Source organism: Schistocerca nitens, chromosome 10 (assembly GCF_023898315.1).
Source record: "Schistocerca nitens isolate TAMUIC-IGC-003100 chromosome 10, iqSchNite1.1, whole genome shotgun sequence".
NCBI classification, from domain to species: Eukaryota; Metazoa; Arthropoda; class Insecta; order Orthoptera; family Acrididae; genus Schistocerca; species Schistocerca nitens.
Window position 1 is genome coordinate 140057285 of NC_064623.1, and position 576716 is coordinate 140634000.

Sequence of the window (576716 nt, forward strand, 5' to 3'; positions counted from 1 at the left end):
TCTTGTTCCTCCTCCTGTTTACTCTTGCTTGTATTTCTAGACTCTTTACAGCCCTGTCTGCAGCCTGAAGGCGTTTCTTGTCTAAAGCAAGCATCGCTCATACCATGTTAGAACCTATCTTCATTCCCATATTTCTAAATACCTTGCACCTTACAATGTTGCCATCATTGAAAGTCGCAACAGCATCATACACACCAAAGTGAAGTGTTTCTATTCCAACAAATACAGTCTTGGGGATTCTCGACCATATAACACTATTTACACTTTCATTGGGGTTTTGAGTTTTTCCGTGAATACACTTTTTCAACAGTTCAGGTGCTGCTAAGTCTCTGAAAATAGGTTTTATCACCTCCATTATTGCATGAGGCAGACTATGCTTATGAGTGTACACTTCACCAGTTAGCAATCCTTTGTTATATTTACACCAACTGTCTTCTTCTTTGGGACACAAGCTATGTTGCGGATTTTCATCGTCTTTATTGTTTACAGTAATAACACATACCTTTGGCTTTCCAACATTTCTCCTTTTCTTAAAAGCCTTCAGAGGATTTCTAATAACTTTACTTTTACTCATTATTATACTTCAACAAAACAGAGACTCAAGAAACATTATTAATTACGAATATTTTCGAGATAACGACAGAGTAAATAAACATGAAACAATCGACAATCACACCAGCGATATGTATTGAACCATCACAGGTTAGCCACAACACATACTTTATCTCACATCACTAAAATGTACCTGATGAACACGGACGTTAATAATAACACCATTTGACAGCAGTTTAACAGCGCCACAGTGGGTCACGCCCATGTAGAACACATTTCAAAAAAAATTTAAAAATAGTTGTAGTCTTCGGAATTGATTAAATTATATATCTATTAAAAGGTAATAGTCTGCAGATTCAGAAAACGCAAAAAAGTAAAAATTGAACTTTTCATGATTTTGAGCCTTTCCGGAGCCCCTTAACAAAAGTTAATAAAATTTGCGGAGGAGTAAAGTACATAATTCTTTAGTTAACATAAGTTTTGAAATCCTCCACGTAGTTTTGGTAAATGGACAGTTAAAGTTTCATCAAAATACAGCTGCTAACAGAAGATTTAAAGTATTTAGTTCAAAGATTTTTCTTATAGAAATAATAGTGTTTACAGTTTCATCTATTATGTTGTTAACGGTGTTCCCCATATTGTGCTATGTCTAAAGTGTTCAGCCTCGATCTGAGTCTACCGATAGATTAGTTTCTGGGTCCGCATGCTAATAGTTGAGCCAGATTTGAAATGTCATGTTACAATAACACCAATCAAGAATAAGCAACTGGCTACAAATGTTCAAACTATATTACATCCAAGAATCATGTCCTCCACTTGAGTTAAATAATTTAAGCAAGTAAATGTTCCTTGAGAATTCAAATAATAACCAATACAAAAGATACAACTACTTCGTAATTGTACTTTCATAATAGTACTTTTCTGTGATTAAATTGACAAAAGAACCTCTTGTCCAAGTCAGCAGTAAGCATTTAACTACATTTATCATTATCTTCCTGTTTTAATGCACAGATAGTGTTACTGAGAGCCAGTTGTTGCCTAAACGTATTAATACCCCAGGTACGTAGTTCAAGTCGAATCACTAGTACATTACTTGCTAAACTGCGCCACAGCCTTGTATCTTATCAGCAACACAGAAGTTCAGTATCCAGTAAAGTCGACCACAATAGTTAACTTTCTTTATGAACCACGCAAGCACTGGGTACAACTATGCCTAGTTAGGATGGCGACCGTTTCCTTTTACGTAATTACAGTTCTCTTGTTAACTAATAGAGCCTAGGTACAACTCCTGTTTACCTTGCTCTGCTTTCGTTAAATAGAAAATTTTTACGGAAACGAATTAGTCTGACACCTTACCATTATACACCGTCAATTTCGCAAAATAAAAATGCTTTCAGACAAATAACGTTATCGGCATATCACTATTTTAATAGCAGCCAGTAGGATTAAACACTCACTCCTACCTCTATAAAAATATTTGCCATTGCACGGATTATTTCCCTCATTCGACCTTTTCTGATCTTCATTGACTGGCCTTATTACGCCACCCACTTAACCCAGCACTTAAAAAGTATAGAACTGACCTTTGTGCATATTTTATCTAACAATTTTGTGAATTTTAACAGTATAAATTAAATAGTTACATCTTTGTATTCGTCAGGCCAGCCGACTACGAAACTACTGTGTTTGTAAGGGTTAAGTTTGTATCGAATTGTCTACATAATTAGTTTTAGCATAACTTTTGCAAAACTCGTTTTTCGTTCATTGCCCATACGAGGACGTTTAAATTAATAACGTTAACGAAGTAACCGACTGTGCTGATGTCGTAATAGCCCAATCAATAGAGACCAAAAACGGCCGAATATCGGCAATAGTTCGTATAGTCGGAAATTTTTGGACAGCGGTACTAGAAATCTTGATCGGTGGGGGTTGAGTGTAGGGTGAAAGTGCATTCGAAGGTCACTCTTGTACGGCTTTCTTTAGTAATCCATAAACCGTGCCCACCAGCGAAAACGTATCCCAGTACAAAATTTAACTACATCAAACTCCCTACAAAGAGGTCCTACTCATTTTTTCTGTAGGTCTGTGAGCGAGAAAATATGACACTCCCGCGCGAGTTTATGAAGGGCAGTTGCAACATTGCGGGTCGCATAAATTTGCAGTAGTAGCTGCAGCTGAATGACCTTCACTCATTATACTCCCGCAGGGTGGAGGCGGTCAGGCGCGTTCGTGGTAGGTCGGTAGAAGTCATTTATCTTGTTTTAAGTGAAACACGTTGTCCTTAAACCATTCTTCTGTACCACAGAATTGTCGCTACTGCGTCGCCACGACCCACCTGGACCTTGTAGACCACACATTAGGACGGAACGGTGGCTAGCGAGCAGACATGGAGAAACAAGCCTCTTCAAAACACACGCAACGCTTGTTCATCATATGAGAGGGTTAAAGTCATGCACCGGGGAGCTGAAAACTTATTTTCCGAGCACGTGGGTGGCGATTTACGTCGGTGAAGAACCAAGAAGCGCTCGGACCGCGTTCGACCCTTTCTTTAGACAGTTCGGGACCTCAACGGCACGCGAGGTACTTAAACCTAGTGGCGGCGTCTCGCGTAAGGCACGTTGAGGAAAACAAGGCTCGCTGCCCGCCGTTTCCGCAGACGGGCCCGTGGCCTGACAGTAATGGACAGGACAATTAGCCTCCGGGACAAAGCGCGCTGCGGGCTCTCTCTGGCTGCTGAGGTTACGGGAAGTGGGCCGTCTGTTGTCGCGTCATCGGCGCCTGCAGCCTCCAGCATGGAGTCTGCCCGCCGCCGCCGCCACCCTTTCTCTCGCCCTCAATACGCGACGTTTTTTTCCGTCCCTCCCTTTCTCTTTGCATTCTCCTCCTCATCCCCCCTCCCCCCATACCTTCCTTTTTAGCCGGCTGTCCCAGTCCCCTACGGATGTTTTGTGTACGTTTTTGCATGGCGCCGCGGCCTTATTATAATTTTTTTTCTGTCCCTTACCCTTTCCTACAGGGTGCCTCGCCAGTTGGACCCCAAACCGCTGTCGGTTTGCATATGGGCTGGCCTAAACAGTGCCGACCGATCGGCTGCTACTTTTTATTTGATCTTCAGCGTGAGGCACTTTGTTTAGCCATCGACAATTACACTGTTCACCCATCAACGATTACATCTTTTAACCACCAACAATTACAAAATGATTTTTAAAACATGATAAATAAACATATTGTTTTAATTTGATCTCTTTTTATGCTACCCACCACGAATTTCTCTCCTGAGCCAACCTCTTCTTCTCAGAGTAGCACCTGCATCCTATGTGCCCGATTACTGGCCGTATGTATTCCAATGTCTGCCTTGCTCTACAGTTCCCTCTGGTACCATTGGAGTCATTTCCTGATTTCCTAACACATATCCTATCATCCTGTCCCTTCTTCTTGACAGTGTTTCGTACATTAATTTCTTCGCCGATTCTGTGCAGAACGTTCTCATTCCTTACTTTATCAGTCCACCTAATTTTCAACATTCGTCTGTAGCACCACATCTCAAATGCTTAGATTCTCTTCTGTTCCTATTTTACCTCTGTCCATGATTCACTATCATTCAATGCTGTGGTCCAAACATACATTCTCAGAAATGTGTTCCTCAAATTAAGCCCTATGTTTGATACTAGCAGACTTCTTGTCAGTACTGCCCTCGTCTCCTATGCTAGTCTGCTTATGTCCCCCTTGCATCGTCTACAACTGCTAATTTTGCTTCCAAGGTAACAGAATTGTATAAATTCACGTTCTCCCTGATCGTCAATACTGATAAGAAGATTGTCGTTCTCATTTATGTTACATCTCATTACCAGTTTCCTTTTCCAATTTACTCTCAATCCATATTCTGTACTCATTTGACTGTTCATTCCATTCAACCAAACCTGTAACTTGGTTCAAATGGCTCTGAGCACTATGAGACATAACTTCTGAGGTCATCAGTTCCCTAGAACTTGGAACTACTTAAACCTAACTAATCTAAGGACGTTACACACACCCATGCCCGAGGCAGGATTCGAACCTGCGACCGTAGCGGTAGCGCTGTTTCAGGCTGTAGCGCCTAGAACCGCTCGGCCATCACGGCCGGCAAAACCTGTAACTTTTCTTCACTTTTATGGCGATAGCAATGTTATCAGCGAATGTCATCATTGTTATCCTCTAACCCTGAACTTTAATCCCACTGTCAGAGGTTTCATTTATTACCATTATGGCTTCTTCGATGTATAGATTGAACAGTAGGGGCGAAAGACTGCATCATGATTCCATCGTTTTCCATAAGAGCATTTCCTTCTTGCTCCTGCAGTATCACTATTCTCTCTCGTTTCTTGTGCATATTGTGTATTACCTGTGTTTCCCTGTAACTGAATCCTATTTTTCTCAGAATTCCGTACATCATGTCCCAGTTCACATTCCGGGTCGACAAATTCTATGAGCGTGTCTTGATTTTTCTTTATTCTTGCTTCCATTGTCAGCCTCTCTGGTGTCTTTACCTTTCCTAATACCAAACTGATCGACATCTAACTGATCCTCAGTTTTCTTTTCCATTCTTCTGTATATTATTCCTGTCAGCAGCGTGGATGCATTAACCGTTAATCTGACTGGCAATAATTTTCTCAATACCTGCCCTTGTTGTCTTCTGAATTGCGCGGATCGTATTTTTCCGAAAGTCTGTTGTCACGTCAACCCTCTGATAGAATCTACACACAAACTTTGACAGTAATTTGGTTGCCACTTCGACCGATGATTTTAGAAATTCCGATGGAATGTTATGTACCTGACCTGTCTTATTTGATCTCAAGTCTTCCAAGAGCCGTTTCAAATTCTGACTCTAAGTCTGGGTCATCCACACCGATTCCAATTTCTTTTCCTAACACATCATCAGACCAGTCCCCCTACTCTGTCTTCTGCGTTTAACAGTGAAATTCCCACTGCACTCTTAATGATACCAAGTGTACTTTTATTTCAGCAAAGGTTGTTTTGAACTTGGTTTACACTGAGTCTTAACTTACAAGGAAAACCTTGTTAATTTCACGACACAAAAGTACAGTGATAGTTAAATTCGTCGCTCTCCATAGACCTGTGGTCACATTTTAAAACTGCTAACTATTTCTTTTTGTTTGTCCTGCTTAGGATGATGCGACTCGATTTTATGCTTTGCACGGGTCTTGGATCTTCTCCTTCTTGTCAGCCTAGAAAGCTTTCAATTTCTGCCTGGTAGCATGCTTCCTCTCCTCTGTAAAGTTCGGTCTGCTAGACCCTCGGCTCTGTTTGCTGGTTAGGAACACTTACAGGGTAAATGAAATGAAATGTAGTGTGGCTAGGGAATTCCGTCGGGTAGACCGGTCGCCTGGTGCGAGTCTGTCTAGTTGACGCCATTTCGGTGACTTCCATGTCGGTGAGGATGATATATGATGAAGACAACACAACACCTTGTCCCGGAGTGGAGAAAATTTCCTACGCAGCCAGTAGTCGAACGCGGGCCCCTCACAAGGCATTTTGCCGCGCTGGCCACTCAGCTATGGAGGCGGACACTTACAGAGCGATCCGAGGGAATCTGGACCGATCCCATATGGTTTCTAATGAAATTTCAAGTTGATCCAAATCTGATATCACTGTGGGGATCCATTCGTTCCTTCTCCTCTACCTGCTGTGTTAATGATACTGTTTGATACTATTCGTGAGTCTGCGGTGGTTCATGTAGGCCAGATGTCCATAGAAGACCACTCATTTTTTTCTCCCTAGACGTGTTTGTTTTCTTAGAGATGGTACAACTCACTGTTGTATCTGATGCTGTAGGTACCATGCTCTTCTCTTATTGGCCCTAGTACTCTCCTAGGAATCTTCCTGTTCATCAAGAGGCATTCAGACGCGTACAGTACGGAGAGTCTTACTACTGAGTTGTGATGTTTGATCTTAAGGTTCTTGGAGAGGTACTAGGAGATGTAAATGCTATTCCAGGAGTGATAGACCAATTCAAGTTGGCATATCTGATGTCCATTGCCAACCTCTCGATCTCATTTGCTGAAATCCATTCTCTTAAGCATATGACTGCAGGGACTTTGCGAATGGTGGGGCCTTCTAGTGGAATTACAAACGGGGTTCCCCTTATGTTAGGAAAGAAGTCAGTCTTTTGTATACCGACGTTCGAACAGAACTTAGGTGCTATGCTTACAAGGCAAAGTCATCTGCGAAGGCTGGGCAGGGTATATCGAGGTTATAAGTGTTGTATATCATGTTCATTCTAGTTCCCGATTGAAGTGTGCAGGTCCAGTCCTTGACAATCTTCGCTTCTCCACTACACAGTTGAAGAGCACGCATCACCTTGTCTAAATAAAATAAATCTTATCACACGTTTAAGAACAGTTTATCATCGTTTAATAACGGACCAGTAATGCCCGTTTGTCACAGAGAGAGATAAGAACAGTTGAGGTTCCTAAGAACAGTTGAAGTCTGCCGTAAGTAAGGCCGCATTATCAAGGAAGAAATCAGAGAACTCAATACTAACGGGGTAAACAACAAAATAGAGAAATACAGAAATAAATGAGAAGACCATGTGAGCAGTACGGTCGGCCCCTGAGGCCGAGCGATTCTAGGCACTTCAGCCCGGAACCGCGCTACTGCTACGGTCGCAGGTTCGAATCCTGCCTCGGACATGGATGTTTGTGATGTCCTTAGGTTAGTTAGGTTTAAGAAGTTCTCAGTCTAGGGGACTGGAAACCTCAGATGTTAAATCCCATAGTGCTTAGAGCCACTTGAACCATTTTTTTTTAGCAGAATGCCGGAATAAACAACTTTTGAGATGCAGTTTGAGACGAAGAAGAAACCCTGGTCCGCCCAGAGTCAGATGGGACGAACAATAGTCCTTGAAGAAGGAGCAATCAAATGGCTCAAATGGGTCTGAGCACTATGGGACCTAACTTCCGAGGTCATCAGTCCCCTATAACTTAGAACTACTTAAACCTAACTAACCTAAGGACATCACACACATCCATGCCCAAGGCAGGATTCGAACCTGCGACCGTAGTGGTCGCGCCGTTCCAGACTGTAGCGTCTAGAACCGCTCGGCCACCCCGCCCGACAAGGAAAAATCAGCCTAATCCCTGGAAGACAAGAGGAAGGTGACAAGAAACGTCTCTAGGGAATGGTAACATTTGTTTTCTAGAGTCTGAAGGGAATTTATTTCTCCATGATGCTGGAACCCGAAACAAGTGAAGATTAAATGATAAATGTCTCCAACGTCGGAATTGCAGCAATCGTAAGTGTTCGAATTTCTTATTTGTAAGCGATACAAATGAGAAGGGAAGCTGCCCTGAATTAAGATCATCCGAGTAATTGTAGAGATATGTACTGATATATTACGAAACGAAGGTAAGAGAGTTATGTGGGGTTGAACCGAACCATAACATTTTCCCTTGATCTTCGTTTGATGTTTTCCATTCCTCTTCCCACAGGGACCTGACATCCGATTTTTGAAGATGTGAGAAGTCGGTGAAGGGGAACCGGAGATTAAGGTAAGTTCTGCAACTTCCTTGGCTAAACCGTCTACCCTCTCGTTATGCAGAATGTCTGCGGGTGCTTGTATCTACAGCAAATAAAAATGAGACAGGAAATCGGTAGATATGATGTACATGAACAAACAAATGATAATGGTTTCAGAAAGCAATTGGATTATACAGGGTGATTCAAAAAGAATACCACAACTTTAAAAATGTGTATTTAATAAAAGAAACATAATATAACTTTCTGTTATACATCATTACAAAGAGTATTTAAGAAGGTTTTTTTCACTCAAAAACAAGTTCAGAGATGTTCAATATGGCCCCCTCCAGACACACGAGCAATATCAACCCGATACTCCAACTCGTTCCACACTCTCTGTAGCATATCAGGCGTAACAGTTTGGATAGCTGCTGTTATTTCTCGTTTCAAATCATCAATGGTGGCTGGGAGAGGTGGCCGAAACACCATATCCTTAACATACCCCCATAAGAAAAAATCGCAGGGGGTAAGATCAGGGCTTCTTGGAGGCCAGTGATGAAGTGCTCCGTCACGGGCTGCCTGGCGGCCGATCCATCGCCTCGGGTAGTTGACGTTCAGGTTTCATAACTAACCTTTTTCGTAGGACTCTCCAAACAGTTGATTGTGGAATTTGCAGCTCTCTGCTAGCTCTGCGAGTCGATTTTCCTGGGCTGCGAACAAATGCTTGCTGGATGCGTGCTACATTTTCATCACTCGTTCTCGGCCGTCCAGAACTTTTCCCTTTGCACAAACACCCATTCTCTGTAAACTGTTTATACCAACGTTTAATACACCACCTATCAGGAGGTTTAACACCATACTTCGTTTGAAATGCACGCTGAACAACTGTCGTCGATTCACTTCTGCCGTACTCAATAACACAAAAAGCTTTCTGTTGAGCGGTCGCCATCTTAGCATCAATTGACGCTGACGCCTAGTCAACAGCGCCTCAAGCGAACAAATGTACAACTAAATGAAACTTTATAGCTCCCTTAATTCGCCGACAGATAGTGCTTAGCTCTGCCTTTTGTCGTTGCAGAGTTTTAAATTCCTAAAGTTGTGGTATTCTTTTTGAATCACCCTGTATATTCAAGAGAAAGAACTTCACAAGTCGAGGAAGTCAGTTACGCGTTGGTCCACTTGTGGCCCTAAAGCAAGCAGTTATTCGCCTTCACGTTGACTGAAAGGTGCCTGATGTCCCCCTGAGGGATATCGAGCTAAGTTCTGTCCTACTGGCGAGTTACACCGTCGAAATCCCGAGATGGTTGGAGGGCCCTGCCCATGGCGGACGCACGAGCATGTTGTTGTTGTTGTGGTCTTCAGTCCTGAGACTGGTTTCATGCAGCTCTCCATGCTACTCTATCCTGTGCAAGCTTCTTCATCTCCCAGTACCTACTGCAACCTACATCCTTCTGAATCTGCTTAGTGTATTCATCTCTTGGTCTCCCTCTACGATTTTTACCCTCCACGCTGCCCTCCACAGCTAAATTTGTGATCCCTTGATGCCTCAAAACATGTCCTACCAACCGATCCCTTCTTCTAGTCAAGTTGTGCCACAAACTTCTCTTGTCCCCAATCCTATTCAATACCTCCTCATTAGTTACGTGATCTATCCACCTTATCTTCAGCATTCTTCTGTAGCACCACATTTCGAAAGCTTCTATTCTCTTCTTGTCCAAACTAGTTATCGTCCATGTTTCACTTCCATACATGGCTACACTCCATACAAATACTGTCAGAAACGACTTCCTGACACTTAAATCTATACTCGATGTTAACAAATTTCTCTTCTTCAGAAACGCTTTCCTTGCCATTGCCAGTCTACCTTTTATATCCTCTCTACTTCGACCATCATAAGTTAATTTACTCCCTAAATAGCAAAACTCCTTTACTACTTTAAGTGTCTCATTTCCTAATCTAATTCCCTTAGCATCACCCGATTTAATTTGACTACATTCCATTGTCCACGTTTTGCTTGTGTTGACGTTCATCTTACATCCTCCTTTCAAGACACTGTCCATTCCGTTCAACTGCTCTTCCAAGTCCTTTGCTGTCTCTGACAGAATTACAATGTCATCGGCGAACATCAAAGTTTTTACTTCTTCTCCATGAATTTTAATACCTACTCCGAATTTTTCTTTTTTTTTCCTTTACTGCTTGCTCAATATACAGATTGAATAACATCGGGGAGAGGCTACAACCCTGTCTCACTCCCTTCCCAACCACTGCTGCCCTTGCATCCCCCTCGACTCTTATAACTGCCATCTGCTTTCTGCACAAATTGTAAATGGGCTTTCGCTCCCTGTATTTTACCCCTGCCACCTTCAGAATGTGAAAGAGAGTATTCCAGTTAACATTGTCAAAAGCTTTCTCTAAGTCTACAAATGCTAGAAACGTAGGTTTGCCTTTTCTTAATGTTTCTTCTAAGATAAGTCGTGTTCCAACATTTCTACGGAATCCAAACTGATCTTCCCAGAGGTCCGCTTCTACCAGTTTTTCCATTCGCCTGTAAAGAATTCGGCACGAGCACACATAAGCTCAAATCACGATTTAGTAATGATGATGAGCAAACTGAAGTGAGGGAGAATCGTTCGGAAAAAAGTGTGGTAAGAGCTGGCATACCGGAATACTGAGGAATGATGAGACGCATTTAAACTCTGCTAAGGATTTGTATTCTGCCTAGGGAATGTTGCTGTAGCAGTTCAGTTGAAGAGAAGTGGACATCTCTAGAAAGGGCACTAACATATGTTGGACAGTCATACACATGTATAAGGAAAGAGGCCTTGGCTAACCAAAGAAATACTTCAACTGATCGACAAAAGACAGAAATAAATTACAAAAATGTTTAGAGAAAAACAGGAAGACAGCAATATAAATCACTTAGAAATGAAATAAATTGGGAATGCAGGGCATCCAAGGTGAAATGGCTGCAGGAAAAATTTGAAGGCATCTGAAAAGAAATGACGGTCGAACTGACTTACTCGGCATATACGAGGGTTGGAACTTAAAAAGTGGCAACTATTTATTCACAACCTATACAAAAGGGTTACATGTTTGCACCTGTTGCTGTCCTTCAAAGTAGCCACCAGCGTTGTGTAGAACCCGTTGCCAGCGATGTTTAAGGAGTAGTATACCGTTAGCAGAGCCTATTCTGTTATTGGTGCGAATGAAGCGGTCTACTGCCTGTCGAATCTCTGGAACAGTTCTAAAGCGAATCCCACGAAGTGGTTCCTTCGAATCAAATCGAAGTCGCAAGGACTTGAGTCCGGAGAGTATGGTGGATGGTACAGTACTTCCCAGTCCCATCGAGCGAACAGAGCAGCCTCAGCTTGCGCTGTATGCGCCCGCGCATTGCCGTGCAAAATGATGGTTGGGTTGCGCAGAAAGTGTCGCCGCTTCTTCCGCAAAGCTGGTCGTTTTGCTGATGCTCCATAAACGAACAGTAATACTGTGCAATGACGGTGGCATTCGCATCAGAACTGTTCCAGAGATTCGACAGGCAGTAGACCGCTCTATTCGCACCATCAATAGAACAGGCTCTGCTAACGGTATACTACGCCTTCCACATCGCTCACAACGGGCTCTACACAGCGCTGGTGACTACTTTGAAGGATAGTAACAGGTGCAAATATGTAACTCTTTTGTATAGGTTGTGAATAAATAGTTGCCACTATTTACGTTCCGAGCCTCGTAGAAAAATCACAGAAAAGTCAAGACTACCTTCCATCAAACTGAATGTATGGGTGGTGACATCAAGAGTGCAATGAGAATTCCATTGTTAAACCCTGAGGAAAGAGCGGATACTTTCAAAGAGTTCATTGGAGGCCTCTACGAGGGGAGGGGGACCCGCCTGATAACGCGTTAGGAAAAACTGGCGTCGATATGGATGACACAGGTCACCCAGTAATATTGTCAGAATTTAAGAGCTGTAGGAGGCTTGAGATCCAATAAAGCAGAAGGGATGGATGGCACTCCATCGGAATTCATGAAATGATGATGGTATCCAAGGAAATATTCCAGCTGGTGCGTAGAATCTGTGAGATTGGTACCTACAGATTCCCCAAGATAACAAGACAGATAGGCGCGAAAACTATCGCACAATCTGCTTAACATCTCATGCATCCAAGCTGCTGACATTATATACAGAAGGATGGGAAAGATGACGATTAGTTTGATACCAGAGAGGAAGTTATGACGTGTCGATGTTAGCAACACTTAAGTAAAATCAAACCACGTTCATAGTCCACAGCTCGTGGTCCTGCGGTCGCGTTCTCGCTTCCCGAGCACGGGGTCCCGGGTTCGATTCCCGGCGGGGTCAGAGATTTTCACCTGTCTCGAGATGACTGGGTGTTTGTGTTGTCCTCATCATTTCATCATCATTCATGAAAGTGGCGAGTTTGGACTGAGCAAAGGTTGGGAATTTGTACGGTTGCTGATAACCGCGCGGTTGAGCGCCCCACAAACCAATCATCATCATCATCATCATGTCTGCCCCCGGTAGCTGAGTGGTCAGCGCGACAGAATGTCAATTCTAAGGGCCAGGGTTCGATTCCCGGCTGGGTCGGAGATTTTCTCCGCTCAGGGACTGGGTGTTTTGTTGTCCTAATCATTATCATTTCATCACCATCGACGCGCAAGTCGCCGAAGTGGCGTCAAATCGAAAGACTTGCACCAGGCGAGCGGTCTACCCGACGGGAGGCCCTAGTCACACGACATTTTATCATCATCAAGACACGTTCATAGGATAGCTCGACCTCGAAAGTCGTTCGAGTATATAAAATGATACAAGACAGAGGAAAGGCTGCGAAAAATTGGAGTGAGCTATAGGGAAAGACAATACGTACAAGAACAAAGAGGGAACAGAAAGACTGAAAGACCAACAGCGCAGTACTCCGATTAAAAAGAGTATTACACAAGGACGCGGTCTTTCTCCCATACTGTCCAACTTATACATCGAAGAAGCAATGGTGTAAATGAAAGAGAGGTTTAAGAGTCGGATTAAATTAAAGGGTGAGAGAATATCATTCATAATACGCGCTGATGACATTACTATCCTCAGTGAAAGTAGTTAAGGGTTACAAAGTCTGCTGAATGGAAGGAACAATCTAAGAAGAACAGAATATCGATTGAGAGTAAATTAAAGAAAGATGAGAGTAATGAGTACTAGCAATAGTGAGGATAGCGAGAGACTAAACATCAAACTTGGTGCCCACGAAATAAGGGAAGATAAGGAATTCTGCTACCTTGGAAGTAAAATAATCCATGATGGACGGAGCAAGGAGAACATAGAAAACAGGCTAGCACAGGCAAAAATACCATTCCTGGCGAAGAGAAGTCTGCGTAATTTGAGGAAGAATTTTCTGAGAAAGTACGTCTGAAACACACCGTTGTATGGTAATGAATCATGAACAGCGGAAAAACCGGAACGGAAGAGAATGGAAGCATTTGAGATTTGGTACTAAAAAAAGAGTGCTGAAAAAGAGGTGGACTCATAAGATAAGGAATTGTAGGCGAGGGAAGGAACATGGAAAACGCTGATGCCAGAAGAAGGGACAGGATTCTAGGACATGTGTTAAGGCATCAGCGTATAACCTCCATCCAGAGGGTAAAAACTGTAGAGGAATGATGATATCGGAATATAACCAGCAAATAATTGAGGACGTGGGGTGCAAGAGCCGTTCTGACGCGGGAGGGCTGGCACAGAAGAGGAGTTCGTGGCGAGTTCCATCAAACCAGTCAGTCGACGGATGACTAAAAGAAATGCTTGAATCGATCCAGAATAAAACATGGTTAGAGTTGCCTATATGGAATTCTTAGGAACACTCTACGCTACGCTCTCGTGCGAAAGTGCTCTGCGTTCCAAAAATCTATTCTTACGTAAGTACCTATTCACGATATGCACTGAGCTCTTGTCAACGTAACAATCTCCAGACGAAGGCTCAAAGACGTACCGATGTAAGAGCGAGGATTACATGTGCTTCGTGACTAAAAAATATCACGAAAATATCTGTATCCTACGATTTATTTACTCGTACTTATTTTCCGTTTAGTTGGTTTCATTGTTTTCCGGAACCGGCCGCGGTGGTCTTGCGGTTCTAGGCGCGCAGTCCGGAACCGTGGGACTGATACGGTCGCAGGTTCGAATCCTGCCTCGGGCATGGATGTGTGTGATGTCCTTAGGTTAGTTAGGTTTAAGTAGTTCTAAGTTCTAGGGGACTGATAACCACAGCAGTTGAGTCCCATAGTACTCAGAGCCATTTGAACCATTTTTTTTGTTTTTCGGAAACAAATAAATTATAAGCTTCTAGTGATGTGTGTGTTCACCTCTCACTTACAATCACAAAAACTAATTGTCACTGACACTACGATAAAAAATATTGCATAAATCATTAGTGTCAACATAAAGTGTGTGGCCCACCCAAACACGTACATCCACATATCGATCCCTACGTGAATGGAACGGAGGGAGACCCTTATACATAGTTCTATGGCAATATGCTCTGCCTCGCGCTTCGCAGTAGTTTGCAGAGTATGGATGTAGGTGTAGGCGAGCACCTTCTCCAAAGATATTGAGGTTGTTTTTCGGTCATGTTACCAGTGAATAAACTATATGAAAGACTTTGCTAAATATGTTTTTTGTGCTTCAGATATCCAAACATTAACAGAGTATAACGTCGGCCAAGTATGAAAATTAAATGTGGCTGACATCGGTGTTGTCAATAGCAAACCTGTTCCTCCAACACCCTGAGAGCAAGACGTGTGGCTTACATACACTGTAAGCTCTCTGCATCTACCACACACAGACATCTGGGATAGCTTGTTTTAATCAGTGATTTATGACGTTTGAATGACAACATAACTTATAACTCAATACTTTTATATATATTTTCGTACTGCAGAATGTTTCCATGCCTAGATGAAATAACGGTAATGAGAATATTATACCACAGAGATGCGTTCAGATAGTACCGAATATAGCATTGCCAGGTTGTAACAGAAAAACAGGTAACGTAAGAACTTAATTTAAGAAAAAAAAGCCTCTCGTTTATTCTTCAGTCTCCGTTACACCTTTTTTTACATGGCGTGTTTCGATCTCTGGATCATCTTCAGATCTAAATAGCTGCGACCGCAGCCCCTCCTGTCTGTGTCAGAAATTCACGCCAGAGTATCGTAACTTGCGATTGAAGTCAATGTTTTTGACTGCAGTTGCAAAACACAGTACTTTGAAGCGAGGTTCTGACACAGAAAAGACGGGTTGCTAACGCAACTACTTGATTCTGAAGATGTAAAAAAATCTGCAAATGAAACCCAAGAATAAATGAGATTTGTTTTAAATATCAATATAGTAGCCGAATTACTCAGGACCAGTATATGAGCTACAGATAAATTATTGTTATTATTATTACTACTAGGGCCGTTCAGAAAGTAACCTCCGGTTGATTTAAAAAAATACACCAAGTTAAATAAAAATATTTTGATATATACATCTTACAACTATATCTTTGCACTATTTTTCTACATAGTCTCCATAGCGATTGAGGCACTTATCGTATCTCTTCACAAGCTTTGAAATTCCTTCTGCATAAAAATCACCCGCTTGTGCCTGGAGCCAGCCTGTGACCGCATCTTTGAGCTCTTCGTCGTCATCAAACCGCTGTGACCCGAGCCATTTCTTCAAATGCATGAAGAGGTGATAATCACTTGGCGCCAGGTCTGGGCTGTAAGGTGGATGGTTGATAACGTCCCACTTGAAGGACTCAAGAAGGGCCGTTGTTCTGCGAGCAGAGTGAGGACGGGCGTTATCGTGCAAAAAAACGATACCGGAAGTCAGCATACCACGGCGTTTGTTCTGTATAGCCCGTCGTAACTTTTTTATTGTTTCACAGTACACGTCTCGATTAATGGTCGTACCACGTTCCATGAATTCAACCAACAACACCCCTTTGGCATCCCAAAACACCGTTGCCATCAGTTTTCTGGCAGAAAAATCTTGCGAGGCTTTTCTTGGTTTGGTAGGCGAATTTGAATGTGCCCACATCTTTGATTGTTCTTTTGTCTCAGGGTTCACGTACTTAATCCAGGTTTCGTCACCGGTCACGATTCTGTTTAACAATGGTTCTCCTTCGTCCTCATAACGTGACAGAAAGTCTAATACACAGGCCATTCTTTGAGTTTTGTGGTGGTCGGTAAGAATTTTGGGCACCCATCGTGCACAGAACTTACGGTAACCCAATCTTGCTGTCACTATCTCGTACAAGAGAGTCTTAGAAATCTGTGGAAAACCAGTAGACAACTCCGACATTGAGAAACGTCGATTTTCACGAACTTTTGCATCAACTGTCTGAACGAGTTCGTCAGTCACCAATGATGGTCTACCACTCCTCTCTTCATCATGAACGTTTTCTCGTCCACTTTTAAATAAACGTACCCATTCACGGACAACTCCTTCACTCATAACTCTTGGTCCGTACACGGCACAAAGCTCACGATGAATAGCTGCTGCAGGGTATCCTTTGGCTGTAAAAAACCTTATGACAGCACGCACTTCACATTTGGCGGGGTTTTCTATTGCAGCACACATTTCAAACTGCCACAAAAACTAAACTAGCGCAGGTACGACGTTCACTCGACCACGGCTTGATGCCGACTGACCTGTTGAGTGCGTGAACGCACAGATGGCGTCGCTACTCCCCCCACAACCCGCACTGTGACCAATCGGAGGTTACTTTCTGAACCGCCCTCGTATGATTATTATTATTGTTATTAACAGGCAAAAGTGTGGAAGTTGCTATCTACGAGCGTCGTTCAATAAGTAATGTCCTACATTTTTTTCTCAGAACATATTTATTGTTAAGAGTCAGAATTTGGTGACATTATACATCAATATGCCTTGTCCATGTCCTGTTTTCTACGTAGTCTCCATCACGTTCTGTGACCATACGCCAACGTTGTGGAAGAGTATCTATTCCCTGCCAGTAAAAGCTCTTGTCCTGTAGGCGTAGCGCACAGAACATATATCAAATGTGAGGCACCAGCAAGGTCGTTTGTCTATGTATACTAATGGGTTTTTTAAAAAAAATGTGAGGCATTACTTATTGAACGACCCTCGTAAATGGGATGAAAGTAACACGTAGGAAACAATAGGAAAGGTCATCCTTTCTTGAAATGACAATCAGGGACGCGGGTGAGAAAAATCGGCTTCCGAGAAGTACGTAAGGTGACAGACTTTAACAGTTACGAGAAACCAGAAGTGGGCATGAAGTCTGTATTAAGAAGCAACATATTTTTACTGTATTTTTTCAAGAACATTCAGTGATTGAAAGATACGGTATCGTACGACGGTTTCAATAAGATAAAAATGAAGGAGGGTAATAACTTTTACTATAATGAAATTATCACTGGGCAGCGGAGTGTGCGCTTTCATGAAAATTCCTGGCAGATCAAAACTGTGTGCCGGACCGAGACTCGAACTCGTGACTTTCGAAAATGTCTCGAGTTCGAGTCTCGGTCCAGCACACAGTTTTGATCTGCCAGGAAGTTTCAACTTTTACTATGATTTATGAGAAGACGTGAAGCAGGAGGTTGAAGCAAGGAAAAAGTTGACAGATTCTTTGGCAGTCAAAGTCAGTTGATGGAAAATTCAAGTTTACAGCAATTTAGGATTCAGTTAAAACTTTTTGTAACAAAATTACTTTCTTAGACATTACAGTTTCGTGACCGATAAAACCCTCCCAAAACTTAAACGACCAGAATTGAAAGGGCTGGTAAAAATTTAAGAAAATCAACGAACATGAAATCTTATGTCATCGAGTTTTCTGGTTGTATTAGATACTGTACCATATTATTGTTTATTATGAAGAATGTTCCAGTGAAACATTCAGGAAATATACCGGGTGAGCAAAAAGTCAGTATAAATTGCAAAACTAAATAAATGTCGGAATAATGTAGACAGAGAGGTACAAATTGACACACATGCTTGGAATAACATGGAGTTTTATTAGAACCAAAAAAATACAGAAGTTCAAAAAATGTCCGACAGATGGCGCTTCATCTGATCAGAATAGCAATAATTAGCATAACAAAGTAAGACAAAGCAAAGATGATGTTCTTTACAGGAAATGCTCAATATGTCCACCATCATTCCTCAACAATAGCTTTAGTCGAGGAATAATATTGTGAACTGCACTGTAAAGCATGCCCGGAGTTATGGTGAGGCATTGGCGTCGGATGTTGTCTTTCAGCATCCCTAGAGATGTCGATCCATCACGATACACTTGCGACTGCAGGTAACCCCAAAGCCAATAATGGTTCAAATGGCTCTGAGCACTATGGGACTCAACTGCTGAGGTTATTAGTCCCCTAGAACTTAGAACTAGTTAAACCTAACTAACCTAAGGACACCACAAACATCCATGCCCAAGGCAGGATTCGAACCTGCGACCGTAGCGGTCTTGCGGTTCCAGACTGCAGCGCCTTTAACCGCACGGCCACTTCGGCCGGCAAAAAGCCAATAATCACACGGACTGAGGTGTGGGGACCTGGGAGGCCAAGCATGACGAAAGTGGCGGCTGAGCACACGATCATCACCAAACGACGCGCACAAGAGAGCTTTCACGCGTCTAGCAACATGGGGTGGAGCGCCACCCTGCATAAACATCGTACGTTCCAGCAGGTGTTTATCAGCCAGGCTGGGGATGATGCGATTCTGTAACATATCGGCGTACCTCTCACCCCTCACGGTAGCAGTTACAAAACCAGAATCACGCATTTCCTCGAAGAAAAAAGTCCCGATAACGGTAGACGTAGTAAATCCAACCCATACCGTGACTTTCTCGTCGTGCAATAGAGTTTCCACGACAGTTCTAGGATTTTCGGTAGCCCAAATTCTGCATTTGTGGGCGTTGACAAACCCTCAGAGCGTGAAATGAGCTTCGTCATTCCACAATACGTTACTCAACCAATCGTCATCCTCCGCCATCTTTTGAAACGCCCACACCGCAAATGCCCTCCGCTTCACTAAGTCGCCAGGTAACAGCTCATGATGCCGATGGATTTTGTACGGATAGCATCGGAGGGTACGCCTCAGTGCCAACCAAACAGTAGCGTATGGAATGCCGGTGCGACTTGCGACTGCACGAGAGCTGACTTCCCCGTGCATAGACGAACCCGCTACAGTCTCCATTTCTTCCTGAACTGTCTCAGCAGCATTACGCCTTGTGCTTGGTCGGCCACTACGGGGTCTATCGTCTAAACAACCCGTGGCTTCGAACTTCTAAACCATTCTCGCCACAGCTGCATTTGCCAACGGACCTTTACTCGTTCTAATCCCTTCCTATGGCGGTAGGATCGTAACGCTGAACTAGCACATTCCCCATTCTGATAATACAGCTTCACTAAAAGCGATTTTCAGGTAACGTCAACGTGCTGCGACTGCTGGCGCATCTGATTCGCTCTCTCTCTTTTTTTTCTTTATTGTTATTTTCAAACCTGCTTACAGGCAGGCCAGCAGCAGCATACTACGCCGCTCTGTGGCCTCAGAGAAACACAAAATATGGTGGACATAGAAACGGAGACAAACACTTTTTAAAATACATGGAGCCGTTCACGGGCGTAGAGCCCAAGATAAAATTTGTTCAGACACTTGGACACAGACAGAGACGAAAAATTGTCACACGTGAACGTAGGTGCACAAAACGAATAACACTGAACCACTTAAGCACAAAACGACGGCACACACAGAACACGAGGCGTTGATCTCCGGCGCGCGAATGTTCACTAACTGTGTACGAGTCCGGGGACCTGCCAAGGGAGGAGGAGGGGGGATGGGAGAGAGGGAGGGGAGAGCAGATGCTATTGGCAGGGGAGATAGGGGGAAGGGAGGAAGGGGGAGGGTAGCGCGAGGGAAGAGGGATGGAGGGAGGGGACAGGGGCAAAGGAAAGAGAAGGGAGGGAGGGTGCCTAAAGGAAGGGACACAGGAAGTGGGGGGGAGGATCAATGTTGATAGGAGGGGTAGATGGAGGGGAGGAGGACATCATCAGGGAGGGGGAGCTGGCGGAAGCCACCTTGGAAGAGGGTAAGGAGGGTGGAGAGAGGGAGACCGGGTGGGACGTGGGAATACAGGCGCGGCGGCGGGCGGGGGTGGGAGAGGATAGGTGAGACAAGCGGATGAGGAGGATCGAGTTTGCGGGAGGTGTACAGGATCCGTATCCTTTCAAGGAAAAGGAGGAGGTGTGGAAGGGGATGAGATCATACAGGATACGCGTGGGGGAGGGGAGACGGATGCGATAGGCGAGGCGGAGAGCATGGCGTTCAAGGATTTGTAGGGATTTATAAAAGGTAGGGGGGCGGAGATCCAGGCCGGATGGGCGTAACAAAGGATAGGGCGGATCAGGGATTTATAGGTGTGGAGGATGGTGGAGGGGTCCAGACCCCACGTACGGCCGGAAAGGAGCTTGAGGAGACGGAGTCGGGAGCGTGCCTTGGCTTGGATTGTCCGGAGATGGGGAGTCCAGGAGAGGCGACGGTCGAGGGTCACGCCAAGGTACTTAAGGGTGGGAGTGAGGGCGATAGGACGGCCATAGATGGTGAGATAGAAATCAAGGAGGCGGAAGGAAGGGGTGGTTTTGCCTACAATGATCGCCTGGGTTTTGGAGGGATTGACCTTGAGCAACCATTGGTTGCACCAAGCGGTGAACCGGTCAAGATGGGATTGGAGAAGGTATTGGGAGCGCTGCAGGGTGGGGGCAAGGGCAAGGAAGGCGGTGCCATCGGCAAACTGGAGAAGGTGGACAGGGGGTGACGGCGGCGGCATGTCCGCCGTACACAAAAGGTACAGAAGGGGGGAGAGGACGGAGTCTTGGGGCACACCGGCGGAGGGGAAAAATGTGTAGGTGTCGGTGTTATGGATGGTGACGTAGGAAGGACGGTGAGAGAGAAAGGAGCCGATCAGACGGACGTAGTTAATGGGAAGGGCGAAGGTTTGGAGCTTGAAGAGGAGAGCGGAATGCCATACGCGGTCATAAGCTCGTTCGAGGTCCAGGGAGAGGAAGATTGCTGAGCGACGGGAATTAAGCTGGTCGGAAAGGAGATGAGTGAGGTGAAGGAGAAGATCGTCGGAAGAGGACGGCCGAAAGCCACACTGGGTAACGGGAAGAAGGCGGTGCTGGCGGAGATGCTGGTGGATGTGGCGGGTGAGGATAGATTCCAGGACCTTGCTGAAGACCGAGGTAAGGCTGATGGGATGGTAGGAGGAGACGGCGGATGGCCTGATTCTCTCTCTCATTACAGCTGCTTTTATACACGATTGTCATGCGCAGTCACTGACGTTTTTCTGTCCAGCGCCATCTGTCGGACATTTTGTGAACTTTTTTTTGTTCTAATAAAACACCATGTCATTCCAAGCACGTGTGTCAATTTTTACCTCTGTATCTACGTTATTCCGTGGTTTACTAAGTTTTCAAATTTATACTGACTTTTTGATCAGCCGGTATTTTCGAAAAAGCTTACACGTGTGGTACTACACGACCTTCGTCTCTTAAGGTAAGAGCAGTGGTTTATGTACGACAACCGTAAAAAACCAGTGTGGTAGTATTTGGCATCACAGAATAATGATGGTCAAAGAAACAAGGAAGGGAACTTGATAACGGTATAAAGCTGAAATAGTGCACCAATAAACTAAAATTCAACTGTCGAAGCCAGCATGGAATCATTTAATAAAGTCACGAACAAGTGATTCTTCGATGTGTTTCGCCAGTGGACAGATCGCCACTGCATAACTTGGTAGGAACGGACAAAATTTCTCCGGTGGATGGCGGTGAGCGTGCACAAGAGAGGAGAGTCACGAAGACGTAAGCCCGGCCTTTGTCTCGATTTAATGAGAGATGTTTTCCTGGCGGCGGGCCCTTTGCCGGTCCTCTCGTTACTCGGCCACGGGGCCCAGGCTGCTGGCTGCGCGGTCCTGCTTTATATTCGCTGTCCTGTCCTGCTGCAGACTTGTTCTCTCCGGCCGCAGATAAGCGGGAGGGAGCGAAAGCCGGAGGAGGGCGTGGCGGACGTCTGAGGGGGAGCAGCGAGGGGGAGGAAGCGACGGAAGAATAACAAGGTGGCGGCAGAGGGCAAACACCGCGCGCAGGGGCGGTTGCCTCCAGGTGAGGCCGGCTGTGGCAGTGCGGCCAAACACACGGCTGGGTGCTCGACTGCTGCAAGAGACGTCGATCCACCACTTCGTGGCATCGGCAATATGACAATGAAATCACTGGCCACGCAGTAGGAAAGACAAGGAGGACCGTCATCGACTGGAAAGGTACACCATCACACCAACCACCACCACCACCACCACCACCACTAGCAACAGCATCATCTTCATCGCCTTCTTCATCTTCACCTTCTTAATAACCATTTTAACCACCACGACAGTCATCACTATTTTCACCACTGTCATCCCCATTCGCACCACCACCCATCACCACTGACGTATTGACGTATTTTCTTCAGCATTTACACTTTTATGATCATTTTTGTGGTGTGCGTACTGTAAGACCTTCAGTACACACTCCATCAGATTATTTGACTTGTCGCTCTAACGAAGTAGGCGAGTGCCAGCAATATGTCTCGTGGTCTTATCGTGGAGTGTTTATCTTCTGCCATTAGGTCAGACGGTAGAAATGCACAATATACAAGCCAGATGTAATTCATACATACTGGCAAGTGACTATACACAACTGAAGAAATAAAGGTATATTCTGGAATATCTGTTATGATGTCTTATGTTCTGACTTATTACCAACGAAGCTGGGTGAATGCCTACCAAGCCAGAGACCCGTTTCTTGGCTCCTGTGTTCCACGAAACAGCGCTCTACCCTTCCCGGCATAAATAACACGGCAATACAAGCCCTTTCGGTGCAACTGAAAAGACAAAGTAGTTTCCATCCACAGGAAAGCATCGCCACCACCATCGTTATCTTCGTTACCATCACCATGATCACCATAATCATCACTACTTTATCATACCAATTCACCATCATCGTTGATTCTGAAATCAGAGATCTTCTGAAACTCAGTTTTCATTCTGTGCATGTAAGTCACATGTACCACTGTACACTTGCAGGGTGGACTCAGCGGCGGAGAGACGTGGCAGTTTGCTTGAACGCTGTATGAGACGTAGGCCCATCTGTTCACCACATAAAAGATACTGCAGTCTAAAAACACTCGCCATGCGACGCGAAAGGATACGCTGATTTTATTCATTGGAAGTGGTCATTGTCAGCATCATCATCATTAGCATTGTCATCATCATTATTATCATCCACCTTCACCATTATCATCAGACACTTGATGCTGCGTGAAGGCGTCCTCTAGACTCTTTTATGCATAACAGTATTCAGTTGCAAACATCAATTATGCCGCAACATCAACTGGATATATACTATGATGAGTAAAGATTCCATACTTCCTTCTTCTGCATGAAATTATGACGGGAACTTTGAGAATTCCAAAACGAAATCAGTGTCACATGTTGTGCATGGATTTTTCAAACTGGAAACATACGTAGTCTATATGATAAAATCACAACTTTCGTATCCAGTAGTATCTCTCTCTCTCTCTCTCTCTTTTTTTGTGGGCCATTCGGAATCTCACCCCAAAGATGTGTGTGAGATGGCAAAATAAATTTAATGCTGTCACCAATTTTACCATACATTTCATTGTCAAGTCATACAAAGTAACAGTTTGAATTGCACTTACCGACATTTTTACGTTTGATGTTTGATGTTTTAAGGCACAGTCGTTACACAACAATTTCGAAATGAAAAAAATATAAACAAAAAAATGCACGTGGAAATCTAACGCAGGTTGTCTGCTCATGTCTTGGTCACTACGGCAGCGGCTCGTCGTTGGACAGCCTTTATCTCTTGAGTACATAGTGGCAATCGAAGAAGTTTCTTTCCTCGATTTCTAGTAAAATACAAGTCTACCCAGATCCTCAGTTTTCAATTATTTATCGACTTCCTAAATTTTGCGCCGACTGCACAACATGAACTTTAGGAGCGGTTTTCTCAAAAGCGGTTAGAGGGGGGGGGGGGGGGGGGGGGGTGTTGAGCCGAATTATCTAAAAGTCTTTAAATTTGTGTTGTACACAACCGACTTGCGAAATTTATGAGAGACTAATCGATTGTCATTGTCTACGGCCTTCGGCTTGTTAGACCCAGTATTGCCTCGCGTGTTCCTACATTGGTTCTTATCTACGCGATAAACATAAGTGAAGATATCCATAATATAGGAAGACAGAACAATTTCGCAATTTCGCAAAAACCGTTTCGCGAAAAATAACGCGAAATTAGCGGTTTTCAGCGAAATAAAGCGGACATTTCTAATTTTGCCATGTAAAAATACTATAAATCTGAGAATATTCGAGACTGGTAGTTATTCAACGTTAAAACTAAATTTTGACGACTAATCTCCTCAAGGCAGAGGTTCATGTTTAATCTTAAACTGACACCTCATTTCCGTATAATGAACACTGATGTGACGGCGGAAATAGCACTGAAATTAGCAAAAATATCAGAGAATATGTCAGAAAACCCACCGAATTTGGCGAAAAACAGTATCGAACTAGAAAAAAAACTCCAGACTTTTCAAAAAGTAGAACTGAATTTGGCAAAACAGTAACACCGAATTTTGCAGAACAGTAACACCGAATTTTGCAAAATAGAAACACAGAATTTGGTAAAAAAAAAAAGCATCCGACATGACAAAAACTGATACCAAATACGGCAAAAAGTAACATCTCATACAACTAAAATGATACCGAATTTACCGAGGTGGCGCAGTGGTAGCACACTGGACTCGCATTCGGGAGGACGACGGTTCAATCCCGCGTCCGGCCATCCTGAATTAGGTTTTCCATTAATTCCTTAAATCGCTCCAGGCAAATGCTGGGATGGTTCCTTTGAAAGGGCACGGCCGACTTCCTTCCCTAATCCGATGAGACCGATGACCTCACTGTTTGGTCTCTTCCTCCAAACAATCCAAATGATACAGAATTTGACGAAAAGCAAGGCTAAATCTTAAAAAAAAAAAAAAATTAGTAAATTTGGGAGCAAAGTAATACCAAATTAGGAACAATAACATCCAACTTGGCAAAAAATAAGAGTCAATTTCGTCAAAAAACACCGAATTTGGCAAAAAATAATATCAAATTTGACAACTACCTCGAGTACGGCAAAAAACAGAATGTGGCAATAATGTCACCGTATTTTGCAAAAAGATTACACTGTATTTGGCCAAAGCCAATATCTACTTTGGCAGAGAATGATATCTAACATGGGAAGAATGACACAGAATTTGACAAACAAGTAATATAGAATTTGGCAAAAGTACTGACTAAATTACAACAATAATAACCAATCCTGCAAAAAATTCTTGCAAGACATTACACCGAATGTGGCAAAAAATAACACCGAATTAGGCCATAAAATGAAGCTGATTTTTCTTTTCCTTAGCTGTCTCGTGGTTTGAGGTTGTGTAGTGGAGAACCGACGGATGACAGTGGTCTGGTGGAAGCCACCACCGGCCCCCGGTGGCTCTTCCGCCTCCGCAGCACGGCCCCGCATCCGGGGGGACTTTGAGGAGCGACACACGGAGGGAGACAAGTTGGTTCCCGGAAGCGAGGAGGCGATGCGAGCGGGCCGTAACCAGATTGCGCGCCTCTCGGTGCTGTCAGGTAGGGCCTAACTCATTTCCGGGGGCGGGCGCAGTGACCAAACGCGATTTCCTGCCGCGGAAGTGGGCCAACTCCGCTCCCCCACGCTGGCGACGCGCCGGGACGAACACACGCGCGACCGCTGCTCTGCCTCTGCGAGAAGGCTGCACAGCCAGAGAAGGTCAGGCCGCTGTAGCAGAGACATTGTCTAATGAAGAGGTAATTGAGTGAGGACTACTAAAAGTTCCATGTAGATTAAAAACCGCAGCAGCTGTTTGTTGTAAATCCATTAGTAAAGACACAACCGGTTTCGTAATTTTAAAAGACATCATCAGGTGCAAAAATATAAGATGCATTGAACTTATTTGCTCCTGATAATGTTCGATATATACGAGAAGAAATAAAAACTTTGAGGTTCGCCAATGACATTGTAGAATATAGTAATTCCAATCCCAAAGAAAGCAGGTGTGGACAGATGTGAAAATTACCGAACTATCAGTTTAATAAGTCACAGCTGCAAAATACTAACGCGAATTCCTTACAGACGAATGGAAAAACTGGTAGAAGCTGACCTCGGGGAAGATCAGTTTGGGTTCAGTAGAAATGTTGGAACACGTGAGGCAATACTGACCCTACGACTTATCTTAGAAAATAGTTTAAGTAAAGGCAAACCTACATTTCTAGCATTTCTAGACTTAGGAAAAGCTTTTGACAATGTTGACTGGAATACTCTCTTTCAAATTCTGAAGGTGGCAGGGGTAAAATACAGGGAGCGAAAGGCTATTTACAATTTATACAGAAACCAGATGGCAGTTATAAGAGTCGAGGGGCATGAAAGGGAAGCAGTGGTTGGGAAGGGAGTGAGACAGGGTTGTAGCCTCTCCCCGATGTTATTCAATCTGTATATTGAGCAAGCAGAAAAGGAAACAAAAGAAAAATTGGGAGTAGGTATTACAATCCATGGAGAAGAAATAAAAACTTAAGGTTCGCCGATGACATTGTAATTCTGTCAGAGACAGCAAAGGACTTGGAAGAGCAGTTGAACGGAATGGACAGTGTCTTGAAAGGAGGATATAAGATGAAAAGCAAAACGAGAATAATGGAATGTAGTCGAATTAAGTCGGGTGATGCTGAGGGAATTAGATTAGGAAATGAAACATTTAAAGTGGTAATAGGAGTTTTGCTATTTGGGGAGCTAAATAACTGATGATATGGTTATAAAATGTGGACTGGCAATGGCAAGGAAAGCGTTTCTGAAGAAGAGAAATTTGTTAACATCGAGTATTTATTTAAGTGTCAGGAAGTCGTTTCTGAAAGTATTTGTATAGAGTATAGCCATGTATGGAAGTGAAACATGGACGATAAATACTTTAGACAAGAAGAGAAGAGAAGCTTTCGAAATGTGGTGCTACAGAAGAATGCTGAAGATTAGATGGGTAGAACACATAACTAATGAGGAGGTATTGAATAGAATCGGGGAGAAGAGGAGTTTGTGACAACTTGACTAGAAGAAGGGATCGGTTGGTAGGACATGTTCTGAGGCATTAAGGGATTACCAATTTAGTACTGGAGGGCAGCTTGGAGGGTAATAATCGTAGAGGGAGACCAAGAGATGAATACACTAAGCAGATTCAGAAGGATGAAGGCTGCAGTACGAACTGGGAGATGAAGAATCTTGCACAGGATAGAGTAGCATGGAGAGCTGCATCAAACCAGTCTCAGGACTGAAGACCACAACAACAATGTACGAGGGCTATTTGGAAAATAAGGAACGATCGGTCGCGAAATGGAAATGACAGTGAAACTCCGATGAAGCTTTGCACAGATGTCTCTGCTATGCCCGTAGATAGTGTCGTGTCTCGATTATCAGTTCTGAGTGCGCCGTGGGGGCGTAAATATGCCTACAAAAATAGTGCCTCCCAGCAATTGTGGGTACCTGTCTGTCGATTTCGGCTGATTTTAGGCAACCCCAGGTAACGTACCTGATGCATTTCCTTCTTCATGACAAATTTTAGGCCGCACACTGCAGTGGCAAAGAGGACACCCCTGCAACGTTTTCGATGGGAAGTGTTTGCTCACCCACCACAGGGCCCGCACTTGACTTTAATATCTTGCGAACCATGGATAAAGGGTATCAGACGGATGCCATATTCCTTGACTTCCGGAAAGGGTTTGACTCGGTGCCCCACTGCAGAGCTCGCCGGAGTGCCAAGGCGGGTCTAGGCGCTACAGTCTGGAATCGCGTGACCGCTACTGTTGCAGGTTCGTATCCTGCTGACGTACTTTGTCCTCGATGGTGAGTGTTCATCGGAGGTGACGGTATCATCTGGAGCGCCCCAGAGAAGTGTGGTAGTTCCGCCGTTGTTTTCTATCTACACAAATGATCTTTTGGATAGGGTGGATAGCAATGTGCGGCTGTTTGCTGATGATGCTGTGGTGTACGGGAAGCTATCGTCGTTGAGTGACTGTAGGAGGATACAAGATGACTTGGACAGGATTTGTGATTGGTGCAAAGAATTGCAGCTAACTCTAAATATTGATAAATTTAAATTAATGCAGAAGAATGGGAAAAAGAAGTGTAGCGCTTGACACAGTCACGTCGATTAAATATTTGGGCTTAACATTGCAGAACGATATGAAGTGGGACAAGCATGTAATGGCAGTTGTGGGGAAGGTGGATAGTCGTCTTCTGTTCATTGGTAGAATTTTGGGAAAATGTGGTTCATCTGTAAAGGAGGCCGCTTATAAAACACTAATACGACCTATTCTTGAGTACTGCTCGAGCGTTTGTGATCCCTATAAGGTCGCATTAAGGGAGGACATAGAAGCAATTCAGAGGCGGGCTGCTAGATTTGTTACTGGTAGGTTTGATCATCACGCGAGTGTTACGGAAATGCTTCAGGAACTCGGCTGGGAGTCTCTGGAGGAAAGGAGGCGTTCTTTTCTTGAATCACTACTGATCAAATTTAGAGAACCAGCATTTGAGGCTGACTGCAGTACAATTTTACTGCAGCCAACTTATATTTCGCGGAAAGACCACAAAGATAAGAGAGATTAGGGCTCGTACAGAGGCATATAGGCAGTCATTTTTCCCTCTTTCTGTTTGGGAGTGGAACAGGGGGAGAAGATTCTAGTTGTGGTACGAGGTACCCTCCGCCACGCACGGTATGGTAGGTTGCGGAGTATGTATGTAGATGTAGATGTAGAATCTCTGTTTAGATGAACCGCTGGCTGTGAAGACAACGCTTTGGCACAGACAGCGAACTGCAGACCAGCTTAGAGAATTGTGCGAAAGCACAGGAATCTGCCTCCTATGACGGTGGTACAGGAAAGTTGGTACAACGTTATGACAGATGTCTAAGTCGGAGAGGTGACTTTGAAGAGAAGTCGCTGGAAGCCGTAGGTTGCAAATAAAACGGCTTCGATTTTCACTGCGCTTTCCATCTCGTCCGGCCGGAGTTGCCGAGCGGTTCTAGGCGCTACAGTCTGGAACCGCGCGACCGCTACGGTCGCAGGTTCGAATCCTGCCTCGGGCATGGATGGGTGTGATGTCCTTAGGTCCTTAGGTTAGTTAGGTTTAAGTAGTTCTAAGTTCTAGGGGACTGATGACCACAGATGTTAAGTCCCATAATGCTCAGAGCCATTTTCCATCTCGCGACCAATCGTTCTTTACCTTCCTAGAAACACTCGTAATTTAAAATTACTGAACCGGTCTTGGCTTTGGTAGGGGAATTACAACAGCTGTAAGGGTTTTTAATGAACATAGCAAGAACGAGCCTCATCAAGTTATTAGCCGGTTTTTCAAATGCACCATTCACTGGAAACAAGGAAATGTATATGTAGTCAAGGTTACAGGGTGCACCAGGAGGAATGGTCAGTATGCAGGTACATGACACGATCGACTATTCGAAGCATAAAAAAATGTAGTGAACATTCGTCTAAAATGCCTGTCTTAAGAACTATGAGCACTTGTTCGTTTTTGCTACTGTGAAACATGTGTTCTACTAAACAAGCACTCATAGCTCTTAATGTATGCATTATAAAGTTCATGTTTACTAGCCAATTTTGTTCTTGTTTTGGTCAATACTATCACCCGACAAAATACAGAAAGCAAAGAATTTCTCATAGACTTTTAAGGTACGCAATTTCGTGTTATTGTTTACTAGAGTTTTTTTGCTTCGAATGATTTTTCCTGTGATATACCTGAAAATTGACCATTCCTCCTGGAACAGACTGCATAAGATATACAGAGAAAGAAAATATTTTCTCCCTACATTCTACTCATTCCTTAACGATTTCTAAAGTTCGTACCTTCAGAGCTATGACCGTTTGTTCATCTTCGCTATTGTCTGGTTCACCCTTTTTGTTGTTTCAAAGCACCGACGATGAAAATCTCTCGATAAAGCGTCGTCTTTGCCACTATTTGCCTGTCGGTGTGGCCGAGCGGTTCTAGGCACTACAGTCTGTAGCCACGCGACCGCTACGGTCGCGGGTTCGAATCCTGCCTCGGGCATGGATGTTTGTGATGTCCTTCGGTTAGTTAGGTTTAAGTAGTTCTAAGTTCTAGGGAACGGATGACCTTAGCAGTTAAGTCCCATAGTGCTCAGAGCCATTTGAACAATTTTTTTGCCACGATCTGTTGTGGTAAAAGTTCGGAAACAACATATTGGTGGTTAAACGCTTTTCGTATTTGGCGCTTCTCGTATTACAATTTATGTGCTATCAGTGCCTGCTATTTCAAAGTACGGGGGCATAGAACAATTATCAAAAATACGTCGAATTTTGAATGAGTTCTTATAAATAATGGTCACTTAGCGATGTATCAGTAACACCATCATCCCCGAGATTTAAAGAATCAAACTCCTCTATATAAAGCAGTTTCACTTAATCTTTGACATCTCCTATGGGGGGAGATATGCGATCTGTTGATTTAAAACATGTGTTGGTAAAAATTCTACGTCAAGATCGCGAATTTTCTTCGCCGAGTACCGGTTTCGGCTCAATACCGAGCCATCTTCAGATCAATCTAAAATGTTGTTCAATGTATGACACTCACTAGAAATCGTCGTATTTCTTAACGCTAAGGACCTTAAAGTGAAAATTTTAGTTGTTTATGTAAACTGACAATTTTAATCACTAATCGAATGTTGTTACAGTGTCCATTTTGCCACACATATATACAAACGAGCGACAGCAATGATAGTTGGATCGCCCATGAGCTGTCACACAGACATTCCCTGGTTCCTGATACCAATGTTAATAATGATATCTTCTTCACATCCACTCATTTTTTTCCGTAAGAAAAGGTCCTATTCTAGCGCCTAAATGGAAAAATAAACGTTGTGAATATTGCCTATCTACAAAACATCGCACAACCACAAAAGAGGTTTCTGTACGTTCTAAAGGAGGTTTTACAAGAACAGCAAACCCAAACATTTAACATGAACAAGACAGATCTACGGGGTATTCGGAAATTTCCGTTACAAACTCCTATGACTTGTGGAGGGAATAGGAACCATTGTCCGGAAACGTACCGTTTCCTTGCTACAGCCTTTCTGAAAAAAAGAAAAAAAAAGTTCGAATGTGTGTGAAATCCTATGGGGCTTACCTGCTAAGGTCATCAGTCCCTAAGCTTACACACTACTTAACCTAAATTATCCTAAGGACAAACACACACACCCGTGCCCGAGGGAGGAGTCGAACCTCCGCCGGGACCAGCCACACAGTCCATGACTGCAGCGCCTTAGACCGCACAGACGTTTTAACGCATGTTTTCTTGATAGATATGTGACAGGGTAGTCGTGGCAGGGGGTGGTTACGTCGGATTGGCTGATTTCATTTGACGTCTCTCCTACTTCTCTGACGTGTTTCGAACCTCATTCACGTGCAACATGGCTGAGTACGTGCCTGCAGAATACACCGACATGATCGTTCTGTATGGTCAAGTTCATGTTAACGGAAAAGATGCTCGTCATCTTTATCAGAATCGTTCTCCGTTCTCTACAACGTCCTGCCCCATCGCGTACCCTTTTCGCCCCAATTACATAACGGCTTCGAGAAAGGGTAAGTTTACCGTCAGCATGCGCCGCACACCAAAATTGGAAGAGGCCGTACTGCATCACTTTAAAAAGAACCCATCAACGAGTAAACGTGCAATTTGTTTGGCTGTTAATGAGTGAAAGTGTGAAACACGTGATGTACTGGGTCACGCCTAATAAATTACTTGTAAAAGTGGTCGCGTTACCAATATGATTTCAAAAATGGTTCAAATAGCTCTGAGCAAAATTCAAATGTTCAAATGGCTCTGAGCACTATGGGACTTAACAGCTATGGTCATCAGTCCCCTAGAACTTAGAACTACTTAAACCTAACTAACCTAAGGACATCACACAACACCCAGCCATCACGAGGCAGAGAAAATCCCTGACCCCGCCGGGAATCGAACCCGGGAACCCGGGCGTGGGAAGCGAGAACGCTACCGCACGACCACGAGATGCGGGCAGCTCTGAGCACTATGGGACTTAACACCTGAGGTCATCAGTCCCCTAGAACTTAGAACTACTTAAACCTAACTAACCTAAGGACATCACACACATCCATGCCCGATGCAGGATTCGAACCTGCGCCCGTAGCGCTCGCGCGGCTCCAGACTGAAGTGCCTAGAACCGCTCGGCCACAACGGCTGTTTTCAAAACGTTGTAGAGCGGAAATGGTATGTTTATGGACAAGGTTCCAATCAAAATGCTATCTGCTCGCTCCCTTCTACAAGTCCTAGAAATCGGTAACGGGAATTTCAGAACACCCTGAAGACAGCGTCAGTCGGCTGTACAGCTACTAACCTTCGCAAGCAAAACAGTGAAGTGATGGGAAAAAAAATTCCAAATGCCTGCTGTGAATGGTTTCATTCTGTACAAGGATGTGACGAAGCAAAAGATACCTCCAGCGTAATTTACATAAAAAAAATTGATATGAACTTGGCAGTTACAGGTAATTCGAATCAACACCAACCACTAGCCTATACAGAACTTTTGGACCCCGTTAATGAGAAAAGATGCCATCCACTACGGCATAGTAAACGCCAGGTGCAAGTGTAAAGGTTGTTCTGAAAAATGAAAGAATGAGACTGGCAAGCGAATAAGGAAAGAAAGAAGATCGTGGTACAAATACTGGGTTGTTAGAGCAATATGGCTGAGTAAATGTTCGCAGAATACACCGACGTGATCGTATGGTCAAGCACAGTGTTTTCAAGACCACCATTTGGAAGTAAATGATGCATAAATTACAGGTAATTATCTTTTGTCATAAAATGTGAAATAAATACGCAATTGCGAAGTTTTTTTCTGCTTCAAATCTTTGTCAGTAAATAGAAAACTTTTTCCGGGGGAAGGGAGTTTTTCGTGTTTTTCACAAAGCTAATACACCAGTGTTAATGCGAACATGTATGTAAGGAAGCATATTTCCTAATTATGGCACAAAGGAAACACAGGTATTGGCATTGACTGAAATCAGTGGGAAATGTTAAAAAAATTGAAACTTCCTGGCAGATTAAAACTGTGTGCCGGACCGAGACTCGAACTTGGTGGAGCACTTGCCCGCGAAAGGCAATGGTCCCGAGTTCGAGTCTCGGTCCGGCAAACAGTTTTAATCTGCCAGGAAGTTTCATATGAGTGCACACTCCGCTGCAGAGTGAAAATCTCATTCTGGAAACATTCCCTAGGCTGTGGCTAAGCCATGTCTCCGCAATATCCTTTCTTTCAGGAGTGCTAGTTCTGCAAGGTTCGCAGGAGAACTTCTGTTAAGATTGGAAGGTAGGAGACGAGGTACTGGCAGAAGTAAAGCTGTGAGGACGGGGCGTGAGTCGTGCTTGGGTAGCTCAGTTGGTAGAGCACTTGCCTGCGAAAGGCAAAGGTCCCGAGTTCGAGTCTCGGTCCGGCACACAGTTTTAATCTGCCAGGAAGTTTCATATCAGCGCACACTCCGCTGCAGAGTGAAAATCTCATTCTGGTTAAAAAAATTGTTCCAGTCCTGGATTCGAACCCGCGTTTTCTATTTACTAGACAAATGCTCTGAACACTCCGCCATCCGGACACACTGGTCGCCGGCCGGTGTGGCCGTGCCGTTGTAGGCGCTTCAGTTTGGAACCGCGTGACCGCTACGGTCGCAGGTTCGAATCCTGCCTCGGGCATGGATGTGTTTGATGTCCTTAGGTTAGTTAAGTTTAAGTAGCTCTAAGTTCTAGGGGACTGATGACCACAGATGTTAAGTCCCATAGTGCTCAGAGCCATTTGAACCATTTTTGAACACACTGGTCATTAAAACTGCACGGACTTCCCTAGCACATCCCCCGGCAGACCCAAATTCTCAACTTGTCCGCACACTACTAATGTAGTGCCCCTCGCCCTCTATCGTCATTGCTCGCAGCATTTCGCTGATTCTCGTAAGGTTTCGATCCTGGAGTGCAACAGTACTGAAGATATCATTGGCCGTCTCGCTTTAATTGTGTGTGTGTGTGTGTTACGCGCGGTTTCCTTCGAAATACTCTCCTCCACCATTGATACGCCGCTCCCAACACGGTTTCCACTTCCGGAAGGAGTCCTGATACGCCTCTTATTGGATGGCGCGAAGTGCCGTCTGCGAATTTTATTTCGTTTATCGTAGCAAATCTTCGGACTTTCGACGGGGTTTTCAACTTTGGAAATGAAAAAAAAAAATGTCCGCAAGGGCCAGGTCTGGAGAGTACAGAGGATAAGCAGCACAGTGATCTCGTTAGTTGTGCAATAGTCACGCCTCCAATAAGGATCAGTGTGCAGGTACGTTATCATGATTCAAGAGCCATGAACTGCCTCACCCCATTTCAGGCCGTGTCCTTCTGAGATATTCTCAGGCGTCGCAGCACATCACAATAGTACCAGTCTGTCCCTGATTTCATTACGAACTAATCCCTCAAAGTCAAAGAAAACTATCAGCATGGCTTTTACATTTGACCTGACCGGACGAGCTTTTTTGGTTTTTCAGAACCTTTCCCGACCCACAATGAAAATTGAACCTTGGTCCCAACATCATAATTGTAGACCGGTCGAAGGGCGTCCTGAACGAAAGTCATCTTTAACTTCCGCCCGGCCATTTTTAAACCGTGTGAACCACTCGTAAAACCGAGTACGGCTTAAGCATTCAACACCGTTGCCTTCCTGCTTCATTTGGTGTGTCTCTGTAAAGGTTTTCTGGAGTTTCGCAAAATTTAATGCAGACGCATTGCTCCTCCAACTCTGCCATCTCGAAATTCGCAAACTGTGTCACACAACGTTCTACTCAGTGCAGCACTAAGAATAACTAACAGACATACAACAGTGAATCTTCCGGCAGTTACAAATTAAACACAGGCGTGTGCAGGGATGATAACAGCATTTTGCTCCAACACACCAGTGGCGGGAAATTACGAATGTCCGGTCATCCTGATTTAGGTTTCCCGTGATTTCCCTAAATCGCTTCAGGCCAATGCCAGGATGGTTCCTTCAAAAGGGCACGGCCGAATTCCTTCCCCAACCTTCCCTAATCCGATAAGACCGATGACCTCGCAGTTTGGTCTCTTTCCCCAAATAACCCACCCCCAAATTACGAATGTTGCGGAATTTTTTGAACAGACTTCATATGGGGTTTAAAATGACGCTAGATGTTTGTCCGTAAGATGCTTGATTCTTTCTAGAAATCTAAATGGAGAGACAGCAATCCTGAATACGTTAAGGAATTTTTGTATTCATTTCAAAGCTGCCCGCCAGTGACCTGCGATACCCGACACCGGCATTTGTACGTCTGGAGGTGTCGCTTACTAACAGCGTGTGGTTATAATAAAACTTTCCCTATTTGACACGTTATAACACGGAAACTAATTACCGTGCGAATATCAAGCTTGGTAACATTAATGTGGGGAAGAGAAATAATGCAGAGTCAATTAAATTGAAATACTTTTAATGCGCTGCTACGGTATATCGTACCATTACTGCTACAAAAGGGGCTTAATATGCCGCCCATCAGTGTCCAGAGGAGTCCGAGAGAGCAGGACTGCACTCTGCACGACAGGACGAAGCATGCCCGTAGGTATGCTGGCTACTTGTTGAAAGGTCTCTGTTGGATTCCTTTCATGTCAATTTCTTAAATCTGTTGTCATTTACGGCATAAATTCCTCTTCTGAATTTACTGTGGTGTTTCTCACTATCTGGGAGGAGACTGAGCAGTGAAACGTGTTACTTTTACACATAAACAAGAACGATCTGTCACACTACTACACTTTAAAACACAGTTTATATGTAATTCATGTCACACAGTCTCATACGGAACCTACATCCGCTTTCTTTTATATACTGTATATGATAAGATACTGTCATCCCCCTTCCCTTCTGTGTGAGAGGATGAATGAGCAAATATATTTCTAGTTGCATGCTTGAGGGTAGCAGACAAGCCTGTCTGCTAGAGAACAGTAGGACCAACGTCGGAACAGGTAGCTACGCTTTCTAAAAGCAAAGAGGTTTCTATCCTTAGCATGGTCCTGTCCGTCCCTTGTCATGTTGGTATAGAAAGCTGCCTCTCTGGTCACTTCCGTTTGTATTTGTGAAGCACGCTCGGTAGGGGCCCAGCAGGTCATTCTGTCCGCGGCGAGCGTCTGAAGTGGTAAGATCTCCGGCCAAGCGCGTGTCTGTTAAGTCCGTAGGACAATAGATTTCTTAAGTTCAGCCTAACTGAAAATTTAATCACCTTTATTTCAGGTTTAGCTCTAAAATATATAATGTTATCTTAAATTGCAACGCAGTGTAATTCGCGTGTGAAGTTCAGAACATCTTCCGGTAGTTGCTTTGTCACTACTTTGTGAGTAAAGTGGAACCACGTAACTAAGATCATCAATCTTAAATGCGAATGTGCGTGAGATTATAACGTCTCGTCTTGACAATATTTTTCAATATACCAACTTTTCTTTACGTTCAACCCACGTGGGGTGTACTTTGTGAGACCAGTACCACGTGCTTATACAATTGTTTGACCCATCAGGTTAATAGTAAGACGTTAGTAACCAGTTCGAGGTTTTTATTTTGTAAAGTGCTTTTCGATCTAATTTATTTTAATTATCAAAATTATTGTGGAGTTACACTCTTTGTGTAAACCAAGTTGACCACGTGAAGCATGTGGTGTAAGCATCAAAGTAGCCCGCAGCTATTCTTTTCGGGAAGATTTCACAGAGAGTTAGTATGAATTTAGTATACCACTGTGTGGTAATTACATGACGGACAGGATTGCGCTACGAACATAACTTCTTAGGGTGAAAATTGAATCGGTTGGTAGTGGTTAATTTCCTCTTGCATATGTTTCAACGTTCTTCGTGTGTTATTGTATGAATGCAGTGTTGTATGCAGTCTCCCAATCTTGGCTCCATATTTGATATGTTCTGTAAGATTACAAACTCACATTTTCACAATCCTAAATAAGGCACCAGTTTAGTTATGAATCAAGTTTAATATGCTGAAATTTCAATGATCAATGTTAAAATAAATTTCCAAATATAAACTGATTTATTTCTTTTTATTTAAACTCTCTTATATATATATATATATATATATATATATATATATATATATATATATATATATATATATATATATATATCACCGGTTGTCGTATGACTATTAAAAGATTATAATTAATGAGTCTGGTTGGGAATTTGGTAAGCCAGACTGGATACCTGGTGAAACAGTTGCTCAGTAATGCAAGGTTAACTTCCCCAGACAGCTCACAGCTCTTAACCCGCTTTTATTGTCTATCAGCACCGCTTTCAGATCAAATTAAAGCAACAACATTACATTGTCATATGTGTGAATGTTCCCCTGGTAAACCCTGTCCTTCAAGTAGCCCACAACCCTAAATCACAGGGAGTGAGATCAGATAATCGTGTCGGCCAAGCACTTCGAAACGATCGGCCGATAATTCGATCGATTCCTAATGTGTTTCGGAGAAGCAGGTGAACCTGTAGAGCGATGTTCTGTGGGGCCCCATCTTGCATGAAAACTGTTTTGTTCAATGCATCTTTCTCCTGTAGGGCATATCGCAGTAGCGCTGGTCCGTGACACTGGTTGGTCCTTGAACGCCAACCTCTTGGAAGAAGGGTGGGCCAATGATGAACGTAGCCGTGAAGCGACACCATACGGAGACACGTTCACCATGCAGAGGAACTGCTGCACGATATGGATCTTGTATGGATGTCATTTGAGAATGGATCGAAACACCTTCCGTACAGTGGACCAGGGGATGTTCGACTGTGGTGACACAGCACGCGCACTGCCTGACGATCTGGAATTGCGCGCAGCGTTGCCTGCCATAGCAACAGCGATTTCATCAACCACCTGTGGTGCAACCGGTCGTCGGCCTCTTCCCGGAGCAACGCCCAGTTCTCCAGTTGATTCGAACTTACTCATCATGTTACGCACAGCAGGTGGAGAAAAAGGACCTTTCCGTAATGCTTTCAGCCGGCGATGTTCTCGAAGTGCAGATGCAGCATTAATGTTGTTTTGGTAACTGAGTTTCACCGATAATGCCCTGCTCCTTTTGTCCAAGCTCATGTTGACACGTCAACAAGTACACTGCGACTGGTCAGGAGTGAGACTGCGAGTCACGATGGCAGTTTTCTGAAATTCCTTCACCAGGGAAGACGAATGGAATATTCCAGAATTTGAAACACGAACAGCTGCTAGCATGAGTTTCTTAGAAGTAGGTACCTTAGGGGTTGCGAAGCAACTCAAATCGCTTGATACTGGCAAGTCTTCAGGTCCAGATAGTATACCGATTAGGTTCCTTTCAGATTACGCTGATACAATAGCTCCCTACTTAGCAATCATACACAACCGCTCGCTCACCGATAGATCTGTACCTACAGATTGGAAAATTGCGCAGGTCGCACCAGTGTTTAAGAAGGGTAGTAGGAGTAATCCATCGAACTACAGACCTATATCATTGACGTCGGTTTGCAGTAGGATTTTGCAGCATATATTGTATTCAAACATTATGAATCACCTCGAAGGGAACGATCTATTCATACGCAACCAGCATGGTTTCAGAAAACATCGTTCTTGTGCAACGCAGCTAGCTCTTTATTCGCACGAAGTAATGGCCGCTATCGACAGGGGATCTCAAGTTGATTACGTATTTCTAGATTTCCGGAAAGCTTTTGACACCGTTCCTCACAAGCGACTTGTAATCAAGCTGCGGGCCTATGGGGTATCGTCTCAACTGTGCGACGCCGGCCGCGGTGGTCTCGCGGTTCTAGGCGCGCAGTCCGGAACCGTGCGACTGCTACGGTCGCAGGTTCAAATCCTGCCTCGGGCATGGATGTTTGTGATGTCCTTAGGTTAGTTAGGTTTAAGTAGTTCTAAGTTCTAGGGGACTTATGACCACAGCAGTTGAGTCCCATAGTGCTCAGAGCCATTTGAACCATTTTTGAACTGTGCGACTGGATTCTTGATTTCCTGACAGGAATGTCGCAGTTCGTAGTAATAGACGGCAAATCGTCGAGTAAAACTGAAGTGATATCAGGTGTTCCCCAGGGAAGCGTCCTGTGACCTCTGCTGTTCCTGATCTATATAAATGACCTGGATGACAATCTGAGCAGTTCTCTTAGGTTGTTCGCAGAAGATGCTGTAATTTACCGTCTAGTAAGGTCGTCCGAAGACTAGTATCAGTTGCAAAGCGATTTAGAAAAGATTGCTGTATGGTGTGGCAGGTAGCAGTTGAGGCTAAATAACGAAAAGTGTGAGGTGATCCACATGAGTTGCAAAAGAAGTCCGTTGGAATTCGATTACTCGATAAATAGTACAATTCTCAAGGCTGTCAATTTAACTAAGTACATGGGTGTTAAAATTACGAACAACTTCAGTTGGAAAGACAACATAGATAATATTGTGGGAGAGGCAAGCCAAAGGTTGCGTTTCATTGACAGGACACTTAGAAGATGCTACAAGTCCACTAAAGAGGCAGCTTACACTACACTCGTTCGTCCTCTGTTAGAATATTGCTGCGCGGTGTGGGATCCTTACCAGGTGGGATTGACGGAGGACATCTAAAGGGTGCAAAAAAGGGCAGCTCGTTTTGTATTATCACGTAATAGGGGAGAGAGTGTGGCAGATATGATACGCGAGTTGGGATGGAAGTCATTAAAGCAAAGACGTTTCTCGTCGCGGCGAGATCTATTTACAAAATTTCAGTCACCAACTTTCACTTCAGAATGCGAAAATATTTTGTTGAGCCCAACCTACATAGGTACGAATGGTCATCAAAATAAAATAAGAGAAATCAGAGCTCGAACAGAAAGATTTAGGTGTTCGTTTTTCCCGCGCGCTGTTCGGGAGTGGAATGGTAGAGAGATAGTATGATTGTGGTTCGATGAACCCTCTGAAAAGCACTTAAATGTGAATTGCAGAGTAGTCATGTAGATGTAGATGTAGATGTAGATGTGGATCACGGCATCTGGTGATCATGGAAGTGACGCACGGAAATCACGCACCCCGTACCCTGGACATTAATGCTACCAAATTTGGTACTCGTGCGGTAATTAGTTTCCATGTTATGTAGGGAAAGTTTGATTATAGCCACCCGGCACATGTGCGAGATATTTCCGGCAGTTGTGAGTAGCGACAGCCGTTCTGTAAGCGGCAGCGCGGCGTGGCCAGCACGGGAGACGCCCTCCACTCTGACGCGGTGGAGGCGCGGCTACTCGCCGAGATTTCTGGCGTTCGCCGGAAGGGGGCCCCGGGCCGCCAGCAGAGAGCCGCGCCGTCAGGGGATGATGTATGGTCGCGAGATCCATCCATCCCAGGGGGCGGCCGAGGAGGCGGCAGAAAGAAATAAAGGACGCCGCGCCACGGCGAGACCCGCCCCCGCGTCGCTTATCCGCCGGCGGAGCAGATTTCTCCAGCTCGATCACTCCAGTGCGGACCGCGCGCCGCCAGCTACGTGGGTTTCGCACTTCACCTGCAGAACACACTGTCCTTTTTTGCGGGAAGCACACAAACATAAGACACACACTATATGTCAACCGCCAGAACACACACAACGAATTACATGCCATATTGCGTGACCCACAGCAATGGACAGAACTAAATACACTGACTGACGAAACCTCCAAAACCACATACACAGAATACCTACGCAACAGACCATACAGAAGGCAAGTCGGTTTACAAAGACAGCAGAGTGCCCATGGGTTGGATGACACCATTGATATCTCTAGTCAAGCAGAAGACACAGACTCGGACCTAAACAATGACGTCGATGATCCATAGTGGCAACTTGTGCGACATTAAACAGGCCAGGAAAGCCGATGCGAGGTGCTTACGACTGAACAAACCCATGTTGTTGTTGTTGTTGTGGTCTTCAGTCCTAAGACTGGTTTGATGCAGCTCTCCATGCTACCCTATCCTGTGCAAGCTTCATCATCTCCCAGTACTTACTGCAACCTACATCCTTCTGAAACTGCTTAGTGTATTTATCACTTGGTCTCCCTCTACGACTTTTACCCTCCACACTGCCCTCCAATGCTAAATTTGTGATCGCTTGATGCCTCAGAACATGTCCTACCAACCGGTCCCTTCTTTTTGTAAAGTTATGCCACAAACTCCTCTTCTCCCCAATTCTATTCAATACTTCATTAGCTGTATGATCTACCCATCTAATCTTCAGCATTCTTCTGTAGCACCACATTTCGAAAGCTTCTATTCTCTTCTTGTCTAAACTACACTGCTGGCCACCGTAAATGCAACACCCTGAAGGAAGCATCCGAATCAAGTGAAATTTACACCATGAGTTTGCAGCGATGAGATATGCAACTGATTACAATTTCAGCGCAGACGCACATCACGCGCGCCTGTGGCGCCACCTCATAGCGCCATTTAAGGCTTGGCGATTTCGACGAGTGTACGTTCGGCACGTGTGTTTACCTTGTGGTTGTTTCACAAGACGATCAGTTATGCCTCGTAGACAACAGCGAACATCTTTTGATCAAGTATCCGAGTTCGACAGAGGAAGGATAGTGGCTTACCGAGATTGTGGATTATCATACAGAGAAATCTCTATTCGTATTGGACGAAACCAAACAACAGTAATGCGGATATGTGACCGTTGGATGCAGGAGGGTACGACGGACCGACGTGGTCGATCGCATTCACCTCAGTGCACCACTGCACGTGCTGATAGGCAAATTGTGCGCATGGCAGTGACGGATCGCTCAGTGACATCCCGAACCATAGCACAGCACATTGCGTCTGTAACGCATCATCCAGTGTCTGCGCGTACCATTCGACGCCGTTTACAGCAGAGTGGTCTGTCCGCAAGACGTCCATTGCTTCGTCTACCATTGACGCAGAACCACAGACGTCTCCGTCGCCAATGGTGTGATGACAGACGGATGTGGACGGCAGAATGGAATGACGTTGTCTTTACTCACGAGGCACGCTTCTGTCTGCAGCACCACGATGGTCGGATTCGAGTGTGGAGACACCGTGGAGAGAGGATGCTGGACAGCTGCATTATGCACCGCCACACTGGTTTTGCACCGGGTATTATGGTATGGGGCGGTATTGGATATTACTCTCGCACGCCTCTAGTACGCATTGCCGGTATTTTAAATAGCCGGCGCTACATATCCGAGGTGCTGGAGCCAGTTGTCCTTCCTTACCTTCAGGGCTCGGCCACAGCCATATTTCAACAGGATAATGCGCGACCACACGTGGCACGCATTGTCCAAAGGTTCTTCGTCAATACCCAGATTGAATTGCTTCCCTGGCCGGCTCGCTCTCCGGATCTTTCGCCGATAGAAAACATGTGGTCCATGGTTGCTCCACGAGTGACCCAGATTACATCCCCAGCTGCCACACCAGATGATCTTTGGCAACGTGTGGAAGCTGCTTGGGCTGCTGTACCCCAGGAACACATCCAACTTCTCTTTGACTCAATGCCGAGACGTGTGGCAGCGGTGATCTCCAACAATGGCGGCTACTCTGGCTACTGATTCTGGCTGGAACCACATGTCACAGACGTCTGTAAACGTAATCATTTGATACTTGGTCAACATGTTATCTACAAAATAAATTTTGTTGTGCTACCTCTTGTCTTTCTTGGTGTTGCATTTACGGTGGCCAGCAGTGTATTTATCGTCCATGTTTCACTTCCATACATGGCTATACTCCATACAAATACTTTCAGAAATGATTTCCTGACACTTAAATCTATACTCGATGTTAACAAATTTCTCTTCTTCAGAAACGCTTTCCTTGCCATTGCCAGTCTACATTTTATATCCTCTCTACTTCGACCATCACCGGTTATTTTGCTCCCCAAATAGCAAAACTCCTTTACTACTTTAAGTGTCTCATTTCCTAATCTAATTCCCTCAGCATCACCCGACTTAATTCGGCTACATTTCATTATCCTCGTTTTGCTTTTGTTGATGTTCATCTTATATCCTCCTTTCAAGACACTGTCCATTCCGTTCAACTGCTCTTCCAAGTCCTTTGTTGTCTCTGACAGAATTACAATATCATCGGTGAACCTCAAAGTTTTTACTTCTTCTCCATGGATTTTAATACGTACTCCGAATTTTTCTTTTTTTTCTTTACTGCTTGCTCAATATACAGATTGAATAACATCGGGAAGAGGCTACAACCCTGTCTCACTCCCTTCCCAAACATTGCTTCCCTTGCATCCCCCTCGACTCTTATAACTGCCATCTGCTTTCTGTACAAATTGTAAATGGGCTTTCGCTCCCTGTATTTTACCCCTGCCACCTTTAGAATTTGAAAGAGAGTATTCCAGTCAACATTGTCAAAAGCTTTCTCTCAGTCTACAAATGCTAGAAACGTAGGTTTGCCTTTCCTTAATCTTTCGTCTAAGATAAGTCGTAAGATCAGTATTGCCTCACGTGTTGCAATATTTCTACGGAACCCAAACTGATCTTCCCAGAGGTCGACTTCTACCAGTTTTTCCATTCGTCTGTAAAGAATTAATGTTAGTAGTTTGGAGCTGTGACATATTAAACTGATAGTTCGGTAATTTTCCCATCTGTCAACACCTACTTCCTTTGGCATTGGAGTTATTTTATTCTTCTTGAAGTCTGAGGGTATTTCGCCTGTCTCATACATCTTGCTCACCAGATGGTAGAGTTATGGCAGGACTGGTTCTCCCAAGGCAGTCAGTAGTTCTAATGGAATGTTGTCTACTCCGGGGGCCTTGTTTCGACTCCGGTCTTTCAGTGCTCTGTCAAACTCTTCACGCAGTATCATATTTCATCTTCATCTACATCCTCTTCCATTTCCATAATATTGCCCTCAAGTACCTCGCCCTTGTATAGACCCTCTATATACTCCTACCACCTTTCTGCTTTCCCTTCTTTGCTTAGAACTGGGTCTCCATCTGAGCTCTTGATATTCATACAAGTGGCTCTCTTTATAAAATTTTCTAATCTACCTGCCCGATTAATGGATCTGAGATTCCACGCTCAGATGCGTAGAACACCAGTTTTCTTTCTCCTGATAACGACGTCCTCTTGAGTAGTCCCCGCCCGGAGATGCGAATGGGGGACTATTTTACCTCCGGAATATTTTACCCAAGAGGACGCCATCATCATTTAATCATACAGTAAAGCTGCATGCCCTCGCGAAAAATTACGGCTGTAGTTTCCCCTTGCTTTCAGCCGTTCGCAGTACCAGCACAGCAAGGCCGTTTTGGTTAGTGTTACAAGGCCAGGTCAGTCAATCATCCAGACTGTTGCCTCTGCAACTACTGAAAAGGCTGCTGCCCCTTTTCAGGAACCACACGTTTGTCTGGCCTCTCAACAGATACCCCTCCGTTGTGGTTGCACCTGCGGTACGGTTATCTGTATCGTTGAGGCACGCAAGCCTCCCCACCAACGGCAAGGTCCATGGTTCATGTTTATAAAATTATGTCCATTTTTAGTAAATACCTTTACATTTGGTGAGCATAAATTTTCTGGATCAGTTTTGTGTTAATTATTACAGGTAGCTTGTTATTTCCAACCAAACGATGTTGATGAGAAAAATTTTTTGCTGGGAGTTAACCTATCTTCTAGAATGTAATTTAGTTTTTCGCGATGTTTTCGTATTTACTTACGTAAGTAAGTAAGTAAGTAAGTACTTATGTGAGTAAATACGAAAAAAGTAATTAAGTAAGTAAGTACTTACGTAAGTAAATACTCTCCCTTTTTGTGCAGTGGATGAATTAGTGTTCATTTCCAATCCTTTGGAATTTTTTCTTTCTGACACATTTCTTGGATGGTTAGAGTCATCGAAGGCCGGAATTTGGACCAAGGTTCTTCAGTAGTTCAGCTACAATTCCATCTTCTCCCGATGACATATACCGGGTGATCAAAAAGTCAGTATAAATTTGAAAACTGAATGAATCACGGAATAATGTGGATAGAGAGGTAAAAATTGACACACATGCTTGGAATGACATGGGGTTTTATCAGAACCAAAAAAAAAAAAAAAAAAAACCACCGCATACTGCTAGATGCGTCAAAGGTCTCTTGCGCGCGTCGTTTGGTGATGATAGTGTGCTCAGCCGCCACTTTCGTCATGCTTGGCCTCCCAGGTCCCCAGAACTCAGTCCGTGCGATTATTGGCTTTGGGGTTACCTGAAGTCGCAAGTGTATCGTGATGGATCGACATCTCTAGGGATGCTGAAAGACAACATCCGACGCCAATGCCTCACCATAACTCCGGACATGATTTACAGTGCAGTTCACAACATTATTCCTCGACTAAAGCTATTGTTGAGGAATGATGGTGGACATATTGAGCATTTCCTGTAAAGAACATCATCTTTGCTCTGTCTTACTTTGTTATGCTAGTTATTGCTATTCTGATCAGATGAAGCGCTATCTGTCGGACATTTTTTGAACTTTTGTATTTTTTTTCTTTGTTCTAATAAAACCCCATGTCATTCCAAGCATGTGTGTCAATTTGTACCTCTCTATCTACATTATTCCGTGATTTATTCAGTTTTCAAATTTATATTGACTTTTTGATCAGCCGGTATATCAAAACTTTATTTTATATTGTCATCCTCTTTCCATTAGATTGCTTGTAAAGTTATCAGATGCTGCACAGTAGACCATTTGCAGAAACAAAACAAATAGAGCCCGCCTCCTCGTGGCGGGACACGTGCAACGGTGTGAGTGGCTTCGGGAGTCGGGGTGGTGTCTCAGCAGCCGCTCTGATCCCCGAATACAGTCACAGCGGCGAAGTGGCTTTCAACGACCCACCATAAGAAATCAGAGGGTGGGTCAAATATAAGAGCAGCAACTGAAGAAAAACCTCCACCCGCATATCGCACGAGGGAACACTAGAGACATTCGCTTCGGCACTGTAGCGTGTCCTAGAAAGCCTAGAATTACTTCTGTAGGAGTCGACTGGATACTACAACAAACACAGAATGTTAATCATTTTATTAAAACTGGAACAAGATGGAATCTAAGTTGGGAACAATCCATGTCCTCTGGAATGTCTATGTACTTCTTACTGTCGCTGACCACTGCACATTAAAAAAATGCAGAATGCCTGTCTTCTCTCAATGTCCAACCTCTACATACACTGGTGTCCGAAATTAAAGCAACAAAACAATCCTGTGTCTGATTCGCGATATAATCATACGAACTGTCAAAAATATGCCCGCGCATCGTGTTCTGCGCGGAAGATATCATTCCGTTCAACGGACAACCGCGCCAACGATGACGTCAGGGCGCCTATGAAACGAGGTGGTGTTTGCCGGGTAGTCCCACATCCACAATCGCTGTGTACATAGACGCAGACAGTGCACTGTGGCACACAGAAGATGTCAACCAGACTCTCTGCGGTGGAGGGCCAGAGAAAAAATGAAAGCGAGACAGTCGCAAACTGATGAGTACCGATGGCTTAGTGTGAATCGTTCTGTTGCTTGTCGGATGTGGTGACAGTGTATACAGACCGAAACTGTATCCCGAAGACCACGTGAGACTTCAGAAGAGAGGACCGTTTGTGGCTGTAAGGGCACTACAGTACCGCCTGAGTACTGCATGGCCACTGAAATGTGAGCTCGCAGCATCCACTGGGCGTGTTTTATCGAGGCAAAGAGTGTGCAGAAGGCTTCACTGTCGGAGAACTGCCGTATGTCTGCCTCTGACGTGTCTTCACAGAAAGAAACGTCTAGAAAGGAGTCATCGACATGCCACCTGGACGGTCGAACAGTGGGCATATGTTTCCAGAGATGAGTCCCGATTTAGCTTGGAGAATGATTCTCGATGAATTTGCATGTGGAGGGAACGTGTAACACGATTTCGGGACCCACAAATTGTGGAAAGATACCGATACCGAGGAGGATCCCTAATGGTGTGGACTGGGATTATGTTTACCATTCGAACCCCTCTTCATGAAATTGTACAGGTGATTTGGCAAGGTTTAACTGCTGTCAGATATCGTGAGGAGATCTTGGGACCTTATCTGCGGTTGTTGCGACGTTGGACTTCGTATTGATGGACGATAATGCTCGACCTCATAGAGCAAGGGTCGATGTTTTCTTGGTAACGGAAGATACTGCACGCATGGCTTGGGCTGCTCGCTCTCCCTATTTTAATCCCATACAGGAAGTCTAAGATGCACTCATGAGCGGGGTGGATCACGTCAGAATCCACCAACCACTCTCAAAAGTGTTCAAATGTGTGTGAAATCTTATGGGACTTAACTGCTAATGTCATCAGTCCCTAAGCTTACACGCTACTAAATTAACCTAAGGACAAACACACACACCCATGCGAACCTCCGCCGGAACCAGCCACATAGTCCATGAGTGCAGCACCCTAGAGCGCTCGGCTAATCCCGCGCGGCCCAACCACTCTCCAAGACTTGCGAGCACCCCTTCAGGACGAATGGGGGTTATTGCCATAACATAAGACTAATTACATGATTCACAGCATGCCCCGTCGCTGTCAGGGCTGTATTGCTACCACAGGTGGTCACACACCATACTGAGCACATAAACCAGTTGTCGGAATGTGTGTCCAATCTGTTAGGTTGGAACAAACTAAGAACATTTTTGTCTACCGTTATGCATGTTCCTGTTGCTTACGTTCTGATACTTCATACTGTGTAACACCCCACCCATCACTTATCTGGTTTTGGTGTGTGTTCACCCCAGGTAATTGACTAACAGATCAACAGAGAGTGCAAAACTGCTGCAATGTCGGATAACGCAAAGAAAGTAATAAGGCCCTGTGACTCCTTATTGAACTGCGGTGGCAGTGTTGACATTAATTGATTCAGAATTGATCCCTTTTAATTAAAAAGGGGTGCACATTGATGTTATATTCAGCTACTGAACACCAGATACAAAAGTTGAACATAAAATTAATTAAGAAAGTGACTTGGGATTTCAACTACTTGATTGAAAACAGATGCAGTCGATTAGCACAGATTTATTTAAACTCACGACCTTCAATCATCACATTATATGACTCTCCTAACAGGCAGTGGTAATAAATTGCGTTTGCGTGGAGTAAAGCGCGATAAATCAAAAGTAATTCCTATCGACTGACCCAGGCATAATGCGAAGTGCGAGAAGAATTCTACAATACACGTCCCATGAAACCCTCGTGGAAACTTTGCCGACGTGATCCAACAAATTAATCAGTGGCCGGAGCGGGCGCAATATCACCGAATTCAGCGTGGCGGAGCGGTGTCGTTGTGCGGACGTCGGCCGACCTCGTGGTGCTGCAAGGCTGCGCTCGTCTATTCACTCCTAGCTATCTTGCTCAGTACATAGCTGAACCAAAACTTCCTATCTCCAAGCTCAATCGTTCCATTTGCTATGTCCTAAACTGCAGAGATGCTCACTCTCTCTCAGTCAAGCTGAGTAAAGAACGCCACGTCCGCACTCTAGGCAAGTCGGGAACGGAAGACCCCTATGGTGACTTCTCTCAGTCCGCTCTTTGCCTCGGTTTCCCCTCAAGCAAAATCACTTACGCCAATTGCAGAGCAATTCGCGTTAATTATGCGTCGCTTCCCAGCGCCGACCAATGCCTGCTCTGGGAAGTGAACAAATTCCCACAAAATTTCCCTTGCTCTCAGCTTCTGCTATTTAGCTCCTCCCAGGCCACACATCAAGGTTAGCGGAATTCTGACTCCCAGGAGAGTAATTCAAAATTCCTTGGTCCTACGTTCCCATCGGAGGCCGGCGTATTTCATTCTGTCGCTCTTCACCTGATTTACTTCAGACTCTGCGGACTGTGAATTCAGCGTGAAGTTGCTATAGTCACAAACACGCATATTTTGACCTCTGTTGACCGCTCCACCATAGCTTTGCGCGGCTTTGTTGCATGTTTCACTGAAAACGGGATGACGGACATTTATCAACAGGCGTACAAGTTCTCCGTCTGCTTCCCGGTACACCAGCATGGGGTCAACCACCCACTCACTGTCAGTCATCTTAAGGCAGCTGGAGGCCGCGCCCCGTTACCACTTTCTCAGAGCTTGAGCCACCCTAAGCTGCCTATTGTCGCTTCCCTTCGGCACTCCCCGGCCGGCCAAGGTAAACTCTCTATACTTCTCTGGGATAAACTAGCCTCCAGTAAATCGATACGTTTCCACAAAGTTTTTCATGTCGTGTGAATTACATTAAAACCATCACCTGACATTAATTATTCCAATACGTCCATACTATACCCTCTACAAGATGCATTGTGCCTTGTCAGTCATTTTTGTTCAGCACTACTGTTCGCTCAACGTGAGTTAGGTGATCTTTAATGACTTCATGTAAGGGGCATAGTTCTTGCCATCTTACAACTGTTTCTACTTTACTATCACTTGTTTATACTGTTTTGTGGCAAAATAAACGCATCCTTGCAAAATTTCCGTTTGTGGGTTTAGTTTTGGACTCCACTGTATAGAAGGCAATGTCCCGAGTGACTCAGTGACTCATTGACTCATCCTCGCCCAGCCCAAACCGCTAAGGGCAGAAACTTGAAATTTGGACAGGGTGTGGATATTATACTGTAGGCATCGTTTATGAAGGGATTGTCGAAATTCCTCTCCTAATGGTGCGAAATAGGGGATGAAACGAGTTTTCAAAATATGTCGCCAATAAAGCAATTTAGAAGCTATAACTATAAACATTAGTATTTGGTTTCTCGGTGACAAATAAAAAAAGAAAAATACGTGCTTCAGTATTTTTGGAAGTTCTGCCATTAAGGAGGTAAAGTAGTGGGTGAAAAGTGTTTTTGAAAATATATCAGTAGTAAAGATTTGCTGAAGCATTTGCAAAATTACATGTATAAAAACTGGTATTTGACTTCTCAACTACAAATTAAATTACACTCGTTTCAGTGCATTTGGGAATTCAAACCATAAGGGGGTGAAATAGGGGAAAAAATTTTTAAGAAAATATGTCGTTATATTTTAAAGGCTAAATATATGAAAATTGGTATTTAACTTCTCGGTTGGATATAAACAAATATGTGTTAGGGGATAAAAGTTGCCATGGAAATGTCACCACAAGAACGCAAAAGACTTGATTAACGAAACCGTGGAGAATCACTTTACGGTCAGAAGTACGTTCGGAAAAATCCATGCTTCCGTGGCCTCAGTTAGCACGAAAAGGTTTGAAGGTGTTTCAGTTTGTGAACAGCATAAAAAATCGACGAAAGAAAAAACATATATCTGTGGAGACCATAAGTCCACTCGAACGAAGCAACGGATACAAACCTAGCGGTACACACCAACAGACAGTTTTGGTTTCTGATGCGACTCGCGCTGCTGGATCTGAAGTGAGAGTTTGCTGTCGTCGTAAGCGGTGCTTGCAGAGCGGGGCCGAGTGGCACTGTTCCCTTTCGTAACGGCTCTTCCGGAATCGGCGACGTGTGGGACCTCTTCAGGGTGAGTCTACACCAACGCATCCTATTCGTCGCTGTGTCAGGCAGTGACTCTCCTTGCTTGCAGTTCTGCTCTAGATATGAAGATGAGTCCCATACTCCTTTACAGAGCATAGGGGAACGACGCGGGAGCCCCGCGCCGCCTTACTAGTTAAGGTCCTAGCGCAGGTGGTTTGCCATTGCAAGACGACACAACAACACCCAGTCATCTCGAGGCAGGGAAAATTCCTGACCCCGCCGGGAATCGAACCCGGGACCACGTGCTCGGGAAGCGAGAACGCTACCGCGAGACCACGAGCTTCTGGTTCTAGGTGTACCAACTTTTAAATGGACCTCGTTCTGCGGACGACACCACAGCACAACCTTATGTCAACAGACTGCCGTAAGCATTCGAGGTACAATGAGTAAATATACAAATGGTAGGATTTTCAGTGGGTCCTCAACATAAACAAATGTTACGTATTCCATGCACATAGAGAGAGCGGTATTGTATGATTACATGATTGCAGAACAATCGCTAGAAGAACTTACTTCTATAAAATATACACCGGGTGATCAAAAAGCCAGTAAATATTTGAAAACGGAATAAATCACGGAATAATGTAGATAGAGAGGTACAAATTCACACACATCTTTGGAATGACATGGGGTTTCATTAGAACCAAAAAAATTCAAACGTTCAAAAAATTTCGGACAGATGGCGCTTCATATGATCAGAATAGCAATAATTAGCATAACAAAGTAAGACAAAGCAAAGATGATGTTCTTTACAGGAAATGCTCAATATGTCCACCATCATTCCTCAACAATAGCTGTAGTCGAGGAATAATGTTGTGAACAGCACTGTAAAGCATCTCCGGAGTTATGGTGAGGCATTGGCGTCGGATGTTGTCGTTCAGCATCCCTAGATATGTCGGTCGATCACGATACACTTGCGACTTCACGTAACCCCAAAGCCAATAATCGCATGGACTGTGGTCTGGGGACCTGGGAGGCCAAGCATGACGAGATTGGCGGCTGAGCACACGACCATCACCAAACGACGCGCGCAAGAGATCTTTCACGAGTCTAGGAATATGGGATGTTTTTTTTTTTGGTTCTAATAAAACCCCATGTCATTCCAAGCATGTGTGTCGATTTTTACCTCTCTATCTACATTATTCCATGGTTTCTTAAGTTTTCAAATTTATACTGACTTTTTGATCACCCGGTAGTAGTATCCGTACCACATAGGATTGATAGAGAAAATAGAAATGATCAAAAGAAGAACAGCGCGTTTCTTCACAGGTTCGCTTAGAAAGCGGTAAACAGACACGAGGACGTTGCAAGAAGAGCGTTCTGCGTTTACTATTAAAATTCAGAGAGCTTACATTTCTTGAAGTCTTACAAATGTATTGCTTCCTCCTACGAGTATCTCGAGAAATGACTGTTATGAGCAGGAGAATCTGCAAGCTCCCGGCGTAACTGTGAATTCTTTGATTGCTGCCGGTCGGAGCGGCCGTGCGGTTCTAGGCGCTACAGTCTGGAACCGAGCGACCGCTACGGTCGCAGGTTCGAATCCTGCCTCGGGCATGGATGTGTGTGATGACCTTAGGTTAGTTAGGTTTAATTAGTTCTAAGTTGTAGGCGACTGATGACCTCAGAAGTTAAGTCCCATAGTGCTCAGAGCCATTTGAACCATTTGAACCATTTGATTGCTCTGGGAAACGTCTCATCGGAACTGTAACATCTGGAGTATGCGGAAAACGGCGCAGTCGTTGTCGTAATGTGGAAACGGGCGATTTATCTGACGTCCAAAAGGGCATGAACATTGGCTTACGTGTCAAGGATGGAAATATTTCCAAAACGGGCAAGGGGGTGGGTACGGAGATGTTTACGAGAGAACAGACTAGCAAATGTTGAGCAACTGACCGCCCACATGAACCAAGATAGTACCAACAGCGTCTATACCACGACCGTTCAGCGAAAGTAGATCGTAAGGGCCGTAGCAGAGGCGCCTGGTTCATCCACTCAAGGAATTAGTCGGCGACGAAGGCTGGAATTTGCACGCCAGTACCACAAGTGGACTTCCACTGAATGGCGGAAGGTGGTTTCCCAGATTAATTAAATTTTATACTCCATGAGACGGTTGACCATTGGCGTACACTCACCAAAATATCTGAAAGCAAAGAGTCGAGGCAGGAGAAGGGAGTATTACACTCTGGGGAATGTTTTAGTGGCATTCTCTGGGTGATCTCGTCATTCTAGAAGCCACAATTGATCAACGCAAGTATGCATCTGCCATTGGGAATCATGTCCACCTCTACTTGCAGTTTGTTTTTCCTCGGCAGGATGGCATCTATCATCTCAAATTTTCGAAAACATTTAGGGAAAAACAGCGGTCATTATTGTACTTATCAAAAGGCGGACCATCTTCAGACTGTACTCGAAATTTGATATGTGGAGACAGATCCACGATGCAGAAACTACAAAAGTTTCCAGGTTCTGTTGACAGCTGCGGTTGGCAGCATGTGGAGGCTTCTGCAGTTCCTGCACCGTGGATCCGTTTCCACACATGAACTTTGGAGTACGGTCCGAAGATGATCCTCCTTTGGTCTGAAACTGGTCACCAAGAAATGTGATGTGTGCAATCTAGATTGTTTTGCTAAGTACAACAACGCAGTGCGTCACACCGCTCGCAGTGTGCGTGCATGACTGGGAGAGAACCAGGATGAGCTTGCCCAACTCAGCCGGCCACCATATTCCCGGAATTTAAACCCAGTCTAGAATCCGTGAGACCACCTCCATCGAGCTGTTCGCGCCAAAGAAACGTAACGCAGCAATCCGTGGCATTGGAGTCGGCGTGGCTCTACCCTCACTGACTCCCTTCCTACACGTCTTGAAGTGGTCCGCACTGCAAAAGGTAGTTATTCAGGCTCTTGACAGATGATCAGGTTAATGTGGGTCAACAGTGTAGTTAGCAGTGTGGCACTGTGTCACACGCTTTCTGGAAATCCACGGAATATGCAATTCGCTTATTGCCCTTCATCCAAGATTCACAGAATATCGTCCACGAATAGGTAGAGTTTCACACGGGCAATGCCTCGTAAATCCACGTTTATCTGTGGATAGAAGCTTTCTCTTTCTAGGACATTTATTGTATTCGAACGTCTCTAATTCTGCTTTTACACTTATTAAGTACGGGAATCACCTGCGCTTTTTTCCCCCATTTGCTGGAGAACTGCGTGCGAAAGATTCATGATAAATGCAAGCAAAGTAAGAGGTCAATCCCGACGGGTACTGTCTGTAAAACCGAACTGGGATGCCGTCTGGACCTGTGCGACTTATTTGTTTCCAACTCTTTCAGCTGCTTTTCAATGTCAGGAATGCCTATCTGTACATTCTCCATACAGAAGTTCGTGGGGCAGTTAAATCGCATGACTGTACGATAATCTAGCGTAAATGATTTTTATAAAACCAGGACTTTAAAACTTCAAGTTTCCTATTGCTGTCTTCCGTTACCACACCATGTTGGTGTACTGTTGTAAGTATGACGCAATGCCGTAAAATTCAGTATGAGTCATCACCAGTATCAATAGAGTATGGGTGAAAGTCAATTTTCGAAAGTCTTGGTTGTGCGTACTAATCAGTATTTATATCGGAAATCGCATGCCATGGGTTTAATCTAACGTTTTAAGTGAGTAACATTTATTCAATTTGCAACTGCTGGTTTTGATTATGAAATCATCAGAAGGTTTGGCATACACATTTCGTCATGGTAACCGTACTCAATGATAATATGTTGTTGACGTCATGCATATCAAACATTCTGGTCAAACCACTGTATTCTAGTCACCTCGTTTCTATTGTAAAATTACATTTCTCGTTAGCGACAACCTCTTTCAATCTTGTTTTCTTTACATTCCAGTCACTCCGTTTCGTTTAAGTGAAGTTTTTGGAATCCGTATTACCCCGTCGTTTCGCGGCGATATTTAAACATTGTCACTCCTATTGTATTTTATCTTTGTGCTCCATCCAAGTTACGATGTTTCGAGCGCTGCAGTGCAGGCTGCAAACATCGGAGGGTGCTGAAACAGAGCAGGCAAGTTTATTAATGGGTGCCATCGTGGAGGGTGCTGAAGAAATAGTAGTTCCACTTTCCGCCAACAGGTGAAAATACGGCACTGCAAGCAGTCGTCATGTGGTGTGGGTGCAGGGAAAGAGAAAGAACGATCAAACACATAAATGGAAATGGCGTGTGGCTAGGACCTCTCGTGCGGTAGCGTTCTCGCTTCCCACGCCCGGGTTCCCGGGTTCGATTCCCGGCGGGGTCAGGGATTTTCTCTGCCTCGTGATGGCTGGGTGTTGTGTGCTGTCTTTAGGTTAGTTAGGTTTAAGTAGTTCTAAGTTCTAGGGGACTGATGACCATAGATGTTAAGTTCCATATTGCTCAGAGCCATTTGCACCATTTGCTAGGACCTCCCGTCGGGTAGACCGTTCGCCATGTGCAAGTCTTTCGAGTTGGCGCCACTTCGGCGACTTGCGCGTCGATGGGGATGAAATGAGGATGATAAGAACACCCAGTCCCTGAGCAGAGAAAATCTCCGACCCAGCCGGGAATCGAACCCTGGCCGTTAGGTATGACATTCCGTAGCGCTGACCACCTAGCTACCAGGGGCGGACATCAAATACATGCTAACGGTGATACTGACACTTTCATGAAGTTATGCCAAGGATTGTAAAATGTATGGTATCCCGACACAGGAACATGCTGCATCCGTAACAAGGTGCAGTCGACAGTTGCTTGCAGTACCCAGGGCAGCATATGGTCGAATGCTATCCTTCAGATGGGGATGACTAATAGAAGCAATCTTTCAGATGTCCCTCCAACCACAAGCCACGGAAGCTACGTGGGTTGCGGGATCTGGTGGGCCAAACATTTCGAAATTGCCTATAGATGATACGGTCGTCACCGAAATTGTCTCGAACAAATCTTTCACCTGACAAGGACATGTGGTGTCGCCCCATCTTGCGTGGAAGTAGTGATGCAGACGCAGTTGAGTTCTTGCAAAGTGGAATCACGTGTTGCACGAGCAGATTCTTATAACGTACAGATCTCACTGTACACCTAACATGCCCGCGAGCAGTCACCTCTTCGAAGAAAAAAGGACCAAGAATGAAGGAACCTTGTACCTTTCGCATTGTCGTCTTGTAAAATCCTAGTGTGGAGAACAAATACACTGTCCAGTCACATGAATGTGATTGCCGGTCAAAAGCCTGAATAACCACCTTTGGCAGCGCAGACGAGCAGGGAGAGAATCAGTGAGATTCTGAAAGGTACTGACAGGGTTGTGGAGCCACGTCGCCTCCATTGTCGTGCTAGGTTTCTCAGCTGAGCATCCATGATGTGAACAGGTCGATCGGAGTGGTCCCACAAATTCTGGATTAATTTTATATCCTGGAAGTTTGGTTGCGAGAGGAGAACGGTAAACTCATGCCGATGCTCTTCGAACCACGCACGTACACTGCGAGCTGTGTGACACGCTGCATTGTATTGCTGGAAGAGGCCATTGTGCCGAGCATGAAACGAACAGCATATAGGGGTGGGCACGGTCCCTCGTCGATGTAAGCATACTTGTGTTGATCTATGGTGCCTCCCAGTATCGCGATACCACCCAGGGAATATCACGAAAACAGCCCTCCTTCGGGCTGAACCATTCCGATGATTGTTGCAGGGCCATACGCACCAACGGTTATCTCTCAGCTGGGTTCATCTGGAAAGGTCACCTGTCGCCACTCAGTGGGCATCCAGTTGCGCTGTCGGCGTGCGAATTCCAGCCTCCGTCGCAGATGAACGGCATTCAGCGTGGGTACGTGATAGAGATGGGCAAACTCGTTCATCCTTGGGAACTAGTTCACTGCTGATCGTTCTTTTTTGGGAACCGTTCATTTTTACTCGTTCACCGTTCATTTGTGCTTGATATATGGTTCTTATGAAAAACTGAAAACTAGTAGCGTACGTGACTGAAGGATGGAGGGTACCAAGAGGGGGCACTTGCATTCCCCCTGGAGTATAGAGTTTTTATTCATTACTGAATTCTTACACACTTTTAGAAATAATTTCTGTTATTCTGCAGATCCTCTCGTTTAGCCAGCTGTAGCCTTGTGTGGCTGATCGCAGGGAAATAATATAGGATGGCGCACGGAAAACAGGCCCCGAGTACAGACTGCTCGCCAATTACGGACGATGTGTTGCCCGTTACGAGCACATACAACAAACAGACAAACATGTAATAACTAGGCAGTGAAGAAGTAACAAGCTAATGCAACCAACAATTGCGAAACAATCGATGACGATGTGTAGAGAGCTGGAGAAGAGAACACGAAAATCTCACGCGACGCGCATGGCATATAGCTCATGCAGTCATGTAAACCTGTCGGTGGCTGTTTCCCAACTTAATAGACCACAAGTGTCTTGTATAAAATTCTTCGTTTCGACTTCCACTACATAGCTGTGCTACGTTGAAACAATAATCGTTTACACCCTATATATACTTCACGTTATCTCTGAGATCGTAGGCGAAGTAGAGACTTTATGGAAGCATAATATAAAATGTCGTTTTCTCATCCTTGCGTCACACGCTTAGTAAAAATTAGGTTTTTATGTTGCATTATTAAAGTTAATGCAGCAATAATAATAATAATTAAGTTCGCAGTAGTAAAGTTTTTGGTTTGAAAGCACCTTCTGAACAAATGGTTTTGAGATAATAAGTAAATACGATTTTATGGCAATCTATGTCTTTTCAAATGGAGAGGCACCGCTTTTCCAACTGAGCCAAAATGACCCACAACCCACTTTTTTTTTCTTTTTTTTTTTTCAAAGAAGCCAAACTACCAGGTAATGCAAATTGGAAACAACCAAACTTAAAAATAATTAGTGCCTTCCTAAATGTACTGTTTTGTATATGAAAGATACACGAAAATCGTTTTATATGAATTTTCTTACGCTAAAAATTAAGCAAATTATTGAAAGTTAGCAGCTAAATCAAGTCGATGAAACCAAAAAATATATGAATAACAAAAAAAAAAAAAAACTTGTCTTGTTATGTCTTCTGCTGTTCATCGATATAATGAAGTGAGCTGATATGCCCTTTTGTTGCCTGAAAAGACATACCTATTACATACAACGTAATTTTTATGTAATTTACGTAACTATAAAATACTTTTTGATTACCGGTCGTGGACGCTGAATAGCCAGAACCAAGCGCAAGAACAGTTTCGAACACATATAAAATAGGCGAGCGCAGTGAACGAAACGAACAACTGGATACTGAACTAACTAGGAGCAGTCCGCAGTGGAACTGAGACAGGTGGTCATGCGAAGAACGACGAGTGCGGCCGAGGGAGACCGAGACTGAGACGAGCACGCGACTGAGGCTGGAACGAGAACTGCCGAAGTGACCGCCGCGACCGAAGTGAACTAGTGAACTACGAACCGATCGTTCCTCGTTCCCAGGAACTATAAGCAGACAACCGCGACCGAAGTGAACTATAAGCCGATCGTTCCTCGTTCCCGGGAACTATAAGTAGACCGCCGCGACCGAAGTGAACTATGAACCGATCGTTCCTTGGAATTCGGTACTCGGTCCCTTCGTTCATCTTGGTGAACCGTTCCTTTGCACCCTTTCGTTCGCGAACTACCCATCTCTAGTACGTGAACCTGAAGCCTGCAGCGGAGGGCCATGCGCAACAAAAGGGTCGTTGACGATACACTGCTCGCACCCCCTTGGTTCATGTGGGCTGTCAGTCGCTCAACGGTTGCATATCTGTTCGCCCGTACACATCTCGGCAGTTGTCATTCACCCCCGTTACCTCGCCCGTGAACCAATGATCATATCGTTTTGAATGTCATATAGATCGCTTAGTTTCCCCAGTATGACAACGTTGAATGTCTTACGCAACCCCCGGTGCCATTGCATACACTCCGCTGCTAGTGCTGCCACCTAAGGTCTGTGAGTGGTTATTGCACGTTGGCGTAAAACGTAAGCTACGGTCACATTAATGTGACTGGACCGTCCAGATGAATATATTTTGTGTACATGCTTCTCTCGTATAAACGAATTGGCGCAAGAGGGAAAGTAGAAGCGTGATTCACAAACGTATTAAAATTCTAATCACGAACAAGTGTTCCTCTATCAGCAAGAAAATGATCATTAAAGGTGTAGTCATGGATCATGTCTTTAGGGACCATGTATAGAATTTCAAAACGTAATAGCCGGAAATCGGCCACGGCACACAGAAACCTGGCATTTACCCACTTGATGTGAATTGTGGGAAATCGGGAAATCCAAATAGAGACCAAGGTACAGGGATCATAAATAACCTAATGCTGCATTCACCACAGCTGAACATACGCTTCCCTGGTTTTGTCTATGCTGCAGAAAATTGACAAGAATTTCTATTATTCACTAAACACGTCTGGCACCTTGTACATGTATCTCTGTTGTCGTACCACACTGCGCAACAGAATTGAAGCCTCATTTATTTGAAACTCCGTTATTCCCACACATTGGGACCTACAACAAAAGCGGAGTGCCCGGCTTCCAACAGCGAAGTGCCGACACGTGCGAGAAAAAGGCCACAGCTCTCAAGTTCATGTGATGTCATGCTAGCACCAAATTTCACCACAGTTCTGCTCAGTGCTTTCATGGATGTGTCACAAGAACTGAAGGTCGCCGCTCACGCTCTTACCTCTGCGATGGAGGTCAAAACCGCGACGATCAGCGTGGAAATCAAGTGGTTTTCGGATGAGTGGCCGAGAAAAATTTTCAGACACACCGTCGCGCTCAACTGGCAGGAAAATCTCCTCAGGGGGTGGGATAAAGGTCGTCAATGAAACCATCCGTTTCCCGGGGGTGCTGAATCCCACACATGTCGCGGTCGAAAGCGACAGTTTGCAATGGGATGAGCAACCTTTGGCACTGCTGACATCCCCGGCCGACTCAGGCATTCTCTGAGGATGTTGTGGAACTTCATCCCCTTCGAAAGTGATCGCATTTTTTGTAGCTCAGCGTGACAGCAATCTTTGCTCTCCTGTATACACTGGAACCACTAGGGACCGTTCAGACACATTGGACGAAATTTGATTGTGATGCGAAGCGGCTAAGTGTGCTTATGCTTTTACAGCGTTCTTATTTTTTGTCCTGCGGCGTGACCATAGGGGGATGCGAAATTGACACAAGCGTGAATTAAGTATCAAAGGAACCCTCAAAAGCCCCAGTTCGGCGCAGGCTTTTAAAATTCTTAATGAAGGTGCACGGATGGAAATTAGGGTTTCGCCTAACTGGTGTTCTGAGAGGGTCATTCTGCTGTTTAACTCACGCATGTGTCAATACCACATGGCACCATGGTTACCTCACAGGAGAACACAAAACAGGACCGCTGTAAAAGTTTCAGCAGTCTTAGCTGTGTCGTAGCACAGTCAGATTTCGTCGACTGGTTTTGAACGGTGCCTGGTGGTTCTAATGCAGGAAAGCAAAAATTACGGTCGCATTGTTCTCCAAACGCGTGCGATCAAAAATAGGAGCACTGTAAAAGCATAAGTACACTGAGCTGCTTTGCGTCACATACAGATTTCGTCGAATGGCTTTGAACAGTCCCTAGTGGTTCCAACCTAAACAAGAGAACAAAGATTGCTGTCACGCTGCACTCCAAAAGGGTGCGACCACTTTCGATCGGGATGCAGCCCCACAATGTCCTTAGAGAATGGTTGAAACGCCCGAGGGCTGAATCAGTGTCAAAACTAGTGAAGGACGTTTTTCTGCTGCTCATCGCACTGCGATCTGTCGTATCCGACGGCGTGGTTGGAGTGCGTATATCGAACCCCGAGTCAACGTATGCCCTTATATAACTTCGCTGCGAGCGCCAGTTACGTCACAGCCGTCAGCTAATGTATAATACCACTTGACAACGGCCAAGGAGTACTTCGCCGAAAGCTCGTGTAATTTTAATCACTTGATGCGTCTAAAAACCCGAGAACACCTTATTCAATGGTACCGTCGCGAAATTCTGCATTCTTACATACCACCTACAAATTTAATCATGTATTTATCGTATCTTCCTGTATCCGCCCAATAAATAAAATTCACTTACTTTCTACGCTCCCTGATGTTTCAGTTTTAATGAGTGGCTAGCACGCTTAGACGACAGAAGTATCCATGTACGAATTCTCACAATCTATAACCGTGGTGGGGCAAGCGTGATATATATGAGCATGCAGGCTTTCTCGGTGAATTTCGATGATGAGTCTTTTCGAGTTATCAACCGAGTCAAGGCGTCGTTCTACAGGTACGTTTCGACAAGTTTCCTACTCGGCGTCTTCAGGCGAAGTGTTGGGTTCATGCCCAGTTCGTACGTTTACACACTCTGGACAGCAAGCTGCTCTGTCTCATCTGCAATGGCTGGACCAATGACGCGCCTAGGCATGGGCCAGCTTGTATGAAGATACGAACTGGACATCAACCCGACATTTCGCCTGAAGTTATCAAACGAGTCAAGGCGTCGTTCTACAGGTACGTTTCGACAAGTTTCCTACTCGGCGTCTTCAGGCGAAGTGTTGGGTTCATGTCCAGTTCGTACGTTTACACACTCTGGACAGCAAGCTGCTCTGTCTCATCTGCAATGGCTGGACCAATGACGCGCCTAGGCATGGGCCAGCTTGTATGAAGATACGAACTGGACATCAACCCGACATTTCGCCTGAAGTTATCAAACGAGTCAAGGTGTCGTTCTACAGGTACGTTTCGACAAGTTTCCTACTCGGCGTCTTCAGGCGAACTGTTGGGTTCATGTCCAGTTCGTACGTTTACAGGCGCTGGACAGCAAGCTGCTCTGCCTCGCCTGCAATAGCTGGACCAATGGCGCACCTACGCATGGGCCAGCGTGCATGAAGATACGAACTGGACATCAACTCGACATTTCGCCTGAAGATGACGAGAAGGAAACTTGTCGAAACGTTGCCGCAGAATGACGCCTTTATTTGCCTAATAAGACTTCAAAACTGTGAAATATTTTCAGTAGGAAAAACAGTCTAGGTTAAGATTACGCATCAATAAAGTTTCTGCTGTCATCGTAATGGCTGTGAGCACTATGGGACTTAACTGCTGAGGACATCAGTCCCCTAGAACTTAGAACTACTTAAACCTAACTAACCTAAGCACATCACACACATCCATGCCCGAGGCAGGATTCGAACCTGCGACCGTAGCGGTCACGCGGTTCCAGACTGTAGCGCCCAGAACCTCTCGGCCACTCCGGCCGGCTGTCGTCGTAATCTAGACTGTTTCTTTCCTACTGAGAAGTTAGACATCCAGTTTAGATCAAGGTGCCGTATCGATTATTTGGGGGGGGAGGGGGGGAGGGGGGGGGGGTAAGCGAGTGACTCGGCTGCGCTCCCTTCTACTTGTGCAGGAGGGGCTAGCGATTGACCGGAGCCAAATCCCAGACCAGCGGCCTCTCTACTCGACCGGCCATAAATTTAAAAAAAAGAGAACAGGGGTGCCGCTCACTCCCCGTAATGGGGATGTCGAGAAGAGAATTAGAGTGCCGGGGAGGCGAGACGAGGCGAGAGCAGAGGAGAGATGAAATTCGCGGGATTGCCGGGATAAATCTGCATTAGCGGGCCGAGTGCGTCGGCCAGCAGGCGAGGTCAGCTGAGAGGTATTAGGGGCCCTGGAAGCGACAGCAGCTCGCAATACGAAGGCGAAGGTGGCCGGCGAGAGTTCTAATCTGGCAGTGCGTATCACTGACGTCTTACTTGTAAAACTACCTTAGTCTACTGTAGAAAGTGTGGACTACGATAGTTTTCCTATCTTTGGTCAGCTAAAGTCGTACCCGCATTATCTGTACATTAGGCGTGTTGCATACCTATCGGGCGTCAGTTCGTAACGATCGCTTTCACTGCATCTACATTTATACACCGCTATCCACCCAACGGTGTGTGGCGGAGGGCACTTTACGTGCCACTGTCATTATCTCCCTTTCCTGTTCCAGTCGCGTATGGTTCGCGGGAAGAACGACGCGGTCGAATCTCTCTAATTTTACATTCGTGATCTCCTCGGGAAGAATAAGTAAGGGGAAGCAATATATTCGATTCCTCATCCAGAAACGCACCCACTCGAAACCTGGACAGCAAGCTACACCGCGATGCAGAGCGCCTCTCTTGCAGAGTCTGCCACTTGAGTTTGCTAAACATCTCCGTAACGCTATCACGCTTACCAAATAACCCTGTGACGAAACGCGCCGCTCTTCTTTGGATCTTCTCTATCTCTTCTGTCAACCCGACCTGGTACGGATCCCACACTGACGAGCAATACTCAACTATAGGCCGAACGAGTGTTTTGTAAGCCACCTCCTTTGTTGATGGACTACATTTTCTAAGGACTCTCCCAATGAATCTCAAGCTGGCACCCATCTTACCAACAATTAATTTTATATGATCATTCCACTTAAAATCGTTCCCCATCCATACTCCCAGATATATTACAGAAGTAATTGCAACCAGTGTTTGTTCCGCTATCATATAATCATACAATAAAGGATCCTTCTTTCTATGTATTCGCAATACATTACGTTTATCTACGTTAAGGGTCAGTTGCCACTCCCTGCACCAAGTACCTAACCGCTGCAGATCTTCCTGCATTTCGCTACAACTTCTCTGTACACTACAGCATCATCCGCGAAAAGCCGCATGGAACTTCCGACACTATCTACTAGGTCATTTATATATATTGTGAAAAGCAATGGTCCTATGACACTCCCCTGTGGCACACCAGAGGTTACTTTAACGTCTGTAGACGCCTCTCCACTGAGAACAACATGCTGTGTTCTGTTTGCTAAAAACTCTTCAATCCAGCCACACAGCTGGTCTGATATTCCGTAGGCTCTTACTTTGTTTATCAGGCGACAGTGCGGAACTGTATCGAACGCCTTCCGGAAGTCAAGGAAAATGGCATCTACCTGGGAGCCTGTATCTAATATTTTCGGGGTCTCATGAACAAATAAAGCGAGTTGGGTCTCACACGATCGCTGTTTCCGGAATCCATGTTGATTCCTACAGAGTAGATTCTGGGTTTCCAGAAATGACATGATACGCGAGCAGAAAACATGTCTAAAATTCTACAACAGATCGATGTCAGAGATATAGATCTATAGTTTTGCGCATCTGCTCGATGACCCTTCTTGAAAACTGGGACTACCTGTGCTCGTTTCCAATCATTTGGGACATTCCGTTCCTCTAGAGACTTGCGGTACACAGCTGTTAGAAGGGGGGCAAGTTCTTTCGCGTACACTGTGTAGAATGGAATTGGTATCCCTTCAGGTCCAGTGGACTTACCTCTGTTGAGTGATTTCAGTTGCTTTTCTATTCCTTGGACACTTATTTCTCTCGTTTGTGCGAGGATTTAGAGAAGGAACTGCAGTGTTGTCTTCCTCTGTGAAACAGCTTTGGAAAAAGGTGTTTAGTATTTCAGCTTTACGCGTGTCATCCTCTGTTTCAATGCCATCATCATCCCAGAGTGTCTGGATATGCTGTTTCGAGCCACTTACTGATTTAACATAAGACCAGAACTTCCTAGGATTTTCTGTCAAGTCGGTACATAGAATTTTACTTTCAAATTCACTGAACGCTTCACGCATTGCCCTCCTTACGCTAACTTTGACATCGTTTAGCTTCTGTTTGTCTGATATCTCTGGCTTGAGCCAGCTTTCCGTACCTACAACGATTTCAGCTTCGGTGGTTTCTATCAGCGCTTATGTATTGCTAGATCCCCCAAAAACCGAAAGTGGTGAAGTGTCTAGAAACTGATTGAGCATATATTAAGGGCCAGATAACCTTTGGGACATTTTTGTTCTATATAGTTATCCTCTTGCCTGTTACTTAGATGTAGAAAGTATTTATAGCAAATTGAAAGAAAGTTTAATTCAGGATTTTGTGGTAAAAATAAAGAAAACAATACAGATTTATCATATAGCTCTGGAAAACCCAATTTCCTGAATAAAAAGGTAAAATAAAAAACAAAGAAACCAAACATTGCTGCAATACTTCGTCGAACTTATATAAAACATGTTTCTGTTATTCATGAACAACTTTCACATTTATTAATAATAATAGTAAACTCTTGCCTTTGATCATAGTTATTAGCAATCTATTGAGTGTAGTACAAGAACAAAAATTGTATATATATATATATATATATATATATATATATATATATATACATATATATATATATATATATATACTATGTTCATGCATGTTAACTGTGCTTGTATCGAAAATATTGCTTTGGTTCTATAGAAGCGCAGAAATTACGCGATAATTTAATGTTTATTATCTATAAAATCTAATTTATATTCTGTAAGAATATAAAATACGCCGTCAACTAACATTGAATGATGTGTAGTTCTAAATGTGTGCAAAACAAGAAACCAAACAAACATAAAATCAAAGAGAAGTCTTCGGCTTCCAGTTCCTCCCCTACACCAGTACTACCGGTAGTCCTACGATTTACTACGTCATTTATGTAGTGTTCCAGAACTACCGTACTGGGATACGATTTCGCTTGAAGCCACCGCAGTCGAGATATTTAAGAAAAACGTTCAAAAGAACAAAAAAGGATTTCCGGTATATGGTCGTGGGAGTCTCTCCTACCACTGGACAAAAATTTCCGACTACTTGAACCATTCCCGACATTCGACCTTTTTGATCTCGGTTGATTGGACTATTACGCCACCAGCATGGTCGGCTGTTTCTTTAACATTACTAATTTAAATGTGCCTGTGAGGATAATGAAAGAAAAACGACTTTTGTAAACGCAACGCTACGATAAGCTACAGTAAAAAATTGTAAAATTGATCAATGTGTGAATATTAACCAACAGTTTTGTGTCTTTTAACAGCATAAAATAAACAATGTTACCGCTATATTCTTCAGGCTTTCTGACTACGAAACTACTGCGCTTGTAAGGTTTATGTGTGGATCGAATTGTCAGCGTACGTACTTTTAGCATGACGTTCACGATAGACTCTGCTTCATTACCCTCACAGGGAAGTTCAAATCAGTTATGTTACCGAAATAGCTGACTATGCAGCTGGCGTAGCAGCCCAATCAGTCGAGACAAAAAAGATCGAATATTAGGAACACTTCGTGTAACCGGAAATCTTTGTACCGTGCACAGCGAGTGCCACAAAGAACATACTAGAAATCCTGACCGGTGGGGTAGAAGTGCGTTTTTAGGTCACTGTGTTACGTTTTTATTGAATAATTCGAAAGTCGTGACCTCCAGCGTAAACGTATCACAGTCCAAAATTTAAGTACATTAAATTTCCTGCAGAGAGGTCCGGCACTTTTTTTTTTTTTTTCCAGAACTAACAGTTTGCGCGTAGCGAGTGAGAGAAAATGAAAATCTCGCGCTTGGTTTATGAAGGCCAAATATAAGATTGTGGGGTGCATAAAACTACGTCGTTAGGAGCGTCTGAATGACCGTATACATAAGGTGTTTGTCTATGACTGGTACAAAGGAAACGAATGACTAAAGGAAAAACGTGCAAATGGTTCAAATGGCTCTGAGCACTATGGGACTCAACTTCTGAGGTCATCAGTCCCCTAGAACGTAGAGCTACTTAAACCTACCTAACCTAAGGACATCACACACATCCACGCCCCAGGCAGGATTAGAACCTGCGACCGTAGCGGTCGCGCGGTTCCCGACTGTAGCGCCTAGAACCGCTCGGCCACCACGGCCGGCAACGTGCAAACAATCCTAATATATGTAACTCCTGGAACGAATGGTCTCCCCAATATAAGGTATGCACAAGTGCCGTGATGCCTATGTTACAACACTGTTAATATCGAAGGATGTTGTTCCTTCTGGAGAGAGGATGCGTGTGTGGTACATACATGCTGCCGCACCGACGCACTTTCGTGTGGCTGTTTCGGAGTACATAGCACGGATCTGTGACAAGTGTATCGGTCGTGGCTCGCCAATAACATGCCGTCCCAGGTCCCCCCGATTTGAATGTGTTGGATTCTTTCTTTTTTTTCGTGTTGATTGCGTCGATGAATTCGAGGAACGCATTTTCGATGGTTCCCATTGCATTCGGAACACGCCTGAGATTTTGGGATGTGTGCGGGCGTCGATGAGGAGGCGTGCTTGAACCTGCCTTCACATAAATGGTGGTGGTATGGAACACTTGTGTATTTCATCGGTATGGAGCCTCGGTGACCCTGTTACGAAGTGTTCAGGTATATGTCGCATCGGCGAAACCATTGCTGTCAGGAGATATGTTTGCTGGGGTTATTTGCTTGTTTCATTGTCCTCTACGTGGTCCTTTCGTTTGTACCTATAATAGAGAGATCGTATTTCAGACCGAACTGTCTAAAGCTGAATAATTCAATAATAATTTCACGGCTTGTGGAGGCTTCAGTCCGTTACTTCTGGAGAGCACAGATCCACTGAATACGGCTGGTCTCGTTGTAACTTTGAGTTGAACTTCGTTCATATTCGTAAACTCTCGTGGGTGATCGGTTTCACAATATGAATGACTGATATATTACAGTGGCGTCTTTTCAAGGTTCCGTACCTCATTCGCTAAAAAGGGAATCCTTACACAGGATCAGTTTGTACTTCGCCTGCCTGCCCGACTGTTAAGAACCCTTTTTCTCAGGAATGAGTAGACGTATCAAGTTAAAATTTATGTCCCGTACTAAAGTCTACAGTCCCTTGCAATGTAATAGTTTTAACCTTCTAAGTCAGTGCTATCAGAAAATAGGTAATTTATTCTACGTATTTTGCTATCGCAAACTCATTCATCAAAACGTTTGGCGTTATTCTCGTTCACCTACACTCATGAAATTTGCCAGCACGAAGGGGTTTCACAGTGAAAGTAAAGGAAAAAGTACGAATAGTGTTAACTTGTAATTATATCGCAGGAAATATATATTTTTGTCGTTCTAGAAAGTCTTGGAATTACAAGGGGCCGATGTATTGCCAGTATCGATATCGATAACAGATAACAGGTAAAAATCGTCAAGATTCTCGATTCTCTGGACGGATGAACTGTGAATATACATAATTAAGTTTGTACGGGACCTTCGGTGCCCGAGTTCTATTCGCACTCTACAGATTTCTTATGGTTATTGATACTTTCCTGTGCTATGGATTTCCATATTGTAGACGGTTCCTAAACATAATTACATTTATGTCGTTCAGTGTTCAGAGGCTGAGACTACTACATACTTTACGATCACGCCTGGTCTTGCTGCGTACGTCACCACAGGGCTCGTTTGTTACCCCAGCCACTGCTAACTAGACGCTATTACACAACTTTTGAAACTAGAACTACGAATGTCGGTATTCGGTTTACCACTCAGGAATAAAAAAATATGTATTTCAACATTTTTTTCTAATTCAACATCTGTGGTGGAGCAATGGTGAATGAAAGCTTTTTTTGAAAACAAATCGTTGTGAAAGAGCTAATAAAGCATTTTAAAGCTATATCTATAAAAACTGCTGACTGACTTCTCGATTAGAAATTGAGAAATACATATCTCAGTGTTCTTGGTAATTCAGCTCCAAAGGGAGAAAAATAGGGAATAAGCAGTTTTATGAAGATATTTCATTATGAGAGGAGAGCCGCTTTTTGGTCATAAGAACATTCAGCAAAGATCGTGCCTCGATGGCCTCAGGTAGCGTGAAAAGTTTAGGTGTTGCGATTTGTGAACTAGGCCGAAGGACGCTATTTAACAGTCACCACGACAAATCGGCCTTGTCAGAGTTGCATTGAAAAAGAAACTGGTCTTAAATTCATTAATTTTTCAGGAGGATTTATATTTGTTAGAAAATTATTTTTCCTGTAATTTCTACGCAAACTAATCATTACTCAAGACAAATGAGATATCACGTTTAAATGCGATACAATATACACGAATATCCGTTTGAGATAAGTCAGTATCGGAAGTAAGACTGCCGCTAATAACTATAGAGCTACTTACCCGATCTGTCTGTTCCCCTTTCTTCTCTTTTTAAATCGCTATATTTTGTTAAACTGAATTCATTGGAACACGCATTATGCAAAGACTCGCATTCATATAAAGGGTCGAACTCCTTTGTAGCGTGTACAAATGAGCCATGGGTGCAATAGCATGCAAATTCGTTGAAAGAAAAACAAAAATAAAAAAACCTGTTTCGACCATAGAATGTACACGAGCGAAGCAGCAGCCGCTAAGCAAGTTAAATGAATAAATCGAAATGCGTATGGTAGAGCCAATAAACATTTTAATAACAGCAAAGACTGATTTGAAATATCTTACGTAATTATCCTCTATGCTTCCAAGGGGCCCCATTTAATATCCTCGAGCATTTCTGTTACACTTCTGTGAGGACTATACCGACCTGTTACGATCGCGGTAGCGCGCCTCTGAATTCGCTCGACATCTGATGTTGGAACTACATGATAAGGATTCTAAACACTGGAACACTACTTTAGAAATGGTCGCACTATCGTCTTGCCCTTTACAGATGTACCGTATTTTCCCAGTACTCTTCCGGCATATCGAAGTCCTTCTTAATACTATACATTCACGTGATCATCCTATTTCAAATCAGTCCTTAGCATTACCCTAAATACTTATACGAGGGCTATCCAGAAAGCAAGTTACGATTGATCGCGAAATGAAAATCACAGCGAAAATCAGAAGCGTTTCATTTGTAACAGTGTGCTACACCTTTCAGCTACTTCTGTACGTAGTCGCCGTTCTGACTCAGACATTCGTCGTAGCGTTGTACCAACTTTCCAATATCCTCATCATAGGAGGCAGCCGCCAGTGCTTTCCGCCAATTCTCTACGCTGGCCTAAAGCTCCTTGTCTGTGCCAAAATGTTGTCTTCATAACCAGTGGTTCGTTTGAGCAGAGATGAAACTCAGTGGGAGACAATTACGGGCTGTATTGTGGGTAGCCAAACATTTCCAATTGAAACGATGCAGGAACATCTTCATTGCCCCTGCAGAATGAGGCTGAGAATTTCCTTGAAGAAGAAACCGCACGACAGTTGTGTAATGTTGGTTGCATAGCTTCAGGGGAAAATTCTCACCAGGCCCTCGTACTTGGTGGGAGACACTATTTTCTATAACATCTTTACGCGCTCACTAAGAGCTCAGGAATGAAAAGAGCGACATAATTCTACCTAGAGTCATACTAGAGACACTGCCCAACCCATTTTTGCAAAGCTTTATCGGATTTTCATAGTCGTTTCCATTTCGCGACCGATCGTAACTTACTTTCTGGACAGCCCTCGTACAATTTGATGTGCTGAGAAGTTCACTGCTAACTCTATAATCGTTTTCTTCTCTTTATTAGATATTTATCTACAATTAAAAGGGCTACCCACCATTACAACAAAAATTGCCCAGCAGCATTTCCTTACGATCGACCAAGAGAGATGTTACTCTCCGACAACTGCATCATCAACGACAAATATGGTGATCTTGTTGACTACACTTGAAAAAGCGTCTACATAAATTGAAAACCGTAGTGTTCCACACAAGTGATATTTCACAAATCTATCCGTACCTACACTCTGGAGTGACCTTGCGATACGTGGCGGAAGGTGTTTTGTGTACCACCCTCGCTCCTTTCTTTCCTTTTCCTATCGCGAGACGTGATGGGGAAGACCGATTGTTGATAAGCCTAAGTGTGAACTTGGATCTATGTAATTTTACCTTCGTGACCTTTTAGCGAGAGGTACATTGTGTTGTTGTTGTGGTCATCAGTACTGAGACTGGTCTGATGCAGCTCTCCATGCTACTCTATCCTGTGCAAGCTTCTTCATCTCCCAGTACCTACTGCAACCTACATCCTTCTGAATCTGCTTAGTGTATTCATCTCTTGGTCTCCCTCTACGATTTATACCCTCCACGCTGCCTTCCAATACTAAGTTGGTGATCCCTTGATGCCACAGAATATGTCCTACCAACCAATCCCTTCTTCTAGTCAAGGTATGTCACATATTTCTCTGCTCTCCGATTCTATTCAATACCTCCTCATTAGTTATGTGATCTACCCATCTAATCTTCAGCATTCTTCTGTAGCACCACATTTCGAAAGCTTCTATTCTCTTCTTGTCTAAACTATTTATCGTCCACGTTTCACTTTCATACGTGGCCACACTCCATACAAATACTTTCAGAAACGACTTCCTGATATTTAAATCTATACTCGATGTTAACAAATTTCTCTTCTTCAGAAACGCTTTCCTTGCCATTGCCAGTCTACATTTTATATCCTCTCTACTTCGACCATCATCAGTTATTTTGCTCCCCAAATAGCAAAACTCCTTTACTACTTTAAGTGTCTCATTTCCTAATCTAATTCCCTCAGCATCACCCGACTTAATTCGACTACATTCCAGTATCCTCATTTTGCTTTTGTTGATGTTCATGTTATACGCTCCTTTCAAGACACTGTCCATTCCGTTCAACTGCTCTTCCAAGTCCTTTGCTGTCTCTGACAGAATTACAATGTCATCGGCGAACCTCAAAGTTCTTATTTCTTAGGGGGGGGGGGGGGGGGGGAGCAATGTATGGGGTGACGCTTCTAGGAAAGTACTCTCCCGTAACTCTTAACACTACACCACGCTGCGATGCACAACGCCTCTCTTGTGGTGTCTGTCACTGGAGCTGGCTGGGCCGCTTTCGCGCTTACTAAACGAACCTGTAACGAAAAGCGCCGCTCTTCTTTGGATCTTTTCTGTTTCCTCTATTCTATTCCTATCTGGTACGATCCCAAGATACCAGCAATATTTAAGCACCGATCGAACGTGGGTTTTAGTGAGCGACCTCCTTCAGGGCTGGATTCCACTTCCTGAGGATTCCTCCAGCGGCTCAGTCTGGCACTACTTATTGTCTGCATCTTTTAATTTGCCTTTGTAAGATGGCAAGAACTATGCCCCTTGCATGAAGTCATTAAAGATCACCGAACTCACGTTGAGCGAACAGTAGAGCTGAACAAAAATGACTGACAAGCCACAATGCATCTTGTAGATTGTATAGTATGAACGTATTGGAATAATTAATGTCGGGTGATGTTTTTAAACTAATTCACACGACATGAAAACTTTGTGGAAACGCATCGATTTACTAGAGGCTAGTTCATCCCAGGGAAGTATCCAGAGTTGACCACGGCGCGTGGCTGGGGAGCGGCGAAGGGAAGCGACAACAGGCAGCTTATGGCGGCTCAAACTCTTGAGAAAGCGGTAAAGGGGCGCGGCATCCAGCCGCCTTAAGATGAGTGACAGTGAGTGAGTGGTTGACCCCGACTCCATGCTGGTGTACCGGGAAACAGACAGAGAACTTGTACGCCTGTTGCTAAATGTCCGTCGTCCCGTTTTCTGTGAAACATGCGACAAATCCACGCAAAGCTACGGTGGAGCGGTCAACAGAGGTCGAAATACGCGTGTTCGTGACTATAGCAACTTCACGCTGAATTCACGGTCCGCAAAGTCTGAAGTAAATCAGGTGAAGAGCTACAGCATGAAATACGCCGGCCTCTGATGGGAACGTAGGACCAAAGAATTTGAAGTAGTCTCCTGGGAGTCATAATTCTGGAAAAATTGATGTTTTGTGCAAACGCTAACCTTGATGGGTGGCCTGGGCGGAGCTAAGTAGCAGAAGTTGAGAGGAAGGGAAATTTTGTGGAAATATGTTCACTTCCCAGGGCAGGCATTGGTCGGCGCTGGGAAGCGACGCATCATTAACGCGACTTGCGCTGCAATTGGCGTAACTGATTTTGCTGGAGGGGAAACCGAGGCGAAGAGCGGACTGTGAGAAGTCTCCGTAGGGGTCTTCCGTTCCCAGCTTGCCTAGAGTGTGGACGTGGCGTTCTTTACTCAGCTTGCCAGAGAAAGAGTGAGCATCTCTGCAGTTTAGGACCTAGCAAATGGAACGATTGAGCTTGGAGATAGAAAGTTTTGGTTCAGCTATGTACTGAGCAAGATAGCTAGGAGTGAATAGACGAGCGCAGTCTTGCAGCACCACGAGGTCGGCCGACGTCCGCACAATGATGCCGCTTCGCCACGCTGAATTCGGTGATATTGCGCCTGCTCCAGCCTCTGACTAATTTGTTGGATCAAGTCGGCAAGGTTTCCGCGAGGGTTTCATGGGCCGTGTATTGTAGAATTCTTCTCGTACTTCGCATTACGCCTGGGTCAGTCAATAGGAATTACTTTTGATTTATCGCGCTTTACTCCACGCAAACGCAATTTATTACCACTGCCTGTTAGGAGAGTCATTTAATGTGATGATTGAAGGTCGTGAGTTAAAATAAATCTGTGCTAATCGTCTGCATCTGTTTTCAATCAAGTAGTTGAAATCCCAAGTCACTTTCTTAATTAATTTTATGTTCAACATTTGCATCTGATGTTCAATAGCTGAATATAACATCAATGTGCACCCCTTTTTTAACTAAAAGTGATGAATTCTGAATCAATTAATGTCAACACTGCCACCGCAGTTCAGTCAGGAGTCACAGGGCCTCATTACTTTCTTTGCGTTATCCGACATTGCGGCAGTTTTCCACTCTCTGTTGATCTGTTAGTCAGTTACCTGGGGTAAACACACACCAAAACCTGATAAGTGACGGGTGGGATGTTACACCATTTATGACTCTGAATAGAGATCCACGGGCACTGGTGATCTTACTCTGGCTCAAACTGGTAGCATGAGAAAGAGTTTGAAATCTATGGCGGAAGGCGCACAGCGGTTTACTTTAAACTGACCAGCCGACGTCCCAGCCACCATCTTCTACAAAGACAAAATCGCTGCGTAGACACATGCACACAAACACACACACACACACACTCACATACATAAAATCACTCAAAAGAGGAAAGGCCGCTGGACCTGATTGGATACCAGTTCGATTTTACACAGAGTACGCGAAGGAAATTGCCCCCTTTCTTGCAGCAGTGTACCGTAGGTCTCTAGAAGAGCGTAGCTTTCCAAAGGATTGGAAAAGGGCACATTTTCAAGAAGGGACGTCGAACAGATGTGCAGACCTGTAGACATATATCTCTAACGTCGATCAGTTGTAGAATTTTGGAACACGTATTCTGTTCGAGTATAATGACTTTTCTGGAAACTAGAAATCTACTCTGTAGGAATCAGAATGGGTTTCGAAAAAGACGATCGTGTGAAACCCAGCTCGCGCTATTCGTCCACGAGACTCAGAGGGCCATAGAAACGGGTTCACAGGTAGATGCCGTGTTTCTTGACTTCCGAAACGCGTTCGATACAGTTCCCCACAGTCGTTTAATGAACAAAGTAAGAGCATATGGACTATCAGACCAATTGCGTGATTGGATTGAAGAGTTCCTAGATAACAGAACGCAGCATGTCATTCTCAATGGAGAGAAGTCTTCCGAAGTAAGAGTGATTTCAGGTGTGCCGCAGGGGAGTGTCGTAGGACCGTTGCTATTCACAATATACATAAATGACCTTGTGGATGACATCGGAAGTTCACTGAGGCTTTTTGCGTATGATGCTGTGCTATATCGAGAGGTTGTAACAATGGAAAATTGTACTGAAATGCAGGAGGATCTGCAGCGAATTGACGTATGGTGCAGGGAATGGTTATTGAATCTCAATGTAGACAAGTGTAATGTGCTGCGAATACATAGAAAGAAAGATCCCATATCATTTAGCTACAATATAGCAGGTCAGCAACTGGAAGCAGTTAATTCCATAAATTATCTGGGAGTACGCATTAGGAGTGATTTAAAATGGAGTGATCATATAAAGTTGATCGTCTGTAAAGGAGATGCCAGACTGAGATTCATTGGAAGAATCCTAAGGAAATGCAATCCGAAAACAAAGTAAGTAGGTTACAGTACGCTTGTTCGCCCACTGCTTGAATACTGCTCAGCAGTGTGGGATCCGCACCAGATAGGGTTGATAGAAGAGATACACAAGATCCAACGGAGAGCAGCGCTCTTCGTTACGGGATCATTTAGTAATCGGGAAAGCTTTACGGAGATGATAGATAAACTCCAGTGGAAGACTCTGCAGGAGAGATGCTCAGTAGCTCGGTACGGGCTTTTGTTGAAGTTCAAAAATGGCTCTGAGCACTATGGGACTAAACTGCTGTGGTCATCAGTCCCCTAGGACTTAGAACTACATAAACCTAACTAACCTAAGGACATCACACACATCCACGCCCGAGGCAGGATTCGAACCTGCGACCGTAGCAGTCGCACGGTTCCTGACTGCGCGCCTAGAACCGCGAGACCACCGCGGCCGGCTTTTGTTGAAGTTTTGAGAACATAGCTTCACCGAGGAGTCAAGCAGTATATTGCTCCCTCCTACGTATATCTCGCGAAGAGACCATGAGGATAAAATCAGAGAGATTAGAGCCCACGCAGAGGCATACCGACAATCCTTCTTTCCACGAACAATACTAGACTGGAATAGAAGGGAGAACCGATAGAGGTACTCAAGGTACCCTCCGCCACACTCCGTCAGCTGGCTTGCGGAGTATGGATGTATATGTAGATGTAGATACATACACACACACACACACACACACACACACACACACACACACACACACACACACGCACACACAGATATTTAATTGATGTAACTGCTTCCAGCGTTTTTTCGACAGCCACATAATCATAAGGTAAAGGGCCGGTACATGAGTTTAACGCCCCATTTGTTTAGGCGGAGCGTTTGCTGTCAGTCAGTCCATCAGCCGTCGACCCCCAGTAGGTATTCTTATATTTGCTACATTTATCTAACGTCGGTACTTGAATGTATACAACAGCATCATCCGCGAAAAGCCTCCTCCGTCTCCTGGCGTTACCTCTACATCTACATCATACTCCGCAAACCACCTAATAGTGTGCGGCAGAAGGTACTTATGGTACCCGTAACTGAGCCCTCCAACCTTGTTCCGTTCGCGAATAACGCGTCGGAAGAATGATTGTCGGTAACTCTTTGTATTGCCTCTAATTTCACGAATTTTCTTCTCTACCAAGTCATTCGCATATTATTTTAAGGCGGCGACGATACACAGCATTAAACTATTTCTTTAAATGATGATCTCGCAAAACAGCTGTATGTCACATAATTAAAACGAGCAGTTTCGGTTAAATACCACAGTCATCAAGCATCTATATACAATGAAAGAAGACGATAACCGTGAATAATAATGTCGTGCGACTAGGGCCTCCCGTCGGATAGACCGTTCGCCTTGTGCAAGTCTTTCGATCTGACACCACTTCGGCGACTTGCGCGTCGATTGGGGTGAAATGATGATGATTAGGACAACACAACACCCAGTCCCTGAGCGGAGATAATCTCCGACCCAGTCGTGAATCGAACCCGGGCCCTTAGGCCTGACATTCTGTCGCGCCGACTACACCGTGAACAATAGTCACAAACCAAGAACAACATTAAATGCAGTAGTAACACCAAAAAATATAAAACGGGTCGATAGAGATTATCTTTGTTAAAAATTTTTTAACAATTCAGTCTGGCGTTTTCGTTTCATCCTTCTAACTTTTTTCTCTTATGTAGAAATTGGTTGCTCTCCTGAATTCCTTAATATTGATGCTGTCAATATATAGGGCTGATCTACACTGGTGTCCCAAAGAACATTGTATACGATTGCGTATTCAAATACAGAGATATGTAAACAGACAGAATACGGCGCTGCGGTCGGCAACGCTAATATAAGACAGCAAGTGTCTGGCGCAGTTGTTAGATCGGTTACTGCTGCTACAATGGCAGATTATCAAGATTTAAGCGAGTTTGAACGTTGTGTTATTGTTGGCGCGCGAGCGATGGGACACAACATCTCCGAGGTAGCGATGAAGTGGGGATTTTCAAGTACGACCATTTCACGAGTGTACCGTGAATATTAGTAATCCGGTAAAACATCAAATCTCCGACATCGCTGCGGTCGGAAAAAGATCCTACATTAAATGGAGCCAACGACGACTAAAGAGAACCGTTCAACGTAACAGAAGTGCAAATTGCCGCAGATTTCAATTTTGGGTCATCAACATGTGCCAGCGAGCGAACAATTCAACGAAACATCATCTATATGCACTTTCGGAGCCGAAAGCCCACTCGTGTACGCTTGATGACTGCAGGACACAAAGCTTTGCACCTCGCCTGGACCCGCCAGCACCGAAATTGATGACTATAAACGTGTTGCCCGGTCGGACTAGTCGCGTTTTTAAATTGTATCGAGCGGTTGAACGTGTACGGGTATGGAGACAACCTCATGAATCCATGGACACTGCATGTCAGCTGGAGACTGTTAAAGTTGGTGGAGGCTCTGTAATGGCGAGAGGCGTGTTCAGTTGGAGTGATATGGGACCCCTGATACGTCTAGATACGACTCTGACAGGTGACACGTACGTAAGCTTCTTGTCTGATCGGCTGCATCCATTCATGTCCAGTGTGCATTCCGACGGACGTGCGCAATTCTAGCAGAACAGTGCGACACCCCACACGTCACGAGTCCAGTATTGCCACAGAGTGGCTCCAGGAACACTCTTCTGAATACAAACACTTCCACTGCCCACCAAACTCCTCAGACAATAACATTATTGAGCATATCTGGGAGGCCTTGCAACGTGCTGTTCAAAAGAGATCTTCACTCCCTCGTGCTATTCCGGATTTATGGGCAGCCCTGCAGGATTCATGGTGTCAGTTCCCTCCAGTACTACTTCAGACATTAGTCGAGTCCATGCCATGTCGTGTTGCGGCACTTCTGACTGTTTGCGGGGGCCCTACACGATTTTAGGCATGTGTACCAGTTTCTTTGGCTCTTCAGTATAGTTACAAACGAATATGGGTAGGCGAATCAACTGTTTGTTAACAGATGTTGCTATTTTTGTACGCATAGGTTACGTGACGGTTGATTTGTGGCTATATGACGATTGTTTTCCGGTTTTAAATCCTTGTGCTTATGTTTTTTTTACTGCATTTTCACTATGTGATGAGAAGTTTCAGGCCTGTTATGTGATGCGGAATTAACCAGTAGAAATCGCTAGAGCGAAACCAACAGTATAAGAAGAGGCAGAAGTACCGTGTTGTCAACGGAGAGACAGTAACAGCGGAATTTATGGGTCTGGAGAACTCGGTGACATTGAACGTGGACCAGTCACTGGATGTCACCCGAGCAACAAATCCATCAGGGACATTTCAGTCATTCTAAAGCTGCCCATCTTTGACTGCTGGTGGCTGTGGTCGGGCATCTCCTTGTGAACCACAGTGCTAATTCACGCTTGAACTGGTGTAAAGAGCGGCGCCAGGAATCACAGTATACCCTGTGGTAATCCAGTGGAAGGGACCTGATTTGGCGAACGCCCGGAGACTCTACCTGCCATCATGTTTAATGCCAACAGCGATGAGCGATGTGCGGAAGACGTGATGTTACGGTATAGGGATGATTTTAGTGGCTACATTCTAGTCCTGTTAGTGCGCATAAGAGAACACTAAGCGTGGAAGGATATTAAGACATTTACAACATTATGCACTACGTATAGTAGAGGAACAGTTCAGAGACAATGCTTGTAGGAGCATAGCAATGCACCCTGTCGTAAAGCAGTATGTGTGAGGTAATGGTTTGTGGACAACAACATTCCTGTAATGGACTGGGCTGCCCAGAGTTCCGGCCTGAAACCAGCGGAACGCCTTTGGGATGGGCCAGAATGTCGGCTACGCTCAAGATCCACGGGTCCAACGTCTCTGCCTGACCTGGTTTCGGCTCTTGAGGAAGAACAGATATTCAGACACCTGTTACTGAAATTGTCACCAGCAGGCATCACGGCGTCATGAAGGCGAAGTACGGACACAGCCCACAGTGAAGCGCCCTAGCAAGTCTTTGGAATATTTTGATCGGGTAGTGTATATGACTGAGGATGTTGTTTGTTGTCTGACAGAAAATGATACATCTACATCTACATCTACATCCATACTCCGCAGGCACCTGACAGTGTGTGGCGGAGGGTATCTTGAGTACCTCTATCGGTTCTCCCTTCTATTCCAGTCTCGTATTGTTCGTGGAAAGAAGGATTGTCGGTATGCTTCTGTGTGGGCTCTAATCTCTCTGATTTTTACCTCATGGTCTCTTCGCGAGATATACGTAGGAGGGAGCAATATACTGCTTGACTTTTCGGTGAAGGTATGTTCTCGAAACTTCAACAAAAGACCGTATCGAGCTACTGAGCATCTCTCCTGCAGAGTTTTCCACTGGAGTTTATCTATCATCTCCGTAACGCTTTCGCGATTACTAAATGATCCTGTAACGAAGCGCGCTGCTCTCCTTTGGATCTTCTCTATCTCTTCTATCAACCCTATCTGGTACGGATCCCACACTGCTGAGCAGTATTCAAGCAGAGGGCGAACAAGCGTACTGTAACCTACTTCCGTTGTTTTCGGATTGCATTTCCTTAGGAATCTTCCAATGAATCTCAGTCTGGCATCTGCTTTACCATGATAGCTGTAATAGACTTACAAACAATGTTCCAGATCACGATTTGTCGATGTTGTGATCAATGATGGTACTGCAACACTGGGTTGGGGCGCATTCGAAACTTACTTTTATTTCAGAAGATTTCTTTCCTTTAACAAAGATCTGCGCTTGTATTTGCTTATATACTCCTCAATCCATTCACAAAGCTGTTGTGTACGCTAATATTTCGTTCGTCAATGAGGAACTCTGTGGAATGCCTTCCGGGCTTCAACGTTGTAATCCATTCTGATGCTTTGACAGAATTTCTTTTCTTCTGCCAACGTTGGAACGTACGAGTTTAAAATGTGCTCTAGGATACTACAGCACAATAAGTGATATTACTGAACAGCACACTACAGATGACAAGAGCAGCAGAAGCACCAGCAACAGGACGAGCTAGCTTCATCTCCCCCTGCGCCTCTCCACCCCACCCGCTATGGCCGTTGTCGGTCCAGCGGCCTTGATATGCAGCATTCAGCAGGGCGGATCTGCTAGCGGCGCGCCCGGAATTCACATCACATCAGGTCCGAGACGCAGGGTTCGACCACCTCGCCCCCTCTCTTCTCTTCACCACAATAAATAACATAGGCGCCGGCGCTGACCACACCAGCCAAAGCTCACAGCCTCGCACCGCCCCACGCATTCCATCGCGTGTCGAACAGGAATCCGGCGCTGCTCCTCTCCCCTCCCTAAGCGGCAGGTCAGCGCCACAGCTCGGGCAGCTGCGGCTGAGGGGATGTACAATGTCTGGCGAGGAAGGGACAGCGTTCTCTCTTGTTTGTCTACGTAACATATTTCAGTGATTCGCACTGTAAGATCACAGGTTAATGTAAGCGCGAGATAAGCTACTGCAGATGTGAAATTTCTTGTACTTTAATAACCGGTGTAGTTGCCAGAATGTTAAATGCAGGCATGCATACGTTCATACCTTGTGTTGGACAGGTGCCGGGTATCTGTTTGTGGGATGCAGTTCGATACCTATTGCAGTTGGTCGGTCAATACAGGCTCGGTTAATGCTGTTTATGGATGACGCTGGAGTTGTCGTCCGATGACTCCCCATATGTCCTCGACTGCAGACAGATCTGGTGGTCGCCGCACGGGATTAGCCGAGCGGTCTTGGGCGCTGCAGTCATGGACTGTGCGGCTGGTCCCGGCGGAGATTCGAGTCCTCCTTCGGGCATGGGTGTGTGTGTTTGTCCTTAGGACAATTTAGGTTAAGTAGTGTGTAAGCTTAGGGACTGATGACCTTAGCAGTTAAGTCCCATAAGATAAAAAAAAAAAAAGGATCTGGTGATCGAGGAGCCCAAGGCAACATGTCCAAACTCTTAGACCCTGCTCGGTTACAATAGTGGTACGTGGCCGAGTGTTATCATGTAGGATAACACGGAATGCTGTTCATAAATGGAAGCTCAACAGGTCGAATCACCAGACTGATGTACAAATTTGCAGTCAGGGTTCGTGGGGTATGATTATATGATAGCGGAACAAACACTGGTAGCAGTTACTTCTGTAAAGTATCTGGGAGTATGCGTGCGGAACGATTTGAAGTGGAATGATCATATAAAATTAATTGTTGGTAAGGCGGGTACCAGGTTGAGATTCATTGGGAGAGTCTTTAGAAAATGTAGTCCATCAACAAAGGAGGTGGCTTACAAAACACTCGTTCAACCTATACTTGAGTATTGCTCATCAGTGTGGGATCCGTACCAGATCGGGTTGACGGAGGAGATAGAGAAGATCCAAAGAAGAGCGGCGTGTTTCGTCACAGGGTTATTTGATAAGTGTCATAGCGTTAGGGAGATGTTTAGCAAACTCAAGTGGCAGACTCTGCAAGAGAGGCGCTCTGCATCGCGGTGTAGCTTGCTGTCCACGTTTCGAGAGGGTGCGTTCCTGAATGAGGTATCGAATGTGTTGCTTCCCCCTACTTATACCTCCCGAGGAGTTCACGAATGTAAAATTAGAGAGATTCGAGCGCGCACGGAGACTTTCCGGCACTCGTTCTTCCCGCGAAGCATACGCGACTGGAACAGGAAAGGGAGGTAATGACAGTGGCACGCAAAGTGCCCTCCGCCACACACCGTTGGGTGGCTTGCGGAGTATAAATGTAGATGTAGATGTAGAACCACGAGAGTGCTCCTGCTGTTATTCGAAATCGCACCCCAGATCATAACTCCAGGTGTGGATCGTACGCGTCTAACACTCAGTTTAGCTGTAGGCCCTCGACTGACCTCGTCCTAACCAACACATAGCCGTAATTGGCACCGAGGCAGAACCAGTTTTCATCAGGAAACACAACAGACCCCCACCCTCTCCTTCAATGAGCTCTCGTTTGTCACCTACGGCGGTGGTTTGGGGTCAATGGAACGCCTGCTACAGGGCCTCCGGCTCAGAGCTGTTCTAGAAGTGACCGTTCTGTAACAGTTCGTTGTGTCACTGCGGTGCCACCTGCTGCTCAGATTGCTGCTGCAGATGCAGTGCGATGCGCCAGAGCCATGCGCCGAACTTCATGGCCTTTCCTGTCGTCAGTGCCACATGGCCAGGGAGCCAATTCTTCTTGCCACCGTACATTCTCGTGACCAACGTTGCCAAAACCCATGTGCAGTGGCTACATTCCCGCCAAGTCTTTCTGCCGTATCGCAGGAGAGACATCCAGCTTGTGTTACACGACCTCGATGAAACTCAGGCACATGTTGATAACGGCGTCTTTGTCCTCTGTAACGCATTATTAACTAACATCAACTCATCACATCCAGTCTCAAGCGTAACTAACAATCACGACTGTTGCAGCATTTATAGCATCCTCATGATGTTATTGTGGTCTTCAGTCCTGAGACTGGTTTGATGCAGCTCTCCATGCTACTCTATCCTGTGCGAGCTTCTTCATCTCCCAGTACCTACTGCAACCTACATCCTTCTGAATCTGCTTAGTGTATTCATCTCTTGGTCTCCCCCTACGATTTTTACCCTCCACGCTGCCCTCCAATACTAAATTGGTGATCCCTTGATGCCTCAGAACATGTCCTACCAACCGATCCCTTCTTCTGGTCAAGTTGTGCCACAAACTTCTCTTCTCCCCAATCCTATTCAATACTTCCTCATTAGTTATGTGATCTACCCATCTAATCTTCAGCATTCTTCTGTAGCACCACATTTCGAAAGCTTCTATTCTCTTCCTGTCCAAACTATTAACCGTCCATGTTTCACTTCCATACAAGGCTACACTCCATACAAATACTTTCAGAAACGACTTCCTGACACTTAAATCTATACTCGATGTTAACAAATTTCTCTTCTTCAGAAACGCTTTCCTTGCCATTGCCAGTCTACATTTTATATCCTCTCTACTTCGACCATCATCAGTTATTTTGTTCCCCAAATAGCAAAACTCCTTTACTACTTTAAGTGCCTCGTTTCCTAATCTAATACCCTCAACATCACCCGACTTAATTCGACTACATTCCATTATCCTCGTTTTGCTTTTGTTGATGTTCATCTTATATCCTCCTATCAAGACACCATCCATTCCGTTCAACTGCTCTTCCAAGTCCTTTGCTGTCTCTGACAGAATTACAATGTCATCGGCGAACCTCAAAGTTTTTATTTCTTCTCCATGGATTTTAATACCTACTCCGAATTTTTCTTTTGTTTCCTTTACTGCTTGCTCAATATACAGATTGAATAACATCGGGAAGAGCCTACAACCCTGTCTCACTCCCTTCCCAACCACTGCTTCCCTTTCATGTCCCTCGACTCTTATAACTGCCATCTGGTTTCTGTACAAATTGTAAATAGCCTTTCGCTCCCTGTATTTTACCCCTGCCACCTTTAGAATTTGAAAGAGAGTATTCCAGTTAACATTGTCAAAAGCTTTCTCTAAGTCCACAAGTGCTAGAAACGTAGGTTTGCCTTTCCTTAATCTTTCTTCTAAGATAAGTCGTAAGGTCAGTATTGCCTCACGTGTTCCAGTATTTCTACGGAATCCAAACTGATCTTCCCCGAGGTCGGCTTCTACTAGTTTTTCCATTCGTCTGTAAAGAATTCGTGTTTGTATTTTGCAGCTGTGGCTTATTAAACTGATTGTTCGGTAATTCTCACATCTGTCAACACCTGCTTTCTTTGGGATCCTCATAGTGACGCTATTAGCACCACTCATAACCGAGTGGCTCGAAATTCGAACAGATATCATCTTTCAGATATACAGGTTGTTACAAAAAGGTACGCTAAACTTTCAGGAAACATTCCTCACACACAAAGAAAGAAAATATGTTATGTGGACATGTGTCCGGAAACGCTTACTTTCCATGTTAGAGCTCATTTTATTGCTTCTCTTCAAATCACATTAATCATGGAATGGAAACACACAGCAACAGAACGTACCAGCGTGACTTCAAACACTTTGTTACTGGAAATGTTCAAAATGTCCTCCGTTAGCGAAGATACATGCATCCACCCTCCATCGCATGGAGTCCCTGATGCGCTGATGCAGTCCTGAAGAATGTCGTATTGTATCACAGCCGTCCACAATACGAACACGAAGAGTCTCTACATTTGGTACCGGGGTTGCGTAGACAAGAGCTTTCAAATGCCCCCCATAAATGAAAGTCAAGAGGGTTGAGGTCAGGAGAGCGTGGAGGCCATGGAATTGGTCCGCCTCTACCAATCCATCGGTCACCGAATCTGTTCTTGAGAAGCATACGAACACTTCGACTGAAATGTGCAGGAGCTCCATCGTGCATGAACCACATGTTGTGTCGTAAAGGCACATGTTCTAGCAGCACAGGTAGAGTATCCCGTATGAAATCATGATAACGTGCTCCACTGAGCGTAGGTGGAAGAACATGGGGCCCAATCAAGACATCACCAACAATGCCTGCCCAAACGTTCACAGAAAATCTGTGTTGATAACGTGATTGCGCAATTGCGTGCGGATTCTCGTCAGCCCACACATGCTGATTGTGAAAATTTACAATTTGATCACGTTGGAATGAAGCCTCATCCGTAAAGAGAACATTTGCACTGAAATGAGGATTGACACATTGTTGGATGAACCATTCGCAGAAGTGTACCCGTGGAGGCCAATCAGCTGCTGATAGTGCCTGCACACGCTGTACATGGTACGGAAACAACTGGTTCTCCCGTAGCACTCTCCATACAGTGACGTGGTCAACTTTACCTTGTACAGCAGCTTCTCTGACGCTGACATTAGGATTATCATCAACTGCACGAAGAATTGCCTCGTCCATTGCAGGTGTCCTCGTCGTTCTAGGTCTTCCCCAGTCGCGAGTCATAGACTGGAATGTTCCGTGCTCCCTAAGACGCCGATCAATTGCTTCGAACGTCTTCCTGTCGGGACACCGTCGTTCTGTGAAATCTGTCTCGATACAAACGTACCGCGCCACGGCTATTGCCCCGTGCTAATCCATACATCAAATGGGCATCTGCCAACTCCACATTTGTAAACATTGCACTGACTGCAAAACCACTAACCTGTTGATGCTACGTACTGATGTGCTTGATGCTAGTACTGTAGAGCAATGAGTCGCATGTCAACACAAGCACCGAAGTCAACATTACCTTCCTTCAAGTGGGCCAACTGGCGGTGAACCGAGGAAGTACAGTACATAATGACGAAACTAAAATGAGCTCTAACATGGAAATTAAGCGTATCCGGACGCATGTCCACATAACATCTTTTCTTTATTTGTGTGTGAGGAATGTTTCCTGAAAGTTTGGCCGTACCTTTCTGTAACACCCTGTAGAAACACGCCTGCCAACTTTCGTTTATGTCGCACAACAACGACTTGGTGTTGCCATTTTTCCCCGTCAGTCTATTACAAACTTTAACAGTCATGATCGCAATATAATATACGAGGGCTATTTTTTTCCAAAGTCCAATCGGTCGCTACATGACAACTACAGTAAAAATCCGATGACGCTTTGTGCAGTTGTGTTCTGCAGTCTCTCTACTGTGCCCGTCGACCGCTTTATATCGCACTAACCAGTTCCAAGCGCCGTATGAGCACGTAAACATACGTAGAACAACAGGCCCGCTAGCCAAGTGTGAAGTGCTTTCTCTTATTCGATTTCTTCATGGTGGGTGGTGCACATAGCCGAAATTCATCAACCAAAGAGTAATGTGTGTACGGTAGAAATTTCGTGAGTGAAAACAATGTGTGGCAGTGGTTCAGGGACTCTGAAGCAGACATTCATGACGCAAGCGGTCATGGAACTAGGCGATTGTCAATTGAAAACCTTGTTCAGTGGGTGGACCAGGCGATTCAACGAAATTGTCAGCTCACATTGTCTGTGCTGAGTGGATCGTTTCTACAGACGACTTCAGTACCTCGAACTCTGTGCGAGATGGATTCCCAAGATGCTGTCCGAGCATCATAGAAAACAGCGAATGAGAGCGGCCTTAAGGTTTCCCCAACGCTACTATAATGAAGTCGAACAAAATTGTCACAGACTGACCGGAAACGGATCTATTTAGAAAATGAAGAAACAGAAGAGCAATCCAAATAGTGTATGTGTTCTCATTCCGCGAGTAAACGAAGGAAATGCAAGCCAGTCTTCTCTGCCGGAAAGTGTATGGTCCTGCTCCTGGGACCGAAAAGGAGTTTTGTTGGTGGAATTCACCGAACGTCGTACAACTATCACTGCAGCGTCATGCGGCGTGACTCTTCACCGTTTAAGGAGGACAATTCAGAACAAGCGAAGGGAGTGTCTGTTGCATTTTGGGATTTTGACCAATTTTCATATTATATTTCCTTGTGCAGCATAATTTTTATCTGGATTTCAATTTTTTTATTACGGATTGTTGTGTTGGCTGAAGAGCCAACACCGAGTTACTAGTGGAGGCCGAAATGCACGCGTTTTAGCTCACGCAGGCTGGCGTGAGGAGGGAAGGATTATACTGACGTGAGGTCTGGAACATGACAAGGAATTAGAATCAGAAAGCGGACGTAATTAGTTTGATACTTAACTTTAATCCATTAATGATGAACGTCGCTCTTGAGGGTACATGAGTCACAATATTATCTGTTCAGAATACATTCATAGTAACTGAATATGGCGCCTTGCTAGGTCGTAGAAAATGACGTAGCTGAAGGCTATGCTAAACTGCCGTCTCGGCAAATGAGAGCGTATGTAGACAGTGAACCATCGCTAGCAAAGTCGGCTGTACAACTGGGGCGAGTGCTAGGGAGTCTTTCTAGACTAGACCTGCCGTGTGGCGGCGCTCGGTCTGCAGTCACTGATAGTGGTGACACGCGGGTCCGACGTATACTAACGGATCGCGGCCTATTTAAAGGCTACCACCTAGCAAGTGTGGTGTCTGGCGGTGACACCACAGTGTCGTCATCAGAAGGCTTAGTCTTTCTTCACCACAATGTTCGGCCTCTCACTGAAGCTGCAGCGTTGTCATTGTGGAAGTGTCTGATCAACCACAATACAGCCCGGACTTGTCTCCCTCTGATTTTCATCTCTTTCTTCAGGTGAACCACTGGCTATGAGGACAGCATGTCGGCGCTGACAAAGAGCTACGGGCCAGCTCTGAGAACTGGCGGAATGCACAGGTGGCTGCTGTCTATGTCGTGGGCATTGCAAAGCTGGTACAACGCTGCTGCTAATGTCTCAGTGGGAGCCACAAACATGTAGAGACGTAGCTGCAAGGTGTAGCTAAATATTGCGAATGAAAGATTTTTGGTTTTCACCCTGGTTTTCATTTCGCGACCTATGTGACCTTGAAAGAAAAGGAAGAGCAGCCCTCGTAATTACAACTACACGGTAAACGGTTTCGGTTGATTAGTAGCCATTCTCAGATTTGCGGAAACAAAACGAAGAAAATGCAATTAGTTTGAAAACCTCCCAACACTGTTTAAGAAATGCAATTCTTTTTATTAATGTAAGCTCGTGGTCTCGCGGTAGCGTTCTCGCTTCCCGAGCACGGGGTCCCGGGTTCGATTCCCGGCGGGGACAGGGATTTTTCCTGCCTCGAGATGACTGGGTGTTGTTGTGTCGTCTTCATCATCATCATTCATCCCCATTACGGTCGGAGGAAGGCAATGGCAAACCACCTCCACTAGGACCTTGCCTAGTAAGGCGGCGCGGATCTCCCGCGTCGCTCCCCTACTCTCTGTAAAGGAGTATGGGACTCATCATCATCATCAATGTAAAATACTAGGAATAGTAAAGAATGTACCATGCTTTCATTGTAATGCTACATAAGTACAGTGTTAACCATCACAACATCGTTACTAAGCGTAATTTATCAGTGCCCACAGACTCGTCACTGCACTAGCTTGCCCACGACCACAATGGTTTGCCAATCCTAACTGACATGTGGCGCACAAAAAAACAGTTACAATTGTCAGAATAGAATAATGACACATGTAAAGTAATGGAGACAAGTGACAAGAAATCCTTCAACCAGCGGTACGTGCTTCAATTTCCTGCCGTTTTGCAACGTTACGACTAGATATTTAACCTACGTGACTCTAAGCTGCTTTCGGTCAGCGACTCCCCTAGATTTTTCTCCGTTCTTATCTTTAGGATTTGCTCACTGTTTGGCAACTTAATATTTAACATGCTCAATAGCTCCACAGTCGAAACGGTGTATTCTACACTGCCTCCTCATTTTTCGTATTAATATCTCACACCACAAGCCTACTTTTAGTGAAGAAAAGTTTATTCTCCTTTGCAAACCTACAGGACGGGTGATTAGTAATCAAAAAGTCCTCAGACCCGTGCTCGCACGCCTTCACAGCTTAAATTTTGAATAAAAATCATCATAATTGGCGGCGGAAGACTTCTGGCATAACAAGTCACCCTCATTCTGCCAAAGGCCTTGTCAAAGAGGGCGGAAGAGCGGACAGAGGTTCGATGCACACTCTTGCCCTTCGGGTAGGAAACTACCCCTAAAGTGTAAGAATCTCCAATGATCACCGATATGAGGATGCTGAAGGCAATGGAAACCACTGCATTAAAGACTCATAATGCGTATCCACAGTACATGCGGCCTGTAGTTGAAAAAGTGCCATAATGATCTCTCCATTGGCAGAGGATTCCGGAATATCCCGCCATTCGGGTCTCTGGAAGGGGACTCCAAGGGGGAGGTCACCATGAGAAAAAGATTGAATAACCAACGAAAGGATAACGTTCTACGAGTTGAAGCAAGGAATATGAGAAGTTTGAAAGTGGGAGTGAAGCTATAAAATCTGAAAAGGGAAATGCTAAGCCTCGTATAATGAGGGTCAGTGACATGAAATAGAAGATACGGATTTTTGCTCACACGAGTACAGGGTAATACAAGCAGCAACAGAAAATCGTATAACGACAGTAGCATTCGTTATGAATAGGAAGGCAGAGAGTGTGTTACTCTGAATAGTTCGACGATGGGCTTGTTCTCACAAGAATCGACAACAAACCAGCACCGATAAAGGCAGTTGAGATGTACATGCCGACGTCACAAGTTGAAGACAAAGAATAGGGAAAGTGTACGCGGATATTCAGCGGGTAATTCACTACGTAAAGGGAAATGAAAATCTAGTACTCACGGGGGACTGGAATGAAGTTGTTGGGTGGGAGTGGAAAAAAGGGTTGCGCGAGAACTTGGTCTTGGTTGAAGGAATGAGAGAAAACAAACTAATTGAGTTCCGCAATAAATTTCAACCAGCAATAGCGAATACTCTGTTCATGAATCACAAGAGGAGGAGATGTGGTTAGAAAAGACCGGGAGAAACGGGAATATTCCAGTTAGATTACAGGCAGTGTGTGCAAAATAAGATATTGAATTGTACGGCATACCCAGGAGCAGATATAGACTCAAATCACAATTTATGTGAAGAAGAATTACAGGATCTGATGAATGGAATGAGATATCTAATGAATACAGAACATGGACTGAGAGGAAAACGGAGAAAGACGAAAGTAATGAAAATTAGCGGAAATGAGAACAACGGGAAACTTTACGTCAAGATTGATGGTCGCAAATGAGATGAAGTTAAGGAATTCTGCTACATAGGCTGCAAAAACGAAGAACCGGAGCAAGGAGGACATCAAAAATATTCCAGCACTGAAGATAGGGCATTCCTGGCCAAAAAATATCTACTAATATCGAACATAAGCCTTAATTTGAGGAAGAAGTTTCTCAGAATGTATATCTGCAGCACAGCAATGTACGGTAGTGAAATGTGGACTGTGGCAAAACCGGAACAGAAGAGAAGGCAAGCATTTGGGATGTGGTGCTACAGACGAATACTGAGAATTAGGTGGAGTGATATGGTAAGGAATGAGGAGGTCCTGCGTAGAACAGGAGAGGAAAGGAATACATGGTAAACACCGACGAGAAGCAGATACAAACTGATAGACATCTGTTAAGACGTCAGGGAGTAACTTCCATCGCAATAGATGGAGCTGTAGAGGGTAACAGCTGTGGAGGTAAACGTAGATTGGAATACATCCAGCAAATAATGGTGGAAGGGGGTTGCAAGTGCTACTCCGAGATTCAGAGGTTGGTGCAGGAGAGCAGTTCGTGACCGGCCGCATCAAACCAGTCGGAAGACTGATGGCTCAAAAAGAGGCGATCAAAAAGATTCAGTTTGCGAGTGTTGCTGCAGCATATATGCAACCCAGCGCGCCCCCGATGCGGGTATATAAGCACCGACATGTAAGAAAACGGTTAGTGTGACCTCCGGACGGAAACATTTTAATCGCCTCTTCTGCTTTTGACGTATTCCTTGCTTCAGCTATCCTGTCTTGTCTTGCTTGTTTCACGTTAAACTGTTTTTCGCACTAAGTAAACTGTCTATTCAGTTGACCAGCTCTTCTAAGTCTCCCTGCACTCGTCCAGAAAAAAATTATGTCGCCGGAGAACCTTAGCATTTGTAACATCTCAGTTTCATTCTAAAGCCTCCAGCGTAGAAAGTATATTTTCCTTGAGATATATATTAAGTGCTTTGTCCTCTGCAGGTTTTAGCGACGCAGTGATTTGCAGTTTTACTCTCTCGTTTTTCAGTTGTCTTCCTCTCTGCGGAGACAGAGGCAATATCAGAGATCTGATTCATTAGTCAAATAAGCTTGAAGATTCTTCGGAAAGCTCAAATTTATGCATTTAGCTGCCATTTTGCGAGAGCATAGTTTAATGTCACATTGCTGCGGCATATGAAGTATTAAGCAGAATCACATTAGATGTACTGAGTGCATATTGGAAGTTAACATCCGCAGTGCTCAAAAATACTCGAAGAAAAAGGTGCGAAATTCTCTCTTCCGTCATTTAAAAATAACTAACAATGCTCTAGAAATTTATGTTCGCAGAGCTAGTAGCCGAACGAAGGCGGAAGAGCAGATACATAATAATCGTTCTCGTATCTCGTGCTTGATGTCCAAAAAGACAAAAAAGAAAAGAAGTTACGGCGATTGGATAGTATAAAATTTTTTTTATCGAAATAGTTCTTCCCCTTGTACTTCTATTCCCAATCAGAAGTTTTGTTCCACTTCCTTTATCCATTCTCCGACGCACACGTTGAACAACAGTGATGATAGGTTGTAATTTTGCCTTACATACTTAACAAGAAGTTCTATTTCTTCACTTTCCACTTTCATTACACCCACTTGGGTGTCTTAGGTGTTGCAGATTATTCCTCTTTCTTCTTTTGCGCCGAGCTTCTAATAATTGTCAATATCTTATTCCAAATTGCACTTTCGAAAGCTTCCTCTATATCCACAAATTCCGGGAAGATGTCTCAGTTGTTCTTCGCTCTACCTTTCATTACTGAACAGATGAGAAGAGTTTCTCAGGCATTTTTTCTCCGCTCTTGGGAAGCCTTCTGTCCCTACACAATTAGTATACGAAGTGCAAAGTTACGTGGTGCTCGCATCGGTTCCTTATACGAAAGGCGTTTGCTAACCCTTTGGTAAAGTATCTCCGCTGGAGGGATACGTAAATCCGGCAGACCCCACCGCCAGTTCGCAAGCAGCGGGGGCTGAGATTTAGCGGCGCATAACGCAAGCACTAAGCGCCTTCCCCACACCACAGCGTAATCTGCGCGGCCGTAAGCGCTGATTATGCAGCCCAGCGGACACCTGCGTCCCACGGACAGCCTATACAGCAGGGGCAGCAGCCGCCAGGATTCGCGTAGGTGGGGGCTCAAATATTTGCCTCCGAGCTGGCTCAGTAGTTGGCAGTTTCCTTTACAGACACCAGCTGTGTGTATTAGCGTCTGACACACTATATCTCTAGGTCAGCACGGGAAGAAGGAGAACTTTTTTCGCTGAATTCTCAATGTCTGATTTCTGCGTCCGTATCTGTGTCTACATCGTAAAACATTCTAAACTACGGATCATAAGATACTTCCCTCATTGCATACCCTATTAGCATTTTTTTCTAGTTTCGTTCTCGTAAGGAGTGTGCGAAAAACGATTGCTTAAATGTGCGCATACGTTCTACAGCTAGTCCAATGTCTACACAGTCCATACAGGAGCAAAACGTAGTGGCTTCAGTATATTCCTAGATTTCTCAGTTAATGCAGAACGTTTGGCAGTACATACTACTATATAAAGGTAACTTTCGACAGCTTCTAATTATATGAAGAAAACCGTTTTTATGGTCAACATGTACACGCATTCAAATTTATTCTACGCCGTTGAGTCGTATATCAGCAGTAGGCATTTTTGATCCATCTGAAGCACTGATTTTCTTCCACTGATGATGGTTATAGTGATGATGGTTGTAGCAGTAGAAACCGGTAAAGAATAAAAATGACTGGGTACACCTGATGGCTACAAATGTGCTTGTCTTGACAGTGCGTTTTTGAAAGACGTCTTAGTCGCCATTGGCTGTATAACTATTTATTTATATTATCCACTATTATACTTTGGGCCGTGTTGCCATTATTAAATAGAGTACTACAAAAACAGTGCCTCAGCAGACGCAAAACCTTTAAAAAATATTGGACATGTATATACAGTGCAGATATTTTTGTATGTGGTACCTTAGTGTGTATATAAATCGGTGTGTTGGTTGGTTTTTTTCTCTGTATCGAACAGTCTTCCCACAAACACGTCACCAACGTTACTAGCTGATGTTTTCTGCACAGCCGTAACTGCACTATACAATGGACTTCGTCTGTCAGTATAGACTGACCGTTTTGCATCGACATGTCCACACCCCAGCTCAGGGCAAAACAACCATTAATAGCTTGCTCTTGGAGGTACTACAAAACAAGCATCACCATGATAAATCGTAGTGGAATATATAAATTTCAGCGGAACAGTTGACCTGCGTTCGCATAGCCAAAACAGGAAGAACTTTAAGTACACTCTGCGAAGAGCACACTGATGCTTTCAAGTTCAAATGCTTTTACAAACCCTCAGTAGCTTACCATATGTACTCGTACAGACACACATTAAACGGAATGTGTAACAGCCCAGTTCAAACAAAGAGTAATGGTAGAAAACTTGATATGCAGAACAGCTAGAAACACCGTTAGACAGTGAAAAAATTTATGAAAACATGTTAAACGAAAAGAAATGTTTAACAGCTACATTTTTTCGGCAAAAATTTATTCGTTCCTTAATAGGCAAGAATTCAATAGTTGCCACCTTTTTACAGACAAAAATTCACATCTGATATCTACAGGAATAATTTTTTTCAAACGACTTCTATGGCTAAATAATAATTTAATGCGTTTTTGTGACCTTAGAAATATTAAACATCTCTGTGTATGTGGAAGTGTAGCATTTTTACATGTGGATATTTTTTGAATTGTTTGAATTTTGTTTACAAATCTATGAGAAGAAATGTATGAAAAAAGTTTACAACATAAGGACCCTTAGAAAAAGGAACTTTTCGTTTTTATTTTAGTTTCACAAAAATTGCAATAACATTGTGACACCTTATACTATACCTACGTACTCTTAAAAGGAAAAGTAGTTACCCGATTTCAGAAATTTCTCTACTGTCCATCCGACTGAAGATGAGACCGCAGCGTTCCAAATGCGTCATGTATTGGAATAAGGATAACGGCTTGTGACTGCAGGTGGTTTCTTTCCCCTTTTACGGAAGTAATACAGTTAAAACAGGAAAACTCGCAACACTGGACAAAATTAAGTCTTCCATTTGCATTAGATGATGCTGGGAACAGCGACAAGGCTTACCTGCAGATGTATTTGATTTCCACAAAAGTGCTTAAGAATCTGAAGATGAAGCCTTGAATGACTTCGAAATCGATCGCAAATCAAGTGAACGACAAAATAAGTAAGTGGAAAATTGGTGTTAAAATAACGTTTGAATGGCCTTCTTCCTCGGCAGCTGTTATGTATCAGATAGTTCGCGGAAGATGCTGTAGTAAAATGGTTAAAATGGCTCTGAGCACTATGGGACTCAACTGCTGAGGTCATCAGTCCCCTAGAACTTAGAACTACTTAAACCTAACTAACCTAAGGACAACACACACATCCATGCCCGAGGCAGGATTCGAACCTGCGACCGTAGCGGTCGCGCGGTTCCAGACTGTAGCGCCAGAACCGCTCGGCCACCAGCGGCCGGCGATGCTGTAGTATACAGAGAAGTTGCAGCATTAGAAAGTTGCAGCGAAATGCAAGATCTGCAGCGGATAAGCACTTGGTGCAGGGAGTGGCAACTGACCCTTAACACAGACAAATGTAATGCATTGCGAAACATAGAAATAAGGATCTTTTATTGTATGATTATATGATAGCGGAACAAACACTGGTAGCAGTTATTTCTGTAAAATATCTGGGAGTATGCGTACGGAACGATTTGAAGTGGAATGATCATATAAAATTAATTGTTGGTAAGGCGGAGTAGGTATTAAAATCCATGGAGAAGAAATAAAAACTTTGAGGTTCGCCGATGACATTGTAATTCTGTCAGAGACAGCAAAGGACTTGGAAGAGCAGTTGCACGGAATGGATGGTGTCTTGAAGAGAGGATATAAGATGAACATCAACAAAAGCAAAACGAGGATAATGGAATGTAGTCGAATTAAATCGGGTGATGCCGAGGGAATTAGATTAAGAAATGAGACACTTAAAGTAGTAAACAAGTTTTGCTATTTGGGGAGCAAAATGACTGATGATGGTCGAAGTAGAGAGGATATAAAATGTAGACTGGCAATGGCAAGGAAAGCGTTTCTGAAGACCAGAAATTTGTTAACATCGAGTATAGATTTAAGTGTCAGGAAGTCATTTCTGAAAGTATTTGTATGGAGTGTAGCCATGTATGGAAGTGAAACATGGACGGTAAATAGTTTGGACAAGAAGAGAATAGAAGCTTTCGAAATGTGGTGCTACAGAAGAATGCTGAAGATTAGATGGGTAGATCACATAACTAATGAGGAGGTACTGAATAGGATTGGGGAGAAGAGGAGTTTGTGCCACAACTTGACCAGAAGAAGAGATCGGTTGGTAGGACATGTTCTGAGGCATCAAGGGATCACCAATTTAGTATTGGAGGGCATCGTGGAGGGTAAAAATCGTAGGGGGAGACCAAGAGATGAATACACTAAGCAGATTCAGAAGGATGTAGGTTGCAGTAGGTACTGGGAGATGAAGAAGCTTGCACAGGATAGAGTAGCATGGAGAGCTGCATCAAACCAGTCTGAGGACTGAAGACCACAACAATAACAACAACAAGGCGGATGCCAGGTTGAGATTCATTGGGAGAGTCCTTAGAAAATGTATTCCATCAACAAAGGAAGTGGCTTACAAAACACTCGTTCGACCTATACTTGAGCATTGCTCATCAGTGTGGGATCCGTACGTCAGGTTGACAGAGGAGATAGAGAAGATCCAAAGAAGAGCGGCGCGTTTCGTCACAGGGTTATTTGGTAAGCGTGATAGCGTTACGGAGATGTTTAGCAAACTCAAGTGGCAGACTCTGCAAGAGAGGCGCTCTGCATCGCGGTGTAGCTTGCTGTCCAGGTTTCGAGAGGGTGCGTTACTGGATGAGGTATCGAATATATTGCTTCCCCCTACTTATACCTCCAGAGGAGATCACGAATGTAAAATTAGAGAGATTCCAGCGCGCACGGAGGCTTTGCGGCAGTCGTTCTTCCCGCGAACCATACCCGACTGGAACAGGAAACGGAGGCAATGACAGTGGCACGTAAAGTGCCTTCCGCCACACACCGTTGGGTGGCTTGCGGAGTATAAATGTAGATTTAGATAGTATTGTTTTGTCCCGTCTTAAGCTACATGTAATGAGTGCAGAATAGATGACGCTACAGTACTCATTCTATGAAAATAACTTTTATGAAGTTTACAAAAATGAAGTAAACTGAAGGAGAAGAAACGCAAGCGCAGCAGAAGAAAAAACAAGTTCGTAAAAAATTAAAAATCGCAAAAGGTGAATGTACAAGCATTTTTTTTACTTTAGTCTCCCCTAACAAGATGGAGAAAAACAGTGGACTGCGGAACACGTAAACAGGTTAAAAAATGCGAATAGCAACTGAGGATGGTTTGTAATTAAAACCGAAACGCATCTGGTGAGAAATGCTCTTAAATTGCAGTAACTTTAGAAGCAATAAGCAATAGTAACTGAGGCAGGCTGCTGCAGAATAATTGACAGATGAAATTCCCATCATCCACCAACATGGAAGCGTCAGGATGGCACCGGCTCCGTCCCTTCACCCCCTTGTACGGCCGCGCCAGACCGCGCCACGTCGCCACTGACATCACGCCGACATCCACGTCCGCGGCTGGAAGTGCCGACCCCCCCTCCCCCCCTTAATGTTGTGAATCTCGGACGTAATTTGCATTCCCGGCGCGCCACCGTCGGACGGACGTGGCCGCTGCGTGCTGCGGGACCGCATTAACGACTTACAAATGACCAGCAATAACGACGAGCTAACGACGCCAATGAGCAGATGAAATGTTGCCAAAATTAGCCCGTAATATCGGGTCCGCCGGCACCACCAGGGGCTGCACAAAGGGGTGAGAGGGGCGAGGCCTGGGAGGGGGATGTCTCTGCCGACTGGACCGGAAGGACAGCAAGTACAGCCACTACGCGACGAACGTTCTCATTTGTAGCAGAGGTTTCGGCTTAACTGAACCTAGCGACACCCTATTTCGGCTTCGTCCCATAACGTAATGATGGTTCGGTGTACGGCGTCATTCCATCGGAGAAAAAGAGAATGAAACACTAATAATTCTATTGCAGCTGTATTAGTTTTCGGAATGTAGTTGGCGAAAGATTGGTCAGTAGCGTAGGCTAAGGTCTAGGTTAGGTTGCAATCGGACAGTTTGGTTGGGACTTGTCGAAGGCAGACACTGTGACAGCAAATCTTATTTTTCCTGCCACACAGATTTGTAGCGTAGCCCGATGTCTAGGTGTGGTGTGCATACTGTAAGATCTTCGGTACACACACCATCAGATTATTTGACCTGTCGCTCTAACGAAGTAGGCGAGTGTCAGTAATGTGTCTCGTGGTCTTATCGTGGCGTGTTTATCTTCTGCCATTAGGTCAGACTATAGAAATGACACTTGCACGCTTAGAGTAGCAGATTGACGGTGACCAATGTTAAACGGAACTTGATTAATTTTCACACACATTTATTTAAATAATAACAAAAATAGACATTACGTAACGTGATTCTGGATGCTGTTTACAATTGACAGTCTGAAGTTCCTTTGGTCTGGGTACGTTAATTTTATTCTCACATATCTCTGATACTTGACAAAGTGTCTATACATTTATCTTCATGGCTATGTACAGGAATATGGTAATATTATTAGGTGCAGACTGAAACTTGACTATAGACTGGTACAGAGTAATGCAGACTGGTACAGGCGGGTGCAAACAAATGCAGACTGACTAATCGGAGGTCTGTACACTCGTTATAATACCGCGCGCGTTCAGGTATCACTGCGCGAGTGTGATCCGCGAGGAGAAAAGGCTCTACGTTAGCAGCAATCTCATTGGCTGCGTTACATATTAATACGCGGAGCGGCATAAGCAGAATTTGGTCCGTCTCTAAGGCAGCGCCATCTCGTAGTGTGGAGACGGACGAGCGCTACGCCTGCGCTGTTGTGCTTAGCGGGGCGCGCTCTAGTGGGAAAGTTGTGTACGCGCTGACTACGCGGAACTATGTACACAACACTAGGTTAAACTAAAATGCGACAGTGTCGTATCGAAAGTTTTATTATTATCGCTTGGTGTACTTACCAGGCAGCCAGCACCTTATCACATAAGTGGCACACCTGAAAATTAAAACAAATTTGTGTAAGGACACGCAGAGTAAGCAGCAGTTGATAGCTAATCATAACAAAACTTCCAGATATCGAGAAACAAATAAAATTGTGTCTTTAATTATGTTTTCGCCTTTGGTCATACTGACAGTAATCATCTACAAATTACAAGGTATCTCCACACAAAAAATTTGACGGTGGGAGAAACAGACAGGGTGTAAAATGTAGACAAGCAACAGCAACAAAATCATCCTCAAAAAGAGAGAATGTTGTTGTTTTCATCTCTTGATCTCCCTCTACGATTTTTACCCTCCTCGCTTCCGTCCAATTCCAATTTGATGATCCCTTGATGCCTCAGAACGTGCCATACCAACCGATCCCTTCTTCTAGTCACATTGTCCACAAACTCCTCTGTTCAGTACCTCCTCATTACGTGATCTACCCATCTAACCTTCAGCATTCTTCTCCAGCACGACATTTCAAAAGCTTCTATTCTCTTCGTGTCCAAACTATTTAACGTCCATGTTTCACTTCCATACATGACTACACTCCATACAAATACTTTCAGAAACGACTTCCTGACACTTAAATCTATACTCGATGTTAACAATTTCTCTTCATCAGAAACGCTTTCCTTGCCATTGCCAGTCTACATTTTATATCATCTCTACTTCGACCATTATCAGTTATTTTGCTTCCCAAATATCAAACCTCATCTACTACTTTAAGTGTCTCATTTCCTAATCTACTTCCCTCAGCACCGTCTGGTTTAATTTGACTACATTCCATTATCCTCGTTTTGCTCATGTTCATCTTATATCTATCTTTCAAGATATTGTCCATTCCATTCAACTGCTCTTACAGGTCCTTTACTGTCTCTGACAAGAGTTACAGTGTCGTCGGCAAACCTCAAAGGTTTTATTACTTCTCCAGGGGTTCGAATTCCAACTCCAAATTTTTCTTTTGTTTCCTTTACTGCTTGCTCAATATACAGATTAAACAACACTTGGGATAGGCTACAACCCTGTCTCCCTCCCTTCCCAACCATTGCTTCTTTTTCATGCCCCTCGACTCTTATAACTACCATCTGGTTTCAGTGCAAATTGTAAATAGCATTTCGCTCCCTGTAATTTAGTCCAGCCACCTTCAGAATTCGAAAGGGAGTATTCCAGCCAACATTGTCAAAAGCTTTCTCTAAGTCTACAAATGCTAGAAATGTAGGTTTGCCTTTCCTTAACCTATCTTCTGATATAAGCGGTAGGATCTGTATTGCCTCACGTGTTCCAGCATTTCTACGGAATCCAAACTGATCTTCCCCAAGATCAGCTTCTACCAGTTTTCCCATTCGTCCATAAAGAATTCGTGTCAGTATTTTGCAACCGTGACTTATTAAACTGATAGTTTGGTAATTTTCACACCTGACAACACCTTCTTTCTTTGGGATTGGAATTATTATATTCTTCTTGAAGTCTGAGGGTATATCACCTGTCTCATACATCTTGTTCACCAGATAGAAGAGTTTTGTCATGACTGGCTCTCCCAATGTTGCCAGTAGTTCTAATGGAGTGGTGTCTACTCCTGGGGCCTTGTTTCGACTTAGATCTTTACGCAGTATCGTATCTCCCATTTCATCATCATCTACGTCCTCTTATATTTCCATAATATTGTTCTCAAGTACATCCGTGTTGTATAGACCCTCTATATACTCCTTCCATCTTTCTGGTTTCCCTTCTTTGCTTAGAACTGGTTTTCCATGTGTGTTCTTGATATTCATACAGATGGTTCTATTTTCTCCAAAGGTCTCTTTAATTTTCCAGTAGGCAGTGGCTACTTACCCCTAGCAATATATGCTTCTACATCCTTTCATTTGTCCTCTAGCCATCTCGGCTTAGCCGTTCTGCACTTCCTGTCGATCTCACTTTTGAGACGCTCGTATTCCTTTTCGCCTGCTTCAGTTACTGCATTTTTATATTTTCTCCTTTCATCAATTAAATTCAATGTCTCTTCTGTTAGCCAAGGATTTCTATTTGCCCTCGTCTTTTCACGTACTTCATCCTCTCCTGCCTTCACTATTTCATTTCTAAAAGTTACCCATTCTTCTTCTACTATATTTCTTTCTCCTGTTCTTGTCAATCGTTCCCTAAGCACTCTTTGAATCTCTCTACAACTTCTGGTTCTTTCATTTTATCCTGCTCCCATCGCCTTCAAACCCTATATTTTTGCAGTTTATTCAGTTTCTATCTATAGTTCATAACCAATAAATTGTGGTGAGCCCACGTTTGCCCCTGGAAATGTCTTACAATTTAAAACCTGGATACTAAATGTCTTCTTTACCATTATATAATCTATTTGAAACGTTCGAGTGTTTCCAGGGCTCTGCCACGCATGCAACCTTCTTTCATGATTCTTAAACCAAGTGTTAGCGATGATTAAGTTACGCTGTGTGCAAACTTCTACCAGGTGGCTTACTCTTTCATTCTTTAACACCAATACACATTGACAAACTACTTTTCCTTCTCTTCCTTTTCCTGCTATCGAATTCCAGTCCTCCTTGACTATTAAATTTTCGTCTCCCTTAAGTATCAGAATAATTTCTTTTATTGCATCATACATTTCTTCAATCTTCATCATCCGCGGACCGAGTTGGCATATAAACTTGTACTATTGTGATAGGCGTGCACTCCATGTCTATCTTGGCTACTGCGTTACTGCACTGTTCGTAGTAGCTTATCCGTGTTTCGAGTTTTTTTATTCATTTTTAAACCTATTCCTGCATTACCTATACTTGATTTTGTGTTTATAACGCTGTACTCACCTGACCAGATGTTTTGTTCCCCCTGCCACCAAACGTCACTAATTACCAGTATATCTTAGTCTAACCTATCCATTTCCCTTTTTAAATTTTCTAACCTACTTGTCCGATTAAGGGATCTGACATTCAACTCTCCGATCCGTCGAATGCCAGTTTCGTTTTTCCTCGTAACGAGAATGTTAACATCGAATATAAATGCTAGTGTAAGGGAATCGTTTGTGCGAGCACTTCTCTGGAGTGGAGCCGTTTACAGAAGTGAAACGTGGGTGATAAGCATTTCAGAAAAAGAAGAGAAAAGAACGCTTTGCAACGTGGAGCTACAAGATAATGTTGAAAATTAAACAGAATAACTAATGAGAAGGTACTGAATCGAATCAGGGAAATAAATATTGGACACTACCAGACTACAGGAAGGTATTGGGTGACAAGGCACATACTGTGGCATCACTGATTCTTCCATTTATTTTTGGAGGGAAGTTTGAGGCGTGAAGTTGTAGAGGGAAACCAAGGCTTGACTAGAGTAATCAGATGAAAATGGATGTCGGTTGGAGTAGTTCTGCAGAGATGGAAAGGCTTGAGCAGGATAGACTAGCATGGAAAGTGTGGTATCACGTATCGGTATGACTGCAACGCCATCTTTATGTTGGCAATGGAATGCCAAGTTTCCGTCAGACGCTGGTAGCGTCAGCACAAGATCTGGTGGACCCAATGGTGCGCACCCGCTGAGCCACGCCTCCAGCACTTTCGTACCGCGAGCGCCCTCTGCAGCTGCGATATAGTACGGCTGGCGGCAGCCACTCAAGCCACCTGCCCCTGAGCCTCCTCACTACACCACCATTGTTCGTGCACAGTACAGTGAGAATTACCGTCGTTGACCTTCTGATAGCTGGACTCTTACCTGTTGCTACATTATTTGTAATGATTCTTCATACACTTTCAGAAATATAAGTTAAATAATTTTTCTGTTTGCTGTGTTAACTTGTTAGCTAATCATTTCTGCTCCCACGACGACAGTTACAACACGACGCTGTAGCCCACCTCTCCTTAACATTGTCTACAAAGTCGTATGTAATAGAGCGCTGCTTCAAACCAGACTCCGGACCAAAGATTCCACTGAACAAACAAAGTAATAATTTTTAATGTCATTGATCGTATCTAATAGTTCCACAAAAACGAAATCGAAATCGCAATAAGTGCTTTTTATTTTTCTCCAGCTAGGTACTCATCACGACATCGGTATGTATTTATTCCAATAGTCTATTAATCCACCTGCTCCTTCCCTCTCTTTCTGTCCAGCTCCTCCTTCCCCCATCTCAGTACCTCTCTTCCTACTCCTCTCCCTCTCCATGTGCTCCTCCCACCTCTCTCTGTCCATCTGCTCCTCCCCCTCCTTGAGTTCCTTCTCCTCCTACCCCTTTCTCTGACAGTCAAATGGTTCGAATTACTCTGAGCACTATGGGACTTAACATCTGAGGTCATAAGTCCCCTAGAACTTAGAACTACTTATACCTAACTAACCTAAGGACATCACACACATTCATGCCCGAGGGAGGATTCGAACCTACGACCGTAGCACTCGCGCGGTTCCAGACTGTAGCGCCTAGAACCGCTCGGTCACCCCAGATGGCTCTGACAGTCAGCTCCTCCCCCCTCTCCCCTCACTGTGCCAATTCCCACCTCCCTCTTTCTGTGTGAGCCTTCTCTATCTCTCCGTCTCTTCTATCCTACCTCTGTCCATCTCCTCGTCCTCCTCTCTTTGCCTCTCTTTTGCTCCTCCCCTTTTGTCTGTACATCCCATCATTTTTCCTTTCTCTCTCCATTCCCTCCTCACCCCCTCCAGTTCCCCTGCCCCATGTCTCTGTCCATCTCCTCCTCCTCCTATGTATGTCTGCATTTCCATTTCCCATCTCTGTGCATCTCCTTATCCGCCTTTCCTGTTCCATGTTATCAACCACACCCCAATATGAAACTGAGGTCTCTTGCTTCCACAGCATTCTTTTTCCGATGGTAACTAACATGTGTATCAAATTTGGCTCAAAACGTTCCACGGTTCCGGATGAACTTTTAATCCATGGCTGTGTCCGCATATGCACATGTCAGATACATTTCCCATACATGTAACATGTTTCATATGTGTACACATATTTCACCTCCTTTTCTAATGAATTTCGCCCTGTAGCTTCATTTTCACATAGCCCGATGTTTGTAATGTCGTATTTCCTGAACTATGTGTCTTACAGTTTTACTGAATGAACTCAGAAGATTCCAGGTTCGAATCCTGGCAGGGTCGCCATATGAAACGTCCCCTTGGAAAAATTAGTGAATCACTGTGCTGGTAAACCCCGTACATTCACTTTTGCTCAGCTGTTTGAAAATCAAATAACGTAAGGTGTTTACCAGCACAGTAATTCATTAATTTTTCGAAGGGGACGTTTCAGAACAACGAAAAATAGGAAGCGATAAGCTTTTTTCTGGTTATCGTTTTGTGAGAGATGTCAGCGAGAAAAAGTTTGTTAAGGATTTGAAGTTATGTGTAAAGTTCGTTGCAAGTCAGTACGTGCTCTCATTCTCAAATACTGTACGAGTAAGGAATGGGAAGGAAGGAAGGAAGGAAGATTGGATTTAACGTCCCGTCGACATCGAGACATAGAGATGGGGCACAAACTCTAATTGTGTCAGGGATGGAGAAGGAAATCGGCGTGCACTTTCAAAGGAACCATTCCGACATTTGCCTGGAGCGATCTAGGTAAATCAAGTAAATCCTAAATCTAGATGGCTGGACGCGGCTTTGAACCGTCGTCCTATCGAATGCGAGTCCAGTGTGCTAGCCAGTGCGCCACCTCGCTTCGTTAACAAGGAATGGGTATACGAGCGTTGCGGGCTGAGTCACCTCTTGTGGCTAGATGGTTCTTACCCTCACATTAGTTCCTTCCAGGCATTAAACGGTAAGTGTACTATTTTTGGTTGAAATCGGTCCTATGGTTTAGGAGGAGATGTGGAAAACACATACATACATTTTTGTAACATATATGAATTCCACTAATCAGGTTTCGTCTCTACACCCGTCTTCAGGCCAAGAGGCCCTCTAATCTGTAACACGAGTGGCCATGAATAACAGAACTTATTCTTCTTAAAAACTAACACAAAAGCAACTTAGCTATAAAATATAATGATGACATGAGAGGCTGGTTCACGGAGCTGCTGTATGTACCAACTGGTACCTGTTACCAACTGCAAACTAGCTAACGAAGGTTAGGCATTATAAAGGGGGAGCTAGAACCATCATTCCCCACGCGACCCAAACAGCATGTTTATAAACAGAAAAAAATGATGCTTCATATGGGAATATAATATGAAAATTGCTTGAAATCCAAAAAATACGCTTAAAACGCCTCACCGAGGCAAACGATAAACGACGTGACACGCTGCGCGACTCGCAGTACGACGCATGCGCAATCACTGGCTGACACTGGGACTACAGCGATACGACAGCGATACAGTTCTGCCGTCGGCCGGTGAAACAAGTAGTGCTGGTAGGTGCGCGAAACTGCCTCACACGATGCACGGCGAGAGAAACTTCAACTCATCTGCCTTTTTTTTATTGTTTTATATAGACGAGGCAATGCTACATCCACCTCTGTAGTTAGTTTGTCAGTAAAACTTTTACTTATAGAATAAAGTAAAAGACCACTGTTTTGGTATTCGCACATGTTATCCTCTGTCAAACTTCTTCACTTGATTTTATGGAAACCCTGGCATAAAAAACTGATTTTTTTGCGTCTTACTGAAGCGTGGCGAGACAGTTCGATTTACATTTGCGCGACATCCTCTTTGCGTCGTAAACTGAAAGAACCGGGTATAGGCGTACGTACACAAATACAGGTACAGTGCCGGGGACCGGTAACGCCTATATAAGACATCAAGTGTCTGGCAAAGTTACTAGATCGGTTACTGCTGCTAAAATGGCATATTATCAATATTAGTAGTGTAGTGCTTGACACAGTCACGTCGATTAAATATTTGGGTGTAACATTGCAGAGCGATATGAAGTGGGACAAGCATGTAATGCCAGCTGTGGGGAAGACGGATAGTCGTCTTCGGTTCATTGGTAGAATTTTGGGAAGATGTGGTTCTTCTGTAAAGGAGACCGCTTATAAAACACTAATACGACCTATTCTTGAGTACTGCTCCAGTGTTTGGGATCCCTATCAGGTCGGATTGAGGGACGACATAGAAGCAATTCAGAGTCGGGCTGCTAGGTTTGTTTCTGGTAGGTTTGATCATCACGCGAGTGTTACGGAAATGCTTCAGGAACTCGGGTGGGAGTCTCTAGAGGAAAGGAGGCGTCTTTTCGTGGATCGCTACTGAGGAAATTTAGAGAACCAGTATTTGAGGCTGACTGCAGTACAGTTTTACTACCGCGAACTTACACTTCGCGGAAAGACCACAAAGATAAGATAAGAGAGATTAGGGCTCGTACAGAGGCATACAAGCAGTCATTTTTCCCTCGTTCTGTTTGGGAGTGGAAAAGGGAAAGAAGATGCTAGTTGTGGTACGAGGTACCCTCCGCCACGCACCGTATGGTGGATTGCGGTGTATGTATGTAGATGTAGATATAAGTGAGTTCAAACGTGGTGTTATAGTCCGCACACCAGCGATAAGAGGCAGCATCTCCGACATAGCGATGAAGTGGGGATTTTCCCGAACTACCATTTCACTAGTGTACTGTGAATATCAGGAATCCGGTAAAACATCAGATCTCTGACATCGCTTCGACCGGAAAAACATCCTGCAAGAACGGAACTAAAGACGACTGAAGAGAATCGTTTAACGTGACACAAGTGCAACCATTCCACAAATTTGTGCAGATTTCAGTGCTGGGCCATAAACAAGTGTCATCGTGCGAACCACTCAACGAAACATCATCGACATGGGCTTTCGGAGCCGAAGGCCCATTCGTGTACCCTTGATAACTGCACGACACAAAGCTTTACGCCTCACCTGGGCCCGTCAACACCAACATTGGACTGTTGATGACTGGAAACGTGTTGCCTGGTCAGACGAGTCTCGTTTCAAATTGTGTCGAGCACATGGACGTGTAAGGGTACGGAGAAAACCTCATGAATCCGTGGAGTCTGCATATCAGCAGGGGACTGTTCGGGGTAGTGGAGGCTCTGGAATGGTGTATTGCGTGGGCAGTTACAGTGATGTGAGACCCGTGATACCGAACGCCTAGATACGACTCTGACAGGTGACACGTACGTGAGCACCCTGTCCGATTACCTGCATCCATTCATGTCCATTATGCATTCCGTTGGGCGAGTCCACCAGGACAATGCTACAACCTACACGTCCAGAATTGCTACAGAGTGACTCCAGGAACACTCTTCTGAGTTTAAACATTTCCGCTGGCCACCAAACACGCCAGACACGAACATTCAGTAATGTCGCGCAAACCTGTCCCATCTGCCGGCCGCGGTAGCCGAGCGGTTCTAGGCGCTTCAGTCCGGAACCGCGCGACTGCTTCGGTCGCAGAATCCTGCCAGGGCATCGATGTATGTGATGCCCTTAGGTTAGTTAGGTTTAAGTAGTTCTAAGTTCTAGGGGACTGATGACCTCAAATGTTAAGTCCCATAGTGCTCAAGGCCTGTCCCATCTGCCGCGTGACTCCTGGAATGCTAGATGGTGCGGACACTCTCTATGGAGGTGATCGAAGGATCAGAAACGAACATCTGGCTGCTCAATTGGACGACACTGTTGATAATGCTGTCACACTCGTTTACCAGTTGGGGTACTCACAAGGGAACCTCCCCATCGCACCCCCCTCAGATTTAGTTATAAGTTGGCACAGTGGATAGGCCTTGAAAAACTGAACACAGATCAATCGGGAAAACAGGAAGAAGTTGTGTGGAACTATGAAAAAATAAGCAAAATATACAAACTGTGTAGTCCATGCGCAAGATAGGCAAGATCAAGGATAACGTGGGCTCAGTAGCGCCGTGGTCCCGTGGTTAGCGTGAGCAACTGCGGAACGAAAGGTCCTTGGTTCAAGTCTTCCCACGCGTGAAAAGTTTAATTTTTTATTTTCAGACAATTATCAAAGTTCAGGTACTCACACATAACCAACTTCGCTGTCCAAAATTCCAGGACATGTTCAGATTTGCTTGGACATATGCAGGATTTGACAGTCTACACACAGAAAAATTTGAAAACGTTAAAAACACATGTTTTGACAGAGCACAGGGAAAACTCTGCGACTGTGAAACTGTTGCATTCATTTGTTGCAGTTTATGTGACAAACTCTTATGTTTTCATAACTTTTTTGGGAGTGGTTATCACATCCACAAGAAAACCTAAATCGGGCAAGGTAGAAGAATCTTTTCACCCATTCGCCAAGTGTACAAGTTAGGTGGGTCGACAACATATTCCTGTCATGTGACGCGCATGCCGTCACCAGTGTCCTATAGAATATACCAGACGTGTTTTCCTGTGGAGGAATCGGTTGACCTATGATCTTGCGATCAAATGTTTTCCGTTCCCATTGGAGAGGCACGTCCTTTCGTCTACTAATCGCACGGTTTTGCGGTGCGGTCGCAAAACACGGACACTAAACTTATTACAGTGAACAGAGATGTCAATGAACTAACGGACAGATCATAACTTTGCGAAAATAAAAATTTTGTCTCGAGGGAAGACTTGAACCAAGGACCTTTCGTTCCGCAGTTGCTCACGCTAACCACGGGATCACGGCGCTACTGTGCCCACCCTGTCCATGATGTTGCCTATCATCCGCATGGACTACTCAGTTTTTATATTTTGCTTATTTTTTTTCATAGTTCCAAACAACTTCTTCCTGTTTTCTCGATTGATCTGTGTTCACTTTCTCAAGGCCTATCCACTGTGCCAACTTGTAACTAAATCTGAGGGGGGTGCGATGGGGAGGTTCCCTTGTCAGAAGTGTGTGATACCATGCCAGCATACAGTCACTCCCACTAATATGGCGTAAGGCCGTCCCACCGAACGGAGATCATGTTGAAAAATAGGGCTCGTAATCAAAAGAGCGGGGAAATACGGTGTATTGAAATCCTGAACAATACCAACCTGCTTTCACAAAAAAGTGTGGCATTAAATATCGAACGCATCTCGTTCATTAATATCGTCACTTCTGTCAATATTCGCCTCATCTCGCAGCGCACGTTACACAAGTCACCATTCTGTCGATCTGCTGCAGATTCCGAGAGTGTCAAGTTGACGCTTAAGCAGAGGTCCGGGGCTTGTGTGCTGATGCGTGTAGGCACAGCTACAGCCTCAACCATAATACTCGTATATCGGTTGCCTACTTTTCCTCACTTCATAAGTCTACGATCGTCAGCCGCTGGCTTCATTAAAGAAGTTTTGCAAATTTATAATTATGTACCTTCCTTAAAATAATTCAACAGAGCGGTTAAGAAATCTCGTTTCTTTGCGAATCATGTATACAAAACAAGCCACCCCCTGAAGGGAATATAAGAAGACTCGGAAATCCTGCACACAGAAAAGAAACCGATAAACGTCGACTTGCTGGAAGGATTGGTGATCGCCATTGCTGTAAAGGAACAGCGCTACATTCTGAACACGTAAGTGAAAGACAACGGAACAAGTTTGGTTGTCAGTTTTTTATGAGAACGTGCTGAAAATTAGTGCCTTCGAATTTTTTACCTGAAAACTCGTAAAGATTTTTAATTAAAACAATCGTTATTAATTAACATTCTACGCCTTTGTTCTTCATTTCTACATACTTATTTGTCGACATAGTCACTCTGGTGACGAACACATTTCTTCCTAAGAGAGACCAGTTTATTGACGCTGTCAGTGCAGAATGTTTCCTTTGTTGACGGAGCCGCAATCTCACCTTTCCTTAGTACTATCAAAGTGATGTCCTCGAAAGTGTTCTTAAGGTTTTGGAAACAGATGAAAATCGCATTTGTCCAAGTGGGGATCATATAGAGGATGATCGATGATGTCGAATTCAAGGCGTCGGATTTTTCCAGATGTCAAAGCGCTCATGTGTGATCTGGCATTGTGATGCTGAAGGAGAAGATGGTCCATGTACTGACGAACTCCAGACTGTAGCGCCTAGAACCGCTCGGCCACTCAGGCCGACATAGTTACGCTACACACAAGGATGTTACACGCTACCATTCCGAGCCCTCTAGCGGCAGAGGGCTGTAAATACATATACGCATGAAGAACAAAGATGTACAATGTTAATAACTTTTATCATAGAGCTTTATAAGAGTTTAAGAAAATCGGAGGCATTACTTTTCATCACGTTCTCGTATTTTAACCACATGAGTTAAGTTTTTACAACCTGAAGATGATAGCCTTGTCTCTAGAAACGCGCAGTTGAGCTATATGCAGTACGGAAATACGTTTGTATGCTACCAGTTATTATTGTTGACCTCGTAAGCCTGATGCCTGTGTAATTTCCATCCCAGAACCCATGCGTCTTGCACCGATTATAGTCCCACGTTCGAAGTCAGATACCTCGCGACGTTCTTCCATGGTTACCTCACACCAATCTGCCTCACACGATCTGTCGTGTCTGGCTGCACTACTAGGCGCATCTTCGAACGGAAGTATCCTTCCTGTGGCTTTTGACTACACAATTTCGTTACTCCCCGTAGATCTTTCCTTACTAGTATGACCCCATTTACCTGCCACACGTTTGAAATTCTGAATTAGAAAACAGAAATTTGGGTATAGCCATAAAAAAATCTAGCAGTCGCAAGTAGCTACAATATCTGTAAGTGCCATGATCAAATGACCGCTTTTCCCTGGGAGAAGCTATGGCTTAGCTTGTACTTAAGGTACCATGAAATACAACCACGAGGGTGCGAAAAGCGGTGTTCGGAATTAATGTCTCCCTTTGTTAGGAGGCGAGAAGTAGCCAGGAAAAGGGGTGAGCCTAAACGAAATGTTCTCCTCGCAAAGTTATTATCAGCTTGCTCCCTTCGGAGTACCAGAACGTCTTGTCTTCAATTCTCCCTCTCCGGCATGGTTGTGGTGGCTGAGCGAATACGTGGAAACGTAATTCTGAAGTCGGCTGTCTGGTACCAGCGTACATCCCTCTAGCGACCCCTCGCATCTGTTTTTATTAAACACCCACTCCTGGAAATTGAAATAAGAACACCGTGAATTCGTTGTCCCAGGAAGGGGAAACTTTATTGACACATTCCTGGGGTCAGATACATCACATGATCACACTGACAGAACCACAGGCACATAGACACAGGCAACAGAGCATGCACAATGTCGGCACTAGTACAGTGTATATCCTCCTTTCGCAGCAATGCAGGCTGCTATTCTCCCATGGAGACGATCGTAGAGATGCTGGATGTAGTCCTGTGGAACGGCTTGCCATGCCATTTCCACCTGGCGCCTCAGTTGGACCAGCGTTCGTGCTGGACGTGCAGACCGCGTGAGACGACGCTTCATCCAGTCCCAAACATGCTCAATGGGGGACAGATCCGGAGATCTTGCTGGCCAGGGTAGTTGACTTACACCTTCTAGAGCACGTTGGGTGGCACGGGATACATGCGGACGTGCATTGTCCTGTTGGAACAGCAAGTTCCCTTGCCGGTCTAGGAATGGTAGAACGACGGGTTCGATGACGGTTTGGATGTACCGTGCACTATTCAATGTCCCCGAGAAGATCACCAGTGGTGTACGGCCAGTGTAGGAGATCGCTCCCCACACCATGATGCCGGGTGTTGGCCCTGTGTGCCTCGGTCGTATGCAGTCCTGATTGTGGCGCTCACCTGCACGGCGCCAAACACGCATACGACCATCATTGGCACCAAGGCAGAAGCGACTCTCATCGCTGAAGACGACACGTCTCCATTCGTCCCTCCATTCACGCCTGTCGCGACACCACTGGAGGCGGGCTGCACGATGTTGGGGCGTGAGCGGAAGACGGCCTAACGGTGTGCGGGACCGTAGCCCAGCTTCATGGAGACGGTTGCGAATGGTCCTCGCCGATACCCCAGGAGCAACAGTGTCCCTAATTTGCTGGGAAGTGGCGGTGCGGTCCCCTACGGCACTGCGTAGGATCCTACGGTCTTGGCGTGCATCCGTGCGTCGCTGCGGTCCGATTCCAGGTCGACGGGCACGTGCACCTTCCGCCGACCACTGGCGACAACATCGATGTACTGTGGAGACCTCACGCCCCACGTGTTGAGCAATTCGGCGGTACGTCCACCCGGCCTCCCGCATGCCCACTATACGCCCTCGCTCAAAGTCCGTCAACTGCACATACGGTTCACGTCCACGCTGTCGCGGCATGCTACCAGTGTTAAAGACTGCGATGGAGCTCCGTATGCCACGGCAAACTGGCTGACACTGACGGCGGCGGTGCACAAATGCTGCGCAGCTAGCGCCATTCGACGGCCAACACCGCGGTTCCTGGTGTGTCCGCTGTGCCGTGCGTGTGATCATTGCTTGTACAGCCCTCTCGCAGTGTCCGGAGCAAGTATGGTGGGTCTGACACACCGGTGTCAATGTGTTCTTTTTTCCATTTCCAGGAGTGTATGTTCAAATTACCGTCATTTGCAGAGTGGATTGAATCACTGTACGAGTGCAGAGGGCGACAACGTTACTTGCTTGTTATTCTCAGTACACCGGTAGTGTCTGAAGCAATCACTAACAATCAGAGAGCATATTTATATAAATGATTCGGCAGAAATCATAGTCATTGTTGGCTAAGATCTCAGGACACCATGTTTTCATCTGTTCCGTGCGTTCTTTGGCTTGTGATGTGTGTGTGTGTGTGTGTGTGTGTGTGTGTGTGTGTGTGTGTGGTAATGTTGTGGACTGCTCCTAGTGCTACCAATACCGGTTTCACGATATGATTATTTGCAGGTGGAAATACGGTAAGTAATGGCGAAAACTTACGTGACTTCTGCTAAATCATCGGTAAATAATGGTGTTATACGTGGGTTGTGCAGCATCAATTTTAGAATTAGATTTCTACGGGAACGTTTCTTAGATTATGTTGGTCTGTGATACGTTTTACTTGGAAGATATTCCAATTGCTTGTGCGGTAGCACGGCATGTCCGTAACGCCTGTATGCAAAAGGACGGGTAGTTTGTACGGCTATGCGTCCTCCGTTTTCTGTTGTGACGTGTGTGTTGTAATACATGCAATACGTCCCTGTTAGATTCTATTGCGCTGAGTTAGCCCCTCTTTTAACCATTATCTGCCATAGACATTTTGGACATAAGAAAAACTGTAACCAGTGACTGGACGAAACCACAGGTGGCATTCGTCAGCCAGAAGGGGAGAAGAAGTGGTCCACAAAACAGTCGTCCTATACCCTCGCCATCCCCTTGTCGTGTAATCTTACAACGTATTCTGAGCTCAACCGCGACGCAGTATCACGAAAAGAATTGGCCCGTGCGTGTCAACCAGCGTGTATTTCGAGAACATACTGTCACTTTTCTCACATGGCATCCTGAAAGCCGTGGTTCAAGGCAGTATTTCTTAACTGGCGCGTTGCTCAACAGAATGGGACCTTCCGTGACAGTTACCACCACCGCCTAAACACAACCTAATAGTTCGTTCAACTACATGAGAGGCTGCAATATATCATTTAAGGCGATATTATTTTTTATTGTAATACTAGCTGCAGTGCCCCGCATGATATCTCCGACACAATGTGATTGTCCCTATGCCTTGTTGCGTCTCATAGCGAACGCAAGATTCATGTGCAACTGCAATCGCTTTAGATCAAAGGGTATATTTGAATCACTGGGTGTCAACGGAATGCGTACGAATGAATACGTTTTCACCTGTGTGGTTCAAATGGTTCAAATGGCTCTGAGCACTATGGGACTTAACTTCTGAGGTCATCAGTCCCCTAGAACTTAGAACTACTTAAACCTAACTAACCTAAGGACATCACACACATCCATGCCCGAGGCAGGATTCGAACCTGCGACCTTAGTGGTCGCGCTGTTCCAGATTGTAGGGCCTAGAACCGCGCAGCCACCCCGGCCGGCTCACGTGTGTGCAAAGATGATTATTTGCGTCATCTGTTGGTACATTTTGCGATAAATATCTTATTGTGTTTTTGGAGAATTTGTCCTGCACTGTTTCCGCTCAGCTTTCGCTGTTTCAGGTTGGGCTGTCTTCGAGCACGACTCGAAATGTCCCAACAGTTTACGTCACAGTTCAGCAAATCTAATGATCGACCCGCGATCTAGTGCCTTTTGTTGGTGCTACGTCTACGACCTGCGTCAGCGTTTCTATGGCACTGTGGATTTTAATAACAAAAATAACTGTTAAACACGGATGAAATAATCTTCTAGAGTATATGTCCTACGTAACAACGGCAAATGATCAATACATAAGAGTTTGCAATCGTGTTTCTGTCAAATTCTCTAGTTTTTGTTCGTCCCGCGATCTAGTGACGTCTGACGGTACTACCTCCTAGTCGGTACTGCCGCTCTAATTTATTCTCGAGATAGGAATCAGTTTGTTAGGCATTTAATTGTCCATGAATTTTCTTCATTGTTTCATCAGGATGTAAGACTTTGCAGTAAATCGGTGAAGTACTTTTCGACATGTTTGGCAACAAAGTTTCTCCTTCACATAGCTGCGCGGGGTTAGCCGAGCGGCCTCGGGCGCTGCAGTCATGGACTGTGCGGCTGGTCCCGGCGGCGGTTCGATTACTCCCTCGGGCATGGGTGTGTGTGTTTGTCCTTAGGATGATTTAGGTTAAGTAGTGTGTAAGCTTAGGGACTGATGACCTTAGCAGTTAAGTCCCATAAGATTTCACACACATTTGAACTTTTTTTCCTTCATATACACTCCTGGAAATGGAAAAAAGAACACATTGACACCGGTGTGTCAGACCCACCATACTTGCTCCGGACACTGCGAGAGGGCTGTACAAGCAATGATCACACGCACGGCACAGCGGACACACCAGGAACCGCGGTGTTGGCCGTCGAATGGCGCTAGCTGCGCAGCATTTGTGCACCGCCGCCGTCAGTCTCAGCCAGTTTGCCGTGGCATACGGAGCTCCATCGCAGTCTTTAACACTGGTAGCATGCCGCGACAGCGTGGACGTGAACCGTACGTGCAGTTGACGGACTTTGAGCGAGGGCGTATAGTGGGCATGCGGGAGGCCGGGTGGACGTACCGCCGAATTGCTCAACACGTGGGGCGTGAGGTCTCCACAGTACATCGATGTTGTCGCCAGTGGTCGGCGTAAGGTGCACGTGCCCGTCGACCTGGGACCGGACCGCAGCGACGCACGGATGCACGCCAAGACCGTAGGATCCTACGCAGTGCCGTAGGGGACCGCACCGCCACTTCCCAGCAAATTAGGGACACTGTTGCTCCTGGGGTATCGGCGAGGACCATTCGCAACCGTCTCCATGAAGCTGGGCTACGGTCCCGCACACCGTTAGGCCGTCTTCCGCTCACGCCCCAACATCGTGCAGCCCGCCTCCAGTGGTGTCGCGACAGGCGTGAATGGAGGGACGAATGGAGACGTGTCGTCTTCAGCGATGAGAGTCGCTTCTGCCTTGGTGCCAATGATGGTCGTATGCGTGTTTGGCGCCGTGCAGGTGAGCGCCACAATCAGGACTGCATACGACCGAGGCACACAGGGCCAACACCCGGCATCATGGTGTGGGGAGCGATCTCCTACACTGGCCGTACACCACTGGTGATCGTCGAGGGGACACTGAATAGTGCACGGTACATCCAAACCGTCATCGAACCCATCATTCTACCATTCCTAGACCGGCAAGGGAACTTGCTGTTCCAACAGGACAATGCACGTCCGCATGTATCCCGTGCCACCCAACGTGCTCTAGAAGGTGTAAGTCAACTACCCTGGCCAGCAAGATCTCCGGATCTGTCCCCCATTGAGCATGTTTGAGACTGGATGAAGCGTCGTCTCACGCGGTCTGCACGTCCAGCACGAACGCTGGTCCAGCTGAGGCGCCAGGTGGAAATGGCATGGCAAGCCGTTCCACAGGACTACATCCAGCATCTCTACGATCGTCTCCATGGGAGAATAGCAGCCTGCATTGCTGCGAAAGGTGGATATACACTGTACTAGTGCCGACATTGTGCATGCTCTGTTGCCTGTGTCTATGTGCCTGTGGTTCTGTCAGTGTGATCATGTGATGTATCAGACCCCAGGAATGTGTCAATAAAGTTTCCCCTTCCTGGGACAATGAATTCACGGTGTTCTTATTTCAATTTCCAGGAGTGTATGTCTGTGTATTGCGTCTTTTATACATGAATGTTTCAAGTCAGATTACAAAATATTATGCAGAAAGTGATCTTCCTCTTGTCTTGAAGGTAAAGTGTACAAAATTTCATTAAGATCGGAATAAAACAAACATACAAACAAACACACACACACTCTCTCTCTCTCTCTGTCTCTTTTATAAGAAGATGTTTTTAAATTGTTCACTGTAATTTTAATAAGTATACTGTACTTGTACGTCAGTATGTAAGTATATGACTGTGGTCAAAAACTGCAACTGACTAACAGTGCTTATTAGGCGCAGTTGTCACAGAGGCGATGAGATTTGCTTGGTGGTAGCTTCGCACGTGCCACGTCGATGCTGGCTTTGTTGCGGACGACTTCCAAATGTATCACGTATTTACTCGAGTTTGTATAAAGGTATGCCTTTCCTTCTCGTGTTAAAAGCGATTTCGATGTATTATCTACATTTGGTACGGGGTATTGCTCGCCATAAAAGCCCCAAATGTAAACAGGCCATCGAACGCATATTTTGCTGCAAACTTTTCCAAATATGAACTGTTTTACTTAATTTCGAGATATCACGGTAAATATGGACAATAGCGAAAAGAAAACCAGTTCCTTATCAAAATGTGATATCAGACTGATCTTGATACCAGACGGTCAGTGTAATGGAGCTGTAACCAGAAAATGGTGGTGGAGTGGTGAGGGTCATGGTTTGCTAATGAACTCATAATACTTTAAAACAAAATTATAAAAGATAAAATTTCCCAGAGGATAAACAGGATTCTAATTACACCTTTAACTGATCGTGTCCACAATGGACTTCCAACATTCGTTACAGAAGGAATCCCAATCGGAACTTCTCATTTAAACCTTGTAACGATCAGTTAAATTGGAACTGCAGAAAATTACCGCGGTTACAAGCCAAAGAGTTCTTACAATGGCAAAATTTACTAGTGACGGAAGTAAAATTGCAAGACACTACCCAAGTCAGAAACTAATTTAACCTTACACAGCATTCTGTTAAAGAAGTTGAGTCAGTTAAAGGACTAAATCGTACACATCAATAAGGCTGCATGTTATCTCAAGAATTACAATAATGACAGACTTAGGCATCATGCGTAGCCGCTGGCATCAGGCGACGGAATGATTACACGTAGCCGTGACAAGGGACTTCTAATCCATGACGTACATAACGTTCGTCAGCCACCAGTACAAGCACGGTATACCCAAAGTTCAATGTGTTTTCGTTCTATTCTGTGAACACCGAAATTGGCAGATTTTTTAGTGCTTTAGCCTCGTGAGTTCAGTTTCTACATCCTGATGATGAGAGCACTGTCTCTCGAAACGCATCTTTGAAATGAATGTAGAACAGAAATACGGCTGAATGCTACCAATTGTTACTGTAAAAGCATAACAATCGTTAAGTTCAAATGACTATGAGCACTATGGGACTTAACATCTGAGGTCATCAGTCCCCTAGAACTTAGAACTACTTAAACCTAACTAACCTAAGGACATCACACACATCCATGCCCCAGGCAGGATTCGAACCTGCACCCGTAGCAGTCCGGACTGATGGGCCTAGAACGGCTCGGCCATCGCGGCCGGCAATCGTTAAGTTGAAATCTTAATACCCAATGTGGATCTTCATTATATCAAACATAGGCCTACTCTCTTCACTTGCACAAAAAGTTGCACATGCCGACGAAAATTTATGATGAGCGACGTCACGCCACCTTCTCAAAGACGCACGGGCCTATCAATCGCCTGCTGTTGAGTCAGTATCTGAGTGTAAAGCGCCGGAACACAGACCTTCCATTTCGAAGGTCAACGTTGAAGGAGCCGAGTTTCCGATGTCACAGTGTGGAAAAAGCACGTGTGGGGGAAATCTTTCCGAAGGTTCAGAGCAATATCTAACATGTCAGAGATTCTGAGCGTGCTTGTAAACGTAGACCAGTTAGATGAAAGAACGCCAGCTACGTCACATGCACGCCGCCTTTCTACAGTAGTGAGTTACGAGACGCCATATTGGCTTTCAGTTGAAACCCATATGTATGTTGGTCGCTTATAAGCACAAGCAAATTATCTCTCGAAAACTCGTCTTTAGCTGTACGATTTATTGTAAAAAAATGACGGGAAACATTATTTTACCTGTTAAAGTATAATTGCAAATTATTATAAGTTACGTATTATGAAAGTGTGATGTTTCAAGGCAACGGCACGTTGACGGTCAGCAATTAAATAGCCGGCCGCTGTGACCGAGCATTTCTAGGCATTTCAGTCCGGAACCGCGCTGCTGCTGCGGTCGCAGCTTCGAATCCTGCCTCGGGCATGGATGTGTGTGATGTCCTTAGGTTAGTTAGGTTTAATTAGTTCTAAGTCTAGGGAACTGATGACCTCAGATTTTAAGTCCCTTAGTGCTTAGAGCCCTTTGAGCCATGTCAGTTAATAAAATATCTACAATTAAAGCTTCCAGGAGACAGTAAGACTCACAGTATGTCGTATATTGCTCATAGTCCGTGTAGTGTAATGAGCAGAGGTGAAGATTTTAAATTTAACATGTGATAACTGGTTCGAGTCTGTTACCAACCTTCACGTTTCTTTCAATAGAGGCTTTCTTATTTGTTTAAAAGAAATATATTCTATAATATTTGGTGTTACGTAAATATAAGGGCGCTTTTTCTCAGGAATGAGTACGTTCCATGGGCTTCATCGACGACTGAGCTTCTACTTCTTGTACTAAGATATTTTGCACTTTCCTGTTTCAAGTCTTGTATTTCACGAGGCGTAAATTGTGCAAATGGCTCTGAGCACTATGGGACTTAACTTATGAGGTCATATGATCCCTAGAACTTAGAAGTACTTAAACCTAACTAACCTAAGGACATCACACACATCTATGCCCGAGGCAGGATTCGAACCTGCGACCGTAGCGGTCGCGCGGTTTCAGACTAGCGTCTAGAACCTTTCGGCCACCCCGGCCGGCGCGGCGTAAAGGTTCTGCTACTGAATAGTAAAAAGAGATCAATTAAGTATTAGAGTCTTGCTACAAAGTAATTTTTGTCTTATGCTGAGAGGTACTGCAAATTTGTATCCCATTATTTGTAATGGACCTTCTATAAGCTGGTGTCCTTATTGACTGGACATGACACTTACCTTTTTGCCTTATAACGTTTTCGTGTTGAGGGTGTCAGTTACCGAACTATTTCAAATACAATCGTCATAATGCGTTAGGACGTTAAAACTGTAAGCTTAGTCGCGTGGCACCATTGGAATTAGTATCCGCTGTATGGTTTTGCTTAGCGACGAAGCCCACTTTCGTTTGGATGGGTTCGTCAATAATCAAAACTGGGGAATTTGGGGGACTGAGTATCCTCATTTCGCGATCAAGGAGTCTCTTCCCCCTCAACAGGTGGTTGTGTGTGTGTGTGTGTGTGTGGTGTGCGGTGTCCAGTCACGGAATAGTCGGTGCGATATTCCTTGACGGCACGGTTTTGGAAGATGATTTCATCCCCATTATCCAGAGTGACGCTGATTTCGACAAGATGTGGTTCGTGCAAGACGGAGCGCGACCCCATCGAAACAGAGGCGTGTCTGATGTCCTGGAGGAGAACTTTGGGGACCGCATTACGGCTCTGGGGTACCCAGAGGTTACTGGCATAGGCCTCGATTGGCCTCCATATTCTCCGGATCTGAAAACATGCGACTCCTTTTTGTGGGGTTATATTAAACACAAGGTGTACAGCAATAATTCCAAAGCCATTGCTGAGCTGAAAAAAAAAAAAAAACAACAACTTTAGAGGGCCAGGCAGAATTTCGCCGTTTGTGTGCGCCACATCATCGCCAATCATGGCAGGCATATCGAAGATGTCATAACATAAATCTGCATATCTGTAGTTTGGAGCGCGGGATTAGCCGAGCGGTCTTAGGCGCTGCAGCCACGGACTCTGCGGCTGGTCCCGGCGGATGTTCGAGTCCTCCCTCGGGCATGGCTGTGTGTGTTTGTCCTTAGGATAATTTAGGTTAAGTAGTGTGTCAGCTTAGGGACTGATGACCTTAGCAGTTAAGTCCCGTAAGATTTCACACACATTTGAACATTTGTAGTTTGGTTGTTGAATAAAGTGTATGCACGCTGTAGCTTGTAACTAATTTAAGTTTTCTTATATAGCTCAATAATTTCCACACTGTACGTTGGAGATTTTATTTACGTGTACTACAGAAAGAACAAAATGTGTAGCATGTGGACAAGACAGGAAACTTAAGTCGTAGTAGAGCTGAGGTGGAATTTTAAGCCCGTCCATTTCGTAAACAGCTGCGTCATTTGCGCGCCAGACACAGCCGACAACTGCCAGTGGATCACGCTGCGATTGGGTGTAACGAATTGAGACACGCGTACCGTACGCACAAGCCGCGTAGTTCGTGAGCGTTCAGCAGCACGATGAACTCTGCACGCTCAACGTTGACGTTATAATACAGGGTTCGTGTGCGAACGATTTAATCCTCTACGAATGGCTTCAGCTGTAGATAGCGTACCTGAAAAACTTGTCGATTCTCTTCCTGGCCAAATCAAAGCCATTATCAAGGGTAGAGGCTACGCTAGACGGTGTAAGAGCCATGTCTCCTGACGTTGACAAACCTTTTTATTACACTCCTGGAAATGGAAAAAAGAACACATTGACACCGGTGTGTCAGACCCACCATACTTGCTCCGGACACTGCGAGAGGGCTGTACAAGCAATGATCACACGCACGGCACAGCGGACACACCAGGAACCGTGGTGTTGGCCGTCGAATGGCGCTAGCTGCGCAGCATTTGTGCACCGCCGCCGTCAGTGTCAGCCAGTTTGCCGTGGCATACGGACCTCCATCGCAGTCTTTAACACTGGTAGCATGCCGCGACAGCGTGGACGTGAACCGTATGTGCAGTTGACGGACTTTGAGCGAGGGCGTATAGTGGGCATGCGGGAGGCCGGGTGGACGTACCACCGAATTGCTCAACACGTGGGGCGTGAGGTCTCCACAGTACATCGATGTTGTCGCCAGTGGTCGGCGGAAGGTGCACGTGCCCGTCGACCTGGGACCGGACCGCAGCGACGCACGGATGCACGCCAAGACCGTAGGATCCTACGCAGTGCCGTAGGGGACCGCACCGCCACTTCCCAGCAAATTAGGGACACTGTTGCTCCTGGGGTATCGGCGAGGACCATTCGCAACCGTCTCCATGAAGCTGGGCTACGGTCCCGCACACCGTTAGGCCGTCTTCCGCTCACGCCCCAACATCGTGCAGCCCGCCTCCAGTGGTGTCGCGACAGGCGTGAATGGAGGGACGAATGGAGACGTGTCGTCTTCAGCGATGAGAGTCGCTTCTGCCTTGGTGCCAATGATGGTCGTATGCGTGTTTGGCGCCGTGCAGGTGAGCGCCACAATCAGGACTACATACGACCGAGGCACACTGGGCCAACACCCGGCATCATGGTGTGGGGAGCGATCTCCTACACTGGCCGTACACCACTGGTGATCGTCGAGGGGACACTGAATAGTGCACGGTATATCCAAACCGTCATCGAACCCATCGTTCTACCATTCCTAGACCGGCAAGGGAACGTGCTGTTCCAACAGGACAATGCACGTCCGCATGTATCCCGTGCCACCCAACGTGCTCTAGAAGGTGTAAGTCAACTACCCTGGCCAGCAAGATCTCCGGATCTGTCCCCCATTGAGCATGTTTGGGACTGGATGAAGCGTCGTCTCACGCGGTCTGCACGTCCACCACGAACGCTGGTCCAACTGAGGCGCCAGGTGGAAATGGCATGGCAAGCCGTTCCACAGGACTACATCCAGCATCTCTACGATCGTCTCCATGGGAGAATAGCAGCCTGCATTGCTGCGAAAGGAGGATATACACTGTACTAGTGCCGACATTGTGCATGCTCTGTTGCCTGTGTCTATGTGCCTGTGGTTCTGTCAGTGTGATCATGTGATGTATCTGACCCCAGGAATGTGTCAATAATGTTTCCCCTTCCTGGGACAATGAATTCACGGTGTTCTTATTTCAATTTCCAGGAGTGTATTTCCCTGTTTACGAGCGGCTCCTGCGACTGCTTTACGCAACGCGCCATTTTCGTCTACATGTTGGAAAAGTAATCCGGATAAGTGTGAGTAGGACCCGCGCACCGAGGGTTCCTGCGCATGCGTATAGTTCAGCCATCATGGGAATCGAGAATGTCCAGCATTTTTGCCTTTTATCGATACCGACACATGCAATATACAGGGTGTTACAAAAAGGTACGGCCAAACTTTCAGGAAACATTCCCCACACACAAACAAAGAAAAGATGTTATGTGGACATGTGTCCGGAAACGCTTAATTTCCATGTTAGAGCTCATTTTAGTTTCTTCCACCTACGCTCAATGGAGCACGTTATCATGATTTCATAGGGGATACTCTACCCGTGCTGCTAGAGCATGTGCCTTTACAAGTACGACACAACATGTGGTTCATGCACGATGGAGCCCCTGAGTGTTCGTACGCTTCTCAACAACAGATTCGGTGACCGATGGATTGGTAGAGGCGAACCAATTCAATGGCCTCCACGCTCTCCTGACCTCAACCCTCTTGACTTTCATTTATGGGGGCAATTGAAAGCTGTTGTCTACGCAATCCCGGTACCAAATGCAGAGACTCTTCGTGCTCGTATTGTGGACGGCTGTGATACAATACGCCATTTCCAGGGCTGCATCAGCGCATCAGGGATTCCATGCGACGGAGGGTGGATGCATGTATCCTCGCTAACGGAGGACGTTTTCAACATTTCCTGTAACAAAGTGATTGAAGTCGGGCTGGTACGTTCTGTTGCTGTGTGTTTCCATTCCATGATTAATGGGATTTGAAGAGAAGTAATAAAATGAGCTCTAACATGGAAAATAAGCGTTTCCGGACACATGTCCACATAACATATTTTCTTTCTTTGTGTGTGAGGAATGTTTCCTGAAAGTTTGGCCGTACCTTTTTGTAACACCCTGTATACGTCTACACTCATACCTGAGAATAAAAGACAGTCAGATAACAAATAACCAATGAAAAAAAAATTTTTTTGCGTGTGATGTGATAAGAGATCAACCATTTTATGACTTTTATCCTTTCTTTATACTGTATAACCTTGTTCCTTGATAAGTCTCATGATTCCATGTTAACGGGAAGTACCTGTATGTTTTGACGAGTGAGTTTTCGAGTGTCAGAACATGACATAAATCTTCGTGTCTTTTGATTGGATCGAAGATTCAGTTTTCATACAGCCAAGGGACACTAGACATAGATTTGGACTAGATATGTCTACTCGTCTCTGGGAGAAACGGCTGTTGACCGGCGCACAGACCGACAGTTGGACAACAAATTATAAAAAAATCTTTTTTTTCGTGTGATTGTTGTTGTTGTTGTTGTCTTCAGTCCAGAGACTGGTTTGATGCAGCTCTCCATGCTACTCTATCCTGTGCAAGCTTCTTCATCTCCCAGTACTTACTGCAACCTACATCCTTCTGAATCTGCTTAGTGTATTCATCTCTTCGTCTCTCTCTACGTGTGATAGAATTACAAATTAACAATTTTCGGATTACTTTACTGCGAAACCTTGCTTCTTGCCAAATTTCGCAATTCTAGGTAAAGGTTTTGATGAATGAGTCTGCTAGTATCAAATTATGTGACAAATGACCGTATCTTTTGATAGCACTAATTTGGAAGCTTCAATTTTTTGCATCGAAAAGGGACCATACACGTGAATTGTAACATGTTTCACCGTGATGCGTCTACCGTTCCTAAGAAAAAGGTTTGGTTCAAATGGCTCTGAGCACTATGCGACTTAACTTCTGAGGTCATCAGTCGCCTAGAACTTAGAACTAATTAAACCTAACTAACCTAAGGACATCACACACATCCATGTCCGAGGCAGGATTCGAACCTGCGACGGTAGCGGTCGCTCGGCTCCAGACTGCAGCGCCTAGAACCGCACGGCCACTACGGCCGGCCAGAAAAAGGTTTTTTGAGTAGTCGGACAGACAGACCGACAGACGTACAGCAAAATGATCCCATAAGGGTCCCATTTTTACCGACTGACGTACGCAACTCAAGAAATGAGGCATCACAGCCACTAAATATCTATTTTTGTCCGAAGTGCGTAACGTGAGTCTATTGACAGTAGCTGAGGCGCCTACGCGTACGGACACGTGTGGGCTGATCGGCACACGCGTCCTCCCAGCCGTATGTAGGTCAGGCAGAGTGCGTCGCAGCCGGCAGTGCACACACACAGCCAGGGGGCAGCTGGAAGGCGGCACAATTTAAATAAATCTGCAAGCGGCCGGAAGCTTTCGGGCCCGCGTGTACACAGCAGGTAAGTCACGTAACGGTTCGGCGCGCGCCAGATGCGGCCTGGCGTGTCCTCTGTCTGTCGGTTCCGTATACCTGGGACCCGGCGCTCTCTCTCTCTCTACCTGGCGCAAGCAACCCTTCCTGCATAATGGCCGGCCGACACAGTAGCAGGGCGCCGCGCCTCGCTTTCAGGTCTGGGGTCGGCTGCAGCAGGAAGCGGCGCCGCTCGCTCTGCCGCCACACCCGGGACAGTGGGGACTCGCCTGCCCGTGGAAGCCTCGCACAGCACAATTTAGACACGTCTCCGTGACGCCTCTGCGACATGTATGTGCCCAATTTTCACCATCGGGTATGCCTATCGACATTCCATGATGATGGTGATGATAATGACGATGTTGGTTTGTTGCGCCCTCAATCCATTTCCAATCTCGCCCCTTCCCAAAATGATGATGAGATGATGAGGACAACACAAACACCCTGTCCCCGGGTCGTGAAAATCCCCGACCCGGCCGGGAATCGAACCCGGGACCGGGTGATTCGACGTTCGAGGTCGTATCGTGTTCTGCGAAAGGGTAACCTACAATTTGCAGGACTTTGTGCAAACGGGATGTATTTTTGGCTTCGAAGTCTTTCGCAACGTATTTCTTGAAAAAAGTCTCTCGGTGTACATGCCGCGTCAATTCGGGATAAAACTCCAAGCTTTCGACCACTACCTCCACGGTCGTCGTCAGGGCTGAAACTGACTGTCGCGAAATTGCGAGGCTCCCACTTTTATATGCAAAGGACGGCTTCTGATTGGCTGGAATACGTTACAGCAACAGCTATATGGCGCGTAGTGAAGTGGTGTCCTCTACTTCAATAGATGCAGTTTCTATGCCGCGTTGCTTCCGGATGTCTTTTTGACGTCACGCGCTGTATCGAACACAAAAAGAGTTGCCTGTCGACTTTCACGACCGTTCGGTTCACAAAATGCGAGGCGAACATCACGTCCAATAACAGTAACATTCATCTCCAGTAGAGAGAACTGGAGCTTACAGCCGGCCGCGGTGGCCGTGCGGTTCTAGGAGCTGCACTCCGGAACCGCGGGACTGCTACGGTCGCAGGTTGGAATCCTGACTCGGACATGGATGTGTGTGATGTCCTTAGGTTAGTTAGGTTTAAGTAGTTCTAAGTTCTAGGGGACTGATCACCTAAGATGTTAAGTCCGATAGTGCTCAGAGCCATTTGAACCATTTTGAACTGCACCTTACACTTTTTCTTTACTGGAGGGTACGTTAACCTCGGATTTGCATCAGAAATACACTAAAGGCCAAAGAAACTGGTATTGGCATGCGTATTCAAGTAAAGAGATTTGTAGATAGGCAGAGAATGGCGCAAAGGCCGGCAAGGCCTATAAAGGCAACAAGTTTCTGGTGTAGTTGTTAGATCGGTTACCGCTGCTGCAATGCGAGGCGAACATGACGTCCAATAACAGTAACACTCATCTCCAGTAGAGAGAACTGGAGCTTACAGCCGGCCGGAGTGGCCGAGCGGTACTAGGCGCTACCGTTTGGAACCGCGCAACCGCTACGATCGCAGGTTCGAATCCCGCGTCCGGCCATCCTGATTTAGGCTAAGTTATCTTTTAACTAAAGTAAAGCTTTAATTAAAAGCTTTACTGTATCATTAAATGATGATGGCGTCCTGTTGGGTAAAATATTCCGGAGGTAAAATAGTCCCCCATTCGGATCTCCGGGCGGGGACTACTCAAGAGGACGTCGTTATCAGGAGAAAGAAAACTGGCGTTCTACGGATCGGAGCGTGGAATGTCAGATCCCTTAATCGGGCAGGTAGGTTAGAAAATTTAAAAAGGGAAATGGATAGGTTAAAGTTAGATATAGTGAAGTTCGGTGGCAGGAGGAACAAGACTTTTGGTCAGGTGAATACAGGGTTACAAATACAAAATCAAATAGGGGTAATGCAGGAGTAGGTTTAATAATGAATAAAAAAATAGGAGTGCGGGTTAGCTACTACAAACAGCATAGTGAACGCATTATTGTGGACAAGATAGACACAAAGCCCATGCCTACTACAGTAGTACAAGTTTATATGCCAACTAGCTCTGCAGATGATGAAGAAATAGATGAAATGTATGACGAGATAAAAGAAATTATTCAGGTAGTGAAGGGAGACGAAAATTTAATAGTCATGGGTGACTGGAATTCGTCAGTAGGAAAAGGGAGAGAAGGAAACATAGTAGGTGAATATGGATTGGGGGGAAGAAATGAAAGAGGAAGCCGCCTTGTAGAATTTTGCACAGAGCATGACTTAATCATAGCTAACACTTGGTTCAAGAATCATAAAAGAAGGTTGTATACCTGGAAGAATCCTGGAGATACTAAAAGGTATCAGATAGATTATATAATGGTAAGACAGAGATTTAGGAACCAGGTTTTAAATTGTAAGACATTTCCAGGGGCAGATGTGGACTCTGACCACAATCTATTGGTTATGAACTGCAGATTGAAACTGAAGAAACTGCAAAAAGGTGGGAATTTAAGGAGATGGAACCTGGATAAACTGAAAGAACCAGAGGTTGTACAGAGTTTCAGGGCGAGCATAAGGGAACAATTGATAGGAATGGGGGAAAGAAATACAGTAGAAGAAGAATGGGTAGCTCTGAGGGATGAAGTAGTGAAGGCAGCAGAGGATCAAGTAGGTAAAAAGACGAGGGCTAACAGATATCCTTGGGTAACAGAAGAAATATTGAATTTAATTGATGAAAGGAGAAAATATAAAAATGCGGTAAATGAAGCAGGCAAAAAGGAATACAAACGTCTCAAAAATGAGATTGACAGGAAGTGCAAAATGGCTAAGCAGGGATGGCTAGAGGACAAATATAAGGATGTAGAGGCTTGTCTCACTAGGGGTAAGATAGATACTGCCTACAGGAAAATTAAAGAGACCTTTGGAGAGAAGAGAACCACTTGTATGAATATCAAGAGCTCAGATGGCAACCCAGTTCTAAGCAAAGAAGGGAAGGCAGAAAGGTGGAAGGAGTATATAGAGGGTTTATACAATGGCGATGTACTTGAGGACAGTATTATGGAAATGGAAGAGGATGTAGATGAAGACGAAATGGGAGATAAGATACTGCGTGAAGAGTTTGACAGAGCACTGAAAGACCTGAGTCGAAACATGGCCCCGGGAGTAGACAACATTCCATTAGAACTACTGATGGCCTTGGGAGAGCCAGTCATGACAAAACTCTACCATCTGGTGAGCAAGATGTATGAGACAGGCGAAATACCCTCAGACTTCAAGAAGAATATAATAATTCCAATCCCAAAGAAAGCAGGTGTTGACAGATGTGAAAATTACCGAACTATCAGTTTAATAAGTCATGGCTGCAAAATACTAACGCGAATTCTTTACAGACGAATGGAAAAACTGGTAGAAGCGGACCTCGGGGAAGATCAGTTTGGATTCCGTAGAAATGTTGGAACACGTGAGGCAATACTAACCTTACGACTTATCTTAGAAGAAAGATTAAGAAAAGGCAAACCTACGTTTCTAGCATTTGTAGACTTAGAGAAAGCTTTTGACAATGTTGACTGGAATACACTCTTTCAAATTCTGAAGGTGGCAGGGGTAAAATACAGGGAGCGAAAGGCTATTTACAATTTGTACAGAAACCAGATGGCTGTTATAAGAGTCGAGGGGCATGAAAGGGAAGCAGTGGTTGGGAAAGGAGTGAGACAGGCTTGTAGCCTCTCCCCGATGTTATTCAATCTGTATATTGAGCAAGCAGTAAAGGAAACAAAAGAAAAATTCGGAGTAGGTATTAAAATTCATGGAGAAGAAGTAAAAACTTTGAGGTTCGCCGATGACATTGTAATTCTGTCAGAGACAGCAAAGGACTTGGAAGAGCAGTTGAACGGAATGGACAGTGTCTTGAAAGGAGGATATAAGATGAACATCAACAAAAGCAAAACGAGGATAATGGAATGTAGTCAAATTAAATCGGGTGATGCTGAGGGAATTAAATTAGGAAATGAGACACTTAAAGTAGTAAAGGAGTTTTGCTATTTAGGGAGTAAAATAACTGATGATGGTCGAAGTAGAGAGGATATAAAATGTAGACTGGCAATGGCAAGGAAATCGTTTCTGAAGAAGAGAAATTTGTTAACGTCGAGTATAGATTTAAGTGTCAGGAAGTCGTTTCTGAAAGTATTTGTATGGAGTGTAGCCATGTATGGAAATGAAACATGGACGATAAATAGTTTGGACAAGAAAAGAATAGAAGCTTTCGAAATGTGGTGCTACAGAAGAATGCTGAAGATAAGGTGGGTAGATCACGTAACTAATGAGGAGGTATTGAATAGGATTGGGGAGAAGAGAAGTTTGTGGCACAACTTGACTAGAAGAAGGGATCGGTTGGTAGGACATGTTTTGAGGCATCAAGGGATCACAAATTTAGCATTGGAGGGCAGCGTGGAGGGTAAAAATCGTAGAGGGAGACGAAGAGATGAATACACTAAGCAGATTCAGAAGGATGTAGGTTGCAGTACGTACTGGGAGATGAATGAGCTTGCACAGGATAGAGTAACATGGAGAGCTGCATCAACCTAGTCTCAGGACTGAAGACCACAACAACAACATCTTTTAATTCTGTTGCAAATGTGTCGGTCATTTCCATGCTTTTTATTTTGAATGGTACTTTGCTTTACCAGATGATCAACGTGTGAATGTTGATTCCCATTTGCGTGTCTCAAGGTTAATTTGTTACTTATTGACATCGCCAGCTCACGCGAGATATATATATATAAGGTACGTGCATTCTGTAACTCAATGCTCATTTTACCACTACATCACGGCGAACTTGTCGAATATCAGTTTTTTCACTATAACCTGAAATTGATGAAGACTTTAACAGACGATACGACATTATGTGTCTTTTAACTGTAACAAATTGTAGACAGAATGACATTTTTTTATAAATCTTCTACATTTCATTGCCTTGAAACGGCATGCTTTCTTAATAGCCAAGTTTCGTTATGAAATCCAACATGGTGTCTCTAAGCACCCCGCATCGGATGCTAACAAGTCGATTGCAGTTCCTGTGGTCTTCAATAACTGGGTGTGATGTCACGGTTGCGCAACGTATTGTGAACTGTAGATTACCTTCGGAGAAGTGGGTCGCCACATTCGATTTCATTACTTCGTTGAATCTCATAATTAATACGCTTCAAATTATGAGATATGTCCCATGAGTATATGAGGCTCCAAATATTGTTGATGTCTTGAAAACGCAACGTAATTGGTATGATTTCTTATAATTAGACGTAAGGTGAAAACATATCAGCGGATACATATCCAGCGACGCCAGCTGTCGGAACTTCGTGAAACTTTAGGGGCTGAAGCTGGGATATCCCACGCCGTCCCACAGCAAATTCCGTATTCTTTCAACCGAAACTGACTGAGCGATAAAAATGTGTTGCATTACTTACTGAATGCCCCTCGTATAAATACGTTTCCATTTATTGATACTAATGAGGCGTACACAATGGTTGTGTATTTGCAGGCAGCATTTAAGAACATACCAGCGTTAGCCACCCTTTCATGTTTGGAAGTACTTAGGTATCGAAAACAACGACCAGTCACATTATTTCTAAGAATCATTAAGTTACAGCATCAGTTATTCCAGATGTGGGCTCCGTGCTATGGGAGGGTCACCGCGTCCAGACGAAAGTCGACAGACGTCACAGACGTTCGAAATTGGGCATGTGACGAGACTCTCCCATCCTACTCGCGCAGAGGACTCCTCAACAAGAGAGCAAATCGGTATCTCGCAGCTTACGGTGTGAGTATCTACGTCGGAAAATAACCTCTCATAAGGGAACGTCCCCATCGCACCCCACTCACATTTAGTTATAAGTTGGCACAGTGGATAGGCCTTGAGAAACTGAACACAGATCAATCGAGAAAATAGGAAGAAGTTGTGTGGAACTATGAAAAAAATAAGCAAAATATACAAACTGAGTAGTCCATCTGCAAGATATGTAACATCCAGGATAATCAGTGCTTAGGATCGCCGTGGTCCCGTGGTTAGCGTGAGCAGCCGCGGGACAAGAGGTCATTGGTTCAAGTCTTTCCTGGAGTGAACATTTTAATTTTTTATTTTCAAACAGTTATCAAAGTTCAGGCACTCACACAAAATCAACTTCGCACTCCAAAATTCCAGTAGATTTTCAGATTTGCTTGGACTTATGCAGGATTTGGCGGTCTACACACGGAAAAATTTGAAAACGTTAAAAACATGTTTTGACAGAATACAGGGAAAACTGTGCGACTGTGAAACTGTAGCATTCATTTGTTGCAGTTCGTATGACAAACTCTTATGTTTTCATCACTTTTTTGGGAGTGATTATCACATCCACAAGAAAACCTAAATCGGGCAAGGCAGAAGAATCTTTTTACCCATTCGCCAAGTGTACAAGTTAGGTGGGTCGACAACATATTCCTGTCACGTGACGCACATGTCGTCAGCCGTGTCGTATAGAATATATCAGACGTGTTTTCCTGTGGAGGAATCGGTTGACCTATGACGTTGCGATCAAATGTTTTCGGTTCCCATTGGAGAGGCACAGCCTTTCGTCTAGTAATCGCGCAGTTTTGCGATGCGATCGCAAAACACAGACACTAAACTTATTACAGTGAACAGAGACGTCAGTGAACGAACGGACAGATCATAACTTTGCGAAAATAAAGAAAGTAAAATTTTCACTCCAGGAAAGACTTGAACAAAGGACCTCTCGTTCCGCAGCTGGTCACGCTAACCACAAGACCACGGCGCTCCTGATCGCACACTCTCCTTGTTGTGTCTTACCTTGCTGATTGACTGTTCAGTTTGTATATTTTCCTTATTTTTTTCATAGTTCCACACAACTTCTTCCTGTTTTCTGGATTGATCTGTGTTCAGTTTTTCAAGACCTATCCACTGCGCCAACTTATAACTAAATCTGAGAGGGGTGCGATAGGGAGGTTCCCTTGTCAGACAAAAAATTAGTTACCTATCGAGAAATCATTACAAGCGTCATTTAATACCGCGTAATTCCGCCCCTGGACTTGATAACGTCCTGGATTCAGTTAGGAGGTGAGTCCACAAGGCTGCAACCGGGCTAAGCCACTCGCTGCGGGTTTCATCGCGCAGTTCCACCAAATTACGGGGATGCTGGCACGGGCTTTGCACCCGCTGTTTCAACTCGCCCCACGGACATTCCGTGAGGTTCAGGGCAGGTGATTTAGCAGGCCAGTTGAGATATAATGTAATGGAGTTGGGTGGAGGGGGGGGGGGGCTTCAGGAAACCAGCCACATATCCTTGCAGCACGGTAAACTGGTCTTATAAACTTCTGATTGTCGTCTAGAAAAATATGGGTATTAACAGCAAGGTCATCATGCAAATGTTGACTGAAAAGAAACCCTTGGCCATTCAGAATATTGAAATACACATGCTGGTTCGTATTCGTGCTCAACATGTTCCGTGTTAAAACGAGAACAAAACGAAAAGAAAACGTTGAGACACTAAAATAAAAAATTTCCACAGTAGTGCCTGTACTGTAAAAGATGTTTGTATCTTACGGTAAGACAGTGTTACTGTGAATGAAAGTGGCCGTGCGGTTAAAGGCGCTGCAGTCTGGAACCGCAAGACCGCTACGGTCGCAGGTTCGAATCCTGCCTCGGGCATGGATGTTTGTGATGTCCTTAGGTTAGTTAGGTTTAACTAGTTCTAAGTTCTAGGGGACTAATAACCTCAGCAGTTGAGTCCCATAGTGCTCAGAGCCATCTGTGAATGAAAGTTTAACATCCCACCCGAGTTCCTGAAGCATTTCCGTAACACTCGCGTGATGATCAAACCTACCAGTAACAAATCTAGCAGCCCGCCTCTGAATTTCTTCTATGTCCTCCCTCAATTCGACCTGACAGGGATACCACACGCTCGAGCAGTACTCAAGAATAGGTCGTATTATTGTTTTATAAGTGGTCTCCTTTACAGATGAACCACATCTTCCCAAAATTCTACCAATGAACCGAAGACGTCTATCCGCCTACCCCACAACTGCCATTACATGCTTGTCCCACTTCATATCGCTCTGCAATGTTACGACCAAATATTTAATCGACGTGACTGTGTCAAGCGCTACACTACTAATGGAGTATTCAGACATTACGGGATTCTTTTTCCTATTCATCTGCATTAATTTACATTTATCTATATTTAGAGTTAGCTGCCATTCTGTACACCAATCACAAATCCTGTTATTGAGACAGTTATAAACAAGTTACTTCACAATAAAACTGATCGAACTGTCGCTCCCAGCAACGGCCAGCTGCCTACTGATTCGCATCGTAGGCCGCGCGCTGCTGCTACGGTCGCAGGTTCGAATCCTGCCTCGGGCATGGATGTGTGTGATGTCCTTAGGTTAGTTAGGTTTAAGTAGTTAGTCTAGGGGACGGATAACCTCAGATGTTAAGTCCCATAGTGCTGATTGTGGCAGCAGCTCGTTCACGTGAAGAAACGCCGGGAATGGGATGGTCGGAGTAAGCGGAGAGGTCGTATCAGCGAGGTTTTACTGTAGTGAGCAATTGTGGCACAACTTGACTTAAGGAAGAGACAGTTGATAGCTCTCGTCCTGTGGCATCAAGAAATCACGAATATTGTAGCGGAGCGAAACATGTCGTATAAAAATTGTAGAGGGACACCAAGACAGGACTACAGTAAGGATATTCAGTAGGGTGTAGGCTGCAGAAAATATGCAGACATAAAGAGGCTCACACAGGATACAAAAGCGTCGAGAGCTGCTCCGAACCAGTCTTCGGAATGAAGACCACAACAAACCTTAACAGTTTCTACGGTTGGTTGGTTTGCGGGATTGACGGGACAAACTACTAGGGCCATTTTAATTGTCCCTTGCGACATATCTGAACATATACACTACTGGTCATTAAAATTGCCACACCACGAAGATGACGTGCTGCAGACGCGAAATTTAACCGACAGGAAGAAGATGCTGTGATATGCAAATGATTAGCTTTTCAGAGCATTCATACAAGGTTGGCGCCGGTGGCGACACCTGCAACGTGCTGACATGAGGAAATTTTCCAACCGATTTCCTATACACAAACAGCAGTTGACCGGCGTTGCCTGGTGAAACGTTATTGTGATGCCTCGTGTAAGGAGGAGAAATGCGTACCATCACGTTTCCGACTTTGATGAAGGTCCGATTGTAGCCTATCGCGATTGCGGTTTAACGTATCGCGATATTGCTGCTCGCGTTGATCGAGATCCAATGACTGTTAGCAGAATGTGGAATCGGTGGGTTCAGGAGGGTAATACGGAACGCCGTGCTGGATCATAACGGCCTCGTATCACTAGCAGTCGAGATGACAGGCATCTTATCCGCATGGCTGTAACGGATCGTGCAGCCACGTCTCGATCCCTGAGTCAACAGATGTCGACGTTTGCAAGACAACATCCATCTGCACAACAGTTCGACGATGTTTGCAGCAGCATTGGCTATCAGCTCGGAGACCATGGCTGCGGTCACCCTTGACGCTGCATCACAGACAGGAGCGCCTGCGATGGTGTACTCAACGACGAACCTGGCTGCAAGAACGGCAAAACGTCATTTTTTCGGATGAATCCAGGTTCTCTTTACAGCAACATGATGGTCGCATCCGTGTTTGGCGACATCGCGGTGAACGCACGTCATCGCCATCCTGGCGTATCACCCGGCGTGATGGTGTAGGGTACCATTGGTTACACGTCTCGGTCACCTCTTGTTCGCATTGACGGCACTTTGAACAGTGGACGTTACATTTCAGATGTCTTACGAACCGTGGCTCTACCCTTCATTCGATCCCTTTTTCTTTTTTTTTTTTTTTTTTTTTTTTTTTTTTGTTTTAGGGCGCACAACTTCAATGGTCATTAGCGCCCTGACTACGTTAAGAATGCACCGCGAGGCACAAGTTTAAAACAACAACTAAAAGGGAAAACACGTTAAAGACTGACAGGCAAAGGATTAAAAAACAGCATCATCAAATGTCCTTAGAGAGGTTTGTCAAATTGATAAAACGAAGAACGCGAGCAGCTGCTCGTGGGTCATCCGCTAAAATGGCATCTAGAGTAGATGGCAGGTTAAGATCTAGACGCAGTGTGTTAAAATCCGGACAAGACATTAAAATGTGGCGGACCGTCAGCAATTGTCCACATGGGCAGAACGGCGCCGGCGCAGCCGTCAGCAGATGGCGATGGCTGAACCGGCAGTGTCCAATGCGTAACCGGGCCAAAACGACCTCCTCCCGCCGAGAAGGGCGGGAGGAGGACGTCCAAGCCGCGGGAAGAGGTTTCAAGGCCCGAAGCTTGTTGTCTGTAAGTGCAGCCCAATCGGCATGCCACAGCGATAAAATGCGCCGACAAATTACCCTGCTACAATCCGACGAAGGGACACAACAAGAAGCTGTCCGAGGCTGGAGGACCGCAGCCTTGGCCGCGGCATCTGCAGCTTCGTTCCCAGGGATACCGACATGGCCAGGGACCCACATAAAGCTAACCGGAGAACCGACGTCCACCAGCTGCTGAAGAGAGCGTTGGATCCGGTGCACGAAAGGGTGAACCGGATACGGATCACTGAGGCTCTGGATGGCGCTCAGGGAATCGGAGCAGATGACATAAGCAGAATGTCGGTGGCGGCAGATGTAAAGAACAGCCTGGTAGAGGGCAAAGAGCTCAGCTGTGAAGACCGAACAATGGCCATGGAGCCGGTATTTGAAACTTTGTGCCCCGACAATAAAAGAACACCCGACCCCGTCATTGGTCTTTGAGCCATCTGTATAAATGAAGGTCATATTGATGAACTTCGAACGAAGTTCAACAAAACGGGAGTGGTAGACCGAACCGGGGGTAACCTCTTTTGGGAGCGAGCTGAGGTCAAGGTGAACGCGGACCTGAGCCTGGAGCCAAGGTGGCGTGTGGCTCTCGCCCACTCGAAAGGTTGCAGGGAGTGAAAAATTAAGGTGTTGAAGGAGGCGACGAAAGCGAACTCTAGGGGGTAGCAGGGCAGAGACATACAACCCGTATTGACGGTCGAGAGAGTCGTCAAAAAAGGAACGATAAGACGGGTGATCGGGCATTGATAGTAGCCGACAGGCATACCGACAAAGCAGTATATCGCGCCGGTAGGTGAGTGGCAATTCGCCAGCGTCAGCATGAAGACTCTCTACGGGACTAGTATAAAACGCTCCGATCGCAAGTCGTAAACCCCGATGTTGTATGGAGTTGAGGCGGCGTAAGATGGGTGGCCGTGCAGAGGAGTATACGAAGCTCCCATAATCCAGCTTGGAGCGGACGATCGACCGATATAGACGAAGCAGGACGGTTTGATCCGCTCCCCACGACATACCACTGAGAACACGGAGGACATTTAAAGAACGGGTACAACGGGCAGCCAAATATGACACATGTGGAGACCAGCTAAGTTTCCTGTCAAATGTAAGACCTAAAAATTTTGTTGTCTCCACGATTGGGAGAGCAACGGGACCGAGTCGTAAGGACGGTGGGAGAAACTCTTTGTAGCGCCAGAAGTTAATACAGACCGTCTTCTCGGCAGAAAAACGGAAGCCATTGGCGACACTCCAGGAGTAAAGACGGTCAAGAGAACGCTGAAGACAGCGCTCCAGGACACGTGTACACTGCGCGCTGCAATAGATGGTAAAATCGTCCACGAAAAGGGAGCCTGATACATCAGCTGGAAGGCAATCCATTATTGGATTGATCGCGATGGCGAAGAGAGCGACGCTCAAAACTGAGCCCTGTGGCACCCCATTCTCCTGGCGAAAGGTGTCTGACAGGACAGAACCCACACGTACCATGAACTGTCGATCCATTAAAAAGGAACGAATAAAAAGAGGGAGGCGACCGCGAAGGCCCCATGTATGCATGGTGCGGAGAATGCCCGCCCTCCAACAGGTGTCGTAAGCCTTCTCCAAATCAAAGAACACAGCCGCGGTCGGGCGCTTCCGCAAGAAGTTATTCATAATGAAGGTCGACAAGGTAACCAGATGGTCAACAGCAGAGCGGCGCCTACGAAATCCACATTGTACATTGGTAAGTAGGCGTCGAGACTCGAGCAGCCAAACCAATCGAGAGTTAACCATTCGCTCCATCACTTTACAGACACAGCTGGTAAGCGAGATGGGTCGATAACTGGAAGTGCTTGTCCTTCTCCGGCTTAGGAATCGGGACAACAATAGACTCGCGCCAGCATGCGGGAACATGTCCCTCAATCCAGATGCGATTGTAAGTACGAAGAAGAAAACCTTTACCCGCAGGAGAAAGGTTCTTCAGCATCTGAATATGAATAGAATCAGGCCCTGAAGCGGAGGACCGTGATCGGCCAAGTGCGTTTTCGAGTTCTCGCATGGTGAATGGGGCATTATAACTTTCACGATTCGAGGAGCGGAAGTTAGGTGGCCTAGCCTCCTCTGCCTGTTTGCAGGGGAGGAAGGCAGGGTGGTAATGAGCGGAGCTCGAAACCTCGGCGAAAAAGCGGCCGAAGGCATTGGAGACATCCTCAGGGGCCACAAAGACGTCATTCGCGACCGTCAAGCCAGAAACTGGTGAGTGGACCTTAGTGCCAGATAGCCGGCGCAGGCTACCCCAGACAACAGAAGAAGGAGTAAAACTGTTGAAGGTGCTTGTGAAAGCAGCCCAGCTGGCTTTCTTGCTTTCTTTAATAATACGACGACACTGTGCACGTAATCGTTTATAATTGATACAATTCGCCACTGTAGGGTGGCGTTTAAAGGTGCGTAAAGCACGTCGACGAGCACGTAAAGCGTCTCTACATGCTGCGGTCCACCAGGGGACCGGTACGCGACGTGGAGAAGAAGTAGGGTGAGGGATGGAATATTCAGCAGCAGTGAGAATGACTTCCGTGAGGTGTGCGACCTGACGATCGCAGCTTGTGAAGGTTTGATCCTGAAAGGTCGCCCTGGAAGAGAAGAGCCCCCAGTCTGATTTGGAGATGGTCCAACTAGATGAGCACGGAGAGGGGGTATGCTGCAGGAGATGGATAACACACGGGAAGTGGTCGCTCGAATATGTATCAGAAAGTGCATACCACTCAAACCGGCGTGCAAGTTGGGGAGTACATATAGAGAGGTCTAAATGGGAATAGGTGTGAGATGTGTCCGAAAGAAAAGTAGGGGCGCCAGTATTGAGGCAGACAAGATTGAGCTGGTTGAAAAGGTCTGCTAACAGGGAGCCCCTCGGGCAGGATGCTGGAGAGCCCCAAAGGGGATGGTGGGCATTGAAGTCGCCAGTTAACAAAAATGGTGCAGGTAGCTGAGCAATAAGTTGCATCATGTCTGCCCTGGTAACGGCAAATGACGATGGAGTGTAAACGGTACAAATGGAAAATGTAAAAGTGGGGAGAGTAATGCGGATGGCAACTGCCTGCAGGCCGGTGTGCAACGTGATGGGATCGTAGTAAATATCATCCCGGAACAGCAACATAGCCCCTCCATGAGCCGGGATACCTACCACAGGGGGTAGGTCAAAACGCACAGAGGTGTAGTGTGCCAAGGCAATTTGATTGCAGGGGCGTAGCTTCGTTTCCTGGAGGGCTACGACGAGCGGACGGTGCAAGCGGAGCAGCAACTGCAAGTCCTCTCGCTTGGAGCGAATGCTGCGAATATTCCAGTGAATAAGTGCCATCGTAAGAAGAAAAGGAAGATGAAAGAAGGGGTCACCTCGAAGGCCGCTGAGGGCCTGGCTTCGAGCGAGCACTGCCGCCGCTATCAGTAGGCGGACAGTCATCGTCCATTGGGTCTATAGGTTCATCGGCCATCTTGGGAAGATGGCCGGGAGGGGGAGCTTCCTCCGCCGGTGAACGGCCAGATGTTCGGCTACCAGCGGTGCGGCCAGGCGAAACGGATGACGGCCTGGGGCGGCAACCGCTGGGTGGCGCAGGAGAAGAAATGCGCCGTGGCGGAGAAGGAGAACTGTGCTTGCTATAAGCCTTCTTGTAAGGACGTTTGGTGGAAGTACCGGTCGAAGGCTGGGAGGTCGAGGTACATAGGAAGTCTGCACGGGACGGTTCCTTCTTGAAGGCCCGTGCATCAGACTTCTGGGTCTTCGTCTTAGCAGAAGCTGATGAAGGGGCTGGTGTCTGTGGGGTGATGGGACGAAGAGGAGACGTCGACCGCGCGATCTTAGCACTGGCCGAACGGACGACCGTGGTGCTGAAGGTCAGATCGCGTGTCTGGATTGCCACCTCCCTGGTAGTCCGAGGAGAGGCGAGGACAGTATTGTATTTCCCCGCTGGGAGCAGCGTGGGCTTCCTACTAGCCAATAGCTTGCGAGCAGCCGAGGTGGACACTTTCTCTTTGACCCGAATTTCTTGGATACAGCTTTCTTCCTTATAGACAGGACAGTCGCGGGAGGATGCGACATGGTCACCCTGACAGTTCACACAACGAGGAGACGGAGGTGGACAGTCACCCTCATGGGCATCCCTGCCACAAGTGACACATTTAGCCGCACTGGAACAAGACTGTCGAGTGTGATTGAAACGCTGACACTGGTAGCAGCGCGTAGGTGTCGGGACATAGGGGCGAACAGAAATAACCTCGTAGCCCGCTTTGATGCGCGATGGCAGCTTAACACTATCGAAGGTCAAGAAAAGTGTCCGGGTCGGTACAAGGTCATTGTTGACCTTTTTCATGACCCTATGGACAGCCGTCACGCCCTGCTCAGCGAGGAAAGATTGAATCTCCTCGTCAGTCAATCCGTCGAGGGAGCTAGTATAGACCACACCACGAGACGAATTCAAAGTTCGGTGAGCCTCCACCCGGACAGGGAACGTGTACAGGAGTGAGGCCCGAAGCAGTTTTTGTGCCTGAAAGGCGCTCTCAGTTTCTAGTAATAAGGTACCGTTACGCAGCCTGGTACAAGATTTGACAGATCCGGCTATGGCATCTACGCCCTTCTGGATAACGAAAGGGTTGACAGAGGAAAAATCCTTTCCGTCCTCAGAGCGTGAAACGACGAGGAACTGTGGGGCAGGCGGTAGTACTTTTGTCACTGGTGGCGGGTCATGTTGCCGTTTTTGGGCAGAAGTCGAGAGAGATGGAGTGAAATCCATTGCGGAGGAATCTCCCATGATTGCCAGCGTCTCCGATGGCGCGCTCCTTCCTTGTGGGGACCCTCTCAGAGGGCACTCCCGCCTTAGGTGAATGTTTACACCTCAGGTCACACCTCCCGAGAAACAGACGGAGGGACCAATCGGTATGGTCAGAACGTATCAGCTCAGGCAATCACCCCTCCCTGGGCCTGGCCTTTACCAGGGGGTACGTGCGTGCCTTACATGTCTACCCAGGGCGGGGAATTACGCGTTACCCCGTCACCAGCTACGCGTGCGAACGCGTGGGTCGGCCTTCAGGCACGCACAGGGAGGAAGGAAGAAGAGGAAAAAGAAGAGAGAGAGGGAGAGAGAGGACCGACTGTCTCAAACGCCGAGGCGGAGACTAGAGAAGGCAGGGAGAAGAAGGCAATGAGAAGGCAAGGAGAAGAAGACAAGGGAAAGAGTAAGGAAGACAGTGAGGTGGAGAAGAGCAAAGAAAGGAACCAACCAAAGGAAGGAAGAAACGAGAAGTGAAAAAGCAAAATGACCGCAAATAGAGGTCGTGGAACCGTCCGTCTCCGGACGCAGGCGCTAACGACCCCCTTGAGGGGGTGGGACTCCTTTTAGTCGCCTCTTACGACAGGCAGGAATACCTCGGGCCTATTCTAATCCCCGGACCCGCAGGGGGGATTCGATCCCTGCGAGACCCTACATTTCATCAGGATAATGCACGACCGCATGTTGCAGGTGCTGTACGGGCCTTTCTGGATACAGGAAATGTTCGACTGCTGCCCTGGCTGTTCTGAGTACTGATTTCTCAGGATCTATCCACCCAAATTGCATTAAAATGTAATCACATGACAGTTCTAGTATAATATACGAGGGCTATCCACAAAGTACATTACGTTTTGGAATTAAAAATAGATAAAGTATGGGAAATTTTTTTTATTATATGCAGATGAAAGCTACACTTAAATACTACTTTTCTACGTAGTTACCATTTACATTAAGGCACTTATCGTAGCGATGACGACGTACAGCTTCAAGAAGAGGTAACCACGTGGTTGAAGGCGCAGGCGGCCGAATTTTACGACGAAGGAATTTCCAAGCTCGCCCATCGCTACGATAAGTGCCTTAATTTAAATGGCAACTATGTAGAAAAGTAGTATTTAAGTGTGGCTTTCATCTGTATATAATAAAAAAAATTTCCAATACTTTATTTATTTTTAATTCCAAAACGTAATGTACTTTGTGGATAGCCCTCGTATTTGTCCAATTAATACCCGTTTATCATCTGCATTTCTTCTTGGTGTAGCAATTTTAATGGCCAGTAGTCTATTTACCGTTGGCTTTACGTGCTTTCGTCCACTCTGTGCGCCAATACGTCCACAAAATTCAGGATGTGTTAAATGATGATCGCTTGGCTTTAGGAAAGGCAAAAACGGAGAGCCAATTCTGACATTGCGGTTGATAATGGAAGCAAGACGAAAGAAAAATCAAGACACGTTCGTACGATTTGTAGACCCGAAAAAAGCGCTCAATAATGTCAAATGGTGCAAGATGATCGAAAATCTGAGGAAAATAAGAGTAAACTACAGGGAGAACCGGGTGACAAACAATATGAACAAGAGCGAAGAGGGAAAAATAAAGACCAAGAACGAAGCGATCAGATTAAAAAGGGTGTGAGACAGCGATGTGGTGTGTCGTCCCTACTGTTCAATCTATACATCGAGGAAATAATTACAGAAATAAAAGAAATATTCAGCGATGGAATTAAAATTCAAGATTCACTTATGTTATTGCTATCTTCGCCGGCCGAAGTGGCCGTGCGGTTAAAGGCGCTGCAGTCTGGAACCGCAAGACCGCTACGGTCGCAGGTTCGAATCCTGCCTCGGACATGGAGGTTTGTGATGTCCTTAGGTTAGTTAGGTTTAACTAGTTCTAAGTTCTAGGGGACTAATGACCTCAGCAGTTGAGTCCCATAGTGCTCAGAGCCATTTGAACCATATTGCTATCTTCAGTGGCAATGAAGAATTATTACAGGATCTGCTCAAAGGAATGGTCTAATGAGTTCAGAGTATGGATCGAAAGTGAGACGAACAACGAGGAAAGTAATAAGAAATATTGGAAATCAGAACAGCGAGAAACTTAACATCAGATTTTCTGATCCCGAAGTAAATGACGTTAAAGAATTCTGCTACCTAGGGATCAAAATAGTCAGTGATGGACGGAGCAAGGTGGATATAAAAAGAAGACTAGCACTGGCAAAAAGGTCATTCCTGTCCGAGAGAAGTCTACTAGTACCAAACACAGGCATTAATTTAAGGAATAAATTTCTGAGAACATGCGTTTGAAGCACAGCATTGTATGGTAATGAAACATGGAACGTGGGAAAATTGGAACAGAAAAGAATCGAAGGAATTGAGATGTGCTGCTGCAGAGAAATTCTGAAAATTAGGTGGACTGATAGGATAAAGAATGACGACGTTTCCCGCAGAATCGGCGAGAAAAGGGAAGAATGGACAGGATGGTAGCACATCTGTTAAGACGTACTACTCGGAGCTGTAGAGAGTAAAAACAGTAGAGGAAGACAGATACTGCAAATAATTGAGTACGTAGGTTGGAAGTGGTACTCCAAGATGAAGGGACTGGCACAGGGGAGAAAGTCGTGGCGTGTTTTCACCAAACCAGTCAGAAGACTGATGACTCAAAAAAAGAAAAAAAAAAGTTGAGTGTCAACACGGCTACGGAAGCGTCCAGCACTGCTCTCCCTGTTGTATCCAGCGACTGCTCTTCCGGCCGTTTGGGCACCCCTTCCGCCGGACAGCGCGCCGGCCTGCTGCCTCTCCAGGTCTCCAGGCGGCTGGCTGGAGTCGAGTTACACGTGCCGCCGCCTCCCGCGGGACATTTGCCTAAAACGCATCATCGACACCCCAGGCTGCACCTCTCGCTTTAAATCAATTTTCCGGACCATGTTTCCCAAGGAGCAGGCGGCCGTTCCGTCTCTCACACTACACTGAGTGTCCACATTAGAAAATGTGGAATTCAACTCTGCAGAGCAGTAGGAGGAGGACAGTGTCGGAGACAACATAGAGAAGTGACCCTGGAAGCTGCAGCTGAATCCACTCACTAGATATCAAATATTCATGTATAAAGGGGGTTCAATAAGTAATGTAATACATTTTTTTCCCCGAAAGCAGGTTAGTTTTATTCAGGATTCCAACAGACCAAATTATTCCCCACTCGTTTTGGCTGTTGTTGTTGTTGTTGTTGTTGTGGTCTTCAGTCCAGAGACTGGTTTGATGCACCTCTCCATGCTACTCTATCCTGTGCAAGCTTCTTCATCTCCCAGTACCTACTGCAACCTACATCCTTCTGAATCAGTTTAGTGTATTCATCTCTTGGTCTCCCTCTACGATTTTTACCCACCGTGCTGCCCTCCAATACTAAATTGGTGACCCCTTTATGTCTCAGAATATGTCCTACCAACCGATCCCTTCTTCTTGTCAAGTTGTGCCACAAACTCCTCTTCCCCCAAATTCTATTCAATACCTCCTCATTAGTTATGTGATCTACCCATATAATCTTCAGCATCCTTCTGCAGCACCACATTTCGAAAGCTTCTATTCTCTTTTTGTCTAAACTATTTATCGTCCACGTTTCACTTCCATACATGGCTACACTCCATACAAATACTCTCAGAAAAGACTTCTTGACACTTAACTCTATACTCGATGTTAACAAATTTCTCTTCCTCAGGAACGCTTTCCTTGCCATTGCCTGTCTACATTTTATATCCTCTCTACTTCGACCATCATCAGTTATTTTGCTCCCCAAATAACAAAACTCATTTAATACTCCTAATCTAATTCCCGCAGCATAACCCGACTTAATTCGACTACATTCCATTACACTCGTTTTGCTTTTGTTGATGTTCATCTTATATCCTCCTTTCAAGACACTGTCCATTCCGTTCAGCTATTCTTCCAGGTCCTGTGCTGTCTCTGACAAAATTACAACGTCATCGGCGAACCTCAAAGTTTTTTTTTTCTTCTCCATGGATTTTAATTCCTACTCCGAATTTTCTCTTGCTTCCTTTACTGCTTGCTCAATATACAGATTGAATAACATCGGGGATAGGCTACAAACTTGTCTCACTCCCTTCCCAACCACTGCTTCCCTTTCATGCCCCTCGACTCTTATAACTGCCATCTGGTTTCTGTACAAATTGTAAATAGCTTTTCGCTCCCTGTATTTGATCTCTCCCACCTTCGGAATTCGAAAGGGAGTATTTCAGTCAACATTGTCAAAAGCTTTCTGTAAGTCTACAAATGCTATTTGGATGTAAGATCCTATTTTTAAACATAATCTCCGTTCAGTGCGATAGTCTTACGCCACATTACTGGGACAGCCTATAGGTCTAGCCCACGTGGTACCATTCTTGCTGCGTCAAAACCTCCCCGTCAAAGCATGCACTGGCTCCCGCGGAGTGTATCCTTGATCGGCCCAAATACACAGCAGTCGGTAGGTGCGACATCCGGGCTGTAGATGGATGAGGAACATGAGTCCACTGAAGTTCTGTGGTCTCCTGTCGGGTGCTCAGACTTGTGTGAGACCTTGCGTTCGTTTTCGTGGAGAAGTTAGTTTGTATTCTCCAGTTTCTCTAGGGTAGCACACTGCACTTCAGAGTTGATCGTTGCACCACGAGCGAGGACATAGAACACAATAACTCCTTCAGTCCCAGAATATTATAACCATGAATTTACCGGCTGAGAGCTCGGCTTTGAACGTTTTCTTCAGAAGAGAGGTGTGTTGTGCCACTGCACGGACTGCCGTTCTCTTTCGGGTTCGAAGTGATGAACCCATGTTTCGATACCTGTGGCAAGGTTTGACAAAAAATTGTCACGATCAGCTTCGTAACGTGCAAACAGTTCCGCAGAGATGGTCCTTCTTTGCCCTTTATTGTCTCCTGTTGGCGGCGCGAGGAACCCAGCGGAACACACCCTTGGGTACCACAACTGGAGGACAGGTGTGTCAACACTACCAACAGGGACGTCCAGTTGAGCAGCGAGGTGTTTCATTGTGATCCGTAAGTCAACTCGAATGAGAGTGTCCGCACGTTCCAACATTGGAGCAGTTACAGATGTGCGTGGCCGGCCGGCACGCGGCAGATCGGACAAGTTCGCACGACCTCGTTGCAGTGATCAAAGATATTTCACCCAACGACTCGCAGTGCTTTTCTTCAGTGGCAGGTCTCCGTAGACGTTCCGCAACGGCTATGAATGTCTGTACTGCTATGCTTTTCCGTCAAAATAAACTCAATGATAGCTCTCTGTTTGCAACGCACGTCCGTTACGGAGGTAATTAGAATGCTACGTATATCGCCGCCACCTATTATAACTTCATGAAACTATAAGGGCTGAAGCGGGAATATTGGACGTTCTCCCTCAACAAATTCCGCCTTTTTTCAACCGAAATGATCGAGGAAGAGACTGTGTTGCGTTAATTATTCAACACCTCTCGTACGTAATCACAAGGTCGTTGTAGCTAGGTTCAATACCGTTTCTTCCAAATCCACCAGAAACAAACGCAAAATAATTTTATTTAAAAAAGCGGATAAAGTGTCACTAGAAGTCTTCCTAAGAGACAATCTCAATTCCATGCGAACTGACTATGCAAATGTAGACGAGTGTGGCTCAAATTCAAAGATATAGTAGCAACAGCAATTGAGAGATTCATACCTCATAAATTGGTAAGAGATGGAACTGATCCCCCATGGTACACAAAAAAGGTCCGAACGCTGTTGCAGAGGCAACGGAAAAAGCATGCGAAGTTCAGAAGAACGCGAAATCCCGAAGATTGGCTAAAATTTACAGACGCGCGAAATTTGGCACGGACTTCAATGCGAGATGCCTTCAATAGGTTCCACAACGAAACATTGTCTCGAAATTTGGTAAAAAATCCGAAGAAATTCTGGTCGTATGTAAAGTACACAAGCGGCAAGACGCAGTCAATACCTTCGCTGCGCAGTGCCGACGGTACTGTTACCGACGACTGCGGCGCTAAAGCGGAGTTATTGAACGCAGTTTTCCGAAATTCCTTCACCAGGGAAGACGATGGAATATTCCAGAATTAGAAAAACGAACAGCTGCTAGCATGAGTTTCTTAGAAGTAGATACCTTAGGCGTTGCGATGCAACTCAAACCGCTTGATACGGGCAAGTCTTCAGGTCCAGATTGTATACCGATTAGGTTCGTTTCAGATTACGCTGATACAATAGCTCCCTACTTAGCAATCATATACAACCGCTCGCTCACCGATAGATCTGTACCTACAGACTGGAAAATTGCGCAGGTCGCACCAGTGTTTAAGAAGGGTAGTAAGAGTAATCCATCGAATTACAGACCTATATCATTGACGTCGGTTTGCAGTAGGGTTTTGGAGCATATCCTGTATTCAAACATTATGAATCACCTCGAAGGGAACGATCTATTGATACGTAATCAGCATGGTTTCAGAAAACATCGTTGTTGTGCAGCGCAGGTAGTTCTTTATTCGCACGAAGTAATGGCCGCTATCGATAGGGGATCTCAAGTTGATTACGTATTTCTAGATTTCCGGAAAGCTTTTGACACCGTTCCTCACAAGCGACTTCTAATCAAGCTGCGGGTCTATGGCGTATCGTCTCAGTTGTGCGACTGGATTCGTGACTTCCTGTCAGTAAGGTCGCAGTTCGTAGTAATAGACGGCAAATCATCGAGTAAAATTGAAGTGATATCGAGTGTTCCCCAGGGAAGCGTCCTGGGACCTCTGCTGTTCCTGATCTATATAAATGACCTGGGTGACATTCTGAGCAGTTCTCTTAGGTTGTTCGCAGATGATGCTGTAATTTACCGTCTAGTAAGGTCATCCGAAGACCAGTATCGGTTGCAAAGCGATTTAGAAAAGATTGTTGTATGGTGTGGCAGGTAGCAGTTGACGCTAAATAACGAAAAGTGTGAGGTGAGCCACAAGCACTTAAATGTGAATTGCAGAGTAATCAAGTAGATGTAGAGTCAGTGTTATATTTGGAAACTATCTACAACTGTGTCACATGTGTTGCACATACAATAAGCAGTAGACAAGTGATAAATTAAAACGTCATTCCTGATGCTGGAGTTTTATTTAATCTACAACGAAAATGTAGTCAGCATTAATTTTTTTCTATATGGGGGGTGTCTGTGAGAAAACGTTTCCTAATATTTTTAAATCACATGTAAAATTTGTTGGAAGTCACTAAGTATTTTCTTCCTTACATACTGTATGAATAAACTCTGGATAATTTGTGCGCAGTGAGTGCCTTACAGGTAAGACCTATATACAATTTTTCGCTTTAATATTTGATTTGTTGCGTTAAAAATCCAACGTAAAATTGTACCTCTCAATGAGCACATCATGATAACATTTTAAATTCGGTCCATAACTACACGAAATACTGAAAATCAAGTTAGCTAGGCAATCTGCAACTGTGACTGGGTGACCATTTTAGTGAGTTAGTAATTTAGATGCTAAGCTGAGAAAGGTAGGAAGATTAGGGTATAATGTTCAATCGAAAGGGTTATTAGAGACGGAACACAAGATTGGAGTGGGAAACAAGGTGAGTGGAAGTCGATTTTTCAGGCAGGCCATCCCAGCATTTGCCTAGAGTGATGCAGGGAAATCACATAAAACCTAAATCTGGATAGTTTTACAGTGTATGGCCCCATACCAGGTGATGGGTCCTCCTTCATTCCTCAAGCCAAGAGGCTCACCCAGCCACTAACAGGGCGTAGCTTCTGCGCTGTATCTAGTCTTACTCTCGCGCGATACTGGCCCCGAGATCGCACTGGCATGGCGGTGCCCTGTCAGTTAAAGGGTGGGGTGAGCTCTGGCGCTTACGTAGATATAGTCGAGTCAGCGTAAGAAGATCCCTGACAGCTGTCAGCTTTCAGCTACATAGTGGTAATGGCTGCAGGCGAAAAAAATTCCGTTGTGTGACTGGTTAAGTTAGGCACGCGAAGGAGCCACGCAAACTGCAACTGTCAAGGACTTCTTACGCCGATTCGACTGTTGTCTGAAGATTCGGCTCATGGTGGTATAAGTACTGGTCGCAGTGTTGACACAATGGCGCTAGAATGGCGCGAAATATTTATTTCATGACACTTATGGTGTAATGATGAATATGAGTATGGCGACAAAACGGAGTGTCAAAGGGCAATGTTATTGTCCACAAACCATTGCACTTTCATGCTGATACAGTCATCGCCTCCGATCTGGTTCTCTACTGCACACATGACAGAATGCGGTAATATTTGTTTATGTCTTTCAGTATTTACCGTTTCTTTAAGCAGAATAAGGGGACCATACCTAAACCACGAAAAACAGGCCATACCATAACACCACTTCCTCCGAAAGTTCACTGTTGTAAGTACGTATGACCGCAGGTAACGTTCTGCAGGCACTTGCTTCGCCGACTCACAAGCAACTGTCAATCTCGACCTCGAGATAAGCTACAGATTAGCCTGTCACAACAACCATAATTTTTGCTTTCAAATTGTTTGGCTCTATCAACTTACAGTCGGGTTGTCACTAACCTAGACGTCGGGCTAAGCTACCACAACAACCAGGAATTTTTCTTTCACATTCGTTTGCTTCGCCAACTCGCAACCAAACTGTCACTTTCTGGACCTCGGGCTAAACATCAGGTCAGTCTGCACATCAACCAAAACTTTGCTTTCAGTTTCGTCGACTTCGCCAACTCACAACAAATCTAGCACCTTCCAACCTCACCTAAACCTCGGGCTAAGCTAGAGAGCAGTCTGCCACCACAACCTGGTTCTGTAAACGTGCCTGTGTGCTACCTACTGAAGAGCCGCTTATCCCAGAAAGAGCCCCACCCTCTACTAAGTGCCTACGCAGATGTGTGACTCTGCACAAGCGTTCAGACCCCTTTTCGTGCGACACGACGACGGTATCCAAGACGAACGAATGTCGCGTTTCAATACAATTTAAACGAGTCCACAGGTTCACAGATGAACAAAAACCAAACGAAGCCAAAATTAGCACACAGATGGCGATGCGTGAAGCGTTCAACAATTCAAAAGTAAAATTTTGTCTACTGCTATGATAGAAAATCTTAAGAAATTTTATGTTATATTAAATCAATAAAAGGTTTCGCGGCCATCTGCCCAGTCACCATGTGGGCATAATGGATCTGAAACGGAGGATGATAGATGAAAGGTTGAAATACTAAAGTTCTTGTGGTGTGCGTACTGTAAGACCTTCGGTACACACACAATCAAATTATTTGACTTGTCGCTCTAACGAAGTAGGCGAGTGTCAGCAATATGTCTCGTGGTCTTATCGTGGCGTGTTTATCTTCTGCCGTTAGGTCAGACGATAGAAATGCCACTTGCACGCTTAGAGTAGCAGATTGATGGTGACCAACTTAAAACAGAACTTGATTAATTTTCACACACATTTATTAAAATAATAAGAAGCATAAACATTACGTAACTGGAGTCTGGATGCTGTTTACAATTGACAATGTGAAGTTCCTTTCGCCTTGTAACGTTAATCTTATTCTCACATATCTCTCATAGTTGACAAAGTGTCTATACATTTCTCTTCATCGCTATGTACAGGAATATGATAATCTTATTAGGCGCAGACTGAAACTTGACTACAGACTAATGCAGACTAATGTAGACTGGTAGAGACTGGTGCAGATAAATGCAGACTAATGCAGACTGACTAATCGGAGGTCTGTACACTCGTTATAATACCTCGCGCGTTCAAGTATCACTGCGCGAGTGTGATCCGCGAGGAGAAAAGGTTCTACGTTAGCAGCAATCTCATTGGCTGCGTTACATATTAATCCGCGGATCGGCGGAAGCAGAATTTGGTCCGTCTGTAAGACAGCGCCATCTCGTAGTGCGGAGACGGACGAGCGCTGCACCTACGCTGTTCTGCTTAGCGGGGCGCGCTCTAGTGGGAAAGTTGCGTACGCGCTGACTACGCGGAACTATGTACACAACAGTTCTCCTCCCCAAACTGTTTCGCAAAGAATCATTGGAATGTAGTTCATCTACATCTACATCTACATTTACATAGATTCTCCGCCAGCGGTGCGTGGTGGAGGGTACTCTGTACCACTACATGTCATTTCCTTTCCTTTTTCACTCGCAAATAGATCGAGGGATAAACGACTGTCACTATGCCAACGTATGAGCCCTAATTTCTCGTATCTTATATTCGAGATCCTTACGCACAATGTATGTTGCCCGCAATAGAATTGTTCGGCCGTCTGCTTCAAATGCCGGTTCTCTAAATTTTCTCAATAGTGTATCTCGAAAAGAGCGTCGCCTTCCCTCCAGGGATTCCCATTTGAGTTCCCGAAGAATCTCCGTTACCACTTACGCTTTATTCGAACCTACCGGTAACAAACCTAGCAGGCCGCCACTACATCTACATCTACATGATTACTCTGCAATTTACATTTATGTGCTTGGCAGAGGGTTCATCGATCCACAATCATACTATCTCCCTACCATTCCACTCCAGAACAGCGCACGGGAAAAACGAACACCTAAACCTTTCAGTTCGTGCTCTGATTTCTCTTATTTTATTTTGATGATCATTCCTACCTGTGTAGGTTGGTCTCAACAAAATATTTTCGCATTCGAAAGAGAAAGTTGGTGATTGAAATTTCGTAAATAGATCTCGCCGCGACGAAAAAAGTCTTTGCTTTAACGACTTCCATCCTAACTCGCGTATCATATCTGCCACACTCTCTCCCCTATTACGTGATAATATAAAACGAGCTGCCCTTCTTTGCACCCTTTCGATGTCCTCCGTCAATTCCACCTGGTAAGGATCCCACACCGCGCAGCAATATTCAAACAGAGGAGGAATGAGTGTAGTGCAAGCTGTCTCTTTAGTGGACTTGTTGCATCTTCTAAGTGTCCTGCCAATGAAACGCATCCTTTGGCTCGCCCTCCCCACAATACTATCTATGTGGTCTTTCCAACTGAAGTTTTTCGTAATTTTAACACCCAGATACTTAGCTGAATTGACAGCCTTGAGAATTGTACTATTTATCGAGTAATCGAATTCAAACGGATTTCTTTTGGAACTCATGTGGCTCAACTCACACTTTTCGTTATTTAACGTCAACTGCTACCTGGCACACTATACAGCAATCTTTTCTAAATCCCTTTGCAACTGATACTGGTCTTCGGATGACCTTACTAGACGGTAAATTACAGCATCATCTGCGAACAACCTAAGAGAACTGCTCAGATTGTCACCCAGGTCATTTATACAGATCAGGAACAGCAGAGGTCCCAGGACGCTTCCCTGGGGAACACCTGATATCACTTCAATTTTACTCAATGATTTGGCGTCTATTACTACGAACTGCGACCTTCCTGACAGGTAATCACGAATCCAGTCTCACAACTGAGACGATACCCTATAGGCCCGCAGCTTCATTAGAAGTCGCTTGTCAGGAACGGTGTCGAAAGCTTTCCGGAAATCTAGAAATACGGAATCAACTTGAGATCTCCTGTCGATAGCGGCCATTTCTTCGTGCGAATAAAGATATAGCTGCGTTGCACAACAACGATGTTTTCTGAAACCATGCTGATTACGTATCAATAGATCGTTCCCTTCGAGGTGATTCATAATGTTTGAATGCAGTATATGCTCCAAAACCCTACTGCAAACTGACGTCAATGATATAGGTCTGTAGTTCGATGGATTACTCCTACTACCGCTCTTAAACACTGGTGCGACCTGCGCAATTTTCCAATCTATAGGTACAGATCTATCGGTGAGCGAGCGGTTGTATATGATTGCTAAGTAGGGAGATATTGTATCAGCGTAATCTGAAAGGAACCTAATCGGTATACAATCTGGACCTGAAGACTTGCCCGTATCAGGCGGTTTGAGTTGCTTCGCAACCCCTAAGGTATCTACTTCTAAGAAACTCATGCTAGCAGCTGTTCGTGTTTCAAATTCTGGAATATTCCATTCGTCTTGCCTGGTGAAGGAATTTCGGAAAACTGCGTTCAATAACTCCGCTTTAGCGGCACAGTCGTCGGTAACAGTACCATCGGCACTGCGCAGCGAAGGTATTGACTGCGTCTTGCCGCTCGTGTACTTTACATACGACCAGAATTTCTTCGTATTTTCTAGCAAATTTCGAGACAATGTTTCGTTGTGGCACCTATTAAAGGCATCTCGCATTGAAGTCCGTGCCAAATTTCGCGCGTCTGTAAATTTTAGCCAATCTTCGGGATTTCGCGTTCTTCTGAACTTCGCATGCTTTTTCCGTTGCCTCTGCAACAGCGTTCGGACCTGTTTTGTGTACCATGGGGGATCAGTTCCATCTCTTACCAATTTATGAGGTATGAATCTCTCAATTGCTGTTGCTTCTATATCTTTGAATTTGAGCTACATCTCGTCTACATTTGCATAGTCAGTTCGCATGGAATTGAGATTGTCTCTTAGGAAGACTTCTAGTGACACTTTATCCGCTTTTTTAAATAAAATTATTTTGCGTTTGTTTCTGGTGGATTTGGAAGAAACGGTATTGAACCTAGCTACAACGACCTTGTGATTACGTACGAGAGGTGTTGAATAATTAACGCAACACAGTCTCTTCCTCGATCATTTCGGTTGAAAAAAGGCAGAATTTGTTGAGGGAGATCGTCCAATATTCCCGCTTCTGCCCTTATAGTTTCATGAAGTTACAATAGGTGGCGGCGATATACGTAGCATTCTAATAACCTCCGTAACGGATGTGCGTTGCAAACAGAGAGCTATCATTGAGTTTATTTTGATGGAAAAGCATAGCAGTACAGACATTCATAGCCGTTGCGGAACGTCTACGGAGACCTGCCACTGAAGTAAAGCACACTCTGAACTGGTTCGATGTCTCCCTTCAATCCGACCTGGTACGGGTCCCAAACACTCGGGCAGTACTCGAGAACAGGTCACACCAGCATCGTAAATGCGTACTCTTTTACAGGAGGACCACTCCTTCCTGAAATTCTCCCGATAAACCGGAGTCGACCATTCGCCTTCCCTACCACAGTTTTCACAGGCTCCTCCCACCTCGTACGGCTCTGCAACTTTATGCCCAGATGTTTAAACGACTCAACTGTGTCATTCAGGACACTAGCAGCACTGCATCCGAGCACCACGGGTTTAATATTCCTACCCATCCACACTATCTTCCGTTTTTCCACATTTAGGGCTAGCTGCCATTCATCACACCACCTGGAAAGTTTCTCTAAGTCGTCTTTTATCTTCCTACAGTCGCTCCACTTCCACACCTTACCGTACACCACGGCATCATCAGCAAACAACTGCATTTTGCTGCCGACCCTGTCAGCCAAATCATTTATGTACAGGGTTATTACAAATGATTGAAGCGATTTCACAGCTCTACAATAACTTTATTATTTGAGATATTTTCACAATGCACATACATGCAAAAACTCAAAAAGTTTTTTTAGGCATTCACACATGTTCGACATGTGCCCCTTTAGTGATTCGGCAGACATCAAGCCGATAATCAAGTTCCTCCCACACTCGGCGCAGCATGTCCCCATCAATGAGTTCGAAAGCATCGTTGATGCGAGCTCGCAGTTCTGGCACGTTTCTTGGTAGAGGAGGTTTAAACACTTCACCATTAAGAAAAAATGTTGCTTCATCACTGAAAACAAGTTTCGCACTGAACGCATCCTCTACCATGAGCTGTTGCAACCGCGCCGAAAATTCAAAGCGTTTGACTTTGTCATCGTGTGTCAGGGCTTGTAGCAATTGTAAACGGTAAGGCTTCTGCTTTAGCCTTTTCCGTAAGATTTTCCAAACCGTCGGCTGTGGTAGGTTTAGCTCCCTGCTTGCTTTATTCGTCGACTTCCGCGGGCTACGCGTGAAACTTGCCCGCACGCGTTCAACCGTTTCTTCGCTCATTGCAGGCCGACCCGTTGATTTCCCCTTACAGAGGCGTCCAGAAGCTTTAAACTGCGCATACCATCGCCGAATGGAGTTAGCAGCTGGTGGATCTTTGTTGAACTTCGTCCTGAAGTGTCGTTGCACTGTTATGACTGACTGATGTGAGTGCATTTCAAGCACGACATACGCTTTCTCGGCTCCTGTCCCCATTTTGTCTCACTGCACTCTCGAGCGCTCTGGCAGCAGAAACCTGAAGTGCGGCTTCAGCCGAACAAAACTTTATGAGTTTTTCTACGTATCTGTAGTGTGTCGTGACCATATGTCAATGAATGGAGGTACAGTGAATTTATGAAATCGCTTCAATCATTTGTAATAGCCCTGTATATAGAGAACAACATCAGTCCCGTCACACTTCTCTGGGGCACTCCTCACAATACCCTTGTCTCCGATGAACACTCGTCGTCGAGGACAACATACTGGATTCTTTTATTTAGGAAGTCTTCGAGCCACTCACATATTCCGTATGCTCGTACTTTCATTAACAGCCTGCAGTGGGCACCATCTCAAATCATTCAGGCTGCTGTGGTCTTTTTTTTTGTGGTTTTAGGGCGCACAACTACAGTGTTCATTAGCGCCCAGACTAAGTTACGAATGCACTGCGAGGCACAAGGTTAAAACAGCAACTAAAAAGGACAAGACTATAATAGGCACATTAACAGGCAAGGGATTAAAAGAAAACAGCATAATCAAATGTCCTTAGACAGGTTTGTCAAGTGGATAAAACGAAGAACGCGAGCAGCTGCTCCTGGGTCATCCGCTAAAATGGCATCCAGAGTACATGGCAGGCCAAGATCAATGTGCAGTGTAGTAAAATTCGGACAGGACGTTAAAATGTGGTGTACCGTCAGCAATTGCCCACATGGGCAGAACGGCGCCGGCGCAGCCGTCAGCAGATGGCGATGGCTGAACTGGCAGCGTCCAATCCGTAACCAGGCCAAAACGACCTCCTCCCGCCGAGAACGGCGTGAAGAGGTCGTCCAAGCCGTGGGGAGAGGTTTCAAGGCCCGAAGCTTGTTTTCAGTAAGTGTAGACCAATCGGCATGCCACAGCGATAAAATGCGCTGACAAATGACCCAGCGATAAAATGCGCTGACAAATGACCCAGCTAAAATCAGATGAAGGCACACAACAAGAAGCTGTCCGAGGCTGGAGGACCGCAGCCTTGGCCGCGGCATCTGCAGCTTAGTTCCCAGGGATACCGACATGGCCAGGAACCCACATAAAGGTAACCGGAGAACCGTCGTCCGCCAGCTGCTGAAGAGAGCGTTGGATCCGGTGCACGAACGGGTGAACCGGATACGGATCACTGAAGCTCTGGATGGCGCTCAGGGAATCAGAGCAGATGACATAAGTAGAATGTCGATGGCGGCGGATGTGAAGAACAGCCTGATAGAGGGCAAATAGCTCAGCTGTGAGGACCGAACAATGGCCATGGAGCCGGTATTTGAAACTGTGTGCCCCGACAATAAAAGAACACCCGACACCGTCATTGGTCTTAGAGCCATCTGTATAAATGAAGATCGTATTAATGAACTTCGAACGAAGTTCGACAAACCGCGAGCGGTATACCGAAGCTGGGGTAACCTCCTTTAGGAGCAAGCTGAGGTCAAGGTGAACGCGAACCTGAGCCTGGAGCCAAGGTGGCGTTTGGCTCTCGCCCACCCTAAAGGTTGCAGGGAGTGAAAAATCAAGGTGCTCAAGGAGGCGACGAAAGCGAACTCCAGGGGGTAGCAGGGCAGATACATACAACCCGTATTGACAGTCGAGAGAGTCATCGAAAATGGAACGATAAGACGGGTGGGCTGGCATTCATAATAGCCGACAGGCATACCGGCAAAGCAGTATATCGCGCCGGGAGGTTAGTGGCAATTCACCGGCTTCAGCATGAAGACTCTCGACGGGACTAGTATAGAACGCTCCCCCGGGTGTGTGTTATGTCCTTAGGTTAGTTAGGTTTAAGTAGATCTAATTCTAGGGGACTGATGACCTCAGATGTTAAGTCACATAGTGCTTGGAGCCATCTGAACCATTTTTTTTTGTCAAATTCTTTCCGGAAGTCTAGAAATTCGGAATCTACCTGTTGCTCTTCATCCATACTCCCCAGTATATCATTTGACAAAAAGGCAAGCTGAGTTTCGCGCGAACGATGCTTTCTAAAACCATGCTTATTCGTGCACATAAGCTCCTGAGTGTCAAGGAAATTTATTATATTCGAATTGAGAATATGTTAAAGGATTCTGGAGCAAAAAGAAGTTACGGACATTGGTCCGCAATTTTGCGGGTCCGATGTTTTGCCATTACTGAAGTCATCTGTGCTTTTTCTCCAGTCGCTTGGAACTTCGCGCTGGGTGAGAGATTCGCGATAAATGCAAGCTAGATAAGGGGCCAATGCCTTACAGTTCTCTTTGTAAACTCGAACTGGCATTCCATCCCGACCTGTCGATTTATTTTCTTTCAAATCTTTCAGTTGTTTCTCTAGCCCAGGTTATTACTGTACCGATGGTACTGTACCGATGGTACTGTACCGATGGTACTGTACCGATGGTAAAATGACGGTATGTTTGTACGATTCTCCTGTGTGAACGATTTCTTGAACGTGAATTTTAAAAGTTCAGCTTTCGTTTTGCTATCTTCAACTGCCACACCGGACTGGCCAACAACGCACTGAATGAAAGCCTTAGACCCGCCAGCGATTTTACATGCGACCAGAACTTTCTCGGGTGCCCTGCCAGATCTTTTATAATAAGGTAAGACGGTGGTAGTTGTTGTATGCTTAGCGCATGCATCTTTTCATAGACGCACCAAACTCTACTAACTTTCGCTTGTCGTCGTTTATGCGTTCCCTTCTGAACCGAGAGTGCAACAGCCTCTGCTTCCTCAGCATCCGCCGAATTTAGTTATTAAACCATGGCTGGTCTTTTCCATACTTTCTCCACTTACCAGGTAGATAACTCACCAGACCATGATTTACAATATTTTCAAATAACTTCCGGGAATTCAGCCAGGTAACACTTTCAGCGACCGCCGATATTTCGGTGGGAGAACACCCCGCCATTTTCAAGGCAAACTGCAACGGACAGGCGGCGTACATGCAAATTTAATACCTCGGTTCTCGGAAAAAAGCAGGAAAGATAACACACACACACACTAAACACTAGTGCCACCAAAGATGACCAAAGTCAGAGCTATCGATAGTGAGACTATGAAATCGCAGGTGAGGCAGCATTGACTCTGTTCCTCTGTTTTTTGACAAGGGAGAGAGCCGGATTCCAAACAGAGTTTAAACAGAAACCTCCATCCCTGTTAACGAGGTTGCTCGCTAATTTAATCTCAACTGCCTCCCTAATAACACTGTCCCAATAGCTGGACGTGCATGCCAATATCTCGGTGTTATTATATAACATGGGGTGACCAGTATCCAAGCAATGTTCGGCAATAGCAGATCTATTTGGCTGCTGTAATCGTGTGTGCCGTTTATGCTCAGTACATCTGTCCTCCACGGTCCTGATAGTTTGACCAATATATGCCATGCCGCAGCTACAAGGAATACGATATACACTCCTGGAAATGGAAAAAAGAACACATTGACACCGGTGTGTCAGACCCACCATACTTGCTCCGGACACTGCGAGAGGGCTGTACAAGCAATGTTCACACGCACGGCACAGCGGACACACCAGGAACCGTGGTGTTGGCCGTCGAATGGCGCTAGCTGCGCAGCATTTGTGCACCACCGCCGTCAGTGTCAGCCAGTTTGCCCCGTGGCATACGGAGCTCCATCGCAGTCTTTAACACTGGTAGCATGCCGCGACAGCGTGGACGTGAACCGTATGTGCAGTTGACGGACTTCGAGCGAGGGCGTATAGTGGGCATGCGGGAGGCCGGGTGGACGTACCGCCGAATTGCTCAACACGTGGGGCGTGAGGTCTCCACAGTACATCGATGTTGTCGCCAGTGGTCGGCGGAAGGTGCACGTGCCCGTCGACCTGGGACCGGACCGCAGCGACGCACGGATGCACGCCAAGACCGTAGGATCATACGCAGTGCCGTAGGGGACCGCACCGCCACTTCCCAGCAAATTAGGGACACTGTTGCTCCCGGGGTATCGGCGAGGACCATTCGCAACCGTCTCCATGAAGCTGGGCTACGGTCCCGCACACTGTTAGGCCGTCTTCCGCTCACGCCCCAACATCGTGCAGCCCGCCTCCAGTGGTGTCGCGACAGGCGTGAATGGAGGGACGAATGGAGACGTGTCGTCTTCAGCGATGAGAGTCGCTTCTGCCTTGGTGCCAATGATGGTCGTATGCGTGTTTGGCGCCGTGCAGGTGAGCGCCACAATCAGGACTGCATACGACCGAGGCACACAGGGCCAACACCCGGCATCATGGTGTGGGGAGCGATCTCCTACACTGGCCGTACACCACTGGTGATCGTCGAGGGGACACTGAATAGTGCACGGTACATCCAAACCGTCATCGAACCCATCGTTCTACCATTCCTAGACCGGCAAGGGAACTTGCTGTTCCAACAGGACAATGCACGTCCGCATGTATCCCGTGCCACCCAACGTGCTCTAGAAGGTGTAAGTCAACTACCCTGGCCAGCAAGATCTCCGGATCTGTCCCCCATTGAGCATGTTTGGGACTGGATGAAGCGTCGTCTCACGCGGTCTGCACGTCCAGCACGAACGCTGGTCCAACTGAGGCGCCAGGTGGAAATGGCATGGCAAGCCGTTCCACAGGACTACATCCAGCATCTCTACGATCGTCTCCATGGGAGAATAGCAGCCTCCATTGCTGCGAAAGGTGGATATACACTGTACTAGTGTCGACATTGTGCATGCTCTGTTGCCTGTGTCTATGTGCCTGTGGTTCTGTCAGTGTGATCATGTGATGTATGTGACCCCAGGAATGTGTCAATAAAGTTTCCCCTTCCTGGGACAATGAATTCACGGTGTTCTTATTTCAATTTCCAGGAGTGTACATCCGCCTTACGCAGTCCAAGATCATCCTTAACGGAACTCAAAAGTGCTCTAATTTTAGATGGAGGTGGGAAAACACATTTCACATCGTATTTCCGTAAAATACGACCGATCTTATTGGACGTGTTTCCTACGTAAGGCAAAAAGGCAGTAGACTTAGGTGTTGACTCAGAATTATCAATCACCCGATGTACAGTTGGTCGATAGCGCAACACACGTTCAATCTGTCTATCACTATAACCATTTTGACGAAATGTAACTTCAAGATGGGACAGCTCAGCTGGCAAAGTCTCAGCGTCAGAAACGACATGTGCCCTGTGTACCAAGGTACGAAGTACCCCTTCACGCTGAGCCGAATGGTGACAACTATTAGCTTGTAAGTACAAGTCGGTGTGAGTACGTTTCCTGTAGACTGCATGTCCCAATGATCCATCATCCTTCCTCCTAACCAACACGTCGAGAAAGGGAAGGCAACCATCCTCTTCCACCTCCATCGTAAAACGAATGTTCGGGTGGATCGAGTTCAGATGTTCTAGAAAGACATTCAAATTCTCCCTACCGTGAGGCCAAACAACGAAGGTATCGTCAACGTATCTAAAGAAACAGGCGGGTTTTAAAGGCGCCGACTCCAATGCACGTTCCTCGAAGTCTTCCATAAACAAATTTGCGATCACAGGAGACAACGGACTACCCATCGCAACTCCATCTGTCTGCTCGTAATACTGGTCCGAAATATCGGCGGTCGCTGAAAGTGTTATCTGGCTGAATTCCCGGAAATTATTTGAAAGTTGTATACGCCAGGAGAAACTCAGGTCTCATGATTTACAATATGCTTAAACATTGCCCATAATTCCTCTACATCCATCTTACTGGGAATCCTGCTTCGGGCATGGATGTGTGTGATGTCCTTAGGTTAGTTAGGTTTACGTAGTTCTAAGTTCTAGGGGACTGATGACCTCAGAAGTTAAATCCCATAGTGCTCAGAGCCATTTGAACCATTTTTGGCAAAATGACGGATCTCGAAATAAGAGACAATTGCACAGAAAAGTTACTGAAATCGCTCTTCAGAGCAAAGTTCACTGGACCTGATGCGGTAGCAGTACGACTCCACGTACATTATGTGGAAGAATTCGCCACTCTTCTGGCAGTAGTGTACCGTAAGGCTCTAGAGGTGCGAAGCTTTCCTAATGGCTTGAAGAAAGCACACGTCATGCTCGTTTTCAAAAAAGGGCCGACCAACAGACGCAAAAACTGTAGACCTGAATCTCTGACATGGGCCTGTTGTAGAATTTTTGAACATGTCCTATGTTCACGTATTTTGACGTTTCTGGTGACCGAAAATTTCCTTTCTGTGTTAACATGGGTTCCGAAAACAACGGTCCTGTAAAACTCAGCTCGCTGTGTCCATCCAGGTAGTGAATACTGGCACCAACATACGTGCCACATCCCTTGACTTTTGGAAGGCATTTGATACAGTTCCTAGAGAACAAAATGCGAGCTTACGGAATGTCAGGCTAACTGTGTGACTGGATCGAAGAGTTTCTAGGAAACGGAAGACAGCAAGACATTTTCAACAGACAGAGGTCTTTAGACGTAAAATTAATTTCGGGCGTGCCCCGAGGTAGCGTTATAGGTCCATTACTTTCCACGATATGTACAAACAACCTAGTAAATAATATCGCGAATTCAGTGTCGCTTTTCGAGAATGGCACTGTTTACAGAGAAGTCGCAACGCAAGAAAACTGTAGAGAAATACAGGAAGATGAGCTGAGGATCAACGCTTGGTGTAGGCAGTGGCAACTGACTCTCGACGTAAACAGATGTAACGTATTGCGAATACGCGGAAAGAAGTACCGTTTGTTGTATGGTTACACGATTTCAGAAAAGTCACTGTAAGCAGTTATTTCCATACAATGACCAGTTATTTCCATACAATGACTAGAAGTATGCGAACGTAGCAATCTCAAGTAGAATAGCCACATAAAGTTAATCACAGATAAGGCAGAAGCCAGACAGATTCATTGGAAGAATCCTCAGGATATGCAGTCCATCACCAAAATAAGGAGCTTACAAGACACTCGGTCGACCAGTAGTTTAACAGTGCACGTTAGTCGGGGATCTGCAAGAGACAGGGTTGATAGATGAAACAGAAAAAATACAAAGAAGAGCAGCACGTTTCGTTGCAGGCTCATTTGGTGAGCGCCAAAGTGTCGCGGAGATGCTCGGCCAACTCCACTTGCAGACGCTGCAAAAGAGGAGTTTTGTACTATGGGATGGTTTATGATTGAAGTTACGAGAGCGTTAGTACCTTGATGAGTCAAAAATATATTACTTCCTCCAGCATATCTCAAGAAAATAGCACTACTACTACTACTACTACTACTACTACTACTACTACATGATGAGGACCAGTGGACCGCAAGCATCTACAAGTTTCCTCCTCCACTGTGTTCTGTCCATCGCTGCTATCCGCCATCCTTCCACATCTATTGACACTTGGTTTAAATCTTCACGGAGTCCATCCCTCCAACGCTTCTTGGGTCTCCCTGGCGGTCTCTTTCCTGTGTGTGCGAAATCCAGGAGCTTCCGAGGCCATCTGTGATCCTCCATCCGGGCCACATGGCCGGCCCACTGCATTCGTTTGGCTTTGACAGTTTCTGGTATGTTGGGCTGCTGGTATAGTTCCTCAAGCTCTTGGTTGTATCTGATCCTCCATAGCACGGAGATAAAATTAGAGAAACTCGAGTCCACACAGGGGCTCAGCAGCAACTGTTTCTTCCGACCGAAACAGGGAAAGGGGGACATCATAATGGTATACAAAGTACCCTCCACTGCACAACATAAGCTGGTTTTCGGAGTACAAATGTGCATGGTGGGCCAGAAGTCTAATTCGGAAATGTTATTGTGTTGAAACAAGAATCAACATGAAAGACAAACAGCAAAATCAAACGACTCCCTAGTTCTAGCAGAAATTGTATTTAACAGAAAAAGACACTTGCGATATTGGAATAACACAGAAAAGAATGTTTTTACATACTTCTTACCCATTTCAAAGTCTCTCTGCATTGCTGATAATCATTTTCGCCGCCGAGTTGGATTCGCGGAGAAGTCGTCTGCTTGTCCAGCGCAGTATTTCAGGAGTGATCATTTTCAACATAAGTTGTACGAGTTGCGGAAATCTTTTCCTTTAAGAAGGAGCACAGCCAATTGTCGCAAGTTGCGTCTGAGCTTCCGGCTGTCATATAAGAGGCCACCCACTTTGAATCCATAACGAAAACTGGTTGTTCAGCGAGGCTTGAACAGAAGTCCAGCAGTGTACGAGGGCACCATCCTGTTGCACAGCAACGTCGTTCAGAAGACTTCTTTGTGGTGTCCAGGCAACGGTCAGCGAGAAACAGCTGAAGGTGCGACGCTCCTCTCACAGACCAGTCGGCGAAACACGGCGCGGTGATGTGGTCACTGGTAAGATTTGTCTCTTGGCGAAATATAAACATTTCGAGATCTGGATGTAAGATACAAAGAACATTCATCTGTCATCATAACCATACGGCCACCAGCTAACATTGGAAAAGTTGCAAGTAAGTGTTTGCACGAATCACGTCGCGTCTACAAACTGTGATCATTTAATTCGTAGATGTTCCTGGGTTGAAATGACTTGTCCCTTCATCCAACGGCCCGTCTAGGTTCTGGGAATGTCCGTCACCACCATCCGCTTACTTGTTGATTTTGCTGGTGAACGAAGCATTGATGCATTTAAGTGTTTAGTGACTCCGTTACTGTTATCGTATTTCTGGGCCTTGCACAGCATCGTATGCTGTCAGGGCCATGTTGCAAAGGCCTTTCGTTGCGGTTTCTTAAAATTTGCCTCCGCCAGGACTTCTTTCTTGAAGTGTAGTTCCACAGCAGTCAGGCAGCAAAATGGTTCAAATGGCCCTGAGCGCTATGGGACTTAACTGCTGAGGTCATCAGTCCCCTAGAACTTAGAACTACTTAAACCTAACTAACATAAGGACATCACACACATCCCTGCCCGATGCAGGATTCGAACCTGCGACCGTAGCGGTCGCACAGTTCCAGACTGTAGCGCCTAGGTCAGGAAGCAGCAGCCGATCGTGACACAAGCATGAACAGGGAGGGAAGTGACCCATTCTGTGAAATTTTACGAGTTCCCAATAAGGAGCAAATTGTATAGTTTCATCTGTCTGCATTGGCAGTTTTCCTTTCGAATATCTGCGTGTTAATCTAATTTACTACACACAGTTCTTGCGTTTTCGTCAGTGTCTGCAGCACAGTTCCGCAGCGTGTATCGACAGTCCTTTGTTTGTCTGTGTAGTGTAGTTTTCCATGGACTTAAGTATGGACAGGGACTGTGATTGCTGTGTGCGGACGTGAGCCGAGTTGGTGACACTTTGCTCTCAGCTCCACGCTGCGTTGGCTTCGGTTACACAGCTCTAGGCTGCAGTGGATGTGTGTCACCGTGGTGGGCCGACTGTGGGGATCCAACGGACGTCCATCACGACCACGACTTCACCGATCCGTCCATACCGGTGGCCAACCCAGTTACTGCTCGCCTTGGTGCATGGCATGCAGCGCAAGACTTTGCAAGGGACGGAACGTAAGGCCTCTCCTAATCTGACAAACAGGTTCACGGTGCTCTCTGTGGCCGACACTATCCCTCCGCCAGATGAAGTCGCTTGTCCTGTCTCAGAGGAAACCTCTCAGCCTGCAAGATATGGGCAGCCACACAGGGTGAGGTTATTGATAGATGGGAGCTCCAATATTAAGCGCGTTACGGGGCCTCATAGGGACGTGGCTGGAAAAGGGGGGGGGGGGGGAGACGGAACAAATGTACAATTTGTGTGCATACTGGACGGAGTCACTCCAGATGGGGAAGTGTCCTTCCAGATGCCATGATGAACACAGGGTGCAGCCAGCTGCAAATGATGGCTCACATCGATACCAATGATGTGTGTCACTTTGGATCACAAGTTTCGAGTGGCTAACAGAAGTGGTAAAGTCTGCCAGACTTGCTTTTGAAATGAAAGCAGGGCCCATCATATGCAGCACAGTCGACAGGACCGTTTGCGGACCTCTAGTAGAGAGCCGAGTGGAAGGTCTGAATCAGAGGCTCAGATAGTTCTGCGACCATGTAGGTTGCAGATTTCTCAACTTGCGTCATAGTGTGCTGGGGTTTCGTGTTCTGCTAAATAGATCAGAAGTCCATTAAACGGAGGAGGCGGCTATACGGGTGGCAGGGGCTGTATGGCATAGACTGGGCGGTTTTTTATATTAGAGGGTCTCGGGGGAACACAGACAGGGCTTCAGCCTCAAAGTGCGAAGACTGAACGCAGGAATAACGTAGACCTTGGAACCATCGGCATAACAGCTGTAAATTGTCGTAGCAATCTTGAGAAAGCACCAGGGTTCCAAGCGCTAATAGAAAGCACTGATGCTCAAATCGTTATAGGCCCTGAAAGCTGGCTAAAGCCGGAAATAAGTTCAGCTGAAATTTTTGCGAAGGGTCTAACGGTGTTCAGAAAGGATAGGCTCAGCACTGTTGGCGGAGGCGTGTTTGTTGTTGCTAGAAGTATTTTCTCTTGTAGCAAAATTTAAATAGATAGTTCCTGCGAGTTCGTGTGGGTAGAGGTCATTCTTGGCAACCGGAATAAAACAATAATTCTATCCTTTTACCGACCTCCCACTCAGATGATACAATTGCTGAAAGGTTAAAAAAAATTGCGATTAATTTCAAACACGTTCTCCACTCATACAATTATAGTTCATGGCGACTTAAATTTACACTCAATATGTTGACGAAAATACGTGTTTAAATCAGGAGGTGCGCTTAAAACATCAGCCGAAATTGTGCTAAACGCATTCTCTGAAAATTATTTCGAGCAGTTTGTGGTGTCATGGCCAGACACCACACTTGCTAGGTGGTAGCCTTTAAATCGGCCGCGGTCCATTAGTATACGTCGGACCCGCGTGTCGCCACTGTCAGTGATCGCAGACCGAGTGCCGCCACACGGCAGGTCTAGAGAGACGTTCTTGCACTCGCCCCAGTTGTACAGCCGACGTTCATAGGAGTGGTTCACTGACAAATACGCTCTCATTTGCCGAGACGATAGTTAGCATAGCCTTCAGCTACGTAATTTGCTACGACCTAGCAAGGCGCCATTGCCAGTTATATTGAGCTTATTATAAAACCTGTACCGTCAAGAGCGATGTACACCAATTATGGATTAAAGTTAAGTATTACATCATCTACGTACTTTATTTGCAATTCTCAAGACATTGTCCTGTTCCAGACCTCACGCCAGTCTGCGTGCATTTCGGCCTCCTCTAGCAACACGGTGTTGGCTCTTCTGCCAACACTTCACAGTTCGTGAACCAACTCGAATAGTAAACGGTTGCGAAAACAGACGTGTTCCTCGTAGCCACCAATATTCCTGAACTGGTGTTAAGCATCAAAACAGATACTGGGATTAAGACTGGGTTGTAGCGAGACTAAATATCCTTACTTCCAAACGAAAGAAGGATGCTAAATCTAAACCAATGCAAAATCCCCTAGTGGGCGATCTTGTGCAGAATTTCGAAATTTAGCGCGGACTTCAATGCGAAATGCTTATAATAGTTTCCACAACGAAACTTTGTCTCGAAACATGGCAGAAAATCGGAAGACATTTTGGTCGTATGTAAAGTATGCTAGCGGCAAGACGCAATCAATGCCTTCTCTGAGCGTTAGCAACGGAAACACCATCGGTGACAGAGCTGCTAAAGCAGAGTTCTAAACACTGCTTTCTGAAATTCATTCACCAAAGAAGACAAAGTAAATATCCCAGAATTCGAATCAAAAACAGCTGCCAACATGAGTAACTTAGAAGTAGATATCTTCAGAGTAGTGAAGCAACTTAAATCACTTAATAAAAGCAAGGCTTTTGGTCCACACTCTATACCAGTTAGGTTCCTCTCAGAATATGCTGATGCAACAGCTCCATATATAACAGTCATAGACAACCGCTCGCTCGGCAAAAGATCCGCACCTAAAGTGCGAGCAGTTGCACAGGACACACCAATACTCAAGAAAGGGAATAGGAGTAATCCACTAAATTACAGGCCTACATCATTTTCGTCGATATGCCGCACAATTCTGGAACATACATTGCGTTCGAACATTATGAAGAAGAGAACGGGCTATCGACACGTTGTCAACATGGATTTAGTTAACATTTACGTGAAACACACCCATTTCTTTACTCATACGAAGTGGTGTTCTATTGACAAGGGATATCAGATTGATTTCGTATCTCTAGATTTCCAGAGGGCTGCTGAGACTGCACCTCATAAGCAGCTTGAAATCAAATTGCGTGCTTACAGAATATCGTTATGCGACTGACTCGTTATGTTCTCTCGAAGAGGTCACACTTCGCAATGATTGACGGAAACCCATCGAGTAAAACAGAATTGATTTCAGACGTTGTTCAAGGTAGTGTTTAGGCCGTCTGCTCTTTCTTAACCATATAAAACAAGTAAGAGACAATCTGAGCAGCCGTCTTAGGTTGTCAGCAAATGATGCTGTCGTTTATCGTCTAGTAAAGTCATCAGAAGATCAAAACAAACCGAAAAACTATTTAGATATGGTATCTGGAGGAGAAGAAACAGGAGTCAATGTAGAAGAGATAAAGGATCCAATTTTAGAATTTAAAAGAGCTTTGGAAGAGACAGATAACATTCCATCAGAATTTATAAAATCATTGGGGGAAGTAGCAAAAAACGACTATTCACGTTAGTGTGTAGAATGTAATAGTCTGGCTATATACTATCTGGCTTTCGGAAAAACACCATCCACACATTACGAAGACTGCAAGAGCGGACAAGTATGAGAGTTACCGCATAATCAGCTCAGCATCTCATGCATCCAAGATGCTGACAAGAATAACATACAGAAGAATGGAAAAAAGTTGAGGATCTGTTAGATGATCAGTTTGGTTTAGGAAAGGTGAAGGGACTGGAGAGACAATTGTCACGTTGCGATTGATAATGAATGCAAGAAGGATTCGTCGACCTGGAAAAAGCGCTTGCAATCTCAAATATTGCAAGATGTTCGAAATTCTGCGGAAAGTAGGGGTAAGCTACAGGAAAAGACAGGTATACAACATGCATCAGAACCAAGAGGGAACAATAAAAGTGGAAGACCACGAACGAAGTGCTCAGACTAAAAAGGGTGTAAAACGGAGATGTAGTCTTTCACAAAAAATGGTTCAAATGGCTCTGAGTACTATGGGACTTAACATCTATGGTCATCAGTCCCGTAGAACTAACCTAAGGACATCACACACATCCATGCCCGAGGCAGGATTCGAACCCGCGACCGTAGCGGTCACGGGGTTCCAGACTGAAGCGCCTAGAACCGCATGGCCACACCGGCCGGCTGTAGTCTTTCACCCTTACTATTCAATCTACATATCGAAGACGGAATTACGGAAATAAAATATAGGTTCAAGAGTGGAATTGAAATTCAACGTGGAAGGATATCAATGATAAGATTCGCTGATGACATTGCTATCTTGAATGGCAGCGAAGAAGAACTACAGGATCTGCTGAGAGGAGCGAAGAGTCTAATGAATACAGAATGTGGATCGAGAGTAAAACGAACATAGAGGAAAGTAACGAAAAGTAGCAGAAATGATGGGAAACTTAACATCAGGATTGATGGTCACGAAGTAGATGAAGTTAGGCAATTCTGCTACCCAGGCAGAAAATAATCCACGATGGACGGAGCAAAGAGGACGTAAAATGCAGTCCAGCACTGGCAAAAAGAGCATTACTGGCAAAGAGAAGTGTGTCAAACACAGGCCTCAATTTGAGGAAGAAATTTCTGAGGATGTACGTTTGGAGCAGAGCACTGTGTGGTAGTGAAACATGGACTATGAGAAAACCGGAATCGAAGCATTCGAGATGTGGTGCTACAGAAGAATGTTGGAAATTTTCTGGACTGATAAGGGAAGGAATAAGGAGGCTCTGCGCAGGATCGAGAAGGAAAGACACTACTGGCCATAAAAATTGCTACACCGCGAAGATGACGTGCTACACACGCAAATTTAACTGACAGGCAGAAGATGCTGTGATATGCAAATGATTAGCTTTTCAGAGCATTCACACAAGGTTGGCGCCGGTGGTGACATCTACAACGTGCTGACATGAGGAAAGTTTCCAGCCGATTTCTCATACACAAACAGCAGTTGACCGGCGTTGCCTGGTGAAACGTTGTTGTGATGCCTCGTGTAAGGAGGAGAAATGCGTACCATCACGTTTCCGCCTTTGATGAAGGTCGGATTTAAGACTATCGCGATTGCGGTTTATCGTATCGCGACATTGCTGCTCGCGTTGGTCGAGATCAAATGTCTGTTAGCAGAATATGGAATCGGTGGGTTCAGGAGGGTAATACGGAACGCCGTGCTGGATCCCAACTGCCTCGTATCACTAGCAGTCGAGATGACAGGCATCTTATCCGCATGGCTGTAACGGATCGTGCACCCACGTCTCAATCCCTGAGTCAACAGATGGGGACGTTTGCAAGACAACAACCATCTGCACGAACAGTTCGACGACGTTTGCAGCAGCATGGACTATCATCTCGGAGACCATGGCTGAGGTTACCCTTGAAGCTGCATCAGAGACAGGAGCGCTTGCGATGGTGTACTCAACGACGAACTTGGGCGCACGAATGGCAAAACGTCATTTTTTCAGATGATTCAGGTTCTGTTTGCAGCATCACGGTGGTCGCATCCGTGTTTGGCGACATCGCGGTGAACGAAGATTGGAAGTGTGTATTCGTCATGGTCATACTGGCGTATCACCCGGCGTGATGGTATGGGGTGCCATTGGTTACACGTCTCGGTCACCTCTTGTTCGCGTTGACGGCGCTTTGAACAGTGGACGTTACATTTCAGATGTGTTACGACCCTTCAATCGATCCGTGCAAAACCATACATTTCAGCAGGATGATCCACGACTGCATGTTGCAGGTCCTGTACAGGCCTCCCTGGATACAGAAAATGTTCGACTCTTGCCCTGGCCAGCACATTCTCCAGATCTCTCACCAACTGAAAACGTCTGGTCAATGGTGGCCGAGCAACTGGCTCGTCACAATACGCCAGTCACTACTCTTGATGAACTGTGGTATCGTGTTGAAGCTGCATGGGCAGCTGTACCTGTACACGCCATCCAAGCTCTGTTGGACTCAATGCCCAGGCGTATCAAGGCCGTTATTACGACCAGAGGTGGTGGTTCTGGGTACTGATTTCTCAGGATCTATGCACCCAAATTGCGTGAAAATGTAATCACATGTCAGTTCTAGTATACTATATTTGTCCAATGAATACCCGTTTATCATCTGCATTTCTTCTTGGTGTAGCAGTTTTAGTGGCCAGTAGTGTATATGGAAAACACTGATACAAGAATGGATATCTTTTAAAACATCAGGGAATAGCTTGCACGGTACTAGAGGGAGCTCTTTAGAGGGTAATAACTGAAGGGGAAGACGTCCAGCAAATAATTGGGGACGCAGGTTGGAAGTACTGCTCCTAGATGAAGAGGTTGGCACAGGAAAGGAATTCGTTGCGGGCCGCATAAAACTAGTCAGCACTGAAGCAATAGAGAAGGGACAAAGCTGCAGAGACAGCCAGCTACGACTGCCTGGGAAAGTACATACGGGGAGGGTGTGGACAGCGAGCGGTGTCGGTGTCGGGTGTCCGCTCGCCAGCCAAACGCCGGGGCCCGCTTCTCAGGCACGCGCCTCCGCAGAGCCGCCTGCCTGCCTTCCAGCTCTCTACTACTCCCACGCGTGCCCACTCCACAAGTCTGTACGACACATCCCGCACGCGCTTACTGCCTGCGCCCACTTGGAACTGACAGTGGAACGGAGCTTGCAATGTCTACACACAACACATCTGGGAAGTCGAATGAACCAAATTACTTTTTAGTCCGGCTGAGAATTCCGTGCCGTGCAGTCCTGAACCGCAAGACCGCTACGGTCGCAGGTTCGAATCCTGCCTCGGGCATGGATGTTTGTGATGTCCTTAGGTTAGTTAGGTTTAACTAGTTCTAAGTTCTAGGGGACTAATGACCTCAGCAGTTGAGTCCCATAGTGCTCAGAGCCATTTGAACCATTTGAACCATTTGAGAATTCCGTCTAAAAAGTCTTGTTTCCACACATGAGAGCCGGCCGGTGTGGCCGAGCGGTTCTAGGCGCTTCAGTCTGGAACCGCGCGACCGCTACGTTCGCAGGTTATCCTGCCTCGGGCATGGATGTGTGTGGTGTCCTTAGGTTAGTTAGGTTTAAGTAGTTCTAAGTCTAGGGGACTGATGACCTCAGATGTTAAGTCCCATAGTTCTCAGAGACATTTGAACCATCCACACGTGAAGCAGTCTACAACACTACTATACTAGCCGTCAGGTCTTGTCCCGGCTGCTGTCTTCCGCACCTACATGGGGTGAAAGTAGTGGAGAGTCGGGCAAAGTGGCCACGGTGGCCAAAAGTTGCCACTGAGATCTTGGGGACCATAAAGTGCTGGCATGGAGCGGGAAATGCTTTAACCTATTCTCACTGGATGACCCAGTCACCCCTTGAAGTCTACACTGTCTACTATGCTGCTCCTTAGAGTTAATAACAATTTTTGTGGATTATCATGATGTTGTCTTCAGCTCTGTTCGCGTGCTTGCAGAAAAACAAGAATGAATTGAAGATGGGTCCACCTTTTAACAAGTACACAATTTATTGTTTTGTTCTATCACTCAGACATGTTTCACAACTGTTGTAGCATCCTCAGTGGTCCTATTATTATTTTCTTTTTAATTTGCGTAATGTGTGTCCTGTGGCTGCCAATAAAAATCACCTACAGGTCAAAAATAGTACACCGTGCCATAATTGTAGTATTTTGCTAGTCCTCAGCTCTGAAAAGATTTTTTTTTTATTTCCGAGACGTGTTTTGCGTGGTTCAACTGAACGTTTTCTCATGGTCGTTTGAAAATGTTGCGTCCTGCTATGTTGCTGCGGCTTTTACATACGTTTCACTGCACAAATTTTTCCCTCTCGTGTCGTACGTATGTACGTCACTCTTCTTCTCGAATTGTGATTGATTATTTATGACGAATTTCAATAGTAAATATACATACTTTGACGGAACAGCTAAAATGCATAGCTTCTTGAACAGATACCTACATGACGTCCATGTGACCACCACATACTATTCTTAGTGGTAGCTTTTGTGCAATCAATACTTCCTTTCTAAGTGATGACGTAAGCCAGAAAATTATTCTGTAAGAAATTATTGAGCGGAAAGATGAAAAATATGTCACGAGGCTGACACGTTTGTCTCCAAGATCAGTAAGTATACGAAAAGCAAAAGCAGCTGAACTTAATTGTTCGAGACGCTCAGTAATACGCTTTTCCCAGTTGAAGTTTTCATCATACATACACCTAAAAAATTTGGAGTACTTCTGACTCCTGCTCATATGCTACATGAGTTGTTTGTTACACAGAACTGAATATAGCGCTTTTTTTTAATCTTAGGGAGAGTCCATTTTTAGAGAATCGCTTAATAATTATTTCGAAAATATCATTTACTAACTATTCTGTCACTTCCTCTCTAATGAGATTTATTATAACGCTAGTATCATCTGCAAAAAGTACCTATTTTGCTTGTCGAATGTTATGTGAAGTGTCACTCACGTGTATAAAGGATAAGACAACCCAAAATTGAACCCTGCGGGACTGCCTTTGTGTTACGGTATGTGGAAGTTTTTTGTGTTTAGAATGTGGTCCCCTCATAGCACTGAAGAAAACGTTAAATGTGGAAGGACGTTAGTGCATTTTACGGTATTGTGTACTGCCTACACTGGAGCAACAGTTCGGAAGCAATGGTTGCATCAGCAAGTCAACACACCAAGTCGTAAATCACTATCTGTGATGCGAGCTTCCTGGACAAAGACGTTTACGAAATGGACAATCCTGTCCAGAGGCCCGACGTGAACCCAATGAAACATTTCTGGGATGAGTCAGGGCCTCGACTTCATTCTGAACCGCAGCGTGCAGAATCACTACTTCCTCTGATTAGCGCTCTCGAGACAGAACTGGCTTCCAGTCCACATTTAGACGCTTCATTGAAACTGTTACAAGTAGAGTTCAAGCCGTCAAAACGCGAGTGGTGGCTACATCCCACGGTAAAGTCCACTTCCGCCACTGACTGGAGTACAGGACCACAGCCTTGTTATGCCAGCTGGTGACCTACTTGACCGAGCAGCAGCGGCTGCAGGTCAGTGGCCCGAAGAGCGGTCTGCTTACCGCAGTCACCTCCACACCGCGTTCAATGTCGTCACTGGCGGAGGATGACACGGCGGTCGGTCGGTACCGTAGGGGTATTTATCATTTTTTTCGATAAAATAACAAAAAGATCACAAAATCGACATTAGACCTTTATTTTACACCCTTCTGACTGTAAACGGCCGTTTACAACCTGCACCACGCAAGTAACGAGCAGCCCTTAGTGGCTCGCCATCACAGTTTTTTATCTTAAATATCTTTGTGACTAATGCCCTTTTGGAATATTTATTATTTTATGAATGACATATAAGTACTGCCAGTCTTTCACGACGATTCCATACTCATACTCTGTATCATACGTTTTTAGTCATAATTCTGTGACCATGTTATAGACCATTCTTTGATTTAAATTCTGAGGAAGACACTCCTAGCAGTGTTGAAACCCGGTTAATTCGTTAAAAATTAGTGACCGAGGGCTGTTTTCATTCAATTGTAACTATTCACGGTCTCTGAACGTGCAGCCATGTACAAAACTTTACTCTGAAATAAGTTTTTCGATGAAAATTAGTTAAATTATAATTAATGTATATCGCAGAAATTCCACTTACAGCAGCAGAAAAAACGCCGACTCACAAGTTACAATAAGATGTATTGTAATTTCATGCATTTTTCTTGAGTTATAACTCCAGGCAACTTGAAAAATGGTTGAAGTTCGTTAATACTGAACTTATATACATTCACTACATTCACTGGCTTTCGCTTACTAATCAAAGCGGTTTTTTTTGTTTTCTTTTTCTTTTTTTTTTTTTTTGCGATTTGGATTAATTTTTGAATCTTTCCGATCCGTATAAATATGCTTCTTCGTCTTTTTCAAGTACTCACATTTAACTTTGCATAAAAAACAATCGAAATGACAACTAAACAGACGCGAGACAAGTACGTGCTTTCAGACTGTTTACCATAAACAAATCATGTTACGAAGACAAAGATTGTTAGGAACAGCATTTTAGTTTATACTAATGCCGTCTGCCATGCTATCTGAAACCAACAGAAATAACAAAACTCTTATTCCATCGGTAAATGTTGTACTGCTAGCTTAGCGCCGCTGCTTCACCTGTGTATGCCACATAATCTGCACAGATTTTTCTTTTTTTTTTAATAGAGTTATTATGTTGTTCACAAATTGCAACATTTTCTAAATTTCTCACGTTCATCAACGCTATAGGAGAGTTGCCATTCCCGAATGTACTTCCGACGAAAAAGCGGTTCTGGTAGCTGGAGTCCGAAGTTCTTGTTACTCATTGCTTTTGCGTCCATAAAAACTTTCACGCCAAACACATATTCCTTTATATCTAACCATGAAGTGAAATACCAATTTTCGTAGACTTAAATTTTAAAAAAATTTAATGTAACAAAATATTTTCTTAAAAATTTTCATCCGCTATTTCACCTCCTTAGTGGTCGAATTTACAAAAACCGAGAAGTAATTTTTTTTTTAATTTCCAGCAGTCAAACCAAATACATAATTTCATAGACTTATCTTTGAAAATGCTTTAGTAGTTCTTTAATAACGACTAATTTTCAAAACAGTATTCAACCACTATTTCACCCCCTTAGTGCTTGAATTTCCAAAAATGCTCACAAACGTATTTTTTATTCATTTCTGACTGAGAAACTAAATACCAACTACCGTGTGTCTACCATCAAAATTGCCTTGATAACGACATATTTTCAAAAAGCGTTTCTGTCCGTATTTCGCGCACCTATAAGCGGAATTTCGAACATTTCCTGTTTTGAAAGACGTCTGCCGTGTAAAATTCATATCCTCTTCAAATTTCAAGTTACTATCCTTGGCGGTTTGGGCTGAGCGATGATGAATCAGTGAATCAGTCTGGCCCTGTTCAGTCCCTTAGGGGTTGAGTTTCCAAGAACGGGAAACGCGTAATTTTGTATTTGTAACAGATAAGTCAAATTCAAGTTTTCAGAGATTGAGCTTTAAAGATGCTTTCATAATGAACTATTTCATAAAATACATCATTCAATTTCATCCCGTTATAAGTTGCATTTCCAAAAACAATGAGACACATTTTTTTTTATCGAGAATTGAAGCATCAGTTTCGTAGACGCAGCTTTAAAAATAGTTTAGTTTGAAACATCCCCTTAGAAGAATTTATCAATTACTGTGCTGATAAACCTCTTACGTTATTTGATTTTCAAACAGCTGAGCAGAACTGAACATACTCAGACATTTCTCTCTTTACTTATTCTGATCAACATTAAACTGACACACGATATTTTTAGCTCAATGCAACCTGACTTATTGACTGACGACTCCATGGCGTCTTGTGTGCACCACGACCAAATAGTGGATAGAATTGGAAGGAAAATCAGCATTGGCCGTATTTTGTTGCTGACAATAAAACAACAAAATACGGCCAATGTTGATTTTCCTTCCAAGCAATCTGACTTTCAATAATCCCTACTAAAGAATGGCCCTGACTAACAATAACCTATACCTTTCATGAATCACCTACCTCACAAAAATCTTCGTTACTCGGACTACTGAAATACAGCGAGTGCCAATACTGGCAGCTAAATAAAAGATTCTAACTACTGAAGGCACTAACTACTGATAGGCATAGTTAGCAAATGAAAGATTTTGATAGAGAACAAACAATGTATTTACCTTAATAATGTTCAAAAGCCATCATATATATATATATATATATATATATATATATATATATATCAGTTCATGATATCCAGTATTACAAATTTACTCTTTCTGACGGACACACGTCCAGATCGTCCGCTCTCAAAATTCTGCCATCTCTTTCCCCACACCCACCACTGCTGGCGGCTCACCTCCAACTGCGCAACGCTACGCGCTGTTGAACAGCCAACTGCCAAACACTACAATAGCAAATATTCCAACAATGCAAACCAGCCACAGACTGCACACAGCACAGTCAGTAATTTTCATACAGAGCGCTACGTGGCGTTACCAACATAAAAACCTAAACAGCCTACTTACAAGTTGTTCTTTAAGAATGATTTAGTTTCAAAAAACTTTCACCCATTCTTTATTTCTGACCAAGAAACCAGATACTATTTTCATAGGTCTAGGATCAAAATTGCTTTAATGTCGACACATTCTCAAAAAACTTTTCATTCACTGTTTCACCGGTTTATGAGTGCAATTTCGAAATTCTCTTCTTAAACGATACCAACAGTGTAAGATCAACGCCCTCTCCAAATTTCAATTTTCCATCCTTAGCGACTTGGGCTGGGCGGTGGTGGAGTCAGACAGTGAGTGAGGGCATTGCCTTTTATGTACACCGAAGATCCAAAACATTACGACCAACTGTTTAATAGTATGTTGGTCGACTTTTCAAAAGCAGTACAGCGATTCTGCTTGGCATGGATTCTGCAAGTCCTCGGCAGGACTCCAGAAGTGTGCGGTCAGGTCAGTACATTCTCGCAAATTACGAGACGGTGTTTTGTGGGCACGCAGCTGCCGCCCGATATGTGTTCCAGTATGTACATATCAGGCACATTTGCTGGTTAGGACAGGAATGTAAGTTCACTATCATGCTCCTCAAATCACTGCAGCGCTATTCCGGTCTTATCATTCTGGAAGTTGTCATCGCCATCATAGAAGACTTCACCCATGGAGGGATGCGGGTGGTCCGCGATAACATTGACGTAGTTCACTGCTCTCGTGGTGTCTTCTAGCACTGCCGTAGGTCCCATGGCAGTCCAACTCAGTGTACCCCGTAGCATAGTCCTGCTCTCACTGGCCTCCGTCTGTGGCACGGTGCACGTTTCAAGCAGACATTCGCCTGCATGACGGCGCGTAACACCCCAGAGATCGACCTGGTGTAACAAGAAATCCGATTCATTCGACAGGCGACACGTTTCTATTGATCTCCGGTGAAAAGTCAGTGATGCTGTGCCCTCCCCAATCGTAACGGACGATGTCGTTGGGTCAACACAGGAACACGTAGGGATAGTGTGATGTGCAGCTCCATGTTAGACAATAGCCTTTCAACACTTGTGCCTGCACCAGCATTGAACTGTATCGTCAGATCTGGCACAGATCGCTTACTACCCTGATTACACACTGGGGGATCCTCCGACCTCTACGTTTTGTGATGACACGTGGTCCTTCAATAACATACGCCCACTCCTTATTTCATCATCCTTCCGCCACTTTCCATAGGTGCTCACGGCAGTAGTACGCCAGTAGGTGACCAGCTTCGCCGTTTCACATTTGCGGCCCATATATTCGCTATAATGACTACCTGTTTCTCTCACACACTTTCCTTACTGCGTCTCGTACCCGCAATACCGCCAGGAGGCGTTCAACCTCGCGGTCGGCAGGGGTCCTAACGTTTTGACTCATCAGTGTATATACACTCAAGAGAGAAATAAACTGGAACGCCTGCCTAATATCGTGTATAGAGGTGTACATGTTCCGCTTTTAACCCGCCCATGCTTGCCCGGTGGCCAGGCGGGCAGGCCGCCGCGCGTTGCCAAAAGAACGGGCAGGCTGCTTCACTCCCAGCCAAGCCAAGCAGAACCCAACCCGGGCAGGCTGCGGGAAACTTGCTTGCCTGCCCATATTGCTGCTGAGCTGCGCTACGCAGCCGTGTAGTCTGCGCGCGTGATTGTCGTATTATGAACGTTAATTAAAAGTTTTTATTTTACTTGAGCACCAAAAGGCAAACCCCAGCATTATATATATATATATTAATTTCAGGTAAAAAAATATTGGGTTTTATTTGTACATTCTTCCTTTACGCGTATATTTCGGGCTTATTATCTATATAAATAAAAATGAATTGCCAAATGCGTTGATAAGCGTAAAGCTCGAGAACGGCTGGACCAATTCGGCAATTTTTTTTTTTTTGCTGTGTTCGTAATTCTCAGGACAAGGTTTTTATGAAATAAAATTTTTCGAAAATCGACCGAAAAATTGGAAAATTTGAGACAAACTGAAAGTGTGTTGTCATTGTGTCCGTGTGTTTGTATTGCATACAATCTTGATGAAATTTTGCACACTATACCTTGAAACCAAGAGGAAGGTCACAGTCTACATAAAATTTCGTAGGGTGCATGGCAGAGGTTACTTTACCTAACGGAATTCGACAAATTGTACGTTTTTATTCCGATCTTGATTAAATTTGGCATACTTGGTATTCAAAGCAGGATGAAGGGCGCTGTCTGCTTAAAATTCTGAATGGTACATGGCGGAGGGTACTTCACTTACACACTTCTACACCAACCTACAGTTTTATTCCGATCTTGAAAAAATTTTGCACACTTGACCATCAATAGGAACATTACTGTCTACATAATATTTCGGACAGTGCATGGAATAGAGTATCTTACAAAAGATTTTGACATCGTTTGCGGGTTACCATGAAATCCTTCTCCCTCTATACTGCTAAATGGTCTCAGGTCCTTAGCACACATTTCGACGCCCTTTTCGGCCACTAAATCTTTGTCCTCTTTCAAGATATTTACTGCTTGTCAAATTTGCACACATGTCGTAACATACTCGAGGTTCCTAAATAAGTACTTTTTACATAGTTTGCATTGAGACACACCTACCGATTTATTTGAAGCGGCCTCATAAACACACGAAAACGTTTCCTATGGGGCACTTGTGCTCTGTTTCGTTACCAGCATGTATTCGCCAGTTGTCAATTTTTTTTCAATCTCACTGAAGTCCGACCTATTCATTGTGCTGTCCCCACCGTTGCGATAAATGTACTGCGGGCTAACTACCTGGCTACTCTAGTCACGGTAGCTTGACAGCGCAACCTGTTGTCAGGCGCAGCAAGCGGAGCGGGTCCCGTGAAGCTTGGCAGGCCTGCGGGAACCCAGGTAGCCCGGGCTTGCGGGAGCCCAAGTCGGTCGCATTACCCACTATGCCTCAGTACTTGCGTACTCTTCGTCGCGGCAGGCTGACCTGCATGAATGGTTGCAGAGGAGCTAGGGGCAAGCAGGCTGCAATGGGAATTTGTACACCTCTGATCGTGTAGGGCCCCCGCGAGGGCGCGAAAGTGCCGCAGCGCGACGTGGCATGCACTCGTCTAATGTCTGATGTACTGCTGCAGGGAAGTGACACCATGAACCCTGCATGGCTGTCCTTCAATCCGTAAGACTACAAGGCGGTGGAGACCTCTTCAGAACAGCACGTTGCAAGGCAACAGACATATGCTCAACAATGTTCACGTCTGTGGAGTGTGATGGCCAGCGGAAGTGTTTACTCAGAAGAGTGTTCTGTTGCAATTCGGGACGTGTGGGGTGTCGCATTGTCCTGCTGGAATTGCCGGACTACGTCGGAATACACGATGGACATAAATGGATGCGGGTGATCAGGCAGGATGTTTACATACGCGTCGCCTGTCAGAGTCGTATCTAAACGTGTCAGGGGTCCCATATCACTCCAACTGCACACGCCCCACACCATTACAGAACCTCCACCAATTTGAACAGTCCCCTGCTGAAATGCAGGGATCAAGCATTCATGAGTTTGTCTCCATACCCGCACACGTCCAGGCGCTCGATACAATTTGAAACGAGACTCGTTCGCCCAGGCACCATGTTTCCAGTCATCAACAGTCCTATGTCGGTGTTGACGGCCGCAGCGAGGCGTCAAGCTTTGTGTCGTGCCGTCATCATGGGTGTACGAGCGGGCCTTCAGCTCCGAAAGCCTATACCGATTACGTTTCGTTGAATGGTACGCACACTAATGCCTGTTGATGACCCAGCACTGAAATCTGCAGCAATTTGCGGAATGGTTGTACTTCTGTCACGTTGAACGATTCTGTTCAGTCGTCGTTGGTCCCTTTCTTGCAGAATCTTTTTCCGGACGCAGTGATGTCGGAGATCTGATGTTTTATCGGATGCCTGATATTCACGGTACACTCGTGAAATGGTCGTACGGGAAAATCGCCTCTTCATGGCTACCTCGGAGATGCTGTGACCCATCGCTCGTGCGCCGACTACAACATCACGTTCAAACTCACTTAAATCTTGATAACCTGCAATTTTTGCCGTCCGCAGCGCCGTATTCTAACTGTTTACATATATTTGTTTTCGAATTCGAATGCCTGTACCAGTTTAAAAAAATCAAATGGCTCTAAACACTGTGGGACTTAATATCTGAGGTCATCAAACCCTTAGACTTAGAACTACTTAAACCTAACTAACCTAAGGACGTCACACACATCCATGCCCGAAGCAGGATTCGAACCTGCGAACGTAGCAACAGCGCGGTTCCGGACTGAAAAGCCTAGAACCGTTCGGCCACAGCGGCCGGCTGTATCAGTTTCTTCGGCGCTTCAGTGTAGATTATTTCGGTTGCACTCGAGCACTCGTATGCGCCAGATCTCAGTGCCGTAAATAACATTTTTTATGTATTTTAATACTTATGCCTCACTTTGAAAGAATGGATTTTAAAATGAGCTCTGTGAGGAATATTTAAGTCAATAATTGCCGGCCGGGGTGGCCCAGCGGTTCTAGGCGCTACAGTCTGGAACCGCGCGACCGCTACGGTCACAGGTTCGAATCCTGCCTCGGGCATGGATGTGTGTCTGTCCTTAGGTTAGTTAGGTTTAAGTAGTTCTAAGTTCTAGGGGACTGATGACCTCAGAAGCTAAGTCCCATGGTGCTCAGAGCCATTTGAACCAATAATAATTGAAAAAAAAGTTCAAAAGAACAATTTCTACTGTTTCTAATACCTCGTCTCATATATGTTCTTTTTTTAAACTAAAATTTATTCGAACTGCCCATGAACAATTCCTATATTGTACATAAAATCACGAATTCTTGTTTTAAAGGAAAAAAATTAAATAAAAGAATAATAAGAGCGAATGGAAGAGAGTATTATGTGCAAAGTACCAAGCGGCTTTATTCAAAGAGTTTCTAACGAATGTCCCTTTTGTTTCATATCGTACTTACTGTTAACGTCTTTCGCGTCTGTTAGTCTTTCCGTGTGTGAATATTTAGGGTCTGGGAGTCTTTGTGTTCGGGATTTTGGTGTCCGAGCTTTTTGCGTTGTATTTCTGAATATTGCCGGCTCTTAAGCTCATGCGCCACTGCGTGAAATAGTTAACCTGATTGGAAGCCGGGCTAATGAAAAGTAAATTTCTTTTACTTTCCATTTAGACGCTGTTTGGACATTTTTATCGGGCTTAAATATGACTATCCATCGTAGCGAATCATATGAAATAAACTTTGTTAATGAAAACCGACGAGCGGTCTAAGGCGCTACAGTCATAGACTGTGCAGCTGGTCCAGGCGGAGGTTCGAAATCTCCCTCGGGCATGGGTCTGAGTGTTTGTCCTTAGGATAATTTAGGTTAAGTAGAGTGCAAGCTTAGGGACTGATGACCTTAGCAGTTAAGTCCCATAAGATTTGACACACATTTGAACAATGAAAACCGAGTTACGGAAAAACTACAGTGTCCTGCGATTTCGAACAGAGTATCACGAAAACTGAACCGTGTATTGGATTCTGTGGTGTCACCGCCAGACACCACACTTGCTAGGTGGTAGCCTTTAAATCGGCCGCGGTCCGTTAGTACACGTCGGACCCGCGTATCGCCACTGTCAGTTATTGCAGACCGAGCGCCGCCACAAGGCAGGTTAGTCTAGAGAGACTCCCTAGCACTCGCCCCAGTTGTACAACCGACTTTGCTAGCGATGGTTCACTGACTACAGACGCTCTCAATTGCCGAGATGACAGTTTAGCATAGCCTTCAGCTACGTCATTTGCTACGACCTAGCAAGGCGCCATATTCAGTTACTATAACTCTGAACAGATACAATTGTGAATCATGTACCGTCAAGAGCGACGTTCATCATTAATGGATTAAAGTTAAGTATCAAACTAATTACGTCCGCTTTCTGAATTCTAATTCCTTGTCATGTTCCAGACCTCACGTCAGTATAGTTCTTCCCTCCTCATGCCAGCCTGCGTGAGATAAAACGCGTGCATTTCGGCCTCCTCTGGTAACACGGTGTTGGCTCTTCTGCCAACACAACAGATTCTGTCTAGAAGTCTGGAACCGCGTGACCGCTACGGTCGCAGGTTCGAACCCTGCCTCGGGCGTGGATGTATGTGGTGTCCTTAGGTTAGTTAGGTTTAAGTATTTCTAAGTTCTAGGGGACTGATGACCACAGATGTTAAGTCCCATAGTGCTCAGAGCCATTTGAACCATCTGTCTAGAAAATAATAATAATAGTAGTAGTTTGTCCCATATTAATATTAATAAGAATAATTTTCAACGGACAACGCATCGTGCTGTGTTAAATGTACCCTGTGACTTACGAAGTTATTAATTTAGTGTACGCAAAATCAAAGGTATAATTTTATTTTGAAACACGAATCGGCCGCCTAGTAAGTGTTATTGAGCATCTTTGGCGGCAAGCGCTAAACATCGCAACTAGCGGACGGTAATAATTTGAATTTAAACTTATTGATCAAACAAATATTGACTGCAATGGCAGATAGTGTTGTGTCGCCTCGCTTTCACGTATCTCTACGAGCTGAAGAATGGTGACAGGACACAGAAAAAGGACGTTACATCTTCGTGGAGGTACCAGTAGGCAGCAGTAGGAGGCGTCACACCTGGTCTAGCTCTTCAAAGATCACATCGTGGACTAAGCGCGCAGAACGGGCCGAAGCAATGCGCGCTCGGTACTACTGAAGCCGCCCGTCCAGCTGACAAGGGAACCTCCCCATCGCAACCCCTCAGATTTAGTTATAAGTTGGCACAGTGGATAGGCCTTGAAAAACTGAACACAGATCACTCCAGTAAACAGGAAGAAGTTGTGTGGAACTATGAAAAAAAAATAAGCAAAATATACAAACTGAGTAGTCCATGTGCAAGATAGGCAACATCAAGGATAATATGAGCTCAGGAGCGCCGTGGACCCGTGGTTAGCGTGAGCAGCTCCGGAACGAGAGGTCTTTGTTTTTTTTTTGTTTTTTTTTGTATGACATCCTTTACTTTGTGCCTATAAAATTCTTTTGTTTACTCACACTCTCCTTTCTGCTTCTCTTATATAATATGACAAAAATTTCTCTCTTCTTCAGTTTATGTATAATCTGTAGTATATGTAAAAAAGTTTCTTCCACTTCTGCTCCATCTATCATGGTGATGTTTCCCTCATACTGTCCCAGCTAACAGTATAAACTAGAGGAAGAGATCAAACCAGAATGCACAATGTGCCTGTGGCATCACAAGTTCATCACATACAGAAACATGAACTCAAAATCAATGCGTCGATGCTAAATATAAATTGTTATGCCTGTCCTGCAATGGCTACCCCAAAAAAATATGACAAATGGCCATTAAAAGGGTTTAAGGAACAACAATAAGAGAAAAACGAAAAAGGAAAAATATAAAAACGAAAACCTATAAAATGACAGTAAATTTAACCAACACTAGGAATATAATAGGTTAATAGAATAAAATGTCTTTTTTTAACGTATCGTTGTTAATATATTCAAACAAATACATATGGTTACAAAAAAAGGTTGTAGTCTTCCCTCGAGTGAAAAGTTTAATTTTTTATTTTCAGACAGTTATTTTGCGAAGCTGCACAGGTACACAGAGTAGTATTGTTTAATTGATCGTGAGTCATTTATCAAAGTTCAGGCGCTCACACATAATCAACTTCGCTCTCCAAAACTCCAGGACATGTTCAAATTTGCTTGGACATATGCAGGATTTGACGGTCTACACACGGACAAATTTGAAAACTTTAAAAACATATGTTTTGAAAGAGCACAGGGAAAACTGTGCGACTGTGAAACTGTTGCATTCATTTGTTGCAGTTTATGTGACAAACTCTTATGTTTTCATCACTTTTTTGGGAGTGATTATCGCATCCACAAGAAAACCTAAATCGGGCAAGGTAGAAGAATCTTTTTATCCATTCGCCAAGTGTACAAGTTAGGTGGGTTGACAACATATTCCTGTCATGTGACGCACATGCCGTCACCAGTGTCGTATAGAATATATCAGACGTGTTTTCCTGTGGAGGAATCGGTTGACCTATGACCTTGCGATCAAATGTTTTCGGTTCCCATTGGAGAGACACGTCCTTTCGTCTACTAATCACACGGTTTTGCGGTGCGGTCGCAAAACACAGACACTAAACTTATTACGGTGAACAGAGACGTCAATGAACGAACAGAGAGATCATAACTTTGCGAAAATAAAAAAACTAATCTTTTCACTCGAGAGAAGACTTGAACCAAGGACCTCTCGTCCGCAGCTGCTCATGCTAACCACTTTTTTTTTCTCCCAATTTATTAGTCATAACATTCCACAGTAGTACATAATTTTCAACTGACATTTAAAAGTTATAAAAGAAACTAAAATTAATTACAGGTTCCTTGGCATTTTAGAAAAAATCCAAGTCTAAACCAGATAGTGATGTTCGTCACTTGATCGTATTTGTTTTTCAAAGATCAAATTGTCTCTCGTTTCTTCATGTTCTGAATCGCATCATCGAAAATGGAGTTCACATGACTGTTCTTCTGAGGAAGTTGGCGTATGTATCATAACAATTATTCATGCGTAGTAGCTTGTGATGCTGGTCTGAAATGTACGTCCAAAAATCTTCTTCGCTTCTTTCTTTCCTGGACAGCAGGTAAAATACCGCGTGTCCCTTCAACCAGTTGACGGCATTTTTCTTCCAGGTGGGGTATAGTTCTTGTTCCGGTTATAAAAGGCACGTTGGCGTTATCAAATACGGCGGTTTTCTCTGCATAGTTGCTAATATTTTTCTGATTGACAACCATATATTATTCGCATTTCCACAGACAAATTGATGTTCATCTGTATCAATCAAGTTCCAAGTGGTACACAAAGGGGAATCAGCCAGGGGAATGGAATGTAGTGTGGAGTTCGTTGGAAATTTCCTATTCACAAAATAGTACCACCATAACCGCACTTTTGTTGGTAAATACGGGTGGTATCCTCCAGATATCATGCCAAGAGTGACCGACGTATTTTTTTTCTATGATGTTCTTGGTCTGAAAGTTCATTAAGTTTTGATATATTTTCTTGACTGGACCGCGGCGCTCCTGAGCTCAGATTATCCTTGATGTTGCCTACCTTGCGCATGGACTACTCAGTTTGTATATTTTGCTTATTTTTTTCACAGTTCCACACAACTTCTTCCTGTTTTCTCGATTGACCTGTGTTCAGTTTTTCAAAGCCTATCCACTGTGCCAACTCATAACTAAATCTGAGGGGGGTACGATGGGGAGGTTCCCTTGTGAGAAGCTCCCACACGAGGAAGAGCACCACCGCTGCGTCGTCCCGCCTTCCCACCTCGCGGACGGCGAGCCCAGCTGGGGTCGGCCGAGCGCCGCGCGTCGTCTGTCAGTGTCGGCGCCAAGTGCCTGGGGCCGGTGCGGAGGTGGGGGCGGAGGTGGCGAGCGCGGAGGCGGTGGCGGGGTCTGTGCGGCCGCCCAGATCGAAGGCCCACTCAGCGCTTGCATTAGCCGCACACGCAGCCCCGGACGCTGAAAAATTACCGGCCACTCCACTCTGCAGCGAGGACGGCGTCTCGCGATTGTCGCCCCCACACCGGCAGAAACGTCGCCCACTCGCATACAGGAAATGGCAGGAGCACACGTGTAACCCCCCCCCCCCCCACACACACACACACAAACCTAAAGCGGGAGTATTATGCCAGCCGATACCAGCAGTTCGCACAATACATAATTTTTACTGTAGAAGCAGAAACTCGGTTTGATTCGAGACAGAAATACACTATCTGACGAAAAAAGAGTGAAAGGAGGAGACGAAATGTTGAGAAGTTATGTGATGTTACTGCGATATACTGGGTGATCAATTTGAAAACTGAATAAATCATGGAATAATGTAGATAGAGATGTACAAATTGACACACATGCTTGGTATGAAATGGGGTTTTATTAGAACCAAAACAATACAAAAGTTCAAAAAGTGTCCGACAGATGGCGCTTCACCTGATCAGAATAGCAATAATTAGCATAACAAAGTAAGACAAAGCAAAGATGATGTTCTTTACAGGAAATGCTCAATATGTCAACCATCATTTCTCAACAATAGCTGTAGTCGAGGAATAATGTTGTGAACAGCACGGAGTTATGGTGAGGCATTGGTGTCGGATGTTGTCTTTCAGCATCCCTAGAGATGTCAGTCGATCACGATACACTTGCGATTCAGGTAACCCCAAAGCCAATAATCGCACGGACTGAGGTCTGGGGACCTGGGAGGACAAGCATGACGAAAGTGGCGGCTGAGCACACGATCATCACCAAACGACTCGCGCAAGAGATCTTTCACGCGTCTAGCAATATGGGGTGAAGCACCATCCTGCATAAACATCGTACGTTTCAGCAGGTGTTTATCAGCCAGGCTGGGGATGATGCGAGTCTGTAACATATCGGCGTACCTCTAACCCGTCACGGTAGCAGTCACTGGCGTTTTGCTGTCCAGCGCCATGTGTCGGACATTTTGTGAACTTTTTTTTTTTGTTCTAATAAAACCCCATGTCATTCCAAGCATGTGTGTCAATTTTTACCTCTCTCTCACTACATTATTCCGTGATTTATTAAGTTTTCAAATTTATACTGACTTTTTGATCACCCTGTATATGTCATCGGGAGAAGATGGAATTGTAGCTGAACTACTGAAGAGCATTTGACCAAATTCCTTAAAAGAGATGATTCTAACCATCGAATAAATCTGTCAGAAAGAAAAAAATCTAGAGGATTGGAAATGTGCACTAATTCACCGCCTGCTCAAACAGGGTGAGAGATCAGATGTAATCGAGTACAGAGGCATTTCACTTTCACAGGTAAAGTACAAAATTTTTTTCGAGTGCCTTCTAAAGAGAGCACAAGACAGCTATAACATACAATTTCAGATTACCAAGCAGCCTGTCGACCTAATACATCGTGCCCGGGACAGACCTTTAATCTTAAAACTATTTCAAAAATTAATGGAATCAGGTCGAAATCAATAGTCTTCACATTTGTTGATTTTAAAGAAGCATAGTTTCTATAGACAGACAATATCCATGCAATATTCAAGAAGAACGCGGACTACACACCAAAAATAGAAAACTGATCGAACAAACACTGTCAGAAACCAAGTCAAAAATTAAATTCAGAGATGAAATTTGGGAACCATTCTTAGTTAAAACAGAAGTAAGAAAAGGAGATGAGATTTCGCCACTATTGTTCAATACAGTTTCAGACAAAGTAATGTAAGAATTGGAAATCGAACTAAGAAAACAAAGCTTTTGAAAGACAATCGAAGTAGAAGAGGTCAAGGAAAAATGAACGTTCCATATTTAGCGTTTGCAAATGACTTAGCGATTCCAACCGACAGTGAAGAAACAGCAGTAAAACAAATCGAGACCCTCAACGAATGTGCAGAGAAGGTTGGCCTGCTAATCTCCTTTGAGCAGACTGAATACATGTGTTCCAAGTTACATATTCCCAAACTTAAAACAAATCATGTGAAATCAACAAACACTTTACGTACCTCGGTGAAATTATAGAACCAACAGAACTTGAAATAATAGCACAAAAAAGAAAATGCAGAATATCAAGAAATCGTCTGCACTTATTTCATATCCGTGGAACAAAAAACGCCTCTCAAAAGGCACTAAAATCAGACCCTGAAACACCGTAATCAAATCGACAGTCATATATGCAAGTGAAACAGCCTCACTGAAACGAAAACTAGATTTACAAGAAATTAAGAAAGTAGAGAAAAAGAGTATTACAAAAATTCCGGGACCGCGATACACACAAGATGAATACAGACTGCAAACCATCGAGACAACAGAAAGAGTATAAAACCTCGAATTTAGAGCATAAAGAGGCGAATGAAGCTCTATGCACACACGGCCAGACTGCCTGGAAACAGACTAACTAAACATCTGTTCGACTTTGTAACACCCCTTAGCCGCACGGTTTGAGGCGCCATGTCTCGGACTGCGCATCCCCTCCCGCGGGAGGTTCCGAGTCCTCCCTCGGGCATGGGTGTATGTCTTGTTCTGTGCATAAGCTAGTTTTAGTTAATTTAAGTAGTGTGTAAGTCTAGGGACCGATGACCTAAGCTGTTTGGTCCCTTAGCAATTCACATACCTTTGAACATTTGACATCTCTTAAAGCATCAACACCTTGGTTAACTTAAGTTAAGAAGGATTTGACAAAAGCAAAAACTGACAAGAAACACACAAGACAGGGATACATTCAGAAGCAAAATTGATAAGTTGAAGTTTATTCCACAGATGGAACCAAAACCATACCGACGAAAGTGGAAAGAAAAGGGGTCTTTGAAGAGAAAATGAAGAAATATTGGGAAAATAAGAACCGTAAGAAAGACTGAAAATCACCTGTTTATCGGTCTCCAGTGGGGGCATTGGCAGATAGCAGTAATAATATACACTCCTGGAAATTGAAATAAGAACACCGTGAATTCATTGTCCCAGGAAGGGGAAACTTTATTGACACATTCCTGGGGTCAGATACATCACATGATCACACCGACAGAACCACAGGCACATAGACACAGGCAACAGAGCATGCACAATGTCGGCACTAGTACAGTGTATATCCACCTTTCGCAGCAATGCAGGCTGCTATTCTCCCATGGAGACGATCGTAGAGATGCTGGATGTAGTCCTGTGGAACGGCTTGCCATGCCATTTCCACCTGGCGCCTCAGTTGGACCAGCGTTCGTGCTGGACGTGCAGACCGCGTGAGACGACGCTTCATCCAGTCCCAAACATGCTCAATGGGGGACAGATCCGGAGATCTTGCTGGCCAGGGTAGTTGACTTACACCTTCTAGAGCACGTTGGGTGGCACGGGATACATGCGGACGTGCATTGTCCTATTGGAACAGCAAGTTCCCTTGCCGGTCTAGGAATGGTAGAACGATGGGTTCGATGACGGTTTGGATGTACCGTGCACTATTCAGTGTCCCCTCGACGATCACCAGTGGTGTACGGCCAGTGTAGGAGATCGCTCCCCACACCATGATGCCGGGTGTTGGCCCTGTGTGCCTCGGTCGTATGCAGTCCTGATTGTGGCGCTCACCTGCACGGCGCCAAACACGCATACGACCATCATTGGCACCAAGGCAGAAGCGACTCTCATCGCTGAAGACGACACGTCTCCATTCGTCCCTCCATTCACGCCTGTCGCGACACCACTGGAGGCGGGCTGCACGATGTTGGGGCGTGAGCGGAAGACGGCCTAACGGTGTGTGGGACCGTAGCCCAGCTTCATGGAGACGGTTGCGAATGGTCCTCGCCGATACCCCAGGAGCAACAGTGTCCCTAATTTGCTGGGAAGTGGCGGTGCGGTCCCCTACGGCACTGCGTAGGATCCTACGGTCTTGGCGTGCATCCGTGCGTCGCTGCGGTCCGGTCCCAGGTCGACGGGCACGTGCACCTTCCGCCGACCACTGGCGACAACATCGATGTACTGTGGAGACCTCACGCCCCACGTGTTGAGCAATTCGGCGGTACGTCCACCCGGCCTCCCGCATGCCCACTATACGCCCTCCCTCAAAGTCCGTCAACTGCACATACGGTTCACGTCCACGCTGTCGCGGCATGCTACCAGTGTTAAAGACTGCGATGGAGCTCCGTATGCCACGGCAAACTGGCTGACACTGACGGCGGCGGTGCACAAATGCTGCGCAGCTAGCGCCATTCGACGGCCGACACCGCGGTTCCTGGTGTGTCCGCCGTGCCGTGCGTGTGATCATTGCTTGTACAGCCCTCTCGCAGTGTCCGGAGCAAGTATGGTGGGTCTGACACACCGGTGTCAATGTGTTCTTTTTTCCATTTCCAGGAGTGTGCATATCAATTTACAAACAACTTTCTAGTTCGAGACCAATGAGCACTACGACACAGGATCCGCCCTGTCCAGGATGTACGCTCTGGTACGGTTCGGAAGGTTGATAAAGCCGTCGCATCGTTTCCTCAGGCAAGCTGGCCCACAAATATTGTAACTGGTTCTTGATGCACGGAATGCCGGCACTGAGATAGAATTGGCGCCCGAATTCGTTCCAGCTGTGTTTTACCGAGGACACATCTAGGAATCTAGCTGGTCACAGGAGTTCCCCAGCATCAAGCAGATCATGCGCACACAAGCCATGAGTGCACTATGGCCGCCTGTTGAAAAGTGGCACTGCGATACGTCTCACGAAAGGTGACACGCGAGGACGTAGTACCATAGAGCACCCCCAGCCACAAACAATCGTGACCTAAACTCATACCTGATGGCTCTCCCCATACCGTGACGCCAGCAGTGACAAAACATGGGGAGAACGTCGCCGCCATACTCATTCACGCAGAAGCGTGATGTAAGGCCAAACGCCAGCCGGAGTGGCCGTGCGGTTCTGGGCGCTACAGTCTGGAGCCGAGCGACCGCTACGGCCGCAGATTCGAATCCTGCCTCGGGCATGGATGTGTGTGGTGTCCTTAGGTTAGTTAGGTTTAATTAGTTCTAAGTTCTAGGCGACTGATGACCTCAGAAGTTAATTCGCATAGTGCTCAAAGCCATTTGAACAATTTTTTTGTAAGGCCAAACACACTGTAATGCCATTCAGTTCGTCAGCAGTCCACGCTTTTCGGTGACGCCTCCACCCCAAACCAAGTCATTTTTTGAGTTTATTTTCGTTCTGTCATTCCAAGTACAAGAATGCGTGGTTTTTTTCACCAGGCGCGTTTCGCTTTATTGAAGGAAAACATCATCACTGTTGCTGATTTCCGCTTGATTTCCCGCTTACATCGGGAAATGCCGTCTGCTAGGACATCGTTGGTGTTTTTCTTCTTTAGACGCTGATAGCTGTGATCTAATTTTTACGAGGGCAGTTCAATAAGTAATGCAACACATTTTTTTTCTCGGCCAATTTTGGTTGAAAAAACCGGAAATTTCTTGTGGAATATTTTCGAACATTCCCGCTTCGTCTCGTATAGTTTCATTGACTTCCGACAGGTGGCAGCGCTGTACAGAGCTGTTAAAATGGCGTCTGTAACGGATGTGCGTTGCAAACAACGGGCAGTGATCGAGTTTCTTTTGGCGGAAAACCGGGGCATCTCAGATATTCATAGGCGCTTGCAGAATGTCTACGGTGATCTGGCAGTGGACAAAAGCACGGTGAGTCGTTGGGCAAAGCGTGTGTCATCATCGCCGCAAGGTCAAGCAAGACTGTCTGATCTCGCGCGTGAGGGCCGGCCGTGCACAGCTGTGACTCCTGCAATGGCGGAGCGTGCGAACACACTCGTTCGAGATGATCGACGGATCACCATCAAACAACTCAGTGCTCAACTTGACATCCCTGTTGGTAGTGCTGTCACAATTGTTCACCAGTTGGGATATTCAAAGGTTTGTTCCCGCTGGGTCCCTCGTTGTGTAACCGAACACCATAAAGAGCAAAGGAGAACCATCTGTGTGGAATTGCTTGCTCGTCATGTGGCTGAGGGTACAATTTCTTGTCAAAGATTGTTACAGGCGATGAAACATGGGTTCATCACTTCGAACCTGAAACAAAACGGCAATCAATGGAGTGGCGCCACACCCACTCCCCTACCAAGAAAAAGTTTAAAGCCATACCCTCAGCCGGTAAAGTCAGGGTTACAGTCTTCTGGGACGCTGAAGGGGTTATTCTGTTCGATGTCCTTCCCCATGGTCAAACAATCAACTCTGAAGTGTATTGTGCTACTCTTCAGAAATTGAAGAAACGACTTCAGCGTGTTCGTAGGCACAAAAATCAGAACGAACTTCTCCTTCTTCATGACAACGCAAGACCTCACACAAGTCTTCGCACCCGAGAGGAGCTCACAAAACTTCAGTGGACTGTTCTTCCTCATGCACCCTACAGCCCCGATCTCGCACCGTCGGATTTCCATATGTTTGGCCCAATGAAGGACGCAATCCATGGGACGCACTACGCGGATGATGAAGAAGTTATTGATGCAGTACGACGTTGGCTCCGACATCGACCAGTGGAATGGTACCGTGCAAACATACAGGCCCTCATTTCAAGGTGGCGTAAGGCCGTAGCATTGAATGGAGATTACGTTGAAAAATAGTGTTGTGTAGCTAAAAGATTGGGGAATAACCTGGTGTATTTCAATGCTGAATAAAGCAACCCCTGTTTCAGAAAAAAAATGTGTTGCATTACTTATTGAACTGCCCTCGTAGTTGTTCTGTAGCACTGTGTATTTTTTTATATTTTACACAGCACACGACACAGAAAACATTTGATCTGGAACAGACGCTATGACCAGCTATCGTAGTGGGCGACGGTTCGGGCTGTAGTACTTCTTAAGAGGCTGGCCTGGAGGTGGTGCACGTGACCTGATGACACAGGGCAGTAGCTTTCGCTGATCGTGCAGTTCAGTGATCAGCATCGGCTGACTCGGGATGCGGCCTGATTACCGTTTGGTTCCGTCTTCTGCTCCATGTTCGGTTATGGCTTCAGTATCTTACAGTTCCTCCTTCCTCGGGAAAAATCCGCCCTCGGATTTCCGTTGAATATTTTGCTGTAACATAGGCAGTACTTCATCTGTAAGTATTTACGCTTAACGTTTTTAGCCTCGCTGTGACACTTGTTCTTTTTCACTATTCGCACTTCTTTCGACGTTGCTACCCGTGGCTCACACGTTGACTGCTCGTTCACAATTAATTTCGTTCTTTGTCACACTGTTTCTCGTTGGTGAGCAGCCTTTGGCTTCACTACATAGGAGGGAGTGGGTATGAGGATGGCTTCCCCTGCACTACGATCTGACTGACACTTCATTACCCAGCCCAAACTGCTAAGGATACAAACTTGAAATTTGGAGAATCCGTGTATATTATACTGTAGGTGTCTGTTAAAGAATGGATTTATCGAAATTCCAACCCTAAGTGGGTAAAATAGGAGATGCACGGTTTATTTAGGAAAAATGTCGCTATTAAGATAATTTTGAAGCTAGATCTACGAAAATTGGTATTTGGTTTCTCGGTCGGAAATAAAGAAATACGTGTTTCAGCATTTTGGAAATGTAACCGTTTGGGGGTTAACATTGAGGATGATCAAGCTGTTCTAGCATAAGATGAGTTCGATCTTGAGTTCATGATATGGTTTTTATATCGGTAATATGATAAACAGGGGCTGCATATGTTGTTGTTGTGCTCTTCAGTCCTGAGACTGGTCTGATGCACCTCTCCATGCTACTCTATCCTGTGCAAGCTTCTTCATCTCCCAGTACCTACTGCAACCTACATCCTTCTGAATCTGCTTAGTGTATTCATCTCTTGGTATCCCCCTACGATTTTTACCCTCCACGCTGCCCTCCATTACTAAATTGGTGATCCCCTGATGCCTCAGAACATGTCCAACCAACCGATCCCTTCTTCTGGTCAAGTTGTGCCACAAACTCCTCTTCTCCCCAATCCTACTCAGTACCTCCTCATTAGTTACGTGATCTACCCATCTAATCTTCAGCATTCTTCTGTAGCACCACATTTCGAAAGCTTCTATTCTCTTCTTGTCCAAACTATTTACCGTCCATGTTTCACTTCCATACATGGCTACACTCCATACAAATACTTTCAGAAATGACTTCCTGACACTTAAATCTATACTCGATGTTAACAAATTTCTCTTCTTCAGAAACGCTTTCCTTGCCATTGCCAGTCTACATTTTATATCCTCTCTACTTCGACCATCATCAGTTATTTTGCTCCCCAAATAGCAAAACTCCTTTACTACTTTAAGTGTCTCATTTCCTAATCCAATACCCTCAACATCACCCGACTTAATTCGACTACATTCCATTATCCTCGTTTTGCTTTTGTTGATGTTCATCTTATATCCTCCCTTCAAGACACCATCCATTTCGTTCAACTGCTCTTCCAAGTCCTTTGCTGTCTCTGACAGAATTACAATGTCATCGGCGAACCTCAAAGTTTTTATTTCTTCTCCATGGATTTTAATACCTACTCCGAATTTTTCTTTTGTTTCCTTTACTGCTTACTCAATATACAGATTGAATAACATCGGGGAGAGGCTACAACCCTGTCTTACTCCCTTCCCAACCACTGCTTCCCTTTCATGTCCCTCGACTCTCATAACTGCCATCTGGTTTCTGTACAAATTATAATAGCCTTTCGCTCCCTGTATTTTACCCCTGCCACCTTTAAAATTTGTAAGAGAGTATTCCAGTCAACATTGTCAAAAGCTTTCACTAAGTCTACAAATGCTAGAAACGTATGTTTGCCTTTCCTTAATCTTTCTTCTAAGATAAGTCGTAAGGTCAGTATTGCCTCACATGTTCCAGTATTTCTACGGAATCCAAACTGATCTTCCCCGAGGTCGGCTTCTACTAGTTTTTCCATTCGTCTGTAAAGAATTCGTGTTAGTATTTTGCAGCTGCGGCTTAATAAACTGATTGTTCGGTAATTCTCACATCTGTCAACACCTGCTTTCTTTGGGATTGGAATTATGTTCTTCTTGAAGTCTGAGGGTATTTCGCCTGTTTCATACATCTTGCTCACCAGATGATAGAGTTTTGTCAGGACTGGCTCTCCCAAGGCCGTCAGTAGTTCCAATGGAATGTTGTCTACTCCGGGGGCCTTGTTTCGACTCAGGTCTTTCAGTACTCTGTCAAACTCTTCACGCAGTATCGTATCTCCCATTTCATCTTCATCTACATCCTCTTCCATTTCCATAATATTGTCCTCAAGTACATCGCCCTTGTATAGACCCTCTATATACTCCTTCCACCTTTCTGCCTTCCCTTCTTTGCTTAGAACTGGGTTGCCATCTGAGCTCTTGATATTCATATAAGTGGTTCTCTTCTCTCCAAAGGTCTCTTTAATTTTCCTGTAGGCAGTATCTATCTTACCCCTAGTGAGACAAGCCTCTACATCCTTACATTTGTCCTCTAGCCATCCCTGCTTAGCCATTTTGCACTTCCTGTCGATCTCATTTTTGAGACGTTTGTATTCCGTTTTGCCTGCTTCATTTACTGCATTTTCATATTTTCTCCTTTTATCAATTAAATTCAATACTTCTTCTGTTACCCAAGGATTTCTATTAGCCCTCGTCTTTTTACCTACTTGATCCTCTGCTGCCTTCACTACTTCATCCCTCAAAGCTACCCATTCTTCTTCTACTGTATTTCTTTCCCCCATTCCTGTCAATTGTTCCCTTACGCTTTTCCTGAAACTCTGTACAACCTTTGGTTCTTTCAGTTTATCCAGGTCCCATCTCCTTAAATTCCCACCTTTTTGCAGTTTCTTCAGTTTTAATCTACAGGTCATAACCAATAGATTGTGGTCAGAGACCACATCTGCCCCTGGAAATGTCTTACAATTTAAAACCTGGTTCCTAAATCTCTGTCTTACCATTATATAATCTATCTGATACATTTTAATATCTCCAGGGTTCTTCCATGTATACAACCTTCTTTCATGATTCTTAAACCAAGTGTTAGCTATGATTAAGTGCAAAATTCTACCAGGCGGCTTCCTCTTTCATTTCTTAGCCCCAATCCATATTCACCTACTACGTTTCCTTCTCTCCCTTTTCCTACACTCGAATTCCAGTCACCCATGACTATTAAATTTTCGTCTCCCTTCACTATCTGAATAATTTCTTTTATTTCATCATACATTTCTTCAATTTCTTCGTCATCTGCAGAGCTAGTTGGCATATAAACTTGTACTACTGTAGTAGGTGTGGGCTTCGTATCTATCTTGGCCACAATAATGCGTTCACTGCGCTGTTTGTAGTAGCTTACCCGCGTTCCTATTTTCCTATTCATTATTAAACCTACGCCTGCATTACCCCTATTTGACTTTGTGTTTACAACCCTGTGGTCACCTGACCAGAAGTCTTGTTCGTCCTGCCACCGAACTTCACTAATTCCCACTATATCTAACTTTAACCTATCCATTTCCCTTTTCAAATTTTCTAACCTACCTGCCCGATTAAGGGATCTGACATTCCACGCTCCGATCCGTAGAACGCCAGTTTTCTGCATATGTGTCTGACAAAAACTGAATACCTGCTAGTGAATACTGACATTAAATTTAATGTTCAGTGACGAAGCAGTTATGAAAAATGTAGATATCTAGAGGCATATATTGACAAAAATGTACTGGGTACTACAGAAATAAAATGCGGAATACAGCAAAGCAGAAAAGTAATAGGGTGTATGAATTCCTTTCAGTGGGACAAGAACATCTCTAATAACAGTAACAAAAGAGTGGTTAGATAGTTCTTGGCACATTAAAACTGTGTGCCGGACCGAGACTCGAACTCAGGCCGCAGTTTTAATCTGCCAGGAAGTTTCATATCAGCGCACACTCCGCTTCAGAGTGAAAATTTCATTCTGAAAAGAGTGGTTAGGCTAATGCTTCAATCTGTTCTATGCCATGGGTGATAACTATGGATTTTAAATGCTGTGCGCCCCGATAGCTGATTGGCCTCCCCCGAACCTGCGCTGCCTTCGAGACGTGACCTTCCGATATGCTGCGTCCGCAGACGACGTGGTGCTCTTGGTGCGGTCGGGCCACGAAATCCAAGCGACGCTTCAGTGGTTGTGTCGCTACGGCGCGGTATCGGTCGGCGTCGTCAACATGCGCAAGACGACACGCATGGATGTCGGCAGAGGCCTTCTCCAACCGACAGCGATTCCCTTCCAAAAGGTTCCCTCACTGAACGCATTGGGGGTCCAGTTCTCCAGTACATTTCGCCGAATTGCCACAGCCATATAGCGCCGGCTACTACGAAGGGCACGGGCGCTGCTCTGTGACAGCAGATTCCGCAGTATGGGTATAACTCTCCGAACGCATTACGTCAACACTTACCTAGCGTCCAAACTTAATTATTTTGGTTGGCTCTGAGCACTATGGGACTCAACTGCTGTGGTCATAAGTCCCCTAGAACTTAGAACTACCTAAACCTAACTAACCTAAGGACAGCACACAACACCCAGCCATCACGAGGCAGAGAAAATCCCTGACCCCGCCGGGAATCGAACCCGGGAACCCGGGCGTGGGAAGCGAGAACGCTACCGCACGACCACGAGATGCGGGCAGTCTTAATTATTTTGCGCGCATTCTTCCGCTAACGGTGACCATGGCCCTCAGTTTCCAGGCGGCGTACGGACAATTTGTGAGTGCATGTCATATACTCAAAGTTCGCTACACTACTTTAACGAGGCCTCCATTGGCAGGGGGCTTAGGATTGACTGAAGTCGACAACCGCGCGCGGGCACTGTACCTACGGACGATGCGGCTCGCATGGACCGCGGCCAACAATAGTTTGACGGGGACGCTGCTACAGAGATCGTCGCGCCGCGAGATCTTCGTCCACCAGTCGCCGTGGGTCACATAGCTCCGTCTCTTTGCCCACATCCACGATTTCCTACATATCTACTGCCGAGGAGGGCGCCGAGCACGGGAGATTACTACCGCATTTATCACGCACGACAACCCCGTTGTTGTTGTTGTTGTCTTCAGTCCTGAGACAGGTTTGATGCAGCTCTCCATGCTACTCTATCCTGTGCAAGCTTTTTCATCTCCCAGTGCCTACTGCAACCTACATCCTTCTGAATCTGCTTAGTGTATTCATCTCTTGTTCTCCCTCTACGATTTTTAGCCTCCACGCTGCCCTCCAATACTAAATTGGTGATCCCTTGATGCCTCAGAACATATCCTACCAACCGATCCCTTCTTCTGGTCAAGTTGTGCCACAAACTTCTCTTCTCCCCAATCCTATTCAATACTTCCTCATTAGTTATGTGATCTACCCATCTAATCTTCAGCATTCTTCTGTAGCACCACATTTCGAAAGCTTCTATTCTCTTCTTGTCCAAACTATTTATCGTCCATGTTTCACTTCCATACATGGCTACACTCCATACAAATACTTTCAGAAATGACTTCCTGACACTTAAATCTATACTCGATCTTAACAAGTTTCTCTTCTTCAGAAACGCTTTCCTTGCCATTGCCAGTCTACATTTTATATCCTCTCTACTTCGACCATCATCAGTTATTCTGCTCCCCAAATAGCAAAACTCCTTTACTACTTTAAGTGTCTCATTTCCTAATCTAATTCCCTCAGCATCACCCGACTTCATTGGACTACATTCCATTATCCTTGTTTTGCTTTTGTTGATGTTCATCTTATATCCTCCTTTCAAGACACTGTCCATTCCATTCAACTGCTCTTCCAAGTCCTTTGCTGTCTCTGACAGAATTACAATGTCATCGGCGAACCTCAAAGTTTTTATTTCTTCTCCATGAATTTTAATACCTACTCCGAATTTTTCTTTTGTTTCCTTTACTGCTTGCTCAAAATACAGATTGAATAACATCGGGGAGAGGCTACAACCCTGTCTTACTCCCTTCCCAACCACTGCTTCCCTTTCATGTCCCTCGACTCTTATAACTGCCATCTGGTTTCTGTACAAATTGTAAATAGCCTTTCGCTCCCTGTATTTTACCCCTGCCACCTTCAGAATTTGAAAGAGAGTATTCCAGTCAACATTGTCAAAAGCTTTCTCTAAGTCTACAAATGCTAGAAACGTAGGTTTGCCTTTCCTTAATCTTTCTTCTAAGATAAGTCGTAAGGTCAGTATTGCCTCACGTGTTCCAATATTTTTACGGAATCCAAACTGATCTTCCCCGAGGTTGGCTTCTACTAGTTTTTCCATTCGTCTGTAAAGAATTCGTGTTAGTATTTTGCAGCTGTGACTTATTAAACTGATAGTTCGCTAATTTTCACATCTGTCAACACCTGCTTTCTTTGGGATTGGAATTATTATATTCTTCTTGAAGTCTGAGGGTATGGTTGTGACCTGTAGATTAAAACTGAAGAAACTGCAAAAAGGTGGGAATTTAAGGAGATGGGACCTGGATAAACTGAAAGAACCAGAGGTTGTACAGAGTTTCAGGGAGAGCATAAGGGAACAATTGACAGGAATGGGGGAAAGAACTACAGTAGAAGAAGAATGTGTAGCTTTGAGGGATGAAGTAGCGAAGGCAGCAGAGGATCAAGTAGGTAAAAAGACGAGGGCTAGTAGAAATCCTTGGGTAACAGAAGAAATATTGAATTTAATTGATGAAAGGAGAAAATATAAAAATGCAGTAAATGAAGCAGGCAAAAAGGAATACAAACGTCTCAAAAATGAGATCGACTGGAAGTGCAAAATGGCTAAGCAGGTATGGCTAAGAGGACAAATGTAAGGATGTAGAGGCCTATCTCACTAGGGGTAAGATAGATACTGCCTACAGGAAAATTAAAGAGACCTTTGGAGATAAGAGAATGACTTGTATGAATATCAGGAGCTCAGATGGAAACCCAGTTCTAAGCAAAGAAGGGAAAGCAGAAAGGTGGAAGGAGTATATAGAGGGTCTATACAAGGGCGATGTACTTGAGGACAATATTATGGAAATGGAAAAGGATGTAGATGAAGATGAAATGGGAGATATGATACTGCGTGAAGAGTTTGACAACCCCGTAACAACGTCGGAAAACAACACCCCTGGACGAGGGTGTCGCGAGCCGTCCACACCCCATACCTGCGCACGTACGCTCCTTCCTTGTGGTATGTGGTGGTGAACGGCAAATTAGCCACACGCCAGCGCCTCCATTCCACCCATCTCACTGACGACCCTTTGTGTCCGCACTGCGCAGTCGTCGATTCGGACGCGCACCGCCTGACAAGTGTTGTGATGGGCAGCTGCTGGAATCTTGTACAACACATGGTGGCGCTCCTGTTGCGCCAACACCCAGAGTCTATCATGCGGGACGAACTCCTACACCCAGAAACCGTTTACTTTTCCACTACCAGAACGAACACTGTCTACGGGCTGCTGTACTACACTTTGCAAGCCGCTCCCGAAAGCGCTCTGGACGTGTGGGTCCGCCTGACGACGAATCATGAGGCGTTCCGACACCACGCATCGTACCGCACACGACTATCGAATTACTTAGGCGCATTATTCGAGGGTCCTCCTCTCCATTGGGGCGTTCCGAGTACTAGAAGGCACACTTGAAAATGTGTCACGGCGCACGATTGATCCTCTGAGGAAACGGGTTGACGGACTCCCCCATACATTCATTACGCGAAGACGACTCGGAACCTTCTGGTGGCGGTTGTAGGATCCAGTAAAAATAACAAAAACAAGAACAAAAAAGAAAAAGAAAAATAAAAAAACCAAAAATATAAAAGTACTGAAATATATGAATTTGATCTAATAAAGTTCTCTTGATCCTGTCGAACACCTTTCCTTCCTTGGGAGGGTGGGTATGGTACACTGAGGCCACCCCTCGGAAGACGACTCCTGCCCTCTTTGCCCCCGTCCCTTCTCTCACGTCATTAGGTCATTCACGAAAAAAATCGTGGGTAAGGCAAAGAACTGAAATAAAAAAAAAAGAAAGTGGTCAGTGCGACGGACTGTCATGCCAAGGGGTCCAGGTTCCATTCACGGCTGTGCCGGAGATTTTCTCCGCTCACGGAAGGAATGTTGTGTTGTCTTCATCATCATCATCACATCCTCGTCGACGAGCAAGTCACTAAGTGGCGTCAACTCAAAAGACTTGCACCAGGCGACCCGTGTACCCGACGGGAGGCCCTCGCCACACGACATTTCAATTTTTTTTGTAATGCTAACCTGAAAAGAGGAATAGATTATTTTTTGCGAATCAGTGCCAGAATATCAAGAACAAAAACAAAAAAAAAAAACCTATGACGAAGTGAGAGCTCAAATGAAGTCAGATGAAACTGATAGAATTGATAGAAAATGTCTAAAATGGTATGGACATCTGTTGATACTGCCAGATCAGTGATAACAGTGTATTGCAGCCTCAAGATGACGGATTCATGACCTACGTGCTGTTTCCTGAGCAAGAGGCAACTATAGAAGACTGCTGGTTGGTAAACATTATTCAGAACTTATGCATTCCACTCAGGGCGGAGGAAGCAACTAGGCACCTCGCGTGCACTGCAATCTTACCACACATGAGATCAGTGACACTTCATCTATGGTAAAATAGAGGAGGTATGAAGGAGAGAAAGTTTCGAGGGAAAGGATTTGCCATACACACGTAAATCCCCAGCTGGTAGCGGAGACAAATACACAAGATCCTTTATGAATGTCCAAACGTAAAAGTCGCATTGAGTCAGCTCGTGTGTGAAGGTGGAGGTCATGCAAAACAAGCTCTGTCATTCGGCCCTTTGCGGCAAATCCAGCGGTAAGGTACAAAGTCTGGCATTGAGTTATGCCAGCGAGGAGACGCACCATCCTGCTGGCAAATACAACTCTATGGTTAGCTTCTTCCAGTTGAGGAAAAGAGCCTAATTCTAGCGCATAAAGATATGAAACATCACAGTTGCTTCTCGGAAAAAGAATGGCTCATAAAGCCGGCGCATGAAAGAAAAATACAGCTTAGGGTAGTCTCGTTCCAGCTGTACCATCTCGTGGGGATTTGTTGACCCCCAGGTACGCACATTACGTGTGTTCACATTCCCACTTACGTAAAATGTCGGTTCATCAGCGAAGACGACACGGTCCAGAAAATCTTCATTGACATGCAGCAACGTTTCGTTTTGCAAACTTGGCACGTAAACCTTACGCTGTAGGCTTTAGAGCTTGTAACAACTGCAAACTATAAGGACATAGTTGCAGGCATCTCCTTAAGTTTCCACACAGACGTCACTGCAACTGCTAAATCACGACTGCCCATCCGAACTGATTTCTTGGGACTACGCGTGAAAGGCTCTCACTCGTTCAGGACGTTCTTCAGTCACTCTTGGTGGTTCCAGTCTCTTCCATTTGCGTGTGGGTGCACCAAAAAAACTGTTTGAGTTGCTCTTCAATCTGGTGTATTATTTATAATTGTAAGTTGAATGTAATAAATGCTACAAAACCTTAAAACAAACCATTTTCAAGGGTTACAACGTCGAAAATCGTCCTGTTTGTGTGAGACACAAGACATAATCGAGATATACATATCAGTGTATATGGACCATTTGTCTTGAAAACAAGTGTGAGCACATATCTGCGATACACAAAAAGGCAGAAAACATCGTTATCCAGAGATAACGGTGACCTAGCTACAGGCAATATTCCAGTCCAACTGCGCTGTACAATAATCCTACCATTTTCCCAGCTGCAGGTGCTACACAGCCCTATTTCGCTCCTATAATTTTCCCACTAGAGGCTATATGTTGGCCTCATGTTTGCTGTCTTTAATTCTTCCCTGACTACAGTTGCTATATCAGTCCCACCCTCGTCGTAAACGACAAAAAATCTCTTCCATTCTTATACTTCCACAAAGAGTGATGAGCGAGAACATTATGAGCACTTCCCAAGGCGAGGTTGAACGTTGCATGGTGACGTTGCGGCCATATGACGCTTTGTGAAAAGTACACTACTGGCCATTGAAATTGACACACCAACAAGAAATGCAGATGATAAACGGGTATTCATTGGACAAATATATTATACTAGAACTGACATGTGATTACATTTTCACGCAGTTTGGTTGCAGATCCTGAGAAATCAGTACCCAGAACAACCACGACTGGCCGTAATAACGGCCTTGATACGCCTGATCATTGAGTCAAACAGAGCTTGGATGGCGTGTACATGCACAGCTGCCCATGCAGCTTCACACCATACCACAGTTCATCAAGAGTAGTGACTGGCGTATTGTGACGAGCCAGTTACTCTGCCACCATTGACCAGACGTTTTCAATTGGTGAGAGATTTGGAGAATGTGCTGGCCAGGGCAGCAGTCGAACATTTTCTGTATCCAGAAAGGCTTGTACAGGCCCTGCAACATGCGGTCGTGCATTATCATGCTGAAATGTAGGGTTTCGCAGGGATCGAATGAAGCGTAGAGCCACGGTTCGTAACACATCTGAAATGTAACGTCCACTGTTCAAAGTACCGTCAATGCGAACAAGAGGTGACCGAGACGTGTAACCAATGGCACCCCATACCATCACGCCGGATGATACGCCTGTATGGCGATGACGAATAAACGCTTCCAATGTGCGTTCACCGCGATGTCGTCAAACACGGATGCGACCATCATGATGCTGTAAACAGAACCTGGATTCATCCGAAAAAATGACGTTTTGCCACTCGTGCACCCAGGTTCGTCGTTGAGTACACAATCGCAGGCTTACCCGTCTGTGATGCAGCGTCAATGGTAACCGCAGCCACGGTCTCCGAGCTGATAGTCCATGCTGCTGCATACGTCGTCGAACTGTTCGTGCAGATGGTTGTTGTCTTGCAAACGTCCCCATCTGTTGTCTCAGGGATCGAGACGTGGCTGCCCGATCCGTTACAGCCATGCGGATAAGATGCATGTCATCTCGACTGATAGTGATACGAGGCCGTTGGGATCTAGCACGACGTTCCGTATTACCCTCCTGAACCCACCGATTTCATATTCTGCTAACAGTCACTGGATCTCGACCAACGCGAGCAGCAATGTCGCGATACGATAAACCGCAATCGCGTTAGGCTACAATCCGACCTTTATCAAAGTCGGAAACGTGATGGTACGCATTTTTCCGCGTTACAGGAGGCATCACAACAACGTTTCACCAGGCAACGCCGGTCGCCTGCTGTTTGTGTATGAGAAATCGGTCGGAAACTTTCCTCGTGTCAGCACGTTGTAGGTTTCGCCACCGGCGCCAACCTTGTGTGAATGCTCTGAAAAGCTAATGATTTACATATCACAGCAGCGTCTTCCTGTCGGTTAAATTTCGCGTCTGTAGCACGTCATCTTCGTGGTGTTGCAATTTTAATGGCCAGTAGTGTATGTTAGCGCAGCAAAGACGGATGGGGGATCACCCTAGCAAAGATATGGCCTGCAAATGGAGAAATCCACTGAAATAAGCGACTCAGTCAGAGGACATAATATTATTACGCAAATGCCGTGAATGACTATTTCGAAAACGGTGAAACTGGTCGAATGTTCTCGTGCTACTGTCGTTAGCATCTACGGAAAGATGTAGGAGAATACTGAAACTACCAATAGGTGCTTAAATAGTTTGACGTCCAAGACTCTTCACAGAACGTGGGGTTCGGAGAATTGTTTACTCTGTAAAGTAGGGTAGATGGTGATCTGTGGCATCTCTGCCGAAACAGTACAACGCTGGTGCACGCACAAGTGTTTCGAGCACACCGTTCATAGGACATTGTCGACCATGGAGCCCTGCAGCACACCACATGTTGACCCACCGACATCGTCAGTTACGACTAGCTCTATGGTCGTGTTGTGGGAGCAGTATTATGCCATGGGAGATATTTCCCTGCGGTTGCATGGGACCTGTGGTAGTAATCGAACACACGACAGGAGATGCGAACCACCTGCATCCCTTCCAGCTTGATGTCTTCCCCGGCGGTGATGTCACGTTTCAGCAGGCTAATTGTCCGTGGTGCGGAGGCAGAACCACGAAACATCGTGCATTATAGTGAACTCACGCTGGTGTCTCGGCCACTAAACTCGCCTGACGTAAATGTTAAGGAACCCACGTAAGTCACTATCGGTCGCAATCACCGCGTGAGCAAGTTAGCAGCCCGTTATTACACGACCTGTGCGAAGACATATAAAACCACATACCTCCACAAACCTACCAAAAAACTGTCGGATCGGTGATACGCAGAATCAGTGATGTATTTCGCTGCAAAGACGGACAAACAAGCTATAGAGGAGGTGGTTCAAATGGTTCAAATGCCTCTGAGCACTATGGGACTTAACTTCTGAGGTCATCAGTCCCCTAGAACTTAGAACTACTTAAACCTAACTAACCTAAGGACATCACACACATCCATGCCCGAGGCAGGATTCGAACCTGCGACCGTAGCAGTCGCGCGGTTCCAGACTGAAGCGCCTAGAACCGCTCGGCCACTTCGGCCGGCGAGGAGGTGGTCATACTGTTTTGGCTCATCAGCGTATCGTCCAATATCTGGTAGACCTACACAGTATGTCGCTTCTTTCGCTCGGTCAGCTATTGTTGGTGGATCTAGTGGAACATTGAGGTACCTGGAGCGGTTTGACTGATGACGTCACGTCTAAGGATAATCTCGCGACCTTACGGTACCTTAGCACCTTTGTTTTGCTTACCTCGCTGCTGACTTCGTAGTAGTGGCTGCGTATGTGTGCCAAGCCGACCTACTTGGAACATACGCAATGGCACGCTGACATGACCGGCATCGGATCGACCTGTAGTGTTTCCTAGAAACTTGGTCCTCTGGCAGCACATTCGGCCTGAAGAGATGTGGGGGGGGGAGGAGGAGGGGGGAGGGAGGGGAAGCATGATTGAAAGTAAGGGGGGAAACGCAATGGAAATAAATGAAAGGTGCAGAAAAGCAGGGCAGTTCTACAAATGCATTAGGGGGCTTATTTGGAGCAAGGAGGTGCCACAGAAATCCAAGGGAATTAAATACCGAACCTACTTTGTCCCCATATTGACATACGGAAGTGAGACATGGGTAATGCACAAAAGCGACAAAAGTAGAATACAGGCTAGTGAAATGAAGTTCCAGAGGAGCAGGTTGAGTGTAACAAGACGAGACAGATTGCGAAATGTGTATGTGAGGGAAAGACTAAAGGAGGAACCAGTACAGGACAGGATAGAAAAATCAAGACTGCAGTGGTGTGGACACATGAAGAGAATGGATGAGGGAAGAATTCCAAAGAGGATGTTTGATCTGCAACTGGAGGGGAAGAGGCCCAGAGGAAGACCAAGAGATAGATGGGTGAAGGGAGTGAAGGAATGTGTGACGAGAAGAGGAGAGAATTGGACGAAGGTGGAAGAGGGGGAGTGGTGGAAAGACAGAACACGATGGAGAGGCTTGTGTTCCCGACAGACCCAGCCAGTGGCTGGAAACTGTCCAAGATGATGATGATGCGTGAAATAACTACGACTATGCTCCGGCTGTCACACGAAATCTCACCTTAGAGCATAACTCCAGCTTTAGGTCCAGCGTGTCTAGCACGCAGACAGATTGGTTGCACTCTCTCAACTGGCGCCCTTCTGACAAGGGAACCTCCCCATCGCACCCCCCTCAGATTTAGTTATAAGTTGGCAGAATGGATAGGCCTTGAACAACTGAACACAGATCAATCGAGAAAACAGGAGGAAGTTGTGTGGAACCATGAAAAAAATAAGCAAAATATACAAACTGAGTAGTCCATGCGCAAGATAGGCAACAACAAGGAGAGCGTAAGCTCAGGAGCGCCGTGGTCCCGTGGTTAGCGTGAGCAGCAGCGGAACAAGAGGTCCTTGGTTCAAGTGTTCCCTCGAGTGAAAAGTTTACTTTCTTTATTTTCGCAAAGTTATGATCTGTCCGTTCGTTCACTGACGTCTCTCTGATAACCACAGCAGTTGAGTCCCATAGTGCTCAGAGCCATTTGAGCCACTGACGTCTCTGTTCACTGTAATAAGTTTAGTGTCTGTGTTTTGCGACCGTACCGCAAAACCGTGCGATTAGTAGACGAAAGGACGAGCCTCTCCAATGGGAACCGAAAACATTTGATCGCAAGGTCATAGGTCAACCGATTCCTCCACAGGAAAACACGTTTGATATATTCTATACGACACTGGTGACGGTATGTGCGTCATATGACAGGAATATATTGTCGACCCACCTAACTTGTACACTTGGCGAGTGGGTTTCGATGTTTGTTTAAGTGTAGCGTCCCCATACTACTTCGCAGTTACCTCGCATCGGACGGACGGACGGACGGACGGACAGATAATAATTGTCTGAAAATAAAAAATTAAACTTTTTACTCGAGGGAAGACTTGAACCAAGGACTTCTCGTTCAGCAGCTGCTCACGCTAACCACGGCACCATATATATATATATATATATATATATATATATATATATATATATATATATATATGGTGCCGTGGTTAGCGTGAGCAGCTGCTGAACGAGAAGTCCTTGGTTCAAGTCTTCCCTCGAGTAAAAAGTTTAATGTTTTATTTTCAGACAATTATTATCTGTCCGTCCGTCCGTCCAATGCGAGGTAACTGCGTAGTAGTATGGGGACGCTACACCTAAACAAACATCGAAACCCACTCGCCAAGTGTACAAGTTAGGTGGGTCGACAACATATTCCTGTCATATGACGCACATGCCGTCACCAGTGTCATATATATATATATATATATATATATATATATATATATATATATATATATATAATCTCATTTTGTGCGCTTTTGTTCGTTGCATCTGCTCGGGGCGGACGTCGTAAGATATCCGTTTAAGTTCGTTATTGGTCGATTAACTCAGTTTTTTTTATTACAGAGGGCAGCTAACCCTCTGACCGAACACGCTGAGCTACCGTGCCGGCTATCTCTGAGCTCACAATATCCTTGATGTTGCTTATCTTGCGCATGGACTACTCAGTTTGTATATTTTGCTTATTTTTTTCATAGTTCCACACAACTTCTTCCTGTTTTCTCGATTGATCTGTGTTGAGTTTTTCAAGGCCTATCCACTGTGCCAACTTATAACTAATCTGATGGGGGTGCGATGGGGAGGTTCCCTTGTAAGCAACACTCGGCCATCACTGGCTCCGAGGCAGAAGCAGCTCTCGTCAGAAAATTTGACAGACCTCCAAACTCCTCTGCAATGAAGTCTCTCTTGGCAGCACTAAGTCGAAAATGGTGGTTTGAGGTCAGTGGAATGCACGCTACAGGGCGTCTAGCTCGGACCTCTCCTTGAAGTAACCGATTTCTAAAAATTCGTTGTGTCAGTGTGGTGCCAAATGGTGCTCAAGTTGCTGCTGCAGATGCAGTATGATGAGCTGGAACCATACGCCGAACACGACGGTCTTCCCTATCGGTGGCCATCCGGAGCCCGGTCTTCTTGCTACCCCACATTCTCGTAACAACCATTGCCAGCAGCCATGTACTGTGCCTACATTAATTCGAGGTTCACCAGCAATATCACAGAAGGATCATCCAGCTTCTCGTACACATATTGTATGACCTCGCTGAAACTCAATGAGGTGTTGATAATGGCGTCTTTGTCCCGTTAAAGGCTCTTTCGACTAACATCAATTCATCACGTCCAGTCTCAAAGGTAACTAACGCTCAAGACTGTTGCATCGCGTATTTAAAGTGAACCTGATTTGAATTCTGACAGTGATGCTACCAGTGCTATTCTTGTGCCACTGGCGCGAAATTTGAATACACATAATCTTTCAGGAACTTTCGTTTACGATGTTAAAATGAAGACCTTTCAGCCGTCTAGTTTCCAAACTTATTTTATTAGGCTATAAGTGAAATGCCTGGGCTAGCAGGACAGAGCGGATTAGATTGTGGAAAGGGGCCAAAATAAGTTGCTGTCAGTTGCACTCAGCATACAAATTTTATTTATCAACACACAATACGAGGTCTGTACAGAAAGTAAGATACGATTGATCGAGAAATGAAAATCACAGTGAAAATCAGAAATGTTTCATTTGTAACAGTTAGTTACACCTTTCAGCTACTTCTCTACGTAGTCGCCGTTCTGACTCAAGACATTCGTCGTAGCGTTGTACCAACTTTCCAATACCCTCATCATAGAAGGCAGCCGCCAGTGCTTTCCGCCCATTCTCTACGCTGGCCTAAAGCTCGTTGTCTGTGCCAAAATGTTGTCTTCATAGCCAGCGGTTCGTTTGAGCAGAGATGAAACTCAGTGGGAGACAATTACGGGCTGTATTGTGGGTAACCAAACACTTCCAATTGAAACGATGCAGGAGCATCTTCATTGCCCCTGCAGAATGAGGCTGAAAATTGTCTTGAAGAAGAAACCGCACGACAGTTGTGTAATGTTGGTGGCATAGCTTCAGGGGAAAATTCTCACCAGGCCCTCGTACTTGGCGGGAGACACTATTTTCTATAACATCTTTACGCGCTCACTAAGAGCTCAGGAATGAAAAGAGCGACATAATTATACCTAGAGTCATACTAGAGACATTGCCCAACACATCTTTGCAAAGCTTTATCGGATTTTCATAGTCGTTTCCATTTCGCGACCGATCGTAACTTACTTTCTGGATAGCCCTTGTATAACATCAAGGATGCAGAACACTCAAAACTCTGATCGACCTCCTTTGATTAACCTTAAAATCCAAGACACAAGGCCTAAGCAAGAAATTGAAATACAAGGTTCTTCTGGAGGTTTTACCCAAAAATATTTTCTAAATCTTCAATCTAAACAGGCTGAACGCCTCAGCAATTTAATTTTAATGGAACTTGGCTGGAAGCCACATATTAACGAATAAGAAGAGGTTCAATCAAAAGGCAGAAGGCCTTATCTCAACATTTCATGCAAAATTCGGCTGAAGGCCCCATACGAAAGCATAACAATCTTATGCCTTAAGGGCAAGACAAGAACATTAATTTAAGAGATATTGATACTCGACTAAAGGCCACACATCAACCAAATAACTAAAACCCAAACAGGGAAATTACTATGTAACACACAAGGCACAGCGCTCAGAAGTTTCAAAGGGTCGGCCTGGGATTGTAACACTAACGCCCGTTTAGGTGAGATAGGCAGCCTGTCCAAAGAATTCTTAATCTGAAGGCAAGCCAACCGACAGAGAGCCGACCGACCAATCAACAAAATCAGTTCCTCTCCATGCAACCAGTAAACCGACCATAAGATTTCAATACAACGACACACAGAATATTGGCGCCCACAACGACCAACAACATCTCAGCTGTCGAAATACACGCCACGCAGGAGAGCAACAACACGACGAGGAAAATACACTGCCTAAAATTACGTCAACGACCAGGGCAGGTAATCTGAACGTCAACGGCCACAAGGCAGAAGATACCGCTGGTCAACTTCAATAACAGGGAATAAATTAAGTTAAACTTCACACAAAGACAGCTGGAATCTTAGCCGACTTGAATACCCGCAGGTTGTTGCTCGCGGGAATGTCCCAAAAGCGACAATCAGGATCAAACAAAGAAATGTAAACAGTTGAGGCTCGATAGCAGGTTAAGTGAGGACTCAACTTTCATGTCCAAGATCGGTGGGCGACGAACTTCGTAGCACTCACAAGCACCACCTCACACTACAACCGCGCGTGCACACCACCAGCGGCCCCAGCCGGAGAACGAGCGACGGAGACTTCCTTGCTGCTCCACGCCAACCGATCGACTGGTCATACACCGCCCATCCGGAAACTATATCCGCCACACCAAAGATAGTACAGCAGTATTAGTATCGATACACGCTGCTGGTGCCACTCATGGAGAGGACTGCAACAATATCGCGATAACCGCAGGAGAAATAAAACCACAGTGCTGCAACCAAGGTTTAACCCTAGACAAGCATGACTCGAACCAGCCACGGCTCAATGAGTTTCGTCGATTCACTACGCCATCTTCAGGGCCCTGGACGACGTGTAGGAAAGTCCACCCCAATTTTGATCAAAACTGGGGCCATCAGTACTGGTATTAGTAGACTCCTGCTTACTATAGCGATACCTTCAACCATCATCTGCCGACTGATCAGAACTGAGGTGGAATCTTCCTACACGTCATTCAGGGGCCCGAAGATGGCGTGGAAAATCGCCGAAACTGGTACCCAAATAAAATAAGTTTGGAAACTAATGGCTGAAAGGTGTTTAATTTGACACCCTGTATCCAACAGTCGAGTGTCGCAACCACCTCTGAAAACATGGACAAACAGAAACTTTCGTTTACGTCGCACAACTTCTTGTTCGTGTTGCTAGTTTTTTTTCGTCAGTGTATTTACCAGCTATTACACTACAGCCCACACACTTTCTGGTCCATTGAACGATACCATTCCCTTGACTGTGAAGCATCCCCAACTCTCTTGTGGTTCCCTTTTTAGGTACTCCACGTCGACGTCTGCTCGTAGAGACGTATCGTCGGCAGGTTTTCCGGCTTTACTTCCCGACGTGACAGCGATGACTCTCCGATGAGGTGCGGGCCTTGTGTTTTGCTATTACTGCGAGTCTTGTAAATATCGCTTTTATTTAGTAATTTTCCCGGCTAAAACTCTCCCCTTTTATGATTAAGATAGCCTGCGCCACCTTTCAGAGGGAGTGGGGACGTCAAAAAGTTCATATTAAGCAGTCCGTAAAACACGTAAACGTTCACTTCAGTTAGCGTGTTAGTTAATGCCTACGGTTTCCGCTAGATGGTGCTGACTTATTGCTGAATAGCTTTGATTCCGTAAAACCTTCACTGATTAGTACTAGGTAAATGAAATAATTACGACACTCTTGTATTTCATCACAATAAAAGGATGACAGCCAAAACAGTTGCAGGATAAAATTTTTTATTAAAATTCTTGACCAAGGTTTCGGTACATATAAATATACCTTGATCAGAAGTAAAACTTCTAAAATTACATCATGGAATGGAGAATAATAAAACAATTCTGCCAAAGGCGTCGTCAGTAATTAAGACATCATCTCCATTTATACAACATGTGTAATGGGCGCAGGGTCAAAGCGAACAGTTTAGCACCATTACTTCGCCTATGAACACTCGTGTTTCAATAGTTCATAGGCGAAGTAATGGTGCTAAACTGTTCGCTTTGACCCTGCGCCCATTACATATGTTGTATAAATGGAGAAGATGTCTTAATTACTGACGACGCCTTTGGCATAATTGTTTTATTATTCTCCACTGCATGATGTAATTTTAGAAGTTTTACTTCTGATGAAGGTATATTTATATGTACCGAAACCTTGGTCAAGAATTTTAATAAAACATTTTATCCTGCAACTGTTTTGGCTGTCATCCTTTTATTGTGAAGAATTTTAACAGTTGCTGCTGCAGCCATGTTTAAAATCTTGTATTTCATTTTCACTCTATATTCAAGGATTAAGATGGTGATGGTCTGTTTAAAAGGTTCCTAGCCTGGAGGAATCTAAATAGTCCGATATGCACGCGCTCTACTTCCAGATTCGCAACTAACGGCATACGACACTTTCAAAAGTCCACACGTTAATATCTGAATACCGGTACCTCTGAATTCACTCGTATGAGCAGATAATATGAGTTTCTGTCGTCTATATCTCCGTAAAGTTCCAATCTAGCACTAAAGTCCTAAAATCCCTTAATAGTCTGTTGCTACCAACAGTCAGAGATCGTACACTACATCATTTTTAATCTCAGTAATATTCTAAGAGATTATCGTGAACCTTAACACGGTAAAGTCCAACCTAATTATTGTCTCGCTGACTGATGGGTTCTCCACCCTTTAACGAAACAATGACGGAAAAAAGGCGGCAATAATGACGATCAGGCCTTTTTATAGGTTTTTTCATCACAAGAGTTTAACATCACTGCCTTTTCCATGACGAAGCTTCCGTGGCTTTGCTGTACTTAGACGTTAAACTACTTGCTGATATACTGTAATTTTGATCTGCAATTACCGAACTCTGACTCTACACTATTTTCTCCTCTAAAAAATTCCATTCTTAATTTTAAATTATTCTTTCTGTAAACTGAACCGAGGTGTTACAACTGGACTGATAATGGATTTTCTCAACAGTGAATATTTATGACCTCCATGGCTACTATGGTAAAATTCAAAAATTGATGTTCGAGCTACAACAAAAATAAAATATCTATTACAATATTTGAAGATTTCACCACACATTTTCCTCAGGGTCGCTACCGACAACACCCTTTCCCTATAACGTGAACAGCACTGCTCGGTTAGTCCCACGCGGCAGAAACGTTTCACTTTAACGATTTTCTAAGATAATAATCGTGCCTGCGATCTGTTATCAGAATATATGGCTCAGTTTTCCACAACAGGCGGTTGCTGACGACTCTGCCTTATTTCGTATGTATTTTGATTTCGTAGAGCTGAATGGTGGACCTGTCGACTGAACGCTATGAAAAATACATTCTGCATCACTTTCTGACCGTTCGCACAAATAATTTTCAGGCACGTAAAAGGCTGCGGCATCCAAAAATCGCACAAAACCTATACAATTAAATAACACCATTATCATCTGTGCTCTACCCAAATGCAGATTTCCACGTGTACCTCTCCATGCTCTCCCGTCTTCTGCCATTTTCTTCAGCCGCGCGTAATTTTCGCTTCCCTTTATATCGTCTGTTATATCGCGTCTTCTCCCACGACTAGACGTCCCAATCTCCTCTCACCATCCCCTGCCGACACTGTTTCGTTACTCAGTCTTGCCATCCAGCTTGTCCTCGCCATTCTCCTCCACAACTTCCTAAATACTTCTAGCGTCTCCTGCCGGCCGCGGTGGTCTAGCGGTTCTGGCGCTGCAGTCTGGAACCGCGGGACTGCTACGGTCGCAGGTTCGAATCCTGCCTCGGGCATGGGTGTGTGTGATGTCCTTAGGTTAGTTAGGTTTAAGTAGTGCTAAGTTCTAGGGGACTTATGACCTAAGATGTTGAGTCCCATAGTGCTCAGAGCCATTTGAACCATTTGAACAGGCAAGAGGTAAGCCGAACGCTAGGTCCATACCTCGCTTCGCCTTCCTAGTGTAAGTTCATCGGCAGTAATGTGCAGCCGCTCTTGTTTCAAGCAGCAGCGAGTAGGGGAACTCGGGTGGAGATTGGAAACGGCGCGGCGAGTGTAATTTGTACCTCACGTTGTTACGTGGGGCCCCGAGACGTTTGACGCGGCCGCCACCCCAAGTCCCGCGTATTGTGGCGAGTGACGGCCGCGCACATTACCGGATCGTTCACGCCGACGTGAAGAAGTGCGCGGCGGCGCGGGGACCATCCATTCCGTCACTTTGCTGGCCCCTCGCGGCGAATCAATGTGAAGTGTGTGCCCGGGCGACAATGGCCGTTCCCGTCTCCCCAGGCCGTGGCGCTTCATTACGACACGCTCTGTGGGGCTGGGGGGGGGGGGGGGAGGGGGGGGAGGTAATGGCGCTGGCAGGCCGGGGTGTTGACGCGCGAGGGGGCGGCGGCGGCGGCGGCGGCACTGGCCGCTGACAGATGCCGCCTCTGCCGGCAGCGGGCGTCTCAAAACACAACACGACGTCGCTAGCCTGCCCTCTGTACTCTAAACTGGGCAGCCATTTGACGTAAGGTCCGACGCTGCGATGCTGGAGAGAAGTGTGGTGTCTTCAGACAGCCACCGTAGCTCTCCGAGGCAATAAAATCAGTTTAAAGCCACCATCTCCCAGACAAATTACGTAAAACATTTAAAATTCACTTTCCCAGTAGACCTTTGCTGCCGGCAAACCTCCACCAACGATTCTTCAGAGAATCTAAAAAATGGTTCAAATGGCTCTGAGAACTATGGGACTTACTGAGCGAGGTGGCGCAGTGGTTAGACACTGCACTCGCATTCGGGAGGACGACGGTTCAATCCCGCGTCCGGCCATCCTGGTTGATGTTTTCCGTGATTTCCCTAGATCGCTCCAGGCAAATGCCGCGATGGTTCCTTTGAAAGGGCACGGCCGACTTCCTTCCCTAATCCGACGAGACCGATGACCTCGCTGTCTGGTCTCCTTCGCCAAACAACCCAACCCAACCATGGGACTTAACATCTGAGGTCATCAGTCCCCTAGAACTTAGAACTACATAAATATAACTAACCTAAGGACATCACACACACCCATGCCCGAGGCAGGATTCGAATCTGCGACCGTAGCAGTCGCGCGGTTCCATACTGAAGCGGCTAGAACCGCTCGGCCACCTCGGCCGACCCAAAGAATCTAACTCCCGCCTATAAGACATCATAACTGGCAAACTACGTTGTACAGTGGTGCAATTTTGTAGGTATTTTCTGCAGTATAAGTGGATACTGTGCGCAAAAGTGTTGGGAATGGAGTTACTAGTTCAAGCAGTAAATTAAAACGTCATGCCTGATGGTGTAGTTTTACTGCACGAAAAGCGAAAATGTAGTAAGAGAAAATGTTCTTTCCTTTCGCTGATTTTTGGGGCAGGGAGAAGGGGGAGCTGTGATGACAACATGAAAAAGTTTCGTAAAGGTTTGAAATTATGTGTGAAGACAGTTTCAAGTCGCTAAGTGCTTTCATTCTCTAATAATGACTAAATACAGCCTGGTTAATTTGAATATGGTGAGGTGCGCAACCTTAGGACATATACTCATTTTATACTTGTAATACTCGACTTGTTGCTGTTAATGAACAGATTGTGCCAGCAGTGTGATTTTTTCAATTCAGCCAAATATTGAATGAAATACTGAATATCAAAATTTTATTTCCCCTGAAATTTCTTCCACAGGCAAATTGAAACTGCTACTCTGCCCAGCTTAGCCGTTTAGTAGTATATATCATATATCTAACCACGTCAAAAAAAATCTTATAGGGACACAGTTGTGTATATTTTCTTGTATCAGATGACATTTTTCACTATGGGAAACAGTTTCAAACTTAACACGTACAAAGTTCCCCTTTAATTTCAAACGTTGTGTGTTATAAGTCCAAATTTATTGTGTACGCAGACTGAAGTGACGAATGGAAATTTGTTGTAAGGGTGTGACTCGAACCCGGGTCTCCTGGTAGGTAGGCAGAGCGCTAACCATTACACCACCCCGTCGTTGAATTTTCTTAATTTTCAGTTGACATCAGCATCTACGGTTCTTGCCCAGCTGATAACCTTAATCAAAATAGAACCTGCTCCAAGATTGTATTTCAGGTTGAAGTACTGTTCATTCATTTTTTCATCTCTACTTTTTATTTGCAGTTCTTCCAGTTCAGTATTTTTCGCGAGAAATAAACTCACAATACGCATAAACAGACTTTGTGCGTGGTTGCTCTTTGTTCACACCATTCGTGAAGTGTACTCGAACATAGTCGAAAATCTAGTGACGCCTTTGACTTCAAAATTATAGAGTATCTGCGTGACATGTTGTTCTAGAAGCATCCAGAATATATGATGATTCAGTTTAATACTGCTCACATTTCCGTCTTCAATATTCAACACAAATCAAAGTTAGTTAGCGGGTTTCACACATGAAAATACTTTGAAAATATTATAGAAATATAAAAATATTTAAGGCACTGATAAAACAAATAAACAGTATTTCAAAAATACAGTTGTTGAACGACGGCGTACTTTCTGCATTTTTTAAATAATCAGTCTTTTGATTGGTTTGATGCGGCCCGCCACAAATTCCTTTCCTGTGCGACAACCTTTCCATCTCAGAGAAGCACTTGCAACCTACGTCCTCAATTATTTGCTGGATATATTCCAGTCTCTGTCTTCCCTTACAGCTTTTAACCTCTAGATCTTCCTCTACTACCAAGGAAGTGATTCTCTTATGTCTTAACACATACCCTATCATCGTGACCCTTTCTTCTTGTCAATATTTCCCACATATATGTTTCCTCGCCGATTCTGCGAGAAACCTCCTCATTCATTTCATCATTATTCTGTGGCAGCACACTTGAAATGCATCGATTCTATTCTCTTCCGATTTTCCCACAGTCCATGCCTCACTACTCTACAATGATGTGCTCCGAAGGTACATTTTCAAAACATTATTTCTCAAATTAAGGCCTATATTTGATACTAGCAGACTTCTCTTGGAGAGGAATTCCATTTTTGATAGTGCCAGTCTACTTTTTTTTCTGACATAGATTATTTTGCAGCTTTGCTGGCAGAATTCCTTAACTTAATCCACTTCGTGATCACTAAACTTGATGTCACGTTTCTCGCTGTTCTCACTTCTGATACTTTCATTGCTTTCGTCTTTCTTCGATTTACTCTCAGCCGATATTCTGTCCTTATCAGACTGTTCATTCTATGTTCGCTTCCGTAACGTAGCAGTAGCGTTACCGCCTACCACGCAGGGGTCCTGAGTTCGATTGCCGGCAGGGGACTGGGTGTTGTATGTCCTTCATCATCGTCATTGACTCGCAGGTCGCCGAACTGGTGTCAGCTGAAAAGGACTTGTAATACGGCTGCCGAACTGGGGCCTCCCGGCCAACAATGCGGGTAAGCTACTACAAACAGCATAGTGAACGCATTATTGTGGCCAAGATAGGCGCGAAGCGCATGCCTACTACAGCAGTACAAGTTTATATGCCAACTAGCTCTGCCGATGATGAAGAAATTGATGAAATGTATGATGACATGGAAGAAATTATTCAGGTAGTGAAGGCAGACGAAAAAGTAATAGCCAAGGGTGACTGGAATTTGAGAGTAAGAAAAGGGAGAGAAGGAAACATAGTAGGTGAATATGGATTGGGGGTAAGAAACGAAAGAGGAAGCCGTCTGGTAGAATTTTGTACAGAGCATAACTTAATCATAGCTAACACTTGGTTCAAGATTCATAAAAGAAGGTTGTATACATGGAAGAATCCTGGAGATACTAGATGGTATCAGATTGATTATATAATGGTAAGACAGAGATTTAGGTAACAGGTTTTAAATCGTAAGACATTTCCAGGGGCAGATGTGGACTGTGACCACAATCTATTGGTTATGAACTGTAGATTAAAACTGAAGAAACTGCAAAAAGGTGGGAATATAAGGCGATGGGACCTTGGTAAACTGAAAGAACGAGAGGTTGTAGAGAGTTTCAGGGAGAGCATAAGGGAACAATTTTCACGAATGGGGTAAAGAAATACAGTAAAAGAAGAATGCGTAGCTCTGAGGGATGAAGTAGTGAAGGCAGCAGAGGATCAAGTAGGTAAAAAGACGAGGGTTAGTAGAAATCCTTGGGTAACAGGAGAAATATTGAATTTAATTGATGAAAGGAGAAAATATAAAAATGCAGTAAATAAAGCAGGCAAAAAGGAATACAAACGTCTCAAAAATGAGATCGACTGGAAGTGCAAAATGGCTAAGCAGGGATGGCTAGAGGACAAATGTAAGGACGTAGAGCCTTATTTCACTAGGGGTAAGATAGATACAGCCTACAGGAAAATTAAAGAGACCTTTGGAGACAAGAGAGAGTCACTTGTATGAATATCAAGAGCTCCGATGGAAACCCAGTTCTAAGCAAAGAAGGGAAAGCTGAAAGTTGGAAGGAGTATACAGAGGGTCTACACAAGGGCGATGTACTTGAGGACAGTATTATGGAATTGGAAGAGGATGTAGATGAAGATGCAATGGGAGATAAGATACTGCGTGAAGAGTTTGACAGAGCACTGAAAGACCTGAGTCGAAACAAGGCCCCGGGAGTAGACAACATTCCATTAGAACTACTGACGGCCTTGGGAGAGCCAGTCCTGACAAAACTCTACCACCTGGTGAGCAAGATGTATGAGACTGGTGAAATACCCTCAGACTTCAAGAAGAATATAATAATTCCAATCCCAAAGAAAGCAGGTGTTGACAGATGTGAAAATTACCGAACTATCAGTTTAATAAGTCACAGCTGCAAAATACTTACGGAAATTCTTTACAGAAGAATGGAAAAACTGGTACAAACCGATCCCGGGGAAGATCAGTTTGGATTCCCTAGAAATGTTGGAACGCGTGAGGAAATACTGACCTTACGACTTATCTTAGAAGAAAGATTAAGCAAAGGCAAATCTACGTTTCTAGCATTTGTAGACCTAGAGAAAACTTTTGACAATGTTGACTGGAATACTCTCTTTCAAATTCTAAAGGTGGCAGGGGTAAAATACAGGGAGCGAAAGGCTATTTACAATTTGTACTGAAACCAGATGGCAGTTATAAGAGTCGAGGGGCATGAAAGGGAAGCAGTGGTTGGGAAGGGAGTGAGACAGGGTTGTAGCCTCTCCCCGATGTTATTCAATCTGTATATTGAGCAAGTAGTAAAGGAAACAAAGAAAAGTTCGGAGTAGATATTAAAATCCATGGAGAAGAAATAAAAACTTTGAGGTTCGCCGATGACGTTGTAATTCTGTCAGAGACAACAAAGGACTTGGAAGGGCAGCTGAACGGAATGGACAGTGTCTTGCAAGGAGTGTATAAGATGAACATCAACAAAAGCAAAACGAGGATAATGGAATGTAGTCGAATTAAGTCGGGTGATGCTGAGGGAATTAGATTAGGAAATGAGACAGTTACAGTAGTAAAGGAGTTTTGCTATTTGGGGAGCAAAATAACTGATGATGGTCTAAGTAGAGAAGATATAAATCGTAGACTGGCAATGGCAAGGAAAGCGTTTCTGAAGAAGAGAAATTTGTTAACATCGAGTATCGGTTTAAGTGTCAGGAAATCGTTTCTGAAAGTATTTGTATGGAGAGTAGCCATGTATGGAAGTAAAACATGGATGATAAATAGTTTGGACAAGAAGAGAGTAGAAGCTTTCGAAATGTGGTGCTACAGAAGAATGCTGAAGATTAGATGGGTAGATCACATAACTAATGAGGAGGTACTGAATAGAAATGGGGAGAAGAGGAGTTTGTGGCACAACTTGACTAGAAGAGGGGATCGATTGGTAGGACATGTTCTGAGGTATCAAGGGATCACCAATTTAGCATTGGAGGTCAGCGTGGAGGGTAAAAATCGTAGAGGGAGACCAAGAGATGAGTACACTAAGCAGGTTAAGAAGGGTGTAGGTTGCAGTAGGTACTGGGAGATGAAGAAGCTTGCACAGGATAGAGTAGCATGGAGAGCTGCATCAAACCAATCTCAGGACTGAAGACCAGAACAACAACAACATCTGAAAAACTGCTGTATGAATGTCCAGTCTGATCCTGATAAGTTGTAAAAGTGGTCTAAGGAATGGCAATTCCCTTCAAACTTTCAGAAGTTTAAAATGAATATGTTATGAAAATAGTATGAATGAGTGAAACCTGAAACTAGTCCACTCACAATGATATCAAGATGTAACGAGTTGTAGGGATATGAAACGCAAAAATCGTATTGGTTAAATCGCAGGTAAAGCAGGTGGTTTCATTGCTAGAATACTGCTGAAATGCAGTCAGCCTAGAGAGGAGATGACTTTCCAAACACTCGTACGATCTGTCCCAGAGTACAGGGTGTATCAAAAAGTATCACCCGATCTGGCACGTCTATATTTTGAAACTAATAAATATATATGATGAATGCTGTTTTTTTTTTAGGCCGATCTGGCACGTCTATATTTTGAAACTAATAAATATATATGATGAATGCTGTTTTTGTTTTAAGGAACGGGAAACTCAAAGTTTTTTTTCATACCGTTTCATAGGTGTTCAGTACGCCCACCTTGAGATGCACGGCACACTTCAGTGCAGTATTTAAATTGTTTCCACACTGCAGCGAGCATGTCTTGAGTTACAGCTTCCACAGCTGCTGTTACGCGCTGTCTCAGATCATTCATGTTGATAACGGATGCTCATGAACAGTCTTTTATAAACCCCCACAAAAAAATAATCACATACAGTCAGGTTCGGTGTCCTTGGAGGTCAGTAATGTAAAGCTGAATCATTTGGTCCAGTGCGACCGATTCATCGTCCAGAACTCGTTTGATTTAAAAATTCCCGCACTTCCAGATACCAGTGTGTCAGTGCCTCACCTGTTGGTGAGGTCGTTCGAATCAGTCTCCTACTATGGGAAAAGAAAGTTCTGAAGCATATCGAAATATGTGCTTCCTGTAACAGTGTTCTTGGCAAAGAAAAATGGACCACACACCGTTTACCGTGAAACTGCACAAAACATATTAAATTTTGGTGAGTCTCTCTCACGCTGCACAACTACATGCGGTTGTTTCGTACCCCTTATTCTCCGATTATGACGGTTCAGCTTTCCATTTAAATGGAATGTTGCCTCGTCACTAAACACTCAGCCTGGAAGAAAACTGTCATCCTTCAACCTTCATCTTCTTCTGTAATTTTTTACAAACTCCACACTTTGTTGTTTGTCACCTTTAGGAAGAGCTTGCACTAGCTGAATTTTGTATGGTTTCATGTGTTAACTTCGACGCAACAAACGCCGGACGGACATCGGGGCCACGCTGAGATACCGAGCTGTGCGGCGAACGGATTTCTGCGGTCTTCCTGAAACTATGGCGGATGCGTTCGACGTCTGTGTCAGACACTCGGGGACGGCCCGTCGATTTGCCTACACACAAACAACCTGTTTCTCGGAACCGTTCACGCCATCGTCTAATCCTCTGTGCTGTGGGAGGACCCACACCGTACCTAGTACGAAAGTCACTTGGAACAGTTATTACTGAACCGCACTGCGCAAAACACAGAACACAAAACGCTATCTGTTATTCCATTTTTACTAGAACTGAAATGAGAGCACACTATTACTGCCATGTGGGAATAATGTAAAACTCGAGGGTTTGCTCTTTCCAACAATACGTTATTCATGCATATATCTCAAATAACGTAATAGTTAAGATTTTTTTTTACATCGACTGATGCTTCTTGATACACCCTGTATTTCCTACACACGTGTGACCAGTGAAAAATAAAGTTCTTACAGAATACTGGACGAATAGAAAGAAAATTTCCTGAGCATTGATGATTATTTCTTTTTCTGGAGCTGCAGTCATGTAAAATTTTCTAAGAAATGTCTCCGCCAATGTGTTTATATCGCTATTTAGATTTCGGTCTTAGGCCAGTTACAAATGCTACAAGGTCAAAAATCGTCCTGGTGAAGCACGTCATAGTCGAAAAATACATATCACGTTATACAAGGTAGTCAGAAATAGTCTGTAAAGCTTGTAAGGGCGCTGCACGGTAGTTTGTGTTGAGAAGATGTAATTATGGAAGAGGTAGAAAAGTTCAAGTACGGCAGATTGTTATGTATTATGGCGAAATGGCGAATAGAGGCCGGCCGGAGTGGCCGAGTGGTTCCAGGCGCTTCAGTCTGGAACCGCGCAACCACTACGGTCGTAGGTTCGAATCCTGCCTCGGGCATGGATGTGTGTGATGTTCTTAGGTTAGTTATGTTTAATTAGTTCTAAGTTCTAGGCGACTGATGACCTCAGAAGTTAAGTCCCATAGTGCACAGAGCCATTTGAACCAGAGTCATAATAGTGGGTGCACAGCAGGTTTCACAAGAGTCTTCCTATCGCCGGTGACCGTGAGAAAGAATCACTAACTCTACCTCGGTATTCGCATATTACATCACGGTGCCGCTGAAAAGAGTGAAGATGATAACATATTGTGTTTCGCAAGATTTATGTTGACGAAATGCGTGTTAGAGGTTATCATCCTATAAAACCGTCACAATGTGTGAGCACGAAACGTAGTCCACAATTCCAGATCAGTGAATGTGAGAGGTGGCATGAGCCCCCTCTCACACTTCTATCTGACTAATTCGATTTTCCTCTCTAATTGCATGCAGTGAAAAGTTGCTATTCCTTCACACGCGGCCTTCCCACGCACATCTCTCGTCACCCGGGTGGTCCGGTGACAGGCGGGTCCTGCTGATCTTGAAACGGTTAAGTCGACGGGTGTGAGGGAGTCGAGTGGATGCTTTCCAGACGCCGACATTGTCATAAGAGTGGGGGCGACACACCCACAAGGGCCTGACAGAGCGGCTGGGCTAGAGATTCCGTTACTTCACAGAAACTTTGTGAAAACACTTTCTCACGGGCTACCAGCGAGGCATGGGAATGACTTGTGTTCCCAGGCAGTCTTGGCGGGCAAATTCCAGCGTTTTCTGCAAAATCATAACTGTGATTGGCTTGCACAAGGAATAGCTCCGTGACGTAGCAAAATCGGCGCAGAAATTGGCGCCAAGTATCTCCATTGGTGGAATAGTAGTGCGTCGGCAATAGAGTGGAATTTTCCGCCGGTTTTCGAGTTGCTGATTGGAACGTTCAACCACGGCCACTGTCGTAGGGGCGGGAATGTTCTGTGTTCGGCTTGTACGGGTGCTCTTGAGAGAGTCGGCTCTCGCCTTTCGATTGGAGTAGGTTACAAGATTGAGCTCTCGCTGCTCTGGACAGCCTGCCTTCCGTTGGCTGTCTAATATACTTTCATTTAATTGTAACTGTTTGACGAAGTTGCTGAAGTTTCGACTTCAACGTAACTTTCCGAGTACAGTTGGCAATTGAGCGTTCTGCGTACAAGCGGCCTATGTTGCCTGTCTTGAGCAGTTTTGGCTAAAGTTGACTGTATCGGAGTTACTGTGTGACTTCGCTTGTTAAAATCAATCACTGTATCGTCAGTGACTGTGTGGCGAGCCTTCTTCGTCTCCCTCAGAGGCGCATTTGTATTGCTAGGAGTCTTTAGTCTGGAACAACCAAACCAGGATAATTTGTTTCGGCTATACTCGCGACATTATCATCGCCACGACGAGACGTCGAAGCAACCAACCATCGCCTCCGGTACGCCAGATCGTGTTCTGGCAGTTAAGAAGACAGTTTGGTAATATATGTCCGCAGCACTGGCAGATAGGGATTTTCCTAGGTGATAATCAGAGCTCAGCAGAGCGCGCCTGTTCGTCTTTTTCTAACTTTGTTCTGTCTTGGGTAGCAGCAATTAATGTTGGGTTGGCTGTATGTTTTTCTCTTAAGATTTGAGTTGCAAGGAATTGGCTCCACATACCACTTCGTTATAAATGTCAGAATCTAGTTTAGGGACAACTTCACCTTCACAGCATTTATTTGAGTATCCAATTTGAGCCAATCTGATGTATTGTAAATGTTTCATGTGTTTTTGTTTATTATCTTGAGTTATAATAAATCATATTGTTATTTTGGACAGAACTTTCATTCTGTTAATCGGTAGAGCAACCCTTTCATTTCTCACTACGTTAATGAAACTTTCCTTTATCAAATAAATTTCTATCAAATTAATTTATTGCAGGTGCCAAACTCTTTTCTGCTCCACTTGCAGGGTCGATTACAGTCAGTTCGCGTTTCTTCTTAATTCCATGTGCAACAGCAAATTCGGAGTTAGAAAAGGGAGCGGGGGGGGGGCGGCTTAGAGCATCATTTCCATTAGAAGATTCTAGAAGAATTTAGTGTTAAATACACTGCTGGCCCTGGCACTTCGCAAACGGCCGGCGATTGCTCCTCTGGCGCAGCGTCCGTCCGGCCACTGTGCAGCGTCCGGGAGATCGATGTCCGGCAGGGTTGGACCGGTCGGTTATCTGGCGAGGAGGAGGACCGGCGCGCCCCCATTGTGCTCGGGCGACTTGACGCAGACAGATTGCCATCAGCGGGGGCGGCGGAGGCGGCGGCAGCGGCGGAGACGGAGGCGCCACAAACAATGGACAACCCCGCTCCGGACCGCGACAAAAAACACGGCCGCCGAACGGCTGGGACAGCCTCCGACACTCGGAAACTGCACGCAGCTACCGGCCACTGTGGGGGAAACGGCACCGAGAAGCCGTGGCCACGACAACGTAGCAGTTCAGGTTACTGACCACTCCAGCACACAGCTACACTACTGGCCATTAAAATTGCTACACCACGAAAACGACGTGCTAGAGACGCGAAATTTAACCGACAGAAGATGCTGTGATATGCAAATGATTAGCTTTTCAGAGCATTCACATAAGGTTGGCGCCGGTGGCGACACCTACAACGTGCTGACATGAGGAAAGTTTCCACCCGATTTCTCATACACAAACAGCAGTCGACCGGCGTTGCCTGGTGAAACGTTGTTGTGATGTGTAAGGAGGACAAATGCGTTCCATTACGTTTCCGAATTTGATAAAGGTCGGATTGTAGCCTATCGCGATTGCGGTTTATGCTATCGCGACATTGCTGCTCGCGTTGGTCGAGATCCTATGACTGTTAGCAGAATATGGAATCCGTGGGTTCAGGAGGCTAACACGGAACGCCGTGCTGGATCCTAACTGCCCCGTATCACTAGCAGTCGAGATGACAGGCATCTTATCCGAATGGCTGTAACGGATCGTGCAACCACGTCTCGATCCCAGAGACAACAGATGGGAACGTTTGCAAGACAACAACCATCTGCACGAACAGTTCGACGACGTTTGTAGCAGCATGGACTATCAGCTCGGAGACCATGTCTGCGGTTACCCTTGACGCTGCATCACAGACAGGAGCGCCTGCGTTGGTGTATCGACGACGAACCTGGGTGCACGAATGCCAAACGTTGTTTTTTCGGATGAATCCAGATTCTGCTTTCAGCATCATGATGGTCCCATCCGTGATTGGCGACATCACGGTGAACGCACATTGGAAGCGTGTATTCGTCATCGCCATACTGGCGTATCACCCGGCGTGATGATACGGGGTGACATTGGTTACACGTCTCGGTCACCTCTTGTTCGCATTGACGGCACCTTGAACAGTGGACGTTACATTTCAGATATGTTACGACCCGTGGCTCTACCCTTCTTTCGAACCCTACGAAACCTTACATTTCAGCAGGATAGTGCACGACCGCATGTTGCAGGTCCAGTACGGGCCTTTCTGAATACAGAAAATGTTCGACTGCTGCCCTGGCCAGCAGATTCTCCAGCTCTCTTATCAATTGCAAACGTCTGGTCACTGGTGGCCGAGCAATTGGCTCGTCACAATACACCAGTCACTACTCTTGATGAACTGTGGTATCGCGTTGAAGCTGCATGGGCAGCTGTACCTGTACTCGCCATCCAAGCTCTGTTTGACTCAATGCCCAGGCGTATCAAGGGCGTTATTACGGCCAGAGGTGGTCGTTCTGAGTACTGATTTCTCAGGATCAATGAACCCAAATTGCGTGAAAATGTAATCACATGTCAGTTCTAGTATAATATATTTGTCCAATGAATACCCGTTTATCTTGTGCATTTATTCTTGGTGTAGCAATTTAAAGGCCAGTAGTGTATATGTGAAATGCGCTGTTCGTTGGATCGTTGCCGTGAGCGTGGCGCGAAAAGTGCTATCGGGCTGGCACACCTACGCACTTATACATAAACGATAAGCACACTGGCGTAAGTCTCATATTGTCCTAACCCAGAAAATGGTTGACCACAGTAATTTGAAATCATATGCGGTTCCCGAACTGTTAAATATAAATGAGAGCGATTCTCATCAACTGCTTTACCTACATAAATTAAATTCTGAAGCGCCAAAGAAACTGGTATAGACTTGCGTATTCAAATACAGAGACATGTAAACAGGCAGAATACTGCGCTGCGGTCGGCAACGCCTATATATGACAACAAGTGTCTGCTGCAGTTTTTACATCGGTTACTGCTGCTACAGAGGCAGGTTATCAGGATGTAAGTGACTTTGAATGTTGTGTTACGGTCGGACCACGGGTGATGGGACACAGCACCTCCGCGGTACCGATGAAGAGGGCATTTTCCGGTACGACCATTTCACGAGTGTACCGTGAGTATCGGGAATCCGATAAAACATCAAATGATTCAAATGGCACTGAGCACTATGGACGAACGCCAGTACAAGCTCCAGGCAAGTGGCCTGCCAACTCGTTGTAAGCCAAAGATCCTGCGTGACATTGCATCTCATGGAGGCCGCTTTGAAGATATGTTGTGACGTGGATGCGGTACAGCTCTATACTGTGTTCCGGGACGATCTGTCGTCGCTGCACGCACACCGTCCATTTCCAGACACATGTTCGTAGGATCCTTTCCAGTCAGCAGTCCGTCCCTGCAGTTTCTCTGTTTTCTTAATGTTCACCCCGCATGTTGCAATAAAACACACGAATATGAGGCAGCGGTGTCACAAGTTTTCTGGCACACACTCACAAATCTGAGTGACTCTACACGAAGCCACCTTTCTGCAGAAGAAGGAACTGGAACAAGAACATACCTGAAGACACAATGAAGTTCATTACCTAAAGAGTCAGGAATGGTTGAACAAGAGAACGATAATGTGCTAGATCCGTATGACGAAAACAGAATTAGAGCCCGAGCGACTTGTGAGGTTGCGATATTGGGAACTCACCGTGCGAGCGGTGTAATTAGTCGGTGGCATGTGGCGTGACGGTTGCAGACACCCGAACACGAATCAAGCTGATCTAGACGGGCGGCCGTAACAGATGGTGGTTTCGAGGGTGATAAAGAGACAACACTTCAGTAACTAATTGGTGGTGCCTTCCGCAAAACTGTTGTCTGCAAAAAGAAGGCAAGAATGGGTGCGGAGCGTTGCCCTCGGTGGTGCTTGGAAACTCAGTCACCGGACCGCAGTGTGTGTCTACAGTTCACGAGCAGCTTCCAGCAGCCAGCGTGACAACAGGAGGAACTAATCGCTGGTGCAGCCTCGTCCCGGAGGGCAGCTCGGCCTCTTTGCCTCTCAGTTTGGGACACCGGCGCGAATTCGCCGAACGACGGAAACCTGGTATACCTAACCACCGTCTACCTTCACCTGACATTCAAACGTAACGGCCAGTAACTGATAAGGAAATTCGCAATTTTGATAAATTTTTTTCTATATTAACCAAATGAAGAATGCGGAAGTTACTCTGCCCCCTTCATTTGATGGTCCTCCACACAGGCAATCATTTGGTGATACTCGTTGGCCGGGGGGAATTACTCTAATCGAATAAAACGACCGATTTAATTTTATGACTTGTTAATTAAAGGTACACTTGCTCTCAGGTCATTATCAAAGAGTTTGAAATTCTGACCTGTGGTTGGAATTATCAAATCAATATTACGAATATTTGGGTCTCTGTGATGGGAAGTGTGGCAGCGCCCTGGGCGTTGTATGCACTAAAATAGTCTGCGAGATACAAGGGGGACATTCATGTGCACTTCCGTGTGACCTGTGGTAGTATTCGAAATGAAACTTCCTGGCAGATTAAAACTGTGTGCCGGACCGAGACTCGAACTCGGGACCTTTGCCTTTCGCGGGCAACTGCTCTACCAACTGAGCTACACAAGCACGACTCACGTCCAGTCCTTGCATCTTTACTTCTGCCAGTACCTCGTCTCCTACCTTCCAAAGTTTACAGAAGCTCTCCTGCGAACCTTGCAGAACTAGCACTCCTGAAAGAAAGGATATTGAGAAGACATGGCTTAGCCACAGCCTGGGGGATGTTTCCAGAATGAGATTTTCACTCTGCAGCGAAGTGTGCGCTGATACGAAACTTCCTGCTGGCAGATTAAAACTGTGTGCCGCACCGAGACTCGAACTCGGGACCTTTGCGTTTCGCGGGCAAGTGCTCGGTCCGGCACACCGTTTTAATCTGCCAGGAAGTTTCATATCAGCGCATACTCCGCTGCAGAGTGAAAATCTCAATCAGTATTCAAAATAATTATTACAGGTGTGGACTGTGCGAGCATTATTGCAGACTATCTGCATTCCCTTCATGTTTGTTGTCTTCCCCGACAGTGCTGTCATTTTACAGCAGGATAAGTCTCCGTGTCACAACGCCAGAATCGTGCTGGGAACTCACGTTCATATCTTGACCACCAAATTCGGCTAATCTGAAACCGATGGAACACATTTGGGAAGCTGTCGAGCGACAGCTCCAGGCCCACAAACCGCCGGCTCTTTACTTACGGGAATTGTGTTACCCGTGCGTTGCAGTCTGGTGCCACAGGTACCAGAGGAAACCCAGCAGCGACCTGTCGAATCCACGCCACTCGAAACCGCTGCAGTACTTCGTTCCAAAGTTGGACCAACACGCTTGTATGTAGGTGGTCATGTTTCGGTTCATAAGTTTACTTGTGTATTATTTCTAAGTTCCTTAGTGATATTCATATATCGCTAGTCAATCGAAACGGTATGCCGGCCGGGGTGGCCGAGCAGTTCTAGGCGCTACAGTCTGGAACCGCGAGACCGCTACGTCACAGGTTCGAATCCTGTCTCGGGCATGGATGTGTGTGATGTCCTTAGGTTAGTTAGGTTTAAGTAGTTCTAAGTTCTAGGGGACTGATGACCCCAGATGTTAAGTCCCATAGTGCTCAGAGCCATTTGAACCATTTTTTTAAGTTTGGGAATATGTAACTAGGAACAGATTAATTCAGTCTGCTCAAAGAAGTTTAGCAGGCAACCTGCACATTCTTTGAGGGTCTCGATTTGTTTTATTGCTGTCTCTTCACTGTCGGTTGGAATCGCTAAGTCATTTGGAAACGCTAAATATGGAACGTTCATTTTTCCTTGACCTCTTCTACTTCGATTGTCTTCCAAAAGCTTTGTTTTCTTAGTTCGATTTCCAATTCTTTCATTACACTGTAATTATGTAATTATGGAAGAGGTAGAAAAGTTCAAGGACGGCAGATTGTTATGTATTATCGCGAAATGGCGAAGAGAGGCCGGCCGGAGTGGCCGAGCGGTTCTAGGCGCTTCAGTCTGGAACCGCGTGACCGCTATGTCGCAGGTTCGAATGCTGCCTCGGGCAAGGATGTGTGTGATGTCCTTAGGTTAGTTAGTTCTAAGTTCTAGGGGACTGATGACCTCAGAAGTTAAGACCCATAGTGCTCAGAGCCATTTGAACCATTTTTGAAAACGGTATGGCCATTAAACAATTTGTGGGAGCACGGCATAGTTCATAATACTAAGTCGTGTCACGGTATTGCTCTTTAATAAACTGGATGTTCTTCATTTCTTTCCGTATCCCTGAGATTCCTCTCTCTGGGATATTATTATTGTATATGTAAAAGTGTGTAACACGATTCTGGAACATTGTGTGCAATGTTATGGAAGGTAACGGCAGGTTCTGAATCTTTATTCTTGTTGCAGGTCAGTTGGCAAGGGTCTTGGAAGAATCAGCACACGCATGCCACTAATGAACGTAAGTACCACATTACTCAAAATAATACAAGCTCGGTTTTTGCGCTGGCTAGCAAATAGGTCAGCGATTAACACTTCCCTCTCCTCTGATTGGTCTTGCGGTAGCGTTCTCGCTTCCCGGGCAAGGGGTCCCGGGTTCGATTCCCGTGGGGGTTCGACCGAAGCGTCCGATCCCTCCCGTCGGCTTGAACCCGTGACGTAAGGCTGTTGTGGTGTGTGACGTAACGACGGCGTGTAATTTAGTTTGTGAGAGTGGCGTGTTTGTAGGGGTCGTTTTGATGAGAACGGTGGTGCTCTCTGGTGGTGTGCTAGGTGATGTTTTTGGTTTAGTTTGCGAGTGTGGCGTCATGTGTGAATTTTGGTAAATTGCTTTTTTTATGTCTTTGGTAGGTATGGATATGACTGACAGGGTCAACAGTTTTCGGTTGTCGGCTATGATGGGGGAAAGTGCGTTGTCACTAATAGAATTTCTTCAACTATTCGGATTTTTTGATGAAGTCGTGAAGTATTCAGTATGTCGTGAAGAAATGAGGCTTACTTAAAGTTTCGGCGTCTCGGACCAGGTCCTACGTCACCATCCATTACACGGATTCCTACACCGTTTTTCCCTCCGCCGGTGTGCCCCGAGGCTCCGTCCTCTCCCCCCTTCTGTACCTTTTGTATACGGCGGACATGCCGCCGCCGTCACCCCCCGTCCACCTTCTCCAGTTTGCCGATGACACCGCCTTCCTTGTCCTCGCCCCACCCTGCAGCGCTCCCAACACCTTCTCCAATCCCCAACCAGTGGTCGCTGAAGGTCAATCCCTCCAAAACCCATGCGATCATTGTAGGCAAAACCACCCCTTCCTTCCGCCTCCTTGATTTCTATCTCACCATCTATGGCCGTCCTATCACCCTCACCCCCACCCTTAAGTACCTTGGGGTCACCCTCGACCGTCGCCTCTCCTGGACCCCCCATCTCCGGACAATCCAAGCCAAGGCACGCTCCCGACTCCGTCTCCTCAAGCTCCTTTGTGGCCGTACGTGGGGTCTGGACCTCTCCACCATCCTCCACACCTATAAATCCCTCATCCGCCCTATCCTTTGTTACGCCCATCCGGCCTGGATCTCCGCCCCCCCCCCACCTTTTATAAATCCCTTCAAATCCTTGAACACCATGCTCTCCGCCTCGCCTATCACATCTGTCTCCCCTCCCCCACGCGGATCCTGTACGACCTCATTCCGTTTCCTCCTTTTCCTTGAAAGGATACGGATCCTGTACACCTGCCATAAACTGGATCCTCCTCACCCGCTTGTCTCGCCCATCCCCTCCCACCCCCGCCCTCTGCCGCATCTGTATTCCCATGTCCCACCCGGTCTCCATCTCTCCACCCTCCTTACCCTCTCCCAAGGTGGCTTTCGCCTGCTCCCCCTCCCCGATGATGTCCTCCTCCCCTCCCTCTACCCCTCCTATCAACTTTGATCCTCCCCGCCCCACTTCCTGTGTCTTTTCCTTGAGGCACCCTCCCTCCCTTCTCTCTCCTTTTCCCCGCATCCCCCTTCCTCCACCCCTCTTCCCCCGGGCTTCCCCTCTCCTCCCTTCCCCCTATCTCCCCTGCCCGTGATATCTCTGCTCTCCCCTCTCCCACTCCCCCTCCTCCTCCTCCTCTCTTGGTAGGTCCCCGGACTCGTACACGCTCAGTGGACTTTCGCGCGCCGGAGATCATCGCCATCAGCGTCTCGTGTGTGTGCCTTCGTTTTGTGTTTAGTGTTCTTTCGCCGTGACGCCACCACTGTTCACGTGTGCCGTCGCTGTCATCCGTGTTCTGTGCGCCGTGTCAACAAGTGTTAGTGTTTTTTCTCATCCAGCGTGAACGGCTTCATGTTATTGTTTTTTGTATCTACATTTTTTGCCCGCCGTTTTTATTGTATTATCTGTGTCACCTATATGTCATATTATTGTACCACTTAAGGCTGAAGAGCAGCGTAATATGCTGCTGACAGCCCGCCTTGTATGAGGTGCTTAAAAAAAAAATCGGACCAGGGACGACTGTATGTGGAGATGTCGTAAAGATAACAGGTCAAGGGAAGGGTTCGATCCCAATGTGTGGCTGGGAATGTTGGTATTGGTATCGGCAGATGTTTGTGAGCTATATAGGTCAAGGGAAGTGTTCGATCCTAATTTATGGGATCGGGAGCTGCTGTTGAGCTATATAGGTCAAGGGAAGTGTCCGATTCCAGATGATATTGTGTTTAGTGGTATTTGGGGAGTTTTGTGATGTCGGTTTTTTTCGTCGTTTTGAGTGGTTTTGTATGGGGGTGGGTGTCTAAATTTGTTTATGTTTAGTTTGTCCCCACCCAAAAACCCCCTGTTTCCCGCGCTTGTCCCGTTTGTGTCATTAGGCTTTTTGTGGAACGCGTGTGTGTTTGTTTTTCGATGTATTTTCGTCCTCATAATGTGTACGTAACGACTTTATATGCGCCATCTTGGAATCGTGGTTTATGGTCGTTTCCGCCATATTTGTGTCGTCATGGGTCAAAGCAGACGGGCGGGATCGGACGCTTCCGTAATTCCCCCGTGGGGGTCAGGGATTTTTCCTGCCTCGAGATGACTAGGTGTTGTTGTGTCGTCTTCATCATCAACATTCATCCCCATGACGGTCGGAGGAAGGCAATGGCAAACCACCTCCGCCAGGGCCTTGCCTAGCACAGCGGTGCGGATCTCCTGCATCGTCCCCTACGCTCCTCGGAGTATGGGACCTCATCATCATCATCTCCTCTCACAGGCGTGAAAACTCGTGAGCTCACGACGGAACTAGAGAGACTGTTCAAAGACGCCACTCCTCGAACATTTCGTTGCTGTTAGACTTTTCCATTCACCCTGTATCTCATTTACATCGGATCAAAGGAGGAAAATTTGGTGCAGCGTAGGATGTATTAATCGATGAATGTGATACTGTCGTTGGATTTTCGGTTCGTACTTCTGCGATGCATACATGCGACAGTATAGATTTCTGGCGCCAGCGCGCCTTTACTCAAAGAAAAAATGTTGTGTGGTCAGGAATGCCAGTCTTGCGTAGCAGTTTTAAGCACGCGCCGGGCGAGCCTGTGCTGGCTGATGGACGGGGTAGCGAGAGCCGGGAGCGTGCTAGTCTGGTACTGCAAGCACGGCAGGTGCTGCGGCGTCGTCCGAGTGATGGGTCAGCTGTTTAGTCGGCCGATGGCTGGGAGCGCGACACATCGGAACTAGTGCCTCACACTCCCACTGAGTTTGGTGAGCGTCGGCATTGTAAATGTCGTGTGACGAGGGCCTCCCGTCGGGTAGGCCGTTCGCCGGGTGCAAGTCTTTCGATTTGACGCCACTTCGGCGACTTGCGCGTCGATGGGGAGGAAATGATTATGGACAAAACGACACCCAGTCCCTGAGTGGAAAAAACCACCGACCCAGCTGGTAATCGAACCCGGGTCCTTAGGAGTGATATTCTGTCGCGTAGACCACTTTTTTTTCCTTTTTTTTCATTTTGTTCATTGTTGATCGTTGTGTTTGGTCGTTTCGGACGTCACATGAGATCCGTTCAAGCTCGTTTGTTGATCCTTCCACTCAGTTTTTTTATTACAGAGGCCAACTGCCGCGTGGGATTAGCCGAGCGGTCTGAGGCGCTGCAGTCATGGACTGTGCGGCTGGTCCCGGTGGAGGTTCGAGTCCTCTCTCGGGTATGGGTGTGTGTGTTTGTCCTAGGATAATTTAGATTAAGTAGTGTGTAAGCTTAGGGACTGATGACCTTAGCAGTTAAGTCCCATTAGATTTCGCACACATTTGAACATTTTGAGAGGCCAACTAGCACCACGCAGCTACCAGGGGCGGACAAGCGTCGGAATTCAGTCTGGAAACTGAACTGGATCATTCACCTTGGCTAAAACAGTAATTCGGCCGTCTGTGATCTACTCCTGTCGCGTGCAGGTTCATCCTGTAAATTGGTTTTCGGTTAGCAAGTCTCGGGAACATTTTTTCTGTTTCCTGTGTGCCTTCACCTGATTTTAGCAGGGTCATTTGTCAGCGCATTTTATCGCTGTGGCATACCGATTGGTCTACACTTACTGAAAACAAGCTTCGGGCCTTGAAACCTCTCCCCACAGCTCGGACGACCTCTTCACGCCCTCCTCGGCGGGAGGAGGTCACTTTGGCCCGGTTACGGATTGGACACTGCCGGTTCAGCCATCGCCATCTGCTGACGGCTGCGCCGCCGCCGTTCTTCCTATGTGGGCAATTGCTGACGGTACGCCACATTTTAACGTTCTGTCCGAATTTTACTACACTGCGCATTGATCTTGGCCTGCCATGTACTCTGGATGACATTTTAGCGGATGACCCAGGAGCAGTTGCTCGCGTTCTTCGTTTTATCCACGTGACAAACCTGTCTATGGACATTTGATAATGCTGCTTTCTTTTAATCCCTTGCCTGTTAATGTGCCTTTTATAGTGTTGTCCTTTTTAGTTGCTGTTTTAACCTTGTGCCTCGCAGTGCATTCATAACTTAGTCTGGGCGCTAATAACCACTGTAGCTGTGCGCCCTAAAACCACAAAAAAAAAGAACCATTCCATGTTGCGCCGATGGGCGAGTTGGACTTATCTTTGATTGTGGTGTCGTCGGCAGCTCGTGGTCGTGCGGTAGCGTTCTCGCTTCCCACGCCCGCGTTCCCGGGCTCGATTCCCGACGGGGTCAGGGATTTTCTCTGCCTCGTGATGACTGGGTGTTGTGTGATGTCCTTAGGTTAGTTACGTTTAAGTAGTTCTAAGTTCTAGGGGACTGATGACCATAGATGTTAAGTCCCATAGTGCTCAGAGCCATTTGATTGTGGTGTCACGAAATTGTACCATGGCTGTGTTCTGCAAATTTCCATGTATATGTGTTAATCGTATGCCTTTCTGTTCTAGACCTTCCAGGATGTGTAAATCATGTTGAAGTCTGTGCAGGATATTCTAGAGAAATGATGTCAGGTTCAGGGCACTTTGTGATTGTGGATACATGTTCTCAGACATTACAGACCGAAATGTACATGTAAGGATGTTATTTAAGTTCTGCTATTACGAAATTGTCAATCCGTCCCATCAAAATTTAACTGTATTGTTCCAAATTGCCTCATGTTCAAGAGGCAGGGTGAACGTAAGGTTAGTTAAGACTGATAGTGATAATTTGTCGTTTACAGAGCTTGTCTTAGTCTGGGACTGTAGTAAAGTGAGTGATGTACCGGTGCCGATGTATTTGATAGTGATGAAAGGTTTATTTGTGTGCGGCCGCATTAGCGCATTCAGTGAACTGTAATTCAATTTGTTATTAGTTCTGTAACGTTTCCGACAATCGGATTGGTTGAACTGGCGTAAGTCAAAAAAATGGTTCAAATGGCTCTGAGCACTATGGGACTTAACTGCTGAGGTCATCACTCCCCTAACCAACGTAAGGACATCACACACATCCATCCCCGAGGCAGGATTCGAACCTGCGACCGTAGCAGTCGCTCGGTTCGAGACTGTAGCGCCTAGAACCGCTCGGCTACCCCGGCCGGCTGCCGCAAGTCATTCACATGTCAGTATCCCTATGGCCAGTTACGGTGCACTAGCGTGGAAGAGCTTTTGAACTTAAGCTTATTTGATTTAGAAAGAATATCTTAAACGATTTTAAATTTTTAAACTTAGTGATTTTAATGTTTAAATAAAAAGGAAACTTCGGCAGTCTAGAACTTTAGTGATGCTAAATACCTTCAACAGTTGTAATTTCTTTTAAAGATTATTGGTTTTAGTTTTAAAGGGAAAGGAAATTTTGAGTAATTTAGAATTTCAAAAATTACTTTTAAATATTCTGAATCATCCTGCACCCTAAAAAAATCTGCGTGATTTTAATGTTTGGAGGATTATAGGTTTAATGTATTAAGAAAAAGAGAGTATGAATTTTCTGTATACCTATGCACGCCTGTGTAAAGTAAGTAAAGGAATAAATATTCAGCTACTGCGGTCAGCCACTTATCACATCAGAACCGCTGTGTTCCAGCTTGACCACCTCCAAAGGTTACCTTTCCCTTTCGAATCCTTGAGAGAAGGTACCAGGATGAAGGGAAATTTTGTTCGGTTCCACTGTTTTTTCGTACGTTATGTAATTGAAACAAATCAATTTTCGAAAAAACACCAATAATGCAGCTAATAAATTAAAATACTATTAGATATTGTTACTAATCGTTCCGTCATTTCTTGGTAGAACAACGTCGTATTTAAGGTTAAGAAAGAAACTGCAAAACTTCTGGAGCGTAGTCGAAACGACGTAGTGGAAACAACCTTGGCACCACGTGTGCGGGCGTTGTTACCCTAGAACAGAACGATGCCGCAGCTTGTGTGCCTGTTATCTCGAGTACCGCTGCATAAGTTTCCCTGGTAATCCCTTACACGTTCTCCATACAGTCCCTATCTGCCCTCCACCCCCATGCGAATTCCATATCTTTGGAGCCCTGAAGAAGCACACCCGTGGCCGTCGATTCTCTTGGACGAGGAGGCGTACGCCTGGCTACATTCTTGGTTCCGTAGCTAACGGAAAACATTTCTCGCGAAGACACTGATCTTCTTGTCTCACAGAGGGATAAAGGCCTTAACAGCTGTGGCGATTGGTTACGAAGTAATCAACAATTTACTTTCATTTTTCTATCTGTTTCATATTCATTTGACTGCCCTTTATAGCTGTCTGAAGCGAGGTATTGTGGCTTCTTCCTTCGACTGAAATGCATCAAGTACTTCAAAATGCTTTTGTAAAAAAACAGTGTCAAGTTAAAATAAGCAGTGTTCTGATATCAAGCTTTGTAGCATAAATGAAATATTCGAAAATCCTACTGAATGATTGCCGATAAATGGCGTATCACATAACATAGAAAAAAACGAAGTGTCTTCAGTTCTGCATATGGCAAGTTATATCATCGTGGGTAACAGCTTCGCATTGGGGAAACAAGTGATAAAAAACTGAGCGTTCAAAATTCCTGGGTGTGCGTACTGATCAGAAGTTGAACTGGGAATCTCATACCATGGATCTTCTGAAATGCTCGAACTCAGTAACATTTGTTCTACTGGTTGATTGCTGATTTGGTGAAACTTTAGAAATTAGCTTACTTAGCGTACTTGCACTCATTGATTTAATATGGAATAATTTTCTGAGGATATTCCACACACGAACACAAATCAGTATTCAGTGCACAGAAAAGTGCTCTAACAGTACCATATGGTCTCCATCCTCCAACCTCAGTATTTAAAACCGCTTGAAAAATTGTGCATACTGACAACAGACTCAAAAAACATGTAATGTTGTGTGAAGTTTGTTGTGAAGAAGGAGACACTACTGAAAAATAATATTACCGTTCGCAAATACAGTACTGGGAACACAAGTATCTCCGGTATCCATAGAACGCAGCTGAGCATGCAGGCATAAAAATATTTGACCACCTTCCTTGCAAATTTGAGGTACTCAAAGGTAATGAAATACTTAAAAACAAATTGAAATGTTTTGTGTTTGACCACGCTTTCTACACCTAACATGAATTTGTAAGCAGACGATAAATGTGAGCTTGACCGACTTTTAGGACCTACCTAAGATCTGCAGAAGATCAAGATTTAAAAAACTATAGTTATGTAAATAGACAGCATTTTGCCATCCTTTCATAGTGAAAATATGTTCTATTCTTAATCTTCTTGACACGCTTTACATGATAGCGACTTGTCGCGAGTATGATCCACTGACGAGATGAACTAAACCCAGTGATGTGATTCTCCCTACATTCAACATTTATAGGTTCCCCGGGGTACATTTAATAACTCTGTACAGTAGATTATTTAGCTATGACTGATAAGGCTAAAGGTGGTCAGAAACAGTCGTACGTTTCTAAGGGTTTTGCAGGATAGACTGTGCTAGAGATAATTGTCAAGAAAAGAATTCGATACGTTTCGCCGTTTACGAGTTATTTAGCGTTCAACATCTGTTTGCTGCAGAATTCTAGAACATATTCTGTTCGAATATAATAAATTTCCTTGGGGCTATGCTTGCCCTTTTCTCACATGATATGCTGCGAAATATGGATGAAGGGCAACAGGCAGATGCCATATTTCTACATTTCCGGAAAGCGTTTGACACGATACCCCACTGCAGCCTATTAAAGATGGTACGAGCATACGGGATAGATTCCCAAATATGTGACCGGCTCGAAGATACCTTAAGTAAGAGAATCCAGTGTGTTGTCCTCGATGGCGAGTGTTCATCAGAGACGAGGATATCGTCAGGCATGCTCCAAATGGATCAAATGGCTCTGAGCACTATGTGACTTAACACCTGAGGTAATCAGTCCTCTAGAACTTAGAACTACTTAAACCTAACTGACCTAAGGACATCACACACATCCATGCCCGAGGCAGGATTCGAGCCTGCGAACGTAGCGGTCGCGTGGTTCCAGACTGAAGCGCCTGGAACTGCTCGGCCACACCGGCCTGCAGGCATGCTCCAAGAAAGGGTGATAGTACATTTATTATTTTCCATACACATAAATTATCTGGCGGACACAGTGGGCAGCAATGTCCGATTGTGTGCTGATGATGCCGTGGTGTAGGGTAAGGTGTCGAAGTTGAGTAATCGCAGGAGGATACAAGACCACTTTAAAAAATTTCTAGATCGTGTGATGCATGGGAGTTGGTTTAAATGTAGGAAAATGTAAGCTAATGCAGAAGAGTACGAAAAACACATCCGTAATGTTCGGATACAGCGTTAGTAGTCTACTGACTGACACAGTCACGTGGTTAAAGTGTTTGGGCACGACGCTGCAAAGCTCTATGAAATGAAGCGAGCCTGTGAGCATTGTGGTAGAGAAGGAGAAAAGGCGACTTTGGTTCTTTGGGAGAATTTTAGGAAAGTCTGGTTCATCTGTGGAGGAGGCAGTGCGAGCTATTCTTGAGTGCTGCTCGAGTGTTTGGAATCCGCACCATGTGGAACTAGAGGAAGACATTGTCGCAAGTGAAAGGTGGGCCGCTAGAATTGTTACCGTACGATCGAACAACATGAATGTGTTGCAGAAATGCTTCAGGAACTCAAATGGGAAACCCTGGAGGGAAAGCGATGTTCTTTTCGATGAACACTACGGACGAAATTTAGAGAGCTGGCATCTGAAGCGGACTGCAGAACGATACTGCTGCCGCCAATTCATATTTCGCTTAGGGACCACAAAGGTAAGATACGAGAAATTAGGACTCATTACGGAGGCATACAGACAGTCGTTTATTCCTCGCTCGATCTGCGGGTGGAGCTGGAAAGGAAATGGCAAATGGTGGTACAGGATACCGTCCGTCACGCACCGTACCGTGCTCTGCAGAGTATACAGAGGGGTCCAAAAAAATGTATCCTCTGTCCACTGTTTAATAGTCCATAACTTGCAAACTAATTGACGGAGTTGTCTCATTTTTGGGAAAGTGTAGCTTAAAATCCAGCTTAAAGATAGCACTGTAGGTGTTCTAGATGGCCACCATTATCATCCACACAAAAACGATGTCGCCGAACTGCAGCACGAACTACTGACGGCAACGTTTTCAGTTGGATATTTGCACATGAATTTAAGATGGATTCTCGAAGTTCATCCAATGTGCGTGGCTTTTGTCGATAAAGAACGTCCTTTAGTGTCCCCCACAGGTAAAAGTCCAGAGGAGCTAGGTCTGGGGAAAGTGGTTGATACTCACAGCACCTCTACAGTCTATCCATCTTCCTGGTAGACTTTCGTCGAGATACGCTCTAACACGATTTTGGTAGTGGGCTGGCGCACCAACTTGTTGAAAGTAATCTCTTCCGTCTCCATACAAGTCTCGGATGGCAGGTAAAATGGATGTCTGAAGCTTCTGAAGGTACACCTCACCGGTAACTGTGCCGTCAAAGAATGGCCCAATCAAGCCCCGGTAAGACAACCCACACCACACATTTACTCGTGGCAAATTCACGACTTTGTCTACATGGACGTTCGGATTTTCGGCGGCCCAGTAGATGCAATGGTGGCGATTTACTGTACCACTGAGTTTGAGCTATGCGTCATCAGACCACACAATCATCTCTGCAAACTCTTCATCTTTGTGCACCATGTTAGTAAACCACTGGCAGTACTCCATTGTACGATCTGGGTTGTCCTTGTTCATTGCGTGTAGCAATCGTGGGATGTAGCACTTCCACTTTGCTGTCTTCAAAATTCGCCGAACACTTGAGCGACTCACTCCAGTTGCACGGGGACAGACTTCTGTGGTGAGCGAGTGAATTGTTGTAACTGTTACAGGTAGTCCAGATCGTTGTACATCTTTAACACAGCCTTCGGCTTCAAATTTGTCTCGAATGCGGGAATCGTTGAACTTGTGGGTGACTCTGTTGGATACTCATTTCGCCATTACCATTGAACCTCATTAATGTTTTCGCATTTAAAATACCACTTCAAAACCGATTTCCTTCCATGGAATGTAAGTCTTGCGCCAGACATGTTTACTCGATTAACTACGTGCAACTAAGAACAAAACACTATCTGGCCACTATCATCTGACAAAACAAAACAACGCAATACTACAAACTATTACCCTACCAAAGATGAGACAACTCCGTCAATTACTTTGCCAGTTATGGACTTTTTAGCAGTGGATACATTTATTTGGATCCCTCTGTATGTGTACATGTAGATGTGGGAGTTAGTCAATCAAGGCGTTGCGCGCACAAATTCAAACGCCCCACAAGATACAAATTGTGGTGTCACCGCCAGACACCACACTTGCTAGGTGGTAGCTTAAATCGGCCGCGGTCCAATAGTACATGTCGGACCCGCGTGTCGCCACTGTGTGATCGCAGACCGAGCGCCACCACATGGCAGGTCTAGAGAGACGTACGAGCACTCGACCCTAGTTGTACGGACGACGTTGCTAGCGACTACACATACGAAGCCTTTCTCTCAATTGCCGAGAGACAGTTAGAATAGCCTTCAGCTAAGTTAATGGCTACGACCTAGCAAGGCGCCATTTGTACCATTGCATGTATCTCAAGATAGTCTCACTTGTATCATCAAGAATGCTGTATACCAAAGGACGATATAAAAGTTAAGTGTTCTAGTAGCTACGTTCTTTTCTTTATCACATTCATTACGAATCCTGTTCCAGACTTCGCGCCAGTCGGCGTGTGTGTACGTGTGCCCTTTCGGCGACCCGTCTCTGTGGACTGGCTGCCTTGTCAGTCCACTACACAAATAGTGTCAGTTGTTCTCATAGCGTAGATGACGGCGCATGAGACAGTTCAGCCTTTGGCTCGGGTTCGATCCTTATTACCATCCAGTGTCCAATTTCTGTATCGCTCTCTTGTTCGGTTTCAGGAAACTAAACGAAGAACACGTTTGGCCGCTTGATTTTGGGCGCGCAACTGCCTGACTGGCTAAATTCTTTACTAATTAGCTAGGAAACGGCGCAACGTATTTAATTTTTCTTTTAACAATTATTTCTTAGCACAACCTATACCATAACACCCTTATAACGTTTTCAGACTGTTTCTGCCCACTCTGTATGTGCAGGGTATCCCAGAAAGCGCGGACAAGCTTTAAGGACAGGTCCCTTACAAATAAACAAGAAAAAAGTCTAGTAAAGATGGGCTCCAACATGCATACCTAATGAGCTATTGTGTAACACGTCTCTTCTACTGAATAAGGGTTTATAGCTATTAAGTTATGCATGCCCGTGTTTTTTCTTGCTATTTTTGTAAGGAACCTTTCTTTAAAGCTTGTCCGTTGGTTCTTTATTTCTTAACTTAGCCGGCCGAAGTGGCCGTGCGGTTACAGGCGCTGCAGTCTGGAACCGCGAGACCGCTACGGTCGCAGGTTCGAATCCTGCCTCGGGCATGGATGTTTGTGATGTCCTTAGGTTAGTTAGGTTTAACTAGTTCTAAGTTCTAGGGGACTAATGACCTCAGCAGTTGAGTCCCATAGTGCTCAGAGCCATTTTTTTTTCTTTACTTATTTGTTTGGGAAACTCGTATACAGGGTGTCTCTCCTAAGAATCGTCAAGCGCATTTTCTCTGGTGTTTCGGCAGACACCTTCAATTTTGTTTCTGCAACATGTAGCTGGAGTCAGTCAAAACAAACACTGTTCACTATGTCCTTCATGCGACGCCCAGCCGCCGATGGAAAACGTCGGTTTGTTTCCCGTTACAAATATATTTTTTTTAATCGGCATTTTACGCACCAATTCGATAGAGCACTACCAGGTAAGTCCAGTGCGATAATCGTTTTACCGACGTGTCTTAACAGGGTCAATAAAACTCTCGAGGGACAACCACTGCCCCAGCGCCGACGGCACCGCCCAGTCCCACGCTGACTGCTGCAGTACTGGTTACTGCTCGAGTTTTGCTGTTCCCTTTGATACACATCGATAAAATGAATATCCCACTAGACTAACCTGGGTGCGCTCTATCGAATGGGTACGTAAAACTCTGATTTCAAAATTAGTTTCTTTGAAAGAGAAAACAAACTGACGCATTCCGTCTACGCTGGCCGCCGTATGAAAGACGTTCATAGGAGAGACATCCGGACGGTGTAATCTCCTCTGTCAGAAGTCTAGTTATTGTCTAGCACGAACACCAGTCTGACAACAAGTGAATAATCAGTACGCAGTTTCAGGTTTTTAAGCTGGGTGATGCCATGGATCCACGACAGGCGTCTGGCGATTTCCAGGGTGCGCACTGCAGGCAGCTGGACCAGTACTGGACACGAGTGACGTGTACATGCCACCCCGTGGTTTCCCCTACCTCGGTATGAATGCCGGACATTTGCCACGCCGGACATTTGCCACACTTGCCCCTTCGCCAGGTAGCGATCCCTCAGGTAAGGGACGCCCTTCCTCGTACTTCTTCTGTCCGCTTTCAAACCGCCGTCTCCACATCTTACTCGATACAACCAGCACGTAAGAGTCCTTCTTCTTCGACATCTTGGCCAAATACAGAGCTTCTTTTCCGATATCGAAATATTTATAACTTTTGGGAAACGAAAGCAATACCGACGATTATGTCAGTATGTAATTAGTTTTGCCAATTATAAATATAGATTCCTCTCTCTGTACGGTACCTTCCTTTCACGCTTACTGATTGCGATAGAAACAGTCCATCGCCGTGGGAGCAACAGGAAAGGAACGATGTAAAGAGAATGCCAAAGTACGCTAATTTCTTTTTGATCACTGCATTTGTGCCTACTTTAATTACTACAACTCCATGCCCAAAAGACAATAAGGAAAGCAGACATGGGTATGTGAATGTTTGAAAAGAAGAACGACATACTCCATATTAATTTACTCTCTAAAATGCGATATCCCTACAGGCGAAACATTAGTTAATAAAGTGTAGCGGGACAATGTTCAAAACATGAGTGAAAATACGTTCACTAAATATAAGAACATCTATGACTGACATGTCATCTAAAGTCGACGTACAATTTTAAAATGTTAGAAATAAGGAAATAAAGTAATACACAATGCTATGCTTGTAACGTACGTTGTTGTTCTACATTGTTTAGCTCTGGTATTTACTGGGTCACAGAGAACGCATCCTAGGTTTTGGAGGGAAAAGCCGTAATTGTAATGATCTGCACTACAACAGAAACAAGAAATAATGTAATGTGTGTTCCAGTTCACAAGCGACATTGAAGCAGATAGTTCCTGTGACTTAGTATGGGCAGAGGTTATATTCGACAACCGGAATAAATTAATAACTGGCTACTTTTACCGACCTCCAGTCTCAGATAAAACAACTACTGAACAGTTCAAAGAAAACTTGAATCTCATCACAAATAGGTACCCTACTCATACAATTATAGTTGGCAGTGACTTCAATCTACCTTCCGCATATTGACAAAAACACATCTTCTGACCCTACTTAGATAGAAAACAACTTCCGTAATTGTTCTAAATGCTTTCCTTAAAATTATTTTGAACAATTAGTTTACGAGGCCATTCAAATTGTAAATGGTTACGAAAACACACTTGATCTCTTAGCCACAAATAATCCTGAGCGTCACGACGGATACAGGGATTAGTGAACACACAGTCGTAGCGAGTCTTAATTCCGTAACAAAGAAATTGACCAAAACTAAACGCGAAATATATCTACGAGTATTTATAAAAGCAACCAAAAATTCGGTTGACGTCTTTCTAAGAGACAGTCTCCAGTCCTTCCAAACTATGTAAGTGAAGACGATATGTGGCTTAAGTTCAAAGAAATAGTATCAACAGCACTCGAGAGATTCATATCAAATAAATTAATAAGAGACGGAACTGATCCCCCATGGTACCCAAAACATGACAGAAAGCTGCTGCAGGAGCACCGAATAAGGCAAGTATAATTTAGACGAATGCAAAATCAAGATTGGCTAAGTTTTACTGAGGCTCGAAATTTGGTGCGGATTTCAATGCGGGATGCATTTAATAGTTTCCACAACGAAACTATCTCTAGAAATCTGGCGGAAAATTCTGGTTCTATGTTAAGTAAACTAGCGGAAAGGCTCAGTAAGCAATGAGGAGGAGGAGGAGACAAGAGACCCAACCCTTCGGAGCACGTAAAATCGTGGCAAATGTCCGGCGTGGCAAATGTCCGCACAGCCCTCGGTATGTGAACTGGTGAGGTTCTTCGCCATTGCCCATGCGCTCCCAGGCCAACGACGCGGAGGGTGAGAGGTAAATAAAACGGCCGGCCGGACGATACATATGTATGAAGTGAGGTGAGGTGAGGCCGTCCGCCGCGCGCCGGACCACGGCAACAGGTGCGGACTCTGGGCCGGCAGCCCCTCTGGACCACTGGCACCTGCAGCTGCACCTGCACCTGCTACCTACACCTGCGTACCTGCTCCAGATTCAGCCTCCCCTCCTGCAGGCGCGTGCCGGCTCACTGCTGACCCTGGATGGACCACATCCTGTCTCACCGGCCTGACCAGTGCTGAGAGCCGGGGAACTCTAGAAGAACCCCTACATACGTACTACACCGGTATGGTGTGTGCCGGAGGGTGCTTCTGGCGCCAGTATCTACAGTGCTGGAGGAAACTGCAACGCCCTCAACATTCCAGAGGACGCCACGGCGTCTGGGTTCTAACTCCTCATCCAGGGTGTGGTGTGAATACTGTTTTAAATAGTAAAAAATACTGACCTCCCCCAAAATGTTGAGGATATTCTATGCCCAAAGGAACTTTGCATAGTAGTTCGGAGCAACACAGGCATTGCAATATCGTTAATTATCCGCCGACACTGGGCAAACGACTTTCAAGTAAAATGTCTCTCCTGCACTGGAATATACAGGGTGGAAAGTATTTAAACCGACAAACTCTGGGAGGTTGTAGGGGACATCAAAACAAATATTTTCCCCTATTGTCATTTTTTCCGATGAGGATTATTTAAAGCGGTGGAGGCCGTATTACGTTCTTCGGTTGTTAGAGGCTGTATTACGCTCTTCAGTTGTAGGCAACTGCTGTCCACCAGTGTAGTAGTGCATTGTGTCTGTTTACTAATGGAGCAATACACCTGGAGTGAGTACACTGATATGGTTGGTGCGTACTACGTAGCGCACCACATCGGACGAGCTGCACAGCGGGTTTATCAACAACAATATCCTAATCGCCGTATCCCGCATCATACCGCCTTTGCTGCTGTGTACCAACGTCTGCGTGAGACCGGGTCATTTAGCAGATTACCTGGACAGGGACGCCGTCGCACGGTAAGAACGCTGCATTTTGAGGAAGCTGTCTTGCAGCATGTGGAGCGGGATCCTTCAATCAGCACTCGTGCAATTGCACGTAACATGGGGACCAATCAGACGAATGTAAGAACAGTCCTTCAAGAGCATTTGTTACTCCCATTTCACTTACAGCGTGTCCACAACCTGGAACCAGTTGATTATCCACCCAGAGCACAGCTTTCGCAGTGGTACCTGGGACACTGTGAAATGCATCCTACATTTCCATCCTCTGTGTTGTTTACCGATGAAGCAACGTTCGGGCGTACGGAGTCTTCAACATACACAATTCGCATGTTTGGAATGAGGATAACCCATATGCCACAGTTACTAGCGCTCATCAAGTGCGGTTCTTCCTTAATGTGTGGGTTGTGCACTATCACAATTTTCTCGCCAGACCATTGCCAGAATTGCTGGAAGATGTCCCGCTGCCTAGAGGAGAACGCATGTGGTTCCAACATGACGGGGCGCCGGCACATTTCAGTCGTCGTGTGCGTCGATTCCTGGACCGACGGTTCCCAGAAACGTGGATTGGCAGAGGTGGTCCTGTACCATGGCCTGCTCCATCCCAGATATGTCCCCTCTTGGACTTTTCTGTGTGGGGAGAGATGCGCAATCCCTGTTGCATCAGAAGACGATCTGGTTGCCCGGAAAGAAGCAGCAGCAGGAACAATTCAGGATACTCCTGGGGTTTTAGCCCGCGTCAGGAAGAACATAATTGGGTTGTGTTAATGTGTTGTCTCTTGGTCATAAAAAAATTGTAAAGTTTTTGTTGGTTTAATTAATTTGCCACCAGGGTTTAAATACTCCTCGTAGGAAAAAATGACATTAGGGAAAAATATTTGTTTTGATGTCCCCTACAACCTCCCAGAGTTAGTCGGTTTGAATAGTTTTCACCCTGTACATAGTGGTCGTACAATTTCGGGTTGTAACGCATCGTTGACGACATATCGATGTTTCGATCTGGTCGAGAGTCGTGCCAAATGGTAAGGCGATCGCTCGTGATAAGCGGGAATTCCGGGTTCGAGTCCCGGTTCGGCACAAATTTTCACTGTCGCCATTTTATTTATAGCTGATGGTTGTCCATATCCACAATTGCGAATACATTTAATGTAACTAACACTGAATGTTGACAGTAACACACTCTCTTCCATACGTTTCTGTTCATAAACAATCCTACTCTCATTATACCATTTTCTGCTGCTGTTGAGATTATCCTTTACTCATCTGAGCAGTAGCATTTTCGTCTTTCCTCTTCGTTTCACTGATCCCACTGTACCTAAAGAGAGCTTTAGCATTTCCGTTTTCAGTTTGCTAGCCCCCCTACCATGTTCAGATTTGTGATACTCCACGCCCCGATTCGTAGAACTATGCCGTTTCGTTGGTTATTCAATCTTTTTCTCTGGGTCGCAGTCAAGAGTAGAGAGCGCAGTCTTTCTAGGGAATCTGGCCACGGTATTCCAGGCGGAGATACCCGCTATGGTGCGGGGGCGAACGAGAATTTGGGCAGGTGCTACAAAGAGCGAATGTAGCACCTACATTTATTGAGACGGCCAAGCAGCTATGAAACGTTTGTGAGCCCATGGGACGAGATCAGAGATCGTCGGGCAAGGCCAGAAAGTCCTTGCGAGACTAGGAGATAGCAACAGGTTAAACCGGCTGCGGGTCCGTAGTCATTCAGGAACAGTGTGCGATTTCCCCCCCCCCCCCCCCCCTCTGCATCAGACCATCCCCTCCTCTGGTTTTAGTTTATGCATCCCAACCTGGGATGTTTATTTCCCACGCACTCGAGTAAAATTTTAAATACAACTTAAATTTGTGGAGCCGAACACTGAAAGCTTTTAATAAGTCTTACTATTAATGCTATTAATATGTTTCAGTTTTCTATCATCAGAAAAAGTACAGCTTTTCACAAATGTGCCTCTACTTTTTGAATTCCCTTCGTATACCTGTATGTAGATGATTTTGCAAATAAGCTTTACCTATAATGTACTTTTAAAGATATAACAAGGGATGGCTTTTCTGATAGTGCATATGCGTGAATAGTGAGTTTCGGCATTAACATCTATTTATAAATAGTTGTTTAACCATGCGTAACGCCACGGTCCAAGCTAGTAACATGTATAATTCTACTAACCCCCTAAGACATCCCCCCCACTGGTAAAAGCACAAATCGATAGAATGGCCAGGTCAGACAGGACGACTTCATTGGACTGGAGCCTGTCGTGACCGTCACAGAGGCGAGTGTGAGGGAGAGGAGAAAACCGCGTCGCAGCTAATCTTCCAGCGCGCAGCGCTACAGATCAGAACACGAGAATATTCGGGTCAGCAAGTCCTAAAGAAATCGTGTCTCACAAAGAACTGGTAAAGGCCATCTACCACTCTGAAGGGCACCGGCTGGCTTTAATGGACTCACAGGGAGTGAAACCTGTTCCGATGCGAGCAGGAGGGGGCTAGGAATGCTCTTGTTGTTATCAAATCAAACTCATCAACTTAACTTCAACAGGGTCTCCAGTCCCGGACAAAGGATAGGATCTCAGTCGCATATGGTGGATGACACCCCATGTGTCAAAATCGTGCAGACCAGAGGGAGGAACCCCTACCACAATCAAGGGCGCCGCGTTCAAGCCCAACGCCGGGTGCTGGTACAACACAGCGTTGGACGTGATGCAAACATTTTTGGGCGGTTTATATTTATGATGATTAGTTAGAGAGGCAGTTGACTTTCCTTTCCTGTTCGTCATTATCTAAAAGACTACACATGATTAATCAGTGAAGCAATTCACTGTTACAATTGCATCAGTAAGTGAAACCTAGTACGAAGCTTTAGGGTCCAAAAGGAACAGTGTCCCTTTCATTTACACCAAAATAAATAGTCTGCAATTCGAACATAAGTGGCAGAGTGTTCGTAGAACGTCTTTCGGAATGCTTCTCAGCCGTTTCAGGTCCTGAATCATGGGAAATATAATCACCTAACTCTTCCTGCGAGAGGTCACAGTACGATGGTCTTTTTTTGCGTATGTAGGTCGGTCAGTCATCAACATATTTTGGCATTCCGAAGTGAAAGATGGCGACTGAATCTCTCCTCAAAAGATGTCACCACAACTAAAAATGATTTTGTTTCAATAAATGCCACCCTAAGTTGCTTATTCGTGATTCTCTCTTCCCCATTTCGCTATAATACACAACAATCTGCCGTCCTTTGAACTTTTCTACCTCTTCCATTATTACATCCGGTAAGGATACCTAATGTGCAGCAGTATTTCGGAGGAGGCCGGACAAGCGTACATGTAGGCAGTCTCTTTAGAAGACCTGCTGCCTCTTCTAAGTGTTCTGCCCATGAAACGTAGTCTTAGCATCACCACAAAATTTCCTATATTATTGTTCTATTGTAAGTTGATTATAAATTGTCACACATTGGTTACAAGCTTTAAATCCATGTTTTTATTGTATAACCGAAATCTTTTTGGTTGGGAGTAGGGGGTGGGTTGTAGCTTCAAACACTTTTGAGATTTAGGGCTCTATCCAGCCCTGTAACAGAAGTATAACATATTTTGTTATTCAATTGTAAAATGACAGCATCCACTTCATACGCGCTGCAGTCTTTTTCTTCCTCCATACCTATGAACGAATATTGAATTCAAATCTAAAACTGTCGCAATCGTGAAGGTCTTGTCACTACTGTATTTTAATAATCTGTATGTTACTTTATTAATCTGATACACATTATTAATCAGTAAATGAAATCAAATTAAGAATAAGTATACCAAAAACTACTTACGCATCAAAAACATTTTGAAGTACAAGCCATTGCCAACTAAGATAAATTTCCATTTTCAAGACAGACAGTGTTGTTAATGTTTTTAAGTTACTCAGTTCACTTGCAAATATCACTTGTTCCACAGCAGCAGAACTTCCCTTTGACAGTGAAGAATCTGTGCAAGCAAAGGGCAGGTTGTGGCTCCGTCAATGAAGTCACACATTCTACACTGACCGTATCAAGAAACCCACCTCTCGTTTGGAGAAATGTGTCCATCACCGTGGTGACTATGAGAGAGATAAATATGCATACATGAAGAATAAGGATGTAGAATGTTGATAAAGTTCGTTACATTTAAAAATGTTTAGAGTTTTGACACAAAAATGTCTGAGTCATTACTTTTCTGCACGCCCTCGTTGTTTTAAAAATATACAGAATTTTACTCACCGTACAACTCTGCAACTTCAATATTAACAATTTCCTCCAAACATCTTTAATATTGTATACAGTAGTCAAGTATGTAGAATTCTAAATAATTACAAACATGTCTGTTTCTAGTGCGCATCCCTTAACGTGATCCTACAATCGGTGACCAGATCGAAACGCCGACCACGATACATTGTGTGTTCCTGAGCTACACTATCCTCCAAGTACTACACTCTCACTATTCGTGTGGGGAAACTTTGCACTTTTTTGTTTAGGGTCAGTTGCCACTTTCTCGCACCATGAAGATTTCTAGATCGTTTTGTATTTGTTTTTGATCTTGTGATGACCTAATGAGACGGTAAACGACAGCGCAGTCAACAAACAATCTAAGACAACTGTTAGTCTCTCTCCTGAACCGTTTGCACAGTTTGTGGGACCCTACAACGATTCCTTGAGGAACTCCCAGATAGCGCTGTGGTTTCGCTAGATGACTCGCCGTCAGTTACCGCGAACTGTGAGCTTTCTGACAGGTTTGTCTCAAAGATGATTCATCACTTGAATGATAAAGTTTGACACAGTCAAACTTTTATTCATCCACTAAAATGTTGATCAGCTATGTTGAAACAAAAGGTTCTCACAAGGTTTCTCATTCATCTTTTGCTCATCAACTAAAATCGATCGACTATACTTGACTCATGAGCATGCACTTCAATGTATTTGTTACTCATGTGACATCCAAGGATTAATTCATGATCGAAGTCAATTAACACTTCTGGGCCATTCACTTTGCTCTTACTGCTTCTCTACTGCCAACGAAATAGATTATGTGATCAAAAGTATCCGAACACTCCACAAAAACAAACGTTTTTTATATTAGGTGCATTGCGCTGCCACCTGCTGCCAATTACTCCGTATCAGCGACCTCAGTAGTCATTAGAAATCCTGAGCGAGCGGAACTCATGGACTTGGAGCTTGGTCAGGGCACTGGGTGTCACTTGTGTCATATGTCTGTATGCGAGATTTCCACACTTCTAAACATCCCTTGGTCCACTGTTTCCGATATGACAGTGAACTGGAAACGTGAAGGGACAAGCACAGCCGATCTCGTCTGTTGACAGACACCGTCGACAGTCGAAGAGCGTCGTAATCTGTAATATGCAGACATTTATCCGGACCATCAGTATGAATTCCAAACTACATCAGGATTCACTGCAAGAATTAGGACAGTGTGGAGGCAGGTGAGAAAACTTGGATTTCATGGTAGAGCGGGTGCTCATAAACCAAACATCACGCTGGCAAATGCCAGACGACGTCTTGCTTGGTGTAAGGAGCGTAAACAACGCACGATTGAACAGTGGAAAAATGTTGTGTGTAGTGACAAATCACGGCACACAAAGTGGCAATCCGATAGCAGGGTGTGGGTATGGCGAATGCCCGGTGAACGTCATTGCCAGTGCGTGAAGTGCCAATACTAAAATTCGGAGGCGGTGTTGTTGTGGTGTGTTCGTGTTTTTCATGGAGGGGACTTGCGCCCCTTGTTGTTTTGCGTGGCACTGTCACTGCACAGGCTTACGGTGATGTTTTAATCACCTTGTTGCTTCCCTCTGTTGAAGAGCAATTCGAGGATGGTGATTGCGTCTTTCAACACGATCGAACATCTGTTCATAATGCACGGCTTATGGCGTAGTAGTTACACGACAACATCCCTGTAATGGACTTACCTGCACGGAGTCCTGACCTGAATCCTATGGAATACCTTTGGGATGTTTTGGAATGCCGACGTCATTCCAGTCTTCACTGATCGACATGGATACCTCTCCTCAGTACAGCACTCCGTGAAGAATGGGCTGCCGTTCCCCAAGAAATCTTCCAGCACCTGATTGAACGTATGTCTGCGAGAGCGGAAGGTGTCATCAAGGCTAACGGTGGGCGAACACCATATTGAATTCCAGCATTACCGATGGAGGATACCACGCAGTGTCCGGATACTTTTGATCACATAGTGTATTCCCCCCCCATGAACCATGGAACTTGCCGTTGGTGGGGAGGCTTGCGTGCCTCAGCAATACAGGTAGCCGTACCGGAGGTGCAACCACACCGGAGGGGTATCTGTTGAGAGGCCAGACAAACGTGTGGTTCCTGACGAGGGGCAGCAGCCTTTTCAGTATTTGCAGGGGCAACAGTCTGGATGATGGACTGATCTGGCCTTGTAACACTAACCAAAACGGCCTTACTGTGCTGGTACTGCGAACGGCTGAAAGCAAGGGAAACTACAGCCGTAATTTTTCCCGAGGACATGCAGCTTTACTGTATGATTAAATGATGATGGCGTCCTCTTGGGTAAAAAATTCCGGAGATAAAATAGTCCCCCATTCGGATCTCCTGGAAGAGACTACTCAGAAGGACATCGTTATCAGGAGAAACAAAACTGGCGTTCTACGGATCAGAGCGCGGAATGTCAAATCCATTAATCGGGCAGGTAGGTTAGAAAATTTAAAAAGGGAAATGGATAGGTTAAAGTTAGATGTAGTGGGAATTCGTGAAGGTCGGTGGCAAGAGGAACAAGACTTCTGGTCTGGTGAATACAGGGACATAAATACAAAATCAAATGGGGGAATACAGAAGTAGGTTTAATAATGAATAAAAAATAGGAGTGCGGGTAACCTACTACAAACAGCATAGTGAACGCATTATTGTAGCCAAGATAGACACGAAACCCATGCTTACTACAATAGTACAAGTTTATATGACTACTAGCTCTGCAGATGATGAAGTAATTGATGAAATGTATGTTGAAATAAAACAACTTATTCAGATAGTGAAGGGAGACGAAAATTTAATAGTCATGGGTAACCGGATTTCGATAGCAGGAAAAGGAATATAAGGAAACGTAGTAGGTGAATATGGAATGGGGTAAGAAACGAAAGAGGAAGCCGCCTGGTAGAATTTTGCACAGAGCATAACTTAATTATAGCTGACACTTGGTTCAAGAATCATAAAGGAAGGTTGTATACATGGAAGAGGCCTGGAGATACTGGAAGGTATCAGATAGATTATATAATGGTAAGACAGAGATTTATGAACCGGGTTTTTAAATTGTAAGACATTTCCAGGGGCAGATGTGGCCTCTGACCACAATCTATTGGTTATGAACTGTAGATTAAAACTGAAGAAACTGCAAAAAGATGGGAATTAAGGAGATGGGATCTGGATAAACTGACAAACCAGAAATTGCAGAGAGTTTCAGGGAGAGCATAAGGGAACAATTGACAGGAATGGGGGAAAGAAGTACAGTAGAAGAAGAATGGGTAGCTCTGAGGGATGAAGTAGTGAAGGCAGCAGAGGATCATGCAGGTAAAAAGATGAGGGCTAGTAGAACTCCTTGGGTAACAGAAGACATATTGAATTTAGTTGATAAAAGGAGAAAATATAAAAATGCAGTAAATGAAGCAGGCAAAAAGGAATACAAACGTCTCAAAAATGAGACCGACATGAAGTGCAAAATGGCTAAGCAGGGATGGCTAGAGGACAAATGTAAGGATGTAGAGGCGCATATCACTAGGAGTAAGATAGTTATTGCCTACAGGAAAATTAAGGAGACCTTTGGAGAGAAGAGAACCACTTGTATGAATATCAAGAGCTCAGATGGCAACCCAATTCTAAGCAAAGAAGGGAAGGCAGAAAGGTGGAAGGAGTATATAGAGGGTTTATACAAGGGCGATGTACTTGAGGACAGTATTATGGAAATGGAAGAGGATGTAGATGAAGATGAAATGGGAGATAAGATACTGCGTGAAGAGTTTGACAGAGCACTGAAAGACCTGAGTCGAAACAAGGCCCCGGGAGTAGACAAAATTCCATTAGAATTACTGACGGCCTTGGGAGAGCCAGTCATGACAAAACTCTACCATCTGGTGAGCAAGATGGATGAGACAGGCGAAATACCCTCAGACTTCAAGAAGAATATAATAATTCCAATCCCAAAGACAGCAGGTGTTGACAGATGTGAAAATTACCAAACTATCAGTTTAATAAGTCACAGCTGCAAAATACTAACGCGAATTCTTTACAGACGAATGGAAAAACTGGTAGAAGCCGACCTCGGGGAAGATCAGTTTGGATTCCGTAGAAATATTGGAACACGTGAGGCAATACTGACCTTACGACTTATCTTAGAAGAAAGATTAAGGAAAGGCAAACCTACGTTTCTAGCATTTGTAGACTTAGTGAAAGCTTTTGATAATGTTGACTGGAATACTCTCAAATTCTGAAGGTAGCAGGGGTAAAATACAGGGAGCGAAAGGCTACTTACAATTTGTACAGAAACCAGATGGCAGTTATGAGTCGAGGGACACGAAAGGGAAGCAGTGGTTGGGAAGGGAGTGAGACAGGGTTGTAGCTTATCCCCGATGTTATTCAATCTGTATATTGAGCAAGCAGTAAAGGAAAAAAAGAAAAAAATTGGAGTAGGAATTAATACCCATGGAGAAGAAATAAAAACTTCGAGGTTCGCCGATGACATTGTAATTCTGTCAGAGACAGCAAATGACCTGGAAAAGCAGCTGAACAGAACGGACAGTGTCTTGAAATAAGGATAATGGAATGTAGTCAAATCGGGTGATGCTGAGGGTATTAGATTAGGAAACGAGACGCTCAAAGTAGTAAATGAGTTTTGCTACTTGGTGAGCAAAATAACTGATAATGGTCGAAGTAGAGAGGATACAAAATGTAGACTGGCAACGGCAAGGAAAGTGTTTCCGAAGAAGAGAAATTTGTTAACATCGAGTATAGATTTAAGTGTAAATTGTTTCTGAAAGTATTCGTATTTAGTGTGGCCATGTATGGAAGCGAAACGTGGACGATAAATAGTTTGGACAAGAAGAGAATAGAAGCTTTCTAAATTCGGTGCTACAGAAGAGTGCTGAAGATTAGATAGATCACATAACTAATGAGGAGGTATTCAGTGGAATTGGGGAGAAGAGGAGTTTGTGGCACAACGTGACTAGAAGAAGGGATCAGTTGACAGGACATGTCCTGAGGCATGAAGGGATCACCAACGTATTCTGGAGGGCAGCGTGGAGGGTAAAAATCGTATATGGAGGCCACGAGTTGAATGCACTAAGCAGATTCAGAAGGATGTAGATCGTAGTAGGTACTGGGAGATGAAGAAGCTTGCACAGGATAGAGTAGCATGTAGAGCTGCATCAAACTAGTTCCTGGACTGAAGACCACATCAACAACAAGTGTATTCCCCGCCTCCTTTTATACTCGAGGGTCCACCTCTCATGACATCTAGCGACCAGTTCTGCATTACGTAGGGAGGTGAGATTTTTTCGATCACATAGTGTACGTTTTCCTTGGGCTCCATTTGACAGAGGGACCGATGGCCAAGTTCGGTGTACCGCCACGTGCTAATGGAGAGCTTGTCTACTGAAGGCCGAATTCTTCAGACCACCCTCGGGTTCAGACCTGTCTAGCAGTCAACCCCAGCAGCAGAACAGAAGCCAGCCGGCACAGTGCTTCTTTCCTCCTCCAGCCCCTGTCAGCCTCCACCCCACCCTGCTGTGTTATGTCTACCATCCCCTTAATGAAGCGGGGGCGGACCGAAGCTCCGACTGTCCGCACAGGATCGACTCGCTGCGAACATAAAGCTTCGGGCGGCAAGGGAGGGAGCAAAAAGTGCCGAATCGTCGCTGTAAACGCCCGGCCTTCGGGGAATGCTTGCACCCGGGAAAAAAAAAGTCCTCCCGCGGAATCAACTCGTCACCGCCCAGAAAGACCAGTTGTATATCCTTCTGAATCCAAAGCGGGCAACAGAACGTGGATTTATTCAAACTTGACCATGGCTTCGATGGATGGGAGAGCTCCTACTATCGTGTCGGACCTCCTTTTGTCCAGCGTCGTGCAACAGCTCGACTTCTACATCTACAAACATACTCCGCAATCCACCATACGGTGCGTTGCGGAGGGTACCTCGTACCACAACTAGTATCTTCTCTCCCTGTTCCACTCCCAAACAGAACGAGGAAAAATGACTGCCTATATGCCTCTGTACGAGCCCTAATCTATCTCTCTCGTCTTTCCGCGAAATGTAAGTTGGCGGCAGTAAAATTGTACTGCAGTCAGCCTCAAATGCTGGTTCTCTAAATTTCCTCAGTAGTGATTCACGAAAGGAACGCCTCCTTTCCTCTAGAGACTCCCACCCGAGTTCCTGAAGCATTTCCGTGACACTCGCATGATAATCAAACCTACCAGTAACAAATCTAGCAGCCCGCCTCTGAATTTCTTCTATGACCTCCCTCAATAAGACCTGATACGGATCCCAAACGCTCGAGCAGTACTCAAGAATAGGTCGTATTAGTGTTCAATAAGCGGTCTCTTTTACAGATGATCCACATTTTCCCAAAATTCTGCCAATGAACCGAAGACGACTATCCGCCTTCCCCACAACTACCATTACATGCTTGTCCCACTTCATATCGCTCTGCAATGTTACGCCCAAATATTTAATCGACGTGCCTGTGTCAAGCGCTACACTACTAATGGAGTATTCAAACATCACGGGATTCTTTTTCCTATTCATCTGAATTAATTTACATTTATCTATATTTAGAGTTAGCTGCCATTCTTTACACCAATCACAAATCCTGTCCAAGTCACTCAACGACGACACCTTCCCGTACATCACAGCATCATCAGCAAACAGCTGCACATTGCTATCCACCCTATCCAAAAGATCATTTATGTAGATAGAAAACAACAACCACACTTCCCTGGGGCACTCTAGATTATACCCTCACCTCCGATGAACACTCACCATTGAGGGCAACGTACTAGGTTCTGTTACTTAAGAAGTCTTCGAGCCAGTCACATATTTGGGAACCAATCCCATTTGCTCGTACCTTACGTTAGGAGTCTGCAGTGGGGCACCGAGTCAAACGCTTTCCGGAAGTCAAGGAATATGGCATCCGTCTGATACCCTTCATCCATGGTTCGCAAGATATCATGTGAAAAAAGGGCGAGTTGCGTTTCGCAGGAGCGATGCTTTCTAAAGCCGTGCTGATGCATGGACAGCAACTTCTCTGTCTCAAGGAAATTCATTATATTCGAACTGAGAATATGTTCGAGAATCCTGCAACAAAACGATGTTAAGGATATTGGTCCGTAATTTTGAGGATCCGTCTTCCTACCCTTCTTATATACAAGCGTCACGTGCCCTTTTTTCCAGTCGCTCGGGACTTTACGTTGGGCAAGAGATGGACCAAACAAGTCGCTGGAAATCCGCTGCAGAAATATTTAGCCATACACCTTGTATAGCCGTCCATGATTGCGAAAATGTTGCCTGTGCAGGATTCTGCGCACGAGCTGAACTCCCGATTACGTCCCGTAAATGTGCAATGGCATTATGTCAGGTGACTTGGGTGGTCAAATCTTTTTGCTCACATTTTCCAGAATTCTTCAAACCAATCGCGACCAATAGTGGTCTGACAACTGGGAAGATGAAATCCATGAATGCAAATTGTCTGCAAGTAGCCGAACATTTCGAGTCAAGGATCGATTCAGCTGGACCAAACGACCCAGTCCATTACATCCATGTAAACACAGACCACTCTATTATGGAGCCACTTACACAGTGCCTTCTTGACAACTTGGACCCATGGCTTCGTGGGTTCTGCGCCACAGCTCTTACCAAGTAAAACTGGAAGCTCATACGACACACCACGGCTTTCTAGCCTCCTAAGGACAAACCCATGTGGCCACTAGCCAAAAAGAGGCACTGTAGGCGATGTCGTGCTATCAGCGAAGGCACTCGCGTCGATCATCTGCTGCCGTAGCCCACTAACGCAAGATTCCCTCCTCCCCCCCCCCCCCTTCCCACAATGTCCTAACGGAACCGTACGGCCTACATTGATTTCCGAGATTATTTCAGGCAGTGTTGCTTGTCTGTTAGCACTGACTACACTGTGCAAACAGTGTTGCTCGCTGTCGTTAAGTGAAGGCCGTCGGCTTCTGCGTGGTCCGTGGTGAGAGGTAATGCCTGAATTTTGCAATTCTCGGCACACGCTTGACACGTAAATCTCGGAAAACTGAATTCCCTAAGGATCTCCGAAATGTATCGCTGTGTGTGTCTTGCTCCGACTACCATTCCGCTTTCGGAGTCTGTTAATTCCCGTCGTGAGACCAAAATCACATCCGAAACCTTCTCACATGAATCGCCTGAATGCTAATGACAGCCATGCCAATGCGCGGCCCTTTTACATCTTGTGTAAGCGATGGTAACACCACCTGTATACGTGCATAGCGCTTTGACATGACTGTTGTCGCCCCAGTGTAAAGCTGTCTTCTTCAGAAGTACGTGTAACCTGAAGACAAGGTGACAGCAATAACCACATACGCCTCAAAGTTTTGTGTCATACATAGAATAGATCTCCCCAAAAAGTGGTAAAGATACCACATGCGCCATAAAAAACAAACAAAATTAAAAAAAAACTATTACTCACTAAAATTTCACTCACAGAAACACCAAATAATGCAGCGATCTGACATTTGTACAACGAAAATCTGCTGCCAGTACACATAATTCTATACATTCTGGCCAAGTAGGAGTAGCTAAATTCCAGAAATAAAATAATCAAACAAAATGCCAGGTCATGTTATGTGCTGCACGCCGACTGAGAGGAAACGGGGCGCTTGAATACCAGGAACACAACCCAGGTGCCTCGTGCGCCGTGATCGAAGGCCGCTTGCGACATACAGAGTGACAATTATTGATGTCTGTGAAAAAAAAAAACATAAATTAGTTACAAAATACGGCGTGCATGCACTTTATTCACCACATAACCGTCACTATATACATGGTGCTCAAAAAGTCAGTATAAATTTGAAAACTGAATAAATCACGGAATAATGTAGATAGAGAGGTACAAATTGACACACATGCATGAAATGACATGGGGTTTTATTAGAACCAAAAAAATACAAAAGTTCAAAAAATGTCCGACAGATGGCGCTTCATCTGATCAGAATAGCAACAATTAGCATAACAAAGTAAGACAAAGCAAAATTAATCTTCTTTACAGGAAATGCTCAATATGTCCACCATCATTCCTCAACAATAGCTTAGTCGAGGAATAATATTGTGAGCAGCACTGTAAAGCATGTCCGGAGTTATGGTGTGGCATTTGCGTCGGATATTGACTTTCAGCATCCCTAGAGATGTTGGTCGATCACGATACACTTGCGACTTCAGGTAACCCCAAAGCCAATAATCGCACTGACTGAGGTCTGGGGACCTGGGAGGCCAAGCATGACGAAAGTGGCGGCTGAGCACACGATCACCACCAAACGATGCGCGCAAGAGATCTTTCACGCGTCTAGCAATATGGGGTGGTTCTAATAAAACCGCATGTCATTCCAAGCATGTGCGTCAATTTTTACCTCTCTATCTACATTATTCCGTGGTTTATTAAGTTTTCAAATTTATACTGACTTTCTGATCACCCGGTATATTCGGATTTATGTTATGACATGATCCATATGCCTGCCTTCATTGGCGATGATGCGGCGCAGACGAATAGTGAAATCCTGCCCGACCCGCCTAACAAGGGAACCTCCCCATCGCACCCCCCTCAGATTTAGTTATAAGTTGGCATAGTCGATAGGCCTTGATAAACTGAACACAGATCAATTGAGAAAACAGCAAGAAGTTGTGTGGAACTGTGAAAAAATAATTAAAATATACAAACTGAGTAGTCCATGGGCCAGATAAGCCCCATAATTGACATAGGGGGCATAGGAGCTCCGTGGTCTCGTGGTAGCGTGACCAGGTACGGAACGAGAGGTCCTTGCTTCAAATCTTCCCTCGAGTGAAAATTTTACTTTCTTTATTTTTGCATAGTTATTATCTGTCCGTTCGTTCATTGACATCTCTGTTCACTGTAATAAGTTTAGTGTCTGTGTTTTGCGACCGCATCGCAAAACCGTGCGATTAGTAGGCGAAAGGACGTGCCTCTCAATGGGAACCGAAAACATTTGATCGCAAGGTCATAGGTGAACCGATTCCTCCACAGGAAAACACGTCTGATATATTCTATACGACACTGGTGACGCCATGTGAGTCACATGACAGGAATATGTTCCCGACCCACCTAACTTGTACACTTGGCGAATGGGTAAAAAGATTCTTCTACCTTGCCCGATTTAGGTTTTCTTGTGGATGTGATAATCACTCCCAAAAAAGTGATGGAAGCATAAGAGTTTGTCACATAAACTGAAAATAAAAAATTAAACTTTTCACTCGATGGAAGGTTTGAACCAAGGACCTTCCGTTCCGCAGCTGCTCACGTTACCACGAGACCACGGCGCTCCTGCGCTTTCATCGTCCTTAATGTTGCCTATCTTCCATTGAACTACTCAGTTTGTATATTTTGCTTATTTTTTCACAGTTCCACACAACTTCTTCCTGTTTACGCAATTGATCTGTGTCCAATTTTTCGAGGCCTATCCACTGTGGCAACTTATAACTAAATCTGAGGGGGGTGCGATGGGGAGGTTTCCTTGTAAGTATCGGAACATCGAGAACTGTCGAGGACCTACTGACTGGCTGTTTTCAGCTCAGAAATGGTTTTGCAGTTCTTACTGTATGCCGTGTCTTTAATACAGCACCACAAAACGGTGTCGAGGCCCGTCCCAGTGGCCCCTGGGTCGCAGAGCCAGAATGTGGTCCCCAAAGTGCTCCTCCAGGACGTCAAACACTCTTCTGTTTCGATGGGGTCGAGTTCCTTCCTACAAGAAGCACAACTTGTCGAAATTAGCGTCACTTTGGTTAATGGGGATGAAATCATCTTCCAAAACCTTCAGGTACCGTTCGGTAGTCACCGTGCCATCAAGGAATATCGCACCGATTGTTCCGTGACAGGACATTGCACACCACACAGTCACTCGTTGAGGGTGAAGAGACTTCTCGATCGCGAAACGCGGATTCTCATTCCACAAAATGCGCCAGTTTTGCTTACTCACAAACGCATCCAAATGGAAGTGGGTTTCGTCGTAAAGCCAAACCACGCAAGTGCTTACTAAATCTTATCGTGCCCCGCGGCCAAAGTTGCGGTTTGAACGTCCTAACGCAAACCGTTCAGAAGTTATGACGATTTTATTTCACACAGTTCAATAACTGTCACACTGGGAATGACCAATAACGGGAAATGCATTGACGGGCGGCGGTGGGGGGTCAAGTGAAAGATCACCTACTTATTACTAAACCACACCCCAAAACATTTCGTAGGGACACTTATTTTACAATAGAAGTCAAAGAGCTCTAGCTGCAGCTTCGGGAAGAACTAGAGATCTTTAAACATCTAGGTCTCAGAGACGGAAATTTACTAAATGATTGTTGTTGTTGTGGTCTTCAGTCCTGAGACTGGTTTGATGCAGCTCTCCATGCTACTCTATCCTGTGCAAGCTTCTTCATCTCCCAGTACCTACTGCAACCTACATCCTTCTGAATCTGCTTAGTGTATTGATCTCTTGGTCTCCCTCTACGATTTTTACCCTCCACGCTGCCCTCCAATGCTAAAGTTGTGATCCCTTGATGCCTCAAAACATGTCCTACCAACCGATCCCTTCTTTTAGTCAAGTTGTGCCACAAACTTCTCTTCTCCCCAATCCTATTCAATACCTCCTCATTAGTTATGTGATCTACCCACCTTATCTTCAGCATTCTTCTGTAGCACCACATTTCGAAAGCTTCTATTCTCTTCTTGTCCAAACTAGTTATCGTCCATGTCTCACTTCCATACATGGCTACACTCCATACAAATACTTTCAGAAACGACTTCCTGACACCTAAATCTATACTCGATGTTAACAAATTTCTCTTCTTGAGAAACGCTTTCCTTGCCATTGCCAGTCTACATTTTATATCCTCTCTACTTCGACCATCATCGGTTATTTTGCTCCCTAAATAGCAAAACTCCTTTACTACTTTAAGTGTCTCATTTCCTAATCTAATTCCCTCAGCATCACCCGACTTAATTTGACTACATTCCATTATCCTCGTTTTGCTTTTGTTGATGTTCATCTTATATCCTCCTTTCAAGACATTGTCCATTCCGTTCAACTGCTCTTCCAAGTCCTTTGCTGTCTCTGACAGAATTACAATGTCATCGGCGAACCTCAAAGTTTTTACTTCTTCTCCATGAATTTTAATACCTACTCCGAACTTTTCTTTTGTTTCCTTTACTGCTTGCTCAATATACAGATTGAATAACATCGAGGAGAGGCTACAACCCTGTCTCACTCCTTTCCCAACCACTGCTTCCCTTTCATGCCCCTCGACTCTTATAACTGCCATCTGGTTTCTGTACAAATTGTAAATAGCCTTTCGCTCCCTGTATTTTACCCCTGCCACCTTCAGAATTTGAAAGAGAGTATTCCAGTCAACATTGTCAAAAGCTTTCTCTAAGTCTACAAATGCTAGAAACGTAGGTTTGCCTTTTCTTAATCTTTCTTCCAAGATAAGTCGTAAGGTCAGTATTGCCTCACGTGTTCCAACATTTCTACGGAATCCAAACTGATCTTCCCCGAGGTCGGCTTCTACCAGTTTTTCCATTCGTCTGTAAAGAATTCGCGTTAGTATTTTACAGCTGTGACTTATTAAACTGATAGTTCGGTAATTTTCACATCTGTCAACACCTGCTTTCTTTGGGATTGGAATTATTATATTCTTCTTGAAGTCTGAGGGTATTTCACCTGTCTCATACATCGTGCTCACTAGATGGTAGAGTTTTGTCATGACTGGCTCTCCCGAGGCCATCAGTAGTTCTAGTGGAATGTTGTCTACTCCCGGGGCCTTGTTTCGACTCAGGTCTTTCAGTGCTCTGTCAAACTCTTCACGCAGTATCTTATCTCCCATTTCGTCTTCATCTACATCCTCTTCCATTTCCATAATATTGTCCTCGAGTACATCTCCCTTGTATAAACCCTCTATATACTCCTTCCACCTTTCTGCCTTCCGTTCTTTGCTTAGAACTGGGTTTCCATCTGAGCTCTTGATATTCATACAAGTGGTTCTCTTCTCTCCAAAGGTCTCTTTAATTTTCCTGTAGGCAGTATCTATCTTACCCCTAGTGAGACAAGCCTCTACATCCTTACATTTGTCCTCTAGCCATCCCTGCTTAGCCATTTTGCACTTCCTGTCGATCTCATTTTTGAGACGTTTGTATTCCTTTTTGCCTGCTTCATTTACTGCATTTTTATATTTTCTCCTTTCATCAATTAAATTCAATATTTCTTCTGTTACCCAAGGATTTCTATTAGCCCTCGTCTTTTTACCTACTTGATCGTCTGCTGCCTTCACCACTTCATCCCTCAGAGCTACCCATTCTTCTTCTACTGTATTTCTTTCCCCCATTCCTGTCAATTGTCCCCTTATGCTCTCCCTGAAACTCTCTACAACCTCTGGTTCTTTCAGTTTATCCAGGTCCCATCTCCTTAAATTCCCACCTTTTTGCAGTTTCTTCAGTTTCAATCTGCAGTTCATAACCAATAGATTGTGGTCAGAATCCACATCTGCCCCAGGAAATGTGTTACAATTTAAAACCTGGTTCCTAAATCTCTGTCTTACCATTATATAATCTATCTGAAACCTGTCAGTATCTCCTGGCTTCTTCCATGTATACAGCCTCCTTTCATGATTCTTGAACCAAGTGTTAGCTATGATTAAGTTATGCTCTGTGCAAAATTCTACAAGGCGGCTTCCTCTTTCATTCCTTCCCCCCAATCCATATTCACCTACTATGTTTCCTTCTCTCCCTTTTCCTACTGACGAATTCCAGTCACCCATGACTATTAAATTTTCGTCTCCCTTCACTACCTGAATAATTTCTTTTATCTCGTCATACATTTCATCAATTTCTTCATCATCTGCAGAGCTAGTTGGCATATAAACTTGTACTACTGTAGTAGGCATGGGCTTTGTGTCTATCTTGGCCACAATAATGCGTTCACTATGCTGTTTGTAGTAGCTAACCCGCTCTCCTATTTTTTTATTCATTATTAAACCTACTCCTGCATTACCCCTATTTGATTTTGTATTTATAACCCTGTAATCACCTGACCAAAAGTCTTGTTCCTCCTGCCACCGAACTTCACTAATTCCCACTACATCTAACTTTAACCTATCCATTTCTCTTTTCAAATTTTCTAACCTACCTGCCCGATTAAGTGATCTGACATTCCATGCTCCGATCCGTAGAACGCCAGTTTTCTTTCTCCTGATAACGACGTCCTCTTGGGTAGTCCCCGCCCGGAGATCCGAATGGGGGACTATTTTACCTCCGGAATATTTTACCCAAGAGGACGCCATCATCATTTAATCATACAGTAGAGCTGCATGTCCTCGGGAAAAATTACGGCTGTAGTTTCCCCTTGCTTTCAGCCGTTCGCAGTACCAGCACAGCAAGGCCGTTTTGGTTAATGTTACAAGGCCAGATCAGTCAATCATCCAGACTGTTGCCCCTGCAACTACTGAAAAGGCTGCTGCCCCTCTTCAGGAACCACATGTTTGTCTGGCCTCTCAACAGATACCCCTCCGTTGTGGTTGCACCTACGGTACGGCCATCTGTATCGCTGAGGCACGCAAGCCTCCCCACCAACGGCAAGGTCCATGGTTCATGGGGGGTACTAAATGATATGATGCAGCATACTAAATGATATGATGCATCTTATTTGCAGACGATTTTCTGAAGCCTTCAGAGCAATAATGTGCACAAAATCTTCATACGGTTGCCGGTAGAGTTTGCGAGTTGCTTATTCCTCATTAATTCCAATATAAATTATTTGTGCATTCACGTTCATTTCCCTTGTTTTACGTTTTGTGAAGACAACGATTTCAGGAACTCTCGTTACTGTATGTTCTTCTCTATACGGTAATTCATGCACTAAATTCTTTCATTGTCAGTACGTTTGAGGCGAGATGTCGCTGACTGCGTGGCCCCTCCCGTAGGAGGTTCGAGTCCTCCCTGGGGCATGGGTGTGTCTCTTGTTCTTAGCGTAAGTTAGTTTAACTTGTGTGTAAGTTGCCCTTTCTCATTCATTCATTCAGTCCAACTGACCGTCGTCATCACTTTGTGTCTCTCTGTCATTCTTTCCTGTGCCACAGCCACAGACCCTTCTTTCATTCCTACTACTATGGTCTCCTCTCACTCTCCACTTCTCCCTCTTATTCTCAATATCACTTTCCTTCCTTCCTACTGCCGCTGTGTTCTCACTGTCGCTATCTCTCTGTTTCTCGTTGTCCGTGTCAGATACTCTGCGTCTGACTATCAATAGCTCTCACCTACTTACACTAGCTCTCACCTACTTGCACTTTCTCTTTCTTTTTATGTATCCCTCCCTGGCGCTGTTTCCTTCTCTTTTTTGCTAGCACTTTTCTGTCACTGTCAGTTATGTTGTACTGTCATTGTCCTTCTCTTTTTGCCGTAGTTTCCTTTACTCTTTGTATAACATGACCACTGTCTACTATTTTCCGATATGTATTACTTTTCCGTCTGTTTGCCACTGCCACTGTATTCTTATCTCCCAGTATAACAAAGTGCGAATATGTTTGCATGCCAAAATTTTTGGAAAGATTTTTAAAGGTGCAGAGGATGGTAGAATGACGTAGCTGGAACGACACTTCTCAGCCAGAGTATTTTAACAAACAGGAACATACTCATATTTTTTGTGTTGTGATAGGAGCATTTTTTGACTGATTCCCTTCTTTTCCCTGCTGTAGCTGGGAGTTTAACTCATATGAAAAGAAATGTATTGGTCAGTAAAAATTTAATAGCTTGTGAAATTGAAATAAGAGATAAATAATTTCGCCCCTCAGACCAGATTTTATTTGCAAACAAATTTTTCATGTCCTTCAGTACTACACGAGGTACCCAGATGATAACGGTGACACTTTACAGCATATTTTTGCATGTTACGTCGCTTTATAAACCACGGCTCACAACAGACGTTACCTGTGTATTTTACGTATACAAGCAGAGTAACCTTGAACCGCTCTAATCCGGTAACGGATAAAGATGTGAATAAAATTTTCAACTTTGTTCGAGATCAGACTCTTAGGAATATATCGCAAAAATTTCAGCCATTTTCTGTGCGTAGTCGACTGGAACCATGGGCTGGGTCTTGCTCCGCTGGTGATGGCGAAAATACACTAAAACACCCTTATAGTGGTTTCCCTAGGGAGCGCCCATGAACTAATGGTGCCTCCGTAAGTCCCATCAAGTACACTTTAGACCACATAAAATGCAAAGAGAACCAATGGATTTTCTACATTTACCTAAGCAAGAGCAAATACGTGATATTCATATTTTGACTCCGTACTGTAAGATGGTGACACTAAGACGATCGTTACGTTGGATATACAAATGATCTCTAGCCCAGGGACTATACAAAACACTTGACCCTCCTTTTTTTCCTCAGCAATAGCAAGAAATATGAAAATTCTGTTTCTGTGCACGGCTCTTAGTAACGTATTAGATACGCATTGTGTCTCATGCATACCTATATAAAATGGCACATCTACTCAGAAGCCGGCCATGGTGACCGAGCGGTTCTAGGCGCGTCAGTCTGGAACCGCGCGACCGCTACGGTCGCAGGTTCGAATCCTGCCTCGGGCATGTATGTGTGTGATGTCCTTAGGTTAGTTACGTTTAAATAGTTCTAAGTTCTACGGGACTGATGACCTCAGATGTTAAGTCCCATAGTGCTCAGAGCCATTTGATTTTGAATCTACTCAGAATAATATAATCCTGATAATGGATTAGATGGTCAGTCCTTAGCATAGATGGTTCCAGTTTTCCATTTTGTTGTCATGGCACGGGTCCGACATGTTAATTTGAATTAGGCTTTTTTTTTCAGCCCGCCACGAATTCCTCTCCTTTGTCAATGTTTTCATCTCAGAGTAGCAGTTTCAACCTGCGTTGTCCTTATTTGTCGGATGTTTTCCAATCTCTGTCTTCCCCATCAGTTTCCACACCGTACAGTTCCCTCTAGTACTATGTACGTTATTGGTTGAGGTCTTAACAGATGTCCTATCATATTGTTTTCCATATGTCCCTTTTCTCACCGATTCTGCAGTAAACCTCGTCAGTCGTTATCTTATCAGTCACGTAATTTTCAGCATTCCTCTGCAGCATCATACCTCAAATGCTCCGATTTCCTCCCGTTCCGTTTTCCCCACAGTCCACGCCTCTATGCTTTGCTCCAAACGTATATTCTCAGAAATTTCTTCCTCAAGTCCTATGTTTCATAATGCTAGACTTCTCCGGAACAAACAAAAAACCATATCAAGGATAGCTGGTACACCGTGTATCGTCGTTAATCGCAGTACGGATTTGATGGGGAGCTGGTGCGTCTCCGCGAATCCTGAAAGCGGCTTGCATAGGCGCTTGACTACCCAGGCGGATTCAATTTGTATAATACAGGGTGTTTCAAAAATGACCGGTATATTTGAAACGCCAATAAAAACTAAACGAGCAGCGATAGAAATACACCGTTTGTTGCAATATGCTTGGGACAACAGTACATTTTCAGGCGGACAAACTTTCGAAATTACAGTAGTTACAATTTTCAACAACAGATGGCGCTGCAAGTGATGTAAAAGATATAGAAGACAACGCAGTCTGTGGGTGCGCCATTCTGTACGTCGTCTTTCTGCTGTAAGCGTGTGCTGTTCACAACGTGCAAGTGTGCTGTGGACAACATGGTTTATTCCTTAGAACAGAGGATTTTTCTGGTGTTGGAATTCCACCGCCTAGAACACAGTGTTGTTGCAACAAGACGAAGTTTTCAACGGAGGTTTAATGTAACCAAAGGACCGAAAAGCGATACAATAAAGGATCTGTTTGAAAAATTCACAACGGACTGGGAACGTGACGGATGAACGTTCTGGAAAGGTAGGGCGACCGCGTACGGCAACCACAGAGGGCAACGCGCAGCCAGTGCAGCAGGTGATCCAACAGCGGCCTCGGGTTTCCGTTCGCCGTGTTGCAGCTGCGGTCCAAATGACGCCAACGTCCACGTATCGTCTCATGCGCCAGAGTTTACACCTCTATCCATACAAAATTCAAACGCGGCAACCCCTCAGCGCCGCTACCATTGCTGCACGAGAGACATTCGCTAACGATATAGTGCACAGGATTGATGACGGCGATATGCATGTGGGCAGCATTTGGTTTACTGACGAAGCTTATTTTTACCAGGACGGCTTCGTCAATAAACGGAACTGGCGCATATGGGGAACCGAAGAGCCCCATGTTGCAGTCCCATCGTCCCTGCATCCTCAAAAAGTACTGGTCTGGGCCGCCATTTCTTCCAAAGGAATCATTGGCCATTTTTTCAGATCCGAAACGATTACTGCATCACGCTATCTGGACATTCTTCGTGAATTTGTGGCGGTACAAACTGCCTTAGACGACACTGCGAACACCTCGTGGTTTATGCAAGATGGTGTCCGGCCACATCGCACGGCCGACGTCTTTAATTTCCTGAATGAATATTTCGATGATCGTGTGATTGCTTTGGGCTATCCGAAACAGGAGGCGGCGTGGATTGGCCTACCTATTCGCCAGACATGAACCCCTGTGACTTCTGTGGGGACACTTGAAAGACCAGGTGTACTGCCAGAATCCAGAAACAATTGAACAGCTGAAGCAGTACATCTCATCTGCATGTGAAGCCATTCCGCCAGACACGTTGTCAAAGGTTTCGGGTAATTTCATTCAGAGACTACGCCATATTATTGCTACGCATGGTGGATATGTGGAAAATATCGTACTATAGAGTTTCCCAGACCGCAGCGCCATCTGTTGTTGAAAATTGTAACTACTGTAATTTCGAAAGTTTGTCTGCCTGAAAATGTACTGTTGTCCCAAGCATATTGCAACAAACGGTGTATTTCTATCGCTGCTCGTTTAGTTTTTATTGCCGTTTCAAATATAACGGTCATTTTTGAAACACCCTGTACATGCTGCATTAGGTCACGAGACAGCACTTTCAATTTTAATCACTACAAATACATTCACGCCTAAGGCCTTATCCACAAAGCACTTTACGGCGTGTGGCGGAGAGTACTTTGTGCATCATCTCACTTCCCCCTTTCCCTGTTCCAATCGTCTATCATACGAAGTACGATTTCTGGTAAGATGCGTGTGAACTCGAATCTCTCCGATTGTCCCATTTTAACTTCATGATTTTTTTGTGAAAAAGGAACCAATATACGGGCTGACTCTTCTACAAACGCATGCTCTTGGAACTTTGACAGCAGAACGCCTCTCATGCTGCGTCTACCAGTGGAGTCGGCTGAGCGTTTCCGTGTCACTTTCACAGTTACTTGATGAACCTTAACGAAATGCGCTGTCCTTCTTTGGATCTTATCTACACCCTCTATCAACCCTGTCTGGTGCGGACCCCATACTGGCGAGCAATATTCAAGCATTGGTCGAACGAGATTTTTGTAAGCTGCCTCTCTTGCAGGTGGGTAATAGTGCCTGAGGGTTCTTCCAACGAATCTCAGTCTGGCGTCTCCATTTACTGCGATTAGTTTTATGTGGTCGTTCTACTTTAAATGGCTTACGTGCGGATACTTCGAGATGTTTTGTAGAAGTAAACTAAACAGTAGAGCATACGCGAACTTTCTCACAAGAATTCTTCCTCGTCTTCTGGATAAAGGCCCAATAAGCAGCAGAATCGTTATGAAATTTCCTGGCAGATTAAAACTATGTGCCGGTCCGAGAATCGAACTCGGGACCTTTGCCTTTCGTGGGCCTACCAACAGAACTACCCAAGAAAAATTTACTACCCGTCCTCACAGCTTTACTTCCGCCAGTACTTCCTCTCCTACCTTCCATACTTCAGAGACGTTCTCCTGAGAAAGGTTCCAAGTTCGAGTCTTGAGCCAGCACACAGTTTTAAACTGCCAGGAAGTTGCATATTAGCCAGCGCACACTACGCTGCAAATTGAAAATATCATTCAGAAGAATGTTTAGTTCATACCAACACGATGGATTTCCAGCAGATAATTCCTTGTATGCACGTCGTGTTCCGAAACGAAAGTATCGTGTCAGATACATGGCGTGCTCTGTCTTGTCACTTAATCCCTCTGGACTCTTTGTAAGAGTTTGTCTATCGTGATATTTCGACAATTACAGAGAACATGAAGGAACGTATAGTGCTTGCCTGTAATTCATTCCAGCGGACAACTGTGGAAAGCAGTGATGAATTCTTTTGGCCAGTGTGTGGACCAGTGGTCACCACGCTGGGCGCCTTTGACTTTTCTGCCCCTCTTTCTGCCCACAATCGTTTACAGTACTACAAAATCTCTGTAAGTGTTGATCGCAGTGACATCGAAAGAAGTAATTTGTAAGCGGGTGTTGTGCGCTTTTATATTTTAAAGAATGTGTTTTGATTCTGGATTCGCCCCGGTCATGTTATGTAAAAATTCCTTCGAAGGTGCTTCCAGTGGTGCTAATCGAATTTTTCCATTCATACAACAGAATCCTGTTGTTTCTCTACTGAACTTTTTCGCGTTGCAAAGTTGGTAGATGTTATGCATTTTTCCGATTAATATCCTTTCGTCGGGCTGTACTGGAATGCTTCATTTGTTACGTTGTACTGTTTTCTTGTTCTCGTCCGCGCCTCCCGGTGGATAATATTTTCAAGGCTGGCTTGAGTTCGCAGTCTTTCACTATAAGATTGTATCGCTATTTTTGATTCTTCAGTCCGTTCATTTCACTGGTCTCCGGTTTCTCTGCATCTCGCGGTGCTCATTCTACACTCCTGGAAATGGAAAAAAGAACACATTGACACCGGTGTGTCAGACCCACCATACTTGCTCCGGACACTGCGAGAGGGCTGCAAAAGCAATGATCACACGCACGGCACAGCGGACACACCAGGAACCGCGGTGTTGGCCGTAGAATGGCGCTAGCTGCGCAGCATTTGTGCACCGCCGCCGTCAGTGTCAGCCAGTTTGCCGTGGCATACGGAGCTCCATCGCAGTCTTTAACACTGGTAGCATGCCGCGACAGTGTGGACGTGAACCGTATGTGCAGTTGACGGACTTTGAGCGAGGGCGTATAGTGGGCATGCGGGAGGCCGGGTGGACGTACCGCCGAATTGCTCAACACGTGGGGCGTGAGGTCTCCACAGTACATCGATGTTGTCGCCAGTGGTCGGCGGAAGGTGCACGTGCCCGTCGACCTGGGACCGGACCGCAGCGACGCACGGATGCACGCCAAGACCGTAGGATCCTACGCAGTGCCGTAGGGGACCGCACCGCCACTTCCCAGCAAATTAGGGACACTGTTGCTCCTGGGGTATCGGCGAGGACCATTCGCAACCGTCTCCATGAAGCTGGGCTACGGTCCCGCACACCGTTAGGCCGTCTTCCGCTCACGCCCCAACATCGTGCAGCCCGCCTCCAGTGGTGTCGCGACAGGCGTGAATGGAGGGACGAATGGAGACGTGTCGTCTTCAGCGATGAGAGTCGCTTCTGCCTTGGTGCCAATGATGGTCGTATGCGTGTTTGGCGCCGTGCAGGTGAGCGCCACAATCAGGACTGCATACGACCGAGGCACACAGGGCCAACACCCGGCATCATGGTGTGGGGAGCGATCTCCTACACTGGCCGCACACCACTGGTGATCGTCGAGGGGACACTGAATAGTGCACGGTACATCCAAACCGTCATCGAACCCATCGTTCTACCATTCCTAGACCAGCAAGGGAACTTGCTGTTCCAACAGGACAATGCACGTCCGCATGTATCCCGTGCCACCCAACGTGCTCTAGAAGGTGTAAGTCAACTACCCTGGCCAGCAAGATCTCCGGATCTGTCCCCCATTGAGCATGTTTGGGACTGGATGAAGCGTCGTCTCACGCGGTCTGCACGTCCAGCACGAACGCTGGTCCAACTGAGGCGCCAGGTGGAAATGGCATGGCAAGCCGTTCCACAGGACTACATCCAGCATCTCTACGATCGTCTCCATGGGAGAATAGCAGCCTGCATTGCTGCGAAAGGTGGATATACACTGTACTAGTGCCGACATTGTGCATGCTCTGTTGCCTGTGTCTATGTGCCTGTGGTTGTGTCAGTGTGATCATGTGATGTATCTGACCCCAGGAATGTGTCAATAAAGTTTCCCCTTCCTGGGACAATGAATTCACGGTGTTCTTATTTCAATTTCCCGGAGTGTAGTTCGTTGGGAACTTAAACGTGCTTCGCGCTCTTCGTCCGTTTCGTTTTTTCGCTGCTCATTTTGTTTTCGCTATTTCGCTTCAGAACTGGCAAGATCTTCTCCTCTTTTACTATTGGGCGTTTTCTAAAATACAGTGAAAGGTGGCTACACTGAGTCACAGCGCCAGAGATTGCGCCAAAGATTATTATTCCGCCGCCTCCACTGGGGCAGTAGTAGTTCAGAGGATGTCGAGGGCAGTTGTTGTTCTGTTGGGCGAGAGAGTAGACGCTGTTCGGTTGGTGTAATGCATAGATGGAAGAAGTTTCAATTGTCAAAATATATTTGAGAAAGGAGATGGGCTTTTGATTTATGATGCTGGTGTAATGGAATATTTTTGTCAATATATAATGTGGTAAAAAGGTATTACAGTTTTCTTTAATATCTCTCTTGCTCACAGGTGCAGTCAACAAAGCATCTGGCTCGTGTTCATTTATTAGACTTATAATTCTGGTTTTTATGTGCAATTATAGTATTTCTGGTTTTTCAATTAGTTCATTGTAAATGGCGTTTAAAATATTTTGTCTTATTGAGAAAGAACCGAGCCAGATACATGTACGTTGAGTCACACTACCACACACAGAACAGTTACACTTATGCTTTGTTGTTTCGTACCTTTTATAGTTGCAGGGGACTTAATTAATCAATTGTGTTAATGGAAATTCCTTGTCATTCTTTATTTTTATTTTATGCAGTCAGATTGCGTGCTAATACTAGTCCGGGTCAACCGGTTACGAGACTTCGTAACCGGTCACACAGCTACTAAAATTATTGCATTTATTCATTAATATTAGTCCTCATGCAACAGATCACAACTTTTGTAAATAGATACACTAAGTACACTTTACACACCTTATTTTCGATTTATATTCAGTCACTGTATTAGTTTGACTACTCGAACTTCACTGCGCTACTTTTTCGGTTCCTCCCTTCGTCACCGATAAGAAACTAACGTTTGAGCCCACGACGTGTCTTGCTTTATATGCTCCTAACAGTGGGTAGCCGCACCAATGGCGATTTCCAGAACGTACCATAAATGCCTCGAATGGTCCATAATGTTCAAGAACATTCCGCAATATTCGAGAGTTTTCTGGAATCTTCTACAATGATCCGGGATGTTTCCGAACACTCTGCAATCTTCCCGAATGTTACACACTATTCCCGAACATTCCATATCATCGCGGATCACTCGGAAACATTCCGAAACATTCTGGAATGTTGTGGAATGCTGTGGAATACTCCCAAATGCTCTGGAATGTTCTCGAATACTCTTGAATGCTCTGGAATATTCTAGAACTTCCTAGAGATCGAAACTTCGCAACCCTTGTATCTTCAAAAGCACGCCTTCCAGGCAAAAATGAGAACCTTATTTAAGGATGCGGGATAGAGGACTACCACACCATATAACTGCCTTGATCGTACTGGAATTAGTTTCTGAGCTTTAGCAGCATGCACAGTGCACACTTCCTTTTATGATATACAGGGCGAAAAGTATTTAAACCGACAAACTCTGGGAGGTTGTAGAGGACATAAAAACAAACATTTTCTCCTGATGTCATTTTTTCCTATGGTAAGTATTTAAACCGGTAGAGGAAGATTTCTCTGGCGGAAAATTGACTAAACCAACAAACACTTTTCCATTTTTTATGACCAAGAGACAACACATTAACGCAACCCAATTTCAGTTACAGTAGATTTTCAAAAACGCCTCCATTGACACTTAAACAAAGTTACACCGTCGGGTATCCTGAATTGTTTCTGCTGCTGCTACTATCCGGGCAAACAGATCCTCTTCTGATGCAACAGGAGTTGCGTAAATAAGGTTGCGCATCTCTCCCCACACAGAAAAGTCCAAGAGGGGACATGTCTGCGGATCGAGCAGGTCATGGTACAGGACCATCTCTGCCAATTCACGTTTCTGGGAACCGTCGGTTAAGGAATCGACGCACGCGACGACTGAAATGTGGCGGCGCCCCGTCATGTTGGAACCACATGCGTTGTCTTGAAGGGAGCCGGACGTCTTCCAGCAATTCTGGCAATGCTCTGGCGAGAAAATTGCAATAGTGCCTGCCATTTAATGGCCTAGGTAGCAGATACGGCCAAATTAAACAGTCCCCGACAAGACCGACCCACGCATTAACGAAGAACCGCAATTGATGAGCGCTAGTAACTGTGGCATGTGGGTTATCCTCACTCCAAACATGCGAATTGTGCATGTTGAAGACTCCATCACGCACGAACGTTGCTTCATCGGTAAACAACACACAGGATGGAAATGCAGGATGCATTTCACACTGTTCCAGGTACCACTGCGAAAACTGTGCTCTGGGTGGATAATCAACTGGTTCCAGGTTGTGGACTCGCTGCAAGTGCAATGGACGTAACAATTACTCTCGAAGGACTGCTCTTACATTCGTCTGATTCGTCCCCATGTTACGTGCAATCGCACGAGTGCTGATTGGAGGCTCCCGCTCCACATGCTGCAAGACAGCTTCCTCAAATTTCAGCGTTCTTACCGTGCGACGGCGTCCCTGTCCAGGTAATCTGCTAAATGACCCGGTCTCACGCGGACGTTGGTACACAGCAGCAAAGGTCGTATGATGCGGGATACGGCGATTAGGATATTGTTGTTGATAAACCCGCTGTGCAGCTCGTCCGTTGTGGTGCGCTACGTAGTACGCACCAACCATATCAGTGTACTCACTCCAGGTGTATTGCTCCATTAGTAAACAGACACAATGCACTACTACACTGGTGGACAGCAGTTGCCTACAACTGAAGATAGTAATACAGCCTCTAACAACCGAAGAACGTAATACGGCCTCCACCGCTTTAAATAATCCTCATCGGAAAAAATGACAATAGGGAAAAATATTTGTTTTGATGTCCCCTAGAACCTCCCAGAGTTTGTCGGTTTAAATACTTTTAACCCTGTATATTGATTATTCCATAGTAATAACCTACAGTTGATTAAACGACTAATTTCAACGTTACAGTATTCAGAATACGCGATGTAAACTATTGCCCACCACCAGCGTCAGAATTCCAGGCAACGCCACTGCCACGTTAACAAGGAAGATCCTGCAGCCTTTTATTTTGCCAGCCCGCACACGAGCTGACCAGCCCTGCTCTGCCGTTGTTGTACAGGAAGCGGCGGGTGAGCGCCGACAGCGGCCTTCCATCCACCCTCTGGGCACAGGTCGCAACATGGCGCCTGACGCAGCCTGCCTGCGCGGACCTTATTGACATTTTCGATTGGCCGAGGGGGAGCGGAAGCGGGGGTGTCCGGGAAGGGCCGCAATGATTAATTGATGGCGCCGGCCACTGCTCGCCCCCACCCACCCCCAAACTGCCTCTCCCCCTTCTCCCCAGCGCCGAGAGGGAGCGACAGAGAAACATTTATTTCGCATGTAAATTCGCTGTTTCGCGCTGCCGCCGAAAGGAGAAATAAAGCAACCGCGGGGAATAATAACGCAGGGCGTGGGGAGGGGGAGGGGGAGGGGGAGGGGGGGGGGAGTTCTGGCGACTGCCGGAAGAAGTCCTTCTCGTGCCCGGCGCCCACCCCTGCCACACATATGTCGCGGAGGGTGGGTGACGGCAATATGCTTTCCGGGGCAGTTATTGAAAAATGACGGCCGTAGTTGACCGGAGATGACGTGGACACAGACGTCGGTTCCGGCCGGCGATTGGCAGATGTCTGGGTCCAGCCGCATCGAAGGGAGGCAGAGTGGCAGAAGTTACACTACTGGCCATTAAAACTGCTACACCAAGAAGAAATGCAGGTGATAAACGGGTATTCATTGGAGAAATATATTATACTAGAACTGTCATGTGATTACATTTTCACGCAATTTGGGTGCATATATCCTGAGAAATCAGTACCCAGAACAACGACCTCTGGCCGTAATAACGGCCTTGATACGCCTGGCATTGCGTCAGAGCTTGGATGTCGTGTACAGGTACAGCTGCGCATGCAGCTTCAGCACGATAACACAGTTCATCACGAATAGTGACTGGCGTATTGTGACGAGCCACTTGCTAGGCCACCATTGACCAGACGTTTTCAATTGATGAGAGATCTGGAGAATGTGCAGGCCAGGGCAGCAGTCGAATATTTTCTGTATCCAGAAAGGCCCGTACAGGACCTGCAACATGCGGTCGTGCATTATCCTGCTGAAATGTAGGTTTTCGCAGGGATAGAAAGAAGGGTAGAGCCACGGGTCGTAACACATCTGAAATGTAACGTCCACTGTTCAAAGTGCCGTCAATGCGAACAAGAGGTGACCGAGACGTGTAACCAATGGCACCCCATATCATCACGCCGGGTGATACGCTAGTATGGCGATGACGAATACACGCTTCCAATGTGCGTTCACTGCAATGTCGCCAAACAGGGATGCGACCATCATGATGCTGTAAACAGAACCTAGATTCATCCGAAAAAATGACGTTTTACCATTCGTGCACCCAGTTTCGTCGTTGAGTACACCATCGCCGGCGTTCCTGTCTGTGATGCAGCGTCAAGGGTAACGGCAGCCATGGTCTCCGAGATGATAGTCCATGCTGCTGCAAACGTCGTCGAAGTGTTCGTGTAGATGGTTAATGTCTTGAAAACGTCCCCATCTGTTGACTCAGGGATCGAGAGGTGGCTGCACGATCCGTTACAGGCATGCGGATAAGATGCCTGTCATCTCGACTGCTAGTGATACGAGGCCGTTGGGATCCAGCACGGCGTTCCGTATTACCCTCCTGAATCCAGCAATTCCATATTCTGCTAACAGTCATAGGATCTCAACCAACCTGAGCAGCAATGTCGCGCGATACGATAAACCGCAATCGCGATAGGCTACAATCCGACATTTATAAAAGTCGGAAACGTGATGGTACGCATTTCTCTTCCTTGCACGAGGCATCACAACAACGCTTCACCAGGCAACGCCGGTCAACTGCTGTTTGTGTATGAGAAATCGGTTGGAAACTTAACTCATGACAGCACGTTGTAGGTGTCACCACCGGCGCCAATCTTGTGTGAATTCCCTAAGAAGCTAATCATTTGCATATCACGGCATCTTCTTCCTGTCAGTTAAATTTAGCGTCTGTAGCACGTCATCTTCGTGGTGTAGCAATTTTAATGGCCAGTAGTGCATGAGCTATGGGTAGGGTCATCAGAGACTGTTCCTAACACGAAATGATCACCAGTACAAGCAGTGCAGCTATTGGTGTACCACTCTCTACATTTGACATCAAAAACAAACATCGAGACCCAGAAGGGAACTAACACTGGCGCCGATATTGCTGCCGTATTCCTCCATAAGCGTTCAACACAGTTGCTCACTGGTGCTGTCTGATTGCCCTGCAGGATTTCTAGCATGTAGAAAACACGCTATTACTCTTAACGCAGAGAAACCTTCAGGCGTAAAAGTAATTTCGGATGTATCTCAAGTGGAGTTTGTGCCATAGAATTATTATTATAATGCATATCGTGGATTATTTATACAGGAGGCTATCAAAAAGGTTGTGTTTGAGGGCGTTGCGGCAGCATATCGCGCGACTCGGTACGGGTATACAGGGTGTAAAAAAAAAGTGTCGAATACTTTGAGAGGTGGTAATACTCATCGAAACAAGAAAAATGAGTCCAGTAAACGTGGGTCCCGAAAAGCATGCTTTCCGAGATAAACACGTGGATGTAGGCAGGGCTGCGCGACGCTCGTTTGCGGATATTAGCACAGTAGTTGCTTTGGCGCTCCCTCAAATGTGTCAGCAGGGAATTATGATGTCTTACGCACAGTACTCTACGTACCATTAGGTGGTTTGCAGTCAATTTTCTGGTTCGAGTCGTGCTGTAGGCTACATTAGTTTTCGTCGTGTTTGTGTGCCTTATTGTACAGTACTATCAAAGAAGGGAAAGCAGAAAGTTGGAAGGAGTATATAGAGGGCGATTTACTTGAGGACAATATTATGGAATTGGAAGAGGATGTAGATGAAGATAAAATGGAAGACATGATACTGGGTGAAGAGTTTAACACAGCACTGAAAGACCTGAGTCGAAACAAGGCCCCGGGAGTAGACAACTTTCCATTAGAACTATTGACGGCCTCGGGAGAGCCAGTCCTGACAAAACTCTGGTGAGCATTATGTATGAGACAGGCGAAATACCCTAAGACTTCAGGAAGAATATAATAATTACAATCCCAAAGAGAGCAGATGTGAAAATTACCGAACTATCAGTTTAATAAGTCACAGCTGCAAAATACTATGGCAAATTCTTTATAGACGAATGGAACAACTGGTAGAACCCGACCTCGGGGAAGATCAGTTTGGATTCCATAGAAATATTGGAACACGTGAGGCAATACTGACCTTACGACTTATCTTAGAGGAAAGATTAAGCAAAGGCAAACCTACTTTTCTAGCATTTGTAGACTTAGAGCAAGCTTTTGGCAATGTTGACTGGAATACTCTCTTTCAAATTCTAAAGGTGGCAGGGGTAAAATACAGGGAGCGAAAGGCTATTTGCAATTTGTACAGAAACCAGATGGTAGTTATAAGAGTCGAGGGACATCAAAGGGAAGCAGTGGTTGGGAAGGGAGCGAGACAGGGTTGTATCCTCTCCCCGATGTTATTCAATCTTTATATTCAGCAAGCAGTAAAGGAAACAAAAGAAAAATTCGAAGTAGGTATTAAAATCCATGAAGAAGAAATAAAGACTTTGAGGTTCGCTGATGACATTGTAATTCTGTCAGAGATAGCAAAGGACTTGGAAGAGCAGTTGAACGGAATGGACAGTTTCTTGAAAGGATGATATAAGATGAACATCAACAAAAGCAAAACGAGGATAATGGAATGTAGTCTAATTAAGTTGGGTGATGCTGAGGGAATTAGATTAGGAAATGAGACACTTAAAGTAGTAAAGGAGGTTTGCTATTTGGGGAGCAAAAGAACTAATGATGGTCGAAGTAGGGAAGATAAAAAATGTAGACTGGCAATGGCAAGGAAAGAGTTTGTGAAGAAGAGAAATTTGTTAACATCGAGTATAGATTTAAGTGTCAGGAAGTCGTTTCTGAAAGTATTTGTAAGGAGTGTAGCCACGTATGGAAGTGAAACATGGACGATAAATAGTTTGGATAAGAACAGAACAGAAGCTTTCGAAATGTGGTGCTACAGAAGAATGCTGAAGATTGGATGGGTAGATCATATAACTAGTGAGGAGGTACTGAACAGAATTGGGGAGAAGAGGAGTTTGTGGTACAACTTGACAAGTAGAAGGGACCAGTTGGTAGAATTTGTTCTGAGGCATCAAGGGATCACAAATTTAGCATTGGAGGCATCGTGAAGGGTACAAATCGTAGAGGGAGACCAAGAGATGAATACACTAAGCAGATTCAGAAGGATGTAGGTTGCAGTAGGTACTGGGAGATGAAGAAGGTTGCTCAGGATAGGGAGAGCTGCATCAAACCAGTCTCAGGACTGAAGAACACAACAACAACCCTGGGTACATATCGTGATGTTTTACCTTCTCCCAAAAGCCGATTCACTTATGTGTTTACTGTTACTGCGTTGTTTGTATGTACAAATGGTCTACTACATTTCTCTGTTCCACCAATTGTTAGTGGTAGAATCCTAGTACTCGACAAATTAAATGGGGGATATGACATTCTGCTATGGTTTAGCAAATGGATGTAGCCTGTGAACGTGTGCCCTCTACGCTGAAAAATATCCACAGTGCACAGTATCCTCTGATAAGCTGTTGGGCAGACTTTTCCAGTGTCTGAGGGACACAAGAAGCCTTGCTCCTCGGAAGCAGTGGAAGGCCCCACACAGTCCGCACACCTGACATGGAGGAGCGCGTGGTACGTTCGATGCAAGAAACCTCTGGGACCAGTGTGCGACGTTTAGCAGCAGCAGAAGGCCTCTTCCACTCTCTTAACTGGGGGTTACTTCGTGAACGACTGCTGTACCCGTATCGTCTACAGCGTGCTCAGGCCCTATGGCCACAGGGATCATCATGGCAGACGGCGCTCCTGTCCATGGCTGTTGCCCAAGTGTGCCGCAGATGCACTGTTCGCATCCAAGATTTTATTTACCGATGAGACAGGGTTCACGAGAGATGGTGTTGTGAATTTCCATAACCAGCATGTACGGGCAGATGTAAATTCCCAAGAAATTCAGGAAAGATGGCATCAGTATCGGTTCTCAGTCAACGTATATGTCCTACCATCAAGGATAACTGGGACGCATTACCTGGACTTTCTCATTAGTGTATTGCCTACCTTGCTGGAGGCTGTGCCATTGCAACAATGAATACAAATGTCGTTGATCCATGACGGCGCTCCAGCCTACTTTGGTCACACAGTGTGCCAACATCTGACGCAAACGGGACGGCTCGACTGGTCGCGGGCCCCACACCTTGGCCTGTTCGTTCCCCAGACCTCAGTCCCATAGGGCTTCATTACGGGGACATTTCAAGGAATTTAACAACACCAGGCCAGTCAATGATGTGCGCCAGCAGGTACAACAACAACCGGGTATACTTCAAAGGGTGCGGCATTCCTTATGCCGGAGGGCAGAGAGGTACACTGTCATGAATGGACGCCACGTTGAACATCTCATGTAATCACGTGCTTATCGCAAAAAGTATGCATTTCCGGACCCACGTTTATTGAACTTTTCTTGTTTCAGTGAGTACCACTACCTCTCAAAGTATTTGGCATTTTCTTCTGAATGTCGTGTATGAGCACCGATATGTTTCCAAGGTATTAGTGTGTCAGTGGAGTCTTGCAGACGTGCTTGCGGTAAATGCGGAAACGTCATTTAAGGCGACGTTATTAACAAATGCGTCCAAACAGGACCAACGTCGAAGGACAGACGACGATAGACATCAATCGGAGAATGTGTGTGGGGCAGTATGTCTGTCGAAAAGCACCGTTGTGGACTGGGTGCTGCTGCACCTTGATGGCTCGCGTCCCCAGATCGCAAACGTCGTGACGAAGAAGTTACCCCAACTGAACTGGGAGACACTCGAGCACACGCCCTACAGTTTTGATCTCTTCCCATGCTTTTATCACGCCTTTGCTCCCTCAAAAAGGTCTCAAGGAGTCGACAATTCCTGTTGGAAGCGGATGTGCAGCGGGTAGTTAGGACTTCTTCGCGCCGCAGGACACGCCGTTTTACAGAGCGGATACCTTCATCCTGATGCGTCGGTGGAATGATTGGTCGAGCGCTCACGGCGTAGCAATTCTGAACTGGGCGGCCTTCCAATGGAAACTTTTCGATCGCCCCTTATATTCACACGACCTAGTGACTGACAATGGAAACTCAATGAGTCAGGTCTGCAGCTCGTGGTCTCGCGGTCGCGCTCTCGCTTCCCGAGCATGGGGTCCCGGGTTCGATTCCCGCGGACTTTCACCTGCCTAGAGATAACTGGGTGTTGTCCTCATCATTTCATCATCATTCATAAATGTGGCGAGTTTGGACTGAGCGAAGGTTGGGAATTTGTACTTTGCCGATAACCACCGCCCTTCTAACAGCCGTGTACCGCAAGTCTCTAGAGGAACGGAAGGTTCCAAATGATTGGAAAAGAGCAAAGGTAGTCCCAGTCTTCAAGAAGGGTCGTCGAGCAGATGCTCAAAACTATAGACCTACATCTCTGACATCGATCTGTAATAGAATGTTTTTTGCTCACGTATCATGTCATTTCTGGAAACCCAGAATCTACTCTGTAGGAATCAACATGGATTCCGGAAACAGCGATCGTGTGAGACCCAACTCGCTTTATTTGTTCATGAGACCTGTAGATACCACTTTCCTTGACTTCCGGTAGGCGTTCTATAAGTTCCGCACTGTCGCCTGATAAAGTAAGAGCCTACGGAATATCAGACCAGCTGTGTGGCTGGAATGAAGAGTTTTTAGCAAACAGAACACAGCATTTTGTTCTCAATGGAGAAACGTCTATAGACGTTAAAGTAACCTCTGGCGTGCCACAGGGGAGTGTTATGGGACCATTGCTTTTCACGGTATATATAAATGACCTAATAGATGATGCTGTAGTATACAGAGAAGTTGCTGCATTAGAAAATTGCAGCGAAATGCACGAAGATCTGCAGCGGATAGGAACTTGGTGCAAGGAGTTGCAACAGACCTTTAACATAGACAAATGTAATGTATTGTGAATACATAGAAAGAAGGATTCATTATTGTATGATTATATGATTGCAGAACAAACACTGGTAGCAGTTACTTCTGTAAAATATCTGGGAGTATGTGTACGGAACGATTTGAAGTGGAATGATCATATAAAATTAATTGTTGGTAAAGCGGGTGTCAGGTTGAGATTAATTGGGAGAGTCCTTAGAAAATGTAGTCCATCAACAAAGGAGGTGGCTTACAAAACACTCGTTCGACCTATACTTGAGTATTACTCATCAGTGTGGGATCCGTACCAGGTCGGGTTGACAGAGAAGATAGAGAAGATCCAAAGAAGAGCGGCGCGTTTCGTCACAGGGTTGTTTGGTAAGCGTGATAGTGTTAAGGAGATGTTTAGCAAACTCAGGTGGCAGACTCTGCAAGAGAGGCGCTCTGCATCGCGGTGTAGCTTGCTGTCCAGGTTTCGAGAGGGTGAGTTTCTGGATGAGGTATCGAATATATTGCTTCCCCCTACTTATACCTCCAGAGGAGATCACGAATGAAAAATTAGAGAGATTCGAGCACGCACGGAGGCTTTCCGGCAGTCGTTCTTCCCGCGAACCATACGCGACTGGAACCGGAAAGGGACTTAATGACAGTGGCACGTAAAGTGCCCTCCGCCACACACCGTTGGGTGGCTTGCGGAGTATAAATGTAGATGTAGATTTAGATGTTGAGCGCCCCACAGACCAAACATCATCATCACCCATTAGTCAATTCGTGAATGGAACTATCGTATACACGGAAGGAGCACCGTTAGAAAATTGTATCTAAATGCACAAACATCTGCAAATGATCGATTCCCGGTGAAGGGATTGGCAGTTGACATGCAAATGCAACATATTGCGTATAATTAGGCACAAGGCACTACTATCGTGTGACTATACGACTGTCAAACAATCCCTGGAAGCATTTTTCTTCATTAAATACATTGGAGTTTGCGTGCGAACAGATTTGAAGTGGAACGACAACGGCCGGCTTCGGTGGCCGAGCGGTTCTGGGCGCTTCTGTCGGGAACCACGCGCCTGTTACGGTCGCAAGTTCGAATCCTGCTTCGGGCATGCATGTGTGTGATGTCCTTAGGTTAGTTAGGTTTAAGTAGTTCTAAGTTTAGGGGGCTGATGACCTCCGATGTTACCTCCCATAGTACTCAGAGCCATTTTTATTGGAACGACCACGCAAACGAAATAGCAGGTAAGGCAGACGCCAGAGAGATTTAATGGAAGAACCGTCAAGAAATCTGGTCCACCTACAAACAATGTAGCTTACTAAACCCTCGTTCGACCAGTACTTGAAGATTACTCGGCGACATGCCTCCGTTACCAGATAGGATTGATGGAGGGAACAGAGAAGATCCGAGGAAGAGCAGCTGTTTTAGTAAGCGCGAAAGCGTCACTGAAATGCTCACAGAGGCAGGCGCTGCAAGAGAGGCGTTGTGAGTCACAGTGTGTCTCACTGTTAAAGCTCCACACGTTCCTCGAAGAGGCAACCACTATATTAAAAGGAGAGAAATTCTAGCCCACACGGACGCTTCCCCCCTGTATCTTCCTGGGAAGTGTCCGCTACATGATGAGGAGGGGGGGAGGGGATGGGGGAGTGACAGTGGTGCACAACATTACTCTCCGCCGCAAAACATAAGGCGGAGCCACGCGGGATTAGCCGAGCGGTCTGGGGCGCTGCAGTCGTGGACTGTGCGGCTGGTCCCTGCGGAGGTTCGAGTCCTCCCTCGGGCATGGGTGTCTGTGTTTGTCCTTAGGATAATTTAGGTTAAGTAGTGTGTAAGCTTAGGGACTGATAACCTTAGCAGTTAAGTCACATGAGATTTCACACCCACACATAAGGCGGAACGTAGGTGAAGATGTTGAAATCCTGGTAAGCATCGTCCTGTCAACCAGTACCTCCCAAGTTCTGGTTACAATAGTACTCCGAACAATCACACACCACAAGCAGCGGTAACCTATCGCAGCAAAACAGTTTGGCTTCACCAACCACTTATCCATTGAACTCTAGTTTCTCTGTGTTAGGGAACGCATAACGAAGCATTTTAACATCACGATTTCAACGACAGCCTTCAGAGAGCTTACGACAAAATATTTCAACAAGATACAATACACAAAATATCGACACAAATAAAAATAGCAGACGTTGTTGAGGTCTTCAGTCCGAAGGAAAGCGATTATCCAAATCTATACAAAACTGATTCACCAAAGCTAAGAAGTTAATGTGCGTCCAAACCCACAAACGTGAAATTTTACAGCCCTCTATCATCTGTCATCATGACATGCCCTTCCTGCGTCTAATCATCCCAGATTACCGTCTCCTGTTGAGAGTTCGTGCGAGGGCCTGCTGAAAAGTAACGTCTCCGAGCTATTTATGTCACAGCTCTTAAAGCTTCTTAAATAAGACAAACTTTACTAACAAGAACGAAGTCTCTTACGACGGCACAGTTGTGTAAAACATTCCCGGATTTCTTTTCGCGTCAGTTCAGGGTAGAACCTCAAGCTGTCGACGACTATCCCCACCGTCTTCGTCAGGAGCAACTGACTGTCGAAACTGGTGCTTTGGTGCTCTAGTACAGGCCAAAGACGGCTTCTCATTGGTCGGTAATTACATCGTGCTGTCGCAGATGGTGTCAACGTCTGCGGTAGCGTAAACTCTGCCACAATCTCTCTGGCTCTTCTCTGCATAGAGAGTTTGCATCCACGTACCGCTAAGATAATACCCCATGTCAGGGTAGAAGATTTTCTCACACATTCTAATTTCTACAGCATCTTTAATTATGGAGTCCAGTATGTGCAAGCCTGGGACAATACTTTTGTCAACTTTTCGTCAACGAAACAATACTTTATTAACATTCTACATCTTTATTCTTCATGTGTACATGTTTATTTCTCAATACAGTCACACTGGGGACGAACACATTTGATGTGATGGGCAAGGACTAATGAACCGGACACTTCGCCCGAAACTCATCGAAACATTGCGACAACAAACCCCCCACCCCACCGACTCGGCTGATACATCGAAAAGATTTTCTAGTGATATTTGTCGAGAAAGCCCGTATGATACGTTCCAGTTATTAGTGACAAGTGTCGTAAATTCACTACAGATGCGGTGCGCTGCTCCCCCGTTTGGACAGTGTAGCAACCCGACGAGTGTTTTCCGCAAAACAAGTCCATCCAAGTTGTCGCGTGCGGAACTTTCCCCCCGAGTCGCTCTGTAGGGAGCAAGTAGGAAACGCAAAAAGGACGGCAATGGAAAGGGGGCGCCGGAAGCCGCCGTAACGACGTCGTAAATAAGGCGAGGCGCCCCCGGCGTCCTGTCCAGGGCAGCGCTGGAGCTGGAAGAGGAGCCGGCGCTGACCTCGCCCTCCGCGGCCCCCATACATCCTGCCTGCCCTGATGACCGCGCCAGCCGACCTCCGGGCCCAGGCTGCGCTACTTGCCAGTAGAGGGGTATGCCGTCTATGCTGTCTGTGTCCCTTCTTGATTCACTGACCTACAGGAGAGTCCTCAGACCGGCTCTTCTTTCTCCAAGTAAATAAGTAAAGTCACACTGAACCCTAAGGTTGATTTAAACAACTCGCTGCTGTACTAGGCGGGGTACTTTTCGAGGAAGTACAGCATTGTCTTCCCTTTGACCAAGGTACACAGCCACTCAAGATGGATAATACACAACATGTACAAGAACCAAGAGGGAAGACTAATAATATGACCAAGAACGAAGTGCTCGTATTAAAAAGGTGTAAGACAGGGAGGCGGTCCTTCGCCCTCACTGCCCAATATATACAGGATGAATGTTATTGAAACGGACAAACTAAAGGATCAGATTCCTGACTGGAAATGCAGGAAAAAAGATTTCACGAACATGTATCTCGAAATGCATCGTTAGATGGCGCTGACGAATGACAGTTCTTTTGACCATATGCAGTGTGTTTCCTGTGTGTTGCAGGCCATGCGATTGACGAAGCGCACCGTAAGTAGCAGAACGATCCGGTATTCATGTCGGGAACAAGTTGAGATGGTGTTTGTGTACGGCCAAGCAGATGGAAATGGTCGAGAGGCAGCACGGCTATTTTATGCCCTTTTGGGCGTTTCTGTAATCATGGGTCCTTTCAGACAGATGAACGTGCAGGATGACGGCGGACTAAGCGTACACCAGATCTCGATGATTGAGAAAAACCCTAGAACAAGTTCGAGGAAGTCACCTTGAACAATTGTTGTGACGCAGATGCGATGCATCTCTGTACTGTGTTCCGTGACGATTGTGGTGGTTACAAGCAAATCGATCATCTTCGGACACATGTTCATTGCACCTTTTTCCTCGCCGGCCGCGGTGGCTGAGCGGTTCTAGGCGCTCAGTCCGGAACCGCGCGACTGCTGCGGTCGCAGGTTCGAATCCTGCCACGGGCATGGATGTGTGTGATGTCCTTAGGTTAGTTAGGTTTAAGTAGTTCTAAGTTCTAGGGGACTGATGACCCCAGCAGTTGAGTCCCATAGTGCTCAGAGCCATTTGAACCATTTTATTCCTTGACGCCTTTACGCATGGATAGTGTTTTTCACGTGCTTCTTTCCTCGCCGATTCTGTGGAGAATGTCCTCATTCGTTACGTAATCAGCCCATCTAATTTTGAACGTTCCTCTTAAATGCTTCGGTTCCCGTCTCTTCCGATTTTCCCTCAGTCCATGGTTCACTAACATACATTGCGGTGCTCCAGATGCACATTCTCAGAAATTTCTTCCTCGAATTAAGATACATGTTCGATACTAGTAGACTTCTCTTGTCCAGGAATGGCCTTTTTGCCAGTGCTAGTCTGCTTTTAAAGTCCTCCTTGTTTCGTCAGTCACGCGCTATTTTGCTTCCGAGGTACCAGGATTCCTTAACTTCATCTACTGCGTGGTTCCTAATTCTGATGTTAAGGTTCTCGCCGCTCTCGTTTCTTCAGCTGCTTATTACTATCGTCTTTCCTCGGTTTAAGGGGCTCCGGAAAGGCTCAAAATCATGAAAAGTTCAATTTTTGCTTTTTTGCGTTTTCTGAATCTGCAGACTATTACCTTTTAATAGATATATAATTTATTCAATCCCGAAGACTACAACTATTTTTAAATTTTTTTTGAAATGTGTTCTACGTGGGCGTGACCCACTGTGGCGCTGTTAAACTGCTGTCAAATGGTGTTATTATTAACGTCCGTGTTCATCAGGTACATTTTAGTGATGTGAGATAAAGTATGTGTTGTGGCTAACCTGTGATGGTTCAATATATATCGCTGGTGTGATTGTCGATTGTTTCATGTTTATTTACTCTGTCGTTATCTCGAAAATATTCGTAATTAATTCTGTTTCTTGAGTCTCTGTTTTGTTGAAGTATAATAATGAGTAAAAGTAAAGTTATTAGAAATCCTCTGAAGGCTTTTAAGAAAAGGAGAAATGTTGGAAAGCCAAAGGTATTTAGAAATATGGGAATGAAGATAGGTTCTAACATGGTACGAGCGATGCTTGCTTTAGACAACGAACGCCTTCGGGCTGCAGACAGGGCTGTAAAGAGTCTAGAAATACAAGCAAGAGTAAACAGGAGGAGGAACAAGAGGAAGCTGGAGGAGGAGTTTGCAGAGGATGAAGATAATCCATCCTATGGACCTGGAATGCACTAAAAAGTTAATCCAATCTTTGTCGCTCGATTCCCAAAACTTTTATTTTCTCATACTAATTACATGTTTTCTAAGGATCTTGCAAACATATTTGTTTCAAACTTTCAGTAAATGTTACACAGTACCTTCTGCATAATTTAACACAGCCTTTTTCCAAAAAACTGTATATTTTTGAATATATAAGTAAAAAATTGCAAAAAAATGTTGTGAATTTTCATTACAATTGAAAAAAAAATCATCTTTAATAACTGAACTAAAATTTTGTAAAATCCCTGTGTTAAGTTGTAGCCCATATTCCAATAAATAATCTGTAAAAAGTTCAACTTCCTACCTTTGTGAGGAAAGATGTAATTTATAAGCGCTATTTTAACATTGCAAGTATAGGGCGTTCCGGAGCCCCTTAAAGCATGTCCCGCAATTCGTCTTCACTTTCACTGAGAATAGGAATCTCATTAGCGATCCTAACATTGATATCCTTTCACTGTTAATTTTAATTCCGCTCCGAAACTTTATTATTCATTTCCTTCATTGTTTCTGTGACGTACAAGTTGAACAGTGGAGAAAGTCATCTTTCCTAGAAGATCACCACAGCTGCCATACAAAATGACTAACGATAAACCTCCCTCTAGCAGTGTAGAAGAGTGTGCAGAGATCTGCGTAGATCCTGTCCATATGCATTACTTTGCGTTTATAGTCTTGATACAGTTGTTTTTCATATTTCATAGCACTCACGGGATGTTTAAAAATTAGTGGAACAGCGTATTACGATGAAATACAGTGCCTCTCCGCTAATAAGGGACACTTGATACTCTGAAACAGGGAGGACCACATTCTCTACTTCATACACAAAACACTTCGCGTATTAAATCGTTACGTTTAGCTGGAAACTGAGGTGCTGTGTACAACCAGTCAAACAATTTTGTCATGATAAATAAATTTAAATACTAGCACGCATATCTCTTTTAATAATTTTCAGCAGCCTTGGAGGCGCTCGCAAAATTCCCCGTTGCTTGCTTACTCAAACGGGTAAATATCGCGTGGAATATTACAATGCATATTCGTCACCTTCGTCATTATTTTATCATCTACTTTCGTCTTTGCGGAGTTGCCTGATACACCACACAAGATATATTTACATAACTTCTTTTTAGGAAGTGCGTGAATAACTATGTTAGACAGAAACAGTGCATCACAATCACCTAGCAGAATTGAACGGTTTGTTCGTTAAATGTTGCGAAACTTGTTTAAGGTATTTGAGATGATAGTTCGAAAAATTTATAAGTTCATCCACAATTAGCATTTCGAAATATGGTTATAGCGAATATAAATTTAATAACTTAAACATCCATAAAGAAATATTTCCCATTTTATTATGCCATAGTTGTAGCGGCTTTGCTCGGAATGCTGGTTTGATATTTCTTTCCATGACGCCTCAAGACGTATGCTGTCAAAGGATCCCTTCTTTTGATCAAGTTATCCCATGAAATTATTTTCTCATCTCGATTCAGTATCTGGTGATTAGTTATCCGACCTAGCTATCTAATCATCAGGCTTCTGCTGCAGCACCACATTTCAGAAGGATCTATTGTCTTCTTGTCTGAATTGTTTTTCGTCTGCTATTCACTTCAGTACAAGACTACACTCCACGAAAATGACTTCAGAAAAGACGTCGCCACAGTTAAATTTATATTCGATGTCAAAAAATTCCTCTTTTTTGGAAATGCTTCTCTTTCCATTTCCATTCTACATTTTATCACTCTACGTCGGCCGTCATTAATTTGCTGCCCAAACAGCAAAACTCCTCTACTAATTTTTCTGTCTCATTTCCTAATCAGATTCCCTCAACACCATCTGATTTAATTACACGACATTTCACATTACTTTCGTTTAATTTTGTTGATATCACCCTATAAGCCTTTCTTCCAGATTCTGTGTATCCCATGCAAGTGCTCTCCCGAGTCCTCCGCCGTCTCTGACAATTACAATGTCTTTGCCAAACTTCAAAGTTTTTACTTCTTCTCCCTTTCCAAATTTCTTATTGTTACAAGGTGCATTTTGGCTCCTACGTGTCCATGGTCGGCGGAATAAAAGGCTTACCTCAGCATCACAAAGGTAAAATGTATGTGCTTTTATCATAAAATTAGGTCTTAAATTTTCAAAATAACGCAAAAAATTGGATAAACAAAGGAGACTAAGACAAGATTAGGCCCATATTCGGGATCAATAGAACATTACCCTGAACCTGAGATGAGAACTGAACTGCAAGAAATAGCACTTCCAGCAATTTTCGAATAAAAGTCCTATACTGCAGCCTTCAAGGTCTATGTTTCATTGTATAAAATATCATACGCAACTTAAGATTTAATGAATTGCTGTGATTAAAAAACCAAAATAATTGATATTATTATGATTTTAACGCGATTCATTAACATCGCTATGAGAAATTACGTTTATAAAAAAAATTATATTCTTGTCCAAGAAAAAATCAATATTTCCATTTTATGAACGTGATTTGAATCTGCAAACAAAAAAGTTTGTTTAGTAAAAGCAAGATAACAAACATAATGTCTCAGGCGACCAAATTTTACCTTTACGTAATTCCAATACAATACTTTCCCATATAATCAGTATTAAAACGAAAGTTTTAATTAATCTTACTAGCTAATTGTTCCTACACTTGATGTTACTGACGCTGCTTATAGTATCTTCATAATTTCGCCATCTTAAAATGTCATTTGCAGTACTGAGAGAGCGTGCTTTTTAACATAGAGGTTCGAAGTACGCTTTTGATCAACTTCGGTTCTGAAACAGCGGGGCAAGTGCGGATAGGTTTGGCGCTGAGGCTTCCGTACAAACTTAATTATGTACGCAAATAATAGTAATAAATTCGTATGGCTCTGCAATACGTTCTATTGAACGACATTTCGGTGAGTTGCGTGTCCCTAATGTACACCAGTTCTTCTGTAAGTTTTCATAAGTCAGTTTGAGAGTAGAAAAACATGTTATATTTATCGTCTGCATTGACTTAGACCCTAGATCTTATTAGTACTTGAGACAAATTTCAGCTTGATACCTCCTCCCGTTCCTGAGGAACAGTTGGGCAGAGAGGCAGAAAGGCCCAGCAAAGTGATCCTGTAAGCGTTCCATTTTCACCGATTTGCTTTTTTGATCGGAAGTGACAAGCACATTCTTGGAGCGACCTCAATGTTAGGAAATCGGTCTTTGTCATTTTATGGGTCAAGGTTTAGGTCAAACTAGTAAACATCCCACCACCGATTCTTTAGAGAATCGAGCTCCCGTGAACAAAATGTTATTTCTCTCGAAGTACATGCATACAATGATACCATTTTTCAGGTATATTCAGTTGAATATATGGTTACTATCTACACAGTGTATTGCAAATGTAGTTCCTAGTAAAGAAGTAATCAACTAAAACGCCATAACTGATACTTACGTCTTACTTCAAGACCAGCGAGAATTTAGTAACTGATTTTTTTCCTTTCATAATTTTCTGGAGGGTGTCAGTGAGAAAATGTTTGACATTACGTATAAAGTTTTTTGACTGTAGCGAAGTGTTCTCATTGTCGAACACTAGATGAGTATGCCGGCCGGAGTGGCCGTGCGGTTCTAGGCGCTACAGTCTGGAACCGAGCGACCGCTACGGTCGCAGGTTCGAATCCTGCCTCGGGCATGGATGTGTGTGAAGTCCATAGGTTAGTTAGGTTTAATTAGTTCTAAGTTCTAGGCGACTGATGACCTCAGCAGTTAAGTCGCATAGTGCTCAGAGCCATTTTGAACTAGATGAGTATAGCGTAACTTGCGCCCCGTGTATTTCGCCAGCGCAAGATATATACTCAGTTTGCGGTTTTAATACTTGAGTTGACTGACTAACTAAGAAACGAACTAAGCTTTACAATGAACTTTTCAGCCGAATAAGACCATACAACATAATTACCTCTCCGTCCTTTGCAATTATAAGAAAGCCTGCACTACGGTATTACAACAAAGACTTTTTTGACGAAATATCCTTCAGTTATCGCCTGAAGGTAGAAAGTAAGATATTTGTCGAAACACCACTGCTCGGCTGATGAACCGAGAAGATTTTATCAATGTAATTCCCAGGGAAAGCCAGCGATCCCACGCAGCTCATTTCTACTGGCAGAAGATCCGGAATAGCTTCAAGACTTCGTCTGAAGATGACAAGTAGGAAACTCGTCGAAACGTGGCGGTAACACAACACCGAGACTTGACTGATAAGCACGTAAGAAGTCATCAGTGAAATTTACCGATAAAACCTACATTCTCGTAAAAGACTTTTTTATTTTAAATTTTTGTGCTGCAAGTCCCTAGGTTGCTGCAAGCTAGACATAGCCTCCGTCTGTGTGGGGACTTGAATGAGAGTTTACATTTCGCCGTTCGGTGATGAATGGAAGGAAGGAACCATATTCGGCAGAGAACATTCCTGATTACCCCTACAGTTTTCTCGCTGTCTGCGATTACCCTCGAGATAAACGCGTGCTACAGAGTTTCGACCAGAACACGCTAGTACCGCTTCGGCATTGCTTTTTCCCCTCGCAACCACCCCGCGCCATGCTGGCCACCCTTCCCTCGGCCGCAATACACCCCACACAGCCACGGGACGCCATTTTGCGTAGATGCCCGAGTCGCGCTCGCCAGCTGTTGTTACATTTCGCTTTATTAATTAACAGCGCTAAACACGTCGCTTCCACCAAGTCCCACTGTCAAGGGCGTACCCAGGATCTGAACTAGGGGGAGGGGGGAGCAGGTCATACTAGTCTCAGGAAACAGGGACTCGAGACAACATACAGCACTTCTTATTAAATAAAACAGTAAACCAGTGAAAAACTGCTTTTAATAAACATTTTAAATACAAGAATGCACTTGTACAATCCGAGAAAACATGCAGCATTTCTTATTAAATAAAACAGTAACCTAGTGAAAATCTGCTTTGAATAAACATTTTAAATATAAGAACAGTAGCATAGCGAGGCGCCCGTTTAGACTGCGGGCTGAGCACAGCGATGCAGAACAGCGCTGCACGGTAGCTCCGAGTTTTGTTTCGTGCGATCGCTGGATGCGATTTCTTGCGATGGACATCGAAAGTCCCGTATGTGTGTCAAAATCTCGTGTTGTGGGATCAGAAAAACAAACACTTCCACGACAGAGGTCTGGTATGCCAAGCTTGGAATGACTTGTATAAGTACAGAAAAAATTAAAATAAATAACTACCAAAAATACTACAGACAAGAACAGTATAAACTTTGGTATATTATCATATTTGAGTGACGTACAAATTTTATTATTTTAATAAAGAAATGATAGCTCCAGTAGTTACAGTATTCAATAAACGAGTCATGAGGTAAATTTGCAATAATGACAGTTGGCAGGTTTTGAACACCTCTCCTCCGCTCCTCATCCTTCTTGAAGCTCCACTGTTTGCTTCTGAAAGCATGCTTCAAAGCGCTGTTTTCGATTATGTCCTGGTAAAAACTCAACTGAAGGGAGATTTTGGGTCTACCTTTATCGATTAATATGTTGTGAAAGAAGGAGATGCAGTGAATAACAATCTCTTCGTGTTCTAAAGGAGTTTTTTTTTTCTTTGGGAGAATATGCAACTTGCTCGTCAAAAATCCGAACGTTCGTTCCACTAGCACTCTAGCCGCCGATAATTTCTTGGTAAATAATCTTTCTTCGTCACTTAGTAACAATCCAGAAAATGGACTCGTTAAATTATGCAAGTGAGCAAGGGCTTCAGGCAGCCCTAATGGGGCTTTTACTGAAGTGCCCGATAGTTTTTTCGGTGATGGCCAGTTTTGTGGAACGTTCTAAAAATTATTTTATAAATCACTTGCACTAAATATCTCGCTATCTACTGCTTGTAATAACCTGAACGTCAACTGCTATTAATCTACAGTAAGCGTCAGCTGTAACTAAAAAATTAATAGTTTAGGAGCATAAAAGCATTTTACATTCAAATATGGGAGGCGAGACGATGTTGTTCGTTAGAAACTTGTCATAGTCATGATCCCTTACTGCCTACAAGTGAATACGCTGTTCCTTGGCGACCTAACATGCCTGCGAATAGGAGAGCGGATTGCTTATCGCTAAATTTATTATTTCTATAAACTTCCCTGCCGACAGTAAGGTGCCGAAGACGAAAAAATTACCCCCGGATCTGCGCGAACGAGTTCGAATATCTTCTAGGGTGGGGGGGAGGGTGGTAGCTGCACCCCCGCCCCTCCACTGCCCCTCGCTGGGTAAGCCCATGACCACTGTCAGACTCTAACAAACCACCGCTTTCAGTACATGGTTCGACAGTTGCATGGTAAAGCATATGTTGTAATACATAACACTTTTTTTTAATAGAATTACGCTTTCTCAACTTTACTCACGATTTACTTTCCAGTATTCATCAGCAGGTAAGAATGAAGCAATATGTACACATAAGACAAGCGGAAGCAGAAGAAAGAAGTGCTCGGTTAAAAAGAAAATAAAACAAGGATGCAACCGTTGGCCGCTACTATTCAATGCACACACGGAAGGAATAGTGACGGAAATAAAAAAAATATTCAGGCGTGAGATAAAGGTGAAAGCGAATGGAATGAGCAGTCTAATGAGTACTGATTATCGATTCAGGCCAAACCCAAGAACTACGAACGTAATGACGAGCTACTGAAATCAATTTGTAGAAAAATTTAATGTCAAAATTGGTGAATGAATGAAAGTAGACGAAGCGAAAGAATGCTACTACCTTGGAAGCAAAATGACAAATATGCGGAGGAAAGAAAGAAATAAAAACCATACTAACATAGGTGAAGCGGACATTCTTATTCAAAAGAATACGAGGAAGTAAGTTCTGACCCAGTAAGTCTGTAGCATAGTTTTGCGTGGAAATAAATTATGCACAGCGGAAATGAGTCACAGACAGTGAGAAAACAGGATAAGGACAGAATTGAAGGGACTGACACTTTGTACTATAGAAAAATATTGAAAATTAGGTGGGCAAATAATATAAGCAGTGAAGAAGTTCTCCGTAAAATCGGCGAGGAAAGGAACATATCGAGCACTGAGAAAAAGAAAGTACAGGGTGATAGGACATCTGTTTCGGCATCAGGGAATAACTTGCATAGTCCTAGAGTAAGTTGTAAGTTTCCAAAGTGTCAATAACAAAAAGAACAAAAAAATCGACGAAGCAAAGAGATTCAGAAAGACTTAGCAGAGACGAACATAAATTAACACGTTCAAAACAGAAAAATTTTGAATCAAAATAAAAACTTCCCAAGCGTTTTCAAGAAAATTAGAGTGAAGGTGAAAAAATCTTCACGCAAGAACAAAAGCAGCAGCGGAGCGAGAGAATGAAAAAATACTGGGCATACTGAAAGAAGAACCTTACGCCAAATGACACGTCCACTGAGTAATTCTTTTATGAGATTACCAGTTGGTCAGGTTCGACGCAAGAAGACAAAATACTTTTTTAAAGCCTCGGTCACGTTTGTTTTTCAATGTGTTTTTTCCCTCGGTGTTCTCTTGATACGTTTGTGTACAATAAAAAGCAAATAATTTCTACCAATTCCTCACAAGATGTCAGTACAACACGAAAAGCCTCACGTGAATATTGAAAAGCTTAATGATGGACATTTCGCTTCTAAATATTGATTGAAAAAGATTCTAAAAACCCTAAACTTTTATTATCTTTCACACCATTTCAGTCCACCAAGCCCTTACAAATTCTAACGCTCTGGCCGTAGTGGTAAACACCGGTTCCCGTCATATCACCGAAGTTAAGTGTTGTTGAGCTAGGCATGCACTTGGATGGGTTACCGCCCGGGTCTGCTGTTGGCAAGTGGGATGCACTCAGCGCTTCTGAGGCCAATTGAGCAGTAACGGATCCGGTTGCGAAAACCGACAACGGCTGGGAGAGCGGTATGCGGACCACACGCCCCTCCGTATCCGTATCTGCGGGCAGAGGATGACACGGCGACCGGTCGGTATCGTTCGGCCTTCATGGCCTCTTCGGACGGTGTTTGTTTTTTAATCCCTCACAAATACTAGGTACGATCAAGAAAGAAAGAGTTATGGAGGCAGTGGAGAAAATGGAAACATACAATCATGTTGACAGATAGCAGGGCAGCATGTTGAACGAGGAAATAGAATTACGTAACAGGATTTTTAGAGAATTGTAACCGAGTATTTGAGGAAATGGAACGGTATACATGTTGTAAGAAAGTACCTAGACAGTTTGCAATTATATGTATGTTATTGTATGACAGCTTACAGCCTTATCAACCTTGTGGATGTTTTCAATACCAAATATTTGAAGATGTTTTTATTTAAAGTTTTGACTTCATTTTACAGAATAATTTACAGTATGATATTAGGGAACAAAGAGCATATTTGTATGTGCGAGGTGGAATACAGATATCGTGATAATTTTAAAAACATATAGAAAGATATATAACAGTGAGGCTGTTTTACGTAAACTGGACAGTCTCGAATCAACCAAAGATGGTGAACGCTCTGAGCTTACATATACCACTACTGCAGTAATGTTATTTTAAAGCGTTAACGAATATAAAGAACGATGCTCTCCGCCGTGCTTATTACGACAGCGGTATAAATGACAGTGATTATAGGAAAACCAGGGCGGAAAATTTATTTGTCTTTCATTATCTTTCATTGTCAGTGATTATAGAAAAGCCAGGGCCGAAAACTGATTTGCGTTTCAATGTTTTTCATTGTCTGCGTGTGTTCACAATACCATTATGGAGTCGTTAAAAATGTTCAAACGATTTCTATCGATCAACACGTCTTCGGAGGCAACCCAGACATCTGCGAAAAATATGCTGCTGTAATTGCTACTATGAGTTACGACTGTAGAACAATGGAATAGGAACGGGCAGAAAATATCGATATATCAAGCTATTGATATTTCTTCAATATAATATCGGTATATATCGCCGATATTTAAGTTGTAGATATATCAATTAATGTTAAATATCAAAGAGATATTTTTATTGTCTGTCGTTTCGTGATTCATATGCACTATAGTTCTCTTCAGCACATCTCTTGCCCATTCAAGCTACTAGCAATCTATGCAGTGTGACAGTCAATGTCTTACAATGGGCTGAATTTAATTTCATTTTCAGTACTATGAATGAGCACCAGACAGGACATAAATGTACCTATACTGTATATTCACAAAAGCTTATTACTTCCGTGTGTCATTTCTACCACTACAAACGATAGGTACAAGGTGAAAAATTCACGTATTTTGTGACAGCACTGCATGAGAATGATGGAAATTGTCATTCGCTGCTGCAAACTATGAGGTAGAATGTGCGCTGCCCTTACCCCCTGACTGCCTGGGTCAAAGAAAATTAGAATCACTGTAAAAGTAACGTACACTCGACACAAAAATCACACACATTACTGCACTAGTATTTAAAAGAAAATGGACTATGGGAATACTGGCTTCCTTAGTAAATTTGCTTGCGCCAGATGACCGAAGTAGACTGATAGGGGAACATCTTAAACAAAGAGTTCTGGTAATGTTTATATGTGATGATTATTGGTTTCATTAATTAGTTTTTTGTAAACAAGTAATTTTGTAGTACACTGTATGTCTTTTAATGGTTAACGTTCGATATAATTAAGTATTTGAAAATTTTTAAATCTCTGTTAATCATTTGTGTGGCTTCCATCAACTTTTCTTAAAGTACTTTCAACACTGAAAGTTTCGAAATATCGATGTATCAGTCTAGGCAATATCGATTTCGGTTTTAGACATCGATACAATATGCATCAATATTTTAAAAAATGTACCCATCCCTACAATAGAGCTATTCTGCAGTACGCACACACAAATGGCTAGACTTCTCTTACGATACGGCTGTTCGCCAAGAGCTTCACTTAAAGAGTCTGAAGGCTGAAAAGGGTCTGACGATGACGTAGGTTTAGACCTAAGCCGTTTGCGTGTATACAAGAACGAATTCGACGCTATTAGCACTAATCGACCCTTATCACTAGGGCACACCACACATTACTAATGTCTGTCTCGAATGTGGACAGTAAAAATAACATTAGATCAATAATAATACGCACAAGGGTGTATTAGCAAAATATTCCTACTGCATTTTGTTCGTTAATGCATCAGTGAGAAAGACGAATTCGATACAATCAAAAGTATCCTCTTTCATGGGCTCTATAGTGATTTAAATGTTATAGGTATGCGTAACACTCCCTGACATACGACTGCGTAACCTCTATCGTCATTAAACGATTGGAAAAAAATTAAAAATCTAGATAATGCAGCATATTTGATGGTTCAGAACATTCAGTATTTCTTGATACAGATTTGGCATTCTACATTTTCTAGTCTTTTACTGCCATATTCGTTAATAAATAACTAAAATTGTCCCATTTGTTCCATAATGAGGAATTCATGCAGTAGCAAATACGTAAGCCGTTACATATTGTAACTAACTTTTCCCATTACGCTCTGTGGCTATTATGTAGGGGACTTAAACATTTTTCTGGTTATATTTTTTTTGTTTGGCTTCATAAAATAGTTATTAAAGTATAACTTGGAATACATACTTTCAACTCAACATTTCATTTAAGAGTGCAAAATAGCTTTATATAGGCTTAGGTGGAGTGTGTAAATATGCAGCGGGTAAGTTTACGCACCTATGGGCGGACGTTTAAGCGCATCATAGAACACAATAATGAGTTTTAAAAAAAATGCATTGTTAAGGCTTTCAAAATATGAGTTGTTGGCAGGAAACAAAATTAGTGGCTTACTTACATAAATTAACATGGTGAAATACAAAAGTTTACTGGCAGTACACCTGTTAGCGGAATGTGGCCCATTGTTGTTGTTGTTGTGGTCTTCAGTCCTGACTCTGGTTTGATGCAGCTCTCCATGCTACCCTATCCTGTGCAAGTTTCTTCATCTCCCAGTACCTACTGCAACCTACATCCTTCTGAGTCTGCTTAGTGTATTCATCTCTTGGTCTCCCTCTACGATTTTTACCCTCCACGCTGCCCTCCAATGCTAAATTTGTGATCCCTTGATGCCTCAGAACTTGTCCTACCAACCGGTCCCTTCTTCTAGTCAAGTTGTGCCACAAACTCTTCTTCTCCCCAACTCTATTCAATACCTCCTCATTAGTTATAAGATCTACCCATCTAATCTTCAGCATTCTTCTGTAGCACCACATTTCGAAAGCTTCTATTCTCTTCCTGTCCAAACTATTTATTGTCCATGTTTCACTTCCATACATGGCTACACTCCATACAAATACTTTCAGAAACGACTTCCTGACCATTAAATCTATACTCGATGTTAACAAATTTCTCTTCTTCAGAAACGCTTTCCTTGCCATTGCCAGTCTACATTTTATATCTTCTCTACTTCGACCATCATCAGTTATTTTGCTCCCCAAATAGCAAAACTCCTTTACTACTTTAAGTGTCTCATTCCCTAATCTAATTCTCTCAGCATCATCCGACTTAATTCGACTCCATTCCATTATGCTCGTTTCGCTTTTGTTGATGTTCATCTTATATCCTTCTTTCAAGACACTGTCCATTCCGTTCAACTGCTCTTCCAAGTCCTTTGCCGTCTCTGACAGAATTACAATGTCATCGGCGAACCTCAACGTTTTTATTTCTTCTCCATGGATTTTTATACCTACTCCGAATTTTTCTTTTGTTTCCTTTACTGCTTGCTCAATATACAGATTGAATAACATTGGGGAGAGGCTACAACCCTGTCTCACTCCATTCCCAAACACTGCTTCTCTTTCATGCTCCTCGACTCTTATAACTGCCATCTGGTTTCTGTACAAATTGTAAATAGCCTGTCGCCCCCTGTATTTTACCCCTGCCACCTTTAGAATTTGAAAGAGAGTATTCCAGTCAACATTGTCAAAAGCTTTCTCTAAGTCTACAAATGCTAGAAACGTAGGTTTGCCTTTCCTTAATCTTTCGTCTAAGATAAGTCGTAAGGTCAGTATTGCCTCACATGGACCATAGAGAAATTTATGGTAATTTAAGGCATCATTATCCGACTTGCAATTTATGCACACAAAAAATGTGTTTCCTATGGCACAATAGTCGTGAACCCAAGCACTGGACCCATTCTTAGTTGTTTTGATTGATTGTATCGTTTCTAGCAGTAAATACAAAGGCGATTTTCATCCTCTTCAGCAGACTGCTGTTGGTTACAAGAGAAAGGAAGAACAACCGGATGAGGCATTGGTAGGGGTAAATGATGAGAGCAGATTGAGAGGAAAGAGTAGGTACAAGATGGTAGACGACATAAGGGGAAGCGGAAAATAAGCGGACCAGGAAAGTGTGGCAGAAGACAGGAGGGCATGGAGATATACCTTTGGGCAGAGTACTAATGATATCGGAAGCATACTTATCCATATTTTTCTTTGACCTTGCTTTTAGCTATTTCCTGATCTTATCAGTCCTGCTCTCGTGAAATTAATTCTCTTTGCTTGAGATTAATTAGGTTCAAATAGCTGTTTTAACTATTTCTGTATTTTATTCTTCTGTGCCTTCATTTTTAGATTGCGTTGTCTTGAAGTTTCCTTGAGTGAGGTATCAGGATGTCAATGTAAAATACTGCGTAAACGTGTCCCATTGCCATGTCTGAGTTAATTTCGAAACAACAGTAGTGGCGAACTGTTTTTCGATCTAAAAAACAAATCAAATTGTAAATATCTTTAACAACAGACCACTGACGAGGCTTTACATCAATGAAGCGAAACGTGTCTGATGAGAAAAACACGCTCTTTCTTGTGGTTGTAATGACGGAACAAAAATACTCTCTGCCTTGTAAAGTAGAATAATAGCTTGTAAACGAACAAATATTTATCTATTTTGTCAGGATAAAAAGCAGTCATCAGTTGCAAATAAATTATATTTTGCTTTACCGGTTTCGACAAATTAATTTGTCATTTTCAGAAGCCTACCAAATTTGGGGATATATCTCCTTATTAAACTTTGGCTGCGACAGCGCCTTACTTAATATTGCTTTAGCAGATGTCAGTATTTTCTTCGTAGAAGCATAATCCCATGGTGTGTCCAGAAATGTACATATTGTATGTGATTATTTTAAAATCAAATGGTTCAAATGGCTCTCAGCACTATGGGACTTAAAATCTGATGTCATCAGTCCCCTAGAACTTAGAACTATTTAAACCTAACTAAACTAAGGACAGCACACACATCCATGCCCGAGGTAGGATTCGAACCTGCGACCGTAGCAGCAGCGCTGTTCCGGACTGGATTATTTTAAACACTAATTGATAATTTACAGTAACTCAGTCACATCTATGTATCTGTTGTGGAATATTTGTTGAATGATCAACTTTCACTATTTTGATTGCATATTATCTCGTATAAAAAGCGAAAATTAGCACACTCCTTACGTATATATTTATTTATATATCTTTTTTGTGTTTTCATATATATTTTATATACGTTCCTTGCTGCTAGCACAACAGATACATAGATGTGATTCAGTTATTCTAACTGTCAATAAGTTTTTAAAATAATTACATATAGTATGTACATTTCTCGACATACCATTATGCTCCATGAGGAAGACATTGACATCTGCTGAACCAACATCAAGCAAGTTTCTGTAATATATTTCTGTACATCACATACATGTGTGACCAAGGTATAAAGATTTATAATATCTCTAATTTTGTAGGCTTCTGTCTATCGAAGCCGATAAAGCATAGTAAAATATATTTGCAACTGATAACCGGGTAACAAAATTTGCTCACCTTGCACAAGAACACAAATACGTTATTCTCGCTAAGACGTTCACAGAACTCATGCCCTGAAGTTTGTGAGAGCCCTTAGCACATGCCAGTAGCGATCTTCCTTTGTCGATAGCGCGCTGGCAACAATTGTCCCCAAGGAAAGTGCTCTGCGTAAACGTGTCGCGTTCTCCCCTACTTCAAACACATTATCATTTTTATTCTTATGCAAACATCTTACTGTAATAGTAGTAATACTTCTCATTTTGACCGCTCTGGCACGCCAGTTTCCGCTGTTGAGATTTGTTCCCTGTCGGGATGAAATTTATCTACATGTTCCACATTCGCATTAAATGTAAATGCCTCTGCGATGGATACGTCTACACGTCCTTTGTTATACAGCTGTTCAAAGTTCATAACTTTTTGTGGTTGTCTAATGAAATTATGTATTTGTATCGCAGCAACTTACATGCCTGATGTTGATTGCCTGCGTTAACGCAAAAGACGACACATTTTTACTGTTCCAGATTCCTTCACAAAAAAGTTGCGTATTCCGTTAATTTTGACGCTGTCCAACGTATTTACTATTTATTTATTATTTGCGCCACATGGCTGGTGAGTCACAGTGCGCAGTTCAAAAACCACATTAACTCTAGATAAGCGAATGTCAAACGTATTTACTATTTATTTATTATTTGCGCCACATGGCTGGTGAGTCACAGTGCGCAGTTCAAAAACCACATTAACTCTAGATAAGCGAATGTAGCAGAGTATAGAGCGCCTAGCTACCCAAGAATTTCGGAACTGCAAAAATAGTTTATAGAAAGTAAATCAGCTGTGCGAATATCTTTCACTTCAACGCGTTTCGATGTATAGCAACTATTTTCATGATGTTTAGAAGTTACACTTAATTGAATAACGTGTAAGTTTATGTTTCCATACTCACTATACCTTAAATTTCAGGTGTTCCTTCATTAAACACACCACAAAATGGTTCAAATGGCTCTGAGCACTTCTCACTTCATAGGTCCCCTGGAACTTAGAACGACTTAATCCTAACTAACCTAAGGACATCACACACATCCATGCCCGAGGCAGGATTCGGACCTGCGACCGTAGCGGTCGCGCGGTTCCAGACTGTAGCGCCTAGAACCGCTCGGTCACTGCGGTCGGCTTACAATTCTCAGCATCGAACGATGTGCACTGTGAGTTCCTAAATGATAATAAGTATTACTTCATGATCTTACCAGAGCATGAAAATGAGCGACCTAGATCTAAGCTTTTTGTTTTAAAAGACAATTCAAACAGCTGTAAGCTCTACAAATACTGTGTTCAGCATTTGTTTCTCATCGCCGAATAAAACATCAGAAATTATTGTGCTTCGGTGTACAAAGCTATTTCTTGATTGCGAACTACTTTTTTCTGAGACAAGGAAATATTAGGAAATACAGTTCGTTTATGATAGATTGTCACTTCAGCATTTAAATTCCAGAATCGGAACAATGAAAGGAGTAGAGAAATTTTGGCACGCGCATAGACACAAATACTAACATTTGCAAATTAAATTTTTCTTATGGGTGAAACTAGGGGAAGTGTCTGGAAAAGTACTGAATGAAAAAAAAAAGGATAAGCGTAGCTCAAACAAGAGCAGAAACAATGCGAGAATTCATTTATCTATAGAGGAGATTAGCACGATAACGAAGATCCTAGGGCCAGATGGAGTGGAGTGGCTCGGATTAAGACAGACAGCATGGAAATTTAGTTGTGTCAAACACTGTTCAAAAATCGAGGAAGAATATTCAGATATCGGATGGTTCGAGAGTAGTACTGTTTCGAAAGAGGTCGTAGAGAACGATAATCATAAAGGCAAAACAGATATTGATTTTAGGAAACAAGCAGACATACAAAATTAAAACTGAAGAAGCACAAAGTATAAAGGCAAGAAATTGGATTTTATGTGTACTCAGTGAATAGACTGATTTGATAGAATCTTCCATCTCTTCTTATTTTCTTGTCTTAATACTAGGTAACGTGTAACACATATTCAGCTCTTTCTCTGCTAGGTTTTTCCTCCTCTACTGTTCCTTCAAGCGCTACCAATTTCTGGATAGCTTAAAATTTATTAACGCCCCAATAAAGCTTTCCTTGTTCTTGTAAGTGTTCCCGTTGTCTTAAATACTTGCTTACTCTTTCCAGTGTTCTCTGTTTTTTTCTTTTGGCTACCCATTTAGCTTTTAAGAGAGGAGAAATTCTTAAGGGAACTATATTTGAACGGCATCTGTACGTACAGACATGAAGTATGGGAAGGGGAAGGAAAGGGAACGAATAGGATGGAAATATTGACAGGTAACAGCATAGGTCGTTGTGATAATACAATGGCGAAACCTGTGGTAGACGTATTATGTGGCATATAATATTCTGGATACTTCGGGTGGATTATGGTTAGGTAGAAAATACTAAAGAGTGGAAGGCATCAAACAAACGACAGTCGACTATTAGTAAGGAAGCACATAAAAACATCGATCAAGCCTACAAACTTCAGGAGGTGTGTGTGTGTGTGTGTGTGTGTGTGTGTGTGTATGGGGGAGAGAGAGAGAGAGAGAGAGAGAGAGAGAGAGAGAGGGAGAGAAAGAGGGTGAACTGTTGCACTTCAGTAGCTCACGACAGCTTGCCACATGCTTATGATTTGTCGTTAAATTATCGCAGTTTCTAAACGCGAGGCATACTTTTTCCTTTCACATTCGCGCTGAGAAATACGTTTCCTAGCACAATTGTGAAAAATACGAAGAAGTCCGGTATCACAACTCCTTGAGCTGCGAGTAAATTCCATGATGTTAAACATGATTGGTACCCCCGACAGTAGCAATATGTTGGTTCCATATGAGTGCTTGGTTAGCGATATTGTTGGATAAATGTTTCTCGTATTATTTCCATTTCAGATTTGTTTTTATACTTATGCTTTCAAAGGCTAGCTACTTCTTAATGATCAGGAGTTGTCTGTCGTACTAGTAGATACAGTTACGTCATGGATACGTCATGAAATTTGGAAGAACAGCTGTAGTGAATGAGATATTGCAATAAGCATAGCTGAAAAACACGAAATCACAAAGATACTAAACCATCACAAGATGATCAGCATATATACTCGTTTCGCTTGTCGGAACTACAACAATACATTCTTGGTCTCAGTGTCCCTGGATATTATGAAAATAGCTTGTGATTAATGCAGTGGCCGCTATATTAGTCACCTTGTGTCTACGATTTCAGAACACAGCACACAACCCCTCATCTGCCAGCTGGGATCCTGTGGTCAAACAAACCGTTGGGATCAAAATGTGCAACAGGAACCTCGGCCGCAACAGCTGCTTTGCGCTTAGCGGTGCACGGAATTGGGCGCTGGACACAAAAACTCCACAGGGAAGTAAGTCGGTTTCTCTTCCACCTAAAAAAATAAGCATCACTATCAGCGTGCCTCAGTCACCTAATATCAGGTAGAATATAGAATTTCGGCGACGTAACATAATTCGGCCAACAACATTCGATCAACCACAGACCCTATTACTACGAAAGTTATCTCCGGATGGTAACAAAGTCATTGGAAGTCTGAGTACGGAAACAAATGCGACGTGGAAGAAAACCGAGAAGCATTTATCCAATATACAGGTAGGCGTTTGCTCATTTAGAGCACACACACACAAACACACAAGCAAACAAACATACGCGGCGACATTTTCTAACGTTCAGAGAGCTCCCAAAAAATTATCGCCTAATTCTCTCCAACTGAAGGAAGACATGGAAAGAGTTGAAAGAAGGTGCAATTCGTGTAGTATTATCGTGAAACAGGGAAGTGATTGTCGCCCATATAACAAACGGATTGGGTTTGCAATCATTAAAGAAGAGGCGTTTTTCGTTATGGGGATATTTTTATCACGAAATTTGAACTATCGACTTCCTTTTCTGAATGCCGAAATATTTTTTTAACAAAATAAGAAAAATTGGAAATCGCACGGAAGGATTCAGGTGTTCACTTTTTGGACGTGTTGTTGGAAAGTGTAACGGCAGAGAATGTCTGAAAGTTGTTCAACGAAATCTCTGCCAGTCACTTACTGCATCAGTAGATGTAATCATAAGAAACACCTGCAGTGATCTAGAATCGCGTAGACATTTTGAGAAAGAAAGAAGCAGAGCATGCCGTAGCGTGGGTCAGTCACACGCTGTACCACCGAACAATAACGGAGCCACAGGGAAGGTGTTCCTTAAACCAGCTGGCCGAGCACTCCGTCTTGTGTGCCCGGTGCGACAGGATCGCCTTGGCCTACTGCCCCATTTTCCCTGTGACAGACTTCCTGTTTCTCAGACAGGCTGCATCAGTGTTCCGGTAGTCACACTGGTTCAACTTCCCAACTTGTCCGCCCCACGAAAATTGAGTTGAACAATTTTGTGCACGTCAACTAATGCTGTAACGTAAAAAACAGACGCCGAAGTCGTTCGATTGTCAATGACTGTCTTTGAAATGTCCCATTACAGCGCAGTGTAGGTACAAAGCGTAACGTCTATGAAAGTTACCGTGAAAACTCTGAGGTGTTAAACACACATAGTGTTAGTAACTGCTTGTTTGCTCAGTAGGCATTTGAAAATAAATTCGAATACGTTCATGGGGGTAGGACGTCAAACGGGCCGACTTGGAGCAGAAGAGGCACCACAGGACATTTTATTTTCTACTGTCTATACTTTTACGAATAAATTCATAAAACTTTGTCAGCATGACCAGGAAGATTCAGGATTCACACTCATAGCAGTAAAAGTGCAAAAACATAAGAAAATAATTTTTTTTAGATATGAAATTTCATCATTTTTTCACTTACTGTTGGCTGCATTTGTTGCTATAGATACACTTTTCTTCACAAGTAAGAGAGATTCTTTGATGAATTTTGCACAGCATACAAACCATACTTACAGGTGTATGAAACTCTAGAATTCTCCAAATCTATTAAAAACTGTGGTAAAAATTGGGATAATTAACAACAAAATTTGATTTTTTTCTAAACATAAACTTTAAAACTTAACAGCTCATTCATTTTTTCATAAATTAAATAGATTCTAGAATTTCAGACACCTGTAAGTATGGTTTGTATACTGTGCAAAATTCACCGAACAGTCTCTTTTACTTATGAAGAAAAGTGTACCCATAGCAACAAATGCAGCCAAATAGTAAGTGAAGAAATGATGAAATTTTACATGTAAAAAAATTAGTTTGTTATGTTTTTGAACTTCCGCCGCTACGAGTGTGAATCCTAAATCCTTCCTGGTCATGCTGACAAAGTTTTGTGAATGTACTTGTAAAAGTATAGACAGTGGAAATTAAAATGTCCTGTGGAGCCTCTCCTGCTCCAAGTCGGCCCGTTTGACGTCCCACCCCCCTTAACTGGCAAAATCCTTGAAGACATATCAGCAGAAAACTCGTACACAATGATGTGAGCTCAGTGATAAAAGTGACAACTGAAGCATGGTACTGACAAACTTCAGACATCACGAATTTATCTCGCTCGAAATCCAGAATGCGTTTCATTCTGCATCGTGCAGATCTGTCCGCAGCTCACGGTCCCGCGGTCGCATTCTCGCTTCCGGAGCACGGGGTTCCGGGTTCGATTCCCGGCGGTGTCAGGGATTTTCACCTGCCTCGAGATGACTGGGTGTTTGCGTAGTACTCATTGTTTCCCCATCATTAATGAAAGTGGCGAGATTGTACTGAGCAAAGGTTGGGAATTTCTATGGGCGCCGGCCGGAGTGGCCGAGCGGTTCTAGGCACTACAGTCTGGAACCGCGCGACCGCTACGGTCGCAGGTTCGAATCCTGCCTCGGGCGTGGATGTACGTGATGTCCTTAGATTAGTTGGGTTTAAGTAGTTCTAAGTTATAGGGGACTAATGACCTCAGAAATTAAGTCCCATAGTGCTCAGAGCCATTTTTTCTACGGGCGCTGATAACGGAGCAGATCTGACGTTGTGCGGCGAAGCAACGTGCTTGGAAAATGTTGGAATAGAAGATAAGTCTAGTAAGAATTGAAATAGTGATGTGATCGATAGTTGGCCAACACGGAAGGGAAAAAAAAACGTGATTAGCACTATTGAACATTGTGGCTGAATGTGACAAATTTCAAAAGCTTGATACAACCACAATTGCCGAATGTATCAAGAAAACTGACGATTAATACAATGAAATAGAACTTCAGACACGACTAGGCATAAGCATCAACTTTCTCTTATAAGAAAGCCTACAAATAAACGAAATAAAAATAACACTCTTACGTTCTGCAAAATAATCCCACGTGAGGTTTTCTCACCTGTAAGGCGAATACCGGGATCATAGCTTATTCCCTTAAAACGAAAAAATTAAAAGGATAATACGAAATACATTCAAAAATCTTATTTTTCTCAATCTACAGATAAATTGTGTCCAAACAGAAAAACCAGACCTATTGCTGAGCATAAGCTCTGTCATCAGTCAACTCTCTCTCTCCAAGAGTAAGAATGAGAGATTTACTTAAAACAAAACATTTCGTCCGGCAAATAAAAATTTGGTCAGGTGTGAATAGAACTCGCACTCTAAAAGTCCTATACAAACTTAATTATGTATATATACATTTCGTCGATCCTGCGAATCGAGAATTAGACGATTTTAGCCTGTTACCGACATTGAAACTGGCACGATATCAGCCCCGAAAATTTCTAGACTTTTGATAATGCTTCAATTTTAAATTTGAAGTTGGATAACAAATTAAAGAAGAAAATTTTTCTTGTGATATAATTACAAATAAACAAGTTTCTCTTTCTTTCTTCCTTTACTTGTGCTGTGGAATCTTGCTTCTTGAAAATCTTCTTGATTCTTGGGCAACCGGGTCCGGAAGTACCACACAGTTAGGTGAGTGGGTTTGCGAGTATCGAAATATGTGACATAAATGGACGGAGCCTTTGGCTGGACCGACACAGACGCTTAAATTTCGTACACTGCTAAGAGACCTTAGACCTTAGTATCTGACATAAAATTTCAACTTGATATGTATACCTGTTCCTGTGAAAAAGTGATCTTAACAGTCGGACATACAGACAGACAAACGGATAATAAAAGGGATCCTATCAGTGTTCCGTTTTCACGGATTGAGGTACAGAACCCTAAAACTAGATAAAAATAAACAGAATGTCCCACTCGAAGATAAGACAGAAATAACTAGTTACCTGTAACGATACGAGAAGGTGTTTTAATAAAGCACAGGTGAGTACTTACGGTGTCTTCGGTTTCATTCCCAGTTGAAGCTGAGAAACGCACGCTGGGATGCTCCGTAGACTCTCTCAGGCGCTGCGGCGAAGTGACGGCAGGTCACGATTCATTCACTTGTTCACGTGCTGACTGTTCACTTTCGCTTATCACTGACAGATAACACACGAGTATTCGAGCAAGATCTGTACTTAAGAACACTGCACAGATTCATCTTACCGAGTGGAATCAAACACTTTGTCACACTATTTGTCAGAAGCCGAAAAGCAATGTACCCGAAAAAAAACCTCCTTATTTAAAAAACAAATCATGATGCGCTAACTTGGACTAGTTCCCAGTACTTCCTCACGAAAACACACGAACGCTTTCTTGGGTGAAAGACAAGAAATAGGCGACAAGGTCGCTGTGGCTCATCTCAGCATTGAGTTCTTAGTCTCTTAAAATTCGCCGTGAAACGGCGACAACAGCGAGCAACCGAACAGGCTGCCTCACAGTCTTTGTGGTGAACGTTCAGTGACTCTGAGCACTGTCGCTTTTCCCACACCTGACGCGTTGTTATTCCAAGACTGACACAGTCAAATCATCTGTACTTAATGTGTGTTGACAGTGACGTTTTCGGTCCTATTGTCGCCCTGGATCCGTACTAGAGTATTCTAGGGTCGTCTCTGGATAGCTCACAAGGAAAGACAAAATTGCAGATTCGAGTCCCGATCTGTCTCACAGTTTTAATATACCAAGAAATCTGACACACTCTTCGTGAACGAAGTTCTGAGATAATTGTGAAGCCGCATTGGCACTAATAATCCGAAGAGGTCACTGGTGAGCTCTTTGTGGATACTTAATACAATCGCGTGTAAACCTGTTCAAAGCACGTCCTCACACGACAAGGCAGGTTTAGTTTTCAGCATGAAGTAGAATATAATAATCTCTAATAATCGTGGTACACGGCAGTAAATTACTGATGTCGGAAATGGCGTTGGATAGCGACCTTGAATGGAGAATCTCAATAAACAGTTTGCTGCACCACGTTCTAAGTTTATTTTTTTACGGCATAGGACAACATCGCGCAGTTCACATCTTGGCTCTCAGCATCACTGTTTGACCAGCCGGAGGACACGAACATACGAACCGGGATACTACATTATGCCGAAAGTAAACTCAATGTGATTAGCCGCGTAGATTTCGTCTTCAGCGTCCATCGTTTCGGTGCCAACTCTAGCTTTTTTAGGAGTTTCACTGTTCTTCAGATAAGTATGAACTACCAGCTCGGGTGTACGCAAATATGATCCGAGAAACAACATTCTGCCAAAAGAACCTTTTTCAGTTTGTTTGGTCGCTCGCTTTACGTCTTCGAGAGATAACGTTCCGACGCCACTGACGAGATAGTCTTCTTTCCTTCAGACGACTGCCAACTAGCAGTTGGATGGTACCATAAACAGACATTCTGGCACATAAGCACTCCCGACGTGTTTGGTCACGTTATTTTTCGTCTTACAGGCGCAGCGTTCCGGCGTCACAGCTGATACCGTCATCAGGATTGAGTTTCCTCCACACTGCTGCTTGCTAGTGCGAAGAGCGGCAGTTGGTACCCTGGCCGATGCGGTAGCCGCGCCTGGGGTCCCGTCAGCTGCGACCGCTTTTCACACGCTCCCCGAGAGTCGGCAGACGCAACGAAGACTGGCGCGGCGCAACCCTTCCCTCGCCTCGCCTTGGCCCACTCGCGGCGGCCCGACTACCTGCTTGTTTCGTCTCCCCTGCTGTTGCGACCTCACCTGCTCCACGCGCCTAAAAAATAAAAAAAAGGCTTCCTGCTACTGGGACGAGTGAGTCGAGCCTGTGAGCGATTAGCAGCACTCTTCAATCACAGCATCACATCCTAGCAAAGCCATGCAAAATAAATGTGGGACACAGAAAGATGAGTTCTGGTATTTTTCGTAAACGAAAAAAAAAGAAAGGTTGTTGAGGATAAAATAAAATTAAATTAAAAACATTACTGGTTATGGTTGGTTCAAATGACTCTGAGCACTATGGAACTCAACTGCTGTTAGAACTTAGAACTACTTAAACCTAACTAACCGAAGGACATCACACACATCCATGCCCGAGGCAGGATTCGAACCTGCGACCGTAGCAGTCGCACGGTTCCGGACTGCGCGCCTAGAACCACGAGACTACCGCGGCCGGCTCCGATTAGTCAGTCTGCTTTTGTCTGCATCAGTCTGTACCAGTCTGCATTTGTCTCTACCAGTCTATAGTCAAGTTTCAGTCTGTACCTAAGAAGATTATCATATTCCTGTACATAGCCATGAAGAGAAATGTATAGACAAAAATGGCTCTGAGCACTATGGGACTTAACATCTATGGTCATCAGTCCCCCAGAACTTAGAACTACTTAAACCTAACTAACCTAAGGACAGCACACAACACCCAGCCATCACGAGGCAGAGAAAATCCCTGACCCCGCCGGGAAATGTATAGACACTTTGTCAAGTATCAGAGATATGTGAGAATAAGATTAACGTACCACTACCAAAGGAACTTCAGATTGTCAATTGTAAATAGCATCCGGAACCAAGTTAAGTAATTTTTATGCTTTTTATTATTTTAATAAATGTGTGTGAAAATTAATCAAGTTCAGTTTAAAGTTGGTCACCGTCAATCTGCTACTCTAAGCGTGCAAGTGGCATTTCTATCGTCTGACCTAACGGCAGAAGATAAACACCCCACGATAAGACCACGAGACATATTGCTGACACTCGCCTACTTCGTTAGAGCGACAAGTCAAATAATCGGATGGTGTGTGTACTGAAGGTCTTACAGTATGCACACCACACCTAACTAACCTAAGAACATCACACACATCCATGCTCGAGGCAGCATTCGAACCTGCGACCGTAGCGGTTACGCGGTTCCAGGCTGTAGCGCCTAGAACCGCTCGGCCACCCCGGCCGGCCAGAGGCTTAATGAACCGGAGCTTATTCCCGTGAAGGGAGGACCATTGGCGATGCCAAAGGGACACCACCTCCTGACAGACGGCAACAGAGAGATCATCGGAGGGAATAGAGATACTCGCGGGCTGAGGTTCGAGGACTGCAGCCTTGGCAGCAGCGTCAGCAGCCTCGTTTCCTGGCAGACCGACATGACCCGCGACCCACAGAAACAGCGCAGAGGCTCCACCAAGAGTGAGCGGTTGACAGTTATCCTGGACCGGTTGCACTAAGGGATGGGCGGTCTACAGCGCACATAGACTTTGAAGGGCAGTCAGTGAGTCTGAGCAGAGGACAACAATTGGAAAGACTGTGTCGCCAGATGTACTCCGTGTGATACAAGGCGAAGAGTTCGGCTGTAAATACTAAGGAGTGTGCCGGAAGCCGATACCGAAAGACACAGGTGCCAATGACGAAGGTACACCCGACCCCACAGTCTGTCCGAGAGCCACCAGTGTATACAAAGGTACTATCACTGAGTTCCATGCGAAGGTCGTGGAACTGAAGGAGATAGACCAATGCCGGAGTAGTGTCCTTAGGAAGCGAATGAAGGCCAAAGTTAACATGGGCCGCTTCATTAAGCCAAGGTGGTGTTCACACCCAATGGGAGAGGTGCAGGTAGTGTGAAGTTAAGCAAGTGCCGAAAGCGAACTTCAGGAGGTAACAGAGAAGAAGGACGAGCCCCATACTGACGATCAAAGAAATCATCAAAGAAGGAGGCATAGGAGGGGTGGCCACGCATGGCAGACAAACGGCATGCATACGTACTGAGGAGAAAGTCACGGCGGTAGGACAGCGGTAGTTCAGCAGCTTCAGCATACAGAGTCTCAACCGGGCTGTTGTAAAAGGCTCAGTGGCCAAACGGATGCCATGATGGTAGATCGTGTTGAGGCGGCGTAAGAGGGATGGGCATGGAGACGCATAAACAAAGCACCCACAGTAAAGTTTCGAACGGACAAGGGACCGGCAAAAACGGAGGAGGGTGGTTCGGTCGGCACACGAGGAGTACCATTGAGGACACGTAGGACATTGAGAGACTGTGTACAGCGGGCTGCCAGGTAAGACACATGGGAGGACCAAGAAAGTTTCCTATTGAGCATGAACCCCAGGTATTTCGTAGGTGCAACGAAAGGAAGGGCAACAGGCCCAAGATGTAAAGATGATGGGAGAAACCACTTGCGTCGCCAGAAATTCATACTGTCGGTTTTGTCGGCGGAAAAGTGAGAGCCATTGTCGATGCTCCAGGAGTAGACGACCAAGAAAACGCCGGTCCGTGGAGAACTGCAGTAAATGGCAAAATCTTCAACAAAAAGGGAGCCGGAAACGCTCTGCAAGAGACAGGCCATGATAGGGTTAATGGCGATAGCAAAGAGGATGACACTCAGGACGGAACCCTAAGGCACATCGTTTTCCTGGATAAAGATGTCCTACAAGGCAGAACCCACATGGCAGACTGGAAATAGTATAGCTGTATTGTTTCAACAATTTAAAGTTGAATACTTTATACGTAGCTGCACGGCAGCAACGGTTTCACGTAATGAAATTATAGACAGCCGACCAGTTGCAATGGATAAAGAAATTCTTTACCTAGGTTTCGACAAATATAAATTTGTCTTCTTCGGAAGGTAGCAATTTTACATTAGTAAGGACTAATGTACCATCGCCGTTTTTACAATTGTCGGCATTGTCACGTAAATACAAAATACACTCCTGGAAACTGAAATAAGAACACCGTGAATTCATTGTCCCAGGAATGGGAAACTTTATTGACACATTCCTGGGGTCAGATACATCACATGATCACACTGACAGAACCACAGGCACATAGACACAGGCAACAGAGCATGCACAATGTCGGCACTAGTACAGTGTATATCCACCTTTCGCAGCAATGCAGGCTGCTATTCTCCCATGGAGACGATCGTAGAGATGCTGGATGTAGTCCTGTGGAACGGCTTGCCATGCCATTTCCACCTGGCGCCTCAGTTGGACCAGCGTTCGTGCTGGACGTGCAGACCGCGTGAGACGACGCGTCATCCAGTCCCAAACATGCTCAATGGGGGACAGATCCGGAGATCTTGCTGGCCAGGGTAGTTGACTTACACCTTCTAGAGCACGTTGGGTGGCACGGGATACATGCGGACGTGCATTGTCCTGTTGGAACAGCAAGTTCCCTTGCCGGTCTAGGAATGGTAGAACGATGGGATCGATGACGGTTTGGATGTACCGTGCACTATTCAGTGTCCCCTCGACGATCACCAGTGGTGTACGGCCAGTGTAGGAGATGGCTCCCCACACCATGATGCCGGGTGTTGGCCCTGTGTGCCTCGGTCGTATGCAGTCCTGATTGTGGCGCTCACCTGCACGGCGCCAAACACGCATACGACCATCATTGGCACCAAGGCAGAAGCGACTCTCATCGCTGAAGACGACACGTCTCCATTCGTCCCTCCATTCACGCCTGTCGCGACACCACTGGAGGCGGGCTGCACGATGTTGGGGCGTGAGCGGAAGACGGCCTAACGGTGTGCGGGACCGTAGCCCAGCTTCATGGAGACGGTTGCGAATGGTCCTCGCCGATACCCCAGGAGCAACAGTGTCCCTAATTTGCTGGGAAGAGGCGGTGCGGTCCCCTACGGCACTGCGTAGGATCCTACGGTCTTGGCGTGCATCCGTGCGTCGCTGCGGTCCGGTCCCAGGTCGACGGGCACGTGCACCTTCCGCCGACCACTGGCGACAACATCGATGTACTGTGGAGACCTCACGCCCCACGTGTTGAGCAATTCGGCGGTACGTCCACCCGGCCTCCCGCATGCCCACTATACGCCCTCGCTCAAAGTCCGTCAACTGCACATACGGTTCACGTCCACGCTGTCGCGGCATGCTACCAGTGTTAAAGACTGCGATGGAGCTCCGTATGCCACGGCAAACTGGCTGACACTGACGGCGGCGGTGCACAAATGCTGCGCAGCTAGCGCCATTCGACGGCCAACACCGCGGTTCCTGGTGTGTCCGCTGTGCCGTGCGTGTGATCATTGCTTGTACAGCCCTCTCGCAGTGTCCGGAGCAAGTATGGTGGGTTTGACACACCGGTGTCAATGTGTTCTTTTTTCCATTTCCAGGAGTGTAGCTCTTGGATCTTGCAGCGCTCACAACCGACTGAGTGTAACTGTAGGGCTATATTTTATTTTTGACACATGGATCAATGCCGACAATTGTAAAAACGGCGATGGTACATCAGTCCTTACTAATGTAAAATTGCTACCTTCTGAAGAAGACAAATTTATATTTGTCGAAACCTAGGTAAAGAATTTATTTATCCATTGCAACTGGTCGGCTGTCTATAATTTTATTATTTAAAGTTGGTTCCCGGCGGAGGTTCGAGTCCTCCCTCGGGCATGGGTGTGTGTTTGTCCTTGGGATCATTTAGGTTAAGTAGTGTGTAAGCTTTAGGACTGATGACCTTAGGAGTTAAGTCGCATAAGATTTCACACACTTTTGAACACAAAGTTGGTTATTTCTTCATTTTATTTCACACCCGTCTGTGACTGTTCAAATTCATATCTGTGTGTTCTCGTTCTCTTACAATTACAATAAACAACATAGATTGAGGAATCCTACGATCATATGAAGTATTCTGCCTATTGTATTTAGTTTTCAGTTAAGAGTGCGGGTCATAGTAATACCTTTTTATGGGAGTTGTACTGGCTATTGCTCATGTTTTTATACAGGAATATGTCAAACCTGTTACTTCATGTATTTCATTATATTGTCTTTCATCTTTAGGATGATTTTGGATATTATGTGGTTAGTCACTGAATGTGTCTAGCTTGTTACTTTATGCAGGTTACTATCGTATGCCTCTCTTGTATGTGCTGGTCTTACAATGAGCACAATTTTTTTGGTGCGTACAGGATGCTGGTACGCTGCAGGGTAAACATTAATGAAACCGACAAACTGCAGGGACGGACTCCTGACTGGAAATGGAGCAAAAAAGGTCCTGTCAACATCTGTCCAGAAGTGGACGGTGTGTGTGCAGCGACAACAGGTCGTCCCGGAACTCAGTACAGAGCTGCATCGCATCCACGTCACAACAGATGATCCAAGTGGCCTCCATGAGATGCAGTGCACGCGATCACACGTCGCGTCGTGGGTTGCTGCACTCTTTCACACGTTCCGGCCTCTCCCCGAATAGCGACGCAGGCGTCGTGATCGTGCTGTTGTGGGTCCGCACATCAGGAACTGGTTCAGCGTACACAACGCTTTTCAGATACACCCACAGGTAAAAATCCAGGGAGGCCTGTGATCTAGAAAACCATGTTAGAGGACCTCTGCATGCCATTCAACTTCCGGGGAAGATATTGTTGAAGTATCGGCGAAGTGTAAAGCGGAAGTGGAATGATCCTCTGGCATGTAGAAACCACATAAGATGTTGTATTGCCAAAGGCACATTCTCAAGCCGCCCACGCTGAGTATTCCACAGGAAGTCCCGTTTCGCTCCTCTGTCGAGGGGCTGTGGATTTAACTGGTGCAAGTATGTGGTCGTCGAGAATCCCTGTCCACACAATGATGCTGAACCGATGCTGATGAGACGCCTCAACCATTCTCCGAGGATGGTATGTAGCCCACAGATGATGATTATGCAGATTGTTGATGCCAGTTTTGGTAAAGGTTTCTTCGCCAGTAAAGAGGACTGATGACATAAATCCCATAATTTTGATGGGCTGACAAAATCCTTCCTGTAAAATCCGCTTCTGATAATCCTTGGTGCAAGCGATAGGGACAGTAGCGGCTGTCATGCAGGATACACATAATCGTACTTTGGATTACACCATATTGGCGGGCCACTATCCTGGAGCTTTGTACTAGGGTTCGCCTCAATATCCTGTAAAACCCGGTCCTCCAAGTCTGGTGGACGCGCAGTCCTCCGCCTCCGTGAACGTTCGTCTGTCTGAACGCCCAACACCCAACACCCAGCACCCAACAGGGGTTGAGATGTATCATGTGGTTGGTGTCTGTGAGGGTACTTATTCTAGAATAGCCGTGATGACTCTCGTGCGCTTCCACCTGCTTGGCTATACACAAACACAATCTCGACTTCTTACCCGCATGAATGCCGGACCATTACGCTGCTTACAGTATGTATGCTGCGTCAATCACACAGCTTGCAGCACGCAAGCAACAAACAGCATATGGTGAGAGGAACTCTTACTCGTCAGCGCCATCTACCGTGGCAACGATGTATCTCCGTAAATATGTTCATAGGACCTTTTTCCCTTCATTTCCAGTCAGGAATCCGTCCCTGTAGTTTGTTGTTTTACTAATGATTATCCTATATACATGGTCCTGATATATACCGGGTGATTAAAAAGTCAGTATAAATTTGAAAACTTAATAAACCACGGAATAATGTAGACAGAGAGGTAAAAATTGACACACATGCTTGGAATGACATGCGGTTTTATTAGAACCGAAAAAAATTGCTAGACGTGTGAAAGATCTCTTGCGCGCGTCGTTTGGTGATGATCGTGTGCTCAGCCGCCACTTTCGTCATACTTGGCCTCCCAGGTCCCCAGACCTCAGTCCGTGCGAATATTTGCTTTGGGGTTACCTGAAGTCGCAAGTGTATCGTGATCGACCGACATCTCTAGGGATGCTCAAAGACAACATCCGACGCCAGTGCCTCACCATAACTCCGGACATGCTTTACAGTGCTGTTCACATCATCTTTGCTTTGTCTTACTTTGTTATGCTAATTATTGCCATTCAGATGAAGCGCCATCTGTCGGACATTTTGTGAACTTTTGTATTTTTTTGGTTCTAATAAAACCCCATGTCATTCCAAGCATGTGTGTCAATTTGTACCTCTCTATCTATATTATTCCGTGATTTATTCAGTTTTCAAATTTATACTGACTTTTTGATCACTCGGTATTCCCAAGGTTACCTAAAACCCACGTTGATGTGTTTACACCAAATACACTAATACACCTATACACTAATGACACCCATGGTCAGTCTTCCTCATCTGTAACCTGACCGTTTTTATTTTAGTCACCCTCTGTTTTGAAATAGACTTGATCATGTTTGTACAGTAAAGAGATAAGTTGTTTTATTGTCCCCAACATCCCAGGTACATGATGTATAATGGTAATGCTGTTTCTACATTGGCAACCTATGAGTGGATATGGACAGTATGCTACAAGCACTACTATTTCATATCGCTAATATTTCATAAGGATGATGTGCAAGTGATGTTTCTTTGATTTACTAGCCTGTGTTAATATGGAAATCACTTCTTGTATATACCTCATTTGCTCCCAAGAACCTATTGTTATTAACTGTTGACTTATACCTTCTTCACATTCTGTATTTGATTGTCACATGGCTCCCTTATGGCTGTTAAGCATAACCTGTACACTTTGAGTTATAGGAGATTTTTTATATCTTCACCAAGAAGTACACGTTGTAATTGCAGTACCTTTGAACTGAACAGTTTGTTCACCTTCATATGATGGTAATTATTTAGAACTGTCTGTTCTAGTATCTTAGGTGTTTCAGTTTGGTAAAATATTAGTTTATTATGTAAAAAACCATGAATTTCTTTACCTATGCCCTATCTTCCACTTATATGTCATTCCATAAAGGTTGATGTCGTAGGTTAGGTTTCACCTGATATACAGGGTTTCACTTTAATTATGGGACTACTATTTTTATTGTTTAAGTATTCTTGCACCATGTTTATGGTTCATGTATTTGTAATTTTCAACATAACGGGTTTCACTATTATGTGAACTTCACTTTTATTTCGTTTTTGTGTACACTGTCCCACTCACTATCACTGTTCACCATGTTTTCGGTCTGTCAAAGAAGTTTGGTAAAGATATTCCGTCCTCTGCTTTGCTAATGGCGTAAAAGTTCCTTGTTAACTTGGTTATGTATTAATAAAACACTGTCTTTGATGTCACTCTGCAAATAGAGAACTTTGCCAATGTTATTTTCGTTTCTTTCGTCTATGGTACATTCTCTGTTTGACTTGAAGCATTGTGAGATACGTTCGTTAGTATTTCAAGGGCAGGTTTCGATATTTGTTTGGGGGGTTTCACTGCGAGGAGTTTGATGTTGCACCAGCTTAAGAGCAAATTGGGATATGTTTTTAACTGATCCGTTTTACCTTTTAAGTATACACACGTAATCTTGAACCATATTTTTGTTTTGTTACGTCATTTAGGTGAACTTTGTATTTTTCAATTTTTTTTTCCAATTTCGATTTTGACAGACAGTGATGATGTTCTGTGACTGAAACCAGTAGATGACATATAGGTTATATGAAACAGCAATGGTTAAAATGCTTTATCTAAAGTGTTTAAAGGCTGTTGGTTCTCACCTGACGAAAAAAAATGATAAATCATGAATTTCGCTGTGGTCCACAAGTGAAGCAAATTCTCTCAATATGGAGGTGCGACTGCTTCATCACATCTTGATGAAATGCTTAAAGTGCATCTGGATAACCCTAACGATGGAGCTTGCCCTCCGAATTAAAAAAATTCTAAATGCTGACAGTCGATGACGTTTTTTATTAAAAAAAAAAGAACGGGATACTCATCAGTGGCTGCCAACCTTTCAAAAAATGATAACTTGGAAACAATTAGAGATAGTGAATCGTGGTTTGTCATGAATCGTTTAGCAGCTCTCATAGTTTCTTTTTCTTTTTTTGGTCCTTTCTTGAAGATTTGACTTGGAGTGCATCCAAATGGCAACAGCCCAGGAGAAAACGCGTTGCGTCATACAGTAAGCAGAATCCAAATCTCTGACAAGAGCACTGCGAAATCATCGATGCATCTATGAGAGGTCAAAATAGACAAAACTAGCAAAATGGGGTGGTTCAAAAACTTTACAGAGGCAGGCAGTGTCAGAGAGTTTTCTCGAATTGGACGACCCCTGTGTCTCAAGCCCGTTTACAAATCAGAAACTGCATTTCAGTATAGCCCCCAGAAGTCACCTCGCCGTGCTTCACGTGAAATAGAGGAAGCAATATGAACAGTCCGTAAAGTATTGCATAAGCGGTTATCCCTTTTTGTAAATGGTCCAATCATTGCAGTCAAATGTTTGCATGCTCACCGTTGGCTTCCATAGATCCTGACAACGACCACCTGAGAGAGCTCTTGTATTCAAATGAAGCAACGTCTCACATTTCTGGACTCGCGAATCGCCACGTCAGAATTTGGGTCTCTGGTTATCCACGCTGAAACCTAGGTAAACACCAGGTAGTTTGTGCAATCGAGGCGGATTTTTCATAATAATATCTTTTATTATCAGAACGACGTAATGAATGATTGCCTATACTAGTAGAGGTTGGAACGATAGTGGAAATGAAATGGCAGGCGAAACTCAAGCCCTGAATGGAAGGCCAACACAGTTGTGGTGGTCCAGCTCCACACAGGAAGTGCCAAGACGGACGGTCTGCACACCAGAGCGCGAAGATACAATACAGGGGCGGCCGGCCGCTATTGTAGTAGGACTGGAAGGATAACCGGATAATACTTCTGAACTCGGGAGAGCTTGGACGCAGCTGAGAGGAGCGAAGAAGTGTCACCTCGGAAACCACGCAGGCTGGGTTATTTCCAAGGATTTTTACTCAGAAGCGTACCATTGTACGACTATAGGTATTTCATCGCAAACTTTCCGCACTGGACGACAAAAGACTAAAATATGGTTGGTCGGCGTACGGAATAATCTGTAGAGAGGGAGAATATTCCGTGGCTTCGGGAATATGATTCGTTTTCGGAATTACGAGGGTGAGGAGCCGAGCCTTGCTGGGAAGCCAGCCGTGGAGAGACGAGGTCTTCCGTTGTGATCGCCCATGTGTGACGAACGGTCGGTGTCAGCTTTGTTGGTACAGACGGACTGGTTGTCTTTGCTCTCAGGAGAGTTTATAGTGAGAACAGCTAGGCACTGTACTGTTGCGCACATATACGATCCTGGACTTCACCTCCGGGTTGGAAGTCGCCATTGTGTACGCAGCATTCAGTAATCGGGAGCACGTCTTCTGCCTATACTTTCGATGAGACGTTATCTGAACTCCGTCCTTGCGGCTGGGAGTTCGCGTTTCTCGTCTGTAGAACACAGAGAGGAAAAGACGGTATTATAATATATTAGTCAAAGGACCGACTTCTGCCGTCCTAGTGTTTCAAAGAGTTTATTTGTGGCTGGAGACCTTCCATCGTCGCAGACGAGTCCGAGAACCAACACGCCGATGCACTGGACGCAGTACATAAGCTGATATCGTAAATTGCTTCGGCTTATTAGGGCTATAAAGCTAAACAGCTGTGATCACGTTAGTTTATTTGCACTGAGGTTCCACACCACAGTAGATTATCTTTGAAAGTAGTGTCTTCTAGTGTTTGGTATGTAGATGATGTCGGTCATTTCGCGTTGTTGATATTAGATCGCGCGGTCATAATAAGGGGCAGAGTTGGGCAATTGATTAATAATTTTAGTTAGGAAATATAGACAATTGTACTTAAAGGGTTGATTTTAATCTATAATAAATATATAGAACAACAACGTTTATCATTTAGTAGTATTAATTGCCTTCATCATATATTTTTGTTTAGATTGTAATTTATATATAAACAGAGAATGAAGAGATCCTAAGATCTGCTTCGAGGGGGGGGGGGGGGGGGTAGTCACCTGGAGTAGCATCTTGGATATTCTTGATACTGTGGATATCGGAACACTGAATTCCCTAACGATTTGCGAAATGGAATGTTTCATGCGTCGTGCTCCAGCTACCATTCCGCGTTTAAAATCCTTTAATTCGTGCGGCCGTACTCACATCGTAAACTTTTTTGACATGTATCACCTGAGTTCAAATGACAGCTCCGTCAATGCACTATGACTTGTCACCTCAACTGTAAAAGTGAAGAAGAAAATTTTTCTTTTGCTGTGGTCATGGCGTTCGTAAATGCTGTATCATTACTTGAGGTATTTAAAAATGTTAGTGGCGTATTGTTAGTTCAGTTTTACGTCAAAGAATGTTTATTGGTGCAAGTTAAAAAAAATTAGACCGGAAACACCAGCCCAAAGGCAAGGATACCGGGAAAATCTGCATGCAGACGACTTTTTTGTATCTAAGGAAAAATAATGAAACGAAACACGTATGGCAGAATAAATACACATTTTTGCTATAGTTACAACGCCGGATATTTAGATACTACAAGAAAAAAGATAAGACGAATAGAAAAACAAGATTCAGAGTGAAAAGTGGAATTCTACTACCAGTCAAAAGTAACAGTATTGAAAGTCTCAGTTATACAAAAAATGGACAGGGAAAAACTTATAAATATCTTCCTGCATTTCCTTACGATGATCAACAACCATGTTTTTCTGTACCCAACAGCGTCTTCATCGAACACTCTCATTGTGCTGCTAATACTCTCTGATACATCGATTATGTTTTATGAGAATTTTAGAGGTCGTATAACACGCTCTTGAGGCACACTCAATGTTTCTACGGTACATTAGCTGTCCTGTGTAACGTATTCAGCTAGATAACCTCACATATGTGTACATAACCCGTGTGATTCGACAAAGTGGTATCGTCCTGGACGCGTCTCAGAAATCTAGGGAGACGGAGGAATGTATGCGTTTGCGGCCATCTGCTGTTTGCGGGATGTCGTCTGTGAGGAATCCAAGCAGTGTCTTTTTTATTGAAACAGTGTTTATTCTTGGAAAATAGATCCATATCCTGTGACTGCGCCAAAATGTTTGCTCTAGGAAGATATCCTAGGATGCTACCAACATGTCACGGAGGCCATGGCGCGATCATTGATCATGATCTCTACTTCTGTTTCACTGCCGTCCTGGTGGAAAATCAGTTTGAGTTTGGGACAAAACTAGGAACACTACAGGCACTACTGACTCTACGACATTTATGGTAATATCTGTAGATTTAGATATAACTTTTGAAATGTTGATTGGAGTAAACTCTTTGAAATTCTGAAGGTAGCAAGAATAAAGTACGGGGAGCCAGAGATTGTGTAAAAATTGTACAGTAAGTACAGTAAGCTGACGGCACTTATAAGAGTCGGAGCATGAAACGAGAGCAGTGGATGGCAAGGGAGGGAAAGGTGGTTGTAGCAAGTTCCGATGTTATTCAGTCTGAACAATGAGCAAGTAGTAAAGGAAATTAAGGAGGCGTCAGAAAGGTAATTGAAATTCACGGAAAAGAAACAAAAAGTTTAGCGTTTTGCAACGACAGAGGTCAAAGGACGTGGAATATCTGTTGAATGGAATCGATAGTGTCTTGAAAACAGATTGTCATATGAATATCAACAAAAGTAAAGCTACAGTAGTGGAGCATAGTAGACTTAAATCAGGTGATGTTGAGAAATCAGCCTAGAAAATTAAACTCCAAAAGCGATTGATGAGCGTAGAGAGGATACAAAATTCATACGATCGCAGCACGTAAATTGTCTCTGGGAAGGAAGTAATTGCTAGCCTCCAATAAAAATCGAATTCTGGTGGAATTACGGTTTCTCTTGAGACCAACATTATCTTCGATGATAAAAGCTGAAGAAATTAATTAAAATTTGTGCCACGGCTAGGACTTGAACCCGAGTCACTTGCTTGCTAGGCATATGTGCTGGCCATCATAACACTGTAGCAGTATGACAAACACAGCTGCAGTGATTACTCTAGCAGGCTGAAGACTGCAATAACAACTGGCATTTGAGGGAGTAATTCGTGGTTGTGGTTGGAATGGTTTCACACGGGGAGAGCGGACAGTACCCATTTCAGTTTCAATAGTAGCATTCCGCTCCTTAATAAGACGTCACGTGTCGCCTCGTGTACGAAGCGGTAGAACTAGGAGCGCCTTGTATTCATGCGACGACCTTTCCCCCTCCTCCGCCGTAGCTGATGCACGGGGCGCCCTCGCGTGCCGTCATGCTGTTATTCCACTCACTGGCCGTGAAAACAGATTCCAACGATAGCGTCCTGCTACGCTGGGAGAAGGGCCTCTCTGTATACATGGCCTGCACGATTTTGTGCTCAGTGTAAACCAGTGCTGCGGGACAGGTAGGAAGTGCTGAGAGCTTCGCAGCGTCTTAGCCAACTCCGCAATTCGGACAGGTTATGGCTCTGAACTCCATAGCTGAAAAAATTACATATTTTCAAGGTAGAAAAAGTGATTGATAATCAATGTTTCGCGATCTTTATAAACCAAAGAGTTAAAAGGGAATAGGCCAGACAGGATAGTACTACACTGTAAAGGAAAAGTAGCAGACGCCTTATAGGCTCAGGTGACACCTCCTAACATCGTGACGGAACTCCTTATGCGCCAGTAGTGCAGCAACTCGACGTGGCATGGAGTCAACAAGTCACTGGAAGTCCTCTGCTGAAATATTTACTCGTGCTGCCTCTACAGCCAACCATAATTGCGGAAGTATTGCTGACGCATAGTTTTGTGCACGAACTGACGCCTCGATTATGTCACATAAATGTCCGATGGGATTCATGTTTGGCGATCTTCATGGCCGCATCATTCACTCGAACAGTCCAGAATCCTCTACAACCTTATCGCGAACAACTGTGGCCCGGTGCAACGCGCATTGTCATCCGTAAAATTTCCATCGATGTTTGGGGGGATTAAGTCCCGGTATGACTGCAAATGGTCTCCAAGTAGCCGAACATTACCACTTCCAATCAATGATCGGTTCAGCTGGACCAGATGACCCAAACCATTCCATGTAAACACAACGCGTACCATTATGGAGCCACACACAGCTTGCACTTGGATCCATGGCTTCGTCAGGTCTACGCCACACTCGACCTCTACCGTTAGCTATTGCCAACTGAAATAGGGAGTCATCTGAGCAAGCCGCTGTTCTCCAGTCTTCCGGGGTCCAATCAAGAGCCCTGGAGAGACGCTGCGAGCGATGTAGCGCTGTAAGCACAGGCAGACGCGTCCTTGGTCTGCTGCCATTGCCCAATGACGCCAAATTTCGCCGCACTGACGTAAAGCCGTCGGCACGCGGACCGTGCATCCGAACGTTGAGCGTTGAGCGTGCCGAGTTTCTGACGTCATAGCGTGGTATAGCACGCTCGGGAGACTTTCCGAACGTGCAGAGCAATACCTGGCATGTCAGATATTCTGAGCGTGCGTCTGAGCGTTGACCAATGAGATGGCACAACGCCATCTACGTCACTAGCACGCCGTCTCCATTCAGTACAGAGTTGTGAGGTGCCATATGGGCATTAATTTCAATCCTATATGTGTATATTCGGTTTCTGAGCACCAGCAAATTGAGAATCCCTGGAAAAACCGTTGTTAGCTGTGTGAATCGTTCCAATAAATAATGAGAAACATCACATTCGTGGCAAAAGAATTATTGTAACTTGCGTATTATGAGAGTAGGCTATTTGAAGGCAGCGACGCACCGAAGATCAACCCAAAACAAATTGTTCTTGGTACAATGTGTTATAATTAAATTTCAATTACTAACAGTTATCTACGATTATTGAGTTTAGTACGGCGTAACACAATATGGCGAACTACAAAGAGCGTGTTGTTGTTTTAGCGTAATGAGTAGCGGTTGGGACGGTCGTTCGCGTCTGAACACTTCCAATTTTTTTTCCTAACATTCGTGCTTTTATTAGGTTCTGATACTTTATTATTAGTTTAATATAAGTATATGTTATTGTTGTGGATTGGCAGGAGAGCCAACCCAGGAATACTAGAGGAAGCCGAAAGGCACGCGTTTTAGCTCACGCAGGCTGGCCTGAGGTCTGGAAAAGGACAGGGAAATTAGACTTTAGAAAAACGGACGTAGCTGGTGGAATACTTAACTTTAATCCATTAATGGTGAACGTCGGTCTGGCGGTACATGCATCACAAGATCAATAGCAACTGATAATGGCGCCTTGCTAGGTCGTAGCAAATGACGTAGCTGAAGGCTATGCTAACTATCGTCTCAGCAAATGAGAGCGTATTTTGTCAGTGAACCATCGCTAGCAAAGTCGGCTGTACAACTGGGGCGAGTGCTAGGACGTCTCTCTAGACCTGCCGTGTGGCGGCGCTCGGTCTGCAATCACTGATAGTGGCGACACGCGGGTCTGACGTATACTACCGGACCGCGGCCGATTTAAAGGCTACCACCTAGCAAGTGTGGTGTCTGGCGGTGGACACCACGGTTATAATATTTGATGTTATGTAAATATAAGCTCACCTTTTTTTGAGGGGTGACTTTGTTCGATTAGCTTAATCAACAGGACAGCTAGCGCTACTTGTATAAAGATGTTTTGTTCATCTTTTATGCTTCGTAATTCACATGTTGCAAAGATTGTGCTACTGGATAGGAACAGTGATCAAGTAAGACTGACGTTGGGGTTTTACAAAAATGTGGTAATGATGAAATAATGTTTATCTTATGCGGAGAAGTATTCCAAATTTGTACCGGACTGTTTTTAATGGAACTTTTATAAACCAGTGTCCTTACTTTCCTTATCGTAGACGATGGTGGAAATGTGCGTATTAATAGAGCTAACGTGGGAATTCTACGCGTGCCCGTTGAAGTAAACAGTGTGATTTACGAACTAGAAACATCCCTCAACTTCCACTGGAGTGCGTTGCGATCGCGTATACCACGTCGTGGTCCACGTACCGTATGCTCAAGTGGCATCGTTCCTGAGCGTTCAGCAGCACGTTGAACTTTGCGCGCTCAACGTTGACGTTCGACAGCACGGTCCGTGCGCCGACGGCTTAACGGATACGTTCGCCGTACGTCCCACTTTCATTTCTGCGCATATTTCACTCACTGTTGCTTGTCTGTTAGCACTCACAACTCTACGCAGACCGCGCTGCTCTCGGTCGTTAAGTGAAGGTCGTCGGCCACTGCGTTGCCCGTGGTGAGAGGTAACCCCTGAAATTTGGCACTGTCGGCTCACTTTTGGTACTGTTGACCGGGGAGTACTGAATTCCGTAACGATTTCCGAAATGGACTGTTCCATCCGTCTACGTCCTACCACCATTCCGTGTTCAAAGTGTGTTAACTCCCGTCGTGCGGCCATAACCACGTCGAAAACAGCTTGACATGAATCACCTGAGGACAAATGACAGCTCCGCCGATAGCTATACGTTCTATACACTGCGCTTGTCCGTCCTTTTTTAGAATACTGCTGCGTGGTGTGAGATCCTTACCAGATATGACTGATCGAGCACATCGAAGAAGTTCAAAGAAAGGCAGCACGTTTTGTATTATCGCGAAATATGGGAGAGAGTGTCACAGAAATGATGCAGGATTTGGGCTGAAAATCATTAAAAGAAAGGCGTTGTTCGTTGCGGCAGAATCTTCTCATGAAATTATTATCACCAACTTTCTCCTCCGAATTCTTAAATATTTTGTTGACAACGATCTATATAGGGAGGAACGATCACCACGATAAAGTAAGGGAAATCAGAGCTTGTACGGAAAGATATAGGTGTTCATTTGTTCCTCGCGCTATACGAGAGTGGACTAATAGAGAATTGTCAAGGTGGTTCGATGAACCCTCTGCCAGGCACTTAAATGTGATTCGCAGAGTACCCATGTAGATGTAGATGTAGATAACTATCCCATGACTTTCGTCACCTCATTGCAAATCATCCTCCGTACGCACCAGTCGCGAATGGAACAGGGAAGGCCTTGGAAAATGAACTGGTGAGCGAATCACCCTTCGCCACACACCGCGCGATGACTTGCGGAGTAAACGCGGTGTGAATGCGGTAATGGTAAGAAGCATCTTTGGCGACGCACTGTACAGTGTTTTGCGTGTCAAGTACATGTGAAGTCGGAGTAGATCTAATAGAGTGGACTGCATGACCGGCCTACACACTGCGCACGCGCCGCCGCTGCCTGCGTACACGCAGGGAGCCGTGAGTTTCCTCCATCCCGCCGCCCCCGCCTCGGCCGAGCCTTCCGTTCTGATCCCTCAGCTCTGTTAGGGCAGACTTGGCCACTTGGCAGATTTCCCTCCCCCTGGCTCCCTCCCCCACCTCGGTCTCACCGCCTACGCACAGATCTCTGCCCCTCGTCCAATGTTCCCGAATATCCCGCCCCTTCCGCCGGTGGTGGAGCAGCGGACAGCTGTCGTCCCACAGGACACGGGAACGGGCCGAGAAACTAATTTGTTATCGCGGCAGCAAACCAGCTCAACTGATTACGTACTACAGCAGGAGAGAACAACAGCCAATGAAATGATAAAAAGAAGAAATTTGAATCCATATTGACTATTAATCGACAGTGACTGTCTCAAAAATACGGCAAGGTTGTCAAATACCATTACCAGTCATAAAATTTGTTGACTGCCAAATTATTCATCTAGAGATATGTTTCGACGTGATACCTCATCATTATCCTATAACAGCATTACAAAATCATTGAACCTAAGTGTATACAGTGTGGTGTCACAAGGCTTAGGCCTGTCCCACCTCTCATTAAATCGACCAAGACTTATACGAATAATTGTAAGAACAATTATTATTATTATGTTCTTTACGTTTGTTTTTGGGTTTTCAGAAATACTGTGGGAAGAAAGTTTATTTATGTTGCAGACAACGTGAAAAACGTTGCCCAACGATCACCACGAAAGTTCGACGTAGCGGCAAGTGGGCAAGGAATAAAACGAATACTGCAAACTACCGCGAGCCATGGAAGAGCCTGGGCCGCGAAGGCGGCGAGCTTCCTAGGTCGTTGTTGGACAACGTCAAACGAAGAGATATTCTGCTTTCTCTTTATAAACAGTTCGATCGAGTCCTGAAAGGTTCAGGCAAAACGTATAGGCGGGTGACACACTAGGTGGGACCCGATACCTGTAATACTTCCACAGTTATTAAAAAGTTGTTAAACGGTAAAACCAATAGTTCGTCATTTGTATACATAAAAAGTATTAAAGATATAGGAAAGGAAGAGTTGCGGCGTCTGAATGAAAAGTGATACATCGCTCAGCAACGAAGAAGGACGTAAATAGCGGGCGTTACGTGGTGAAAACAAATCAACTGATAAAACAGTAAGTCTGTAATTAAGCATAAAGCCACGTAACACTGCAACAGTTATTCAACTTTCTTTACATGCTGCTGTGAACTTCCTAGACACGGAGAGGATAACCTAATAAAACGCCCGCCCCCGGTAGCTGGGTGGTCAGCGCGACAGAAAGACAATCCTAAGGGCCCGGGTTCGATTCCCGGCTGGTCCGCTCAGGGACTGGGTGTTGTGTTGTCCTAATCACCATCGTTTCATCCCCATCGACGCGCAAGTCGCCGAAGTGGCTTCAAATCGAAAGACTTGCACCCGGCGAACGGTCTACCCGGCGGGAGGCCCTAGTCACACGACGTTATTATTATGCCTAGTAAGACGCGATGTCACCTCGTGTATTGGTCCGCTGTTCACATGAAAATTTTTATATAAAGATCCCCGAGATATCTTTGTAATTCTTAAAATTAAAAGTTTTTATACTGTCGTTTGTATTATAAAACTGTCAGACTGGCTCATTTTGTAACATTTCATGCCAGCCACCTTCAGTGATACCACAGCAAGACAAGCAGAAGTCATTGCTATTAACAAAACCAGGATCGACATATCGATAGCCAAATAGAAACCAGCCTTGTTTTGACGGTCGTTTTCTGCACTGCTGATTTAGTCACCCTTATGAAGTTACTGAACACTGATGAAGTCCAAGAGAGCCGTGGAGCCGGCCGTTGCGGCCGAGCGGTTCTAGGCGCTTCAGTGTGCAACCGCGCTGCTGCTACGGTTGCAGGTTCGAATCCTGCCTCGGGCATGGGTGTGTGAAATGTCCTTAGTTAGGTTTAAGTAGTTCTAAGTCTAGGGGACTGATGACCCATAGTGCATAGAGCCATTTTTTGAAGAGCCGTGGAAACAGCGATACCTCAGCGCACAACTAGACTGCCACGCCACAAGAACAACGTGAGTGATTATTTTATAAAAATCTTTGTGTGAACAGCAGACGAGTATTCAAAGTGACATCGCCTCTTACTAGGTAGGTTCACAGCTGTCATGTAAAGAAACTTTAGTATCTGTATACACTTATCTTAAAAGTTTCTGTAATGCCTATGTAGCCTGATGATGAGATATCATCTAGAAACGTCCGCAGCTCGTGGTCGTGCGATGCGATAGCGTTCTCGCTTCCCACGCCCGGGTTCCCGGGTTCGATTCGCGGCGGGGTCAGGGATTTTCTCTGCCTCGTGATGACTGGATGTTGTGTGATTCCTTAGGCTAGTTAGGTTTAAGTAGTTTTAAATTCTAGGGGACTGATGACCATAGTTCTCAGAGCCATTTGAACCATTTGAACCATTCTAGAAACGTATCGCTAAATAAATAATTTAGTAGTCAACAAATTTCGTCAGTGGTAGCGGTATTTGAAAACCTTTTCATTTCTGATAAAAAGAAGAATGCTCAGACACACAGAAAATTGACAAACATCTCAGTGCGGTAGTTGCATTGGGGAACAGGTGTGTCGGAATATGTAAACAAGTCATCTCCTTCGTGTCGTCACATCGAATTATTTTACACTTTCAGTCAAGGAACTGAGTTGACAGATTGTCAAAGGGGGCGGCTATCGCGTCTATTTAGGCAACTTATTTATTTTAGTTTTATTTTCTTGTTTAAGTCGATCTGACCAGAGCCATACCACCCTCTCTTACATCGGACCAGTGTTTCACACATACACTGCCTTTTCTCACAACATAGTTACCTATGAAATAACAATTTTAAAATGACAAATAGTATTAAAATGATCGCTATAGACACAATGTGAATAAATAATAGTGACTATGAACTAATGAAGTTAATACTGCTACGCAGCAGCAGCAGAAATAATTTATGAGTGTACAAGATGTCTTCTGATAGAACGCGTTCTGGGGAAAGGAAATTTAAGAAGACTGAATCAGCTAAGAATACTGGGAAATGAGGAATGTCTGATTGCTGAGGGGGATGTACAGGGTCAGCGAGTGCTTAGAGGGAGAATGATAGTCATCATCGTTGCTTTAGTAGATGTGTCATTAGCGGTCTTCTGAAGCTGGAGATGTTATTCAGTTCTCTAACGCAAGAGGTTCTTCCGGAGTCGGGTTCCTGTGACCGAGAACGACTTCCAGAAAATGGCTGAACGATGGATTGGGGCGAAAACGATTCTGCTCTGATGGGAATGAGTGCTTCTGCTATGTTGTTCACACACGAGCGGTAATGTTAGGGAGGGATGTGAGGGGCAGCATTCGCGACCAGTTCCAGGCGCCGTGTAATCCATAATTGGAAGTGTAAGTGTTTTTAGAAATATCTTTTCCAAGAGAGAAGAGGGAATAGATTTTTACATTGTTCAAGGGCATAGAGAAATTCTGATGTCTCCTTGCACAATGCATTCATGTCCTCAGTCCAATTTAGGTTTTACTCTCTTATTACCCCTAGACTCTTTGTCCCATTTAGGATTGAAATGGTAAGTTTAATGAGCCTAGGATGACCACGTAGCACCGCTTGGGCTTTGGATGGGTTGAGCTTTAACCCTACATCATGCGTCCGTTTTGATAGTGCCCACAGGTTAGTATTCGGTTTCTGGATACCTGTCTTCAGGTTTATTGGTTTTGCACTTGGATACTACTGTATGTCATCGTCGTACTTGTGATATTTGTAGTAGGGCAGAATTGATCACACATCATTGACATATGCACAATGAAAAGTGAGTAGGATCTAATACCGAAACCTGGGGGACGTCTAATACAACTTCCTCCATTGTGACTTTATGGCGCCGTACATTACGTATTGCTTGCGAGAAATCAATGAAACACACACATCTACTAGAATTAGCCGCGTCACAAATAGTCCCCATCTTGAACTGCAGTATGAGTCATAAACTTGAAGGGATGCTCTGTCCACTAATATATTCCTGTTGTTTTTTTTTTTTTTTTTTTTTTTGTGCCGTAGTTTTCGCATATTCGTCTTATGAAACCCAGGAGTTATTTGTGTTCTTCTCTACCCCAACAGCCAATTTACAGCGTGTCGTGGTGGGCAATTTCTATGGCACTATAAATTACCCGATTTCCTACCCAAGTTGCGAATGGTGCGCGGGAAGATCGGAAAGAAAGATTGTTGAGGGCCATCCTTGTGCGCTCGAGTCTCTCTGTATTTTACCTTCGTAGTCTTTCTGAGAGGCATAAGGAAGCAATATATTTGTTGACAGTTACAGTAAACACTGTTATCGGACTTTTGACAGTAAACCACACAACAACGCCCTCTGGCAGCGTCTGCCGCTGGATCTGTCTGAAAGAGCTCTTGAGGAGGGTTATACACAGGCGTTTCTCGTATGCACAGTTCTCGAATGGGTCACGGATTTTGGGGGGGAGGGGGGGGATGGGTGTGAGGGAAAAAAGGTGTGCCGGCCGGAGTGGCCGTGCGGTTCTAGGCGCTACAAAATGGCTCTGAGCACTATGGGACTTGACATCTGAGGTCATCAGTCCCCTAGAACTTAGAACTACTTAAACCTAACTAACCTAAGGGCATCACACACACCCATGCCCGAGGCAGGATTCGAACCTGCAACCGTAGCGGTCGCGCGGTTCCAGACTAAAGCGCCTAGAACCGCTCGGCCACACCGGCCGGCTTAGGCGCTACAGTCTGGAGCCGAGCGACCGCTCCGGTCGCAGGTTCGAATCCTGCCTTGGGCATGGATGTGTGTGATGTCCTTAGGTTAGTTAGGTTTAATTGGTTCTAAGTTCTAGGCGACTGATGACCTCAGATGTCAACTCCCATAGTGCTCAGAGCCATTTGAACCTTTTGTTGAAGAAAGGTGAGTGGGGAAGGGGAGGTGAAGGAGCGTGGGAGGAGGGGAGGGCGAAGTCGTGCGACAAGTAATGTCTACCGTATACCGCAAGGTGACTTCTGGAGTACACATGTAGCTGGAGATGTTTTCCAAACTTAGCATTTTTTTAATCATCTCGATCTCCGCCGAAATATTTCACCCAGTAAACGTTCATAAAGGTAATTATGCCTAGAAATTACGCGTAATATATACCACGAAAAAGTATACCACGAAGTTTCACGGTAGGTAATATTTTGCTACGTGACGACCATTTCGGCTTTAGGAAACGTAAAGGTATCGCAGAGGCGATTCTGATGTTGCACTTGATAATGGAAGCTAGACTGAAGAAAAATCAAGAAAGCTCATGGTAGTTCTCGACGTGAGAAAAGCGTTCGACAATGTAAAATGTGACAAGATGACAAAAATCCGCAGTAAGCTATAGGAAAAGATAAAAAAAAAAACCAATAAGACAAAGTGATCAGATTATGATAGGGATTCTGCCTTTCGCCTCTTCTGTTCAGTTGTTCATCGAAGAAGCAATGACGGAAATAAAAGAAAGTTTCAAGAACGTGATTGAAATTCATGGTGCAAGAATATCAATGATAAATTTCGCTGATGACATTGCTACCCTCATCAAAAATGAAGAAGAATTACAGCATCTGCTGAATGGAATGAACGGTCTACTGAATACAGAATATGGATTGAGAGCAAATCGAAGAAAGAAAGTATTGAGGAGTAGCAGAAATGAGAACAGCGAGAATCCTGTCAGGTTTAGTGATCACAAAGTAAATGAAGTTTAGGCGGTAAAATAACTCAAGTCGGACGGAGCAAGGAGGACATAGAAAGCAGACTAGGACAGGCAAAGAATGCATTCACGGGCAAGAGTGGTCTATTGGTAGCAAATACAGGGTTGAATTCGTGGGAGAAATTTCTGAGAAAGTACGTTTGGAGCATAGCATTTATGGTAGTGAATCATGGACTGTGGGAAACCCGGACCAGAAGAGAATCGAAGCATTTGCGATTTGGTACTATGGTAGAATAATGAAAATCTATTAGACTGATAAAGGAATGAGGAGGTTCCTCGCTGAATAAGCGACCAAAGGAATATTTGGTAAACACTGACGAGAAAAGGGACAGGTTGATAGGAGATATGTTAAGACACCGGGGAATAATCTGCACAGTACCAGAAGGAGGTGTAAAGGGCAAAAAACTATAGAGAAAGACAGATAATAGAATATATTCAGCAAATAAATGAGGACGTAGTGTGCTAGTCCGAGATGATGAGGTTGGTGCAGGAGAGGAATTCATGCTGTGCCACATCAAATCAGCTGGAAGACTGTTTATTCTAGTCAAAATCAGTTCTACGTAAGTAGTTGTACATTCTCTGTCGTTGTACAAAATTTACTATGAAAGTAGTAGGCACATGTAAGACATAAACAATAATGACGGAATTACGTCCGCGCGGGAAAACGCGAGCGGTCTACGGTGCTGCAGTCATGGACTCTGTGGCTGGTCCCGGCGGAGGTTCGAGTCCTCCTTCGGGCATGTGTGTGTGTGTCTATCCTTAGGATAATTCAGGTTAAGTAGGGTGTAAGCTTAAGGACTGATCACCTTAGCAGTTAAGTCTTATAAGATTTCTCACAGACACACACACACACACGCACACACACACACACACACACATACACACACACACTCACGGAATTACGTGGATTCTTTCATAACAAGACTAAAAAATAAGGTGTTTGCATTTCCTGCTTGGGGATTAAAATTTTTTGTAAAGGTACTCATGGTATAAATTTATATAAAGGCACTCACTGTCCTCTTGTGCTGTTGCATTGCTAATACTTCCTAATTACCTCAGCCGGCCGAAGTGGCCGTGCGGTTCTAGGCACTACAGTCTGGAGCCGCGTGACCGCTACGGTCGCAGGTTAGAATCCTGCCTCGGGCATGGATGTGTGTGATGTCTTTAGGTTAGTTAGGTTTAAGTAGTTCTAAGTTCTAGGGGACTGATGATCCCATAGTGCTCAGAGCCATTTTAACCATTTGAACCTAATTACCTCAAAAATTCTCTTTAGCGTTGACTGTGTTAGGGTTTGTAGTTGCAGTGAAAGTGTCGCACACCCTCTTCGTATCGCTTTTTTCAGCTCACATACAGCCTCAGATTACCTTCCACGCTGGCCGGAGTGGCCGAGCGGTTCTGGGCGCTACAGTCTGGAACCGCGCGACCGCTACGGTCGCAGGTTCGAATCCTGCCTCGGGCATGGATGTGTGTGATGTCTTTAGGTTAGTTAGGTTTAAGTAGTTCTAAGTTCTAGGGGACTTATGACCTCAGCAGTTGAGTCCCATAGTGCTCAGAGCCATTTGAACCATTTTTTTTACCACCAAAACTTCTGCTCATTGTTACCTGCTGCTCTGTTTCCAGATCACGCCAATAATGTCAGAATCCATCCTGCCCATCCAAATTAAACTTGGTCTCATAGCCCAAAATCTCTTCATTCCATTATGAAGTCCATGAGATATATTTTTCGGGGAACTCTAATCTAGCCTGTTTATGTTTGGGTGCTATAGCGGGTTGTTGGAGCCGTTTCTTGAATGCAAGATGTTTGTAATGTGGAAAAATTCGTCGTCCACGTCAGGAAGTTACTGACGACTGTAAATTAGAAACAAGTTGTGAAGAATAACTGTTTGAGGCCATTGCTTTGCGCAAAAGTAATTATTTCTATGCGTTGGATAATTTTCTGCTTTGCCCATATTTTTCGTTCTGCCCATGCTGTGCGCCCATCCTAACGAAATTGTTAATCACAGTATCTGAACAGTTCAACTTCTTGGCGTTACGACGATTACAAGGACCCATTTCCTAGTATATACAGATTTTTTCAACACATGGTTCCACGTGGCATTATCACGCACTGTCACGAATGGTGTCTATTTCCTGTATGCAACAAGGACACACACTCACACACGCCGACACACTGGTAACACCCTGTATACATAGGGTGAAGATTAATAAAGACAACAAACAGCAGGTACGGATTGCTGACTGGAAATTGAAAAAAAAAAAAATGCCCGATGAACAAGCGTCCGTAAATGGGCGGTGTGCGTGGAACGATAAGAAATGGGGCCGGAACACAGTACAAAGCTGCATCGCATCCACAGCACAACAGACGTTCAGAGTGGTCTCCATGGGACTGCGCGTGACAGGTGTAGCGGTGGTTGTCATGCAGGATACACATAATCAAACTTTTGCTTCCACCATGTTGGTGAGCAAGTGGCCTGGATCTTGTACTAGAATTTGTATCAAGATGCTGTTGAGCCTGGCCTTCCATCATGGTGTACGCACAGTCCGCCGCCTGGCAGCATGTTCGTGATCTGAAAGGACCTCTGATCAGACTAACGCCCATAAAGGGCTCGGAATGTTGTGGTTGTGTCTGTGAGGATACTTGTTTTATTATAGCCGTGCTGCTCCTCGACCGTTTCTATCTGCTGGGCCGTACACAAACACTATCTCCGCTCGTTCGCGGCATGTGTTCTGGGACGATCAAATGGCTGGTGGCTCTGAGCACTATGTGACTTAACTTCTGAGGTCATCAGTCGCCTAGAACTTAGAACTAATTAAACCTGACTAACCTAAGGACATCACACACATCCATGCCCGAGGCAGGATTTGAACCTGCGACCGTAGCGGTCGCTCGGTTCCAGACTGTAGCGCCTAGAACCGCAGGGCCACTCCTGCCGGCTGGGACGATCAACCCACATGTCTTCATAGAGGCAGTGACCTCTTACAAGCCTTCACGCCGTATAGCACGATGTTGATCTGGAAGGTGTTTCACGCGTCATCTGTTGAGGTCGTTTCAGCTCCCACAGGCGAGACATGTTGGGCTCACATGTTCAAGCGTCTCCCGCCAGTTCCTCGGCCCTTAGCCCTCGGCCCTTCTACCTGCGCCCTTTATGACCTGATCAAAGCGATGCCCGATCTGGCGCCCCGGCGGATCGGAATCAATAATAACCCTTCTGCAGGTAGCGGGCAGCACACAATGCCACCCGGAACGCAGAAATTGCCTCTTCTTTTCTCTCCACGCCAAGCCTCCGGAACGAACCGTGAGATGACTCCTGGTGCAACCCTTCCCGCGGCGGTTCTCCTAACGGTAAGAGCTGCGCCGGCCCAGCCAGGGCAGTGGCAGGAGCATCTCGCGCCACCTCGACCTATCCTACCGCCCAAAACAGGGCCACCACAGCCCGCTGTACAGTGTACCGGAATCCTGGTGCTCACGCCCGAAAAGCTCACCGTTAGCAATAGTGATCGAGGGATAAGCCTCCCCACCCCCACCCCCCTCCTTCATACTTCCATCCCTTTGCTTGTCAATTTTTTGAATGGTTTTATGCGGCCATCCGAGTTTTTCTCTCCTGTGCTGCTAGCATGAGTTTCTTAGAAGTAGATACCTTACGGGTTGCGAAGCAACTCGCTTGATACAGGCAAGTCTTCAGGTCCAGATTGTATACCGATCAGGTTCCTTTCAGATTACGCTGATACAATAGCTCCCTACTTAGCAATCATATACAATCGCTCGCTCACCGATAGATCTGTACCTACAGAGTGGAAAATTGCGCAGGTCGCCCCAATGTTTAAGAAGGGTAGTAGGAGTAATCCATCGAACTACAGACCTATATCATTGACGTCGGTTTGCAATATGGTTTTTGGGTGCATATACTGTATTCAAACATTATGAATCACCTCGAAGGGATCTATTGATACGTAATCAGCATGGTTTCAGAAAACATCGTTCTTGTGCAATGCAGCTAGCTCTTTATTCGCACGAAGTAATGGCCGCTATCGACAGGGGATCTCAAGTTGATTCCGTATTTCTAGATTTCCGGAAAGCTTTTGACACCGTTCCTCACAAGCGACTTCTAATCAAGCTGCGGGCCTATGGGGTATCGTCTCAGTTGTGCGACCGGATTCGTGATTTCCTGTCAGGAAGGTCGCAGTTCGTAGTAACAGACGGCAAATCATCGAGTAAAATTGAAGTGATATCAGGTGTTCCCCAGAGAAGCGTCCTGGGACCTCTGCTGTTCCTGATCTATATAAATGATCTGGGTGACAATCTGAGCAGTTCTCTTAGGTTGTTCGCAGATGATGCTGTAATTTACCGTCTAGTAAGGTCATCCGAAGACCAGTATCAGTTGCAAAGGGATTTAGAAAAGATTGCTGTATAGTGTGGCAGGTAGCAGTTGACGCTAAATAACGAAAAGTGTGAGGTGAGCCACATGAGTTCCAAAAGAAATCCGTTGGAATTCGATTACTCGATAAATAGTACAATTCTCAAGGCTGTCAATTCAACTAAGTACCTGGGTGTTAAAATTACGAACAACTTCAGTTGGAAAGACCACATAGATAGTATTGTGGGGAAGGCCTGCTAAAGGTTGCGTTTCATTGGCAGGACACTTAGATGCAGCAAGTCCACTAAAGAGGCAGCTTACACTACACTCGTTCGTCCTCTGTTAGAATATTGCTGCGCGGTGTGGGATCCTTACCAGGTGGGATTGACGGAGGACATCGAAAGGTTGCAAAAAAGGGCAGCTCGTTTTGTATTATCACGTAATAGGGGAGAGAGTGTGGCAGATATGATACGCGAGTTGGGATGGAAGTCATTAAAGCAAAGACGTTTTTTGTCGCGGCGAGATCTATTTACGAAATTTCAGTCACCAGCTTTCTCTTCCGAATATTTTGTTGATCCTAACCTACAGAGGTAGGAATGATCATCAAAATAAAATAAAAGAAATCAGAGCTCGAACAGAAAGATATAGGTGTTCGTTTTTTCCGCGCGCTGCTCGGGAGTGGAATGGTAGAGAGATAGTATGATTGTGGTTCGATGAACCCTCTGCCAAGCACTTAAATGTGAATTGCAGAGTTATCATGTAGGTGTAGATGCTAACCTCTTCATCTTAGACTAGCACTTGCAACCTACGTCCTAAATTATTTGTTCCTATATTCCAATCTTTGTCTTCCCGTTCAGTTTCCCCACTAATTCCGAGGAAGTTATTCGCTGCCCCTTTTTCTTGCCAATGTTCTGCACATGTTCCTTCCCTCGCAATTCCGCAGAGAACCTCCGCTATTCTTCTCTTAACAATGCTCCTGATTCTAACCCCGTAGGCTGGGGCATCTTGTCACGGTCCGCGCGGCTCCCCCCGTCGTAAGTTCGAGTCCACTCTCAGGTATGTGTGTGTGTGTGTGTGTGTGTGTGTGTGTGTGTGTGTGTGTGTGTGTGTGTGTGTGTGTGTGTGTGTCGTCCTTAGCACAAGTTAGTTTAAATTAGATTAAGTAAGCTTTGGGACCGATAACGTCAGCAGTTTGGTCCCATAAGACATTACCACATATTTACAAATTTCTAATGTCGCAGTATATAACACCACACCTCAAATGCACCAGTTTTCCGACTGTACATGATTCACTACCATACAATACTGTGCTTCCGACGTATGTACTCTAAAATTATTTCCTCACATTAACGCCGATGTTTGATACTACTAGGCTTCTGTTGGGTATTTACCTTTACTAATGGTCTGTCACCTACACAATTACAAGAACTCACAGAAAATGTTGTGGGGCAGGCGAGCTAAAGACTGCGTTTTACTGGCAAAACACTTAGAAGATGCAACAGATCTACTAAAGAGACTGTGCACACCACGACTGTCCGTCCTCTTTTGGAGTCCTGCTGCGCGCTGCAGGATCACATCGAGAAACTTCAGAGACGGGCAGCACGTCGTTTTAGGAGTGGGAGTATCACGAACACGATACAGAATTTGGGGTGGACATTATCAAAACAAACGCTTTTCTCGTTGCGGCGAGATCTTCTCATGAATCCGAAAATATTTTTTTGACATCGACCTACATAGAGACAAACGATCATCATAATAAAATAATGGAAATCAGAGCTCGCACGGAAAGATATAGGTGTTCGTTTTTTCCGCGCGCAGATCGGTGCCGGCCGAAGTGGCCGTGCGGTTCTAGGCGCTGCAGTCTGGAACCGCGAGACCGCTACGGTCACAGGTTCGAATCCTGCCTCGGGCATGTATGTGTGTGATGTCCTTAGGTTAGTTATGTTTAACTAGTTCTAAGTTCTAGGGGACTAATGACCTCAGAAGTTGAGTCCCATAGTGCTCAGAGCCAGCCCGCTGATCGGTAGTGAAATAGAGTTATTGTGTAGGTGGTTCGATGAATCCTCTGCGAGGCACTGAAGTGTGATTTGTAGAGTATCGATGTATATGTGAATGCAGGTGTGCTTTCGCATTTATAATATTAGTATGGGTTAGTGTGTTTTTTTAGTGGGTTATGTAAGACACACACTTAGCAATCTTAAAATGTAACGCGAAAACCATTACGACATAAAAGGATGTGTTTATCCAGATGCCGTGAGAATCCGGTGCATTAAGTCGCTGTGTGGTATCGACTGGTATCTGGAAACCTTCTAAGAAAGGCTCGGCACCACAAAGCGGAAGCTGCACCAAACGCTTATATCGTGTCGTAATTAATATGGCGATAACGATAGAAGGTTGCTATTTCATCCATGGGCCAATGTAATATTTCAGATCACTTGGTACGATGATTGTAACTGGTAACCAGAATTATAAATAAAAATTTCCTGCGCTGGGATTAAACTGTTATGTAAGATGGCTGTGTTCCGTAGTGATGTCAAATACTAAACTACCGGACATTAAAATTGCTACACCAAGAAGAAATGCACATGATAAACGGGTTTTCATTGGACAAATATATTATACTAGAACTGACATGTGATTACATTTTCACGCAATTTGGGTGCATAGATGCCGAGAAATCAGAACCCACAACGGCCTTGATACGCCTGGGCATTGAATCAAACTGACCTTGGATGGCGTGTACAGGTACAGCTGCCCATGCAGCTTCAACAGCACACCACAGTTCATTAAGAGTCGTTATTGGCGTTTTCAATTGGTGAGAGATCTGGAGAATGTGCTGGCCAGGGCAGCAGTCGAACATTTTCTGTATGCAGAAAGGCCCGTACAGGACCTGCAACATACGGCAGTGCATTATCCTGCTGAAATGTAGGGTTTCGCAGGGATCGAATGAAGGGTAGAGCCACGGGTCGTAACACATCTGAAATGTAACGTCCACTGTTCAAAGCGCCGTCAATGCGAACAACAGGTGACCGAGACGTGTAACTAATGGCATCCCTTACCTTCACGCCGGATGATACGCCAGTATGGCGATGACGAATACACGCTTCCAATGTGCATTCAACGCGATGTCGCCAAACACGGATGCGACCATCATGATGCTGTAAGCAGAACCTGGATTCATCTGAAAAAATGACGTTTTGCCGTTCGTGCACCCAGGTTCGTTGTCGAGTACACCATCGCAGGCGCTCCTGTCTGTGATGCAGTGTCAAGGGTAAGCGCAGCCACGGTCTCCGAGCTGATAGTCCATGCTGCTGCAAACGTCGTCGAACTGTTCGTGCAGATGGTTGTTGTCTTGCAAACGTCCCCATCTGTTGACTGAGGGATCGAGACGTCGCTGCACGATCCATGCGGATAAGATGCCTGTGATCTCGACTGCTAGTGTTACGAAACCGTTGGGATCCAGAACGGCGTTCCGTATTACCCTCCTGAACCCACCGATTCCATATTCTGCTAACAGTCATTGGATCTCGACGGCGCGAAGAGGAATGTCGCGATACGATAAACCGCAATCGCGATAGGCTACAATCCGACCTTGATCAAAGTCGGAAACGTGATGGTACGCATTTCTCTTCCTTACACGAGGCATCACATCAACGTTTCACTAGGCAACGCCGTTCAACTGCTGTTCGTGTATGAGAAAACGGTTGGAAACTTTCCTCGTGTCAGCACGTTGTAGGTGTCACCACCGGTGAATGCTCTGAAAAGCTAATCATTTGCATATCACAGCATCTTCTACCTGTCGGTTAAATTTCGCGTCTGTAGCACGTCATCTTCGTGGTGTAGCAATTTTAATGGCCAGTGGTGTATTTGTCTGGGAATCTTATGGTTTCACTGTCATCATGTGAATCTGCACTTGTACAATAAAAGTCTCTTCAGAGTCGATCACGGTAGGGAAAATGTAACTCACTGGAGGCTGAATATGTAGAGGACGACTCACACCACCGGCAAGTCTGGTGATGGCTGGCGCCCTGGACGTGGTGGAGGCCCGCAGGCCGCTGGCTCTGCTGCGGCGTCCCCGCTGTCCCTCGGCCGCTACCTGCGGCGCCATTGATCGCCTGCTGGCGTTTTTTCACCCCTTCTGCGCGGACGGCGCACAATATCCTTCCCCGTCGCCGGCGGAGGCCCGCCTGCCGAAATTTCCGGGCCATTTCCCGCCGAAAAGCGGCGTCGCCGTCCGAGACGCTCCCGTTTGATTTAGGCGACAGCCCGGGGGAGCTAGCTGGCTGCCTGTCTAGCTGCTCTGGTCTGCTGCCCTCCCTGCGCCGGTGTAACGTACTGCCTCTACGCTAGAAGCGGCTTCTCTCTGTACGCGGTCTTACCACTCACCTTACCAGGGGCGGCGTCCCCATTCTTCCGCCTTTGATTCTCTTTGAGGCGCAGCACGAACGAAAAGCTTTAGGGCAACACCGACTCAAAGGAAGGCCTTGGCGCTTGTTGGTGACGTCACGTCAGCTAGGCACGGCGAACGCCAGGTCTGTTGCAAGCAGAAACGCGTGGGCGTGCTTCTCACTATAAATCTCTTATTTTTGGACAAAATATTTAGTATTGTTTTGGATTCTGCAGTTTTATTTAGATGAAAGATTTTCTTACTATCGTAAAGCTACAAATGAAGATCATAGTTCTGTATTACTGAATCCTGTCGAAACATACGTAGATCAATATGAGAAGATGTTTTGCCTCATTGCAAACTTCGGAAATTTTACATTCGAGTAACTATATTTACTTGATCCATTTTGTTATCGAAACTTACCCCAACCCCCTTACAATGAACTCGTTTCTTTTATTTATTTATTTACTTTCGTTTGACATCGTCACTGTAAATGTGAACTAATTTACAGCTTTTGCCAATCACTAGATTACAGTCGTTTTCAACGATAGGAATTCAAAACAGGAAACAAAATAGCTTCATACATCGAAAATACTGCTGAGTTTAAACTTTTTTTAAACATACACATTAGATAAGATAAATATTCCCCTCTTGCAACTGAAAGGAGAAACTTCATAAGATAAAAAAAAAATTTATTTGCTAAAACAAGTGTCTCTCTTTTGCCTCTTCTTCTGTCGCCCACCCCTCCTCCAACGTGTACAATCGCAAGACATTTCATTAACATTCAGTGCTCCTCACCCCATAGTCAACCAAGATACCTAAAGAAGAGCACCAATATGTTCACAGTTTCTTGTAAAAGCAACCCAGTACAAACGTAACTTCCTCAGATTTACAAATAAGGTAAAGGAACACGAATTCTGTTGCTGCTGGACTATGAAGTTGTTTTTTATGTCAATCCTTAAAACAGGTGGAAATTTAAGTTCAGGAGTACACTATATGTTAAGAAGTGTAATGAATTGCACAATTCATTTTTGGAACACAACCTATGATCCGCTTAGAGACAGAAGTGGTGACACCTTCTGCAGGACCTGACCATTATTTTGCAGGACAATGCTCAAGCACGTACAGTGCAAGCTGTTACTGATTTGTTTGACTGATGGGGCTGCTAAGTGCTATGCCACTTACTGCACTCCCCTGACTTAAGCCCTCGTGAGTTCAACTCGATTTCTAAGCTGAAGAAAATTCACATCATTCGCTTCAGAACTGTATAAGGTGCAGTGGTCTCCTGACCTTCATTTCTTACGTATTTCGTCCTCACAATGGTATTCTGCACATCAAGACGCTTCAGTCGAACCCAAACTCGTTAAGGTAGAGTCAATTTTGTATGAATTCATGAGAAGCGATATGCAAATTTAATAAGTAAATCACAAGTTCGCACTGAGATTGAAAAAGTCGAGGCGGGCGTACACAACATGATGGCCACAGGAATTTTCGTTCTAAACAGGCAACCAGCCCGCTGGGAGGTCCGTCAACCCACCCCTACTTCGGCTGGAGCGACCGTCCATAGAGAGGACAGCTTTTGCCAGAGCGAAGGGATAACGACCCCCGTGTTCGACTTAAAAGCAAATTCCGCTACATTGTGTGGGTGCGCCCAGAATACGCATTTTTTGACGGACCGACTGCATAGTTATGGAGTTCTCACAGTAGGACAGAATACGCCTAACGCAGATGCTACATATTTCCGCATTGGTCGACTTAAACGAAATATCATTTTCCCATTTAAAAGAGCAACGCTGATTGGCGGAATATTTCTGCCGCAAAGAGCCAGAGGAGTGAGGGAAGACAGCGAGTGATATGCCCTTGCAATTTTTCCAGAAAAAGGGGCTGTTCCGTTGTCGCTCTTGGAGCAGGAACACGTAACGAGAGCGAGTGCACAAAGAGTGAGGAACAAAGTCTCTCCTCAGTACCTCACTGGGAGAGCACCTCTGTTGTTAGCAAATTGGAGTGGTACTCTATATTGAGTCGCTCATGATTAAGCGTTTTTCACTGTGTTGGCCGCCACACTTATTGTGTTGGGTGAACACGGACAGAGTGCTAGTTAAACGTCTGTGAGCGAATATTGAGTGGCATCACGGTAGACTGGTTATCTGACTGGTGTACCAAGCCAGTAATTAGACTAGGGGTGGATAGGAGTCCTTGACTTCATCAAGGCGTAGGGAGAGATTGATCGGTGAATGTCAATCCAGGCAGAAAGACATAGTTGTGTTATTTGTCAGCAGCGAGCGACGCAGGCAGCAGTTATCACAGCACATGGTATTGTGAGCTACAGCGTATGCGAGCCCCATCTGTCCTCCATAACAGTACATGCCGAGTAAATAACATTCTTTAAAAAAATGGAGAAAAGGACCTTTCCATACTTTGTAAAATAATAGCATTGGTTCAAATGGTTCAAATGGCTCTGAGCACTATGGGACTCAACTGTTGTGGTCATCAGTCCCCTAGAACTTAGAACTACTTAAACCTAACTAACCTAAGGACATCACACACATCCATGCCCGAGGCAGGATTCGAACCTGCGACCGTAGCAGTCGCACGGTTCCGGACTGCGCGCCTAGAACCGCGAGACCACCGCGAATAATAGCATTCCTATCCATAATCTATTGTTCCAAAAAGAACCTGGAAATTTATTATTTCATAAAAAAAAAGTTTCACTTGATTTCTCAGAATATTTTTTGCAATCAATAATATTTTTCGTCCGCTTAATGTTTTTCTTACAGTAACTAGCAATACTCCAGTACCCAAGAATTCCACTAGTTACGTTAGAATATAGAATATTTTTGTTTCTTTTCCTTACAGCGGACGAATGCAGGAGATATTTGTTGCTGAATGTTTTTCAAGCAGTTCTTGTTGGTACATTAGGACCGTCTGTCTGACTTCTGTAGTAGTGTGAGGTGGAAATTGTTTCTTGCAGAACCCAAAGGGTACTTGTTGGACCAATCCATTGCACAACTTGACAAAATAAAGCCCTCACACTCACAAATGCTACAAATTCGTTGGGCAATAGACTACGCCACTCGAACTGTCAACACAACTGGCACTGCTAAGAGTATCCTACGACTTCCACATCAATGGCAACGGGTTATAGACAATCCTGGTGACTACTTTGAAGGTCAGTAAAATTTTGAAACATGTATCTATTTTGTACGAGCTGTAAATAAATTGTTGCTACTATTGAAGTTCCAACCCTTGTTTACAGGGTGTAATGGGAATAAATCCAGGTATCTTTTTTTCCTGTATGTGATGCATTAATATGTACACATACCAGTGTTTCGGTTGTTTTTCCTCTGTATCAAACTGTATTCCAAGAAACACATCGCAAAGTTTATGACCTGATGTTTTCTGCATGGTTGTATTGCACTCCTAAGTGGACTACGCCAGTCAGTATAGACTAAATGTTTCGTGCCAACGTGTCTCCACTTCAACACCTGGCCTGCTGCCCAGGGGAAAATAAGCACTAATGTACCTGGAGGTACTACCCGACCTAAAAACATACAACTTATAGTAGCTATAATTATTATTCTACAAATGGCGTAAGTACTGATGTAATGTTGTTCAGTACACACTCCTCAGCCATCAACAGAAATATACTCAGTTTCACCCTGTATATCCAGTACTCATACTGCCACCCTTGTGTTTTAATACAAGGCGAATGATAGTGCTAACAGTTAGATAGTCTATATGTCGATGCAAATAAGGCATATCACAAGTGAAGGCCAGCTACAGGTACAAGGAAGTACCTGTATTTTATAAGATGATTGACAGTGCTAACAGTTACATGGTGCAAGCATGGATTTGAATAAGGCATATCACTTGGACAGCCTCATTTCCATCCACACATGAACTATGCTTCTGTTCAAATGGTTCAAATGGCTCTGAGCACTATGGGACTCAACATCTGAGGTCATAAGTCCCCTAGAACTTAGAACTACTTAAACCTAACTAACCTAAGGACATCACACACATCCATGCCCGAGGCAGGATTCGAACCTGCGACCGTAGCGGTCGCGCGGTTCCAGACTGAAGTGCCTAGAACCGCTCGGCTACACCGGCCGGCATGCTTCTGTTAGTGCCTTGTCTTAACAGCCATGCTACAGGTATTTCCTAGTTCCAGTAGCTAGTGATGCACTTTGCTTGCATGTGTACATGGACTACATAATTATCACCACTATCAATCGCATTGTTTTAACGCAAGCACGGCAGTGTGAACACTGGGTGTTCAATTTACCTGAAGACATTGAAATATCTCGAAAACTACACATCAGCTCCCAACAGTTTATAGTTAAAATTTGTTCGTCTCTGAGGGGAACGTCCAACGATACCAGACTCGACAGCCCACCCCACCCTGTGTGTGTGGGTGCGGGGAACGGAGGGGGGGGGGGACTTTGAAACGTTACATGGGATTGCAGATTTGTATTCTACAGAAAAAATACACGAGTTTCTTTTTTTTTGTTTCGTCACAGATTGAGCTGTAAATGGAAAAATCGAAAAGGGTAGAAAATCGTATGTTTCAAAATGTTATCCAGTGACACTTGAATTAATACCCCACTTCCACGACGCGAGGGTAGGACAGGCAATTATTTCATAAATTTTAATGGGAAGTGCCATTCTCAACGTTGTATTCCTCCGACAAAACGCAGAGGGAACTGTTCAACGCGCTTCAGTGGCCATGTAGCGAACTGCTGTTTGTCGTAACAGGCAGCGCACTCCCATGACAGTGACAATTATGAAGTAATCGCCTGTCGTACCCTCACACCTTGGAGGTGTGGGGTAAATTCACGTGTCATCGGATAGTATTTTGGAACAAACTATTTTGCAGCCATTTTGATTTTTGCCGTTAATGCGCCACCTGTCGCGTAACGAAAAAAATATTTCAGACATAACTTATGTATTTTTCCATAGAACAGGAATTATTATTAAAGTGAGGGAGTTGAAACTGCAACGGGTCGGCCAGAACGGTGTTCTTCAGTCACTCAGTCGCGACCAGTTTTGAACTGCTCTACCCAATTGAAAAAATTTTCACGATTCATACAACCTTCACCATTAAAAATGAGCGTATGTCATTGGTGACCGGGAGACACCTCGCGGGGCGTTTCGGCCGTCGCTCCACAAGTTCTTTAACGCCACTACGGCGACTTGCGAGTGAATGAGGATGAAATGATGATGAAAGACACACAATACCCAGTCATCTCGAGGCAGAGAAAATCCCTGACTCGGCCGGGAATCGAACCCGGGACCGCGTGCGCGGGAAGCGAGAACGCTATGGCAAGACCACGAGCCACGGATACCTTCACCATAAACTGTAGACATTCTACAGTATATATTCACTGGTTTCTCGCCTTCAGCAAGTAAAAAACGAATGACAGAACGTTGTTCAACTAATGTGGATGTTTCAAACTGACTCCCCAACTTTAAATGTATTTTTGAGGCTATGAACGAAACAATGTCGATACATCAGCTGATTAGGGTTCATCCCAGTGATGCCAACATAAAGTCATAAAAGTACCAAACTTGCCCTAGTAACAGTTTTTTCCCCAGACATATTTGTCTCTAATTATTGAATGACCCTCGTAGTTGGCCCCGCACGGCACTGATAACATTCGAAGGCACGTTGCGTGTGCCGACGGCCTTAAGCCGTCGGCACACCGACCGTGCTATCGAACGTTACCGTTGAGCGTGCCAAGTTCAACGTGCTTCAGAGCGCTCAGGAACGATGCGAGAACGATGCGACTTGTGCGTACGGTGCGTGCGCCCCAACGTGGTATACGCGATCGCAACACACTCCAGCGGCAGTTGATGGATGTTTCTAGTTCGTAAATCACACTGTTTACCCAACGGGCGTGCGTAAAATTCCCACGTTAGCTCTATTAAAACGCACATTTCCTCCATCGTTCACGAAAAGGAAAGTATCATGTCCAATCAATAAGGACACAGGCTTATTAAAGTTCCATTATAAACAGTGCGTTACAAATTTGGAATAATTCTCTGCATAAGATAAACAGTATTTCATCATTCTCACATTCTAGTAAAACTCCAAGGTCAGTCTTACTTGATCAGTGTTCCTACCCAGTAGCAGAATCTTTGCAACATGTGAATTATGAAGCGTAAAAGAAAAAGGAGCAAAATATCTTTATACAAGTAGCGCAAGCTGTCCTTTAGATTAAGCCAATCGAACAAAGTCACCCTTCAAAAAAAGGTGAACTTAGGTTTACATAACATCAGATATTACAGTATATACTTATATTAAACTAATAATAAAGTATCAGAACCTAATAAAAACGCGAATGTTAGGGAAAAAAATTGGTTGTGTCAAGACGCGACCCACCTCCCCAACAAAATAACTCAATACCTTTTAATTCTCATTTTGCTCTATATTGGTCATTGAATTTGTTCGTGGCGGACGTGCGAAGACACTCGTTCAGGTTGTTCGTTGACTCGTTTACTGAGTTTTTGTTATTACAGAGGGTAGCTAAACCCTCTGAGCAAACACGCTGAGGTACCGTACCGGCTAGCCGGCGATTACGCTATATCAACACATGTCCTGTATATAATCATATTACGTCACCCCTTGCTGGAAACCTTAATCGTAGATATGTTACTAACTGAAATTTAACTATAGCAAATTGTACCAACAACAATGGGTTTGGGTAGATCTTCAGTGTGTCACTGCCTTCAAATAGCCTACCCTCATAATACGCAAGTTACAATAATTCTTTTCCCACGAATATGATGTTTCTCATTATTTTATTGGAACGAATTACACAGTTAACAACGGGTTTTGCAGTGATTCTCAATTTGCTGGTGCTCAGAAACGGCATATATACACTCCTGGAAATTGAAATAAGAACACCGTGAATTCATTGTCCCAGGAAGGGGAAACTTTATTGACACATTCCTGGGGTCAGATACATCACATGATCACACTGACAGAACCACAGGCACATAGACACAGGCAACAGAGCATGCACAATGTCGGCACTAGTACAGTGTATATCCACCTTTCGCAGCAATGCAGGCTGCTATTCTCCCATGGAGACGATCGTAGAGATGCTGGATGTAGTCCTGTGGAACGGCTTGCCATGCCATTTCCACCTGGCGCCTCAGTTGGACCAGCGTTCGTGCTGGACGTGCAGACCGCGTGAGACGACGCTTCATCCAGTCCCAAACATGCTCAATGGGGGACAGATCCGGAGAACTTGCTGGCCAGGGTAGTTGACTTACACCTTCTAGAGCACGTTGGGTGGCACGGGATACATGCGCACGTGCATTGTCCTGTTGGAACAGCAAGTTCCCTTGCCGGTCTAGGAATAGTAGAACGATGGGTTCGATGACGGTTTGGATGTACCGTGCACTATTCAGTGTCCCCTCGACGATCACCAGTGGTGTACGGCCAGTGTAGGAGATCGCTCCCCACACCATGATGCCGGGTGTTGGCCCTGTGTGCCTCGGTCGTATGCAGTCCTGATTGTGGCGCTCACCTGCACGGCGCCAAACACGCATACGACCATCATTGGCACCAAGGCAGAAGCGACTCTCATCGCTGAAGACGACACGTCTCCATTCGTCCCTCCATTCACGCCTGTCGCGACACCACTGGAGGCGGGCTGCACGATGTTGGTGCGTGAGCGGAAGACGGCCTAACGGTGTGCGGGACCGTAGCCCAGCTTCATGGAGACGGTTGCGAATGGTCCTCGCCGATACCCCAGGAGCAACAGTGTCCCTAATTTGCTGGGAAGTGGCGGTGCGGTCCCCTACGGCACTGCGTAGGATCCTACGGTCTTGGCGTGCATCTGTGCGTCGCTGCGGTCCGGTCCCAGGTCGACGGGCACGTGCACCTTCCGCCGACCACTGGCGACAACATCGATGTACTGTGGAGACCTCACGCCCCACGTGTTGAGCAATTCGGCGGTACGTCCACCCGGCCTCCCGCATGCCCACTATACGCCCTCGCTCAAAGTCCGTCAACTGCACAAACCGTTCACGTCCACGCTGTCGCGGCATGCTACCAGTGTTAAAGACTGCGATGGAGCTCCGTATGCCACGGCAAACTGGCTGACACTGACGGCGGCGGTGCACAAATGCTGCGCAGCTAGCGCCATTCGACGGCCAACACCGCGGTTCCTGGTGTGTCCGCTGTGCCGTGCGTGTGATCATTGCTTGTACAGCCCTCTCGCAGTGTCCGGAGCAAGTATGGTGGGTCTGACACACCGGTGTCAATGTGTTCTTTCTTCCATTTCCAGGAGTGTACATACAGGCTTGAAATGAATGCCAATATGGCGCCTCAGAACTCTGTACTGAAGGGAGACGGCTTGCGTGTGACGTAGATGGCGGTGCGCCATCTCATTGGCGAAAGCTCAGACGCACGCTCAGAATATCTGACTCCCTGGATATTGCTCTGCACCTTCGGAAAGACTCCCGAACGTGCTGTTCCACGCTATGACGTCAGAAACTCGGCACGCTCAACGCTCAACGTCCGGATGCACGGTCCGTGTGCCGACGGCTATAGGAGTGGCTCTGTTGCAGCAGAAGTAACGGGAGAGCGCGAGTACTTGGCTGCAAGGCCTGCAACGGCAGTAAGTACTGCACCGCGATAGATGTCTACAGTGTCCAGGGAAAAGTTTCAGGAGGCAGTACCGGCTTTGTTCGACGTGCTCTGCCTCCTACGGTACACGACGTGCTGCATACGGGGGATTCTGCAGCGTGGGCAGAGCCTCCACTGGGGGTATAGAGTGTAGCGGCAGGAGCACTTGGTGCAGGCAGAGATGGCTGGCGCGGCGGCGCTAGGCAGGACCTGCTGCAGCGGCAGATAGGGCGTCCATTGTGCGGCAAGACGCCTCAGCTGCGCCCGTCCGGGCCGTAAATCAGGTCCCCGCCAGCAGCAACATCGCAACAGGTGCAGCGGACCAACACCGCCTAGGCTACAGGCCAGCGCGCACACTTGTGACGTCACATACTGATGGCCGGGTCTGCATCGGAACGCTCATGTTAGGGACTCTGCAGCTATACGAACTTTACAAGTTTTAGAGCTGAGAACACATAGGGATTCTCGTGATTTCCTCTTCTACATGTCTTTGAGATAAAAGTATGGAAATTTATATCATTGCGTAAAGTAACAGAACAAAACTGCCCTATGTTATTTCAAGATGCAAAATTATTTTAACGATTTGCCTTAAATACGCGTTTCTAGGCTCGAATACAAACTTTAATTTTAAATTCTGTCTTTTACCTCAGGAGCTACGCTTTCTTGCAGTAAAAAATCGGCAATATGCAACAACAAGCAGACGTTTCCGGTTTTAAATAAAGCAACTGGAGCTCCTACAGAATTTAAGAATTTGTTTCCCTAGTTATTTTCGTAAATTTTCCTCTCCACTTCAAAATTTGCTGACTTCACACGAAACTCAAATCATTCGACGAAATGGAGCACCTCCTGACATAAAGTTCAATAAATCTAAAAACCCGAAAAAATATTTTCTTTCCCTGTTTCTCCAGAACTTTACAACTTTTAACATGAAAAGATTGTTTCTTCTATATCCTTGATTGAAATTCGTGTCACAGTGTGCTGTTAATTTAATCATAATACACTTACCTCGAAATTCTGCTTTCTATACTGCTTAATCTGTTGAACTCAGAATTCATTAAAGCAATTTTCTAAGGTAGTTTACTGAAATTGAAGTTATTTCCGAATGACTGTATATGTAAAACTGAACAAAGTCATTTTGTTGTTCGTCCAAATAAAAGTACTGGAAAGACAATAATCTGGTAGGAATGATAAGGAATACTAAACATTTTCGAGCAACACTAATTAAAATAACTATTCTGTGTGACAATAGTTGGAAATATGAGAGACATTTCACAGCCAGCTTCGTATTAACCTCACAGCAATAGTCCAGAATTAAGAAACAAATGATACTGGTACATGCTACGTAACTGCTTTTAAAAGCAATTGGCAAATGTGGTACAATGGATTTCTAAATTTCACACTGTGGTGTGCGTACTGTAAGACCCTTGGTACACACACCATCAGATTATTTGACTTGTCGCTCTAACGAAGTAGGCGAGTGTCAGCAATATGTCTCGTGGTCTTATCGTGGCGTGTTTATCTTGTGCTGTTAGGTCAGACGATAGAAATGCCACTTGCACACTTAGAGTAGCAGATTGACAGTGACCGACTTTAACCAGAACTTCATTAATTCACATTTATTAAAATAATGAAAAGCGTAAACCTCACGTAACTTGATTCTGGATGCTAGTTACAACTGACAGTCTGAAGTTCCTTTGGTCTTGCTATGTTAATCTTATTTCTACATATCTCTGATACTTGACAAAGTGTCTATACATTTCGCTTCATAGCTATGTACAGGGATATGATAATCTTATTAGGCGCAGACTGAAACTTGACTATAGACTGGTACAGACTAATGCAGACTGACTAATCAGAGGTCTGTACACTCGTTATAATACCCCGCGTGTTCAGGTATCACTGCGCGACTGCGATCCGCGAGGATAAAAGGTTCTACGTTAGCAGCAATCTCATTGGCTGCGTGACATATTAATACGCGGATCGGCGGAAGCAGAATTTGGTCCGTCTCTAAGACAGCGCCATCTCGTGGTGCAGAGACGGACGAGCGCTGCGCCTGCGCTGTTGTGCTTAGCGGGGCGCGCTCTAGTGGGAAAGTTGTGTACGCGCTGACTACGCGGAACTATGCACACAACACACACATTTGGGAAATCGAAACATGTGCACTTCAATGCCTTTTTGGGATTTATAATTTCCCTGGAAAAAGGGAACACACCACTTGTACCCCATACTTCGAAGAACTGTAGGCGAATACTGTGTGAAAAATAGATCACTTTCACGTGTCACACACTTTCAACACAACATACACGTCAACAGGACTGCCGACCGAAAATAAGATGGCCAACAGTTTGTGACGTCACAGGCCAATGTGGCCGCTGTGTGTAACCCTTGTATGTAGAAGGCTTTGAGCGGACACCACAGGGACTGCTGCTGCCGTGACAAGGGCGCTGGCTGCTGTAGTCGCCACGCCTTACGTTGGCTTCCAAAACGGTGCGCGTAGCATTCTTCCAGCTAGACAGAATGCAGCTACGAGAACCGTTAGTTGCACAACCAAATCTACACCTGCATATTGGTCGCCAGCTCACCTTCGTCGAAAGGCAGCTCTCTACAAAGTCCGTCAGCAAGTTTCTAAAAGTGAATCAATCCTTTCACGAAGACTGAACGCGCTTCACACGCATCAGTGACACAACAGTGCCGTGATTGGCCTGTGATTTCACCGGCGTGGTTCGAGTTCTTGCCGTAGGAATTTCAACGGTAGGCAGTGCTGGTCCACAGTCGTCCGTGGCGTGACCGTCTCAGTGAAGCCCGTGCTCTCTCCGTCGTCGCACCCACGTCTCACTCATTCTCGTCGGTTTCATGCTAACATATTCCTCGTGAGTTTTCAACTACATGTTTAGCACAAAAATATACCCCTACTCTACAAGAAGTTAACGTATTACAAAAACTATGTAGTCGCAAACTGTTATCCAACTCAAAACTCGTATGCTGACCTTTGACTAAACAGAACCTAATCTGAATTGACCTGGGACTAATATGAATACAACGTGTCTTTATATTAGATGCGCAACATAAAACAGTCATTTGGCCTACAATCAAAATTTCCACTTACTTCGCGTCTTGATAACACTGCTGCAGATTTCTCGAAAGCACAACAGCAAACAACAAGTAATCAGCGGCTAAGCAACATTTCTGTATTTAAATATGATTCCCAAACCGTATTCAAACTGTTGAATACCAAATGATGCAATGTGGTAATGCGCACTGGTAAACGTTCTTTAAATAAGGGGATGGGAAGAGTAAGTATTCGTATCAAATGATATTCCGAGACAATGATTTTAGAATGAAGTATGTATTCAAAATAATAGACTAAAACTTCGCGTGATCTTCTCACGTAACATTGGTCTGAACAGAACTACGTTTAACAAACTGAACAATGATTTAAAAAGGGTGCAAAGTTAATAGAGAATTTCTATAAAAACCAAACTGATTAATTATTTGATATCTCAATGCATGACTCAGGAAAGTGGGGCTCAGCTCTGAGCAAATAAACAATGTTAACTGGCTGACAATGACCATTCCTACGAACTAGCTGCGCAGTTCTTCTCTTAAAATTATTTACGGTAAAAGACAGCAAACATGAATGTGAGGTGTATATTGGAAGACGAAAAGAAATTTTACATATATAGAGGGTGTTACAAAAAGGTACGGCCAAACTTTCAGGAAACATTCCTCACACACAAATAAAGAAAAGATGTTATGTGGACATGTGTCCGGAAACGCTTAATTTCCATGTTAGAGCTTATTTTAGTTTCATCAGTATGTACTGTACTTCCTCGGTTCACCGCCATGATTTCATACGGGATACTCTACCTGTGCTGCTAGAGCATGTGCCTTTACGAGTACGACACATGTGGTTCATACACGATGGAGCTCCTGCACATTTCAGTCGAAGTGTTCGTACGCTTCTCAACAACAGATTCGGGGACCGATGGATTGGTAGAGGCGGACCAATTCCATGGCCTCCACGTTCTCCTGACCGCAACCCTCTTGACTTTCATTTATGGGGGCATTTGAAAGCTCTTGTCTACGCAACCCCGGTACCAAACGTAGAGACTCTTCGTGCTCGTATTGTGGACGGCTGTGATACAATACGCCATTCTCCAGGGCTGCATCAGCGCATCAGGGATTCCATGCGACGGAGGGTGGATGCATGTATCCTCGCTAACGGAGGACATTTTGAACATTTCCTGTAACAAAGTGTTTGAAGTCACGCTGGTACGTTCTGTTGCTGTGTGTTTCCATTCCATGATTAATGTGATTTGTAGAGAAGTAATAAAATGAGCTCTAACATGGAAAGTAAGCGTTTCCGTACACATGTCCACATAACATATTTTCTTTCTTTGTTTAGTGAAAGTTTGGCCGTACCTTTTTGTAACACCCTGTTTATTACAAATCTTAAGTGGAACAATAATTATATTGCCAACGTTACTTATGTATAATTTTACCATTGTCGACAGTGTGAGGCTGAAACCATTGAAATGCTTTTTGGATTGACGCATACGTTCAATCACGAGCTGGAAGGTTTCTTGGGGAATGCAGCCCATTCTTCACGGATTTATGCACTGAGGAGAGGTATCGATGTCGGTCGGTAGGGCCTGGCACGAAGTCGGCGTTCCAAACCATCACAAAGGTATTCTACCGGGTGATTAAAAAGTCAGTATAAATTTGAAAACTTAATAAACCACGGAATAATGTACATAAAGAGGTAAAAATCGACACACATGTTTGGAATGTCATGGGGTTTTAATAGAACCAAAAAAAAAGTATTGCTAGACGCGTGAAAGATCTCTTGCGCGCGTCGTTTGGTGATGATCGTGTGCTCAGCCGCCACTTTCGTCATTCTTGGCCTCCCAGGTCCCCAGACAGTGGGATTACCTGAAGTTGCAAGTGTATCGTGATCGACCGACATCTCTAGGGATGCTGAAAGACAATATCCGACGCCAATGGCTCACCATCTCCGGACATGCTTTACAGTGCTGTTCACAACATTATTCTATTGTTGAGCAATGATGGTGGACATATTGAGTCTTTGCTTTGTTATGCTAATTATTGCTATTCTAATCAGATGAAGCGCCATCTGTCGGAAATTTTTTGAACGTTTGTATTTTTTTGGTTCTAATAAAATCCCATGTGATTCCAAGCATGTGTGTCAATTTGTACCTCTCTATCTACATTATTCTATGATTTATTCAGTTTTCTAATTTATACCTACTTTTCGATCATCCGGTATATGATTCAGGTCAGGACTCTGTGCAGGCCAGTTCATTACAGAGATGTTATTGTCGTGTAACCACTCCACCAAAGGCCGTGCAATATGAACAGATGACCGATCGTGTTGAAAGAACTCCTCTTCAACAGTGGGAAGCAAGAAGGTGCTTAAAACATTAATGTAGGCCCGTGATATTGCCAATCAAAACAACAAGGGAGGCACTATCATAGCACATGCCCCCATGAAAAACACAACCACACCATAACACCACCGCTTCCGAATTTTACTGTTGGCACTACGGATGCTGGCAGATGACGTTCACCGGTCATTCGCCATACCCACACCCTCCCATCGGATCCCCACATCCTGTACCGTGAATAGTCAATCCACACAACGTTTTTCCACTGTTCAATCGTCCAATGTTTACGCTCCTTACACCAAGCGAATCATCGTTTGGCATTTACCGGCGTAATGTGTGGCTTATGAGCAGCCGCTCGACCATGAAATCCACGTTTTCTCAGCTCCCGCCCGTCATAGTATTTGCAGTGGATCCTGATGCAGTATGGAATTCTTGTGTGATGGTCTGGAAGATGTCTGCCTCTTGCATATTACGGCCCTCTTCAACTATCGGCCTGTACTCTTTTGTGCTGTACGTGTCCCTTCACGTTCCCACTTCACTATCACATCCAAAACAGTGGACCTAGGGATGTTAAGAGTGTGGAAATATCGCGTATAGACGTATGACACAGGTGACACCCAATCACCTGACCACGTTCCAAGTCCGGGAGTTCCGCGGAGCGCCCCATTCTGCTCCCCCACGATGTGTAATGACTACTGAGGTCGCTGATATGGAGCACCTGGCAGCAGGTGGCAGCACAATTCACCTAATATGAAAAATGTGTGTTTTTGGGGGTGTACGGATACTTTCGATCACTTAGCGTAAATCGGAAGGCTTCCCTACCGGCGACTGGCGAATACGGCGTGCAGACGGTATTGTACTCGTGATATTTCGTAGCCATTGGCATATTTTCTTTAGCTTAAACATTACTCTGGAGTTTCCATTCTGTTGCATGAAAGTACTTAGCCGTGCGCGCTTTGTATACCTGCGAGCGCCGTTAAGAGCGTGTGAGAAACGGGGGCGCAGTTTTTGCTGGCGACAGCGCGTGCACGCCAGTTCATATGCGGGATTAGCACGCTCTGTCGACCTCCCCGCCACCACCCCGCCCCCGCGCCGCGTGTTTACACGCGCTTGTCCACGTGTCGCCGCCGCCGCGGCCTGCAGGCTACGCACAGCACACGCAAAAGCGGCGAGGCGGCGAGTTAGTTGTTTGTGTGTTCCGTGCTTTACGAACTGTGATCTGTCGCTATGTTGTGCAACTTCTCACTAAGTTTGCAAATGTAACTCACTTTGCCACTGAACAAACAACATGCAACATGCAACATGTTAACCATCTATACATTTTTTTTACCCGAATCGCAAACTACCACTCTCTCTCACTTTCTCTATCTCTCTCTCTCCCTCTCTCTCTCTCTCTCTCTCTCTCTCTCTCTCTCTCTCTCTTTTACTTTCTCGCTCACTTATTATTCTCGGACACACACACACAAATTGCATCATTGAACATACCAAAATTCTTTTGTGGACTGATGTTTGACTAGCTGTTAGATTCTTTCTTTATTGCAGGAAAAATGCTAACACGAATTATAATCAAACTTTCATCGTGACGGAAAGAGGGAACACATGTCACAAGCTGAATTTATAAATAAATTAGCCTTTGGCTGCAAGGGTACTTTCCAGTTTTTTATTGCATTATCGATTTTGCATCTTCAGATGCACTCGAATAGATGTATGTATACGAGAGCAGATTTTTTATTTATTTACTCACTTATTTTTCGGCTGATACGTATTTCAAAACTTGCTGAAGACTTCAATTTTAAAAAAACAGATGCTACACCACGCTCCGTCATAGCCCAGTTTATCGAAATACTGCCAAGTTTCACTTTCGATAAATGCCATTCTGTCTACAGATTCGGTGATTTCTGCACCTAAACTGTCTTAAACAACAATACAAGAAAAAAGAAGTAAGTCGAATCTTGAAAACAAGGGGATTCCAAGTAAAGGAATTGCGAATACCACGTTGTCGAGGTTGGCGAAGCCTCGCAAACGTTTTCGTACACTCACCCTGTCGCAAGCTGCATACCGCTGGCTGAATTGTTGGCCTGTTGCTGCTCGCGTGTTCAGTTGTTAAACGTTCTGGAAGTGAGTCACGCGGCTAAATTTCTGAGTTTGTAATAACAATGGAAAGCCATCTGCTGTAGGATTCTTCCGTGCTGTGTATTCAAATGCATATCGATAAGCGCTAGCATGAATCAAGGGGCCTATAGCCACTCTTCCGTCTGCTAGAGTAGCTTGATCTTTGGTTTGGAACCGGAAAAGCATGTCTTAAGCAAGTCTCTTAAGCTCTGAGATTAGGCAGCCAATAGGAAAGCGTAGCGCGGAGAATGAGTTATCAAGATCCGCGTGACTTGTGGTCCAAGAGAGACACTTCCGCCGCCCGAGCGGTTCTAGGCCCTTCAGTCCGGAAACACGCGGCTGCTATGGTCGCGGGTTCGAATTCTACCTCGGGCATGAATGTGTGTGATTTCCTTAGGTTTAAGTAGTTCTAAGACTAGGGGACTGATGACCTCAGATGTTAAGTCCCATAGTGCTCAGAGTCATCTGAGCCACTTGGACCGCTTACTGCAGTGAATACTGATGTGGTCCTACTCAAGTCTGGATTTATCGTTAAGTAGGAACGGGAGCGGGAGGCCTAGGTCAAGTTCCGGAGGATCGAGCAATACAGGCTCCGACAGATATAGCGAGTGGCGCGTCTTACAATAGGCAACTCGCTCAACGCAAATACGCGCCCGAGGTACACGGTACAAGATCACGGTTGGGTGCGGAACATCGGAAACCAGTGGCGGCCTGCAATGCTCATAAATACCGACATTTCTTGTCTTGCCAAACCTTAAGTCGGAAGAGTGTATATAAAAGGATACACCAAAATTATTGTCACGACGCAGTCAAATCGACAAGCGGGGCACAATTCTCAATAATGATAGGTTAATTCTCAGACCTATTGCGGTTAAACACACACACACACACACACACACACACACACACACACACACACACACAAACACACACACACACACACATATATATATATATATATATATATATATATATATATATATATATATATATATATATATATATATATATATATAGTACGAAACTAGAAAAATGTAATCAACCAAGCAACGAGCCCAGAATACTACAGTTCATGGCCGTAAGTTACCAAGTAAACCTGCTGCGGGTAAGACTATTAAATGCCCAGAATTATTTTACCTTTTAAATATTGACAGGACTACAACAAGACAATCGTTGAACCAGGTGTTAGTGACAACGGTAATACTTAGTCGCCAGACCTACTGCGACCCAGCATATACGTAGGCCTACATTAAAAATAAAGGAGTTTAAACAGCAATATACATATATAACTAAAACTATGTTATCTCGTTGACAACGTTAATAATCAGTCGCCAGACCTGCTGCGACCCAACATACGCATATATATATATATATATATATATATATATATATATATATATATATACTCCTGGAAGTTGAAATAAGAACACCGTGAATTCATTGTCCCAGGAAGGGGAAACTTTATTGACACATTCCTGGGGTCAGATACATCACATGATCACACTGACAGAACCACAGGCACATAGACACAGGCAACAGAGCATGCACAATGTCGGCACTAGTACAGTGTATATCCACCTTTCGCAGCAATGCAGGCTGCTATTCTCCCACGGAGACGATCGTAGAGATGCTGGATGTAGTCCTGTGGAACGGCTTGCCATGCCATTTCCACCTGGCGCCTCAGTTGGACCAGCGTTCGTGCTGGACGTGCAGATCGCGTGAGATGACGCTCCATCCAGTCCCAAACATGCTCAATGGGGGACAGATCCGGAGATCTTGCTGGTCACGGTAGTTGACTTACACCTTCTAGAGCACGTTGGGTGGCACGGGATACTTGCGGACGTGCATTGTCCTGTTGGAACAGCAAGTTCCCTTGCCGGTCTAGGAATGGTAGAACGATGGGTTCGATGACGGTTTGGATGTACCGTGCACTATTCAGTGTCCCCTCGACGATCACCAGTGGTGTACGGCCAGTGTAGGAGATCGCTCCCCACACCATGATGCCGGGTGTTGGCCCTGTGTGCCTCGGTCGTATGCAGTCCTTATTGTGGCGCTCACCTGCACGGCGCCAAACACGCATACGACCATCATTGGCACCAAGGCAGAAACGACTCTCATCGCTGAAGACGACACGTCTCCATTCGTCCCTCCATTCACGCCTGTCGCGACACCACTGGAGGCGGGCTGCACGATGTTGGGGCGTGAGCGGAAGACGGCCTAACGGTGTGCGGGGCCGTAGCCCAGCTTCATGGAGACGGTTGCGAATGGTCCTCGCCGATACCCCAGGAGCAACAGTGTCCCTAATTTGCTGGGAAGTGGCGGTGCGGTCCCCTACGGCACTGCGTAGGATCCTACGGTCTTGGCGTGCATCCGTGCGTCGCTGCGGTCCGGTCCCAGGTCGACGGGCACGTGCACCTTCCGCCGACCACTGGCGACAACATCGATGTACTGTGGAGACCTCACGCCCCACGTGTTGAGCAATTCGGCGGTACGTCCACCCGGCCTCCCGCATGCCCACTATACGCCCTCGCTCAAAGTCCGTCAACTGCACATACGGTTCACGTCCACGCTGTCGCGGCATGCTACCAGTGTTAAAGACTGCGATGGAGCTCCGTATGCCACGGCAAACTGGCTGACACTGACGGCGGCGGTGCACAAATGCTGCGCAGCTAGCGCCATTCGACGGCCAACACCCCGGTTCCTGGTGTGTCCGCTGTGCCGTGCGTGTGATCATTGCTTGTACAGCCCTCTCGCAGTGTCCGGAGCAAGTATGGTTGGTCTGACACACCGGTGACAATGTGTTCTTTTTTCATTTCCAGGAGTATATATATATATATATATATATATATATATATATATATATATATATATATATATATAAGCGGCTTAAACAGCAACATATATGTATCTACTTAAAAAGAAACTAAAACTTTTGTGGACTGGCAAGACAGCCAATACACGAGCACGGGCGGCCGAAGGGCACGCGTTTAAGCTCACGCAGGCTGGCGTGAGGTCTGGAACAGTTAAAGGAATAGAGACTAGCAAAAAAGGTACGTAGCTTCTGGAATACTTAACTTTAATCCATAATTGGTGAACATCGGTCTGACGGTACATGCATCACAAGATAAATAGCAAATCATAATGGCGCCTTGCTAGGTCGTAGCAAATGACGTAGCTGAAGGCTCATGCTAACTATCGTCTCGGCAAATGAGAGCGTAATTTGTTAGTGAACCATCGCTAGCAAAGTCGGCTGTACAATTGGGGCGAGTGCTAGGAAGTCTCTCTAGACCTGCCGTGTGGCGGCGCTCGGTCTGCAATCACTGATATTGGCGACACGCGGGTCCGACGTATACTAACGGACCGCGGCCGATTTAAAGGCTACCGCCTAGCAAGTGTGGTGTCTGGCGGTGACACCACAAAAACTATGTAATCAAGCAAGTCACAAGCACAGAGTACAACTGCTAGTGGGTATAAGAGATTTGGTAACAACAGTATTTTCAACTGTACACTGATTGAACACTCAACGCCGCTCTGTCGAAAGGCTCTTCTTGATGGCTTGCCGTTAAACAAATTGTGATTCAACGGCGCAAGTTAATAACAACAGGAAATATCAACGGCGCTCTGTCGAAAGGTAGTAATCTTGCCAAGTTATTAATAATGACAAAGCAACGACGTATTTGGTTATAACAGTAATTTCAACCGTACGCTCATTGAACACTCAACGGCGTTCTATCGAAAGGCTCTTCTTGTTGCTTGCCGTTAAACAAATTGTTATTCAACGGTGCACGTTAACAACAACAGGAATATTCAGGGAATACTACAGGAGAGCCACGACCCGAATCCACAAGATGCGAACTTGCAGACGAAATTGACAATATACCACTTAACGGCGAATTCAAACTGTCGAACGGTGAGCGTCGCACTACCAGGAGTCAATCTCGCTAGTGCAACATTGCGGGCAGCGAAATAAATAGCAAACAACTGGCAACCAAGAGTTTAGTCTGCGTGAGGCCACATTTTCACAGACCATCGGCCACAGTTTAAACCACCACGTCCTCTTTAAGGGGGGTAGGATACATAAGGAAAGAGCAATCTTACCACAAGAAGCTATGAACTCGATAATACGAACGGCAGAACATCAAGCCTTCAGGCACATCGCCTCACCGCCCTTCTGGATGAGTAGAAGCCGAAAACCGCGACGAGGCGTGGCTTCCCACCTCAAAACAGCTCACCGTACGATACAATCCCGCTCGCGAAATGCGACCGTCCACACGGGCCACCTGCCGCCAACTGCCCGTACGCTCGTATGTCCTCTCTCTCCGAAAGCCGCCAGCGATCGCACGCTAAGCACCGTGACCCTCTCTGGCGATGCACCAGAGGAAGGAGAGCACGGCTCAAAAACGATCTACTTCCCTGCTTCCTATCGCACGCACGTTACGAATCGTTTTAGTATAGAGGCTTGCCTTATGGACACAATGAAGTGACGTCGTCCACGATTACACTAAGGAGACGGAAGTCGTGCGTCAGCGATAAGCATATACTCAGGTTGCGGTATTATCGCGTACACAAAGTACAAAGGTGCAGTACATTGGCGGAGCTGTCTTTTGTGCTCAGGTGATTCGTGTGAAAAGGTTTCCGGCTTGATTACGGCGCCACGAGGGGAATTAACAGACTCTGAACGCGGAATAGTAGTTGGAGCGAGACGCGTGGGACATTCCACTTCGGAGATCGTTAGGGAATCCAACATTCCGAGATCCACAGAGTCAAGAGCGTGCCGAGAGTACCAGATTTTTATGCATTATTCCCCACCACAGATAACACAGTTCCTGACTGCCCAGCACGGCACAGTTTCCCTCCCCTTTGTCTCTTACCCTACTGCCGGGTCAACATTTCTATTCTATGTTCTTCTTTTCTTCTGTCAGGAAAGGGTAGCTTAGCTATGCCTTCCGGCAGGACCATAAGACCTAATAGAACCCTGTATATTAGACACGCTTTTGGAGCCATTTTATAGAGTTTCCGCTCCTCCCTTGATTGCAGTGGTCCATTAACTACTTTCTGAGGTATTACCGTTGGGAAAAATCTGCGTTTCGGCTAGTTATCCGAGCAAGTGTTCGATCACCCAGTAGACGTGTGTGTCCGATCCCATATCTCCGCACCCTGCAAGTTGAAGGTATCACCGCTGAAGCAGTTTTACTCTGGAACCTGTTACCTGAACTCGTTCCCGATTATACTCCATTCCTTACTCTTTAACGTGAACACCTTCCGGTTCGCCACGGGAGCGCCGCTCGGCATAAATGGCCAATATGTCGGGCTACCCTGACGCTGCGATCGCTGACGGCTGTACACGAATATACCCAGAACAAACTATGCGTTAAACGCAGCATTATTTTTCCCATTGGTAAAATCCCTTTCCTTCATAAACTCAAACCTGCAGCGAATCTCTTATGAAACCACTACCTACAGCGAATTCCACCTACGCATTGATTGCACGCATTTATTAATGCAACCCCTCATTGTTGCACCCCCCCTCAGCCCCTCACTACCCCATTGCTACTGGCGTAACGACCGAGATAAGCGGCGTTTGCGTAGAGTTGTCGTTGCTAACAGACAAGCAGTACTGCGTGAAATGACTGCAGAAATCGATTTTGGACGTACGAAAAACGTGCGGCGAAATTTGACATCAATGGCCTATGGTAGCAGACGACCGACTAGAGTTCTTTCGCTGTCAGCGCGGTATCGCCTCTAGCGCTTCGCCATTTTGGTCGGACCCCAGAAGACTCGAAAACCTTGACTTTTCACATGAGTCCCGATTTCTGTTGATACAAACTGACAGAAGGGTTCGCGTGTGACGCGGACCTCACGAAGCCACGGATTCAAGTTGTCAACAAGGCTGTGTGCAAACTGGAGGAGGTTCCATAATGGGGGGAGGGGGGGGGGGGTGTTTACGTGGAATCGTCTGGGTCCTCTGGCCCAACTGAAGCGATCATTGACTGGAAACGGTTGTGTTCGGCTACTTGGAGATCATTTGCAGCCATTCATGGACTTCCCAAACAACGATGGAATCTTTGTGGATGACAATGTGCCATGTCACTAGGGCACAATTGTTCGCGATTGGTTTGAGGAATATTCTGGACAGTTCGGGCGAATGATGGGGCTAACCATATCGCCCGACTTGAATCCAACTGAACACAGATGGAACGTAACCGAGAGGTCAGTTCGTACAGTTATCCTGCACCGGCAACACTTCCACAATTATGGAATGCTTCAGAAGCAGCACTACTCAATGTTTCTGCAGGGGACTTCCAACAATTTGTGAGTTTATGACACTGCCGCATTACGTCAGACAAAAGGAGATCCGACACGATATTAGGAGGTATCCCACGACTTTTAACACCTCAGTATATGGGGAGGTGGTTGCTTGCTTGCGCTGGCTTTGTGTGTACTCGTTACGTACTCCTTCACATTTATTCACGCGGGATTCTTCGCCGTTGTATTTCATGTGAGCAGTGTTAGCTCTTTGTTCCGCTTCTGAACTTGGTTGGAATGCGTCTGGATCAATATCCTTTTTCTGTTCAGTCATCTGGCTCTGACAATTGCTTATCTAATTGCTTTTCGACTCATTAAATAAAATTATGGGCGGTTTCATGAATATAGGATTATTTACCTGGCTTTTGTAAATGTATGAGCATGTAAGATAACGTATCCGCTCAATCGTACTTCTGTCTAAGACATAAGACTTTCTATTCATTTTCTGCGCGATATATTCATGCTTACCCAGTTTTCATATAATGCGTAATTCTTACAAAGTTACTTTTCGCTCCACTGTTTCTTATCAGTTTCGTGTCATGCACTCAGTTAAGAGCTTCTTTCACGAGACAATTACGTACTCTTTCATGGTATTTAAAGACGAGAGCGAATAAGCTCCCTTCAACAGACATGAAGTGTTCTTAATCTTGCATCATGCAGTAGAACTCGAGGTACGTATTTGCAATGATGGATACATTGGAGCACATTCCAATTTATTATTGTTGTATGATGCAGTGCACAAATCAATCCTACATTGAGCTATTCTTGAAGACAGGAAGTAGTTACATGAGAGTTTGCAAACGTTATGGTTTCAGTTGGTATTGGTTTCTCTGTGTTAAGCTTGTTGCAGTTAATTAAAGAGTATTTAACACTACACGATTTTCCCTTTTATTTACAAAGCATCTTCTGCAGTCATTCTTGAAACATCATATTTTCATATAAAGTGGGATGTTTTCATAGTCTTAGAACCAGAGCCATACTACACTCCTGGAAATGGAAAAAAGAACACATTGACACCGGTGTGTCAGACCCACCATACTTGCTCCGGACACTGCGAGAGGGCTGTACAAGCAATGATCACACGCACGGCACAGCGGACACACCAGGAACCGCGGTGTTGGCCGTCGAATGGCGCTAGCTGCGCAGCATTTGTGCACCGCCGCCGTCAGTGTCAGCCAGTTTGCCGTGGCATACGGAGCTCCATCGCAGTCTTTAACACTGGTAGCATGCCGCGACAGCGTGGACGTGAACCGTATGTGCAGTTGACGGACTTTGAGCGAGGGCGTATAGTGGGCATGCGGGAGGCCGGGTGGACGTACCGCCGAATTGCTCAACACGTGGGGCGTGAGGTCTCCACAGTACATCGATGTTGTCGCCAGTGGTCGGCGGAAGGTGCACGTGCCCGTCGACCTGGGACCGGACCGCAGCGACGCACGGATGCACGCCAAGACCGTAGGATACTACGCAGTGCCGTAGGGGACCGCACCGCCACTTCCCAGCAAATTAGGGACACTGTTGCTCCTGGGGTATCGGTGAGGACCATTCGCAACCGTCTCCATGAAGCTGGGCTACGGTCCCGCACACCGTTAGGCCGTCTTCCGCTCACGCCCCAACATCGTGCAGCCCGCCTCCAGTGGTGTCGCGACAGGCGTGAATGGAGGGACGAATGGAGACGTGTCGTCTTCAGCGATGAGAGTCGCTTCTGCCTTGGTGCCAATGATGGTCGTATGCGTGTTTGGCGCCGTGCAGGTGAGCGCCACAGTCAGGACTGCATACGACCGAGGCACACAGGGCCAACACCCGGCATCATGGTGTGGGGAGCGATCTCCTACACTGGCCGTACACCACTGGTGATCGTCGAGGGGACACTGAATAGTGCACGGTACATCCAAACCGTTATCGAACCCATCGTTCTACCATTCCTAGACCGGCAAGGGAACTTGCTGTTCCAACAGGACAATGCACGTCCGCATGTATCCCGTGCCACCCAACGTGCTCTAGAAGGTGTAAGTCAACTACCCTGGCCAGCAAGATGTCTGGATCTGTCCCCCATTGAGCATGTTTGGGACTGGATGAAGCGTCGTCTCACGCGGTCTGCACGTCTAGCGCGAACGCTGGTCCAACTGAGGCGCCAGGTGGAAATGGCATGGCAAGCCGTTCCACAGGACTACATCCAGCATCTCTACGATCGTCTCCATGGGAGAATAGCAGCCTGCATTGCTGCGAAAGGTGGATATACACTGTACTAGTGCCGACATTGTGCATGCTCTGTTGCCTGTGTCTATGTGCCTGTGGTTCTGTCAGTGTGATCATGTGATGTATCTGACCCCAGGAATGTGTCAATAAAGTTTCCCCTTCCTGGGACAATGAATTCACGGTGTTCTTATTTCAATTTCCAGGAGTGTACGTAATTCTTACAAAGTTACTTTTCGCTCCACTGTTTCTTACCAGTTTCGTGTCATGCACTCAGTTAAGAGCTTCTTTCACGAGACAATTACGTACACTTTCATGGTATTTAAAGACGAGAGAGAATAAGCTCCCTTCAACAGACATGATGTGTTCTTAATCTTGAATCAAGGCAAGTGCATCATGCAGTGGAACTCGAGGTACGTATTTGCAATGATGGATACATAGGAGCACATTCCAATTTATTATTTTTGTATGATACAGTGCACAAATCAATCCTACACTGAGCTATTCTTGAAGACAGGAAGTAGTTACATGAGAGTTTGCAAACGTTATGGTTTCAGTTGGTATTGGTTTCTCTGTGTTAAGCTTGTTGCAGTTAATTAAAGAGTATTTAACACTACACGATTTTCCCTTTTATTTACAAAGCATCTTCTGCAGTCATTTTTGAAACATCATATTTTCATATAAAGTGGGACGTTTTCATGGTATCAGAACCAGAGCCATACTATTTTACGAAATCACAAATTAAAATTTAATGTAGACACGTGCTTTCAAACGGTAATAAATAGTTACTAGAATCATTCATTGCGATATCTGCTACAAAGCACTGTTTGAGTGGAAGTATCAATTGGGAAGTATATAGTAGAATGACGAAATTACTCGTTCATAAGAAATATGGCAAGGCAGACTTAAACAACTACTGCACAATTTCCTTACTTACATCTTTTTTCAAAATAATCGAAAAAGTATTGTACTCAAGAACAATCGTACACTTAAGTAAAGACAATTTACTTAGATTATCACACTTTGGATTCCGGAAAGACTGCTCGACTGAGAATGCTATTTACACATTCACTCATCGAGTAGTACAAACATTAAATAATAACATATCGCCTGTCAGTGTTTTTTGTGATCTCTCCAACGCCTTCGGTTGTGTAGATCATGAAACTCTCTCAGAAAAAAAAAACAAGTTTTGTGGAACTGGTGTCTTTACACACATCTGGTTTGAATCATACTTGACAAACAGAATGCAAAACGTTGTTCTGAATGATTCAGATAATGTCGGAAAGAAAGAAAATAGTAGTTACGGGGTAAAAAGTCACAAAGGGAGTCCCATAGGGTTCAATTTTGGGTCCCCTCCTATTCCTTATATATGTGAATGACTTTCCGCTTAATAGTCAAGAAGCAAAACTGACACTTTTAGCAGACGGTACTAGTGTTATAACAACCCCCATTAGAGAGGAAACAACAGAAGAGTTAGTAAATGGTATTTACCAAAGAATTATTAAGTTGTCCTCTGAAAATGGAATGTCTCTAAATTTTGAAAAAAACTAACTACATTCAGTCACACCAGCAACTGATGTAGCACATGAACGGGAGTCAGAAAGGAGGGCACAGTGCCCCAAATTTTTGTGTGTGAACACTAATGAAAACTTGAACTCGAAGAAGCGTATTACTGAGCTTGTCAAAAAATTAAGTGCAGCTACTTTTGCTCCTCGTATAATCGCTAACATGGGAAACAAACGTATCATCATCCTGGTATAATTTGCATATTTCCAATCAATAATTTCGAACGGATTAATATTCTGGGTAACTCATCACTTAGAAAGAAAGTATTCATTGCACAAAAGCGAGCAATAAGAGTAATATGTGGCGATCACCCACCAACGACATGTAGGGACCTCTGCAAGGAACTAGGCATTTTAACTGCCGCGTCACAATGCATATTTTTGCTAATGAAATTCATCATAACTAATCCATCACAGTTTGAGAAGCACAATGATGTACATACCTGCAACATTAGAGGAAAAAATGAGCGTTATTACACATTGTTAAAGCTCTCGGTGGCTTAGAGAGGAGTTCAATATGCAGCAGTAAAAATTTTTGATCATTTGACCAATTACATAAAATGTCTAACAGCTATCCAAACAACGCTTAAATCTAATTTAAAAATCATTTCTCATGGACAGCTCGATCCATGCCAGCGGCGAATTTCTACCTAAAAACGGGTAAAACAAAAGAAATTGTATTTAAGTGTAGGTGCACGAGTAGTAATAACATGATAGTTGTTCATTAATGTTAACATTAACCATGTACACATATCTGTAAACTGACTCGTTCCAATGATTTCGGTAAAAAAAAATCGTTCAAAAGATCAATGGGACATGCCTCCACAATGGCTTTTCCCCTTTCTCCCAGTGCAATATCCTTCCCTTCTGCAGTTATACACCAAAGTGCGGGAGTGAGTCTATGCGTTTACGTTTAAACTGTGCATAATACCGGATCTGAATAGTATCAGGCGACAGTCTGATATTGTGTGCAAAGTGCAGAATTTTCTCAAAGCGATGGAAAATTCCCAAAACAGGATATATGATTTTTTTGAGAGATACGCTAAATAACAACTGCAGAGGTATGTCAGGTCTCAGTAAGAACTGTGCAGTGCATCTGTTACCAAGACAATAAAGGTGTAATCCAAGATGAAAATGCCCTAGGGCCAAGCTTTCCCTGTCTAAGAAAAAACATTACACGCCAGAAGCCTGGCACAGGGTTAGGTGATTTGCAGAAAGACGTAATTCGTCGCTCAGTTCAGAAATTTTAGGATTATGCTGAATACCCAACAGCTAAAAAAACTTGAAGCTGGTTTAAAAGTTAAAGTAGACTGTGCAGGAGACATTACTTCTCTGCATAAAATTTTAAGAAAACTTGGCTCTAGATATTGAAAAGCTAATGACGGTTGGAGAGTTTTGATGAGAGAAAAAAGATACTGTAGCCGCAAAAGCCTCATTTTTAAGAAGAATATATAAGGTAAAGAATTTACGTCGACGACACTTGGGTCAATTAAAAACACTCCGAAAGTTTTATCTGGCAGGACTCTAAAAGAAACAGTGGTGTCAATGTCCCGTCAGGTCAAGGATCACATCTGATAATCTGCCATGCCGGATCGGTCAAATATGGTTTCATTGAGAATCAAAATTGATGTTGCGCTCTAAACGTGGCGTTGATCATTATCAACAGATGAAAAATGTAATGTTTAGCTAATGGTTTACCGATCTCCTTCGAAGCCAGGAAGGAGAAAGTGTGATAAGTGATGGACAACGCAAGCTATCATTACAGGCATAACGAAAAAATTCCCAAAACAAATTTCAAGAAGCTGACATTTTAAAATGACTGCAAAGCAGAAGCATAGCCCATGACCCCACACACACACGCTAGCCGGATCGCTTAGCTTTGTTGGGGGACACAGCAGCAATAATAGCCGATATGAGCTTGATGATCTAGCTGCAGAAATGGGATATGAAGTAATACGGCTTTCTCCACGTCAGTATCATCCCATTGAACTGATACAGGCTCAAATAAAGAGAGAGGTAGCAGAAAAAAATTCTACATTTAAAATCAGACATGTGAGAAAATTACTGGAGGACGCCATTAAACGTGTGACAACAGAAGACAGGCAGATATGCGTTACCCGTGCGGAGGAACTGCAAGAAGAAGACTTCGTGAAGGAAAGACTTCGAGACGAACGCATTCAGATTGTAATAAATCTACGTGAAGACAGTGAGTGAGCCGGCCATGGTGGCCGAGTGGTTCTAGGCGCTTCAGTCCGGAACCGCGCGCCTGCTACGGTCGCAGGTTCGAATCCTGCCTCGAGCATGGATATGTGTGATGTCCTTAGGTTTAAGTAGTTCTACGTCTAGGGGACTGATGACCTCAGATGTTAAGTCCCATAGTGCTTAGAGCCATTTGAACCATTTTGAACAGTGAGTGACAACAGCCCCAGCGACGACGACGGCGACGAAGTTAGTGAGGATGATGTCCGCCCGCTGTAATTTCTGTTTGATGGGATGTAGTCTTTCGGCCCTACTGTACAATACGTACAGGCTGAATATTAATGAAACCGACAAATTGCACGGACGGATTCCTGACTGGAAATAGAGCAAAAAAGGTCCCATGAATATGTGTCCGTTGGCACGGTAGATGGCGCTGGCGAACGACATTTCCTCTGACCAAGTGCCGTGTGTTCCTTGAGTATGGCACGTTGTGTGATAGACGCAGCGTACTGTAAGCAGCAGAATGGTCCGGTGTTCATGTCGGGAGCAAGCCGAGATGGGGTGCTTGTGTACGGCCAAGCAGATGGAAACCGTCGAGAGGCAGCACAGCTGTACCAAAACAAGTACCCTCACAGACACCAACCACATCACACAACATTTCAAGCCCTTTTCGTGCGATCGTGGGACCTTTCAGATAGCCTAAGGTGCAGGGAGGCGGCGGACTGTGCGTACACTAGATGTGAAAGACCGAGTGCTGCCTCTCCACCATTTCCATCTGCTTGGCCGTACACAAGCAACATCTCGGCTTGTGTCCTAGATGAATACCGGACCATTCTGCTGCTTACAGTACGCTCCGTCAGTAACACAAGAAACACACGGCACGTGGTCAGAGGAACTGCCGTTCGTCAGCGCCATCTACCGTAACAACGATGCATTTCCTGACATACAGCGTGACAATTATTGAATTCATATGAAATAAAATCGTCATACCTCTTGAACTGTTTGCTGTAGGACGTTCCGACTGCACGGTTGGCTACGGGACGTGATGGGAATTGTATTGTTTGTTTCATCGACGAAGCCCACTTTCATTTAGGTGCATTCGAAAATAAGCAAAACTGGCACGTTTGAGGAACTGAGAATCCGCATTTTGCTATCGATAAGTCTGTGGTATCGATAGCTACCATGCCACAACGTAGGTGCGCTTTGCTAGGTTGGCACTACGACACCGACATCGACGACAGCGCCCTCTAGCCGGCGCTGTGCAGCTCTAACAAGGGAACCTCCCCATCGCACCCCCCTCAGAATTAGTTTTAAGTTGGCACAGTGGATAGGCTTTGAAAAACTGAACACAGATCAATCGAGAAAACAGGAAGAAGCTGTGTGGAACTATGAAAAAATAAGCAAAATATGCAAACTGAGTAGTCCATGAGCAGGATAGGCAACATTAAGGATAGTCCGAGCTCAGGAGCGCCGTGGTCCCGTGGTTAGCGTGAGCAGCTTGGTTAGCGTGAGCCTCTGCGGAACGAGAGGTCCTTGGTTCGATTCTTCCCTCGAGTGAAAACTTTAATTTTTTATTTTCAGACAATTATCTATCCGTCCAAAGTAGCGAACAGTCAACTGCCAGCCAGGGAGCCTCGTTAGCAGGAATACTCTCTCTTCCGTGCGCTGTAGTCGACTGACGTCATGTGTTTCGATGTATATTTAGGTGTAGCGTCCCCATACTACGGCGCAGTTACCTCGCATCGGACGGACGGACGGACAGATAATAATTGTCTGAAAATAAAAAATTAAACTTTTCTCCGGGGTGAACTTAAACCAATGACCTCCCGTTCGGCAGCTGCGCACGCTAACCACGGGACCACGGCGCTCCTGAGCTCTTATTCTTGATGTTGCCTATCTTGCGCATGGACTACTCAGTTCGTATATTTTGCTTTTTTCTACATAGTTCCACATAACTTCTTCCTGTTTTCTCGATTGATCTGTGTTCAGTTTTTCAAGGCCTATCGAATGTGTCAACTTATAACTAAATCTGAGGGGGGTGCGATGGGGAGGTTCCCTTGTAAGAGCGCCGCTCCGGATTCAACCCATTTGATTCCGAGGAGACGACCTAGGAACATTGTTTCTACTTCATAGGGGGCTAGCCATTACAGACATTGCTAGGTCAGTTTGTCCAACTGCTAGTAGCTGTCAGCGTTGATACCTGTACGGCTTCGCACCTGAGTGCTCATCTTCAGTGCAAAGTTACGTGTGTCATTTACTAATATTCTCTATTAAATATTCTGTTAAGTTAAACGCAGTACCGAAGCATTTCACCTTTTCCTACATTCGGCCTACCCTTCAGTTTACTGGAGCAGACCCACGCACCGCCTTCCAGGCGGGATACAAAAAAGTCTCTTCACCCTCAGTGGTTGACCGTGTGGTGTGCAATGTCCAGTCACGGGATAATCGGTGCGATATTCCTCGATGGCTCGGTGACAACTGAACGGTACTTGAATGTTTAGGAAGATGATTTCATCCCCGTTAAAGTGAGTCTGATTTCGACAAGATGTGGTTCATGCAAGACAGAGCTCGACCTGACAGAAGCAGGAGAATGTCTGATGTCCTGGAGGAGCACTTTGGAGACCGCATTCTGGCTCTGGGTTACCCAGAAGCCACTGGCATGGCCCTCGATTGGCCGCCATATTCTCCGGATCTGAACACATGCGACTCCTTCTTGTGGGGCTGTATTAAAGACAAGGTGCACAGCAATAACCCCAAAACCGTTACTGACAAGGGAACCTCCCCATCGCACCCCCCTCAGATTTAGTTATAAGTTGGCACAGTGGATAGGCCTTGAAAAACTGAACACAGATCAATCGAGAAAACAGGAAGAAGTTGTATGGAACTATGAAAAAAATTAGTAAAATATACAAACTGAGTAGTCCATGCGAAGATAAGCAACATCAAGGAGACTGGAAGGCGAGGAGCGCTGTGGTCCCGTGGTTAGCGAGAGAAGCTGCGGAACCAGAGGTCCTAGGTTCAAGTCTACCCTCGGGTGAAAAGTTTAATTTTTTATATTCAGTTTATGTGACAAACTCTTATGTTTTCATCACTGTTTTGGGAGTGATTATCACATCCACAAGAAAACCTAAATCGGGCAAGGTAGAAGAATCTTTTTACCCATTCGCTAAGTGTACAAGTTAGGTGGGTCGACAACATATTCCTGTCATGTGATACACATGCCGTCACCCGTGTCGTATAGAATATATGAGATGTGTTTTCCTGTGGAGGAATCGGTTGACCTATGACCTTGCGATCAAATGTTTTCGGTTCCCATTGGAGAGGCACGTCCTTTCGTCTACTAATCGCACGGTTTTGCGGTGCGGTCGCAAAACACAGACACTAAACTTATTACAGTGAACAGAGACGCCAATGAACGAACGGACAGATCATAACTTTGCGAAAATAAAGAAAGTAAAATTTTCAGTCGAGGGAAGACTTGAACCATGGACCCTCCGTTTTGCTGCTACTCACACTAACCATGAGACCACGGCGCTCCTTGACTCTCGTTGTCCTTGATGTTACCTATCTTGGCATGGACTACTCAGTTTGTATATTTTACTAATTTTTTTCATAGTTCCACACAACTTCCTCCTGTTTTCTCGATTGATCTGTGTTCAGTTTTTCAAGGCCTATCCACTGTGCCAATTTATAACTAAATCTTAGGGGGTTGCGATGGGGAGATTCCCTTGTGAGCTGAAAACATCCATTCAGGAGGTCATCGACTGCATCGACGTTCCGACACTTCAGCGTGTCATGCAGAATTTCGCTATTCGTCAGTGTCACGTCATTGCCAATGATGGCAGGCATATTTAACATGTCACAAACTAAATCCGAATTCTGTAGTTTACATGTTGAAGAAAGTGTGTGCATGCCGTAGTTTGTAACTAATTTATGGTTTTTTCGTCTAGTTGAGTAATTGTCACCCAGTATGTTCATAGTACGTTTGTTCCTCCATTTCTATTTAGGGATCCATCCCTGTAGTTTATCGTTTTTATTCACGTTCACCCTGTATAGTTATTTTAGTGTAATAATCTCTATAGTGGTACATAACAAACAGCGAAACAAAGTACCGGGTGATCAAAAACTCAGTATAAATTTAATAAACCACGGAATAATGAAGATAGAAAAAATTGCACACATGCTTGGAATGACATGGGGTTTTATTAGAGCAAAATGTCCGACAGATGGCGCTGGACAGCAAAACATCAGTGACTACGCATGACAATCGTGTATAAAAGGAGCTGTAATGAGAGAGAGAATCAGATGCGCCAGCACTCGCAGCATGTAGACGTTACATGAAAAGGCGCTTTTAGTGAAGCTGTATTATCAGAATGGGGAATGTGCTAGTTCAGCGTTACGATCCTATCGCCATAGGAAGGGGATTCGAACGGGTAAAGGTCCGTCGACAAATGCAGCTGTGGCGAGAATGATTTCGAAGTTCGAAGCCACGGGTTGTTTAGACGATAGACCCCGTAGTGGCCGACCGAGCACAAGGCGTAATGCTGCTGACACAGTTCGGGATGAAATAGAGGCTCTAGCGGGTTCGTCTATGCACGGGGAGTCAGCGCTCGTGCAGTCGCACGTCGCACCGGCATTCCATACACTACTGCTTGGTTGGCAGTTAGGCGTACCCTCCGATGCTATCCGTACAAAATCCATCGGCATCATGAACTGTTACCTGGCGATTTAGTACAGCGGAGGACATTTGCGGTGTGGGCGTTTCAAAAGATGGCGGAAGATGACTATTGGTTGAGTAACGTATTGTGGACCGACGAAGCTCATTTCACGATCCGAGGGTCTGTCAACGCACAACCTCAGAATATTGGCTACCGAAAATCCTAGAACTGTCGTGAAAACTCCATTGCACGATGAGAAAGTCACGGTATGGGCTGGATTTACCGTTATCGGGCCTTTTTTCTTCGAGAAAATGCGTCATTCTGGTTTTGTAACTGCTACCGTGACGGGTGAGAGGTACGCCGATATGTTACAGAATCGCATCATCCCCTGTCTGGCTGACAAACACCTGCTGGAACGTACGATGTTTATGCAGGATGGCGCTCCACCCCATATTTCTAGACGCGCGTCGTTTGGTGATGATCGTGTGCTCAGCTGCCACTTTCGTCATGCTTGGCCTCCCAGGCCCCAGACCTCAGTCCGTGCAATTATTGGCTTTGGGGTTACCTGAAGTCGCAAGTGTATCGTGATCGACCGACATCTCTAGGGATGCTGAAGGACAACATCCGACGCCAATGCCTCACCATAACTCCGGACATGCTTCACAGTGCTGTTCACAACAGTATTCCTCGACTACAGCTATTGTTGAGGAATGATGGTGGACATATTGAGCATTTCCTGTAAAGAAGATCATCTTTGCTTTGTCTTACTTTGTTATGCTGATTACTGCTATTCTGATCAGATGAAACGCCATTGTCGGACATTTTTTGAACTTTTGTATTTTTTTGGTTCTAATAAAACCCGATGTCATTCCAAGCATATGTGTCAATTTGTACCTCTCTATGTACATTATTCCGTGATTTATTCAGTTTTCAAATTTACATTGAGTTTTTGATCACCCGGTGTTGTTGTTGTTGTGGTCTTCAGTCCTGAGACTGGTTTTATGCAGCTCTCGATGCTACTCTATCCCGTGCAAGCTTCTTCATCCCAGTACCTACCGCAAACTACATCCTTCTTAATCTGCTTAGTGTATTCATCTCTTGGTCTCCCTCTACGATTTTTACTCTCCACGCTGCCCTCCAATACTAATTTGACGATCCCTTGATGCCTCAACACATGTCCTACCAACCGATCCCTTCTTCTAGTCAAGTTGTGCCACAAACTTCTCCCGAATCCTATTCAGTACTTCCTCATTAGTTATGTGATCTACACATCTAATCTTCAGCATTCTTCTGTAGCTCCAAATTTCAAAAGCTTCTATTCTCTTCTTGTCCCAACTATTTATCGTCCATGTTTCACTTCCATACATGGCTACACTGCATACAAATACTTTCAAAAATGACTTCCTGACACTTAAATCTATACTCAATGTTAACAAATTTCTCTTCTTCTGAAACGCTTTCCTTGCCATTGCCAGTCTACGTTTTATATCCTCTCTACTTCGACCATCATCAGTTATTTTGCCCCCCCCCCCCCCCAAATAGCAAAACTCCTTTACTACTTTAAGTGTCTCATTTCCTAATCTAATTCCCTCAGCATCACCCGACTTAATTCGGCTTCATTCCATTATCCTCGTTTTGCTTTTGCTGATGTTCATCTTATATCCTCCTTTCAAGACACTATCCATTCCGTTCAACTGCTCTTCCAAGTCCTTTGCTGTCTCTGACAGAATTACAATGTCAGACCACCCGGTATAATAAATTAATTCCGAAAACCTGCAATACTTTTGCCTTCTTTAAGCGGCAGTAGCTGTTGACTGTGGAGTGTGCTTGCCAGAAGGTAGAGGGGAGCGTGAAGAGTGGGGATAAAGCTTCGTGACCTCGAGCCGCCTGGCCACAGTCAAAAGAGTCTAAGTACGCCAGGAAGTACGGACAGGCCGGAGACGCCCGAAAGGAAGGAGTCGCAGCGGCGGCGGGAGGAACCGCCGGCGCGAGCAGCGACTGTTTTCCTCTGCCCAGCGGGGGTGGTCAGGCTGACTCAGGCCGGCTACCGGCGGAGGGGGAGGTAGGGGTGAGCTTTTTAAGTATTGATCCCGGGCGGACCGCAGCAAAACTCCGGCCGCAGGCTAAAGCTGAAACTCTGACCACTCGCTCACTGGGTGCTGGCCCGCGGCTGCCGCAGTTCACCCTCTTCAGGTCCTCACCTGCGTGTAGCGCGCGCAGTGCGGCCGCAGCTCCACCTGCTGCAAGGCTGCAACACCGCCTGGGTGCAGCGTCGTCCTCGTGACAGTCGCTTTGGCCGGGTGTGGTGTGCGTACTGTAAGACCTTCGGTACACACACCATCAGATTATTTGACTTGTCGCTCTAACGTAGGCGAGTGTCAGCAATATGTCTCGTGGTCTTATCGTGGCGTATTTTATCTTCTGCCGTTAGGTCAGACGATAGAAATGCTACTTTCACGCTTAAAGTAGCAGATTGACGGTGACCAACTTTAAACAGAACTTGATTAATTTTCACATACATTTATTAAAATAATGAAAAGCATAGACATTACGTAACTTGATTCTGGATGCTGTTTGCAATTGACAATCTGAAGTTCCTTTGGTCTTGGTACGTCAATCTTTTTCTCACATATATCTCTGATACTTCACAAAGTGTCTATACATTTATCTTCATGGCTATGTGCAGGAATATGGTAACCTTATTAGGCGCACACTAAGCTTGACTATAGACTGGTACAGACAAATGTAGAACTCGTACAGACTGGTACAGACTAATACAGACTGGTACAGACAAATGCAGACTAACGCAGACTGACTAATCGGAGGTCTATACACTCGTTATAATACCTCGAGCGTTCAGGTACCACTGCGAGAGTGTGATCCGCGAGGAGAAAAGGTTCTACGTTAGCAGCAATCTAGCTGCGTTACATATTAATACGCGGATCGGCGGAAGCAGAATTTGGTCCGTCTCTATGACAGCGCCATCTCGTAGTGCGGAGACGGACGAGCGCTGCGCCTGCGCTGTTGTGCTTAGCGGGGCGAGCTCTAGTGGGAAAGTTGTGTACGCGCTGACTACGCGGAACTATGTACACAACACCGGGTGAGGTTGCTACGACCACAGTCTAACGTACGCGATCGCGATATTCACTGTTGTGAAAGCTGTTAGCACCCGACAGTTGGAGTGACAGTAGCACCCCTGGCATCTGGAGAAGCAGCCCTCAAGTACCTGTCACACAGGCCACAGCACTAACGTTCGTTTTTAGCATTACATGCCTCTGTCAGTAAACAACAGAATCCTTATAGAATCACTTTGTTCAAATGGTTCAAATGTCTCTGACAACGGAACCTCCCCATCGCAACCCCCTCAGATTTAGTTATAAGTTGGCACCTTGGATAGGCCTTGAAAACCTGAACACAGATCAATCGAGAAAACAGGAAAAAGTTGTGTGGAACTATGAAAAAATAAGCAAAATACACAAACTGAGTAGTCCATGAGTAAGACAGGCAACATCGAGGATAGCGTGAGCTCAGAAGCACCGTGGTCCCGTGGTTAGCGTGAGCAGCTGCGGAACGAGAGGTCCTTGGTTCAAGTCTCCCCTCGAGTGCCGGCCGGTTTGGCCGTGCGGTTCTAGGCGCTTCAGTCTGCAACCGCGTGACCGCTACGGTCGCCGGTTCGAATCCAGCCTGGGGCATGGATGTGTGTGACGTCCTTAGGTTAGTTAGGTTTAAGTAGTTCTAAGTTCTAGGGGACTGATGACCTCAGATGTTAAGTCCCATAGTGCTCAGAGCCATTTGAACCATTTCTAAATGCCGGCACGGTAGCTCACCGTGTTCGGTCATAGGGTTAGCTGCTCTCTGTAATAGAAAAAAAACTGAGTTAATCGATCAACGACGAAACTAAACGGATGTCTTACGACATCCACCCCGAGCAGATTCAACGAAATAAAGCGAACAAAATGAGATAAAAAAAAGAGTTAAAAGTTTACTTTCTTGATTTTCGCAAAGTTATGATCTGTCCGTTCGTTCATTGACGTCTCTGTTCACTGTAATAAGTTTAGTGTCTGTGTTTTGCGACCGCACCGCAAAACCGTGCGATTGGTAGACGAAAAGGACGTGCCTCTCCAATGGGGCCGGTCGGTGTGGCGGTGTGGTTCTAGGCACTTCAGCCTGGAACCGAGCGACCGCTACGGTCGCAGGTTCTAATCCTGCGTCGGGCATGGATGTGTGTGATGTCCTTAGGTTAGTTAGATTTAAGTAGTTCTAAGTTCTAGGCGACTGATGACCACAGATGTTAAGTCCCCTAGTGCTCAGAGCCATTTGAACCATTTTTCTCCAATGGGAACCGAAAACATTTGATCGCAAGGTCATAGGTCAACCGATTCCTCCACAGGAAAACACGTCTGATATATTCTACACGACACTGGTACCGGCAAGTGCGTCACATGACAGGAATATGTTGTCGACCCACCTAACTTTTACACTTGGTGAATGGGTAAAAAGATTCTTCTACCTTGCCCGATTTACGTTTTCTTGTGGATTTCGTTTCCTTACAATTCGGAAAATGTTCATTGACCTTGTTGTTGAAGTTGCGAGCTATATTTGCTGGATTCATATTGCCCACGGTATACATCTCACGTATTTAATGCACTCTCGTCTAAAGTAGCGAACAGTCAACTGCCAGCCAGGGAGCCTCGTTAGCAGGAATACTCTCTCTTCCGTGCGCTGTAGTCGACTGATGTCGTGTGTTTCGATGTTTGTTTAGGTGTAGCGTCCCCATACTACGGCGCAGTTACCGCGCATCGGACGGACAGATAATAATTGTCTGAAAATAAAAAATTAAACTTTTTACTCGAGGGAAGACTTGAACCAAGGACCTCTCGCTCCGCAGCTGTTCACGCTAACCACGGGACCACAGCACTCCTGAGCTCACAGTCTCCTTTACATTGTGTATCTTGCGCATGGACTACTCAGTTTGTAAATTTTGCTTATTTTTTTCATAGTTCCTTACAACTTCTCCTGTTTTCTCGATTGATCTGTGTTAAGTTTTTCAAGGCCTATCGACTGTGCCAACTTATAACTAAATCTGAGGGGGGTGCGATGGGGAGGTTCCCTTGTGAGCACTATGAGACTTAACATCTGAGGTCATCAGTCCCCTAGAACTTAAAACTACTTAAACCTAACTAACCTAAGGACATCACACACATCAATGCCCGAGGCAGGATTCGAACCTGCGACCGTGGCAGTGGCGCGGTTCCGGACTGAAGCACCTAGAACCGCTCGGCCGCCGCGGCCGGCGGATCACTTTGTTGTCTGTCCCTCTTGTCTGTCTGTCCGACTGTTAAAAATCCTTTCTCTCAGGAAAGGGTTAGGCATATCAAGTTAACATTCATGTCGCAGACAGAGGTTTGTGGCCCTCGCGGTAAAAGCAAAGCAAGAAATCAAATTTTTAATTTGTAATTATATCACATGAAAAAAATGTTTCTTTATGTCATTTGTTCTCAAACGTCAAGCCGGCCGCTGTGGCCGAGCGGTTCTTGGCGCTTCAGTCTGGAACTGCGCTGCTGCTACGGTCACAGGTTCGAATCCTGCCTCGGGTATGGATGTGTGTGATGTTCTTAGGTTAGTTCGGTTTAAGTAGTTCTAAGTCTAGGGGACTGATGACTTCAGGTGTTAAGTCGATAGTGCTTAGAGCCATTTTCTCTCAAACGTCAAACTTGAAATTAAAGCAATCAGTAGTTCAGCGTTCAGGCTGACTGGGTCCAACATCAGGCAAAGAATGACATTATTGCCCATCTGGCACGTTTGGGAATCTATCCGTCAGCAGATATTGAGGAGCTATGACTGCACGTATATATGGCGTTTCAAGTCTGCGAATTTTTGCTCACATGCAACTTTAAACACCATATCCGTTTGCAGCAGTCGATCTTGGATATCTGATAATTAATAAATTCCGAAGCGCTTCATACGAACACTGAGGTAATTCTTGCCTGATATTTGGCTTATACCTTTGCGACCCAGTCAGCCTGAATGGATAATTACTGATTACTATAGTAACGGCCAGCTGCCTCCTGCATGATTTTATATCATATTTACGTTATTGAAATTAAAACATTCTCGAAAATCTTGGAATCCCTGGGAACAGTACCTTGCCAGTATCAGTATTGAAACAAGCAAAACTGCTCGAAATTCTCGGATCTCGGAATGGATGTACTGTCTATGTACACAATATATAGATATGTCTATATACACAATTAAGTTTGCATGGACTTACCTATGAAACATTTATATTTTGTGCCAAAAGCGTTACTAACGTTTCAAGAGACCTCAGTATTGTAAAATAAATTAACATTGACAAACTGGTGAATAGAATGAAAGCGAAATAAACAAGATGGACGAAGAAGAGCTGAATTTAAGGTGTATTCTTCGAAATGATGCATGAAAATAGCAGCCCATGGCTGTTCAAACAATCATTTAATAACTACACAAAAAGCAGGTAGTGATCGAAGTATGATCAAACAGTTTGATAGTCCCGCCAGGGAAGTAGTGTGTCAATAACTTTAACGTATCTTCCACGAGGGCAGTTGTAAACAGAGAGACCACATCCAAACTGACCATACTTTCGTCTGGAATTATTCTTATTTGTTTGACTGTGTTCACGGTTACTTGCGAGCTTTTAATATCGCGTTCACAACGACCAACTACTGGGTTAAGTAACTTGGTTAAATATTTTGTTGCCTGTAGATTGGAGAATCTACAGCACTGACGATAACATACATACCTAAAGACTGCAAAGTTGCGGAAGTCACAGCATTACCCATGGAAGCTAATCGGAGTAATCCGCTCAATTTCAGTCAGACATCGCATACGTCGATTTGCAGGAGGCTTTTGGAACATAAGTTATGCTCGAACATTATGAATTACCTCGAAGATAAATATTTATTGACAAACAGCCAACCCAGATCCAGAAAATATAGTTGTTATGAAATACAACTAGCTCTTTATTCTCACTTCCATACAAGGCAACACTCCATGCAAATCCTTTCAGAAAGGACTTCCTGACACTTAAATATATACTCGATGTTAACAAATTTCTCTTTTCCAGAAACGCTTTCCTTGCCATTGCCAGTCTACATTTTATATCGTCTCTACTTCGACCATCGTCAGTAAATTTGCGACCCAAATAGCAAAACACATCTACTACTTTAAGTGTCTCATTTCTTATTCTAATACCCTCAACGTTATATGAATTGACTGCATTCCATTACCGTCTTTCTGCTTTTGTTGATGGTCTTCTTATATCCTCCTTTCAAGAAACTGTCCCATCCATTCAAATGGTTCAAATGGCTCTGAGCACTATGCGACTTAACTTCTGAGGTCATCAGTCGCCTAGAACTTAGAACTAATTAAACCTAGCTAACCTAAGGACATCACACACATCCATGCCCGAGGCAGGATTCGAACCTGCGATCGTAGCGGCAGCTCGGCTCCAGACTGTAGCGCCTAGAACCGTACGGCCACTCCGGCCGGCCCCATCGATTCAATTAATCTTCCAAGTTCTTTGCCGTCACTGACAGAATTACAGTGTTATCGGGAAACCTCAAAGATTTTATTTCTTCTCCATGGATTTGAACTCCTACTACAAATTTTTCATTTGTTTCCTTTACTGCTTGCTCAATATACAGATTGAATAACATCGGGGACAGGCTAAAACCCTGTCTCACATCCCTTTTCAACCACTGGTTCCCCTTCATTCCCCTCGGCTCTTGTAGCTGCCATCTGGTTCCTGTAAAAACTGTAAATAGCAGTTTACTCTCTGTACTTGATCCCTGCCACCTTCATAATTTGAAAGAGAGTATTCCAGTCAACACTGTCAAAAGCTTTCTCTAAGTCCACAAATGCAAGAAACGTAGGTTTGTCTTTCCTTAATCTATTTTCTAAGATAAGTCGTATTGCCTCGAGTGTTCCAACATTTCTACAGAATCCAGACATCTTCCCCGAGGTCGGATTCTACCAGCAAATATGCATAATTAATATTTCTCAAACCACCATCACTGTGGCCAGGGATGAGGAAGGCAGATTAGACTTGTACTAAGAGAAGAGAGGGAGAAGTTCAAGGTTCAGCGTCCTGTCGACATAGAAACCATTACATCTACATTCATACTCCGCAATCTGCAGTACAGTGCGTGGCGGAGGGTACCCTGTACCACTAGTAGTCATTTGAATACATAGCGAGGGAGAAACGACTATCTGTATACCTCTGTATGAGCCCTAATTTCTCGTAATGTATCTTCGTCGTCTTTACGCGAAATGTATGTTGGCGGCATTAGAACCATTTCGCAATCAGCTTCAGTCACCGGTTCTCTGAATTTTCTGAATAGTGTTCCTTGAAGAGAACGTCGCCTTATCTCCCGGGACTTCCATTTGAGTTCCCGAAGCATTTCTGCAATATTTGCCTGTTCTTCGAACCTACCGGTAACAAATCGAGCAGCCTGCCTTTGAACTGCTTCGATGTCTTCCTTTAATCCGACCTGGTGCGGATCCCAAACAATCGAGCATTATTCAAAAATAGGTTGCACCAACGCTCCGTATACAGTCTCCTTTGCAAATGAACCACACTTTCCTAAAATTCTGCCAATAAGCCTAAATCGACCATGCGCCTTCCCTACCATAATCCTGACGTGCTCGTTCCATTTCATACCGCTTCTCGCGTTGCAACGTTACGCTCACGTATTTAAACGAGGTGACTGTGACAAGCGCCAAACTGTAGTGCTGCATCCGAAACTTACGGGTTTATTGTTCCTACTCATCTGCATTAACATACATTTCTCTACATTTAGATCCAGTTGCCATTCATAACACCAACCAGAAATTTTGTCTAAGTCATCTTGTATCCTCCTACAACTACTCAACTTCAACGTCTTCCCGTACATCACATAGTCAGCGAAAAACCGCAGATTATTGCCCACCCTGGCCACCAGATCATTTATGTATACAGAAAACAATAGCGGTTGCATCACACTTTTCTGGGTCTGGGGCATTCCTGACGATACACTTGTGTCTGATGAACATTCGCCGTCGATTACAGCGTACTGGGTTTCATTAGTTAAGAAGTCTTCGGGCCACTCTCATATCTGCTAACCTATTCCGTATGCTCCGTTAACAGTCTGCAATGGGACATCGTGTCAAATACTTTTCGGAAATGTAGACATATGGAATTTACCTACTGCCCTTTATAAACCACGGTATTTTATTTGAGAAAGGGGCAAGCTGAGTTTCGCACTGACGATGCTTTCTAAAATCGTACTAATCCGCGTAGATATAAGCTTATTGGTCTCAAGAAAATTTATTATATCCAAACTGAGAATACGTTCAAGTGTTCTGCAGCAAACCGATGTTAGCGATATTGGTCTGTAATTTTGCTAGCCCGTTCTTTTACCATTCTTATACACATGAACCATCCGCGCTTTTTTCCAGTCGCTTGTATTGTTTTCAAGGACGAAGTAGAATTTTCGCAGAGTCCTTTGAAAGGAACTAGCTCCTTGTTTTTCTGGAGCGATTTAAGAAAGTCACGGCAAACATAAATCAGGATGACAGGACGCGGATTTAAACCGTCATCGTGCCGGTATACCATTCCAGCGTGCTGACCACTGTACCATTTCGTTCGTTAACAGGAAAAGAGTCCGATGCTTAAGGCAAGGAAAAGGAAGTCCACAGGGATTCTCATTTCAAGCCACGCCATTGGATGCAGGCCAGGTTATCACCGGATCGCCGACGGAAAACTTTTCCAAGTCCTCATCAAACAGTCTGCGGCGTACCAGCGCAGCACTGCTGTCGCGCAGGTTGCGTCGACCACAGTGCTAAGGCACACACTACCCTTCTAGCGCTGGACTGCTTTATTTCAAGGTAAGAATTAATAGGTCTGTAAGAATGGAGTCATATCATCAGACTTTCGGAATACGGAATAATCACCCATTCGGATCTCCGGGAGGGGACTGTCAAGGGGGAAGTGACCATGAGAAAGAGACTGAATAACCAACTAAAGGATAACGTTCTACAGTACGGGGCGTGAAATGTCAGAAGTGTAAACGTGGTAGGAAAGCTAGAAAATCTGAAAAGGTACATGCAAATGTTAAATCTAGATGTAGCGGTTGTCAGTGAATTGAAATGGAAAGAAGACAAGGAAGAAGACAAGGATTTCTGTTTAGATGAGTATAGGGTAATATCAACAGCAGCAGAAAATGGTGTAGCGGGAGAAGGATTCGTTATCCATAGGAAATCAGGGCAGAGGGTGTGTTCTGTCAACAGTTCACTTTTAAGGTTGTTCTCATCAGAATCAGCAGAATACCGACAACGATGGTGTAGCTATACTTGCCAACGCCGCAAGCAGTAGATGAAGAGACAGAGAATGTATATGAGGAATTGAATGGGTAATTCAGTATATGAAGGGAGATGAAAATTTAATAGTAAAGGGCGACTAGATTGCGATTGTATGGGAAAGAATAGAAGAATGGGTAAAGGAAGAATATGGGCGTGGTACTAGGAATGACAGAGGAAAGAGATTAACTGAGATCTGCAATAAATTTCAGCTAGTATTAGGGAACACTCTGTTCAAGAATCACAAGAGGAGGAGGTATACTTGGAAATGGACGGGAGATACGGTAAGATTCAAGTCAGATTACGACATGGTGAGGCAGAGATTCCGAAATCTGGTACTGGATTATCAGGCGTACCCAGCAGCAGATCGACTCAGATCACAATTCAGTATTGATGAAGAGTACCCCAAAATGTGACTAGTCAGAAAGAATCAGTGTGCAAAGAAGTTCTCTAAGCCTATAGATACTGCGATAAACAATTGCTCAGTGGGCATTTCGGGTGAAGAGGAATCGACAGCTCTAGAAAGAGGTGTCACAGAAGGTAACTCCGAAGAAACCATGGGTGACAGAAGCAAAACGTCAGTTGATCGACGAAAGAAGGATGTACAAGAATGATCAGGGACACTCAGGAGTACAGAAGTACAAGACGCTTAGGAATGAAATAAATAGGAAGTGCAGGGAAGCTAAGACGAAATGGTCACATGAAAAGTGTGAAGAAAAAGAAAATTAAATGACCGTCGAAAGGACTGGATCAGAATATATAAAAGTCAAGTCCGGAACCGCGCTGCTGCTACGGTCGCAGGTTCGAATCCTGCTTCTGCCATGGATGTGTGTGCTGTCCTTAGTTAGGTTTAAGTAGTTCTAAGTCTAGGGGACTGATGACCTCAGATGTTAAGTCCCATAGTGCCCAGAGCCATTTGAGCCAGTCTTTGGTGAAATTAAAAGCAAGAGTGGAAACATTAACAGTGCAATGGGAATTCCACTGTTAAATACACAGGAGAGAGCGGATAGGCCGAAAGATTACATTGAACGACTCTATGAAGGGAAAGATTTGTCTGATGTGAAAGAAAAGGAAACAGGAATCCATATAGAAGAGATAGGGGAACCAGCATTAGAACTGGAATTTAAAAAAGCTTTGGAAACTTAAGATCAAGTAAGGCAGAAGGGATAGGTAACGTTCCATCAGAATTTGTAAAATAATTACGGAGAAGTGACAACAACACGATTATTGACGTTAGTGTGTAGAATGCATGTGACTGGCGATATACCATCTGACTTTCGGAAAATTTCCGAAGCCCGCAAGATGCTACAAGTGAGAGAATTAGCGCACAATCAGCTTAAAACTCATGCATCCAAGTTGCTGACAAGAATAAGATACAGAAGAATGGAAAAGAAAATTTAGGATATGACGATCAGCTTGACTTTAGGAAAGGTAAAAGCGCCAGAGAGGCAATTCGACGTTGCGATTGATAATGGAATCAAGACTAAAAAAATCAAGAGACGTTCATAGGATTTGTCGACCTGGAAAGTGTTCGACAATGTAAAATGGTGCAAGATGTTCGAAATTCTGAGGAAAATTGGGGTAAGCTATAGAGAGAGGTGGGTAAAACACAACATCTATAAAAACCAATATGGAATAACGAAAGTGGAACACCAAGAACAAAGTGTTCGGGTTAAAAATGGTGTAAGAGAGGGTTGGAAACGTTCGCCTCTACTGTTCAATCTATACATCGAAGAAGCAATGATGAAAATAAAAGACAGATTCAAGAGTGGAATTAAAATTCAAGCTTAAAGAATATCACTGATAAGATTAACTGATGACTGCTATCCTCAGTGACATCGAAGAAGAATTGCAGGATCTGCTGAATGAAATGAACAGTCAAATGAATACAGAATATGGACTGAGAGTCAATTGAAGAAAGACGAAAGTAATGAGAAGTAGTAGAAATGAGAACAGCGAGAAAATTAACTTCGTGATTGACGGTCACAAAGTAGGTGAAGTTAAGGAATTCTGCCACCAAGGCAGCAAAATAGCCAATGATAGACGGAGCAAGGAGGACATCAAAAGGATACTAACACGGACAAAAGGGGCATTCCCGGTCAAGAGAAGTGTACTGGTATCAAAGGTAGACCTAAAGAACTTTCTGAGATTGTACCTCTGGAGTACAGTATTGTACGACAGTGAAACATGGAGTGTGGGAAAACCGGAAGAAAATCGAAGCATTTGAAATATGATGCCACAGAATAACGTTGAAAATTAGGTAGACTGATAAGGTAAGGAATGAGGAGGTCCTACAGAGAATCGGCGAGGATAGGAATATGTGGAAAACACTGGCAAGAAGAAGTGACAGGATGGTAGGACATATGTTAAGACATCAGGGATGACTTCCGTGGTACTAGAGTGAGATGTAGAGGGCAAAAACTGTAGAAGAAGACAGACTGGAATACATACAGCTAATAATTTAGGACGTAGGTCGCAGATACTACTCTGAGATGAAGAAGGTGGCACAGGAAAGGAATTCGTGGCTGGCCGCATCAAACCCATCAGAAGAATAATGACTGAAAAGAGTCACATATTGGCAACAGCAAACCTTCAGAAGTTAAATGTTAATGAATCAGAGGAAGGAGGACTCCATGCTTTGTAGAGATGCTAAGATGTAACTGTGCTCCCCGCTGACAAGGGAAATGCCACGGTCGTCCTTATTACCACAACGTATCACCATAAATTGACGTTTCTTTCGGACGACAGTACACACAAGAATATAAATGATGTTATCCTACTCTATCACTTAAATACGGCGAAGATGCAGAGACAATGTGATAAAGAATCTACGAACGCCATGTGCTAGGCTACAAAGGCTGTATGTTCGGCTAGAATCCAAAAATTAAGCGTTCCATGCAACTTGCCGTTTATTCTGTAGATAATCTACAGTCAAGCGAAATATCTAAGCCGATAGCTGGTCACTACTAACATAATATTAGGAGCTCTCAAAGGTTCGTGCTCATAATGAAACAAGTTGCCATCAAACCAGATGAAATTATAGTTAGCTTGGATGCAATGTCTTTGTTTACAAACATCGCTGAGGAAGATACATTAAAATTATTACCAGACCACTTGTCTCCCAAGACTATCAAACTAGTTCACCAGTGTTCGACGCCCACCTACATTTTGTATGGTGCTAAACATTATTAAACGACTGACAGGAAAGCTATGAGCGCTCCGCCCTCCTTGACAGTGACTAGTTTCTTTAGGGAACATTTCGAAGAATGTACATTAAAATGAGCTCCTCTTCCTTCTTTCGTTATGGTGGCGTCAAATTTACGTTCACGCCATATGACATTAAAGATCGTATCTGTCCTCACCTCTGGGGTGAGGACAGAAGGAAAATTACAATTTCAAATGTTTTTCTTGGACGTAAATTTGATATGCAGCTAGGCACTCTCTTTATCAGAGGCCAATATATACTGACTAATATCTCTGGGCCTAAAGTTTTCATCATCCAGTTTGAAACAGGCGAATAAATAGAGCCGAGACTGTTTCTGAAAAGGACCACATTGATTACGAGATCGGACATCTAGAAACATGTTCCGAAGGAACAGCTATAGTGAGCGAGATATTAAGTTGGAAATCTCCAGAAAGAAAAACACAGCGATACCCAGTCATCAGCCTATAGTTCTTCTTAGTTTCTTCGGAGCTAGAACAAATAAAACAGGCAGAGTCCTGGGAAGACAAGATATTCGATCAATTTTTAGACCACCCAAGAAAATTACTGAGATATTGCGCCCAGTGAAAGACAGCCCTGGTCTCAGAGGTTCCTGGATTTTGTAAAATACGAACGATTTCCCACAGCACCGTCGACACACTAAATATCGCGATTTCGATAAACCTTCTGTTGCCTAACACAGTCTCCTCAACAAACATTCGATTATGTTTGATAAAACGGAAATATTGCCTACTGAGATCCTGTCATTAAATAAGCAGTTGAGATCAGAATATGTTACAATAACTTTAATCGAGACACTGGCTACAACGGTGAGGTACATGGTAACGGACGCTTGATGGTGAAGGGCAACAGATAAATAAGTTGAATCGTCCGCCATATGATGAAAGCAGCATTGCTAACAATGACGTCGACACAATAGGTAGTAGCTTATGGGAGTTCCGTGACTTCGTGACGTCTCCATCACATAAACCTGCCAACTAATCAAAGTATCAGACGACCTAATAACATCTCTTGAAAATAACGACAGAGGAAGCAGTCGAGAGCTCGAGATTCACAAATCTAATGCGCCAAAATATCCAAGAGCGTCACTGCGAAAAACTACGTTCTCAAATGTCACTGCACTTTGTCCACAGATTGACACCGGCTGGGTGGCACGTTGTGATGTAATGGGATTGTTTGCTCTTCAGTGTCTTAACTGCAGGCCGCGAGTTCTTTCGGGGATTTTACAGTTTGGCAGTCCTTTCAGGCGGTTCTTCGAGAGTTGCAGTATTTTGTATACGTCGGCGAATAGCTACATTTGATCTGATTCTTTAATTCTGATAGAATTTATTATTCCCCGTCCCTGTTCTTAAACGTGTCTTTAAAAATGCGTTTAAGGGGCGTATGCTGTTGTGATGACCGGAAGAATTACCGTCGTGTCTATGAATTATCTTCTTGGTATGTCTGAGTCTCATGGAAATATCTGCTAGCGTGGTTACGCTCGAGCTAAGCTCATCGCTGAACAGATTTTGAGGCGATGTTTGTGATCCTGGCCTGTGACCCCAGTTTCGTCGCCTGATGTTCTTTTACTAATAATAAGCTCTCGTCAGTGTGATAAAACCCCTCCCCATAACAGTTGATGATGGACGTTTATTGGAATTCAATGATCCAATCGTAGTACAATATACGTTGCATACTAGTACAGATTCTTTCTCCCAGATAATACTTCAGACTGTCATCACCTTAAACAATAACAATTTAATGTTGCAAATTATTATAGAACTGTGATATTACAACGATCGTGGTAACAGTAAATAGTGTTAACGTGGTGTGGATTGAAAAAAATAGCAAATAAAAGATTTGTTTTAAAAATACTACGATCGATACAATAATTTTGAGCGTCTAGGTCAGCGTTAATTTCGGGTTCTGTCCACCTTACATGAGATACACTGACGCCAATAAAGTATTCATTTTTGACGTGTGATTGATACCTAAATAGTGTGTGCGATAGCAGTTACTTGGGAATTCCTTTTTACTGACTGTGCAGAAATAAGGTTGGTTGGTTGATTTGGGGGAATGGAACAAACAGCGAGGTCATCGGTCCCATCGGATTACAGAAGGATTGGGAAGGAAGTCGGTTGTGCGCTTTCAAAGGAACCATCCCGGCATTTGGCAGAAATAAGGAATACATTCTTAACTCCGCAGACCAGTATACCATCCAGACGTAGTCCGTCTGCACCTCTGGACAGCCGGCCGGAGTGGCCGTGCGGCTCTAGGCGCTACAGTCTGGTACCGCCAGACCGCTACGGTTCGAATCCTGCCTCGGGCATGGATGTGTGTAATGTCCTCAAGTTAGTTAGATTTAAGTAGTTCTAAGTTCTAGGGGACTGATGAACTCAGAAGTTGAGTCCCATAGTGCTCAGAGCCATTTTGACCTTTGGACAGCATAGTCAAACTTTTGTTAAGTCTTGCAACCATTATCAAACGCAGCGTCAGATCTTCCTCTCTGGTGCCTTTCCTCCAACCAAACTGTTCGTTACTTAACGGAGCCTCAATTTTCTTTTCAGTTTTCTGTATATTATTCTTGTCAGCGTCTTCGACAGTTGGGTTGTTGAGCTGACCGTGCGACTGCCCTATGTTCAACATGGTTCAAATGGCTCTAAGCACTATGCGACTTAACTTCTAAGGTCATCAGTCGCCTAGAACTTAGAACTAATTAAACCTAACTAACCTAAGGACATCACACACATCCATGCCCGAGGCAGGATTCGAACCTGCGACCGTAGCGGTCGCCCGGTTCCAGACTGTAGCGCCTAGAACCGCACGGCCACTCCGACTGCCCTATGTACGATGGTGCGTGGTGTTATTGTGATTTCTCGTGTGGCAAACTAATTTCGTGTTCAGCGTGCTTATCTTGATCCGATACCCACATGTCTTTACTGCTGAGACCGATGATTCACCACGGGTTCGTAAATAGCACAAGTTGTTGGATTTCGAAAGTACCGAAACTGGTACGTCCGTTTTCGCCAGGTAGTTGTGGTATTGTTCCTAAAGAGTTCTGTTAGCGCTTCTGTCGGGATGAGGAAGGACAGAAAAATGAGGAGCAGTGGCTGACCTGGGGGTGCGGTTAAATTTTCAGCGCCGTCAGGTTGACACGCCTGATAAAAAGACACCGGCCTGAGAGCGGGGGTTCCCCCGAGGGACAGAGGGCTATGCAAGTTGCATGGCGCAATCTTCCGCTAATCTCATCGGGCCAGCCCGTAGCTGGCCGTCCATCCCTTAGGGGGGCGTTGTCTCAGGGGCCCTCCCCACCACGGGGGAGGAGGGGGGATGTGGGTGGGAGAGAGGGTGGGGCGGTCGCACTTGGCAGGAGTTTGTCTTCACAAACGGCGGTACCAACAACGTGCAGCAGCCTGCTCGCCCGGATGAGCTGCTTAAGCTTGCAGCTGTTGGCTGACGTGCCCTGACGGATCACACCCACTCACTCAAGAGCGGTATACGTCAGAATATTTTAAAGGTAGGAGGGCTAAAATACAGGGAGCGAAAGGTTATCTGCAGTTATAAGAATCGAAAGACATGAAAATGAAACTGTAGTCCAGATGGGAGCGAGATCCGGATGTAGCTTTTCTCCAACGTTATTTAGTCTGAACATTTTGTAAACGGTAAGAGAACCATCCAGGAACGGCGCAGTAACTTTCAGGAAAAAGAAATAAAAACTTGGAAGGGTAACGACGACATTTTAGTGTGTCACAGACGGAAAAGGACTTGGAAGTTAGTTGACAAGAATTGATAGTGTCTTGAAAAGAGGTTATAAGATGGAACATAAACAAAAAAGTAAAACTTAAGTCAAGAGACCACGAAGTAATTAAAGACATTAGCTGGCAGTGGGCATTGATTTATATCAATGGGGCAAGTTGAAAATTTTTACTTGACTGGGATTCGAGCCCACATCTCCTGCTTATTAGGCAGACGAGCTGACCACTATCGCATCCGGACCTTGTGGTCACTGTGGTGTCACCACCAGACACCACACTTGCTAGGTGGTAGCTTAAATCGGCCGCGGTCCATTAGTACATGTCGGATCCGCGTGTCACCACTGTCAGGATCGCAGACCGAGCGCCACCACACGGCAGGTCTCGAGAGACTTACTAGCACTCGCCCCAGTTGTACGACGACGTTGCTAGCGACTACACTGACGAAGCCTTTCTCTCATTTGCCGAGAGACAGAATAGCCTTCAGCTAAGTCCATGTCTACGACCTAGCAAGGCGCCATTAGCCTTAGATAGCTTGTATCTAAAGAGTCTCACTTGTATCGCCACAATCTCCAGATGTCTCATCAAGAACGATGTATACAAAGGATGGATTAAAGTTAAGTATTCAAGAAGCTACGTACTTTTCTTTATAACATTCATTACGTATCCTGTTTCAGACCTCACTCCATCCTTCGTGAGTTAGCGCGTCCATCTTGGCCGCCTCTTTCAATTAGTGTGCGTAGTGTTGGCAAGTCTGCCGACACTACAGTCACCACTACCGCACTGCCTTCCCTAGCACGCCTTCTGTCAGACCCAAATTCCCAACATATACCACACACTCCTGATGTACTGCCACTGTTCATTAGCCTCATTAGTCGCTGCATCTCGCCGATTCCCGTAAGAGTTCGGGCTTGGTGTGCTATTGCACTGAAGGGATCATTGATAGCCTTGCGTAAGTTACATATACAGGGTGTTACAAAAAGTTACGGCCAAACTTTCTGGAAACATTCCTCACACACAGATAAAGAAAAGATGTTATGTGGACATGTGTCCGGAATCGCTTTATTTCCATTTTAGAGCTCATTTTAGTTTCGTCACCGCCAGTTGGCCCAATTTTTGGGAAGGTAATGTTGACTTCGGTGCTTGTGTTGACATGCGACTCATTGCTCTATAGTACTAGCATCAAGCACATCAGTACGTAGCATCAACAGGTTAATGTTCATCACGAACGTGGTTTTGCAGTCAGTGCAATGTTTACAAATGCGGAATTGGCAGATGCCCATTTGATGTATGGATTAGCACGGGGCAATAGCCGTGGCGCGGTATATTTGTATCGAGACAGATTTCCAGAACGAAGGTGTCCCGACAGGAAGACGTTCGAAGCAATTGATCGGAGTCTTAGGGAGCACGGAACATTCCAGCCTATGACTCGCGGCTGGGGAAGACCTAGAACGACGAGGACACCTGCAATGGACGAGGCAATTCTTCGTGCAGTTGACGATAACCCTAATGTTCAAATGGTTCAAATGGCTCTGAGCACTATGGGACTCAACTGCTGAGGTCATTAGTCCCCTAGAACTTAGAACTAGTTAAACCTAACTAACCTAAGGACATCACACACATCCATGCCCGAGGCAGGATTCGAACCTGCGACCGTAGCGGTCTCGCGGCTCCAGACTGCAGCGCCAGAACCGCGCGGCCACTTCGGCCGGCAACCCTAATGTCAGCGTCAGAGAAGTTGCTGCTGTACAAGGTAACGTTGACCACGTCACTGTATGGAGAGTGCTACGGGAGAACCAGTTGTTTCCGTACCATGTACAGCGTGTGCAGGCACTATCAGCAGCTGATTGGCCTCCACGGGTACACTTCTGTGAATGGTTCATCCAACAATGTGTCAATCCTCATTTCAGTGCAAATGTTCTTTACGGGTGAGGCTTCATTCCAACGTGATCAAATTGTAAATGTTCACAATCAACATGTGTAGGCTCACGAGAATCCGCACGCAATTGTGCAATCACGTCATCAACACAGATTTTCTGTGAACGTTTGGGCAGGCATTGTTGGTAATGTTTTGATTGGGCCCCATGTTCTTCCACCTACGCTCAATGGAGCACGTTATCATGATTTCATACGGGATACTCTACCTGTGCTGCTAGAACATGTGCCTTTACGACACAACATGTGATTCATGCACGATGGAGCTCCTGCACATTTCAGTCGAAGTGTTCGTACGCTTCTCAGCAACAGATTCGGTGACCGATGGATTGGTAGAGGCGGATCAATTCCATGGCCTCCACGCTCTCCTGACCTCAACCCTCTTGACTTTCATTTATGGGGGCATTTGAAAGCTCTTGTCTACGCAACCCCTGTACCAAATGTAGAGACTCTTCGTGCTCGTATTGTGGACGGCTGTGATACAATACGCCATTCTCCAGGGCTGCATCAGCGCATCAGGGATGCCATGCGACGGAGGGTGGATGCATGTATCCTCGCTAACGGAGGACATTTTGAACATTTCCTGTAACAAAGTGAAGTCACGCTGGTACGTTCTGTTGCTGTGTGTTTCCATTCCATGATTAATGTGGTTTGAAGAGAAGTAATAAAATGAGCTCTAACATGGAAAGTAAGCGTTTCCGGACACATGTCCACATAACATATTTTCTTTCTTTGTGTGTGAGGAATGTTTCCTGAAAGTTTGGCCGTACCTTTTTGTAACACCATTTATATTGTGTCTGTACTTCCTTTTGCTCCTTTGTGTTTTGATTCATGATGGCTGCAGGGTCACATATAATTGAGGTGATGGCGGCCAGCGATCCCTTCAGTGCGGATGTTCATCAAACTCGAATTCTTGCGTGAGTCGGCGAGATGCCGCTAGTAATGAGGTTGAGATGCCGGTGTGTCTGTTTAGTAAGTAGGAGACAGGGTTCGAAGCATGGGCGGCACAAATTTTTCAATTCCCACCACTGAAATAAATCAGTTCCCACTGACAGCTAATGTCTTTAATTCCTTTGTGACTTCACTCATAATAGCTCCGGGATGAAAACGGTGTCTGTTCTTTCGGACATGTCGGAAAGAACAAGCGCCACACCTAGAAAACCAATGTGTTGGAATTTGTTCGAATCTACTCAGGCGATGCTGAAGAAAACAAGAGGCTAAAACTGTCGGATGAGTTTCGTTATTTAGCCTGTAAAATAACTGACGATGGCCGATGCTGAGAGGATTTAATTGCTGGCAATAGCAAAAGAAACATTTCCGGAAAAGAAAATATTAACTTCGAAAATAAATTTGAATATTGAGATGTGAGCCGTGGTAATATGTGCTGTTTTGAAGAGCGGCGCGCAGTGTGAAGCAGTCGCCCTCGGTTTCTGGCGGGGGCGCCGCTGTGGCAATCGCAGCTTTGGTGTCTCCCTCTGGTGGGAAAGGTAGCCTGTACACGTTCATTTTAGGGGCGCTATGAGCTCGCTACGCTGCGAGTCTGGTCTGTTGGTCAGCCGAGTCATTCTGGGTCTCTCTCTCTCGTCCGCATTGGTGAGACAGTGTCTGTCGTCCGGAGTGCTAGTATGTGTTAGGCCGCGAGTCTGCTCGAGTTGCTCGGGCAACGGTCATTGGCGGTTGGATCGATCGGTTGGTCGGTCGCGCACTGAGACACGATATGACTTGTCCGCCTTGAGCGTCGGCGCATGTGAGGTCGCCACGTGAGTCCAGTGGGCCGCGCCGTATAGCGAGGGGTAGTGGCTTCGCGGTCGACACGAGAGCAACGGGAGTCAACCCACGACATCGGGCTGGCTGTTGCGAGCTGCGACGCCGTGAGACGGGAGATCGGCGCGCCTTCCTGCGTCCGTTGAAGCGGCTGGCAGCGGACGGTTCGGGAGAGCGTTTTGGGGGTGCCGCGTCAGGTCTTCGCCAGACATCGCAGTTTATTAGAAGTTATGTGATTGATGATATGTTGTTTCATTTACTTGTTAAATTCTACTTGTTTTCTTGGTCAGTCTCTCGTCCCCAGTTTGCACGTCTGTCTCCCGTCCGCATTTGTTAGGCAGTTAGTGTCTGTCTGTCTGTCTGTCGGTCTTCCGGACGTTAATAGCTGCCTCTGTCATGTTTGTCGGATTCTGTGTTAACGAATTTATTACTTGAAGTGTGCCGGCCGATGTGGCCGAGCGGTTCTAGGCGCTACAGTCTGGAGCCGCGCGACCGCTACGGTCGCAGGTTCGAATCCTGCCTTGGGCATGGATGTGTGTGACGCCCTTAGGTTAGTTAGGTTTAAGTAGTTCTAAGTTCTAGGGGACTGATGACCTTAGAAGTTAAGTCCCATAGTGCTCAGAGCCATTTGAACCATTTCAACTTGAAGTGTAACGGCCGAATTCCTGAAATATGTTGTTATCTTGCCTATCATCTTGAGAGGCGGTATATGTGCAATGTGGAGCATGTTTGTATATTTTATGTAAGACTGCATTTCATGGGTTTTATTTAAATGGTCAATTTAGTATATAAAGTTGCCACCCTACCACCGTAAGAGTTTTTTTTAATCACGTTGCACTTTCGGTGGCAAGTAAATTTTTTTAATGTTAGTGTTTTGTACCATTTCCATCCCTCCTACGGGGTGCATAGCTTATGCGCTTATGTGAGTTGTTAAAATTTTTAGCTTAAAGTAATCTGGTGTGTTGCAGATTTGCACCAGTGTAGTCGTTCAGAGGTTGTTGTGAGCGGTCGTGACTACGGCCGTGTCAAAAGGGAGCGGCAAGATTCTCATCCCGAAAGCTCATACTTTCAAAATTTGTTCTTTCAGCCTCTGAATAAATTGTAACTTGATATTTAGAGGGTGCTTTCTGATTATAATTTTAAATCTATTTAAAAAAGGCTTTTAGGAGTAAAATTTCCATTTGTTGAAAGAAATTTAATTTGTTTTCATCAGTTACCCACTGGAAACTACTTCCACGCTCACATAGTGTGACTAAATGTGTTAATGTTCTTGATGAATTGCTAGTAAATGAAGAAAATTCTTAAGATAAGGTTTTGAAAGTAAATTCACAGTTCAGGATGTCGTAAAACCTCCTTTTAACTTTGATTGTTAAAACCTGGAATAAACTATCAGCAATAACTTTGATCTCAATGACCGTGGCCTAATGATTAAGGCAGGTCGGTTTTGTCACAGGAGTTGCTGCTGTTTGGTTATAACGTACTCGGAAATGCAGGTTTAAAGGCGGCAGTCGATCTATATTTCATATAATTTGGTGGTTTTATCTAACTGCGCAGAGTGTCTTTTCCCTACCTGTGTTTCTGCACTTTTTTCATGTCAGGGAATAGGAACATGATGGGAACCGCAACTGAGTGTATTTTCATTCTTATTGCGTCTGTTTTTAGACCAACGAAGAAAATTTGTCATGTTCTCCGGTCTGTAAAAGATAAACGCGCTCCTCTATCAGCCAGTGGCGTATATAAAATTCCATGTACATGTGGTAAAGTTTATATTGGAACAACAAAAAGAAGCGTAAATACACGGTTAAAAGAACACAGAAGTCTTTGCCGATTAGGAAAAACAGATAAATCGGCTGTAGCAGAACACGCTTTACAGTCAGGAAATCATCAAGTGAGGTTTTCCGAAACAAAAATTTTATCTACGACGACGAACTATTACCCACGGCTTTGTAGAGAAGCAATTGAAATATATAAACATAGGGATAATTTTAATCGGAAAGAAGAGACCATGAAACTTAGTGATATTTGGACAGTAGCACTACAGAATTGCTAGACAGTTTTATCCGTGACGAGATTACGATCGATAGTTAAGTTTAACTCTGACAAAGATTATCTCTGCATATCACGTGCAACTCTGGTCACGCCCACTTTCTACGATATATAAGTCGCTCTCAGACGTCCGACCCGTCAGTCGGCAAGACTCACCGGAGGAGAAACACCCCTCTGAAGATGTCCAGCGCAGCTCTGAATGAAACGTTAGGAGCTGAAGAGTTTCATGGACCACGACCTTACATCCCGGAAGGTTTACCAGAAGATAGTACAAGTATTGCCAGCATTAACTTTATTAGTTCATAGAGAATATTATTTACTCACAGTACCACTTCACACACGCAATTGTAATATTAAAATTGTTATTTCTTAGGTAATATGTTGTGAAAAGGGTAGCGTGTGTGTGAACCCTCGGTCCCATATAAGAGAGGGCATTATACACAAATCATATCAGGTTAACCAAATAAATAAATAACAAATAACGTAATTTCTTCAGCATTACCAAATTTAATTCCGTTGCGTAGATGATATCGATTAAATACCAGAGCTCAAAAAGTCAGTAAAAATTTGAAAACTGATTAAATCACGGAATAGTGTAAGAGAGAGGTACAAACTGACACACATGCTTGGAATGACATGGGGTTTTATAAGAACCAAAAAATACAAAAGTTCAAAAAATATCCGACAGATGGCGCTTCATCTGATCAGAATAGCAACAATTAGCATAACAAAGTAAGACAAAGCAAAATTAATCTTCTATACAGGAAATTCTCAATATGTCCACAATCATTCCTCAACAATAGCTGTAGTCGAGGAATAATGTTGTGAACAGCACTGTAAAGCATGTCCGGAGTTATGGTGAGGCATTGGCGTCGGATATTGTCTTTCAGCATCCCTAGAGATGTCGGTCGATCACGATACACTTACGCCTTCAGGTAACCCCAAAGCCAATAATCGCCCGGACTGAGGTCTGGGGACCTGGGAGGCCAAGCATGACGAAAGTGGCGGCTGAGCACACGATCATCACCAAACGACGCGCGCAAGTGTTCACGCGTTTGGCAATATGGGGTGGAGCCCCATCCTGCATAAACATCGTAGTTCCAGCAGGTGTTTATCAGCCAGGCTGGGGATGATGCGATTCTGTAACATATCGGCGTACCTCTCACCCGTCACGGTATCAGTTTTGCTGTCCTGCGCCATCTGTCGGACATTTTGCGGACTTGGTTTTTTTTTCTAATAAAACCCAATGTCATTCCAAGCATGTGTGTCAATTTTTACCTGTCTGTTTACATAATTCCGTGGTTTGTTAAGTTTTCAAATTTATACTGACTTTTTGATCACCCGGTACTTATACCACTGGCATGTAATAAGCAAAGCAGAAGATTTATTTGACTTTTTGTTTAGTAGCCTAAATGCGCTTTCATGTCTACAACGTATTCGTCTGAGATGTTTATGGTCAACATTGACACTTAAAGCAAAATAACAGCGAAACTTCTTGACGCAAAGGTATCAACGTAAGACAACCTTTACAGCTACTCTTTGAGCTATGAAAGGGAAGGACGTCATACGCCATCACTTTTGCTCATGTCAGGTTTTATTACCTTATGATTGCTAGGCAACTGTGTATCTCGTTCCTTTATTCGTATTCCTGCGTCGCCACGGACGTTGACAGGAAAACCACCCCCACATCGTTCCCAGGGATCGCGCAGCGGGTGCACCGGAATTAAAAGGGGCTGCAAGTCCTATACTCCAGGGAGTCGCTCCGCGACTTTTCAGATGGGGGCGGAATTGGCAGGTGGGGAGGGAGGGAGGTGGGGGAGGAGGAGGGTGTATCACTGGATGTCCGCTCTGGGACTGCGAGGCTCTAAAGTCGGTCGTTGCCGGAAGGAGAGCGGAAATTGGCGCTACAGTCGCAGGGCGGCAATCCCACTGTGTGTGTTGTTCTGCTGAGGCACACGTGCTTAGAAAACTTATCCTGTGAAAAACTGAATCCAATATCAGTCACTTAACAGTGTCGTTATAATTACACTACTAACCATTAAAATTGCTACACCAAGCAGAAATGCAGACGATAAACCGGTATTCATTGGACAGATATAATAGAACTGACATGTGCTGACATTTTCACGCAATTTGGGTGCATAGTTCCTGAGAAATCAGTACCCAGAACAACCACATCTGGCCGTAATAACGGACTTGATACGCCTGGGCATTGAGTCAAACAGAGCTTGGATGGCGTGTACAGCTTCAACACGATACGACAGTTCATCAAGAGTGGTGACTGGCGTATTGTGACGAGCCAGTTGCTCGGCCACCATTGACCAGACGTTTTCAGTTGGTGAGAGATCTGGTGAATGTGCCGTCCAGGGAAGCAGCTGAACATTTTCTGTATCCAGAAAGGCCCGTACAGGATCTGCAGCATGCGGTGGTGCACTACCCTGCTGAAACGTAGGGTTTCGCAGGGATCGAATGAAGGGTGGATCCACGGGTCGTAACACATGTGAAATGTAACGTCCACTGTTCAAAGTGCCGTCAATGCGAACAAGAGGTGACCGAGACGTGTAACCAGTGGCACCCCATACCATCACGCCGGGTGATACGCCAGTATGGCGATGACGAATACATGCTTTCAATATGCGTTCACCGCGATGTCGCCAAACACGGGTGCGACCATCATGGTGCTGTAAACAGAACCTGGATTCATCTAAAAAAATGACGTTTTGCCATTCGTGCAGCCAGGTTCGTCGTCTACACCATCGCAGGCGCTCCTGTCTGTGACGCAGCGTCAAGGGTAACCGCAGCCACGGTCTCCGAGCTGATAGTCCATGCTGCTGCAAACGTCGTCGAACTGTTGGTGCAGATGATTGTTGTCTTGCAAACGTCCCCATCTGTTGACTCAGGGATCGAGACGTGGCTGCACGATCCGCTACAGCCGTGCGGATAAGATGCCTGTCATCTCGACTGCTAGTGATACTAAGCCGTTGGGATCCAGCACGGCGTTCCGTATTACCCTCCTGAACCCACCGATTGCATATTCTCCTAACAGTCATTGGATCTCGACCAACGCGAGCAGCAATGTCGCGATACGATAAACCGCAATCGCGACAGCCTACAATCCGACCTTTATCAAAGTCGGAAACGGTACGCATTTCTCCTCCTTACACGAGGCATCACAACAACGTTTCACCTGGCAACGCCAGTCAACTGCTGTTTGTGAATGAGAAATCGGTTGGAAACTTTCCTCATGTCATCACGTTGTATGTGTCGCCACTGGCGCCAACCTGGTGTGAATGCTCTGAAAAGTTAATCATTTGCATAGCATCTTCTTCCTGTAGGTTAAATTTCGCGTCTGTAGCACGTCATCTTCGTGGTGTAGGAATTTTAATGGCCAGTAGTGTACATTGCATAACGTACCATTGGTAGACCGCGTGATGTTGTAAATCGATGAGCCAACTTCTTGGGCAATATTTTATACTGATCAGCCAGATCATTAAGACCACCTACCTGATAGCCGGTATGTCCACCTCTGGCACGGATAACAGTGGCGACGCGTCTTGGCTTCGGAGCAACGAGGCCTTTTTTGGTCACTGGAGGGGGCTGGCCCCACATCTGCACACACAGCTCACCTAACTCCCGTTAATTCCGTGGGAGTAGGCGATGAGCTCTGACGCCACGTTCAGTCACATTCTAGATGTGTTCGACAGGGCTCTGGCGAGATGGGAGTCAGCACTTCAAATTATTTAAATAAATAAGTGTATTCTACTGCGTGTGGACTACCTAGTAAACTGTTCAAAAAAAATTTTCAGAAAACGTGTTCACAAGTATTTCGCATGACTGTCTATATCGCCCGCTGTAAATCCATAGACATCCCAGTGTATACTCGGCAAGGTTATCGCCAAAACTGAGACTATAAATACACTGCTGGCCACCGTAAATGCAACACCAAGAAAGACAAGAGGTAGCACAACAAGATTTATTTTGTAGATAACATGTTGACCAAGTATCAAACGATTACGTTTACAGACGTCTGTGACATGTGGATCCTGCCAGAATCAGTAGCCAGAGTAGCCGCCATTGTTGGAGATCACCGCTGCCACACGTCTCGGCATTGAGTCAAAGAGACGTTGGATGTGTTCCTGGGGTACAGCAGCCCAAGCAGCTTCCACACGTTGCCAAAGATCATCTGGTGTGGCAGCTGGGGATGTAATCTGGGTCACTCGTTGAGCAACCATGGACCACATGTTTTCTATCGGCGAAAGATCCGGAGAGCGAGCCGGCCAGGGAAGCAATTCAATCTGGTTATTGACGAAGAACCTTTGGACAATGCGTGCCACGTGTGGTCGCGCATTATCCTGTTGAAATATGGCTGTGGCTGAGCCCTGAAGGTAAGGAAGGAAACTGGCTCCAGCACCTCGGATATGTAGCGCCGGCTATTTAAAGTACCGGCAATGCGTACTAGAGGCGTGCGAGAGTAATATCCAATACCGCCCCATACCATAATACCCGGTGCAAGACCAGTGTGGCGGTGCATAATGCAGCTGTCCAGCATCCTCTCTCCACGGTGTCTCCACACTCGAATCCGACCATCGTGGTGCTGCAGACAGAAGCGTGCCTCGTCAGTAAAGACAACATTCCATTCTGCCGTCCACATCCGTCTGTCATCACACCATTGGCGACGGAGACGTCTGTGGTTCTGCGTCCATGGTAGACGAAGCAATGGACGTCTTGCGGACAGACCACTCTGCTGTAAACGGCGTCGAATGGTACGCGCAGACACTGGATGATGCGTTACAGACGCAATGTGCTGTGCTATGGTTCGGGATGTCACTGAGCGATCCGACACTGCCATGCGCACAATTTGCCTATCAGCACGTGCAGTGGTGCACCGAGGTGAATGCGATCGACCACGTCGGTCCGTCGTACACTCCTGCATCCAATGGTCACATATCCGCATTACAGTTGTTTGGTTTCGTCCAACACGACTAGCGATTTCTCTGTATGATAATCCACAATCTCGGTAAGCCACTATCCTTCCTCTGTCGAACTCGGATACTTGATCAAAAGATGTTCGCTGTTGTCTACGATGCGTAACTGATCGTCTTGTGAAACAACCACAAGGTAAACACACGTGCCGAACGTACACTCGTCGAAATCGCCAAGCCTTAAATGGCGCTATGAGGTGGCGCCACAGGCGCGCGTGATGTGCGTCTGCGCTGAAATTCTAATCAGTTGCATATCTCATCGCTGCAAACCCATGGTGTAAATTTCACTTGATTCGGATGCTTCCTTCAGGGTGTTGCATTTACAGTGACCAGCAGTGTGTGATATGCTGTTGCATGTCTGATGAATGTCTGATGAATGTCTGATGAATGTCTGCCATGTAATTAATTTTTCGATGTAGTTAATTGTTCAGGTTATTAACGTAGCTATATGAGTTATTTCGCCATTAATCGAAATACAGAAATTTAGTTGCATTCAAGTGCCAGTATCAAAGTGTGTTGATAGCCGACGTCGTCTCCAATGACTCTGATTAGTGATGACATCAAAATGACGCAGTACCATCCGTGCCGATCACCGTATATCATTTGCGATGCACCAGTTTACGGATCAGTCCCTTCAGAATGTGTTATGTAGTAATTACCGAAGAATGCTGCTGTCTTTCATTAGCACAATTTCGCATGTACAGGAAATAAATAAATAGACGTGTGTCATTCACTCATATATAGGGTGAATATTAATGAAAACGACAAACTGCAGGGACGGATTCTTGTCTGGAAGAGCAGGAAATGCATCGCGACCACGGCAGATGCGGCTGACGAATGACGGATCCTCTGGCCACGTGCCGTGTGTTCCTCGAGTGTTACAAGCTGTGTGATTGACGCAGCGTACTGTAAGCAGCAAAATGGTCAGAAACTTCCTGGCAGATTAAAACTGTGTGCCGGGCCGAGACTCGAACTGGGGACCTTTGCCTTTCGCGGGCAAGTGCTCTAGCAACTGAGCTACCCAAGCACGACTCACGCCCCGTCCTTACAGCTTTACTTCTGCCAGTACCTCGTCTCCTACCTTCCAAACCTTACAGAAGCTCTCACACGAACCTTGCAGAACTAGCACTCCTGAAAGAAAGGATACTGCGCAGACATGGCTTAGCCACAGCCTGGGGAATGTTTCCAGAATGAGACTTTCACTCTGCAGCGGAGTGTGCGCTGATATGAAACTTCCTGGCAGATTAAAACTGTGTGCCGGGTCGAGACTCGAACTCGGGACATTTGCCTTTCTCGGGCAAGTGCTCTACCAACTGAGCTACCCAAGCACGACTCACGCTCCCTCCTCACAGCTTTACTTCTGCCAGTACCTCGTCTCCTACCTTTGTTGATAGAGCACTTGCCCGCGAAAGACAAAGGTCCCGAGTTCTAGTCTCGGCCCGGCACACAGTTTTAATCTGCCAGGAAGTTTCATATCAGCGCACACTCCGCTGCAGAGTGAAAATCTCATACTAGAATGGTCAGGTATTCATGTCGGGAACGAGATAGTGTCTGTCTACTGCCGAGCAGATGGAAACGGTCGAGAGGCAGCACGGCTGTACCGAGACAAGTAGCGTCACATACACCAACCACATCACACAACATTTTAAGTCCTTTGAGTCCTTTCAGACAATCCAACATGCTGGGAGGCCCACGGACTGTGCTTTCGTAAGATTTAGAGAACCGGGTTCTACATAACATTGAGAGGAAACCCTAGATCAAGCTCCGGGCAAGTGGCCAGCCAACATACTGTAATCCAAAGTACGATTATGTGCATCGTGCTTATTACTAGCCCTAGCACCTGCAATCCCATGGAGGCACTTTGAACATCTGTAGTCACGTGGATGCGATGCAGCTTCGTACTGTGTTCCGCGACGATTTGTGGCGGTTGCACACACAACTTCCATTTCCGAACACATATCCATAGTCCTTTCATTCATCCAGTTCCAGTCAGCAGTCCGTCCCCGCAGTTTGTTAGTTTTATTATTGTTCACCCTGTATATCTGTACAAGTAGACATATTGAGTGTGAGTGGTATCAAACAAATGCGAACGTTGACACACACAGTGGTTACGGTTACTACAAGCCACACCACAAGTTGGGAAACGGGGCCAACTTTCTAGTATTTTACTGTCGAGATTGTCACACACAAATGTTTTGTTCATATCTTACAGAAACTACCAGTACGGCAATAAACAGCCTTTTAAACACGCCGCTAACGGCAATCAAGTAATTTATAGCAATACAACAGTTCAAAAAATTTAAAGAACATTAGTAAACAGGCTACTAATGTAAATACAGAACTTTGTTACTAAAGTACGGTGAGGTTGTGAAGCTACCAACACCGCCATTTAAAAAAACCAAAGGTCTCAGCAAACACACGATTAATGGCAATAAATGGCTCTGAGCACTATGGGACTCAACATCTGTGGTCATCAGTCCCCTAGAACTTAGAACGACTTAAACCTAACTAACCTAAGGACATAACACACATCCATGCCCGAGGCAGGATTCGAACCTGCGACCGTGGCGGTCACGCGAATGGCAATAAAGGAATGGAGGAATTTAAAAAAAGTTTTTAAACAAAAGTGTTCTGGAAAATCATTAGAACATAACAGATATGACGGACCCGTTTAAGGCGGCTACAAATCATCCACTCATGGATGGTCAAGCTAGGCAGAATACTGACCAATTTAAATACGCCCGTAAACACAATTGCCACTCTGAGGCTGGTCACTGCACCGACTTTTAGCCAGCGAAAACTTGTAATAAGATGGCTTAACTTGCTGACAAAATTAGAGCTAACCTCGTGCAAGGAAACATTACACCACACAGTCCTGAATGAGTGACCACATGATCAACCAACAAGAAGCATGAATTTACTCATAAAACACGACAGAATAGCGAAACAATTAAACAGCCAAAACTACACCTCCCATCGGGCAGTAACGAGAGGAGGAGGAAAGATAAAAAAAATGGTTCAAATGGCTCTGAGCACTATGGGACTTAACATATGTGGTCATCAGTCCCCTAGAACTTAGAACTACTTAAACCTAACTAACCTAAGGACATCACACACATCCATGCCCGAGGCAGGATTCGAACCTGCGACCGTAGCAGTCGCGCGGTTCCGGACTGAGCACTAGAACCGCTAGACCACCGCGGCCGGCTACGAGGAAAGATCACTGTCTTCAATTACACCGGTGCCAGGGACAGGAAACCCGATCGCCGGAGGCCACAAGGCAGAAGAGACACTGGTTACGCAAACTTATTACTTACTGATTAAACCTTCCACTAACTTAACTTGCAATTATGCTCGAACAGGCAGTACACGACCTCCGATGGCAAGGATCCACGCATCCGACCGCGCACGCGCCGCCAGCGTACCCAACACGCCACGGTCACGCGACAACACGCTCTGTCACCGGAGTTCACGTCTTCTCTTCAACGTTGACGGGCAGTGACCGCTCCTTCATGTTAGGTGTCTCCTTTTTGAACTCCAGTGTTGAAACGGAGGACTTAAAGAAGCTTGTTAACGTCCCACCAAGGTGAAATGAACAGCAACTACTCGTGGGGCGATTCTGTATACAACTAACCCGTGGGGAGCTCTTCCGTCAACTCCTCCCGCACGTTACACACAACCGACATACATCACGTGGCGACTCGGTACAACCGACCACGCCTGGTCCACGCTGGAGAGCCACACTGCCCTCCCGTGTCCACCAGACTCTCTATTTGCGCCACCCCCCTACTTCCGCGCCACCACACGAAGTTCCCACCGGTCAAAGATCTCACTTCCTCCATAGCAGTTTCCCGGAAGCAAAACTCAGATATCGATAGCAGACAGAAAAGACAACCAAGAAGCCACTTAATGACAGACAACATATCAAACAAACATGTCAGGGGAAGAAAAGGAAAACCAATGCAACTAAACACAAGGTGTAGCACGAGTCGATACACTGCTCAAACGTTACAGCAAAATTAAGCGGTCAGAATATTGTATGCAATCGAAATTTAACTGGAGTATAAAATAAATCTAGATTATAAACCAGAACCGTTCCAGTTCGCAGAAATGAGTCACCTATCAACATGTACATCCAACGAATTTTTTATCAATTAACAACGCAACATTTTTTTCTTACACAGCATTCCAATACACCATATTACCAGCCCCCCTCCTCTTTGGATAGAAAACCCCGTTTCTTAACATAACCTAGATTCAATCCGACTGTCTTACGCCACCTTACAGAGAGGGCCTGGACGCCACGTGGCACAAGTATCCACTGGTCGAAGTCGGGACCAGCGTCTTGCTGCATCAGTAACCTTCATATACTCCACGTACAGCTTCGCGCAGACTGCACCCTTGATTGGACCAGATAGATGGAAGTCAGGAGGTGCGAGATCCGGGCTGTAGGGTGGAAGAGGAAGAACAGTCCGATGATATTTTGTGACCTCCTCTCTGGTGTGAGGCCTTGGGTTGTCATGAAGAAGTCCGTTTGCAATTTTCTGGTGACGAACACTCTTAAGTCCCTTCTTCAGTTTCCTCATGGTTTCCCAAGACACTTCAGAGTAGAGTGTTGCAGCATGGGGGAGGCCACTGGAAAGAATAACCCCTTCAAATTCCTGGAAGACTGGCGCCATGTCTTTACCGGCTATGGGAGCTGCTATGAATTTTTTCTAAAAATGGCTCTGAGCACTATGGGACTTAACTTCTGAGGTCATCAGTCCCCTAGAACTTAGAACTACTTAAACCTAACTAACCTAAGGACATCACACACATCCAGGCCCGAGGCAGGATTCGAACCTGCGACTGTAGCGGTCACGCGGTTCCGGACTGTAGCGCCTAGAACCGCGTGGCAACTCCGGCCGGCGACGTTTTTCTCTGAGGAAAGGTGGTGAGGCGCCACTCCACGGACTGATGTTTTGTTTCCGCTTCAAAGCGACGAACTCATATCATCTGTGACGATACTCGACAAGAAATTGACACCATCAGCCTAATAACGCGAAAGCAATTCCGCACAGATGGTCCTCGTTGTTCTTTATGGTCTTCTCTTAGCCGGCGAGGAACCTAGCGGCCACAAACCTTGGAGTACCCTAACTGGTCAACGAGTATGTCAACACTAGCAACAGAGCCGTCCAGTTGTGGAGCGAGGTGTTCGATTGTGGTCCATCGATCACCTCCAATGAGAGTGTCCACACGTCCCAGAATTGCGGCAGACAAAGCTGTATACTTCCAGTCGGCACACGGGAAATCGGAGAGGTTTGCGCAACCTTGTTGTTATGATGACAGACTCCTCGCCCGACGACTCACCGTGCTTTTGTTCACTACCAGATTTCCGTAGACGTTCTGTAAGCGCCTACGAATATCTGTGATGCTCTGGTTTTCCACCAAAAGAAACTCAGTGACAGCTCTCTGCTTGGAACGTAGGTCAGTTACAGACGCCATTTTGAAGGCTGTGTACAGTGTCGCACTTATCGTGACTTCATGAAACTACAGGGGCTGTAGTGCGAATATTCCGCGTTGTCTCTCAACAGCTTCCGCATTTCTTAAACCGAAGTTGACCGACAAAAAATGTGTACGTCCCTCGTACATAAAATTCAGCAGGTCGCTGAAATTGTGTCAGCTATTCTTTCCGACCTTGGTTTCCTAAGCTCATTTTTCTATACGAATATATACACTGAAGAGCCGAAAAAACTGATACACCTACCTAATATCGTGTAGGGCGCCCGCGAGCACCCAGAAGTGCCGCAACACGACGTGGCATGGACTCAACTAATCTCTGAAGTGGCGCTGGGCTGTCGATAAATCCGGAAGAGTACGAGGAGGTGGAGATCTCTTCTGAACAGGACAGGCATCCCACATGTGCTCAATAATGTTCATGTGTGGGGAGTTTGGTGGTCAGCGGATCTGTTTAAACTCAGGAGCCACTCTGTAGAAATTCTGGACGTGACGAGTGTCGCATTGTCGTGCTGGAATTCCCCAAGTCCGTCGGAATTCGCAATAGACATGAATGGATGCAGATGATCAGACAGGCTACTTACGTACGTGTCACCTATAAATATGAGGGGTCCCATATCACTCCATTTGCACTCGCCCCAGCCCCATACCATTACAGAGCCTCCACCAGTTTGACTAGTCCCCTACTGATACTCAGGGTCCATGAATTCATGAGGCTGTGTCCATACCCGTACACGTCCATTCGCTCGATAGAATTTGAAACGAGACTCGTCCTATGTTTCCAATCATCAGTAACACAATGTCGGCGTTGACGGACGCAGGCGAGGCGTTAAGTTTTGCGTCGTGCCGTCATCAAGGGTACACGAGTGGGCCTCCCGCTCCGAAAGCCCATGTCGATGATGTTTCGTTGAATGGTTCGCACGCTGACACTTGTTAATGGCCCAGCATTGAAATCTGCAGCGATTTCTGTCACGTTGAATGTTTTTCTTCAGTCGTCGATGGCACCGGTCATGCAGTATCTTTTTTGGCCGCAGCGATGTCGGAGACTCGATGTTTTACCGGATTCCTGATATTCACAGTACACTCGTGAAATGATCCTACGGGAAAATCCCCACTTCATCGCTACCTCGGAGAGTGTCCCATCGCACGTGGGCCGACTATAACACCACGGTCAGACACTCTTGATAACCTGCCATTGTAGCAGCAGTAACGGATCTAACAACTGCGCCAGTTTTGTCTTATATAGGCGTTGCCGACCCCAGCGCCGCATTCTGCCTGTTTACACATCTCTATATTTGAATACGCATGCCTGTACCAGTTTAGTTGGCGCTTCAGTGTATACACCGAACCGACAGTTACGATAGTTACGATAAATCCCACTTGTAAGTCAGGTTGAAACATTTGAGAAGTTTAAAAATGAACTAATGTGTGAAATATTTGACATTATGTATTAGAAACCTCTATGATTGGAGCCGTGAATTAAAAAATTAATTTTGAAGTTTGTTGGGAGTCATTGTTAAGTACTCTATCATACATCAGAAGAGTATTCCGCAGTCCATTTTAAAAAAAGTTTGTATTTTTTTGTATTTATATTAATGACGTCATATCTCTAAATAATGCGTCGTAGAATAATATAATTCTGCCGCTATATTCAACGATATACACTCATGCTCATAAATTAGGGATAATGCTGATACATGGTGAAACAACGCTCTGGTGGACGGTTTGCGGGTTTAAATCACCTCGAGGTATGACCATGCGTTTCATTTTACCTGCGGTCGTCGCACGGTGGCGCTGACAGCAGTCCACATACGCAGAGGTGTGTTGGCGCGTGTGAGAGTACGGGTGCAGCGAGTATGTGTGCAGACGTTTTCAGACGTGCTAATTGTGACTGTGTGTTGAAAATGGGTCAAATAACACATATTGATGACGTTATGAGGGGTAGAATACTAGGGCGACTGGAGGCTGGTCAAACACAGCAGGCCCTCTGTATGCCAAATGTGTAATCTCAAGATTATGGTAACGATACCAGCAGACTGGAAACGTGTCCAGGCGCTACAGTACGAGACGTTCACAGTGCACAACACCACAAGAAGACCGATAACTCACCATCAGTGTCCGCAGACGGCCACGGAGTATTGTAGGTAGCCTTGCTTGGGACCTTACCGCAGCCACTGGAACAGTTGTCTCCAGACAGTCTACAGATGACTCAACGGACATTGTTTATTCACCCGGAGACCTGCAAGGTGCATTCCACTGACCCCTGGTCACAGGAGATCCCGTCAAGCCTGGTGTCAAGTACATGGTCATTGGAACTGTAGTCTCAGGTTATGTTCACGGACGAGTCCAGGTATAATCTGAACAGTGATTCTCGCCGGGTTTTCATCTCTCGTGAACCAGGAACCAGATACCAACCCCTTAATGTACTTGAAAGGGACCTGCATGGAGGTCGTGCTTTTATGGTGTGGGGTGGGATTATGATTGGTGCACGTACACACCTGCATGTCTTTGACAGAGGAACTGTAACAGGTCGGGTGTATCGGGACGTCATTTTGCACCAGTATGTCCGCCTTTTCAGGGGTGCAGTGGGTCCTACCTTCCTCCTGATCGATGATAACGAGCTGCCATCGTGGAGGAGACAGAAGATATCAGGCGAATGGAGTGGCCTGCCTGTTCTCCAGACCTAAACCTCATCGAGCACATCTGGGATGCTCTCGGTCGACGTATCGCTGCACGCTGCACGTCTTCATACTCCTAGGACACTTCAGGAGGTCTAACAGGCACTGGTGCAAGAATGGGAGGCTATATCCCAGCAGCGGCTAGAGCAGCTGATCTAGAGTATGCCAACCCCTTGTGCGGCCTGTGTAAGAGTGCATGGTGATCATCTCCCATATTGATGTCGGGGTACATGCGCAGGGAACAGTGGCGTTTTGTAGCACATGTGCTTCGGGACGGTTTTCTCAACTTATCACTAATACCGTGGACTTATAGATCTGTGTCGTGTGTATTCCCTATGTGCCTATGCCATTAGCGCCAGTTTTGTGTAGTGCCACGTTGTGTGGCATCACATTCTCCAGTTATCCTTAATTTATGAGCATGAGTGTATGTTAATGCTGTCTGCAAAATGGATGCGAATAGGGGTTGCAGCAAAGAACTGATAAATTAAAACGTCTTTCCTGATGGTGAAGTTTTGTTGCGTGAACAGCGGAAATGCTTAAGTGGTAATTTTTTTCCTTTCATTATTTTATGGGTGATTTGTGCGAGAAGCAGTCTCTAAATGGTTATAAAGTTTGCTGGATGCATCTAGTTTCTCTCATTCTGGACGAATGTATTGTTGGTAAGCTGGCGCCAAGTGTGGTGTCCCAGCAGGGAGTCCCAGCAGGAAGCGTCAACATTCAGGGATAAGACAGCAAAGAAAGTGTTGTGAACACTGGTCTGAAATGCATAGCTTAAAAGTTGTGAGTATTTCTTCATCTTCCACACTGTCAAGCAATCTCTTCTCTGGAAGCTCTTTGCTTTCCATATTTTGAGAAGTAGTAATATATACGGTAAACATGGACCCTAAGGGGCCTGCGTTAAGAATTACGAGCAGTTATTCGTATTCCTACAGTGAAAAACGTCTCTTCTACTGAACAAATGCTGATGGTTCCTAAGGTATGCATTTTAGAGCCCGTGTTTACAATTTCCTATTGTTTAGATCCCTACTACTTCCTCCCAAAATACGGAAAGCAATGAGCTTGCAGCAGAAGAGATTCATAGAATGGAAGCTGAAGACGTGTTCATAGTTGCGTTTTGGAATGTTTTCTGCTTCGAGTAAGGGTTCGTGTCATTTCCCTAAATCCTGACCATTCTTCCTAGATAGTTCATTACCTGCTAGTGAAAAACGACCAAAAATTTGAAAAATATATTTCTGCTCTACAGAAAAGAGTGTTTCACGTCGATTACAAAAGTGTATAGCTTTTCCTTTATTCGTAATGTTGCAGAGTTCCACACGACTCTCTCATTTAAAGTGTGTCAGGGCATGTTATGTAGTCTTCTTCTCCCGACTTTTTCAGCTTTTAGATAGATCTAATCTAGAAGGCTTACTGGAATGTAAGTACAGGCGTATCTGCAAGTCTGCGTGTTATTTGAAACCATAGATCTTATCGTAAATTATATCTTACTTTCCGAATTTGAAACATGTGTGCTACTGCTGTCTTTTACTATTGGAAAATTTGTGGTAAGGTCTCATGGGACCAAACTGCTCAGGTCATCGGTTCCTAAGCCTATACACTACTTAATCTAACTTAAACTAATTTACGCTATGGACAACACACACACACACACCCATGCGCGAGGGAGGGTTCTAACCTCCGACGGGGGGAGCCGCATGGACCGTGACAAGGCGCCTCAGACCGCGCGGCTATCCCATGCGACGTCTTTTACTATTTGAAGGTTGTATTTTCTGTGTGAGAAATGCGGAGAGTATAGAAATTTAACACCAAATGGAGATTTTGAGGCAACCAGGTCGAAGCAACATCAAATAATACACATCATTTGGTTCAACAGTTACCTTCAGGAGTTGGGTGTACAGTCATACAATACATTCGCAAGCACTGTTTGCCGTTTGAAGGCTATTAAGCCAAAGTAGAGGGATCTGGCAAATACAGATCTACGTAGGAGACATCTGCATGGTCTCTCACAGAACCCCAACGAAAAGGGCTGCAGAGGGGAGAAAATACCGAAAACTGTATTTCTCGGGCTGACAATGTTGAATGGTTGCAGCAAAAATTTTCAGCCACGCTGCAAATTTTAGATCTCGTGTTCTGAAATAATTGTATGTCCAGACCGTGAGGGATATGGTTTAAGCTTTAACTGCTATTGATCGGTTGCGATTAACTGAAGCGGAGATGGGTGCAAACTCTGTTGCCAATGAGGCTTGGACAAATATAGGAATGAAGAAAAGAGTATGAGGGATAAAGAAAAAGTTAACCAACAGCAGTACGTAGCTTGAATGTTCTAAAACTGCATGTTACTAAGCTAATTAGTCTTAAATCTTCTTTTGAGATTTACCGGAAACCTGACTTTTTATCGTTCAAGTACACTTTTTGTGGTGTCACCGCCAGACACCACACTTGCTAGGTGGTAGCCTTTAAATCGGCCGCGGTCCGTTAGTATACGTCGGACCCGCGTGTCGCCACTATCAGTGATTGCAGACCGAGCGCCGCCATACGGCAGGTCTAGAGAGACTCTCTCGCACTCGCCCCAGTTGTACAGCCGACTTTGCTAGCGATGGTTCACTGTCTACATACGCTCTCATTTGCCGAGACGACAGTTTAGCATAGCCTTCAGCTACGTCATTTGCTACGACCTAGCAAGGCGCCATATTCAGTTACTTCCAGAATGTATTCTGAACAGATAATATTGTGAATCATGTGCCGTCAAGAGCGACGTTCATCATTAATGGATTAAAGTTAAGTATCAAACTAATTACGTCCGGTTTCTGAATTGTCCTTGTCATGTTCCAGACCTCACGTCAGTATAGTTCTTCCCTCCTCACGCCAGCCTGCGTGAGCTAAAACGAGTGCATTTCGGCCTCCTCTAGTAACACGGTATTGGATCTTCTGCCAACACAACACTTTTCTCCTAAATGAATTTAAATTCACAAAAACTGGCACACAGAATGACCTTCTCTCCCTTGCCTACTTTTTCAGAAAAGTCTAAAATGTGGTGAAGATATGTGTGATTATTGATAGAAATTTTAAATGTATTTCTCTTAGGAAAACAGATTTTATATATTTTTCAGGGATTAGCATCACAAGAGGAAACTGGAGACATACTTCCCTCAATACTGCCTGCGGCGTGACTGTTTTTCTAAGCCCTGCAGTTTGTGATATACTAGAACACGATGGATAGTTTCTAACTATAATACTTGTCGTATTGTGTTCAACCTTCAACGTAATATTACACCTCTATATGGGCTGATTACGACAACTTTTAATTTTTTTATGTATGTCCAATATTTTTATGAAACACTGAAAATGTAATTTTTGTTGCTCTGGATCCGGTTAGATAGGTAGTTTCCAATCGGGTCTGGATGACTGAGCGCTCGTTTTAGCGATTTAGTCGCGTAGATCCGTAATCGATAGACTTAATTTAACAACACATAGACCTACATGTCGCATCAATTCGTAAAAATCCACTTGACGGTCGTTTAAGCCTCTGCAGAATATAGTGGAGATGAAGTAGACTGTGATTGTTTATTCTGTTTGTTGCTTCAATCTATTCTTCATTTAAGTAAAGTATTAGTCTCTAAATATGCCGTTCTCTTTGCAACGTACGGGGGGTTTATTGTAAAATTATCGATATATTGAAAAATATCTATTGGTAGTCTTAGTCGACCTTGAGTTGCTATCTGACTTAAGTTGGCTCTGTTTAAACGCGCGGTTATGCCCCCAGTATCATTTGCATCGAAATTATCATTACACTCTAATTACTAAACAAAAATATGGTGATTGCTAGCTACGAAATCAATAATGCGGTGATTAGCATATGATACCAAATTAAGATTTATTCAGAAAACAGGATGAGCATTATTTCTAGCCTAACATGACAATACAATACACTCGCTAACCTAACTAGCCTATCATTGGCACAATGCATTCTCTTTTCCTAACTACTTAAGACAACACTGAACCCGCAAGTGACTCTATTGCAGTTCTGCCTGAACGGACACAGAGAGCGCCAGTCAAAGAGCTAGCGGAATACGAACTCATTTAGAATTACAGTGCCCTACTTTGGGATTGCTAATATCACCGTAATTCTCCGTGATGATAACGACGGTCGGCCCAGCCAACGTCATGATGCCGTCTTTCCTGTGACTGAGCTTGGCTTTAATCTCCAACGTGGACGTGGTTTGCGCCCGTAAACTCGTGTACGTAAGTGTTCAATTGCGGAGTCCGTCACTAGTCAAGAGTAGTTGGTCGACTCAAGTGCGGGGCAGCAAAGGTACACTTCAGATTGCATATGAACACCGCAAGTTAGTACAAATCTGTTTCTGTCGTCAGAGGAACAGATAGTGCTACGTGTGTGGAGTCGTATGCTCTAAACTATTCAGACTTGGAGAGTAAGCACTGGACTCAATGCCGGTAAGAACCTCGTGGCAGAACCTCCAAGCAGGGCAGCCAGACACCGCGACTGCTCTCCTCCACAGCCGACCCCAGAGTCCCACCTTCAGAGTTTTTGCAAACCTGGCCGTTCTTCGACGCACGGATCCGTGCTCCTTGGTAGCCAATCACGACACAGACTACCATGTATCAGTGCGCGTTTGTACCCAACCACGACAGAGAATTCTCCCGCGGTTACTGTTGCCGCCAAACTTTTTAAATATATAACTCTACGCGCTCTGCGCCAATCCCGTCGCAGTCTTCCGCTGTGGCGCGAAGTCGTCCTTCTCTCTTTCGCGTATAGCTCTTTCTCGCTTCTCGTTGTGATGGCCCAGCCTCTCCGAACGTCTCTGGTGCTCTGAAGTGCCAGCCGACAATGGGGTCCGGCCGCGGCCATCCCTTTAGTTTGACATGACATAAACACCTTCCTTAGGCCGTGTTCCAGCCTCTGAGCCTATCTCGTTAGTCTGACATGACACACACAACTTCCTTTTCTGTGTCCATTCTCTCCTACCGGTGGGCCAATTATCAATTATTATGCGGTGTATTAGTACTGGTTTAGCATCATGTAAGGTGCAAAATGTGCTACCTTACATCTTCAGATCGGTCTGGTAAGTTTGCTGCAGCCACAGCTCGGGCTGCTGGCCACCCCTGAATAGAAGCGCAGGGAGACGGGTTTCCCCGCGAGTTCCAGTCGGCTCCAGCTCTACAGCCGCGGGCGCTGTGATGAACGGCGCTCCCTGGCCAGTGGCCGCGCCCGCCATTGGTCAATACCGCCTCCACCGCCGCCGTCGCCTCCCCCGCAGCCGCCGCCCCCGCCCCCGCCCCTGCCGCCGCCGCCCCCGGCACCTGTCCGCCCGGAATCCGCTCTCCCTGCCCCAGGAGGCGAGCTGTCCGGCCGCCCGCCCCCGCAAAACCGACAGCGGCCGCCGCGCTCTCCCCCTGACGGCGCGCTCGCCTCCAGAATGCGAATCTGCGTATTACTGCGGCCGCCGCGCCGCCTGCCGCCCCCGCACAGACGGCCGCCTTTGACCAAAGTTCCGCGTCCCAGGCGCGCCTCTGCGCAGTCCCCGGCACCTGCGGAACAACGAGCGTGTCGTCGCTTCTGCTGGGGAAAAGGGGTACACAGTACCAGTACAGGAAGATGCTGCTCTTCGGTGTACAGGGTGAACCACCTAAACCTTGTACCGTACATCTACATCTACATCCATACTCCGCAAGCCACCTGACGGTGTGTGGCGGAGGGTACCTTGAGTATATCGGTTCTCCCTTCTATTCCAGTGTCGTATTGTTCGTGGAAAGAAGGATTGTCGGTATGCCCCTGTGTGGGCTCTAATCTCTCTGACGGGAAAAATTCCGAACACCAAGAAGGAGTTGTGCTACTTAAAATAAGGTTGACAAGGCTGTTTCTAAAAATGGCTCTGAGTACTATGGGACTTAACATCTGAGGTCATCTGTCCCCTAGAACTTAGAACTACTTAAACCTAACTAACCTAAGGACATCACACACATCCATGCCCGAGGCAGGACTCGAACCTGCGACCGTAGCGGTCGCGCGGTTGCAGACTGTCTCGCCTAGAACCGTTCGGCCACAGCGGCCGGCCGCTGTTTCTACATCTGAAAGATGACGTCTATTCAAACAGGGCGCCAGCCGCGTAAGAGTAACACCAGTATCGCCACTACAAGGACGCAAATCAGGTTTTCTTTAGATACGTGCTACAACGGTAGTGAGCATTAGCTACCCTTGGAACTGATGAGTTGATGCTAGTCCAGAGTACTTGTAAGACGACGTAGTCGCCGTTGTCAACAGCTCACAGAGTTGGGACGAGGTCATGTAATACGGCTACAAAAAGCTGGACGTTCCTTATGCGATAGTGCAGAAAGACTGGACAGGAACTTAGCCGCTGAACTTTCTACATCTACATCTACATCCATACTCCGCAAGCCACCTGACGGTGTGTGGCGGAGGGTACCTTGAATACCTGTATCGGATCTCCCTTCTATTCCAGTCTCGTATTGTTCGTGGAAACAAAGATTGTCGGTATGCCTCTGTGTGGGCTCTAATCTCTCTGATTTTATCCTCATGGTCTCTTCGCGAGATATACGTAGGAGGGAGCAATATACTGCTTGACTCCTCGGTGAAGGTATGTTCTCGAAACTTCAACAAAATCCCGTACCGAGCTACTGAGCGTCTCTCCTGCAGAGTCTTCCATTGGAGTTTATCTATCATCCCCGTATCGCTTTCGCGATTACTAAATGATCCTGTAAGGAATCGCGCTGCTCTCCGTTGGATCTTCTCTATCTGTTCTATCAACCCTATCTGGTACGGATCCCACACTGCTGAGCAGTATTCGAGCAGTGGGCGAACAAGCGTACTGTAACCTACTTCTTTGTTTTCGGATTGCATTTCCTTAGAATTCTTCCAATGAATCTGTCTGGCATCTGCTTTATCAACTTTATATCATCATTCCATTTTAAATCACTCCTAATGCGTACTCCCAGATGATTTATGGAATTAACTGCTTCCAGTTGCTGACATACTACACTCCTGGAAATGGAAAAAAGAACACATTGACACCGGTGTGTCAGACCCACCATACTTGCTCCGGACACTGCGAGAGGGCTGTACAAGCAATGATCACACGCACCGCACAGCGGACACACCAGGAACCGCGGTGTTGGCCGTCGAATGGCCCTAGCTGCGCAGCATTTGTGCACCGCCGCCGTCAGTGTCAGCCAGTTTGCCGTGGCATACGGAGCTCCATCGCAGTCTTTAACACTGGTAGCATGCCGCGACAGCGTGGACGTGAACCGTATGTGCAGTTGACGGACTTTGAGCGAGGGCGTATAGTGGGCATGCGGGAGGCCGGGTGGACGTACCGCCGAATTGCTCAACACGTGGGGCGTGATGTCTCCACAGTACATCGATGTTGTCGCCAGTGGTCGGCGGAAGGTGCACGTGCCCGTCGACCTGGGACCGGACCGCAGCGACGCACGGATGCACGCCAAGACCGTAGGATCCTACGCAGTGCCGTAGGGGACCGCACCGCCACTTCCCAGCAAATTAGGGACACTGTTGCTCCTGGGGTATCGGCGAGGACCATTCGCAACCGTCTCCATGAAGCTGGGCTACGGTCCCGCACACCGTTAGGCCGTCTTCCGCTCACGCCCCAACATCGTGCAGCCCGCCTCCAGTGGTGTCGCGACAGGCGTGAATGGAGGGACGAATGGAGACGTGTCGTCTTCAGCGATGAGAGTCGCTTCTGCCTTGGTGCCAATGATGGTCGTATGCGTGTTTGGCGCCGTGCAGGTGAGCGCCACAATCAGGACTGCATACGACCGAGGCACACAGGGCCAACACCCGGCATCATGGTGTGGGGAGCGATCTCCTACACTGGCCGTACACCACTGGTGATCGCCGAGGGGACACTGGCCGTACACCACTGGTGATCGTCGAGGGGACACTGAATAGTGCACGGTACATCCAAACCGTCATCGAACCCATCGTTCTACCATTCCTAGACCGGCAAGGGAACTTGCTGTTCCAACAGGACAATGCACGTCCGCATGTATCCCGTGCCACCCAACGTGCTCTAGAAGGTGTAAGTCAACTACCCTGGCCAGCAAGATCTCCGGATCTGTCCCCCATTGAGCATGTTTGGGACTGGATGAAGCGTCGTCTCACGCGGTCTGCACGTCCAGCACGAACGCTGGTCTAACTGAGGCGCCAGGTGGAAATGGCATGGCAAGCCGTTCCACAGGACTACATCCAGCATCTCTACGATCGTCTCCATGGGAGAATAGCAGCCTGCATTGCTGCGAAAGGTGGATATACACTGTACTAGTGCCGACATTGTGCATGCTCTGTTGCCTGTGTCTATGTGCCTGTGGTTCTGTCAGTGTGATCATGTGATGTATCTGACCCCAGGAATGTGTCAATAAAGTTTCCCCTTCCTGGGACAATGAATTCACGGTGTTCTTATTTCAATTTCCAGGAGTGTATATTGTAGCTAAATGATACGGGATCTTCCTTTCTATGTATTCGCAGCACATTACACTTGTGTACATTGAGATTCAATTGCCATTCCCTGCACCATGCGTCAATTCGCTGCAGATCCTCCTGCATTTCAGTAAAATTTTCCATATTGCACATTGCATAAATGGACAGTGCTATTGATGTGTGGGTTTCACATAATGGAGTAGTAGTCAGCGGCTATACAGTTTTTAATGGAACAATGTCTATTGACATTAATAGTCCAAAAGTAGGGGAAACTAGTAGGTCAGTGGTGTTTGTTCCAGGACTCTAGTGCGAGTCATTTATGAGATACCGTATTTCGCCAAGTTCCCACACCGACACTTGTATAAGACCTGTGGTAGCACACACTACAGAACTACACCAGTGCCTACAGTAGTTTTGTGAATCCTGTGAATCCTGTGACCATCACAGGTTGTGTTCAAAATAGCCGCCGGCAGCGGCAATACAAACTTTCAATCTGGTATGGAACGACTGCCGCACGCCGGCCGGGGTGACCGAGCGGTTCTAAGCGCTACAGTCTGGAACCGCGCCACCGCTACGGTCTCAGGATTGACTCCTGCCTCGGGCATGGATGTGTGTAATGTCCTTAGGTTAGTTAGGTTTAAGTAGTTCTAAGTTCTAGGGGACTGATGACATTAGAAGTTAAGTCCCATAGTGCTCAGAGCCATTTGAACAATTTTTGACTGCCGCACACGTGCTAGCATTTCAGCGGAAACATCAGATCAGGCTGCAGTAATACGTCATCGGATGCAGTTGGTATGTCGTTGCAGAAAGCTTCTTTCAGCTTTCCCCACAGAAAAGGTCCATAAGCGCCCAATCCGGGGAACGAGCTGGCCATGGTACAAGTTCTCTGTGTGCAATCCAACGATTTGGAAACAAATCGCGAAGACTTGCTGTAGTACTTCGTTCACTATGGCCATATTGATTCCACAGGTTCTTCAAACTCTGCAGAGGTACGTCTTCCAGTATCCGTTAGGAGGCTGCGATACTTGTGTTTCTTCAGTGTTCCGTGTATGAAACACGGGCCTATGTGCTGATGGTTCGCTATGCCACACCACATATTTACACTCCACGGACGCTGATGTTCCACTTAACGAAGCCAACGGGGATTGTCAACAGACCGATAGTGAAAGTTTCGGTGGTTTACAGAGGAATAATTGGTAAATGCTGGTTCATCACTAAACATGATACACTATGTGATCGAAAGTAACTGGACACCCCAAAAAAAATACGTTTCTCTTATTACGTGCATTGTGCTGCCACCTTCTGCCAAGTACTCCATATCAACGACCTCAGTCGTCATTAGACGTCTTGAGAGAGCAGAATGGGGCGCTGAACTCACGGACTTCGAAGGTCAAAAATGGTTCAAATCGCTCTGAGCACTATGGGACTTAACATCGGAGGTCATCAGTCCCCTAGAACTTAGAACTACTTAAACCTAACTAACCTAAGGACATCACACACATCCATGCCCGAGGCAGGATTCGAACCTGCGACCGTAGCAGTCGCGCGGTTCCGGACTGAAGCGCCTAGAACCGCTCGGTCACCTCGGCCGGCCTTCGAAGGTCGTCAGCTGGTTGGATGTCTCTTGTGTCATACGTCTCTACGCGAGATTTCCACACACTTAAACATCCCTTGGTCCACTGTTTTCGATGTGATAGTGAAGTGGAAACGTGAAGGGACACGAACAGCACAAAAGCGTACAGGCCGACCTCGTCTGTTAACTGACAGAGACCGCCGACAGTCGAATAGCGTCGTAATGTGTAATTGGCAGACATCTATCCAGATCATCACACAGAAATTCCAAACTGCATCAGAATCCACTGCAAGTACTATCACAGTTAGGTGGGAGGTGAGAAGGATGTCATGGTCGAGCGACTGCTCATAAGCCACACATCACGCCGGTAAATGCCACACGACGGCTGGCTTGGTTTAAGGAGCGTAAACATTGAACGACTGAAAATTGGAAAAACGTTGTGTGGAGTGACGAATCACGGTATGCAATGTGGCGATCCGATGGCAGGGTGTGGGTATGGCGAATGCCCGGTGAACGTCATCTGCCAGCGTGTGTAGTGCCAACAGTAAAATTCGGAGGCGGTGGTGTTATGGTGTGGTCGTGTCTTTCACGAAGGGGGCTTGCACCCTGAAACACCCTGCTAAACCCGAAGGACAGGACAGGTAGTTGGAAATATGGAAAGGAGCCAAAATGAGCGGCTGTCAGTTACACTCCAACACATATAACTTTATTTATTTGACCAAACATTACAGTACAAATTCTTGAACTTACTTATCGGCTTCATACGCCACACTATCTTAATGCCTTAAGGGCTCAACCACTTTATTAAAAAAAACGGGTAAAAGCTATTAACACAAAATTCAGACGCCGAAAAGGATATTTAGAAAGCACAAGGCCTCACGTTAAGTAAGTTCTATAATTTGGCTCAAGGCCCAAAAATCTAACACTTGAAAAGCAACAACCTTAATTTAAAGACGGCTGAAGGCCGATGATTTAAGACTCAAAGTAAAATTAAATAAAAAAACACAAGGCAGAAGGCCTTATCTTCAATCCGGCTGAAGGCCCCAAACAGTCTGATGCTCGAAAGACAAATATTCTTAATTTAAAAACGACTGGAGGCCCCACATCTTAAAACTCAAGATAGAATAAATTTAAACAAAAAAGCCTTATCTTAAATTAGGCTGGACGCCCCAAACAATCTAACACTTGACAGGCAAGGAATTTTAATTTTTAAATGACTGAAGGCCCATGACTCAAAACGCGACTAAAATAATTTTTCGTAGGCAGAAGGCCCAAGGCTTTAGCTTTAAACAATATATTAATCAGGCTGAAGGCCCAAACAATCTAACACTTGGCAAGCAAGGAACTTTAATTTTGAAGCGGCTGAAGGCCCATGACTTAAAACACCACTAAAAATATTTCATCTTTAATTCAAGACCATTGGCTACGAGCCATACAAATACACACAACAGAAAATAACGGCGCTCAGAAGTTTCTGAGGTCGCCTGCACTTGAAATACTAACGTTTAGTTACGTAAGACAGGCAGTCGGCCCAACCATTCTCGATCTGACAACAACCCAACCAACAGTCAACGGACCCACCGTCAAGGTAACTTGCGCTCCACTTTACCAGCACACAACTGGGAGTTCAATGCAAAAGTAAAGCGTATGGACGCCCACAACCAAGTATACATTAAGCTGTCGAACACCGTGCTGGACAGTGACAACACGGTGAAGAAAGGACACTGTCTAAATTTACGTCAACGGGCAGGGCAGGTAACCGGAACGTTAACGGCCACAAAGCAGAAAATTCCGCACTTCAATTGCAAACAGCCAACTACAATTAGAATCCACCGGATGGTGGCTAAACCTTCGCCAACTCGAACACACACATTGTTGGTCACGGGAGTGTCCCAACAGGCAACAACGAGAACCAAACGGCACAATGTGAACAGTCTTGACTTCCTGGTAAATTAAATCCAAACTCAATTTTCGTGTCCAGGGTCGGTGAGCCACGGACCTCGTAGCAGTGGGAACAGCCCCACACACTCCGACACTGCATAGAGACCACCAGTGGGTCCGGCCAAACCACGCCCCGCGTAGATTTCCTAGCGGGCCCGGTCAATCTACGCCCCGAGGAGATTCCTCGCTGCTCCACCCCAACCGACCGACTGCCACACATCAGCACGAAGACAGCACTAAAACAACTGAGCGGTCGACATCACAAGCTACACACAGTTTCACGAACACTTGCATGAAGGACTAGACAATACTAACGGCAGCGACTGTGCAATAACAAGGACGAATCACGAGTCGGCACACAGAGGCAACCCATAAGCGATCGCCGGCCTACACGTCTTGCGACAAGATGACCGACCGACGAACAACCAAGGTGGTCCGTATTCAAGTGATATGTATCGGCAACGGTCGGGCGAGTCGTGGCTGTCCGGACCTCACTGCAGCCGCGCCCCGACTGAACTTCTGCCGCGTACTAAGTCAAACACTGCCAGGTCCGAACTATACTACCAGCGCCTCCCAACTCAAGGGGACGATCCGAACTAAACCCGAAGAGAACTGGGAAGTAATAGCAGTCAGCAAAGATAATACGCCACGGCTTATATCGATAAGAGCCGCTGCTGCCGCTCACGGGCAGGCAAGGCGGCAACTCAGTGACACCAGTAACTGAAATTAACATAACGAGGAGGTAGTACACTAAAAACAGGATGTCAAATGAGATATTGCATGAACACGAGCCACGCACGACTCAAACCCCTTGTTGTTTTGCATGCCATTGTCACAGCACAGGCCTACCTTGACGTTTTAAGCACCTTCTTGCTTCCCATTTTTGAAGAGCAATGCGGGGATGGCGACTGCACCTTTCATCACGATCGAGCACCTGTTAATAGCGCACAGCCTGTGGCGGAGTTTTTACACGACAATAACATCCCTGTCATGGACTGGCCTGCACAGAGTCCTGACCTGAATCCTACAGAACAACTTTGGGATGGCTTGGAACGCCGACTTCATGCCAGGCCTCATATGGATATCTCTCCTCAGCTCAGCACCCCGTGAAGAGTGAGCCCACATTCCCCAAGAAACCTTCCAGTACCTCACTGAACGTGTGCCTGCGAGAATGGGAGCTGTCATCAAGGCTAAGGGTGGGCCAACACCATATTGAATTCCAGCATTACTGATGGAGTGTGCCACGAACTTGCAAGTCACTTGCTGCCAAATGTCCGGATACTTTTAATCACGTAGTATACATGATAAATCAGGAGTATCCTGTCTTAATGCCTATGTACAGAAGTTAACACGATTCTCACAATCGTTTCCATGCGTCTCTTGTTGGAGAGAGATGTGATAGGGATGGAACCTATACTAATGCAGAATGCGTAGGACACTTGCATGACTCATGGCACTTCCTCACGCGATTGCACGGGAGCTAACGTGTGGATCAACTACAACAGTAGTAGGAATATCAGTTTCTGCCTCTTATGTCGTCACTTGTCTCCTTCTGTTACATTGTGTATGTGCTACACTACGACATTCATGTAACTGGGTCAAGATGCTCATAAATAATTGCCAAAATGGTTGAAAAATATTGCGATGTGCATACACTGTACAAGAACAAACTGCATTCTTCCTAAGCAGATTTTTTTGTATGTTCTGGGACACTAGGACAATTTTATAAAAAATAAAAAATCTCTCGTGACTGCGTCACTCACGATTTCCTTATTTTTCACAAAATTGTCCTAATTCCCAGAACCTACAAAAACAATCTACTATTCCTTTTATGTAATAATAATATAATATAATAAAATAATATAATAATAACTATAATAAAAAGATATTTATTTTTTATGCATTTCCCATAGGTGAATGTAATGTAATTAAATAAATTAGTGTTAACTATTATTTTAAACACAATTCTTTAAAAAGATATTTTTACATCATTTTCTTAGCCCCAAAAATTATCCTGTTTTTCACTTTGGTGAAAAACATGTTTTTTAAAATTATTTTCAAAACAAATAAAAAAGCCTTTTTATAACTTTTCTTAGCCCCAAAAAATGTCCTATTTCTTACTTCTGTGAAAAACGTGTTTTTGAAATTATATTAAAGAATAATTTTATAAAATTATTTACTTTCTGCTTCTTGCAGCCAGAAGATTATTATGAGTTGTTATTTCTAAATGTTTTTTGAAGGAAGATTTATTTATACTTTTACCACATTTACAAGTAACAATTAATTAAAATATATTAGTTAACAAAAGTAAATTTTATTAAAATATAAATGGTCAAAATATGGACAACAAATTATAATAAACAAACGATTTAACTAAAATAAAAAACGATTTATCTAAAATATAATAAGATTTGCAGCACAATAACATGTATTAGTTAACAAAAGTAAATTTTAGTAAAATTCAAATGGACAACAAAAAATGGACAACAATAAAAAATGAATTAGCTAATGAAGGTAAATTGTATTGTTAATGTAAGTCAAATGTATTAGTTAACAAAAGTAAATTTTAGTAAAATATAAATGGATAACAAAGAATGGACAACAATACGAAAATAAAAAATGAATTAGTTAACAAAGGTAAATTGTGTTGTTAATATAAGTAAAAGGTATTAGTTAACAAAAGTAAATTTTGATAAAATATAAATGGACAAGAAAAATTGGACAACAAATTATAATAAATGAGTCATGTAAAATATAATACAATTTATCTAAAATATAATACGATTTGTAGCACAATAACATGTATTAGTTAACAAAAGTAAATTTTAGTAAAATATAAATGGACAACAAAAATGGACAACAATAAGAAAATAAAAAATAAATTAGTTAACAAACGTAAATTGTATTGTTAATGTAAGTAAAATGTATTAGTTAACAAAAGTAAATATTATTAAAAATTAATTGGACAACAAAAAATCGACAACAGTATTATTTTTATATGTGTTAAATGGAGAACATAGAGCAAAAAAATGTGCTAAATGCGGTATAGAAAAGACATTACAGAATATGGAACTAAATTTGATAAACCAAGATCAAGTTGTAAAAAGTGTATAAATAATGATCAACTTAATAGATATTATTCAAACAAAAAATTAACATACTTAAAGGATAACATACTAAACATTACAAATGATGTAAAAAACTGTACTAAATGTGACACAGTAAAAAGGGGAACAGAATATGGAAAACCATTTGGTAAATCTAGATCAATTTGTAAAAAATGTTTGAATAATGGTTGTATTAGCAGATATTCTATTAAAATGGCTAATATGCAGAACAGTATGGCAGAAAAGCAGGAAAGAAAACAACAAAATCAACAAAATTGTGTGGACACAAAAAAACAAAATGTACAAAATTGTATACACAAAAACAGAACAAAATTTTATGGACAACAAAGAACAAAATTGTATGGACAACAAAGAACAAAATATACAAAATTGTATGAACAACAACAGTTTAAAAATATGTAGTTTATGTAATATTAAAAAGAATTTAGATTGTTTTGCAAGAAATCATGGAAAGATACTATCAATTTGTAGAGATTGTAGTAAATTAAGAAGGTTAGAAAATAAAAAAAATAAAATAGAATACCCAAATCTAGGTTTTTTGTTGTGGTATAATTTCCAGTTGTCTATCAGAAAATGAACAAATCCAATGTGAACATATTAAAATGAGAATTTTAAGAAATTTATCGTTGAGATTTTAGAATCTAATCAAACACATAAAGCTTTTAAACAAATTGATGTTGTAAAAATATTAGAATATTTAAACCTGTCCACTTTAAACATATTAAAAAGGCAATGAAAACAACACTCTATTTGTAAATAAATACATCTGTTTCCTTAATTATGTAAATCTTGTAATTTAGATCTATACTTTTATTTTTAATTTCTTCTTCCAACGAATAACAATATGGTATATTTTCTATGTTAAATTTATTGTTGTTGTATACAACTATCTTTGTGTTTCACATAACTATGGAAACATGTATTTGTTTGTGTAACTAAGTAAATTAATTACTCATAAAGATGTATTCATTTACATAACTAAGTAAACTGATGCATTTGTTTACATAACTGAGGAAACAGATGTATTTGTTTATATAACAAAGTAAATTAATTACTTATTTACATGTCCATTTTTTCTGTCCAATTAATTTTAAATAAAATTTACTTTTGGTAACTAATACATTTTACTTACATTAACAATATAATTTACCTTTGTTAACTAATTCATTTGTTATTTCCTTATTGTTGTCCATTTTTGTTGTCCATTTGTATTTTATTAAAAATTAATTTTGTTAACTAATACATGTCATTGTGCTACAAATCTTATTATATTTTAGATATATAAATCGTATTGTATTTTAGATAAATTGTTTGTTTATTATAATTTATAATTATAATTTATTATAATTTGTTGTCCATTTCTTGCTGTCCATTTATATTTTAATAAAATTTACTTCTGTTAAATAATATATTTTAATTAATTGTTACTTGTAACTGTGGTAAAACTATAAATAAATCTGCCATCAAAAAACAATTACAAACAACAACTCATAATAATCTTATGGATGCTAAAGCAGAAAGTAAATATTTTTATAACATTATTCTTTAATATAATTTCAAAAACACGTTTTACACTGAAGTCAAAAACAGGTAATTTTTTGGGGCTAAGAAAAAGTTTAAAAAAATGCTTTTTTAAAATTTGTTTTAAAAATAATTTTAAAAAACACGTTTTTCACAAAACTAAAAAAATATGATAATTCTTGGGGGCTAAGAAAATGATGTAAAAATGTCTTTTTAAAAAATTGTTTTTAAAGTAATAGTTAGTTCTCTAATTTATTTAATTACATTACATTCACATATGGGAAATGTCATAAAAGAAACGATTTTTTAGTATAGCTATTATTATATTATTTTATTATATTATATTATTAGGTAAGAGGGATAGCAGATTCTTTCTGTAGGTTCTGGGAGATTAGGATAATTTTGTGAAAAATAAGAAAATCGTGAGTGACTTAAGGAACACACAGGCATACTGTAAGCAAATATAAGAACATCTTAAATAACTACTACACAGGTTCAATGGCACAAATAAGTGTCGGAGTGGGAACTTTTCAAAATATGATATCACGTAAACGACTCGCAACAAACACCACTGACATCCTAGTTTACCCTACTTGTCGTTTGTGAATATCAATAGGCGTTATACCATTTAAGAAAATTTGTGTTTTCAGAAAAAAAACACTTCCTAAGTATTATTACAATATTCTTATTTGCAAACGATACGAGTCCCTGACTGCCACTCTATTCTGTGAAAACTGCACATCAACAGCACTTTTTTTGCGGTGCAAGTTTTAGGTGATTCACCCTATATAGTGTAGTTCAGGAGGAATAGTAAAGACACTATCCTATCAAAAAGATCCAACACCGATTATTGGTGGATATCGATAAGCGATGTGTCCATCCCTCGCCTTTATGACGATTTGAAGTCTGCTATGTGAGGCGGAGGGTAAAATTTATGTGGTTTTGTCACTTAGAATCGTAGGGGAAAGATATTTAGAAATAGGTAGAGATATTTATCATGTTTTTATTGATTTCGGAAAAGCTTTCGACAGAGTACAATGGAATAAGTTGATGGACATTTTGAAGAGGAAAGGAGTAGATAGGAAGGAGAGACGATTAGTACAGAACCTACACTTACAATACAAAGTAGGAATAAGGACTGGGAATGAAATGTCTGGAGGAAGCAGCATTTGAAACCGTGTTAGACGAGGTAGTTGCCGCTCCTTTTTGTTGTTCAGCTAATACCTGCAAGAGACTATTGTGAAAGGAAAAAGGAAAAAGAGAAGTGCATGTTGCTGCAAATGGTATAGGTTGTATACGATTTGCTGATGACATGATATTAGTGGCAGGAAGTGAACGAATTCTTAATAAAAAATGCTAGAATATCTAAATGATCCTGTGTGGAATGCAGGATAAGAATCAATACAGCAAAAACAAACGGTATGGCGATCGGCAAAGGAATCAGACTGGCACATATTAAGATAGGACAGGTTGTTTTTAGCCGAGTAAGATCATTTAAATGTCTTGGAAGTACGATTGCTGAAGACTTGAGATGCCACCAGGAGGTAAAAACTCGCGTTTCTATACGGAAGGAGGCATTAAGTACAAATGGGAGATTATTATGTGGCAAACTAGATAAAGGCCTGAAGAAAAGACAAGTGTTCTGTCTGGAGTGTGGCACTCTGTAGGGAAGATGAGAGCCTGCCGGGGTGGCCGAGCTGTTCTAGGCGCTACAGTCTGGAACCGCACGACCGCAACGGTCGCAGGTTCGAATCCTGCCTCAGGCATGGGTGTGTGTGATGTCCTTAGGTTAGTTAGGTTTAAGTAGTTCTAAGTTCTAGGGGACTGATGATCTCAGAAGTTAAGTCCCATTGTGCTCAGAGCCATGAGAGGTGGCAGAAACCCCCTCTCATATTTCTATCTTAGTCTGAGTAATTCGATCTTCCTCTCTAATTGCATGCGGTGAAAAGTCGCTATACCTCCACACGTGGACTTCCCATGCACCGTCTCTCGTCACCTGGGTGGTCTGGTGACAGGCGGGCTCTGCTGATCTTGAAACGGTTAAGCCGACGGATGTGAGGGAGTCGAGTGAATGCTTTCCAGACGCCGACATTGTCAAAAGACACGCCCGCAGGGGCCTGAAGGAGCGGCTGGGCTAGAGATTCCGTTACTTCGCAGAAACTTAGCGAAAACACTTTATGGCGGGCTACCAGCGAGGCATGGGAATGACTTGTGTTCCCAGGCAGTTCCCGTGTTTTCTGCAAAATAGTAACTGTGATTGGCTTGCTCAGGGCATAGCTCCGTGACGTAGCAAAATCGGCGCAGAAACTGGCGCCAAGAATCTCCATTGGTGGAATGGTAGTGCTTCGGCAAAAGAGTGGAATTTTCCGCCGGTTTTCGAGTTGGTGATTGGAACGTTTAACCACAGCCACTGTCGTGGGGGCGGGAATGATCTGTGTTCGGCTTCTACGGGTGCCTTTCAGTCGGAGTAGGTTACAAGACTGAGCTCTCGCTGCTCTGGACAGCCTGCCTTCCGTTGGCTGTCTAATATACTTTTATTTGATTGTAACTGTTTAACGAAGTTGCTGCAGTTTCGACTTCAACGTCACTTTCCGAGTACAGTTGGCAATTGAGCGTTCTGCGTACAAGCGGCCTATGTTATCTGTCTTGGGCAGTTTTGGCTAAAGTTGACCGTGTCAGAGTTATTGTGTGACTTCGCTTGTTAAAATCAATCACTGTACCGTCAGTGATTGTGTGGCGAGCCTTCTCCATCTCCCTCAGAGGCGCATTTGTATTGATAGGAAGTCTTTAGTCTGGAACAACCAGACCAGGACAATTTGTTTCGGGCTATACTCGCGACATTATCATCACCACGACGGGACGTCGAAGCAACCAGCCATCGCCTCCGGTATGCCAGATCGTGTCCGTGCAGTTAAGAAGACAGCTTGGTAATGTACGTCCGCAGCACCAGCAAAGCAGGCAATTTTGCTAGATGATAATCCGAGATCACCAGAGCGCGCCTGTTTGTCTTTTCTAACTTTGATCTGTCTTGGGTGTTCATTGTCTGAGTTCTCACTAATGTAGCGGCAATTAATGCTGGGTTGGCTGTGTGTCTCTCTTAAGACTTGAGTTGGAAGGAATTGGCTCCACATACCACTTCGTCATAAATGTCACAATCTAGTTTAGGGACAACTTCACCTTCACAGCATTTATTTGAGTATCCAATTTGAGCCAATGTGATGTACTGTAAATGTTTCATGTGTTTTTGTTTATTATTTTGAGTTATAATAAATCATATTTTTATTTTGGACAGAACTTTCATTCTGTTAATCGGTAGAGCAACCCTATCATTTCTCACTACGTTAATGAAACTTTCCTTTATTTAACTTATTTATCAAATGAAATTATTGTAGGTGCCAAACTCTTTTCTTCTCCACTTGCAGGGTCGATTACAGTCAGTTCGCGTTTCTTTTTAATCCATGTGCAACAGCAAAAGTCGGAGTTAGAATAGGGGGGGCTTAGAGCATCATTTTCATATGTAGATTCTAGAAGAATTTAGTGTTAAATACACTGCTAGCCCCGGCACCTCGCAGCCATTTGAACCATTTTTGAATATGAGAGGATGAGGAAACGCTAGAAGTATTTAGGAAGTTGTGGAGGAGAATGGCGAGGACAAGCTGGATGGCAAGACTGAGTAACGAAAGAGTGTCGCAGGCACGATTATTATCTTAGAAAATCATTAAAGTGAAACGTTTCTGCCGCGCGGGATTAGCCGAGCGGTCTAGGGCGCTGCAGGCGTGGACTGTGCGGCTGGTCCCGGCGGAGGTTCAAGTCCTCCCTCAGGTATGGGTGTGTGTGTTTGTCCTTAGGATAATTTAGGTTAAGTAGTGTGTAAGCTTACTACAGTCAGCCTCAAATGCTGGTTCTCTAAATTTCCTCATTAGCGATTCACGAAAAGAACGCCGCCTTTCCTCCAGAGAACCCCATCCGAGTTCCTGAAGCATTTCCGTAACATTCACGCAATGATCAAACCTACCAGTAACAAATCTAGCAGCCGCCTCTGAGTTGCTTCTACGTCCTCCCTCAATCCGACCTGACAGGGATCCCAAACGCTCGAGCAGTACTCAAGACTCAACGAAGACACCTTCCCGTACACCACAGCATCATCAGGAAACAGCCGCACATTGCTATCCACCCTATCCAAAAGACCATTTATGTAGATAGAAAACAACGGTGGACCTACCACACCTCCCTGGGGCACTCCAGATGACACCCTCACCTCCGATGAACACTCACCATCAAGGACAACGTATTGGGTTCTATTACTTCAGAAGTCTTCGAGCCACTCACATACTTGGGAACCAATCCCATATGCTCGTACCTTAGTTAGGAGTCTGCAGTGGGTCACCGAGTCAAACGCTTTCCGGAAGTCAAGGAATATGGCATCTGTCTGATACCCTTCATCCATGGTTCGCAAGATATCATGTGAGAAAAGGGCGAGTTGCGTTTCGCAGGAGCGATGCTTTGTAAAGCCGTGCTGATGCATGGACAGCAACTTCTCTGTCTCAAGGAAATTCATTATATTCGAATATGTTCGAGAATCCTGCAACAAACCGAAGGATATTGGTCTGTAATTTTGAGGATACATCCTTCTACCCTTCTTATATACAGGCGTCACCTGCGCTTTCTTCCAGTCGCTCGGGACTTTACGTTGGGCAAGAGATTCGCAATAAATGCAAGCTAAGTAAGGAGCCAATGCAGTAGAGTACTCTCTGTAAAGCCGAATAGGAATCCCATCAGGACCTGCCGATTTATTTATTTTCAACGCATTCAGATGCTTCACAACCCCAGGGACGTCTATCACTATGTCCTCCAAACGGGAATCTGTACGAGACTCAAACGGCGGTATGTTTGTACGATCCTCCTGCGTGAAAGATTTCTCAAAACATTTTGAAACGTTACTCCACTAGGGAATAGTGAAACTCGTTTTATTTAACAATCGTATAAACAAATTCCCTTAAAACAGGCCTGCTGCAGCATCCAAACTGCTGTCGAGATTGTACTACTGTAGTAACTGAAGATCCATGTAATTTGCCAGCTGAAGATGGGTGCAAACCCGAAATGCATATTGGCATAAATAAAAACGCATTAAAAAGTGGCTGGTTGCTGTATTGTTACATGAAATATCAATATCTTAATCTGCTACCAATGTCCTTTTATGAGACAAAGTCTATCTCATATATAAGAAAATTATTAAACCACTAACAATTATGCGCCTGACGGCTTAAATTAGTTTACTATTGTATGTTGTTCTTGAGACAAAGTTTATTAAATATAAAAAGTACCCGAGTAAACATAATTAGCACCAGAATTAATTAGCAAGGAGTTACGCCAGGTCGATCGAAAGTAGGACGAAAACTTAACCTGGAGAAGCCGGCAGTTCGTACAAGACCCACGAGAGTCACCTCGCGCTGTCCAGGATGCCACAGCCGCGGTCCCCATAGGTGGAAAGGTAGCGCTTACTCCAAAACACCAGCCAGCAAGCTGTAACATTTAACAAGAGCACAGAACAGGCCCGCAGGGACAGTGTAATCAACCACCAAAAGATATTACATAACAGGTTAAATTATTCACTAATAAAACGGCATACTGCCTTTGCCTCACTACGAATGAATTGCACAGGCAAGATACAACCAACAGCGCAAATCTTATCAACAACCTTAAGGAAAATTGCCTGCTATTAAGATATTTAAAAAAACTTACAATTACTAGTAAGGCCAGCGGGCATTCCAGTCTTAGTCACAGTTAAACTACGTGAACACTTGTGCCCCACTATGAAAACTGTAACGAGCACCTTTCTGAAGATTTCATTATAAGTTTTACTGGAGCTCACTGCGCTAAGGCTACCACACACTCGCATGCAGTATATTTGATAAACATATTACGGTCTTGCAGCTGATTACGATTACATCAAATAACAATTTCCCACGAGCTGTAAGAGGCATTCTTGTGCATTATACGAGGGCAGTTCAATAAGTAATGCAACACATTTTTTTTTCTCGGCCAATTTTGGTTGAAAAAACCGGAAATTTCTTGTGGAATATTTTCAAACATTCCCGCTTCGTCTCGTATAGTTTCATTGACTTCCGACAGGTGGCAGCGCTGTATGGAGCTGTTAAAATGGCGTCTGTAACGGATGTGCGTTGCAAACAACGGGCAGTGATCGAGTTCCTTTTGGCGGAAAACCAGGGCATCTCAGATATTCATAGGCGCTTGCAGAATGTCTACGGTGATCTGGCAGTGGACAAAAGCACGGTGAGCCGTTGGGCAAAGCGTGTGTCATCATCGCCGCAAGGTCAAGCAAGACTGTCTGATCTCCCGCGTTCGGGCCGGCCGTGCACAGCTGTGACTCCTGCAATGGCGGAGCGTGCGAACACACTCGTTCGAGATGATCGACGGATCACCATCAAACAACTCAGTGCTCAACTTGACATCTCTGTTGGTAGTGCTGTCACAATTGTTCACCAGTTGGGATATTCAAAGGTTTGTTCCCGCTGGGTCCCTCGTTGTCTAACCGAACACCATAAAGAGCAAAGGAGAACCATCTGTGCGGAATTGCTTGCTCGTCATGTGCCTGAGGGTGACAATTTCTTGTCAAAGATTGTTACAGGCGATGAAACATGGGTTCATCACTTCGAACCTGAAACAAAACGGCAATCAATGGAGTGGCGCCACACCCACTCCCCAACCAAGAAAAAGTTTAAAGCCATACCCTCAGCCGGTAAAGTCATGGTTACAGTCTTCTGGGACGCTGAAGGGATTATTCTGTTCGATGTCCTTCCCCATGGTCAAACGATCAACTCTGAAGTGTATTGTGCTACTCTTCAGAAATTGAAGAAACGACTTCAGCGTGTTCGTAGGCACAAAAATCAGAACGAACTTCTCCTTCTTCATGACAACGCAAGACCTCACACAAGTCTTCGCACCCGAGAGGAGCTCACAAAACGTCAGTGGACTGTTCTTCCTCATGCACCCTACAGCCCCGATCTCGCACCGTCGGATTTCCATATGTTTGGCCCAATGAAGGACGCAATCCGTGGGACGCACTACGCGGATGATGAAGAAGTTATTGATGCAGTACGGCGTTGGCTCCGACATCGACCAGTGGAATGGTACCGTGCAGGCATACAGGCCCTCATTTCAAGGTGGCGTAAGGCCGTAGCACTGGATGGAGATTACGTTGAAAAATAGTGTTGTGTAGCTAAGAGATTGGGGAATAACCTGGTGTATTTCAATGCTGAATAAAACAACCCCTGCTTCAGAAAAAAAATTTGTTGCATTACTTATTGAACTGCCCTCGTATTAATATTTAACACCTTGCCTTAAACAACATGAACTCTTTATAGGCACACCTTTACTTCCATGGTAACACTGATGCGCTTACAGTTACCAGAAGTGAGGTAGCAGCCTTCAACACCTTCACACACATGCCCTAAGTACAATCTCACTCAACTTTTCTCTGGACGTCCGATTTGGCTTGCGTTGGGCACAGCAGGCGGCAATAAGGCAGCGGACGACCGTTGACAGCCGTGTCCGGAAGTGGTGCACGCAACCCAAGGCAGCAGCAAGTCTCCACACAGGCACAGGAAAGGCTCTCCACCAAGCCGCCCCGTACACGAGGTCGGTTCCCGCTCCCCTACAATCGCACACCGGCCTCAGGTAACATCGAACGCCAACTGACCACGTTCTTCGCGAGAGCCTCCAGTTAACTCCTCCGGCAAAGATATGGCAGCCAAGACTCAGTACGCGTCACAAGCAAAGATAAGAGCGCGAAGGCGAGGCACTTGCAAATTCGCTGACACACGAGCAAAACGCCTTGGTTCATAAAGCTTTCCCCGTCGTACTTGCCCTGTCGTACTCGCAAGGGAACCTCCCCACCGCACCCCCTTCACATTCAGTTATAAGTTGGCACAGTGGATAGGCCTTGAAAAACTGAACACAGATAAATCGAGAAAACAGGAAGAAGTTGTGTGGAACTATGAAAAAAAAAATAAGCAAAATATACAAACTGAGTACTCCATGCGCAAGATAGGCAACATCAAGGATAGTGTACGGTCAGGAGCGCTGTGGTCCCGTCGTCAGCGTGAGCAGCTGCGGAACAAGAGGTCCTTGGTTCAAGTCTTCCCACGAGTGAAAAGTTTACTTTCTTTATTTTGGCAAAGTTATGATCTGTCCGTTCGTTCATTGACGTCTCTGTTCACTGTAATAAGTTCAGAGTCTGTGCTTTGCGACCTCACCGCAAAACCGTGCGATTAGTAGACGAAAGGACGTGCCTCTCCAATGGGAACCGAAAACATTTGATCGCAAGGTCATAAGTCAACCGATTCGATCCCTTAAGGAACTTTCCGATTCCTTACAGTTCGGAAAATATTCATTGACCTTGTTATTGAAGTCGCGAGGTATATTTGCTGGATTTATATTGCCCAAGGAATACATCTCACGTATTTGATGCACTCTCGTCCAAAGTAGCGAACAGTGAACTGCCAGCCAGGGAGCCTCGTTAGCAGGAATACTCTCTCTTCCGTGCGCTGTAGTCGACTGACGTCTTGTGTTTAGATGTTTGTTTAGGTGTAACGCCCCCATACTACGGCGCACTTACCTCGCATCGTACGGACAGATAATAATTGTCTGAAAATAAAAAAAAGATTAAACTTTTCGCTCGAGGGAAGACTTGAACCAAGTACTTCTTGTTCCGCAGCTGCTCACGCTAACCACGGGACCACGGCGCTCCTGACCTCACACTATCCTTGATGTTGCCTGTCTTGCACATGGACTATTCAGTATGTATATTTTGCTTATTTTTTCATAGTTCCACACAACTTCTTCCTGTTTTCTCGACTGATCTGTGTTCAATATTTCAAGGCCTATCTACTGTGCCAACTTATAACTAAATCTGAGGGGGGTGCGATGGGGAGGTTCCCCTGTCAGCACTCGACACACTACAGAGACCGATTTATATTCCTTGTTTCTAGTTACATAAAGTTAATTTCTCGCCTTAAAAGTAAAGAAAAATCTCAGACCCATACACACGAAAAAAACATAGAAAACGGAACAAGGGCTTCCCAGTTAAATTTTTTATCCACTAAGTACACTATTTGGAGAGCAGTGTGGAGGGTAGAAATCGTAGAGGGAGACCAAGAAATGAATACACTGAGCAGATGTAGGTTGCAGTAAGTACTGGGAGATGAAGAAGCTTGCACATGATAGGGTAGCATGGAGAGCTGTATCAACCCAGTCTCAGGACAGAAGACCACAACAACAACAAGTACACTATTGCACAGTCTCAGAAGTTATATAGGATATCTCATTCGATAGAACAGTCACGTCAGTCGTCATTAACACGCCCCGAGCTTAAGCCGAGAAGGACGTGTACAGAATCACGACACATTCTACAGCGGAGCGTAACACATTCATTACGGTTGATGGCGATCGAATAACCTCCCAAGCGCAGACACGCCGGTCGTTATCTGCTTGACAGAGCGAGCAACTAAGGAACCACTCGCTCCAAAACTCCTTGCAGGGTCGCCAACAGTACTCAACCACCACTCGTTTGTGACTACAAATATATTTACACTACTGGTCATTAAAATTGATACACCACGACGATGACGTGCTACAGAAGCTAAATTTAACCGACAGGAAGAAGATGCTCTGATATGCAAATGATTAGCTTTTCAGAGCATTCACACAAGGTTGGCGCCAGTGGCGACAACTACAACGTGCTGACGTGAGGAAAGTTTCAAACCGATTTCTCATACACAAACAGCAGTTGACCGGCGTTGCCTGGTGAAACGTTGTTGTGATGCCTCGTGTAAGGAGGAGAAATGCGTACCATCACGTTTCCGACTTTGATAAAGGTCGGATTGTAGCCTATCGCGTTTACGGTTTATCGTACCACGACATTGCTGCTCGCGTTGGTCGAGATCCAATGACTGTTAGCAGAATATGGAATCGGTGGATTCAGGAGGGTAATACGGAACGCCGTGCTGGATCTCAACGGCCTCGTATCACTAGCAGTCGAGATGACAGGCATCTTATCCGCTTGGCTGTAACGGATCGTGCAGCCACGTCTCGATCCCTGAGTCAACAGATAGGGACGTTTGCACGACAACAACCATTTGCACGAACAGTTCGACGACGTTTGCAGCAGCATGAACTATCAGCTCGGAGACCATGGCTGCTGTTACCCTTGACGCTGCGTCACAGATAAGAGCGCCTGTAATGGTGTACTCGAGGACGAACCTGGGTGTACGAATGGCAAAATGTCATTTTTTCGGATGAATCCAGGTTCTGTTTACAGCATCATAATGGTCGCATCCGTGTTAGGCGACATTGCGGTGAACGCACATTGGAAGCGTGTATTCGTCATCGCCATACTGGCGTATCACCCGGAGTGATGGTATGCAGTGCCATTGGTTACACGTCTCGGTCACCTCTTGTTCGCATTGACGGCACTTTGAACACTGGACGTTACATTTCAGATGTGTTACGACCCGTGGCTCTACCCTTCATCCGATCCCTGTGAAACCCTACATTTCAGCAGGATAATGCACGACCACATGTTGCATGTGCTGTATGGGCCTTTCTGGATACGGAAAATGTTCGAATGCTACCCTGGCCTGCACATGCTCCAGATCTCTCACCAACTGAAAACGTCTGGTCAGTGGTGACCGAGCAACTGGCTCGTCACAATACCACAGTCACTACTCTTGATGAACTGTGGTATCGTGTTGAAGCTGCATGGGCAGCTCTACCTGTACACGCCATCCAAGCTCTGTTTGACTAAATGCCCAGGCGTATCAAGGCCGTTATTACGCCCAGAGTTGGTTGTTCTGGGTACTGATTTCTCAGGATCTATGCACCCAAATTGCGTGAAAACGTAATGACATGTCAGTTCTAGTATAATATACTTGTCCAATGAATACCTGTTTATCATCTGCATTTCTTCTTGACGTAGGAATTTTAATGGCCAGTTGTATATGTCCTCAGTTGAAGACCTGCAACGATCTCAATTTTTCTCTAAAAAGGCAAACGCCCTATCGCAGCCCCGTGAGATTTAGCTCTAAGATACCGACTGGATAGCCCGTCAAAAACTGAACACAGATCAACCATGAAAACAGGTGTACTGAGCTCTAGTGAAATGAAGTAACGTAGAAACAGTGAACGCTCAAAGATTAACATGTGCAACATCGAGCAATTACGAATTGCAGTGGCGTCGTAGTCATGTGGCCATGGTGCTGGTCATCGAAGGGTAAATATATTCTTACCACATTCTGCATATTCTCTAACGAGTGCATACTACGACTATTGCCAGGACAACAGAAGAAAACAGACACGTCAGTGACTGGACGGACGATCCGAGGGAAGTTTGAAAGCCGATTTTCCACTTTGCAGTCCAACACCGTGACCCCGTTATTCTTGGGAGTCGCTCTATGTTGCATACCTTGAGCTTGAACCGTTCACTGTTTCTATTTTGCTTCTTTTTTTCACAGCCCAGTACACCTTCTTCCTGTTTTCATGCTTGATGTGCGTTCAGTTTTTGAAAGGCTATCCATCTTACCACTGAATCTGACGGGGATGCTATGTGGAGTTTCCCTTGTAAGTGAATGTATTTCTCTTTTTATAGCGTATAAAATTCGCAGCTCGATGCCTGTTTAACTTTAACCAGAATATTTCCAACGCAACCGAGTGTAGTTAGTGGCCTCTGAACTGCCTCTTTCTGATTTCTGTATCCTTGTTAAATTACATATCGTAGTGAAAGTTAGTATAGCTTCATTATTCCCTACACCGAATACAGTGCTAACTTTTTTTCGTATCTTATTTACTAAGGTAAGTTAATCTAACTTATGTTTATAGTTTTTGGCACGAAACGTGGTTTGTACTTAATAATTCAAAAATTAAATGTAGCTTCATGAAATATTCTGCTATATGGTTTTATGATAAACCTAGGCAAATTTCAAAGATAACTTTCTAACTTTAATATCACATCCTTTAAAAATTTCTACAGAAGTGGAATAATTCAAAAAGTAAACAAGGTAGTTTCATAAAAACCACTACAGAATATTTGTATGATTAAATGAACCTAATTCCAAGAGCACAACTTACGCGTTTTTCAAATTCCGGAAAATCTGGCTTTTTGAAGAAACTGTCAGGTCATGCTCAGACTCGAAACCTTTGACAGTGGCTTCGCTTTACATAATCTGGTCAAGTTTTGTAACAGTGTTAAATATTTAATTTTACATAAGATTCCTGTGCAATGTCTTTGTTTGCTCTGTTCATAGCATCCGTCAGTCACCGCCGTCCTGACCTTCGTCGACCGACGGAGGAAAATCAGTAACCCGCTCGCCACATCAGTCATACCGGTAAGTAACGAGTTTGTTTGCGTGGCTATCCTCCGCAGCAAGCACAAAAGTATTCACTTTGAACTCGAAGTAGCTATTTCTACATTAGCGTTATGTCTATGTAAGTGACAGAAGACAGTGAACCACAACAGGTGCAAACAAAATGGAAAGTGGGAAGAAAAATATTCAAAACACAAAAACACGCTTATTTTTCATAAACAGACATCCATGTGACTAGATGAGAGGAAACACAGACTCAACTAAAAGCAGGAAGAACATCCTACTGACAATGGCTTAGTGAAGAAAGGCTAAACACGCTTGGGAAAATACAGTGCAGCAAGAGAAGGCGCTTTTGATTTATAAAACAAATATACTGATAAGTACTTGCTTTCCCACAACTGATATGCTGCGTAGACATTCAGTGATGTCTCCAAAAGTCTGTAGAGGAATGTCTGCTGAAGCATCCCCAACTCTCTTGTGGTTCCCTTTTTAGGTACTCCACGTTGACGTCTGCTCGTGGATACGTATCGTCGGTAAGTTTCCCGGCTTTACTTCCCGACGTGACAGCGACGACAATCCGATGAGGTGCGGGCCTTGTGTTTTGCTATTACTGCGAGTCTTGTAAATATCACTTTTATTTAGTAATTTTCCCGGCTAAAACTCTCCCCTTTTATGCTTAAGACAGCCTGCGCCACCTTTCGGAGAGAGTGGGGACGTCAAAAGAGTCACAAAAGTTCATATTAACCAGTCCGTAAAACACGTAAACGTTCACTTCAGTTAGCGTGTTAGTTAATGCCTACGGTTTCCGCTAGACGGTGCTGTCTTACTGCTGAATGGCTTTGGTTCCGTAAAACCTTCACTGATTAGTACTAGGTAAATGAAATAAGTACAACACTCTTGTATTTCACTTTATATTCAAGGATTAAGATGGTGATGGATGATGCTCTATTTAAAAGGTTCCTAGCCTGGAGGAATCTAAATAGTCCGCAAGTGCCGATATCCACGGGCTCTACGTCCAGATTCGCAACTAACGGCACACGACACTTTCAAAAGTCCACACGTTAATATCTGAATACCGGTACCTCTGAATTCACTCGTATCAGCAGATAATTTGAGTTTCTGTCGTCTATATGTCCGTAAAGTTCCAATCTAGAACTAAAGTCCTAAAATCCCCCTAATACTCCGTTGCTACCAACATTCAGAGATCGTACACTTAACACGATAAAGTCCAATCTAATTATTGTCTCGTTGACTGACACGGGTTCCCCGCCCTTTAACCAAACAATCAAAGAAAAAGGGGCGGCAATAATGACGGTCAGGCCTCTTTATAGGGTTTTCGTCACAAGAGTTTAACGTCACTGCCTTCTCCATGAGGGAGCATCCGTGGCTTTGCTGTACTTAAACGTAAAACTACTTGTTGACATACTATAATTTTGATCTGCAATTACCGAACTCTGATTCTACACTATTTTCCCCTCTAAAAATTCTATTCTTAATTTTAAATTATTCTTTCTATAGCTTTTATCACTGTAAAGTGAACCGAGGTGTTACACAGCCCATTCTGTTGTGTACCACCTCATACACAGTGGCACAGAGAAGTGGCTACAGGGTGGTGTGGCATGATATGACAGCCGTCGTCGTAGGGAACCTAGACAGGAGCAAAAATGATTAGCGAACAAGTTAACACAGTAAACCGAGATTTACTTAGGCAGTGTATTTCTCCAAGTGTACAAAAATTCATTACAAATAATGCATGTAGCGGGACTTTGAATTTCGCCGCGCTACACTCGTTCCCGTAGATAAAAAATATCCCGTCGCAGCGGTATGAGCGCTCGATAGCAAAGAAACTACTAATATTGTAGCTTTTTTTTGTTTTCTATCCGTTTTTTGTTTGTCTCTTGATAGCCGAAGCTTAAGGCAGACGTGATCTGATGAAGACGTAAAAAAAAAATTTATTAGCTAGTCTTGATCTGATTTTAATGTGTAGACATATTGTGGAAGTTGTTAAGAAATTCGGAGGATGGAAGTAGAAAAGTAAATTAAATTGCATACAGTATCAAGATGATTTTAATGGGTATAAATTAGTGATTCCTGGACGATTGCAAGATTTCGGAGCAGACTTTTCTCGCAGAATTGAAGGAGATTTTTGAAGACCTGGACGCCGCACGAAAGAAGACATGTTAACCTGGTAAAGAATGAACTCAAAGCTACGCCATTTCCCCCTGTCAGTTACATTTTGTTATTCTCTGTTCTTTTCAAAAATTTTTGTAGTGGAAATTGGTTTAACTTTTGCTCCAAAACGCCACAAGGACCACCCCAACAATAGCTTTTCTGTAATACGAAGTCCGATTTGCTTTTCATTCTTTCACTTTTTTCACGGTCATTAACAATTTTAAAAAACCCATTTTCACTTACGATTTCTTCCCACATTTTCAACCTTTTTTCTTTTTCTTTTCTTCTCTTCTTATTTTCCTTTTTTTTTATTAACCACTACATGCACCAAGAATTAGAGACCAGTTCATACAATAGCAACTAGGATGAGGCTTGCTGAACTAAGCACGGGCGATGGTGTCTTACTCAAAGGATGGGGCCCCTCCACACCCACACCAACGTGGTGACCATGCCAAAAGTTCCTCCGTACAACATGTTAGTTTTTGAATCAGGAGTCACAGGATGCGGGCTGTGATGTTATCCATGCGTCTGGGTAAGATTACTCATTAACATGGTCCATCAGGAGATAGAAAGTACTCGCATTCGGGAGGACGACGGTTCAATCCCGTCTCCAGCCATCCTGATTTAGGTTTTCCGTGATTTCCCTAAATCGTTTCAGGCAAATGCCGGGATGGTTCCTTTGAAAGGGCACGGCCGATTTCCTTCCCAATCCTTCCCTAACCCGAGCTTGCGCTCCGTCTCTAATGACCTCGTTGTCGACGGGACGTTAAACACTAACCACCACCAGATAGAAAGTGGACGAAAGCGATCGTAGGGTAGCGGTTGTAAGGGCAGAGGAAAAAAAAGTGCTAAGACAAGCGCCAAGGGAGAAAAACCTCTGCGACAGTAGGACGGGTAGTAAGGGCAGTAGCGGCTTGCTATCTGCGACAGTGCATGCAAGGTGTGGTTATGTTAGTGCGAGGTATCGTGCATCGTTACCTTTGTCGTTGCTGGAGCTCGTTGCGGCGCTTGCTGCAGTTGCTGCGTCCCTACAACAGTTCAAGGTCGTTGTACATTAGTGGGCGATCGGTCATAGATCGGCTCACAGACAGTGTAGGGGTTGTGTGTGCCTGGTTTGCGTGCTGTGTACAGTACGGTTTCCCTGCGGTTGCCTGTTTTTCGGCTGGTCTAACATCTGGGGTTACCAGTAGTAGCTGTGTTGCAGTGGCTCGCCAGTACTGTCGTGTTAGCGTGCTATGGACCATAGATGTTTAGTTCCTAGCCAGTAGTGTCTTTGGTCTGTTATGCTTCCATCTATGGTTGTGGTCGTAGTTACCCAGAGAAAGGATAAAGGGGTTGCGCGAGTGTCTCGTGTTATTGTACAGTCGTGTGGAGAGTTTTTGGAATACCTGCAAGATGGTATCTAGCCGGTATTCCCGGTGAAGGTCCGCGATGCGTGTGTAGCACGGAGCGTTGCTTATGATTTTGAGTACTTTGTTCTGTATGAGCTGCAGATGGCGCAGGCGAGTGGGCGCAGCGTATCCCCAGACAGGGGCTGCGTACGTCATCAGGGGTCGAATAAGTGTCGTGTACATGGACACCCTCCTATTCACTGTGCTACGCCTGTTAAGCATAAGGTAGAGTTGTTTGAGCCTCGTGTTTGCTTTGTTGGTCACGTGTTGAATGTGGTCCTCCCAGAGTACTTTCCTGTCCAGCCAAACATCGAGGTATTTGACCTTCTCGCGGAAACGTAAGTGTCGCAGTGATGGGGGCTCCAAGTGGGCTGAGCGGCTGTATCGCGGCGGCAGAGGGCGCTCTGATACGGAACAACTGGAGGCTGAGCTCAGCAGGCGCGCCCAACTTGCTCCACCAGATCCCGCGTGACTGCTTTCAGCGTCTGATGCAAACCATTGCCAACTTCGTGACGCCTGTGGAGTGTTACCGTTACGTGATACCTCACACTCTCCCTCAATAACAGGAACCAGAGAATGTACTCAGGATGGACACTGGGGCCTGGAATGAAGGTACAGTCTAACTCATACCATTTTGTTCCTTTGGGTTCAGTTTTGGCGTCCGGGCAGGCCATTCCATTTCAGACATGTTACTGCCCACAAACCTTTGCCTCACAGGCGCTGCTGCAGGTGTATTGTTCTGTTGACACAATCTTCTCTCTGAAGAATTTGCCTACGCAGTTCACAATGCTGTGGAACGTGTTTATATCAACCTGCAGTTACTATTTTCTTAAGTGCAATGAGGGGATCATGCCGCAATTGGGGTATCAGTAGTTGATGTGACCAACAAAAACAGACATCTTCAAAAAGGTAACACATTAATAGAACTATTTACAATAAATACACTTAATAATTGAGATTCCGTCCGTCAATCTGCTACTCACTGACCTTCTGGAACGAAGCACCACAATTACCGCACAGCAGTGTAAATATTGAAGCGGAACATCAAGTCCAAAAGCCCAGGAATGTTGATACACAGAAGCATTCTGTTGCAGGATAATGCCCACACAAAAGATGCCAATGTCGTTTTGAGTACCCTACAGAAGTATTGCTGGGAAGTCCTTACACATTCTCCCTACAGTCTCTATCTGTCCCCATGTAATTTGAACCCTGGAGAAGGACGTTCGTGGTTGTCAATTTGCTGAGGACGAAGAGATGCATACCTGGATAGAATCATGGTTCTGTAGCCAGCCATTAACATTTTTTCATGAAGGCATTGACCACCTTATCTCGCAGTGGCACACATGTGTTAACAGTTATAGCGATTACTTTTGCAGTAATAAAGTTTACTTTTTTGTCTTACATTTGTCTCCTTTCCATTGACATGCTCTTTAAAAACTTGAAAGGGACATAATGCCTCACAATATTTCGCCTTGTGTTAGACCACGTAAGCCGTAACTTCTCAATTATAAATGAGTGACACACACCATCTGCACGATTTCTACTGTAACTATTTATAAGCTATGACATAGGAAAGTAAACATGACTTTTTTGTGTGTACATGTGTATGTTCACCATTTACAGAATATTACATGACACACAGGCAACAACTGAAAGAAAACAGCCGTCGGTCACTATTTTTAACGAATTAACCGGGTTTCAACACTGCTAGGAGTGTCTTCCTCAGAATTTAAATCAAAGAATGTTCTATATCATGGTCACAGAATTATGACTAAAAACGTATGATACAGGGTATAAGTACAGAATCGTCGTAAAAGACCGCCAGTACTAATGTGTCATTTATAAAATAATAGATATGCTAAAAGGGCATTAGTCACAAAGATAGTTAAGATAATAAATTGTAATGGCGAGCCACTAAGAGCTGCTCGTTGCTTACGCGGTTATAAACGTTTGCAGTCTTAGCCGCGTAAGTAACGAGCAGCCCTTAGTGGCTCGCCATTACAATTTATTATCTTAACTATCTTTGTGACTAATGCCCTTTTAACATATTTATTGTTTTATAAATGACACATATATGTACTGCCAGTCTTTTACGACGATTCTGTACTTATACCCTGTATCATACGTTTTTAGTCATAATTCTGTGACCATGATATAGAACATTCTTTGATTTAAATTCTGAGGAAGACACTCCTAGCAGTGTTGAAACCCGGTTAATTCGTTAAAAATAGTGACCGAGGGCTATTTTCTTTCAATTGTAACTATTCACGGTCTCTGGACGTACAGCCATGTACAAAATTTTATGACAGAGAGGCTTAAATTTAGTATACGTAAACTCTTCGAAACTTCCTGGGAGAAAACTTTGCACCGGACGTGACTCGAACTTGGGACCTTTAACTTTCGCAGGTACGTGCTGTACCAGCTGAGCTACCCAAGAACGACTCACGGCGTCACCGCCCCCTCCCCCCCCCACCCCTCCCCCATGATATCATCATCGCCAGCAACATCTAGGAGTACTCAGAGTGAGCATGTATGTACGGGCTTCCTCCGCATTGCCGCAGTAATAACTTCAATCGGCGTGGCCACTAGAAGTCTGCATCGAGACGGGGATACAGAATTCTGTTCCGCTTCGACTAGTGTATGTATGTATGTGGAGACGTACAGGGGCCAGCTATGTGGGGGCGTGGTCAGGCGCGCTTTCAGAACGCCGGTGAAAAATTCGCCCGTCTGCAGCCGTATTTATAGAGGGGAAACGGCGAGGAGGGTCGTAGCGAAAATATAAAGCGGGAGGATGTAGCGAAGGGGGTGGCAGCCGAGAAGGACGACAACAGGAAACAGGGTGGCCGATGCCAGAATCTCGGCGGGACCGGCGGGGCGAGCGCGTGTGTGCGTGTCCACACACGCATCCCGCCCACGCAGAGTTGTTTATTCGTCTCATTCTTCTCCCTCGCCGGAGGAGGCGGCGGGCCCCGTTGGCTTATCCGCCGTATAATGTCTGTCCATGGTGGTCGGGGGCGGTGCGGCCCACAGCGTCCACTGCAGCGGACCGGAGAACATACGTCACGGGCCGAGGAAATAGCGGCGAGGGGGCGACGGCGGCCGGCGCATATTTTGCCAGTAAATATTTATTCTGGGCGTTGTTTTCGCGTTCTGCTAGAGCTCTGGCCAACCGGAGCGAGACCGCGGTCTGCTGTCTGTGTGTGCGTTCTGCGTGTCTCGAGAAGAAGAAAATAAAAAAGAAAGGCAGAGTTTTTTTTATATACAGCGAGGAGCCGCAGGGCTACTGGTTCCAGCAGTGCAGCGGCAGACAACGACCGTGTAAGCACCCTGTACAGTGCGGGCAAGCGGGGGAGAACCAAGGAACCAAGGCGGAGTTGGCGGCGCTCGGCTGAGTGAGCGAGAGGAAAAGAAACTAGCCCCACAGAATGAAAACATGGTGGTCTGGTATACACAGGTGGCAATCATACTAATAGTATTCTGCTAGTTACACGATTGTTTAAGTAGTTATGCTGTCAAAAAAAATGGCTCTGAGCACTATGGGACTTAACTTCTGAGGTCATCAGTCCCCTAGAACTTAGAACTACTTAAACCTAACCAACCTAAGGACATCACACACATCCATGCCCGAGGCAGGATTCGAACCTGCGACCGTAGTGGTAGCGCGGTTCCAGACTGTAGCGCCTAGAACCGCTCGGCCACCCCGGCCATCGCGCGGTTCCAGACTGTAGCGCCTAGAACCGCTTGGCCACTCCGGCCGGCTGCTGTCAACACCCAAGTCAGTATCGCCCAAGCCACCGTGTGGCATGCGGAGAAGGTGTTTCACTGCGTTGATCAAGTTACGCTTGTAGAAGAACTTAAAGTTCTGTGAAATTATTGGTTTTAGAAACAACTTGTTTCATTCATACTGACAAACAGAATGCAAACGTTGTACCGAATAACTGAAGCATCAGTTTTGGGTCACTTCTATTACTTAGACACAAGGTGTTAGGGATGTAAGTGCCGATATTTTAATTGCTGAATGAGACTTTCACTCTGCAGCGGAGTGTGCGCTGATATGAAACTTCCTGGCAGATTAAAACTGTGTGCCGGACCGAAACTCGAACTTGGGACCTTTGCCTTTCGCGGGCAAGTGCTCTACCAACTGAGTTCGAGTCTCGGTCGGGCACACAGTTTTAATCTGCCAGGAAGTTTCATATCAGCGCACACTCCACTGCAGAGTGAAAATCTCATTCTGGAAACATCCCCCAGGCTGTGGCTAAGCAATGTCTCCGCAATATCCTTTCTTTCAGGAGTGCTAGTTCTGCAAGGTTCGCAGGAGAGCTTCTGTTGTTAGGAAGGTAGGAGACGAGGTACTGGCAGAAGTGAAGCTGTGAGGACGGGGCGTGAGTCGTGCTTGGGTAGCTCAGATGGTAGAGCACTTGCCCGCGAAAGGCAAAGGTCCCGAGTTCGAGTCTCGGTCGGGCACCCAGTTTTAATCTGCCAGGAAGTTTCATTTTAATTGCTGACTGAGGACAGTGTATTGAACAACATTAAATCAGTATTTACTTCATTCGCAGACTAATTATGGCTATTAGGAGTAGCATGTTTTCAGGTTGATTAGTACCTCAAAGTACACGTGCCAAGAGCAAGCCATTAATGCTTATTTTCCCATGGGCAGTAGATCAGGTTTACCAGGAACCTGATCTACTTTGTACTTTCCGCAGCCAGGAAATGTCCCCGTTTTTGGGAATGAGATAACCAGGGCAGATGTTCTGCAGCACGTTAATCGAATGACTCGAGGTGTGGCATGCCTTCCACGTGGGTTACAAGAATGTCACAAAGTACTTTACATTCTGGACATCCGCAGCTGTTGAAATGCATGATACTAAAAAGAATTAGGGGGACAGCTAGTAAAATTTTTGTTTTATGATGTAGAACAGGCTTCGCGGCCTAAAGACAAACCATTAGGTGCAACAACTTTATAAGTTCATAGATGTACCCACAGCTTCTAGTCATGATATATTACTCACAAGGGAACCTCCCCATCGCACCCCCCTCAGATTTAGTTATACGTTGGCACAGTGGATAGGCCTTGAAAAACTGAACACAGATCAATCGAGAAAACAGGAAGAAGTTGTGTGGAACTATGAAAAAAATTAGTAAAATATACAAACTGAGTAGTCCATGCGTAACATAAGCAACATCAAGGAGACTGTAAGCGCAGAAGCGCCGTGGGCCAGTGGTTAGAGTAAGTAACTGCGGGACCACAGGACCTTGGTTCAAGTCTTCGCTCGACTGAAAATTTTACTGTCTTTATTTTCGCAAAGTTATGATCTGTCCGTTCGTTCATCGACGTCTCTGTTCACTGTAATAAGTTTAGTATCTGTGTTTTGCGACCGCACCGCAAAACCGTGCGATTAGTAGACGAAAGGACGTACCTCTCCAATGGGAACCGAAAACATTTGATCGCATGGTCATAGGTCAACCGATTCCTCCACAGGAAAACACATCTGATATATTCTATACGACACTGGTGACGGCATGTGCGTCACATGACAGGAATATGTTGTCGACCCAACTAACTTGTACACTTAGCGAATGGGTGAAAAGATTCTTCTACCCTGCCCGATTTAGGTTTTCTTGTGGATGTGATAAACACTCCCAAAAATGTGATGAAAACATAAGAGTTTGTCACATAAACTGAAAATAAAAAATTAAAATTTTCAGTCGGAGGTAGACTTGAACCTAGGACCTCTCGCTCCGCAGCTGATTTCGCTGACCATGGGACCACGGCGCTCCTACACACGCATTGTCCTTGATGTTGCCTGTCTTTGCATTGACTACTCAGTTTTAATATTTTACTAGTTTTTTTCATAGTTCCACATAACTTCTTCCTGTTTTCTCGATTGATCTGTGTTCAGTTTTTCAAGGCCTATCCACTGTGCCAAATTATAACTAAATCTGAGGGGGGTGCGATGGGGAGGTTCCCTTGTCAGTAAATACTGTCTACTTCATATTGTAGACAATCTTCACTGAATAATGTATCTTTGTCTGTATTGTAGACAATATTCACTGAATAATATATCTTGACTAGGAGCGCTGTTGTCAAGTGCGGTGCACTCAGCCCTTGTGAGGCAAACTGAGGAGGTACTTGACTGAGAAATAGCAGCTCCGGTCTCGTAAACTGACACACGGCCGGCAGAGCGGTGTGCTGGCCACATTCCCCTCCATATCCACGTCCAGTGACGCCAGTAGGCCGATGATGACACGGGAACGCCTGGGACTTGTCTGAAGCCTTCTTCAACTCGTGTGGCATTCTCTGCTGTGGACACGCGTTTTATCGCCCGTTCGCTCAAAGCGCTGTATCCACAGTATGGTAGCGTGTGCCGACGGCACTGGGGCATAACGTGCGAGATTGCAATAGCTAGGAAATACACTCTGCGCCGTCACGTAAGATGTTGTCGTTTGTGGAAAACGAATTCGGGGTAGGGATGGAGGTTATCGCTAAAACAACTGGTCTTCGGCTATATCGCTTCATATTGGACTCGCATTCGGGAGGACGACGGTTCAATCCCGCGTCCGGCCATCCTGATTTAGGTTTTCCGTGATTTCCCTAAATCACTCCAGGCAAATGCCGGGATGGTTCCTCTGAAAGGGCACGGCCGACTTCCTTCCCCATCCTTCCCTAATCCGATGAGACCGATGACCACGCTGTCTGGTCTCCTTCCCCAAAACCAACAAAATCGCTTCTTATATTTTTGCAATGTCAGTTTAACATCAGTGTTAAACCCGCTCAAAGTAGCTGGTTTTCGGTTTTCAAATTATTTCTTGTGATAAAAGCAGAAATCGACCAAAGACTGAAACGTTTTGACTCAGTCAGTGTCAAAATGCATACATCAAAATATTAAATTAAATAGGTAAATAAAAGAGAACTTACTCCGTCAACTGTTAGTTGCTTTTTTTCGAAACTGCTAAGTGGTTGAACACTAGAAATAAATCGCCAGTTTTCTCCCATTGATTCTAATTTTTTGAAACTCTATTCAAAAAACAAGTTGAAATCAAGGATCATACCACTATACACGTTGCGGCGGAATCTTCTCACGAAATTCCAAGCACCAACATTCTCCTTCAGATGCGAAAATATTTTGTTGACGCCAGTCTACATAGGGAAAATCGATCACCACAATAAAATAAGGGAAATCAGAGACCTCACAGAAAGGCATCGATGTTCGTTTCTTCCGCCCTCTATGCGAGATTGGAAGAATAGACAATTGTAAAGGTGGTTCGATGAACCCTCTGCCAGAGACTTAAATGTAATCTGGCGAGTATCCATGTAGATGTAGTGGTAGAGGTATATTTGGGCAATGCGAATAGTCAATTTTAAAGGGTGAAAACTGAGGTCTTTATTGTTTGTTTCCAAAAGCTACAACCAGATAAAGGTTTATTACGCAGACTATGAATGAACAGTTGAGTTTTAAGTTTGGTCATATGAAATCGCAAGATTGTTGCGGTTCGTAATTTTTTAAAACAAATGGGGCGGAGTGCTTCATTCGCTTCGTATAATACTGCCAGAATAGGGATGGTGCCATTCTGTAATACGACTGATTTCCTGCGACAACTTCGAAAGACTATCGTTCAGACCAGATGCGACAAGTCCCCGACACTGCATATACACCCTTAACATCAGACAGGGCATGCTTCTTAACAGCTACATCACTCTCTCAGCAATGCTGTACCAACATATTCATGTGTTGTCGCATATTCTTGTCGACGTTGTTATTAAATTAGCACTGATCCCATTTCCCAATTTCTAAAATAACGCAATATATCAAACGAATGGAATTCTTACGATTAAAAATATTCGTTTTTCCAAAGAGGTTTATTTAAGTAAATGGTTCAAATGGTTCTGAGCATTATGGGACTTATCATCCGAGGTCATCAGAAGTTAGAACTACTTAAACCTAACCAACCTAAGGACATCACACACATCCATGCCCGAGGCAGGATTCGAACCTGCGACCGTAGCGGTCGCGCGGTTCCACACTGAAGCGCCTAGAACCACTCGGTCACAGCGGCCGGCGTTTATTTGAGAACCAAAAATTTCTCCACAGTTCCTATGGCTAATTGACATTTCGCTATTTTCTCCAAAGAAGTACAGCCATAATTATGCAAATACAGAGATGTGTAGATAGGCACAATATGGCGCTGCGCTCGGAAACACCTACATAAGGCAACAAGTATCTGGCGCAGTTGTTAGATCGGTTACTGGTGCTACAATGGCAGGTTATCAAGATTTAAGTGAGTTTGAACGTGGTGTTATAGTCGGCGCACGAGCGAGGTAGCGTTGAAGTGGGGTATTTCCCGTATGACCATTTCACGAGTGTACCGTGAGTATAAGGCATGCGGTAAAACATCAGATTTCTGACGTGTTGCGGCCGGTAAAAGATCCTGCAAGAACGTCATCAACGACGACTGCAGAGAATCGCTCAGTGTGACGGAGGTGCAACCCTTCCCCAAATTGCTGCAGATTTCGATTCTGGGCCATCAACGTGAGTCAGCATGGGAACCGTTCATGGAAACATCATCGATTTGGGCTTTCGGAACGGGAGGCCCACTCATGTGCCGTTGATGACTCCACGACACAAAGCTTTATGCGTCGTCTGGGCTCGTCAACGCCGACATTGGACTGTTGATGACTGGAAACATTTCACCTGGTCGGACGAGTCTCGTTTGAAATTGTATCGAGCGGAAGGGCGTGTATGGGTGTGGAGAGGACCTCACGAATCCATGGATTCTGCATGTCAGCAGGGGACTGTTCAAGCTGGTGGAGGCTCTGTAATGGCGTGGGGTGCGTGCAGTTGCAGTGATATGGGACCCGTGGCACGTCTAGATACGACTCTGACAGATGACACATACATGAGCATCCTGTCTGATCACCTCCATCCATTCAGTCCAGTGTACATTCCGACGGACTTGAGCAATTCCAGCAGGACAGTGCGACACCCCACACGTCCAGAATTGCTACAGAGTGGCTCCAGGAATACTCTTCTGAATATAAACACTTCCGCTAGCCACGAAACCCTCCAGACACAAACATTATTGATCATATGTGGTATGCCTTACAACGTTCTGTTCAGAAGAGATCTTGTGGTGTGCGTACTGTTTAAGACCTTCGGTACACACACCATCAGATTATTTGACTTGTCGCTCTAACGAAGTAGGCGAGTGTCAGCAATATGTCTCGTGGCCTTATCGTGGCGTGTTTATCTTCTGCCGTTAGGTCAGACGATAGAAATGCCACTTGCACGCTTAGAGTAGCAGATTGGCGGTGACCAACTTTAAACAGAACTTGATTAATTTTCACACACATTTATTAAAATAGTAACTAGCATAAAAAGACTTAACTTGATTCTGGATTCTATTTACAATTGACAATCTGAAGTTCCTTTGGTCTTGGTACGTTAATCTTATTCTCACATATCTCTGATACTTGACAAAGTGGCAATTCATTTATCTTCATGGCTATGTACAGGAATATGATAATCTTATTAGGCGCAGACTGAAACTTGACTATAGACTGGTACAGACTAATGCAGACTCGTACAGACTGGTGCAGACAAATGCAGACTGACTAATCGGAGGTCCGTACACTCGTCATAATACACTCCTGGAAATTGAAATAAGAACACCGTGAATTCATTGTCCCAGGAAGGGGAAACTTTATTGACACATTCCTGGGGTCAGATACATCACATGATCACACTGACAGAACCACAGGCACATAGACACAGGCAACAGAGCATGCACAATGTCGGCACTAGTACAGTGTATATCCACCTTTCGCAGCAATGCAGGCTGCTATTCTCCCATGGAGACGATCGTAGAGATGCTGGATGTAGTCCTGTGGAACGGCTTGCCATGCCATTTCCACCTGGCGCCTCAGTTGGACCAGCGTTCGTGCTGGACGTGCAGACCGCGTGAGACGACACTTCATCCAGTCCCAAACATGCTCAATGGGGGACAGATCCGGAGATCTTGCTCGCCAGGGTAGTTGACTTACACCTTCTAGAGCACGTTGGGTGGCACGGGATACATGCGGACGTGCATTGTCCTGTTGGAACAGCAAGTTCCCTTGCCGGTCTAGGAATGGTAGAACGATGGGTTCGATGACGGTTTGGTTGTACCGTGCACTATTCAGTGTCCCCTCGACGATCACCAGTGGTGTACGGCCAGTGTAGGAGATCGCTCCCCACACCATGATGCCGGGTGTTGGCCCTGTGTGCCTCGGTCGTATGCAGTCCTGATTGTGGCGCTCACCTGCACGGCGCCAAACACGCATACGACCATCATTGGCACCAAGGCAAAAGCGACTCTCATCGCTGAAGACGACACGTCTCCATTCGTCCCTCCATTCACGCCTGTCGCGACACCACTGGAGGCGGGCTGCACGATGTTGGGGCGTGAGCGGAAGACGGCCTAACGGTGTGCGGGACCGTAGCCCAGCTTCATGGAGACGGTTGCGAATGGTCCTCGCCGATACCCCAGGAGCAACAGTGTCCCTAATTTGCTGGGAAGTGGCGGTGCGGTCCGCTACGGCACTGCGTAGGATCCTACGGTCTTGGCGTGCATCCGTGCGTCGCTGCGGTCCGGTCCCAGGTCGACGGGCACGTGCACCTTCCGCCGACCACTGGCGACAACATCGATGTACTGTGGAGACCTCACGCCCCACGTGTTGAGCAAGTCGGCGGTACGTCCACCCGGCCTCCCGCATGCCCACTATACGCCCTCGCTCAAAGTCCGTCAACTGCACATACGGTTCACGTCCACGCTGTCGCGGCATGCTACCAGTGTTAAAGACTGCGATGGAGCTCCGTATGCCACGGCAAACTGGCTGACACTGACGGCGGCGGTGGACAAATGCTGCGCAGCTAGCGCCATTCGACGGCCAACACCGCGGTTCCTGGTGTGTCCGCTGTGCGGTGCGTGTGATCATTGCTTGTACAGCCCTCTCGCAGTGTCCGGAGCAAGTATGGTGGGTCTGACACACCGGTGTCAATGTGTTCTTTTTTCCATTTCCAGGAGTGTACTTCGCATGTTCATGTATCACTGCGCGAGTGTGATCTGCGAGGACGAAAGGTTCTACGTTAGCAGCAATCTCATTGGCTGCGTTACATATTAATACTCGGATCGGCGGAACCAGAATTTGGTCCGTCTCTATGACAGCGCCATCTCGTGGTGCGGAGACGGACGAGCGCTGCGCCTGCGCTGTTGTGCTTAGCGGGGCGCGCTCTAGTGGGAAAGTTGTGTACGCGCTGACTACGTGGAACTATGTACACAACAGATGTCTACCCCCTGTACTCTTTCGGATTTACGGACAGCTGTGCATGATTCACGCTGTAAATTCCCTCCAGCACTACTTCAGACATTAGTCCGGTCCACACCGTGCTGCGGCACTTCAGCGTGCCCGTGGGGGCCCTACACCATATTAGGCAAGTATACCTGTTACTTTGCCTCTTCAGTGTAAAAACACCTATTATAACCGAGACCAAACAAATACCGAAAAATACCGTGCAGAACTAAAATACCGGTATCCATTTTAACTGGTCGCTTTTTCCTATCCGTACTCCAGTGCAACAGTGCGTCGTTCACCTCTCGTCGACGGCATCCCGACTGAACATCGACGTCAGGGTCCATGGCATGTGATTGTTGTCCACGTGGCACCTTCACGTTTTGCCAGGGTTGTCAAATCGACCACTTCACTGCCGCGACAGTTAGACGTGTTTTTTGGTGCGTCCATATTTTTGTCCAAGCCCTGTGCTGTGTAAGGAACTACAAGTAGTCACTCGAAGCAAGTTTCCGGTTACTAAACGCCAGGACAGCTAAGCACGCACTGTGGCGGCCTCGCTCGCGGCAGCAGTAGGGGCAGCAGGAAGAACAAGTGGTGGGTAGCCGGCAGAGCGCGCTGTCGTCAGTGGGGCGGCGCGGCAGGCGGGCGGTGGTCGGCGCCTCCGCCGCCTTATCTGATGCCGTTTCCGCGGCGACGCGCCCTGCGCCAGTGGAGTCGACTGGAGTGCCTTAGTGGAGCAGCAGAGAAGGTTCTCCGCTATCGCGGGACAGATGGGCGGACCCCGGCGCGATCTCTATCTGTGGACGGGACGGCTGCCGGCGCGTGCAGTTCGTACTCGAGGGTCCTCCATTACCACCGCAGAGAGAGGGGGCAGCACGGCTGGAGAGCTGGCCCACAGATCCTGTCTCTCCCTTCCCATCCGAATACACACTACCGACCAGGTTCTGCTTTCACTTTTCTCTGCCGGACTTACACCGTCGCGTCGCTTCAAACTGACCTACGAGCATTTTGCACGTATTTCTCTTTTTTATCCTCCCAATTTCTAAAGTGGTTGGGGGAAAGAGCAAACAATTAGTTGGTTAAAAAAATGGCTCTGAGTACTATGGGACTTAACATCTGAGGTTATCAGTGCCCTAGAACTTAGAACTACTTAAACCTAGCTAACCTGAGGACATCGTTGTTGTTGTTGTTGTTGTTGTGGTCTCCAGTCCTGAGACTGGTTTGATGCAGCTCTCCATGCTACCCTATCCTGTGCAAGCCTCTTCATCTGCCAGTACTTACTGCAACCTATATCCTTCTGAATCTGCTTAGTGTATTCATCACTTGGTCTCCCTCTACGATTTGTACCCTCCACCCTGCACTCCAATGCTAAATGATGCCTCAGAACATGTCCTACTAACCGGTCCCTTCTTTTTGTCAAGTTGTGCCACAAAGTCCTCTTCTCCCCAATTCTATTCAATACATCCTAATTAGTTATGTGATCTACCCATCTAATCTTCAGCATTCTTCTGTAGCACCACATTTCAAAAGCTTCTATTCTCTTCTTGTCTAAACTATTAATCGTCAATGTTTCACTTCCATACATGGCTACACTCAATATACAGATTGAATAACATCGGGGATAGGCTACAAACCTGTCTCACTCCCTTCCCAACCACTGCTTCCCTTTCATGTCCCTCGACTCTTATAACTGCCATCTGCTTTCTGTACAAATTGTAAATAACCTTTCGCTCCCTGTATTTTACCCCTGTCACCTTCAGAATTTGAAAGAGAGTATTCCAGTCAACATTGTCAAAAGCTTTCTCTAAGTCTACAAATGCTAGAAACGTAGGTTTGCATTTCCTTATTCTTTCTTCTTTTCTTCTAAGATAACTCGTAGGGTCAGTGTTGCCTCAGGTGTTACACACATCCATTCCCGAGACAGGATTCGAACCTGCGACCGTAGCAGCCTCGCGGTTCCAGACTGAAGCGCCTAGAACCACTCGGCCACAGCGGCCGGCTATTAGTTGGTGTGTAGAACCAATGTGACTGGAGACATACCATCAGATCTTCCAGTAATTTTCGGGTTTGCAGCCAGATCTCATCAACATTCTGCCACGATTTTTCGGTCCAGAGAAGTCCGGCCATCGACAGGTGAGTGAACGAAGTACTGAAGAGAACTGATGCAGTCATGGTATTTAGTGAATTCCGCGCATGTGAATCGTACTGGCGGTTTACGGCGCATGCGTTAGGTGGTGACAAGCGCGAGGCAGCTAATTCCTGTATGCTGCGCTCAATCTGAAAACCTATCGGGTTGTGACTAAGTGTAGTGTGTATAAGAAATTCGATTTTAAAAAATAATAACTATTACATTATTTCAGATAAATGCAAAAACAAGCTTTTGACAATGTTGACTGGAATACTCTCTTTCAAATTCTAAAGGCGTCAGGGGTAAAATACAGGGAGCGAAAGGCTATTTACAATTTGTACAGAAACCAGATGGCAGTTATAAGAGTCGAGGGACATGAAAGGGAAGCAGTGGTTGGGAAGGGAGTGAGACAGGTTTGTAGCCTCTCCCCGATGTTATTCAATCTGTATATTGAGCAAGCAGTAAAGAAAACTGTGGTATACACCACTTCTAACAAACACCGAACAAGGCGCTCCAGTACACGCCGCCAAATACATCGCTGGCCGCACTTCTACGTGCGGCTCGCGGCTACCATCGCTGGCCGTCTTCACACGCAGACGTGGCCGAGAAATACATCGCTGGCCGCACTTCTCCGGGCGGGCGTTTGTCAGCACACAGCAATTGGCTACGCCAGGAAACATTGCGATTGGTTTTCCCTGGAAAACAGCGACCCCAGCCGACGGCTCCATTAACTAGCAAGCCTTATATAAACCCGGCCGCCGCCGCCGCCGTAAACGCCAATTCTCATCGGGAAGTGCAGTACGCCGTGTTCCAGCTGCTTGTGGATGACTCGCTGCACCACTCGAGGTTACCTGGCTGCTCGGCGGAAATCTTGCGACTTCACTTGGAGAGACTGAGCTTCACTGGACTTGGGAATAATTACGGGACGTGCTCCCCACCATGCACATTTGGACGTTGGTATAACCAAACTTTAATTACGCATTACTTCTGAGTGTGAGCCTGGGTAGACGCTTGGTTAACATAATTGTTAAAAAGTGATTTGTGATTTAATAAACCAGGCTGAAGAGGTTATTGTGTTATTCCTGGTTATAACAGAAACAAAAGAAAAATTCGGAGTAGGAATTAAAATCCATGGAGAAGAAATAAAAACTTTGAGGTTAGCCGATGACATTGTCATTCTGTCAGAGACAGCAAAGGACTTGGAAGAGCAGTTGAACGGAATGGACAGTGTCTTGAAAGGAGGGTATAAGATGAACATCAACAAAAGCAAAACGATGATAATGGAATGTAGTCGAATTAAGTCGGGTGATGCTGAGGGAATTAGATTAGGAAATGAGACACTTAAAGTAGTAAAGGAATTTTGCTATTTGGTGAGCAAAATAACTGATGATGGTCGAAATAGAGAGGATATAAAATGTAGACTGGCAATGGCAAGGAAGAAGAGAAATTTGTTAACATCGAGTATAGATTTAAGTATCAGGAAGTCGTTTCTGAAAGTATTTGTATGGAGTGTAGCCATGTATTGAAGTGAAAATTGGACGATAAATAGTTTGGACAAGAAGAGAATAGAAGCTTTCTAAATGTGGTGGTACAGAAGAATGCTGAAGATTAGATGGGTAGATCACATAACTAATGAGGAGGTATTGAATAGAATTGGGGAGAAGAGGACTTTGTGGCACAACTTGATAAAAAGAAGGGAACGGTTAGTAGGACATGCTCTGAGGCATCAAGGGATCACAAATTTAGCATTGGAGTGCAGCGGTGCAGCGTGGAGGGTAAAAATCGTAGAGAGAGGCCAATAGATGAATACACTAAGCAGATTCAGAAGGATGTAGGTTGCAGAAATTACTGGGAGTTGAAGAAACTTGCACAGGACAGAGTAGCGTGGAGAGCTTCATCAAACCAGTCTCAGGACTGAAGACCACAACAACAACAATGCAAAAACAACGTACTGCTGGAAAGAGCAAACTCTCGAGTTTTACATGGTTCTCGCTAGGTAGCAGCTGTGTGTTTCCACTTCAGTTCAAGTAAAAATGGCGTCGGTACAACAGAAAGTGTTTCGTGTTCTACATTTTGCGCAGTGCGGGTCGCTGACTTTCCTACTGGGTACGGTGTGGGTACTACAGCACAGAGAATTAGACGATGGAATGAGAAACAGGTTGTTTATGTAAAGGCAAATCGACGGGCCGTCCCCGAGTGTTCGACACAGACGTCGAACGCATCCGCCATAGTTTCACATGGAGTCTTCAGAAATCCTTCGCCGTGCAGCTCGGCAGCTGATCATGCCCCCTATGTCCGTCTGGCGCCTTCTGCGTCGATCTTTAGACGTGAATCCGTACAAAATTCATCTGCTACAAGCTATACGTGAAGGTGACAAATAACAACGTTTGGAGTTCTGTAATTTTGTTCTCGGCAAGATGGAGGATGACAGTTTTCTTCCACGCTTAGTGTTTAGTGACGAGGCAACATTCCATTTAAATGGAAAGGTGAACTGTCAGAACTTGAGAATATGCGGCACGGAACCACCACATCATGTTGTATATGAGAGAGACTCTCCAAAATTTAATGTATGGAGCTTCAAGGAAAAAGGTGTATCGTCCATTTATCTTTGCCGAGTACACTATTACAGGAAGCACATCTCTCGATATGTTTGAGAACTTTCTTTTCCCACAGTTGGAGACTAATTTGAACGACTTTATTTACCAACAGGGTGGGGCATCGCCACGCTGTAATCTGGAAATGCGGAAATTTTTAAGTCAAAGGATTACTGAACGATGGATCGGTCGCACTGGACCAAATGATTCAGCTTTACATTACTGGCATCCAAGGTCACCGGACCTGACTGTATGTGATAATTTCTTGTGGAGAATATAAGACTATGTTTATGTGCCTTCGATACCAACAACAATGAATGAACTGAGATATCGCATAGCAGCAGCTGTGGAAGCTGTAACTCAAGACATGCTTGCTGCAGTGTGGGAGGAACTTGAATGCTGCATTGACATAAGCTGTGCATCTCAAGTGGGTCATATTGAACACCTATGAAAAGGTATGAATAAAAAAAGCTTTTTGAGTATCCCGTTTATCAAAAAACAAAATTCATTTTATACGTTTATTAGTTTCCGCAATATAGACGCGCCAAATCTGATGATTCTTTTTGATACACCCTGTATTTGCACAGCTTCATTGAGACTGTATTCTGTTGTAGGTAACTGCATCATCTGCGAAAAGTCCCAGGCTACTATCAATACTGTCCACAATATGATTAATATAACCAGAAATCTCAAAAGTTACCCCTTATCTCTCGTCGACCGCGATTACCTCTTTCACTATCGTATTTTGCTTCTCTGCTTTATCTCGTATCAAGATTAATAAATTGTTGTGTGATCAGGACTCATCGGAAAATAATTTGTGGAATCTGTCGGTTAGTGGTCCTGATTACAGTCAGTAAATTAACATCTGTCGGCCCAGCCGCTCCCTTTCTCAATCACCCTCGGTCTCGTTGCCTCTTTTTCGTCTTTTTCTCTTGCTTGCAAGCTATAGCTCATATAATTTCACCACATGCTTTCTTTTGGCTGTTCGACGTGTTAACCTTGTAAAACCACGATGTCTGCTGTCAGTTCAAATGGTTCAAATGGCTCTGAGCACTATGGGACTCAACTGCTGTGGTCATAAGTCCCCTAGAACTTAGAACTACTTAAACCTAACTAACCTAAGTACAGCACACAACACCCAGCCATCACGAGGCAGAGAAAATCCCTGACCCCGCCGGGAATCGAACCCGGGAACCCGGGCGTGGGAAGCGAGAACACTACCGCACGACCACGAGATGCGGGCTGCTGTCAGTTCTTGTCAGTATTATTGAAGATGTGAGGTCGCTTTAATACACTGAAGGTATGACAAACTAGTATCCACCTGTAAATAATACAAAAATTGATGTATGTGTGTGTGTGTGTGTGTGTGTGTGTGTGTGTGTGTGTTTGTGTTTGTGTATGTTCCACTTCTCCTCCTAAAACACTGGACCCATTTCAATCAAACGTGCTACAGATATTTCTTACAGTCAGACAACAATCGCTGTGTGTGAAAGAACCAACTACCTTTCGTAATTCAGGAGAAATGACGTCATAAACAATAAGATGCGTGAAGAACTTTTGCATCATACATGACCTTTAAACGTATAACTTCTGTACTACTGAATGTATCCCCAATAAATTTCGCAGGCAGTACTCACATAGGTCGCTGATTATACCTACATAAATGTATTTTTGTAGGGCACTTAGTTCAAAAGATATAGACGTCATAACATTGAGATACGTGAAAAAATGCCTCATCATGCACGAAGTTTAAATCCTCACATCAAAAAAAGTTTTTCATCGCCCCAGTTCCCAGAACTATTGAAAATAGACGTTGCCTGTGGATATTGTATCACAGACACAGTCCCTTTGACTACTCAGAGACGTCACTAAAACCGCCCAAAGATGTAAACAACAATCCATGAGCAGCGCCTATTAGACGGAGGGGGTCCGACAGACGATCAGTTCCAGTCATTCCACCAGGAAGGAGGTACACGGCGCGTGTTGTCTGTAGTTCAAGCATGCCTAGACGGTCAATACCGCAGCTCTATCGCGTCCACGTTGTTACTTTGTGTCAGGAAGAGCTCTCAACAAGAGAAGTGTCCAGCCGTCTCGGTGTGAACCAAAGCGATGTTGTTCGGACATGGAGGAAATACATAACATGCATCGCTCACGCTGCCCACGCGCACGTGGATAACCGCTTCGTACTGATTATGGCTCGGAGGAACAGTGACAACAAATCACCGTGTTGAATAATGCTTTTCGTGCAGCCACAGGACGTCGTGTTGTGACTCAAATTGTGCGCAGTAGGATGCATGCATGATGTGCAACTTCACTGCCGACGTCCATGGCGAGGTCCATCTATGCAACCACGTCACCATGCAGCGCGGTACAGATGGGCCCAACAACATGTCGAATGAACCGCTCAGGATTGGCATCACGTTCTCTTCACCGATGAGTGTCGCGTATGCCTTCAACCATACAATCGTCGGAGACGTGTTTGGAGGCAACCCGGTCAGGCCGAACGCCTTAGACACACTGTCCAGCGAGTGGAGCAAGGTGGAGGTTCCCTGATGTTTTGGGGTGGCATTATGTGGGGGCCGACGTACGCTGCTGGTGGTCATGGAAGGAGCCGTAATGGTTGCACGATACGTGAGTGCCATCCTCCGACCGATAGTGCAACCATACCGGTAGCATATTGGCGAGACATTCGTCATGGACGACAATTCACGGCCTCATTGTGCACCTCTTGTGAATGACTTCCTTCAGGATAACGACATCTCTCGACTAGAGTGGCCAGCATGTTCTCCAAACATAAACCCTATCGAACATGCCTTGGATACATTGTAAAGGGCTGCTTATGGGCGACGCGGCCGACCAAACACTCTGAGGGATCTACGCCCGATCGCCGTTGAGGAGTGGGACAATCTGGAGCAACAGTGCCTTTATGAATGTATGCCACGACGAATACAAGCATGGATCAATGCAAAAGGACGTGCTACTGGGTATTAGAGGTACCGGTGTGTACAGAAATCTGGACCACCACCTCTGAATGTCTCGCTGTATCGTGGTACAACATGCAATGTGTGGTCTTCATGAGCGATAAAAAGGACGGAAACGATATTTATGTTGATCTCTATTCCAATTTTCTGTACAGGTTCCGGAACTCGCGCAACCGAGGTGATGCAAAACATCTTTTGATGTGTGTACATTTATTCTTTACTACTAAGACATTCCTACAGTCAAGGAAATCCCTGACACCTGGCAGCGCCTTTGACGGCTTTCAAATGCGAAGCGCAAAAGGCCTATGAAGAGGCGTTCCCATACAGACATTTATAAAACTGCATTGTAGGCACGCGAAGCAGCTGCGTCCAGCGCACAGAAATGCTGCTTCTTAATCACATCTGTACATTATGCAAATGTCTATTGTTTATTAATATCAAAGGTGTTTTCACGAATACATGGATATGAATTTTTTTCGATACTTCAATGCAAACGCAGTTCATTTTTGTTTTCGTCTCGAATAGAAAATTGAGAAAATGTACACCCTGGTAATGCCAGGTTTGTCAGGTAGTTGTCAAAATACACCGTGTTCGAAATTTCCAGTTACAAACTTCTACGACTTTTGAATAGCAACCCATGCCAGGGAACGTACCGTTTCCCTGCTATAGCCGTTCTAGTATGTTTTCTGGGTAGTTATGCAACAGGGTAGTCTTGGTGGGGGTTGGTTACGTCGGATTGGCTGATGTTATTTGACGTCTGTACCAACTCTCTGTCCTGGTTCGAGCCTCATTCACGTGTTTGTGAGTGTTAGAGCAACGTGGTATGGTAAAGGGTTTCCGGAAAGTAAGAACGAATCTGAATTTTGCGCTGTTTTGTCATATGACGATTGGTTGGTTCAAATGGCTCTGAGCACTATGGGACTTAACATCTGAGGTCATCAGTCCCCTAGAACTTAAAACTACTTAAACCTAACTAACCTAAGGACATCAAACACACCCATGCCTGACGCAGGATTCATATGACGGTTGGTAGCCGTGGTTTTTTTCATGTTTGTTATCAGCAATCCTTCCCATTAGTAGCCTGACACCTTTAGTGTGGTGAGCATTGTTTTTTGATGTTTACTTTCGTCATGGAGCAGAAGACAACTGAGCAACGTACCCAAGTGATAAAAAGTCATTACAGTAACAGTGAAGATCCCACGGCAATCGGTAGTGAATTGCACGTGACACTCGGACGTAATTATGCTCCAACCGAATTATCAGTTCTTAAGTTGGTCCGGAAATCTGAGACCACAGGTTCTGTTGTGTTGTCAGAAATCAGAAAGACCACGTTCTGTTCAAACACAGGAAAACATTGCTGTCGTGCATGACAATGTGACCGTAAGCCCCAGAAAATCGGTTCGCCGACGAGATCAACAATTAAACTTATCTCGAAGTTCACGGCATGAAATCCTTTCAAAAGATCTGAAAACGCTTGCATACAAGATTCAACTTACACAAGAGGTGAAGCCTGCAGATCATGCAAAGAGACATGGATTTGCTCAGTGGGTCTTGGATCGACAAGCGGAGAACGAGAACTTCGCAAAAAGAATAATTTTCTCAGATGAGGCGCACTTCCACCTCACTGGGTACATCAATGAGCAGAACTGCAGAATTGGGGGTAACGAAAGTCATGAGTGTCTGTGGAAGATGAGGTGCATCCACATCTTCAACTGTGTGGTGTGGGATCAGGGCAGGAACAGTGATCGGCCCGCACTTTTCTAACAGTGACCGTTAGGCCGGTATTACACTATCATATTGCTCTGTGGAAGTTGATACGTCAAATATTTATCTCAAATAAATTTGATGGTGTAATAGGGAACTTCGTCAAATCTCGCCTGTCCTCAAATAAATATGATCAAATCTAGAGCCTCGTTGTTGATTTGATCATAAAAGTCGCTGTCTTCTCTTCACTGCAATGTGAAATTTACCACTTGGAGCGCTAGCATCGCTGCTACGATTTGTCACAAGTAGTGTGTTTGTAAAGATGGCTGCGAAGTTTAATTCGTGTGTGCCGTCAACTGCAAAGGTAATAGAAATGTGTGAAGCTGTTGAGGCGCTTTACAACGTGGGATAACCTGAGTACATAAATAGACTCAGACGACTGGAGAGCTACAAAAAAATTGCGTATTGCGGAGGCTCATAATAGTTCAAATGGCTCTGAGCACTATGAGACTTAACATCTGAGGTCATCAGTCCCTTTTTTCTTCTTTTTTTTATTGCATTTTATTCGTTGTTGATCGCTGTGTTTGGTCGTTGCGGACGTCACATTTCATCCGGTGAAGTTCGTTTGTTGATCCTTCCACTCAGTTTTTTATTACAGAGGCCAACCATCTCCCTGATTCCCTATAACTTAGAACTACTTAAACCTAACTAACCTAAGGACATCACACACATCCATGCCCGAGGCAGAATTCGAACCTGCGACCGCTGTGGTCGCGCGGCTCAAGACTGTAGCGCCAAGAGCCGCTCGGCCAATCCGGCCGTCTTCTGATTTTTGTCTCAAGTACGGTGGGAGGCCTTCAGTCGCCTATTAATTTAGCTCTCCAGTCTTCTTAATCTATTTTTGTACTCAGGATGCCTTACATTGTGAAGCGCCTCATCAGCTTGATACATTTCTATTCATTTTGTTGTTGCGACACAAAATGTAATAATTACTTTGATCTGCTATAAAACTACTTCTTAATGCACATAAACTGTACTGCACATTTATTTACTTTCAGATATTGGTCCTTTAGTGTTTTATAAATTGCTTCACACGTTTCAGGTATCATTTTAGTTACTATGCACTTCGAGTGCTGTACTGTAAGCTAGAGTAGCTCTCTCCTGTAGGAAGGAGCCGGAGTGTTGCTGTGAGTCTGTCTCCTTCCTATATAGCAGTTCTTAAGTGATTATTGTGCTTGATGATGTGACGAGACACTTCACTGAGCAAATACTGAAATGCATGCTCACCTATTCTTCAGTAATTTATGTACGACTTGACGTCCTCCATTACAAGCTCACGTAACAAATTTTGGATTCACTCACCCCCTTAAGTTTGTTTTTTTTCCCTGCTGCTCTTCCAAATGCGCACACAGTGCTATTGTGCTACAAGAAACTGCTGCGCATAATAACAAGTTGTTGTTGTCAGCCATCTTGAACTTTAACGAAAAATATGATGACAGTGCAATACCACTTTTTAGCGCCACGCAAAATATCTTTGTCAAACAAATTTGATGAATATTTGGTCATATCTTTGATCAAATCCTTGTCAAAGAAATATGATAGTCTAATACCGGCCTTACCGAAACATGGTTTCTGATCAGATTTTCGCTCTTATTGATGAAAATGACGATTTTTGGTTTCAACAAGATGGTGCGAGATGTCACACATTTCGTGAAACGATTGCTCTGCTGAATGAAAAGTTTCCTCAAAAAATTAACTCTTTGCATGGCAACCAGGAATGGCCTACCAGATCATGCGATCTTCCGCGTTGCGACTTTTTTTCGTAGGGATTTGTGAAATCAGAAGTTTCCGTGAACAAACCACAAACAGTACACCAACTGAAGGATGAAATTAAAACGGTTATGAATGGCATATTATAGGATGTTTATGAACCCGTCATGAAGAACTTCATGAACGCGACTGCTCGTTGCCGCGCGGCCTTGCTTGGTCATAATTATGGAGGATATATTTTTTAATATATAAATAGGAGAAGTTATTTAATGTGTTTGAAAAATTACATTTTCAATAAATTTTGTATGTTCTATGTCGTTGCTATTGTTGTTGAGGTCTTCAGTCCAGAGACTGGTTTGATGCAGCTCTCCATGCTACTCTATCCTGTGTAAGCTTCTTCATCTCCCATTACCTACTGCAACCTACATCCTTCTGAATCTGCTTAGCGCAGGGCTTCCCAACCTTTTCAGCTGGCGGACCCCTTCTTCAGTCGAAAATCCATGGCAGACCTCTAGTCAGTCAAGAGCACAGTAACTTTATATTTCAGAGAGAAACCCATGGGAACTGAAAGCTTCTTAATGCAAGTGCCATGTTCCCAATGACAGCCCCCCCGCCGAAGTGTCAATAGTCTTTGGTTTAGAGATGAATGAAAACAACTTGAAATTAACGATCAAATTTGAATTCCCACTGTATCCAGACACTTACTAGTGGATTTAGTCACTTTGTTCAAAACGCTATAGCCTGATTAAAATTATTTGGTAATTGAAATTTCACACGATGGAGCTGTCTTCCTCCAAGAGCAATCAACGTCACGTCCAAACTGTTCGCTGTTGACAAGCTGCCGCTTATGGTCTGTTCACTTCCATTATTTGGCTACTGCTGTGTAAGGAGCATGCATATTTTGTAACAGTCGTGTTTGTGTGTGTGTGTGGTTTTTTCGTGAAATCCGAAGAAAAATGCTCAAATGTATGTAAAGTCTTCCTTTGGTCGTCCTCCCTCCTCATTCATTTCAACTGGTAACTTCCCTTGTTGTGAAGGCGATGGAGAAACTGCACCCTTCTTCAATGATCCTGACTTCAGCCGCCGATCCATGTTAGAAGTAATAAACTGGTCAAAAATCGACTTATGAAATAGGTAGTGCACTGACAAAGCAAGTTTAACATTTAATGATGCCTGGGAGCGCATACGTGCCAGCGAGTGCTGTGATTGGTCGACAAAGCTCGCTCCGCGCATGCGTAAAAGGTTTCGGCGCATCTAGCGTCGTGAGCCGGCGCACAAACGACCCCCGTATTGTTGCTAAACAGTCGATCAGAGAAGCCGGATTCTCCGGCACTAAACTGTGTATACGTTCTCACTTAGTGACCGCAAAGGCTGCTTGGGGATACGACCTGAAGTAAAAGTACACATGTTTTTCACTCGAAAACAAATAGTGATGAATTTGATTTTCACATTTTTATTCAATAATTTTACTCATTATTTTAGACGATTTGGTGAAAGGTGGCCGCGGATCCCCTAGAAAGAGCCGGTGGACCCCTAAGGGGTCCGCGGACCACACGTTGGAAAGCCCTGGCTTAGTGTATTCATCTCTTGGTCTCCCTCTACGATTTTTACCCTCCACGCTGCCCTCCAATACTAAATTGGTGATTCCTTGATGCCTCAGAACATGTCCTTCCAACCGATCCTTTCTTCTAGTCAAGTTGTGCCACAAACTCCTCTTCTCTCCAGTTCTATTCAGTACCTCCTCATTAGTTATGTGATCTACCCATCTAATCTTCAGCATTCTTATGTAACACCACATTTCGAAAGCTTCTATTCTCTTCTTATCCAAGCTAGTTATTGTCCATGTTTCACTTCCATACATGGCTGCACTCCCAACAAATACTTTCAGGAAAGACTTTTTGAAACTTAAATCTATATTCGATGTTGACAAATTTCTCTTCTTCAGAAACGCTTTTGTTGCCATTGCCTGTCTACAACAGTCTATAGCACTTTAATATTCGTCCATACTTGCAGACACCCTCTACAAACTTGCAGAGTACGTCATATGATGCTTCTGAGTGACAGGGAGAGCTGCTCGTCAGCTTTATCACGATCGTTTACACAACGTCCGAGTCCATGGCGTGCCCTTTTCTCCAGAATTACGCAACAGCATGGAGAAAGGTGCCTTTAGCGTCAGCTCCAAGAGACGCCGAACACCCCAAGTGGAAGAGGCCGTATTGCATGACGCTGAAGAGGATTCGTCAAAGAGTAAACGATGAAGCTTTTTGGCTATTAATGAGTGAAATTGTAATCACTCCTAATCGTCTACTTGTAAAAGTGGTCGCGTAACCAACATGTTCTCAGATGGCTGTAGCAAGGAAACGGTACGTTTATCGTCATGGGTTCCAATTTAAAATTATAACCACGCACTCTCCTCTGCAAGTCCTAGAAGTGTGTAACGGGTATTACAACCACCCCGCATACTGGTCGTGTGCAGGCCGCTTGATTCAGCTGCAACAGGATGGTCCTAGAGGCGTCGGCACACGTACCGTGCAACGGAACATTGAGCGTTGAGCGTGCCGAGTTTCTGACGTCATAGCGTGGAACAGCACGTTGGCAAGTATTTCCGAACGTGCAGAGCGATATCTAGCATCTCAGATATTCTGAGCGTGCGTCTGAGCGCTGACCAATGAGATGGCACGCCGTCTCCCTTCAGTAGACAGTTGTGAGGCGTCATATTAGCATTCATTTCAAGCGTATACGTATACATGCCATTTCTGGGAACCAGCAAATTGAGAATCACTGGAAAACCCGTTGTTAACTGTGTGATTCGTTCCAATAAAATAATGAGAAACATCATATTCGTGGCAGAAGTATTACTGTAACTTGCGTATTATGAGAGTAGGCTATTTGAAGCCAGCAACACGCTGAGTATCCACCCAAAACGCATTGTTCTTGGCACAATTTGTAATAATTAACTTTCAGCTAGCAACGTATCTACGATTAAGGTTTTCAGCAAGGGTCTCAATAGGGTATTGTTGCTTTAGCGATGTGAGTAGCGTCACTGATCCGTATAAAATAGCATGTTTGTGAAGTGTTTCGCGACTCGGCACGTCCAATTTTGTTTCTAACATTTGCGTTTTTATTAGGTTCTGATACTTTATTATTAGTTTAATGTAAGTATAGGCCGTAATATTTGATGTTATGGGAATATAAAATGGTTCAAATGGCTCTGAGCACTATGACTTAACATCTGAGGTCATCAGTCCCCTAGAACTTACAACTACTTAAACCTAACTAACCTAAGGACATCACACACATCCATGCCCGAGGCAGGATTCGAACCTGTCACCGTAGTAGCAGCGCGGTTCCAGACTGAAGCGCCTGGACCCACTTGGCCACCCCGGCCGGCTTATGGAAATATAAGTTTACCTTTTTTTGAGGGGTGACTTTGATCGATTGGCTTTATCTATAGGGCAGCTTGGGCTACTTGTATAAAGATATTTTGCTTCTTTTTCTTTTACGCTTCGTAATTCACATGTTGCAAAGATTCTGCTACTGGGCAGGAACAGTGATCAAGTAAGGCTGACCCTGGGGTTTTACTATAATTTGGGAATGATGAAATCGGTTTATCTTATGTGGAGAAGTATTGCAAATTTGTATCGCACTGTTTGTAATGGAACTTTCCTTTTCGTGGACGATGGAGGAAATGTGCGTTTTAATAGAGCTAACGTGGGAATTTTAAGCGCGCCCGTTTCGTAAAGAGTATGATTTACGAACTAGAAACATCTCACAGGGGTGAAAGCTATATGGGAGAAGAGGCAACAAGCCAGGTAGTTCCTTCCAGACCGCTAGAGGCGCTATGGGTCAAACAAAGCTTCAATTGCCCAATGAGAACTGTCCAATGGCGGTTATTGATATTATATCGTCTTGCTCTGTACTGAAGTCCACGGTTACAGTTTGTTACTTTAAATCATAAAGTTCACTGTGGAACTGAAGAGATTTCCAGCAAAAAAAAAAATGTCCGCAATTAATCCTAAGATAAGACATTTAATTTTCAGTAAATAATCTCGTAGCCTATAAATGAAATGTATTCTCTTCTGTCGTGAATGAAGCTGTGTGATTTATGTTTGCTTACTTAAATAACTTTGATATGTCAGTAGAAGTTTTATTTGATGAAGAATTTTATGTTTTTCAGAATATTCAACAGAACAAATTGACATAGAAATACTCATGTAAATTCCCTGGCTGTTCATCTGGATATTACGTCTGTTCACCGGAGAAAGTTAGGAACAAGCATTTCAACAGGTTTCCAAAACTACTTCAAGGATTGCTTCTGAAGCGGGAAAGTACGTCTAAACTGTGACCTGATGTGAATTGTGCTACTTATTTTATTTGTGAAGATCATTTTTTCGAGGAAGATTTTATGAATAACACTAGGCGTAGGCTAAACGGGGGTGACTTTCCAAAACATGTGGCAGGTGTTCCATGTGAAATTGTTAATATCAGTAGTGAATCAGGTGCAACTGTTGGTCATAGTGAAATTTTTATTGTGTGCTTAACAAATAAAAAGTAAGTTTTGTTTTCATTTCGCTGTTTTTATCCACCTTTCCTATTTTTGGTACTTAATATTGATGTTTTATGTGTTGCAGCGTTTACAATTGGAAGATGTAGGAACTTTTTTAAGAAATTATTGGTCAGTATTGCACGTTTCCTAGGCAATTACTCAGAAAGTACAGTTCTGAAACATAGTTGTAACAAATTTTAGAGTTCTTCATTTATTAACACTGTGACAAAGATTTCTTAATTGAACATCTTTAACTGCCGATTATTCTCTTAATAATAGTTTTTTTCCTTCCATTGACGCCACAGCTTGTAAGATGTCAAAGTATGACATTATTCAGGAATATTTGTGGTCCAATTTATATACAACAATTTTTATTTAGCTTGTGACAGTTATTTAGACTACAACAAGCTTGTTTCGACTTACTGTCAGTTTCAAGTGTTGCGTCTAGTTTTTGTAACACACAAAACATCCTGGAGCTCTTGTATGTTGATAGAAATCAATATAAGTGTGTCAGTTTGCAATTCTATTCTTGATGTTTGCGCCTGACAGTTGCTGCCCAAGAAAAGATCATAGAAGCAGAGACTGTCAGACGCAAACATCAAGAATAGACTTGTAAACTGACACACTTATATTGATTTCTATCAACATATATGAGCTCCAGGATGTTTTGTGCGTCATAAAAACTAGACACAACACTTGAAACTGACAGTAAGTCGAAACAAGCTTGTAGCTTAAATAGCTGAAGCTAAATAAAATTGTTGCAGCTAAACTGGACTACAAATATTCCTGAATAATAGGTTGTCACTGCTGTCTTGCAGTGTGCTGTAGCTGTGTTTAAATTATTTTATTATAGTATGCTAGCCAAAATAATTACATAGCGTGCCCATGAAACTGAGATAAGAAAATTAAAAGAAAAAAAAAAAACAGCGTACGTAAGCCAGGAGGGATGCAACCCGCATTGTTTATCCTTTTTTAGTTCATCTCCATACCACTAGAGGCGCTGCTATCGGTCAGTGTTTCCCTATTTTAACACGGGAGTTGCGCTTCTCTTTTCTTGTTGTTCTGTGAAACATCCCGCAACTGCCGCTGGAGTGCGTTGCGATCACGTATACCACGTTGGGGCCCACGTACCATGTGCACAAGTCGCGTCATTTCTGAGCGTTCAGCAGCATGTTGAACTTGGCACGCTCAACGTTGACGTTCGACAGCACGGCCCGTGTGCCGACGGCTTAAGGTAAAAATATTAGTAGCAGCTGAGGAGTGATAGATCAACAATATTAAAAAATAAAGTAGCTTTAACTGCGTTCGGAGGCGAGGCTTCAGCTGTACGTGAATGCACGAAAAGCGTTTTCTTCGGGAGTCGCCGCGTGTCGGCCACTGGTCGGTCGCAAGCTGCGTCCACGCCGTGCCGGTCGCGGACAGACCAGTAAACGGGAAGACAGGGAGCACGCGCCGGGCCAGAAAAACCCGTCTGGTGTCCGTGTGTGTGTGCGTGTGGCTCCCAGGTGGGGCAGGAAGGGTTGCGCTGCTCGGCGCGAGAACGGGGCGGTTCCAGCGACAGCGGTGCGTCCCGTAGTTAAACGGGGCAGCCAGGTGTGTGTATGTGTGTCTAGGGTTGCATGCGGAGCGTCCCGGGACGCCGCGCACCGCCACACCGAGCCGGGACCTCCGCTCGCCAGGTAAGCGGCGCGCAAAGCACTCTCCGCCACTCGCTACCGCCTCGTAGCTGTTATCTTGCGAAGGAGACGCTCCGCGCGTCGTGGGTATATCACCGAAAAATCTCCGAAATTTTGTTGCTGGAGTTCGTGTTCACGCCGTCGGGAGTCAGAAGTACTCTCCGCCACACACTGTGGGGTTGCTTAAGGAGTATGGAGGTCGTACCAAAGTGATGATGATGAAGTACAGAGAAATAGTTTGACGTAGAACACTTGTGGTCCATCAAGTCGGTCAACAGCCACAAACTGTCGTCCAAAATCCCCTTAAGGGGGGTAGGACGTCAAACGGGCCGACTTGGAGCAGGAGATGCACCACAGGACATTTCAATTTCCAGTGTCTATACTTTTACAAATAAATTCATAAAAGTTTGTCAGTATGACCAGGAAGGATTCAGAATTCACACTAATAGCAGTGGAAGTTGTAAAACATAACGAAGTAATTTTTTTTACATGTGAAATTTCATCATTTTTTTCACTTACTAATGGCTGCATTTGTTGCTATAGGTACACTTTTCTTCATAAGTAAGAGAGATTCTTCGATGAATTTTGCACAGCATACAAACCATACTTAGAGGTGTATGAAACTCTAGAATTTTCCAAATATATTAAAAACTGTGGTAAAAATTGAGGTAATTAACTATAAAATTTGTGTTTTTTCTAAACATGAAGTTTAAAATATAACAGTTCATTCGTTTTTTCATAAATTAAATAAATTCTAGAGTTTCATACATCCTGTGAGTATGGTATGTGTACTGTGGAAAATTCATCGAAGAATCTCTCTAACTTATGAAGAAAATTGTACCCATAGCAACAAATGCAGCCATTAGTAAGTGAAAAAATGATGAAATTTCGCACGCAAAAAAAATTATTTTGCTATGTTTTCGAACTTCCACTGCAAAGGGTGTGAATTCTGAATCCTTCCTGGTGTTGCTGACAAAATTTTATGAATTTATTTGTAAAATTATAGACACTGGAAATTAAAATGTTCTGAGATGCCTCTCCTGCTCCAAGTCGGCCCGTTTGACGTCATACCCGCCTTAAGCTACATTGCCCGCTCGCCACACGAGATTTTCAGTACCCGCAAGTCACCTAACGGTATGTGGCAGAGGACACTTCTGATACCCCTAACTGATCCGCCTTCTGCGCCCCCCCCCCCCCCCTCATTCTCCTTGTTGTGATCGCGAATGACACGTGGGAGAAATAATAGTTGGTAAGCTTATAAATTAGCTCTAATTTCTCAGATTTTCTCCTCTGATCATCATGCGAGATGTATGTGGTACTAGGCAACATGTTGTCCGACTCCTACCGCAAAGTACTCTCTCCAGATTTCAATAGTAAATTTCTCCGTGATGCACAACTACCACTGGAGTTCGTTGAGTATCGCTGTAACTCTCTGGCACCGACTACACAAACCTGTGACGAAGCACGTCGCTCTTCGTCGGATCTGCTCTATCTTTTCCATTAGTCGTACTTGGTAAGGACCCACGATGGATGAACAATACACAAGAATCGGTAAAGCATTTCCTTCGTGGACGAGCTATATTTCCTTAACGTTCTTCCTCTGCATCTCAGTCAGGCATCTGAGTCCCCTACTGTTGCTGTATGTGATTATTGCACTTAACGTCGCTCCGGATAGTTACCCCCAGATATACTATTTCCAGCAGTTTGTCATCGATAGTGTAGTTTATACAATTACATTTTCTTTCCTACGTATGAGCAGTATGTTGCATTTATTTACGTTCAGGGTCAGCTGCCAGAACCTGCACCATTCATCACTGCTATGTAGATCATTCTGCAAGTTCATACTTTCCGGCTTTGCTACTTTCTTACAGACAACCATATCATCTGCGATCAATCTTAAAGAGCTTCTGGAAGTTTCCACTAAATAATTTATATACACTGTAAACAGTAATGGTCCTGTCACACTTCCATCTGGTGCTCCGGAAACGATTTTGTTCTGTTAAGGACGACGTGTTGGGTTCTATCTGCAAGAGAGTCTTGAATCTAGTCGCAAATATCGTCTGATACTCGGTAAGCTCGTACTTTTTTCACTAAACGACGGTGCGTAACGGTATGAAATGCCTTCGTGAAGTCACAGAACAAGCATCTGCCCTAGCGTCGTTGTCTACCGAGCTGTGGATCTGATGGAGGAGCGGAGATAGTTGAGTTTCGCAGAATCTCTCTTTTCGGAACCCATGTCGATTTTTAAGGAGGATGTTTTAGTTCTCCAAAAACGTCATAATTCTTGAGCATAAAACATGTTCCATAATTCTACAACAGATCTATATCATCGATATAGGCCTACAACTAGCTGCATCTGTCCTAAAACCCTCTTCACCCTACCGCGTTCGTCAGATTTTCGGCTGGTCCCGGCGGAGGTTCGAGTCCTCCCTCGGGCATGGGTATGTGTGTTTGTCTTTAGGATAATTTAGGTTAAGTAGTGTGTAAGCTTAGGGACTCATGACCTTAGCAGTTAAGTTCCATGAGATTTCACACACATTTGAACATTTTCGTTAACATGATTAATTTCTGTGGGGCTTTGAAAACACTATAGTTTCACAGTAAGGGCAGACGAACAAAACTATTTAACTGTTAATCTTTTGCTGTTAAACTTCACAGTAATTTAAGGTATAGCTCACGCGAAAGTTAATATTACATTTTGTAAGTGTAAGACCCAAACGGTGTTTTTTTTATGTTCGAATACAATTTCAGCCAAATTCAAATGGCTCTGAGCACTAGGGGACTTAACACCTGAGGTCATCAGTCCCCTAGAACTTAGAACTACTTAAACCTAACTAACCAAAGGACATCACACACATCCATGCCCGAGGCAGGATTCGAACCTGCGACCGCAGCAGTCGCGCTGTTCCGGACTGAAGCGCCTAGAACCGCTAGGCCACCGCGGCCGGCAATTTTAGCCAAAATCTCGCACTGTGTCTCAGATGTCTATTGCACGCCAATGTGAGGCTGTGGAAGGCTTGATACGCTACAAGTGTGCTGCGTCAAATACAGAGTGTACATAAAGTCCTGCAACACTTTCAATTATTTATTGCACAAGAACTTAACATTGTACAGATGACATACATATTGAATTTTGATATGCGAACCATGAGTGACCCGGCAGACGTCAATAAGGTAATCGAATTCTTGCCATACCCGTCGAATCATGGCATCGTCCACTGTGTCAGTCGCTTCCCATATTCTCTCCCGGAGCTCTGCTACATCATGTGGTAGGGGCGGTACATATACCAGATCTTTAATGTGTCCCCACAGAAAAAAGTCACACGGAGTGAGATCTGGTGATTGGGAGGCCATTCCATGAAACAGCACACAGAAAGCTCTCTCCGCACCTGAACTCGCCATGCTTGCGACTTGCGCTGACTATCGGCAAATTACCAAACTACGCTGTGGCGGTATACATGACAAACAAAACTTTCAGGGTTTCTCTTCAAAATAACATATGTATGATATCTGTACAATGTTTGCTTCTTGTGTAATAAATAGTTGAAAGTGTTCCCGGACTTAATGTACACTCTGTACTTCCTTTCACTTCTCGTACATTCTCGTAGATTCTAAACAACTATGGTTTACAGCTTGTAGGTGGACATAGAAGAACGTAACATCGTTTACCCAAATTGAAATTCGGATCGAGCACAAACTCTTCCTCTAAGCAATCGCCCCATGAGTCTAGGAAACCATAATTTGAAAGTGAAAAAAACGCCGTGTTTCAACAACCAGGCGTCCCAGATAAATAATTATTCATCCGCAATGGGTTTCGACTTTCGGGACTTCTTCTAGAATCTTGAAGTTATAACGACAATATTGAACTTGTGGCGTCAGAAGAGGTAAAAAGCATCCCACCGAAATGTCGTCAATAGTAAAATACACTACACGGACAATAACAAAAGTATATCGACACTGTTAGTTTCGTCTGCATACTATAATCGGGTTAGACTTTTCCCGCGGTTAGACTTTTCCTGAGGTTTCTCTACGCCGATGTCTACATCCACACGCTAATGGTTTATGGAACCAATTACAGACTGATTCTCGGCCCTTCCACTCTCGAATAGCAGATGAGGAAAAGGAACACAATCTTTCCGTGCAGTGTCTTACCACTCTTATTTTACTATCATGGTAGTATGTCATTATGTAGGTGGGAGTCAACATCTTATTTTGGTTTTCGGGGGAGAATGTTGGTGACTGAAATTTCGTGAAAAAAAAGCTTTTGTTTTAATTTTTACCAACCCAACTCTCATATTATATCCGTGACGCTCTCTCACCTATTTTAAGATAATACAAAAAATACAAAACGAAGTTCCCTTCTTTAGCTTTTCGAATGTCCTTTTCGAGTAGCGTAGGCCGTCTCTTGTAGATTTGTTCCACCTTCTAACTGCCCTGCGAATAAAACGCACATTTTCTATGTGACCGTAGCAATTTAAGCTGTTCGTAATTGAAATTCCTAGATATTTAGTTAACACCACAACCTTTAAATCTGCATTGTTTATCATGGAACCAAAATTGGACGAATTCTTTCCAATTCTTGTCTGGATGACCTTACACTTTTTACTGATAAGAGTCAATTGCCAATTTTCGCACCTTGTGTAAATCATTTTGTAATTTATTTTTCTCTTCTGATGACTTTACTGGAGGGTAACTGACAGCAATATCTCCAAACAGTCTAAGTGAGCTGCTCAGACTCTTCCCTAAATCATTCATATACAACAGCTGAGAGCCTATTACATGATCTTGGGGAACTCTAGACATCATTCCGGTTTCAGTAGATAATTTCCCATCAGTTACTGTCAACTGCGACATCCCTAAGAGGAAACCATGAATACAGTCACACAACTGAGAAGCTTCATTATGTAGAGCGCCTGCACACAAAATGATGGAATTCGATTGTAGTGCGTAGACAAAAACTGATATTGTTGGTACGTTTTAGTACTGACTATGTGATATATTTCGACATATTTTATAGTGACATGGAATGACTTCTACGTTATTTGACATCACAGTTTTAATACAGTACGTTTCGCAATGTTTTGACGATTTCAAATTTGAATAACGCGCAAACTAGTCGCGAAACGAGATTGAAAATTTTACACAAGATACAACATTTACTCAAGCTTATTTATGAAGTACTACATTGGAGAAATGACGACCACTCGCGGCTACATAATACTAGAGGCGTTTCACTTAGTTTTTGAACACATATTTCGTAACTGCTGGATAAATTCTGGAAATTTCATCGTGAATTCCATCTTTTAACTGTTGCAAGCTTCTTGTCCGGTTGGAGTATGCATTGGCCTTCAGTTACTGGCACAGTTAAATCAGGTGAGCGAGGCCTGTTCTCGGACAGACTTGTTAAGACAATTCCAATTCAATATTCTTCTACGAGCACGAATTGGATATCGCTGCTGTATCTTGAAATGCTTACGAAAGGCACGTTTCATGCGCACGACAGATTCGCTGCTTCGAAAATAGCGCTCCATCGCGAATGCACGATGTTGCTTCGATCAGAAAGGCATGCCTACTGACCTGCGTATGGAATGAAACTTGACACTCCGCACTACTAAGAGTCTTTCGGTGAGTGATTCTACGTTCTTTTGAGTACAACCCGATGGACGGCTGCCGCTTGGAAACGTTATCCCAGTCGTCAAAGCCGACGTCCGTTGCTGTATTTATGTCTCTACACCTTAAGCCATCTTAACGTGTGTGGCGTAAAGTACTTCTGTTAATACTATCGGGTCAAACCGAACTCTTAGCACAACTCTGGAGGTTTCTCAGGGATATTCATTTGTGTAGTGTACTTATGGTTTCTTTTGGCTTGCCAGGAACTGCATTTCATTTTGGTACTTACCCCTATTGATCTTAGTAGACCCTAACTATATTGCACTGAAAATGACCGCATAATAGTGCAAATGTCGACGGTATATGCTGCGTGTCTTGCCGGGAAAGAGACTTGTTCTGTTCACTCACGGTCCTTGCTGTTGACAACATAACACCCACTTCTATTCTTCCTCCTCAAGCCTGCCATCAGTATTGCTCGCTTTTGTGCCGGGTTTAGGTTAACGTTGATAACAGCGGTGCGAATAGGTTTACTGATGAAGAGTTGGCCTCGTGTAGAACGCAATGGAAGAACGGGACAACCAAGCCACGCTGACGAGGAGAACACGGCAAGTGCCATAACACGATTTCTCGGAAACTTCGTTCAGTGGAAGAGGGTTCAAAATAAGCGAACACGTGTCTGCTCTTATATCTAGATACTCGACCACTTCTGAGAAAACGACGGTCAAAGTTTTCGAGGTACTTTATGTGTCTTTTAGCGAGCGAATAGTCCACTTGATGCGGTAGCACAGTGGCTAGGGTCGCGGATTCACATTTCTGCGTCTTGTGTTCGAAACCCGATTATTACTTTTACCTTAGCTTTTCATGTCCGTAGAAGATTACACCACTAATGTTTCCGAGTGTATAATGAAATAGCGTTGTCTTTGTTCGCCTACTAATTGTATGCCCGGTGAATGAATTAAAAAACAAAAAATAAATAAAACTATAAGCGAAACGGATGCCGAACTAGTTGAAATTGTTATCGGAAAATGCCTGTAGTCTATCTTGATTCATAATGAGTTACAAGAGCCAATTTTCGGTAAACTGATTCATTATAGGTGCTCTCCCGCGAAATTATTGCAAACACGTGAAATTCTGAGGAATGTTAAGGACGTTTCTTTCGCGAGAGAGAAATGTCACTGTGAAAAACTTGCCTTTGCGTAATGCTCGTGGTGTTAGGAATTTTTATGTTTCGAATGTTTCTAGTATCTGTATAATCCAGATGTTCCTGAAGAATAAACATACGAATAACAGACGACACTGGACGCGGATATGAAGGAACATGTGGTCAACACACCGCTCTCCCGGCCGTATGTCAGTTTCCGAGGCCGGAGCCGCCACTTCTCGGTCAAGTAGCTCCTCAGTTTTCCTCACAAGGGCTGAGTGCACTCCGCTTACCAACAGCGCTCGGCAGACCGGACGGTCACCCATCCAAGTGCTAGCCCATGCCGACAGCGCTTAACTTCGGTGATCTGACGGGAACCGGGGTTACCACTGCGACAACGCTGCTGGCTTAAATACAAGACTAAACAATAAGAATTGTTATAGGAATTGATATAAGAATGAGATATAACAATGCATTTAAAAAGATAGTAACACTTACAAATACGATACACACACACATTACGTAATAAATGTATGAAACTTATTGTTTACCCAATTGTAATTTTACGATTAATATAACGCTCTTGTATCCCCTCACTTGATAAGAAATATTCCTGTGGTAACCTTCTGTAGACGAAAAAAAAAAAATAAAATAAAATAAAATAAATGAAAACAATAATCAGGTGTCGAGGATGAGACGCAAAAGTGAGAGACCGCAGCGCTAGCCACCGCGCCACCGTTTCCACTGACATTTGGGTGCACCAAAATATATCTAAGTTAGGTCACAAACTTTGACCTTCGTTTTCTTAGAAACGGTTGAGTATCTACGGATAAGCCAAGACACGTGTTCGCATATTTTAGCCCCTTTTCCACTGAGAAAAGTTTCTGAGAAACTTGCAATTAAATAAAATCTGCAGGTACTATCTTAACGACTTTAAATGATGAGTACGATAGTAGAAGTACCGGGCGGTCAAAAAGTCAGTATAAATTTGAAATAATGTAGATACGGAGGTAAAAATTGACACACATGCTTGGAATGACATGGGGTTTTATTAGAACAAAAAAAAAAACCATATTGCTATGCCGTGGTCTAGGGGTTATGTAGCCGCAGAAGAACGGCCTTCCTTCTATCCCTTTGTATAAAAATAAAATAAAAATAAAAAAAAGCAGATACAAAAAAAAGTGACACGCGTCATGCGTTCCAAACTTATAGTCGCCTGTTCGCGTCCAACTGTATTTTTTTTACCACAGTAGGTCTAAAAAAAAAAAAAGCGGTAATCGTCGTGCATTCTGAACCGATAGACGCGTGTTCGCGTCCAGCTGTATATACATATATTTTTTTACCACATTTCGGTCTAAAGTTATGAGAAAAAAAATAAACAAAAAAAAGGGGTAGCGTCTTTGATTCATAATCAAAACGTCTTCTGTCCCGTGTTCGATCCCCGCCACTGCCTAAATTTTGATATATAATCAGCATTGGCGGCCGAAGACTTCCGGCATAAGAAGTCAGCCTCATTCTGCCAACGGTCTTGTCAAAGAGGGCGGAGGAGCGGATAGAGGTTCAGGGCACTCTCTTGTCCAAGGGGTGGGAAATTGCCCCTAAAGGCGGAAGAATCAGCAATGATCAACGACATGAGGATGCAGAAGGCAATGGAAACTACTGCATTAAAGACACGTAACGTGTATCCACAGGACATGTGGCCTGTAATTGAAGAAGTATCATGATGATCTCTCCATTGGCAAAAGATTCCGGAATAGTCCCCCAATTCGGATCTCCGGGAGGGGACTGCCAAGGGGGAGGCTACCATGAGATAAAGATTGAATAAACAACGGAAGGATAACGTTCTACGAGTCGGGGTGTGGAATGTCAGAAGCTTGAACGTGGTAGGGAAACTAGAAAATCTGAAAAGGGAAATGCAAAGGCTCAATCTAGATATAGTAGGGGTCAGTGAAGTGAAGTGGAAAGAAGGCAAGGATTTCTGGTCAGATGAGTATCGGGTAATATCAACAGCAGTAGAAAATAATATAACAGGTGTAGGATTCGTTATGAATAGGAAGGTAGGGCAGAGGGTGTGTTACTGTGAACAGTTCAGTGACCAGGTTGTTCTAATCGGAATCGACAGCAGACCAACACCGACAACGATAGTTCAGGTATACATGCCGACGTCGCAAGCTGAAGATGAACAGATAGAGAAAGTGTATGAGGATATTGAAAGGGTAATACAGTATGTAAAGGGGGACGAAAATCTAATAGTCATGGGCGACTGGAATGCAGTTGTAGGGGAAGGAGTGGAAGAAAAGGTTACAGGAGAATATGGGCTTGGGACAAGGAATGAAAGAGGAGAAAGACTAATTGAGTTCTGTAACAAGTTTCAGCTAGTAATAGCGAATACCCTATTCAAGAATCACAAGAGGAGGAGGTATACTTGGAAAAGGCCGGGAGATACGGGAAGATTTCAGCTAGATTACATCATGGTCAGACACAGATTCCGAAATCAGATACTGGATTGTAATGCGTTCCCAGGAGCAGATATAGACGCAGATCAAACCAGTCAGTAGACTGATGACAAAAAAAAAAATTGCCAATGCGAGACCTGTCACAGGATGAGTATGATAGCTCATGCATCCGAGTTATTGATCGCATTAATACCAATAACTCGTACAACCCCTGTTCTTGAAAGACTCACACTTCAGCCATACGGTAGTTCTCCTGAACAAACATTTGTCATTAATATAGTATGGGATCCAAGGGCCCGCCCGGTTGGTCGTGCGGTCTAACGCACGGCTTTCCGGGGGGGGGGGGGGGGGGGGGGGGGGAAGGAGCGCCTGGTCCCCTGCACGAATCCGCCCGGCAGATTTGTGTCGAGGTCCGGTGAACCGGCCAGTCTGTGGATGGTTTTTAGGCGGTTTTCCATCTGCCTCGGCGAATGCGGGCTGGTTCCCCATATTCCGCCTCAGTTACACTATGTCGGCGATCCCCGGTTAACATACAATACAATACAATGGATCCAAAGTTAATAAAGTTCAGGTTAAAATTTTTTGGGTTTTCATGCTCTAGCTCCGATATCCGTCATTCAGTGTGATGTTATCCGCCGTATCTTGTAACTACGAGGGTGATTTGAAAAGTTCTCGGAACTGAATAGAAAAAAAAACATACTTACATCACTGAAACATCTTAATTTTTCATTGCAGTCTTCTTTTAGATTAATGCACTTGGTCCAGGGATGTTCCAGTGCATGACCCCATCTCCAAAATGAGTTTCCTCCAGTTCTGTAAAGTAGTTGTCAACTCTGGCTAGCCGGCCGCTGTGGCCGAGCGGTTCTAGGCGCTTCAGTCCGGAACCGCGCTACTGCTGCGGTTGCAGGTTCGAATCCTGCCTCGGGCATGGATGTGTGTGATGTCCTTAGGTTAGCCAGTTTTAGGTAGTCTAGGGGACTGACTACCTCAGATGTTAAATCCCATAGTGCTTAGAACCATTTTTTGAGCCAACTCTGGCTGTCAATTCTTCGTTTGAAGTGACTCTTCCACCACCAAGAAAACTTTTCGGTTTTGGGAAGAGGTGGAAATCTGACGGAGCCATATCAGGTGAATAAGACGGGTGTGGCAACAATTCATATCTTAGTTTGTGTAATGTTGCCATGGCGACGGCACATGTGTGCGGGCGCTCGTCAAGAGTCGCGGCACCCATCTTGCAGATAACTTTTTCATTAAAAAAAGTTCAAACGGCTCTGAGCACTATGGGACTAGGTTCTAGGGCACTGTTAATCTGAGATGTTAATCTGAGGTTATCAGTGCCCTAGAACCTAGAACTACTTAAACCTAACAAACTTAAGGACATCACACACACCCATGCCCGAGGCAGGATTAGAACCTGCGACCGTAGCGGTCGCGCGGTTCCAGACTGAAGCGCCTAGAACCGCTCGGCCACAGCGGCCGACTTTTCATTCCAAATTCATCAGTTAAAATGTGATATACCCTTTCAGATGACATCTGGCAAGCGTGAGTAGTTTCACGCACTTTCAATCGGCGATCCTCCATGACCATTTTGTGCACTTTTGCAATGATTTCTGGAGTAGTGACACATCACGGCCGACCACTGCGCGGATCATCGCCTAAGCTCTCCCAACCAAATTGAAATTGGTTTGTCCACTAGGCAACAGTAGATTATGAAGGAGCAGGGTCACCCAGTCTATTCTGGGATTCGGCACTTAATCACTTCTCGAATCTCGATTTTTTCCATCTTCACATCACTACGCGGGAACAACAAAAGAGCCACGTCACCGGCACAGCTCTCTTCCGAGAGCACTGGCGTGGCACGTCTTTACAGGCAACGGTCCAATGAATATCACGTGAACAGCTCGTAGCTCTGGCGCTGACCTCTCGTGGTGATTCCGAGAACTTTTCAAACCACCCTCGTACCTGCTCTGCTGTGCTGCCACTCGATTTTGAAGTGGTGTGATGAAATTATTTACCTATCGGAAAAATTAAAAGGCTGATGGCTGGCAAAGAGAAGTACATTTCGGTGGCATCACTTTCACGCTGCAGGTTGGTTGAGCATCATCATCTACGAAAGTCTTATCTAGTGTAAGTAGGCTGTTTAGGTTTTTATGTTGGTAACACCACGTAGCGCTCTGTATGAAAATCACTGGCTGTGCTGTGTGCAGTCTGAGGCTGGTTGGCATTGTTGGAATATTCGCTGTTGTAGTGTTGGGCAGTTGGATGTGAACACCGCGTAGCGTTTCGCAGTTGGAGGTGAGCCGCCAGCAGTGGTGGATGCCGGGAGAGAGATGGCAGAGTTTTGAGAGCGGATGATCTGGACGTGTGTCCATCAGAGACAGTAAATTTGTAAGACTGGATGTCATGAACTGATATATATATATATATATATATATATATATATATATATATATATATATATATATATATATATATATATATACGAGGGCCGTTCAGAAAGTAACCTCCGGTTGATTTAAAAAAATACACCAAGTTAAATAAAAATATTTTAATATATACATCTTACAACTACATCTTTGCACTATTTTTCTACATAGTCTCCATAGCGATTGATGCACTTATCGCATCTCTTCACAAGCTTTGAAATTCCTTCTGCATAAAAATCACCCGCTTGTGCCTGGAGCCAGCCTGTGACCGCATCTTTGAGCTCTTCGTCGTCATCAAACCGCTGTGACCCGAGCCATTTCTTCAAATGCATGAAGATGTGATAATCACTTGGCGCCAGGTCTGGGCTGTAAGGTGGATGGTTGATAACGTCCCACTTGAAGGACTCAAGAAGGGCCGTTGTTCTGCGAGCAGAGTGAGGACGGGCGTTATCGTGCAAACAAACGATACCGGAAGTCAGCATACCACGGCGTTTGTTCTGTATAGCCCGTCGTAACTTTTTTATTGTTTCACAGTACACGTCTTGATTAATGGTCGTACCACGTTCCATGAACTCAACCAACAACACCCCTTTGGCATCCCAAAACACCGTTGCCATCAGTTTTCTGGCAGAAAAATCTTGCGAGGCTTTTCTTGGTTTGGTAGGCGAATTTGAATGTGCCCAAATCTTTGATTGTTCTTTTGTCTCAGGGTTCACGTACTTAATCCAGGTTTCGTCACCGGTCACGATTCTGTTTAACAATGGTTCTCCTTCGTCCTCATAACGTGACAGAAAGTCTAATGCAGAGGCCATTCTTTGAGTTTTGTGGTGGTCGGTAAGAATTTTGGGCACCCATCGTGCACAGAACTTACGGTAACCCAATCTTGCTGTCACTATCTCGTACAAGAGAGTCTTAGAAATCTGTGGAAAACCAGTAGACAACTCCGACATTGAGAAACGTCGATTTTCACGAACGAGTTCGTCAGTCACCAATGATGGTCTACCACTCCTCTCTTCATCATGAACGTTTTCTCGTCCACTTTTAAATAAACGTACCCATTCACGGACAACTCCTTCACTCATAACTCTTGATCCGTACACGGCACAAAGCTCACGATGAATAGCTGCTGCAGAATATCCTTTGGCTGTAAAAAACCTTATGACAGCACGCACTTCACATTTGGCGGGGTTTTCTATTGCTGCACACATTTCAAACTGCCACAAAAACTAAACTAGCGCAGGTACGACGTTCACTCGACCACAGCTTGATGCCGACTGACCTGTTGAGTGCGTGAACGCACAGATGGCGTCGCTACTCCCCCCACAACCCGCACTGTGACCAATCGGAGGTTACTTTCTGAACCGCCCTCGTATATATATATAATGACTTTTGAACACTATTAAGGTAAATACATTGTTTGGTCTCTATCAAAATCTTTCATTTGCTAACTATGCCTATCAGTAGTTAGTGACTTCAGTAGTTAGGATCTTTTATTTAGCTGGCAGTATTGGCGCTCGCTGTATTGCAGTAGTTCGAGTAACGAAGATTTTTGTGAGGTAAGTGATTCATGAAAGGTATAGGTTATTGTCAGTCCGGGCCATTCTTTTATAGGGATTATTGAAAATCAGATTGTGTTGCGCTAAAAATATTGTGTCAGTTTAGTGATGATCAGAATAAGTAAAGAGTACGTTCAGTTTTGCTCAGCTGTTTGAAAATCAAATAAGGTGAGGGGTTTATCAGCACAATCATTCATAAATTTTTCTAAGGGGAGGTTTCACTAGCCTCTCATGTATTACGATGAAAATAATTGTCATTTGATTATTAATCACAGCTCCCGCTGATAACTTAAGAAAGGAAAGAAAGATATTTCCATTATCAGAATATTATTACCGAAAAAAATATCAAATGAGGAAATAAAGGCACGCCCTGGAATCGAACGTGGAGCAGCAGTTTCGTGTTCCAGTGGCTTGACCACTGTACTGCCGACGTTGCTCTGTTAGACACACGGAATGACTGGTAGACAAGGTACAGCATGAAAACACAAAAACGCTGATACTCGAATATTATTAACGCTGGCCCCCTTACAATACTATTGAAAAATGTTAATTTTTAGACGATCTTTCGATGTATATCATTGAAAGTAAGATTTTCCGCCAAAAACTTTGACCCTGATTTTTCAAAAACTAGGGAGCGCCCAGCAAAAAGCGGAAAAACGTGTCTCTTTATTTTCAATACAGAACGTCTTCGAAAAAATTGATCAAAATCGGCGTCAAGCATGTTAGACCATCCCCTTGTGAGCTGCAGAGGTAGAAAATTCCGTGTAGAGCACAGACTGAAGATCGTGGATACCTTGTGGACAAGGCAGCAAACTTACATTTTAATGAATCTGTCGCAGCAGCTTTGCGGCGTACATTTTCGTACGCAAATTTTGTGATCCGCGAGTCTGGAAGAGCCAGAACTGACGCTGGAGCGCTTCATCCAGAAGAGTACGTCCAGTGTGAGGACGACTTTAAGAGGTGCCCGGAATGAAGCGAGCCGATCTGCCCAGCCGCCCTGCCTGGACAGCCACCACACCGCGTCGGTCTTCTCCAGTCGTCCTCCCCCGCAGCTGACGGCCGTCTGCGGTTGCACTGCCCCCGCAGCCTGTACCATTGACGTGGGCGGATAGGAGACGGGAGGGGGAGGGGCTAATGGCTGACAGCGCGCACAAAAGGCCCAAGAACAAAGGGCGCGCCCTGTCACCGTGCCGCCGTGGCAGGATATAGACCAGACCAGACCATTCCACCGCAAACCCCGCCCGGACACTCACTCACGTACACCCGCAGACCTTTTGGGTCGGAGTTATGCAGTTGCCATGGTGAAATGAAGACACATGCTTTTTTTTTCTTTTATCTTCTCACTGGCTCGATGCGGCCTGTTACAAGTTTTGTGCAAACCTCTTCGTCTCAGATTAGCACTTGCATCCTATTGATACGCCCACTAAATCACTCAGGGCTAACAGGTAATTAGGATTGTGGAAAGAGCCAAGGAAGTTGCGGTCGGATTAATTTTACAACTGTAATTTATTATCATTTAGTTCACAAATACACTTTTTAAGGAATTAAATTTGCTTTCCGGCTGAAGGCCTCCAAACAGATGCTTTAGAATACAGTTTTGAAAAGACATGACACACAGTTAAATTTACGAATAAGATAAATCGTATACAAATATGAGATACCTGAGTCGAAACAAGGCCCCGGAGTAGACAATATTCCATTAGAACTACTGACAGCCTTGGAAGACCCAGTCCTGACACAACTCTACCATCTGCTGAGCAAGATGCATGAGCCAGGCGAAATACCCTCTGACTTCAAGAAGAATATAATAATTCCAATCCCAAAGAAAGCAGGTGTTAACAGATGCGAAAATTACCGAACTATCACTTTAATAAATCACAGCTGCAAAATACTAACGCGAAATCTTTACAGACGATTAGAAAAACTGATAGCCGGCCGCGGTGGTCTCGCGGTTAGGGCGCTCAGTCCGGAACCGCGCGACTGCTACGGTCGCAGGTTCGAATCCTGCCTCGGGCATGGATGTGTGTGATGTCCTTAGGTTAGTTAGGTTTAAGTAGTTGTAAGTTCTAGGGGACTGATGACCACAGATGTTAAGTCCCATAGTGCTCAGAGCCATTTTTTAGAAAAACTGATAGAAGCCGACCTCGGGGAAGTTCAGTTTGGATTCCGTAGAAATGCTGGAACACGTGAGGCAATACTGACCCTACGACTTATCTTAGAAGAAAGATTAAGGAAAGGCAAACCTGCGTTTCTAGCATTTGTAGACTTAGATAAAGCTTTTGACAATGTTGACTGGAATATTCTCTTTCAAATTCTGAAGGTGGCAGGGGTAAAATACAGGCTATTTACAGTTTGTACAGAAAGCGGATGGCAGTTATAAGAGTCGAGGGGTATGAAAGGGAAGCAGTGATTCAATCTGTATATTGAGCAAGCAATAAAGGAAAGAAAGAAAGGTCGGAGTAGGTATTAAAATCCATGGAGTAGAAATAAAAACTTTGAGATTCGCCGATGACGTAATTCTGTCAGAGACAGCAAAGGACTTGAAACAGCAGTTGAACGGAATGGACAGTGTCTTGAAATGAGGGTATAAGATGAACATCTACAAAAGCAAAACGAGGAAAATGGAATGTAGTCGAATTAAGTTGGGTGATGCTGAGGGAATTAGATTAGGAAATAAGGGACTTTTGCTATTTGGGGAGTAAAATAACTGATGATGGTCGAAGTACAGAGGATATAAAATGTAGACTGGCAATGGCAAGGAAAGCGTTTCTGAAGAAGAAAAACTTGTTAACATCGAGTATAGATTTAAATGTCATGAAGTCGTTTCTGAAAGTATTTGTATGGAGTGTAGCCATGTATGGAAGTGAAACGTGGATGATAAATAGTTTAGACAAGAAGAGAATAGAAGCTTTCGAAATGTGGAGCTACAGAAGAATGCTGAAGATTAGATGGGTAGATCACATAACTAATGAGGAGGTATTGAATAGAATTGGGGAGAAGAGGAGCTTGTGGCACAACTTGACAAGAAGAAGGGACCGGTTGATAGGACATGTTCTGAGACATCGAGGGATAACTAATTTATTGGGGGGCAGCGTGGATGGTAAAAATCGTAGAGGGAGACTAAGAGATGAATACACTAAGCAGATTCAGAAGAATGTAGGCTGCAGTAGGTACTATGAGATGAAGAAGCTTGCACAGGATAGAGTAGCATGGAGAGCTGCATCAAACTAGTCTCAGGACTGAAGACCACAACAACAACATCAACATATGAGATCAGCATGCGGAGCGGCTGAACGCCGCCGCATTAAATCTTCAAAATTTCCAATATACTATGATGATTACAGAAGGCAGGAGGCCACAATGTTTTAAGCTGCTAACAGGGCTGATGGCCCACAAGGTGCACAGAAAGAAATAAACAAACGCAATAAGATGGCTGAAATCCGCGAAGTTAAATTCTGCAAATTGAGGAAATATATATTCCAAAAATTGGTAAAACATTAAGTTTAAAAATTTCCTTTTTGCAACACTAACGGCGGGAGGCCCACAGTAACTTGTAAAATCTTTCAGAGGAACTTATAATAACCTTTCAAGAACAGAAGGTGATAAAGTTTGGACTTGAAGGAAACTCTGAGAGCATGTTTCCAGGGCTGAAGGCCCACAACTAACCTTGCCAAATTAAAAACATAAAATACAGTTAAATTACAACAACATTATGACTGCCAAAACGATTATTAAGAGAACGGCACTCATGAGTCTCCAGTGGATCGGTCTGCCCTCGTTCACTTAGGCGAGACGTAATTCGTGCGACCCCAACCAATGGACCGACACGGACCGACCGACCAACCGCTTGCTTTCCACGACGAATTCAAGGCCCGAAAACACTTACAAGTATCACTATCCCCAAATAAACGCGTATGTTAACGAAGCTGACAAAACCGCACACCCTGTTGGGCAGCAACAACAGGTGAGGAAAACACACTGCCTAAAAACTACGTTAGCGGCCAGGGCAGGTAACCAGGACACTAACGGCCACAAGGCGGAAAATTCCACTGGTGCACTTGACTACGAAACAAGATAATACTGTTAACTTCACCCAAAATGAACACTGCCTGAATTTATGTTAGCGGCCAGGGCAGAAAACCAGAACACTTAACGGCCACAAGTCAGAAAATTCCGCTGGTACAGTTGACTATGGGTGAATTAATTTGATCAATTCCACCTGACGGCGGCTATCTCGTTGTTGCTTACAGGAAAACCTTCACAACAACAACGCCTGAAACAACAACGTAATGCTGAAAACCACGTAACCTTCACGTATTGGGTCTGTGAGCGACGATGCTCGTTCCGATCAGACAGCTCCAGACAGACTCCGACACTGCGCAGAGACCGCCAGCAGACCAGTAGACTACGCCGCACGGAGATGTCCTCGGACCAAACGACCCACCAACAATCCACCAAAAGTCAGGCCCGGCTTAAGTGATGCGTGGCGGCAATGGTCGGGCGGGCGATGTCCACGCAGGGCTCACTGCTGCTGCAAGCCGGCGACAAGCTGGCCCGGGCTGCGCTCGAGACGCGTTGCAACTGACTGCCTGCCGTAACTCTCCTCCTCGCACGTTCCGACTGACCCGTGACAGATGACAACCGGGAAGTAATAGCAGCCGAGCAAAGATCCTATCAGACGCGCTACTAGCGCCGATGAAGGTCAGGCAAAACAGCAACTCACAAGGGAACCTCCCCATCGCACCCCCCTCAGATTTAGTTATAAGTTGGCACAGGGATACGCCTTGAAAAACTGAACACAGATCAATCGAGAAAACAGGAAGAAGTTGTGTGGAACTATGAAAAAATAAGCAAAATATACAAACTGAGTAGTCCATGTGCAAGGTAGGCAACATCAAGGAGAGTGTTACTTTACGAGCGCCGTGGTCCCGTGGTTAGCGTGAGCAGCTATGGAACGACAGGTCCTTGGTTCAAATCTTCTCTCGGGTGAAAATTTTAATTATTTATTTTCAGATAATTATCAAAGTTCAGGCACTCACACATAACCAACTTCGCTCTCCAAAATTCCAGGACATGTTCAGATTTGCTTGGACATATACAGAATTTGACGGTCTACGCACGGAAACATTTGAAAACGTAAAAAACATATGTTTTGACAGAGCACAGGGAAAACTGTGCGACTCTGAAACTGTTGCATTCATTTGATGCAGTTTATGTGACAAACTCTTATGTTTTCATCACTTTTTTTGGAGTGATTATCACATCTACAAGAAAACCTAAATCGGACAAGGTAGAAGAATATTTTTTCCCATTCGCCAAGTGTGCAAGTTAGGTGGGTCGACAACATATTCCTGTCATGTGACGCACATGCCGTCACCAGTGTCGTAAAGAATATATCAGACGTGTTTTCCTGTGGAGGAATCGGTTGACCTATGACCTTGCGATCAAATGTTTTCGGTTGCTATTGGAGAGGCACGTCCTTTCGTCTACTAACCGCACGTTTTGCGGTGCGGTCGCAAAACACAGACACAAAACTTATTACAGTGAACAGAGACGTCAATGAATGAACGGACAAATCGTAACTTTGCGAAAATAAAGGAAGTAAAATTTTCACTCGAGGGAGGACTCGAACCAAGGATCTTTCGTTGCTCACTCTAACCACGAGACCACGGCGCTCATCAGCTAACATTGTCCTTTATGTTGCTTATCTTGCACATGGACTACTCAGTTTGTATATTTTGCTTATTTTTTCATAGTTCCACAAAACTTCTCCCTGTTTTCTCGATTGATCTGTGTTCAGTTTTTCAAGGCCTGTCCACTGTGTCAATTTATAACTAAATCTGAGGGGGGTGCGATGGGGAGGTTCACTTGTCAGTAAGGCCAGTAATTTAAATCAACGTGGTGAGATGGAAATACTTTAAAACAGGGTGTAAAATACCAAATGGTGGGACGGCGAACCATTCACGGCTCACCTATGTTCTCAGTTATTTATTGGATGCATTCACATCTCTGTCCTGGTCGAATGGATATCACATTTAAACCCAACGTTTCGTCCCCATCTGCGCAGGACATATTCAAGGGGGATCGTAGCTTCTTCTAATGTCCGATTCACACCCTGGCTCGCTACTGACTGCAGCAGAATTTCGTTTACGCGTGCTTGCGCGCAGTGGTGTGTCATCATATGCTTTGAATTCCCGAGCGCAATTGGCCGTTGTACACTGCCATAGTCCGCTGTTATCGTCGGCCCATGGTGGAAGACTGGGACATATCTTCAACACCGGAATCGAGATATTCAGTTTCACGCTTCCTCCTTCCTATTGAAATTCTATGGCCCCTTTTTATAGTCTTTCATGGTATCCGTTTCTGGCTGCCTGTAGTGAACCAGTGTGTGAATCGGACACTCGAGGAAGCTACGATCCCCTTGAAAATTTCCTCCGCCGATGTGGACGAAACGTTTGGTCTAAATGTGAAATCCACTCGACCACGGCATAATAGCCCGGAACATTTTATTAATTGCCACATTTGCGGCTGTGAAACTTTGCATTTCACATTCGCATCCATGTGTTCCCCTACATTTTCTACCGTCTAAAACTTCCTCTGCTGCCACGGACGCTATTCCCCGATGTCTCAACACAGATCATACTGTACTACACGGTACTTCTTGTCAGTGTTTTCCATGCGCGTACGGCAGTTTTGGCCCGGACCACACTTCCGGTGACTGCCCACTTAATACAAGTCTTTTTATCTACTTCGGTGACTTGTGCCTCCATCATGACGGTATGATGATGAGAACAACACGTTCCCAGTGCGAGTGGAGAAAATCCTCAGAACTGCCGGGAATAGAACCTGGGGCCCCGTGATCTACAGTCAGCAAGGATAACAACACGATCACGAACTGTTGAAAGTGTTTCCATACATTCTATACTTCACCGATTCTACGGAGAACCTCCTCATTCTCTATAGCGCCACATCTAAAACGCTTCGATTCTCTTCACTTCTGGATTGCCTAGAATTCATGTTCCATAACCATAGAATCATGAGCTTAAAATGTACATTCTCAGAAATTCGTTCCTCAAATTAGGACGAACGTTTCATACCATCCGAGGTCTTTAGGCCAGGCATGCCATCTTTCCCTGTGCTAGTCTGCTTCTTATGTCCTCCTTCCTTCGTCCTCCTTTGCTTCCAGTTAACAGAATTCCTTAACTTCACCTACAGCTTGAACACAAATTTTTATGTTAAGTTTCTCGCTGCTGTCATTTCTGCTGCCTGTCATTAGTTTCGTTTTTGTTTCCGCTTTACTCTCAATCCGTATTCTGTACTCATTGGACCGTTCGTTCCATTCAACAGCTCCTGTAATTCTTCTCCACTTTCACTCAGTACAGCAATGTTATCAGCAGATCTTATCATTAGTATTCTTTTACCCTGATTTTAAATTTTATTTTCGTCACTGCTTACTCGATGTATTCATTCCATTGAGACGGGCAGATACAGCAACCAGATTCTAATTATTTCAGAATAAAAACAGCCTTGGTTGCGAAATTATTTAATTTAATATTTAAATGTTAAATAATTTCTCAACTAAGATTGCTTTTATTCTGAAATGAAAAAGTATGAAACTTCCTGGCAGATTGAAACTGTTTGCCGGACCGGGCCTCGAAACCAGGACCTATGCCTTTCGTGGGCAAGTGCAGTTGCACTGCTGAGTGAAAATTCAGCAGGTTTTGGCTAAGGCACGTCTCCGCAATATCCTTTCTTCGCTGGAGTACGGAAGGAAATGATTGAGGCAAAGCTGTGAGGACGTGTCGTCAGCAGTTGTCGAGTAGCTCAGTTGCTAGACCACTTTCCCGTCGAAGACAAACGTCCCGGTTTCGAGTCCCCATCCGGCATACAGTTTTCATGTGCTAAGAAGTTTCTTGTCACCAAGCACACTCCCCTGCAGACTGAAAATTCATTCTGGAATGAGAAAGTAAATTGCACTGCTTTGTGATAAATGGAAACTAAATAATCACATAGTCACTCGCATCCACTAAATACGTTAAAGGAGGAATAGTAGATTGCTGAACTAATGACGCTTGCCTATATTCTGTACGTAAAAGCACAATCACTGCAGCTGGTAATATCTCACTAATGCAGTAATGATAACTGAGCAATACCCAATTCAGCCAGTCTGGCCTGGCGCGAGAAGAAATCAACTTCAGTCTGGAGCGTACACGAGACGGAGACTGACGCTTCACAAATTATTTTACAAACTCTTTCTTTTGCTCGGCACAGCACCTATACAGTGGAGTTGTTGCTATGTGGACACCACCTCTGTCCACATACTCTTCCGCGTGGTGTAGCCGTGCGGTCTGAGGCGACTTGTCACGGATCGTGCGGATGCCCCCGTCTGAGGTTCGAGTCCTGTCCCGGGCGTGTGTGTGTGTGTGTGTGTGTGTGTGTGTGTGTGTGTGTGTGTGTGTGTGTGTGTTGTCCTTAGCGTAAGTTAGTTTAAGTTCGGTTAAGTAGTGCGTAAGCCTTGGGACCGATGACCTGAGCAGTTTGGTCCCATAAGAACTTACCACAAATTTCCAATTTTTTTGTCCACTCCATCCACTGGCGGGATGAAGTACTGAGTGGTGGCTTGTTATTCAACGTTAAACGATTTTTCAAAACAAGTAGTGGAATGCATATCAAACACTTTCAGCTCAAATTCCATCAGTCAGCAAAAATTTTTTGTGTGATCTTTCTTTGCCACATTTTCAAAAAATGAGTATCTGAATTCCTAAGGGACCAAGCTGCTGATGTCATCGGCTCCTAGACTTACAAACTACTTAAACTAACTAAGAACAACAAGCACACCCATTCTCGAGGGAGGACTTGAACCTCCAGCGCGAGGGGCTTCGCAGTCCGTGACGTGGCGCCTTAAACCACGCAGCCACTACGCGCGGCACCACATTTTACTCTGACAGGTATGGAAAAGAGCACATATATAGGTTATGATTGAGCCTTTATAGTGTAAGTACATTTACATTTAAAGAGTGTAAGTACATCTACAGCTACATGACTAGTCTGCAGTTCACATTTAAGTGCCTCTCCCCCATTTCCCGTTCATACAAAACGCGCTACCCTTCTTTGAATGTCCTGCGACAGTACTTTCTGGTGTGGATCCCATACCGCACAGCAATACTCTGAGGACGGAAAGGCATAGGTAGTCTCTTTAGTGGATTTGTTATATATTATGAAGTGTTCTGACAGTAAAACGCAGTCTTTAGTTCACTTTCCGCACAACATTATGTACGTCAATGTCCCAAATTTTTTTCGATTGTTACACCTAGGTATTTAGTCGAACTGACAGGCTATAGATTTGTGTGATTTATTGTGTAACATAAATTTAACGGTTCCTTTTAGTACTACTCTGAGACAGAGAGATTGGCACACGAGAGAACGTTAGGTTGCACCGGGGATGGTGGTTACTGCTGAAATAACCGTTTTTCCGTTATATCGTTTTTTCCACGCCATTTTAACCAGACTGATAAAACCGCTTAAAATTCGGTTTCCCGAACAACCGATTTTCGGTCTTTTATTCCTGTTATTTCCCATAATAAACGTAGAAACCGAACAAAGACTGAAAAATGTTTACTCTCTCTGTTTCAAGATATGTAGAATCAGAATATTAAATTAAATGGGCGAATAAATGAAAATGTAGTCAATCCACCGTTCACTGTTTTCCTAGAAAAATGATAAGTGGTTGACTACTACAAAAAAACTCCAGTACTCTCCTATTGATTCTGATATTTTGAAAATCTGCTCCAAAATCATGCTGTGATTAGAGTTCATACCACTATTTGGGCATTACGAATAGTCAGTGCAAAAAGGTGAAGACTGAAGCTGAAGAACTCTGTTTTTCGAGTTAATTTGTGCGTTTTCAAGGACTTCAAGCAGATAAAGGCGTATTACGTAGACACAGGCAGCAAATTATCTACTTTCTATTTTTATTGTAAGCGTATACTATGAACGAATTGCTGTTAGGTTTTTAATTTATTACCGTTACCTTAGTTTCTTTCTCCTTTTGTTATTTCATAGAAATGGCAGACAAATCTTTAATCTTTTAAGCAAATGAAAGATTGAACTTCACTGCTACTTCGCTGCATGAAAATATATCCAAACTAGGTTTGGTGCCATTCTGCAATACACCCGATATCCGGCGACGACAGCGAGAAACTGCCGAATAGACCGGGTAGGGGCAAGTCTCGCGTACCTTAACGCCACGACACATCGTGGCAAGAGGGTCATTATTGTCTCAGCAGTGCTGTCCCAATTCTTACGCAATGTGTTTGTTGCTCGTTTCTGCCCGTCTTGTTTTAAAAATAGCACTGATCGCTTTTTCCATTTTCAATAATAACGCAATATTTCAAACCAATGTAAATTTACTATAGTTCAATTCTTTTATCTTGGAGGCTCGCGCATGCCCGCCCAGACGCGGGAGATTGCTGCGTTGCCAGTTTCACGCGCCAAGAGAAGCAGCGCCATAGTATAGTATAGTTCGCGAACTTACGTTTGGGGTGGAGCGCGCAGTTTATGAAGTAAAGCCACCACGGCCGCATTAACCCTTTCGCTGCTTCAGAGACGTGCTCCACGCATTCCGCGCTGTGCGCGATTTTGTCATCACTGCACTGCTCGCCTGTGCAGACACATGGTGTTTCGACTGCTTTGACACACTTATCATTCGATTTCACAAAAAATATTTGGCCCAAAAATTTGATTTTTACACATCTTCTTGACTGATACCTTCCCCCCATAAATGACTTAATTTTGTTCCGATGTTCAACGCAGTTATTGTGCGGCATTAAATGTAGCAAATCATTGCACGAAATTTTGAAAAGTTTGCAGAGGTAAAAGTCCACAGAGTATACTTTCTGAATGGTCGATTTTAGTTGCCACTGTTGTTGTTGTTGTTGTGGTCTTCAGTCCTGAGACTGGTTTGATGCAGCTCTCCATGCTACTCTATCCTGTGCAAGCTTCTTCATCTCCCAGTACCTACTGCAACCTACATCCTTCTGAATCTGCTTAGTGTATTCATCTCTTGGTCTCCCTCTACGATTTTTACCCTCCACGCTGCCCTCCAATGCTAAATTTGTGATCCCTTGATGCCTCAAAACATGTCCTACCAACCGATCCCTTCTTCTAGTCAAGTTGTGCCACAAACTTCTCTTCTCCCCAATCCTATTCAATACCTCCTCATTAGTTACGTGATCTACCCACCTTATCTTCAGCATTCTTCTGTAGCACCACATTTCGAAAGCTTCTATTCTCTTCTTGTCCAAACTAGTTATCGTCCATGTCTCACTTCCATACATGGCTACACTCCATACAAATACTTTCAGAAACGACTTCCTGACACCTAAATCTATACTCGATGTTAACAAATTTCTCTTCTTGAGAAACGCTTTCCTTGCCATTGCCAGTCTACATTTTATATCCTCTCTACTACGACCATCATCGGTTATTTTACTCCCTAAATAGCAAAACTCCTTTACTACTTTAAGTGTCTCATTTCCTAATCTAATTCCCTCAGCATCACCCGACTTCATTCGACCACATTCCATTATCCTTGTTTTGCTTTTGTTGATGTTCATCTTATATCCTCCTTTCAAGACACTGTCCATTCCGTTCAACTGCTCTTCCAAGTCCTTTGCTGTCTCTGACAGAATTACAATGTCATCGGCGAACCTCAAAGTTTTTACTTCTTCTCCATGAATTTTAATACCTACTCCGAATTTTTCTTTTGTTTCCTTTACTGCTTGCTCAATATACAGATTGAATAACATCGGGGAGAGGCTACAACCCTGTCTCACTCCTTTCCCAACCACTGCTTCCCTTTCATGCCCCTCGACTCTTGTAACTGCCATCTGGTTTCTGTACAAATTGTAAATAGCCTTTCGCTCCCTGTATTTTACCCCTGCCACCTTCAGAATTTGAAAGAGAGTATTCCAGTTAACATTGTCAAAAGCTTTCTCTAAGTCTACAAATGCTAGAAACGTAGGTTTGCCTTTTCTTAATCTTTCTTCCAAGATAAGTCGTAAGGTCAGTATTGCCTCACGTGTTCCAACATTTCTACGGAATCCAAACTGATCTTCCCCTAGGTCGGCTTCTACCAGTTTTTCCATTCGTCTGTAAAGAATTCGCGTTAGTATTTTGCAGCTGTGACTTATTAAACTGATAGTTCGGTAATTTTCACATCTGTCAACACCTGCTTTCTTTGGGATTGGAATTATTATATTCTTCTTGAAGTCTGAGGGTATTTCGCCTGCTCATACATCGTGCTCACCAGATGGTAGAGTTTTGTCATGACTGGCTCTCCCGAGGCTATCAGTAGTTCTAATGGAATGTTGTCTACTCCCGGGGCCTTGTTTCGACTCAGGTCTTTCAGTGCTCTGTCAAACTCTTCACGCAGTATCTTATCTCCCATTTCGTCTTCATCTACATCCTCTTCCATTTCCATAATATTGTCCTCAAGTACATCGCCCTTGTATAAACCCTCTATATACTCCTTCCACCTTTCTGCCTTCCCTTCTTTGCTTAGAACTGGGTTGCCATCTGAGCTCTTGATATTCATACAAGTGGTTCTCTTCTCTCCAAAGGTCTCTTTAATTTTCCTGTAGGCAGTATCTATCTTACCCCTAGTGAGACAAGCCTCTACATCCTTACATTTGTCCTCTAGCCATCCCTGCTTAGCCATTTTGCACTTCCTGTCGATTTCATTTTTGAGACGTTTGTATTCCTTTTTGCCTGCTTCATTTACTGCATTTTTATATTTTCTCCTTTCATCAATTAAATTCAATATTTCTTCTGTTACCCAAGGATTTCTATTAGCCCTCGTCTTTTTACCTACTTGATCGTCTGCTGCCTTCACCACTTCATCCCTCAGAGCTACCCATTCTTCTTCTACTGTATTTCTTTCCCCCATTCCTGTCAATTGTTCCCTTATGCTCTCCCTGAAACTCTGTACAACCTCTGGTTTAGTCAGTTTATCCAGGTCCCATCTCCTTAAATTCCCACCTTTTTGCAGTTTCTTCAGTTTCAATCTGCAGTTCATAACCAATAGATTGTGGTCAGAATCCACATCTGCCCCAGGAAATGTCTTACAATTTAAAACCTGGTTCCTAAATCTCTGTCTTACCATTATATAATCTATCTGAAACCTGTCAGTATCTCCAGGCTTCTTCCATGTATACAGCCTCCTTTCATGATTCTTGAACCAAGTGTTAGCTATGATTAAGTTATGCTCTGTGCAAAATTCTACAAGGCGGCTTCCTCTTTCATTCCTTCCCCCCAATCCATATTCACCTACTATGTTTCCTTCTCTCCCTTTTCCTACTGATGAATTCCAGTCACCCATGACTATTAAATTTTCGTCTCCCTTCACTACCTGAATAATTTCTTTTATCTCGTCATACATTTCATCAATTTCTTCATCATCTGCAGAGCTAGTTGGCATATAAACTTGTACTACTGTAGTAGGCATGGGCTTTGTGTCTATCTTGGCCACAATAATGCGTTCACTATGCTGTTTGTAGTAGCTAACCCGCACTCCTATTTTTTTATTCATTATTAAACCTACTCCTGCATTACCCCTATTTGATTTTGTATTTATAACCCTGTAATCACCTGACCAAAAGTCTTGTTCCTCCTTCCACCGAACTTCACTAATTCCCACTATATCTAACTTTAACCTATCCATTTCCCTTTTCAAATTTTCTAACCTACCTGCCCGATTAAGTGATCTGACATTCCACGCTCCGATCCGTAGAACGCCAGTTTTCTTTCTCCTGATAACGACGTCCTCTTGAGTAGTCCCCGCCCGGAGATCCGAATGGGGGACTATAGAAATTTCAAAAAATTACATTCAAACGAATAAAATTCATGAAGTAAGACACTTCGATATTGATTTTAAATAAAGAAAATTTTAAGCACCGAACAAGATTTTACCTTTTTTTTTTCGTTATTGATCGTTTTGTTTGGTCGTTGCGGACTTCGCAAGACATCCTGTTCAAGTTCGGTGGTTGATCCTTCCACTCAGTTTTTTATTACAGAGGCCAACCGGCTCTCTGACCGAAGACGCTTTTTTTTTCATTTTGTTCGTTAATGATCGTTGTGTTTGGTCGTTGCGGACTTCGCAAGACATCCTGTTCAAGTTCGGTGGTTGATCCTTCCACTCAGTTTTTTATTACAGAGGTCAACCGGCTCTCTGACCGAAGACGCTTTTTTTTCATTTTGTTCGTTAATGATCGTTGTGTTTGGTCGTTGCGGACTTCGCAAGACATCCTGTTCAAGTTCGGTGGTTGATCCTTCCACTCAGTTTTTTATTACAGAGGCCAACCGGCTCTCTGACCGAAGACGCTTTTTTTTTTCATTTTGTTCGTTAATGATCGTTGTGTTTGGGCGTTGCGGACGTCGCAAGACATCCTGTTCAAGTTCGGTGGTTGATCCTTCCACTCAGTTTTTTATTACAGAGGCCAACCGGCTCTCTGACCGAACACGTTGAGCTACCGTGCCGGCTGAACTGGGAGCCTCTTGCGTAGCAGCCAAACACCTTACCCATTACACTAACGTAGTTCGACGTTTAGTAGAAATCCTGGAGTACTTTAAAGAATCACGCTAAATACCGACAAACACTGTTGGTATGACTATGAATTACTCACGTTTCGTCGAATTACAATAGGAAATAAACAATTACCGCTGTTCTTTATTGTGAAAAAGTGGTTAGTGAGAATGAATTTCCTTGCTATCGCCTGAATTAGGAGGCTTATTGCTTGTTTGGTTTAAATAATGGAATATGAAGCAGTTGGTATAAAGAATGCTTTTTCCAAACTTTCTTTTATAGAAAGTCTGCTATCAAGACATTGCTTTTGTTCAATTACTTTATTTATGATTGAACGTTTCTAAAACTGAAGACATTCGTCCGTGCTCTGCACTGCAGTCGAGCTCTGGCAACGTCGTTCTCTGTTCATTGGCTTCCCGCGCCCGGGTTCCCGGGTTCGATTCCCGGCGGGGTCAGGGATTTTCTCTGCCTCGTGATGTCCTTAGGTTAGTTAGGTTTAAGTAGTTCTAAGTTCTATGGGACTGATGACCATAGATGTTAAGTCCCATAGTGCACAGAGCCATTTGAACCATTTGTTCATTGGCTGACTGTGTTTTGTGATGTCAGATGTGGAGAACGAACCTAAACTCGGCTGTGGTCGTAAATGACGCGCGCTTTAATAGAAATTACCCATTTTTTAATGAAGGTTCATTTACTAACAAAAAATTTTAGCGCTGCTGCTGTGGGTAACTGATATATCGGTTTCATTATTCGGTTATTAGTAAAAAGTAAAAAGAATCCTTATATAATCGGGACCAAGCAAATATCGAAGAATAACTGTATCGATTTTAACAGGAGGGTTTCCCCAACTCTAGGTTGCACTAGTCACGTTTGTAAGCACTTACGTGTACATTGGCTCCCGGCAAGGGTTTCCTCGAGTACAGGGTGATTCAAAAAGAATACCACAACTTTAGGAATTTAAAACTCTGCAACGACAAAAGGCAGAGCTAAGCACTATCTGTCGGCGAATTAAGGGAGCTATAAAGTTTCATTTAGTTGTACATTTGTTCGCTTGAGGCGCTGTTGACTAGGCGTCAGCGTCAGTTGATGCTAAGATGGCGACCGCTCAACAGAGAGCTTTTTGTGTTATTGAGTACAGCAGAAGTGAATCGACGACAGTTGTTCAGCGTGCATTTCGAAGTATGGTGTTAAACCTCCTGATAGGTGGTGTATTAAACGTTGGTATAAACAGTTTACGGAGAATGGGTGTTTGTGCAAAGGGAAAAGTTCTGGACGGCCGAGAACGAGTGATGAAAATGTAGCACGCATCCAGCAAGCATTTGTTCGCAGCCCAGGAAAATCGACTCGCAGAGCTAGCAGAGAGCTGCAAATTCCACAATCAACTGTATGGAGAGTCCTACGAAAAAGGTTAGTTATGAAATCTTGTCGTCTGAAATTGGTTCAAGCACTGTCTGCAGCTGATAAGATTAAAAGAATCGATTTCTGTCATTTTATCCTTGCTCAAATGGAAACAGATGAATCTTTCGTTTCAAAGATTGTGTTTAGTGATGAAGCAACTTTCCACACTAACGGGAAAGTCAACCGTCACAATGTCTGTATATGGGGCACTGAGAATCCGCGGGAAACAACTCAGTATGAATGTGACTCGCCTAAGGTGAACGTTTTCTGTGCCATTTCAGCCAATAAAGTTTTTGGTCCCTTTTTCTTCGAAGGTGCTACTGTAACTGGACTACAGTATCTGGAGATGTTAGAGAATTGGCTGTTCCCTCAGCTCGAACAAGAAGCACAACAATTCATATTTCAGCAGGATGGAGCGCCACCACATTGGCACTTATCCGTCCGTAACTACCTGAACGTCAACTACCCGAGGCGATGGATCGGCCGCCAGGCAGCCCGTGACAGAACACTTCATCACTGGCCTCCAAGAAGCCCTGATCTTACCCCCTGCGATTTTTTCTTATGGGGGTATGTTAAGGATATGGTGTTTCGGCCACCTCTCCCAGCCACCATTGATGATTTGAAACGAGAAATAACAGCAGCTATCCAAACTGTTACGCCTGATATGCTACAGAGAGTGTGGAACGAGTTGGAGTATCGGGTTGATATTGCTCGTGTGTCTGGAGGGGGCCATATTGAACATCTCTGAACTTGTTTTTGAGTGAAAAAAAACCTTTTTAAATTCTCTTTGTAATTATGTATAACAGAAGGTTATATTATGTTTCTTTCATTAAATACACGTTTTTAAAGTTGTGGTATTCTTTTTGAATCACCCTGTATAATGAGATCAGTTGGGAATCCTCGGAATGGAGTGCAGCGACCCCTGACACCAGAGGCAAACTGGAGCAGGGTGGGGCTCAGAAGTACCTGCCAGGCTGGACCAGTTGTTCAGAGACTGGCGCGCGTGGTCCAGGTAATCAGCTATACCGGGGCGAGGCCTTCGGGTGGAGGACTGACTTCAAATAGTGGACGAGTTATTCAGAATGCAGTAACAAGGGGGACCTCGTGACCGAGCAGACGCGCGAGCGGAGAAGCGGCTGGACGCAGTGGCACCTGAAGGCGCGGACCAGTTATTCAGATCGAGGTCAGAGGGCGGGCTTGTGGCTGGTCCAGATACGCAGCTGAAGCGGCCAGATGCGCACACACCACGCTCGAACGGGACTCACGCGCTTGTAAATGGAGCACGGCAAAGTGCTGGACGGATGCAGTGGCACCTGACGGGATGGACCAGTTATTTGGGTCCGGGTCAGAGGGCGGTCCAGATCGGCTACTGTAGCGGCGAGGCGGCGCGTGCGGAGGGCAAAAGGTCAACCGGTTGGTCCAGCGCCGGCCCGGGCTGCTTGTTCAAGGCTGCAGCGACTGGTCCTGGCTCTCCACGCACCGGAAGCGCCGTCTACGGAGACAAGTTCCATGTGATCTCTGTTGATCCATTGTGGAAACGGGAAAGTGGCCAGTCAAATATTTACCGAGGAAAATCGCCAAACAGCCGTATGTTTTGAGAAGTTTGAGCCGTGGTAAAAATTGCTGTTTGAAGAGCGCGCCGGAGCGCGTAGTGTGTAGCACTCGCCCTCCGTTTCTGGCGGCGGCGCCGCTGTGGCAGTCGCAGCTTTGGTGTCTCCCTCTGGTGGGAAAGGAGAAAGGTTGCCTGTTTACGTGCATTTAAGGGGCGCTATGAGCTCGCCAGTCAGTCAGTCGGGGGTCGGCGTCTCGTCCCCAGCTTGCTCGTCTGTCTCTCGTCCGTATTTGTTAGGCAATTAGTGTCTGTCTGTCGTTCGGAGCTGCCTCTGTCATGTTTGTCGAATTTCGTGTGTTAACGGATTTATTGCTTGGAGTGTAACGGCCTAAAACCTGAAATATGTTTTGATCTTGCCTATCATCTTGAGAGGCGGTATCTGTGTACTGTAGAGTATCTTAACTTGTTTGACCAACCCTGTAGAATTTTATATAAGATTGCATTTCATGGGCTTTTATTTAAATGATCATTTCAGTATATAAAGTTACCACCCTTTCACCGTAAGTCTTTTATTAGAAGTTCAAATCAAGTTGCACCTTCGGTGGCAAAGTTAATACTTTAATTTTTAGTGTTTGTACCATCTCCATCCCTCCTATGGAGGTGCATAGTTTGTGTGCGTGTGTAAATTGTTAAAACCTTTAGTTTAAAGTAATATGGTGTGTTGCAGATTTTCACCAGTGTAGTCTTTCAGAGTCTGTTGTGAGCGGTCGTAACTACGGCCGTGGCAAAAGGGAGCGGCAAGGTTCTCTACCCGAAAGCTCATACAGTCAAAACTTGTTTCTTTCTGCCTCTGAATAAATTGTAACTTGATATTTAGAGGGTACTTTCTGATGATAATTTTAAATCTGTTTATTTAAAAAAAATGCTTTTAGGCACTGTTAAAAGGAATTTGCTTATGATTTCATCAGTCGCTCCCTGGCAACTACTTCCTTGCTCACATAGTGTAATTGTGTTAATGTTCTTGATGAATCGCTAGTAAATGAAATAAATTCTTAAGAATATTCGTTGAAAATAAATCACGGTTCAAAGTTATTTTATTCAGGCAACCAGTTTCGGCACCTCAGTCAAGCCTAGACTTGTTACTTTAGTCTTCACTGTTTGTGCTTTCGTTGTAGCATTCATGAAATCCAGATACTGATGGCGCTATTAAGCAAGTATCGAATATATATGATCGCCTTTACAAGGAGTCGTTATTGAGATGGCGGAACTGGCTGTCTGGATAAAATAACTTGTCAAAATATACGTCTGTTTGGCGATTTTCATTGGTAAAAATGTTTCATGTAAGCTTGCTGCTGTTGTGGACTTCAGTACGAATACTGCTTTGATGCAGCTCTCCACGACATTTAATGGTTGTGATTGCTCAATTCAGTCATCGTGCCATGAGAGAAATTTGTTCATGCCTATGCGCACTGCGTTACATCTGTACACGGTGAGGATCAGCTGCCAGTCCCTGCACCAACTGTCCGTCCCCTGCAGGTCTTTCTTCATTTCGTTAGAATTTTCTATCGTTGAGACTTCTGTGTATACAACGGCATCATCCGCGAACACTTCATTTGTTGTACATTTAGAGACCAGCTGCGTAATATTCTAAAAACAGGTCGTCCATTTTATAACTGAAGCATTTTCCAGAAGAAACGATTATAGGTCTATGCGCTCTTTTTCGAGAAACTATTTAGAATTAATCAGTGGGTTGTTTACAGGGTGTAAATTTTAAGTTGACAAACCAGAATAACTCGAAAAATAAGCTTCAAACGAAAAATTGTGTAGAATCCATAAGCTGATTATTTTCGAGCGGGACATCTGCTGTTGCTAAAATTACTCCGCCACCCCAGCCCCCTGGGGGTGGGGCGGGAGGCAACTTTAAAATTTGGAATGGGAACCCCTTTTTTTTATTGCATAATCAGATTCTACATAAAAAAACAACGTACATTTGGTCTGAAACATTTGTTTTGATTCTTGGTAGTTCGTGCTGTAATTCAAGAAAATCCATGTTCTCATTTTCGCATGGAAAATGGTTACGGATAAATAATAAATTCTTGGGTCAACATTTGTAAAACTCTAATTCCTCTCCCTCAAACCCCACCCTATGGGGAGAGTTTTAGATTTAGCGAATCAAAATTTACGAAGTAAATAAGTATTTTTTATTTATCGTAACCATTTCCAAGCAAAAATGAGAACATGGATTTTCTTCAATTACAACGCCAACTACCAAGAATCAAAACAAATGTTTGAGACAAAGTCTATGTAGTTTTTTATGTAGAATCTGGTACTGCAATAAAAAATGGTAGTTCCTATTTGAAATTTTGAAGTTGCCTCCCGTCCCACCCCCAGGGGGCTGGGGTGGCGGGCTAATTTAAGCACCAGCAGATGCCCCCTCGAAAATAATCAACTTTGGATTCTACACATTTTTTCGTGAGAAGCTTATTTTTCGAGTTATTCTGGTTTGTCAACTTAAAATTTACACCCTGTATAATAACATCGTGGCAATGTTTTATTTGATTATCTCATTGCTAAAGGTTGGTGCAGCGCTTTGTTGGTGCGTGTGCGCGCGGCACTTCTTATTCAGCTTAAGGGGGGTAGGACGTCAAACAGGCCGACTTGGAGCAGGATAGGCACACAGGACATTTTAATTTCCACGGTCTATACTTTTACAAATAAATTCATAAAACTCTGTCAGCATCACCAGGAAGGATTCAGAATTCACACTCAACGTAACAAAATAATTTTTTTTACGTGTGAAATTTCATCATTTTTTCACTTACTAATGGCTGCATTTGTTGCTATAGGTACACTTTTCTTCATAAGTAAGAGAGATTCTTCGATGAATTTTGCACAGCATACAAACCATACCTAAAGATGTATGAAAATCTAGAATTTTCCAAATCTATTAAAAACTGTGGTACAAGTTGAGGTAATTAACTACAAAATTTGTTTTTTCTAAACATGAAGTTTACAATATAACAGATCGTTCGTTTTTTCATAAATTAAATAAATTCTAGAGTTTCATACACCTGTAAGTATGGTATGTATGCTGTGCAAAATTCATCGAAAAATCTCTCTAACTTATGAAGAAAAGTGTACCTATAGCAACAAATGCAGCCATTAGCAAGTGAAAAAATGATGAAATTTCGTACGTAAAAAAAAACAATTTTGCTATGTTTTCTAACTTCCACTGCAATGACTGTGAATCCTGAATCCTTCCTGGTGATGCTGACAAAGTTTTATGAATTTATTTGTAAAAGTATAGACACTGGAAATTAAAATGCCCTGTGATGCCTCTCGTGCTCCAAATCGGCCCGTTTGATGTCCTACCCCACTTAATGTAGCGAGTGCTTATTTGGCGGACAGTTTACTTGGAGCATTGGCAGTTAGTGTTATGTTTACATTATGAAGAAACCTGTGGAGGTTGTGCAACAGTAAATAGCAGAAATAGGTAGTGTCGCGTATGTGTCGGCATGAGTAGCGTCAAGTATTGAGAGTGTATAGCTGAGGGTATAATGTTGCACAAGGAGTGCCAGTAAAGGAGTAACTAACGTCAGCAGGGACGCTAGGAAGCAGGAGGAACGGCGTTTTTGTGGTAATGGTAACGTGGGCTAGGTGGCCAGCAGCGTAGAAGCTTCTGGAAGGAGCCGAGGTCAGCGCGTCATGCGGCGTCGCTGGAGATTCAGATGCCGATTCCGACCGCCTCATACGCAGGACCCGCGTTACCCTGCCAGCGGACGAGACTTAGTTTCTCGTGGCACTTAGCTGCACAGCCTACATGCAGGATTGCACAACATAGTGTGTTACATCCTCGTGGTATTCAACAGTAGTTTCCAATCCTTCAGTCTCAATTATTATCCAGCGTTCCTCGTCCTTTTCCCATCAAGTCTCCTCAAAATATTCCAGCTTGTATTCTCAGGCACCAGGTCTACGAGTTGAGCCGGCCGAGGTGGCCGAGCGGTTCTAGGCGCTACAGTCTGGAACCGCGCGACCGCTACGGTCGTAGGTTCGAATCCTGCCTCGGGCATGAATGTGTGTGATGTCCTTAGGTTAGTTAGGTTTAAGTAGTTGTAAGTTCTAGGGGACTGATGACCTTAGAAGTTAGGTTCAATAGTGCTCAGAGCCATTTGAACCATTTCTACGAGTTGGACGAGCCACTTCACAAAGCAGCTCCCATCCTGATCCACTCGCAGAACGCTACAGTAGGAAACATTGTGTTATGAGAATTGTACAATATGTACCTTTCTGAGCGGTCCCCGATCGTAGTTATTGTTAAGAATAATATTTGTGTTACGTTTTAATTTCTGAGGGTTAAAATAACGTTTCACGAAAGAAATGTTTGCTCATTATAACTTACTGCAATGATTTATGGGAAAAGGACCAATAAATGTTTTTAAAAATATTATCAGTTGCAAAGCGATTTAGAAAAGATCGCTGTATGGTGTGGCAGGTGGCAGTTGACGCTAAATAACGAAAAGTGTGAGGTGATCCACATGAGTTCCAAAAGAAATCCGTTGGAATTAGATTACTCGATAAATAGTACAATTGTCAAGGCTGTCAATTCAACTAAGTACCTGGGTGTTAAAATTACGAACAACTTCAGTTGGAAAGACCACATAGATAATATTGTGGGGAAGGCGAGCCAAAGGTTGCGTTTCATTGGCAGGGCACTTAGAAGATGCAACAAGTCCACTAAAGAGACAGCTTACACTACACTCGTTCGTCCTCTGTTAGAATACTGCTGCGCGTTGTGGGATCATTACCAGGAGGGATTGACGAAGGACATCAAAAGGGTGCAAAAAAGGGCAGCTCGTTTTGTATTATCACGTAATAGGAGAGAGAGTGTGACAGATATGATACGCGGGTTGGGATAGAAGTCATTAAAGCAAAGACGTTTTTCGTCGCGGCGAGATCTATTTACGATATTTCACTCACCAACTTTCTCTTCCGAATGCGAAAATATTTTGTTGAGCCCAACCTGCATAGGTAGGAATGATCATCAAAATAAAATAAGAGAAATCAGAGCTCGAACAGAAAGGTTTAGGTGTTCGTTTTTCCCGCGCGCTGGTCGGGAGTGGAATGGTAGAGAGATAGTATGATTGTGGTTCGATGAACCCTCTGCCAAGCACTTAAATGTTAATTGCAGAGTAATCATGTGGATGTATATTTTTCACATGAAGACGCACGGTGCCCCCATGCCGCCAGGCGTGGCACATCGAGGATGGGCAGCTGGCTAACGCCACGGCTAGCGTGTTTTGACCATCGGTGCCGTCTGGTCTGTTTTGTGTGTTTCGTTTACTGTGCTGGTCCGGTTTGCCTCAGTCCGTGCCCGGGCACCACTGCACTGAACGCTGTTAATTTACCTTTCTACCATTCTGCGGTGAAAAATGTGGAGGTAAGTGCGTTCTTCAATTTAGTGTTCTTTATCTACAAAATAGTTATTTTCATCGTAATTACACACAAAATTCACCTTCAACAGGAGATGATTTTGTGTTAAGTCCACGGCTGTTTTGCGACATCTGTATGAAAATAAAAGTTGTGTGTAATTACGCTAAAAATAATTATTTTATAGGTAAAGAACATTAAATTGAAAACAAATGCACTTCCCTTCACTTTTTTCACCACAGAATGGTAGAAAGATAAACCAGCAGCTGAATCGCAACCGACGATCACTGTAGCGTACGCGGGCACGGACTGAGGCAAACATGGCCCTCACAGTAAACAAAACACACTGCAGACCAGCCGGCGCCGACAGTCCGAACACGCTGGGCGTGGCGTCGCCCGTCTCTCGTTCCCCGAGCTGCCGCGCCTGGGGCGTGGGGGCGCCGTACGTGTTAAGCAATACGCCAAACTATCTACTACTATAGAAATATTTACTTATTAGTGATACACATACCATTGAAATATACCTGTTTATTAGAAGCAGTTTGTAGATACTGGCAGAAGTATAGCTGTGAGTACCGGGCGTGAGTCGTGCTTCGGTAGCTCAGTGGCGCGCCAGAGCGCTGCGGGTGAGGCGCGCACTGTGTGTTTGTGTTTACTTCGGCCGCTGTAAGTACCGTTTGCCTTCTAGACCACCATGGCGCACAACTATCGGAAGAAGACATTACGTTTCAACTTTTGTTCCGACTTCGCCCGACCCAAGGCCCTGGAGGTAGAACGATTTATACGCGATGAAGTTAAAACACCACCAACGGATCTACTTGGTATCTACTTGTCCATAGTTAGCAGTACCGTCTACGTCAAAATGATCAACGATGCGGCGTGCGACAAGGTGCTTCAAGAGGCAAAACGTGGACTGCGCTTCTGTCATTCCGACGGCAACGTCGGACCCGTTACCGTCGATCACGCAGGTCTCGGCACACGGACAATAAGGATCTTCGAACTGCCGTTCGAACTACCTGCAGACGTCGTCATCGAGGCGCTCCGTCCCTATGGCAACGTTCTGGAACATGTTGCCGAACGATGGGTCCAATTTCAGACCTATCCAGTTTTAAACGGTGTTAGACAGGTCCGCATCGAGTTGCAGAAACACGTGCCTTCCTATCTACGTATCGGAGGTTGCCGTGCCATTATAATGTACGACGGCCAACCTCGGACCTGTTCCGGTTGCGGGAAAGAAGGTCACCTACGGTCTGAATGCATTCAACGACGTGTCGCGCAGCTCCCGTTGTCGGAAGCGTCCGTCACACCCATGATGACCGCCCTACCGGTCACTTACGCAGCGGCTCTTGCCACGTCTACAGTTTCGTCCAGTCCGTCGCCCGGTCCTTCCGATCGGCACGTCCCACCGTCCCAGTCACCAACGGACGGTGCAGACGTCCCACCTGCCAACACCGCCGAACAGTCTCCCGCACCGGACGCTGAGGAGACCAGTACATCTTCACAACACCTGTTTGACAATTTCATTGTACCCACCGACGCCTTCGAACCAGGTCGACGCTCCTCCTTGCCGTCGTCCGACACTGAGGAACACGTGCGCAAACAACGCTCGCCACGTAGGAGCAAACGCCGTCGCCGTTCACCCACGGGCTCTCAGAGCGTTGCCACCCGCGACGACGAAGACGACACCCAAGCAGCCGACATTTCCACGCAGAGGTCGGCGGACAACTTTCACGATGAACGTTTCGCAAGACGGGACCACTATGGAGGTCGCCACGCACAATGTAACGATCGGTGCGCCGGTTGAGACGCCTGTCTCCCCGCCGACAACTCCAGATCTCTCTCACCACGACGCAATTCCCATGGACATTGGACAGACCCACGGCACAGGAGCATGGGCTGACGACATTGAGGAAGGTACGCCCCCTCCTCCGGATGAGTTGCCTCCGCCGGACGAGGCTGCCTGTTAACATCAAAAGCGAGGCACTGCAGCTGATGGGACGGGACTTCCTGTCGGTGCCCTCCTCTTACTTCCGTTGGTGATGGTAGATGCGCGGCCACCACCACTGAAACAAACGTACCGGTTTGCCACACTGAACATCAACATGATCGGCACTGCACCCAAGCTGCAACTCCTATGTGACATGCTTCGGGCCTCTGGCGTCGACGTCGCCCTTCTTCAGGAAGTACGCGTTGCCACACTACCACCAGTCTACGGCTACGACTCATACACGTCCACATGTGATCCATCAGGGCGTGGAGTGGCTTTCTACATACGCGAAGGAATCCCACTCACGGACACGACAATCCTTCCCTGTGGAAGAGGCATGGCTGTTACCATCTTCGACACGCGCGTCATCAATATCTACGCTCCGTCTGGCTCCACGAACCGTCGGCAGCGGTCCACTTTCTTCGGACATGACGTGGCGCCCCTGTTTTCTGGACGCTATGATCGCCTTATCATGGGAGGCGATTTCAACTGTGTCCTCCATCCGCAGGACCAAGTGCCTGGTTATTCGCCATGCCCGGCGCTGCTCACCTTAATCGAAGATTTTCATCTAGTGGACGTTTGGGAGAAAATTCATGGCAATATCCCCGGTTTTACCCATTATACAGCACATTCTGCGAGCAGACTGGACCGGTTTTATGTCTCTGCTCACCTCGGCAATGAAGTCGTCCAAGCTGAACGATGGCCCCTTGCATTTTCGGACCATTGCGCCGTCATTTGCTCCCTGGCTCTGCCACCTCAGTCAGTGTGGCGCAGCAGAGGTTACTGGAAGCTTAATACCTCCCTCCTTAATGATCCACACTGCCGACAATGTATTGCCACTACATGGGCGTCTTGCGAAAGACGCCTTCCGCAGTACACATCCACGTTCCATTGGTGGCTCAAATGTGCCAAACCTGCGATCAGAAAGGCCTTCATACAATGTGGCAAGGAAGCAGCAGCATGGCATAGAGACACTACAAATTTTCACTACGCCGTCCTCCGTGAGCTCGATGCGCTCCCTCCATCACCTGACACCCACAGGGAACGACAACGTACTAAAGCTCGTCTCCTCTCTCTTCAACGTGCACGACTGCATGGTGTCGTGGTGCGTTCCCGACGACAAGACCTCCTCCACGACGAAACCCCATCCACAGTCCATGCCGCATCCGACCATAGTCGTCGACGTCGGCTTTTCGTCCCCAACATCACGACCTCCGATGGTGTTCACCACACAACACAGGCGGCAGTCGTGTCTGCCTTTGCTGAACATTATCGCCAATTTTATGATGATGAACCGATGGCGACGCCCATTCCTGATGATCTCCGTCCTTCACCTGATCGGACCCTCACCGTAGCGGAGTCAACATCCATGATGTCTGCAATCACCGCAGAAGAGGTGGTAGATGCGATCAACAAAGGGGCCAAGAACAAATCACCCGGACCAGATGGTCTCCCAGTGGAGTTTTACCGGGCGTTCACCACGTTAATGCTTCCTCGCTGGACGGAAATGATTCAGGAACTCTTTACTCCGTCCTTCCCAATTCCACCTGAATTCGTCACTGGCATTCTTCTACCTGTGCCTAAACCGAAGGGAGGGTCTCATGTCTCTGCATATCGCCCCCTTACACTCTTGAATGCAGACTATAAAATCTATGCACGCCTCTTAGCAGCGCGCATACTCACCGTCTTACCTACGGTCCTTTCACCTGAGCAGACTGCACGTGGTTGTGGGGCCACCTTACAAACAGCCCTAGGAGAATGCCGTGACCTCATTGCACTGGCGTCGGTTTGTCGCCTTCGTGCAGCGCTGGTATCCGTCGATTTCACGAGTGCCTTTGATCGCGTTCGACACCCATTCCTCCTCATGGTGGCGACACGTATGGGGTTCCCATTGCTTTTTGTCGATGCCATTCGCCGGTTACTACTTCCCGCGGTCTCGATGGTACAAGTCAATGGGAGGCTTGTAGGACCGATCCCTATACGCCGCTCTGTGCGTCAAGGATGCCGTATGTCTACTTTACTATATGCCATTGCACTTGAGCCCCTCATCACTGGTCTTACCTCTAGACTGCAGGGTCTCACTTTGCGTGACTACACCTTTCACTGTAGGGCTTATGCGGACGATCTCCTCCTTCTCACCTGCTCCTCCACGGAACTCAATGACGCCATCCAATGGATCCACCAGTATGGACGTCTTTCTGGTAGCATTCTTAATGTCCGTAAATCGACTATGATGCCCATTGGGCGCGGCCTCCCGGATATGGTGCCGACCCCACTCCCGGTCAGTGCCACCCTTCGTTACTTGGGTATCGAATTTACGAGCTCCACACACCGCACAGTGGCCCTGGCTTACCGGCGGCTTTTGCAGTCGATTCGGCACCATGTCCGCGGTCAAGTGCACCATAACTTAAACCAACTCCAACGTGTGTCCTATGTCAACATCTATGTCGCACCTAAACTGGTACACGTCGCCCAGATCCTCCCAATGCCGTTACTCCTTGGCCGCCGCATCCAATCAGCCTTTGGATATTTCGTGTCAGCAGGGGCACTTTTCAAAGTCCGCTACAACACTCTAACACTGCCTCCTGCAAAAGGTGGCCTCGGACTCATCAACGTGCGGGCACGCTCTTCTGCACTCTTTGTCCACACACTGTTGCGGCACTGGCAGGGGCCGGTCCCGTCCTTAACACGCAGTCTCTTAGATATCCTCCGACCAGCTTCTCTCGATCCACCGATCAATGTGGCACCTATTTCTCCATTATTGTACTACGTTGCCAATTGTTTCATAGAACTCAGCTACGTTCGGGCCGATCTTCCAGTCACCCGTTCTCCCCGTACAAAAGATTATTATCGTTTGTTTATGCTGTCCAACCCTTGCGACCCCATGGTGCTACAGCATCCTGACATTAACTGGCGCACAGTTTGGGGGTGTGTGCATGCACCCTTTTTACCGTCGTCTGTGTCTGCACTCTGGTATGTTTTAGTCTATGGAAAATTCCCGACTAATAGTCGACTTTATCGCATAGGACTGGCCACCTCCCCACTCTGCCCTGTCAGCTCGAAGACACCGACGAGCACCGTCTTACGTGCCCCCTGAAACAAAACGTATGGCTCCTCATCCGACGAATCGTGGGCTTTTACCTCCGTGCCCCGCCAACGACGGTAACCCCGAATTTTCTGCTGTTGCCCCAGACATTTCACTACCCTCTTGCTAAGCACCATACACTCATCTGGTTTCGAGGACAAGCTTTAGAATATCTCTTTCAGAGTGGTCCACATACAGTCCTTGACTTCTGGTACAAAGTTGTGACCGCGCATAGCACCCTCACCCGAAAACCATCTTACCGACAAACTTTTGCCGGTTATCTCCGCAGCGTCTTCCTTGACCCTCCTCAAAGTTGGGGTGTGCCATGCCTACCTGCCACATGATGCAACACCCTTATCCACGTTCTCATGCATCGGCCAAAAAAAAAAAGGAAGAAGAGAGAATATGTTATATTTTGTTGTATTTAATGTTTTTCTTTTTTAATATTTTTTTTGTTTAACTAACAGTCATTTGTATATTTTTAAATGGTACCTTGAAGAACTCTTGCATAGTGTATATATATGTACTTTTAGTTTGTTCAATACAAATTTTTAAACAAAAACAAAAAACAAAACAAAAAAAGAAAAAAAAGGAAAACAGGATATGTTCTATTTTGTTGCATTTAATGTTATTCTAATAAAAAAAGTGGTAGAGCACTTGCCCGCGAAAGGCAAAGGTCCCGAGTTCGAGTCTCGGTCGGGCACACAGTTTTAATCTGCCAGGAAGTTTCAGAAGCAGTTTGTTATTGAAACATGTTAAAAGCAAGTATTTAAACTGTCCTATCTCGAACAACCATTCCGTCCTATGAGCTTTTCTTACGGAAAATGCCTCAGTTTTGCATGTGATAATACACTGTTCCACATTAGTAGCAAATATTGTTCAAATGTGTGTCAATTCCTAAGGGACCAAATTGCTGAGCTCATCGGTCCCTAGACTTACACACTATTTAAACTAACTTATGCTAAGAACAACACACACACCCATCCCAGAGGGAGGACTCGAACCTCTGGCGGGAGGGACCGCGTGATTCGTGATCATGGAGCGGCAAACCGCGCGGCCACTCGGCGCGCCAGCAGATATTGTTTTGGGCAATAAAAACCAGGTAATGTCAATGAGTTCGAAAGAAAATAAGGTCAGCAGAAGGAAACGGAGGGTGCAAAATAAAAGGTGTTAGTCACTTAGCAATGTTGTTGCTATTCCAAGTGTTTTGGTTGCCAGGAGAGCCAACACCGTGTTACTAGAGGAGGCCGAAAGGCACCCGTTTTAGCTCACGCAAGCTGGCGTGACGTCTGCAACAGGACAAGGAAATTAGAATTTAGAAAAAAGGACGTAGCTGGTGGAATACTTAACTTTACTCCATTAATGAAGAACGTCGGTCTTGACGGTACATGAATCAATATCAACAGTAACTGATAATGGCGCCTTGCTAGGTCGTAGCAAATGACGTAGCTGAATGCTATGCTAAACTATAGTCTCGGCAACCGAGAGCGTATTTTGTCTGTGAACCATCGCTAGCAAAGTCGGTTGTACAACTGGGGCGAGTGCTAGGGAGTCTCTCTAGACTAGACCTGCCGTGTGGCGGCGCTCGGTCTGCAATGACTGATAGTGGCGACATGCGGGTCCGACATATACTAACGGACCGCGGCCGATTTAAAGGCTACCACCTAGCAAGTGTGGTGTCTGGTGGTGACACCACACCAAGTAGTAGGTCCTCTGCAGAAGCATCGTGTCTGCCTGACCTGAATTAGCATGTAAGATGATAACTGCTTTAATGAGGGAATCTCGTTGTATTTATTTCTACTGTCTAAGAACTAGTGCTTCTTGTTACGTATTCTAAATGTTGCCTAGGGAATAACAATTGCATTATTTGTGTTGCTATATCTAGGCATAGTTATCCATGTTGTAAGTGTGCGGTTATGTTGTACGTTTATGTGCATGATGCTGATCATTTAAAAAAATGTAAATGTCCTGTGACTAGGGCCTCCCGTCGGGTAGACCGTTCGCCGATTGCAAGTCTTTCGATTTGACGCCACTTCGGCGACCGATGCTGATGAGATGATGATGAAGAAGACAACACAACACCCAGTCCCTGAGCGGAGAACCCGGGTCCGGAGGACGGCAATCCGTCACGCTGACCACCCAGCTAGCGGGGGCGGACGCTGTTCAGTTTAACGAGTGCCATAAACGGGAGGGTAGCTTGGCTTCCTCGAAGGGCGCATTCCGTAGATGTAATGATTGTCTCATTGCTTGCTTTAGTCACTATGCATTACATTATTCATCGTGTTAAAGTGTAGTATAGTTGCAGAGGCCAATGACGTGTTGTGTACGCTTTTATTATTTTTAAGTGTTACGCTCCCTATGTTATAAGTCTATCTCTGTGTGATGTTTCTGCGTTTGTGTCGTTTCCTATGCTGAAGTGCAGTGTCTCAGTCACTGCTTTGTCGTCCAACAGTCGCTTTCATTTAAGAATGGACTCGAGAACTGCGGTTATGCTTCCGCATCCACTATAGGATATCCCGGAACAAAGGAATATTTGTGCCGGATTGAGACTCGACCTCGGACTTCACGCTTCTCGGGTGCAGTCGCGAAGCACGCTTACTCTACAGCTTGAAATCGAACATTTTAGGTTAGGCTTTAGCGTGACTATTATTGAAATCAAATGAAACAAAAAGTTTACTGTTACCAGTCACTGTTTATTTATCTCCACGACGCTTTCAACCTTCATCATCAGGTGGATTTGCATTTATTAGTATGACACGTGTGTGTGTGTGTGTGTGTGTGTGTGTGTGTGTGTGTTGTGTTACCATCTTTGGAGGAACTAATGGCACTGTATGGCGGAGATGGTTCAAATGGCTCTGACCACTATGGGACTTGACTACTGAGATCATCAGTTCCCTAGAACTTAGAACTACTTAAACCTAACTAACCTAAGGACATCACACACATCCATGCCCGAGGCAGGATTCGAACCTGCGCCCGTAGTGGTCGCGCGGTTTCAGACTGTAGCGCCTAGAACCGCTCGGCCACAACGGCCGGCCTCTGTCGGATAAACAAAACACTATTTCAGAACATGGTTTTGGGTTTCTTTTCTCAAAAAACTCTACTTATATCTAACGGTAAATATGAAATAAATAAAATAGAATACCTCTTGTACTCACTCTATTATAGTTATTTTATTATAATCGTTAGATGTACGGTGAGATTTTTGTCAATAGAAAACCAAAACCATACTCTGAAATAGTGTTTTGTTTCTCCTCTAGACTGTCCCATAAGTTCCTCCAAGAAATCGTAACACTACTACTACTACTACTACTACTACTACTACTACAAACACACACACACACGTGTCACACTAACAAAGGTAAATCCAACTGATGATGGAGGTTTGAAATTTTGAAACGAGTCCTGGAGATAAATAAACAGAGACTGGTAATAGTAAACTTTTTGTTTCATTGAATATTCTACATCTGATGGGGAACCATAATCTCGAGTTCATTCTTAAATAAACCCGGCTGTTGATCGTCAGCGTAGTGACCAAAACACAGCAATGCAGTGTTTCGTGCCGTAGCAAGGCAATGACGACAGAAATCAATCTCACCCTGTCCGAGAATCACGCTAATGTAGTGCGAGCAGAAGGGAGTTTAGGCACCAGGACAACTGTCGGATTGGGCCGCTTCTGGAAGCCGAAGTGGATAGGGTGACCGCTCGTGACAAGCGGGAAATTCGGAGTCCCAGTCCTGCACAAACTTTCATTTCTTGTGAAATAGTCTACAGCTGACGTGGAACAATACTCGCAGTTTGCGAATCCATTCTCAGTTTCTGTATCTCCTCCCCCGTAATTATCTGTGTCTGCGTCTGAGTTTGTGTCATCCCAAGGATCCTGTCGCCGTGTGTCTGAGATGTGTCCTATGGATTTCCTTGTCTATATGCACTGTTGTTGAATCCTTGCCAGCGATGTTGGTTCAAATGGCTCTGAGCACTATGGGACTTAACATCTGTGGTCATCAGTCCAGCTAGAACTTACAACTACTTAAACCTGACTAACCTAAGGACATCACTCACATCCATGCCCGAGGCAGGATTTGAACCTGCGACCGAAGCGGTCACGTGGTTCCAGACTGATGCGCCTAGAACCGCACGGCCACACCGGCCGGCCAGTGATGTTGCCTAGAGCACACAATTTGTCTGGGTCTCGTAACATTTCTTTGATGCCATCGCATTCCGCTATAGGCCTCGCGTGTGTAAGGGTGTTGTAGTGTAATGCCACGTGTTCAGGAGAGACATATGCCCAACATGCACATATAGAGATCTGACTGAAGACCAAGCGGTTCAGATGAGAGCGTCCATGAAGAGAACCGTGCCTCTGCTCGGATCTGCTTCCGTATACTGGTAGAGAAGGCGACAACGCGACGGGCTTTACCGGTCGTCTCCCCCACCCGCTGCCACGTCTCTAGGCGCCAGATGTTTAATTTACGAACGTCCACAATTGTCTACCCCTGTTATTTCACGAACCTTGCCTTGTCTGCCCCCTCCTTAGCCAGTATACCGCTGCTCTGTGGCAAACAGTGAGGGCACTGGGCAATCCCCAGAACCACACACTAGGCCCAGGGCATCCCACATCACACGAACAGTTTCATCGAGCTTCCAACGTCGTACGCCAGAACATTAATATTCAATGTGAACAATAAAGGTTCGTTAACGCTTCATTGCGGTTCGCCGGAATCTACTTCGACGTCTGAAGAATGGCATGCTGCATTACATTTGCCAGGAACTCATCAATCCAGTCACGAGGTTTGTCTGACATTCCGTTCGTATTTCTTTCACTAACGGACGCCTTTCGGAAGTTAGAAAACACGGCATCAACCTACGCGCCAGCGTCTGAAACACGGCATTAACCTACGCGCCAGCATCTGAAACATGGCATCAACCTACGCGCCAGCGTCTGAAACACGGCATCAACCTACGCGCCAGCGTCTGAAACACGGCATCAACCTACGCGCCAGCGTCTGAAACACGGCATCAACCTACGCGCCAGCGTCTGAAACACGGCATCAACCTACGCGCCAGCGTCTGAAACACGGCATCAACCTACGCGCCAGCATCTGCTGCCTTCTGCGTCTCTTGGAGTAACAGAAGCAGCCCGATATCCCGTCGTTGTTAACGGATCCATGTTGATTAATGACACACATGCATTAAACGTGTTCGAGAATTCTGCAACATACTGACGTCAGCAATATACACTGGTGTAAAGCAACGAGCTGCTATTTCGTCGTCCTCTGACTAATTCACACGTAATCATATAAGCTGTCAACAGATGTCGATACGATCGTGTTCTGCACGGAAGACGCCATTCCGATCAACCGACAACCACGGCAACAACGACGTCAGAGCACATATCAAGCGGGGTAGTATCTGCAGGGTAGTCCCACATCCACAATCGCTGTTACACGGTCACAGACGAGGCAGTATGACACAGAGAAGACGACTAGAGGCTCTCTGCTCTGGACTGTCACAGGAAGAATGGAAGCAGGAGAGTCGCACTCTGATGTGGCCCGATGGCGTAACCGTTCTGTTGTTTCTCTGATGAGGCTACAGTTTATGGAGACCGAAACTGCATCCCGGAGACCACGGTAAGGCCGACGACGTGTGACTGTTATTTGGCTGTAAGGGCACGACGGTACCGTCTTAGTACTGCACTGCAACTGGCATCTGACCTCGCAGCATCCACTGGACGTGTTGTACCGAGGCAAACGGCGTACAGAAGGTTTCAGCAGAGCGCGCTTTACTGTCGGAGACCTGCTGTCTGTTTACCTCTGGCGTGTCTTCACAGAAGGGAACGTCTAAAGTGGAGTCATCAACATCCCTCCTGGGCGGCCGAACAGTGGGCCATTGGTCTTTCCACAGATGAGTCCGTATTTGTTCTGGAGGGTAATTCTCGACGGATTCGCATGTGGAGTGCACGTGGAACTCAATTTATGGACCCAAACATCGTCGAAAGAGTGAATTTTATCCATAGTGGATGCTGTTGAACTCCGTGACTGTTCCTTTACGAGGTGTAGAAAAATTTCCGCTACCAGTCACAATTGTGACTGGTAGAGGAAAGTTTTCTACACCCTATTGTCGAAAGAGGTCGATATCGAGGAGGATCCATAATGGTGTGGGTAGGGATTATATTGACCACTCGAACATCTGTTCTTGAAATTGTACAGGTGAATTGGAAAGATTCAACTGCTCTCAGGAATCGTGACGATGTGTTGGTTGGGTTGGTTGTTTTGGGGAAAGAGATCATACAGCGAGGTCATCGGTATCATCGGATTAGGGAAGGAAGTCGGCCGTGCCCTTTGAAAGAAACCATCCCGGCATTTGCCTGGAGTGATTTAGGGAAATCACAGAAAACCTAAATCAGGATGGCCGGACGCAAGATTGAACCGTCGTCCTCCCGAATGCGAGTCCAGGACGATGTGTTGGGACCTCATGTGCGGTTGTTGCGAGGTGCTGTGGGCCCACTTCGTATTGACGGACGATAGCGTTCGACATCATGGGGCACGTATGGTTGATGCATTTTTGGAAACGGAAGATATTGCTCGCATGGCGTCGCCTGTTCGTTCTCCCGATTTCAATCCCATAGAGCTTGTCTGGGATGCGCTAGGGGGACGCGTTGCTTCACGTCAGCATCCATCACCCACTCTGCAAGATTCTTGAACAGCTCTGCAGGAAGAATGGGCATTACTGCCTCAACATCAGATTGATACATAAATCACAGCATTCTCAGTCGTTGTCAGGCCTGTATTGCTGCCAGAGGTGGGCACAACCCATATTAAGCGTGTTAACCATTTGTCAGAATGTCTTTGGAAATCTGTTAAGTTGAAAAAAAAAAAAAAAAAAACGAACAACATTTTTGTCTACCGTTATGCTTGTTGCAGTTAATTAAGTTCTGAATTCTATACATCGTTTCTACTTTATTATCACCTGTTTATACTCTTTTGAGGCCGGCCGGAGTGGCCGAGCGGTTCTAGGCGCTACAGTCTGGAACCGCGTGACCGCTACGGTCGCAGGCTCCAATCCTACCTCAGGCATGGATGTCTATGATGTCCTTAGGTTAGTTAGGTTTAAGTAGTTCTAAGTTCTAGGGGACTGATGACCTGAGCAGTTGAGTCCCATAGAGCTCAGTGCCATTACTCTTTTGAGGCAAAACAAACGCAACCTTGCAAAATTTCCGTTTTTTACTTTAATTTTGAACACCAGTGTAGTTTTGTGCTTGTGTTCCACGACCCTTCTTGGAAATGGAAGTGAAATGCTCATTATTCGAATCACTGGAAACCATTCGCACTACCAGAGACCTACGGTACACTGCTCTAGAATAGGAACAAGTTGTTACCCATGATTTTTTTATTCCGCAGTGAGTTGTTTCGATCATTCGGAAGTGCGTCCTCCTCTTAAGCTGTTTTTCTGCTCGCAGCTACAGTGACGACAGGGCAAATAGACAGCAGGTTCAGACTGTAGTGGCACCCTCGACTCCCGTTTCCACAAGCTGCCTTGTAAATTTCTGTGCGGCTGTTTTCAGTGTGGCTTTAACACAGATCATATGCAGCAGCAAGAATGTCATCGTAAAAGTAATCACAGTGAAGCTGCGCTACAGATTAAGTAAGAGGATAGGAAAGCACTTATGTTGTGTCGGAAACAGAAGGCGCGAAAATACAGGGTGATTCCGCGACGATGCTACAAACTTTCAAGGATGCTGGAGAACGGTAAACGCATCAATTTGAGGCTAAGAACCCTGATCCGGAATCGACCGATTCGTAAGTTATGATCGAGAATCATTCTAAATGTTTTAAGTTCGAGTCTCGGTCCGATACCAAGTTTTAATCTGGCAGGAAGTTTCATATCAGCGCACACTCCGCTGCAAAGTGAAAATCTCAACCTCGAAAATCATTCTGATGCCTCTGATAGTGGAATACATGCACCGGTTCTGTTGTTGTTAAGATTTTCGGGTAGACAGTCTTCAGAGATGTTAGTGTGGACCTGTCATTTCGACTGCTAGTGATACGAGGCCGTTGGGATCCAGCACGGCGTTCCGTATTACCCTCCTGAACCCACCGATTCCATATTCTGCTAACAGTCATTGGATTTCGACCAACGCGAGCAGCAATGTCGCGATACGATAAACCGCAATCGCGATTGGCTACAATCCGACCTTTATCCAAAAAAAAAAAAAAAAAAAAAAAAAAAAAAATTATTCAAATGGCTCTGAGCACTATGGGACTTAACATCGACGGTCATCAGTCCCCTAGAACTTAGAGCTACTTAAACCTAACTAACCTAAAGACATCACACAACACCCAGTTATCACGAGGCAGAGAAAATCCCTGACCCCGCCGGGAATCGAACCCGGGAACCCGGGCGTGGGATGCGAGAACGCTACCGCACGACCACGAGCTGCGGACGACCTTTATCAAAGTCGGAAACGTGATGGTACGTATTTCTCCTCCTTACACGAGGCACCACAATAACGTTTCACCAGGCAACGCCGGTCAGCTGCTGTTTGTGTATGAGAAATCGGTTGGAAAATTTCCTCATGTCAGCACGTTGTAGGAGTCGCCACCGGCGTTAACTTTGTGTGAATGCTCTGAAAAGCTAATCATTTGCATATCACAGTATCTTCTTCCTGTCGGTCTAATTTCGCGTCTGTAGCACGTCATCTTCGTGGTGTAGCAATTTTAATGGCCAGTAGTGTATATATCTTTGGACACACTTAAAGGAGACACCGAAAATCATAGAAACTAATAATCAAAGAATAAGAAAGGTTACAAAATTTAATTATTTGGGTGAAATAATGCAGTCGAAAGCTTTGGAGAAAGAAGCTAACTTAGAACGTGCAAGGGAAGTTGAAGTGGCTTTTCAGTTAATAAAAAACATGTAGAATTATAAATCCCTATACACAAATGCAGAACACCGGAACTACAATACTGTCATTAGACAAGAATGTTTTTATGCTTCAGAATGCTTTTCGTTAAAAACAACTAATCAGGTGAAACAGATAAAAAGCAAAAACAAACAGTCAGGAAAACTTTTGGACCAAAATATCACAATGAGAAATGGCACTTAAGAAGTAATGAAGAAATTTATAAAAGGGGGAAAAGAAAACTAAGCCCAATGAGGAATAGAAGAGTTATGTTCTATCGACGTCTAAAACGATTAGATTAGGAAACTATAACAAAAGAATTTTTGACTTTTTTGACAGAAACCAAAAACGTCAAAAATGTGGACAAAAGAAATTGAGGATTACCTGAGAGAAATTTTAACAACGGATGAAGAAACAGGAAAAAGAGAAAATTTCAGAGGAAAAATAGAAAGATCAAGGGTTTCTAGGAGAACTGTCCCTGTAACACCGCTGTGCTACAACGGTAGGCCTACCTCTTGTAGCAGTGTTGGGCCTCGTGCGTGATGCCTGCGCACACTATAATGCGCTGCCCATACGGATGACGCTGGTGAACATTCTGTGGAGTGTAACGTGTTCCGCTCTCTCTCCCCGCACTAACTGCTGGCCAGAATCCCTTGCCACAATGAAGCGGGATCCGTCGGAGAGCACCACTCCGGACCACTTTTGCTGACCCCAACCAACATGCTCGCTGCACCAATAAACTCTTTCTCGACGATGGCGTGGTTGAAGTGGGTTGCATTTTACAGACTACGGAGCATACAAACCGGCCTGATGTAAGTGAAGTCTGGATCCGCGCGACCGCTACGGTCGCAGGTTCGAATACTGCCTCGGGCATGGCTGTGTGTGATGTCCTTAGGTTGGTTAGGTTTAAGCAGTTCTGTTCTAGGGCACTGATGAGCTCAGATGCTAAGTCCCACGGTACTTGAGCCATTTGAACCATTCCAACCCGACCGGCTCCTGCCGCGTCCCAAATGTCCGACTGCCAGGTCCGAACTCCACTCCTAGCGCGTTGCAACTCAGTGGCAGATCCGAACTAACTCCGAACACACGACAACCGGGAAGTAATAGCAGTCAGCAAAGGTAATACGCCACGGCTTATACCGATAAGCGCCGCTGCTGCCGCTCACGGACAGGCAAGGCGGCAACTCAGTGACACCAGTATTTGAAATTAACATAACGAGATGGTAGTAAAGTAACAACAGAGATATGGCACGAACATGAGCCACGTCTGCTGACTGACAGAGACCGCCGACAGTTAAAGAGAGCCGTAATGTGTAATAGGCAGATATCTATCCAGATCATCACACGGGAATTCCAAACTGCATCAGGCTCCACTGCAAGTACAGGATGATTCAAAAAGAATACAACAACTTTAAAAATGTGTATTTAATGAAAGAAACATAATATAACCTTCTGTTATACATCATTACAAAGAGAATTTAAAAAGGTTTTTTTTCACTCAAAAACAAGTTCAGAGATGTTCAATATGGCCCCCTCGAGACACACGAGCAATATCAACCCGATACTCCAACTCGTTCCACACTCTCTGTAGCATATCAGGCGTAACAGTTTGGATAGCTGCTGTTATTTCTCGTTTCAAATCATCAATGGTGGCTGGGATAGGTGGCCGAAACACCATATCCTTAACATACCCCCATAAGAAAAAATCGCAGGGGGTAAGATCAGGGCTTCTTGGAGGCCACTGATGAAGTGCTCTGTCACGGGCTGCCTGGCGGCCGATCCATCGCCTCGGGTAGTTGACGTTCAGGTAGTTACGGACAGATAAGTGCCAATGTGGTGGCGCTCCATCCTGCTGAAATATGAATTGTTGTGCTTCTTGTTCGAGCTGAGGGAACAGCCAATTCTCTAACATCTCCAGATACTGTAGTCCAGTTACAGTAGCACCTTCGAAGAAAAAGGGACCAAAAACTTTATTGGCTGAAATGGCACAGAAAACGTTCACCTTAGGCGAGTCACGTTCATACTGAGTTGTTTCCCGCGGATTCTCAGTGCCCCATATACAGACATTGTGACGGTTGACTTTCCCGTATGTGTGGAAAGTTGCTTCATCACTAAACACAATCTTTGAAACGAAAGATTCATCTGTTTCCATCTGAGCAAGGATAAAATCACAGAAATCGATTCTTTTAATCTTATCAGCTGCAGACAGTGCTTGACCCAATTTCAGACGATAAGGTTTCATAACTAACTTTTTTCGTAGGACTCTCCATACAGTTGATTGTGGAATTTGCAGCTCTCTGCTAGCTCTGCGAGTCGATTTTCCTGGGCTGCGAACAAATGCTTGCTGGATGCGTGCTACATTTTCATCACTCGTTCTCGGCCGTCCAGAACTTTTCCCTTTGCACAAACACCCATTCTCTGTAAACTGTTTATACCAACGTTTAATACACCACCTATCAGGAGGTTTAACACCATACTTCGTTCGAAATGCACGCTGAACAACTGTCGTCGATTCACTTCTGCCGTATTCAATAACACAAAAAGCTTTCTGTTGAGCGGTCGCCATCTTAGCATCAACTGACGCTGACGCCTAGTCAACAGCGCCTCAAGCGAACAAATGTACAACTAAATGAAACTTTATAGCTCCCTTAATTCGCCGACAGATAGTGCTTAGCTCTGCCTTTTGTCGTTGCAGAGTTTTAAATTCCTAAAGTTGTGGTATTCTTTTTGAATCACCCTGTATTATGACAGTTAGGTGGAAGGTGACAAAACCTGTATTTCGTGGTCGAGCGGCTCATCATAAGCCACACATCACGACGGTAAGTGCCAAACGACGCCCCGTTTGGTGTAAGGAGCGTAAACATTGGATAATTGAACAGTGGAAAAACGTTGTGTGGAGTGACGAATCACGGTACACAAAGTGGCGGTCCGATGGCAGGGAGTGGGTATGGCGAATGCCCGGTGAACAACATCTGCCAGCGTGTGTAGTGCCAATAGTACAATTCGGAGGCGGTGGTGTTAATGGTGTGGTCGTATTTTTCATGGAGGGGGCTTGCACCCCTTGTTGTTTTACGTGGCACTATCACAAAACAGGCCTACATTGGTGTTTTTAAGCACTTTCATGCTTACCACTGATGAAAAGCAATTCGGGGACGGCGATTGCAAATTTCAACACGATCGAACACCCATTCATAATGCATGGCCTGTGCAGAGTGGTGACACGACAATAACATACCGGTAATGGGCTGGCCTGCAGAGTCCTGCCTTGAATCCCATAGAACATCTTTGGGATGTTCTGGAACGCCGACTTCGTGCCAAGCTTCATCGATCGACTTCGATACCTCTCCTCAGTGTAGCACTCCGTGAAGAATGGCCTGCTATACCTCAAGAAACCTTCCAGCACCTGAGTGAGCGTATGCCTGCGAGGGTGGAAGCTGTCATCAAGGCTAAGGATGGGCCAACACCATACTGAATTCCAGCATTACCGATGGAGAGCGCCACAAAATTATAAGTCATTTTCAGCCAAGTGTCCGGATACTTTTGATCACATAGCGTAGCCCTTCCTTTAATCTCGAGATGACAGCTTTGGTTCCATTATCGTGGCCACAGCAGTAACACTTTACCGCTTCGAACCGTTCAACTGCTCTTGCCCGATCGTAAGCATTCTTATGTTCAAAATTGTTGAGGCTTTCGTGGCCACTTGTTGACAAACTGCCTATTGGCTTCTGTCTCGGGTTCTTCGGCCGACGTTCATCTAATGATTTCTCTGACGTTTCGCCAGCACGAGTGGCTGGCATTGTCAAAGCTTCACCCTCCATTGCCGGTGGTGAACTGGAGCCGAGCTCGCGGGCGCAGACTATATGTACCTGGCGCGCCAACGTCCGAGGGCTTCTCCGCGGTCATTTCCGGTGCGGTTCTCCTCTTGCTACCTGCGACGGTCGTTCGCTGCAGTACGGGAAGCCAGGATCCGTTTACCTTAAGGCTTTCCTCTTTCTTGTTCAAACTGTTCGCGTGTTTTTGTATTTCTACAGCTTCTCTGAACAAGCGCGTGTGATAGTGGTTCTCTACAGCCAGAACTTCCGTGTCGGCGAATTTTATTACGTGGTCGGTCTCATTCAGTGCGTGTTCTGCCACGGCCGATTTCTCCACCTGCCCCAACCTGCAATGTCGCTTATGCTCCTTGATCCTGGTGTTAATGGATCGTCCAGTCATCCCGACATAAACTTTTCCGCATGTGCATGGTATGCGGTATATTCCCGACATTGCAAGTGGGTCTCTTTTCTCCTTCGCCGATCTAAGACACTCTTTGATCTTCCTTGTCGGTTTGAAGATCGTCTTTACGCCATGTTTGCGCAATATACGGCCGATTCTGTCCGTCACTCTGGGAATGTATGGCAGAAAGGCCGTACCCGACATTTCTTTTTCTGGTTCCTTACTTCGCCGAGTGTTTGGCTCAGTTACACTTCTAATATAATTTGTGGAGTACCCATTGCTCCTCAGGACTGTTTCCAGGTGTTGCATTTCTCGTTTGAGGTGTTGCGGCTCACATATTCGTCCTGCTCTCGTTACGAGCGTACTAATCATGCCCCTTTTCTGGCTCGGGTGGTGGTTTGACAGTTTGTGCAGGTATCGGTCCGTGTGAGTCGGTTTCCGATACACGCTGTGTCCCAGGTTTTCGCCGTCCCTTGTGACCAGCACATCTAGAAATGGCAGTTTCTTGTCCTTTTCTACTTCCATGGTAAATGTTATGTTGGCATGGAGGCTGTTCAAGTGTCTCAGGAAGTCACCGAGCTTTTCTTCACCATGGCTCCACACCACGAAAGTATCATCGACGTACCTGTACCACACCTTAGGTTTGCAAGTCGCCGAGTCCAGTGCCTGTGCTTCGAATTGTTCCATGAAGAAGTTGGCCACCACTGGACTGAGAGGACTACCCATGGCGACGCCTTCCAGCTGTTCGTAGAAGTCGCCATTCCACGTATTCCACGTATTCGTATGTTGTCTTGCAGACATGTTGCCTTACGCAAAGAATGTTGGACTTATCGAATCCACAACCACCTTCGTCAAACACCGTGCTGCGCGAATTGTCCAATACACACACAGCATTCGTGCACAGGCTTCGCTGCATTTGACACGTCCCGTCCTCTACATTTCTTTTCACTGTCATTGGTCCGGTGTTCTGTTGCAACTGTCGATTGTTTCGTGGCAAGTGTCAGTTGTTCCTCAGCAAGTGTGGTTGAGCTGTACAAGGCGTCCCGTCTGTATCTACCAGTGCAGACGCTCGCCAACTTCAGGGCGAGAGAGCGGCGTGAGATTTCCGGCAGTGATTCACGAAGGAGCAGACGGATTTAGAGACGGTAGGTTCGCCAGTGAAGGGTTACAGCAGTGGGCCTGGGGCGCTCCGCAAATCCTTCCCCGGGCAGGTGCGGGGATTATACACCCTGCGTTCTCCTTTCTGGCAGCGCGGCGGGCATCGAGCGTTTCCCACGGCGGCTCAGGCGGCTATCCTGTATAACGGCGCCTCGTGTATTCTGCACACTGTGTAACTGTGTATACCTGCAGCGGTGTCGGCTTTCCCTCGAGGCGGGCCACCCGCCCCAGGTAGCGAGCAGTCACTGACCCCTGAAAAAGCCGTCTGCGACCGCCGCTACATCGTGGGGCCGCGTTCACACGCGCCACCAGAGACGCCACAGCCACAGCCCGTGGCGCCGCAGTTGCACGTTGTCGGTGGCATCGCTGCAGTAAAGTCGGGTTCACACAGGCAACAAAAGTATCGCCACTGCTAATGGCGAACTGCAGTTGCTTTGTAGTTGCATGTGTGAACTCCTAGCTTTCGGTGGCGCCATTTAAAAAGCGCAACTTTTGTCACGCCACAAAAAGTTGAACTTGGTTCTACTTTGTTGCGCCATTTTGCCTTCTCCGCAATCGAATAATGTCATTCGATTGTTACCTCGCGGCTGGATTCAAACCTTTCTAGTGCGTATTCGTTCGCAGATGGTGCTTTTGTTTGTGCGTTTGTTATTGATATGTCGAAAAAGTGACCAACAGCGACAATTATGAGATTCTTGGAGGTGTATCAAGAACGAGAATGCCTTTGGAACCACAAAAGCGAATCATACAAAGACAGAAATTTGAGACATGCTGCGTTAATTGAAATAGTAAACAGTATGCGTGTATATGTACCTGGAATTGATGTAGCTACAACAAAATTAAAAATTCGAAGCTTCCGAAATTCTTACATGAATGAACATAAAAAAGTATTGAAATCACTTAAGAGTGGTGCGTCTACAGACGGTATTTATAAACCCAGCCTTGCTTGGTTTGAAGCTGCAGACCGGTTCTTAAAACATGTAGTCGAGACAAGAGAGATGAGAAACACTTTGGTAAGTAATATTTTACATTTATTATGTTTCCATAACATCTTATTTAGTAATATGTACAGCCGTTTAATCAGCTGAGACAGGTGACGCCATTTTGCAAACTGCGCAATTACGAAGAATTTGTGGAGTCCTGTGTGAACGGTAGCTCACAGCGCCACTTCAGAATGACTTGACTTGTGGCGATACTTTCGTTGCGTGTGTGAACCCGGCTTCCTGCCATGCCACTAATATAAGGGATACGGGAATGCAAAGTCTTGCGGCGGTAACACTGAATAAAAAATGTTCTCGAGTTTCCAGCCGCGTCAAGTGATAAAAATTACACGAGTTTTCGGCCATGCAACCGTTGGCCGTTGTCAAGTGGTATAACTGCCAGTACGCTGTTGAAACGCCCCTTATGTACACTAGCCGCCGGCTGTGACGTCACTGGTACCCGCGGCATCGCACACGTTGATTCTGCGTTTGATGTGGCCGCCTTAGCTGCGCTATTGCTGGATCCCACACCATGCTGAGCTGCAGGTACAGTCTCTACTCAGGGTGTTATCAGTGATTTTTATTGCAATCGCTTGCTTAATGGCACATAACAGAAGCATTTAGTGCGAAACAGGACATCTACATCTACATGGATACTCTGCAAATCACATTTAAGTGCCTGGCAGAGGGTTAATCGAACAACCTTCACAATTCCCAATTATTCCAATCTCGTATAGCGCGCGGAAAGAATTAGCACCTATATCTTTCCATACGAGCTCTGATTTCCCTTATTTTATCTTGGTGATCGTTCCTCCCTATGTGAGTTGGTGTCAACAAAATATTTTCGCATTCGGAGGAGGAAGTTGGTGATTGGAGTTTCGTAAGAAGATTGCGTCGCAACGAAAAACGCCTTTCTTTTAATGATGTCCAGCCCAAAACCTGTATCATTTCTGTGACACTCTCTCCCATATTTCGCGATAATACAAAACGTGCTGACTTTGTTTGCACTTTTTCCATGTACTCCGTCAGTCCTACCTGGTAAGGATCCCACACCGCGCAGCAGTATTCTAAAAGAGGACGGACAAGCGTAGTGTAGGCAGTCTCCTTAGTAGGTCTGTTACATTTTCTAAGTTTTCTGCCAATAAAAAGCAGTCTTTGGTTAGCCTTCCCTACAACATTTTCTATGTGTTCCTTCCAATTTAAGTTGTTCGTAATTGTAATACCTAGGTATTTAGTTGAATTTACGGCTTTTAGATCTGACTAATTTATCGTGTAACCGAAGTTTAATTAGTTCCTTTTAGCACTCATTAGGATGACCCCACACTTCTCGTTATTTAGGGTTAACTGCCAATTTTCGCACTATTCAGATATCTTTCCTAAATCGTTTTGCAATTTGTTTGTGATCTTCTGATGATTTCACTAGTCGATAAACGACAGCATCATCTCCAAATAGCCGAAGACGGCTGCTCAGATTGTCTCCCAAATCGTTTATATAGACAAGGAACGGCAAAGGGCCTATAACACTACCTTGGGGAACGCCAGAAATCATTTCTGTTTTACTTGGTGACTTTCCGTCAATTACTACGAACTGTGACCTCTCTGACAGGAAACCACAGATCCAGTCACATAACAGACGATATTCCATAAGCACGCAATTTCACTACGAGCCGCTTGTGTGGTACAGTGTCAAAATCCTTCCGGAAATCCAGAAATACGGAATCGATCTGAAATCCCTTGTCAATAGCACTCAGCACTTCATGTGAATAAAGAGCTAGTTGTGTTTCAAAAGAATGATGTTTTCTAAACTCATGTTGACTGTGTGTCAATGGACCGCTTTCTTAGAGATAATTCATGTTTCGTTGCCGAGTCAACATATGCCCTTATACGGCGATGCCGCGGGCACTAGTGACGTCACAGCCGACAGCTAGTGTATGTAAGGGGAGTACCAGCAGACCACTGGCAGACAAGGAGTGCTTGGCCGAAAACTCGTGTCATTTTAATGACTTGACACGGCTGAAAACCCGATGCTGGTATATAAGCATGTCTGCCGAAGAACACCGATGTGGAATTGTGCGCCAAGATCCGTGCCGGTCGCGATTCTACACAGGACGGCGGTCGATCTGGGTGGTGAGGAGGGGCGGGGGGGGGGAGGGGGGGAAGGATGCGGTTACCACGCCTTCAGTTCCTTAAAAATGGCCTTGAACGGTTGACGATTTCTGTCGGACGAGGGTGTGCAGCAGGCAGTTACGGACTCCTTGTTGTGGCGTAACAAGCCAGCTACGCCACACTGAGAAGGAAGCCGAAAGGCACGCGTACACACACCCCGACTGGCGTCAAGTCTGGAACAGGATACGTAATGACTGCTATAAAGAAAATACGTAGCTTTGGAATATACTTAACTTTTAATCACTCCTTGTGATACATCTCTCTTGACTATACAAATGAGACTCGTAAGATACATGCACTGATACAATTGGCGCCGTGCTAAGTCGTAGCCATTAACTTAGCTGAAGGCTATTCTAACTGTCTCTCGGCAAATGAGAGCAAAGGCTTCGTGAGTATAGTCGCTAGCAACGTCGTCGTACAACTGGGGCGAGTTCTCGTACGTCTCTCGAGACCTGCCGTGTGGTGGCGCTCGGTCTGCGATCACACAGTGGCGACACGCGGGTCCGACATGTACTAATGGACCGCGGCCGATTTAAGCTACCACCTAGCAAGTGTGGTGTCTGGCAGTGACACCACACTCCTTCTCGCAGCAGGACACGGCGGTTAACCAAACAGGTATCTTCAACCTGGTGCAGCGATGGGGTACTTGGCTCAATGCTGATGGTGAGTTTGCCTGCCTGGCATAGCGATTAAGGAATGTAAGACCTTCGAACGAAAACTGTTTGATCGTCCCTTACAGTTACCATCTGTTGTTGTTACAGACGCCACTAGCCTCCCGCAACAGTGAGTACGAATTTGCGACGGTTGTGCGGAGATGGAGGGTTTGACATTTCTGCCGAGTCCAAGACGCTTCAGGTATATTTTTCCTTTCAGATTCGTTGGCTTCGCCAAATCACAAGCAAACTGCCACATTCCAACGTGACCTAGACCTCGGGCTAAGATACAGATCAGTCTGTCACCACGCCCACTTTTTTTTCTTTCACATTCTTTGTCTTCACTAAGTCAGAACCACACTGTCACATTCCAGCCTAAGCTTGACCTAGTGTGATGCTGGGCAAGCAGGTAATGTTATCATAAAATAGTGACTGTTCACAGTTTTTTCAGGCTTTCAACATACATGAAAAATAATTCCTAATAACACCTGTTTTAGAATATACGCTGCTGTGCTGTGCTGCTTGAGAGGAAACAAAATTAAGCCTATAATATTCTTGTGTGCAACATCTACATCTGCATCTACGTCAGTACTCTGCAGTTCATATGTAAGCGCCTAGCAGAGGGTTCTTCGAACTACGTACAGACTATTTCTCTGTCGTTCCTCTAGCAACACACGGCAAAAATAACACTCAAATCTTTGTTCACGAGCTCTCATTTTTCTTATTTTATTACGATGCTCATTTCTCCATGTGTCAGTTGGCGACAGTAAAATATTGCCACTACCTGTGAAAAGCCAGCAAAATCTCCAAGCTCCAAAGAAGTGTTGCTCCCCACAAAAGTTCCAACTCCCTGAATAAGGAAAAGTGTGAAGTTATTCACACGAGTACTAAAAGAAATCCGCTGAATTTCGATTGCCCGATAAGTTACACATATCTGAAGGCTGTAAATTCAACTAAATACTTAGGGATTACAATTACGAATAACCTAAATTGGAACGATCACGTAAATAATGTTGTGGGTAGAACAAACCAAAGACTGCGATTCATTGGCAGAACACTTAGAAGATGCAACAGGTCTACTAAAGAGACTGCTTACACCACGCTTGTCCGCCCTATTCTGGAGTATTGCTGTGCGGTGTGGGATCCGCATCAGGTGGGTCTGACGGATGACATCGAAAAAGTTCAAAGAAGGGCAGCTATCGCAAAATAGGGGAGATAGTGCCACAGACATGATATGAAGAATTGGAGTGGCAATTGTTAAAACAAAGGCGTTTTTCGTTGCGACGGGATCTTCTCATGAAATTCCGATCACCAGTTTTCTCTTCCGATGGCGAAAACATTCTGTTGGCAGTCAACTACATAGGGAGAAATGATCAGCACGAAAAATAAGAGAAATGAGGGCTCGCACAGAAAACTTTAAATGCTCGTTTTTCCCGCGCGCCGTACGAAAGGGGAACGGTAGAGAGACAGTTTGAAGGTGATTCATTGAACACTCTGGCAGGTACTTTATTGTGAATAGCAGGGTAACGACGTAGATGTGTAGATGTAGACGTAGGCCACCATCCGACTGGTCCGTGGAGATGTGTTCCGAAACACCAACGTTCGGTCCCAGTTTTCGTGGAGTATAATTGATACTTCAAGCCTTTAGATTTCAGTGTGTTTTGATTTTCATAATCTTAAAAAGTGATAGAGAGGTGTGTGTGTGTGTGTGCGTGTCTGCATTCATATACAATATTTACAAATTAGGAAACGCTGCTTTGGTCGTCTGTTGAGTAGAAAACGGCATTTATTGACATGAAGAAACGAAGGCGAGCGTCGGCTTCTACCGGTATCTGACGAGCGCTGTCGAGGACCGTGCTGTTGCAACGCGAAGCGATGGTGATTTCTGCGGCCCAGTAGCGGGCGCGTGAAGAGGAAAAGGATTACACGCCACACGGAGGAGAGGGGAAGAGATTTTCCTTACCGGGTGTTGCACTGGAGCTCTTGTTTGGTAAAAAACGGGGTTGGGGGACTGATTCCGAACTTCCAAGAAGTTCCTCATTAGACGTTGTTGTGTGCGCGACACTCCTTGTAACCGCTGATCAGATCAGTTTACTCGCAGTTTTTAACACCACAGGGGTGGAAAATAGAGGATAAATTTAAGTAATTAGAATTTCGAGACTAAGGTAAGTCAATTTTTGACGATTCCTTTTTGATAGTGGGTACTACCGAGACACGGGCTTGGTAGCTTATACACTCCTGGAAATGGAAAAAAGAACACATTGACACCGGTGTGTCAGACCCACCATACGTGCTCCGGACACCGCGAGAGGGCTGTACAAGCAATGATCACACGCACGGCACAGCGGACACACCAGGAACCGCGGTGTTGGCCGTCGAATGGCGCTAGCTGCGCAGCATTTGTGCACCGCCGCCGTCAGTGTCAGCCAGTTTGCCGTGGCATACGGAGCTCCATCGCAGTCTTTAACACTGGTAGCATGCCGCGACAGCGTGGACGTGAACCGTATGTGCAGTTGATGGACTTTGAGCGAGGGCGTATAGTGGGCATGCGGGAGGCCGGGTGGACGTACCGCCGAATTGCTCAACACGTGGGGCGTGAGGTCTCCACAGTACATCGATGTTGTCGCCAGTGGTCGGCGGAAGGTACACGTGCCCGTCGACCTGGGACCGGACTGCAGCGACGCACGGATGCACGCCAAGACCGTAGGATCCTACGCAGTGCCGTAGGGGACCGCACCGCCACTTCCCAGCAAATTAGGGACACTGTTGCTCCTGGGGTATCGGCCATTCGCAACCGTCTCCATGAAGCTGGGCTACGGTCCCGCACACCGTTAGGCCGTCTTCCGCTCACGCCCCAACATCGTGCAGCCCGCCTCCAGTGGTGTCGCGACAGGCGTGAATGGAGGGACGAATGGAGACGTGTCGTCTTCAGCGATGAGAGTCGCTTCTGCCTTGGTGCCAATGATGGTCGTATGCGTGTTTGGCGCCGTGCAGGTGAGCGCCACAATCAGGACTGCATACGACCGAGGCACACAGGGCCAACACCCGGCATCATGGTGTGGGGAGCGATCTCCTACACTGGCCGTACACCACTGGTGATCGTCGAGGGGACACTGAATAGTGCACGGTACATCCAAACCGTCATCGAACCCATCGTTCTACCATTCCTAGACCGGCAAGGGAACTTGCTGTTCCAACAGGACAATGCACGTCCGCATGTATCCCGTGCCACCCAACGTGCTCTAGAAGGTGTAAGTCAACTACCCTGGCCAGCAAGATCTCCGGATCTGTCCCCCATTGAGCATGTTTGGGACTGGATGAAGCGTCGTCTCACGCGGTCTGCACGTCCAGCACGAACGCTGGTCCAACTGAGGCGCCAGGTGGAAATGGCATGGCAAGCCGTTCCACAGGACTACATCCAGCATCTCTACGATCGTCTCCATGGGAGAATAGCAGCCTGCATTGCTGCGAAAGGTGGATATACACTGTACTAGTGCCGACATTGTGCATGCTCTGTTGCCTGTGTCTATGTGCCTGTGGTTCTGTCAGTGTGATCATGTGATGTATCTGACCCCAGGAATGTGTCAATAAAGTTTCCCCTTCCTGGGACAATGAATTCACGGTGTTCTTATTTCAATTTCCAGGAGTGTAATTCGTATTTGGAGTGTGCAATAGAAAAACTGTAGTTACGCGAGTAGAGTGATAGCTTCTTTCGCTAACATCTTTGGTGAAAATGGGGGTGCGGCGTCTGCTCCATCGAAATAGACGGATGACGCACCCTTATTGTGGGTCAGATGCCGCTAGCAGGAGTCCGTCCGTACGATTTTGTTTTACAGAAATATGGCGAGAAAACGCATTAGGACAACAGACACGGGAAAATGGGGTGGTGAAGGCCTAACAGAGGCCGTGAGACTAGTCGAAGAGGAAGGTAGTGCTAAAGCGAAACCACCTCTAATGACAAATATACGACAACGAACATTAAGGAGAAGACTTGCTACGCGCAATTTCCTGAAAACAGGGTGTGGACCATCATCATATTTAGGTGAAGATGCAGAAAGGAAATTAGGTGTCCATGTAAAGAAACTGCAAGCACGTGTTCTTGCTCCAGAAGCGTCAGACTTCAAGCAAGTAGATTTCAGTTTAGCTGGTCAGATGGGACTGGAAAATAGATTCAATCAAGAGAAGAAACGTTCAGTGAAAGATTGGCTTCTCTCGTTTTTAGAATGCAATGCAGACTTGAGCAGTTAAAAAACGCAAGTGCTTTCTGTTGCCAGAGCGATTGGAATGAACAGAGACGAGGTGAATTCTTACTTTGATCTGTTCACAAGCCGGCCGGTGTGGCCGTGCGGTTCTAAGCGCGTCAGTTTGGAACCGCGTGACCGCTACGGTCGCAGGTTCGAGTCCTGCCTCGGGCATGGATGTGTGTGATGTCCTTAGGTTAGTTCGGTTTAAGTAGTTCTAAGTTCTAGGGGACTAATGATCTCAGCAGTGCCCATAGTGCACAGAGCCATTTGAACCATCTGTTCACAAAAACTGACAGAAAACGGGCTCTTCGATAAACCAGGTAGCATGTACAACGTAGTCGAGACTGATCTACAGTTAAACAATAACAATGGGTAGGTTGGGGCGGCAAAAGGAAACAAAGAAGTACACTTACTACTTCTGTTGAAAGAGGAGAGACAATTACATTTATTGCGTGCTGTAGTGGTGAGGCGAAGTTCTTACCACTTTGCTGCATTTACAAAGGGGTAAATAAAGTACAAGACACTGAAAACAACATGTCATTAGGCTCAGTTCTTGTTGTAAAAAGAAAATCGACTTATGTCAACACTGGTATTGCCATGGATTGGTTCAAATACCGTTTTCTTCGTAGAAAAGCGGCTGGCCCTACTCTCGTTCTGCTTGATCGTCATACCTCTCGTATGAATTTTGTCATCCCTTTAATCCAGCTGTCGGAAACGAAGTGTCGATAGTTTGTTTGCCGTTCATACGACACGCGTTTTACAGGCACTAGACCGTATTTCGGGGCCCGCGCGTCTCGTATGCCAAAAGGCGAATATGTATTTTTTCTTTGTGCTTGATTGTTGTCAATAATAAGTGTTTCTCTACATATGTTGTCATTCACTGCAGTCCGAATGGATCCGGGCCATTATATAGTCCTTTAAATTCCTGGTCATCCGGTAAAACTGACGATTCAAAGTTCAGCCTGCCGGCGCTAAGAATTACAAAACGTAAATAATAAAGTTTTACGTTAATTGACGTAACATATCGTTCCCAAACAGATATAACTGCTTCACATGTTTGCATGGAGTCTTTCTAATTGTGTTTGCTGATGTTACAGAACTAAACTTCGAGCGTTCGAATGGACGTCTGTCGCCAGAATTCTCAGTGTTACTGTTAATATCTCCGTGACTGCGACTACCTCTTTCAATGAAGTATTTTACTCCTCTGTTTTATCTTTTATTATCATTAATAACTAAACGTACGTTGCAGGAGTCATTGGAAAATAATTTATGACATATTTGGGGTACGTGGTTCTGATTTCCCAATAAATTAACATGTGGCCAATTGTTACTCTTTTTTTTTTCTTTTTTGTTAAACCAATCTCAGACCCATGTCCTTTTTCTTGCTGTTTTCTGCTGCTTGCAAGATGTAGCTAATATAACTGCATCACACGCTTTCTGTTGTGTGTTCGACTTCATAACCTAGATAAACGGTAATGTCATCTGACACTTTTTGTCGGTGATATGAGGTCGCCTCAGTATAGTGGAGGTTTGACAAACTAGCATTGTCAATAAATACTGAACGTGTCGGGTTCAAATGGCTCTGAGCACTATGGGACTTAACATCTGAGGTCATCAGTCCCCTAGAACTTAGAACTACTTAAACCTAACTAACATAAGGACATCACACACATCCATACACGAGGCAGGATTCGAACCTGCGACCGTAGCTGTCACGCGGTTCCAGACTGTAGCGCCTAGAACCGCTCGGCCACTCCGGCCGGCACTGAACGTGTGCAGACCCCTTTAAGGAAGTGCTTGCAGAAGTTATTTGCTGAAGATACTTCCTCGTTGACACACGCTTGTACACCCGCAGAACCAGATACGCAGGTGCGTGTGTCCTGAGGCTGTGCGTGAGTGCGTGTGCGAGTCTGAGATTAGCTGCTGTGCCGCGGGGACGCAGAATGAAGGCGGCCCGGAGCCGGCTGTCGCCCGACCTTCCTCCCAGACCTTTTCGGTCCGTCCTTTTGTGTCCGGCGCTCGCAATCTCGTCTGCGGAAGGCATCGCCAGGGACTGCTCGCTGCCAGCTCCAGCCAGCGGCGTCTGCTGTACCGTGCGGGCTCCGAGCCACTTGTGGACGTCCATCTTCTTTCTTATACAGCAAGCGAGGTGGCGCAGTGGTTACGACACTGGACTCGCATTTGGGAGGACGACGATTCAAACCCGTGTCCGGCCATCCAGGTTTTGCTTTTCCGTGATTTCCCAAAATCGGTCCAGGCAAATGCTGGGATGGTTCCTTTGAAAGGGCAAGGCCGATTTCCTTCCCTACCCTTGACACAATCCGAGCATGTGCTCCGTCTCTAATGACCTCGACGTCGACGGGACGTTACATCCAGTCTTCCTTCTCTCCGTCCCTTTTACATGACTGAGTCGGGCGCGGCTAGCGTTCGTGCCTTTTACTGCTTGACAGCTTATCTTTGCAGTGCCGCCGTCTCCTTTTTTTCGATATACTGGCCTCACTAAGTTGCCGGTTTGCTTGCCCGTGAGTGGCATCAGCAGCGCTTATCGATACGTGCACTGTCATACTTTCTCTGGAGCGACCGCTAGTATTTCCGGGTCATGGTCTGTCGGCGGTTCAGTTGGAACGGAGCGCCAGTGAAGTCCGGACAACCAGTGCTCGCCGACCGCTGGCGACACACGTGCACTGTCCGACGGAAGGAGACTGGAGCGGGAACGACCGTTGGTTGGTCGTTCGTCTCATCGGGCGATGTGTATTTGGTCTTTTGACCATTTCCGGGCCTCGTCAGTTGGCCATCTTGCCGGATGTGGGTCGGTTCATTCCTTGTCACAGATGGCGGGTGGCCAATGGACAAGTGTTCCCCCTCCATGGTTGGGTCCGAGCCAGTGTGTCCGGGTCGTCGTGTCTCCTGTGGTGTCACTGCCAGACACCACACTTGCTAGGTGGTAGCTTAAATCGGCCGCGGTCCATTAGTACATGTCGGACCCGCGTGTCGCCACTGTGTGATCGTAGACCGAGCGCCACCACACGGCAGGTCTCGAGAGACGTACGAGAACTCACCCCAGTTGTACGACGACGTTGCTAGCGACTATACTGACGAAGCCTTTGCTCTCATTTGCCGAGAGACAGTTAGAATAGCCTTCAGCTAAGTTAATGGCTACGACTTAGCAAGGCGCCAATTGTATCAGTGCATGTATCTTACGAGTCTCATTTGTATAGTCAAGAGAGATGTACCAAAGGAAGCATTAAAAGTTAAGTATATTCCAAAGCTACGTATTTTCTTTATAGCAGTCATAACTTATCCTGTTCCAGACTTGACGCCAGTCGGCGTGTGTGTACGCGTGCCTTTCGGCTTCCTCCTCAGTGTGGCGTGACTAGCTTGTTACGCCACAACATCTCCGAGTTCCGAACGGACGTCAAGTAGTCGGGATGGAGGTGCAGTAAGGCATTAGGAGTGATTTAAAATGGAATGATCATATAAAGTTGATCGTTGGTAAAGCAGATGCCACACTGAGATTCATTGGAAGAATCCTAAGGAAATGCAATCCGAAAACAAAGGAAGTAGGTTACAGTACGCTTGTTCGCCCACTGCTTGAATACTGCTCAGCAGTGTGGGATCCGTACCAGATAGGGTTGATAGAAGAGATAGAGAAGATCCAACGGAGAGCAGCGCGCTTCGTTACATGATCATTTAGTAGTCGCGAAAGCGTTACGGAGATGACAGATAAACTACAGTGGACGACTCTGCAGGAGAGACGCTCAGTAGCTCGGTACGGGCTTTTGTTGAAGTTTCGAGAACATACCTTCACCGAAGGGTCAAGCAGTATATTGCTCCCTCCTACATATATCTCGCGAAGAGACCATGAGGATAAAATCAGAGAGATTAGAGCCCACACAGAAGCATACCGACAGTCCTTCTTACCACGAACAATACGACACTGGAATAGAAGGGAGAACCGATAGAGGTACTCAAGGTGCCCTCCGCCACACACCGTCAGGTGGCTTGCGGCGTATGGATGTCGATGTAGATGTAGAGAGAAGGTCCGGACAGCCAAGACTCGCTCCACCGTTGCCGACACACATCACTTGAGTGGGGACGACCTTGGTTGGTCTTTCGGTACGTGCTCTAATCGGACAACGTGTATTCGGTCACCGACCGCTTATGGGTTCTCTGTTTGTCTCGACTTATGATTCGTTCTTGTTGTTAATCAGTGATTGCTTTTACGATTGTCAGAGTTCTTGTGGAAGTGTCCTCGTGCAACTGTGTCTAGCTGGTGTGATTTTGACTGAGGAGTTATGTTAATGCTGTCTGCATACTGGAGTTGTCAGTCGGTCGGTTGGGACAGAGTCCAGTACGGCGTGTAGTTCGGCAGCCTTTGGTGTTGTTCATATTTTTGAGTGGTTATTGTGCCTTGGCTGTTTTTAGATGCCAATTTTTCGGACGTGGTGCTGCTGGTATCTTCGTCCTCGGCTGATATTTTCCGTTGTCGTGCCGTTGGTCGGCCCAGCGGAATTGATTAGGTTGTTGGTTGGTCCTTCAGCCATCCCTGGGTCGGCTTGCCATCTGATTACTTAATCTTATTCTTCGCTGCCTGTCTCACCTAACTTTACGTTAGAGTTACCTTCTCAGGCCGACCCTTGGAACACCTCTGAGCACCAATGTTCTGTTGTTTTTAGATTGTGGTTCAAAAGGTTCAAATGGCTCTGAGCACTATGGGAGTTAACATCTGAGGTCATCAGTCCCCTAGAACTTAGAACTACTGAAACCTAACTAACCTAAGGACATCACACACATCCATGCCCGAGGCAGGATTCGAACCTGCAACCGTAGCGGTGGCGCGGTTTCAGACTGTGGCGTCTAGAACCGCTCGGCCACTCCGGGCGGCACCACTTTCGTGTCTCAAGTGACTACTTGTGAAAAGTTGGTGTAACGCAGCGTTTTATTCCTGTACTAGATCTCGCGTGACATGAGTAGGCGTTTTGGTTTACACGTCAGCATCGAAAGTGTGTGTGATCTCAGAGCTGTGTGCGGTGCTGCATGGCAGCTGAATTTTGAAAGTGGGTTTATCAAGGTCTATCATTTTTACGAAACAAAACGAAGTTCAGGGTGTCCCAGGAGGAATGCTCAATATTCAGGGATATGACAGGAACGACCATTCTAAGCAAAAAAGTCCAGTAAACATGGGCTCTAAACTGCGTACCTTAAGAGCTACAAACACTAGTTTAGCTTCGCTACTCTGAAACACATCTCTTCTCCCGAACGAGTTCTCAAGGCATTTTACAGCCCACGTTCCTTGCACTTTTTTCTTGCGGATCATGCAGCCACGTCAAGATCTCTGAGTCAACAAATGCGGACGTTTGTAAGACAACAGCCATCTGCACGAACAGTTCGGCGACGTTTGCAGCAGCATGGACTATCAGCTCGGAGACCATGGCTGCGGTTACCCTTGACGCTGCATCACAGACAGGAGTGAATGCAATGGTATACTCAACGACGAACCTGGGTGCACATGGCAAAACGCCTTTTTTTCGGATGAATTCAGGTTCTGTGTATAGCATCATGATGGTTACATTCGTGTTTGGCGACATCGCGGTGAACGGGCATTGGAAGCGTGTATTCGTCATCGCCATACTGGCGTATCACCCGGCGTGATGATATGGGGTGCCATTGGTTACACGTTTCGGTCGCCTCTTGTTCGCATTGACGGCACTATGAACAGTGGACGTTACATTTCAGGTGTGTTACGACCTGTGGCTCTACCCTTCATTCGATCCCTGCGAAACCCTACATTTCAGCAGGATAATGCACGACCGCAAGTTGCAGGTCCTGTACGGGTCTTTCTGGATACACAAAATGTTCGACTGCTGCCCTGGCCAGCACATTCTCTAGATCTCTCACCAATTGAAAACATCTGGTCAATGGTGGCCGAGCAACTGTCTCGTCACAGTACGCCAGTCACTACTCTTGATGAACTGTGGTATCGTGTTGAAGCTGCATGGGCAGCTGTACCTGTACACGCCATCCAAGCTCTGTTTGACCCAATGCCCAGGCCTATCAAGGCCGTTATTACGGCCAGAGGTTGTTGTTCTGGGTACTGATTTCTCAGGATCTATGCGCCCAAACTGCGTGAAAATGTAATCACATGCCAGTTCTAGTATAATATATTTGTCCAATGAATACCCGTTTATCATATGCATTTCTTCTCGGTGTAGCAATTTTAATGGCCAGTAGTGTATATACAGGGTGTTTCAAAAATGACCGGTATATTTGAAACGGTACTAAAAACTAAACGAGCAGCGATAGAAATACACCGTTTGTTGCAATATGCTTGGGACAACAGTACCTTTTCAGGCGGACAAACTTTCGAAATTACAGTAGTTACAATTTTCAACAACAGATGGCGCTGCAAGTGATGTGAAAGATATAGACGACAACGCAGTCTGTGGGTGCGCCATTCTGTACGTCGTCTTTCTGCTGTAAGCGTGTGCTGTTCACAACGTGCAAGTGTGCTGTAGACAACATGGTTTATTCCTTAGAACAGAGGATTTTTCTGGTGTTGGAATTCCACCGCCTAGAACACAGTGTTGTTGCAACAAGACGAAGTTTTCAACGGAGGTTTAATGTAACCAAAGGACCGAAAAGCGATACAATAAAGGATCTGTTTGCAAAATTTCAACGGACTGGGAACGTGACGGATGAACGTGCTGGAAAGGTAGGGCGACCGCATACGGCAACCACAGAGGGCAACGCGCAGCTAGTGCAGCAGGTGATCCAACAGCGGCCTCGGGTTTCCGTTCGCCGTGTTGCAGCTGCGGTCCAAATGACGCCAACGTCCACGTATCGTCTCATGCGCCAGAGTTTACACCTCTATCCATACAAAATTCAAACGCGGCAACCCCTCAGCGCCGCTACCATTGCTGCACGAGAGACATTCGCTAACGATATAGTGCACAGGATTGATGACGGCGATATGCATGTGGGCAGCATTTGGTTTACTGACGAAACTTATTTTTACCTGGACGGCTTCGTCAATAAACAGAACTGGCGCATATGGGGAACCGAAAAGCCCCATGTTGCAGTCCCATCGTCCCTGCATCCTCAAAAAGTACTGGTCTGGGCCGCCATTTCTTCCAAAGGAATCATTGGCCCATTTTTCAGATCCGAAACGATTACTGCATCACGCTATCTGGACATTCTTCGTGAATTTGTGGCGGTACAAACTGCCTTAGACGACACTGCGAACACCTCGTGGTTTATGCAAGATGGTGCCCGGCCACATCGCACGGCCGACGTCTTTAATTTCCTGAATGAATATTTCGATGATCGTGTGATTGCTTTGGGCTATCCGAAACATACAGGAGGCGGCGTGGATTGGCCTCCCTATTCGCCAGACATGAACCCCTGTGACTTCTTTCTGTGGGGACACTTGAAAGACCAGGTGTACCTCCAGAATCCAGAAACAATTGAACAGCTGAAGCAGTACATCTCATCTGCATGTGAAGCCATTCCGCCAGACACGTTGTCAAAGGTTTCGGGTAATTTCATTCAGAGACTACGCCATATTATTGCTACGCATGGTGGATATGTGGAAAATATCGTACTATAGAGTTTCCCAGACCGCAGCGCTATCTGTTGTTGACAATTGTAACTACTGTAATTTCGAAAGTTTGTCTGCCTGAAAATGTACTGTTGTCCCAAGCATATTGCAACAAACGGTGTATTTCTATCGCTGCTCGTTTAGTTTTTATTGCCGTTTCAAATATACCGGTCATTTTTGAAACACCCTGTACATGCCTGCTTTTGAAGATGGCTCTTTTAGGAGATTTATCTGTGTTGTTGCATCTGCTGTAGATTCAGCTAAGATAATAAGATCGTCTGCAAGAGTTGAACAATTAATTCTCAGATTATTCGCTTTTCTCCCAAACGTCATTTTCTTAAAAAAATCTTCTTTTCCTCTGTTGCCTGATTACCTTTTATGATGCACAATTAAACATCAGTGGGGACAACCATCTTCATGTCTTATAGCAATCTTGATCCCAGAGACTTTGGAAGTTTCACCTATCAATATAATTTTGTATTTGTCAGTGTGTCGTTTATGACTGCAACTGATTTGTTGTCAGTTGCAATTTCATTCAAGATGCTAAATATGTTCCTCTGTCAATCATATTGTTCTTTGAAGTCTACAAGTGTTGTGTAAATGCTTTTGGTTGTTATTTTTCTGTATCCGGTTATAAGTTTCAGATTTAAAAAATTTCCCCACGGGATCGTCGATTTCCTATCGTTCTTTGGTAGTCTCTTAACTGCAGGTTCAGTTCGCTTTCCAGCATGTTTTATAATTGTTTTGCAAAAATTATGCGACAGTAGAAGCAAAAGTGTCCCAGAAATATAGGTCTTCAAATGAACCGTTTGCAAGATAATTGCGACTTTATGGTTATCAGCCACCACTGACGTGTTTCTGTGTGAACACCGCAGGCCTATCCGTGGTGTGTGTGGGGTGTCACCGCCAGAATCACACTTGCTAGGTGGTAGCCTCTAAATCGGCCGCGGTCCAATAGTATACGTCGGACCCGCGTGTCGCCACTGTCAGTAATTGCAGACCGAGCGCCACCACACGGCAGGTCTAGTGAGACGTCCTGGCACTCGCCCCAGTTGTACAGCCGACTTTGCAAGGAAAGGTTCACTGACAAATACGCTCTCATTTGCCGAGACGATAGTTAGCATAGCCTTCAGCTACATTTGCTACGACCTAGCAAGGCGCCATATTCAATTGATATTGAGATTCTATTAATGTATCATCAAGAGCGATGTTCTACAAATGTGGATTAAAGTTAAGTATTCCAGAAGCTACGTACTTTTCTTTATAGCATTCATTACGTATCCTGTTTCAGACCTCACGCCAGCCTGCGTGAGTTTAAGCGCGTGCCTTTCGGCTTCCTCTCATTGTGTCTAGGCTGTCTTGTCTAGACACAACAGTGTGTTTACATTTTCGGGACGTGGAGTCGTAAACAGAACCGATACGAGACTAAAGCACACAGATTGCCGCTCACGTATTATTTGCAGGGCGTTAGTAGCGTCAGTTCCGTTGTACGAGTTTTGGTGTTAACGTGGAACGTTACAGTAACGAGGAGTGTGCGGATACGCTGTTCATGTGTGGTAAGACTAACGGCAGTACACGGAAAGCTTGCGCCAGGAAGGATATGCTGTCCGAAGGAAACCCGTAAGTCGAACGTTTACAAGGGTGCATCAGTACCTCCAAGAAACTGGGTAGCGGGTAGGACTGCTTGAGGTAGACCTGTGCTTGACGATGTGGAGACGGAAACAGTCGAACGCTCGCCAGGAATCTCGACAAGGAGGCTTGCTACACAAATGGCTACCAATGAGCCTCAGTAGTGGTTAGAGAATAATGCATCCCAGTGCAATGCACCCGTACCACCTCCAATAAGTTAGTGAAGCGGACTTTGGTCCTGCATTAATATCACGCCAGTGGACGCAACAACCCTCCTTTGACAATGACATTTTATTTACAAATGAAGCAGTTTTCACTAATGATGTCGTTCTTCATTATCATAATTCTCACGTTTGGAGTCACGTAGACTCCAACCACTTGCTGTTCATGAGTCACATGTTTCTTATTGAGCGTGATCGTTTTATTGACCTGTACATGGACGGGCTTATCTTCGGTTTCTGCGACATCGTCTTGCAGTATTTCTTGAGGGTGTTTCCTGAGAGCAACACCAGAGGATGTGATACGTGCTTGATGGAGCACCGGCACATTTTGCTACTATGGTGAGGCGATATCTGAAGCTTTAGCATGGCCAAAGATGGATTGGTCGAGGTGGACTTGTACCGTGGCCTCCAGATCACCTTGTCTCAAACCCATGGATGTCTGTTTTTGGGGCAATCTTAAAAGTGTAGTGTACGCCACTCTGGTTAACTCGGCCGAAGAACTAGACCAGAGACTTGTCAAGAATTGTGAAATTACCCAGGCGTGTCTGATAGGATTCGGAACTCTTTGCGGCGACAAGCCCAGACGTGTGCGTCCGGGTACAAGGACCTTTGGACACCTCTTCCAACTACGTGAACCGTCATGTAGATGTTGTCGTGTTCATTCAGAATACCTTCACTTCCACCAAAGCATACCAAATAACCTTTCTTATTGCTGTATAGTTTTGTTTCCTTTTCCCAACTGGGATGGTTCAAATGGTTCAAAATGGTTCAAATGGCTCTGAGCACTATGGGACTCAACTGCTGTGGTCATAAGTCCCCTAGAACTTAGAGCTACTTAAACCTAACTAACCTAAGGACATCACACAACACCCAGCCATCACGAGGCAGAGAAAATCCCTGACCCCGCCGGGAATCGAACCCGGGAACCCGGGCGTGGGAAACGAGAACGCTACCGCACGACCACGAGATGCGGGCCCAACTGGGATGACTTTCATACAGAATCAAGTCAGCGGTAGATGGTAACCAAAAAGTTGCCATTGTCTCGCAAACTCGTCTTCAGGCCTATGTTTACTAGATTTTTTTGCTTCTAGTGCAAAGTGAGGTCAAGTCTCTAGCTTATTTTTGGTAGTCGATGAGAGTTATGTGAGTTCTCTGTTACCCGATGAGTCATACTTCGTTCTTGTACAATAGATATTTTTAAAAGTCGACGTTCTGAGCACAGTCTAGCAGTGACATTCCGTCGGCTTTTCTCTTTTTCGACTGCGATTGCAGCGCGCTAAGCGGCCAGGAAGTTATAGTGATGAGCTCGGCGAGATCTTTTGAAAGCGAAGGCGAACCGCAATTATTTGTATTGGTGTATAGAATAGTGTTTACAAACGGGAGAGTCTGTAGGACAATAAACTGCAACAACAACAAGAGGAAGACACCATACTTGTCTTTTTTTAGGCTTTGTAACCACGCTAGATGATGTAAACCGTTACATTACACGACAGTTTGTTTACAATTTTCTTGTAACTTACAGATATTTTCTGGAGATTGTCATGTTCTTTAAGCACGAAGAAACTGCTAGTAAGCATCGGACAACCTGATCTTTTGCAGAAAGGTGTTGTATTTCTTCTCAAATAATTAAGTTTTCGTTGCTACAGCTCCGGTCAAATCAGTGAATCCGGAACATAAGTAACATAAATGGAATGCAATATCTACATTATTTAGCGTAGCAGATAAGAGCGAAAAATCACACAAATATCATAATAAAAGAACAAAAGCAGTAAAACTGTTGCCCAACGCAGAAGATTCCAATTCCACAATTGTTGCCGCATATGAGCCACAAACGGCAAGAATCTTCAACACATTTGCTTTTGAAGCAAAAGTAATTACATTTACAGAAATATTTACGTGTTGGAAAGTCAAGTGGGGTGTGGACTGCGAAACATTAGACGATCTCCAAGTTTTTACGTGTCAAAGACTGTGCGTACCATAACAAGACTGACAACAACAGAAATATATTCGTTTCATGCATGAAATATGTGTATAAATTCTCTTGTTTCTAGCGGAATACGCTACAATTATACACATATTCGAAAGTTTTTTTCACCGGTAAGTTGTAGCTCCAGGCCGTCGTAAAATCGATCGCCAAACATGACTCTGGATTGAGGCGGTGAAGAAGGCCGTACACTTCAAAAATCTCCCGGCCTCTAAGACAGATGAAAACTGGATTACCGTGAAGCTAGGAATGCAGCAAAGAAGGCATTTGCGGCAGCCAAATCAGCACACTTCAGCTATGTCTGTGATAAACTGGGAACACCTACTGGAGGACGAGAAATCAATCGACTGGCGAAGCAGCGTCATGAACAAACTGCAGACATTGAAAAATTCTTTGGAATCAATTATGAAAAAGGCAAACTTATCACCAATCGAAAAAAAGTAGCAGAGCGGCGAGGAAATACTTTGAGGAAGTTTGCAGCAAGGAGTTTCCACGTGCTCCAGTTCCAGTGTTAACTCCAGTAGAGAGACCCATTGCCCCAGTCACCGAGGATGAGGGTGTCGAAGCATTACGGAAAATGAAAAACGGAAAAGCAACAGGGCCAGATGATCTTCCTGCACACTTTTGGAAATCTAAACACTGGGATTCAGCTGATTGGTTGACGGATTACATTAATAAGATCAGTGAGGAGGGAAAGATTCCAGCTGACTGGACATGTACACTATTGGCCATTAAAATTGCTACACCAAGAAGAAAAGAAGATGATAAACGGGTATTCATTGGACAAATATATTATACTAGAACTGACATGTGATTACATTTTCACGCAATTTGGGTGCATAGACCCTGAGAAATCAGTACCCAGAACAACCACCTCTGGCCGTAATAACGGCCTTGATACGCCTGGGCATTGAGTCAAGAAGGGCCTGGATGGGGTGTACAGGTACAGCTGCCCATACAGCTTCAACACGATACCACAGCTCATCAAGAGTAGTGATTGGCTTATTGTGACGAGCCAGTTGCTCAGCCACCATTGACCAGACGTTTTCAATTGGTGACAGATCTGGAGAATGTGCTGGCCAGGGCAGCAGTCGAACATTTTCTGTATCCAGAAAGGCCCGTACAGGACCTGCAACTTGCGGTCGTGCATTATCCAGCTGAAATGTTGCGTTGCGCAAGGATCGAATGAAGGGTAGAGCCACGGGTCGTAATACATCTGAAACGTAATGTCCACTGTTCAAAGTGCCGTCAATGCGAGCAAGAGGTGACCGAGACGTATAACCAATGGCACCCCATACCATCACGCCGGGTGATACGCCAGTATGGCGATGACGAATTCACGCTTCCAATGTGCGTTCACCGCGATGTCGCCAAACACGGATGCGACCATCACGATGCTGTAAACAGAACCTGGTTTCATCCGATAAAATGACGTTTTGCCATTCGTGCAGCCAGGTTCGTTGTTGAGTACACCATCGCAGGCGCTCCTGTCTGTGATCCAGCGTCAAGGGTAACCGCAGCCATGGTCTCCGAGCTGATAGCCCATGCTGCTGCAAACGTCGTCGAACTGTTCGTGCAGATGGTTGTTGTCTTGCAAACGTCCCCATCTGTTGACTCAGGGATCGAGACGTGGCTGCACGATCCGTTACAGCCATGCGAATAAGATGCCTGTCATCTCGACTGCTAGTAATACGAGGCCGTTGGGATCCGGCACGGTGTTCCGTATTACCCTCCTGAACCCACAGATTCTATATTCTGCTAACAGTCATTGGATCCCGACCAACGCGAGCAACAATGTCGCGATTCGATAAACCGCAATCGCGATAGGCTACACTCTGACCTTTATCAAAGTCGGAAACGCATTTCTCCTCCTTACACGAGGCATCACCACAACGTTTCACCAGGAAACACCGATCAACTGCTGTTTGTGTATGAGAAATCGGTTGGAAACTTTCCTCATGTCAGCACGTTGTAGGTGTCGCCAGCGGCACCAACCTTGTGTGAATGCTCTGAAAAGCTAATCATTTGCATATCACATCATCTTCTTCCTGTCGGTTAAATTTCGCGTCTGCAGCACGTCATCTTCGTGGTGTAGCAATTTTAATGGCCAGTAGTGTAGTACAATCCGTCCAATTTGGAAGCAGAAGGGAAGTCCAGCTGAATGTAACAACTACCGCCCAATACGCCTTCTGTCACACAGAAGCGCATCATCGATAGAAGGATCTGACAAGTTTATCAGTCTCTCCACCAATCAATGTGGATTCGTGAAGGGCTGTGGGACGACAGATGCTATCCTTGCAGCTCGCCTGCTTATCGTAAAGCACCGTGAGAAGTCAAAACATCTACACTTTGCCGTTCTCGACCTCGAAATGGCCTTTGACCGAGAGTGCCACACGAGTTAATTTGACTTGCCCTGCGAGAGCACGGACTACCTGAAGAGCTCATTAGGTGGGTCTGAGTGCTCTACCAGAACCCGAAGAGCCGGTTACAGTCAGCTGCCGGACCATCTGACGACTTAACGTGGGAGTTCATCAGCGACCTGCTCTCTCACCGCTGCTATTTATCACTGTCATGGATACCGTCACAGGAAGACCCACCCGGGACGTTACTGTATGCTGATGATGTGCTACTGGCCAGTGAAGATAAGAATGACCTATAACTTCAAGTTCAAGCCTGGAATGACCGTATTGCAGATGTAGGACTACGGCTCAGTTTTTTGAAGAAATATTACCTCTCCACAGATTTAAATGACTATGTAACCATCAGAATCAATGGTGTTGACCTCCCAACAGCAAGGACTTCCAAATACCTGGGCTCGACAGTTGCTGCCGATGGAAATCTCAGAGCAGAAACCTCCAACCGCCTTAGCAGCGCGTGGCTCAAATGGTATTCCGTTACTGGAGTACTATGTGATAAGAAAGCTGATGTGTTGGCAGAAGAGCCAACACCGTGTTGCTAGAGGAGGCCGAAATGCACGCGTTTAAGCTCACGCAGACTGGCGTGAGGTCTGGAACAAAGTAAAGTAATTATAGTAGCCAAAAATAGTACATAGCTTCTGGAATACTTAACTTTAATCCATAATTGGAGAACATCGCTCTTGATGATACATAATTACAATCTCAATATAAACTGGTAATGGCGCCTTGCTAGGTCGTAGCAAATGACGTAGCTGAAGGCTATGCTAACTGTCGTCTCGGCAAATGAGAGCGTAATTTGTCAGTGAACCATCTCTGGCAAAGTCGGCTGTACAACTGGGGCGAGTGCTAGGACGTCTCTCTAGACCTGCCGTGTGGCGGCGCTCGGTCTGCAATCACTGACAGTGGCGACACGCGGGTCCGACGTATACTAACGGACCGCGGCCGATTTAAAGGCTACCACCTAGCAAGTGTGGTGTCTGGCGGTGTCACCACAAAAGCCCTACAGTTGCACTGCACGGGGCTGAATGCTGGCCTTCAACAAAGGAAGCAGAGCAAAGTCTTGCTGTTATGGAGACGAAAATGCTTAAGTGGACATCGGGATTAACATTGCATGACCACGTCATAAATAATGAAGGTCGCAGGCTATACGGTGTTGCACCAATAGTTGACAAAATGGTTCAAATGGCTCTGAGCACTATGGGACTCAACTGCTGAGGTCATTAGTCCCCTAGAACTTAGAACTAGTTAAACCTAACTAACCTAAAGACATCACAAACATCCATGCCCGAGGCAGGATTCGAACCTGCGACCGTAGCGGTCTCGCGGTTCCAGACTGCAGCGCCTTTAACCGCATGGCCACTTCGGCCGGCTAATAGTTGACAAATTGAGAGAAAGCCGCCTACGTTGGTACTGGCATGTCCTTAGAGCAGACGAGACAACAGTGGCAAAGACTAGTTTCAACCTAAATGTAAACGGGAAACGGCCAGCAGGACGACCAAGGCAGCGATGGCTTGACACCCTGCATAAAGACCTCAAGATCTCAGGCCTTCGCCCTGATCAGGCACAAGATCGTAAGAAGTGGCGACAACGAGTCAAAACAGGGGACGCCGCCAGCACGCGGGACAAACGCTAAGGAAGAAGAAGATTAAGTTGTAGCTTATGTCACTGGATCAGGGAGATTCGGTTGTTTTTGCATGTGTTTCATGATCATTCACTTCTCTTGATAATGTCCGCAGCTCGTGGTCTTGCGGTAGCGTTCTCGCTTCCAGCGCACGGGGTCCCGGGTTCGATTCCCGGCGGCGTCAGGGATTTACTCTGCATCATGATGACTGGGTGTTGCGTGTTCTTCATAATCATTTCATATCATCGACTCGCGAGTCGCCGAGGTGGCGTTAACTAAAAAGGAATTGCAATACGGCGGCCGAACTTCCCCGTATGGGGCCTCCCGGCCAACAATTCCATACGATCATTTCATTTTTTCGCTTCATAATATACTAATGCTTGGAATGCAAAAATTTAGTAACTGTTTCGCTAATTAACTAGAAAAATGATCAAAACTGAACTTTAATTTTACAGCTGCTTTCTCGCTGCTTGGGGCACCAGTGTCGCACCAAAGACGGTAACAATTTTCACAGCAGTGAGTGTCGCGACTGTTTATGTTAGACTGTGGTTCTGAGTACAAGCAATGTGATCTTTGGTTGCCAGTCGTTTGTCGCTGATAGCGTAACATTCGGGGATTATTAACTGACAGACTCGTATCGGTTACGCTGCTATTTGGTTTGAGAGCATAACTAGCAGAACACAGAGATGCAAACGCAGAGAATTTTAGTTTTTGGGAATATGGTTTTGTAAAGATGTGAGGAGTGTGAAGATATTCAGGTAATGTTGCCGCTGCATTGCTTGCTCGCACGGAATTTATAATGAGTTTGTGAAGGGTAAATATGCAGTATGATTTTACTATTGTCGAAACGATACTACACAAAATTATGATTAGACTGGAACTCACATGATATCATCGTGCGCAGCGATCGTTGAATACGGATAGTGGAGAAAATAACAGCAGACGATCGCGAAATTCGTCGCTTTATTACAGCAGATCGAGATATCAACAATCACACAGTCATCTTCAGTGCCACGTAACACTTCGAACTATCATCTGTTGTTATGTTCCCTGATTATGTAACAGCTGAAATATAGATTTGTTGTAATAAAACGACGGATTTCAAGACAGAATGCTGTTAATTCTTCCGTTGTCTTTAAACAAAATTATCTGCTTACATGGCTTGGGCTCAGAGTCGTAGATTCACTACTCCTTTACCATTTCATAACGAGTTATATTTCCTTCTAAGAAGTGAATTTCGTGAAATTTGTTGTAATAGTTAAAAGTCAGTTTCACGATACACTTTTTCCTTTAATTCTAGTCTCTTCGACATCACTGAAGAGGTTCAGTTTCTTTGATCGTCCCCTAACGATTTATTTTCTAATCGAGTGTCACCACGTGGCACTTGGGGGGAATACAGTTACTGAAAGCCTACAGTATGATGTGCTTAACGTATCTGCTTTTCCTTGCGCTGCAGTTGGGCTAAGTTTTCTGTACGCTGCACATTGTTTGCTACTGCGCTGTATTTTAACATTCACCACTTTCGAACAGTACTAAGTTTTTGTTGCCACAAGGTAAGTTGGACCAATTTGACATCACTGTTAGGACAAAGGATGATTATTCACAGTCAGACACAGCATTAAAAATCATCATCAGGATCAGTTCAGTTAAAATTTAATTCACATATCATTTCTTTTGTCAGATATACTTACTCTTACGGTGGTGTATTACATGTTTGCATGTGTTTCATTCGATGTTCGGGATTTTTTCTTAGTCACCTTGGGTACGTGAACGAGAAGCCCATTTTAACAGCAGCATTTTGGCATTTATTCTTTCAGTGTTCAGTTTGTAATTTAATGCAGGATTTTTTCTCTACTCATTTTGTGTGTTGGAACTGCAAGATAACTAGTTTGGCATCACGCATTGTAGCACTGCTGCTGCACTATATGATACAGCATTTTACGTTATTGCTTTTTTGGTATAGAGTTTTAAGTTTTTTTATTTTCAGTAAAAGTTAATTGGACTACAGCTAGACCTGTCAGACGGATTTGGCTCCTCCTTTCACCAGACAGCGTTTACATAAGAATACCATTTGCATTATTCAGTTGAAAGAACGTTCACATTAAGTTTCATCGCCCAGATCGCAGTCAATACATATCCTGATCACTGATTTCAGCAAAGTTATATCGCCATCTTCAGATCATCGAATACGTGATACGTGGCTTTATAATTCACGTATCAAATGATCTGAAGATGGAAATATAACTTTGCTGGAACTAGTAATCATATTTATTCAGTGCATAATTATAGACCTGTTACGAGATGTTTTATAACAGATCGTACATCTTACAGCTTGACTTTGTCATCTTTTTGTAGTTGTTTTGTTTTTATCTACAACATTTTACAAGAAATAGTATGCTTTCAAAATAAAAGTAATTTAATGTGGAAATATAAATAAAATTTTGTTGTTTTTAGTAAAATATAAAAAGATGATAGGATAGAGAACAGATGTGTTAGTGCCGTCACCGTTTGTGACTGGCGGTCGGAACGGTTCCCCCGAACCAGTCACAAATAAAAAAAAAGTTTTGTTGCTAGTAGATAAATGAGAAGTAGTATTGCTAATCATATGCGTTAACATTAGGTGCTCATGCTTATACAACATTTGCTGCCTTCTTGCCTAGACCACCAGCACCTTACGCTTATAAACTATTACATATCGTCTTCCTTCTCCAGTTCCTCTTCAGTGTCACTGTTTTCGTTGTCACTGCGGATGACGACAGTTCAAATGGTTCAAATGGCTCTAAGCACTGTGGGACTTAACATCTGAGGTCATCAGTCCCCTAGACTTAGAACTACTTAAACGTAACTAACCTAAGGACATCACACACATCCATGCTCACGGGCCGGCCATGGTGGCTGTGCGGTTCTAGTCGCTTCATTCCGGAACCACGTGTCTGCTACGGTCGCAGGTTCGAATCCTGCCTCGGGCGTGGATGTGTGTGATGTCCTTAGGTAAGTTAGGTTTAAGTAGTTCTAAGTTCTAGGGGACTGATGAGCTAAGATTTTAAGTCCCATAGTGCTCAGAGCCATTTGAACCATTTTTGAACCATGCCCGCGGCAGGATTCGAATCTGCGACCGTAGCAGCAGCGCGGTTCCGGACTGAAGCGCCTAGAACCTCTCGGTCACAACGGCTGGCGACGACAGTTGTCACATTACATATAGGCATGTCTGTTATGTCGTGTCCGCAGGTACTCTTCATGTGAAGTTTTCAAATTACTGTTTGTCAATGCATTTAGCTGTGTCCTTTGTTCTTCGTCTGTTATTACTCTGTATATAGGTATGTCAGTTTCTGTGTAGTCTAAGTGTAAAGTATGTCTACAGTTTGCGTATTGCCAGCAGAAGAATACATGTGTGTAGATAGTTGTGTACATAGTTCCGCATAGCGCGTACACAACTTTCCCACTTGAGCGCGTCCCGCTAAGTACAACAGCGCAGGCGCAGCGCTCATCCATCTCCGCACTACGAGATGGCGCTGCCATAGAGACGGACCAAATTCTGCTTCCGCCGATCCGCGTATTAATATGTAACGCAGCTAATGAGATTGCTGCTAACGTAGAACCTTTTCTCCTCGCGGATCACACTCGCGCAGTGATACATAAACGCGCGAGGTATTATAACGAGTGTACAGACCTCCGATTAATCAGTCTTCATTAGTCATGAATCAGTGTGCATTTGTCTGCACCAGTCTGTACCAGTCTGCATCAGTCTGTATCTGTCTATAGTTAAGTTTCAGTCTGCGCCTAATAAGATTACCATATTCCTGTACATAGCCATGAAGATAAATGTATAGACACTTTTGTCAAGTATCAGAGATATATGTGAGAATAAGATTAACGTACCAGTACCAAAGGAACTTCAGATTGTCAATTGTAAATGGCATCCAGAACCACACACGAACACACACCTTAGTATTAACCATTAACATTTAGTTGTATTACCATGACATCTCCAAAATGTACTGTGTTGAATTAAGAAGTAAGTAATTTTTATGCTTGTTATTATTTTAATAAATGTGTGTGAAAATTAATCAAGTTCTGTTTAAAGTTGGTCACCGTCAATCTGCTATTCTAAGCGTGCAAGTGGCATTTCTATCGTCTGACCTAACGGCAGAAGATACACGCGCCACGATAAGACTAAGAGACATATTGCTGACACTCGCCTACTTCGTTAGAGCGACAAGTCAAATAATCTGATGGTGTGTGTACTGAAGGTCTTACAGTACGCACACCACGTAGAAGTAGCATAATGTCCGTGTCAGGTTAAGAAATGTACCATACCGCTCCCTTATGTCAGGGAGGATGTCGTAGAGTCTACGTCCATTATCACTCGCCTTGCCATGTATCCAAACGCCAACTTTTAGGGTGACGATTCCTCCTCAGTTATTGTGTGTGTACGTTATCTAGTCTGTATAAACTGTGGTCTGGACAATAAAACTATTTAAAAACTTTTTTAGGTAGTTACGTGTACTTTCAACTCTTTCCGTTTACGCCAATAATTAAAGAATTTTTGCACGCTTTATAGAAAACACTACCGACACTCCAATTACTGCGCGCTGGGGCAGAGAGTAAATTCCTCTGTCTAAAATGAGAAGCCAGTGGTTTAAATCTTCCGAACAAGGAGTAAAGCCCGAGGCGGATCCAGACAGTGGAGAGGGAGGGTGGACTGCCCGGCCCGGGAGAAATGCACGGAGATCCGTCGGTCTGGTTTGGTCTGTCCCCTGCAACTGTCGTATGTTAACGAGGTTCCGCCGTCCCTGCCCAATCAGCTCCGGCGGGGGCGAGGCGCCTCCCTGCCTCCACCCCCTGATGGGGGCGGACAGCCTGAGCCGCCGCCGCCGCAGCCAGTTAGTCCTGCCCCCGTCCCGCCCCCGCGCGGGTCAGCTAAATTAGGCATTATACCGGGGATCAGCGCACCGGCCGGACCTTCTTCTGCGGCCTCGGAGAGACGCCGGCCCGCATTACGTAAATTGGCAAGGGGTTCCTGCTAGCCGCGGGGGTGGAGTGGAGGGCGCAGGGTGTGGTCTGAGCACGGTTAGTCTATCTCCAGGGCAGGGCAGCGCAGGTCGTAACTCGGCCGGTGCCTGGACGCACGAGATATCGCCTCGTCCGGCCCCCAAAATATCACCAGCATTGGCGGGTACCGCTCGCTTCTCCGCCAACACGCCCTTCTAACCTCTTCGAATAAGATATTAACTCACCCACTTAGAAAAGCACACTGGTCGGTTTGGAAAGCGTAGATGGTAGAGGCCGCACGAAATAACTTGGTCTGTACGTGGGTAGTCGCACCGGTAGTGGAGAGGACAACGGTGACGTGGCTCCAGACCAGTGGCCGTCAAACTTTTTCACTCAAGAGCCAATACGGACATTGTGGGACGGCAACTCGGGCCACATGATTTTATTGTTAATTCGTAACCTACAAAAATTGGTACGTTACTAGCTAAAGTAAGGGTGCATTAAGGTGATCTACTTCCCCCCCCCCCTCCCCCCCAAGTATTGTTTATTAAAATTCAGTATCATTCGGAACAGTTCGTGTCGATTCTTCTTCTCTTTTTCATATTCCTACCACTCTCACTGCCTCCAAAGTTGTGAAACTGTAATTGCATCATGAACTGTTGTTATGTTGTCTTTGCGAGTGGTTGAATGATTAATAACATAATAATAATAATAATGAGCGTATGGTATTTGTGGCCGGGACACCCCTCGCGGGGCAGTTCGGCCGCCGCTCCACAAGTTCTTTAACACCACTACGGCGACTTGCGAGTGAATGAGGATGAAATGATGAAAGACACACAACACCCAGTCATCTCGAGGCAGAGAAAATCCCTGACCCTGCCGGGAATCGAACCCGGGACCCCGTGCGCGGGAAGCGAGAACGCTACGGCAAGACCACGAGCCGCGGACAATAACATAATTACACTTGTATTTAAATGTCTTATGATCACCGAGGTAACTTTGTATCATCTTCTTCCACTTTTTGAATGTACTGAACACAAAGTAGGAATTACACATCACAACAGACATTGTCACATTTTATATCTACTGTTACCGAGTACTAGGGAAAGTGAAAATGTACATTAATTGTTCCCTATTAGAGCAAAATTTCATTTTTATACCAGTCCAATGTTTTGTTATACCTAATGCTCTGAACAACTTTAGACATGTCAAAAGGTCAAAAATGGTTCAAATGGCTCTGAGCACTATGGGACTTAACTTCTAAGGTCATCAGTCTCCTAGAACTTAGAACTACTTAAACCTAACTAACCTAAGGACATCACACACATCCATGCCCGAGGCAGGATTCGAACCTGCGACCGTAGCGGTCGCGCGGTTCCAGACAGTAGCGCCTTTAACCGCATGTCCACCACGGCCGGCAACATGTCGAAAGGAAATCAGCTGTTAATAAGAAGCAAAAACAAAATGTTGTTTCAGTATTGCAGGTTTACTTGAAACAAGGTGTTCGTATTGATGAAGCATTGTTCAGTTTCAGTCACTATCTTCAGAAGTTCTCTTCACACCCAACGCAATTCTAATCACAAGTGTAAGAGTTTGTAGGGAGGTCGAAAGACAGGTGGTTCTTAAGATTATATCTTACATGTGACTAAAGGTAATACATTGTTTAATGCTTTTAAATTATGCAGATAGATGTACAATTTGCTCCATTAGTTGGCGTACATATAGTTTCAAGGTGACAGGGGGTACAAACTGTTGTTGGTTTGATGGTACATTTGTAATTATGCTCAATCCCTAGATTGAGGAGTATGCCAGATGTTGTCGTAATGATGATTGATTTAAACCTCCTATTGCCCCAATGATAATTCTTAAAATGATAATGGTTCAAATAAACGTTCTTAATTCAACACAGTACATTTTGGGGATGTCATGGTAATACAACTAAATGTTTATGGTTAATATTAAGGTGTGTGTTCGTGTGTGTGAAACCCTGTAACAGCATTTCGAGGAGTTACACAACTGTGAACCACCAGCAGACAAACTTGACTTCCATGTTGCGACCCCAGACCAGGTTTCAACTCCACGCATGAGAACAACAAAACACCAGGGGAAAACGGTGTAATTGCCGAAATGCTCAAGACTGGAGATGAATTCTTGACTGGCTGACTGAAAACTATCATTGCAAATATATGGGAAAGTGGAATCATACCAGCTGGAAAACTGCTTTGATTCACCCTATACACAAAAAGGTCGACAAGACCGATCCCAACAACTATCGAGGCATTTCACTCCTACTAATCACTTACAAAGTGTTCTTCCCACCAGATTATAACAACAGACAGAACACATGATCGGTGAATATCATGCAGGCTTCCGCCCACATCCTGCACAGAACAGATATGGAACCTGAAGATGATACTGCAACACCGTCAGTCGAACCGCTCAATAGTCAGCTTCGTAGATTTCAAGGAAGCATATGACTCGATTCATCACACCAGTCTGTTCGATACACTTCGTGAATATGGTTTAGATAAAAAAAAAAACTACTTCATTAATTGAGCAGACCTTAACAGACACAACCTCTAAAGTAAACGTCATGGAAGAAGTTTTTGAACCTTTTCAAATTAGGACAGGAGTAAGACAGGTTGTTGGGTTGTCCCCACTCCTCTTTAACCTGGTACTGGTTATCAAAACGTGGGAGAAAGAAATACCTGGAATAAATATGGGAACAAAGGACAAACGAATCAACATAAAAAGCCTTGGTTTTGCTGATGACTTAGCAATAACTACGCGGACTCCCGAGGAAGCCAAACATGCCATCCAGAAACTTCATGAGGTAGCTCACAAAACACGAGCAGTAAAATTACGTAAAGCTTACGCAATGACCTGAAACTCATACAATAAGAAATCGGTATCCACGCAACCAGACTTCACCGCGGTCATACAGACACTCTTCCAGAAGCGCCCACGCATCTGAAACATCTGCATTAACCATCAACATCAAGGACACTAAAAAAATGGAAAGGCAAATACTCAAGAAAACATTTGGATCCAAGATTCAAGATGGTACTTGAATGCGTAAAAGCTCTGAAGAACTGTGCTCAAGGACTGAACGTTTCAGTCAGTTGCACGGAAAAGACGATTGAAATTCCACGGACATTTAGGAAGAATGGACGCCTATAGAATGACCAAGAAAATCTTTCTTATCATCAAAGGAACTCGCCAAAACAGGGCTCGTTGACCAACAGAAACCCAAAATGACCTCACGGAACTCAGTATTGACCCACTAGAAACCACACGAACTGCATACAGGCAGAAAATGAACTCTCATAAGTTCACAACCAAAAACTCGACGGTAAAGAATCGGAAATGGAAAAACGCATAGACAGAAGAAGGAAGTGAAAGGATGAGGAAGTTTTGAGAAGAAAAGAAGAACAAGGAAGCTAAGAAGACTAGTGCTAATTAATGGTTCCGCGTGCTCCTTAGTGGATGAAACGAATAAATAATAAATAATTAGTGTGTGTATGCGTGGTGTGTGTGTGTCTGTGTGTGTGTGTGTGTGTTTGTGTGTGTGTGTGCGCGCTTTACAAATTTGATAACGTTGGCATTGCTGAAAACAGAGATGATAATATTGTTAATATTGTCATTTAAGATGGATTCAGTTTGTTTTGTTTGGTGTTTGTTTATTTGGAGTGTTACAAGGATTTCTAGTTTTTTGCCTACAGGTTGGAAGTGTAGGAAGCTGATATTTGTGTTGTTAACACGGTGTTTTGTGTTTTGCAGGTGGGTAGCTATTGCTGATGTGTAGTATGTTTTGTTCTTTAGTGTTGTCGTGTGTGCCCGCATCTCGTGGTCGTGCGGTAGCGTTCTCGCTTCCCACGCCCGGGTTCCCGGGTTCGATTCCCGGCGGGGTCAGGGATTTTCTCTGCCTCGTGATGGCTGGGTGTTGTGTGCTGTCCTTAGGTTAGTTAGGTTTAAGTAGTTCTAAGTTCTAGGGGACTTATGACCGCAGCAGTTGAGTCCCATATTGCTCAGAGCCATTTGAACCATTTTGTTGTCGTGTGTTCTTTGAATCTAATCTCAAACGACCTATCTGTCTGGCCCATGTAGAAGTAGTCACAGTCTGAACATTCAATTTTGTACACACTTGTGTGATGAAGTGGGTCGTGTGTTGCTGTTGTGAGGTAACTTCTGTCCAATCTTGTTGTCTGTGGGAAATGATTTGTTTATGAGCTTTCGTTAGAAGTCTGATATGAAATATTGCCTAAAAATGGGATTGTATGGAAGATGTTGTTCTCTTTTTGTTTTATGTGACGTGATTGCTTTGCTACTATTGAGAGTTTTAGGATATCTACTATGGAGCTGTTATTATTTCGCAATAACTGTTTGCTTTATTATTCGAATTTCATGTTCGCATCTACCTTCAGAGATCGGTAGTTGAACATTTCTATTGATTATGTACCGGTATGCTGCTATTTTGTGCGGTGTGTACTGATGGGAGGAACTGTGGATTGTAGTATGTGTTGTGGTATGCTTCTAATAAATTTCAAACTGATGTCTGTTATTATGTATTTTAATGGTAAGGACTGAAAAATTTATACTGCCACCTGATTGGTTTTCAGTTGTGGATTTCATGTTTTCATAGGAGTTGTTGAATAATTGGTTCAACTATTGATGTCATCTTTTGTGCCACTGATTAAAATGATGGTATCAATTACATATCAGTAGCAGTTGACGATATTTTTGAAGAGGTGGTGATTGGAATTCTGGATTTCGTCTTCTAGGTTACTTATAAATATTTCAGCTAACAATCCGGGAAGGTTTGTGCCCGCTTAAAGGACATCTGTTTGCTTGTAGACTTTATTGTTAAATTTCTAATAGTTGTGTGAAACTGTAAATTCGAGCAGATCCGTTGGTTCAGTAATATGGTTTGAAGATATTTCTTGTGCTTTTATAGGTTGGCATTAATTATTTGTAGTGTGGGATCTATTGGCACAGAGGAGTACAGGTTTTGTATGTAAAGTGAGACAAGTGTGGTTCCATCAGTAACTTTTATGTTTTTGACATTTGTAAATTCTGGTGTGCTTTTAAGCGTTCTCTTGTTACTGAATGTGTATGCTTCTTTGAGAATTTTTAAGAACATTTTGTTGAGTTTGAATGTTGGACTGTTACGATTTACTTTACGCCTGATGGGGGTTACATTTTTGTGTATTTTGGTTGTGATGTAAGGTGCTTGTGGGCTTATTGTTTCTTGCTTTTTGGATGGTGAGTAAGAAGTTTATTTTATTTAAAACGTGTTTAATCTCTTTTTTGTTCTGGCTGTTGGATCTTTAGGTATTTCCGTTTTGCTGTTTGCTTTGGAAGAGGTCTAAAGTTTTGCTATGTATGTTCCTCTGTTCATTACAATAGTTGCATTACCCTTTCAACTTTTACAAGAATTGCATTATTCATGTTTGTCTTAATGGTAAGTGTAAAAGCTTCGTCTCTTGTATGCTGGGAATGGTTTTGCGGTTTCCTTCTCAATAATTTAGTTAATTATGTGCCAGGCTTCTACTCCCTTATTTTGCTTCTTGAAGGCGATGGCTGAAATCTGCGTGGCACCAGTGAAGAGCTTCTCGTTGTTGCGTTGGTCCAGTGGAGCTTGAACGTTGTGCTTTAATCCTCTGCAGAATGGTGCCTCTTCTTCTGCAGTGAATGTTACTCTGATGTTGTTGACGATAGGTCTGTTGAATGCGTGTTTCCTTCGGTTTCTTTGGTTCAGTTTGGAAGGTAACTATTGTTTTATAAAATTGGCTACTTTCTTTTCTTTTGTGTGACTTGTGTTCTGTACGATGACTTCGGTGTACTTTCTGACTTTTTCGGTTATGAAATCATATTCTAATCTATGAAGCAACTTTCCCAGCTGTAGTTATGCGTTATAACACTGTGTTTTGAACAACTGCTGTTTAATAGAAAGTTCTTTATGTTCGTTTCTCCTCCAGGTTTTTCGTGCTTTTTCCAATATTTTCTTTTCAATTGTTGCGTTTGTTTGACGTCAGTCTTAACGTAATTTGGAATGACGTTATTTTTGAGAGAACTTCTATTGAAGTGAATATGCTGTGTCGTCACTGCCAGTTTTTCAGAGGTGTTTTTGCACTAGAAATAGCCTTGATTGCTGACTGTGAGATTAACTTTAAATTTAGGTTAGGCTTTACCGTGACTGTTATAGACATTAAATGGAACAACAAGTTTACTGTTACCTCCACGGCGCTTTCAAAGGTTTAAACCTCCATCATCCGTTGGATTTACATTTGTTAGTATGACATAGTGTTGGTTGTGTTACGATTTTTGGAGACACTTATGGCACTGTAATATTCATTCAGCAATAAGAGAGTACTTAAAAGGACAGAAGAATTTACACAATATGTCAAAAACGCAGACATTCTGATGGAGCCACATTTGACCTCACTTGACGTACCCAAACCTTTATACCTGAATGCCAACAGATCCTACGCTATAGATAATTAATGCCAACATGTAAATGCACAAAACGTCCTTTCAACCCACATTACTGAACCAATGGACTTGCTCGAATTTACACTTTCACACAACTATTGGACATTTAACAGTGAAGTCTACAAACAAACAGATGTCCTGGAAGTGGGCACAGACCTTCCCGGATTGTTAGCTGAAATATTTATAGGTAACTTAGAAGACAAAACCCTGAATTCCAATCACCACCTCTTCAAAACTATCGTCTGCTACTACTGATATGTAAATGATACCATCATTTTAATCAGTGGCACAAAACATGACATCAGTGAGTGGAACCAATTATTCAGCAACTTCTTTGAAAACATGAATACCAAGCAAGTGGCAGTATAAACTTTTTAGACCCTACCGGTAGAATAAAAAATATCAGATAAAAGTCTGAAATTTATTGGAAGCCTACGACAACACACACTACAATCCATAGCTCCTCCCGCAACCGCACAGTTCACAAAATGGCAGGATTCCGGTACATGATCAATCGAGCTATCCAATATGTAATTCGAATAACAAAACAAAAAACTATTGCAAATGATAATAATAGCCCCACAGTACACCCCCTAAACACTCAATAGCGGCAAAGCAATCACATCACAAGAAAAAGAAAAAACTTTTTCCATGCAATCCCATTCCCAGGTAATATTTCATATCAGACTGTCAGTGGCTTCTAACGAATAGGCACAAACAAACCATTCACCACAGACAACAATATTGGACAGTAGTTACTTCACAACAGCAACACACGAAACCCACTTCTTGGACATTTTATATCCTCTCTACTTCGACCATCATCAGTTATTTTCATGATCGAAGTAGAGAGGATATAAAATGTAGACTGGCAATGGCAAGGAAAGCGTTTCTGAAGAAGAGAAATTTGTTAACATCGAGTATAGATTTAAGTGTGAGGAAGTCATTTCTGAAAGTATTTGTATGGAGTTTAGCCATGTATGGAAGTGAAACACGGACAATAAATACACTCCTGGAAATGGAAAAAAGAACACATTGACACCGGTGTGTCAGACCCACCATACTTGCTCCGGACACTGCGAGAGGGCTGTACAAGCAATGATCACACGCACGGCACAGCGGACACACCAGGAACCGCGGTGTTGGCCGTCGAATGGCGCTAGCTGCGCAGCATTTGTGCACCGCCGCCGTCAGTGTCAGCCAGTTTGCCGTGGCATACGGAGCTCCATCGCAGTCTTTAACACTGGTAGCATGCCGCGACAGCGTGGACGTGAACCGTATGTGCAGTTGACGGACTTTGAGCGAGGGCGTATAGTGGGCATGCGGGAGGCCGGGTGGACGTACCGCCGAATTGCTCAACACGTGGGGCGTGAGGTCTCCACAGTACATCGATGTTGTCGCCAGTGGTCGGCGGAAGATGCACGTGCCCGTCGACCTGGGACCGGACCGCAGCGACGCACGGATGCACGCCAAGACCGTAGGATCCTACGCAGTGCCGTAGGGGACCGCACCGCCACTTCCCAGCAAATTAGGGACACTGTTGCTCCTGGGGTATCGGCGAGGACCATTCGCAACCGTCTCCATGAAGCTGGGCTACGGTCCCGCACACCGTTAGGCCGTCTTCCGCTCACGCCCCAACATCGTGCAGCCCGCCTCCAGTGGTGTCGCGACAGGCGTGAATGGAGGGACGAATGGAGACGTGTCGTCTTCAGCGATGAGAGTCGCTTCTGCCTTGGTGCCAATGATGGTCGTATGCGTGTTTGGCGCCGTGCAGGTGAGCGCCACAATCAGGACTGCATACGACCGAGGCACACAGGGCCAACACCCGGCATCATGGTGTGGGGAGCGATCTCCTACACTGGCCGTACACCACTGGTGATCGTCGAGGGGACACTGAATAGTGCACGGTACATCCAAACCGTCATCGAACCCATCGTTCTATCATTCCTAGACCGGCAAGGGAACTTGCTGTTCCAACAGGACAATGCACATCCGCATGTATCCCGTGCCACCCAACGTGCTCTAGAAGGTGTAACTCAACTGCCCTGGCCAGCAAGGTCTCCGGATATGTCCCCCATTGAGCATGTTTGGGACTGGATGAAGCGTCGTCTCACGCGGTCTGCACGTCCGGCACGAATGCTGGTCCAACTGAGGCGCCAGGTGGAAATGGCATGGCATGGCAAGCCGTTCCACAGGACTACATCCAGCATCTCTACGATCGTCTCCATGGGAGAATAGCAGCCTGCATTGCTGCGAAAGGTGGATATACACTGTATTAGTGCCGACATTGTGCATGCTCTGTTGCCTGTGTCTGTGTGCCTGTGGTTCTGTCAGTGTGATCATGTGATGTATCTGACCCCAGGAATGTGTCAATAAAGTTTCCCCTTCCTGGGACAATGAATTCACGCTGTTCTTATTTCAATTTCCAGGAGTGTAGTTTGGACAAGAAGAGAATAGAAGCTTTCGAAATGTGGTGCTACAGAAGAATGCTGAAGATTTGATGGGTAGATCACATAACTAATGAGGAGGTATTGAATAGAATTGGGGAGGAGTTTGGGGCACAACTTGATAAGAAGAAGGCACCGGTTGGTCTTAAGTCTTAAAACTCGTATATTCGTTTTGAAACACCCTGCACATAGAGTATGCAAGAGAGCTCACGTGTCTTCTAGGTACAGTGTACTCTAAGTCAGCCGGAGCGAACAGTTTCCCAATGATTGGTTCAAATGGCTCTGAGCACTATGGGACTTAACTGCTCAGGTCATCAGACCCCTATAACTTAGAACTACTTAAACCCACCTAGCCTAAGGACATCACACATGCATGCCCGAGGCAGGATTCGAACCTGCGACCGTAGTGGTCGCGCGGTTCCAGACTGTAGCGCCTAGAACCGCTCGGCCACTCCGGCCGGCTCCCAATGATTAGAAAAGAGCGCAGGCCATTCCCGTTTTCGAGATGAATCGTCGAACAGTCACACTAAGCTATAGGCCCGAATCCTTGACCTTCTAATGTAGAATTTTGGAACATACTTCATGCTTGCATATTACATTTCCACGCTCCGAGAATCGCCTCTCCAGAAACCAACATGGGTTCCAAAAACTACGATCGTGTGAAATCCAGCTCACCCTTCCGTCCGTGAGGCCCAGAAAGCAGTAGATACCGGTAGCTATGTTGACGCCGTGTTCCTTAATTTCCGGATGGCGTCCGATACAGTTCTGCATTGTCGCTTAGCGCACAAAATAGCAGCATACGGAGCTGTGCGACTGGATTTAAGAGTCTCTAGGAAACAGAACAGAGCATGTGAATCTCAACGCAGGAAAACCTTCAGGCGTCAAATTAACTTCGGGCTTACTCCAAAGAAAAATTACACTTCAACCCTGCCACCAGCTCTTACCAACTGAAATCACGACTAGTCAGACCGGGCCACGGTTTTCGAGTCGAGTCCAACGGATATGGCCACGACCCGAGCCGAGGCTCTGCACGCTGTGTCGGTCTGTCAGCAAAGGCACTCGCATGAGCGCCAAATTTGTCCGACGTACGTCCCACATTGATTTCTGCGGTTATTTCATGCAGTATTGCTTGTCTATCAGCAGCGGAAACCCTACGGTCTCGGTCTTAAGTGAAGGCCTTCGATCACTATGTTTGTAACGTATTACTATGTTTACGACGTTTCTCACCGAGCCATATACATTATCTCGCATTCCTAGCTGCTCCTCTCACACAAATAATGATAAAAATTCAGAAATTCAGGGTCGCCACCAGCCCAAGCCCTTCCTAACCATTTAGAAAAACGGAACTGGAAAATTATTAGTTTAATTGCTTTAATAGTTTAATTACAAGTACGCAAATTTCTTTAAGCAGCCAGATAAATAGCACTCCATGTCGTGCATGAAGCAACTAGATTAATTCAGGAATGGAAATCAGAGTAAGGGGGTAAGATCGACACCAAAGAATTTATCTTTCACGTAAATTATTTATTGTAACTAAATATTTGGTTGCACATCCTAACTACACATAACTGGTGCCTGACTCGAAATATTTAAGTAAGAATTACGTGAGAATGAAACAGAGCACAATTTAACTACAGCAAGAAGAAACACAGAAGACGGGGGTGGGAGACAGTTGTGCTATCATCTCCTTTGCATTAATACCATAAAAATATCTAAGTGAGATTTGCATTACGATTCTACGCATGCACTATTCTGGACATAGGTTTAACCAATACACAAGGCTGTGCGATAATTATTTAACATACTAACTCCGTCTGCTGCTTGCAAACGGCCGAACTAGAGCACGTGGTGCATTCTGACTCAAACTGTTGTGCTGCTTTGTAGAAAGCGCACGAAAGAACAGATATTCTTGCAGAAATTGTAGCTCATTAAACAAGCAAACTGTTAAAATAAAGCCTATTGCGATGCCATGGTGAACCAGAAGGGTCACTGATTACCAAACACGTGGCACAAAATCGACACACAAAGACAACAGCAATTTCCACAAAATATAAGATTAAAAATCATTAAAAAAATAACTCGCTTCACACGCTTCAGTTAAGTTGAAGTTCTTAAGTATTTCACCAGTGAAACATAACGAAGTCCTAACTCAACCTGATTTCTATCACCTGAAACCCCCCTTAAGAGCTACGATCCGTACTCATCAGGCGTTCAGCGAATACTGCCTTTCTCTTTTCTCTGCCTTGCTCCCCGTGCAGCGGAAGCTACCAGAGGGGTAGCCCTCCGCCACCAACTTCACACACAAAAATAGCCTTCGGCTAAGATGGGTAAACCTCTCTCTTCAGGTACTGGAAACCTATGTTGGTCATCCTGTGCTCTCCTTTGAACGAGAAGCAACATCGTCTGCTCCCAGCAGACGATGACCAATTCAGCGATTCCCACAAAACAAAACCGAAGCCCACATTAAAACACACATATAATAATAGGCCTTATTTGAGTGCTCAGTCTTTCTGGAAGAGTTCATGAATTGAGCTAAAATCAGGTAGTAAAATGAATAGGTTGTACCGAATTCGACAAGCGTCTTATGAAACGACTTCACAGAGACGTTTCACGTTGTTCGTGGTGAGAGTTAAAGCCTGAAATTTTTGAATTCTCGACACGTTCTTGACACTTTCGACCTCGCAATAATGAATTCCTTAATGATTTCGGAAATGGAATGTCCTATGCGTATAGCTCCATCTACCATTCCGCGTTCAAAGTCTATTAATTCTCGTTGTGCGGCCATACGTCGGAGATCTTTTCGCATGAATTAACTGAGCATAAATGACAGTTCCGCCAATATACTGCACTCGCTATCCGACGACTTTTGTCGCTCTTCGATTTTGCGGAGAACCTCATTTCTTATCTCAGCACTTCATTTACACTCGTAAGAAACCATGTAACAAACCATGGCTTACTAAGGGTATAAAAATATCTTGTAACCGGAAAAGGAAAATTTATGTGACAGCAAGAAAGAGTAGTGACCCAGAAACTATCAAACATTACAAAAACTGCTGTGCTATATTAAGAAAAGTTATTAAAAAATCCAGAAGTATGTGTATCATGTCTGATATCAGCAACTCTGATAATAAAATTAAAACAATTTGGAATATTATTAAAAGAGAAACAGGCCAACCAAGAGCACAGGAAGACAGTATTACCATCAAATGGAATGAAAACTTTACGAACAAAAAGTCAGAAGTTGAAAATATTTTTAATAATCATTTTCTAAATGTTGTGGATATAGTAGGATCCAGGTGCTCATTAGAAGATTCTAGGCAGTTAATGGAAGAGGCCATACCCAAGCAATTTGATACAATTGAAATCTTCCCCACTTCTCCCTCTGAAATTAGGAAAATAGTAAACTTGCTTAAAAGCAAAAACTCACATGGAATTGATGGCATTTCCAGCAAAATACTAAAAGCTTGTTCTCAGCAGATAAGTAAGATTCTTAGCCACCTGTGTAATAGCTCTCTGGAACAGGGCATTTTCCCTGATAGACTGAAATATGCTACTGTTATACCTTTGCATGGAAAAGGGGATAGATCTGATGTCAACAATTACCGTCCAATCTCCCTTCTAACAGCTTCATCCAAAATTTTTGAGAAAGTAATGTATTCAAGAGTAGCTTCACATATCTGTAAAAAGGAAGTACTAACAAAATGTCAGTTTCGTGTCCAGAAAGGTTTTTCAACAGAAAATGCCATATATGCTTTCACCAATCAAATTTTGAATGATCTGAATATTCGAACACCACCCATTGGGATTTTTTGTGATCTGTCAAAGGCTTTTGATTGTGTAAATCATGAAATTCTGCTAGACAAGCTCAAATATTGTGGCATGAGTGGGACAGTACACAAATGGTTTAATTCGTACCTAACTGGAAGAGTGCAGAAAGTTGAGATAAGCAGTTCTCATAATATGCAAAGATCAGCACATTCCTCAAACTGGGGAACTATCAAGAATGGGGTTCCACAAGGGTCGGTCTTAGGTCCTTTGTTGTTCTTAATATATATATTAATGACTTGCCATTCTATATTCATGAAGAGGCAAAGTTAGTTCTCTTTGCTGATGATACAAGTATAGTAATCACACCTGACAAACAAGAATTAACTGATGAAATTGTCAAAAATGTCTTTCAGAAAAGTACTAAGTGGTTCCTTGTAAGCGGACTCTCACTGAATTTTGATAAGACATAGTACATACAGTTCCGTACAGTAAATGGTATGACGCCATTAATAAATATAGACCTTAATCAGAAGCATATAGCTAAGGTAGAATATTCCAAATTTTTAGGTGTGTCCATTGATGAGAGATTAAATTGGAAGAAACACATTGATGATCTGATGAAACGTTTGACTTCAGCTACTTATGCAATAAGGGTCATTGCAAATTTTGGTGATAAACATCTTAGTAAATTAGCTCACTATGCCTATTTTAACTCATTGCTTGCATATGGCATCATATTTTGGGGTAATTCATCACTGAGGAATAAAGTATTTATTGCACAAAAGCGTGTAATCAGAATAATAGCTGGAGTCCATCCAAGATCATCCTGCAGACATTTATTTAAGGATCTAGGGATATTCACAGTAGCTTATGAAATTTGTTATTAACAACCAAACCCAATTCAAAAGTAATAGCAGTGTGCATAACTACAGTACTAGGAGAAAGGATGATCTTCACTATTCAAGATTAAATTTAACTTTGGCACAGAAAGTGGTGAATTATACTGCCACTAAAGTCTTTGGTCACTTACCAAATAGTACCAAAAGTCTGACAGATAACCAACAAGTATTTAAAAAGAAATTAAAAGAATTTCTGAATGACAACTCCTTCTACTCCATAGAGGAATATTTAGATATAAATTAAGGAAAAAAAAATTATAAGAAATTAAAAAAAAATAAAAACGTTGTTATATTAATTTAATTATGTCGTTAAATTAACTTATTTATGTCATGTATTGGAAAATTTGACTCGTTCCACATCATTACGAAATATCGTATTCATGATCCATGGAACTAGTATTAATCTAATCTAATCTAATCAACATTTTTCTGTAGGACCAGATCTCAAACGTTTTGATTATCTTCTTCTCCTGTTTCCCTCACAGTCCGTCTTCCGCAATTAGTCTACACATCGTTGTGCTCCAGATGAAGTCTCAGAAATTTCTCCCTCAAATTAAGACCAATGTTTGATATCAGTACCCTTGTTTTGGCCAGAAATGCCCTTTTTGCCAGTAATGGGAAATCAAAATCGGTACAAACTCTGGAGCTTTCAACAAACCAGCTCCTCGAAAATGGGCTATAAAACAGACTTGAAAGTGTGAAGTACAAACGGACGTGCAGCTTCCTAACAGATGGCTTGCCGCTGTAGGGCTACGCACAAATTGGTAATAAATATCAGGAATATAGGTTTGATGTTCCAGAAGTGTAGGGGGAGGGAGGGCGGTAAAAAGAGGAGGCTTCAATAACAGCAGAAATTGGCAGTGCTGCAGCCCCGCCGTGTGGAAGAAAGGGTGCACTAAAAAGGCGGCCGAGATGAATGTGTGTGCGTCGGCGCTCAGGTACGGAGCGGACATCCCTTTGTGCTGCCGCTGCTACCACGGCCGGGGTGATACATATTTCTCACCCTTCCACCGCTTTGTCGCTTCCCACAACACGACACCCGGGCAGATACCGGACCAGTTCGCTTTCCCAACCCGCTGCAACCCTTTTGTGCGCAGACACCGGATTTTAACCTTCCGCACTTTGAGCGTGCTCGCAAAAAGGTAATAAAAAGTCCGCAGTGAGCGGTTCGCAGTCTCCGATCGTTCGAAATAAAAGAAAGTTGAAGGGTATCGGTGGGAAAAAGAGTTTAATGTTTTTAATTTTTTGGCGGCGTTTCGAGGGGAGGGTAGGGTTGATCCTGCCGATCGGCGTCACTGAAAGGGTGCATTGGACGGGAAGGGTCGCAGGTAGGCGAAGGGTTCGGCAAACCGTTAGGAAGTTCAGGAGTGCCCTTCATCTTCCTGAGCGGCTCCTGTCGACGGCGAGAGGTGCAGTAAAGCGCCTGCGAAATATATTACGTGGCGAGTATCGTAATTAACAGCGAAAATACATCAACGTCCCAGTAAAAATGGTTTCTTAAACGAGCGAGATAATTGCGAATGTGCGATTAAATTTATGAGAAAAATGTCTCATTGCTCCGAAGTAAACACAGTTGTAGGCCAACGCCCAGTGCCGGCTGGTGTGGCCGTGCGGTTCTAGGCGCTTCAGTCTGGAACCGCGTGACCGCTACGGTCCTGCCTCGGGCATGGATATGTGTGATGTCCTTAGGTTAGCTAGGTTTAAGTAGTTCTAAGTTCTAGGGGACTGATGACCACAGATGTTAAGTCCCATAGTGCTCAGAGGCATTTGAACAAACGCCCAGTTCTATTTAATTGTATTACAGAAAAGAAACAGTGAGAATGCGGTATGAAAAACTGAATGAATCTAAGATTTCACCTGTAATATTTGGAAAACGAAACAAAAATATTGGAATAAACTGTGCCGCAGTTGCAGACAACTTTGCATTGCTGTAACACAAATTAACGTTATAGAAGTAAACAGTAAAGCCCCGAGTTTTCTTTTATCCTTTTTTATTTTTACTGCGGCCTTCGGACATTATCCACTCAGCCAGCATCCAATTATGATATGTTGGAGTTTAAAAGGTACATCCAATCATATTCATCACACATGTATGCCAGAACAGTTAAACCATGATGCTTTCAGCTTTCAGGAAGTAATATACGCTGAAGAGGCAGAGAAACTGGTACACATGCCTAATATCGTGTAGGGCCCCCACGAGCACGCAGAAGTGCCACAACACGACGTGGCATGGACTTGACTTGCCTGAAGTAGTGCTGGAGGGAACTGACACCATGAATCCTGCAGGGCTGTCCATAAATCCGTAAGATTACGAGGGTGTGTAGATCTCTTCTGAACAGCAAGGCATCCCAGATATGCTCAATAATGTTCATGTTGGTTTGGTGGCCAATGGAAGTATTTAAGCTCAGAGGGATGTTCCTGGAGACAAATTGTAGCAATTCTGGACGTGTGGGGTGTCGCTTTGTCCTCCTGGAGTCGGAATGCACAATGGACATGGATGGCTCAAATAGCTCTGAGCACTATGGGACTTAACATCTGTGGTCATCAGTCCCCTAGAATTTAGAACTACTTAAACCTAACTAGTCTAAGGACATCACATACATCCATGCCCGAGGCAGGATTCGAACCTGCGACCGCAGCAGTCACGCGGTTCCGGACTGCGCGCCTAGAACCGCTAGACCACCGCGGCCGGCGGACATGGATAGATACAGATGATTAGACAGGATGCTTATGTATCTGTCACTTGTCATAGTCGTATCTAAACGTATCAGAGGTCCCATATCACTCCAACTGCACGCATCCCACACCATTAGAGAGCCTTCACCAGGTTGAAAAGCCTCTGCCGACATGCAGGGTCCACGGATTCATGAGGTTGTCTCCATATCCGTACACGTCCATCGGCTCGATACAATTTGAAACGAGACTCGGCCGACCAGGCAACATGTTCCCAGTCATCAACAGTCCAGGTTCGGTGCCTAATGGGCCCAGGCGAGTCGCAAAGCTTTGTGTCATGCAGTCATCGTCGGCCCCTGGTAGCTGAGTGGTCAGCACCACAGAATGTCAATCCTAAGGGCCCGCGTTCGATTCCCGGCTTGGTCGGAGATTTTCTCCGCTCAGGACTGGGTGTTGTGTTGTTCTAATCATCCTTTCATCGCCATCGACGCGCAAGTCGCCGAAGTGGCGTCAAATCGAAAGACTTGCAGCCGGCAAACGGTCTTCCCGACGGGAGGCCCTAGTCACACGACTTTTTTTTTTTTTGCATTCATCAATGGCACCCGAGTGGGCCTTCAGCTTCGAAAGCCCATATCTATGATGTATCTTTGAGTCTGCACAAATTTGCGGAAGGGTTGCACTTCTGTCAAGTTGAACGATTTTCTTCAGTCGTCGTTTGTCCCGTTCTTGCAGCGTCTGTTTCTGGCCGCAGCGATGTCGGAGATTTGATGTTGCGCCGGGATCTTGATATTCACGGTGCACTCGTGAAATGGTCGTACGGGAAAATCCCCACTTCATCACTACCTCAGAGATGCTGTGTCCCACCGCTCGTGCGTGGACTATAACAGTACGTTCAGTCTCAAATTTTGCTAACCTGCCATTGTAGCAGCAGTAACCGATCTAACAACTGCACCAGTCACTTGTTCTGTTATACGCAGCAAGCTCTGCAATAATTCGGTTGTCGCGTGGTATCGCAGGGGCAGCCGACACTGAGGCGGTCGATGTACTCCGCGCGGCAATCACATTGGGGCGAATGAGTCACTTGTAGCCGATAGAGATGCAGCCGGAGTCATCCGTGGTTAAAGCGGAGGCAGGACATGGTAGCTGGAAACTTTCTGCGGTACACACCATGGGAGTACCACGGTCGTGCCGGGATGTACGCTAATATATCTGCATAACGCCTTCCTGCAGAGTTTGACAGAGCACTGAAAGACCTAAGTCGAAACAAGGCCCCAGGAGTAGACAACATTCCATTAGAACTACTGACGGCCTTGGGACAGCCAGCCCTGACTAAACTCTACCATCTGGTGAGCAAGATGTATGAGTCAGACGATATACCCTCAGAAAAATATAATAATCCCAATCCCAAAGAAAGCAGACAGATGTGAAAATTATCGAACTATCAGTTTAATAAGCCACGGCTGCAAAATACTAACACGAATTCTCTACAGACGAATGGAAAAACTGGTAGAAGCCGACCTCGGGGAAGATCAGTTTGGATTCCGTAGAAATGTTGGAATACGTGAGGCAATACTGACCCTACGACTTATCTTAGAAGATGGATTAAGAAAAGACAAACAAACCTATGTTTCTAGCATTTATAGACTTAGAGAAAGCTTTTCACAATGTTGGCTGGAATACTCTCTTTCAAATTCTGAAGGTGGAAGGGAGCGAAAGGCTATTTACAATTTGTACAGAAACCAGATGGCAGTTGTAAGAGTCGAGGGGTATGAAAGGGAAGCAGTGGTTGGGAAGGGAATGAGACAGGGTTGTACCCTATCCTCGATGTTATTCAATCTGTATATTGAGCAAGCAGTAAAGTAAACAAAAGAAAAATTCGGAGTAGGAATTAATATCCATGGAGAAGAAATAAAAGCTTTGAGGTACGCCGATGACATTGTAATTCTGTCAGAGATAGCAAAGGACTTACAAGAGCAGTTGAACGGAATGGACAGTGTGTTGAAAGGAGGATATAAGATGAACATCAACAAACGCAAAACGAGGATAATGGAATGTAGTCGAATTACATCGGGTGATGCTGATGGTATTAGATTAGGAAATGAGACGCTTAAAGTAGAAAAGGCGTTTCGCTATTTGGGAAGCAAAATAACTGATGATCGTCGAAGTAGAGAGGATATAAACTGTAGGCTGGCTATGGCAAGGAAAGCGTTTCTGAAGAAAAGAAATTTGTTAAAATCGAGTATAGATTTTAGTGTCAGAAAGTCTTTTCTGAAAGTATTTGTATGGAGTGTAGCCATGTATGGAAGTGAAACGTGGACGATAAATAGTTTAGACAAAAAGAGAATAGAAGCTTTCGAAATGTGGTGCTACAGAAGAATGCTGAACATTAGATGGGTAGATCACATAACTACTGAGGAGGTATTGAATAGAATTGGGGAGGAGTTTGTGGCACAACTTGACAAGACGAAGGGATCGGTTGGTAGGACATATTCTGCGGCGTCAAGGGATCACCAGTTTAGTGTTGGAGAGCAGCGCGGAGGGTAAAAGTCGTAGAGGGAGACCAAGAGGTGAATACACTAAACAGATTCAGAACGACGTAGGTTGCAGTAGCTACTGGGAGATGAAGCTTGCACAGGATAGAGTAGCATGGAGAGCTGCATCAAACCAGTCTCTGGATTGAAGACCACAACAACAGCAACCACGCCTTGCTCTTCGTTGGTACGATAGGTGCCCTTTATTCTTCCATAAGCTTCTGATCTGCTGCCGCACATCTCGGAGTAGGTCTGTGGTAGGAACAGGTTTGTGTAGGGAACATGTTCTTACTCCTTCATACCGTGGTGAGTGGCCCTCTTAGCGAGAGCTTCGTTGCCCCTGATATCAAGGTGTTCCTTTACCAGCATCGTGTCAATTTTCTTGTTACGACGCTGTAGTACATCAGTACTGTCCATAAACTAGTACACCACGTTATTATTTGTATTACTGACGAAATGATTCCTTTATGAGTAGAAATACTGACCGCGAGTCCGACAGATTAATGATAGTATGTTCATCTAAGCCAGCAGTAGATTTAAGACACTCTAGCGCTGAGCTCCTCTGTTAAGTAGCGAGGCTTCTGGAGGGAGCTGAAGGACTCGAACTTCCATACATGAAACTGCTTCACATTTGTGGTTGCTTCACAAGTGAGGTAATATTTAAATATTTGAAGTTAAGCGAGTATTGTAGAAAAAAATCAAAGGTTAGAAATTATGTGTAAAGCCGGCCGAAGTGGCCGTGCGGTTAAAGGCGCTGCAGTCTGGAACCGCCAGACCGCTACGGTCGCAGGTTCGAATCCTGCCTCGGGCATGGATGTTTGTGATGTCCTTAGGTTAGTTAGGTTTAACTAGTTCTAAGTTCTAGGGGACTAATGACCTCAGCAGTTGAGTCCCATAGTGCTCAGAGCCATTTGAAATTATGTTTAAAGTTTGTTGGACGTCGCTAACTCCTCTCTTAAACGTTAGACGAATACAGTCCTTCTAATTTGCCCACCATTTTAAGTAAAAGATGATTTTCCACACACCTCAATGCTTACGACGCCACATCTCCTGCACTACGTGTCTTAAAACGATAAAATTCTGCAGGTGTGTTCAGTACTTTATGTAGATACTGTGTGCAAAAAGTAGTTGATATAGAGGTAGTAGATAAGAAGTAGTAGATTAAAATGTCATGCGTGTTGGAGCAGTTTTACTACATGTTGTTTTCTTGCATCATTCTATGGGAGGGGCCAACGAAAAAATTATTTTAAGCTTTTGAAATGAAGTTCTCTCATTCTCAAATACTGGATAAACATAGTCTAGATATATACGTGCCATGGGGTACTCTGCCTCCAGACATGTTCTGTACAAATTTTGAACCTGTAATACTTCTTTTACTGTGTTAAATCTTCAATATACGGCTGTTTCTCTTAATGAACTGATTACGAAAGCATTTCGAATTTTTATATTCGTTTGGTAATTATATGACATACTGAAAACCATATTTTTGTTGACCTGGGAAATATTAGATGCCCAACCTGCAATCTGATAGCATGAACCGTGTTAGCCTTTTAGTAGTATAGATTGCCCGTAGGATCTGCCTAAGAATTTGTACAGAAAAAAAAAAACAAATGTACCGAAATTTCTGAAAACGTTTTGGCCAAGTAGAGAAGATTAAAAAATTTAAATGTCGAGGCAGATAATCCAAAAGAATGGCTGGGAAATGCTGCTATAGAAGAAAGGCTACATGAAATGGGGAGAGTATGTGGTATAGCTAAAGACATTTGAAATAACAAGTATCTGTCTGAAAATGCAAGAATTAAGCGTTACACTACAATAGTGAAGCCAAGATGTCTACATGCATGCAAATGACTAGCATTAAACTATTCAGATACATTAGAAATACTGGAAACGCGAATCATTAGCAAAATATTAGGCCCTTGAAAATGTATGGAATTTTGGAAATTATTAAATAACAATGACATTTAACAAAACATAGAAAATATATCAGAAGTGAGAACAAAAAGAACACTAGTATTTTTTAGGCATATGTAGCTAATGCAAGACACTAGATTAACAAAAAGGATCATCAGATATTTGTGGGAAAAAAAATTCAACAAGAATTTGGAGTCAAAAATTAAAACATGATTTAGTAAAACATGATTTAGTAAAACATTATATAAAAACTACCGAACATGGAAGGATTGCAAGATAGGAGAGTGCAAAACGGACTGGTCTGAAGCATCAGGAGACAGGAAGAAAAAAATACAGTGAACGCATGAAAGAGCAACAGAGGAAAGAACAACAAATAATGAACTGAAATTGGCACGTGGTCCTTAGTTGACCCATCGGAGAAATCTTATGAAATGTAATTTGACGACCAATAAAAAATGAATTATGTTTGAAATGCTTCAGTAATAATATCAGACAGTAAACACTTTCTGATTATATTTATTTTGTCACCAACCTGCTTTGGACTTCTTAGACCATAGTCAGCTGATCACTGAATGTCGCAAACACAGATAAAATAAAGTGCGGTTTACACAGATATTACTTATACAAGAGGTACAAAAAGGTGAGATGCCATTATTTTTGTATCTTCCATGAAGGTATAGTAGCTTTCGTATAAATAATATCTGCGTACGTCGCCCGTTATATTATCTGTGTTTGCGACATTCATTTGTCACCTAACGGTAACTTAAGAAACCGAAAACTGGTTCGTGACCAAAGAAATATAACTTTTCAGGGCAGTAGGAAGTCATTCCTGTTAAATACTGTTACCGCGTTCTGCCGAGCACCGGCGGAAAATTCAGTTAATGGTATGCTTTAGGTTTGAATTTCTCTTACGACTTGTTTTCCTTGATTACACACGCAGATCCACATCTATGTACGCTTGCATGCGGGGATGAGCATCTCACTTCATAAAACACAACACCTCTCTCGTATCGACAGTGATCATTTAATACGTAGCCATCAGAAACTCTTAAACAAAGAACAGTATTAATTCAGTAATGAGTCTCGTTCAAATTATGAAATGAGAACAGGATTAATCTTATATCTTTGTTTCATTTCTTTAATTTGAGGGAGCAGATTATTTATGTTGGAAAACTCAAGTACTGAAACTACAATCCAATATATGATGTTATTCGAAGTAAAAAAATAGCAATTTGAGGATTAGCAGCCAGAATTCGTACTGATCTCTCATCATCCGGTGGACTGATGAGTCAATAATGAATTTAAAGTAAGCGGCTGGACATTGGCTGGGGCCAGCGATGTAACACCGCTGCTGTGACGGCTCGCGATATTAGTTGCAGTAGCATCTTTGTTGTGACTACTCTCGATATTAATTACAGAGATGCGAGCGTAAACTCTAAGACCAAAAAAAAAACTGACGGATCTTGAAGGAATTATCCGAAACGATCGGAAATCTATAGATACGATGTACATGTGCACGCAGACGAGTGATTGCAATTTCAGAAAAAGTGGATGACGTATTTACGAATAAAGGCTTCACAAACTGTGCAAATCAATAACGCGCTAGTCCACATCTGACCATTACACAAGCAGTTATTCGGCTTGGCATTGATTGATAGAGATGTTGGATGTTCTCCTGAGTATCGTGCCAAATTTTGTCCAATTGGCGCATTAGTTCAAGTTCCCGAGATTGTTAGAGGATCCTGCCCATACCGCTCCAAACGCTCT